This window comes from Pan troglodytes, chromosome 1 (genome assembly GCF_028858775.2).
Source record: "Pan troglodytes isolate AG18354 chromosome 1, NHGRI_mPanTro3-v2.0_pri, whole genome shotgun sequence".
NCBI lineage: Eukaryota > Metazoa > Chordata > Mammalia > Primates > Hominidae > Pan > Pan troglodytes.
In genome coordinates, this window is record NC_072398.2 from 13,202,691 (window position 1) to 13,660,684 (window position 457,994).

The window sequence follows — 457,994 nt, forward strand, 5'->3', positions numbered from 1 at the left end:
TTTAAATTTTCATCTTGATTTTGTTTTTGCCCCATTGATCATTCAGGAGCAGGTTATTTAATTTCCATGTATTTGCATGGTTTTGAAGGTTCCTTTTGGAGTTGATTTCCAGTTTTATTCCACTGTGGTCTGACAGAGTGCTTGATATAATTTCAGTTTTCTTAAATTTATTGAGGCTCTTTGCTGCCTATCATATGATCTATCTTGGAGAAAGTTCCATGTGCTTTTAATAGAATGTGTATTCTGTAGTTGTTGTATGAAATGTTCTATATATATCTGTTGAGTCCATTTGTTCCAAGGTATAGTTTAAATCCATTGTTTCTTTGTTAACTTTCTGTCTTGACCTGTCTGGTGCTGTCAGTGGAGTATTGAATTCCCCCACTATTATTGTCTTGCTGTTTGTCTCATTTCTTAGGTCTATTAGTAATTGTTTTATAAATTTGGGAGCTCCAGTGTTAGGTGCATATATGTTTAGGATTGTGATATTTTCCTATTGGACAAGGCCTTTTATCAGTATATAATGTTCCTGTTTGTCTCTTTTAACTGCTGTTGCTTTAAAGTTTGTTTTGTCTGATATAAGAATAGCTACCTCTGCTCGTTTTTGTTGTCTTATTTGCAAGAACTGCCTTTTTTTTTTTTTTTTTTTTTTGAGACAGAGTCTCTCTCTGTTGCCCAGGTGGAGTGCAGTGGTGCAATCTTGGTTCACTGCAACCTCTGCCTGCCGGGTTCAAGCAATTCTCCTGCCTCAGGCTCCTGAGTAGCTGGGACTACAGGCACGTGCCACCATGCCAAGCTAATTTTTTGTATTTTTAGTAGAGACGGGGTTTCACCATGCTGGCCAGGTTGGTCTTGAACTCCTGACCTCATGATCCGCCCACCTCGGCCTCCCAAAGTGCTGGGTGGCATGAGCCACCAAGCCTGGCTGAAATGCCTTTTTCCACCCCTTTAAGTTTATGTGAGATGTGAGTCCTTACGTATTAGGTGAATCTCCTGAAGGCAGGCAGACGGTTGGTGAGTTCTTGTCCATTCTGTGGTTCTGTATCTTTTAGGTGGAGCACTTAGGCCATTTACATCCACGTAACTATTGAGGTGTGAGGTACCATTGCATTCATCATGCTCTTTGTTGCCTGTGTACTTAGGTTTTTTTGGTTTTGGCTTTTGCTTTTTAACTTGCATGTTTGTTTTATAGGCCCTGTGTGATTTATGCTTTAAAGAGGTTCTGTTTTGATGTGTTTCCAGGATTTGTTACAAGATTTAGAGCTCCTTTCAGCAGTTCTTCTAGTGGTGGCTTGGTGATGGCGAATTCTCTCAGCATTGTTTGTCTAAAAATGACTGTATCTTTCCTTCATATATGATGCTTTGTGTCGCTGGATACGAAATTCTTGGCTGATAATTGTTTTGTTTGAGGCGGCTGAAGAATAGGGCCCCAATCCCTTCTAGCTTGTAGGGTTTCTGCTGAGAAATCTGCTGTTAATCTGATAGGTTTTCTTTTATAGGTTACCTGGTACTACTGTCTCACAGCTCTTAAGATTCTTTCCTTCATCTTAACTTTGGATAACCTGATGACAATGTGCCTAGGCGAAGATCTTTTTGAGATGAATTTCCCAGGTGCTCTTTGTGCTTCTTGTATTTGGATGTCTACGTCTCTAGCAAGGCCAGGGAAGTTTTCCTTGATTATTCCCTGAAATATGTTTTCCAAAATTTTAGATTTCTCTTCTTCCTCAGGAACACTGATTATTCTTAGGTTTAGTCATTTAACATAATCCCCGACTTCTTCGAGGCTTTGCTCTTATTTTCTTTTTCTTTTTTTCTTTATCTTTGTTGGATTGGGTTAATTCAAAGACCTTGTCTTTGAGCTCTGAATTTCTTTCTTCTATTTGCTCAATTCTACTGCTGAGACTTTCCAGAGCATTTTGCGTTCTGTAAGTGTGTCCAATGTTTCCTGAAGTTTTGATTGTTTTTTCTTTTTGCTATCTATTTCCTTGAATATTTCTCCCTTCACTTCTTGTATCGTTTTTTTTGGATTTCCTTGCATTGGACTTTGCCTTTCTCTGGTACCTCCCTCATTAGCTTAGTAACTAAACACCTGAATTCTTTTTCAGGTCAATCACGGATTTCTTCTGGATTTGGATCCATTGCTGGTGAGCTAGTGTGATTTTTGGGGGGTGTTGAAGAGCCTTGTTTTGTCATATTACCAGGGTTGGTTTTCTGGTTCCTTCTCATTTGGGTAGGCTCTGTCAGAGGGAAGGTCTAGGGCTGAAGACTGTTGTTCAGATTCTTTTGTCCCACGGGGTGTTCCCTTGATGTAGTATGCTCCTCCTTTTCCTATGGATGTGGCTTCCTGTGAGCCGAACTGCAGTGATTGTTGCCTCTCTTCTGGGTCTAGCCACCCAGCGAGTCTCCCTGGCTCCAGGCCGGTACGGGGGGTTGTCTACACAGAGTCCTGTGATGTGAACCATCTATGGGTCTCTCAGCCATGGATACCAGCACAGTACTTGGGGTGACTCCCGGGTCCTGCAGGAGCAGTCCGCTTCCTTCACTGGGTCTGTGGATCCTCTCAGGACTCCTGGTTTGTTCTTGCAGTCATTCTGGAGCTAAAATTCATGATGTGAGCCTCCACACACTGCTCTGTCCATCCGAGTCGGAGCTGCAATCTAGTCCTCTGTTCCCAAGCATTTTGGATAAGGGATACTCAACCTGTAAAAAAGTGATTGCTCTTATTTTTGGTCCTAAGTTTAGGGTGATTCATTACACAGCCATGGATAACTGGCATTTGCCAGGACAACTGATATTAAAAGCCCAGAAACCGAACACTTCCTTGGCCCCTACTCTGTTCTCTTATTTGGAAAATGTGAATAGAAAATGCAAGAAAAATCCCTTCCTCTGGGTAGAATGTCACAGCCTCAGCACTTGCAACTCTTGATTCCACAGGGTGGGTCTTCCATATGACCTGTGAGCAACATATGGCCTCTTCTCTCTTCAGAAACAACTTTCATCCATTCACTCAACAGGAAAAACGAGAAGAAGGATGCAAGCTGTGGCTCAGTCTCTACTCAGCCATGGAACACATTTTAGCAAGTGATCAGATTCATAACTGCCTTCTGGCCAGGCGTGGTGGTGTGTGCCTGTAATCCCAGCATTTTGGGAGGCCGAGGTGGGCGTATCACTTGAGGTCTGGAGTTCAAGAGCGGCCTGGCCAACAAGGCGAAACCCCATCTCTACTAAAAATACAAAAATTAGCCAGTGTGGTGGCAGGTGCCTGAAATCCCAGCTATTCGGGAGGCTGAGGCAGGAGAATTGCTTGAACCCTAAAAGCAGAGGTTGCAGTGAGCCAAGATCTTGCCATTGCACTCCAGCCTGAGTGACAAGAGCGAGACTCGGCCGGGCGTGCTGGCTCAGGCCTCTAATCCCAGCACTTTGGGAGGCTGAGGGGGGCAGATCACGAGGTCAAGACATGGAGACTATCCTGGTCAATATGATGAAACCCCATCTCTACTAAAAATACAAAAATTAGCCAGGTATGGTGGCGCATGCCTGTAGTCCCAGCTACTCAGGAGGCTGACGCAGGAGAATTGCTTGAACCCGGCAGGCAGAGGTTGCAGTGAGCCGAGATTGCGCCGCTGCACTCCAGCCTGGGGACAGAGAGAGACTCCATCTCAAAAAAAAAAAAAAAAAAAAAGTGAACTCAGTCCTATTGGGAAGTAGCCTGATTTGAGCAGGAAACACCTTTGTGGCATTGAGATACAAGTGGAATCCTTTAGGAGAGGGAAAAGAACTATTTGTGAAATTTGAGATCAAGTTATACTTGGTGTGTTTAGAGGTCCGATGAGGTTAAGACTTGAATAATTCATAAGCGAGAGTTGGACTGTCAGCCCTATAGCTACACCCAACTGTAGATGAGCTGCTGGGCTCATCATCTCAGATCATTGTGCTCTTTCCTGTAGCACACCAGGCAGAGTGTGTTCCACCCTTGTGCACAAGGAGCATAGGACTTGGAGTGGGAGGAACCTGAGAGCGAGTCTGGGCCTGCCATCTGCTGGGCCAGTCCCTTTACCTCTTTGACTCTCCTTTTGCTTTTTTGTAAAATTAGAATGTTACTATTCATCTCATTTTTATTGTGGAGCTAAATGAGATCAGTGAAAGTGCATTGCATATAGCAAGAACACAGTAAGTGCCTGCTGTTTCTTACTTTTGTATAGTGCTTTAACATTCACAAAATGATCTTACCTTTATTAAGTCTATGGGGATAAATATTGCTGTTACCATTTCATGAATGATTACATGGAGACACAGGGAGGTTAAGCCACTTAAGGTCTCACAGTTGGTAAATTTCAGGTCTAGAATTCAAACTGAGCTTTCTCCAGTTGCCAAAGCCCACTCTGTTTCTGCATGCCATGTCTTCTTTCCTGAAAGTGCATGCATGTCTCATGCATTCATTGGACACCTGCTTTGTGCCAAATGTTGGGCTTAAAGCAGGGTGCAGAGGTTAATGGGGGGATAGGGAATGTTGTGCCTGAGCTGGGTCTTGAAGGGAAAGAGAAGTTTGCCAAGCAGATAGAAGAGTGGGCATTCCTGATAAATGAATAAATAGTGTGTGCAAAGGTCTGGAGATGCTGCCTAAACAATCTCAGATATGGCTGTCAACAATGGGCCACTCTTTAAGGGGGAACATGGGGACGGGAAAGACAGGCTCCTTGAACTCCATTCCTGAGGAATGACCATTAATTTTGGATTATATCCCTGCCTGTGCTGCAGGAAGGGAAGAGGCAGAGGGCTGTCCCATCATTTCCTCCCAGAATGACTGGTACCCAGGCACAGCGCTCATCCTGTGCTCTGTAACCCAGAGAGAACACAGCTCTAACATTCTCAGCAAAGAGCCAGTAGCTTCTCCTGTCTTCCTGCAATTCTGGCCTACCTTTTCTGGTGCCCAGCCCCAGAGGTGTGGCCTAGCTCCTACCTGACAGCTCCAGAAAACACAGTCACGATCATAAAACAGAAGGAACAGACAGGTTCTGAAATGTTCATCAACCTCATTAGCATCAATGAACCCAGAGACTTTTTGAACACTGAAAACAGAGACCCAAAATTTTAAGCCCCAATTATTTTTCTTTTCTATTTTTTTTTTTTTTTTGGAGATGGGGTCTCACTCCATCACCCAGGCTGGAGTGCTCTGGCATGATCTCCACTCACTGTAACCCCCACCTCCCCAGCTCAAGCAATCCTCCCACCTCAGCCTCCCGAGTAGCTGGGACCACAGCTACATGGCACCATGCCCAGCTAATTTTTTTTTTTTTTTTTTTTTTTGAGACCAAGTCTCGCTCTGTCACCCAGGCTGGAGTGCAGTGGCATGATCTCGGCTCACTGCAACCTCCGCCTCCTAGATTCAAGCAATTCTCTGCCTCAGCCTCCAGAGTAGCTGGGATTACAGGCCCCCTGCCGCCACGCCCGGCTAATTTTTCTATTTTTAGTAGAGATGGGGTTTCATCATCTTGGCCAGGCTGGTTTTGAACTCCTGACCTCGTGATCCACCCGCCTCGGCCTCCCAAAGTGCTGGGATTACAGGCGTGAGCCACCGCACCTGGCCAATTTTTGTATTTTTAGTAGAGACGGGGTTTCACCATATTGCCCAGGCTAGTCTCAAATTCCTGAGCTCAAGTGATCCGCCCACCTCGGCCTTCCAAAGTACAGGGATTACAGGCATGAGCTACTGTGTCCAGCCCCAATTCTTTTTTTTTTTTTTTCCTCACTCTCTTGCATAGGCTGGAGTACAGTGGCATGATCTCTGCTCACTGCAACCTCTGCCTCCCAAGTTCAAGCAATTCTCCTGCCTCGGCCTCCCGAATAGCTGGGATTACAGGCGTGCACCACCACGCCTGGCTAATTTTTATATTTTTAGTAGAGACGGGGTTTCACCATGTTGGCCAGGCCGGTTTCGAACTCCTGACCTCAGGTGATCCGCCCATCTCGGCCTCCCAAAGTGCTCGGATTACAGGCATGAGCCACTGCACCCGACCCCTGTTCTTACATGAGCTAAAAAAAAAAATCTATATGCTAGAGAAGCAAGGATTCATGGAAGACAAAATAAAATGCATCAGCTTTTTTAACTCATTGAAAATCTTAGACTATGAAATCATATCACTAGGCCATGTGAGTAAAAGTGTTTATACATCATTAGGTAATCTCCTGAAGTAAAACATCCTCTCTGAGTTTCAAACACATGCACCCATCCCTGACAAGCTGTGGACAGTAATAGGTATTTCCATCTATGATAAATTGTTCCAGTTGTTTGACAAAAGTTATTTCATGAGATTGTTACAGTAAGTAGCTAGTCAGACACAAGCAGGGCAGGAGAGGGCCCCCTGCACACACCAGGAATGTCAGGCGACCATCTAGTGATGGTCAGGCAGTTGTTAACTGTCTAGAATAATAATTGGTTGTAGCAAGTGCCTGGGAAATGTTGTCTCCCAATAGACAGAAAATACCTGAAACTGGTGATGAGCAGCTTCCTGATAAGATCTCAGGAGGTGGGCGAGTAGGCTAAGCACGCACACTAAGAGGCAAACTGGTGGAGTTTAACTGGTATACGACCTTCCTCTAGAAACACTCGACTGGTAAGGAAAGAGCGCCTCAAGTGAGCTTGTGCACAATTTTGGTAAACGCACTGCACTTGAGGCCCCTCCTGAGCGCCGGCAGGCCACCGCGCATGCGGACAGCCCACCCAAGGGAAGAATCAGAGGAGAAGGACCGCAAGCCCCTGGAAGCATGCTGAAGTATTAAACCCCAAGTCAAAGGTTAAACAATGCACTTGGTCTCTCAAGCCGCCCTCTTGGCCCTCTCCCAAGTGTACTTAACTTCCTTTCACTCCTATCCTAAAACTTTTCAAGAAATTTTCACTCCAGCTCTAAACTTGCCTTGGTCTCTCCTTCTGCCTTAGGTCCCTTGGTTGAATTCTGTGTTCTGAAGAGGCAAGAATTGAGGTTGCTGCAGACCTGTATGGATTCGCCACTAGTAACAAGATCTCAGAACATTGGAAAAATCGATGCAAAAAAAAAAAAGGTTAGCGCTGACTGCAACACTCTAAAATAATGACCACTGTTTAGTCGTCAGTGATATTACAGTCTAATCTCATTTATAAATACATTTTTTAAATAAACAATCTCTTGAAGGATAATGTACATTCTGGAAAGTGCACAACTCTTAAGAGTACCTACAGCTCAGGGCATTTTCCCAAAGTCAACGCCACTGTAGAGAGTCACTTTTGAGGGTAAACAAGAATTTGAGGGAGAAAGAGGTTGTTAGCAATAAAGTGACATCCAGCTCATCAGGGGCTTTTCCCACTGTGATTACCAACAAGACCAGTGGTGCCAATGGACACAATTGTAGAGGAGCTTTTGGGGACATAGCATCAGATGCACTTGGTGGCATCCGATAACCACAACTTTGCTGTTCTGAATAAGGCAAATGGGCCAAGGGTCAAAAAGATAGATGGATTATAGTCCTTCGATGTCACCTGTATTAATATAGTGCCAGTCTTAGTATTTGATAGGGTGCTGAGGGAATGGGGAGGAATCTTAATAAGTATTCTAAAATTAGCTCTTAGAAACCTGGAGTTACATTTTGTTGGTTGCTTTGGTCAAGCAAAATAAAGGATAATATATAGCTTTTGTAGGTACCCTCTGGCCCCTCCTCCCAGCCTGTTTCCACCCCTCCTTCCCCACCTCCTCATCCCCCATGAAATAAACATTATAGTAGCACTCAACTGTTAGGACATCTCAAACTTTCCATCCAAATGCTCTTTAGGGCAAAAGAGCTGAATTGCACCCCCTTAGGGAGGGGACAGTGGAGGGGAGGTGTAGGAGGGTACCTGTGGAAGGCATGGGGACATATCAAAAGCTAGATATTCCTGTGACGTGTCGTGGTTTATCTTTTAAAAATCTGCATGAATCTTGCATTAAACTCTGTAGTAATATAAAGTTTCAAATGTCCCATTTTAACTCCTTAACCATGTGTTGTGGTGAGACCTCCAGCTTTGTTCCTTTTACTCAAGATTGCTTTGGCTATCCAGGGTCTTTTGCATTTCCACATGAATTTTAAGATTGTTTACTCCCACTTCTGTGAAGAACATTATGGGTATTTTGATAGGGATTGCATTGAATCTCTAGACCTCTGGGTAATATGGACATTTAAATACTATTAGTACTTCCAATCCATGAATATGGGATAGTTTTCCATGTATTTGTGTTAATTATCTGTTATGGGTTGACTTGTGTTCCCCCAAAAAGATATTTTGAAGCCCTAATCCCAGTACCTCAGAATGTCATATTTGGATTAAGGTGTTTGCAGATGTAGCTGAGTTAAAATGAGGTCATTAGGATGGACCTTAATACAATATGACTGGTGTCCTTATTAAAAAGGAGTGAAAAGCCTGCTGGGATTTCGATAGGGATTGTGTTGCATCTACAGGTCACTCTGGGGAGATTTGCCATCTTAATAACATTGAGGCTTCCAATCCATGAACATGGACTGTTTCTCCATTTATTTAAGAAGGGCTATAATTCCTAAGCAACTATTACACTCAGGCCCTTAGCCTAAATCACGTATGGTGTGCCATTTACCGATGTGGCATCTGAGGCCACAGACGTTAGGAAAACTATGAAGATGACACATGGCTAGCATGCTGGGATTCGAGGCTCCATCTGTGTGATGCTGTTTCCACTTCATCCTGTTGCTTCTTCTCACTGTTAAGGTGGCTGACAGCGCCCCAGCTATCTCTAGTTTAGGGCACTTCACTGGCATAACTGGTTGTCTTAAAAAAGAGAAGAGAGATTGATTGCAAACAAAAGAGAGATTGGATTCTCTATAGTGACCTGGAAATATGTTCAAGATACAGAGGTAAGTGAGTAAGGAAGTCACAGAACTGTGTATATTTTATGGCCTATTTTTGTACAAACAAAGACATATGTGTATTTGCACTTAGGGAAGGCCTGGAAGACGATCCAAGAAATTCTTAACAGTGACTCTCTCCAGGGAGGATAACAGTGATCATGGTCAGATTAATGAGGACTTTGACTTTTCATCTTACATTATTGTCTATAGTCATTAGGATATTTTACTATAAGCAGCTGGACGTGGTGGCTCATGCCTGTAATCCCAGCACTTTGGGAGGTTGAGGTGGGAGGATCATTTGAGCCCAGGAATTTGAGAATAGCCTGGGCAACATAGTGAGACCCTGCCTCTACAAAAAATCTAAAAATTAGCAAGGTGTGGTGGCTTACACCTGTAGTCCTAGCTACTAAGGAAGCTGAGGTAAGAGGATGGTTTAATCAGAGGCTGAGGTGGGAGAATGACTTGAGCCCAGGAGTTTGAGTCTGCAGCAAGCTATGATTGTGCCACTGCACTGGGTGCAAAAAAAAAAATAATTAAAAAATATATATATATATATGACTATAAACATGCATTTCCCCCTTACACAGGAGTATCCAATCTTTTGGCTTCCCTCGGCCACATCGGAAGAAGAATTGTCTTGGGCCACATATAAAATACACTAACGCTAACGATACTGATGTATTGCAAAACAATCTTATAATATTTTAAGAAAGTTTACGAATTTGCATTGGGCCACATTCAAAGTCATCCTGGGTCACATGTGGCCTGCAGGCTATGGGTTGGACAAGCTTGCATTGAAAGAATCGAGTTGGGTGGTAATGGGGTAAGATTTTCCCATATTGCCAATTGTAGAACCTCGAAAATGGGAAGTTGTCTGGTTCCGCTTCACAACCGTAGTGACTGTGGAGTAACATCCTTCTGAGAATGCACCTTGCAGGAATGAGAGCAGAGGAGGAAGTTGCACACAAGCACACGCACATATGCACCTGAGGGAACACACCTGTATCTGTCATTCCCCAGGGCTGAGTGGAGCTGCTGCCCCAAGACTAGGCTGCAAGCTATTCCTCTGGGGTGCGTAGGCCACTTACCCCATCTCCAGAGCCACTCACCATGGCTGCTGCAGGCCTTGCAGCAGTTCCTGTTTGGGGGTGAAGGTAGCCTGTGAAAGTGACAAAGAGGAAGCTGTGGCTGCAACAGTGAGAGCATGGTGTGGGGGGCCCCCTGCCCTTTGCCCTCTAGTAATGGGTTTCTCCTGGGCACCTGTGCAAATGGCTCAGCAGGAAACGGAACGCTCCCTAGTGGAGACCATGGAGTAGGTGAGATCTTCATACTGATTCTCCTTCTCCCTTCTCCTGTTATTGCCCCTTACCCAACAACCTTCCCCGTCCCCTCCACACCCCACCCTTCCCTCCACTGGGGTGCTTGTTTTTGAGTTGGAGTCTCGCTCTGTTACCCAGGCTGGAGTGCAGTGGCATGATCATAGCTTACTGCAGCCTTGAATTCCTGGGCTCAAACAGTCCTCCAACCTCATTCCCTTGAGTCACTGGGACTACAGACACAGGCCACTATGCCTCTGTTTTTTTTTTTCTCTAACTTTTGTAGAGACAGGGTCTCCCTATGTTGCCCACACTGGAGATTGGGGCATTTTCACACTGCATTGAAATGACCACCTCCCAAACTGGCCTGTGAGTGTTTTGAAGGTAGGGACTCTTCTCACTGATCTTTGCTTTTCTGATACCTAGAATCATACTGGGTACAAAGCAGGCACCTCATAAATATTGGTTGGATGAATAGAAGGATGGAGCTAAAGCAATGAAGGCTGACATATTTCCACCCAAAACAAATGTTCCTCCAGTCCAAACTCTCTCCCATTGCCTAGATGTGGCCTCACATCTCAGTCTGCTTTCCAGTGAGTATATTCCTCTGCACACACACAAGCACACCGTGGGAGACACCGGTGTTGTCCTCACTGGTCCTCCTAAACATCCAAATGCATAGCAGCCTGTGAGAACAAGACAAGCCACAGGCCAGGAGAAAATATTTGCAAAACACATGTCTGATGACTGATGTCCAAAATATGCAAAGAACTCTTATACTCAACAATAAGAAAAGAGATGGCCTAATTAGAAAATGAGCAAAAGATCTGAACAGATACTTCACCAAAAAAGATATACAGATGGCAAATAAGCATAGGTAAAGAGGCTTAACATCAAATGTCATATAGAAATTATGAATTAAGTCAACAGTGAGATACAACTGCACACTTATTAGAACAGCTCAAATTCAAAACACTGAGAATGTCAAACATACTGAGAAACCAAGAACCCTGAGAACATGCTGGTGAGGATGGGAGCCACAGAAACTCTCATTCATTGCTGATGGGAATGCAACGTGGTGCAGCCACTTCGGAGCACAGTGTGATCATTTCTTGCAAAGCTAAATACAGTCTTGCCATAAGATCCAGCAATCATGCTCCTTGGTATTTACTCAAATGAGTTAAAAACTTACAACTACACAAAAAACTGCACACAGATGTTTATAGCAGCTTTATTCATAATTACCAAAACCTGGAGACAATCAAGATGTCTTTAAGCAGGCAAATGGATAAACAAACTATGGAACACCCAGACGACGGCATGTTATTGAGGGCTAAGACGAAGTGAGCTATTGAGCTCTGAGAAGACATGGAAGAAACTTACATGCATATTACTAAGTGAAAGAAGCCAATCTGAAAAGGCTACATATTATGTAATTCCACTCTATGACACTGGAAAAGGCAAAACAATAGAGACAGTTAAAAAAAAATCTGTGGTTTTGGGGTAAGGTGGGGTGGGGAAGGGATGACTAGTGGAGCAGAGGGGATTTCTCAGGCAGTGAAACTATCCTGTGTGATACTACAATGATGGCTACATGCCATGATACATTTGTCTAAACCCATAGACTGTGTAACACCAAGGGGGAGCCCTAATGTAAACTTCGGACATTAGTTAGTAATAATGTATCAATATGGGCTCATTGATTTGAAAATATATACCACACAAATGCAAGATAATAATAGAGGCTAAGGAGTGTATGGAGAACTCTCTGTACTTCCTGCTTGATTTTTTCTGTCAGCACAAAATAGTTCAAAAAATAAAGTCTAGGCTGGGTGCAGTGGTTCATGCCTATAATCCTAGCACTTTGGGAGGCCAAGGCGGGCAGATCACCTGAGGTCAGGAGTTCAAGACCAGCCTGGCCAACATGGTGAAACCCCACCTCTACTAAAATACAAAAATTAGCCAGGCATGATGGCAGGTGCCTGTAATCCCAGCTACTTGGAAGGCTGAGGCAGGAGAATCGCTTGAACCCAGGAGACGGCAGTTGCAGTAAGCCGAGATCATGCCACTGCACTCCAGTCTGGGCGGCTGAGCAAGACTCCGTCTCAAAATAAATAGGTTGGGCGCGGTGGCTCACGCTGGTAATCCCAGCACTGTGGGAGGCCGAGGCGGGAAGATCACGAGGTCAGGAGATCCAGACCATCCTGGCTAACACGGTGAAAACCCATCTCTACTAAACATACAAAAAATTACCCGGGCGTGGAGGCGGGCACCTGTAGTCCCAGCTACTCGGGAGGCTGAGGCAGAAGAATGGCGTGAACCTGGGAGGCGGAGCTTGCAATGAGCCGAGATCGCACCATGGCACTCCAGCCTGGGTGACAGAGCAAGACTCTGTCTCAATAAATAAATACATACATACATACTTACACACATACATACATACATACATAAAGTCTGTTAGAGAGAGTGGGCAGCTCCTGCCACCTTATTATTTGGCCTATAAACACATCAGGATATTCACAATAACACGTTGCTGCTGGGATCATTAGCATCAAATATTTGCACATCAAGGGTCTTCTGTGTGCCCTGGGACACCCAGGGGCAAGAGCAGAGAGGTGCAGCAGGTCAGTCTGGTGAGACCTTCATTTCCAACCCACTCTCTTCAGTCTGGTCAGCTCAGGGTCTGCTCCTGGCCCTGTCGTTGCCCCTGACAAGGAGGCTATAGGAACACCATGGACTTTCCAGTCCCATTCTAAAGCACTTGAATCTCTTAGCAAATCAGGTGGCTGTTTACAGCAGCTCCTGCTTCCCCCTGAATACGTCTCCTTCACCTTCTCTGGGGCTTTCCAGCCCTGCTCTTGGTGAGGAAGCTCTGGGAAGAGAGAACCAGTCTGTGCTCTGCTCCACCCAGAGGCCTTGAATTGACTTTTTAAACTATGCACATATAACTTATAACTGTCCTTTTTTTTTTTTTTTTTTTTTTTTTGAGATGGAGTTTCACTCTTGTCACCCAGGCTGGAGTGCAATGGCGCTATCTCAGCTCACTGCAACCTCCACCTCCCACGTTCAAGTGATTCTCCTGCCTCAGCCTCTCAAGTAGCTGGGATTATGGGATTGTGCCACCAAGCCTGGCTAATTTTGTATTTTTTAGTAGAAACGGGGTTTCTCCGTGTTGGTCAGGCTGGTCTCAAACTCCTGACCTCAGCTAATCCACCTGTCTTGGCCTCCCAAAATGCTGGGATTATAGGCGTGAGCCACCGCACTCGGCCAACTGTCCTTAGATGTTTAAAACACAGTGAAATGAAACACAAAATCAAAGGTTTTGTTTTGGGGCTGGAGACAAAAGAGCTGGAATTATTGAAGATGCAGGATGGAGCTGGTCCCCAGGGTCCCCAGACCATGCAGAGGACTGCACCAGCCATATTAGTTCACTCAGGCTGCCATAACAAAGTGCCACCGACTGGGCAGCTGAAACAACAGAAATGTATTCTCCCACAACCCTGAGGCTGGAAGTCTAAAATCAAGGTGTCTGCAGGGTTGGCTCCTCCTGAGGGTATGATGGGGAATCTGTTCCAAGCCTCTCTCCTTGGCGTGTTGCTGACTGTCTTTATCTTCATATGGTATTCTCCCTGTATGCTGTTTGCCTCCAAATTTCCCCCACTTTTAAAATAGGGTACCAGTCATATTGGATTAAGGTCCACCCTTAAGACCTCATTTCAACTTGATTATCTCTACAAAGACCATATCTCCAAAGAAGGTCACATTCTGAGGTCCTGGGGGTTGGGACTTCAATACGGGAATTTGGGGTGGGGAAGCAACATAATTCAACCCCTAACACTCAAGCATCCAACGACTGCAGGAAGAAGCTCTTACAGGGAAGGAAACGCCAAGTCGCCAGTGTCCTGGGAGATGCAAAGAGCACAGAGCCTCTCTGGTTACCTCAAGAAAAGGATTATGGGAGCTCCAGGAAAATTAGGATAGCAGAGCTCAGGGCCACGGGCTCAGAAGGCTCCTGGCTTTCTGCAATGAGCAGGGTTCACTCTGCCTCCTGCCACTCAGCTCTCCTTCCCTCTCCTTCTGCACAGCCCGGCTCCCCACTGGTTTCTGCCCCAAGTCTTACCTCCTTGGATCAGCCATCCTTCCCCCTGGCCCGATGCACAATGGCTGGGGTTGGGAGGGAAGCAGGAGGAGAGTTACAGAACAAAGCGTGGCTGCTCCGGACAAGGGGCCACAGCAGGCAACATGCGGCAGCTGGACAATCGGCCAGTGTGGCCAGCGTCCCCGACAGACGGCAGGGGCAGCTCTGGGGAGGCTGGTAACGGCTATTGTAAATCAGTTGCTTTGAAGTGATTGACTACATTGTACATCAGTGGGAATTGTGGATTTAATTGGCTAACACCTGCCATGCAAAAGCCATCTTAGAAGCAGCCACTTTTCCTTGTAAGTGTGGCTGTGGGTCTCTGAGAAGACACCCCATCCTGCATCAGACCTTCACACTCCTGCCAAGAGCCAGTCTGGGGACCCAGGGGTGGTGGCAGTGTTGGCCACTGTTTCCAGGGCTTCTTTAAAAGGAAAACAGGCTGGGAGTGGTGACACACACTTGTAATCTCAGCACATTGGGAGGCTGAGGCAGGCAGATCGCTTGAGGCCAGGAGTTGAAGACTAGCCTGGGCAACATGGCAAAACCCCATCTCTACCAAGAAAAAAAAATACAAAAATTAGCCAGGCGTAGTGGCGCACACCTGTAGTCCCAGCTATTCAGGGGGATGAGGCAGGAGGATTGCCTGAGCCCAGGAGGTCAAGGCTGCAGTGAGCTATGATTGTGCCACTGCACTCCAGCCTGGGTGACAGAGTGGGACACTGTCTCAAAATAAAAAAAGGGAAAGCAGATGGGCCACAGGTCTAGGTGTATCCACCCAGCTGGGTGGGAGTCCACAGCACTGCTGGCAGGTTCCTGAATCACATCTACATTATCACTGAACAGAGCTAAATAAACGAAATGACACCGAGGGCCTGAAAGAAAACCTGGCTGAGGCCGGGCACAGTGGCTCAAGGCTAGGCATGGTGGCTCAAGGCCGGGCACGGTGGCTCACGCCTGTAATCGCAGCACTTTGGGACGCTGAGGCAGGTGGATCACCTGAGGTCAGGAGTTCGAAACCAGTCTGGACAACATGGAGGAAACCTGTCTCTACTGAAAATACAAAAATTAGCTGGGTGTGGTGGCACGCACTTGTAATCCGCTACTCAGGAGACTGAGGCAGGAGAATCAATTGAACCCAGGAGGCAGAGGTTACAGTGAGCTGTGATCGCACCATTTGCATTCCAGCCTGGGTGACAAAAGCAAAACTGTCAAAAAAAAAAAAAAAAAGCCTGATCGATCTTTGGGATTTAAGAGCCTTGTTCTGGTGACTGGGCACAGAGGGAACAGCGTGGCTCCTGTCTGTTCACGAAGGAGTTTATTTTGCTTGGCAGACATGATGGCCCTGGGTATCAACAGGTGGGTGTGCTCACTTGTAAATGAGACTTCCTGCCCAGGGGTAAGCCAACTTATGTTATTTTAGGATAATTCTATTTAATTAATATAAATATTTAATACCTCACCTCTTCCCAAAATGAATTGGAGATAGCAACCCATATCTTAAAGGAACTTGATGTTCTGTATGATAAGGAGTTCTGTGTTCTGGAATACTTCATCAAAAGACTGAAACATTTTCACATTAGGTTCCTTTGACCCTGGCCTGAAAGGGAAAGTGGTAAATGAAAGGAAACAGGCTTAAGCAAAACAAACTTGGAGAGAGGACTTGGAGAGCCTGAAGAGTTGGGGAGGGAAGGTCTGCCTTGGGCATCTCTCCCCAGTGGACTGTGTGACCCCAGGGGAAGATTAGATCATGGAACTCCCCCTGTACAGACCAGAAGCTGGACATCGAGGTTGAAGACCATTGTTAACAATGTTTTTTACCTGTTTTTTGTGATCATCCTAGCTACGAGCTTAGTGGTTTAGGACTCCAAGTCCTAAGCTCTTCCTGCCATTGCTATGCCCCAGTGATACCACTGCAGAATAATACCTCTGTTTGAAAAAGTAAGAAGTTGTCGGTCATGCGTTTCATTTTTATAGAACTCTTTCACACAAGCAAAGAAGAAACTGATGTCCTCCCCCAGGGCCAATGTATCATCAGCTCACTTGTTAACAAGTCCTTTAAAAATGTAAAAAGACTACCTTCTTAGTGAGTTGGCAGTTTTAGCAAGGGCTTAACTAGTGATTAGACTCCCTTTGCCATACTGTTTTATTCATTTGCTACTCAAAGATTCACCCAGGGCTTATAGAGGACTGATACAACTTTCCAGCTATTAAATTCCCCATAAGTTGTATTGTTAACTTTACAAGAATACAAGAATGCACCCACATGTCCTCACTGTGCAGAGCCAGCAGAATCTGACTCCATAGGGTTTACAGGCGACACTTAGTGGAGAGCCGCATTCCCTCCTTGGCAAACACAGCATCAGTGGGAAGGTTCACAAGGTCAGGGAGGAAGATCAATCATCTCTCGCTGTAAAGTTCTCTATGGACCAGGTGCTGGTGGCTCACACTTGTAATCCCAGCACTTTGGGAGACCAAGGCGGGGGGATCGCTTAAGGCCGGGAATTGAGACAAGCCTGGGCAACATAGATCCCATCTCTACAAAAAAAAAAATTGTTTTTTAATTAGCCAAGTGTGGTGGCACGCGCTTGTAGTCCCAGCTACTTGGGAGGCTAAAGCAGGAGGATCACTGGAGCCCAGGACTTCGAGGCTGCAGTGAGCTATGGGTCCACCACTGCACTCCAGCCTGGTTAACAGAGCAAGACACTGTCTCTAAAAAAAGAAAATTCTTGGCTGGGCACAGTGGCTCATGCCTGTAATCCCAGCACTTTGGGAGGCCGAGGAGGGTGGATCATGAGGTCAGGAGTTCGCGACCAGCCTGACCAACATGGTGAAATCCCGTCTCTACTAAAAATACAAAAATTAGCCAGGCGTGGTGGCGCATGCCTGTAATCCCAGCTACTCGGGAGGCTGAGGCAGGAGAATCGCTTGAACCTGGGAGGCAGAGGTTGCAGTGAGCTGAGGTCGAGCCATTGCACTCCAGCCTGGGCAACAGAGTGAGACTCTGTCTCAAAAAAAAAAAAAAGAAAGAAGAAAGAAAATTCCCTATTGAGCAACTTCTCTGTTCCAGACACTGTGTCAGGTATCATGGAGGACGCAGAGACTGTGCAACTTGGTCCCTGACCACTTTAGGACAAGGAGGAAAGCACGAGGACTTAAATGAAAACACGAGGCAGAGGAGCATGCTAACCATACGGCCCTGCCAACACTGAGAAAAATCCATCACTTCTCCAAGGTTGAATTCCAGTGAGGCAGTTTGTCCAGCAACTGTACATTGCCATCTTTTGTTTGTTTGTTTGAGAAAGAGTCTCACTCTGTCACCAAGGCTGGAGTGCAGTGGTGCGATCATAGCTCACTGCAGCTCTCAACCTCCCAGGCTCAGGTGATCCCTCTCACCTCAGCCTCCCAGGTAGCTGGGACTACAGGCATGCGTCACCATCGCCAGCTAACTTTTTGTATATTTAGTAGAGACAGTGTTTCACCATGTTGCCCAGGCTGGTCTCAAACTCCTGGGCTCAAGCAATCCTCCCACCTCAGCCTCCCTAAGTGCTGGGATTGCAGATGTGAACCACCATGCTTGGCCTACATTGTCATTTATAATGCACATTCCAGCCCTGGCTCTTCACCCCTTCTCTATAAACAGCACACCACAGCCCTGTTGGAAGTTCTCACGGGAAAGCAGCTAGCGGAGTGTGGGGCCTCAATTGTGTGCCCTTTAAAGAACCTCCACTTATTAACCTCAAACATGAAGTTATTATTGAAAAGGAGAAGACAGACTGCCTGCCTTAACCAAGGGTTGTGTTTGCAGGGTTCCTTTCTGGGAGCTGCAATCAATAACCAAGACCTGGTTCTAGAGGGCAGTAGTGACACACCCATTCCAAATTGCAGACAGTCCAAAATTACCAGACCCAGGGCTCAGCCCTTTCAGAAGGACACAGTGGGCAGCATAGAAATAGAAGATGAGTCGAGCCCACTCTGCCGATTGCAGGTCACGAAATTACCAGATGATGCACTGAAACAGGGCATCAAAACCAGGCGAACAGGGGGAGCTTGGAGTAGGAGACTCACTCTTCACCTGGTCATAGAAGGCGGGGAGTCCCTAGCCTGGTCATGGGGTAATGAAAGCTTGTGCAAGGAACACTGTGTGAAATATTATGCAAAACTCTTCCGCCAGACGAAATGCTGCAAAGGACTTCTCTCCAGACGGAAAATGGAACTAAACCTAGTATCGCTTAGGGTGGAAGTCCAATTCACAAAAACTCCCTTGGTGCTCTTCTGGACACTACAAAATTAGCCCCGCCCACAGGTCCACCCTACAACTGGGTCTGAGTCCAGACTCACAGGCAAGTTCAAGCATGTGGGGCCATCTTTGCCCCACTCAGTGCCCTTTCTGTACACTCAGGGCAAACAAGAGGTTTTGTAAGCAGACCTCCTGCAAAGTTTGAAAACCGTTCATCATCAGATCTTAGGCCAGACTTCCAATTTAGGGCACTTTTCCTTCAGCCTCCGTGTGGTTTCTTTTTTTTACAGGCCTCAACTGTGAGAAGATCAGTTCTCACCACCCCTCAGTCCCTCTGCGCTTTGCTCTTGTCCTACCAGCACCCTTCCCCTGCCAAAGATGCCCCTCCCCACTTCCTTACTCTCCCCCAGCCTCTGTGCCGGCCTCAGAACATGAGTACATGTGTGAGTGAGCACATGCATGTGTGCCTGAGTGCACATGCATATGTGTGTGTGTGTGTGTGTGTATGTATGTGTGTGTGAAGCTGCCCCTGAGGTAGAATCTAGTAGATGGGGCAAGAATTCATTTATTCAACTCAATTGATTAGGCACTTACTATGTGGGGAGATACAACAGTAAAAAGACAAAAATCTGGCCGGGTACAGCGGCTCACACCTGTAATCCCAGCACTCTGGGAGGCCAAGGTGGGTGGATCATGAGGTCAGGAGTTTGAGACCAGCCTGGCCAACATGGTGAAACCCCATCTCTACTAAAAATAAAAAATTAGCCGGGCTTGGTGGCGTACTCCTGTAATCCCAGCTACTCAGGAGGCTCAGGCAGGCAGGCAGAATCGCTTGAACCCGGGAGGCGGAGGTTGCAGTGAGTCAAGATCATGCCACTGCACTCCAGCCGGGGTGACAGACAGAGACTGTGTCTCAAAAAAAAAAAAAAAAAAAAAAAAGACAAAAGGTCCTGCCCTCCTAGTGGGTGATGGCCCCTAAGAGCTGTGCGGTGCTAAGCAGGCCAGGGAGACAACTCTAGGATACCAGCAAGGGCCGCCTCCACAAAACCAGAGAGAGGCCAGCTTGTATGCCTCTGGGCGGTGCTGTCGCCCCACTCCCATCCCATCCCAGTGAGGTGCTCTCCTTCCCCTCGGCGCTCCTCTGTGGAAGCATTCTTTCTCCCATAGGTATTTGCGGTCTGTGAGGACCAAAGCCTGTGGCAATCTCAACATCACCTGTAGGAAGTTTTTCTTTTAGGGAGAGGTTGTAGCGGGAGGTTGTGGGGGGACAGAGTACATTTTCCAGGCCGTCACAGGTCCTGAACTTAGGACTGGCCTCTTTCCTTCAGTAGCCACGTTGGCTCTGTGTCCGGGAGAACAGTCATTGTAGATCCACGGAATGGCTGTCGTGTGTCTCTGTTCACTACCGTGGAACGCAGGGGGTCCCAGGAAGGTGAGAAAGCCAGGGCTGGGTGTCGGGCTGAGCATGGGGCAAGGAAGAGAGCTGGAAATTACTGTCGATCAGGTAGGGCAGTGAAGGAGCCTGGCAAAGTTGGTTAAGGTAGGAGGATGCAGGTACGCAAAGGTCACAGAATCACCGGAAAATGATATTCATCGAGTTCACTTGTCACTGTGTTTGCTCATGGGAGGTGGTAGAGAGAGGACACTGAGATGGCTTCCCATTCAAATCCTCCTCCTGTCCATCTCCAGCTGCATGTCTCCTGATGAATTATTTAACCTCTCCGGGCCTCCTTTTGCTCATTTGGAAAATACTTTTAATTGATACTTATTTTAGAAGGAGGTTGTAGAGATAATGAATAGGAAGGGCAGGGCACATTGAACAAGTTTCATAGATAATATGCACCATAATCATGGCACTTAATTCTTATAGCAAGTCTTAAAGGTTTATCTCCTAGGAGGAATTTTAGAGATCTTCCAGTTCAGCGGTTTTCGAACTTTGGCCTGCATCAGAACCTCCTAGATAGCACGTGTGTTAAAACACAGATTTCTGGGATCCACTCCCAGAGGCACTGGTTCAGTAGGTCTGGGTTGGGACCAGAGAATGTGCATTTCTAACTAGTTCCAGGGTGATGCTGAGGTTGCTGGTCTGGGGACCACACTGTGAGAACCACTGTGCTAGCCTAAATTCCTCATTTTGCAGAGGATGGTCCTGAGGTTCAATCCTGTTAGCTCCTTCCCCATGGTCAACAGAATCAGCCTCCCAGATCCAGGTCCAGGCCAAGGTCAGGAGATCCAAGCTGGGAGACAGGAAAACAAAGTACAGCATTCAGGAAATGTGAGGATGCAAAAAGCCAGACTCCAGGCAATGAGCCCCAGGGACGGACCCAGGGTTCCAGCGAGAGGAATGAGCTTAGCAGACAGCAAACCATTGCTGTGCTTCGGAAGAGAACTGGCCTCAGTGAGGTCCTGAGCCACAACAGTCCACGTGTCTGGCCTCAGGGAGCATGTGTGTGTCAGGGATGGGGGGATAAGGATTGTGTGGGTGACACAGGAGGGTGAGAACCGAGTGTAAGTGCATCTGTGTGTGTGAGTGCATCTGTGTGTCAGTGTTTTTGGGTGAGGGTGTGTATTAGTACGTGTGTGAATATGTGAGCTTGTGTGAGTGTGTATGTCAGTCTGCTTGGGTATCATCATGATGCGTCACACACAGGGTGGCTTAAACAACAGGACTTTATTAGTTTACAGTCTGGAGGCTGGAAGGCCAAGATCATGGTATTGAAATGGTAAGGTTGGTAAGTTATATATGTATACTTTATCTCAACTAAAAAGATGAATAATTTTTTTAAAAGATCATGGTGTTGGCAGGGTTGGTTTTTCCTGAGGCCTCTCTCCTGGGCTTGCAGATGGCTGTCTTTTCTGTGTCCTCACAAGGCCTTCTCTTTGTGCGTGTTCATGTCCTGATCTCCTCTTTGCATAAGGACACTAGTTAGACTGGATTAGGACTCACCCTCAAGATCTCATTTTGATATAATTACCTCTTTAAGAATCTATTTCCAAATAAGGTTGCATTCTGAAGGACTAGGGATTAGGGACTCAGCATATAAATTTGGGAAGGGGATGAGATTCAGCCCATAACAGCACATGTATACATGTGCACATGTGCATGTGTGTGTACGTGTGTACGTGTATGTGCATGTGTGTGATGGGCCCGGGAGCATGAAGAAGGTGCTTTACAGAAGGCCTGGTAATGTTGGGGAATACCTTGGTGACATCTTTCCCAGCAAGAGTTCTGGCAGATAAGAAATCTGACTTTCTTCTAGCCTCATCCTGGGTTTGTGAGTTTATGAAGGAGCTGAAGAGCTCCATCACTTCCCAGCTAAACATAGCTCTTCAGATCTCAGGGTTTAAGATGATTTCCTCCTAAGTCAACGCAGCATTTTGCCTCCATTCAAGCAACCCCTTGCTCCAAGCATCGTGATGTGACAGTGCAGCGTTCACCGGCCCACCCCAGCTGATCTGCCCTATGGCACAAGAATAACAATTGGAAAAACTTGGCTTCCCTCCGAGAGCAATGCCAGCTTCGCCCAGGCCAGCCATCTCTGGCATAACTCTGTTCATTTGAGCTTTCCTCATGTGTGATCATCCTTGTATGACCCCGAGGCCAGAATCCCCATTTATTAAAGCTAGGAAAGACATTTTTGAGGCTCTAGTTAGTTTGTTCTTTCATAGTGAAAGAACTGTTTGTGGGCTCAAAGGGGGATGTGGCAATAGGTTATTTCGGGCTTTCGAAAGGCCTGTTTTCCATCTGGAATGGATGTATTACCTAATAGGCCATCCTTTATAGGAACTGAACAAAGACTCGCTGACACAATCTCAACGGTTGGCCGTTCTTGGGACAGCTAGACAATTATTTTGCTTCTGGGTACAACAAGCACAAAAGAAGGGGCCAAGGTACACGCAGACCTTAGTTTGAGTTGGAGAAGGCCTGAGGGATAAACCATCAGGAAAGCTCATGAGTTTTCAGAAGCTTCTGGGGCCATCAGGTTGATACCAGCGTGGATGCACCAGGCTGAGGGCTGATGAACCACAGGGCGGTAAATACAGGGCCCAGCTCAGGGCCTAGGGACAGTTCCCGCCCACTAAATGTTTGTTGATCAAATGACTGATTGGAGAATGAAAAATATTATTTAAAGGAAGGCAAGTGTGTGAGCCAGGCGGGAAAGAGAGGGCTGGACGTGATGGAGAGAGGTTATAACCAGCTTCCTCTAGAAGGCTCATTGCAGCAACCACGTGGCCTTTGAGAAAAGCTTTTCATCAGGAGACGCCTCAGTCTGCCTAAAATTATGTGTTAAGTGTCCATTGTATGCAAAACAGTGGGAGGCAAATAAAAGAAGTCCTTTAGAAATTTTCCATTTCCTGCTTATATTTCATACAGAAAAACATAATTAAAACTATAGACATAAGGAAAAAGACTGGAAGAAAAATGGAAAAATAATAGTAATTGTACCGGGGTCGTGGGATGATGGCTAAATTTATTTTCTCTTCCTGAGTTTCTATAATGCTCTTTCTTGGCTTTAACATCAAAATAGGGATTCAAAGAATCATGATTGTCTGCAGTTGTGATCGCTGCAGTCAACTCAGGACGGGGGTGCCTTTCCTGGAACCCGAAGCTCAATTCAGAGGGTGGGGGGTTTGGTAACAGTGGGGCAAAGACCCCAGCAAGGCAAACCTGAGCCATTCTTGGGACAGGGTTGGTCTTGATGGGGCCACATCTCCACATGGTATCCCCCACTTAATTTGCTCCAATACCCCCAAAACCCGGCTTCATTTTTTCGCTCCCCTTTATCCTTTTTCCCTTGCTCATTCATTCATCAAACAACTATTAAGCTCCTTCCTATGAACAATGAGTCCCATCAAGCCCTGGGAATACGTAGAATGAGAATTAGGTCCTGGGCTCACCACTTGCAGAGGAAGCAGATATTTAAACAAATGGAGCCAGGCACGGTGGCTCATGCCTGTAATCCCAGCACTTTGGGAGGCCGAGGTGGGCGGATCACCTGAGGTCAGGAGTTCGAGACCAGCCTGGCCAACATGGTGAGACCCCCCCCCCCCCGTCTCTACTAAAAATACAAAAAAGATCTGGGTATGGTGGCGGGCATCTATAATCCCAGCTACTCAGGAGGGTGAGGCAGGAGAATTGTTTGAACCCAGGAGGTGGTGGGTGCAGTGAGCTGAGATCACGCCACTGCACTCCAGCCTGGGCAACAGAGTGAGACTCCATCTCAAAAATAAATAAATAATAAAAAAACAAGTGAAGACAGAACAGGAACAATGGAAGAGCCAACAGGCTCTCAGCGCCAGGAATCTGAGCATCAAGGAAGGGAGGCTTCCTGAAGGTAGCTGATACGTTTGATGATAGATGGTAGATGATATGTTTGAAGTGAGTCCCAAAGAAAAGGTAGGAACACAAATAGGAAAAGACTTTCTGCAAAGAAGGAAATCTGTTTGCAAAGGTACAGCTCCAGAAATGCATAGTGGGTCATACACATTGTTTTTAGGAGGAGCTGTAAGGTCATCAGTCTGGAGCCAAGGGTGCAAGATGAGAGGGGAACATAAGTAGGCATAGCCAGGCTTTGAAGGGCCTCGTCTACCCTACAAAGGTGTGTGGACTTATCCTACAGACATTGGGTTGCCTGAGTATTAAAGTAGCATGAAGACATGGTACCATTGGTTTTATAGCCAGAGAATTCTGGTAGCCATAAATAGGGTAGGGAAGTGGGACCGAGGGCCAGAAGAGTGATGATGAAACCAGGTTGGGTGGTGGGGTGGTGAAAGCCTAAGCTACGTACCCAGCAGTGAGTGTCGACATGATACTGCATTGCTGTGACTTGCAGGTCAGTTGGGAGGAGAATGAGGGTGGGGAAGCCAATGGGTCGATCTCTTCCCTCTGCTAGCACCAAGTTCTGGGTGCTCATCCACTCCCTGACCCACAGCTCTTTGCTGTCTAATGTACCCAGCACCTTGTAGCCACACTAACCTTCCCCAGGCAGTGTCATCTCATCCCTGTTCTCCCCAACCACCTTGTAGAGCATAATTGCATAAAGGTTAAATTCCTCCTTCATTTTTAAAATATTTAATTATTTATACATTTTTAAAGCAATCATTTGTTTTAGAGATAGAGGCTCACCCTGTCGCCCAGTCTTGAGAGCAGTGGCACGATCACAGCTCACTGCAGCCTCAACCTCCTGGACTCAAGAGATCCTCCACTTCAGCCTCCCAAATAGCTGGGACCACAGGTGTCCACCACCATGCCCGGCTAATTTTTTAAATTTTTTGTAGAGATAGGGTCTTGCTATGTTGCCCAGGTTGGTCTTGAACTCCCAGACTCACATGATCCTCCAGCCTCAGCCCCTCAAAATGCTGGGATTACAGGGGTGAGCAAACACACCTGGCCAAAATCCTCTTTTAATGGCTACTTTCCAAGTCCCCTATTCAGCCTTCACGCTCAGTATTCCCTAGTGTGAAATACCTCCACCCAAGACACCCTGTTATGTCCTCACAGAACCTGCCATTTCTGCGCTGACACTCTGTCCTCAGTGTCCCCAAGGGCTGCCCTCCTCTACCTGTATGAATGAAATACATCCCCCAAGGCTCACCTCCCCTGTGAAACCTCCCCCACCAGGGTTCCTCATAGAAAGCTCTCCCTCTGCTGATTCCTACGGCATTTTTTCCTGACACTCTACCACTCTTGTTTTGCACTGTTATTTACATGTTTTGAACATGTGTCATGGCTCACAGAATAACGTAAGCTCTTTGTGGGAGAGAAGCCATGAGTATCTCTCAGAAGCCAGTATAAAGCTGCCTATATAGTAGGGGTCAGTAGATATTGATTGACTGTCAATCTGTCCATCGAGAGGCTTATCAACAGTACCTGTCACTCTGCTGTCATCAGTGTGACTGGTGTGCAGTACTGAGAACGGGCCCTGGTCGGAAGCCTCTGCCATTTGTCATAAACTCATGACCTCAGGCCAGTCACTTAACCTCTCTGGATCTTCATTTCCTTATCAGTAAGACGGCAAAGTTAGAGGAATCAATGGTGGTTAATTCCTTTTCACTTTTTTTTGATCCTAGGACCTCCTTTCAAATGTGGACCTGCTTGTGTGCAGTACATGAGAGTAAAGCTGCTAGGAACCCAGCCTTCTCCTCCCCCCTCCTTCTCCTCCTCCTCCTCCTCCTTCCCTTCAATCCACTGTAGACTCAGAAAAAAACCTGAAAACTCCCACACTGGTGTGGTTCCTTCTAAGACTCAACACCTGCATGGTTACAGGATAGCAAAGATGACCAGTCTCATGGCTCTAGGTCTGGGCACTGCTATGTCTACATAGGACTATGGCAGGATCTAGGCTAAGGGCTTGGTCAAACCCATGCTCACTAATTATAGAGAAGTAGTTACTGCAAAATTTCCCGAGGAAACCAAAGCTAGGGTTTGGTTTCCACTTAGATTGAGCAACTTCCTTCCAGGGCACTCAACCTTCTCAGCAAAACATTCTCTTTTAATACAGGCAGTCCAATAATACACAAGGGTTGTGATTGTGCATTTGACATAAACATATAAATGCACCTTCAGGAGGAAGCTGGGCCCCTGGTTATTCACTCTGGTGGTGGTGTTTACGTGAGGCACTGTCCACTTTAAACATCTTAAAAATTTAGAACAGGTTGAGGTCACGACTCATGGCCAGTATGGTGGCAAGGGACAGCTAAGCGTATACTGTGAGATTTGAAGTAAATAGGCGGCTCACACCCGTAATCCAGCACTTTGGGAAGTCCAAGCGGGAGGACTTCTTGAGGCCACGAGTTTGAGAGCAGCCTGGGCAACACAGGGAGATCTTGTCTCTACCAAAAATATTTAAAAACTAGCCAGACATACTGGGGTGCTTCTGTAGTCCCAGCTACTCAAGTAACTGAGGTGGGAGGATGGCTTGAGCCCAGGAGGTTGAAGGTGCAGTGAACTATGATTATGCCACGGCACTCCAGCCTGGGTGACAGAATGAGACCCTGTCCCTAAGAAAAATTAAAAATAAAGGCTGGGCGCGGTGGATCACGCCTGTAATCCCAGCACTTTGGGAGGCCGAGGTGGGTGGATCACAAGGTCAGGAGATTGAGACCATCCTGGCTAACACGGTGAAACCCGTCTCTACTAAAAACACAAAAAATTAGCTGGGTGTGGTGGCGGGTGCCTGCAGGCCCAGCTACTCAGGAGGCTGAGGCAGGAGAATGGCGTGAACCTGGGAGGCAGAGCTTGCAGTGAGCCGAGGTCGCACCACTGCACTCTACCCTGGTCAAAAGAGTGAGACTCCGTCTCAAAATAAAATAAAATAAAATAAAATAAATAAAATAAAATAGAAATTAATAGTATTACCTCAAGTGACAGAGGATGTTTCACATTTCACTCGTAGCTACCTAAAAATAATTTAAAATCACACTAAAGGGATCTAAGACTTTCATTGCCTGAATCCTCCTTTTCAAAATTGTGTCTCCTCTAAAGGATATCTTAGGCTCCTCTCCTTCCTCCAGCCAACGTCAACCTGCGCCCAGCAGGCTGGGCAGGAAGCTCAGTGTCTTCATCCCAGCCAATCTCTGAAGGGAAACTGGAAACGTTTCCGGTTAACTAAGCCAGTTGCTCCAAAAAGGCCCCCCATTCCTGGGTCACTTTCCTCTGACCTGTTCCTAAGTGAAGCTGGCACTGGTTTGGGGTAGATGGGCTGCAATAACTGTTTTCAGATTTCCCAGACCTCGCTCTCTCCTTTTTGTAAACACCTTGACCTAAATTTCCCATCCACTGCTTGCTGGTCAGCACTGCATTTACAATTTCCAACTTCAGCTGTTCCTAAAGGAACAACTGCGGTCCAAGATAGCCCATCGGACCTATCTGCCTTAAACAGTAGGGTTCCTGTTCTCTCCTCTGGGGTGGTTGTCACAGGAACTCATGGCAACCAGATCTTCCCCAACAGAGCAGCTTCTCAGAGTGGTGGGTGGTTATCGGGGCCAGGCAGAGGCTATGCTGTTGTATATAGTGATGCCTCTGGGGGATTCACAACGAAAGAACCATGAGTGGGTGTGTGGGTGTGTGTAGAGACAGAGGGAGATGAGACAGAGAGAGTGCCAAGAGACTTTTGTCACAGTAGCCAGGAATGGGCTATTTTGGGTTATTTTGAGTTGGAATCTCACTCTGTCACCCAGGCTGGAGTGCAGTGGTGCCATCACAGCTTACTGTAGCCTCGAATTCCTGGGCTCAAGCAATCCTCCCACCCCAGCCTCCCAACTGGCTAGGACTACAGGCTCACAGCACAGGCACGGTGGCTGTGCCACGGTGGAGTTCAAGACCAGCCTGAGCAACATAGTGAAAACTCATCTCTACAAAAAATACAAAAATTAGGCGTGGTGGTATGCACCTGTAGTCCCAGCTATTTGGGAAGCTGAGGCAGGAGGATAGCTTGAGCCCAGGAGGTGGAGGTTGCAGTGATCCAAGATGGCACCACTGGACTCCAGCCTAAGTGAGAGAGCCAGACCCTCTCTCAAAAAAAAAAAAAAAAAAAAAAAAAAAAAAAAAAAAATCCCAGCTCTTCCACTTACTGGCTATAAGATCTTGCTGATTTAAGATATTCAGCTTCTTGGAGCCGAAGTTTCCCCATCTGTAAAATGGGGATGACAATAATAATACCTACCCGATAGGGTGGCTTTGATGATTACACAATGTAATACGTATAAACTGCCTGGCACATTGCAAAGCACTGTGTGTGTTAGCCATTGCTTTTATTACGCTACACCTGTCTCCATGGTTTTACCCCTGACTTTAACACAAACATTTTTTAAAAACTTATTTTGAAAGAATTTTAACCTTACAGAAAAGTTGCAAGAATAATACAATGAACTCCATATGCTCTTTGGATTCACTGATTGTTAATATTTTGCCACGTTTGCTTTATCTCCCTCTCTTTTTTCTTTCTCTTACTCTATATATACCATCATTATAGTTATTATTTTTGCTAACCTATTTAAGGGTTAAGTTGTGGGTATTTTGACCCTTTACCTCTAAGAACAAGGAGGTTCACTCATGTAACCACAGTAAAATGATCATATTCATGAAATGTACCACTAATACAATACCATGATTAAATACACAATCCAACTCAAATTTCCCCAACTGACTCCATTATAATGCCTTTTAAAGAATTGTTCTTCCCTGTTCTGGAATCCAACCCAGAATCACATGTTGCTTGCAGTTGCCAGGTCACGTGAGTCTCCTTTAATCTGGAATAGCTCCTCAGCCTTGCTTTGTCCTTCGCGCTGAGCCATTTTTGAAGAATGCAGAGTGTGTAGATGCCCCTCATCTGGGCATGTCTGATTTTGCTCCTTGTGATCCCGTTCAGATTATGCACTTCTACAGAAGGCTACACAAGTCCTGTCTTCCTCAGCGCATCCTGCTGAGAGGCGCATGATGTTCGTTTCCATCTGTGGGGAGATACTTTGACACTATAAACATCCTGTACCTCACACACCTGCACCCAGCAACTTCTAGACAGATCGGTAAGCTGTGCACTCCATGGCACCGGTGCCAGGCACCTGGAGTTTGGCCGCCCGGGCCCTCAGCCCTGAGCCCTCCCGCCCTTCCTGTGCTTCCTCCCATTTTGCTGCACTCCTCCCTGACTTTCAGGGGCACTTTCAGGGGCACTCCTTCTCGTGCCCCTTCCCCACCAATCACAGGGACTCCGTAAATTGACATTTGAATGTCAGATTGAAATTAATAAAAAACGCGTGACCTAAGGTCTGCATATCTTTTCAAGGGTAAGTGCTTCAGCAAAAGTTTTTTGGACAAGGATTTCGTTTATAGTTCACAAGGGTCGGGCCTCAAAGGACATAAATATCCTTTCTATCTGCCTAAGGGCAATTCAGACTGAAAAAAAAAAAAAAACAAAAAAACCCTGAAATGGTGTGGAGGAGGGAGGGAGAAAAGAGAATTAAATATGCATATACCTCGCAAGCCCGCCACCCTCCTCCATATGGTGTCTATGTAGCAGGCAGTAAAAGACCACCTCGTTAGAGAAAGCGATAACGTAGAATGTGGTGGACAGCTACTCAGGCACTTATTCTATATTGACCAAGAACCTATCGTGGGCTGGTACTGCTCCTACTCTAAGAGCTGTGGTGATCTCAGTGAATTAAACAAACTCCTTGTTCACATGGAACATATATTTTAGTGAGTACTAACAGACAATGAACAAATATCATCCCCACCCCCCCCCCACACACACACACACACCCCCATCAGGGAGCAGTAAGTGAAGGGGTATAGGAAGACAAGCAGGCAGGGAATACTTTGCACAGTCAGACGTAATAAACTAGGCTGGGTTCGGTGGCTCATGCCTGGAATCCCAGCAGTTTGGGAGGCTGAAGGGGAGGACTACTTGAGGCCAGGAATTTGAGACCAGCCCTGGGCAACATATCGAGACTCCATCTTTACAAAAAATAAAAAAACTAGCTGGGCATGGTGGTGCACACCTGCAGTCCCAGCTACTTGGTGGAGGCTAATGAGGGAGGGTTGTTGAGCCCAGGAAGTCTAGGCTGCAGTGAGCCATGGTGGCACCACTGCACTCCAGCCTGGGTGACAGAGTGAGACCCTGTCTCAAAAAAAAAAAAAAAAAAGAAGTCATAAACTAGATTTACAAACAGTATATGAATAGACTTTAAAAACATAGTCAATTGACCATTGATTAGCATTTATGATGCAAAGACAGAACAACTTTGTACAGAACTATATTCCTGGGTGGGGATTTCTGGTTGTAGCAGGATATTAAGCAAATAATAGAGAACCTTTTCATGTCACCTCTGGCTGAGCCACCCCACTTTGTTGAATATATTAGAACTACCTTGATTTAAAAAAAAAAAAAATATATATATATATATATACCCATTTCCAACTAACATACTGTTTCCTGAAAATAAAGCTCTACTACACACACACACACACACACACACACACACACACACACACACACAAAAGAAGAAGATGGCTTCTGGGAAAAGATGTTTTCTCCAGCAAGCTAAAAATTGGAATGACCAAAGAAAGCACCTTTCCAGCCTAACAGAGACCATTAGTGAGGCAGGCAAGAATCCAAAGTTGGAATCTACATCCATTGAATCTAAGGTCTCCTGTCTTTCCCAGTGTCCTTCAAATGACTTTCAAAATAAAGTCTTATTTTGGCAAAGGCAAAAAAAATACATAGTCAATTGAAAGAAGGGCATAGAATAAAATTAATGGCATCATATTACTTATGAAACTTAAAAACACATATGCAAAATGCTGCTATACATAGTTCAGGTAAACACATGTCTAAGGACATGTATATAAACAAGTTAGCATGTAAACCTAACGGAAGTGAGAATGGAAGTTTGAAAGGGGAACAGGGGAAAAAATAATGAATAAAACAAAAGAGGAGCTTTGTCTGCATGGATGATAGGGGGCCAGGAATTGAAGTGTAGGATTATTTAAGTGAAAGTAAAAAGAAAGATCCAAGAAACAATGGGGAAGGAAGGAGATTTTGCTGCCAAGAATGAGGAAATGAATCTACTTTTCCTTCCCCCCTGCATTTGGGACTAGGTCTGCCAGTGAGCCTCCAAGTTTCTCCCTCTGCCCCATGAGGCTGTCTCAGGGCAGCACAGCCTGCAAATCTGCCACTGCCAGGGGGCAGCAGGGGCAAGCATGGTGGCAAGAGGCAGTGGGCAGGCATGAGGCAGCCTCTACCAGCCTGTGACCACCTTCACTGGATCACACAGCTCTGGTTCCCAGTTCAGCTCCATTATCTACTGTATATGTGACCTTTGGGCAAGTTGCTTTATTCTCTGAAGCTGTTTCCCCATCTGTGAAATGCGACTAATAATATCATAACAGTAAGCCCTTCGCAGAGTGGTTGTAAGGATTCTGTGGGCCAGCGCATGTAAAGCCTCCATTGCAAGGCTGGAACTAGAGCCCATTCTTGGAAATTCTTAGTTATTAACATTCTTCTCTTTTTTGCTTTCCTGAAATGACTGCCAAACTCAACTTAGTCCCAGCACATCATTCTGCATGTTCAGAACATGCCTAAGCAAACTACAGGCAGGCTACTGGCAACCTCTGCCAAAGGATACCTGTGGCTTTCACTTTTTTTTTTTTCTTTTTTCGAGACGGAGTCTGGCTCTGTCACCCAGGCTGGAATGCAGTGGTGCGATCTCACCTCACTGCAACCTCCGTCTCCCAAGTTCAAGCGATTCTCCTCCCTCAGCCCCCCAAGTAGCTGGGATTACAGGCCCCCACCATCACACTGGCTAATTTTTGAATTTTTAGTAGAGATGGGGTTTCACCATGTTGACCAGGCTGGTCTCGAACTCCTGACCTCAAGTGAGCCGCCCGCCTTGGCCTCCCAAAGTGCTGGGATTACAGGCATGAGCCACCGCGCCTGGCCGGCTTTCACTTTTTAAACACACCACACCTGACTCTTCCTGATCCCCCCAGGATCAGGGGTTACAGAATGCTCTAGTACAAACCTCGCCTGATCATGTTTCCATGCAAGAACAAGAGGAAACCCAACGCTATTCTGTGGATCTCCTCTCTGCAAAGCTATTGAAATGCTGGTGTTTATTTTTCAATGTGCTGTGCTCAGGACAGCTTCTTTTTTCTACACATTTGACATAGAATCACATAAGGAACGGAGTCAAAACCCCAGGGAGAAAGGGTGTGTGCTCACTCGTGTGTGTGTGATTGTGTGTACATGTGTGTGTTGCAGGTGATCTTATTCTAGGTGGTTGCTGAGTTTCCATCTCCAGATTTTCATGGCACCTGTAGCTCAACTCAGCCCAGGCCGAGTAGGTTTGCCAATGTCGGTGCCTGATGTTGGCAGGATGGCTTTGGCAGGAATTTTGAGCACAGTTTTGAAACCTGTACTTATCAGATGGCACCGGATTGCAGTGTGGCAATAATTACAGGACAATTCAGAGTTTTGCCGGGACAAAGGGTGGAGCAACTCTTTGCGGTTGAGATTGCAGAGCAGCCAAAACTGCCCCACCCGCGGTGTGGTGGGGAACGAGGGGAAGACGGGCCCCTGGGAAGAGCGGCGCACGCAGCTGCGAGTATCTACCCTCGAATGCCTACCTCAAAAGCACAAGCAAATAAGGGTAACCCCTGGGACTGTCCCCACGGAGATCTGCATAGGATGCTAAATTGTGAACCCCTTGCAATTAGGGACCATGCCTAATTCATCTTGTTCTCCCAGAAACTGGTAGTAGGGCCTGCCCAGAGTAGCTATTCAATAAGTATTCATAAAATAAAATAAAAGCTTTCACATCTTTTTGCAATGCAGCCAGCTAAAATGAACACCAGATCTTAAGCACTCTTAAATGCCACCTTATTGGTTTCTTGTTTTGTGTGTGTGTGTGTGTGTCTGTGTGTGTGTGTGCGTGTGTTTTTAGACAAGAGTCTCACTCTGCCGCCCAGGCTGGAGTGCAGTGGTGCGATCTCAGCTCACTGCAACCTCCACCTCCCGGGTTCAAGCCATTCTCCTGCCTCTGCCTCCTGAGTAGCTGGGACTATAGGCACCCGCCACCACGCCCGGCTAATTTTTGTATTTTTAGTAGAGACAGGGTTTCACCATGTTGGCCAGGCTGGTCTTGAACTCCTGACCTCAGGCGATCCACCAAGTGCTGGGATTACAGGCATGAGCCACTGCACCAGCCCCTTATTGGCTTCTGATCTCTTTCTTTTTTTTTCTTCCCTTTAGGATTGTAAACTGCAGTTTCCTCCCAGATGCTATTTACACACACGTTTTGCCAGCTTAGTACTGTGTTCCTGTTCGCATCGGTGTAGCACTCACACACCCGCAAAGTGCTTCTAACGATTCATTCTTCATCTCAGTCTTCAAAGCAAGGTCGTTGGGGCATCTCTAGTCTCCACTGCAGGCTGCAGGTGGGAGTTAGAGAGAGTGTGAGAAAGTTCAGTTGTCCAGGGAGAAGAGCGAAGGGACCCATCTCTCTCTTGCCACCTGGGGTTCAGTCTTTCTTCACCCGCTAAGTCAAACTCCCTGAAGCTTAACAAAACAAGAGTGATTTCTTCTGCTCTCTTTCGTATCTGGTCTTCTAGATCATTTTGTTCTTCCAAGTAGCTGCTGACAAGCTGCAATTCATTTTAGGCAGATACAAGTTGCATGAGCCCGAGGTGCTGAGTCTTGCGTCCCTGGCAAACTTTTCAAACTGAATTAGACGTTGACGCCTTTCTTTAGAATGAGCACTTATGTTTGCCACCTGAATCAAACATTATTATGAACATGTATTTACACATAGAATATTAATCTTAAAAATTCCTCCCAATGTTTTATCCAGTTTGGAGCCAAAGAAGTTCATTCTCTGTGTGTGTTTATTTCTCTCTCTTGATAAACTGCATTTATCAGAGGAAGTTTGTCTTTTTAGTCATTGTCTTGCAAAAAATAGTAACCGAGTGACTATTCCTCTTATAAACTAAAAAAAAAAAAAAAAAAAATTCAAACACCTCCCCACCTGCCCCAACAAATAACTGAATGGACCCTCCTCTTGGTCAAGGGGATCCAAGCAAACCTGAAAAACTAGCTCAGGCCATGGTGGGAAGGGAGGGTTGGATGTGCCCCATTTACCCTCCTCCCTTTGGAGTTTAAGCACAGCTGACCAGCATTAACATGCCATTAACGCTCTTAAGACTGATAAAACAGACTCTTTGTAACAATAAGATACCAAATTCCAACCTGACGCTGGTATAACATCACATGACAGATAGCAGGCCTTGAAGGAAATTGGTTTACACCCCCCACAAAAACAAAACAAAACAAAACAAAACAAAAAACAACAACAACTATGTGTGTGTGTGTGTGTGTGTGTGTGTGTGTGTGTGTGTGTGTCTGTATGTTCTTTTTTTAGCAACCTTGGGCAAATTACTTAGCCCATGTCGCCCTGATGACCTCTGTAGAATCGTTGCGAGGATTAAATGACTCCATTTATGTAAAGCTCACAGAATAATGCCAGGGACTATGGTAATCACTCAGAAAAAAAAAAATGCAAGCTGATGGGGCATAGTGGCTCACGCCTGTAATCCCAGCTCTTTGGGAGGCCAAGGCAGGCGGATCACGAGGTCAAGAGATCGAGACCATCCTGGCCAACATGGTGAAATCCCATCTCTAATAAAAATTAAAAAATTAGCTGGGCATGGCGGCGTGCGTGCTCCTGTAGTCCAAGCTACTCGGGAGGCTGAGACAGGAGAATGGCTTGAACCTGGGAGGTGGAGGTTGCAGTGAGCCGAGATTACGCCATTGTGCTCCAGCCTGGGTGACAGAGCAAGACTCCGTCTCAAAAAAAAAAAAAAAAAAAAAAAAAAAAGCAAGCTAATATCACTTGAAAGATGGAGATGATAATGCCTACCTGATAGGAAAGTCGTGAGGAAGATTAACATTTAAACATCCAGCACATACTAGGTCTAAATCAGTAATGCTTCCATCCTTCCACTCTTGTGACTTGGATATACCTGGAACATTGACTTATCAGGAGTATCTACAGAAGTGGATAATGTGGGTGAGGGTTAGAGCAAATGAAAGGTTTTGTCACTCATAGAAGCTATGGTCCCAGGTGTTGTCAGACCCTCATTCTCTCTGGCTTCTCCTGGCAGTTTGCCTCCTGGCCTTGCTGTTCAGTGGAGCAAGCTCGTCTGGGGTGCAGGACTATACTCTCTCTTTGATGAACCTCTCTCTGTAGGGTGGCTTTATCAAGAAGTCCTAGCCTGGACCCCAAGTCCCTAGGATAGTCCAGCTTCATCTGGAAGTACTATCCATCCTCCAGAGCAGAGGTCAGCAAAATTCTCCTTACAGGGCCACATATTAAATATATTTGGCTTTGCAGGCTGTACGGTCTCTGCCGCTGTTACTCATCTCTGGCATTCTAGCTCTAAAGCAGCTGTAGACGATCCCTAAATGAACAGGCATGGCTGTGTTCCAGCAAAAGTGTATGTCGTGGCACTGAAATTTCAATTTCATTTCAGTTTTGTGTGTCATGACATAGTATGCTTCCCTTGATTTTTTTCAAACAATTGAAAACATAACCATTCTCAGCTTAAAGGCCACACTAAAACAGGTGTGGAACTAAATTTGGCCAATGGGCCACAGTTTGCTAACCCCTTCAGATCCTCTCTTTCAGTGTAGAGGATTTCTCTTAAAAATGCATTCATTGTTAATTTTTTATTCTCATTCGATGTCAAATGTAACACTAGCTGTATAGGCTAATCATGTTGTATTCCCAGTGACAACTTCTCCTTGAGTAGACATGATTTTGGCTGTGACATGTGTATGTCTGTGAACTATGGTACTGACTTATGTGATAATGGACTTTAGCAACTTTGAGCTTTTTATTCTCTTTTTAAGGAATCCTTCCTAACTCATTTTATGAAGCCAATATCACTCTGATACCAAAACCAGGAAAGGACATAAGAAAAAAAAGAAAACTACAGACCAATATCACTGATAAATATAGATGCAAAAATCTTCAATGATATACTGGCTAACCAAATCCAACAGCACATCAAAAAGATAAACCACCATGATCTAGTGGGTTTCATCCCATGGATGCAGGAATGGTTTAACATAGGCAAGTCAAAAAATGTGATACACCACATAAACAGAATTGAAAACAAAAACCATATGATTATCTCAATAGATGCATTTGATAAAATTAAGCATCCCTTTATGATAAAAATCCTCATCAAACTAGGCACAGAAGGGACTTACCTCAAAATAATAAAAGCCACATATGACAAACCCACAGCCAACAGCATACTGAATGGGGAAAAGTTGAAAGCATTTCCCTTGAGAACTGGAACAAGATAAGGATGCCCACTTTCACCACTTCTATTCAACGTGGCACTGGAAGCCTTAGCCAGAGCAACCAGGCAAGAGAAGGAAATAAAGGACATCCAAATTGGAAAAGAGGAAGTCAAACTATCACTGTTCACTTATTATATGATCATATATCTAGAGAACCTTAAAGACTCCTCCAAAAGACTCCTAGATTTGATAAACCAATTCAGTAAAGTCTCAGGTTACAAAAATCAATGTACACAAATCAGCAGCACTGCTATACACAACAATCACCAAGCTAAGAATCAAATCAAGAACTTAATTCTGTTTGCAACAGCTGTAAAAAAGAAAAAAAAAACCCTAGAAATATACTTAATCAAGGAGGTGAAAGATCTCTACAAGGAGAACTACACAACACTGCTGAAAGAAATCATAGATGACATGAACAAATGGAAACACATCCCATGCTCATGGATCAGAAGATTCAATGTCATAACAATGACCATATTGCCCAAAGCAATCTATAGATTCGGTGTAATTCCTATCAAAATACCAACATTCTTTCTCATAGAATTAGAAAAAAACAATCCTAAAATTCATATGGAACCAAAAAAGAGCCTGAATACCCAAAGCAACGCTAAGCAAAAAGAACAAATCTGGAGACATAAGATTACTGGACTTTAAATTATACTACAAGGCCATAGTTACAAAAACAGCATAGTACTGGTATAAAAGTCAACACACAGACCATAGAGAACCCAGAAATAAAGCCAAATACTTACAGCCAACTGATCTTTGACAAAGCAAACAACACAAATTGGGGAAAGGACATCCTGTTTAATAAATGGTGCTGGGAAAACTGGATAGCCATCTGTAGAAGAATGAAACTGGATTCCTCTCACCTTATATAAAAATCAACTCAAGATGGATCAAAGACTTAATTCTAAGACCTGAAACCATAAAAATTCTAGAAGATAACCTAGGAAAAATTCTTCTGAGAATTGGCTTAGGCAAAGAATTTATGACTAAGACTCCAAAAGCAAATGCAACAAAAACAAAAATAAATAAATGGCACCTAATTAAACTAAAAAGCTTCTGTACAGCAAAATAAATAATCATCAGAGTAAACAGACAGCCCACAGAATGGAAAACGGAAGAAAATATTTGCAAACTATGCATCCAACAAAAAACTAATATCCAGAATCTACAAGGAACTCAAGCAAATCAGCAAGAAAAAAACAAATAATCCCATCAAAAAGTGGGCAAATTATATGAATAGACATTTCTCAAAAGAAGATATGCAAATGTACAACAAACATATGAAAAAATACTCTGCTAATCATCAGGGAAATGCAAATTAAAACCACAATGACATACCGCCTTACTCCTGCAAGAATGGCTATCATTAAAAAGTCAAAAAACAATAGATGTTGGCATGGATGTGGTGAAAAGGGAACGCTTATACACTGCGGGTAGGAATGTAAATTAGTACTACCTATATGGAAAGCAGTATGGAGATTTCTTTTTTTTTCTTCCTTTTTTCTTTTCTTTTTTTTTTTTTTGAGACAGAGTTTCGCTCTTGTTGCCCAGGCTGGAGTGCAATGGCACGATCTTGGCTCACAACAACCTCCGCCTCCCGGGCTCAAGCGATTCTCCTGCCTCAGCCTCCTGAGTAGCTGGGATTACAGGCGCCCACCACTACACCCATACACCCAGCTAATTTTGTATTTTTAGTAGACACGGGGTTTCTCCATGTTGGTCAGGCTGGTCTTGAACTCCCAACCTGAGGTGATCCTCCCACCTTGGCCTCCAAAAGTGCTGAGATTAAAGGCATGAGCCACCGCGCCCAGCCTGAGATTTCTTAAAGAACTAAAAGTAGATCTACCATTCTATCCAGCAATCCCACTACTGGGTATGTACCTAAAGGAAAATAAGTCATTATATGAAAAAGACACCTGCACACATATGTTTATTGCAGCACAATTCACAATTGCAAATATATGGAACCAACCTAAGTGCCCATTGACCAATGTGTGGATAAAGAAAATATGGTATATATACATCATGGAATACTACTCAGCCATAAAAAGTAATAAAATAATGTCTTTTTCAAGAACTTGGATGTAACTGGAGGCCATTATTCTAAGTGAAGTAACTCAGGAATAGAAAACCAAACACCATATGTTCTCACTTATATGTGAGAGCTAAGCTATGGGTATGCAAAGGCAGACAGAGCGGTATAATGGACTTTGGAGACTCAGAAAGGGGAGGATGGGAGGGAAATGCAAGATTAAAAACTGCATATTGGGTACAATGCACACTACTCGGGAGACAGGTGTACTAAGATCTCAGACTTCACCACTATACAATTCAGCCAGGTAATCCAAAACCACTTGTACCCCAAAACTATTGAAATAAAAATATTTTTAAAAAATAAAATATTAAATGTCCTGAAATATTACTAATGCTGCATCTATAAAAATCATTAACATTTCAATATATAAAATAACCATTTGCTTAATACAAAGCAAGAAACTGACAAAGCCCTTTCACACTCTACGGTTGTTTGTCTCTTGTCTCAATATCTGATTTATCTAACCTGGGCACTGTCAGACAGACTCATGCAGAAAACAGAGTTTTTTTTTTTGGAGACAAGGTCTCACTCTGTCGCCCTGGCTGGAGTACAGTGGCATGATCTCGGCTCACTGCAGCTTCTGCCTCCTGGGTTCAAGTGATTCTTCTGCCTCAGCCTCTCGAGTAGCTGGGATTACAGGCGTGCGCCACCGGGACCGGCTAACTTTTTTTTGTATTTTTAGTAGAGACAGGGTTTCGCCATGTTGGCCAGGCTGGTCTCAAACTCTTGACCTCAGGTGATCCGCCCACCTCAACCTCCCAAACTGCTGCTGGGATTACAGGCATGAGTTACCTCGCCCAGCCCAGAAAACTTTAAAGACACCCTGATCCTTACTTTGAAGTCAAAATCCCACTAGATTATATATAAAATTGTGGGTTGTAGCTCCGTCAATGCAGGGCTTCAAGGCGGCTTGATGGAAAAACCTCCTTTTAGGTGAGTTTTCACCAATGGAGGCTTTCAACTACCAATTTAAAGTCGTCAGGGAGGTGCTAGACGGTCACACTCTTAGCATGTTTGATTGGTGGCCTTCCACCTAGCGTCCCAGCCCCTCTCCCTGTGTGAATGAGGGAGAAATATGCTTTATGCATTTGGTGACTGGCAAATCTGGGGGAGAGGAGTGAGCTGATTTAGGTGACTTAGACCCTTGGTCATGGGGCAGACACGTGGGGATCAATTTCCTCATGTAAGTTATATTCTTCTCAGAAATCATCGCAGCATGTCTTTAATACAATACATTTCTCCAAAACAAATATTTACTGACTGAAGTTGTCTTCATAGCCATGGCAACTCTCGCCAGTGTTTTATACACATACATATATGTGTATATATGTACATATACACACATACAGAGGCATACACATTTATGTGTGTGTGTATATATATATATATGTGCAGGTAGCTGAAAGACTGATGTATGACCTCTAAGCTATACCTGTGGTCTGCTAACCTCAACATTTTGGATCGTCTTTTTTTATCTTTCCAGAAAGAAAAGGGATAGCAAATTGTTTGTTTAGATTCTTGAGTGTAATTGAATAATGTATCTCCCCTCCGATCTGTTCCCAGGCAGAAGTGTTGCAATATCAAAGCCTGAATCCAGTTCCCGGGTTGTCACTCTTCGTGTTTTCACCTGTCCACATTGTTGTATGTCACAGAAGGGAAATAGACCCTTCCAGAAAGACAAGTGGCCTGTGAGCTTTGGTGCCAAGAATGTATTGGAAACCTTAGAAAAGTAATGAGTGCGGTGAGCCATACTCCTGTTCCCCACCTGCCCTGGACCGTTTATGCCATTTGTTGCTACTGTACTTGCTGTCCTGTTTAAATTGCAGCAGAATGATAGTCTTTGACTAGGGCTGGCTGCAGAATTTGATGCGGGGGTCCAGGGCGGTCTCTGTAATTGGGTTGTTAGACATGGGCCTGGAGGGTCCTTTGCTCTGTCTTTTCGGTCGGTTTGGTCTGGACCATGTGATGCCATCTACAAAATCCCAGGGTGTTTTTAGCTGGTAAAATGAAAGAATTTTAGCACTGGACTGGCCGTAGTGGGCATTCCCGGGGCTGTTTTACCCAGTGGCCAGCAGCTTCTGCTTCAATACATACAGCAGGAGCTCACTGCCTTTCTTCCCCACTGGCCAGCGCACAGGGCTGGCCTCCTGGTCAAGCGACCTGTACAGGTGCACAGGACTTGCACCCAGAAGGCTCCCACACTTGGTTTAATGGTCCGCTGTTGCTGTCTTGAAATTCTTAATAATTCTTGAGCAAGGGGGCCCTGCATTTTCATTTTGCACTGCGCCCCATAAATTACGTAGCTTGTGCTGCCAGCACATTTAAAGCTACCTTCACCCATCAACCACACACAGGATGTTTGTACAAACATTCGGTCATTACCTACCTCCAGACCCCACCCTGCCCTCGCTTCCTGCTCTGCTCCAGGTGCTGACTTCCAACCCTGGGCTTTTCCACCTGCTTCCAGCCTCATTTGACTTAACCTGCCTTGACCCTTGAGATTTGAACTCTGAACCTGGCTTCTCTAATTTGACCCTTAAATGTCAAACGCCTCAGTGGTTGCAGGCTCTAGTCTTGGTTTTTCCCACTTGTCACCACTTAGAATGAATTCAAAGCCCAACTCAGCTCTGATCTCCAGACTCTTAACAGAGACGGGCCTCAGCCCCAGGAGATTAGTCAGCTGATTCTATATACAGAGAGTTATTTTGGGCTTTTGTTAAAAGCACACTGAGCCAAACATCTGCTTCCCTATAGTTCCTACACATTACCTGGTAAATGTGGTAGAGTGCTGGTTACTGAGTCAGCAAGTAAACAGACGCAAAAAAATAAACATACTGAAATTAAGCATGTTTGTTATAGATATTAAACCACCTCCCTCTCCAGTTAAAATATCCAAATGATTCTTCCAGTCATCCTTCACACGTCTCTACACAACTAGCTCAGCCTCACACTCCCAGATCAACTACCTCCATCAGATATCCCAACACCCAGGCGCCCTGTCCACGCATTCTCAGTCCACCCCTGACTTCCATTCAGACAGGTCTGCTCATGGCTCTTCATCCCATCCTCTTCTGGGATGACCCCTCCCAGATAGCCACCAGGCCTGTTATGTCATTTCATGGTGACAAGTCTTCCTAAGCATCTTCTGTTGCGGGGTTCTGCTTTCGTGCCTCTCCCGCCGTCAGCATCCCCTGTGCCCCATGCTCTGAATTTTTCTGGGCTCCTGCACAGTGTTGTTTATTCTGACTATTGCTGTGCCTGGGCCATCTCAGTTAAAGTCCCCCCGAGACAGAACTGCAGCCACCTCCAGCACCGCCCTTGTCTCATGGGTTATCTCCTGTGATCTTCCTAGACCTGCTCATACCAATTCTTAGACTCATTGGTAGCACAACCCTTTAAAGGGACACCTTTGAGTGTGTGTGAGTGTGCGTGTGCGTGTATATGTGTGTTCATGTATGTGTGTTTATGTGCATGGGTGAATGTGTGTATGTGAATTTGTGTGTGTGTGCAGATACATGCATGTGTGTGAACGAGGATCATTTCACTCTTACTGAGAGTGTTAATTTCATTATAGGAACTAGCCTTGTACATCAACACATACCTGACATCTGTGCTCTGATGTCACTTTCAGCCCAGTACTATATGAGTTCAGTGACAGCATCTCCAAACTGCCTTGTCTCATATTTGAACCCAAGCCCTTGGCCATTCTTGTTTTCCACAGCAGTGTGCATTAACCTAGTGGTTGCCAAACCCAGCAGCCCAGTAGGCTCAGGTGGGGAGTGTTTTTCAATGTATTTCCTATGGTAGCAACTCAGACCTGCGGAATCTGAGTCTCTGCGAGACGGGCCCTGAAATCCTCATATTTCCAAAGCTCTGCAGACTGAACCTAATTTGGAAAGTCTAAGAGCAAACCACCTCCACCCAGACATAAAGCTAATAAATGCACCTTACATGGGCATCAGGTGCATAACCCTGCATTAGGTAGGTAAGTATTATTATCTCAATTTCATAGTTGAAATAACCGAGGCCCCGGGAGACCATGCGACCTGTCTGAGAGAGAACGCAGCCAGGACTCTGCAAGTCTGCCTCCCTGAGGCCACTCTCCCCACCGTCCATGGGACTGCTCCTGCAGTGTATGAAGTCAGATCTAGGGTCCTCCTTGTGTGCCACATCCTAAACCATAACCCTGGAAGCGGCTTGGGCACAAGGGCACATCCAGACAGCATCTGCTGGAACCTGCCTCTAAAATCCCCCGGCCCCCTTACCCTGTCTACTCTGTTTATTCTGCACAGACCCGTCATGGAACTACTGGGTGGGCATTTGTTCACGTGTCCATCTCCTGCTACTCTTGGGGCTCCCTGAGATGGTTGGGGTGCTGTGGAATGTGTACTGGTCTCCGATGGATGTGGGAGAGATCTGGCTGTGGCTCTTAGTTTGGCCAGTCTATGAGTTTGCTAGAGCTGCCTTCACAGAGAACCACCAACTGGGTGGCTTAAATTACAGAACGTATGTCTCACAGTTCTGGAGGCCAGAAGTACGAGATCAAGATGTGGGCAGGGTGGGCTCCTTCTGAGGGAGTGAGGGATTTGTTCTACGCCCCTCTCCTGGCCTCTGGTGTTTCGCTGGTCATCCTTGGCATTCCTTGATGGCCTGGAGAGCATCACTCTGATTTCTGCCTTCATCTTCACGTGGAATTCTCCCTGTGTACGTGTCTGTATCCAAATTTCCTCTTTTTATAAGGACACCAAACATATTGGAGAGGGGCCACCCTAATGACTACGTTTTAACTTGATTACCTCTGTAAAGACCCTGTCTTTCAATAAGGACACTTTCTGAGGTACTGGGGGACCTCAATATATCTTTTGGGGGATACAATTAAACTCATAAGAGCAAGTATCTTGTTTTATGAATTGGAGCAAGTCACTGAACCTCATAGAATCGGTTTATTCATCCGTGAAATAGGGATTTAAAAATACCCACTGTGCAGGCTTCTTTCTTAATAACTGTTAGAAGATTAGATAAGGCATAAAAATGTTTTTTTAAAGCAAGGTAGAGAACAGTGAGGTTAGTTACTACAATCGAGGTTAAAAGAGGTGGGGCAACTCTCCATCCACTAACACCCACTCCCGCCCTGTGAGTGTGTGTGTGTGTGTGTGTGTGCGTGTGTGTGTGTGTACCATACACTGTGATTGTCTGGATCATCAGAGCCTCAGGCAGATTCTAACAGAAATCACATACCAAACAGACATGATTATTCCCAAATGCTGACTTCAAATTTTCACTCACATGAAGGGTATATCAGCACTCAAATCAAGAATTAGGCACCGTTGTTGCTGTTAAATAGGCCTTATCTTTAGTTCAGCATGTTTCCTAAACTTATCACAGACACATTAAAAGCACAGATCCCCCTCCCCAGGGATTCAGGCTCCTTTGGTCTGGGTAGGGCCTGAGGGATCTGCATTTGAGCAAGCTCCTGGCGTGAGTCTTACTGGACAAGCCTGGAACAGGGCTGCCCTGATCACAGTAGGATGGGATTTCTCGCCCCGCCGCCTCTGCTGCTCATCAGCCAGTTCCAGTCACTGGACCTGGGAGGGGCCTCCATTTCCTCACCTTTAACCCTGTGCCTGATTTTGAGTCTTGAGCTTTCCAGGTCCTTTCGAGCCATAAAATGCCACCTCTTTGCTTGTGGATTTGGAATTCTCTGCATTATAATAAGCTCCTTGAACTACCTCTGACATCTTTTGCCATGTATTTTCCCATCGTCTGGAGGGTTGGGGGCCTCTTTACTCAGTGGGTGTCCAGCCAAGCTGACCTGCCCACTGCGGTTGACAGCATGTGCGGAGAAGAGCAGCAGACCAGGGGAACCAGCTCAGAGCAGAACACCCTCAGTGCAGTCTTTTCTGTCTACAGCAGGGAGGGACGGTCTTGTTCCTGGCCTCCAGGGTAAGTCTGCAGACCAGCTGGGGGCCTGTTTGGCTTAGGCTTACCTTTTAACATGGCCACTCTGTGAATCACTGCTGTGAAACAATGACTGGTCATTTAAATGCCCTTGGCACACTCAGCAGTCTAGGATGAACAAATTGTTTTGTTGATTTAGTTTTGTTAGAGAAAGGAGAGAGAGAAATAGAGAGAGAGAGAGAGACCCTAATACATTGCTGGTGGAAATGTAAAGTGGTGCAGCTAGTAGGGAAAACAGTCTGGCAATTCCTCAAAAGTTAAACATACAGAGGTGTGGCCCAGCATTTCCACTCCTAGTTCTATTACTCAAGAGAAATGAAAGCGCATATCTACACAGAAACTTGTACACTCATGTTTATAGCAGCATTATTCACAATGGCCAAAAGGAAGAAGCAACCATTGACAGAGGAATGGATAAGCAAGTTGTGGTTTATGCACACCATGGAATATCATGTAGCCACAAAAAGGGATGAAGTATTATACATGCTATGACTTGGATGAACCTGGAAAATGTGCTAGGTGAAAGAAGCCCGACACAAAAAGAACACATGTTCCGTGATTCCTTTTATATGAAATATCCAGAACAGGCAAATCTACAGAGGTAGAAAGCAGATTTGTGATTGTCAGGGACTGGGGGAGGGGGAAATGGGAGTGACTGCTTAATGGGTACCAGATGTTATTCTGGGAGATGAAAAGGTTTTGAAACTAGAGAGGTGGTGATTGCACGACATTGCGAGTGCACTAAATACCACTGAATTGTGCACTTTATAATAGTTCACGGTATGTTATGTCAATTGCGCATCAGTAAAAAGAGAGAGAGAAAAGGGTAAGGGAGAGTCTGGTGGAGGGAAGAGAGGAAAAATGAGAAAGAGAACAGAGGCAATATTATTAGGCCTGGCATGTGAATTTTTTTATTTTTAAAGGATAATGTGACCATTGAGTCACTGAAATGGAACAGAGCACTCCTCTGATTACAGTGACCACTGACCTCCTATGAGGGGTGGAAGCTCTGTGGTTTCCTTTTCGCCAGCAGCAGTCTTCGATACCGCGAGTCACAAGATGTGGCACCAGCATTATATCTTTGGGTCGACTGGGGGAGGCCCCTCCGGCAGTCTCTCAATCAAACATCTCCAGCTCAGAGGACTCTGCTCTGAGATTAAACCACACAAGGTTCTTTCAGCCCGGGGTCTGGGTAAGGGGTCTGGGCAACCACTTCGGGGCTCAGTGGGCATGTGGGGTACACAGGGAAACGTGAGCCCATCTGGGGTGCAGATTCACTAGGACACTTGGATGGACTGTTTTCGTTAGCTCTCAAATGTGCAAATCATGCTTTTCCTGGTGCTTGGCAGGGCAAAGGCTTGGATTTTTTTTAAAAAAGACAATCTGATGGAGATTGGAGCTGGACAGCAAAGAAGACACATTAGTTGGCCAGTCTAGAGAATGCATTCGGAAGGGTTTCAGCACAAGTCCTCTGCTGTTGAGGTTTGCAGCCCTTGCATTGGGTGCCTTTCAGATAGTCTGGACAAAGGCGTCTGGTAGAGCTGACTGCCTATAACAAAATCACTTCAGAATGAGTATGGAGTTCTACAAAATTCACTGTCTCAAGTCAGACCTGCATGGACTCTAAATGACTGATCTTGGCTGCTTGCCTAGACATCTACCTCCAGGACCACCCTGTTAGCAGTTTGGTGTCTACTTGTGGGTTCCAGCCACCAATCACAGCATCGTCCTTCACTGATGGCTGCTTCCCACATCTCTGCCTAAATCTATGTCCCACTCCGAGGCACTCAGCACTGATGCTGATCATTCCTAAATGCAGATTCTAGAGTGACAGTCGCGCAGAATCTCAGATAAGTTATTATTAATAGAAAAGAATTCAATGTGACACCTAGCATACATAGGCTTTGCCACAGTCAGAACAACGGTCTTGCAGCACATCCGAGGCTTCCCAACACGCAGATGCTCTCTTGGAGCCCTGAGGAAGCTTCCAGGGCTGTGCAGTTTGCTTGCACCCGGGCAGATCCAGATGGCAGCTGATCACTGCAGGGCTCTGTGATCTGTGCGCCAGCTGGTCCGCTCGCTCTGGCAGTTCGAACGGTGCTCTGTGTTTCAAGATGGACACCCAGGAGGTCACCTTCTTAGCTTTACAGCCACCTGGTGGATCCCTGCTGGAGTGTCCTCCTCAACATTGGGCATGGGGGCAGGTGGTGGTCCCTGAAGGACTCTATCCATAGAGCCCTCTTTAGAAGTCTCCACCACACTGAGCTGTGCCAATGCAAGACTCACAGTCCCCTTAGATTCCTGTTATGATTGCTGTTCTCTTCTTATTTAAATATTTTCACAAAGGACTTTGTTGTTTTCCAGCCTAAGACTTTCAGTAAAGCAGACTATCTTTTAATCTAATAACTCAAATTAAGTGAACATTTTAATTTTCATTTAAAAATTTAAATTTTGTTTAAAATTAAATGAAAACCAAATAATATTTACTTTTAAACAAATCAGTGCAGCAGGGTTATGAGCCTCAAGTCCTGACCTGCTTCCCCCGGTCTCCCCCTCCCGGAAATGGTAGTCCTGCCTGAATACCGTTTGCCCATCCAAGGGAATCTGTGCCAGATTATGTCTCCAGGGCTGGAGTTTATAGCTCTCCATCACATGGTGTGGCAACTCATGCTTCTTAATCAGAGCATCAAATGAATGAGTCAATGTGGTCTTGCTTTTATTTTCACAAACTGTCTCCCGAGTGAGGCCTGCTCTGAGCTTCGGGGCCTTTCCCTGGCTCCACTCCAATAACTTGAGTAATTTCCTGTGCTGAGGGCCCTTGTGCGCTGAGACTTCTTCTCACATGAGCCACTAGCTTAGATCCTGAACCTATTTCCAGAGTGCTCATTACAGGCGCTTTGGAAGGAGGTCCGAGCTTTGGAATAGGAGACTGAAGTTCTGGCTTGAATTTTGGCTTTGCCCCGAGTAGCTGTGTGACACTGCACAGGTTAATTAACTTCTCTGAGTTTCCATTCCTGCATCTGTAAAACAGGAATCACAAACAGGATGCCAACAGAGGGATGAGCTCAGGCCTCAGAGTCGGACAAAGCTGCATTCAGATGCCAGCTCTGCAGATTGCTGGCTTCAGAATCCCACCAGAGCCTCCTGGATGGGAGAGCTGATATCTGCCTTCTGGAGTTCTTGTAGAAAGTAAAAGAGATGATGTATGTACCATGCCTGGCACATGGTTAGGCACTGAGGAAATGTTTTTGAAGACTACAAAATAAGGATAAAACACATGATATGTCTACCTCCGTGGATATTTGAAAGGATCACATTAATATACGTGAAAATACACTGTAAACTATAAAATAGTATAAATGTTATTATTTGGATTCTTTTTCTCTCAGATCATTTTACTCTATTTACTCTCTCCAACTTCTTATTTAGAAAATTTTGGCCAGGCGCGGTGGCTCGTGCCTGTAATCCCAGCACTTTGGGAGGCCGAGGCAGGCAGATCACGAGGTCAAGAGATCGAGACCTTCCTGGCCAACATGGTGAAACCCCGTCTCTACTAAAAATACAAAAATTAGCTGGGCGTGGTGGTGTGTGCCTGTAATCCCAGCTACTCAGGAGGCTGAGGCAGGAGAATCGCCTGAACCCAGGAGGCAGAGGTTGCAGTGAGCCGAGATCATGCCACTGCCCTCCAGCCTGGGCAACAGAGTGAGACTCTGTCTCAAAAAATAAATAAATAAAACATAAAATAAAAATTTCATAGCTGAAAAAAGTTGGACTAGTAAACACCCGAATATCCTTTTCCTAGATTCACCAATTATTAATAGTTGCTTCTTTGCTTGCTGTATCTCTATCTCTATTTAGGTACCTGTCATCTATGTATAATTTGTTTAAGCATTTGAAAGTAAGTTGCAGATATCATGAGTCGACCCTAAGTACTTCAGCATGTGTCTCTTGAGAATAACAGCATTCTCCTATAGAACAAAGTACTATTATTACCATATTAGTAGGCTTGGACTGCTATACCAAAATGCCATAGACTGGGTGACCTCAACAGCACACACTTATTTCTCAAAATTCCAGAGGTTGAAGGTGTAATAAGATCAAGGTGTCAGCTGATTCAGTTCCTGGTGAGGGCCCCCTTCCTGGCTTACAGATTGCAAATGGCTGTTTTTTTTTTTTCTTCTTCTTCTTCTTCTTCTTCTTCTTCTTCTTCTTCTTCTTCTTCTTCTTCTTCTTCTTCTTCTTCTTCCTCTTCTTCCTCTTCTTCTTCCTCTTCTTCTTCTATTATTATACTTTAAGTTCTGGAGTACATGTGCAGAATGTGCGGGTTTGTTACATAGGTATACACATGCCATGGTGGTTTGCTGCACCCATCAACCTGTCATCTACATTAGGTATTTCTCCTGATGCTATCCCTCCACTAGCACCCCCGACAGGCCCCGGTGTGTGATGTTCCCCTCCCTATGTCCATGTGTTCTCATTGTTCAACTCTCACTTATGAGTGAGAACATGTGGTGTTTGGTTTTCTGTTCTTGTGTTAGTTTGCTGAGAATGGATGGTTTCCAGCTTCATCCATGTCCCTGCAAAGGCCATGAACTCATTCTTTTTTATGGCTGCATAGTATTCAATGGTGTATATGTGTCACATTGTCTTTATTTAGTCTATCATCGGTGGGCATTTGGGTTGGTTTCAAGTCTTTGCTATTGTGAACAGTGCTGCAATAAACATATGTGTGCATGTGTCTTTATGTCTTTATAGTAGAACAATTTAAAAATATGGAACGCTTCAGGAATTTGCATGGCATCCTTGCGCAAGGACCGTGCTAATCTTCTCTGTATCCTTCCAATTTTAGTATATGTGCTGCCAAAGCGAGCACATTTTTTGTTTGTTTGTTTGTTTGTTTTTGAGATGGAGTCTTGCTCCGTAACCCAGGCTCAAGTGCCGTGGCACAATTTTGGCTCACTGCAGCTTCCACCTCCTGGGTTCAAGCGATCCTCCTGCCTCAGCCTCCTGAGTAGCTGGGATTACAGATGTGCGCCACCACACCCGGCTAATTTTTGTATATTTAGTACAGATGGCGTTTCACCATGTTAGCTAGGCTGGTCTCAAACTCATGACCTCAAGTGATCCACCTGCCTCAGCCTCCCAAAGTGCTGGGATTACAGGCAAGAGCCACCGCACCCAGTCAGCTGTCTTCTCACTATGTCTTCACGTGGTGGAGACAGAGAGAAAGCTCTGACATCTCTTCCTCTGTTTATGGGGACACTAATCCCATCACAAGAGTCCTGCCCCTTATGAACTCATCTAAATATATTTCCCTCCCAAAGGTCTCATCTCCAAATACCAATACACTACACTACACTCCCACAACATATGCGTTGTGAGAGAACGCAAACATTCAGTTCATAATAATTACCAACAACTTTAACATCAATACAGTAATATTATCTAATACACAGATATTCAAATTTTATACTCAGTATTCAAATTTTAAATATTCAAATTTTAAATTCAATATTCAATTTCATATATTCTATACTCAAATTTTATTTTGATTGCATGTTGAAATGAGAATACATTGATTATGTTGGGTCAAAATACATTATTAAAAATTAGTTTCACCTGTCTTGTCACTTTTTCATGTGGCTTTAAAAATATTAAAATTCCACTTTTGCCTGCATTACATTTCTATTGTTCATCACTGCTCAGAATATTCCCTGTCACATTTTGTTGTTGTTTGTGACATGGACATTTTTTAGTCCAAGCCAATTATCTTGTGGAAGGCTCTACAATATGGCTTTGTCTGTTTCCTTTTGACTAGATTCTGGTTAAATCTTTCTGACAAGGATATAATCAAAGTGATGTTGAGACTTGGCATCAGGGGCTCACTGTGTGAGTTTGCCCCATTGTTGGGAATGCAAAGTTTTACTACTTGGTTAAAGTGGCCTCTGCCACATGTAAAGATTCTTTTTTCCCTCTATCGGGGGGGTCTTTTGAAACCGTATGAGCATCCTGCTCCTACTTACGCAGTGGTTTTAGCATCTGCGTCTAATGATGCTTGTTGCCTGTATCAATCATACATTAGTGATTGCAAAAATCACAGGTGTCTTAACTTTTCATTTTAACTCATTGGCTTGACTGTTTTCTAGTTTTTCATGCTAATACATGATATGAGCAATTTGCTGCTTTTTTGTTTTTTGGAGACAGTTTCCCTCTGTCATCCAGCCTGGAGTGTAGCAGCACCACCTCTGCTTCTCGCCTCCTGGGTTCAAGCAATTCTCCTGCCTCAGCCTCCCGAATAGCTGGGATTACAGGCACGTGCCATCACGCCTGGCTAATTTTTTATTTTTAGTGGAAATGGGGTTTCAACATGTTGGCCAGGCTATTCTCGAACTCCTGACCTCAAGTGATCTGCCTCCCTCAGCCTCCCAAAGTGTTGGGATTACAGGCGTGAGCCACCACACCTGGCCCAATTTGCTACTTTTTAAGTCTTACCAATTTATTTTACTGGCTGCATAGCATTCTGTTGTATAAAATGTAGAATACGATATAGTTGAATCTCTGTTGATGATTATTTACATGTTTTCTAATTTTTTGCCATTAAAAATATTGATTCTATGAACATCCTTGTACACTGTCCACCCAGTCATTTCCTGCCTTGAAATATATCCCTAAAAATGGTATTATTGAGTATGCTCAGTTAAATTTTTGACACATATAGTCAGATTGCCCTCCAGAAATATCACACAGTTCACACTGCCAGTGAATCAGCCAGGATGCTTTCAGCTGCAAAGGAACAACAATCTCAACACAGATTGGCTTCCGTAATAAAGACATTTGTTTTCTCATAGAAGCCAGAACTCCAAATGAAAGATGCTACCATAAACTCCATTTTCTCCTCAATTTCATTTTTTAAGAAAAACACTAGCTGTAACCCATTAAACAGACTTCATGATTCACCAGGGGATCATGACCTACAATTTGAAAAACACTGCTTTGAAATACTCAAGTTGCTCTCTGGAACTGGAGATAGGTGGCTACCCGAACAAATTCTGACTTTTGTTAGGAGTGGAGGAATGGATGTTCATCACCTTATCTATTTATCTACACGGATGGCAGAGAAAACCGTTCCCCAGGCCCTTCTCACCCTGCGCGTAATTTGGCTCCCCAATCTTTGCCAATCTAATAAGTGAATTCACCATCTCTGTTTTTAAAATTTCATCTATATAACAGTGAGATTTCATGGATAAACAATATTGGATATTGCCAGGCTCTGGTAAGAGGCCTGCCTGGATTCATAATCTGGAAACTTCACTTATCACCTGTGTGACTTAGAGCAAGTTACTTAGCCTCTCTGTGCCTCTGTTTTTCATCTCTAGAAGAAGGATAATAATATCTACCTCAGAGATTTGTTATGATCATTAAAAGAGATAACTTGAGCTGGGGTGCAGTGGCTCATGCCTGTAATCCCAGCACTTTGGGAGGCCAAGGTGGGTGGATCACCTGAGTTCAGGAGTTTGAGACTAGCCTGGCCAACATGGTGAAACCCCGTCTCTACTAAAAATACAAAAAATTAGCCGGGCATGGCGGCACACACCTGTAATCTCAGCTACTCGGGAGGCTGAGACAGGAGAATCGCTTGAACCCAGGAGGCGGAGGTTGCAGTGAGCGGAGATCACACCGTTGCACTCCAGCCTGGGTGTCTTGAAAAAAAAAAAAAAGGTGGGGAGGGTATAGTTTTTATAACGTGCTTAGCACCCTTTCTGAAAATGTGTTTTGGAAAAACTTTTTTCTCATTTATAGGTTTCTGTTGCTCTATTAGGATGATGTCTGAATTTGAACCCACCACACGAGGGAAAAGAAGTCGACAGAGACTTGAGCTGTGCCGAAACAACTGTGTCCTGATTTCCCCAGGCCCTACACAGCTCATGGTATACAGAATGCAAGGGAAGAACTGCTTGCAGGCCACAGGGTGGACAAGGCCCTGGAGCTCTGCGAAACCAGGAAGGCACCATGGATGGCTCTGGCTTCCAGAAGCTTAATAGGAAAAAAAAGGCAAACAAACATTAAGACAGAAAATGCATGCAGCATATAGCGCCCACAGCTCCTTTTTCTTGGCGTGCCCCTGGTCCCTGCAGCCACTTGGCCAAGTGCAGTGTCTGTCTTCCTTCAGGTCCTCTATTGGTGTGCACTTCTCGAGCCTAGGGCCACGTCTTTCCATCTTTGGACAAGTGCCAGTGCCTTTTCTGACACATTGTAAGTGCTGAATAGATAGTAAATGGCTGACTGAACAAATGCAATTTACAACTATATAATGGAAGATGTGGAAGTAATCGGGGTGTAGTTTTTTTTTTTTTCTTGGATTATCCGTTTTCTCTCTGGGATCCATGGTGGTTTATATACCAAATCTCAAGGTCAATGTCTCCTTAGTTGGGGAGCCTAAGTAGGAAAAATAGGAAATGGCTAAAGCATTAAGAAAAAGATAAAGAAGTGTTACATGTCCTTATGAAAACACAGACACTGTAGAGAGAAAGTCTGCAGGACCCTAATGAGCTAACTGCAAAGGGGTTATAAATTCTACATGGTGTCTATCTGCAAGCCAGGGCCACCTCAAGGTCTAAGACCCTTGACGTTGCTGTCATATGAATGTGTGAAGATAGGTTTCAATTGAGATTGATTAGAAAAGGTATCTTGCCCCAATTGAAAATTGGACAAATGATAAGAGCAGGTAAATCACAGGAGACACAAATTCCCCCAGAAGCTGTAAAATGCTAGATTGACGCCAATCACCCAGACAGTGTTGTAACTGTCATCATCAGTTTTGTGACAAGTGAACAAGATTATTTGAAATCGTGGTTGGAATTATAATAATAGCTAACATTTATAGTGTTGTCTGTCCCTGTCAACCTCTTTCCCCTGGTGTGACTTTATCCCGCTATAACAACAGAAATTCATAAATGAAAAAAAATTGTTTTCTGAAATGCATTTACTGTTAAGCACCTCGTACTAGTTACCTCTTTTAATATTCATCTGTAAGGTAGATATTATTATTCCCATTTTAGAAATGCTGACCCAGATGCACAGAGAGGTTAAGTAACTTGCTCAAAGACACATAGCTGAGTAATGGTTGCAGAGTATAAATTCAGGACGATCTCTCCCAAGAGACTGCACTGTACAATATTGCTTGCCAATGAATTCTCACAGGCAGAGGAAATAAAAAGGCAGGTAATTTTCTGAAAAGCAAGCCCATTCTATAGTGTTAACTCAAAGTCTGGAGTTGTTCCCCAGATTGGTGATACCAGTTTTAGGGTAGTGGTGATGATGCTGAAATTTCCAGGGACCTTAAAACACACTTGGGAGTTGGGGGAGCCATTTTTTCAACCTCCATTGTAGGAGATAATCAAATCTTAGTCATCTCTTGTGTGTGACTAATACCCATTGCCAGGGCTGTTCCATTCTGCCGCAGAAGCCACTGTAATGACTAAGCCATCAAGATGGATTTTTTCCTGATGACATTTGCTGCACAGGACTAAATTCTATTAAGCCAGCCTTTTCGAGTCTGGATCTGGAGGAGTCATTGTATCACTGTCTTTGAAAATTAGGCTAAAGGGGGTGGTATCTATTAATATACCGAGGCTCTAGTTTCCCTCCTCCTAGGATGCCTGACCTCTCCGGCCCATTCCTGTCTCTTTCTTACTGAACCTGCTGTGCCTGTATTGTGGGAGCCAGCATGACCTCATCGCCCTGAGCATGGGAGTGTTGGGCTGGGCCAGGGCCCTCTCAGTGCCCTCCCAGGCAGAGCCTCCACCCTGGGTTTTACAATTACTCAGGGGCCACAGAAGGTGGATGGTGCTAAATTAACGCAGCAAACCAGAAAAAAAAAAAAAAAGCAAGGACCCACCATTCAATACACCAATGCTTTTATTTTAAAGCAGACACTAACTGAGGCCGTTTCTGACTTTGACATCCTATAATTACGATCCTGAGAAACATTTATTTAGACAACAACACATAAATTAATTGATGACTTCTCTTGTTACTTATACCTCACAAAGGTCAGAGATACAGAGCCAAGAACAATTATCTTGTCACTAACTTAAATTCTTTTGAGTTCTAATTATTGGGGTATTTAGCCTCTTCCCAACTAAAACGCCAACCTTTTCCCCAGCTTCTGAGAATAAAGAAAATCTGATTCACTCCCCTGCTTAAAACCCGTGAGTCCCTTCATCTCCAGGGTGAAAGCCGATCCTTTTCTCATGGAACAGTCCTTCATTATCCATTCCCTGCCTACCTCTTTAACCTTACCTTTTATTATTTTTTTAAATCGACAGATAATATTGGATGTATTTATCATGTACAGCATGATTTTTTTGTTTGTTTGTTTGTTTTGAGACAGAGTCTCGCTCTGTCGCCCAGGCTGGAGTGTAGTGGTGCGATCTCGGCTCACTGCAAGCTCCGCCTCCCGGGTTCACGCCATTCTCCTGCCTCAGCCTCCCGAGTAGCTGGGACTACAGGCGCCCACCACCATGCCCGCTCTTTTTTTGTATTTTTAGTAGAGACGGGGTTTCACCGTGTTAGCCAGGATGGTCTCGATCTCCTGACCTCATGATCTGCCCGCCTCAGCCTCCCAGAGTGCTGGGATTACAAGCCAGCATGATGTTTTGAAATATATCTTTCAACATCACTCACCTCTGTCCCCAGGTAAGTCTCAGCCAAATGGCACCATCCCACCAAGCTCTCTCTGTCTCTTGGTGGTCCCAGGCCATCCGCTTGGCCTTGAAACACCCCCTCCCGACCCTGACCTGTCCACCCTTACCTGGCTGACTCTTCTTGCTTCTGTCCCAGTTAAGACATCATTTCCTCCTGGAAGCTTTCCCCACTTTCTCCAAATGCCCACATATGTGGGTGCCACTCCTGCAAACTCCCACAGAAGAGCTCAGCAGCTGTCATGGTGGATTATAATGCCTCCTGGATTTGTCTGCCTTTCTCATCAACTGTAAATCCTTGAGAGCAAGGGCTGTGTTATCTTCACTGTCATAGCCCTAATACCCAGCCATTTTGTCTGGCACACAGCAGAAGCTTCATAAATATTTGTGGCTGAATGTTATTCATGCCCATATGATTTTTTACATTTTTTGCGATTTGGAATGTAGCTATCCGTTCTCTTTTTAAACTCCCTGCCACTTACTGAAAACAACCAAGTGACTCATAGTTTCTCCCACTCCAAGCTGATGCCTACTCATGCCATCCAGAGGGCAGTCCCCACCCGCCCAGCCCTTCAACACACACTCTGAGCCAAGCCTCCATCATACTGCGCTAGAACTTGAATGCCACATTGAGGGGTTGGATTTTATTCAACAAGAAGGGTGAGTCAGTGGAAGTTTGTTTAGGACCAGGGAGTGTGCAATTACAGCCAATATGAATGTTTCTGTGAGATGCAGAATAGATTGCGAGAGGAAGGGAGTCTGGTTAGGGAACTGTGACCGTGAGCAATGTAAATTAGGCTACTGGGGAAAGTATGGAGAGGAGGGACCGGATTTGAACTGAGAGGCAGGACTTGGCAATTGACTACATGTGGGGGCAAAAGAAAGAGGCTCAATGTTGATTTCAAACTCTTAGGTCTAGAAAACGGGAAGGTAGGTGACACCACTAACAGAAGTAGACATCACTGGATGGATTGTGTGGAGGTGCTTGGTTTTGCTTATTTGGAGAGAAGAGGAATGTATTGATGTGCTAGCAGAGTTTTCAAGTTCTAAAGATCAATTATTCAAATAAAATTAGAGATATCATTTATGAGCAGGCACAGTGGCTCACACCTGTAATCCTAACATTTTGGGAGGCCAAGGCGGGCAGATCACTGAGGTCAGGAGTTCGAGAGCAGCTTAGCCAATATGGTGAAACCCCATCTCTACTAAAAACACAAAAATTAGCCAGGTATGGTGGTACGTGCCTGTAATTCCTGCTACCCAGGAGGCTGAGGCAGGGGAATTGCTGGAACCCAGGAGGTGGAGGCCGCAGTGAGCAGAGATTATGCCACTGCACTCCAGCCTGGGTGACAGACCAAGACTCCATCTCAAAAAAAAAAAAAAGATATCATTTATTAAGTGAATTCTCTGAACCAATCATTTCACAAAATCAACATCTAAATGCTTACTACAACACCAAGAGGTGGATTCTATGATTCTCCCCATTCTATGGATAAGGAAACGGAGGCTGAAGTCACGTGACCACATTCACACAGCTGTTCTGAGTGGCAGAGATGGGATTCAGCCCAGGCTCTGTGACCCAGTGTCTTCAGTATGTGGGACTGAGGCTCGAGAGACAGCTTGGAGCTCCCTGTAGACTTCAGTGTGGTCCGCATTAGGAAGTTAAAGCACTGAGATGGGACGAGGCTGTCAAGGGAGAAAACGTGCAGAGGAAAGTTGAGAACCATGTATAGAAATGGAAGACTAAGAGTGAGCAGGCAAAGGGAAGAAGAGGAGCCCGAGGTAGAAAGTAAGCAGGGGCAGCCCAGAAGAGGAAGTGGGTAAAGCATCCTGGAATAGGATGGAAACAGGTTTTAGGAGAAAGTGATGAGTGTCACCTGCTGTAGAGAGATGTCAAGAAGGGAAAGTCCTTTAAGGCCATGGGTGTGTTTATTATTTATTGTTTGTCGATCGATCCAGCTAATAATCAGTATGTTTGCCTCCTTAATGTTCTAGGGCATCTACAGTGCAGAAAGCAGAGAAATGTCAAGGAACCAATCTGGGTAACATCAGCAGCACTGGTAGAATTATACCTAGAACGAGCACAGAAAGATAGAGGGAAATTTGTGCTGCAGTTTCCATGCTTCAAATATGCCAAGCTGTGATGTGGCAAATATAATCATTAACGCTGCTTGAAACCCACAGGGATCACTCCCACATAGCTAAAGCCTCAGTATTGCTTTCGGCTTGAACTCACAACCTGAAACAGCCTTGAATCTAGTATACTGTGGCCCCTAAGATCATTTGCCAATGGTCCAGATCTTATTTCAAGCTCCTCTTTCAAGCACCAGATGACCTGGAGTATGGCCATTTCCAGAACTAGCTGGAACTATTTTTCATCTAGGACCATTCAAATATGTCTTTAATGCAATTATCAGAATTTACAAACTCGGATCCTTCTCTTCTACTTTGCCAGTTGCTAAGTAATCTTTTGAGGTTCTAAAACTCAGGGACTTTAAGATGATCTCTGCTGACACTGGAAAAGGAGAGGTCTCTTTCCTCGTCCTTGGCTAAATAATAGATGAACTGGCATCTAAGTTGCTAAAACTGAACTCCCATTAGAGACTTAAATGGCCTCAAAGTGTGTGTCCTGGAGAGAAGAGGCAGGACATACTGGTAGTCTTGAGGAATTATAGAAAGTTGAAACTAAAGAATATCAAAAACTGTCTAGCTTAAGCCCTCATTTCACAGATGAGCAAAAAAGAGGCTTAGAAATATTAAGGGCTTTGCTCTAGTCTCAGAGCTGGTTAATACCAGTACTAGGACTAGAACTAAGTCTCTTAACATTTAATCCGGTTCCTTTCCACAATACTATTCAGAAAACAAACATTCATTGATCTGCAGTTGTTCGTCCTCTTGCGTTCCAGCATTGTTGCAGCTAATGCCACTTACCGTCTCCGTGAGCATATATTTGTGCCTCAGGCAAGAGAGAAGGGAGGCTGACAGACAAGTTCTTCAAATTATATTGAATGAAGACCTAAAGAGTTTCCTAAGAGGTAATATGAGCTCTGAGGAAAGACCACTTGGGCTTTGGAATTATTCACTCTTGGTTTTAATCCTGGCTTCATCATTGTCTAATTTGTGACACTGAGCAAGTTATATCTTAAACTCTGTATTAGTTTTCTATTGCTGTTGTATGAAATTACCACAAACCTAGTGGCTTAAAACATCACAGATTTATTCTCTTACAGTTGTGGAAAAGGCCCAAAATGTGTCTTGCAGGCTACAGCAAGGTGTCAGCAGGGCAGGCTCCTTCAGGTGTCTCTAAGGATGAATTGTTTTCCTGCCTTTTCTAGCTTCTGAAGGTCACCTGCATTCCTGGGCTCACGGCCCCTTCCTCGCATCACTCTAACCTCTTGCTTCTGTTGTCACATCTCCCACTACTGACTTTGACCTTCTTGATTCCCTCTTTATTTATTTACTTAAAAAAATTTCTTTTAGAAACAGTCTCACTCTGTTACCCAAGCTGGAGTGCAGTGGTGCAATCATAGCTCACTGCAGCCTGGGCTCAAGTGATCCTCCTGCCTTGGCCTCCCACAGTGCTGGGATTACAGGCATGAGCCACCACACCTGGCCTTGACTCCTTCTTTTTTTTTTTTTTTTTTTTTTTTGAGATGGAGTCTCGCTCTGTCACCCAGGCTGGAGTGCAGTGGCCCAATCTCGGCTCACTGCAACCTCTACTTCCTGGGTTCAAGCGTTTCTCTTGCCTCAGCCTCCCATGTAGCTGGGACTACAGGGATGTGCCACCACACCTGGCTAATTTTTGTATTTTTAGTAGAGATGAGTTTTCGCCATGTTGGTCAGGTTGACCTCGAACTCCTGACGTCAGGCGATCCGCCCGTCTTGGCCTCCCAAAGTGCTAGGATTGCACAGGTGAGCCAACCACACCCGGCCTTGACTCCTTTTATAAGGGATTACATGTGATTACAGTGGACCCACCCAGCTAACCCAGTATAAATAAGCTCCCATCTCAAGATGTTTAACTTAATCACATTGACAAAGTTTTTCTTTGTTGTTGTTGTTGTTTTTTTCCATGTATATTCACAGCTCCTGGTGATTAGGATATGGACATTTTTGGGGGTCATTATTCTATTTTCCACAAACTCTATGAGGCTCAAAGATAAGTCTGGAGCTAACAATTCCCATCTAGGGCTGAGTGCAGTGGCTCACACCTGTAATCCCAATACTTTGGGATGTTGAGGCAAGAGGATCGCTTCAGCTCAGGAGTTCGAGACCAGCCTGGGCAACATAGTGAGACTCTATCTCTGCAAAAACAAATTTTTTAAGTAGCTGGGTGTGACGTGCACACCTGTGGTCCCAGTTACTTGGGAGGCTGAGGCAGGAGGATCACTTGAGCTCCGGAGGTCGAGGCTGCAGTGAGATATGATCGCACCGCTGCCCTCCAGCTTGGATGGCAGAGCAAGACCCTGTCTCGAAAAAGAATTCCCTCCCATCTAATAGTGCTTGGACATCACTTCTTATAAGACTTTCTTGGGACCCCAAAATCAGGTTAGGGTCTCCTCCTATGTGTTCCCATCACCTTCTGGGGTCACCTCTTACTGGAGCCCTTATAAAACCGCATTACAGTTACTTGATTATGATTACATCTTCCACACTAGTCTTTTTAACTCCAGAGAGTAGGTACTGTGCCTTATTTATTTTTGTATCTCCTGCCCCCAACATGGTGTCTGGCACTTGGTAGTTGCTTAATAAATATCTGTTGTCATGAGGACCAAAAAAGACCAAGTAAAATGCCCAATGGGGCCAGGCACGGTTGCTCAAGCCTGTAATCCCAGCACTTTAGGGGGCCGAGGCGGGTGGATCACCTGAGGTCAGGAGTTCAAGACCAGCCTGGCCAACCTGGTGAAACCCCGTTTCTACTAAAAATACAAAAATTAGCCAGGCATGCTGGCAGGTGCCTGTAATCCCAGCTACTCTGGAGGCTGAGGCAGGAGAATCGTTTGAACCCAGGAGGCAGAGGTTGCAGTGAGCTGAGATCGCACTATTGCACTCCAGCCTAGGCGACTAGAGTGAAACTCCATCTCAAAAAAAAAAAAAAAAAATGCCCGATGGTACCTGGCTCAAATAGGTATTCAATAGATGGTGAATGGTGAATCCTTTTGCTAACACCCATTATTGCCAAAAAAAAAAGTAGGAGAATTTCTCTTTTCTTTTTATTTTACTTTAAGTTCCAGGATACATGTGCAGAATGTGCAGGTTTGTTACATAGGTATACATTTACCATGGTGGTTTACTGCACTTATCAACCCATCACCTAGGTTTTAAGCCCCGCATGCATTAGGTATTTGTCATAATGCTCTCCCTTTCCTTACCTCCCCACACCCTGACAGGCCCCAGTGTGTGACGTTCCCCTCCCTGTGTCCCTGTGTTCTTATTGTTCAACTCCCACTTATGAGTGAGAACGTGTGGTGTTTGGTTTTCTGTTCCTGCGTTAGTTTGTTGAGAATGATGGTTTCCAGCTTTATCCATGTCCCTGCAAAGGACATGAACTCATTCTTTTTTATGGCTGCATAGTATTCCATGGTGTATATGTGTCACATTTTCTTTATCCAGTCTATCATTGATAGGCATTTGGGTTGGTTCTAAGTCTTTGCTATCATAAATAGTCCTGCAATAAACATATGTGTGCTTGTATCTTTATAGCAGAATGATTTATAATCCTTTGGGTATATACACAGCAATAGGATTGCTGGGTCAAATGGTATTTCTGGTTCTAGATCCTTAAGGAATCGCCACACTGTCTTCCACAGTGGTTGAACTAATTTACACTCCCCAAAGTAGGAGAATTTCTATGGATGACAAGTGAAATGCCTCCATCCTGACAGGGAAAGTACAAGAAAGCATGTCTTCTAGCTTAGAGACAAAAACCCTTTAAGGCAGTCAGAGCCAATGGCATGGTTTACCTTTTCTGTTTTTATTATAACATTGTTTTGCCCAGAACCTACCACCCATTTGCTGAGGAAAGTGTGCTGGCTGACTTTGACAGGCAAGTGGGACAGGAACAGGTGAAAAGGAAGAAATCCACTATCAGTATTTCATCATAAACTGGGCAGAACAGAGCCTCAACCTGGATCTGCCTTTACCACTTCAAGTGCTGTGAACTCTTGGCTTGTGCCACATTTTTTCTCAATGGGCCACACTTGCTTTCTTTACTGACATTTATGCCTAGTGAAGTGGAGAGACAAGAGGATGGGCAGCAGGCCAAGCAGTTCTGGGTGGCCCTGTGGTGCTGGACTCACAGTAGTCTTGGACTTGCTCTCTGACCATACGCAAGTCACTCCTCTTTCAATTTCTCCGCCTATAAAATGCATGACTCACCTCACAGACACCGAGAAATTCCAAGTGTTCCTGGCTTTAAAGAGAAAGAGTTATTAAAAAAAAAAAAAAAAAGCAACTGTAGATGTACCTATCAGGCTATTACTAGACCAAAGCTAAAACCAAGGCCAAAGCCAGCTTTGATTTCATTTCAAGGCCTGGAGCAAGGAACCTACTCTCAGAACTTTAAAGAAGCATGCTGTTTAAAGTCAGCTTCCCAGCCTGCAATTTAGATTCAGACTCACACACACCCCACAGTGGAGACCTTAGTTCCCCTGCAGGTACACACAGTAGGACTTGAACCAGCAACTTTGCCTTTTTAGCTAAGCAGTAATGGATTGATTGCATTTACAGCCAGAGCCTGATTGGCGTGCCGGCCATATTTGCTGACAAAATTCAGTCACGTGATCTGCAAAAGGATGTTTTAATTATTTGTGAATTTATTTCTATGAGAAGTTTACAAAGGAATAAATATTAAATCAAATGCAGTTATGCATTTAGCAAGTCACTCTATTTAAGAACAAATTGTATACTCAGGCCATCATGAGCTCCTTAAAGACCACTGTGTTTTATTTATTTTTAAATCCCCATCTTTAAAATACCCTTAAAATAGTTGGCGATCAATAAATGTTGACTGACTAATTAGTTATTCCATCAAACACGATTTCTATAGTCTATTGCAGGGATAAATGGGAAATAGAAGATGTAGTCTTTGCCACCAATTGGAGGCGATAGGGCAAACAGATTAAAGAGACATACAGGGAAAGGACATTGCACAGTGAAAGCCAATTTGCATTTATATGGAACTTGCCTGGTTTGGCAATATTGATTGCTCATTCATTTAATCTTTCATTTTTATCATTCAATAAATATTTTGTAAGCACTTTTCGATGAGATAAGAAAGAAGAAGGCCGTGTTAACTCTGAATTGTGCTCAGTTCTTGAGTCTTCTTTGACTAAACAGGCAAGAAATGGGCAATTCCATGGACAGTGCCCAGAACTGCTACTTTAGAGAAGCAAAAAGATACTACAAGGTTTCAAGGGAGAAAATGGATCCAGTCTAGGGGTGACAGGCAGGTCCATCTCAACCACCAAAGAGCACCTGCTTTCAGTGACATCATTTCAAACATGAAGAGTAAAGAAGGGAAGGGCAACGTGGAATTTAGGAAAAAAGAACTCCTTCCAAACTCAGGAACTTTAATAGTCCGTAAGCAGGAATTTTGACAAATGCTTTTGACTCAGAGATTTAGAATTGTGGCTTAATAAAACTAATAAACTAAAAACCAATAAAAATAACACAAATGACCTTCTACTGTGGATAAAGGCAACCCCACTATCATTCATTTCACTATCAGCTCTGTCCAGAGGAATAAAATTCACCTTCAGCCCCCTCTTTACTGTGGATTCCTAAAACTGTGGCCAACCAACTCCCAATTGCCCAATTTCTCCTGTGTCTTCGGTGGGGTTCCCAAGAACAGGAGGATTCTTGAGCAAGTGATTCATCAGGGCAGTGTTCTCAGGAGGAGGGGAGTGAGGAGGCAAGAGAGCACAGGGTGGGGAAAGTCAAGGAAGGATGTGGTCTCATCTGGAGACCAGCTTCAGGCTGATCCCTCCAGGGAGCTTGGGAAACCCAAAGTGCACCACACAGGCAATGCCTCCTTGATGCAGGGGGCTGAGCTTTTGTATGTCTGGGCCAGACTGCCTTTTGGGAGCCTTGACTCCCAGGAGAAGGAGGGGCTGTGAGTTGTCATCAGCCAGCCCTCACAGTAGCTGGGCGTAAAAGGGACCTGAATGGGGCACTCCTAGCACCTACCATGGTGAAATATACGAACTGCTCAATACAAGTGAGCTCAGTGAAGGGAGATGCTAATCCCCAAACCATACATCTTGCCATTATATTGTAACAATAAGTAATTCAAAATCAAAGCTGTTTCTACATCCCCCAAAGCACCTCAGACTCAACATATCCCAAACCAAAGTGTCACCTCACGTCCCCCATGTCACCAAACCGCTTCCCTGGTATTCTCTTTGTCGATGGGATTCCATCATAATGAGGTCACTCAAGCTACTGACCTCTCTCTCTCTCTCTCTTTTTCTCTCTCTGCAATCTGTTCCACATTTAATCAATAACCAAGTCCTACCAGTTTTACCTCTTAAAGGTTCTTAAACGTATTGCCTGACTCTCTCTCTTCATTACCACTGACCTAGGGCAGATCCTGGTCATATCTCACCAGATCTCCCTGCCTCCAAATGCATCCTCCCCAAATCCAACACCTCCCACCCCATTCCTGGCTAAAATGTTCAGTGATCTCTTTCTACAGAAATGTCCAAGCTGCTGACCTTAACTTTCAGCAGCTTCCCTGAACAGGCACCAGCCCATCTCACTGACTTATTTTTCAGCACTTTCTGACTTGCACTTTATTTTCTAACCACACTAAACTGCTGACTGTTGCCTTGCCCACAGAATGCTGCTCTCCATCCAGGCCTGGGCTGATACTGTTCCCTCTTCTGCTAATGCCTTTGTCCTCTTTATCTGGCTCACTCAGATCAGATGGCACCTCTCTAGGAAGCCTGCTGTCCTCCTCCTCCTCTTCCTCAGACTGGGTTCAGTATCCTTCCCCTGTGTGGTGGTTTTTTTTTTTTTTTTTTTTTTTTTTTTTTGAGACAGAGTCTCCGTCTGTCACCCAGGCTGGAGTGCAGTGGTGCAATCTCGGCTCACTGCAAGCTCCACTTCCTGGGTTCACGCCATTCTCCTGCCTCAGCCTCCCGGGTAGCTGGGACTACAGGCGCCCACCACCACGCCCGGCTAATTTTTTGTATTTTTAGTAGAGACAGGGTTTCACCATGTTAGCCAGGATGGTCTCGATCTCCTGACCTCAGCCTCCCAAAGTGCTGGGATTACAGGCGTGAGCCACCGCGCCTGGCCCCCCTGTGTGGTTTTTTTTGTCTTTTTTTTTTTTTTTTTTTTTTTTTTTTTTTGAGATAGAGTCACTTCGTCACCTAGGCTGGAGTACAGTGGTGAGATCTTGGCTCACTGCAACCTCTGCCTCCCGGGTTCAAGCGATTCTCCTGCCTCAGACTCCTGAGTAGCTGGTACTACAGGCATGCACCACCACACCTGGCTAATTTTTGTATTTTTAGTAGAGATGGGGTTTCTACTAAACCCCCGGGCTGTTGGCCAGACTGGTCTCGAACTCATGGACTCAAGTGATCTGCCCACCTTGGCCTCCCAAAGTCTTGGGATTACAGGCATGAGCCAGTGTGCCTGGCGCCCTTTGTCTTTTACATAGCAAGCCACTGCAATTGCTACATAATATTACAATTATGTGCCCCCTTCCCTAGACTGTGAGCTCCCTGAAGTTAGGAAATGCTGTGCCTTATTTGTATTTGTATCCTAGGTGTTTAATATAATAACTGGTACTTCGTAGGTACTTAATAAATGAATGCTGAATTGATGAATATTTATTGAGCCCTCCCACCCCCTTGAGACAGTGTGCCATTTGAAGAAACTAGATTAGTATAAACTCATATATAGTTCCCTAAGGTGGCAGGAGGCACTTCCAACACTAAAAGAACAGTACCAGACAGCATATATTTCATTTCAGAGCTGCAGAAGGTGATATCGTCAACAACTTGGGGATGGGGGATGAGAGAGATCAGAAATGGCCTGGGAAGATTTCAGACCAGGAAGAGAGCAGCCCAGAAGGATGGGTTACAGAGAATTGGTGGCTATCTCACCCTGTTACCATGCTATGGTTTACCCACCACCAAACTGGTGGAAAAGTGAAATAGTTATTGATTCATTTGTCAACCTTAAATAACATGATTTAGAACATATGATTAGGTATAGAGTTTATTGGAGCTCAAAGCCAGGAATAGCCATCCAGGAAACACGGACTTCAAAGAAGTGGAGCCAGTGATCTAAAGTAAAAAAAGTTAAAGTCGGCCAGGTGTGATGGGTCATGCTTGTAATCCTAGCACTTTGGGAGGCTGAGGCGGGCAGATCATGAGGTCAGAAGATCGAGACCATCCTGGCTAACATGCTGAAACCCCGTCTCTACTAAAAATACAAAAAATTAGCTGGGCGTAGTGGTAGGCGCCTGTAGTCCCAGCTACTCAGGAGGCTGAGGCAGGAGAATGGCGTGAACCCGAGAGGTGGAGCTTGCAGTGAGCCGAGATCCCGCCACTGCACTCCAGCCTGGGCGACAGAGCAAGACTCTGTCTCAAAAAAAAAAAAAATTAAAGTCTTGCTTATACAGGCAGAAAACAAAGAAATTTAGTAGGATTAGAACATTTCATCTTAGACAATGAGACAGCTATGAAGTCTTTGTGTCAGAAAGGTAAGAAGGAAGTGAATCTATAATGAAGATCAATAGTGAAGGTGGAAGGGATCTTCCCTGGCACCCTTCAGTCATTTACAACATTTTACAAAACAATGTGGGTAAGAAAGAAGGCTAATCTATAATCAGAGAAACAGAGGTTACAGCTGCCTATTTATGTAACTTGAGTCCCATAATCACACTCCTTCAAGGTTCATAATATTTTTAAGTTCCAACAGCCTTGATTTTGAAATACTTATTTTCACACATTCAACAAATATTTGTTGAGCATGTACAATGAGGCGCAGACCTAGGTGCTGGGGGATATAGCAACAAACTCAGAAGGCCTGATGTCTGCTCTCATTGAGCTTACCAGGTGGTGGGGAGACAAAACACAAAAGTAAGCAAAGAAATATATCATTACACATAGTAATAAGTCCCTGTGAAGGGACTAAACAGGATGGTGGGAGAGAAAATAGCAGGAGGACAGGGAAGGTCTCCCTGAGGATGTGGTTTTAAGCTGAAGTTGGCAAGGACAGGAAAGAGAGGGAGGAGGAGCATCCCAGGACACAGGCCCGAGGGACTGCCCATTCAAGAAACTCAGAGGCCAGTGCAGCCTCAAAAATGTGGGCTGACGGGACACAGTGGCTCACAACGTAATCCCAGCACTCTGGGAGGCTGAGGCAGGAGAACTGCTTGAGGTCAGGAGTTTGAGACCAGACTGGCCAACATAATGAGACCCTGTCTCTACAAAAAGTAAAAAATAAAAATTAGTGGCCAGGCGCGGTGGCTCACACCTGTAATCCCAGCACTTTGGGAGGCCAAGGCAGGCAGACCACCTGAGGTCGGGAGTTCAAGACCAGCCTGACCAACATGGAGAAACCCCATCTCTACTAAAAGTACAAAATTAGCTGGGCGTGGTAGCGCCTGCCTATAATCCCAGCTACTTGGGAGGCTGAGGCAGGAGAGTCACTTGAACCTGGGAGGTGGAGGTTGCAGTGAGCTGAGATCCTGCCATTGCACTCTAGCCTGGGCAACAAGGGCAAAACTCCATCTCAAAAAAAAAAATTAGCTGGGCTACTTGGGAGGCTGAGGCAGGTGGATTGCTTGAGCCCTGGAGTTTGAGGCGACGGTGAGCTGTGATCGCACCCCTGCATTCCAGCCTGGGCAACAAAGCAAGATCTTGTCTCTAAAAGTATAAACATTTTAAAATAAAAAAAATAATAAATTTGAAAAGTAAATAACAATAATAATTTTTTAAAGGTGGGCAAATGACAGCAAAGCCTGACAGTATCTACAGTGGGGCAGGCAAAGGCAGACCAGGTGGACCCAAGTCAGCCAGGATAAGTTTAGATTTTGTTCTAAGTACTACAGCTGGCTGAGCAAGAGCTTTAAGACAGAGATGATGTGGTGTGTTGTATTAATCAGTGCAGTTCTTGCGCTGCTATAAGGAAATACCTGAGACTGGGTAATTTATAAAGAAAAGAGGTTTAATCGGCTCACAGTTCTGCAGGCTGTACAGGAAGCACGGCAGCATCAGCTTCTGGGGAAGCTTCAGGAAACTTACAATCATGGTGGAAGGCAAAGGGGAGTAATGAATCTCACATGGCCGGAGCAGAAGGAGAAGAGAGACAGGGAGGTGCTGGACACTGTTAAACAACCAGATCTCATGAGAACTTAACCCCTACACAGTGCCGAGGGGAGACTGTGCTAAACCATTCATAAGAACTCTGCCTCCACGATCCAGTCACCTCCCATCAGGCCCTACCTCCAACACTGAGGTTACAATTTGACATGAGATTTGGATGGGGACACAGATACAAACCATGTCATGTGATTTACATTCATATTGGAATACTCAGGCTGCTGGGAGGAGACAAGATTGAAAAGGAATTTGGGAAGAAGGGAGAGCCATTGGGGGTGGTTAGGACTAGGATTAAGCTATTTAACTTTTCCCTTTGGAAAGATTATTATTTACCCCATTTTACAGCTGAAGAAACTGAGCTTCAGAGTTGGGATGGAGCCCCAATTTTGTTCTATCCCTGAATTGGTTCTTAAATCCCAGCTGCCTTTTTTTTTTTTTTTTTTTTTTTTTGACAGGGTCTCATTCTGTTGCTCAGGCTGGAGTGCAGAGGTGCAATCACAGCTCACTACAGCCTCAACCTCCTGGGCTCAAGTGATCCTCCCACTTCAGTCTCCCGAGTAGCTGGGACCACAGGTGTGTGTCACAATGTCTGGCTAGTGTGTGTGTGTGTGTGTTTTGGTAGAGACAGGTTTTCATCATGTTGCCAAGGCTGGTTTCAAACTCCTGGCCTCAAGTGATCTGCCCGCCTCAGCCTCCCAAAGTGTTGGGATTACAGGCGTGAGCAACCACGCCCGGCCTCTTCTGTAATTCTTGTGTTCAGTTGCACATAACTTCCAGACTGGCAAAGATGAAAAGGAATGATAATATCCATTTTTGGCAAGGAAGTGGGGGAAAAGGGACTTCTCACCCACTGCAGGTGAGAATGTGAATTCATTCTGTCTTTCCAGGGGAAATCCAATGACTGAAAGAGGCGCATCCTCCTACAGCCACCATGTCCAGTTTTAGGAATCCTAAAAATAAATAAATAAATGAACTACTGAGCCAAGATGTTTGAAAAAGTCTTGTTTGTCAGTATTTGTAAGAGTGAAATAGTGAGAAAATGGGATTACTCAAAGATGCACGGTATGATCCCATTTTGTAAAATGTATAGAAAAAATTCTGAAAGAGTCTATGCCAAAATATTAAGAGGAGTTATTTCCAGATATTGGCATATGTGGAGATTTTGTTGTTGCTGTTTTTTTATTTTTTTATTTATTTTATTTTATTTATTTATTTATTTATTTTTTGAGATAGAGTCTTGCTCTGTTGCCCAGCCTGGAGTGCAGTGGTGCGATCTCGGCTCACTGCAAGCTCCGCCTCCTGGGTTCAAGCACTTCTGCCTCAGCCTCCCAAGTAGCTGGGACTACAGGCGCCCGCCACCACGTCCGGCTAATTTTTTTTGTATTTTTAGTAGAGATGGGGTTTCACCATGTTAGCCAGGATGGTCTCGATCTCCTGACCTTGTGATCCGCCCATCTCAGCCTCCCAAAGTGCTGGGATTACAGGCGTGAGCCACCGCACCCGGCCTGTTGCTGTTTTTTAAAAATCTGTTGTGTCTAATGTTTCTAAATCAAAAGTTAACATTTTTAAATTAATAAATAATAATTGTACATATTCATGGGGTATATAGTGATGTTTTGATATTTATAATATATAATGATCAGATCACAGTATCAGCATATCCATCATCTCAAACACAAAAATGTTAACTTTTTATTGAAGTATAACATACATACATAGAAAATAGCACACATCTTATGTTCACAATCTGATGAATGATTACAAACTGAACACACTCATGAACAACACATTGATCAAGAAATAGAACATGACCAGACTCTTAGAAGCTCTCTTCATAAAATCAGACCGAACCTACTTTGCTATGTCTGGCTTCTTTCACTCCAGATTATGTTTATGTACATTGAGTGCACATGGACACAAAGAAGGGAGCAACAAACACGGGGCCTACTTGAGGGTGGAAGATGGGAGAGGTGTGAAGATAAAAAAAACTACCTATTTAGTACGATGTTTATTACCTGAGCGATGAAATAATCTGTATACCAAACCTCCGTGGCTCACAATTTACCTATATAGCAAATCTGCACCTGAGCCCCTGAACCTAGAATAAAAGTTAAAATATAGGCCGGCATGGTGGCTCACACTGTAGTCCCAGCACTTTGGGAGGCTGAGGTGGGTGGATTACCTGAGGTCAGGAGTTCAAGACCAGCCTGACCAACATGGTGAAACCCTGTCTCCACTAAAAATACAAAAATTAGCTGGGCGTGGTGGTGCTTGCCTGTAGTCCCAGCTACTCTGAAGGCTGAGGCAGGAGAATCGCTTGAACCAGGGAGGCGGAGGTTGCAGTGAGCCAAGATGGTGCCATTGCACTCCAGCTTGGGCAATAAGAGCGAAACTCCGCCTCAAAAAAAAAAAAAAGTTAAAAATATATATGTGTGTGTGTGTGTGTGTGTGTTTGTGTGTGTGGTGTGTATATCTACATGTATATGTATATATAAATATAACTTTTAAAAAACGATTATGTTGGCTGGGCGCAGTGGCTCATGCCTGTAATCCCAGCAGTTTGGGAGGCCGAGGCGGGTGGATCACCTGAGGTCAGGAGTTCGAGACCAGACTGACTGACATGGAGAAACCCTGTCTCTACTAAAAATACAAAATTAGCCTGGCGTGGTGGCACATGCCTGTAATCCCAGCTACTCGGGAGGCTGAGGCAGGAGAATCGCTTGAACCAGGGAGGCAGAGGTTGCATGGAGCTGAGATCACACCATTGCACTCCAGCCTGGGCAACAAGAGCAAAGCTCCGTCTCAAAAAATATATATATATATACGTTTATGTGATTGATTCTTCCATGTAGCTGCATTTAATTGGATTAAGTTAATCAATTGATTAAAATCTTAGAATGGTCACACCTTGTCTTTTATAAATACAACACTGCAGAATCTGTGATAATCATAAGCATTTTGTCACCTGATGAAGCATTTTTCATCTAAACTAGCTCTAGGCATTATTATTATCCTCATTTAATAGAAAAGGGGCCTGGGATTGAAAGGGTAATTTGCCTTGCACAAAGCTAGTAGGTGGCCAAGCCAGGACTGCCTCTTATCTAAATCCATGCCCTTTCTGCCCCACCCCATTGAATTAAGAGCAAAGGTAGTAGTGGCTTAAATGAAAGGAATGTTTCGCTCACCATTAGGCCATTTAGACATTGAGACAAAGTTACCAGGGAAAGTTGTCTAAACTTCTTTCCTGAAAATCATTGCGAAAAATTGGGAAGGCAAATATCCCATAAATATTCATCCAGCTTCAATATTAATTATCTCCAGAGAGAATTTCTTCTGCTAATACTATGATATCAACATTTCTCATTTAATACTATTAATCATAATGCCTTCATGATTACATTGCCTATGTAGTATATGCTTACATATCATGTGGATTTTACATTTGCGTATGCCCACTTTCCTCTCTGGCTTAATGAATATCAATGATTGCAGCCTCTTAGCAATAAAGGAGTGTCACTTCTCATTCACAGATGAGGAAATTGAGGCCCACTATCAAATAGATGGTTACAGCGGAACTGGAGCAAAATTCAGGTCTTCAGCCTCCCAGTCCATGACTCTTTGGAGCGCACATAACTACGTAAAATGAGAAACTTTGTTTCTACTTGGAAACATAAACAATGATAATCCTAATTGTTATTAAAACTGTGAAATTTTTTTTTTCCAAGACAGTAGGGCTGCATGACTTAGTTTTATGTTATAAAATCATGATATTGTACCCTAAGATAATGATCCTTCTTTGAGACATGATTCAGGTGTCTCTGCAGGAACTAATTTCACAATCCAGTATACTTCATAGGAATTTCGGAAGAAATTAGGTAAATTAGCAGAGAAAACATGAACTTATCACCTCAAATATTGACTTAAGCGTTAACACAAGTAACCTTACCTTATAGAGCTGTGGGACTTCAAAAGCAGAAGTGAGGTCACAGAAGAGCTTGGTCTAAACTTGTCCCCTCCTTCCCCATTCCTACTTCTGCTTCTGTGGATATTCCTCTTTTTTTGGTAATTTTAGAGAAAAAAAAAACAAAAAACAAAAAGCAAACACGAAGTAGTTCACATCCAGAGTCTTCCTACCTCCGAATGTAGCATTCACTGCGCTGAGAGCTTTTCCCCAGGAAGTTGGGCTTTGCTCTCACCTGGTCACCTTTCAGGAATCCCAAAAATACAGGGTCTGTTTTCCCTGCAAAAGAACAGTATGTGCAGGTCAAAGGACAACAGATAGGCCTATTTATTTTCCCAGAGACCTTGGCCAGGCCCTAGTGTCTTCTCTTCCCTTGCCCTCAGGTTGTGGGTCAGCCTCCGGTCATGGGTCGGGTCGGGCTTGCACAGCCTTGATCAGGTCCCAGGGCTTCCCTCCCCACCCTCCCTGGTGGGTTTTCTAGGCTTCTTCTTTGAGAGCCTCTGTGAACCTCTGTCCTCCCAGTTACCTTTATAAATAGACAATGGGAAAAAACAAATATTTCAATAAATAATTGAATAAGGTCTCAGAGCTGTTGCCCTTCTAATGACTGTTAGACACTGGAAAATACCTCAAATTTCAGAGCTCTGGGTCATCCCCTGTCCTAGAGCTGGGCCCCCTAGGGTAGCATTGTGGTCTGGGTACACACCTTGAATGCTGAGTAAATACAGAACTTTCTGGGCTTCTGGTGAGAACTCTTAGAACACGCTATATGGCACGAATATTTTCTCTCCTAGAGAAGACGGCCGAGCCCTGGGACTCTTGTCTGCTGACCCAGACTGTAACAGAGCCTGACAACTCACAGAGGTCTTTTTTTGTCCTCAAGCTCAGAGAACTTCAGGGCCAGCTGCCTTCGTGTGGGTGAGAGGGTGGTGCACAGCTTAGGGAAGGCTGAGCGACAGGAGCTGCAGGGAGGGTGTGGCCTCCTTTGTGGGGTCAACAGTGGGCCTAAGTCTGGGCTGGGTAGTTGGTGAGAGTGAAACTGGGTTGATTGGGAGAGGGACTTATGGCAGTGCCCCTGTCTGAAAGAGGAGCAGGGTCTCTCGGAAGACCCATAATCCTGATCCCTCACTGAAACCCAAACGCCTTGAGAAATCCTCTGCATTGCTCATGACTGACATTTAGTATAGTAATAGTTGTCTTAGGCCCTTTGAATGATAAACACCACATTCTGGCTAAGGATGATCTCTAGGAAGAGGCCATGGGAGAAACATATCAATGAAGTCTCATGTCCATAATGTTGTCATTTTAAATACAAGTCTTATTTGGGGATAATTTATAGAAAAATTGCAAATGTAGTCCAAAGAGTTCCCATATACCCCTTCGTCCCATTCCCCCCAGTGTTGACATCTCACATAACCATGGTACAGAAATGAACATAACTCAGAAATTAACACTGGTACAACTAAACGTTAGATTTTATTCAGATTTCACCAGTTTTTTCACAAACGCCCTTTTTCCATTTCAGGATCCAATCCAGGACTCGACATCACACTTAGCACAGCCATATTGTTTTATATGTTTGAAAAGTTTGAAAAAATGATGGCAAACTTTCTGGCAAGAACAGAAACTTCATTATATTGCTTTCTGGCCATTATTGGAGAGAACATAGTGCTTATGAGGGAGGCTCTGGAGATAAGACAAGCAATCCAGCTTCAAATTCTGGCTCAAGCACTCTCTAGCTGTGTGCTTAATCTCTCTGAGCCTAAATTTCCTCAACTCAAAAATAGGGATGATAACAGTATGTACCACTTAGGCTTACTCTGAGATTTACATGGATTAAGTCACACAAGGCAACTAGAATTGTGATCAAGAAATGTTAGCTATTATTATTAATTGCATATGTAATTCACAACACAATTTTTCTAAAAATAGCTCCTTTGAGAGTCTCTGGAGTCCATCTTAATAAGAAATCACAACCTTCATTGTAAATCTGTTCCCCATGACAAAATTTGCTACATTGTATTGTAACTATGTGCTTCTGTATCTGTCTTTAACAGTATTGTAACTATTTGTTTTTGTATTTGTTTTTAACAATATTGTAAGTATTTGTTTCTATATCTGTCTTTAACAATGAACTACACTTTGCACAGCAAGGCACATACAAGAGGAAAGTGTGTTTAGTATGAAGGAAGAAAGAAAACATGGAAAGTGGTTCGGTATCTCCTCCAGATGCTCTAATGGGGGACTCAGGGCCAGAGTGGGGCACAGCATTTGTTCAGATCAAGGGAGCTGCATTTTTCAGGGCAAAGATTTAGCAGGGATGAAAAGATGAAATAACAGTGTAGAGAGAGCTACAAGCACTGAGCAGAGGGGCAGGGGGTAAGTGGGTCTAGATGCAAAGAAAACGCTTTCTGTCCTTAAGAACATGCACAGTACAGGAGCCTGGAAGAACTTTTCATCCCGGGGCTGCACTGAAAAGTCCACTGAACTCAACTGGGACAATGGCTGCAGTCAGCTTTCATCCTTGATGCTGAGTACCGAGCAATCCCTCCCACACTTCACTTATTTATTTATTTATTTATTTATTTATCACTTGATTGAGATAGAGTCTCACTCTGTCGCCCAGGCTGGAGTGCAGTGTCCCGATCTCGGCTCACTGCAACCTCCGCCTCCTGCGTTCAAGTGATTCTCCTGCCTCAGCCTCCCACATAGCTGGGCTTACAGGCATGCACCACCATGCCTGGCTAATTTTTGCATTTTTAGTAGAGACGGGGTTTCATCATGCTGGCTAGGCTGGTCTCGAACTCCTGACCTCAGGTGATCCTCCCGCCTTGGCCTCCCAAAGTGCTGGGATCACAGGCCTGAGCCACCACGTCCAGCCTTTTATTTATTTTTTTGAAACAACGTCTCTGTTGCCCAGGATGGAGTGCAGCGGTGTGCCATCACGGCTCACTGTAGCTTCGACCTCCCCAGGCTCAGGTGATCCTCCCACCTCACCCTCCCAAGTAGCTGGAACTGCAGGCATGGGCTACCACACCAGGCTAATTTTTGTACTTTTTTGTAAAGACAGGGTTTCACCAAGTTGCCCAGGCTGGTGTCAAACTCCTGGGCTCAAGCATTCTGCCTGCCTCGACCTTCCAAAGTGCTGGGATTACAGGTGTGAGCCACTGGAGGGGAACCACCCCATCTTTTTTTTTTTTTTTTTTTTTTTTTTTTTTTTTTTTTGCTGTTTGTTGTTGTTGTTGTTTGTTTGCTTTTCTGTTTTGAGCCAGAGTTTTGCCCTGTCACTCAGGCTGGAGTGCAATGGAGCTGTTTTGGCTCACTGCAACCTCTGCCTCCTAGGATCAAGTGATTCTCCCATCTCAGCCTACCGAGTAACTGGAATTACAGGTGCCCGCCACCATGCCTGGCTAATGGTTGTATTTTTAGTAGAGACAGGGTTTCATGATGTTGGCCAGGCTGGTCTTGAACTCCTGACCTCAGGTGATCCAACCGCCTCGGCTTCCCAAAGTGTTGGGATTACAGGCGTGAACCACCGCACCCAGCCTTTTTTTGTTGTTGTTTTGTGAGATGGAGTCTCGCTCTGTTGCCCAGGCTGAAGTGCAATGGTGCAATCTCAGCTCACTGCAACCTCTGCCTCCCGGATAAAAGCAATTCTCCTGTCTCAGCCTCCCGAGTAGCTGGGATTACAGGCACACACCACCATGCCCAGCTAATTTTTGTATTTTTAATAGAGACGGGGTTTTACCATGTTGGTCAGGCTGGTCTCAAACTCCTGACCTCAGGTGATCCACCTGCCTTGGCCTCCCAAAGTGCTGGGATTACAGGTGTGAGCCACCGCACCTGGTCACAATGTAACCATTTTTAAGTGTACAGTTCAGTGTCATTAAGTATATTCACATTCTTGTGCAAACCTCACCACTATCCATCTCCAGACTTTTTCATCTTCCCAAACGGAAACTTTGTACCCACTAAACAACTCCCCATCCCCTTCTCCCAGCAGCCCCTGGCAACCACCATTCTACTTCCTGTCTCTATTAATTTGACTACTCCAGGTACCTCATATAAGTATAATCATACAATATTCATCCTTTTGGGACAGGCATGTTTTACTTATCATAACACCCTCAGTGTTTATTCATGTTGCAGCATGTCTCAGAATCTCTTCTCTTTTTAAGGTTGGATAATATTCTATGATATGGATACCTCACATTTTGTTATATTAATCCATTGAGGGACACTGGGGTTGCTTCCACCTTTTGACTACTGTGAATAACGCTGCTTTAGACATTACTGTACAAGTATCTATTTGAGATTCTACTTTCGATTCTTTTGAGTACATACCCAGAAGTGGAATTACTGGATCATATGGTAATTCTATGTTTAACTTTCTAAGGAATGGCCTTTTTATAGCAAGAAAGGGTTCTAGGGTGTGGGGGGTGGTGAGGAGGAGGGATGGTAGTTCCGAGAATCGAGATTACTTCAACATTCGTAAGAACCTCAAGGATGGTAGGTTGGAGGGATCTGAAAGTTAGTGTAGCACAGCTGCCTTCTAACACCTACAGACTCACTTCTGTGTGGCTTCCTTCTAGGGCTGAAATGCTCTGAGGTCTCCCTGTGCTGCCTTTACCTCTCGTGGCCACAGAGATAACATGAATCTGTCTGCTTTGTGACAGCCCTCAGGCCTCGGAAGACAGCTTTCTTGTCTCCCTGTCTTTTGTCTTCTAGAGAAAGCTTTGGGCTTTAATTTTTTTTTTTTTTTTTTTTTTTTTTTTGGTAGAGACAAGGTCTTGCTATGTTGCCCAGGCTGGTCTCAAACTCAAGGCCTCAAGTGATTCTCCTGCTCCAGCCTTCCAAAGTGCTGAGATTACTGGCATGAGCCACCATGGCCAGCCTGCTGTTTTTTAACTGTTCCTCCTATGACTCAGTTTTAAGACTCCTTATCCTAGATACTCTCGGAATGAGTTAATTTCTGTACAATACTTATAAGAGTGGTATTCTAAGCGGAATGAAATACCCCTGGCAAAGTCCAAGCAGCATGGCCTAGAGAGAGTTTATCACTTCCTTTATTCTAAAGCAGGGCATCAAATGACTGCTTGGGCAGGGCAGGGAACAGAAAGGTGCAAGTCAGGCCTCTATGAGACAGCTGGGATTGGTAAAACCCAGGGTTAAATGGGAAGCATGTTGGCTTGCAAAGGTATTTACCCGGACAACAACAGCAGCCCCAACCAAAGAGAGGATTTACCCCAAGAAGAAACCATCCCGCCCACTGTTTCCTTTATTTTTTGATAGGTAGGTAAAAGGTGGATGAAGGACTGCAACCATCACAATGTGGCCTCATATGGAGCTTGCTTTCAACTAAAACCCTGAACACCTTTTCCCACAAGTGCTGCAAAATACCTCCCACCTATTCTTTACTCAAACCATTGATGTTTTCGACTCAACGGCAGGGCCTGACATGGCACTGACCTCTACTAAATGCCATATTAGAATGATCTCATCTCTTTAACCCTTCAAGACTTGTCTAGTCTTATTCTGCCATCCTGTGTATTTAGTCCATCTCCCAACTTTATATCTTAGCTTGTCAATGCTGCTTAGCAATGATGAAGGAATTTTAGGAGCTTAATGGACTTTTTCAGTCCTCTCCATAAATTAGTGTGGTATGTACCACCTCAGCTGGACAGTTGCTCTTATGTCTTTCATATTGAGCTGATTTCTGAACTCTCCCAAACAGCCAAGCATAGAATGAAGCCTTGTGAAGGATCACACCTTGAAGTCTGTCTTACACTTCACAACTTCCCATAACTTCTGACATATTTTTAATATGCCATTCTCTCTTCTCTAATAAGAATGGCAGACAACCTGTGAGTAGGCTATAATATTTAATGAGTTACTATGTTTGCCTGTGGATATTTTTAAAGGAATACAGTAGCTCTTTAGGAGACAAATGCTTTTTTCCTCCTTGAATAGAATGCCAAGTAAAATTTGGGTAAATTTATAAATATTTCTTTTTTTTTTTTTTTTTGAGATGGAGTTTCACTCTTGTTGCCCAGGCTTGAGTGCAATGGCACGATCTCCACTCACTGCAACCTCCACCTCCCAGGTTCAAGCAATTCTCCTGCCTCAGCCTCCAGAGTAGCTGGAATTATAGGCATGTGCCACAGCGCCCGGCTAATTTTGTATTTTTAGTAGAGACGGGGGTTTCTCCATGTTGGTCAGGCTGGTCTTGAACTCCCAACCTCAGGTGATCCACCCACCTCGGCCTCCCAAAGTGCTGGGATTACAGGCGTGAGCCACTGCACCTGGCCTATAAATGTTTCTTTAACAAATAAACATGGTGGGGGCAGTCAGACCTATATTATCCACCTTATTTTTCTTTTTGCCTTGATTACCAGTAATCTAGGCCAAATTCAGAGCCCAGATAATTGGCTCATCTCAGGCAATTTGTTATATTCACCCCATTTACAGAGCCCCTAGTGTATTTTTGATCTTAAATTACCCTAGTTTTGGAATCAGTATCAACTTTCTCAAGCCAGTTAGTATCACTCTGCACATCACAAGAATATTTAAGTAAACGGTAGCCACTCAGAAAGGATTTCTGTCTTCCAAATGAATCATTTGCATCCTGCTCATTAACAAGGGCCTCTAAGTTCATAATAAGGCCAAGATATATTTTTTTCCAAAACGTCTTCAAGAGGAAAATATTAATTCAGTACATCAAGTTATGATAGGTGATCTAACAACATTAGTAGAATTAAATGAGGCAGGAAGTGCCATGAGAAATGCAAGTAACACTTAGGTAAAGCCTTCACAGCTCTTCAAAATGCTTCAGGGGCTTTTTAATAATATGTGTTACAGCATGAAACAGAGCTAACCCACATTTCAAAGGAAAGAAGGCCTTTTTCTCCTAAAGGTATATGTTCACAGTGACTTTATTATCCACAGCATTCAGCCAGTTTTCATGTTGGATAGATAAAGAACTTTCTCTCAATACCTTTGACCCTTAACATCTCTGCTGGGTGTGAGTTAAACTCAGCTGATATGAGAACAGTAAATATAGTCAAACCCAAACTCTTTACACTGAGTGCAGCTGGGGGAATTCATCGACATGGCCTAAACAGTGATAAAAAGGGACTGCAATAATGATGTATTGAAGAAATATTTATCAAGAACCTAATACCTACATGGTACATAAGATACTAGAATACATTTATAAATATTTGTTGAGGAACTAATTATAAAGACTATTCCAGGTGCTTTAGGGTTCAGCCACAACCTATTATAAGTAATACCTATTATAAGTGGGTGCTTGTAATAGATATTACCATATTATCTAAGCACTCACTTTAATACTCATTGTTCTGGGCTCCACCTGATGTTATGATATGAATCTTTTTAGCTATACTCTGATCCAGAAGATCACATGATTAGTATCAATTTCTAAGGACAGTAATAAACTTCATAGTTCTGAGCAAATACATACACTACAGAATAGTCATTCAACAAATATTTATTGCCTGCCTACTATGTAGTCTATATATGCATATATGTAACACACATGCAAAGAACAGTCTAGTTAGTAGTTTAGAAGGAAGGAATTGGATGTTAAACAGGCCTGGGTTCAAGCACTGGTGCCACCATTTAAAAGCAGTGAAACATTGAACAAGTCTTAGATTCCTTATCAGTAAAATGGGAATAAAAGTAGCTATCTGGAAGAATTGTTGTGAGGATTACATACAATAACACTGATGAAATACTAGCCCAGGACCTGGCATAATTGCTAATTTAAAAAGAGCAACTTGGCAAAGTGCTAGTTGGGAGGCCAAGGCGGGAGGATTGCTTGAGCCTGGGAGTTCAAGACCAGCCTGGGAGAAATAGCAAGACCCTGCTACTAAAAAATAAAAATAATTAGCTAGGCATGGTGGTGTTTTCCTGTAATCCCAGCTACTCAGGAGGCTGAGGCAGGAGGATCACTTGAGCCCAGGCGTTTGAGGCTGCAGTGAGCTAAGGTCACACAACTGCGCTCTGGCCTGGGCTTCAGAGCAAGACCCTGTCTCAAATGAAAAAAAAAAAAAAATGACATTGTTTATATATATATGTACAAAAGTTTCTAAATAAAAATATTAATTCAGAAATCCATAACAGGCATATTAAAAAGATGACAGTAGTTTTTAATTAAAATATTTTAAAGGTAACAACAGGAGGGGGGAAAAAGGCATATTTTAGCACAAAGGAAGGGCAAAAAAAAAAAAAAGACACTAGGAGTTTGGTGAAAATTTGCCACCAGAAAGCTAGTGGCAGTATCCATGCTTCAAACTCATATTGTGGGCCAGGTGCAGTGATTCATGTCTGTAAACCATGGCTTTGGGAGACTGAGGCAAGAGGATTGCCTGAGGCCAGGAGTTCAAGACCAGCCTGGGCATTAAAAAATTAGCTGGGCATGGTGGCTCATGCCTGTAGTCCCAGCTACTTGGGAGGCTGATGCAGGAGGATCTCTTGAGCCCAGGAGGTCTAGGCTGCAGTCAGCCATGATTGTGCCACTGCATTCCGGCCTGGATGACAGAGCAAAACCTTGTCTCTGAAAAAAGAACTCAGATTTTGGGGTTTAGTTCTATGTCCTCCAATGACTGCAGACTTCTCAAACCAAGAGTAATGATGGTCCTCACAAGGACAAACTTAGGTCCACCCTCTCTGCAGAAGAATCAGGGAATTATGACTCATAGGAGCCACCACAAACTCACTAACTGGAAATCCTTGCTGCAGCTACACTGCAAAAGAATCGGACTTGATTTGCCAAATTCCCCATGTGATACAAGCGTGGCCACCTGCCAAAGAGCCAGAGGGAGAGAGGGCCACTCGCCTTCCTGGTGACACAGAGATTTCCTAGCCCCGTTACCAAACGAAAAAAACAACGCAAGGGCTTCTAAGAAGCCATCCCAATGACCTTTTGGCTTTGAGAAGAGCAGTCCTCATACCAGAGGGTTTGGGGTTTTGGCCTCTTTCAGTGTTTATTCATTCTTACATGGGAAAGTTGTATTCTGAGGTTTCTGTGGTGCATGAAGCTTTTGCCTTCACCATCTGTTCCCGTGTCTTCCTCGGGTGACATCAGAGTACAGCAGTATTTTCCCTTGCCATCTAATGGGGTTTGGGCTGTTTGACTCAACCGTGTGTGTTCCTCAATGCCAGGGGAATAATCCTACCCTAAGTCAGCTGAACAGAAGCCAGGATCTAACTGCAAACAAGAGACCCAGCTTGCTTAACAGCATGGAAGAGACCAGTTTCGTTGCAGCTACCTGGGAAGACGGTTGCTAATTAGCCTGCAACAAAGAGTTCCTTGCTCATCTAAAAGAGGCAATCACTGTTCAGGTAGGTTAAAGTGTTTCTGAGACTTTTCAGTGCCAGCCGAGAGCATGGGCAGCTTAGGAGGGCAGGCTGGGTGCAGACTGAGAGCTTTAAGTACCACCGAGAAAGGTGACTGGTGGATGAATTTCTGGCAGTGCTGTTGCCTCCAGGAGCTGGCCCCTGCAGACTGCTTGCTCAGAGAGTGGCCAGGACTGTAGAGAAACCGCAGGGAAGAGTATTTGAGGAGGGAGAATACAGATACTTTTCTGGAGTGGGGTGAGCCAAAGACATTCATTGGAGAGATTCCAATCTGATTCTCGGGTGCCAGTAAAATTGAGATTATTTGTCTGGGTCATGGCGTAGTTATAAGGACTCAATCAATACATGTGTGCAGATGGACTCATGTGGGATGTTTTTACACAAGGCACATGAAACTGAACATCTCCAACATGGACTTATTCTTTCTCTCCTTCTCACTCCTCACTGCTAGCCCTCCCTAACCCTTCAGCCTCTGTTATATTTCTGATCTATGCTAAGGCTATCTCACATCCTTAGCTTCCACTCACCACCTCTTGTAGGTTCCTATACACTCTTAACACCTTTCTCCATTTCCAATACCCTCAGCTGGGGCCCTCATCATCTTTCTCTTGGGCTACTGCAAGAGTCTCCTCACCATTGTCTCTGCCTCTAGTCCCTTTCACCTCCAATCCTCTCTTCAGGCAACTGCCCACATTTCTTTCTGAAATGCAAGCTTGGGCATATATCCAGCTTAATGGACTCCAGTAGCTGCCCAGTACCTATGGAATAAAGTCCAAAGCTTCTGCATGGCACACAGGAGCTTTCAAGATCGGCTCCCTCTGCCATTGCAGCTTCATCACCTGCAAGAGTCCAGGACTGTCATCACCTGGATTACCTGCTGTTCTCCTAATATGACCTTGGAATTGCCTCCTTACTTCCTATGCTATTCCCTCAGCCTGGAATATCTTTCTCTTGTCCTGCCTGCCAAACTCCTCCTCTTTTTTCAAGACAAAGCCACCTCCTTTGTGAAGCCTTCCCCATCCTCCTTCCTCCAGATCTGGGTTAAGTATTCTGCCTCCTATTTGTGTGTGTGTGTGTGTGTGTGTGTGTGTGTGTGAAAGAAAGAGAGTGTGTGTGTGTATGTGTGAGTGTGTGTGTTTAAATATACATAACATAAAATTTATCATCTTACCCATTTTTAAATGTACAGTTTAGTGGCATTAAGTACATTCACATTCTTGTGTAACCACCACCACTATCCATTTCCAGGACATTTTAAACTTCCCCAGCTGAAATTTTGTACCCATTAAACACTAACTCCTCATTTCCTTCTATCCCCCAGCTTCTGGCAACCACCATTCTATTTTCTGTCTATGCAAATTTGACTATTCTATATACATTATATATATAGGATTTGTCCTTTTGTGAGAGGCTTTTTTCACTTAGCATCATGCCTTCAAGATTCATCCATGTTGTAGCATGTGTCAGAATTTCTTTTCTTTTTAAGGTTGAATAATATTCCATTGCATATATATATATGTACGTATATGTAAATATATATGTGTACGTATATGTAAATATATATATGTATGTATATGTAAATATATCTACACAAACACACAGTGATATATATAATATATCACATTTTCTTTATTCATCTATCAATGGACACTTTCATTGCTTCCCCTTTGGCTTTTATGAATAATGCTGCTATGAACATGGGCGTACCAATATCTCTTTGAGATCCTGCTTTCACTCTTTGATAGGTACCAGAAGTGGAATTGTTGGATGGTATGGTAATTCAAACCCCTATTATTTTTCCTCAAAGCCGATTGTGCATGTTAAATATGCATCTTCAATGTGGTAATGTAGTTATATACAAACTTCCAAGGAGTAATTTTAGGTAATTAAAGCACAGCAAAGACTCTGCAAAGAACATCTGACTCTTCCCTGTGGTAAAAGTATGTTTTCCACACAGAAGAACTTGCAAACCTGTTGAAACGTGACAGTGTGAATAACACTTGCAATCTAAAATTAAACTCTGTCAAAATACTTCTAAGGAGAAAATTCTTTTAAGATAACCAGTTGGTAAGTTTTGTAATTACCACTTTGTTATGACCTGCTTAGGAATTTGGAGTTAGGAACCCCAGTTCCAGCCCTGCCCTGCATATCACGTACAGCAAGTCACTTAATTTCCTAGGCTGGTTCTCCTGCTTCAGCCTCCTGAGTAGCTGGGATTACATGCGCCCTCCACCACGCCCGGCTGATGTTTTTATTTTTTGTAGAGACGGGGTTTCACCATGTTGGTTAGGCTGGTCTTGAACTCCTGACCTCTGGCGATCCACCCACCTCAGCCTCCCAAAGTGCTGGGATTACAGGTGTGAGCCACCGTGCCCGGCCGCTAAATGGAATTCTTTAAAGGAAAAAATGCAGCAATACTTGTTCTTCCCATTTGCGTAAGAAAAATCTTTGAAGATGAAGTAGAATCCTAGGGACATTTAAGGGTGATAAGATAGGTTCTGGTGGGATTTTAAAACATCACAATTGAGGAGACAGTTTTCCACAAATAAGGAATAGGCACAGAGAAGGAAAGCCCTGAACCAAGAATAGAAAAAATATTCTTGGTAAAAACAGACAGTAAGTCCTACATGGTATGTATACATTCCATCTAGGCAGTATCAGTTATAGCATTAGAATAAATACCCTAACCCACTTCCCATGGTTCTTTCTGGTTTGCTGTACTTATTAGGTGTGGCAAAGATGTGTTTAGTCACTGTTATGATGGTGTCAAATGATGACACTTTTACCGAGTAATAAATCAACACAGGATCCTTGACTTAGAATAACTGACCAATCAACTTACTTGTACATCTTACAACCTCCATTCTTACCATGCATGTTTTCAGAATGTCTATGCTATTGATTCTCCACAAGGGAAGGCAGCATAAGGCAAGCCTGCTGAGTTTTTTTCACATATATTGCTAAACTAATATTGAGTGAGATATATAATCTTCCTTCTTCTCTGAAATTGAGGAAGTGGTCAATACAAAAAGAAACATGTTTGAGACAATTATAGAATTCAGATGACCTAACCATTGACTTGTAAATACAAGACATAAAAGGTACAGTGCTATGCATGTAGTTGCCGATAACTCTAAGAAAAAACGAGACACGAGTTCGCTCTTCTGAGAAACTTAGATCCATTCTTAGTCTGGGCATGGTGGCTCACACCTGTAATCCCAGCACTTTGGGAGGCTGAGGTGGGCAGATCACCTGAGGTCAGGAGTTCGAGATCACCCCGGCTAACATGGTGAAACCCCGTCTCTACTAAAAATACAGAAATTAGCTGGTCGTGGTGGCACATGCCCATAATCCCAGCTACTTGGGAGGCTAAGGCAGGAGAATGACTTGAAACCGGGAGGCAGAGGTTGCAGTGAGCCAAAATTGTGCCACTTCACTCCAGCCTGGGCGACAGAGCGAGACTCCGTCTCAAAAAAAAAAAAAGAAAGAAAGAAAGGAAGTTAGATCCATTCTCAGAGCTTTCAGTTTATAGTTCCATATTTCTCTGTTTTAGAATGCTCAGAAACAGCCTGAAAAGCTGAAAGGGAGTTAGTATGTAATAAAAGTGGCATTTCTAATTAGAGGGGAAAAGATGAGTATAATGAATGGTGTTAAAGGAACAGACTATGTATCTGGAGTAAAATATTTTTCCCTGTTCTCTTTCCCTTCAAACAGTCCTCCACACATGTTGTCAGGTGTCTGGTTAGATAGCCAGTTAACACAGGTAGCACCTGGGGTGCCACTCAGCAGTTCTTGAGGTGAATATTGTTAGCAGGCGACCATTCCCGCCATATGCTCCCTGCTTTTGCAAAACCAGTCCCCAGTGGCCAAAGATTTGTCTTACTTTCAGACATCTATTATATGCCTGCCTTCAACTGGTCAGAATTCACCCCCATACCTGCAAATGTATTCTCCCCAGTGACAAATGCTCTAATATTATTTCTGTGTATTAACAGTCAGCCACAAGTGGGTAGGATACTCACCTCATAGTTGTCTTCAATGTGTGAAGAATGGCTGGTAGTGGTGGTTCACACCTGTAATCCCAGTGCTTTGGGAGGCTGAGGTGGGAGGATTGCTTGAGCCCAGGGGTTTGAGGTTACAGTGAGCTATGATTGCACACAGAACTCCAGACAGGGCTATAGAACAAGATCCTGTCTCTTAAAAAATGTGTTACCTATTGGGTACAATGTTCACTATTCAGGTGATGGGTACACTAACAGCCCAGACCTCACCACTACTCAATATATCCATGTAATACAATTGCACTTGCACCCCTAAATCTGTAAAAAAAAAAAAATTAAATACTAATGTGCAAAGAACTGTGTTCATTAGATTGCCTGAGCCCAGCATGGTGGGTGGCAAGCATGGGTTAAAAGCCAGGTTTCCAACAATTAGCAAAGGCACAGCTGCCAGTAAATATGGTGTTGTCTGTATCCCATCAGGAAACCCTTGCTCTCCTATTAGACCTAATTATCAGTCAGCAGCTGAGTTCCAAAAATGGTGCTATGGGTTTGGCAGGAAACAAGTCAGGAGAGGTTATCCTGCTGGGTGAGAAGTCCTGTGATGGTGCTTTACAATACATTTCCTGGTCAGCTATTACTGTGATTTGGTGACCTCAAAATCTTGGCTGGTGCTTTTAGGTCTGGAGGAGGAACTTGGGCAGTAGGAACCACAATGGCGGAAGCAGGGCGGCCGTCATTATTTTTACTTCAGGTTGCTAGTATCTGACTATTAGGGAACATGTGTCCAAGGGGGTGGAATCAGGGAGAGTGGGATAGAAGGGAGAGTTTCTTCTTGAAATCACATAGAATTCAGGAGAAGCTGAGTTCAATGGCAGCTTGCACACTGGTCACAGAGTCCACCCGCAGAGCCAGAGTTGCTCTGCCACAAGCCACTCCCTCATCACTCAGGGTGGGAATGCAACTTGCCAAGACTGCCTCCTGGCCTGGAGTCCCCCTCCAGCTGAAGGCCGAGCTCACCTGCTCCAGGGATGTTGCCTTGGGGCTCTGCTGATTAAGCTACTCTACCTTGCCAACACGTGTGAAGTGACAGGATGATTTTTAAAACTATAAAGATCCAGAAGATTACATTATTAAGTGGGCCCAGACATGTTTAAATGCATTGCATATTTGAGGCCCTTTCCAATTCAAAGGTGCTTTGATACATCTTATCTGAGTCAACTGTCTTCCTCAGTTAGATTTCTAGAATCTAGTAACACCCTGTTGCCCTGTCTTCTTGATATTATATTTCAGTGATTGGTTTTCCAACCTAATGTCTGCATTTGCTCCAATATCAATGTGTGTTTTAGATTTTTTTTTTTTTTTTTTGGTGGCAGATATTCTCAGATACTTCCGAATAGATCATACATTTTATTTTCCATAAGATGACCCACCTGGGCTACATCTACACTGCTAAGCGATACAATTGTCTCGGAACTGTACTCACGGAATAGAAACGTTTAAAAAAGAAAGTTGACCGGCCAGGCACGGTGGCTCACGCTTGTAATCCTAGCACTTTGGGAGGCCAAGGCGGGTGGATCACCTGAGGCTGGGAGTTCGAGACCAGCCTGACCAACATGGAGAAACCCCATGTCTACTAAAAATACAAAATTAGCTGGATGTGGTGGTGCATGCCTGTAATCCCAGCTACTCGGGAGGCAGAGGCAGGAGAATTGCTTGAACCCGGGAGGCGGAGGTTGCAGTGAGGGAGATCGTGTCATTGCACTCCAGCCTGGGCGACAAGAGCAAAACCCCGTCTCCAAAAACAACGACAACAAAGTTGACCATAAGTGAACTGTTTACAAAATGAATTCTGTGTTCCCATGATTCCTATATTTCCTCCTCTGATGTCAGCACAATCTGGGCAGGGAGAAGGATTTTTCTTCCATCAGAGGCTCCAGCAAACACCTGGTAGAGTGAGTGACCCCTCTCTGTCATGGCTGGTGTGTGGTCCTGGCCCCTCTTGATAGCGGGACAGGGCCAGCCATTCTCTTTTCTCTGGTACAACCACTTGGTTATATGGATAGCATGTCAGTGCTGACTTCAACCAGGGATCCCACAGACATTTTAGGGAAAACAAGCCTTTCTGTTTTAAATCTCAGATGCTTTTGTCCAGGACTGGACATAGAAATATCTAGAAAACAGGTAAGGAGCAAATCTGGATGCCAGACCCTCTGCTGTGCTTACAGTCACCTGTTCCATTCTGCAACCCAACTTTTATTATCAGATAAGCTTTTGTACCTGGGAAGGTCTGAATGAGAGCTCTTCAGTCACTCCTCTGAACCAATGCCTGGGGCTGCCCCACCAGGACCCGTATAACTCGTACCATCTAAATTCTAGTCATAAACATAGCTTAGGCTTAAAGTGGACCATGCTACACTAATATTCAGTTCTGATTCCAAATATATGACAGGACTGTGCCTCTCAAATTAGCTTATGTAGTGAGCTGGGCAAATGATTATGTCATTTTTACAAGTTTAGTTTCTCTTTGCAGAAAACAGAACTTTACTAACAAACAGGATGTCACGTCATAGGGCACATAGATGTCAAATATTCCGATCTGCCAGGAACAAAAAATCAGAATTTAAATAAAATCTCCCCAAGTATGATAATAAGCTCTAGCAACTGTCAGCCATGTGGCTACAGATCATAGAGAATTCATTCAACTATTTGTATTCTTCTGTGTCATCAGCTTCCTCGTTTATCCAAAAAATTAATTGAGCAACTACTATCTTGGTTACTTGGGAACACAAAAAGTCAAAATGCAGTTCCCACAACTTAATAAACTCAAAGTGTATTTGAGAAGACAAACCATTTTTTTTTAAAGAAAATAACAATAGAAATACTGTGGGAAGCAGGAGAGGGAGGGAAAACTATATTGGATTGTGTTTTGTTTTTTTGGCCATGTGGGATGTTCTTTCCCTTTTAGCAGATAAAAAAGAAAATGTATTTTCTTTTTTTCTTGAGACAGAGTCCCACTCTGTCACCCAGGATGGAGTGCGGTGACATGATCTCGGCTCACTGCAACCTCTCCCTCCCAGGTTCAAGTGATCCTTTCACCTCAGCCTCCTGAGTAGCTGGGACTATAGGAGCTGCCACCATGCCTGGCTAATTTTTGTATTTTTAGTAGAGATGGGGTTTCACCATGTTGGCCAGGCTGGTCTCAAACTACTGAGTGGTTCTAGTGAACCACCTGCCTCAGCCTCCCAAAGTGCTGGGATTACAAGCACGAGTCACTATGCCCGGCCAAGAAAAAGCATATTTTAATTTAAATCTTAACTCATAAATAAGGAAAGATCATGCCTTTAGTACATTCAATGCAGTTTGTTTGTTTTTGTTTGTTTGTTTGTTTGAAACAGAGTCTTGCTCTGTCACCCAGGCTTGAGTACCATACCTCACTGCAAGCCTCAAACTCCTGGGCTCAAGCCATCCTCCTGCCTCAGGCTTCCAAGTAGCTGGGACCACAGGCGTGTGTCACCATGCCTGGCTAATTTTTTACTTTTGTAGAGATAGGGTCTCGCCATGTTGCCCAGGCTGTAGCACAGTTCTTATGCAGGTGTAGGATGAAGACTAATTTAGACAACCAAGCAGTTGTGTGGGGCAGGACTCCTTCCATCAGCATGATGTAGCTGCCCCCTGGCTTAGGGTAAATTTTTATCCTTTGGTGTCTGGTCCTTATTAAAACAGACTCTCCACCAGCCACTCTGGAGAGTCAGAATATTGTGTTATTATAGTTATGAAATGCTTAATCAGCATCCCTGTAATTGCCACACAATAGCCCCAAGATATTTGTCCCAGGATATTTAACATGTGCTTTGAGGTTTTTCAATAAGTGATTGGACATTTTAAGCAACACGGAACATGCCTTAGTTAAAAATGAAAGGAGGAAATAGGGAATAGTGATCTATGCAGCTACAGTGGGAGCAGAAGGAAAACACAAATCATCTTCCTCCACCCTCCTGCCTGCCTTCCCAGCATCATTCTCAGCCTCCCTGAATTGTGGCATTGACTCTTTCACTTTGGAAAAGATCTTCAAACCACCGTGATCTTTCCCACCAGTCTTTACACCCGCTGTTCCCTCTATTCTAGGAATGGAGGGAACAAAATATACTTTAATGTACATATAAATCACCCGGGGATCGTGTTAAAATGCTAAGCCTGACTCAGTAAGTCTGGGGCATGGCCTGAGATTCTGCATTTCTCTCAAGCTCCCAGGTAATGCTGATGCTGCTGGTTGGAGGAGGAGCCTGGGCTTGGAACACCCTTGCTGTCCGTCCTAGCTCAGCTGTCAGTTGTTTCTGGACACACGGATTTTATGCACACACATCTATGCACATACACGCCCATACAAATAACAACCATATCAACAACACCAACAAAACAACAAACCCTTTCAGGGACCAATCAAATTTCCAACTCTTTATTGTCAACTGATTGGTCCAGAAAGGCTATTTGAGACATCCAAACTGTTATTTCTGTATCATAAAAGGAAGATTATTTAAATTCTCCAAAAGTAGGAAGGGCTTAGTTTCAGAATAAAGGACAGTCCTTTGGATAAAATTAGCTTTATGAAAAAAATGTTTTCTGCATTACTCTTATTTTAAAAAATTTATCCTAGACTGAAGGTACTTAAAATATTAGGAAAAACTGGCCTGCTCAAAGCCTGCTGAGTGTTTAAGTCTCAAGTTTAGAGGCTGCTTTCCAAGAAGCTTTTTATGATCCCAGGATGGGAGTTGGGTGTCCCTCCGCGCTGCTCCAGAGAATCCTACGCACAATGTTGCCATAACCTTCATCTCCCTCGACTATAATTGCTTGTTTACTTGTCTGGAGTCCAAGCAGAACCAGAATGTCTTTCATTCCAAAGCCTTGAACGTTGCAAGTATACAGAAAATACCCAATAACTGAATGAAGGTCTGAAATAACAGATCAATCCTGCAATCTTACTACTGTAGTGGATTCTGTGTGTGGGACTAGGTAGAGTTGGAGACATTTTTTTGAAATGGTGCAAAATTGTGGTGTTTATAGAACGGTAAACTGTAAATATTCAGAATCTTTTTATGTAGTACCATTTTTCAAGGAGGCAGCGAAACACACATATATATTTTTACCTGTTCCTTACCTTGACCCTGAGTCACCCTTTTCAACTGTTGCTTTGAAGTGGTCAAGTGTTATTCTATTCTATGCATCTGCTGAGAACTTATATTATTTGTGTTTTTCTATTTCCTTCTGAATGAGGGACCATGAGTTTTAGCGAGTCCTTGTAATTTTTAATCTGCTTAGATAACCTGGGCTCTTGGCTTTATAAACAGGAATGAATAGGAAACCTGTATTTCAAATGATAATGTTTCTTAATTTCCTTGTACTTCTTAGCCTGTGTATTGTGTAGGACAGATTTAGTTTGCTCTTCCAAAATAAACAGCTAGTGTGGTTTCAGGTGAAAGTTAATCGGAAATTTGTAGACCGCAGGAATATATTGGGAATTAAGATAGACAAATATTGGCTGTCAAAATAAGTAATGCCAAGTAAATCACCTGGCTAAGAATTATGCTCAATAATAGACCCAAATCTCTCTTTTTTCAATGATAGTGGTGGTAATAGTAATAATATGCAATAATAACCACAACTATGTGTGTTTGTGTGTGTGTCTACTAAAACACCTGTGGGCATGTCTGTCAATTACTAATGATTATCTCTAGGGTGAGATCATGGAATACTTCCATTTCCTACGTTGTATATTGTGTATTTGTCTAGTGTTTGAGTTTATTACTATAGCATATGTTTTCTGTTGTAAGCAGAAAAACAGGACAGAATTGTTAAATGGAAAAAAAAACTTGTATGAGAATTAATGACACTGTTGCCCACAAGTACAGTCTTTTCTACTATGAAAGTAGAACACTATGACACGTTCAGCCTGAGGTTTCCACAGGAGAGGGGAAATTTCAGTTGTTTTTAACACTTTTAGTTGGTTGGAAAGGTCATCTCAAGGAAATAGTTTCTGATGTTTATGTCAGGACTCAACACCATACCCCAAAGTTTGGTGCCTTGGCATGCTGAGTACTTTGAACAAACTGCAGGAAACCAAGAGAGCCTCAGAAGCAAGATCTGTTTCACCTTCTCTCGCCCTCCTTTCTCCTGCTTCTCTTTCTCCTTCAAGATAGGCCGTGGAAACTCTAAGGCAAGCCATAGAAAGTAGAACTCCTCCACCACAAAGCAAGTCATAAACCTGGAAATATTATTCTTTTTCTTCCCAACTTTCTTTTTGCTTTTTGAGACAGAGTCTCACTCTATCACCCAGGCTGGAGTGCGATGGTGGGATCTCGGCTTACTGCAACCTCCACCTCCCAGGTTCAAGCGATTCTCCTGCCTAAGCCGCCTGAGTAGCTGGGACTACAGGCATGCACCACCACACCCGGCTAATTTTTTGTATTTTTAGTAGAAATGGGGTTTCACCATGTTGGCCAGGCTGGTCTCGAACTCCTGAACTCAAGTGAACTGCCCACCTCTCAAAGAGCTGGGATTACAGGTATGAGCCACTCTTTCTGCCCAACTTTCTGAATAGAAGCTGGCCATAAAAAAATTCTCTGACCTCCCCTGTTGGATGATTCTAGGTCATAAGACCTTCATTCCAGAGGCATCCTGCCCTGTATCCGGGAAGAAGGAATGCTGCACACAGATGCCGAGAAGAATCGGAACAGACAGGCATTGCTGGATCCCCCCTCGGTCTATTACCACGAGATCAAACTCTTTTGTCCAATCACATTTCTACAGTGCTGTCCATTCTTCACTGAATCTAAGCAGAAAAATGGGCAGTTTTCCCTGGGTCTTCCGGTCTTCATTTCTGAAGTCTTCCATGTTACATAAAACTTTTTTTTTTTTTTTTGAGACAGAATGTCACTCCGTCGCCTGGGCTGGAGTGCAGTGGTGCGATCTTGGCTCACTGCAATCTCTGTCTCCCAGGTTCAAGCAATTCTCCTGCTTCAGCCTCCTGAGTAGCTGAGACTACATGCATGTGCCACTATGCCTGGCTAGTTTTTGTATTTTTAGTAGAGACTGGGTTTCGCCACATTGGCCAGGCTGGTCACGAACTCCTGACTTCCGGTGATCCACCCGCCTCAGCCTCCCAAAATGCTGGGATTACAGGTGTGAACCACTGTGCTTGGCCCCATGTTACGTAAAACTCTGATTAAATAAATTTGTATATTTTTTCCTGTTAATCTGTCTTTGTTTTATTTCAGAGCCAGCCAGGAACGCTGGGAGGGTTGAGGAAACATTTCCTCCCCGACATATAGAAATCTTTTAATGCAAGGACATAAGAGTTTTTGAGTAAAGTATAGATACTGTCACCGGAAAAGGGATCTTGTCCCAGACCCTGAGAGCAGATTCTTGGATCTTGCACAGGAAAGAATTCAGGGCGAGCTGCAGAGTATAGTGAAGTTAAGATAGTTTATTAGAGACTACTCAATTACAGAGTAGGGTGTCCTTAGAAAGCAAAAGGAAGAACTCACTACCTTAAACGTAGTGCTTGCTTGTATAGGTTGTTAAGAATAGTGTACTTTATTACAAAGACTTGTGATCAGCTTGTGACATGCTATTAGTATTGTTATTTTCCTATGTTACTATTGATTTCAGCAAGAATTAATGAGTATATTATATTATCTTTAAAGCAAAACCTAGTCTTAAACTAAGAATGCTTTTTGTTCTTAAAGTACTAGGATGTTTCCATAAATTCTGGGTCTTTAATTAGTTATTAGCATCATTAACTCATTCCCTCAACCATAAATGTCTTGTGACCAACAGTGCCCAACCCCTTGGGAATGTAACACAGCAGGTTTGCTTTTATCCAGCCTTTATTCAAGATGGAGTCGCTCTAGTTAGGACGCCTCTGACAATACTTTTGGGGATTTCAAATGCTACTGGTGATTTAGTAGAGAAAATTACATGAAAGAATCATACTAAAACCAAATCTGATAACTTTTGCAAAATGAAATGGATGTTGGTAACAACTTAATGAAGACATTAATTATGAATTGACCTCTTCAATAAAGTTTCAAGGTGGCTACCAAGACGCACAATTGTAAAAGATGTATATGCATCCTAATAAGGTAAAGCACTTCAAAATTAAAGTGACACTCAAAATTAAATTGATGCAGGTCTTTAGTCAAATGCATAATTTTATTCATCTGTATAATTCTGACCTTCTTGCTATTGCTGAAATCGCAGTCTTGTATTCCTCTACCACTTCACAAATCCATTTCTGTTCCCGTGCATTGCAGTAGGCATTAAGATTGTCCAGCTCCAAAATTATGGTTAACTTACTGTTTGGATATTTATTTGAATTTTCAACAAAATTTTCTTAATTTAACTATCCAAATATTTACTGAGTGCCTACTAAGTGCCAGGCACTGTTCTGGTCCTTGGGATACATCAGAAATAGAACAAAGATTGTGGCCCTTGTGGAGCCCATAGTCTAAACAGGGGTGACAATGAAAATAAACATAAGAAATAGGCAAATTATGTAGTATGTTAGAAGCTGATGGGTGCTATGAAAGAGATGGTGTTTAGAGTTACAGGTTACACTGTGATAAAAGAAACACTTCAGCCAAATTAAATTTAAAGTTTAATTGAGCACAGAACGATTCGTGAATCAGGCAGCCTTCTGAGCCAAGGTAGGCTCAGAGACTCCCGCGCAGCCACACGGTGGGAGATTTATGGACAGAAAAAGGAAAGTGACATACAGAAAACGGAAGTGAGGTACAGAAACCACTGGGTTGGTTGCAGCTCAGCGTTTGCTTTATTAGAACACAGTTCAAACAGTTGGCTACATTTGATTGGCCAAAACTCAGGGATTGACACAGGTGTGGGCTACGGCCTGTTTACACCTTCATTTGTTATAGCTCATGATGTACAGAAAAACCTTTAAGCTGAACTTAAAATATGCAAGGAGGCAGCTTTAGGCTAAACTTAACAACTGTGTCAACTCTCACCAATGCCACCCACCTCCCCACACCCCCCAAGAAGGGACAGAGAACATACATGTTTTTTAATACTATTGTTTTAGGGAACATTTGTGAGCTGAGGTCCATTCATGCGTGGGGTCCAGGGCAGAGGCCCCTCTTGCCTAGTTTAAGGGCAGTATTGAGGGTAGACCTCATTGAGAGGTGAAATTTGAGCAAAGACGTGGAGGAGATAAAGGAGTTAACAACTGCAGCCATGTGGAGAAAACAAATTTCAAGCAGAGGGGCCGGCCAGTCAGTGCAAAGCCCTTAAAGCAGGACTGTATCTGGCATGTTTGGTAAACAGTAAAGAAGCAGGTATGTAGGTAGTGATGGGAGAGTAGAAAGAGACGAAGTTACGAGGAGCCAGATGGTGTAGAGCTCTGTAGGCCAATTGTAAGGACTTTGGCTTTTATCTGAGAGCAGTGGAGAGCCAATGCAGATTTTTGAGCAGAGATGTGACATGATTTGATTTATATATCCATTTAGTCACAAATAATTTTTAAAGGTGTTTTGGAGAATAATTAAATGTGAAATTATGCACATTTACGTTGACTGTGTTGTTTTAGGCTGGGATGTTACAATCTCATTGAAGATTATAATTCTGGAGTCAAATTAGCTGAAGACTTTCCTGCTTAAAAAGTTTTCCAGCATGTGATACATGCGTAAGTAGAGCTTTTTTTTTATTATTATTATTATTTTTGAGACGGAGTCTCGCTCTTTCACCCGGGCCAGGCTGTAGTGGCGCTATCTCAGCTCACTGCAAGCTCCGCCTCCCGGGTTCACGCTATTCTCCTGCCTCAGCCTCTGGATTAGCTGAGACTACAGGCGTCCGCCACCGCGCCCGGCTAATTTTTTGTATTTTTAGTAGAGACGGGGTTTCACCGTGTTAGCCAGGATGGTTTCCATCTCCTGACCTCGTGATCTGCCCGCCTCGGCCTCCCAAAGTGCTGGGATTACAGGCGTGAGCCACTGCGCCCGGCCAAGTAGAGCTTTCTTCTATATACCTATTACTTTACTTTTTTCTTCTTTTTCATGTTCTTCACTACACATTTTGTGTGTGTTCCTAGGAAATCTTTTAAACTAAGTTTTATTTGATATGTATATTTAGTATCGATGTTCTAAGATACTATTGAATAAAATACATACTGCAGTAGCTTAGTTAAAATACTGGAACCGAGGCCAGGCGCGGTGTCTCATGCCTGTAATCCCAGCACTTTGGGAGGTAGAGGTGGGTGGATCACCTGAGGTCAGGAGTTCGAGACCAGCCTGACCAACATGATGAAACTCTGTCTCTACTAAAAATACAAAATTAGCCGGGCATGGTAGCACATTCCTGTAATCCCAGCTACTTGGGAGGCTGAGGCAGGAGAATCACTTGAACCCGGGAGGCGGAGGTTGCAGTGAGCCGAGACTGTGCCACTGCACTCCAGTCAGGGAAAAAGAGTGAAGCTGCATCTTGAAAATAAAATAAAATAAAATAAAATAAAATAAAATAAAATAAAATAAAAAACACTGGTACCGAAAAAAATAATAGTCACAAATGACATTACTTTGTGCCTTTTACAAACAAATAATACTTTGAGGGCCAATTGTATACCATTATCATCTAAAGTCTGTCTCATTTTCTTTGCTTTAATGAAATCATGATAATCTATTATTTTCTACTCAAGGTTAACAGAAACTGGCTTGTTACTTAATATTTCTTTGACTTCTTTTGTCCATTAAAAAAGGGGGGTGTTTTTAAGATTAGTGGGTGAAAGTTGATGTATAAATAAGAGTAGACACAGCTTTAGGTAAAATGACGAAACAGGTTAAGTTTGGCTTCCTCTTTTTGTTTCAGTTCAGGCACATGCACCTAGCACAATACTTAGCGCATTGTAAGTGCTCATTATATACTGCTTAAATGAGTGATAAGTTCCCTGAGACATGTATTTCCTGCACTTGTTAGGGTTCAGTGAGCTGATATCCCGCCACTGCCCTCCAGCCTGGGCGACAGAGCGAGAATCTGTCTCAAAAAAAAATAAAAATAAAAATAAAAGACTACCTGCCAGAGGAAGTGGGCAATCTTCGCCTAAAGATATGAACTGCTAATGGTTAAACATCAGACATCAGAGAAGACATATTTTAAAGCGGGGAATTTTCCCCAAGAGCACCCTCTAAACCACATCAGTGGGCAACTTAACGCACTTTGCTTGTCATTGGGTTAGATGGGAGTTTGAGGAATTGGGAGTAACATTTGGCATATAGGCTTGGGACATAATATCCTGAATTATTTCTATTTCATAATTCCTGTGCAAAAAATTATGGGAGTTGTTGATTCTACAGCAATTCCTGTCAATTTGTAGATGATCTGCTTATTAATAGTTTGTATTGTTTGGGAGAACTTGAAAACTACCGAACGATTACAGTTCAGGCTTTTTCCCAATACCTCTGGCGTTGCTGTCTCAGTGACTAGGAGGTGAGGAGGGTGGCCCTTGAAATGCCAAACTGCCTACCGCAGCAGTCTGCCAGCAACGTGCTGGGCCCAGAGCCGGGGATGCAGCCAAAACATCCTGGATTTTACCTACAGCTCCCACCCTCTGGAGGAACTGGTCTGTTAGGGCATATGACACTGACAGTGCGCACTGTATACAAACCGTGTTTGAACAGGAGTCGGTTGGAAAACACACCACTGCACTGAATTACTTCTGCAGTGGCTTTGCAAAGCTCTTTTTGTTTCTTGAAAGAAGCCGACGGTAACCATTACAATATGGCTTTTTCCAGGTCCCAGAGGAAGGCTAGGGGTGCCTTGTGGGTAACCCTTTCTCCCTCTCCTGACTCCTTCCCGTTATTTCTTCTATCTTCATCCTCTAGACCTACACAATGGGACAGGTTGACAGTCTGTGTTGAATGGAAGAGGCGGACGATGCGCTTGTGTTTGGTGCGTCTCAAACGGTGCTCGCACTCCCCAGGGTCTGACGCAGCCCACTACGCAGAGCCCTGGGAGGAGGTGCGGACCCAGCGTACGACCCCCGACCGCTGAGAAACCCAGACCGGGCCCGGCCGCAGCCCTGCGGGTCGGCCCGCCCCCCTGCCTTCCCTATTGGCTCGGCAGTTCCACGCGTCACGCCTGCGACGCCGGCGCTGCCCTCCCAGAGGAGGCGGGGCTTACACGCGCGAGGCGGAGCCAAGAGCGCACGCGCAGACGAGCGGGTCTGGGTCCGGACGAGGGGAGGGAGGGGGTGGTGTTCTCGGTTTCCTGGGTTACCTGGGCGGGCGGGGGTGGGGAGTACGCGGCGGCGGCGGCAGCGGCGTCGGCTCGGGGTTCTCCGGGAGAGGGGGAGCGCGCGGCGGCCGCAGCTGCCACAAACCAGGTAAAGGCGGCCGCCGGGCGCCGACGCTGCCGGCAGAAGATTCCGGGTCCCGGCCCCTCTGCGTGGCCTGGAGGGGAGGCGGTTTGGGGCTGGTGGCAGTCAGCCTGGGTTGAGGGCCGGGGCCGCCGGGCTGAGGGCGCGAGGGCACTCGGCCTGACGCGCCAGCTCGGGGCGTCCTCTCTGGCTTCTGGGCTCTGGGACTTGTCGCGGCGCCGGGCCGCCTTTGACAGCCGCCGAGCTGCGGGCGGGAGCTCGGCTGGGCCCCTCTGGGCCATTGCAGCGGCCACTGGGCACTAACTTTATTTCGCAGCGCGAGGGGGGCGAGGTCGAGCAGGCTGACGGCGGTGTGTTGCTACCTTTATTTTATTTTTTGATCCTGTGCCGCTGCACTACTCAGCCCAGCTGGGCCCAGGCTGTCAGGTTGACGATGGGAGTTGACGGTTTCCGCGCCACCACCCAGCAGGTCACTCCCCACGCTGTTGCCGTGCGGCGTTCGCCCACCTGTCACCTACACCGTGCGCCTCGGTCCGCTCTTTCCTCCTGTCCGTGACACCCTTTGACTGGGCGAGAGCCTCTCTTTCCAGGGGATCCCCTGAGACATCTGCCGTCTGTCTCCGGTATCACTGGAGCCTGACTGAGATGCCCCTTCGCTTCTGATGGGTTAAATAAGCTGGGAAATTACCCGAGAAGACCCCGGTACCACAGTGTAAAGCCCAACGAAGGGGTTGCTTAATGGTCCAGGGGATACAGAGGCTTTAAGAAACGTTTCCTTAACGCTAATTCTTATCTGGTTAAACAAAACATAACAAAACATCCCCGATCCGCTCAGCAGACCATACACACCCAGCGACGGCACTTGATAGTTAATGGGGTTTGTTTTAAGCAGATAGAAAATTTTAAGGGAGTCGAATCTTGTGTTGAATGCGTTCGTGTTGAATTTGGGCCAGTGTTTCCTTGAAGATCAAATGCAGGTTGCATTTTCCTATTGTTTGTTTAACAGATTGATAGGACAAACTGAATTAGACTTTTCTTCCTGATGATTCTTGGCTCTTCTGCGCTATTATTTTAAAATTCCACGCCTAGATTCCCTATGCTAATAAAGATGTTGACTTTAAGCTTTCAATTTATAGATGTAGTTGATTAATATGGGGTATCTGTTTTAAAGAGCTTTGTTAAGTAGCCAACAACTCTATTTCTGATAGCTGTTTGCTGTCATCCATATTGTTACTACAAAGATTGGAGAATTTGGAGAAGAGAGGGCATAAGGAAAAATGAATTGCTGTAATTTACATGAAAATACTTCACAAACTATATAATTATATATATGTATTTAGTAAATATTTATTGAGCACCTACTGCGTGTCAGATACTTTTCTAAGAAAACATAAATATCTGCTCCTTCATGGAGCTTATATTCTAGTGGGGACCTCAGATAATAAACAAATAAAATATGTGCTGTGTCAGATGGTGTTAAGTACTACAGAGAAAAAGCAGGGAAGAGGGAGGGCAGGGAAGAGGGAGGGCAGGGAACCGGGAGAGGTTTGCAATTTTAACTAGAGGCAGCCGGGGAAAGCTTCCTAGAAAAGGTATCATTTGAGCCAAGACCAGAAGTAAGTGAGGGGTAATCCATGTACCTCTCTGAGGGAAGGATGTGCTAGCAGAGAGGAAGACAGAAGGGCTTGCAGAAGCCCTGTGTGCTGGGCATGTTTGAGGACAGCAGAGAGGCTGATTTGGCTGTGGTGGAAAAAGCAAAGAGGAGTAGAAATAAAGTCAAAGAGGTTAGTGTGGTGGGAGATTAGACTGTATAAGGCCTTGTAGGCCCTTTTAAGGACTTGAGTTTCTACTCTCAGTGGAAAGGGGAGTCCACTCTTTGAGTAAAGAACCTTACCTTTTATTTTTAGTTTTGAGTCAGGATCTCACTTTGTCTCCCAGGCTGGAGTGCAGTGGCACGATCACAACCTACTGCAGCCTCGACTTCCCAGGCTCAGGTGATCCTCTCACCTCAGCCTCTGAAGTAATTGGGACTTCAGGCACACATCACCCACCATGCCTGGCTAATTTTTTGTAAAGATGGGGTTTCGCCATGTTGCCCAGGCTGGTCTCAAACTCCTGGGCTCAAGTGATCCATCCACCTTGGCGTGTCAACATTCTGCGATTGTAGGCGTGAGCCACTGCGCTCGGCCCCAGGCTTGCCTTTTAAAAATGATCATTCTGGGCGCTGGATGGAGAATAGACTTTGTTGTAGGGGAAGGGTTGAGCAGGAGCAGAAGCTGGGATACCAATCCGGAACTGTTGCCCTAATCCAGGCCAGAGATAATGTAGCTTGGACCAGAGTGGAATTGGTGGAGTTGGTGAGAGGTCATTGATTTCAGGATAAATTGAGGGTAGAGATGTAAAAGACACCAAAATTTAGTTCCGAACAAGTAGAAAGATGGGGTACTTGTTTACTGAGATTAGATTTACGAGAGGAGTAGGTTTGGTGGGGAGAAGGGTGGGAGTTGGTTAGAAGACAATAAAATTAGACATTCACGTTTTTAAAGAAAAAAATTATTCAATGATACTTGTTTAAGAATGGTAAGTAAGACTTTATTCAGAACCATCTCAATAGGTATAGAGACCTCTGCAGTGGGGCCCTGCAGTAGGGGAGGGAGACTGGGCTCAACTCCGAATACAGCATGAGAAAATGGGAATTTATAGCCAAGCAGCAGTGTGGGGATCGTGGATGGAAAATTGCTAAAAGGAAACATCAGGGATAAGGGGGATTCTGGCTAAGCCGACCTAACGGGATTCTTGCTGAAGACAGGCCAGGGCGATCAGACATTACCTGGGGAATGGTGGAGGATGAGGAGCCTGATCAGATATTTAGGATGATTAGATATCCAGGATGTTATGCTAAACAAACTTAGCAGGGTTCTTTGCTAATACTGGATTTTACAAGGAAGTGCACAGATGGGCCTCACAGAAAATTCAAAAGCCTGAGTAAGTTTGGCCAAGCAAAGAATTTTTGTCAAAGCTGAGATTATTAGTAGTAAACACAAGTGACTTTGTTTTGAAGACACTTTTTACGTTACCTTGACTATACCAGGGGTTTAAAAATTTCACCCATAAACTGCCAACTTTGATTTCATGATTATTTTCTTCTTAATTCTTTTGGACCAACCTAGTCATTCTTTTCCCAATTGTAGTTTTATTTTTGTTTGATTGCACTCACATAGTGTGTTTGTTAGCTTCAGTTGTAGAGAGAGCCATATAGTCCGGAATTTCAGAGTACCTTTTTGGTCTGTTGCTGTATTTAACTTGAACACCTTCATCTGATTAATCTTTTCCTGAATTATCTTGTTGCCAGCTTAAGTTCAACATTTTTTTTTTTTTTAGACAGAGTCATTCTCTGGTTTCTCTTCAAATTGTATAAATCTTTCACCTTTTACTAAAGATTTCCGTGGAGACAGAGTCTCGCTCTGTCACCCAGGCTGGAGTGTAGAGGCGAAATCTTGGTTCACTGCAACCTCCACCTCCCAGGTTCAGCCAATTCTCCTGCCTCAGCCTCCAGAGTAGCTGGGACTACAGGTGTGTGCCACCACGCCCGGCTAATTTTTTGTGTTTTTAGCAGAGATGGGGTTTCACTGTGTTAGCCTGGATGATCTCAATCTCCTGACCTCGTCATCTGTCCTCCTCGGCCCCCAGCTGTGCCTGGATTACAGGCGTGAGCCACCGTGCTGGGCCAAGTTCAAGATTTTTTTTAAGCCCTAAAATGTTATCAAGTGTGGCTTTACTTGGCCATTTGCAAAATTACAAAGGAAATGACTCATTTTTAATACTTTGTAATGTCAAAAGACAAAATTACAACAAATTTAGCTTAAAGATCTTACTTCACCTTTGCCATTGTAGAATCAGGCAACACCTCATTTTATAAAATAGAACAAGTGTTCTCATGAGCCGAGCAGAAGTGGTTGGTTTTATGGTAGTTTCACTTTATCTTGAAGGGATGTGTGTGTGTGTGTGTGTGTGTGTTTGTTTGTTTGTTTTGAGATGGAGTCTTGCTGTGTTGCCCAGGCCAGAGTGCAATGGGGTGATCTCAGCTTACTGCAAACTCCGACTCCTAGGTTCAAGCGATTCTCCTGCCTCAGCCTCCTGAGTAGCTGGGACTACAGATGCCTGCCACCATGCCCGGCTAATTTTTGTAATTTTAGTAGAGATGGGGTTTCACCGTGTTGCCCAGGCTGGTCTCGAACTCCTGACCTCAAGTGATCTGCCCATCTTGGCCTCCCAAAGTGCTGGGATTACAGGCATGAGCCACCGCACCCGGCCTTGGGGAGATATGTTCTAAGATCCCCAGTGGAAGCCTGAAATGGTGGATAGTACTGAATCTTATATACACTATAGAGCAGGATGAGATTTCATCATGCTACTCAGAACAGGGTGCAATTTGAAATTATGAATTATTTCTGGAATTTTCCATTTAATATTTTCAGACCACAGTTGACCTCAGGTAACTGAAACCTTGGAAAATGAATCTGTAGATAAAGGGATACTACCGTATACACTGAAAAGGGGTGAGGAAAACAGAAACAGAAAAGAAAAAGCAAATTGGTCATTTAAAGTTACTTTTCTTATTAGGGTTAAAGCAGATGGGACTTCCTTATGTCAGTCATATCATATCATATCAACTGGCCTGTTTGGGATTTGACTACTAACTCTGTCTCTCCTGATTGCTTGGAAGGTCAGATAAACAACTTAGTTTTGGCTTGGTGAAGTGGAACTTCAGCATGAGTGACTCCATTTTGATTTGATCTGTTGTCCCTAGTGCAGGAGGAACTCAGTCTAAACCAGTGACCTCCTATAAATTTCATTTAACACTGGTAAGTTAGTAATATGCAGGGATTAGCCTAATTCTTTTGTTTCAGTAAAGATGGCTTGAAATAAATGGGCCATCACATGTTAAATGAAGATCTTTTAAATCAAATTATATAGTATTTGTAGCAATAGAATTTGCCCTGTAAAACTTGGATAAAAAGTCTATCAGTCTCCGAAGCCAGGAGCCATGGCTTGTGCCTATAGTCCCAGTTACTTGGAAGACTGAGGTGGGAGGATCGCTTGAGCCTGGTTCGAGTCCAGCCTGGGCAACACAGCAACACGTCATCTCTAAACAGAACAAACAAACAAAACATATATATGTATATATCAGTCTTCTGGAATTTAAGGTCTACACTTTAAGAACCAGGAAATAAGCTAATTTTTTAAAATGGATTTTCAACCTAAATATATCTTAAAAATGTATAAAAATCTGTCAGATTAATAACTAATTATAAACTGATCTTGGAGTCTTTGAGGACACTGTATTGTCTTTGATATTATTTTATTTTGCTGCTGTGTCTCACCAGTGTTTGGCTTTGTAACTCTTAATCCCCCAACTTTGTTCACAGTAATGAGAAAGGTCCAATACGTTTGGAAATGTTGAAGGCTTTCCAGGTCTAACTGCTGAAAAACAAAAATCTTACCTAATAACATGAAAGATTAATGCTTAAAATTGATTATCTTAATCAAGAAAGGAATCAAATAATTTTCAAAAGGCTAGTCATTGTTCCATTCAAATATGATTCTTTGAAATTAAAACATGGATGAGGACATAAGAGAGCTTTTCACTATTTTAACTGAATGGAAGAAATAAATGAACAATAGGGTAGAGTACTACACATATTAGAAATGTTTATAAAACTACTGCCACTCATCTTTAAAAAGCAATGTTTATATAACAGATTACTACTTAGCAATAACAAGGAATGAACTTTAGATCACACAACAACATGGATAAATCTCAAAATAATTACACAGCACGAAAAAAAGCCAGACCAAAAAGAAAAAAAAAGTACATACTGCATTGTTCCATCTATAAAATTCTAGAAAATGCCTATTAATCTATAATGGAAGAAAGCAGATCAGTGCTGGCCTGGAGATAAGTTACAGAGGGAAGGGGCAGGAAAGAGGGAGAACAGTGGCATACTAGGAAACTTCAGGGGATACTAGATATGTTTACTATCTTGATTTGATGATGGTTTCATGGGTGTACACATATGTTGGAACATATCAAATTATGCACTTTAAAGATGTGGTTTGTTACATGTCAGTTATACCTGTAAAGTTGTGTTTAAAAGTGGCTTGACCATGAAAAGACATGGAGAAATCTTTAGTGCATATCACTAAGTGAAAAAAGGCAAACTGAAAAGTCTGCATACTTTATGATTACAAGTGTATGGCATTCTGGGAAAGGCAAAACTATGGAGACAGTAAAAAGATTAGTGGTGAAGAGAAGGAGGGATGAATACGCAGAGCACAGAAGATTTTTAGGGCAGTGAAACTATTCTGAAGATACTACAGTGGTGGCTACATGTTATTATACATTTGTCGATACCCATAGAATATACCACATCAAGAGTGAATCCTAATGTAAACTGTGGACTTTGGGTGATAATGACCTGTCAGTGTAGGTTCATTGATTATAACAAATGTACCAGTTTAGGGGGGCTGTCCATAGTTGGGGAGGCTGTACATGTGTGAGACAGCAGGGTGTACATGGAAACTCTGTAATTGCCTCTCTGTTTTGTTGTGAACCTAAAACTCTTCTAAAAAATAAAGTCTTTTTTTAAAAAAGAGGATAGAAGATTTCTGCCAGAAACCTGAAGAATTGCATATTTTACATTTAAAAATGGGGGGAGAGGAAGGTAAAGTCCAGAAACTATATATTGAAAATCTTGACACTGACTGATTCCTAGAAAAACTATAGACCAGCTTGCCAAGTGCTTAGTGATTTGTAATTAGAAAAGAAAGCACTGATTACTAAGACCCAGAATTTGTTTAAGAACAAGTCATATTAAGCTAACTTCATGCTTACTTTGCCAAAGATGTAATAGTATTTGTATGATACTCTTTGTATAGTACTACTTTATAACTTACAGAGTACATTCCCATTTATTATTTTATTTAACCCTGACAACATCCCTTTCAATTCGTGTAAGATGAGAAAGACCTCAACAGTAATAATCCCAGGAAGGTGCAAAGGGGACAGATGTGAGAGATTTTAGAAAGGCCTTGTGTAATTATGGATAAAGGAGAGGGAGGAATCAAAGCAGGCTTTAAGGATTCTAGATTGTCTGAGGGTGAATGGTGATGCAGATAATTACTCGTAATTTAAAAAATACAGGGGGAGGAGTGGATTTGGAGATGTGAAATCCATCAGTTTTCTTCAGTTTGGTGGAGTTAGCTGTTTTATTTCCTTTGTTGAAACTGAGTCAGATATAAATACATTTAAAAAAAAAAAAAAGGCCTGGTGCTCAGGAGAGAAGCCTAAACCCAATAAAACAATTTTCATTTGTTCAGTAAATATATTCTTTCAAATACTGTTGGTAATGAAGGGAGGTTAGTGGGTAGAAGCTTGAGGAAGTAGATGTGATCATTGGGAAGGTTTGTCTGTTTTAAGGATGGAGAAGCCAAGGACACTTCAGTGGATTGAGGGAAAGGGACCATTGAAGAGGAAGAAAATTGAAGTCACAAGAGGTAGAAGATAATTGATCAAATGTAACGAGAGGAAATGGAAGAGTCAGGTCCAGGAGGACAAATGAAAGTTACCCTGAAGAAGAGGAATGATGTATCTTCTTGTTTAAAAACGAAAAGGAAATGGGGTAGATATAGATATAAGTTAGTATCCAGGATGACATCTCTTTTTCTCTGTGAAGCAAGATTATCTGCTGAGATTGAGAAGGAAGAACATGGGTTGGAGTATGCTTGAGGGGAAAAGAAAAGTTACTATTGAGGTTGGAAAAGGGACTTAACTAGGGGCGTGTGACCTCTTTGCTGAATCATGATGAATACCCTTCCAGGCTTGAAATCACAAATGTACGGAGGCCAACAGGATGGTTAAGCAGTGTTCTCCAGCAGCCTGCCTGCTCCCACTCCCCTTCCCTGCCCTCCATAACAATGCAGAAAACAAATAGACTGAACTTGGACCACTCCCCTTTCCCACCCCCATAACGATGCAGAAAACAAGTAGACTGAACCTGGATTGAGATTGGAAGGGAAGGTGTGATGGAAAACTTGAGTAGGGGGTAGTGGGAAGTCAAGGAATAGAGAGTGGTAATGAGGCTGCTAATTGAAGGGTTGAGCCATAGGAATCCTGCTTATTAAGGAACAAAGCCAAGCCAAGACAAGGCTGGTAAATGTGGATAATGAAGAGGATGAAGAATCTAAATGAGTCAAGTGCAGGATTAATGGAAATAAAAGAGTACTAGAGATGGAAAAATTGGCACATATGATGTGAGAATTCTCAATTTAAGATTCTGGAGTTAGCAGTTTCAGGTGATGATAAGGGCCAAAGAATGACCAATGATGGGTGGATAGCCAAGATTAATAGTGCTAATTATAACAATATTAATATTAATAAAAACTACTATTCATTGAACACTGTGTAGTAGTCACTATAGTAAATATTTTCCATAGGTTATCATGCTTATGTTTCACATATTAGTATCAACATTTTACAGATGAGGAAACTGGAGCTCAGTGAGATTTAGTAACTTTTCCCAAGACTCACAGCTACGAAGTACCTGAGTCTTTCTGAGTCCTTCTAGCATTGAAGCACTTATGCCTGACTACTAAACCATGCTAGCCTTCTGCAAAGTAGGGGTCATTGAAGAAGAAGAAGGCAAAGAGCGTTAAGTCTTGTGTGTTGGAATCAATTGTTCTTATGGATAATGAAGTCCCCAGAATATATAGCTTCTGTGTGGAAAGGAAGATAGTCATATGACAAAATTCTCAGTAAATGGAGATGGCTGACTCAAAGGTCAGTAGGTGACAACTATAAATATAGCTATAATGTAATCTTAAAAGTGGATAAAATCGAATAACAATGACTCACAAGTCATCTTGGGAAACTAGGAGAATACTGACTTGTCTTCCTGGCCCCCAAAATGATGCATATGAAAATATTAACCATTCGTTTCTTAACCCTCTCTTCTCTCCTGGCTTGTGAAATTATATATATATATGTGTGTGTGTGTGTGTGTGTGTATTTACATATGTTTGTGTATATATACGTGTGTGTGTGTATATATACACCTGTGTGCACACGCGCACACACACACACAGACACCCCCCCCTCTTTTTTGGTTTTCCTCCTACCCCTCTACCCACTCCTCCTCAGTCTCATTGGCTGGATTCTTCTTTGCCAGCTCCTTCATGTTGGTGAGCCTCTGGATTCTCTCCTCCTCCTCACTTCTCTTTCTTTGTGCTTTCCTTTGATGATCTCATCTATTTCTAAGCTTTCATATACCACCTATATGTTAATGACTTCTGAATGTTCATCTAGAGATGAATCTAGAACTTTCTTCAAATCTCAAGATCCTTATATAGGAAGATGTACCCAGAAGAAATAGCCCATGATATTTCAGGGCAATATCATGTGACTAGAGAAAGTCATCTTAGGCTAGTAATCTCCACTCATGCCCATCTAGTTGAGGGCTCAATTCACTTATTTTCAACATCCACAACCATTTCTAAGGTGATAGCTTCTCTGGTTACTTATCACTGGTATGACCAAACATCTTGATTTGCCTAAGATGGCTCTGGTTTATGCCTATTGTTCAAGACCAACCTGGCCAACATGGTGAAACCCCGTCTCTACTAAAAATACAAAAAATTAGCTAGGTGTGGTGACGCACACCTGTAATCCCAGCTACTGAGGAGGCTGAGGCATGAGAATCGCTTGAACCTAGGAGGTGGAGGCTGCAGTGAGCCGAGATCGCACCACTGCATTCCAGCCTGGGCGACAAGAGTGAGATTCCATCTCAAAAAAAAAAAAAAAAAAAAACAGTGTATCCTGTGTAACTTGTAAGAGCTGTTTATATCCATCAGCTCACTCTTATCCTACTTTTCATATTTAAGTGTCTAGACTTCGTTGTACCTTTACTGCATTATGACTTAGAGTTTGTTCAAGATTAAAATCTTTTGCCATTTCCTGAATTTCTGCTTAGTGATGCTTCCAAAGACAGTAATACTGATAATTATTCTTGAAATATTTCTCTATTAGCCTTATTTAAACATTTTGGAGAATGTTTCTAAAGTCATTTGCTCCACATTACTGAAATATATTTATTTTCTCTTCACCTTATTTTTTAAAAAACAGAACCCAGTAAGGCAGTTTTGATAAAACCTGATTATGCACAGTTTAAGGAAACATTCAAGATGTATAATTTTAATCTTAAATTAATCTTGATACTTACTACATTTTCTGAATGTCGTGCTCTCATAAAAGTTCACAACCCAAAGAGGCATTTAGAGATCATCTAGTTTTTGTTTTTTAAATATCTGTAAGAATAATGGGCATCAGAAAGGTTAAGCACCTTGCCTGAGATCCTAAAGAGAACAAGGCAAAACAGAAAACTGAGAATCTCTTGACTTTTAGTCTACTATTCTTTCTGTTATACTACCAACCATTTGAAAATTTTAATGTGTTTTAAGAAAGTGATCTCATAACCAAAAGATGTCTGTGCATCATAGAAACCCATAGCGTTTGGTTTTCAATATGTAATTTGCTTATTTTAACCCTTTAACTTTAACCCTTTTTCTTTATACAAGTCTACATTTAGACCACAGTGATAGAAACTACCGAGTATGATAGAAACTACCCAGTGTGGTAGGGAAAAAAATTATGTGGGTGGAATTTGAAATGCCTGTGCTCAGAAAATATTTATATATATATTCCTTTCTTATTTCTGTTCTGTGCCCTGCTCCCCTAACTATCCATCTTCACACATGGTTATAGAACAATAGATTCAGCCACCAGATCTGAGTTTGAACTTGTGGTTATCTTTCTTGGTGTGAAATGTTTTATAACAGTAAACACATTTTTCTCTAATTGACTGCCTCAATTATTGTTTTTTCTTTCTTTTGAAGGGAAGCTAAATTTTTGTGTTTCTTAAGAATTATGAAATAAGAGGAAACGTGCTATCTATACGTGCAAGGTATATTTAAAGCTTATAAATATCTGTGTTCAGTATGTCTAAAACTTATTTTGCAGAATCTTCTAAAACTTATTTTGCAGAATCTTTAACCTTATGCAAAATATATATGAAAAAGTTTATTATTATAGTACAGCTGCATAAATTATTTTTATTATTTTCATTTCACATTTAGGATAAGGCTCCAAGCTGTGTTTTTAGCATTCCTCAGGAGGTATGGAAAACTATCATGCTTGTAATTGATTTTCAAGAACTTTTAAACTGTATGCTTTGAATTATCTTTAACAGTATGAATAAGCATCCAAAATTTTATTGCTGAAGGTTTTTGGTTTTAATATGAAAAATGTTTGTTAAGGTTTTTAAGGTGTTTCGGTAGTGCCTTAAATGCTAATTGTGGAATAGAGAGTGGCTTTTGTAAATATGTCTATTTCTCAGAGCCTTACCTGGGGGAACATTTCCTAAAGGTATTTGAATATTAAAATGTTTTCTATCAAAGTTAGTATTAAATGAACTGGTGTTTATTTATTGAACTCTTGTATCTGTGGTACTGTGTTAGATGCTCATATTTTTCTGATCAAATAGGATCTGGTTTCCTTTCTTAAGAAAAGTATAATCTAGTTTTAAAAGAAACAATACAGTACAGTGTGGTGAGTGATAAGATAGAGGCATGTGGAAAAGTAATTAATTGGGAATTAATGGGAATTTCCATAGCAACATGATAAAAAATTAGTTGAGAAAGTGTATACCCTTTGAAGGAATTGCAGGGTAGTACAACGTGTTGTGTGTTGGGAGTTTGGAAAAGCTAAATTGTAGCAGGTATTGCATACTTTGATAATAAGCAGTTGGGATCTTCTTCCCTATGAATTGGAGTGACATTTGTCATTCCAAGGGATATGAGTAACATTTTTAGTGGTTGTATATTTAGATTAAACAAAAAATAGACCAGACAGTGTGATCAAGTAGGAGGTTGTTAGTATTGCAAGTAAGAGAGGAGTTGAAGGTCTAAGGATGCTTAGGTGTAAGATTAGAAGGGAAGGACCAGATTCAAGGTGATGATGATAATATCTAATAATTATTGATTTTCCTGCAATCTGCCAGGCACTGTGCTATGCATTTTACATGAGTTATCTTGTTTAATGTTGATATTCGCAACAACTACAGCTACTCTTATGAACTCAGTTGTATAGATGAGAAACTGAGGCTTAGAAAGAGGAAGTCAAGTACCCAAGGTCATAGAGCAGCAGATGCAGAGGTGAACCAGTAAGTGGTCAAGAGGGAGAATTGACTAGGCACTAGATGAAGTGCTATTCTGGTTTCTCACCTCAGTCACTGGGTAGAGGCCATTTACTGAAAGAGGAATGAAGAAGGAAGAGCTGGCTTATTGGAGAGAGAAGTCAATGTCTGCTTTGGAGAATAGAAATTTGTATATAGAATACAAAGGGATTGCATGAGTCTGAATCCTGGCCCTGACACTTAGTAACTCTGTGACTTTGAGCAATGACCTAACCTTACTGTGCTTCAGTCTCCAATATGTGTCAACTAGGGATAATAATGTTACTTAGGAGATTGTTAGGAGGATTAAACTAACTACTCTACTTACCTAGAGTGCTTACAATAGTGCCTGATGTGTAGTAATTAATCACTGTAGGTGTTAGCCAGATTATCATCATCATCATCATGCTATAAAAATCCAAAGGTCCGTTTTGAGGAGGGATGTAGTAGTCAGTGTAAAACATCTAGCACATTCCTTCTAACAGGGGTAGAAAGCCGGGGAGATGATTTACCTGGATGAACCTTCATAGTTCCTTTAAATGACGTCTCTCTCTCTATAGCTACAATATCTCAGAATTTCTACCCTTTTGCGGTGCTCAGGGCCAAACACAGGTTCTTCCTGAGATATCTGGTTGCCGAATTTGTTTGTTTTTAGGAAAAATGAACTACCTGTTGAAAGGCTTAAGTTTGGTGCGTTTTAGTGTGACTTCCTCTAAATAGAAATTTAAATTTTCTATTAAAATTTTGCCTGGCTGCCCTATGCCTGAGTTTCCTTTATTTCCTGGCCAGCTTTGTTCTGCAAGGAGCCAGAGTAACCTCTCCTGCCTAGGTCAGCGCCCCAGGTTTCAAGGCAGCCGGAATGGCATGTTAACCAAGATTTCATGGGCTTGGGGAGAGGGGTAGGGAAATAGGCAATGTTGTTTACTGACACCCTGAAATATGAAAAAATAATATGTACACCTTTCTGGGCCATTGCTGTCTTAGATTTCCATTCTTTCCCCAGAACTACTGCCTTACTGCTGTTACACATGTTTGTTTTTTTAGTTTTCTTTACACAATTCTACATAAATTGGAAATATTTCATTAAACACATTTTTCTACTTTAACTTAGCTTAAATGCATAATACAGAATAAATATAGGAACAGCACAACCATTTATTTCCATATTCACTAGTTAAGGATTATTATATTCCCACATTTTAAATATAGAACATCTAGTTCAGAGCCAATTCTTAACCCTCCGATGCTGAAATTTCTGATGCTCTTTAGAGCTGAAGGTGTTACTTCTTGTTAAAATGTAAATACTTCTTTTCAAGAGGAGCAACATTTTTCTTCCAAGTCATTTACTTTTTGGTATAAATGTACAATGTGGAAACATGGAAAAAGATAACAAAGCTGTAAAACATCTTGAGAAGTCTGGGGGGGGGCAAGAATTTTGTGGTGCTTGGAGGCGTGCTTGGGAGTTGGCACTAAGTACAGCTGTAATTAGTCAGTTTTCTGTCCTGTCCACACAGAAAACTGTCTAATTACAGTTGTAAGTTGTGCCAGACCTAATCGCTAAAATGCTCTGAAAGGTAGAATTCTGAAAGATATAGTTTGGTTGTGAGTAGTCTGTCAAAAAGTGTATGCAATATTAGGAAAAACATTGGAGAGGACTCTGCAGACCTAGCTGTTAAGTCCTCTGACTTTTGGGAAATCTCTTAACTGCTGTCTGCCTTAGTTTATCTGTAAAATTTTGAGGGAGGTGATATGGTCATTAACCCAGAGATCGTTTAACTCTCTGAAAGTTGATTGTAGAATGGATTCTCATTTTAAAATAATTTATTAAATGCGAACTTTCGCAGTTTTCCCTTATTGTCAGTCAACTTGTCACTTACCTCAGTATTAGTTGAAAAAATTTCTTTTGAGTATGGCAGTTACATCTTACATATGACTGTGTTCCATCATTTCTAAGATGGTTGTTGAGAATGTTTAGAATACATAAGATTTGCCCTTACAGACAAAATAAACTACAGTATACTTGAGTGTTGCATTGTGAGACTTCCCCGGGAAAAAGGTCCGGCAAAGTGCTGAGATTACCTCAACACGTGTAACTGGCTTACTCTTTGCCTTACGTGGTGCTATCCTACTTTTGGGGCCCTTTCCCCAGATTGTTGGAGCTACCACAAATGGCTTGGAGGTACAGGAATCTCTTCTCCCTCCCTGACAGGCAGGGGGCTGGGGGAGAATGGGGCAAAACATATTGCTAGCAATTCAAGTTGGAACTCTGAATTCATTTTCCCATTGAGGCATGAGTTGTTACTAAGATTCTGTAGGGTCTGTAGTTAAAAGCCTTAACAGCATTTCCTTCCTGAAGCTGTCCCAATGTTAGTATCTACGGAACTGGAGACCACAATCTTTACTTCCTAAGAATACATGACATCTTGACTTCTAGTCAGATGCTCCTTAATGCACTCTTCAGAGAAGCAAGTTCAGTATTTGTGAAGAAGGGCCTGGGCTCTAAACAACTGCTATCATTTCTTTTAAAGTTAATAGATTCAATGAAAGTTGAACATACCACCAAGTATGGTGAATAGTCAATAAATATGGGATCATGATTTGTCTTATGGAAGATTTCAGTTTGTGAAACCATTTATATTATTGTTAAATTGGTTTTCATGAATTTTCTTATTCAGTTATTTAATTTAGAACTTTAAGTGTCATATCTTTCCCTGATCTGCATTTTAAATTCCAAGAGGAATTTGATCACACAAAGCCCATTAAATATTTTAATTTCCCCTATTTAGTGAGTACCAGATTTTGCTTCAGTATTCTCAAGAGTGTATTTATTATCCACTATAAAATAGATTATAAAGGTTTTTATATTAATGTAAATATATAAAAATAATATTCCTAATGAACTTTGTTTTGTCTTTAGTTAGGAATCATTCTTTTTTTGCCAATAAACATTTTTTATTTTTATTATTTTTAATTTTTCCATCAGTTATTGGGGTACAGGTGGTATTTGGTTACATGAATAAGTTATTTAGTGGTGATTTGTGAGATTTTGGTATACCTATCACCCAAGCAGTGTACACTGTACCATATTTGTAGTCTTTTAATCCCTCGCCCCCCCCCACTCTTCCCCCCAAGTCCTCAAAGTCCATTGTATCATTCTATGCCTTTGCGTCCTCATAGCTTAGCTCCCACATATCAGTGAGAACATATGATGTTTTGTTTTCCATTCCCAAGTTACTTCACTTAGAATAATAGTCTCCAGTCTCATCCAGGTCACTGCAGATGCTGTTAATTCATTCCTTTTTATGGCTGCATTGTATTTCATCATATATATATATACACACACATATACATACATACTTACATACCACAGTTTCTTTACTCACTTGTTGATTGATGGGCATTTGGGTTGGTTCCACAATTTTGCAATTGTGAATTTTGCTACTATAAACGTGTGTAAGTATCTTCCAAATAATGACTTCTTTTTCTCTGAGTAGATACCCAGTAGTAGGATTGCTAGATCCAATGTTAGTTCTACTTTTAGTTCTTTAAGTAATCTCCACATTGTTTTCCATAGAGGCTGTACTAGTTTACATTCCTACCAGCAGTGCAGAAGTGTTCCCTGTTCACCACGTCCATGCCAACATTTACTGTTTTTTGATTTTTTGATTATGGCCATTCTTGCAGGAGTGAGATGGTATCACATTGTGGTTTTGATTTGCATTTCCCTGATCATTAGTGATGTTGAGCATTTTTTCATATGTTTGTTGGCCATTTATATATCTTCTTTTGAGAACTGTCTATTCATGTCCTTAGCCCACTTTTTGATGGGATTGTTTTTTTCCTACTGATTTGTTTGAGTTTGTTGTAGATTCTGGATATTAGTCCTTTGTCAGATGTATAGATTGTGAAGATTTTCTCCCAATTCTGTGGGTTGTTTGTTTACTCTGCTGACTGTTACTTTTGCCATGCAAAAGCTCTTTAGTTTAATTAGGTCCCAGCTATTTATCTTTGTTGTTATTGCATTTACTTTTGGGTTCTCGGTCATGAAATCCTTGCCTAAGCCAATGTCTAGAAAGGTTTTTCCAATGTTATCTTCTAGAATTTTTATAGTTTCAGGTCTTAAGTTTAAGTCCTTAGTACATGTGTAGTTGATTTTTTGTATAAGGTGAGAGATGAGGATCCAGTTTCATTCTCCTACATGCGGCTAGCTGATTATTCCAGCATGGTTTGTTGAAAAGAATGTCCTTTCCCCACTTTATGTTTTTGTTTGCTTTGTCAAAGATCAGTTGGCTGTAGGTATTTGGGTTTATTTCTGGGTTCTCTATTGTGTTCCATTGGTCTATGTGCCTGTTTTTATACCAGTACCACACTATTTTGGTGACTATGGCCTTATAGTATAGTTTGAAATCAGGTAATGTGATGCCTCCAGATTTGTTCTTTTCACTTAGTCTTGCTTTGGCTATGCAGGCTCTTTTTTGGTTCCATATGAATTTTAGATTTTTTTTTTTCTAATTCTGTGAAGAATGATAGTGGTATTTTGATGGGGATTGCATTGAATTTGTAGATTGCTTTTGGCAGTATAGTCATTTTCACAATATTGATTCTACCCATCCATGAGCATGGGATATATTTCCATTTGTTTGTGTCATCTGTGATTTCTTTGAGCAGTGTTTTGTAGTTTTCCTTGTAGAGGTCTTTCAATTCCTTTGTTAGGTGTCTTCCTAAGTTGTTTTTTTTTTTTTTTTTTGGAGCTATTCTAAAAGGGGTTGAGTTCTTTTATTTGATTCTCCACTTGGTCGCTGTTGGTGTATAGAAGAGCTACTGATTCGTGTACATTAATCTTGTATCCAGAAACTTTGTTGAATTCTTTTATCAGTTCCGTGAGCTTTCTAGAGGAGTCCTTAGGGTTTTCAAGGTAAACAATCATATCATCAGCAAACAGTGAAAGTTTGACTTCCTCTTTACTGATTTTGATGCTCTTTATTTCTTTCTCTTGTCCAATTGCTCTAGCTAGGACTTCCAGTACTATGTTAAAGAGGAACGGTGAAAGTGGGCATCCTTGTCTTGTTTTATTCTAGAGGGAATGCTTTCAACTTTTCCCCATTCAGTATTATGTTGGCTGTGGGTTTGTCATAGAGGGCTTTTATTACATTAAGGTATGACCCTTGCATGCCGATTTTGCTGAGAATTTTAATCATAAAGGATGCTGGATTTTGTTGAATGCTTTTTCTGCATCTATTCAGATGATCATGTGATTTTTGTTTTTAATCCTGTTTATGTGGTGTATCACATTTATTGACTTACGTATGTTAAACCATCCCTGCATCCCTGGTATGGGACCCACTTGATCATGGTGGATTATCTTTTTGATATGTTCTTGGATTCGGTTAGCTAGTATTTTGTTAAGGATTTTAGCATCTGTATTCATCAAGGATATCGGTCTGTAGTTTTCTCTTTTTGGTTATGTCCTTTCCTGGTTTTGATATTAGGGTGATGCTGGCTTCATGTAATGAATTAGGTAGGGTTCCCTCTTTCTCTTTCTTGTGGAATAGTGTCAAAAGGATTGGTACCAATTCTTTAAATGTCTGGTAGAATTCTGCCATGAATCTGTCTGGTCCTGGACTTTTTTTTTTTAGTGGTAATTATTAAACTACCATTTCAATCTCGCTGGGTCTGTTCAGGGTATCTAATTCTTCCTGATTTAAGCTAGGAGGGTTGTATTTTTCCAGGAATGTATCCATCTCTTCTAGACTTTCTAGTTTATGTCTGTAAATGTATTCATAGTAGCCTTGAATGATCTTTTGTATTTCAGTGGTGTCAGTTGTAGTATCTCCCATTTCATTTCTTAATGAGGTTATTTGGATTTTCTCTCTTCTTTTCTTGGTTAATCTTGCTAGTGGTATATCAATTTTATTTATCTTTTCAAAGAACCAGCTTTTTGTTTCATTTATCTTTTGTATTTTTTTTGTTTGTTTCAATTTCATTTAGTTCTGCTCTGATCTTGGTTATTTCCTTTCTTCTGCTGGATTTGGGTTTGCTTTGTTCTAGTTTCTCTAGTTCCTTGAGGTGTGACCTTAGATTGTGCTCTTTCAGACTTTTTGATGTAGGCATTTAGGACTGTGAACTTTCCTCTTAGCACCACCCTTGCTCTATCGCAGAGGTTTTGATAGGTTGTGTCATTATTGTCATTCAGTTCGAAGAATTTTTAAATTTCTATCTTGATTTCGTTTTTGACCCAATGCTCATTCAGGAGCAGGTTATTTAATTTCCATGTATTTGCATGGTTTTGAAGCTTCCCTTTGGAGTTGATTTCCAGTTTTATGCCACTGTGGTCTGAGAGAGTGCTTGATATAATTTCAGTTTTCTTAAATTTATTGAGACTCGTTTTGTTGCCTGTCATATGATCTATCTTGGAGAAAGTTCCATGTGCTGTTGAATAGAATGTATATTCTGCAGTTGTTGGATGAAATGTCTGTATATATCTGTCAAGTCCATTTGTTCCAAGGTGTAGTTTAAATTCGTTGTTTCTTTGTTGACCTTCTGTGTTGATGACCTGTCTGGTCATTGGAGTATTGAAGTCCCCCACTATTATTGTGTTGCTATCTCATTTCTTAGGTCTATTAGTAATTGTTTTATAAATTTGGGAGCTCCAGTGTTAGGTGCATATATGTTTAGGATTGTGATATCTTCCTGTTGGACAAGGCCTTTTACCATTATATAATGTCCCTCTTTGTCTCTTTTAACTGCTGTTGCTTTAAAGTTTGTTTTGTCTTATATAAGAATACCCTGCTGGCTTTTGGTGTCCATTTGCATGAAATGCCTTTTCCCACCCCTTTACCGTATGTGAGTGCTTATGTGTTAGGTGAGTATCCTGAAGGCAATAGATAGTTGATTGGTGAATTCTTATCCATTCTGTGGTTCTGTATCTTTTAAGTGGAGCATTTAGGCCATTTACATTCAATTTTAGCATTGAAATGTGCGGTATGGTTCCATTCATCATGCTCCTTGTTGCCTCTGTACTTTGTTGTTGTTGTTTTGTTTTTGCTTTTTAACTTGCATTTTTGTTTTATAGGCCCTGTGTGATTTATGCTTTGAAGAGGTTCTGTTTTGATGTGTTTCCAGGATTTGTTTCAAGACTTGGAGCTCCTTTTAGCAGTTCTTCTAGTGGTGGCTTGGTGATGGCGAATTCTCTCAGCATTTGTTTGTCTGAAAAAGACTGTATCTTTCCTTCATATATGATGCTTAATTTTGCTGGATACAAAATTCTTGGCTGATAATTGTTTTGTTTGAGGAGTCTGAAGTTAGGGCCCCAATCCCTTCTAGCTTATAGGGTTTCTGCTGAGAAATCTGCTGTTAATCTGATAGGTTTTCTTTTATAGGCTACCTGGTACTACTGTTTCACAGCTCTTAAAATTCTTTCCTTCATCTTAACTTTGGATAACCTGATGACAATGTGCCTATGCAAAGATCTTTTTGAGATGAATTTCCCAGGTGACCTTTATGCTTCTGTATTTGGATGTCTACGTCTCTAGCAAGGCCAGGGAAGTTTTCCTCAATTATTCCCCCAGATATGTTTTCCAAGCTTTTAGAATTCTCTTCTTCCTCAGGAACACTGATTATTCTTAGGTGTGGTCATTTAACATAATCCTAGACTTCTTGGAGGCTTTGTTCATATTTTTGTATTCTTTTTTCTTTGTCTTTGTTGGATTGGGTTAATTTGAAGACCTTGTCTTCGAGCTCTGAATTTCTTTCTTCTACTTGTTTAGTTCTATTGCTGAGACTTTCCAGAGCATTTTGCATTTCTAAAAGTGTGTCCAAAGTTTCCTGAATTTTTTATTGTTTTTTTTTCTTTATGCTATCTATTTCTTTGAATATTTCTCCCTTCACTTCTTGTATCATTTTTTGGATTTCCTTGCACTGGGCTTCACCTTTCTCTGGTCCCTCCCTGATTAGCTTAATATCTAACCTCCTGAATTCTTTGTCAGGTAAATCAGGGATTTCTTCTTGGTTTGGATCTATTGCTGGTGAACTAGAGAAATTTTGGGAGGGTGTTGAAGAGCCTTGTTTTGTCATATTACCAGGGTTGGTTTTCTGGTTCCTTCTCATTTGGGTAGGCTCTGTCAGAGGGAAGGTCTAGGGCTGAAGACTGTTGTTCAGATTCTTTTGTCCCACGGGGTGTTCCCTTGATGTAGTATGCTCCTCCTTTTCCTATGGATGTGGCTTCCTGTGAGCCGAACTGCAGTGATTGTTGTCTCTCTTCTGGGTCTAGCCACCCAGCGAGTCTCCCTGGCTCCAGGCCGGTACGGGGGGTTGTCTACACAGAGTCCTGTGATGTGAACCATCTATGGGTCTCTCAGCCATGGATACCAGCGCCTGTTCTGGTGCAGGTGGTGGAGGGTGCAGTGGACTCCGTGAGGGTCCTTAGCTTTGGTGGTTTAATGCTCTATTTTTGTACTGGTTGGCCATGTTTTAATGCTCTATTTTTGTGCTGGTTGGCCTCCTGCCAGGAGGTGGCGCTTTCCAGAAAGCATCAGCTGTAGTAGTACACAGAAAGATATGCAGTGGGCAGGGCCCTAGAACTCCCAAGATTAAATGCCCTTTGTCTTTTGCTACCAGGGTGGATAGGGAAGGACCATCAGGTGGGGGTGGGGCTAGGTGTGTATGAGCTCAGCTGCTCCTTGGTTGGGTCGTGCTGGGGCTGCTGTGGGGAATTGGGGGTGAGATTCCCAGTTTACTGGAGTTGTGTACTTAGGAGGATTATGGCTGCCTCTGCTGAGTCATGAAAGTTGTCAGGGAAGTGGGGGAAAGCCAGCAGTCAGAGCCCTCACCCAGCTCCCACGCAAACAGAGGGGCCACTCTCACTCCCACCGTGTCCCCCCTAACAGCCGGGAGTCTGTTTCCAGGCTGAGGGCTAGATGGGCTTGAAAACTTCCCCGAGGCTATCCACCTCTCAGCTAGGAAAGAAAAGGGCTTTAGTTCTTCCCTCCACCTGTGAAGTCTGCGAGCTGGATTTGCACCCTCCCCGGAGTTCTGGCCAGCAGGCTTCTCACCGCGTTCAAATTGTTAGAAAGTTAGGCTAGAGAATTCCTTTCCCTGTGGGGTTTTACCCCCTGCTCCTCTAGCCACCCTCCCAATGGATCCTTGTGGTGCCAGGCAGGAATGGGCTACTTAAGGACCCAGGGAGCTCCCACGGCCTTTCTGCGGCATTCTCTACCACAGTAATTCACTAGGCTTGGCTCTCTAACTTGATTCAGCTCCAGGTAAGGTCAGAAACTTCTCCAGCAAACAGACCTTCAGCTTCTCCAGTGGGGGTGTGTGTTCAGGAGAGGAGGGTCTCCCTTTCCCACTTGCACAGTTGGGGCACTCACAGTATTTGGGGATCTCCTGGGGCCTGCAGGAGCAATCCGCTTCCTTCAGAGGGTCTGTGGGTCCTCTCGGGATTGCTGGTTTATTCTTGCAGTGGATCTGGAGCTAAAATTCACAATGCGAGCCCCCGCATGCTGCTCTGTCCAGAGCTGCAATCTAGTCCTGCCTCCCTTCGCCATGATCCCAGGAGCTCCTCTCTTTAGTTAGGAATCATTCTGATGGTTATTGCTTAACACATCTAGTATTGACTAAAAAGTTACACAGTAAAGCTTAGATTAACAGATATTTTCTTGCTTAAATATTGTACAGTTCAACTGATATGTTTTAACTGGCTTATTCTTTAAAAAGAATTATATTAATCTGAACAAGTGCAGTTTCCCCCTCCCCCTCTTTGGTCCCCTTCCCCCCACCAGTGTCCTGCATTTCAGACATATAGTTCTGTGTTGTAGTCTAAAAAGTTTGTAGAGAGAGGTTTAAAAATCTTGTTTCCAGGTGTATGTATTACAATCCAGTGGACTTGAGTAAAGGCTCTGGATACCATTTAGAGGTAGTATTTAGTGTTAGGGAAACGCCTTTGCCTGTTGTCTAATTTCTAATTGACCTGACAGAAGAAGAAAGGCTATGTATCTTCTAAACTTGCTTATTTCAGTTTTAGTTAATTACCCCCCAAAACATATGTAACTCCAAGACAACTGGGATAGTAGAGTCCAGTGACTAATCATTTCTGTGACCTTGGACCTGTAGGCCTCAGTTTTTCTCAACTGTAGAATGTGGGGTTAGAGAATATGATATCTAAAATTTCTGCCATTATGACAACATAAGATTCTAAGTTATTCATGTTTATTCCTTTATTCATGTCATTTATGAAATGATATAAATGGTGTTATCTTTTTTTCTCATAAAGATTTTTTATTTTTACTGATGTGTTGTAAAGACTATATGAGATCTTTGAGAAAGTTGCTAATCAATCTATCAATATATATTAAACTCTGGAGAGTTGGGATTTAGAATAGCTAAATCCATATAAACCTTTATTTTCAAGAAGGCTGCTTCAAATCATGGCAGATTTTGATTTAACAGAATTTATTGGGCACTTATTATTCTGTACATTATTTTGCCTAATTCTTAAAATAACCCTGATTTATCACAGTCTCCTCTTTGGCATATAACATTTTTGAAAAAAAGTCTTTCCAATGGCAACTTCTCTAATACTATTGAATTAAGAAAATTAGGCAAGCACATAGTGTTACTTTAAAAGGGAATTTTCCAGGATTTTTTGGCATTTGGTGAAAGACTAACAAGTCTTTTGGGTGTTACTGTTTGATGAGGAAAAAGTATGCTTTCTAATCAACCTATAAGAATAAATATCATTATTATAACCTTTTTTGTTGTTTTTTCCTTTTACTTCTTTTTTTTCTTGTGGAAGCCACAAGACAGGAAAAAGCAGAAAATACAGGGACTTCCTATTTTTTTTTTCAGTGCTTCCTTGGAAACAGCGTTATGAAACAGAACATCATTTTCCTCACACTGATCTGAGGAAAGCTTGCAGTGATCTTTTTCTTCCTTCAGATGGCACTGTCTGTCATAAGGTGTGCAGCTAGTACTGAGCATTTACATAGAGCTATAAAATTTGTCAACAATGTTTACTGAGGTTATATAATTTCTTAGGCTCCACATAGCAACTCTGTGGGGTAGTTTATGGAAGAGGCAGCCAAACTTCACACAGCTCTGTGTGACTAGCTAGTAATTGCTAGATTCCTGATCTGTGGCTTCTGGGTCCTATTTCACTACTGTCATGATGCCTACTGTATGTATATCCCACTATTCAGAACAGATTCATAAATAGTGAAAATAGAATGAGCTGGAGCATATTAATAAATATCTATTAAAATATTTACTTAAGAAATAAATATTGGAATTAATGAATTTATGAAAAAGGGAACTGTAGCACAATGGACCCCTTTCCCTTCTTATCACTGTGGCCACTGGCTATTTGATATTTATTGAAAAGGAAACTCAGCCACCTAGGGACCGTTTCTTGCCCTGTTGTTGAGCTTGAGATTTTATTTTCAGTGGTACATGTAATGTCCTTGGTAGCATTGTCTAGAACACAGACATGACAAGGCATCTAAAAATGCCATTATATGAGGAGCTGCCCTAAAAGTGAAGAATATATGTGGTCATGACTTGCTGTGAGGGGCGGGTGTAGTAGTTCTCTATGTCAAGAAGATAAATGCGTGAAAATCCACAAGACTGAGGGTGATAGCTTAATTCTGTAATCTTTTAGGTGGATAATAAGTTGTGGAAATTAATCACAGAACCGCAACAGAGCTAAGATATCAAAGTTAACTATCCAGATGTCTGCAGGAAGTCTCATTCAATGAAAGCAGAGCCACTGTTGACTGACTTTAGTGACCATTTCATTTCCAGAAGGTAAAGGAAATAATCCAGGGAGCCAGTACTCTTGAGTCTATCTTTGACCTAACTTGACTACGAGGGGCTTAATTAGACAAGTTAACCTAATGAAAATCCTGAGAGAGAGACCACGCCATTCATTCAACAAATGAGTAGAATCGAATGCCTGCTGTTAGCTGTGTTCTGTTCTAGATGCTAGAGATTTAGCAGTGAATACAACAGACAAAATCTCTGTCATTATAGGGCTTTCATTTTAAGAACTTATAATGATCTGTTGTCCAAAAATACTAGCTTCATGGTTACTTAACTGCAAGGACCTTAACTTTCACTTCACTTTAGACATCTGCTTGCAGGGCCACACTGTGGATGTTGTCATCTGGGACCGCTTGTTTCAGAAATCTAAAAATTCTAACATCTTCATTCCCACATTGTGTACTCTTCAGTCTGGTAGAGATCCACACTTCCTTGATTGCCTGGATTTTCTGCTTGTCTATCAACATTTATTTTCCTGGCCTCTTTCTTTTTCCTACCCAGTCTGTGTCTCATTTTGGGCCATAAGGACTGTTCTTCCACCCATACCCTTGGGTCCCCTTCACTTATGCTTCTGCTGCCTCCACCCACCAAAACTCCCATTTCCAGATCAGTGATAACAGTCTGCATTGTCTACTATTAGACCCAAGCAGCTGAATCCTGCTGGTGAATCTGAAATAGCTGAAAAAATCCATACCACCAGAAATTCATGGTTTTCCACCTCTGCTAAGCTAGTAGCCAACCAGTAAATTCTTTTGTCTGTCATCACTACTTTCCCCCATTTGAATGTTCTTCCAATAATTATTCTAAATTACTTAGCCTTTAGCCCCCAATCTCTAGACTCTCTTCTTTAAGCAGACAACTTTGCCTATTACTTGAATGAAAAAATTGAGCCAGTCATTCTTGAGCTCCCTCAGTTTCTGGCCTTCCACCTGTTTTCTATATCTGCAACTCTCCTTACCTCCTTTCCCTCAGCCTCAGAGGATGATGTGTCCCCTCCTGCTTCCCCTCCCCAGCCTAACCTCTTCACCTATGCCCTTGATCCAATCCACACTTATTTTCTCCATGAATTTTGTCCTTCATTCATTCGTTCTCTTGCCCCTGTCTTCAGTATCTTCCCTTGTGCTGGCTGCAGTGGTATGCTGGTAAAGTGGCTCTCCTGGAGAAAGAAACAAAAAAGACCCTAATGTGTAGCATTTGCCCATTTCCATGATGTAAATACTCTCACCATGATGATTTTAAGCTACCGACATGGTGCCAGTGATGCTGGGAAGAAGTACACACAATCAGAGCTGATAGGAGATGGCTGGCCACGCCGCACCACCTCTTATTTCTTATAGCCTAAAAATACGGTTCTTCCAATTCTTTTAAAAAAACAAATACTTGAAAAAAAAATATTCCTTGACCTATGCCTCCTTCTCCAGCTCCTCTCTATTTTCTGTTTTTCTTTTCTAATCCTGCCTTCTCAGGAGAGTCTATACTTGCTATTTCCTTATTCGGTCTGGTATTGGAAACCATGAGATGGAGTTAAGGATAGTTGTTGAGAAGGTATACATTTTGAGCATTGCTGAAATTGGAATGAAAGGCATGGTGGATTTAGTCTCAGTAGTCACTGTAAAGAAGTTAGTCACTGGCCTAATAGACAGAGGACTCAGCTCACCTGGTGTGAAGTGGTTTTGCCCTGACAGCAGACTCTGCACACGTGCCTCAGTTCTTCTTGTGTGTTCTTCGCAGGTGACAGTACCATTTATCCAGTTAACCAAGCCAGTATTCAGAGAGTTGTCCTGATCCCTCCCTTACCACTCACTTCTCCATCCAATTAATCACCAAAATTGTGCTCATTTTAACTCTTGGATATTTAATAAAATTATATTCTTCTACTGTTGCTTTAGAAAAAAATATCCTTACCATTTGCTTGGAGTATTACGCCAGTCTCCAAATTGGTTTTCATGCAGCTAGAGTTTTCTCCATAAAATGTGTTTTCCACATTGCCACTAGAATGACCTATGTGTTCAAGATTGACCATGCCACTCACATGTTCAGAATAATTCATGGCCTTCCTGTCACCTGTAGCAGTGAGTCTCAGCCCTGACTGTTCTTTAGAATCACCTATGAAGCTTGTTAAAAATACCGATGTTTAGGTCTTGCTGTGGGTTTTGCAGGTTAGGTTCTCTGATCATGGGGCCTAGACAAACTCTATAGGTGATTCTGATAAGACTCACTAGCCAATAGATTAAAGCCCAAGGTTCTTAGCATAGTGTACAAAAGCCTTTCACCATCTGGTCTTTGCCAGCCACTCCCTCCATCCTCACTTTTCCTGTTTCTCATTTTGTAGTTGTGATACCGAACTTAACTGTAATTTCCTCAGTGACTTAACTTGAGCTGCTGTTTCCATCTCTAATGCTTTTCTTCCCTTCTTTTCTCCCTTTACCTGTACAACTTCAATTTATTCTTCATGAAGCTTCCCTGGCCACTCAAATTGGGTTAAGTGCCCCTTAGCAGTACATAGTGCCCTATATATTGATTTGCCTTTGCCACCGTAATGTAATCTTCTTGAGGGCAGAGACTGGAATTACTTTATGTTCTTAGTGTCTGATACAAAGTGGTTGTTTTGTAAATGATAGCTGGCAGACTAATAAGCAGGAAGAGGAATATGGAACAAAGCCGGAATATAGAGAATTGGAGTACAGAGTTCCTAAAATTCGAAGAAAAGGTAGGTAAGATGCCAGAGATAGTCTCTTGAAGGGAAAGTGGTTATAAGGTGATAATAGGCAGTATCTCTACTGAACAATTGGAAATAATATGTGAAGGAAAGGGAGAGGGAAAGTGGCCACATGAACTGATGATTTATTTTATTTATTTTTTATTTTATTTTATTTTATTTCATTTTATTTTATTTTTTGAGACAGAGTCTCGCTCTGTCGCCCAGGCTGGTGTGCAGTGGCGCGATCTCAGTTCACTGCAACCTTCTCTCCCAGGTTCAAGCGATTCTCCTGCCTTAGCCTCCCGAGTTACTGGGACTATAGGCGGTGCCACCGCACACGGCTAATTTTTGTATTTTTAGTAGAGATGGCGGGGGGGGGGGGGGGGCGGTTCTCCGTGTTGGCCAGGCTGGTCTCGAACTCCCAATCTCAGGTGATCCACCCACCTTGGCCTCCCAAAGTGCTGAGATTACATGCATGAGCCACCATGCCCAGCATGAACTGATTTTTAAATAATGTGCACAAGAAAGAAAGAAGGATATGAAACCAAATGGTCGGGTGCAGTGGATCACGCCTGTAACCCCTGCACTTTGGAAGGGTGGAGGTGGGCGGATTACCTGAGGTCAGGAGTTTGAGATCAGCCTGGCCAACTTGAAGCTGGGAGGTGGAGGTTGCAGTGAGCTGAGATCATGCCACTGCACTCCATCCTGGGCGACAGAGCGAGATTCTGTCTCAAAAAAAAAAATTGTATATATATATATATATGCACACATACACACACCTGCACATATAAAACCTATAGAATAGGAACACAGTCCTGGTAGAATAATGAGCTAAGATTTTGAAAAAGTTGGGCTGACCTTTTACATTTTATATGTAGAGAACAAAAATGAGGCCAGGTGCAGTGGCTCACGCCTGTAATCCCAACACTTTGGGAAGTCAAGGCGGGAGGTTCACTTGAGCCCAGGAGTTCGAGACCAGCCTGGACAACATGGTGAGACCCTGTCTCTACAAAAAGAAAGAAAGGGCGCGGGGGTGGGGGATAGGGCAGTAGGGGGAGAGAGAGAGAATGAGCATGACAAATAAATAATAGATTCTTACCAACAAATGGACCCAATAATCAGATACAGAGAACAAATGAAATTTCTTAGCTTTCTTCTCTTCTCTGACATGGAGAATGATCTACACACAGACTAAGAAGGGTACAAGTGAGAAAAATAAGAGGAGAAAATTGAAGCCCAAGACTGGGGAGGAGATTGTGTCAGAACTCTGGATGCTCTAAAATGAATTCACATCTCACGGTCAGATTCTGAGAACATTTGTTAATGTCATTGCTCAACTAATAATCTTTGAGTAATTATAGTGAAATGTGAAAACTTGTAGAAGCCTGTGGAGGAATAATGTTCTAAAATTTAAAAAAATGTAGCTTCCATAGATTTTTGTAAACTTGATGTTACTTCCACAAAAGACTCTAGAGATCATTTTTAAAGATTTTCAAATATTATACTTAAAGAAAAGATGAGCAATAAAGGCTATGTGGGCTTTCTAAGAATTCATTCCAGATAACCCAGTTTCTACCTATAGATTCTACATTTACAGATTAGGAGAATGCTGCAGCTGTAATATATCTAGATTCCCATGGAGTATTTGACAGTCTACCATTCTATACTTGGGAACATGAAGGAGAGTTGGATTATAGTATGGGTATAGTTATTGAACAATGGAACTCAATCTTGATTTAGTTACTCATTGGCAGCCTGGCAGGAAGTCTCTTATGGGCTGCTGTTTTTTGACCCTGTTACACTCATCAGTTTAACACCAACTTCCCACTTCTCACTCTCAGCTGGCAGTCTTGCTGTTTATTGCACCAAGAAAATAGAAGCACCTGAAAAAAATTCTTGGTCCTCCTATTGCCAAATATACTAATCTTCCTACATCTATACTCGTATTCTCTGACATTCTTCTTATTCAATTAGATGAACTGCCACTGTTTCTTCCACTTGTATGTTGGTCTTCTTCGTTTTGCCTACTCATTGTTCCTAGAATTATCTCTTCTCATTCTAGTTTTTCATCTATTTTCCTTCTCTGTTAGAGAAACATACTATGTTTCAGCTTAGAAACAAGCTATAATATTAATCAGGTTTTTTTTTAACCTCACTTATCTCATGTCCCCCTCAAGCCATCACCCGTTCCCTTGCATGCTTTGTGGCAGAACTTCTCAAAAGAGCTGTCTAAATTGCTTGCCTTCATTTCCTCACCAGTCTTTTCCACCCCACCAAGACCATTCTTTGAAAAGATTGTCAGTAACTTCCATGTTGCTAAATCCAGCAGTCAATTCCCAGTCTTCATCTTACTTAACTTCTCAGAATTCTCTTTTTTTTTTTTTTTTGAAACAGGGTCTCACTCTTACCCAGGCTGGTATGCGGTGGCTCAATCTCAGCTCACTGCAACCTCCCCCTTTCAGGTTCAAGCAGTTCTCATACCTCATCCTCCCAAGTAGCTAGGATTACAGGTGTGCACCACCATGCCGGCTAACTTTTGTATTTTTAGTAGAGATGGGATTTCGCCATGTTGCCCAGGCTGGTCTTGAACTCCTGGCCTCAAGTGATTAGCCTACCTCACCCTCCCAAAGTGCTCTGATTACAGGCTTGAGCCACTGCACCCGCCAGCTTTCTCTCAGAATTTTTGATAGCATTGGTTACTCTTTTCTGTTTCAAGCTTTCTTCACCTGGTTTCTGGGAGATACCACTCACCTGATTTTTCTCCTGCCTCACTTGCTGTTCCTTCTCAGTCTCCTGTGTTGGATACTTACCCTCTCCATTGACTCAGCCATGCTAAGCCCAGGGCTCAGTCGTAAAACCTCTTCTCTGCTCCCTTACACTCATTCTCTAGGTCCCCACTGTTCATTATAGTAGCCCCTAGCCACATGTGGCTTTTGTCTGCTATATTGTGTGGCAGAAATTATAGAACAGGCTCATCGTCTCAGAAAGCTCCGGTGAACAGCACTGCTCTGGGTTATTTCATCTGTCTAGTCCCATGGCTTTAAAAATTTATTGATGATATCCTGATGATTCCCAAATTGATTCACTAGTTCCAGCTTCCCTGCCTGTTTTGATCTTCAGCTGCCTACTTGATTACTTAATTTCTAAGAAACCTATCACACCTAACATAGCTAAAACTGAACGTTATTTTCCCTTACAACTGTTCTTATGTCAGTCTTACCTATCAGTAAACAGTACTATTCTTCACACAGGCTAAAAAACCTTATAGTCTTTTTTGGGTGGGCATTGGGAGGGACTTGCATTCTTGGGGAGAAATGGTTTCAGGGGAACACTTCTATTTCCTCTTTCCATGCTTACTTTAGTTCCTGAGAAGGAAGAATGGGTTGACTTTTCTCACTTTTTCTTTGCAATTATTTTTTACCTCTTTTCCTCTTGCACTCAATATCCAGTGCATCCAGCATACATTTATCTCAGTGGCTTGGAACACACATTTCCCAGATACCCACGTGGTCCATTTACTTATTCCATTCAAGTTTTTGCTCAAATATTACTGCTTCAGACCTTCCTTGTCCATCCTATCTGAAACAGCATTCCTATCACTCTATACCCTTACTTTGTTTTACTTTTTCATCGAATTAACATGACCTGACATTATAGTGTATGTTTGCTTTTCATCTGTCTCTACCTCACTATAATACATGATGGTAAGGATTTTGATTCTGCTCTAAACTCAGTGCATAAATTAGTAGCTCACATACAGTAAATGTTCAATAACATTTGTTGAATTAAATGGCATATTGATGAAACTTCTGATGACATAAAATGAGATGTAGCTAATACATTAAATCAGTGTTTGTGTATGTATGTTTTGTTTTTGCTTGTTCATATTTTACATTTTACCAGTCACTATATGAGAAAAAGTGAAACATTATTTTTCTGAGAAGGTCATTTATATGATTATAGGCATTTGTTACTATGTTTTTCATTTACGGTAAATGCTAAGGATATAAAAATTCTACGAATATCGTTGGGGCAAGTTTTCTTTGTTATGACATTATAACAATTGTATTAGAAATTGAAATTATAGTAATAAAGTTAGATTTAAAATTGGGCATTATAGCTATAAAAGGTAAAAAGTAATAAGACAGGGTCCCTGGCCTTAAGTAACTTATGACCTAGAGGGTGAAACAGTCATAGATAAGTAACTACAGGGTGTGTCTATGTAGTTTGGAAACAGGGGCAAATATATAATGGGCTAAGGGCATCATTATTAAAAATGTATCTATACTTCCAGACGTTCTGGACACCTAGAATGATACAGGATGATAAAAATTAGAATACAGGTGTGTATAAAGAGTGCTGGCAGACTCAAGGAGGACACATGTGACTGTGCTGGTGGTTAGAATTATGATCTTGGATAAAATGAAACTGCATAGATATTCAAGTGAGGCTTTGTAAACTACAGAGATAAAGAAGCCATGCCAGTTTAAGAGCATTAGAGAAATCCCTCAGCTTGGCCTAGAAAATGTCCCTTGATAAGAGAAACAGACAGATCTAGCTGACCAGCTGCCAGCTTTCACTTCTTACGGCCACGCTGAGTTAGCTGGAATCATCTTAGCATTGCAAGATAGATGGCTCTACCTTGTGGTAGTGCAAGCTGGAGGGTGGTAGTAGTCAGAGCAACTAATATAATACCATCTTTAGGCTCACAGTTTGATCCATAATTTCCCTTCCATAATTTTATTTTATTTTTTCCCCTTCCATAATTTTAAAGTTAAAAATATCTGCATGGGCTGAGCACGGTGGCTCACATTTGTAATCCTAGCACTTTTGGGAGGCCGAGGCGAGTGGATCACCTGAAGTCAGGAGTTTGAGACCAGCCTGGCCAATGTGGCGAAACCCCCCCCCCCCAATTAAAAATACAAAAATTAGCTGGGCATAATGGTGGGCGCCTGTAATCCCAGCTACTCGGGAGACTGAGGCAGGAAAATCGCTTGAACCCAGGCGGCAGAGGTTGTTGCAGTGACCCGAGGTCGCGCCACTGCACTCAAGCCTGGTCGAAAGAGTGAAACTCCTCTCAAAAAAAAAAAAAAAATTTGCATGATATTGATTAGCTCAGGAGGCAGCAGGAACAGGTATGGAAGGTGTGTTAGGACTCTATTCCAGGGCTGTTCCACTTGGTTGAGCCGTTGATATACTGCTTTCTGGTGCTCTGCCAGAGGAATGAGGGGGTGAGACTGAAATATACCCTGTGCTTTGATAGCTGTGTGCCCTGCTGTGTGGAGCTGCACCCATCAGGAAGGGATGTTTTTTCCTAATTCACACAAAGCCCTGCATTGTCTAACACAGCTGTTTTCTGCCTGGTTTATCTTCAAGTGCCTAGAATAATGTGTGGTACAAGAACTGGTTGGCAAGCTGAAAGAAACTTAAGACAGTTTTCCAGATTTGAGCATTTTGAAGTAATTAAAGATCACTCCTGGGCCAGGTACAGCGGCTCACGCCTGTAATCCCAGTACTTTGGGAGGCCGAGGTGGGCAGATCACTTGAGCTCAGGAGTCCAAGACTAGCCTGGGCAACACAGCGAGACCCCATCTCATTTTTTTTTAAATAAAAATAATTTAAAAAATCAATCTGATTTTAAAACTTGTAATTCAAAATATCTTCATGTTTGCCGCATAACTATGATAAGGAAACATTCTTCATGCTTCTTCCTGGTAAGCACTGTAGAGAAGGGGAGAGCAGGTAACTAAAGAGAAATATCCTGTTGCTATCCCAGAAATAGAAATGTATCCTTTAGTCTTCTAGAAATAACCTTCATTATATTCTACTCAAAAGATTAATTCATTTAAAAACTTCAATAAAGATATGAAATTTGATGATGATTAATAAATTAATGTTTGGCTTTGGTATTGTCTAAGTTCTTATGTATCCTCAAATACCTTTCATCCTAACAGGAAAGTAATGGCTGTACCTAGGAACTCTGAGTTGAAAACCTTTTTGTCTTGATAGTATTTAGATATTCCACTGCCTCCTAGATTCTAGTGTTAAGAAGACTGGTCTAATTCTCCTTTGCAGTTAACTTGTGATTTACCTGGAGGTTTTAAGTTAAGAACTGGAAGAGGAAAAGTAGAGAGCTATTATTGAGTTGCTTTTTCAGATCACTATGTTCCAAGATTCCCTCTCAAGAGGAATTCTTGAAGTAGGCATTTTTTTAGTGTGCTCCTAAGATCTAAAAATTTCATTGGTGGTTTCATACATCATGTATGAAGACTGGCCACTGATTATGTCACAACTTTGTTAAAATTATTTGTGGTTTGCTATTGTGATTAATATGTTTGTCTTTTTTTTGTAGGTGAAGCTTTGTTCTAAGAATATTTGTTTCATCTAGTTTATGAGTCCAAATGATATAGACTCTAAATGTCACAGCAGTGGTGAAAGACTGGTAAGTATATAATGTAATAAATATTAACCATCAACATGATTTTGAAGGCTTGAAACTACATAATTATGTGACATTCATTAAACCCCAAAGTTAAAACAGCTAAACTTTTCTTAGTAGAGATGGATGTATAGTTTGTGGTTTGTTCATACAATGGTATATTGCATGATGGTTTAATGGAATGAACATAACATTAAGAGGAAAAAGCAAAGTTACAAAAGGATATATACAGTACACTATTTATATCTGGTTGTTGGCTATAACCTCATGTTATATATTCTTTGTTTCTGGGTACTTTAAATATTAGAAAAAATTTAAAGAAAATACCGTGCAATCATCTCTTCAGTTGACATTAAAAATGACTGAAAGTCATTCAATTAAATTCAATATTTCTGTTAGGAAGAGGTGAATACTTCCTAATGTACAAAGCAAAAGTGTCCCCATCACCACAACTGATGTTGTTCTGTTAGTGCAAACTGATACAATTAGATAGAATAATAGAAATTGTATGAATATTGGATAGGATAATTCAGAATTTTTGTTATTTGTAGATTATAGAGTATTATATCTGGGAAATTCAAAACAAAATAATAAAGCTCAGAAGTTTAGATATATGATTATTATATCAAAAGAAATCCACTTCCTATGTGCCTACTATATACCAGTTTTAAATCCTAGAATATATTATGGAAAACAAAATCCCATTCATAATAATGGCAAAAATATAAAGCGCCTTGGAGTAAACCTAACAAGAAATATGTAAAACCTACCTTATGAAATAACGGCAATTTCTACTTCAAGGAAGTAATAAGATAAAGGGGCAAGTAGTATAAGGGTGTTAATTGTAGCTTTGTTTATGATAATAAAAAGCTAGAAACAATCTATTCAAAAATAAGAGATTGGCTACATAGTAAACTATAATATAATGCTATATATGTAATATTTACATGTAGCAGTATGCCATACAGCTATTAAAGAGTGAGAGCTCATGTGAAATGTTTTTCAATATATCTAAATGAAATAAAAGCAAGTAATCATGTATATACACTAACCTATTCATATAAACATGTATATATTTTAGGTACATTTTTAAATCAGGAAAAAACATACATTTCTGTTGAGATTATAATGCCTTTTACTGATATGGCATTAACTTTTATATCTAAAAATTTATATTGATTTCCATTATCTTAATTTCTAGAAGATAGACTTAATTATTCCCATAATTTTTCAGTTTTTCACATTTTTAATGTTTTTAAAGTTGCAGTGTATCTTGCAATGGATAGTGTCTTATAAGCACTTGTGAAGTAGTTGACTGGCCTGCACGTGAGTGCACTTGATCATAGACTTTCACATTGTCAGTGCTTCAGCAGACTTCTGTGCATTGCTGGTACTATACCTGTTGAGTTTTTAAATGTTTTCCTGGTTGTTTTCTGAAACTTTCTGCTGATACCATCTGGTAAGATCAAGAAAGCACCAGCATATAAATTTATAGAATGACGTTAGTAGCTTTGAAGGAAAATCCCAGAAACAATACTGCAGTACTCTTAAGTGCTGTGGCATGAATGGTCTTGACGGCCCAGAAGGTGATATTGTAGGGAAATTTTATGTGATAAGAAGCATTGTGTCATAGTTTAATTCTTTTTTAGTGGTGTACTAAGTAATTATGTATCCTAAAATTATGAACAGATTCAATGAAATATATTAAAGTTGGATAAATATGAACTGAATATAAATTAGGTTATTGGATTTATTTAATAATTTTACTTTCTGAAAGCATATAAAGAACCAATATTAATATATAATAGAGGTTATTGCCACATTTTAGAATGAGCGATGTACTTCATATTTTTCTCCTTTCTAATTTCAAAAATATTAAAAGTATTGATGTTTGTTATACTAAAAGAGAGTTACTGTAATACCTAGAATTCTGATGGGAATCAAAGAATTAAACTGTGAGGTCCCAGAATGAACAGGAACTAAGGTAGTATTAGGAATTTCTCTGGTATTTCCCTTTCATGTTTATCTACTTCTCTTTGTATCCCGTTGGTTCATTTTTACTTGGTTGGCTTCTTCTGACCCTCAGCTACCTCATAATGACTACCACAGCCCCATCTCTGTGTGACCTTTCAGCACATCAACTATATCCCTTTAGTTTAAATTCCCAAGAGAGAGAAAGAAAACCTGATTAGTCCAGTTCCTCTTTGCAACCCACACTATACGAGTCACATCTTATGATGAGCATGGATTGTAGCTGAACTGGGGCCCAGAGCCTGACTGTGCCTCTTGGCAAGAGGCATAGTCATATGTGCACTGCCCTCTCAGCAGGGACTGTGGGGAGGGCTTCCCCCTGAAGCGGGTGAAGGGAGGTGAGGCAATACATGTCTTATTTAACTTAACATCTCTACGTTAAACATCTTTTAAAGGTTACTGGATACCTCAAAATTACTTTTAGCCCAGAGATGAAACTATTTTGAAACTCCTTGGGGATTTCGTTGTTCACGGTTTTTCCCTTCTGGAAATTTGTACATTTTCCTCTGTATTTATGTTCCCCCATTCTGTTTGCTGTACCTTATTTCCCTTAATCTTAAAATGTCACATTACCCTTTATTTGATTTAAATATGTCATAAGAAGTGAAGTGGCGTAACTTTAGCTGTTAGAATTTTTCAGTTTTTATTCACCTGATTGGAAATCCTTTTTATTAACTGAACTTTGGTGTTTGGGGAGGATGGGTCAGTGATTGTGGGCTCTATCAAGTGAAAAATGGGTTATATTTTTAAAATACCAATTTATTATAAAATATATAAAGCAAGAACATTTTATAAGTAATGGGTTTATTTTTATTGTATTTAAGAAAGAAAGTCTTCTCTCTTAAAAAGAGAAAATGTCTTCCATCCAGGTGCTGTTACTTACCTATTCTCAGCTATGCTCAGGTATTTCAAGCCTGGGACTCATTTCTGCCATGGAAGGAATTATTTAAGAAGCACCTGACTAGGTCAGAACTACGCCTGAAAATATTATAGGGTTAAGTACCAATTTCCTGTAATTTTAAGCCAATCTTCAGTTAGAAACAAACAACAAAAACACATAGTTTTAAAAGTAAATTTGTATTTGTTTTCCTAATCTTTTTTTTTGTAATACTTATTTTATAGCTCGGTCATGAGCACCGACAGTAACTCACTGGCACGTGAATTTCTGACCGATGTCAACCGGCTTTGCAATGCAGTGGTCCAGAGGGTGGAGGCCAGGGAGGAAGAAGAGGAGGAGACGCACATGGCAACCCTTGGACAGTACCTTGTCCATGGTCGAGGATTTCTATTACTTACCAAGCTAAATTCTATAATTGATCAGGTAACATTTTTATATCAAATACTTACTTTCATCAATATACAATAGTTAACTATAGCTACATGGTTTTGGATTACATAGTTTCTGAAGCCTCCTTGAGATAAAGTCCAGTCTTTCACATTATTCCACTAAAAAAAAAGTGGACCTATTTATAACCATATTGTTTACTTGAATACTTTCAAAACGTCTGAAATATCTTAGAATTATGAATTGCCTAAGAACTAAATGGTTTCATATATACTATGCTTTTTATCATATCAGTGAGATAACTATGGTTCTTAGTAGAAATATAAGACATAATCTTATATCCCTGTATCTTATGTCAGAAACATGATGAATTTTCATTTTCAATAAATATCAAGTATGTTTTTGAAAAATTTTTGGAGGCTGCTAATTCTGGAGTGAAAGCAGAGACCTTTTATGTGAACTAATAATTACTGAGTCCTTTAGCTTGTGTACATCTAATTTATCAAACGTTTTTGGCTTAAAGTATGGTATGACCATATGGTTTTGCTGTTTTCTTATTATAAAATTAACAGAGTTTTAAAACTAGTTGAGACTAGATGTTTTCATCTAACCTTCTTTTACAGATGAGAAAACAGATCCAGAAACATTAAGTACTCACATAAATTAATTTTAAGGCCAAATGTGATTTATATCTTTATTTCATTTTAGTAGAAAATGAATAATTATTTTATGATTGTAAAACTCTACAATCTGCTTTCAGGGAACTAATTAATATAGTTAGTTGAAAAAATAATGAAGTGTTTGTAACACCGATATGATGGATTTTTTTTAACGCTTTGAATGTTACCAGCTTTAGATGTAAAATTGGCCATCATTAAATAAAATTTCTTTGCTATGAAAGCATTTTGCTAATAAATACATATATTGAGGAAATATGGAGACTAAAACGTACTTCTGTTTTCACTGTGAGCTAAGGAACATAGCAAATACAAATTAGGAAGCGTTTACTTGTCATGGAATTTTCAGGACATTTGTAGGTTTATGGTTTTTTTTGAGACACAGAGTCTCACTCTGTCGCCCAGGCTGGAGTGCAGTGGTGCGATCTCGGCTCACTGCAACCTCCACCTCCGGGTTCAAGTGATTCTCGTGTCTCAGCCACCTAAGTAGCCGGGACTACAAGTGTGCATCACCACACCCAGCGAATTTTTGTATTTTCAGTAGAGATGGAGTTTCACCGTGTTGACCAGCTGGTCTTAAACTCCTCACCTCAAGCAGGCTACCCCCGTTGGCCTCCCAAAGTGCTGGGATTACAGGTGTGAGCCACTGCACCCAGCCAAGTTTATGTATTTTTATTCTTTTTCATGAATGTGATTTGTTAAATGAGTGATTAAATATAATTTTTATATATTTGTATGACTTTTCTGTAAATAAAATTTAAAATCAGAAAAAATCATGTTAGACCATGTATAGTGATTTATTTTGAAATTTTGATTATTTAATATGTACACCATGCTCTGTTCTTCTTCCCCACAATAAAAAAAATTCAATGCTTTGTCTTCTTTAAAATATACCATATAAATAGCCTCAGTAATAGTAAATATCGAGGAATGACTCTAATAAAATATGTACGGTACTTCTGCATGGAATTCTATAAAACATTATTGAGAGAAACTAAAGAAGACCCAAATAATTGGAGCATTATATAATGTTCATGTATTGAAAGAATCAATATTATAAACATACATGTTTTCTCCAAATCTACAGATCCCAATTTAATCCCAATCAAAATCTTAATAACAGCATTATTATATCTCAATAACATTATTGAGATAGAATATCTTAAAATTCACCCATTTTATGTGTACAATTCAGTGGCTTTTAGTGTAGTCACAGGTAAGTGCATCTGTCACCACAGTTAATTTTGGAATATTTTCATCACCTCCAAAAGAAACTCCATACCCTTTAGCTATCGTTCCCCTATCCCTTCCATTCCCCTACCCCTAAGCAAACACTAGTCTACTTTCTATCTCTCCAGATTTTATGCTTTCTCTTTTATGTCATGAAACGTCTTTTAATGTATTACTAAATGACTGAAATAATTCATGTCATAACAGCAGCAATAATTTTTCTTTTGGGAATATTTTGCTAGTCTGTAGTGTTAGCCATTCTAAAAGAATATGAAGTAGTATCTTATTGTAGTTTTAGTTTACATTCCTCTAACAACTAATGATGTTGAGCATTTTTTCATTTGCTTATTGGCCATTTGTATATCTTCTTTTATGAACATCTGTTTTGAAGTTTTGTACCATTTTTAAGGTCAGGTTATTTATTTATCATCAGTTGTAGCAGTTCTTTATGTATTCTGGATCCAAGTCTGTTGGATTCCAAATACGGTATTTTCTTTGTATATATGGTAAATAGAATACTTTCTCTTTTAAGTCATAATATATATTTTAAGATATTAAATGACTAAAATTATTTAGGTCATAAGTTAAATATTTTTTTCCTGTGGTGGTATTTTTTAATCCCTTCTTTCCACCTAGTCACTTTTTGGAATATCTGTAGCAATAATAGTAGGAACAGTAGATGTGCCTTTGGAGTGAAAATAAATAGCCATTTAAAACATAGGCCTTTATCAACATTTAGTTCTTTCAATTAGGAAATGGAGAATGAATGTTTGAGTTTTTAAGGGGAATTAATTGAATGAGATTTTATCATTTAAGATGAAATCATAACACTAGACACACAGTTGTATGTTTTAGGAGGAAATTTAGTTGTTCTATCTGTGCTTCTCATGAATAGGAGCACTTCTTGAGTACACTGGGGTGATTTAAGCCCTTTCCCACCAACTGTAGTCCGTTTGCTTTATTAATATTTATTTATTTATTTTTGAGACAGAGTCTCACTTTTTCACCCAGGCTGGAGTGCAGTGGCACAGTCATGGCTCACTGTAACCTCAGCCTCCAGGGTTCTAGAGGTTGTCATGTCTCAGCCACCTGAGTAGCTGGGATTACAGACATGCGCCACCACACCCGGGCTAATTTTTAAAAATATTTTTAGTAGAAACAGGGTTTTGCCATGTTGGCCAGGCTGGTCTCAAACTTCTGGCCCCAAGTGATCTGCCCGCCATGGCCTCCCAAAGTGCTAGGATTACAGGTGTGAGCCACTGCGCCCAGCTTATTAATAGACATTTAATATAAAGAAGTAAATAAACTTTTTATTGAGGTATAATTTATATACAGTAAGTGCACAGATAATGTGTATGCCGTTAGATGAATAGTGACAAATACACCTCACATCAGTAGTCCCAATCCTTTGGGAGGCTGAGGTAGGTGGATTACTTGAGGCCTGGAGTTCGAGACCAGCCTGGGCAACATGGCAAAACCCCATCTCTACAAAAAAATACAAAAATTAGCCAGGTGTGGTGGTGTGTGCCTATAGTCCCAGCTACTCAGGAGGCTGAGGTGAGAGGATTGCTTGAGCCTGGGGGGATCAAGGCTGCAGTGAGCCATGGTCGTGCCACTGCACTCTGACCTGGGTGACAGAGTGAAACCCTGTCTTAAAAAACAAAACAAAATCCAAATATTTACACCTGTGTCATCACCACCCAGCTCATTGTTTAGGATATTTCCGCCACCTTAGAAAGTTTTGTCATGCCTTTTTTTCAGTCAGTCCCTCCCATTCACTCACTGCAAGACCACCACTGTTGTGACTTTTAGCATCTAAAGGTAGCTTTGGAATCATGTAGTATGTACTCTCATGTCTCTGAAATTCATCCATGTTGTTGCATAATTCAGTAGTTCACTACTTTTTAATTTCTGATTAGTATTTCATTGTAAGGGTGTACTGTAATTTGTTTAACCGTTCACCTGCTGTTTAATCTTTTGAGCTGTATGCATTTGGCTATTATGAATAAAGCTGCTTTGAACATTCCTATAAAAGTCCTTGGATATGTTTTCATTTCTCCTGGGTAAATATGTAGGCGTACAATTTGTGGGCAAAGGGTAATGTTTGTTTAATTTTGTAAGAAACTGCCCAACTGTTTTGCAAAGTAGTTGTACTATGTTTCATTCTTACCAGCAGTGTATGAGAATTCCAGTTCTATATCCTCTCTAATATTTGATATTGCCAGTCTTTGTAGTGTTAGTCATTCTAAGTGAATATGAAGTAGTATCTCATTGTAGGTTTAATTTGCATTTTTCTGGCAATTAATGATGATGAGCACTTTTTCTATATTTATGGGTCTTTCTAGACTGCATTGTGTTCCAATGATCTTTCATGTAGTCTTTTATCAGTACCCTGTCTAGATTACTGTGGCTTTTATAAAAATAAGTTTGGAAATTAGATGTTGTAAGTTGTCTAATTTTGTTCTTGTTTTTAAAGAAAGTTTGGCCATTCTAGATCCTTCATATTTTCATAAAATTTTAGAATCAACTTGTTATTTCTACAAAATGCACACTAGGATTTCAGTTAAGATGGCATTGAATCTATAAATCAGTTTACACAGAATTGACACTTAACAATGTTGAGTTTTCCAATGCATGAACATGATATCAAACTCTATTTATGTCTTCTTTACTTTGTTTCTCTGCACTATTGAGTGGTTTTCATTGTAGAGGTCCTGCCTGTTGTTTGGTTAAATTTATTCTAAATATTTTATTCCTTTTTGATGCTATTATAAATGGTATTTAAATTTTTTTATTTTCCTGTTGTTTGTTGCTCATAGAAATACAATTGCTTTTCGTATGTTGATCTTGTGTCCTGTGCCTTTGCTAAATTCATTCATTAGATCTTGAAACTTTTCTGTAGATTCCCTAGGATTTTGTATGTAAATAATGATGTCATCTGTGAATGACAATTTTACTTTTTTCCCAATTTGTATGCCTTTTATTTTGCTTTCTTGACTTTTGCACTGGCTTCTAGTACAAAGGCAGATGGAAGTAGTGAAAGTGGACATCCTGGTTTAGTGTCTGACCTAAGGAGAAGCGTGAGGTATTTCACCACTAAATGTGATAGGAACTCTCAGTTTTTCTTAGACACCTTTTATCAGAATGAGGGAATTTTCTTCCATTCCCAATTTGTTGAGAGTTTTTGTACTGAATGGATGTTGAATTTTGTCAAATGCCTTTTCTGCATCTGTTGAAACTATCATATGATTTTTCTTTTTTATTCTGTAATGTAGGTAAGTTATCTTGATAGTTTTTGTTGTTGTTGTTGTTTTCTTGTTTTTGAGACAGAGTCTTAACTCTGTCGCCCAGGCTGGAGTGCAGTGGCGCAACCTTGGCTCACTGCAACCTCTGCCATCCAGGTTTAAGTGATTCTCCTGCCTCAGCCTCCCAAGTAGCTGGGATTATAGGCGCCTGCCACTGCACCTGGCTAATTTTTGTAGTTTTAGTAGAGACGGGGTTTCACCATCTTGGCCAGGCTGGTCTTGAACTCCTGACCTCGTGATCCACCTGCCTCAGCCACCCAAAGTGCTGGGATTACAGGCGTGAGCCACTGTGCCCGGCGGTAGTTTTTAAATGTTTGCATTCCTGGAATAAACTCCATTTTGTTCATAATTTATTATACACAGAAATTTTAATCTACTTATTCTTAGGGGAAAATACTCTTTAAATATCAAAAACATTCTTTTTAATGGTTAAAGATGACAAAGTTGAATATTTCTACCATACCACCATGCCCAGCCTATCTTTGCTTTTAATCTTGACACCCGTATCAACTAGATGAGTGACTTCAGTTAGTCACTTAATTGCTCCAGAGCACAGTATCCTCATCAGTAACATAAGGACATTCAGCTGGATGACTTAAGGGATCCTTCCAGTATAAAAATTGTCTCTGTGTAATATTTGAAAATAATGGCTTCTGGTTTCTTCTATGCCCTATTGCCAACATATATATCAAAATTGGACTAGTATACATGAACATGTGTTATAAATACTACTTTTTAAAATTTCAGTGATACATAATTTCCATACCTATTGCACTCTGTGGATGTTTTATAAAGTTGTTACTTATGTTGCTGAGTAAAATGTGAAGTTTTACCAAAGGGAGTTGTACATTTATGAACAAAATATAATTCAAACATTATAATAGGTTTTTAAAAATCTTTGGCTATTTTCTATGTAGGAGAGTACTTTATTCTTCCTACATTTTTGTAGTATTATCACTTTAATGTATAGTACTGCTGAAATGGGCTACCTGTAGTGATATATAAAATAAATAGAACAATATCACACCTTTAGAAGTGTGGCTACAGTTTATTCACTGCTTTACTCAGCAGACCATTAAGTACCTACTATGGCCCAGCACCTCTGCTAGATGCGGAGATGAAAGGACAGCGACTGTCTTTACCAGGAGCTCTTCGCTTTTGAAGAGATAGATAAATAAATGATGACAAAGCAGTGTAAAAAGTATTTGGTGAATGTAGTGGAGAGGGGTCATCAGGAACTGCTTCTTAGATATTGACATCCCTAAGTAGGAATTGGCAATGTAAAGAGGCAGGAAACACCAGACCAGAGGAATTGCACATAAAAAACACGGGGGCTAGAGAAAACACAGCACATTCAATGAACTACAAGTAGTTTAGTGAAGTTACAGCAAAGGCTGAACTTTGCTTTGCTTTTGGTAAAACGGGGATTGGCTAATGGGGAGACCTGAAGGGCAGAGGCCATGACATGGCAAGCCTTGTATACCGTGTTAAGAAGTCTTAATTTTATTCTGAAAACATTGGGGAAATTTTAAAGCAAGGGAATAGGCAATGAGAATTATTCTTCAGATTTGACAAGTGAGTTAATGGTAAAATTGGCAAGAGTTGTTTCAATAGGAGAATAATGCAAACTTTTAAATATAGTAAAGGTAATAATAAATGAGCATTAATTTACTATATCTAGTTCTGCAGTTTCTGTTCACACACAAACCTAGTTCTATCTATGCATGATTGGTCTGACAGGAATGAGAGGATGTAGGGGATGTTGGCATTCCTACTTCTTGGAGTAGTGAGAGTGTGATCACAGTGGAAATCTTAACCACTCGACAGTGGTGCTATCCATGGAGAGTAGATAATTCATTGAATTATTCCCCTTTTAATTAATCCCCCAATTATCCACCCAGACTGATTGAAGCAATGAATATATCAGTTGATTGTGGTGTAACAGACCATGTTCCAAAACTTAGTGGCATACAACAATGATTTCTTTGCTCATGATTCTGTTGAGTTGGCAGTTCTGGCATGGCTCAGCTGGAATAGCCACTTTGGCTCCTTGAGGTATCAGCTGGTCTTACATCTGAGTTTGCAGTCAGTTAGCAGATTAACTGAGGGCTATTGGGTGGGGCTGTTGGCCAGCCTCAGTTCTCATCCACATGGCTTCTCATCTTTCAGTAGGCTAGACTCAGCTTCTTTACATGATAGTGGAAACATTCCAAGAGGGTGCAGAAGCTGCAAGAAGTCACATAACAACATGTTGATCACATTCTATTGGTCAAAGCTAGTCACAAGTTGAGCTCAGATTTAAGGGATGGGGAAATAGACTCTATCACTTGATAGGAGGAGCTGCAATTAATTTGTGGCTGTGTTTAAGCTACCATGGTCTCTTCTCTGACCAAAATTGTTATTATTCCTCCTACACTCACTCCCCTCTATGCCTCTTGAAGTATATTATTCCATCATGACCTCAGGGTTGAATTGATGATCTCATGGTATGCATCAGTTCTGGATACACATGAGGCTTTCACATATAGTAATTTTGTTGCAGCTCTTCTTGATTGAGAAACTTGTGAATTAGACAGGTTATCTGCTCCGCATATGCCCTTATATACAATAATGAGATAGGAGTAAGTTAATTGTAGTAAGAAGAGGGACAGGAGAGGAACATAGCCATCTCTTGGCCATAGCAGTCCTGAAATCCAGTCAGCACATGTTGTCATGGCCCCTGTTCTAGGGTCTGGGAATATAATTATCTTTTGTGGGAGTGGTTCCCTAATCCATGTTTCTCCAGGACTCTTGGTTCCACCCTATGAGGTGTCTTCTCTTTTCTATAACAATTAGCCCATAATATACAGCTTTCTCACCCTGCTTCCTGCCTGTTGAAGAGTGGGCGCCCAGAGGCCTTTTTTCATTTTGAGCTGTCTCTATCCTATCCCTTTTCGGCCAAGCTGTTAGTATTTTTTAATAACCAACTTTCTTTAAAATGTTGTGAGTTTCCTGTGAATCTTAGTGGGGTTCACTCTATGCCTCAAAAGCCACGTCTATAATAGCCTTTGAGACAGCCCTCTCTACTTTGTGCAGAACAATCCCCTGAAGATTCCTAGTAGTACTTTTGTCTAGGTGATAGGGTCTACTAGGCACCACCTAAGTCTTTCTGGAGTCTTAACAAAGAGTATTATGGCCATTTAATAACCACTCTTTTCCTGCAGGGGAGGTGGGGCAGAATGGGAGCTGGCTGAGCAAACTATGGCCTACAGGCCAATCCTGTTGCCATTGACTTGTTTTTGTACAATGTACAAGCTAAGAATAGTTTTTGCATTTTTAAAGGGTTGTTAAACAGAAGAATATGCAACAGACCATATATGACTCACCAAGTCTAAAATATTTACTATCTGGTTCTTTATATAAAAAGGTTGCAATTCCTGGTCTAATTCAAGAAAAACTGTTAGCATAATGTTTATCACTGGGAAAAACAGTACATATAACTATCCTGACTCATCAAAAACATTTGATAAAAGGTCTAAAAACAAATTAAGCTTCGAATAGAGGATTTCTTTCATATACGAAGATTAGAAGAACCAATTTTTTTTTTCTTTTTCGAGGCAGGGTCTCAGAAAAAAAGACTCTGTCATGCAGGCTGGAGGGCATTGGCACAATCTCAGCCCTCTGCAACCTCTGCCTCCCAGGCTCAAGCCATCCTCCCACCTCAGCCTCCCAAATAGCTGTGATTACAGGCATGTATCACTATGCCCAGCTAATTTTTGTATTTTTTGTACAGATGGGGTTTCACCGTGTTGCCCAGACTGTTTTCAAGCTCCTGAGCTCAAGCAACCACCCTCCTTGGCCTCCCAAAGTGCTGGGATTGTAGGCGTGAGCCACCATGCTCAGATGCCAATAATATTTTTAATAAGAAGTTCTACGTGGGACCAATACAAGCATAATTCTTTATTACTATTTCCATTTGATATTATGTTTTAAATACATGTAGTGGTAAAGTGGAATATGAAAGCTAAATGTGGGAAAGATGGAGAAATAAAAATACTATTTTTTAAAGTAATGTGAACAGAAAAATCCAAGAACTCATCCAGAAAACTTTTCAACAAAGTTGTAGAGTATAAGGCAAAGATGTTTGTTTTTAGCTGCAGCTATACAGCTAGAAAAGAAAAGGAAAGAGAAAGATCCTATTTGTAGTACTAATGTAGAAACTTTCATATATGTGTATATACACTTATATTAGAAATAATTATAAAATTCTGATAGAAGAAATAAAGGACTTAAATAGTCCATACACATATATTCCTGCTTATGAGTGGAAAATCAAATTTAATTAGCATGTCAAGATACAGATTTAATATAATATCAGAAATACCTATTAGGCTGGATGTGGTGGTTCACCCCTGTAATCCTAGCATTTTGGGAGGCCAAGGCAGACAGATTGCTTGAGCCCAGGAGTTCAAGACCAGCCTAGGCAACATGGCAAAACCCCATCTCTACAAAAAAATACAAAAATCAACCAGGCATGGTGGCACGTGCCTGTAGTCCCAGCTACTTGGGAGGCTGGGGCAGGAGGATCACCTGAGCCTGGGCAGTGGAGGTTGCAGTGAGCCATGATTGTGCCACTGAAGTCCAGCTTGGGTAACAGAGTGAAACCCTGTCTCAAAAAAAAAAAAAAAAGAAAGAAAAGAAAGAAAAGAAAATAAATACCTATTAGCTTTCCATCACATTCTGGATAGAGTCCAAGTTCCTTATCATGTCATCCAGAAGTCCTTGAACCCTAGCCCATCTGCCTGTGCAGCTTCCTAGACATCAGTCCGGTTTGTGATCTCAGCCCTTTCCCCTTTGACTCACTTGCCCATTTACTCCCATCCCACCACTTCTACTTCTGAATGGCTAGGTTAGGCAATTAGTTTAAAACCCAGTCTAAACAATAGTTATGAAAAGGGCCAGTGCCTGGCACCTTGTTGGTACTTGAAATATGTTTCTTGAATGGAAAAATACCTCAATGAAAGTTACTTTACTGTTTGTTGTTTCTATGGGGAATTTTATAAAGGTGTAACACAGTTATTTTCCCTGTAGAAAAGAAGACATAAAGATGTAAGTATTGGCTGGGCGTGGTGGCTCACGCCTGTAATCCCAGCACTTTGGGAGGCTGAGGCTGGCGGATCATGAGGTCAGGAGATCGAGACCATCCTGGCTAACACGGTGATACCCCATCTCTACTAAAATTACGAAAAGATTTGCTGGGCGTGGTGGCAGGTGCCTGTAATCCCAGCTACTCGGGAGGCTGAGGCAGGAGAATGGTGTGAACCTGGGAGGCGGAGCTTGCAGTGAGCCAAGATCGCGCCACTGCACTCCAGCTGGGTGGCAGAGCGAGACTCCATCTCAAAAAAAAAGAAGTATTAAATAAGAGTGGTATGTTATTGGCTGATTTCTCTTGATTGGGTGGTCTAGAAATAGCAGGGAATGGACCTGTTCATGGCATATATTGTCTAATATGGCACATTGGGAACTTCCCACTTGGATGTCATGAGGGAACACCTCATTCCCCTGGATTCTGTGACTATTGTGTGTACAAAGGACCTTGGGAGATAAAACTTGGGAGACAAGATCTTGGTTTGAAATAGAGGGCTGCAAGTTCTAATTTGCCAGGGTGCCCACAAATTAAGAGTAAAGGATTTTATCACTTCTAAAAGGACAGAATTACAAATGTGGTTTCTTTGGGACCAGAGAGGATAGATCTGGGAATAAATGATACCCAGATATTAATAAAAAAGAAATACACCCAGAGGATTGAAGAGAACTTCCCCAATGATGAATTGTGTTTGAAATTGTGGTAATGAAATGTGAAGCAAAGACTCGTTTCCCCCAGTGCTATATTGGGCATCAGGGTGGTGCGGGATGCCCTCTTCAGGACTACAATTCCAGCAGAGGGGCCAAAACCCAAACATTTGCACTTGCCTCATTCTCATTCTTTCAAGGCCCATGGTTTGCAAGAACTAACTCACTTGGTGAAATGGGGGCAACAGGAATGTTCTTCCTTTCTCTTGAGGGGGAGAACAGCAATCTTAGGTTCGTGTGGGAGGAGAAGCTCCACAGAAGAGGTGTTGCTGGGTCTGAGCCTTGAAGGTAGTTGAGAAGCCCTCATCTGAGTGGGAAGGACCTTGTGTCATGCAGAGCTCTGCCAGGAGTCAGGAATGCCTATTTACGCAGCAGTGGTGATTTGCCAGTATGTGGAGCAAGGGCTGAATTATCAGTACAGCGTGTCCGTAGCACTTTCTCAGACCCTTGAGGTTTCTGCAAGCTCCATTAGAATGCTGTTAGTTCACCTGCCAAAGATAAAGACTCAGATTAGGAGGACTCTACCGGAAAGATATGCCAAAAATTGGTTTATCTTTTTTTTTTTTTTTGAAAGACCATGTATATTTTTATTGGCATCTTTAAAAATGCAGAGGTATACTGAGTATGAGCTATACATGGAAATGTTATCTGTACATCTTTAGTTTTATTATTTGGAAGTAAAGCACATGGAAATGGAGCCCTTTTATATGTTTTATTTTGCATCTAAAATTTAAAGTCATTCATGCAGTGAATGGTTATTGAATACCCAACTCCATGTTAGGTGTTGGGTGGCAGAAAAGGGGGTGATTGCTGAGGACTAGGGCCTGAGCCCTGGAGTCCATGCCCTGAGAGAAGACTGACAAGTATGTTTGGGAAAGTTTCCCATCATATTTAGAGATAAACCTGAACTCCTTTATATGGTCCACAAGGGCCCATTAGATCTGACACTGCCTACCTGTCCAACCTACACCCTCCAGCCTTGTCTCCTAGCCCTCTCCCTCTTGGTATGTATGTTTCAGCCACTCTCCTTCTTTCTTTTTCAAAAAAAGTTGTAATATATAATTCCTAAGTTAAAATAATCATGAAAATAATCATGAAATGATTAAAGTTAATTATAATCATGAAGTGACAAAAATATGAAATGACAAATTTCTGGAAAAATGTACATCGCAAAATTGACGTGTGTATAAATTTCAAAAAATCATCACAGAAAATATTGTAAAACTTACGTATTTTCTCCTTCAAGAGCTTAAGGGACAATTCTATTGCCAGTGGATTCCTTCAAACTCTTAATGAATAGATCATTTTTGTGGTAACATATTTTTTTTTTACTTTTATTTTAGGTTCAGGGGTGCATTTGCAGGTTTGTTATATAGGTAGATTGCATGTCATGGGGTTTGGTGTACAGACTATTTCATCACCCAGGTAGTAAGCATGGTACCCAATCGATAGTTTTTTGATCCTCACCCTTCTCCCACCCTCCATCCTGAAAGAGGCCCCAGTGGCTGTTCCCTTCTTTGTGTCCATGTGTACCCAAGGTTTAGCTCCCACTTATAAAGTGAGAACATGCAGTATTTGGTTTTCTGTTTCTGTGTTAGTTCACCTAGGATAATGACCTCAGCCTCCATCCATATTGCTACAAAGGACATGATCTCATTCTTTTTTGTGGCTGCACAGTATTTCATGATGTATATGTGCCACATTTTCTTTATCCAGTCTACCATTGATGGGTATTTAGGTTGATTTGTTATCGTGAATAGTGCTGTGGTGAACATAAGCACACGTTTGTCTTTATGGTAGAATGATTTATATTCCTTTGGGTATATACCCAATAATGGGATTGCTGGGTTGAATGGTAGTTCTGTTTTAAGTTCTTTGGGAAATTGCCAAATTGCTTTCCACAATAGCTGAACTAAATTATGTTCCCACCAGCGTTGTATAAGTGTTCTCTTTTCTCCACAACCTCACCAGCATGTTTTTTTTTCTTTTTTTCATTTTTAATAGCCATCCTGACTGGTGTGAGATGGTATCTCATTGTGGTTTTGATTTGCATTTCTCTAATTGGTAGTGATGTTGAGCATTTTTTCATATGCTTGTTGGCGCATGTATGTCTTCTTTTGAAAAGTGTCTGTTCGTGTCCTTTGGCCGCTTTTTAATAGGGTCATTTGTCTTTTACTTATAAAGTTGTTGAAGTTCATTATAGATTCTGTATATTAGACCTTTGTCAGATACATGGTTTGCAAATATTTTCTCCCACTCTGTAGGCTGTTTACTCTGTTGATAGTTTCCTTTGCTGTGCAGAAGCTCTTTAATTAAGTCCCATTTGTCAATTTTTGTTTTCATTGTGATTGCTTTTGGCATCCTTTGTCATGAAACCTTTGCCAGGGCCTATGTCCAGGATGGTATTTCTTAGGTTATATTCCAGATGGTTATAGGTGTGCAGCTTTATTTCTGGGCTTTCTATTCTGTTCCATTGGTCTCTGTGTCTGTTTTTTTTTTTTTTTTTTTTTGCCAGTACCATGCTGCTTTAGTTACTATAGCCTCGTAGAGTAGTTTGAAGTCAAGTAATGTGATGCCTCTAGCTTTGTTCTTTTTGTATAGGATTGCTTTGGCTATTCAGAGTCTTTTCTTATTCCATATGAATTTTAGAATAGCTTTTTCTAATTCTTTGAAGAATGTCATTGGTAGTTTGGAATAGCATTGAATCTGTAAATTGCTTTGGGCAGTATGGCTTTTTTTTTTTTTTTTTTTTTTGACGGAGTCTCTCTCTGTCACCCAGGCTGGAGTGCAGTGGTGTGATCTCGGCTCACTGCAACCTCCGCCTCTCAGGTTCAAGTGATTCTCCTGCCTCAGCTCCCGAGTAGCTGGGACTACAGGCACATGGCATCATGCCTGGCTAATTTTTTGTATTTTTAGTAGAGTTGGAGTTTCACTGTGTTTGCCAGGATGGTCTCAATCGCCTGACGTTGTGATCTACCTGCTTCAGCCTCCTAAAGTGTTGGGATTACAGGCGTGAGCCACCGCGCCCGGCCCCATTTTAACAATATTGTTTCTTTCTATTCATGAATGTGGAATGTTTCTCCATTTGTTTGTGTCATCTCTGATTTCTTTCAGCAATGTTTTATAATTCTCATTGTAGAAATCTTTCACCTTCCTGGTTAGCTGTATTCCTAGGTATTTTATTCTTTCTATGACTGTTGTGAATGAGATTGTGTTCTTGGTTTGCCCCTCAGCTTGGGTGTTGTCGATGTATAGAAATGCCACTGATTTCTGTACATTGATTTTGTAGCCTAAGACTTTGCTGAAGTTATTTATCAGATCTAGGAGCTTTTGAGCTGTCTTGCTTTCTATGAAAAAGCCAAACCCATTCCCAACACTTCATGTACTTGCTAGGAGCCCTTTTCCTCCAAATCTTTTCATGGATTCCTTCCTCTCATCAATTAAGTATCTGCTCAAATAGCCCATCCTAAATAGCCTGTCTAAAATGTTACCCTTTTTGTCACTCTGTAATCTCTTTCCTAGATAATTTCCTTCATAGCACAGCATTATATCTGAAATTTTCTTATTTTTACCCATTATTTTCTGTCTCCTGTGCTAGGAAGTAGGCTTCATGAGGATATGGATATTGTGTTCACTACAGCATTTGAAGTACCTGACACAGTGCCTGGCCTGTTTAGTAGGGGGATCAAGAAATATTTGTTTAACGGATAAAAGAGGAAAATGGGCATTCAGACAGTAACACTTCAGCAGGGTGTTTGCTGGAATGGAAGCAAATCAGGAACATGAAAGCTAAGTTTACTAAGGGAAGTAGGTAGGGTGTTAGAGAAGTCTCCCCACAGAGGAACTAAAAACCTAGAGAATGAGTTGTAGTTTGGCAGATGGGAGGATGGGGATGGAGAATTGCAGAAACAGTGTATGTGAGGAAGACCTATTGGGAGCACAGAGACCAGTAGTTTTCAGGGGAAACCTTTACCAGCTAGATGTATTGGGAGGGCTCATGTGTGGCGGAGGGAGCTGACACTGGACAGCTCAACAGGAATCATTGCCATGAAGGGTTTTCTATGCCTAAAAAGGGGTTTAGATTTTACTAAACCCCTTTTTTGAAGAATTCTGAGCCTTTTCACAACCAGGACACCAGAAGGAGTAGTCTGAATGTCCTGTCTTTACTTTCTCACTTCCTTTGATTCTTCAGCCTATTGTAATTGGAGTTGTACCCAAATCACTCCATTAAAGCCGTTAGTTAAGGGGCATTCCAGTTACTAAATGCTTTTCGGCCATCATGTCACACAGTGAAAGGGCAACAGCTTTGGCCCTGCTGACTCCTTTCTTTCCTGAACTGGTCTCTTCCTTGGTTTCTCTGGTTGTACTTCTCTTTCTTGGGGCTGTTTTTCAGTAGAAGCCTTTTCAGCCTTTTCTTTAGCATTGCCCATCTTTAAGTCTTTAAAGTCCAGAGTTTCATTCTTGGTGGTCTTCTATTGTCATTCCATATTCTCACCCTGGGAAAATTCACACATGTTCTTGCCTTCCACCCCAGTTACTCCTAAATCTTGTTATTTACTTCATATTTTTTTAAGTTCCAGATCTATATATTTACTGTCTACTAAAAAGCTGTCTTCATTAGGATAGCCCATAGACATCTCAGACTCCATATGTCTGAAAAGTGAATCCATCATCTTTATCCCAACCTAATACCACTTGTAAATTTCCTGTCTTGGTGAATACATTATCAGCTACCTAGATGCTGAAACCAGTAACCTGTGGGTCCTTTTAGATCTTTTCTTTTCTCCCTTATGTGCCATAGATAATCAACTGCAAGTTATTTTAGTTCTACCTTACAGTTTCTCAAATATGTCTCCTTTTCCCTTCTGTTGTTGGAGTACTTCAGAAAGTCATCATCTCTCTCATCTGGATTGTTGTTTCCCTGCCTCTAACACTGCTTCCCCTTCCAACTAATTCTGTTCAGCAAATCTGATTGTGTCATCATGCGACCCCCTCTCCCACTGATTGGTGTAAGGCGAGAACTCAAACTTGATTTGTCGTTAAATCCTTTACTACCCATGTCCCAGGTGTCCCAGGTCTAGCTCTCTAGCTCCCATTCTCCTTCCATACTTCTGATAATGACTGCTCCTTTTACTGAACTCCTAAACTGAATGCTTCTACCACCCCTGGATACTTACTCATACTACATGCCTTCTGCTGTTCTTTAACTGTTTATGTGTATGTATTTTATGGACCAAATGAGGGGACCTTCTCCAGGGCTTGGACCATATCCTCCAGAAAGGGTAAGACAGTATTTTTGTGGACATAGTGTGCAGTCAATAAATATTTATTGGATTACATTCACTAATAAGTCTTTCTCTCCTTATATATTATTTATTAATAATGTCAATTTCTCTTTTAAAATCGTCTCTGAGTTTTTCATTTAACTGCATGAAGGCTTCACATTTTTCTAGTAACTTTGTAGCATTGCTTTGTTAATTAGTAGGGCTTAACTTTTCATTTTCACCTAGCAAATCTGTTTCTTCATAGGTGAGGAATTCTTGCAGTGTGCATGGTGGTAATAACAGCTATTTTTGGAAATATCAGCAAGAGTGTGCTAAATACTGTCAAATACTCCTAGATTCTTCTATCATTAGAAAGGCTTATAAACTTAAAAGTATCACAGCTTTAACTGGATTGAAGATAGGTTAATTTGATTCTTAGCTTTTCAAATGCAGACTTTCAAGAAAAAGGATTTTTTGGTTCAGTTTAAGACAAGACATTAGGAAATGATGTGTCTTATCGCCTTAGAACATGAAGGATTCTTTTGTTACTGACATAGGCATTGACATGTAGAGAAGAACTCCTGACTCTTCTTCTGTCTCTCCTTCCACTGGTATGGAAGATACCTGTGCAAGAAGAAAAGGCAACAGGTATGCTTTTTCCCTTTATCATATCACTTGTGTTATCAGAATTTCATAGAAAAGTTACTTCTGCCTGAATGTTTGATTCTGATTCAGATTCAGAACACTATATGTTATTGTGATTTATTCATACTAAATATGAAAAATTATTTAGGCAAACACATTTTTCCTTCAATAATACAAAAACCATGGTGCTTCTTGGGGAAGTACTTGAACGTACTGATGATTAGAAAACGTATGAAGAAGCAGAAACACTTATCAGAAGGAGTGAGTCTAGGTGTGCAGCATAACATCAGAAAAATGGATAGTGAAAAGTTGGAAGTGAAAAGTCTGAATAAAGAAATTAAAGTTTCTTTGCTTATTTTAAAGACTGCTTTCTATTACCAGTATTCTATAAGTGACTTTTGCAGTATTTGTTTTAGCTTAGTTTTTCTAGTGTTGCCTTTAAAGTATAATTTTTTTTTTTTTTTTTTAGGCAGAGTCTCACTCTGTCGCCCAGGTTGGAGGGCAGTGGAGTGATCTTGGCTCACTGCAACCTCAGCCTCCCAAGTTCAAGCAATTCTTGTGCCTCAGCCTCCTGAGTAGATGGGATTACAGTCGTGCACCACCATGCCAGACTAATTTTTGCATTTTAGTACATACAGATGGGATTTCACCATGTTGGCCAGGCTGGTCTCAAACTCCTGACCTCAAGTAATCTGCCCACCACAGCCTCCCAAAGTTCTGGGATTACAGGCAGGAGCCACCGTGCCCAGCCTAAAGGATACATTTAATGTAATATTTTGTTTCAAGCTTGGGTAGAATTATTCTATGTAAGGTCAATAGATATTTTTAATTTATGATTCTGAAGAAATCATATGTCTATGAAGTACATGAAACTTTAAATGTTTCATTGGAGAGATTAATAGTTTTCCTCTTGACCCTTTCTTGTGACATGTTTGTGAGATGTTTGAAGATCTCTCAGATTAAAAAAAAAAATTATTGTATTTTAATTCCTGTATTTTTAGTGAATTTCATGGAGCTTTTTTTAAGGAGGTATCTAAGGTTTTGTAATACTGTTTTTCTGCTTATTTATTGATTCACTAACTCTCTGCTTTTATTTTTTTCTGAGTTTGCAGAATTCACAAATTGTTAATCACTTAAGAAATCTGATTAATGCTCTTTGGGGGAAGTTGTCTTCATTGTCTGCATCTTTTGCTTGGGTGGAATTTGTCAGACTCCTTTTAATTTCTCCTCTTCCCATCTGGTTTGCTTTCCCTGTCTTAGTAAAGCACAGATTTTTTATTTACAGATTTTAATTTATTCACTCTAAATTACAGCTACTTTTTTATATAGCTCTTACTACATACTGCAAAGAGAAAGACTGATCTAATTATCTTTTTAGTTAAAGGGAGAATTCATTCATTTCCCCTAAGAAGTATTTACTGAGTGTTGACCATATGCCAGGCCCTATCTAGGCACTGGGGATGAAATAATAGTGTCCATACCTGGTGCCTAGTTCAGTGCTGAAACATTTGAGAAATAATTTGAATAAAGAATTCTTTAAACCTCAGTTTTGGAGAACATTTGGCATATAGTGTATGATTTTGAAATAATTTTAGAAAAATCTTAAAGTAGTTAAATTATATCAGGTCTATGAATACTATTTTTGAGAATATAATACATCCTTATATCTTAATTAGTGGTACTATGGGAAGAGATTTGTAAATGGTATGAACAACAGCACTGAATACCAGATAATCTACAGCATCTCTTATGTTGAAGTTAGAATATAATATATAGTTTTAAATCAGATTTACTTTCTTAACTCTGTTCTCTTTTGTTCGTTGTTGTTGTTTTGAGACAGAGTCTCACTCTGTCAACTGGGCTGGAGTGCAGTGGCACGATCTCATCTCACTGCAACCTCTGCCTCCCAGGTTCAAGAGATTCTCCTGCCTCAGGCTCCCAAGTAGCTGGGATTACAGGCGTGCACCACCACATCTGACTAATTTTTGTATTTTTACTAGAGACAGGGTTTCACCGTGTTGGCCAGGCTGGTCTCAAACTCTTGACCTCAAGTGATCCCACCCGCCTCAGTCTCCCAAAGTGCTGGGATTACAGGCATAAGCCACCTCACCCAGCCTCTCTTTTGTTGTTTTAAAAATCAGTTTGTATCCTTTGAAGTAATGTCAGCTGGTGTTTAGAGTAAGTATAGGTGTGCCTCTGTTTTGTTGTTTTAAAAATCAATTTGTATCCTTTGAACTAATGTCAGCTAGTGTTTAGAGTAAGGATAAGTGTGAGAGGAGGTAACCCAGAGATATGACATAAATGAAGGAAATCAGCCCTGCAGCAAAATACATTGAGGATAAACTCCTTTAGTGGGTTTAAGATAAATAAGAGGGCTGTCACCTTAAAATTGAGTTTTAAAACATATTGAGGTATTCTAAGTCTTCTTTTTTCATTCCATTAGATTTTAACCTACCGCTCTCAGCAGATATAATCCTGACCAAAGAAAAGAACTCAAGTTCACAAAGATCCACTCAGGAAAAATTACAGTTAGAAGGAAGTGCCCTGTCTAGTCAGGTTTCTGCAAAAGTAAATGTTTTTCGAAAAAGCAGACGACAGCGTAAAATTACCCATCGCTATTCTGTAAGAGATGCAAGAAAGACACAGCTCTCCACCTCAGATTCAGAAGCCAATTCAGATGAAAAAGGCATAGCAATGAATAAGCATAGAAGGCCCCATCTGCTGCAGCATTTTGTAACATCGTTTCCTAAACAAGACCACCCTAAAGCTAAACTTGACCGCTTAGCAACCAAAGAAGAACAGACTCCTCCAGATGCTATGGCTTTGGAAAATTCCAGAGAGATTATTCCAAGACAGGGGTCAAACACTGACACTTTAAGTGAGCCAGCTGCCTTGTCTGTTATCAGTAACATGAACAATTCTCCGTTTGACTTATGTCATGTTTTGTTATCTTTATTAGAAAAAGTTTGTAAGTTTGACGTTACCTTGAATCATAATTCTCCTTTAGCAGCCAGTGTAGTGCCCACACTAACTGAATTCCTAGCAGGCTTTGGGGACTGCTGCAGTCTGAGCGACAACTTGGAGAGTCGAGTAGTTTCTGCAGGTTGGACCGAAGAACCGGTGGCTTTGATTCAAAGGATGCTCTTTCGAACAGTGTTGCATCTTCTGTCAGTAGACGTTAGTACTGCAGAGATGATGCCAGAAAATCTTAGGAAAAATTTAACTGAATTGCTTAGAGCAGCTTTAAAAATTAGAATATGCCTAGAAAAGCAGCCTGACCCTTTTGCACCAAGACAAAAGAAAACACTGCAGGAGGTTCAGGAAGATTTTGTGTTTTCAAAGTATCGTCATAGAGCCCTTCTTTTACCTGAGCTTTTGGAAGGAGTTCTTCAGATTCTGATCTGTTGTCTTCAAAGTGCAGCTTCAAATCCGTTCTACTTCAGTCAAGCCATGGATTTGGTTCAAGAATTCATTCAGCATCATGGATTTAATTTATTTGAAACAGCAGTTCTTCAAATGGAATGGCTGGTTTTAAGAGATGGAGTTCCTCCCGAGGCCTCAGAGCATTTGAAAGCCCTAATAAATAGTGTGATGAAAATAATGAGCACTGTCAAAAAAGTGAAATCAGAGCAACTTCATCATTCGATGTGTACAAGAAAAAGGCACAGACGATGTGAATATTCTCATTTTATGCATCATCACCGAGATCTCTCAGGTCTTCTGGTTTCGGCTTTTAAAAACCAGGTTTCCAAAAACCCATTTGAAGAGACTGCAGATGGAGATGTTTATTATCCTGAGCGGTGCTGTTGCATTGCAGTGTGTGCCCATCAGTGCTTGCGCTTACTACAGCAGGCTTCCTTGAGCAGCACTTGTGTCCAGATCCTATTGGGTGTTCATAACATTGGAATATGCTGTTGTATGGATCCCAAATCTGTAATCACTCCTTTGCTCCATGCTTTTAAATTGCCAGCACTGAAAAATTTTCAGCAGCATATATTGAATATCCTTAACAAACTTATTTTGGATCAGTTAGGAGGAGCAGAGATATCACCAAAAATTAAAAAAGCAGCTTGTAATATTTGTACTGTTGACTCTGACCAACTAGCCCAATTAGAAGAGACACTGCAGGGAAACTTATGTGATGCTGAACTCTCCTCAAGTTTATCCAGTCCTTCTTACAGATTTCAAGGGATCCTGCCCAGCAGTGGATCTGAAGATTTGTTGTGGAAATGGGATGCTTTAAAGGCTTATCAGAACTTTGTTTTTGAAGAAGACAGATTACATAGTATACAGATTGCAAATCACATTTGCAATTTAATCCAGAAAGGCAATATAGTTGTTCAGTGGAAACTATATAATTACATATTTAATCCTGTGCTCCAAAGAGGAGTTGAATTAGCACATCATTGTCAACACCTAAGCGTTACTTCAGCTCAAAGTCATGTATGTAGCCATCATAACCAGTGCTTGCCTCAGGACGTGCTTCAGATTTATGTAAAAACTCTGCCTATCCTGCTTAAATCCAGGTTTGTATGTGTGTGGGTGGCGGCGGGGGCGGGGGTTGTTGAGCATGTCTAGATCTTTTTCATTGGATGCTTTCAAGTGAGGGATAAAGTGTATGCATTTAAACTTCTAACACTGATATCTCCAGGGCTTTGGCAGCAGTGTGATCGTATTTACTCTTTATTCTTTCCTAGGATTTAATTTCAATTTGTCAACAAAAAATGTTCTCCTTCCATGTCAGATTTGTTTTAACCATTTGTTTATGTATGTATGCATTTTTTACTGAGCTGTTTATAGAGAAGAGGATAGAGCCATTGATTTTAATTTCTCAACAAAAAAGTTTTAGATATACAACTGAGAAAAACGTAGATGAAACACAGATATCCAAGAGCAGGGCAAGTTTAATTACTTTATATTTCCTTGATAGAATATTATTGGCCATTGAAAATGTTTACAAAGATCATATTGGAATATGAGAAAATGATTATAATATCTTATGGGTAAAATATAAACAATTGAAATAGTGTTCACTTAATTACAACTATGTAAAATATGTATTACATGTAAAATAATACATAAAATGATTATTGAGGCAGAGACACTAATGGGATTATTAATTTTAAAATATTATATTTACAACCTCTGCAATATATGTAGAAAAATTAGAAAATATAGATAAACAAAAATAAGAATATTAAAATTACTTTTAATCCTATCAGTGAGTTTTCCAGACTTTGTGATTGCCAAATCTGGTGCATTTAAAAATAATTTTATAAACGAATGGGTAGACTGGTCTTTCAAATTAATGCATATACCATTTTAGAAACTTATACAAAAGTAACCTATCATTAATATCTTCATGTGTGGCATTTTTTGGTCAATCTTAGCACAACTACTTTAAAACTATTATTGATGTTAAATCAATGCCTTACAGTCATTTAAAAATTTTTCTGACATTTTGGCATTGTTTAACTAGAACTGACTGATTTGAAAGTTTTGTAACTCTTTGGCGTATTTGTGGACAACCTGAATCTTTGTGATGAAAAGGCTGAGAATCACCTAGCTGGCTTATATTAAAGTTATTACTAGGATTCCAATGATCTAGACACAAGTCTCACCTGAGACAGAGCTGAAAAATTTTTATAATATTTGTACCATTGACTGTTCAACTAGCCCAATTAGAAGGGAAATTCATGTGATGCTGAGCCTTCTGAAGATTTTCAGCTCTAATGTGATTCTTTCCCTTCATAAGGTATAGATTTAAAGTAAACAAAAATTCCCAAGTGAACCATCAGGCGAACAAACTAATGAACAAACACATGCTTGCCTGCCCTCAGGGTGTCCACCTCAGGTGTGGTGGTGGCTGTGGTGTTCAGAATTTATATAGAATTTGCCATTTGGAGAAAAATATTCTTCCCTGAATTGCTTCATTTAATGTGGGACAGGTAATCTTTTCTTTTTAGATACTGCTGGAGCCATATATACAAATGTTTGAAGAAGGATATCAGAGTAATTAGAAAGTAACTTGAGGTCCTAATTATATCTAACTAAGAACTTTAGCCCGATAATTGATGAATAAAATTAGGTAGTGGTTAGTATATCCCACATGCAATAGCGATATAGTAAATATTATATGTACCTATTTATAAATGATGTTTCTTTATTTAAACCTTTTTACATGCTTTTTTTCTTTCACAGGGTAATAAGAGATTTGTTTTTGAGTTGTAATGGAGTAAGTCAAATAATCGAATTAAATTACTTAAATGGTATTCGAAGTCATTCTCTAAAAGCATTTGAAACTCTGATAGTCAGCCTAGGGGAGCAACAGAAAGATGCCTCAGTTCCAGGTATTGATGGGATAGACATTGAACAGAAGGAGTTGTCCTCTGTACATGTGGGTACTTCTTTTCATCATCAGCAAGCTTATTCAGATTCTCCTCAGAGTCTCAGCAAATTTTATGCTGGCCTCAAAGAAGCTTATCCAAAGAGACGGAAGACTGTTAACCAAGATGTTCATATCAACACAATAAACCTATTCCTCTGTGTGGCTTTTTTATGTGTAAGTAAAGAAGCAGAGTCTGACAGGGAGTCGGCCAATGACTCAGAAGATACTTCTGGCTATGACAGCACAGCCAGCGAGCCTTTAAGTCATATGCTGCCATGTATATCTCTCGAGAGCCTTGTCTTGCCTTCTCCTGAACATATGCACCAAGCAGCAGACATTTGGTCTATGTGTCGTTGGATCTACATGTTGAGTTCAGTCTTCCAGAAACAGTTTTATAGGCTTGGTGGTTTCCGAGTATGCCATAAGTTAATATTTATGATAATACAGAAACTGTTCAGAAGTCACAAAGAGGAGCAAGGAAAAAAGGAGGGAGATACAAATGTAAATGAAAACCAGGATTTAAACAGAATTTCTCAACCTAAGAGAACTATGAAGGAAGATTTATTATCTTTGGCTATAAAAAGTGACCCCATACCATCAGAACTAGGTAGTCTAAAAAAGAGTGCTGACAGTTTAGGTAAATTAGAGTTACAGCATATTTCTTCCATAAATGTGGAAGAAGTTTCAGCTACTGAAGCCGCTCCCGAGGAAGCAAAGCTATTTACAAGTCAAGAAAGTGAGACCTCACTTCAAAGTATACGACTTTTGGAAGCCCTTCTGGCCATTTGTCTTCATGGTGCCAGAACTAGTCAACAGAAGATGGAATTGGAGTTACCTAATCAGGTAATACCTTGTCCTTAGTCCAGCTGTTATGTAATATATATACATCTATACACACACACACATATATATATAAAAAACGTAATATGTATTACATAATATATGTAATATATATATTATTGTGTTATATATAACATAATATAATATATTACTTTTATATATGTGTGTATATATTACGTTTTATGTATATATACATATACACATTTTATAAGTGTCAGATGAATAATAATGGATATTGTGTTTCAAAGTTGAAAGATCTAAATTTTTGTGTGATACTGTTGGCTGCCCTGCCCAGATCTCCTTTACCAAACTGATCACCCATTCACCATCTGCGCATCAGCACCCATCTTCCAGGAATCACCCTGGACTGATGGAAGATGCCTGGGAAGGATGCTCATAGCTAATGCTGATAGATGTGGCTCTAAGAAGTGGGGACAATCATTGTGGGGCGCTTCAGGCTCCAGAGCTTCCCAGGAAATGAGGCTGGGACGAGACTTCTCCTAAAACCACATCTTTGTCCAGATTCTTCTCCTAACCTCTTCTGCTTTACCTCACATTCTTACAAGTTTTCTCCTGAGATCATTTCTCAACTAAAAAGGAATCTAGGGACCTGGAATATGGCAGACCTCTTCTGTCCTCACTAACTTACACCTAACTGTTCAGTCAGCCAACAGGCTCTTCCTACTTCAGTTCCAGCCTCCATGTTGCCTTATCTCTAAAAAATCCTGATGCTTCCACTCTGAATTTCCACAATTGAAATTCACAAGCTTTAACACAGCACACAAAACTCTTCAGTCTTGCTTTGACTTCTTCGCTTAGCTTCATTTCTTGCCATTCTTTACCATGCTGCAATGAAAACCAAATAAGATGAACTAAGTATTTTATCAATAAAAATGTTATTAATTTTAACAGGATGTTTGTATAGAGCTAGATATTTATATAGTCATTTTGCTTTCATATCAACTGCAAATAAATGGATTAGCTTTATACTTAGGTGAATATTATTTATTTTTTCATCATTTAGTTTTTTAAAATGGTTATTAATATTCTTAGTCTCTTTTATTTTACCTTAGAACTTGTCTGTGGAAAGTATATTATTTGAAATGAGGGACCATCTTTCCCAGTCAAAGGTGATTGAAACACAACTAGCAAAGCCTTTATTTGATGCCCTGCTTCGAGTTGCCCTCGGGAATTATTCAGCAGATTTTGAACATAATGATGCTGTGACTGAGAAGGTATGAATAACACATATAGTTGTGTTCTTTGGGTATGACCAGCAGAGGCGGAAGTGTGGGATGACACTAGGACGCTGATGAATGTCATTAGAGCATATGGACTAGGACTTGGTCAGATGAGTTCAGTGGATCTTATCTCCTCGTGATGGATATGTGATGGGATGGACAGTATTTTGTCATTGCCCCGTCTTATACATAACAGGAGAGTGATATGATAAGCTTTTCCTTATCTAATCTGGAAATTTACTGAGAATTACTTCCAGTTAAGACAGAAATATATTACTTGATTTGGTATATTTTACATATACCTGATAGTGTATTAAATGCTAATTCAGGGATGGTGATGATTTACCTATCCTATCTGGTTCTTTGGTGGTATAGCTAATATTTCCAGAACTCTCTACTCACATTAATTTTAAATCATTCAACATAAAAATGACTAGTGCCTACATAGAAAACAGCAGTCACAGTGTTTTAGTTGTTTAACATTTTTTCCTAAAACAACTATTGTAATTTTCTTCCCTAAAATTATGTGGTACATAATTGGCTTGTTTCCCTCTCATTTTATGTTTATTTTACCTTTAGTTGCCATCTGTCCTTTATTTTTTATATAACTTCTCCTTTTAGCTCCTTGATCTAGCCATATATATAATGTTTTATAAGGTTTTGAAATAACATTTTATGTTACTATTTGCCATAACTTAAAAACATGCTGAAATAGCTATGAATACATTCATCATATTACTGAATTAATTGATTAACTGTAAAATGTTAAAATACCTACTTTATTCTACCTTTTATTTTTGTTACAATGATGAAGTATTCTGAGCTTCTTTAAGTGAAAATGTTTTCTAAAATGAAGGTATTAGTGGAATTTTTATAAGAAAAGGAAAATTTCTTTCTTACACAGGAAGTTAGTACTGGAACTCTTGACTTCTGAGATGCTTGTTATGTAGACAGTTGCATTCTGAGATCTTTTAATTAATCCCTTTGAAAAAAATGTCTTGTCTGCTCTAGTTACCTAACTTATGAGGCATTTATAAAAATCCTTATGAAAAAATCTTTTTTATTAACAAATGTGCACAAATAATATATATTAGTATTAAACTGTATGAAGTAAAATTGTACCACATTGTGGTTTTTTGTCGTTTCCAATTGTATAACTAGAATGAAATTTCTTACATAGATTTACTTATTAAACTGAAATGACCTATAACTTACTTTGTTAGAAACCTCCTTTTTGAGGTATTAAGTTGTCTGAAAGGATCTGGGAAATTTTGCTGAGTGAATTTCATAATTTATAATGATTCATATTGTTTACTAAGTTTTTTTCTTCAAGAAAATATTGAAACTGTCCTTAACATGACTTTTGAGTAATAAGTATTCTATTATTAAAAACAAGCAAATGTTACAACCTTTGAATTACACTGATTTATAGAGTCATCAGTCTGCAGAAGAATTGTCATCCCAGCCTGGTGATTTTTCAGAAGAAGCTGAGGATTCTCAGTGTTGTAGTTTTAAACTTTTAGTTGAAGAAGAAGGTTACGAAGCAGATAGTGAAAGCAATCCTGAAGATGGCGAAACCCAGGATGATGGTAAAATATCATTGAAGTGCTTGTAATTAGATCTGCAAGCCAGATCATTAAATAGCAAAATGGTTCATAATAATACCACTTTAGAATTTTGTATTGCCTTACAGTTTAACAAGTGTGTTGCATAATCTTTTTATTGATCTTCCCAACAGTCTGGCATTCATATATGCAACAATGTGATATAGTTTGTTATCACAAACATCATCTGAGTGGTTAAGAACATGGAGTGAAGGACAGAGTCCCCAATTTCATGTATATTCCAGTGTGAAAGACAATAAATACCAGAAATAGATAATAAAATAGAAATCGATAAACTGGGTGATGTCGTAATAGTAACTGGGTGGTGAGGGAAGTCCTTTCTGAAGAGACAATGTTTACATTGAGGACTAAATGAAAACAAGCTAGGCAGACAAACACTGGCAGGAAGAGCATTCAGGCAGTTTGTTATAAAGAATACATAATACAGGAATGCAGACACCTGTCTGTGACAGCCAAGCATAGATTTCTTCTTAGTTTACCACAGCTCAATTTGTCTTTAGGATGGAACTATATTGCCTATGATCCTTTCCTCCCTTGTCTTTGGACTTAAAATGAGTAGAATGGAAAAGATGGGTTGATTAGAGCCAAGAGACTTCTGGCAAGACTCCATCTTTTTATATGCTGACCTTGTGAGTGTCCCAGTACTGCTAGTCTTTTTTTTTTTTTTTTTTGAGATGGAGTCTTGCTCTGTCGCCCAGGCTAGAGTGCAGTGGCGTGATCTCAACTCACTGCAACCTCCATCTCCCAGGTTCAAGCCATTCTTCTGCCTCCGCCTCCCAAGTAGCTAGGATTTCAGGAGCCCACCACCATGCCCAGCTAATTGTTATATTTTTAGTAGAGATGGGGTTTCACCATGTTGCCCAGGCTAGTCTCGAACTCCTGACTTCGTGATCCACCCGCCTCGGCCTCCCAAAGTGCTGGAATCAGAGGCGTGAGCCACCGCACCCAACCACTGCTAGTCTTCACTGAGTTCTCAGTAGGATATCTTCCTCACAGTCAGTTTTCTCGCTCTCATCTAGTGAATGGGAATAATCACTGATATCTTACTTAAAGGGCTTGATGGACCCATGACTGGTGCTTTTTGAAAAAATATTGGTTTATTAATTTTTTTTATAGTACAGCTTACCATAGTACAGATTTGACTTTATAATTTTGGATTTCCTCCTTTTTTATGTTTGCTAAGTAGATCTCAACTTAAAGAATTCTGGTCTAGGTAGAAATTTATAGATTTCTTAACTGTATCAACATTTTATTAAGAGCACAGCAGTCTTAAAAGACCATATAAGTCAAATTTTCCAAAATGCAATATTCAATAAGACAGAATCTGTTTCTCACTTATGAAGAAGGCAAAATTGATAATTCTTCCAACCACTAGTCAAGCCTACTATTTTCACAAAGATTTGGGTAGGCAAATTGAACTGCTCTGTGATTTAGGTATTTGGGGGGGGGGGGTCAGAAAGTTTGAATAGGTTTTTTTTTTTAAAGTTGTGTCCATGGGATGTGTTAAATCTCTATCATATGTCTGTAAAAATTCTTATTTGTAAAATTTGTAGTTCTATTGAAGATGAAAATTGCTTTTAAGCCAACTCATTAATCTTCGAAATTTCCATATCATTCTCAAAAGTTGTGTTATAGGAAAAGATTGGAATAGGTTTTGTAAGCATCCTTTGAATAGTACTTTTGCCACTAGATCTTCTAAATGATTAATGAAGTTTGAAATATTTAGTGTTTAGGGAATACAAATAATCTTTCGTTTTTCTCTTTTCAGGGGTAGACTTAAAGTCTGAAACAGAAGGTTTCAGTGCATCAAGCCGTCCAAATGACTTACTCGAAAACCTCACTCAAGGGGAAATAATATATCCTGAGATATGTATGCTGGAATTAAATTTGCTTTCTGCTAGTAAAGCCAAACTTGATGTGCTTGCCCATGTATTTGAGAGTTTTTTGAAAATTATTAGGCAGAAAGAAAAGAATGTTTTTCTGCTCATGCAACAGGTAAAAAATTCATTTAGTTAAATGTGATCAATATTTATCAGACTCATCACCCAATAACATCTCCTTATGTATAACCCAACTTTTCTGAAAATTATTTGAGATGATTACTTATCTTTTCTGGTACCTCAGGTGAATACCTACAAGTGGTATTCCAAAATCTTCTAATTCCATAGTTTTCTAAAGTAGCATAGAAAATTAATGTCCTTTGCTAGCCAGTAGTAAATCCTCATCTATTTCTGAGACTGGGTAGTATTTTTTAAAATGCATTTGATTTTAATACATGCTCGCTGTTTTGAAAAATCAATCAGTATAAAAAGAAAATGAAAATTAGTATAATCCTACACATAGTAGTCTTTTTAGTCATTTTTAAATACATATATACATATATAGTAGATACCCTATTATAGAATTTATTATGACATTGCAGTTGTTTCATGCTTCTGTGAGGTAAGTAATTTAATTTTTTATTTTTTTTTTAATCTTCAGGGAACTGTGAAAAATCTTTTAGGAGGGTTCTTGAGTATTTTAACACAGGCTGATTCTGATTTTCAAGGTAAGTTGAAACTGTTTTAAACAATAGCTCTGAAATTATTTTATGTGAAAAGTTGATAATAATGGCTTCTGGCCAGGTGTGGTGGCTCATGCCTGTGATCTTAGCACTTTGGGAGGCTGAGGTGGCAGGCGGATCACTTGAGCCTGGGAGTTCAAGACCAGCCTGGGCAATATAGAGAGACCTGTCTCTATAAAAATTAGCCAAGTGTGGTGGCGCATGCATGTGGTCCTAGCTACTTGGGAGGCTGAGGTGGGAGGATCGCTTAGGCCCAGGAGGCCAAGGCTGCAGTGAGCCATGATCGTGCCACTGCACTCCAGTCTGGGTGACAGAGCAAGACCCTGTCTCAAAAAAAAAAAAAAAAAAAAAAAAGGCTTCCATTGGCATAGTGCTCTGTGATTTCAAAAAAGTGTCTTTACATGCATTATCTCATTTGTTCCTCAGATCCACACAATGAAACAGCCAGAGTGCAAGTATGTTTATAGAGAGGAAAATCTAGATTCCAAGGGGTTGAGTTGTTCAGGGTCTTATACAAAAAAGTGGCATAGTGGGGACTGTAACCCAGTCTAATGCCATGTTGTTGCCATATCTGGTATTGATTACTCTGTACTTGGTACTTCTCAGACCTTTGAGAAATTCATAATGAATGTATAATATGATTGCTAATCACAAGAAATCTAAATTTTAGTTGGAGAATTAAGGCTAGCCTACATGAGACTTTAATTTTGGTTTGTATGATGTTTTCTCATGATTAAATTCAGGTTATACGTTTTTGGCAGGAATACTCAGAAGTGATATTGGGTCCTTCTGAGTGCATCATATCAAAAGGACTTATGATATCTGGATCTTACTACTGGTGATGTTAACTTTGATCATGTGGTTAAGGAGGTGTTTGCCAAGTTTCTCTATTGTAAAGTTACTGTTTTCCCTTTATAATTAATAAGTATCTTGTGGGGAGATAACTTGAGACTATGTAAATGTACTTTTTCTCATTCTTTCATCCACTAATTTTAGTATTATGAAAAAAATATGAAAGTATGATGATTCTTGACTGGAACAGTTAATTCTGTGGTATCTGCCAAATAGTGATTTTCTGTTTCCATCATTCCTTCATTTATTAACTGAGATTGTACTGTAAGGAAAAGCTTTCTCTTCTCATTCATTTACTTATTTAGTATATGGGTGTATTTTTATTATTATGCTAGGCACTTAGTGAACCCTCGTGATCTGAATATGTGTTTTTAACTCTGAGAAATTATGTTCCATTATTTAATGACAGCTTTATTGGGATATAATTCCCATACCATAACATTCACCTATTTAAAGTGTATAGTTCAGTGTTTTGTAGTAGGCAGTTTATTTACAGAGCTGTGCAACCATCACCACAATTAATTTTAGAACATTTTCATCACCCCCAAAAGAAACCCTGTACCCTTTAGCATTTATTGCCTATTGCACCTTAACCCTCCCCTGCACGGATTCTTCTGCCCCTAGCAATCACTCATCTACTTCCTTTTCTGGATATTTTTCATATAAATGGAATATGTGGTCTTTTGTGACTGGTTTCTTTCACATAGCATGATGCTTTCAACCTTCATTCATGTTGTAGCATGTTTCAGCACTTTAGTTCTCTTTCTAATCATTTTTTAAATTTTTTACTTTGCATAGATTCCTTTTTTCAGTGTTTTTTTTTTGTGTGTGTTTTTTTTTTAAGACAGGGTTTTGCCCTTGTCGCCAAGGCTGGAGTGCAGTGGTGTGATCTCAGCTCACTGCAACCTCCACCTCCCAGGTTAAGCAATTCTCCTTCAGTTTTTATTAATAGACTTTATTTTTTAGAACAGCTTTAGATTTACAGAGAAATTGAACAGATATTATAGAGAGTTCCCCCATTACACCCCTCCCTGCCAGTTTCCCCTATTATTAACATCTAATTTTTTATGATATATGTATTATAATTAATGAACTTATATTGATACATTATTATTAACTAAAGTCCATAATGTCCTTTTTCTGTTCAAGGATTTTATCCAGGATAATACTACATAATAGTTAGTTGTCATGTCTTCTTAGGTACCTCTTGACTGTAACAGTTTCTCAGACTTTCCTTGTTTTTGTTGGCCTTGTCAGTTTTGAGGGGTACTGGTCAGAATGTCCCTGTATCAGAATTTGTTTGACATTTTTCTCATTGTGCTATCTTGTGATTTTGATTTGTATTTCCCTAATGATTAGTGATGTTGAACCTCTTTTCATGTACTTATTGGCCATTCGTATATCTTGTTTGAAGAAATATCTATTCAAGCCCTCTGCTTATGTTTGAATTGGGTTGTTTCTTTTTTTGTTGTTGAGGTTTAAGAGTTCTCTATATATTCTGGATATTGATTTCTTATCAGATATGTGATATGTTAATATTTTCTCCCATTCTGTAGGTTGTGTTTTTACTTGTTGATAGTATCCTTTGATGCACAAAAGTTTTTCATTTTGAAGTCCAATTTATCTATTTTTTTATTTAGTTGGCTGTACCTTTGGTGTCATATCTAAGAAATCATTGACAAATCCAATATTATGGAATGTTCCCCGTAAGTTTTATTCTTAGGGATATATAGTTTTACATTTAGATCCTGAATTCATTTTGAGTTAAATTTTGTATATGGTGTTAGGTAAGGACCCAACTTTATTATTATGATTATTTTGCATGTGAATATCCAATTTTCTCAGCATCATTTGTTGAAGAGACTGTCCCTCCCCCATTGAATGGTTTTAGCACCTTTGTCAAAAGTCATGATTACGCTAGGGGTATGGACTTTTGAGAGGAAGATAATAGAAACAAAGTGCCATTGTCATTAAATCATATCAAGGGTACATATTGTCAACATGATTTATAATTGTTGATGTTGACCTTGATCACTTGCATTAAGTAGTGTCTGTCAGGTCTCTCCACTGTAAAGTTACTTTTCCCCTTCCCTGATTCTTTTCTTTTTTGGCTGAAATAACATTCCATTGTGTGGATATACTGCATTTGATTTATCCATTCATCAGCTGATGGACATTTGGGTTGTTCTCCTTTTTTGCTACTATGTATAATGCTGCTGTGAACACTCATGTACAATTTTTTGTGTGAACATATGTTTTCATTTCTCGAGTCATTTATTTTGTGTCATATGGTAACTCTGTGTTTAATCATTTGAGAAATTGACAGACTGTTGTCAAAAATGGCTATACCATTTTATATTCTTACCATCAGTGTATAAGGGTTCTAATTTCTTCACATTCTTGCCAACACTTGTTATTGTATGCCTTTTTAATTATATCTATCCTAGTGGATATGAAGTGGTATCTCATTGTGGTTTTGATTTGTATTCCCCTGAAAGCTAATGTATTAAGTATACCTTTGTGTGTGCCTTAGTCCCATTTGTGCTGATATAACGGAATACCACAGACTGAGTGATTTATAATGAACAGAAATTTATTTTCTCACAGTTCTGGAGACTGAAAGTCCAAGATCAAAGTGCCAGCATCTGGCAAGGGTCTTCTTGCTGCATCCTCACATGGCAAAATGCAGAAAGGAAGAGAGGCAAAAGGGGGCTGAACTCCCCCTTTCATAAGGGCATGAATCACACCCATGAGGGCAGACTCCTCATGACCCAGTCACCTCCCAAAGATCCCATCTCTTAACACTACCACAATGGCAACCAAATTTCAACTTGAGTTTTGGAGGGGACAGATATTTACACCATAGCAGTGTGCTTTTTAGCTATTTGCGTATTTTCTTTGGATTTCTTCAGAGAAATGCCTATCCAAATCCTTCAACCATTTTTATACTGGTGATTCATGTTTTGATTATTGAATAGTAAGAGGTTTTTTATGTATTCTAGATGCAAGTTCCTCATCAGATATGTGGTTTGCAAATATTTTCTCCCATTCTTTATGCTGTCTCTTAACTTTCTTGATGGTTTACTTTGAAGCATGTTTTAAAAGATTTTTATGAAGTCCTATTTGTCTATTCTATCTTTCATTGCTTTGCTTTTAGTGTCATATCTTAGATCTAATACAGGATTTTAAAGATTTATTATTTTAAAAAATAAGTTTCTCCTCTCCATATTCCCTCCTCTTTTTTTGTATTCTAATTGTAATCTTGAGCCTTCCCAATTGATCTTGCAAAGATAAGATTATCTTTCCTGTCATATTTACTACATCACTGTTTTTGTGCTACATTTTGAGACATTTTTTCAATCCCAACCTTTTATTTAATTTTTTTATTTTGGTAATTTTAATATTTAAGAGCTCTTTTTTGATTGTTTTCTGGTTATTTCTTTTTCATATAAGGATATAATATCTCCTTGTATATATTTGATTATAGTAATAAACATCTTAAAGTTTCTTCTGTCCCCAAATTATCTCTTTTTCCTCTGGGGTCAGTTTTGTCTGTTTTTTTGTTTTTTAAATATTGTTTTTACTGCTTTAGGTTGCTAATTCCCTAATATTTTTATGAACCTTTTTAGACCATTTATATTTAATAAAACTGTTGGAGATTTCCTCTAATATTGTGAAAGTGAATTTGTTTTCTATTTTGGCCTCTTTCCTGAGTGGGTAGTATGTTGAAGAGCTCTGTGTGAATGTGCCATTGGATGATTAGGGGCTTCCCAAACACCCTAATGAAGAGACCTTTGCTTTGGGGGACCATTAGGGATACTATTACCCTACATGGCAGTTTGCATACCTTAGAAAAATGCATCTTTCACATATAGGGCTTGGCTGGCGTATAGTGTCTTTGCACTGAGAAAAAAGGCATCCCTTTCTTGATCCAGGCATCACAGCCCAAAACCAGGATGCATGGCTTGGCATACAGCATTCAGACTTTATTTTAGTCTCTACTTTTCCCTTTGGTTAGGCAGTTTGTTCAGTCTGCAGACTGTATAGTTACACTCAGTAGCCATGATGCTAAAAGCCTGTATACACCTGACCATTTCGTTTCTTTAGAGAAGAGTTATCAGGTTTGGGACCTAAAAGTGAATACTGAACTATCTGTGCTCTGTACTGAGAAACAGGAGAGAGGTGGATATTCACAGACAGACCTTTCATTAATCCCTGTATTGTCAGCCGCACTGTCACTTTCTCTCCAGACCTTAGATGGACAGCTCGGCTTCTTACTGCTCTGAACCTCTTTGTAATTCAAAGGAATTCTAGGTTGCAGCTTTCTCTTTTATCCATCTACTTTTCCATCTTCAAGAAATATTTTTAAATCTCTTACTAGATGTGCCCCAATGCCCACTGCCCCCACATATTTTTGCTGTTACGGGTTTCTTCCTTCTTATAATTCTGTACTTTAATGCTATGAGTTTTCAGTAGTACACAGAAGCAAGTGTATATATCCATTCCCCCATTTTTAACTGGAACCTCTCAGTTTTGAACTGGAAAAAAAAAGTAAGCACACACACTGATCATATTATTTTCCTACTTAAAAACCTTTAATGGATTCATGTTATGTACAGGATAAAGTCCATGCTATTTTATAGTCTCATTGCAAGTAGTCTCTCCAGATGTATGTACTATTTTGCTACTGTGTCATCTCATTGCTTCTACAAAATATGTTGCTTAAATATGGCTTCTATTCTCTAAACTCCAGGTCTTCCAAAACTACCAATCTTTTAAAACTTATCTCAGGTTTTAAATCAAGATTATTTCTTTCAGGTCAAAGTGGAGATAATATTTATTTTCTAGGGTTTTTTGTTTTTGGTGAGGATCAGCTGAAATAAAGCATGTAAAAATACTTTGAACACTATAATTTGCTTTACAAATATTAGTTATTATTTTGCTCTAAAGAATTCTATGAATTTGTGTATCACCATTTATGTTTTATGCTAAACCTATGATGGAATAAAGAAAATGTTCAAACTAAATAGTTTGTGGTATTTAAGTATTTAAATCATCTTTAATATTTCCACTACTTGTCATCTAATTTCGTACTTAAAAAGTGATAGATATAATTTAAACATTTTCAAGATAAGATAGCAGACTATTTTATGATATAGAAGCATTAGCTTAACAAATATTATATTGATTTATGCTTCTTTAAAGAATGCCCTTAGTTTACTTGTAGCTAATTAATCTTCAAGAAAAGTGAGCTCATGCTGGCCAGACATGGTAGCTCACACCTGTAATCCCTGAACTTTGGGAGGCCGAGGCAGGTGGATCACCTGAGGTCAGGAGTTCGAGACCAGCCTGGCCAACATGGTGAAACCCCGTCTCTACTAAAAATACAAAAATTACCTGGGCATGGTGACATGTGCCTGTAGTCCCAGCTCCTCGGGAGGCTGAGGCAGGAGAATTGCTTGAACCTGGGAGGTGGAGGTTGCAGTGAGCCGAGATCATGCCATTGCACTCCAGCCTGGGTGACAGAGCGAGCCTCTGTCTAAAATAATAATAATAATAAAAATAATAAAAAGAAAAGTGTTTTTTGTTGTTTTTGTTGGTTGGTTGGTTGGTTGATTTACATTTAGTTATATTGCTATTTCTTCAGCAAATTTTGTGATTCCTATACTAGATTTTTTATAATCCATTCAAAAAGTGACAATAGTATTTTACCTCTTTTGGTGAAATTGCTCATTTGTTCCTCTAATTGTGTACTAGCTTTAATTTTTTCCCTCTTTCTTTAATTTAGCATGCCAGAGAGTATTGGTGGATCTTTTGGTATCTTTGATGAGTTCAAGAACATGTTCAGAAGAGCTAACCCTTCTTTTGAGAATATTTCTGGAGAAATCTCCTTGTACAGTAAATATGCTATAATTTTTACATTTTTCACTGATAAATTCTTTCACTTACAATTTTTAATAGAATGTATTTTTAATTATTTGGAAATGTTACTAAGCTCTTTCTTTTGATGTGACAGTTGGTATAGGCAATTTCATGTTATTATGTGTGAAATACTCAATTATTTGCATATATTTTAACCATTTCACTTCAATTTGGATTAACCAGACATATCGCTGAGATTATATTTTCTTTACCCACCCCATCCCCAGTTTTTGTGCTTCAGAAAAGCTGAATAATTTTAATTACTAAAGAGAACTTAATTATGAATAGTTATAACCATCTAAGGGATTATCCTTTTCGAAAGGTTATTATCCACTATACTCTTCAATTATTGTCTATGCTTCCCCTTTCCATTGGTGTGGCTTAGTGTCTTTTAAACTATTATCTGCTAGGAAACCCATTTTTATAATGAAACCTTGACTAGAAGCATAAGCAAATAAGACAGAAAACTTTGGAGCTACTTTGTAGTGGGATTGGATGTTCCAGAGAACATCTAAGGCAGGGCGCCATGGCTCACACCTGTAATCCCAGCACTTTGTGAGGCCTAGGTGGGCAGATCACCTGAGGTCAGGTGTTCGAGACCAGCCTGACCAATATGATGAAACCCCGTCTCTACTAAAAATACAAATATTAGCTGGGTGTGGTGGCATGCACCTGTAATCCCAGCTACTCAAGAGGCTGAGGCAGGAGAATTGCTTGAACCCAGGAGGCAAAGGTTGCAGTGAGCTGAGATCATGCCATTGCACTCCAGCCTGGGCAACAAGAGCTAAACTGCATCTCAAAAAAAAAAAAAAAATCTAAACATGAAACAAATTAACCACCAAAGATTACATATTTTAAGAATGAAGGCTGGGCATGGTGACTCACGCCTGTAATCCCAGCACTTTGGGAGGCTGAGGTGGGTGGATCACCTGAGGTCAGGAGTGCAAGACTAGCCTGGCCAACATGATGAAACCTCGTCTCTACTAAAAATACAAAAATTAGCTGGGGGTGGTGGTGGGTGCCTGTAATGCCAGCTACTCCGGAGGCTGAGGCGGGAGAATCACCTGAACCTGGGAGGCAGAGGTTGCAGTGAGCCGAGATCGTGCCACTGCACTCCAGCCTGGGCAACAGAGTGAGACTCTGTCTTAAAAAAAAAAGAATGAAATCTGTTTCATATTTTATCTCAGCTATGAGAAAACGAAAATTTTAAAGATGTGGGAGATAGGAAGGTATTCAAATAGGAATGCTGATATGTGTGGGTATGTTTGTATTTTCATTTATAACCTAAATTTCAAGATTATTATGTACTTTATTACGTGATTAGAAAGTTTCATTTGTTTTTCTTTTTCTCTAGAAAATTCTTCTTCTGGGTATTCTGAAAATTATTGAAAGTGATACTACTATGAGCCCTTCACAGTATCTAACCTTCCCTTTACTGCATGCTCCAAATTTAAGCAACGGTGTTTCATCACAAAAGTATCCTGGGATTTTAAACAGTAAGGCCATGGGTTTATTGAGAAGAGCACGAGTTTCACGGAGCAAGAAAGAGGCTGATAGAGAGAGTTTTCCCCATCGGCTGCTTTCATCTTGGCACATAGCCCCAGTCCACCTGCCGTTGCTGGGGCAAAACTGCTGGCCACACCTATCAGAAGGTTTCAGTGTTTCCCTGTGGTTTAATGTGGAGTGTATCCATGAAGCTGAGAGTACTACAGAAAAAGGAAAGAAGATAAAGAAAAGAAACAAATCATTAATTTTACCAGATAGCAGTTTTGATGGTACAGGTATGATGACAGGATTATCTGATTTGTACACAAAGATTGTTTTCAGACTATAATTTTCCTTGAGCCGTAAAAATGTGGTAGTGTTCTTAACACTCTTAACATGTTCTTCACCTTAAATGCCTTACTTAGTGGTGGTAGGTCCTGACTTATCAAAGCATGAGTTGTCATATAGCCTTGAATCTCCATTACGGAAACTTTAGTTTTTTGTAGGGGTGAAGGGGACACCACATACACAACTTTTTCTGGGGTCATCAGCCCCTAAATTTCCTTATGCGACTTCTCTCCTGGTCCCATTACTGGATTAGGGTGGTTCCTGATGTTATAAAAGGATAAAACCTTACAGCTGCCTTTCTTTCTGTTGTTTCCCAGCCCCTATTAGACAGTCCCCATTTCATTTTCTTTCTCTCTCTTTTTTTTTTTTTTGAGACAGTTTCACTCTTGTTGCCCAGGCTAGAGTGCAATGGTGCGATCTCGGCTCACTGCAACCTTCGCCTCCCGGGTTCAAGCGATTCTCCTGCCTCAGCCTCCCGAGTAGCTGGGATTCAGGCGCCAGCAATCACACCTGGCTAATTTTATATTTTTAGTAGCGATGGTGTTTCACTATGTTGGCCAGGCTGGTCTCGAACTCCTGACCTCAGGTGATCTGCCCACCTCAGCTTCCCAAAGTGCTAGGACTGCAGGTGTGAGCCACCACACCCGGCTAATTTTGTATTTTTAGTAGAGACAGCGGTTTCTCCCTGTTGGTCAGGCTGGTCGCAAACTTCTTTCTCTCTTTTATTTCAAGTTCTCCTACTCATGCCATGTCTTACCTCAGTGGCCCTCCCCTAGTTCCTGTCACAGAATGTTTAAATGCAGCAGCCATTCTCCAACATTAGAATAAATTTCATTCCAGTTCCTTCTTTAACTGAAGAATTGCTATTATACTGCACCTTGTTTCTCATATGACTAGGGCAGAAAAAAACTGTTCATTGAAAAGCAGTTTATGGTGATGGAAAGTGAAGTAGGTAGGATAATTCTTAGGGCCTGCGGAATGAATGAAATGACTGGATGAGACAGATGTTTAGGGTTTTATACGTACATGGAGATGCAGGCCTCAGTAGCTCTTCATTCCACAAATCTTTCTCATCCAGTGGAACCTCTGTTTTAGGACACTATGCCTTACTAGAATTTTCTGTTGTGGATTGAATTTTGCCACCTAAGAACTGATAGCTCTACATGTGATAATATTTATTATGCTATCTAATGTGCATTGAGTGCTTTCTGTGTATGTGTCACTTTGCTCAGCTGTTTCTATATACATTTTTAATCTTAACAAGTTAGTAAGTGCTCATACTATCTGTATTTTTAGAGGAAGTTAAGTAGCATGACCAAGTTATGTAGCTGGTAAGTGATGGAAAGGAATTGAAACCCACCTGTTTTTAATTCCAGAGCCTTAACATTGCTACTATACTATAAGCTATGCAGATTGCTTTCTCATGTTTTAATGGAGGCAATCTCAATGTAAACAGTCTCTTATAAAATGAATAAATATACATAGTGACCTGAGAAAAGTAAATATTGGGAAGTTTTTTCTTAATTTTTATTTTAAGGATATATTAGAAAACATATTTTAGAAAGATGATTTTGTATAAACACTTAAAAATAGTAGACATATATAAAAATTTTTGAAGAGAGATAAAGAATATTTTGCTGCGATATCATACCTTTTACCTCTAAACTAACTGGTGCCTTTGGGCAAATTAACCTCTCAGCGCCTCAATTTTGTCACCCTATATATATTTACCTTATAAGATGGTTGTGAGCATTAAGTTAAATATTTGTAATATTACTACTCTATAATTCCTAGGTGCACACTGGTTTTGTCCTACTCTTTTATTTGTAGAAGTTCATATTTGGTATGGAACATTTTTAAAATTTCACATCAGATGTGAGTTCTCTGTGTATCATATATCTTGGTCAGTAGCCTCAAAATAATCAGTGACCTTAACTCTTCTTTTTTAAAACTATTGTCATCGCTACAGGGAGTATTTTTTTAACATCGGTCATGGTTTTACCTGTTGAAAAATAGCAACTAATATGTATGCAGTCTAATAAGCAGTAGTGTTCTTTAAAAGTCTGAGCCTTTGGACATGTATTTTGGATTTTGATATATCATAACATAGCTTTACATAAAGTCACATGTATTATAATGACAAGTAGATCATCATACATCTTCAGGTAGTGCTGGATTTTCAAAGATGAGGAAGAGGAGTCAAGATGAATAACCAGATAGCCCAAACCTGTAAGCATTTACCCTAGCTTGCCTTAAAGAAACATTAGAGTCTCAGAATCACTTAGCAATTATATTCAAAAACTACTCACCAGGGAATATAAATTATGAGTATATTCAAACACTAGAGTTTTTCCTTAAAATTTGTAATATGAATTTTTTTTTTAAATCATGCCATATTGTGATAATTCTAGAATGATTTTTGGTAGTGTGAGGCATGGACAATGATGTGTGCTCCCTGGACCAGGGTCAGTGAAGTCATAGTTGATAAAAGAAGCTTGGTACACATTGTAATAGGTTGTCACATAGCGGTCTGGTTACGCCCACAATTGTCCTCAGTTATTATACATTTTTTAACATCCAATAATTTTTAAAGTACTGAATTACCATTTTTCATCCCTCGTGCTTTTTTGGAGTTAACATCTATACTCTGAAAATATGGTTGTTTAGAACAGGTCAGGCTCAGACATTCTGGGTAGATAACCTACTACAAATGAACAAATTTGCTTTGTATTCTTCTAAATTCACTTTTCTACTCAATTGTTATGAACCATTTTACTGATCATTCTAACATCTTTTTCTTATAGAGAGCGACAGACCAGAAGGCGCAGAGTACATAAATCCTGGTGAAAGACTCATAGAAGAAGGATGTATTCATATAATTTCACTGGGATCCAAAGCGTTGATGATCCAAGTGTGGGCTGATCCCCACAATGCCACTCTTATCTTTCGGTATTGATTATCCTCAGCCTCCCATGAATAGATAATGTATTTAAATAATTTGTGTAAGAGACATTAATGTGAAATCTACTAATAAAAGTTCATTATAGCAAAACCAAAAGTCTCATTTAAAAATATATACATTCTAACAGCTATTAATACCACTTTTATAATAGTGTATTATTCTATCCAAAAATCCATAAAGTCTAAAATATATTAATTCTCGGCTGGGTGTGGTGGCTCATGCCTGTAATCCCAGCACTTTGGGAGGCCAAGGCAGGCAGATCACCTGAGGTCAGGAGTTTGAGACCAGCCTGGCCAACATAGTGAAACCCAATCTCTACAAAAAATAAAAATAAAAACAAAAAAACGGAAAAATTAGCCAGGCATGATGGTGCATGCCTGCAGTCCCAGCTACTTGGGAGGCTGAAGCAGAAGTATCACTTGAATCTAGGAGGCAGAGGTTGTAGTGATCCCAGATCGTGCCACTGCACTCCAGTCTGGGTGACAGAGTGAGACTCTGTCTCAAAAAATAAATAAATAAATAAAAAATAAATGAGTAAATAAAATACATTAATTCTCTGTTTGATTTTAGATCAAATACTGAAGTCTTATGCTATGGAAATATTCTATCAGATTGTAATGGTCTTAAGATGTTATTAACAGACATAAGTTTTCCATGTGCATTATATATTTAATAGCGATTACCTAATAAGCTTGGGTTCTCCTTGTTATCTTGTCCTTTTATACTATCTCCTTTATTAAGTAGTATAGATACAGGTCTTTTATTTGTATTGAGTATGAATAGTATGATACTATTTGTCTAAAACTCAAATCTAAACAAACCAGTATGTTATTTAGGAATATATACTTTGTAAACATTACAAACATTACTAGGTGCCTTATGTACATTACCTCCTCATTCTTTCAGTAATCCCACAAAGTAGATTAGACCTCCAATACTTAGACATTTATATTAATTTTTCTATGAACCAAATAATACATTGTAATTTCTAAATGGGCAATGACTATATAAATAGTAATAATATATATTTTTTTACAAACTGAATTCTGAACATTATTGCCTAAATTATGACTACCAGCCAATGAGCCTAATCTATTTTAGTTCATGAATTGAGGTAATGATAGAATAACTAAGTAACTTATGGTATAAAACGAAGACCTACTGACTTTTCAAGCACTTTAAAAAAAATAGAACTGATTTTTAATCTTACTTATTTAGAATTATAGTTACTATATATATGTTAAACATTGAGGTCAGAATTTTCATGTTTTCAGCCTATGCCTTTTCTCTTTTTCTGTAGTGTGTGCATGGATTCAAATGATGACATGAAAGCTGTTTTACTAGCACAGGTTGAATCACAGGAGAATATTTTCCTCCCAAGCAAATGGCAACATTTAGTACTCACCTACTTACAGCAGCCCCAAGGGAAAAGGAGGATTCATGGGAAAATCTCCATATGGGTCTCTGGACAGAGGTAGGAAGCATTTTGAGAAAATGCATCTCAATCTCAGTTACAATGTTATGTTCCATTAGTCAATTATAGCTTCTGAAACAGAATACAGAAAATTCTAGGTTTTTACTATAATAAAATTTACTATACTTTATTTTTTGTCGTTTCTTTTTTTATTATTATTATACTTTAAGTTCTAGGGTACATGTGCACAACGTGCAGGTTTGTTACATATGTATACATGTGCCATGTTGGTGTGCTGCACCCATTAACTCGTCATTTACATTAGGTATATCTCCTATGCTATCCCTCCCCCCTCCCCCCACCCCATGACAGGCCCCAGTGTGTGATGTTCCCCTTCCTGTGTCCAAGTGTTCTCATTGTTCAGTTCCCACCTATGAGTGAGAATATGCGGTGTTTGGTTTTTTGTCCTTGCGATCGTTTGCTGAGAGTGATGATTTCCAGCTTCATCTGTGTCCCTACAAAGGACATGAACTCATCCTTTTTTATGGCTGCATAGTATTCCATGGTGTATATGTGCCACATTTTCTTAATCCAGTCTATCACTGATGGACATTTGGGTTGGTTCCAAGTCTTTGCTATTGTGAATAGTGCCGCAATAAACATACATGTGCATGTGTCTTTATAGCAGCATGATTCATAATCCTTTGGGTATATACCCAGTAATGGGATGGCTGGGTCAAATGGTATTTCTAGTTCCAGATCCTTGAAGAATCACCACACTGTCTTCCACAATGGTTGAACTAGTTTACAGACCCACCAACAATGTAAAAGTGTTCCTATTTCTCCACATCCTCTCCAGCACCTTGTTTCCTGACTTTTTAATGATCGCCATTCTAACTGGTGTGAGATGGTATCTCATTGTGGTTTTGATTTGCATTTCTCTGAAAAATTTACTATACTTTAACTTACAAATCTGTCAGAGTTGGACTTTTTTTTCCTATTGGTCATTTTCATGCAAAATAAGCTTCCTGTAGAAGTGACTGTTGAAAATTAATATTTGGGTTTGGGGAGCATGCAGATACCTAGAAATTTAGACATTTATGTATAACTATATATCAAAGAACAGAATCTATAATTTCATCCTGCAAGCCCATATATTATAAAACTGAAGCCATGATAATTATTTAAATTAAGTGGCTAATAAGGCTAATACCTAAATTAAATTAGGCTTTCAAAAGAAATTAGAATGACTAGCCTATGTATAAGGTGATAGATTCAGATAGAGTGCTAGAAATATACCAAGTGATAGATTCAGGGAGAGTACTGTATGATTTTTACCACATAGGAGAATTGTGAGCCAAGTTAATAAGAAACATCTTGTGGAATATCTTAATGTAAAATTTTAGCCTGTAGGAACTATAAGGTATCTTCGATTTGTAAGCATTGGGAAGTATTGTATTGAATGAAGTAGCATGAAAGAAGATAGAGAATTCGAAACTGTAATGTAGCATGGTAGAGGATTAAGCTGGTTGGATGAGTTTAAGTTGAATAATGAGAAATAAAAATGAATGGACATGGTGAGACTACTTAACAGGCTTTGAATGCCAAGCTGAGAAGTCTAGATTTAATCAAAGGGAACATAATATACTGCATACTTATTATGTTGCAGACCTTTTGCTAGGTGCTTTATATACATCATCTAATTCTCTCAAAAATCCCTCAAAGTAGATTAGACCATGGAAATAACATATACCCTTAACACAGATTAACCTATTTTTATTCATTCATTTGTTCATTCATCACATTTATTGAGGAATTACAGTGTTTTGAGCACTTGATATATTAATTAGGCCTAGGGGACAATGGTAAACAAGATAGACACATTCCCTGCCTTCCTGGAGTTCACAGTCTGATGAGGAATCAGACAACAAGCAAACACAATTAAATGAATATTTACAAATGATGACAAATACTGTGAGGCCCATGCTTTAAAACCCTGAGGCAGAAAATATCGAGTTTGACACTTACGATGGGTGGATCAGGGAAGGCCTAAGAACAGGGTATTAAAGCTGAGACCTGAAGGAGGAGATGGAATTTGCCCTGTGCAGGTGGGAGGAGGACAGTTTGAGGTGGAGGACAGGGCATCACTGCAGGAGGCTGCAGCAATTGATTGCTTACAGCTGTCCAGCCTCAATAATAGAGGGAGACAGGGAGCAGGAGCTTGTGGATTGCTTTACAGTCCATGGTGTCTGCCACAAGCAAGAACATGCTTTGGAAGTAAAATTAAGAGTTCAGTTTTGTTGTATTCATTTTAAAAAATGTAAAAATATGTAATTGAAGCCTAATTTCCATGTTCCATGTTCCAAATAAAATACTGTCTGTGACGTTCTCGATCTTCATACCTGCCATGGCAGCTGTAGCCAATCAGCAAATTTGTTTCCGGAACCTATAGTTAAATCAGATGGAGCTGGGGCTGGAGTTGTAAGTAGAGAGCCCCTTTCTCCTAGGCACTCTCCACTCAATTTCTTGAGCTCTCAATATGTGCCAGGCACTGTATTAGGCACTTTATACAGATTACCTGGTTTAATCCTCCCAACAATACTATAAAGTAGGTATATTATTATCCCAATTTTACATATGAGGCAACTGAGACCTAGAGTGACTTGCCCAAACTCATGCCACAAGTAAGGGGTAGAACTGAAAGTTTAACCTAAACTCTGACCCTAGGGAGGGCCCATGCTTTAAAACCCTATGCTTTACTGCCACTGCAGCCTTTTTCTGAATTATGTCAGCTGACAGGTAGAGGAACCATAAACTAACTATTAGACATGTTCAGAATGAGAGATTCGATTTTTATTGTGGACAGTCTGAAATTAGTAAGCATGGTCACTTGATTCACATATCACTCTGTTTTTTTACCCACCAACTTACAGCTACATTCCTTTGAGAGAATTGTTTGCCATTTGGCACAAGTTAATTTCATTGGTTAACAGAGCAAGTGACCAAGGACAAATATTTTATTCTGTTGACTTAAACTTGGTTCTCTAGTATCTTCGTCACCTTATAAGCTATAGAATAATTTCTAGGCCAGGCATGGTGCTTCATGCCTGTAATCCCAGCACTTTGATAGGCCGAGGCAGAAGGATTGCTTGAGCCCGGGAATTCAAGACCAACCTGGGCAACATGGAAAAACCCTGTCTCTACTAAAAATAAAAAAATTAGCTGGGCATGGTGACGCGTAGCTGTAGTCCCAGCTATTCGGGACGCTGAGGCAGGAGGATCACCTGAGCCCAGTAAGTCAAGGCTACAGTGAGCCATGATTGCACCCCTGCACTTCAGCCTGGGTGACAGAGCAAGACCCTGTCTCAATTAAAAAAAAAAAAAAAAAAGAATTTCTAAAAGAATACATTTGAAGAGGCCTTTTAAAATAAGGTAACAGTACTGAAAATGAGTTAATACTTTCTATTAGTTGTTATTAACAGCTTACAAATATGGCAGAAATATATGGCACATAGTAGATACTTAATATTTGTTTAATTCATTTTGCATTCATCCTGCAATAGGTTTTCTTTCACCCTTAAAAACACTATTTTATTTTTATTTCATTGTTATATTTTTATTTTACTTTAGTTCTGGGATACATGTGCAGAACGTGCAGGTTTGTTACATAGGTATACATGTGCCATGGTGGTTAGGTTTTAAGCCCCACGTGCGTTAGGTATTTGCCCTGATACTCTTCCTCCCCTTGCCCCGACAGGCCCCGGTGTGTGATGTTCCCCTCCCTGTGTCCGTATGTTCTCATTGAAAAACTATTTTTTAAAATAAAAAATTTAAAACTATTTTAAGTCATAATGCCACTAGATGGCAATAGAGTTTCAGTCACAGCCATTTATTTGGTCAAGGAGAAGTATGTCATTGAATGTATCCCACATCTTTCCTTTATTAAAAAAACCATTAAAATAGTTAAGTTTATATGTTATATGTGAAACAGAGAGCCTTAGGCAAAACTTTTAAAATAAATATACACAAAGTTGAATTTCTCATTAAGAGCTACCCATGTTAGCTTATCCTGTCTTCATCTTACAAATTTTATTTAGACTTTGCCTTCATAGATTACTCTCATTATCTTAAAATGGAGTTTAAAACATTCCTAAATTAGGGGTAGAGCTCTGTGGTTTCACTAGTTGATGAAGTCCTCCCTGCTTTGTGTGTCTTTCTGTGAGAAAGCCTTATTTTGCCTTTTCCAGTACTGTCTTTTGTAAGCATTCCTTCACCGTTATCCATGAAGCAAAAGAGACTAATCAAAAGCTGCATAATCACTTAGCATTAAGAAAACAGAAAATGCAGAAAGCATTGGCATTTCAATGGCTAGACAGAAATTTTGAAGAAGTTATGTTTTTACTGATTAGTTTTCAAAGACCTCATACATGACATAACATTTTTGGAATGTCATGGATTCCAGTTTTTGGAATTGTTTGTCAAGATGGGAGACTTCTTGGCAAAATTAAGGGGAGGTGGTTGGTTTGTATCTGTAAACCAGGAAGGTGCGTATACAGAAGTCAAATGGCAAAGAAAACTTGCAGCAAATGTCTAGTCACATTTCCCATGGCCTGCCGTGGGATCATCAGGTATCTCTCTTTGGCTCCCCTCTTTCTGCAGCACCTTTGACCAAAGGACAAACAATTAGCCCTCCTCTCTTGCCCCAGTGCCAGCTGATAATGACCCAAGAAAATTGTTCAAGAATTCCCCATTGTAGGCCGGGCACGGTGGCTCACACCTGTAATCCCAGCACTTTGGGAGGCCAAGGCAGGTGGATCACGAGGTCAGGAGATCGAGACCATCCTGGCTAACACAGTGAAACCCCGTCTTTACTAAAAAAAAATACAAAAAATTAACCAGGCCTGGTGGCGGGCACCTGTAATCCCAGCTACTCGGGAGGCTGAGGCAGGAGAATGGTGTGAACCCAGGAGGCGGAGCTTGCAGTGAGCTGAGATCGTGCCAACCTGGGCAACAGAGCGAGACTCCGTCTCCAAAAAAAAAAAAAAAAAAAAAGAATTCCCCATTGTTAAATATTCATACTTTAAAAATACTTAGTACTAGTACTTCCTAAAGTCATTGCTTTAACTTTGTTTTTAATGTAGGAAGCCTGATGTTACTTTGGATTTTATGCTTCCAAGAAAAACAAGTTTGTCATCTGATAGCAATAAAACATTTTGCATGATTGGCCATTGTTTATCATCCCAAGAAGAGTTTTTGCAGTTGGCTGGAAAATGGGACCTGGGAAATTTGCTTCTCTTCAACGGTGAGTGAGCTATGATTGCATCACTGCACTTCAGCCTGGGCGACAGAGTGAGATTTTTTCCTTTGAAACATTTCCAGTTTTTTTTCTCAGTTAACAAATATTAAACTAAGTAAATTAACCTGGCTAAAATATCCATCTGTGTTCCTTGTGTTTAATAAGTACTGTATTTCCAAGATTCTAAGATATACTTTTAAAATATTTTACCATTTTTGTAATCTAGTTGTGTCTTACAATTGATATATACATTTAATATAAAAATGTATTTCTTCCATCCTCAAAAAAGAGAAGCTCATATTAAATTAGCGTTTTTTTATACTGGATAATGTAGCATCATGACTAGTAAACTTATCTTGGTTGTCTCCTTTATAATTTTATTATATCTTATACAAATATCAAATTTTAGGGAAAATATATGATTTTTTAAAAATATGTCCTTAAACCTCACACATAATAGCATTCAGACAGTGTTTATTGACTAAATAGGAAGGAATAAAGATATTGATTCAAATTTTAGTTAGAAATGGAGTTTACCAAGATATAGCTTCCATTATTTAAAAAATACAACAAAGTGAAATAAAACAGAAAACCTGTTTTCTGGCTAAGGAGCACATGGAAATGTTATGATTTAATTAAAAGCTTCACAATTAACTTTATATATATTAATTCATCTTCCATCATAGTTGACATAGGTTATTTTCTCATTACACCAATTTGAAAATTGAGGCTTTATCAATTTTATAAAATATAGTGAACAACTGAAAGAATCTGGCTACAAAAAATAATTCTTGGTTTCTTGCTTTTTATGAAAAATTCTGGTTAGGGTGTTTTAAATAACTAACTTTATTTTTCTGCTATTCAGGAGCTAAGGTTGGTTCACAAGAGGCCTTTTATCTGTATGCTTGTGGACCCAACCATACATCTGTAATGCCATGTAAGTATGGCAAGCCAGTGAATGACTACTCCAAATATATTAATAAAGAAATTTTGCGATGTGAACAAATCAGAGAACTTTTTATGACCAAGAAAGATGTGGATATTGGTCTCTTAATTGTAAGTTTTAATTTTATAAATTTTAATTTTATAGTAAATGTATTTAGGTATATTTATTGTAATGTATAGTTATGAATTAAATTTCTAATGATTTTAATGTGGTTCCTTATCATTTTCTTTTCTTAGAATTATGTTTTTTCTGAAAAAAATTGAAACACTTTGATCTCCTTTCAAAATTTGTTTCAGGCTTTATATTTATATCTCCTTTTCCTTGAAATTATATTTCTATAAAAAGTTTATCAGTTTAGTTTATTTTATACCTACTAATTATTCAGGAAAAATGTTTATGATACAGTGAAAATAACACTTGTTAGTTTGACATACTCCTAAAAAATGTTGCTTATTATATTTTCTTTCCATACTTATAAATAAATAATATCCATTTATAATGTTAGTTTTAGTTACATATATTCAGGTCTTAGAAAACCTACTCTTTTTTATTTATTTATTTATTTTTTTAAGAGACAGGATTTCACTCTGTCACCCAGGCTTGGGTGCAGTGGTGTGATCATGGCTCACCACAGCCTTGAACTCCTGGGCTCAAATGATCCTCCCACCTCAGCCTCCCAAGTGGCCAGGTCTGTGGTCATGCATCACCACACCGGGCTAATTTTAAATTTTTGTAGAGATGGAATCTTGCTTTGTTGCCCAGACTAGTCTCAAACTCCTGGCCTCAAGCGATCTTCCCATCTCAGCCTCCCAAATGGTGAGATTACAGGCATGAGCCACCATGCCTGGCCTAAAAAACTTATTATTTAATATCAGTAAAATTAGGAATTTTGCTTTCAAAGTATTGCTAATTCTGCTTATATGGGACTCTATTGATTTTTATATATTATTCCAATATTTTGTTCTACCAGTATATAATTTAGGAGCTAGTGGTGAGGATTTTTCGTTATAGCAACTAGAAAACTGAGCCTTCATAGTCTTAGAAAATCTACTAAAATCTAGTAGATCTGGCCATGAAACTGGGTTCCTCTTTCTCTTGCTTCTTATGAGAAGTACAGATATTTCTTACTTGAAGGAGACTACTGTTTTGGAATGTATTTTGTTGTTGTTGTTGTTGTTGTTGTTGAGTTGCGGGGAGAGTAGATTTGGTTGTCAATAATTATTGGGTAGTAAGGGCCAGTGATGCTAGATGTTCTACAGTACATGAACACTATTATACAACAAAGAATGATCCTATCCTAAATGTCCCACCATTAAGAAAACATCCTTTAGGGAAATGGTTCCTCAAACCTGAGTGTGCACCAGAATCATCCAGAGGGCTTGTTAAAATATAGATTGCTGGGCCAGAGCTTCTGATTCAGTAGGTCTGAAGTGTGACCCTGGAATTTACATTTTTAAGAAGTTCCTAGGTGATGCTGATGCTGGTTGAGGATCACACTTTGAGAACCTCTGCCTTAGGGAGACTAAGGAGCTCACACAGATGTTTGTTCAAGTAATAACTAACTCAATAGTTTTTGGTTAATCCATTTGTTTTCATAGAAAAATTTCCCTAATCCTTTCATTTTTCCTGAACGGTATATAGGTCATATAAGTTACAAAACTCAACATAAATTACCATGAATGAAAATTCTGAGGGTTTTATGTGAAAACTATTTTTAGAGAGCAAATTGTTTAAGCCCGATTTAGTAATTTGGGAGTTATAAGCTTGTGAAACAATGGTTAGGGAGAAGTGGTACCCTCGGCCAGGCACGGTGGCTCATGCCTGTAATCCCAGCACTTTGGGAGGCCAAGGCGAGTGGGTCACCTGAGGTCAGGAGTTTGAGACCAGCCTGGCCAACATGGTGAAACCCTGTCTCTACTAAAAATACAAAAACTAGCCGGGCATGGTGGCAGATGCCTGTGATCCCAGCTACTCAGGAGGCTGAGGCAGGAGAATCGCTTGAACCTAGGAGGCGGAGATTGCAGAGAGCCGAGAATGCACCATTGCACTCCAGCCTGGGCAACAAGAGTCAAATTCTGTCTCAAAAAAAAAAGAAAAAAGACAAGAAATGGTACCCTCATGTCAGGGTGCAGCGTCAGATTTCTGATTGAAACTACTGCAGGTTTGAAACTTTGCTTTTCCAGCATAATCATACACAACAGACAGTATAATTGGTTTAGCTGGTGCACAGATATGCTGGGTGGTATGTCTGATTGCTGTGGGTCATAAATAAAGCACAGGCCAGGCACGGTGACTCATGCTTGTAATCCCAGCACTTTGGGAGGCTGAGGCGGGCAGATCACGAGGTCAGAAGTTCAAGACCAGCCAGTTCGAGACCAGCCTAGCCAACATGGTGAAACCCTGTCTCTACTAAAAATATAAAATTAGCTGGGCGTGGTGGCATGCACCTGTAATCCCAGCTACTCAGGAGGCCGAAGCAGGAGAATTGCTTGAACCCAGGAGGCAGAGGTTGCAGTGAGCTGAGATAGCGCCACTGTACTCCAGCCTGGGCAACAGAGGAAGACTCCATCTCGGAAATAAATAAGTAAATAAATAATAAGAATAATCAAAGCACAAGGGCCCCATCCAGTTCTGAGAGAAGACACTGAATCTATATGATTTCCCTAAGCCTGGGTTTGGCATCTACTACCATTAAAACCACCTTAAAGTACATTATGGGCCAGACACCAAGATTCATGCCTATAATCCCAGCACTCTGGGAGGCACAGGCAGGAGGATCACTTTAGGTCAAGGGTTTGAGACTAGCCTGGGCAACATAACAAGACCATGTCTCTACAAAAAAAAAAAAATATATATATATATGTATATATATTTAACTGGGTTAACTGGGTGTGGTGGCAGGTGCCTGTAGTCCTAGCTGCTTGGGAGGCTGAGGTGGGAGGATCCCTTGAGCCTAGGAGTTCAAGGCTACAGTGAGCTATGGTCATGCCACTGCACTCCAGCCTGGGTGCCAGAGCAAGACGCTGTCTCTAAGAAAAACATACATTCTGTATTTAAAATTAACTTTAATTTTTAAAATAGTTTAGAGAATCTTGACAGGGAGCCACACACTGATGGAAACTATCCTTTGCCTGGGAGAAATATTTGAAGTTCTATTTTATTTTAGTTAGGTGTGCTGACTGTTGACAATCTGGAATTTTATTCCAGTAGAAAGATCTAGTTTAGAGTTGCTTTTAAATGAAGAGTCAGCCAATGAGCAAATGCAAAGCAAAAATTTCAAATAAATTGACCTGACCCAGAGTTCCCAATATTTTTAAGTGCTTAGAATCGTGCCTGGTATGTAATAAGTGTGGTTTAAGACTTAGTTGATATTAGTAGTAATAGTATAACTTAATATATATTCTAAACCGAACAAAGCTGGAATCCTTCTCAACCTTGATGTGATCTATACAATTGATCACTGCTAAATAAATCACTGACCATTTGCTTTGTGGGAAACAGCCTTGCTTCTAATGTTTATCTGTTTAGTGTAGTAGCTGTTGTTTTTAAAACAAAGAAAAGAATCAGTTGAGTGTGTTTTCACTTTGAAATACTTACTTGCTAGTTCATAGCTTGCATTTTAAACTTGTTGTCATTACTGAATGAAAATATTTGTATTTCAGGAAAGTCTTTCAGTTGTTTATACAACTTACTGTCCTGCTCAGTATACCATCTATGAGCCAGTGATTAGACTTAAAGGTCAAATGAAAACCCAACTCTCTCAAAGACCCTTCAGCTCAAAAGAAGTTCAGAGCATCTTATTAGAAACTCATCATCTAAAGAATCTCCAACCTACTGAATATAAAACTATTCAAGGCATTCTGCACGAAATTGGTGGAACTGGCATATTTGTTTTTCTCTTTGCCAGGGTAAGAATCACTGCTTATAGTTTTGTCTAAAGAGAAATGACTTACTTATTATTGGTAAATTAAAGGATTTCTTTTGGACCACACGAAAAAGCTACACTCGACTATATTAAACTTTTAAGATAAAAAAATTACATATTAAATATGTTATTAAGCTTTCTGCCATAGATGATTAAGGTTTCTTCTAATTTATGAATATTTTAGAAGTTTTCTATTAACCAAAAATGTAATTAGTACAATTAAATGTTAAATGTACAAGATTTTAAATTGAGAGGAGGATATTTTAAAAAATAAAATTTATGAAGTTTTTATTCCTTAAATGTTTCCAATGCATAGGAAAAAACTAAGGGTCAACAAATACTTTTTTTAAAAAAAAAAACAAAAACTTTAATTTGTTTGGGTTTGGAGTTTTTTCAAAAAAGAGACATATAAAGTTTGACTCAGGCCATAAGTACCATTTTAGAATGAATCATTTAATTATCTGTCCTGATGCAAAGTAGACAGTCAGTAATTATAGACTATTTCAGGGATTGCTGAAACCTATGTTAGGGAGCACAAACAGTCTCACTTTGGTAAAAATCATTTCTACTTCCTCTGGATCCACATCCCTGTTTAATTAAAGCAGCTTTGATCTTCCTTCATCCTCGGAATGCCATCTTCGTTTTATCCCTAAGTATAACTTTTGCAACATTATCAAGTTTTCATAGTCTCCCTATCTAACTTTCTTTAATGGAAGCATCGTTGATTAATTTTGCAATAAGAAGCATATCAGCATTTGTTGTTAGGGTTCTTACAAATATTTTGTTAGCATTTGATCCACCATACTCTGTAATCTGTCTTTTCTTCTCCACCTCTTCGCTTTTCATAGTTTTTTTAATCTAGTGTCTAGTTAAATAGATTATCTCCTAGTGTTTTAAAATTAAAAGCCCTTTAACTCCTCACCAATATTTTGTGATCTTTTGTACCATCGTATAGTTTCAAAATGTATATCCTTGTTTTCTTCTCTTTCATCAAGGTATTGAATATAATTTTGTTATTGTTACATAGAGATTGGCTCTTAGATAAAATGTTTACATTTTTATCTTTATATGTTTAGTATCTTGCCAATAAGACTTTTAAAGTATGTTTTTAAGTCTAAAACTTATAAACCTTGTTCAGTATCCTTCCTCCTCCCCTACAAAAATAAAATTCAGTGTCCTTAAAATCCTTACATGCATAACCTGCCTTGTGAACCTGGTCTCTACAATCCAGCCAAAGAGGCAACCTGCAGCTTCCTAGATGTACTGTGAACTTCCAGTTTAGGCCTTTACCCTTCCCCTGGCTGTGCCCTGCCCCAGCCACCCCTTTATTCCTGCTTTCCAGGATTTGGCTCTCTTCCTAGGCCATCTTCTCTCTGTGTAGCCTTCCCTTAAACCAAGCAGAGAGGGATCAGAATGGTCTCCGTGCTCTCCGGAATACCTATTGTCTCATTCTTCTTTGGCCTTTAGCATGATAATAAGTGTGTGTTTCTTATGTATATAGTAGTTGTCAGAAAGTGTTGGTTGAAGTAAATTGACGTACAAGGCACGACATGTGGTTTTTATAGATCTTATCTCTTTGACAGGACAGTAGACCCCATTGGGAACAAGTATCACGTATTTTACTTCTTTTTATCTCCCTTATCATATAATGCAGAGCCTGTCTATTGACTAATTTATCAAAAACTTATGACACTTCAGATCACTAGTTATAAAATGCTACTGGCCACTAAGGTTGTGTGCCATTGTATACTATAGTATATATAACAGACTATAGAACATGGAATTTATGCCTTACTCTCAGTTTTGTTTATTCACAAGCCTTAAATAGGTAGAGTATGAGCATTAAAAAAATACTTTGTAGAAACTAATGGATTGATGTTACAGAATGGAAGATTATACATGTTAAATTTTTACTCTCAGCAAATTGGGAGAAAACTACATCCACCCATTTTTTTTTTTAGGTTGTTGAACTCAGTAGCTGTGAAGAAACTCAAGCATTAGCACTGCGAGTTATACTCTCATTAATTAAATACAACCAACAAAGAGTACATGAATTAGAAAATTGTAATGGACTTTCTATGATTCATCAGGTGTTGATCAAACAAAAATGCATTGTTGGGTTTTACATTTTGAAGGTATGTCTTCATAAAATTTATTCTTATAGTTTCATATGCAGTGATACTCATCTCGTCATCAAAGTCTTCCAATAATAGTTTTGTGTTTCAGTTATTCCTGAAGAAAATGGAGGAAACTTATTAGTGTATAGTTAATCAAACTAAGATACTCTTCTAGTTCTTTTCATCATTTAAATAATTACATTTTTCTTTTCTTTAAAGCATTTTTTAAAAGTAAGAAAAAAATAAACTCATTGAATTTTAGACCTGGGTGGGCCATAGATATCTCCCATGCTGTCCCTTCATTCTGTAGATTGATGAGATCTTTGCTTTAGCTCCCACCCTTATGGCAGAGAACCCAGTTCTCTAGGCACCTAGAGGCATACCATTCCATTAGGCACTGCTGCTACAGAGTTAGTTTTTCAAGTCACAGATATTCGTGCTCATTTTTTTTATGATCCCGCTATCATCATATATTTAAATACATTTCTAGATAAAAGCATTTGGTAACATTGTGGAAATATTTCTCTCTGAGACTTCTGGTACTAAGGCAAAAGACGATTGCTCTACCCTTGCCTCCACCCCTACTTCTTTAAACTGCAAGATCCATACATTTGTGGCATGAATCCTTACTACTTTTTTGAAAACGTTTTAAAGCCTAATAGCAGATTAATTCAATTTAAAACATAAAAATTGAATGCTGTTTGTTTTCACCCCTTGTTTGAACCTGAGTACTCACTTGAAAATATTTGTAAGTTTGGGATTTTCTACTTATCTGAATTGTTTTACAAAACAAGTTAAAGATACTTTGTGAAGTGTTAAATTATTTACTAGCTTTCCTTTGAATTTAATGATTGCTAAAATTGAAAGCTTAATGTTTCTGTTGAACTTCTTGATTAACCAATTACTAATGCATCTTATATTAATGCTAATTTTCTGTAGACCCTTCTTGAAGGATGCTGTGGTGAAGATATTATTTGTATGAATGAGAATGGAGAGTTTAAGTTGGATGTAGACTCTAATGCTATAATCCAAGATGTTAAGCTGTTAGAGGAACTATTGCTTGACTGGAAGATATGGAATAAAGCAGAGGCATGTAATATGTACTTTTTTTCCATTTTTTATTGTGGTAAAATGCATATAACACAAAATTTACCATCTTAAGCATTTTTAAGTTTCGGTTCAGTGGCATTAAGTGCATTTACAGTGTTGTCCAACCATCACCACCATCCATCTCTGTAAATCTTTTTTGTTTTGTAAAACCAAAACTTTGTACCCTTTAAACAAATGTTCTCCCTCTTTCTCTAGCCCCTGGAAACCACCATTCTACTTTTGACTAATCTAAGGATCTCATATAAGTAGGATCGTATAGTATTTGTCTTTTTGTGATTAGCTTATTTCACTTAGCTTAATGTCTTCAAGGCTCATCTGTGTTGTAGCATATGTCCAAATTTCCTTTTTAAGAATGAATAATATTCCATTCTATATATTTATCACATTTTGCTTATCCATTCATCAGTTTAGAGACACTTGGATTGTTTCCACATTTTAGCTACCGTGAATAGAAGCATATACTCGTTTTTTTGTTTGTTTGCTTTTGTTTTTGTCTTTTTTTGAAACGGAGTTTTACTCTTTCGCCCAGGCTGGAGTGCAGTGGCGTGATCTTGGCTCACTGCAACCTCCACCCCCAGGCTCAGATGATACTCCTACCTCAGCCTCCCAAGTAGCTGGGACCACAGATGTGTGCCACCATGCCTGGCTAAGTTTTTGTATTTTGGGTGTAGACAGGGTTTCACACATGTTGCTCAGGCTGGTCTTGAACTCCTGAGCTCAAGTGATCTGCCTGCCTCGGCTTCCCAAGATGCTGGGATTATAGGCATGAGCCACCACCCCCAGCCAGCATATTCTTTTAAATATTTATCTAATCATTCTTCTGAAATAAATAAATAATTTATTACTTCAGTGTAATGTTAATTATAAATGGAAATCTGGCACTTATTTCCCATGCAAAGTTTTGAACAGCCATGGGGAATGCTGAGCTGGAGAGTCAAAATCAAACTTGGGCTGGCTAAGAATACTGCAGTCAGGCAGGAGCATATGGGCTTATTTGGATCAGCTGAAGGCTTGCATTTACCATAAACTCTGAAAGGGGAGACTGCTAAGAGTCAGGGGAGTCAGGTCCAGGAGAGGGAAATGGATACACTTCTAAACTAGGGGAGCCATGCTGGCCAGGAGTTAAGAGATAGGACCATGGTATATAGGGCAAGGCTTCATCATAATTACAAATTAAGCAACATAGATTGATCTTAGATGTGGGCACTACATCTCAGCACCTGGAATGGCTGGGCTTGTCTTCACAAGGACCCAGTCAGGGAATGAGTATAGGGTTGTTTCCTTTCTGCCCTAGTTTTAAGCAATCTTAATAGTATAGGCTCATACAGCCTTCTTAGTTCTAGTGTAGACTGTTTGCTCTAAGTGTGGCAGGGTTCTAGTAGGTATTGATGATTTTTGCAAAAAAAAAACTAGATTGTCTAGAACTAATTAGAATATAACAAGATTATCAACAAATATTATTTATAGAGCAATTCAGAATATATATACCTTTAGAATTTTTTGAAAAATGGTTATTCCCAACTTGCCAACAGTCCCTAAAAATTTACACATTACCAATAATGAGTTATGAGGTTGAAAAAAGACTCCTTTTGTTTTTTGAAACAGGATCACACTCTGTCACCCAGGCTAAAATGCAGTGGCACCATCTTGGCTCCCTGCAACCTCTGCCTCTCAGGTTCAAGTGGTCCTCCTACCTCAGCCTCCCAAGTAGCTAGGACTACATGTGTGCACCACCATGCCTGGCTAATTTTTAATTTTTTTTTTTGTAGAGATGAAGTCTCACTATATTGCCCAGGCTGGTCTCAAACTCCTGGGCTCAAGCAGTCCTCCCGCCTTGGCCTCCCAAAGTGCTGGGATACAGGCGTGAGCCCCCCATGCCTGGCCAGAAAAAAAAAAAAAAAAACTAAAACACTTTTTCTAATCTATTAGTAATAAAAATAAGTTTAGTTCAAATATGCTAGAGGAAAGAGAATTTTCTATTCTTCCTATAGAAAATTATATTACAAAATTGTTGTTACATGAAGAGGCAATTCAAGAGTATGCAGCCACAAAACAGAGAAAAGTATTTTGAAAGGCATGTCCAACAGCCAACTAACTATTGCCATGTTTCTGGATTTTGTGGTATTCATGGTACTTTTCAGTTTTTTAAACTTTGTAATTGGTTATGATGCCTTTTCTCACTCTGAACAAATATATACTTTCAGCTCTAAAAAAAAGATAAGATAGATTAAAATATGTGTAATATTGCAGGGAGAAAGCAAATAATTACAGGGATAGCATATGTAAACAAATTGGATCAAAAGCAGTATAAATGTATAATAAAGAATATGCTCAGTTGCAGGTTGGAAAACCTAACTTGGACAAAGTTGGACAAAGTTTATTTAGTACTTCAAAAGAGCAGGCAAATTTGGGGTTGTTTGATTTTAAAAGAAACATTTTTAAATTGAATTTGAAAGTGATAAGACACATATTACTTCTATGGATTTGAAATAAGGTTTTCTTACGTAATTAATTATATTTGAACTAAGTCTGGTTTTTCTTTTTTTGTTGGTATTTGTTTGTTTACATTGGCACTATTTTATCTTGGTACTACTTTTCAGATTTGAATCATGTTTTCATACTTTGGCTGCCTTGTCTGCCGGTTTTTGTGTGGCTTTTTCTTTTAGAATATCTTGGCTCTATCTTATAAAGAGAGAGACCCTGGGTAGAAGAGTATGATGAAGTCTATCAATATCTTGGTTCATTATTGCCAGATAATGGCAGGAGAAATAGGCTCTGCAACCCAAGCCAGTTAATTTTGCTTTTTGTTAAAAGCTTTATTGAAAGGTCAATTAGGATAATAAGATGAAGGGAAGGTTATCTTTCAATATTAGTTATCAGTGTAAGATCTCTTTTTTTCTCTAGTATTATGGACAAGTTAAGATTGATTCAATATGGGAGAAGCATTTTAAGGCACTGTCCAGGGATGCTAACTACTCTTTGAAGTGCATAGTTTGTAATCATGCAGATAATTCTATTATTTGAACTTGAAAGTAAATTAATCTAAAATTGCAGAATTTTCACATTATCCATGACTCTTCAATTTAGTATGATTTGCTCTAAAATTTTTTGGTTAAATGCTGCATATGCAGATTGGTATTAAAATGTGTACATTTTTAACAACACTCTTTGAACATAAATTATTTAAAAACAATAATGTTGGTAATGTGTATGCTTCTCTAATTTGAATAATCCCTCTTGATAATTCATCTTTTGAAAATACATTTAATGCCACAGAAAGGGTAATGTAGGAAAGCACCTAATACAATATTGTATTCAACATAGCTATTTAGAAATAGCCTATTGGCAGCAAAAAATAATAGGGAATAAATTTTAACATTGGCTTTTTGCAGACATGTAATCTTTGATACTGAATATATACACAATGTTAAATTGTTGCGCGTTGTGTGTCTTCCAAAAAGCATGCTGCATATTTTTCAGTAAGTATGTGCTTATTGGTGTGTGTTTATCTCCTCAGCAAGGTGTTTGGGAAACTTTGCTAGCAGCTCTAGAAGTCCTCATCAGAGCAGATCACCACCAGCAGATGTTTAATATTAAGCAGCTATTGAAAGCTCAAGTGGTTCATCACTTTCTACTGACTTGTCAGGTTTTGCAGGTACTTTTCATGTAACTTTACTTTTGGAAATATATTCCACAGTTGTTTAATAATACTATGAACATCAAATTTTTGTGGCACTTTCAATGGGACTTTTTTCTTTTTTTTTTTTTTCCATCTTCTCTCCAGATTCTCTTCTTTCAAAAAATAGTACAGGAGTTTTTCAACTGCTGCATCTTACAGCTTGATCATCACGCTGTCATAATTCCTAACTCAATTACAAAAGTACAATTACTAAATTTCTTAGATGTTTCTTTATGTTGGGATAGAATAATAGTTTTGTACTACCTTGAACAGCAAGAATAGTTAATGAATTTTAACTTGTTCCATATTCCTTAAATAAATATTTACAAATATGTATTGCTTTAATAAATGTAAACTTGCTAACGGTCTATTTTATATGCTAGAATTAGCATTTTAAACTGTATCCAAAATTTTTATTAAAAAGTGACACTAATTTTATCAGTTACATTGTAATGTCTATGCTGTGGCCCTTTTAGTTAATTTTTTTCTCTGCTTTATTGATATCATCTAATACCAACCAAACAGATAAAAGGCATCGATAAATATCTGCTTGGTTGGTATATTAGACAATTTTCCAAGTTTTTTTTAATGTCTAAGGCATCGATTAGAACTTTGTCAAGTTAGATAAGTACAGATACTCCATGAGATCAGTAATATTTTATATTTTGAGCGCCTTTGCTTCGGTGGCACTAAGGGCTTTTCATTATAGTTGGGCTAAAATTCAAAATCTGTGACAACATCTGTAAGAAGTGTTAATATGAGAAGGCTTATATGATCTGGCTACCATTCTAGCTTCATCTTATGGTACTCAGCCTCCCTGGATTTCTTTCCCTTCCTTAAACAAGTAAGACTTTTTTCTGTCTCAGAGTACATGGTATTCTTTTTGCTTTAACAATTATTGATCCCATTCTTTTCATCTGGCCAACTCCTACTTATCCTCCACATGGCAACTTAAGACTTACTTCCTGAGAGATACCTTCCCTGCCCTTTCCATATAAATTAGTCTTTTTCCCTTTATACACTATGTACATACAGTTTGTTAGTTATTTATGGAATTATGGTTTATTTCCCTCTGTAAGCCTCCTGAAAGCAAGGATATGGTTTTTGTTTTGTTTTGTTTTAAATCACACTGTAATGTCAGTAATTGACACACCTGGGCATCTGATAAATATTTGTTAAATGAATGAATTCCAAAAACACAAAAACATTTTATTGCCTTTCTTGGCCCCTGTGGTAAATTAGACTATTGTTGTAGGGAATAGAATATGTCGATTGATCCTTCAGGCCCCTTGCTTACTGAGTGTTTTATGCATCATTTATACATCAGTTTTCCTCAAAATTTTTTCCTTCGTATATCCATTTTGAAATGTATTGGCCAATTTTCATTAAGTTCATATGACAATGTGATATTCTTATTCAGTCTTTGCATGTCAGAAAAGTGGCACTTATAAACTTTGAGATTTCCATATATTTTTTCACTTTTGTATTATTTACAAAAATGCTAGAAAAAATCTAGGTACAAATTTTTTTCCTTACATGTATAGTTCTTTACCCTTGTTTGTTCAAAGAGCCCACTTATCAAATTAACAGCTATTTATTAAACATAGCTTTATGTCAGGTATTGTGGGACGTTTATAAAGAAATGAACTTAGTCTTTGCCTTTAAGTTACCTCAGAGTGTTTGTGCACTTTAGGAAGATTAATAAATTGGTAGTATATTGGATGTAAGGCAGTTTCATTCATTTGTGAGTACAGCATAAAAACCTGAACCCTGGTGATTAAAATGGGAGTGTTTAGTAGGGAGCAAATATGGGAGAGATTATAAGGATAGAATTCATAGGACTTGATTCTGTTTAAATGGAGCTTCAGGAGGAGTCAAATATAACATAAAATTTCAAGCCGGGAGACCAGAAAAACAATAATTTCATCAGAAAAAAAAAGAAGCAACCTTGTAAGTTTTGTAGTTTTTGTATCTACATTTGAAATTACAGCAGGACATTCAGCAACAGTGAACTGGTAATAGTGAAGCCATCAGGATAGAGAAGCACTCCAAGACAGAGAAATGTAGTGAGAGAATCAGAGGACTGAGGTTTACACCTCAGGAGATACCCATTTTCAGGATGTGAAACAAGAAAAAGGGGCTATTGAAAGAGATGCAGAAAGAGTAATTGAAAAGCTAAGAGGAGACTCAGTAAAGTGAAAGCCAGAGGTCGGCAGAGGGGGAAGAACATGTAGAGAAGAAGATGATACCTTGAACCAAGTGATATAGAAAGTTCAGAGAAAATGTAGGCAGATAAAGGGCCATTGACTCAGAAATTCTTAATGACTTACAAGATTTCAATAGCATGGATAAGGCAAGAGCCAGATTTCAGGGACTTTGGACAGCATGTGTGGCAGATCATTGCAGGCAGTGAGAATAAATGATTATTAAAAAGTCCAGCAGCAAAAGCAACGACAGAAACAGAATGTTCATATAAGGTAAAGTTAAGGGATTAAAAAAATAGTAAAATAGAATACCAGTGACTATTGATAAAGAGTCAGTGGAGAGGGCAAGATAGAAGTAACCTGGGCTGGACTTGGGAATGAATCACTGATGCTGCAACCAAGAAAGTTAAGAAGATACATGGAGTATGGTTTAGAAGAAATGCAGATGGTTGTAGCAGAAATAGTTCTGAATTGGAAGTCGGGAGATCTATGTTCCTGTCTTAGTCTTTGCCACTCAACAGCTATGAGAACTTGGCAAAGGAGTTTTGTGTTTTCTTCTGTAGACTCAGTGTTCTCTTCTTAAATCTGAGGTAGTCAAACTAAATTGTTTCAAAATTAACATCTATATTTTAAGTACTCCAATTCAGTAATACCCAAGAGTAAATGAAGAGTGGATGTAGAGATATATATTTGGACATAGGAAGAGGGAAGATGAGGAATTTTACCTCCTATACCCTTAATCTGGAGGCCAGCTGCTACCCACTGGGGAGATGGAATTGGAGGATATCAGCAATTTATTTATATACAGCTTTATTTTTAGTAATTAGTTGGCATTTTGCCAAGCCTCATTATTCCAGACAGTAAATGGTGCAGTAGAAAGAGTTCAGAGGCCTGAGTTTGAGTTATAATTGTACTACCTACATATTTTATGTGTGGTTTACACTAGTCAAATAACCTCTTTGTGCCTCATATTCTAGAAATGAGGGCTAAAACCTCTCATAGAGCTGTTGTGAAAAAAAGCTTCGTAAACTGGAGCATATTGTATTAGTATAACGAGTTTTGTCTATCAAAAGTTTTCTGTCCTAATCCTATATGAATATTACTAATATTAGTAGTAGTAAAAGAAGAAGAAAAGATAGTAGCAGTAGTAATAGTAGTGATTGTAGTTTATCACTAACATTTATATGGGGCTTACCTATATGCAAGGCAGTATTCTAAGAGTTTATGTTATTTAGTCCTTATAACAACCCTATAAAGTAGCACTAGTATTACTCACATAGACAAAGAAAGTGAAGCATGAAGATGTTAAATAACATACCTAAGATCACGTGGCTAGTGAGTGGAGAAACCAGAATGCAAACCTAGGAAGTCTGGCTTTTGAGACCACGCTTGTGAGAGTTATATAAGTTTGCCTCAGTTAATTAAGATACGTGGGCTAGAATTAAGTTGCCATCTGTGTTAATGAATTTTTAATAACAAGATTGCTTGAATTAGGAAATAACTCAATTTAATGAGTTGTTACGGTAATGGTAAGTATGATCAGACTAGAGTAGTAAACCAACAGAATTCTATCTTAAAAAGAATATTTTGCCTAAATGAAAAATCTTAGTTGACAATTCTTTAAATCTAAAGAGAGTTTTTTTTTGTTTTTTCAGGAATACAAAGAGGGGCAACTCACACCCATGCCCCGAGAGGTTTGTAGATCATTTGTGAAAATTATAGCAGAAGTCCTTGGATCTCCTCCAGATTTGGAATTATTGACAATTATCTTCAATTTCCTTTTAGCAGTTCACCCTCCTACTAATACTTACGTTTGTCACAATCCCACGAACTTCTACTTTTCTTTGCACATAGGTAGGTATAATCATTTTTGTTAGATCATGGCTATTTCCACTTTTGTTTTATTCTTCCGACTTGATTCACATTTGTTTGACATTTGAATGGCCTCTGTGCTGCTCTAATTACATATTGGGGTTGGGATAGGGCAGAGATTTATAGAATGAACTAGACATGGCCTCTGCCCTCAAGGAGTCTAAATGCCAAGTGGAGAAAGGAGACATAGACTCAAATAACTACAGTAAAAAAAAAATGTGTATTTGGTAAGTATCAAAGAGACACAAAAGAAGAACTAATGAGATTTCAGGGGACAGAAGGTTTCATCCGACCACTGTGGAGAGAATATTTAATAGGTTACATGACATCTGATGTAGACATTGAAGATTTTGAGTAGAATTTGATAGGTAGATTGGAGAGTGAGTGTTCCAGGTAAAGACAATGACTTTAAAGGGAGGCTAAAAGGAAATAGAAAATAAGGACTAATGAGTTTTACCTATATATAGGGGATCTGTAAAGGAATAGTGAGAAATAATGCCATAAATACAGTTTAAGACCACCATTTACTTATTTTTACTCTAAAGTCATATCAAATGGGTCCTTGAATGTAAGGCCAGAGAATTTGAACGTGTATTCTAGTTATAGGTCATTGAAAGGGTTTTATTTGTTTGTTTTGAGCAAAGGCTATAAGTAAATTATTGCAGTAGGATTCAGGAATAAGGAACTAGGGGCAGTAAGGCCAATTATAGTAGTCCATGAGAGACAGGATAACAGAATCTGGGCATAGTAACAGTGGAACTGGAAAGGAGGGATAAATTGAGAAGTGGGAAGTTTAGGATGGAATGACTCTGGAGGTGTTAAGGAAAAAGGATAATGGCTTTGGTTGTATAATATATGTTGTATTTGAGGTGCCCTGCAGTTATTTATAATATAATTTTCTAGTAGGCAATTGGGAATGAGGGTTACAGAATGAAGAAGGAAGGGTAGGTTATAAGGAGCTGTCCACATAGAAGTGAGGTGAAGCTCTGAGAACAGATGAGACCACTGAAGAAAAGTAGAGCAAGAGAAGGAAAGAGAAAGCTAAGGAAAGAACTGCTGGTAGTATTACTAGTTGGAAGGTAGGACAAGAATGAAGAATCAGTAAAAGAGAAAGATGGAATAATCAGTTTTTTTAAGAACCAGGGAAATGTAATGTGGTAAGAAAGAAAGCAAGAATGTACCTACAAGAAAGCTGAGTCATAAATTTACATTGGAAAACTGGTTGTACAATAGCCATTTTAAGAGATGTAGTAAATGGGGCCAAGCATGGTGGCTCACGCCTGTAATCCCAGCACTTTGGGAAGCCGGGGCAGGCAGATCACCTGAGGTCAGGAGTTCAAGACCTGCCTGACCAACATGGCAAAACCCCATCTCTACTAAAAAAAAAAAAAAAAAATTAGCCTGGCATGGTGGCACATGCCTGTAATCCCAGCTACTTGGGAGGCTGAGGCAGGAGAATGGCTTGAACCCGGGAAGCGGAGGTTACAGTTAGGTGAGAATGTGCCATTGCACTCCAGCCTGGGCGACAAGAGCAAACCTCCATCTCAAAAAAAAAAAAGAAAAGAAAAGAAAAAAAAAGAAATGTAGTAAATGAATAAAATGAGCAGCAGTAAATGTCCAAATGAAATTAGATAGCATGACTTTGTGGTAGGCTTAGCACATGTCATGGAAAAAGGACTGTGGATAAAGATTCTGAGAGTAGGTTAGTTACAAAGATGGGTAAAATATGGTCCCCTCTCTTAAGACGTTTACAGCCTAGTTGAGGGAAAGAGGATAAAGAAACGATTATATCATGCCACGTGGAAAGCACAGTGATAAGGCAGTCAACATTTTTGTTTTCTGGTAGCATAGAGCATATGAAGACTGAGGGGGATTTCCCAGAGGAAGTGATGCCTGCCCTGAATCTTAAAGGATGAGTAAGAATCAAAGAGAAAAGGGCCTTCCAGGTAAAGGAAACAGCTTGACAGGGAACTAGGAGAAAGTGGTGTTGCTGAAATGTAATTTATGAAACAAGGCTTGGGAGGAGCCTAGGGACAAATAGTGGTAATTCTTGTGGACAAGAAGCTTGGGTTTTATCCAAGGTGGTAAGGAGGCATAGAAAGCCACTGGAAGGTTTTAAGCAGGAGTTGACATTCGAGAGAGAGCGAATTCTGGTAGCTGTGAGGATTTGAGAGTAACGAGATGCTCATCAAGGATACCACTTAGAAATCTGTGATAGTAATCCAGTTGAGAGATGATAAAGCCTGCATTATAGCACTATGGTAGGGAAGAGAAGAGGTCAAGAAACAAAAAATGAAGTCATGCTAGGCATGGTGGTTCATGCCTGTAATCCCAGCACTTTGAGAGGCCAAGGTGGGTGGATCACTTGAGGCCAGGAGTTCAACTCCAGCCTGGTCAACATAGCGAAACCTCGTCTTTCCTTAAAAAAAAAACAGAAAAAAAAAGTTAGCTGGGCGTGGTGGCACATGCCTGTAATCCCAGCTACTCGGGAGGCTGAGGCATGAGAATTGCTTGAACCAGGGAGGCGGAGGTTGCAGTGAGCAAAGATCACACCACCATACTCCAGCCTGGGCGACAGAGCAAGACTGTCTCAAAAAAAGGGAAAAAGTCAGTAGAACCTGGTGACTGATTTGCCATGGATAAAGGAAAGGTAGTGGTCAAGGGTAGCTCCAGGTTACCACATGGGAACTTCCCAAAGAACAAAACAGAAGGAGTAAATTTAGGGCAAAAAGATGATTCGGATTTAGATTTGTTGCATTTGTGATTCGTTTAAGAAACCAAGCAGTTGAATTTATAAGTATGAAGCTCAGAAATGATTAGTTTTTACAAATATTAGACACTGAAGGGGATATATAAAAATAAAAGACACAGTCCTTTCCTCAAGGAATGAACAGATGAACAATCTCCCTTGAGAGATGATAATAACATATAAAAGTGAATAGTTAAATGTTAAACCATAGAAATAACTATAAGTACAGTTGGAATTAAGAAAATAGAAGTTAATGTGGCCAGAGACAATAAACAACAGCAAAATCTATACTAAAAAATTGTGAAGAGTAAGTATTCACATATCGTGTGCCTTAAAGTATGCTATTATTTTTCTCTTTAAACATCTTTTTGTCAAAATTTGAATTTAATGATCTGCTTTTGAAGTTATATTTTTGTTTTATCCTTTTTAAAAATTTTGCTGTTTCAAAAAAAATTTGGATTCTAGATGGCAAGATCTTTCAGGAGAAAGTACGGTCAATCATGTACCTGAGGCATTCCAGCAGTGGGGGAAGGTCCCTTATGAGCCCTGGATTTATGGTAATAAGCCCATCTGGTTTTACTGCTTCACCATATGAAGGTAAAAATAGCAATAATGGAAGTATGACCTTCTCATTTTAGTTCTGAATATTCTTATATAATTAAATTGTACATATTTTAGAAGTATATGTAGTACAACCTCATTCAGTCTAACAAGAAACACCCAGCACAGGTCCTCAAGAGAATTGAGAAAATGGATGAGGCTCATGCTATCTTGTTCTGGCATTCTCTGACTTCTCTTATCATAGTCATTTGTCTTTCATCAAGCTTCTGATTTATTTTACCATTTTCTTCAGAAGCTTTTTAAAAACTTTTATTCTCTTCTGTCTACCTAAAACCATCATTCTAGACAACTTCACTTGCCAGATAAATGGCCACCCAATACTCCAGCTTCACATTTTTTGACTCAGGGTACCTTTTCTCTACTTTGTCTTACTGCTCTGCATGCATCTGTCTTGGACTTTATCATCATCAAGAATGCTTTCAAGCACCTGTGAAACTACAATATCCCACTTTGTTCTATCCATATGATCTGTTTTTCAATCACATGCATCACTCTGAAACATTTTCAAATACTGTACAATCATGGCTCCATTTCTTTTCCACATCTTTTGAACAGAATCTTTTTTTTTTATAATTACACTTTAAGTTTTAGGATACATGTGCACAATATGCAGGTTTGTTACATATGTATACATATGCCATGTTGATGTGCTGCACCCATTAACTCGTCATTTAGCATTAGGTATATCTCCTAATGCTATCCCTCCCCCCTCCCCACTCCCCCCACCCCACAACAGGCCCCGGTGTGTGATGTTCCCCTTCCTGTGTCCACGTGTTCTCATTTGAACAGAATCTTTCTGTATCATTAGCCCTCCAGCCAACCAGAGAAACAGAATCCTTTGGGGGAGTTCTGACATGCTGAAAAAAGGCAAAGGGGATGCATTCATCCTCTCTAATTTACAGCCTCCCATCTTTCTGTTTTTTGGTTTTTTTTTTAATCACACTCCAAAGTTCCCCTTGTCTCGCTTTCCCTATTCAGCCTAGGTCACATTAGCCAATAACTTCAGCAGTTACTCAGTTGGAAAGTATCTCAGTTTCCTTGTCCCCTTGGCCTATTGGTATTCTTGAACTGAAAAATGCTAACCTGGCCTCAGTCTAACCATTGTCATACTGCTGAAAGTTGTAGCAGAGCTTTAAAGGCTGCCCTGTAATTTTTAGGTATGTTCAGAATCAATACCCTCTTCTATTTCCATAGTAAGTATATTCAAGTCTTTAAGCCTACAGTACTTTTCTATCTTCCTAATTTACTCTTAACAGAGTCTCATCGCTACTTTATAGAAGAAAAGAATAGGTGCAGGTTTTCTAGTTGCAAACTGACCATAGTTTCTAGTTGCAAATCTTTTCCTTTCCTGACTACTGTCCTTTTCCATACTGGGACATTGCTCTTATTGTCAGTCCAACCTAGTCTTGTCTTTAGCTTCAATCCTAATTATTAAATAGTGCAGGTGAGATAGTAATAGAGATAGATAGAACTAGATATATAGGTATTAGTCTCTAGTTTTGTTTTCCTCCCAAAGTGTTTCAGTTATTCTCTAGCACTTTTTATGCCCTTTTATAATAATATTTTAAGGCTATGTTTTTATTAGTTTTTCTTTTCTTTTAAAAAAAAATTTTTTTTTTAAATAAATGAGATAGGGTTTTGCCTTTTTGCCCAGGCTGGTCTTGAACTCTTGGGCTCAAGTGAGCCACCCACCTCTGCCTCCCAAAGTGCTGGGATTACAGGCTCAAGCCACTGCACCTGGCCTTTTTGAATTAGTTGTATTTGGAATTTTACAGGACATATTTGTTTTTTAAATCATCTGTCACGTTGAAACATTTTCAAATACAATCATACCCCCATTTTTTCCAGATCTTTTGAAGAGAATCTTTTGGCAACTTTAGCCCTCTAGCCCAAATCCAGAAATAACTAGAAAAAAATTCTGAGCTATGGAGCTATTTTATTGCCACAAAGTCTGTGCTCTAAAGCAGTTCATTTAATGCCTGTTTACTCTGTGTTCGTGGTCTCAAATTTTAACCTGCAAAAGAATCACTTGGAGAGCTGTTGACACTGATTCCTGGGCCCCTCTCTCATACATTCTGTATCAGTAGATCTAGGGTGGAGCCTGAGAATGTGAATTCCCAACAATCCCACAGGTGGTATTGATGCCCATGCTGCCAGTCCACAGACCACACCTTGAATGGCATGCACTTGTATCCCATGCACTACAATGAGAATAATTTTTCTGGTGTCTTCCTGCATAGAATATTAGAAGTAGTAAATTAGAGAGCTGTGACAAGAAAAGAAACTATTCTCACTAATAGCAGCAAGAAGTGACTGCAAAAATGTAGGAGAAAGAGAACTGTCCAGGGCTGTTTAGGCTAGTAACAACAAATACTACCACTTTTTGAGCACCTATTATATGTTGAGCTCTATGCTAGGTGCATCACAAATATAATCTCAATTTTTAAAGCCACCCTGCGAAGTAGATATTCTGAACCCTCATTTTACATTCGTAGAAACTGTAGTACAATTAAGTGATTTACCTTGGACCACCTCACTATCATTTGAATCCAATTATATCTAGTTGCAAAGCCCACACTCTTTCCACTACATCCTGGTAACTGCTAGCCTGAGGTAAATTGAGTTTCACTTAATTCACTTAAATTCAGCACAGTAGAACCATTAATCCTAATGACTTTGAATCATTCAGTCAATACTGTATTTTGTTAAGAAGACAGGAAAAGACATATGTTTTGGGAAGATATTAATAAAAAGTGGTTAAAATAAAAATAGTTTTGGCATTTAAGAATTTTAAGCATTAAGCCAGGTGTGGGGTGCATGCCTATAGTCCCAGCTGCTTGGAGTCTGAGGTGGGAGGCTGTCTTGAGTCCAGGAGTTAGAGGCTGCAGTAAGCTGTGATTGTGCCACTGCACTTCAGTCAGGGTAAGAGAGCAAGACCCTGTCTCTTAAGAAAAAGTAGAGGAATTTTAAGCATTAGTTACTTGTAAAATTAACCTATATGGATTTTAACAGTGCTAGATAAATGGGGTTTTGCTGTGGTTGCGATTTTTAATGCAAAAGAGAGGTGGTTCCACTTAATAGATTTTTAAGTAGTATTTGTGTATCTACTCTTACCAGGAGAGAATTCCTCTAATATTATTCCACAACAGATGGCCGCCCATATGCTGCGTTCTAGAAGCCTACCAGCATTCCCTACTTCTTCACTACTAATGCAATCACAAAAACTGACTGGAAGTTTGGGTTGTAGTATCGACAGGTTACAAAATATTGCAGATACTTATGTTGCCACCCAATCAAAGAAACAAAATTCTTTGGGGAGTTCCGACACACTGAAAAAAGGCAAAGAGGATGCATTCATCAGTAGCTGTGAGTCTGCAAAAACTGTTTGTGAAATGGAAGCTGTCCTCTCAGCCCAGGTCTCTGTCAGTGATGTCCCAAAGGGAGTGCTGGGATTTCCAGTGGTCAAAGCAGATCATAAAGAGTTGGGAGCAGAACCCAGGTCAGAAGATGACAGTCCTGGGGATGAGTCCTGCCCATGCCGACCTGATTACCTAAAGGGATTGGCCTCCTTCCAGCGAAGCCACAGCACTATTGCAAGCCTTGGGCTAGCTTTTCCTTCACAGAACGGATCTGCAGCTGTTGGCCGTTGGCCAAGTCTTGTTGATAGAAACACTGATGATTGGGAAAACTTTGCCTATTCTCTTGGTTATGAGCCAAATTACAACCGAACTGCAAGTGCTCACAGGTACTTATGTGTTTTTGTACACTCCTCCCACCTTTATTTTACTATTCTTTAAAGACTCTCTACCCCTCTGGAAACGTCTTCATTATGCCACTTCTTATAATACAACAAACAGAAAAGTTTATTTCTTTATATACATGATAATAACAGACAGAAAGATATATTTTTCCTTATTTTAAGACTAGATAATATTGAATTCCATATTTAACCAAAATCTAAACCATAAGTAGCACTTAAAAAATATATATTGTGGTTTAATTCCTTATAGTTATTAAGGAAAAATTCTTCAGGACAGAGAAACGATAGGATTTATCTAGAGCTTTGACTCATGAGAATGATTCTGTCCACTTGGTGCTCATGTGAATATGGGAGTGATTTCTAGACTGGGCCTGTCCTGGGTAACATCTTACTTGATCAGAGACAAGTGACGGCTCCAGAAGGGAAGAGGAACAGGTGTCATAGGGTGGCTGCTCCATTCCACTCAGGTAATTATAATGCAGGTCTTAGTGCTGAACATTGGCAGTTCTTCTCTGGATGAAGTCAGAAGAAAGCTAAAATGGCCTCAGAAAGCAATACCAGTGTTTCCCAGGACAGGCTATCACCAGACTGCACAGAGTCCTCCATGTTATGACAGACATTGCCTAGGCGTTGTATTTCTTCAGCCATTTTCCTTCTGCTACCCCAGTTTGTTCTCTCTCCAGAAACTTAAGTTTCCTCTGTCACCTGGACACAGATAACCTTGCTTTGGTGATGAGATATACCCCTTATATTTTCCTCTACTTCTGCTATCGCAGACCCATAACTTTATATGGAGCTCAAATGCAGCAGTGCTAGAGAGCATTCCCTTTATGAAAAAAATCTCCTTTCACCAGGAGCTTCCAGAAGTTTCACCTGGGCTAAACCCAGCAGCATTTGTTAGGATATTTAGATGGAGGTTTTATTTTCACACTTGGTTCTTGAGAGGATATTCTGTAATGCTAGATTCTTCCCCTGTACCAATATTTGCCTCTCTTCTCTGTGAGTGAACTGGGTTTTTCTGACATGCCTAGACTCCTAATAAAGCTGTTTATTCCTTGGTGGAAAAAAAAAAAAAAAACATTTCCAATAGCATCTCAAGTAGCAATGTCCAGTGAAACTTTCTGCAATGATGGACATGTTTTATTCATGCTGTCTAATACAGTCAGCACTAGCCACATATGCCTACTGACCACTTGAAATGTGGCTGATGCAACTGAGGAACTGAATTTTTAGTTTAAATAAATAGCATAAGTGACAGTGACTACTGTATTAGACATCAGAGATGTACAATTGAATAGTGTTAGTAGACTGTATGCCCAAAAAAATCAATGATAAAACGTGATGGTAAATTTGTTAATCACAGTTAAATTAGGAAACATTTCTTAAGCATTATGAACATTTGTTTCACCTGTTAAAAAATGCTACTACTTGTCACAGTTCCTAAGGTAATCATCATGCACTTTTCTTGTCATGTTAGTAAGACTTTTTTGGTCTCTGTTTTAGTGTAACTGAAGACTGTTTGGTACCTATATGCTGTGGATTATATGAACTCCTAAGTGGGGTTCTTCTTATCCTGCCTGATGTTTTGCTTGAAGATGTGATGGACAAGCTTATTCAAGCAGATACACTTTTGGTCCTCATTAACCACCCATCACCAGCTATACAACAAGGTGTTATTAAAGTAAGGGCAAATACTAGATATGTTATTTTAATTCAGAAAAATAAATATATATGTAATTTAAAATTTTGAGTATATACATTAAAGTAGACCTAAATCTCTCTTTTATATTTTAGAATAATGAACTAATATAGTTTGTTACTTAATACTCATATATTTTTAAAATTTTTTTATTTTGATAGCTTTAGGGATACAGGGGTTTTTGGTTACATGGTCATATTTTTGCATCATCCAGTTTTAAGTCCCCCTCCATATGTTGGTTCGTATCAATATGTCTTTTAAATCTACCAATAAATCCCCATATCTGAACACTTAGTAAATCTCTTATGTAAAAATTACAAGGAATACGTGGTTCATTGGAAATCTCTTCTTCAGTGTACTATCAAATTTTACACATTTACTTCAGCTCTCAGCTTAGATGACACCTTTTCAAAAAGACCTTCCCTGATGATCTTATCAAAATAACTTCCCTCTAATCTTACTTATTATTTATTCTATCATAGCATCCTATTTATGTCTTGTAATTATCTTATTAATGTGTACTTGTTTTTTAAATTTCTCACAAATATAAGCTCCATGAGAGTGGGCATCTTGTGTAATAGGTACTAAGTATATTATTGAATGAGTAAATGCTTGATATGAATAGTTTCCATTAGAAAACAACCCAATATTAAAATAATCTTGTAAAGATTCTCGTTTTTCTTTAGTTTGCTTGGATGTAGGTATTGTTTAATCACTTGCAATACAACCTAGTATTGAGCTCCCATTTCATGTGTAAGTCCCTGAGCTAGTTGCAATATAGTATATAAAGGGAAATAATATAAGCCCCTACATTCAAGAATTTCACAGTCTAGAAGGGAGAGTCTCATACTTAACTAAGTAAAACGTAAGAAATTCTGTGATGAGTACTGCAGTGGCAGTATTAATAGAGAATTGAGCATAGGGGAAACGGAAGGATTTATGGAAAAAGTATACTTTGTGTTATGCTGTAAACTTAGAAAGCTTTTTTAGTAGGGGAATAAATAGATGTGTGTCTGGGGGAAAGGAGTCTATCACTACTGTGAGAGAGTCATTGAAGGGGAGAAAGAGGTGGAAGGATTAATTTGGTATTACACGTGTTGCATTTAAGATGCTAGAGAAAGGTGGAAATTCAGGCCTGTGCTCAGGATAAATAATCTGTCAAGAAGCCTAGAAGTAGAGGTCTAGGATAGATATAGATATAGATATAGATATAGATATAGATATAGATTTGCAGAGAGAGCATAGTCAACGGATTTTTTCCCTCTCAGCATTAGGTACAAATATTCTACTTATACTCAACTAAGGCTGCCAGTCTACCAGGTGTCCATGCTCAGCTAAAAATGCCAGTTTCCCCATGAGAGAAACATTAAGATCTCCAAGATAGAGTCATCATTAGCATTCCACAGTAGCCAAAGACAAATTCATTTCTGCTTTGCTGTGGTGGTGGCATTTTTTTAAGCTTTCTGTGTTCTTCTGTATATATGAACTTAATTTACAAATACAGTTGTGTTACACTGATTTGTATATATTATATTTAATTTTAATGCATTATCTAAATTGACTTAAATTTTTTGTTTAGCTATTAGATGCATATTTTGCTAGAGCATCTAAGGAACAAAAAGATAAATTTCTGAAGAATCGTGGATTTTCCTTGCTAGCCAACCAGTTGTATCTTCATCGAGGAACTCAAGAATTGTTAGAATGCTTCATCGAAATGTTCTTTGGTCGACATATTGGCCTTGATGAAGAGTAAGTGTGTTCTTCCCTCCACTATAATTGGGAATCTTTTGTCTTTTTTCTTTTCTTTTCTTTTCTTTTGAGACGGAGTCTCGCCCTGTTGCCCAGGCTGGAGTGCAATGGTGCAATCTCGGCTCACTGCAACTTCCGCCTCCCAGGTTCAAGTGATTCTCCTGCCTCAACCTCCTGAGTAGCTGGGATTACAGGCACGCACCACCATGGCCGGCTAATTTTTTGTATCTTTAGTAGAGATGGGGGTTTCACCATGTTGGCCAGGCTGGTCTCAAACTCCTGACCTCGTGATCTGCCTGCCTTGGCCTCCCAAAGTGCAGGGATTACAGGCGTGAGCCACTATGCCTGGTTTTTTTTTTTTTTTTTTGAGACAATGTCTCACTCTGTCACCCAGGCTGGAGTGCAGAGAGACACAGTCATGCCTCAGCTCATTGCAGCCTTGAACTCCTAGATTCAAGGGATCCTCCTACCTCAGCCTCTTGAGTAGCTAGGATTACAGGCACGCACCACCACACGGCTAATTTTTTTTACTTTTAGTGGAGATGGGTCTTGTGGTGTTTCCCAGGCTGGTCTCAAACTCCTGACCTCAAGCCATCCTCCTGCCTTGGCCTCCCAAAGTGTTGGGATTATAGGTGTGGGCCACCACACCCGGCAAGATCTTTTGTCTTAAATGTAAAATTTAGTGAACTCACTCTTAACAAAATCTTTTGGTCACCTTTAGAAAAAATCTGCTAAAAGAAATTTTCCAGGTAAATCAATGTATTATTTGCCATATGATGTTCTTTCTAATATAACTTCATCCTTTATAGTTCATTCACTAGTTAGAAACTAGAAACAAATAAAAGCTGCATCAGATGAAAGTGATAGCTAAGATTTGGCAGATAGTATTAACATGAGAAGATTAACTGAAAAGACAGGTGAGGCTGGGCGTGGTGGCTTAAGCCTGTAATCCCAACACTTTGGGAGGCAGAGGCAGGTGGATCACCTGAGGTCAGGAGTTCAAGCCTGACCAACATGATGAAACTGTCTGTACTAAAAATACAAAATTAGCTGGGCGTGGTGGCACATTCATGTAATCCCATCTGCTTGGGAGGCTGAGGCAGGAGAATCGCTTGAACCCAGAAGTCAGAGGTTACAGTGAGCCAGGATTGCACAATTGCACTTCAGCCTGGGCAACAAGAGTGAAACTCCGTCTCAAAAAAAAAAAGAAAAGAAAAGAAAAAAAGAAAGATAGCTCATGTATTCTCAGTGACAGATTACATAAAGGATCCATATAGGAACGCCTTACTCTCCTCAGAGCCTTCAGGTCATCTGGGAGAGGAGTAAATCCCTCACCTAGAATTCCTGGATACACTGATTGCTGAGTTTTGACCCTGGTAGAATGCTGATGGATTAGCAAATAAGTGTAAAAATAAAAGAATATTTTTCTCCCAAACCAAAAGTTTGGCAGAAATTAAACTGTAATTTCTGTTTATGATAGAATAGAGAGAAATGTGTGTCTCCTTATTGTGATAGACAAATTCAGACCTTAAAGAGTTTACTAAATTGTTATGGTAGTTTCAATGCTACTTTTCATTTACATACAACTTTTGGCTTTCACGAAACAATTCTGCATTACCTTATTTGATTCTCACAATAGCCTTGAGAAGAAAAGAGGACATATATCACCACATATTTTTGACAGATAAGGAGAATGAGGCACAAAATACTTAGCTAATTTCATTCCATCCCAGAGGCAAGTTGTATTGGGATAAGAACTCGAGAATCATTCCCTTTTGCTAGACCTCTTTTTACTAGCTCACTGTCTCTCAAATACTATGTAAAATAATAATAATAATTTACTTGTGCACTTGAAGCCCCCAAACATAGTTTCTTTGGACATAAAGGGCTCATGGATGAATTAAAATAAATCAGTTAAAACCAAGAAATTGTATGCATATTTCACTTGAATGTTTGTGTATTTATCTTGGGATGGACTTCTAGCAACAGCTTTTACCCTATTATTGGAGGGACTCTGTCATTTTAAAAACAGGTTAAGAATCCTTACTCCCCAACTTGTTTTTATGACTTCAAAATCAAGTTAGCAAAATGACCCGTAGTTGCTATCATATTTTCTTATTTTGTGATTGTTTCTAATGTGCTCTTAACTGTATTATTTATTATAGATTTGATCTGGAAGATGTGAGAAACATGGGATTGTTTCAGAAGTGGTCTGTCATTCCTATTCTGGGACTAATAGAGACCTCTCTATATGACAACATACTCTTGCATAATGCTCTTTTACTTCTTCTCCAAATTTTAAATTCTTGTTCTAAGGTAGCAGATATGTTGCTGGATAATGGTCTGCTCTATGTGTTATGTAATACAGTAGCAGCCCTGAATGGATTAGAAAAGAAGTAAGTTTAAAATTATTATTTAAAATTACATCTGATAAATACTTTAGAACAGGAAAACTTTAGTATTAGTTTACTTTAATACATGAGTTTACCTATGTAAGAAGCCTTTCTGTGTACCTCTGAACCTAAAATAAAAGTAAAAAAAAAATAATAACAGAAAGAAAGAAAAAAAAAGCAAGAAATTGTATTTACTGAATGTCCCTGTATGCTACTTTATTAACTGGCCCAAGTTAGTTTCTAACCCTTGCTTGATTTGGAAAACCCAGATGGAGAGAAGCATTGTAGGCCTAATATCGTACATTGAGGTAGATTATCAAGATTAAGATTGAAGACCAGAAGTAACTAATTCATATTTATTGGGTATTTATAAATAATATAAATGCAAATCTATTACCTCTTTTAGTCCTAAAAATAACCCTAATTTATACAAGTGAGATTCAGAGAGGTTAATTAATTTAGTCAAATTCACCTTCTCTGAAAAGTCTTCGCAGAATGTTCCTGTTCATACCCACACAATCTTCATCCTTAGTGTGGACTAGAAACTGCCTATGTGTTCTTATAGTATCTTGTATTAATCTCTAGTGTTACACTTACAACCATTTACTATTTATAGTAATCTGTTTACTTGTCCAGTTCTCTGTAAAACTATGTATTTCTGACAGGTGTCAAAGTGTATCTTATTTCTATTTCTAGCATACACACTACATATTACTTGCCATAGAATAAACATGAATAAATATTGAATGACTGCATGAATGAGTGCAAGCTGGTCGAACAGGAATTTAAACCATTTAAATCAGTTAGCTGTGTCTTAAATTATTTGTTCTTTTTCTTACAAGTGTTCTGTTTTCTTCTTTTGTTGTTATCTTTAGCATTCCCGTGAGTGAATATAAATTGCTTGCTTGTGATATACAGCAACTTTTCATAGCAGTTACAATTCATGCTTGCAGTTCCTCAGGCTCACAATATTTTAGGGTTATTGAAGACCTTATTGTGATGCTTGGATATCTTCAAAATAGCAAAAACAAGAGGACACAAAGTAAGATTTAATTTTTATGAATTTGGGGAGGGAGTTGTATAATAGACAAACCTGTTATTTGAGCACAATCTCTTTCTTCTTAGAAACTCTTTTACTAAAAGTTTAACATTAATTTTGTAATAATATCTATCAGTTTTTAAAAAGAAGCCTAAAAAGGCTTGAAAAAGTGGCAAAAATAGAAAAAGTGATTCCCCCGTGTAGTTAGTAGTTGGCAATACATAAGTGAAAGATGTCACTGATTTTTCTTACCAAGTAGAATTTAAAAGTGTATGTTGCATAGTAATACCCTTTAGTTTTCTTTAATGGTAATTATTAAAGTGAATATGAAACAAAAAATATGATAATTGCCGGTTAAACTTTTGCCTTATATAGAAAAAAAGCCTGTTCTTTGAAACAATTTTTAAAATGAAATAAATTTATGAGCTAATATTTTTCCATTGAAGGTTTTTTAGTGACTATTTGTAAATTTGCTTTAAAATTGCTTTTAACAAGAATTTAAAAATGTCTACTACCGTCACCCCCATGCTGATCAAAATTTAAAAATTTATATCAAAACATTATTGTCATGATACATAAAATCAGTTCAATTAAAAAATTAGTAACCACATAGCTTGAAAACATTCTAGTATCTTCTGTTTTTAGATATGGCAGTTGCACTACAGCTTAGAGTTCTCCAGGCTGCTATGGAATTTATAAGGACCACCGCAAATCATGACTCTGAAAACCTCACAGATTCACTCCAGTCACCTTCTGCTCCCCATCATGCAATAGTTCAAAAGCGGAAAAGCATTGCTGGCGAGTATTGAAATCATATTTTAATAACCATAAATTGAGGCTAGCTTGACTTTCCTATGTTCTTATGCCATTCACGCTTTTAAAATATTTCTTGTTTTACATAAAATTTAAGAAAGATTTTTTCCTGGAGGAAACTATTCTGCTCCTTACTTTTAGTGCTTTTCTCATTCAGTTATTTCTTGAGCACCTGCCTACCATGTGCTGAGCATTGTGCTAAATATTGGAGATACAATGATGGAAAAAACAGACACAGATTCTGCCCCTGCAGAGATTGTAAAATAGTAGGGAAATGTAGAGGGTAGGAATAGAGATTATAACAGGGCAATCTACATCAGGAGTTAGGGAAGTCTCTGAGAAAGGTGTCCAGCAATCATGTTGTGGCATGCAGGAAGCTGAGCATTAATGCTAGAACTGATAAAGAATCTGTTTCTACTCAGGACAAAAGAGATGTGCAACTGGGAGGGCAGCTCAAGAAGAGACAGTGCATTCAGATATTAAATAAGGAAGAATGTCATCAAATAATAAACATTAATATTGTTAGTCTTCCTTATTTTTTCTACGAAATCTGCTATGATCTTTACCCAGAAAGATAACATGAACACCACATACACAGGATATACATACACACATATGTATACATAGTGGATAAATATGCATGTACACATGCACACACACACACCATCTCCAGAGTATTTGGTAAATTGTTTGAAATTTAATCACTCTTACTGTCTTAAATTCACTTAAGTTCAAATCTTTCTTTCACCTGTGTTAAGCTACTTCTGTGTTCAATGCTATGCAAAAATTTTTAACCATGTGAAAAACTCACTTGTAAAGAAAAGCTGCCAAGTACCCATTGTTTTGCAGTAGTATATTTAAATTATGCTAGATCAAACTTATATAAATAAAACTTCTAAAACATCTATGTAACTAAACTTACTGCCCTCTACATTCTTCCTTATTTAATATCTGAATGCACTGTCTCTTCTTGAGCTGCCCTCCCAGTTGTACATCTCTTTTGTCCTGAGTAGAAACAGATTCTTTATCAGTTCTAGCATTAATGCTCAGCTTCCTGCATGCCAAAACATGATTGCTGGACACCTTTCCTTTGCAGGACTCCTTATATAGTCAGTGACTGCTTAGATGGAATTTGCCGTCTATTGATATCAGAAAGTATACCTTTACTACCCCTGCTGTTTCTTTTGTATTGATACTTCTCATTCTCACATCTGTTCCTCCTCTGCTTCCATCTCTAGAACTCTGGTTTTAGTTAATTATCACCTTGTGCCTGGGCTAACACAATAGTCCTCTTGCTATTTCCCATTTGGTCAATGATTTCTCTAGCAGTCTTTAATCTCTCTTTTTAGATACTAGCATTTTGTCACCTTGAGCCTTAGAGCCCTACGTAACTTCCAGTTTATTATTTTTTTTAGTTTGAGTCATTTTAAAACAGATAATGAACTTTTAGTCTTTTCACTAGATGGCTGTCCTTTTTTCTGACTTCTGTAGCTTCTTATTATACTTGGACTTGTCTTTTTCACTCTAAGTAAATGTGATTGCTGCGCGCTATAGGAGACTTACAGAATCCTACAAGTTTTTAGGTTAATAAAAGACCTTAAAAGTCATCCAGTCCAGCTTCCTCATTTTAAGACCCACTGCATCCTAGAACTAGGGACTGCTGGCACATGCACCCCTATACTCACCCCTTTGTGTCCTGCACCACATCTACTCATCCCAGGTCTATCATATCTCTTAGGACCCATCTCTCTCTCTGAAGTCTCTCTCAAGAATCCTTCCTGTTTTAAGTACTACCCTTATTGAAATTCTATCTTTGTGAATCTAGTTTGCAAAATACCACTTTATATGTGTTCGGTTGTTGCTTTGTAATTGTTTCTAAGTTGTTTTTTTACACATATACTTGGGGAAGATTGTGCTTTTTATTTCTTCACTATTACTTAAAAGTATCTTCAAAAGTATATTGGCTTTGTATGCTACAGGTACAAAAACTGCAGAATACTGAAGCTCTTCTGTTTCTGAGCAGTGTGGTTACAAAAACTAATTCAAGTCCATTTGTCCATGATACTAAAGTGACATAGAGGGATTTCTATTTCTGTCATGTCTGTCAATTAGGTAATGAATTGTTCCTTCAAAGACTCAAGCCGTTCTCTTTACTGATAAATGTTTAGGTGTGGTAGGGGGGATTCCTAAATAGATTCATTTAGCATTTGTTGAAAACTACTGAGATGAGTGACACCTCCAGCCCCACTGCCACTACCCTCCACCTTCAGCAGGAGTTGGGACTGCCAGCAGCTGCAGCTTCCATTATGGCCACACACCAGACTCTGATAATAGACAAATTTACTCAAGCCCTGAACCCCAGGATATCCATGACTTGGAACCAAAGTTTCTTCAGCAGTACTGTCTAGACCTTAAGTTCTTGCATTGCTAGAGGAGTTAGATACCATTTTATTGTCAGATTAATCTTACAACCTCACTCAGGTTTACCATTCTTCTGCTCAGCAGTTCCGAGTTGCCTGCTGCCCAGTGAACAAAGCTCTGATTCCTTAACCTCTATATCTGTTTTTGGTCTGGATATCTATATCTGTACATATCTTTATATGTAATTTTACCTAAATGGTATCATGCTCTACCTACTGTTTATAAATTGATTTCTATTTCTGGTCATTATAGATATTTTTCCATATTAAGAAACATAAATATTCTTTTATTTTTAATGATTACAAAATAATCTATTATTTTGATGTGGATAATCTTCTGTAACTTTTATAGATAAAGGTTTTTTTGCTTGGTTTTTGCTCTTATAAATAAGGTAGCAATATATACTTTTAAATGTATTTTTTTACTTGTCTGCTTATTAATATGAAAAACTTTACACATCACCCTTAATGCATGAAGGTAGAAGTAGTCAGCATTAGGATATTATTTAGAATGCTAGACATATATTTAAATTGCCATGCACTCGCACATACACACAGTTATATTAGTAATTCACATACAAATGAACTTTATATTTCAGCCAATAATAATACTAACCATTAAAAGTATTTTATTATTTGTGAGAATGAGACAGGCGTTACGTTTTATATTATTTTATTTTATCAACAAAACAACTCTTTCTTTATCTGTTTACTCAGCCATCAAACATCAAATATTTCTTGAGTACCAACCATGTACCAGTTGCTATTTTATCAGTCTTCATGGAACTTATACTGGGGAAAATGATCAATAAGCATATAAACAAATATATTTAATATAATGTTAGATAGTGATAAATATCTACCGGTGAAGTAAGCTCTGTTTTCTTTCTAATCCACACCTTATGCATGAGAAAACTGAAGTTTAGAAAGAAATGTGCTTAAGGCCACACTAGCTCTGCGTGGCTTCATAGCAGGAGTGCTGAAATACCCTCCCACGTTTTCTAGTATTAATACCTAGTACTAAAGAAGACTTACTTAACATTTCCTTATTCAGTGTATTATCTGAATTACAATCATCATACCGCTGATTTACATTCAATACATTCATACCGCTGAATTACAATCATCAGCTGCACGTACAGCATGAAAGCTGTCAGATGTAGACATTAGGAAGAATCTGTGTAAACTAAGTATATTGTTTGACAGTAAAACTCTTGAATATATACAGGATATGAATTTTTGTATTTTCTTCTTTTTTTGCCTCAAAAGTGACTATCAAAATATATTAACTGATTAAGAATACTAATTACCCAAAATACTGAGCAATCTAAAATAGCATTAAAATATTTAAATATCTTACAGGATAAGTCTTTAAAACCTGTTATAATTTAGTCATATGTAAGTAATTTTTATAGAGGTTATTTATAGAAATTGATATATGTTTTCATAATTTAAAACAAAGGTTCAATTCCAATGAAGGGTTCCATTATTCCTCATCTACCAAGACATCATTTTGGTTCCTATGGTCAACTTCCGATGCCCTTCTCCTTCAGTCCATTAAATCAAGACTCATCCCCCCAGTTTTCTCCTGGATGCACTACCTGTGTTGTACCTCCTGGAGCAGGTGCAGTAATAGTGCAGGAATGCCACTCCTCTCTGTTCAGTCTGAGGAAACCTTTCTCAGGAAATGCTTTTGTAGCATTGAATTCCAAATGATGCATATGTTTTAAATCATTTTAATAACAAATCACCGGAATTATATTCACCTTTCTGATCTCTTCACTTTCATTGACTGATTTCTACTTTGTCACTATACACAGTTTTTAAAACTACTTTATGAAATTCAACAACAGTAATTACCCAGAAATAGTAGTATTCTTACTAAAAAATTATGTGCATTAAAACTTGATTTTGGAATACAAAGAAGTGAAACAGTATTTGAAACTATTTTATCAAAATGTTCTGAACTAGTTGAGCCCATTTAATACTTTTTAACTCGAACTTTGCCAAATGACATCTGTTTTACTAAGCTGTGTCACTAGCTTCAACATTGTTATTTAGGACTTTGAAACCAAAAGTACTGTTGCACTTCTTCAAAGAGGGAGAAGCATCATTTTCTCTTAATCACTCTTTCCTTTCTATAAATTGACTTTGTAGTAAATAAGGTTGTTTTCATGGTCTGGTAATCAAAAAATTTCAGCAAAAATAGTTTCCTTGATCCTTATTAACACTGGGATTTGATGTTTTAATTTATATACTTTTAAAGGTCCTCGAAAATTTCCCCTTGCTCAAACTGAATCGCTTCTGATGAAAATGCGTTCAGTGGCAAATGATGAGCTTCATGTGATGATGCAACGGAGAATGAGCCAGGAGAACCCTAGCCAAGCAACTGAAACGGAACTTGCACAGAGACTACAGAGGCTCACTGTTTTAGCAGTCAACAGGATTATTTATCAAGGTAAGACTATAGGATTAGTTTGCTTTTCCTCAGATTTTAAAATGAAAGAGAAGTAATCTAAGAGGAAACTGGTTAGTTTTCAGATGTTTAAGCAGCATTATTTTTCAGTTCTTAACATCCGTATTATTAAGAGTTTCTTATTTGGAACTGATAAGTCTTGAATAAAAGTCCACTTTGAATGTGTTCAATGCTAGCCCAGACTGACCAGTTTAAAACCATATGGCACTTCCAGTATGATCTTTTGAGATCGTTGTAGATTCACATGCAGTTAAGAAATAATACAGAGAGAGACCCTGTGTACCCTTTACCCAGTTTCCCCCATGAATCTTGCAGAACTGTAGTATAATATCACCACCAGGTGAGTAACATCGATACAGTCAGCAGCATTTCCAGCACCACAAGGATCTCTCATATTGCCCTTTTCTTAGCCACACCCACTTTCCTCTCACCCCCAGCCACTCAGCCCTGTAACTGCTAATCTGTCCTCCATTTGTATATTTTTGTTTCATCAAGAATGTTATATAAATGGAAGCGTACAGTACGTAGCCTTTTGGAATTAGTTTTTTCACTCAGTGTAATACTCTGGAGAGTCATTCTGGTTGTTGCATATATCAATAGTTCCTTTTCTTCTTGCTGAGTGATATTTGTGGTATGGATGTATGAATCTGGGTTGTTTCCAGTTTTTGGCTATTACAAATAAAGCTTCTGTAAGCATTTATGTGCAGGTTTTGTAAGAATATAGGTCTTTATTTTTCTGGGGTAAGTGCCCAGGAGTGCAGTTACTAGGTCATACGGTAATTACATGTGTAGTTTTTTAAGAAACTGCCAAACTTTTCCAGAGTGGCTGTAGTTTTACATTCCCATCAACAGTGTATGAGTGGTCCAAGTTTTTTTACATCCTTACCTAGTGTTTGTTGTTGTCACTATTTTTTATTTTAGCCATTCTGACAGATGTGTAGTGATATCTCATTGTGGTTTTAATTTGCATTTCCATATTGGCTAATGAATATATATGTACATACTTAAAATGTAATACTTAGAGCACCCACTAAAAAAAGCTATTCAAAGAAATACACTCCAAAACACTATAAATCATGTTCTCATCACACACACAAAAAAGTGGTAACTATGTGAGGTGATAGATATGTTAACTAGCTTGATTATGGTGATTACTTGACAATGTATTCATATATCAAAACACCTTAATTATATACAATTTCTATTTGTCAATTATATTCCAATAAAGCTGAAGATTGTTTTTTAAAAAACACTATAGATAAGTCAAAATGGAATTCTAAAAAAATGTTCAGGTAACCCCAGGAAGACAGGAAAAAGAAAACAGTAATTGTTAATCACTAGAAAAACATGATAAACTCAAGTTATTATTATTTTTTTTAGCTTTTTTTACTTTTCTTTCTCTCTTTTTTTTTTTTCTTTTTTTTTGAGATGGGTTCTCACTCTGTCACCAAGGCTAATGGTATGATCTCAGCTCACTGCAACCTTTACCTCCTGGGCTCAAGCAATCCTCCCATCTCAGCCTCCTGAGTAGCTGTGACTACAGGTGTGCACCCCATGCCCGGCTAATTTTTGTATTTTTTTGTAGAGATGGGGTTCCACCATGTTGCCCAGGCTGATCTCAAACTTCTTGACTCAGGTGATCTGTGTGCTTTCACCTCCCACAGTGCTGGGATTACAGGCATGAGCCATCGTCCCCAGCATTTTTTTTTTCAACTTTTCTAATATACATTCTGTGCAACAGACTCCCAGACTAAACTCTGAAATTGAACCATGATTATCACATATACAGCATGTAAATGTATAGCACGTGCAGAGAAACAGCTCTGTAGATCCACTCATGTAAATATGACATGATCTTTATGTTTGATTTGTATAATAATCTCATGGTTTTAATCATTTTGCAGTTTAACTTACCTTCATTAGTCAATTAAATATTTAATTTGGAATTGTATGACATGCATTTTCAAATTTCTGTTATTTTACGTAAATTCACTTTCTACTACATTGTATCTATTACATCTAATATACCTGATACACATTTAAATTGTGATAACTGAATTAGTAATTAAATACAATATTTTTTACCAGTATTATTACTATTTATAATGGCAAGATAGCAGTGATATGACTAATTTTGTATTCTTTTTTTCAATTCAAAGAATTTAATTCAGACATTATTGACATTTTGAGAACTCCAGAAAATGTAACTCAAAGCAAGACCTCAGTTTTCCAGACTGAAATTTCTGAGGAAAATATTCATCATGAACCGTCTTCTGTTTTCAATCCGTTTCAGAAAGAAATTTTTACATATCTGGTAGAAGGATTCAAAGTATCTATTGTAAGTAAATTAATTACATGGGAAATGTTCATTCACACAAAGGAAATAGAGGTTTTATGTTGACTGTATTATACGTTTTCAAAATCATATTTCTTTGTGCTCTTTCAGAGAGCTTTTTAAAACTCGGACAACTTGAATTTTTAATTATAGAATAATGTATATTGCTAATTCACCCTTTCCAAAATGACTCAACTCATGCAGCATTGCTTTTTAAGCCTGTAACCCTAGAAGACATTTTCTAGTGTTGTTTAGTAAGATCAGCATCAGAAAAGAGTAGATCATCATCATTGATGACTACTATGGGAGTTTACATGAACTGTTTGTTTTTAAAGGAATGTATTTATGGCTACTTACTCTCATTTTTCTAATTATTATGAATTTTAGATCTTGGCCTAAGTTTAACACCTTTAAAATTATGTAGAGAATACTGATAAGTGTCAGGGTTCATTTATCATCATCTCACTTGGGTTTCTGTGGGTCACTTACAGTTGACACAACGGAACAAATCGGTCAGTTTACTCCATAGATAGCAAAAGCCAATCTAATTCTAGCAGAACTCGTAAATCATGACATGTCAATCTCTAAATCTAAACTAGATTTTGGTGTTTTAGCTCTGAACAGCAAAACCAAGTACAGATTCACTTAGAACTCAGTCACTCAAACAGGGCCCTTAGGACTATATGTAATTAAAGAGGAGCTGTTTTTAAAACTCAGAATGAATTCTGAATGTACAGCTTCCAGTTTTAAACCAGATACAGGTGATTTGATCAGCATTTGGCTAGGCTTAGTGGGACCATAGTTAAAACAATTGGTTAATTGTTAGGGAATACTCTATGGTAAACCCATAGAGTAGTTTCCCCTTATCTTCAGAGGATACATTCCAGGACCCCTGGTGAATGCCTGAAACCACAGATGGTACTGAAACCTGTATATACTATTTTTTTTCACATACATACATACCTATGATAAAGTCTAATTTATGAATTAAGCATAGTGAGAGATTAACAATAATAGTAAAACAAGAGTTATAACAATATACTTTAATAAAAGTTACGTAAATGTAGTCTCTCCCTTTTTACAATGAGTAAATACCTTATCATACGGTACTTAACTATTTTCAGACCATGGTTGACTGTGGAAAGCAAAACCACAGGTAAGGGGGTACTGCTATATGCAGTGCTTAATTTGTGACTATTATACTCAATAATGTAGCACAATTCAAGTCTTTATTATGAATCCTTTCTCTTTTTTATTGCAAAATCAGTGTAGGCTTATTTATCGTTGTTCTTTGATACTTTTTTTTAATTTATAATTTTTGAGCCTTTGGTAATTTTTTCATGGCTTAGGACTTTAGCTTCGTTGTCCATCTCTTCTTTTAAACTGTGGTAAGATATATATATAACATAAAATTTACCATTTTAACCATTTTTAAGGATACATTCAGTGGCACTAAGTATATTCACATTGTTGTGCAACCATTGCCACCTTCCATCTCTAGGAACTTTTTTTTTTTTTCTGAGATGGAGTCTCAGTCTGTCTCCCCAGCTGGAGTGCAGTGGCCCAGTCTCAACTCACTGCAGCCTCCACCTCCCAGGTTCAAGCGATTCTCCTACCTCACCTTCCCAAGTAGCTGGGATTACAGGCACCCGCCACCACACCCAGCCAATTTTCGTATTTTTAGTAGAGACAGGGTTTCACCATGTTGTCCAGGTTGGTCTTGAACTCCTGACCTCAGGTGATCCACCTGCCTCGGCCTCCCAAAGTGCTGGAATTACATGTGTGAGCCACCACACCCGGCTGGAACTTTTTAATTATCCCAAATGAAACTCCGTGCCCAATAAATAATAACTTTTACCACCCCTTCCCCCATTACCCAGTAATCACTATTCTACTTTCTGTCTCTGTGAGTTTGACTGTTCTAGATATCTCATACAAATAGAAGCATACAATATTTGTCCTTTTATATATGGCTTATTTTATTTAGCATAATGTCCTCAAGGGTCATCCATGTTGTAGCATGTGTCAGAATTTCCTTCCTCTTTAAGGATGAATAATATTCCATTGTATGTATATACCACATTTTGTTTATCTGTTCATCCACTGATGGACGTTCAGACTGTTTCCACCTTTTGGCTACTTTGAGTGATGCTGCTATGAATGTTGTATGCCCATCTCTTTTAAACTCCTATGTGTATGGATATGTATATCTCTTTCTAATTTTGACTATTAAAACCAATCTGGAATAAAACGTGTTCCATAATCTTCTTTAGGGCTGTGTTGAGGCTAGCATGGTATTGCTTAAGCAGTCTGATCCTAATTCATTCCTATCTTGATTGATTTTAGGGTTCAAGTAAAGCCAGTGGTTCCAAGCAGCAATGGACTAAAATTCTGTGGTCTTGTAAGGAGACCTTCCGAATGCAGCTTGGGAGACTACTAGTGCATATTTTGTCGCCAGCCCACACTGCACAAGAGAGAAAGCAAATTTTTGAAATAGTTCATGAACCAAATCATCAGGAAATACTACGAGACTGTCTCAGCCCATCCCTACAAGTAAGTATCTCAGCTTTGATAAGAGAAGTAAAATGTTTGGTGAAATATAAAGTCTGAATAAAACAAGAACTGAAATTAAACTGAATGTTCATGCCTAATTTATAAATATAATTTTCTTACCAAGCAAATTTAACCTAAGGTCTTTCCTCAAGTGCTTTCACACAGGCTCAATTTAATCTCTGTGTTTATTTCCCAATCTTTTTTCTAGTGCCTAAATTAAGAAGTTCTGTTTCAGAGTTTCTGTCAGATACTTTGTAATGTGTTAACACATCTTGAAGTGTTTTATTTAAGGATTGTTTGGAGGCTTTTTAAAAAAGCATTATATTACCTGTGAAACATCTATATTGAATAGCTCAAACAACAGTATATATAACATATCTCAAAAATATATGTGGTCAGTTAAAATAGATAAAGATTATTAATCATTTGGAATAATCAAACCCAAAATACCTAAAAGAATTTCAGAGTGTATAAAGTTTATCACTTCAAGAGTGGTAGTTGGAAAGTTTAAAAGGTACATTAAACCATATTGGAGGGCTGTTTAACAGTTTCTTAAAAAATTAAACATATATTTAACTTGTGACCATGTTACTCCATTTTTAGATATTTACCTGAAAAAGAAATTAAAACATATGTTCATAAAAAGGCTTGTTTAAGAATATCTATGGCAGCCTTTTTTCATAATGGCCAAAAACTACAAATATTCAAATGCTTATCAACAGAAGAATGTACAAACACATTGTGATTTCTTTATACCCGTAGACAGAAATCTGTATAGACTATTCTACAGCACTGTATAGACTATTATACAGCTCTAAAAGGGAACAGACTACTGGTACATCTACCATTATGGATGAATCTCAGAAACATTGAGTGGGGAAAGGGACAGCCAAACACAAAGGAGTACAATCTGTGATTCTATTCATCTGAAGGAACAAGCAAAACCAAGATATGACGATAGAATTCAGGACAGTAGTTGTCTCTGTGGAAGGGGGATGGTGAGAAAGGGAATTGACTGGAAAGAGGTTTAAGGGAACTTTTTGGGGTGATAAAAATAAGGTCTTATTTTGAGTAGTGGTTAAATGGATGTATGCAATTGTCAAAACTCATAGAAACACTTAATATATGTATGCTTTATTATATGTAAGTTATACCTCAATAGAGATGAGAGAGGATATATTAAAAAGGATAGGTATCCCCTTTAATACATGGAAAACTCATATCAGATTAGGAGTCAAAACTATCTGGAAGGAATACTTTTAGGTGCTTTTTCCAGTATTAAGACACTTTCGAGTACACTGAGGGCACTGTCTTCCTTTTCCCAAGACAGAAGCATATTTAGCCTGTATTTTCCTTCTGTGGAGAATTTGAAATGGTGTTTCTTTCTTTCCTTTATACTCAGCAAAGTTGCTATCCATCAAAATTCAACTGCGGTGTTAACAGTCCACTTTTTCTCATACCATCTTCCCTTTCCCACTACTTCATGTCTGTCAGTGGTATCATTATTGAATTTCAGCTTGAAAATTTTAACTGTGGTTGTCGTTGACTTTTTCTTCTCTCTCTCAATCCATTTTGTCACCAAGGCCAGTTGTTTATTCACCCACGAAGACTGAGGATATTATCTTTAACCTAATAGTTTTAGCAGCCACTGATGATAATTGCCAAGATCCACTTTTTCATTAAAGAGTTACAAGATAGTGATTTCTCTAAGTCTCTCATTCCGTCAGCATCTATAAGCTCTGATGACTTTCCTATAGGGAAGAACTTTCCCTTGTCAACTATTTGACTACGTTTTTTTTTTTTTTCTATTTTTTTTCACTGTTCAAGGTTTATTGTGGGTTTTAGTTAGTATGACACTTGGATAGTTGGTTGCATTGTTTATATGTAGATCTCTTTACATAATATGGTAATGTACACTACTGATATATATAGTTCACAAAATAAGATCCTTTGGAACAATTATGCACCATACATGCAATGTTGGATTTATATACTGGATCCAGGATGTGACTGATTGGGAAAAAATGTTGGACTAGACATGTTCAATGAAGGAGCCAGGAAGTTATTTATATAACACACGGTAAACATCCATCTGGCTCAAGGGCCAACTGCAGCATGTGCAGCATTGGCAGTGGTGCCTTAGAGGTGGCAGAACTATTTCACACAAACCAGTTTAGGACTACACAAGATTAGTACCATCCAGCCTACAGAATGGTTCTACAAGATATAGCTACCTACAGGATATAGTACCTACAGAATATACTGTAGGATTTTACAAACCATTCCTATTTCTAACCTTAGGAATTGATGTTTTTCCCAATCCATCTTAACATCACTGCTTTAATCACAGATCAGATAAAAAGGACAATATGCACAACCTCCAACTAAAATCCTATTGTAGCCTAGACAGTGAAATGGTATGACATCAGAAGACTTTAAAATTGCAGCTCTTTTTGTATCCCCCAAAGTGGATCTGCACTGTTCTTCAAATGGGCCCCTTCCTCAGGAGTCAGAGTCACCTTCAAATGGTCTGAGATTCCATTCTCTCCCAAGATGCAAGGAACGCTAAGGAAGACATCATCCTTTATTCCACCAATCATGGTGGAAATTGGGTGCACCTGCCTAAGATTCTTCATTATACTTTCTGCCAAATCTGCCACAGAGAGTCCAGTGGCCCAGGATGTGTAGCCTTTGAGTTTGATCACCTCGTAAGCACTCTCAACCACCTGCTTGTGAACCTCTTTCCACTGTTCCTTATCTATATCAGTCCCTAAATCTGGGTGCAGAGTCTTGAGGGAGACACCAGTAACATTCGCTTTACTCCATACAGGCACACTAGAATCTCCATGTTCCCCAAGGACTCACCCATGACAGCTTAATGTGTGAACTCCCAGCCTTTCCCCCATTGGGTAACGGAATTGGGCTGAGTCCAGATTGCAACCACTTCCAATAACATGGTTTTTGGGAAAGCCGTTATCTTCCAAGCCACTATAGGTCAAAGATATCCACTGGATTTGAAACAATAAGCAACTTGCAGTTCGGGCTGTATTTTATAACATTAGGAATGATGAATTTAAAGATGTTCACATTACACAGGACCAAATTAAGATGGCTTTCTCCCTCTTGCGATGTGCCTCAGCCGTGATAGTGACCAGCTTGGAGTTTACAGTTACAGTATAGTCTTTGCCAGAGACAATCTTTGGTGTTCTAAGGAAAAGGCTGCCATGTTGGAGATCCATCATCTCGCCCTTCAATTTGTCTTCCATGACATCAACAAGAGCAAGTTCACCTGCCAAGTCCTTCATTAAGATACCGATGGCACAGGCCATGCCAAGAGCACCAACCCCAACAACTGTAATCTTATTCTGGAGGATCTGTTCTTCCTTTAGAAGACTGTGAATAAGCTGATCCTTGAGCATATACTTGAGAGTATATTGGACTTGGAAACAAAAAGAATCGGAAATGCACGTCCGGCGGGTGTTGGGGCACGCGGCAATGAGATCCAGACTTGTCGGCAGTGGCTCCGGCACCTTCGCTACCTTTAAATACAGTCAGTCAAGAAAAAGCAGGATAAATGCTGTTTCCTTCCCTGTTTATTAATTTTTGGAATGATGAATTCATGCCCCTAGTGGCCTCTAATTCTTGTATTTGTTTTTATTTTTGGAGTGTCATTAGGAGCTCAGGTATTTTAAAATAAATGTTATGTGTTTTAGTCTATTGCAGTCATTATTCAGTTTGATATTAAAATTAACACCTCTGTAGATTCAAGTTGTTGTGTCGACATGGCTTTTTCATTTTAACAAGTTAATATGATTAAACTTCCTTGTTTTCTGGCACAGAAGAATGTCCCAGGCCCACCTTATGCAATTCCTTCCCCAAACCTAGAACCCAACTTCCCTCCCAAGAAGACCTTATATCCTTTTAAGGAGATGATAGTATTTAGAGACTACAAATCTAAGGACTAGGTATGTTTATTTCTACTGGGTTGTCATTTCTTCTCAGCCTTTTTTAGTGGACAAAGCTAGGAAATACGTATTTTTTTAGAAAGACAAGTCATGAGTTTATACTTTCACTTTTTCTTGGATTCTTTTATTTGTATTTCTTTCTAATGTTGATATCTTGGTTCCTAACATTAACATAATCACTTATTTGCTTTGTCTTTCTACATATATAACATTTTCAAAATAAGATGATCAACATGATCACTAATAACAATCCTGCTGAGTGCAGTTGAAGATGTCTTTGTGGTTCTTTTTTTCTTAGCATACTATTATGGTTATACAGTGAAAATACTGTATTATAAAAGCACTTAAAATAGTTTTCTTTATTTGGTCCGGCTGCCAACTTCAACCAATTAGATAGGTAGGTAGGCTTTTTTTTTTTTCCAGTTTGTTTTATAGTTTTTTGGGATTCCTTTGGGTTTTTGTTTGTTTGCTTAATTTTGTTTTTAATCATGTGAAATGTCTACATGGTTCTAAAAGCAACGTTGTGAAACAGCACATTCAGAGAGGCTCTAGCTTTTATCCCTTTCCCCTCCTCTTATTCTTTCCCTCTCTGTGTAGGTAACTGACTTTTTTTTTCTGTTGAAGATACAAGGAAATCTATGTATACATGTATTTACACATGTAAATATTCTGTCCCCTACTTCATAACACAAAGAAAGATAGCAAAGTATACACACTCTTCTGCACCTTACTTTCTTCACTTAGTATATCCTAGAGATCATTATTACATAGTAGTATAGAGTGATCTTCTTTATGCCTTTTCACAGCTGCATACATTTAATTTGTATTTCATTTGGAATGTGCCTGGGTTTTTTAAGCCCCAGACTTCTTTGCCATCACAACTTGATTCTGATTAACTCTCCAGCCTGCTGACCCTCTTCTTTTCAAGATAATCATATCTTTGTGTCTTGCAACCTCTTCACATCCTGTTTATTTTTACAGTCATGCTGTTTTATTCATATTGTCCACCAGCACAGAACACCTCTCTCTCCTTTGTCTATCTATATCCCCATTCTATCCATTCATTTGGCCATGACCCAGATCACTCTATACCTTCTTTAAAACCTTTCTCCCTTTCTGTAGTCCACTCAGAACTCTTCCTTCTTAGAACCTTCTTTGAAAAGAAATATCTTACATATTTTAGCACTTTATTATTTTCTAAGGATTCATGTTTAACAGATTAAATTCCTTAAATCAGTTTTTTAAGGGCTGAAAATAAGATTTTTTTGTTATCTATTCCCAGTGACACCTTTTATAGTCCCTGAAATGATAATCAGTAAGTGATCAGAGGGTATTAAAATGAGGTATTAGAAACAACTTAAGCGTTTAAGAAAATCATGTGTTTCTTTTGATATTCACAATGAATAAAAACATTTCTGATAGTTTTTCAAGATAATTTTTGAATGTCATTGAATACTAAACTGAAATATTTTTAAAGTTATATCAAGATCATTACCTTTAAGACACACTTAGGAAAGTCTTTTAGTCATGTACCGTTTTTATTTATTTGCCAACTCTTTAGGCCTTTTACTCACAGAGCTTCTGTTCATTTTTCTCTTTTGGTCAGGTAGCAGCTGTCTCTGACTAATTTAAAATGTTGCATTAAAATGAGCTGTACTATTTTCACCATTGCATATGTTCATCTTTTGCTTTTGGGAAATGACACGATGTGATTCAGCATGTTAATTTAAATATCACCCAAAATGTAATCATTTCCAGATCCATTTGCTGACATTTAATACTATTCACAGTTTAAAATGTCATAAAACTAAATACAGTGATATTTGTGTCAGTGCTGATTTTTAAAGTAAAATATATATGTTTAACTTGTTGGCAAAATTATTGTCTAAATAATACATACTGTACACAGTAGAATCAGGTGTAATATCTACAGCATGTAAGGACCACTTAAAAAATCATGAATGAACGTTTGGTTTAGGTTTGTGCTGCAAAGGACAATTGTCATTATCTTAAGTAACACTGTAAATTTTGGTTTTAGGGCCTGTTAATAAAAGATTGGCTAAAACAACTCTTCCATGGATATATACATAGAATTGTCTGCGTGGGGTTTGAGAGTTTTTCACCTTTTGTTCTAGGGAGTAGTGAACGCTTACAAACTAACGATAGGTTTTAGTTCTAGAAATTTCACCAAAGGAAGAAGAGTAAATAAGTTTTAAGGTCTAAAGGAAGCTTTCCCTTCTAGTTCAGTTTTTCTGTGAGAAAAACTAAAAATTATCTTCCTTTATCCCAGTTTCTTTCCTGTATTCCTTTAGCAAGTCCTTTCCAAAATTCTTTCCCCAAAAGCTAGCTGGCTAGTTTGCTTGCTTTTTAAAATATATTTTATGTGAAAAAATTTCAAACATACAGAGACTAGAAAGAATAGCGTAATAAATACCATGGAACCATCACCTAGATTTAACAGTTGTTACTATTTTTATTATGTTGACATCATTTCTTCTTTTTCTGAACTATTTTAACATATATATAGAAATTATGATATTTTACCTCTAAATTCTTTTTTTAAAATATTTTCCTATGTAACATAACAACATTATTATATCTAACAAAATTAGCATTAATCCTCTGTCATCAAATACTCAGTGCATAATCAGATTTCTGTACTTATCCTCAGAATGTCTTTTGTAGGTGCTTTATTTAAATCAGATGCAACCAAATAAATCTAGCAATATAATTTAATTACTACTAAGTAATTTAAATGTAAGAATTAAAATTCTAAATGACTAAAAAATTATTACTTTTTTTAAAGCATGGAGCCAAGTTAGTTTTGTATTTGTCAGAGTTGATACATAATCACCAAGATGAATTGACTGAAGAAGAGCTAGACACAGCAGAACTGCTTATGAATGCTTTGAAGTTATGTGGTCACAAGTGCATCCCTCCCAGTGCATCAACAAAAGCAGACCTTATTAAAATGATCAAAGAGGTGAGTCAATGAAACCATAGTACTTTCTTAGGAGATTCCATCATAGATAAAGAATGATTGACACTACTTTTTTAAGAACAGGGTATCATTGATGATGAACTTGAAATGATTATTTTATTTTATTTTTCCTATATGCTATATTGCTTTTTTCTATGTGAGAAAAAATAGGCTTATTTTAAGGAGCATTTTGTTCTCTGTGGTCATCAGTATCCATTATCAGTAGCTTTCAGTGAAGGAAAGATTTTTAAAGTGACAAGCAAGCTGAAGCATACCTTGAGTTAGAGGTTCTTTAATGAAAAAGCAGAGTAAGGAGGCAAGCAACTATGTAAACTCATCAGGTTTAGCAACCCTGGTTAACCATTCTACTCTAACTTATGTGACCTAAATTATATAGACACAGAATTATAACATTATAACATTGTTTAGATGGTTCATTTATTTTAATATTCTGGTCTCCTAGGGACAATTGTTTTTCCTTTGTTAACTGGGTTTTAAAATTAGTTTGTTGGGCTCTGTGACAATGTTAGGTGAGAAATAATAAATTTTATATAGTATATTATTATCTAAATCTTTTAGGAACAAAAGAAATATGAAACTGAAGAAGGAGCGAATAAAGCTGCTTGGCAGAAAACAGTTAACAATAATCAACAAAGGTAAGATTTTATATGTTCCAAAGGCATGTATTTTAGGAATCCATTAGATTTCACATATACTTTTAGTTTTAAAGTATCATGTTCTGATAAATACGTTCCATGTATGCTTAACTATGGACAATCTTATTATTTGTTTAGTCTCTTTCAGCGTCTGGATTCAAAATCAAAGGATATATCTAAAATAGCTGCAGATATCACCCAGGCAGTGTCTCTCTCCCAAGGAAATGAGAGAAAAAAGGTGATCCAGCATATTAGAGGAATGTATAAAGTAGATTTGAGTGCCAGCAGACATTGGCAGGAACTTATTCAGCAACTGACACATGATAGGTAAGCTGCCGGAGGTCAGTTAAAATTGTCTTCCATGAAGATGTAAGATATTGATGTTAAACTGAATTTGTATTCCAGAATTCAGACTCATCAAATCATTTTATTAAACAATTTTTTGTTTAATCATTTGTGATTTTTTTCATCTTAAAGAATAATCATATGAGTTTTTTTTAATTCTTGAGGAAGAAAAGTAATGAGAGGGGGCAGTAGCTCATCTAGATAGTAAAATTAGCTTAATTTTAAAATATGGTCTCTGTAAAAGAATAGAGAAATCACTGAAACAGGATGGTTGAGAAAAATATATTTTTCTAACTAATTTAAAATATGTATTACAAATAACAAAAAGAGAGAAATCAAGGTATTATTCTCTAAATTTAGTTAAGATAACTTATTCATGTGACTTTGGTGTACCAAAATACACTAAACATTAGACACTAAAGTAAATTCCATATGGATAAAAGAATTACTCAAAAAGTTTATAAAGTAGAAGATAATAGGATATTTGTCAACTCTTTGAAGGATAGATGACTTTCTACGCTCAATGCAATAGAAGAAACTGCAAATAAATCAATGGATTTTAACCTTAATTTTTTCCAGTGTATTTAACAACCATAACAAGAACAAAAAAGCCTGGAAATATATTTTCAGCAAATAAATAGTTATTTTTATTGTTTGAAAAACTTACACAGATTCTAAAGTAAAATATTATGATCCCAGAAGTTTGAATGAGCAAAAGGCATGAACACATTCCTCACATAAGACAAATGAATTACCAAACACATGGGAAAATATTCAATATTGCTAGAGGCTAATTTGGTTTTCTAGAACCTCTAGATACCACATTTTACTTTTTATGTTAACAAAAATTTTGGCTGCTAATATTCACAGCAGGATATTAGCTGTCCTTACTCAGAACTTTGGTGGCATTGTACATTTTGACAATATGTATTAATCATCCTAAAAACATTTTACTTCTAGCTTCAGTTATCCTATTTTAGTGATTCTATCCTAAGGAAAATATTCGAAATATGGAAGGCAGGCCAGGCACAGTGGCTCACACCTGTAGTCTAGTACTTTGGGAGGCTGAGGCGGGAGGATCACTTGAGCCCAGGAGTTCAAGGCTACAGTGAGCTATGAACATGCCACTGCACTCTGGCCTGGGCAACAGAATGAGACCCTGTCAAAAAAGAAAAAGAAAGTAAACATAAAAGTTTTCATCTCTGCATTATTTATGCTAGTGAATGAATTAGAAACAAGTTATAAACCATAATATGGTTAAATACATTACAATGCATCTACCTCTTTATTGGGCAGCCATTCAAAATGATGAGATAAAGATAATACTGTTTCAATAAAATAAGGCAAGTTATAGAAAAATGATCATAATGATCATAACTACAAATTAAAAACAGACGCACGGTTTAAAAAAAAAAAAGACAACAACCGCTACCAGTATTTTGCTATGTTTAGGGTATGAATAAGGGTATTTTTTTCTCTTATTTATTTCTAAAAATGTATTTAATATGTTTTTCCTGTCTTATTTCATCTAAGATAAAATTTATTTTAAAATCTTTTTTAAAAATGTGATTCATACCACAGAAAGAAATTGATTTTATTTGTTTCATTAGAGAGTAGGCAAAATGAGGCCAGGTGAGGGGGCTCACGCCTGTAATCCCAACACTTTGGGAGGCCCAGGTGGGTGGATCACTTGAGGCTAGGAGTTTGAGACAAGCCTGGCCGACATGATGAAACCCCATCTCTACTAAAAAAAATACAAAAATTAGCCGGGTGTGGTGGGAGCGTGTAATCCTAGCTACTTGGGAGGCTGAGGCAGGAGAATCGCTTGAGCCCAGGAGGCAGAAATTACAGTGAGCCAAGATCACGCCACTGCACTCCAGCCTGGGCGACACAGCCAGACTCTGTCTCAAAAAAAAAAAAAAAAAAAAAAAGGCAAAATGGGAAATGTAAAAAATTAATTTGGAAAAAAAATTTACCTAACCATATTAAATCCAGCATATTGTATTATGTTGCTAAAGTGTTCATAGTAGTCATTACATATCTTTTAAAAAATTTAATAGTTGAAAGAAACTGGAAGCAGAGCTTGCCTTCAGGCGAGGAACTGGGAGACTGGGATTCCGGAGCAAAAAGACACTTAGATTTTGTTACTTCTACTTGTATATGCATTCCCTGATCAAATATATAAACATTTGGAGTTTTTAAATTAACAGATCAGTTGTGACTTACTTATTCAATCTCTATAATGATTTTTTTTATAGCTACAAGTCCTGGATGGTCACTTAAAACACCCTTTAATCTTTTTACTTGCAGAGCAGTATGGTATGACCCCATCTACTATCCAACCTCATGGCAGTTGGATCCAACAGAAGGGCCAAATCGAGAGAGGAGACGTTTACAGAGATGTTATTTAACTATTCCAAATAAGTATCTCCTTAGGGATAGACAGAAATCAGAAGGTAATAGTGGCTTCTTGACTCAACATATAAATATAGCAGAGAACTATGGTCATTAGATAAAGATAATATTTACTTTTCTCCTCAACAGATGTTGTCAAACCACCACTCTCTTACCTGTTTGAAGACAAAACTCATTCTTCTTTCTCTTCTACTGTCAAAGACAAAGCTGCAAGTGAATCTATAAGGTAACTTTGAATCAACAGACCTTCACTCTTTCGTGAATATACAACAGCTTATTGTAGTGTTTATGTAATATTTATTTTATATAATGCCATCATTTTCAGAAAAATCCTAAACAGGAAAGGCTCAAGGGAGGACAAGGTTATATGGCCAAAATCCAAAAGGAAATGACATTTCTGACAGCAAGAGTTCATGGGATTTCAGTCATCATGTTCTGGCCCTTGTTAGTTTACATACACACACACACACACACACACACACACACATAAAAATGTATATATATACACATATTTTGTAATTGACTGTTTAACATCTCTATCTATTAATATAGATAGAGCTGCTGGTGGTATCATCAAGCGGCAATATAATGTAGTGATTAAAGGTTTAGATTCCAGTTCCTGCTCTTACTAGCTCTTTAATCTTAGGCAAGTTACCTAACCTCTCTGTCTCAGTTACCTCATCTATTAAATGAAGAAATAATAATAGGTATCATAGCGTTGTTGAGTATTAAGTATGTTATTATATATTAACTATTGATAGTATTATCATTGCAGTTATTGTGGTTGTTATTATACCCATTTCATAGATGAAAAACTGAGACACAAAGAAGATAATTGGCTAAGAACACAAAGGAACTTTCTGATTCCAAATCCTCTGTTTTTCCTAGAATACTAGGCTTTTTTAAAAATGTATTTGATAAATTACCTTCATAATAATGTAAATAATACAATAATAGTACATAACAAATAAATAATACAAAATAATAATACAAAAATAAAGAGCACACACAAAAAATGTATCTGAAGTATCAGAGGCATGAAACAATGTTTGCTTATTTACTAGAAAATATAAAATATTGATATCTCTTTTAAATAACTTAATTTCTATATTCTGTCTACAGGTTATAGGGATTATTAGCCTTTTCTAGGTGTTTCAGTCATTTCTCTTCTAATAGAATGCTAAAAAGGAGCTAATATTTTCATGTGGGTTTTGACAAGATACCTCATGCTATTGGAACTCTATCTAGTCTGCTTTGCAGAAATCTTTTACTAGGTAAAATAAAGCATATCCTCTCTGAAATTGGTCAGAACATTTAGTCATAGTAATTTTAAATATGTTTTGACAGAGTGAATCGAAGATGCATCAGTGTTGCACCATCTAGAGAGACAGCTGGTGAATTGTTACTAGGTAAGTCAAATTTTGAAGAATTTTGCACATATTCACCCTGCCTTATTTGATTCTTAGATTATTTAAAGTGTTTTTTGACAGCATGCCATTAAATTGGATAAACTTTCTGTAGTATCATATAGGCTAATTTGCCTTAACATTATATGTAATTGCATATGAGTCATGAATGTGAAGAAATGATATCTTGTGTTCTGAAAAGCACATGAATAGCATTTTAGTTTTTATAAAATTGTTTCTTCATGAATATGCAAATTTATATTTAACCATTTCTTTTATTATATGCCAATTTAGATTTCTTAAAGTGAAAAATTGTTGATATCTTACCTACTATTTTATCAGATATAACTGTCCATAAGAAATATGTCTACTTTAAGATTGTCCATAATTTATATTCTCTATTGTGCTTCTGAGAGAAAGGAGAAGATTGTTAGTCCATGGATACCTATATAGTTATATTTGTTTGGAAATTTTATTCTCAAAATATGAAGGAAAACAATTATACCACTTGATCTCTATTCCCTTAAAGAACCAATCTGTATGCTGTAGGCTAGGTTCTCAAAGTGTGAGAACCCTGAATTAGTAGCATCAGCATCTCATGGGAGCTTCTTAGAATTGCACATTCTCACGCCTCAGTCCAGACTTGATGAATCTGAAATTCTGAGGGTGGGGCCCAGCAGTCTATGTTCTGATGAGCCCTCCAGTGATTTGATGTACCTTCAAATTCGAGAATGAATGTTGTAAGCTATAGCCTCCAAGGTCCAAGATATGGAGCTTCAAGCCTGCTGGGACTGAGCCCCACCGTCACAAGGATGGAGATAGTACCCTTCTCTGAGCTAGCCATGCCACTACTTCACTACTTCACTACTTCACTACTCGAGGGTGATGAGCATGCAGGGGGCGGAACCTCAGAGAAGTTCCCAACATTTTAAAACATGATGTAGGGACATGGGTTAGCAACAGCCAGCCTATGAAACGGGAAAAAGTTGGGGGCTATGTTTAGGGCCTACTCTACCCTATTGAGTGTCTCAGTCTGCAAAATAATTAAGGATTTCCCTTTTGCTAGATAATTTGGTTTACCACTTGACTTCAATTAGTGTGGAACAAAATAAAGCAAATCGATATGCTAGTAATGTAAGAATAATGGTAATAATAAATAGCCAACATTTATTTAGCACTGAGCACATATGCATTTTGCATATATTCTAATTTAATTCCCATAGTAGCTCTGTGAAATAGAGCTCCCTGCAACCTTTTTTTTTAAATAAAGAAATTAAGACACAAAGAGGTAAAGCAACTTGCCCAAGACTTCATGGATACTATTCAAAAATATTTATTGAGTGCCAGGAACTGTGTCGAGGTAGTGAGATTCAAATTCAGACCAAAGGACTCTAGAGACCATGCATTAAACCATGAATGGTAGTGTGCACATACATTTTAAAACCCTTATATCCAATTACTTTCTGCAGGTAAATGTGGAATGTATTTTGTGGAAGATAATGCTTCTGATACAGTTGAAAGTTCGGTGAGTAGAGGCTTAAGTCTGTATCTACATACATCTAGACAGATTCCAAAAATGTATCAATTCAGTATAACTAGAGAGAAGGAAGAACTATTAGAGTTCATTCTTTGTCACTCTATGTATAGATTGGTCTGAGTTCCAAACATTTTTTTAAATATAATTTTAAAAAGAAGACTGTACCATCTCCTCTGGCTTATGGCCCAAGTATCATAGCAGTTAATATAAGTCATATTCTAAATGCTCCTATTATATCAATTTATGTTCATTCCTTCTTATTACTGTCCTCCGTTGCAACAAATATCTACTCCTTGCCACTCCCAGTTCACTATCAAGTACCTTTGCCTTCAGAAAGAAAGGAAAAATATTAAATAATTGAATAACTTAAGTAATTCTGATATTCACATAGCTTAATAATGATAATTGTTATTATTCCAGACAGACTGATATTAATCAGAAAATAGACATTTTTTGTATAATAAAGCTTTTTATTTGAATTATCTTTTATGCCATTAAAATATTTTTTGAAATTCCTGTAATAGGAGAAATAAGCTTTTTGTTTCAGAAAAGTTCTAAAGCTGGGAATTCCTAAGGATATACTAAATGAGATGATGTGTGGTTTAATTATTAATATATATTTTATTTTAAATAAATTAGGCTGGGTGCAGTGGCTCACGCCTGTAATCCCAGCACTTTGGGAAGCTGAGATGAGTGGATCACCTGAGGTCAGGAGTTCGAGACCAGCCTGGCCAACATGGTGAAACCCTATCTCTACTAAAAATACAAAAAAATTAGCCAGTTGTGGTGGTGGCGCCTATAATCCCAGCTACTCGGGAGGCTGAGGCAGGAGAATCGCTTGAACCCAGGAGGCGGAGGTTACAGTGAGCCGAGATCACACCACTGCACTCCAGCCTGGGCAACAGAGCGAGACTCTGTCTCAAAAAAAAAAGAAAGAAAGAAAGAAAGAAAGAAAGTAGTGAGTGAAAACATGAAGTTTGATTATAAAATAAATAATGTAAAAAAAAAAGTCATGAAAGTATTTAAAGTAGTCAGAAATATGAACAGCATTCTTTTCTCATTTATATAGCAATTACCACAGGGTGTGTCCCAGATAGTAAAATATAGTTATGTTATTTTTCAAGATGGATCCTTTTATCAGCCAAGGAATTTAATAGTTGATGTATGAGACAACTTTTTTGTATGTCCAAAAGACGACAGTTTTTCCCCTTAAAAATTCTACTCAATTTGTGTTTAACTCCATTTGACATGAGGTGACAGAAGAGTCCGAGTCCACCTGTCAAATATGTTGGTTTATTTTCAGTGCTTGAGGATACATTCACAAATACTCGGTCTGGGAAGACACCATTTAATTTTAAGTCAACTTGCATGCTATAAATGTGTTTTATATTTAAATAAAGAGGAAAATTTTTTTAAAAAATATAAAAATGACCTTGCTTCTTAATAGATTGAAAGATCCTTCTTTCCTATGTACTTTTGTAATGTTGGTTCTTCTTATATAACATTTGGTATCTTGCGTTGTGTGTGCAAATGTGTGTACAAATATTTCATGCCCCCTTTTTGACCCATACAGATTTATTTCATGCAGAGCACTTAGCAGAGTACCTTGCGCATAGATGTTAATTAATATATGCTGAATGAATGTTGAAACTAAACAAAGGAAGAATTCAGTTTTAAGTATGAAAATACTACATTTTCATTAAGACATTTTATTTTATTCATAGTGTATTCCCTGCCTCTACTTATAAAAATTATTTTGGACCAAGAACAATAGTAAAACACACATAGAGTAGGATAATTTGAATCTAAAAAAAAAAAATTAAGGTTTTGGAAAGATAAAGAGCCTGGGATAAAATAGTTCTTGGCAATTGAGTCCTAAATTTGCTCTGAGCTTCCTGTTAGTCAACACAGAAGAGTAAGTAAATGCAATTTTTTAAAAAGGAAAAAAACTGATTAAAAAAAAAAGAAAACTAGGATGCAGGTTGATTTGAGGAGATAAATTCTAGCTAGTTTTAAACTTTAGTAGAAACTTTTCATTATTTCTCTATTAAAAGCATTAAGTAGCATAATTTATGTATTCAGTTACAATTTACAAAAGATTAAGATGCATTTTTTTTTAAGTTTTTCTTGATTTTGTACTTTGGGAGGGACCTAGTGATGGTAGGATGTGTAGGGCCTGTGGTCCCTACCTCTTCATTTCAGAATGTGGGGATTTGTCTGAGTACACTAGGATTAATACTCTCAAGCAGATTCAACCTTCCAGTGATTCTTTTCTCATCTTCTTTTCTTCTGTTGGCCACCTAGCAGGGGAATGTATCTATTTGGTATGTGTTGATCTGTCAGCTTACATTTAGTGAGTGGGGCTTTATTTGCAGGAATGCCCCATTAGTTCCAGGAATGCTCCTCCAGAGACTCTGCTTTCCCTTTGCTGGATGACTCGGAAGCATGAGAACTGTTTCACAGCTTGGGCGTTTCCAGGCCATCCAGACATGGATTTAACCTAAATCTATATGATGGCAGGCCCACAGTTATGAATTCTCAGAGAGAGGCTTTTTTTCTATGCTCTAGGCTCCAGGCCAAAAGAGACAAGCTTGCGTCCTGGTTAATCCTCTTTATTTTTATTTTGTTATTTTTTATTTTTTTAAGTCAGAGTCTCACTCTGTCACCGAGGCTGGAGTGCAGTGGCGTGATCTCGGCTGACCAAAACCTCTGCCTCCTGGGTTCAGGTGATTCTCCTGCCTCAGCCTCCCGAATAGCTGGAACTACAGGTGCCTGCCACCACTCCCGACTAATTTTTGTATTTTTAGTAGAGATGGGGTTTCACCATGTTGGCCAAGCTGGTCTTGAACTCCTGACCTCAAGTGATCTGCCTGCCTCCGCCTCCCAAAGTGCTGGGATTACAGGCATGAGCCACCGCACCCGGCCTATTCCCCTTTATTGATGGGCACATTTGTTTGTCTAATCTTTCATTAGGAACAAATCCCTTCCTAGGTTTTAGCTTTCTGAAGCAATCTCAATTCCACACCCTGATTCTAGGGGCCCAGGGCCTCATCTTCTGTCCTCAAGTTGCTGTGAACCTACGTCAATTTGTTTCTGAAACTGGGGTATGTGCATACATGCATGCATATGCAGACACATACAACAGAGCAACCAGAGTATCACTCCCTGCTTAGTGCTGATTTTCCAGTTCCTCTACATTTTTGACTTCTGGGGATGTCATTTCCCTTGTTTTCTTGCAAGCTCAGCTATGTATTTAAAAGTATATTTGCTTAGTAAAAGAAGCCAACCTTAAAAGGCTATATACTGTATAATTCAAACTATATGACATTTTGGAAAAGGCAAAACTATAGAGACAGTAAACAAATTAGTGGTTGCCAGAGGTTGGGGAGAGGAAAGGAGGGATGAGTAGGTGGAGTACCGAGGGTTTTTGGGGCAATAAAACTATTTTGCATGATATTGTGTTGGTGGATACATGTCATTATACATTTGTCAAAACCCATGGAATGTACAACACAAAGAATGAATATAAACTCTGGACTTTAGGTAAGAAAAATTGTAGCAATATTGGTTCATCAATTGTAATTAGTGTCCCACACCAAATGCAAGATTTAATAATAGAGAAACTGTGAGTGCAGGGCCAAGGGAGGGGAGGATACATGAGAATTCTGTATTATCTGCTCAATTTTCTGTAAACCTAAAACTAGTCTAAAAAATAAAGCCTATTTTTTTTATTTCTAAATTTTATCATTCATTTTGAGGTGTTTTGCATTGGGAGAGTTTTCAGGTAATCTTATCTGCCATCTGCCACAAAAATATTTTCTGTTTTATTCTGATGCTTTTTAAAATCTAAAATTAAAGTAATTATTTATATTTCTGGTAAAACAAATATTTTTGCCTATTTCTTTGTCTTAGAGCCTTCAGGGAGAGTTGGAACCAGCATCATTTTCCTGGACATATGAAGAAATTAAAGAAGTTCACAAGCGTTGGTGGCAATTGAGAGATAATGCTGTAGAAATCTTTCTAACAAATGGCAGAACACTCCTGTTGGCATTTGATAACACCAAGGTAAATTCACCCTTATTAATTGATATATATTGTTTAAGTGCTCATGGGCCAATGTAACTATACTCATATTGATTACATGAAGGTTTACTGAAATCGAATAAAATTGCCATGTTTCTTAGTTCTGATTAAAGTGAAGCCTTTGTTATATGAGGATTGTCTTTGACCTCCACAATGAGGTAAATTCTGATTCCCCAAAATGACTGAAAGGAGTAATTTAAACTTGCTCAGTGCTGTAGCAGGGTCCATCTTTGACAAACTCTCTTGACCTCTAATCCCTTCAGCCACCATTCTCTGCTCTCCTTTATGGAAAAACTGTTGGGGAAAGTTGCATATGCTCGCTGCCTCCAGTTTTCTTTTGAAATGCTTCAGACAGACTTCTCACCACTCTCGTCAGGGTCATCGGTAACCTCTATGTTGCTAAACCCGTAATGTCATAATCTTTCTTTGTCCCCATTTTACTTGACCTATTGGCAGCGTTTGACCCAGCTGATTTTTCTCTCCTTAAATAAAACCTTCCTCCCTGGGTTTCTGGGTTACCATTTTCTCTTAGTTCTTATACCTTACCAGCCATTGCTTCTCAGTCTTGGTTGCAGACGCCTCCTTGGTGTGTTGCAGGGCTCCTTCCTCAGACCTCTTCTCTTCTCATCCAGTCTTATGACTTTAAAATACCATCTGTATTCTAACAACTTACACATTTATGTCACTACCCAAACCTCTCCCCTGAATGCCACACTCACATATTGTAACTCCCAACTGGTGTCTCCATTTAGAAGTCACTAATTGGCATCTCAAACGTAACCTGTACAAAACTGAACTTCTAATCTTCCCCCCAAAATTTCCTTCCAGTTTTCTCTATCTCAGTAAATGACAACTCCATCTTTCCAATGCCCAGGCCAAAACTCTTGAGATTATCCAAGACTCTTGTTCTTCTCTCATACCCTGCATACACTCTATTAATAGATTCTGTTGGCTCTGTCCTCAGAATACATCGAGAGTCTGACTGCTTCCACTGCTACCATCCTGGTTTAAGCCACTATCATTTCTTGCCAGAATCATTTACAGTAGCCTCCTAACTGGCCTTCCTGCATCCATACTGTTTCTGAAATCAAATAAAAATTGCCATATTTCTTAGTCCTAATTAAAGGAAAGCCTTGGTTATATGATGATTATTTTTGACCTCCAAAATTGTGTTAAATTCTGATTCCCCAAAATGACTGAAATGAAGTAGTTTAAACTTGCTCAGGGCCTGGCACAGTGGCTCATGCCTATAATCCCAGCATTTTGGGAGGCCGAGGCAGGCAGATCATGAGGTCAGGAGTTCAAGACAAGCCTGGCCAACATGGTGAAACCCCGTCTCTACTAAAAATACAAAAATTAGCGGGGCATGGTGGCACATGCCTGTAGTCCCAGCTACTTGGGAGGCTGAGGCAGGAGAATCATTGAACCTGGGAGGCAGAGGTTGCAGTGAGCCAAGATCACGCCATTACACTCCAGCCTGGGCAACAGAGTGAGACTCCATCTAAAACAAAACAAAACAAAACAAAAAACTTGCTCAGTGCTGTAGTGACTTTCAGCTACAATGACTTTGACAAACCCTTTCTTGACCTCCAGTCCCTTCACTACCATTTCTCTGCTCTCCTCTATAGAAAGCCCCTTAGCCCCCCTTCAGATTGTTCTCAACACAGCAGCTAAAGTATGTTGGATCATATCTTTTCTCTGCTCAGAATCCTTCAATCACTTTCATGTCACATTCAGTTAAAGGCAGCGTCCTTCCAATAACCTGATAAAGCCCTGGATAATCTCGTACCTTGTTACCTCTCTGACGTCATTGTCCGCCGTTCTCTCCCTCGCTCTGTCTACTCCATCCATGCCTTGAATGTCAGGCACACCAGTGCCTCGGGGACTTTGCATTCATTGTTGCCTGGAATGTTTTTCTCCTTAGAAATCCAAATGATTTGCTTTGTCACTTTTTCAAGTTTCCTGATCAAATATCTTCTTATCAGAGAGGCCCTCCCTGACTCTATAAAATAGCCACCCCTCCCTCTCCACCAAGCATCCCTTACCTCCTTTACTTTGGTCTGTTTTTCTCTATAGGATGTATTAGCATCCAGCATTTTCTGCCTCTCCCCAGTAGAATGCCAAGCCTTTACTTTGTTAAGTTCCAGTTCTTCAGAATTTTGAACACTACTGGTATGTAGGTATTCAGTTCATATTTGTTGAATAAATGAATGCCTCCTTTTCCTGCCAGGGCTTGGCTTATAGTCTGTCATAAATCCCCTTCCGTGGACCTTAGCGCTAACAATTGGCAAACTTCAGATTTAGGCTACAGGTTTAGGATGTTCTATTCTCTGTGGTTTTGCCTATTCCATAACTACCAGTACATTTCCTCATTAAGTTCACTCTCTCATTATCCATATCTGTGGCTCTTCTTCCTATGTCTGAAGCATATACCTGCTTAGAATGGGTATTTCATATCTGTTTTTAGCAAAGCTCATCTTGTCTGTTTTTTTCATTTATTAGCAATCATTATTTAATTGCTTTAAAAGAACCAGTACATCTTTTCTGTGACAAAACTATTGTGAATCTCTAAAAAAGAGTTCATATATGTTTTCAATCAGTAGTGAAAATCAAATATCCTATTTACATACGATGCTTTATTTAATTCTTATGAGAGAAATATTATCACTCCCATATTATAGACATGGTAACTGTAGCACAGAAGGTTAGCAGGAAAATATACCAGATCTGTCCAATTCAGAAGACCGTGCTGTTTCTACTACACCATATTGCATTTATTTAGAAGAAAACTCTTCTTTTTTTCCTTATTTTTTTTTCTTTTAGTATCTGTGTCTTAAGTGGCTTTTCTATACAAACTTTTTCTTAGAAGGTTTTTATTAACATATTTCTGCAGCAGTAAAGCATAGTGGTAATACTATGTCTCAAAAAAAAAAAAAAAAGGCTATTCTAGGTATATGTTCAGAGATATAGCAGCCAGCCTCTGGAGGACGACCTGGACTTGAGTCTCAGTTCTCTACCCATTAATGTTACTGAGAAAAAAACCTGTTTTTGGAGGACATGAGATTTGTAACATGTCTATAATGTCATGGGTTCTTTGGAGAAAAGTGCCAATAAGACTAAAAATAATATCTGGGTTTTTTTTTTCTCCTTCCCTTTTAGGTTCGTGATGATGTATACCACAATATACTCACAAATAACCTCCCTAATCTTCTGGAATATGGTAACATCACCGCTCTGACAAATTTATGGTATACTGGGCAAATTACTAATTTTGAATATTTGACTCACTTAAACAAACATGCTGGCCGATCCTTCAATGATCTCATGCAGTATCCTGTGTTCCCATTTATACTTGCTGACTACGTTAGTGAGACACTTGACCTCAGTGATCCGTTGATATACAGGTAAGTTAAAAGAATCATCCCTTTAGGGTTCATCCATCCATATGTTGTATTTCTTTATTAAAGTTTTCATTATGAAAAATTTCAAATATGCACAAAATAGAAGAATTATATAAGAACCCACATACCTATCACCCCGGTTCAACAGTTGTGAATTATGAAGATTTTTGCCAAACTTACATTATCTTTTTCTTCTTATTTAAGGCAAATTGCAGACATCTTGTTATGTCACTTCTTTGTTCTACAGTATGCATCTCTTTAAAAAATAGAACATCTCAACCACAGTGCTATTATCACATGTAAGAAAATTGACAATAATTCCATGATATCATCTAATATCTAGTCCATTTCCAAATGTCCCCTGCTTCTCTCAAAGATAGCTTTTTATAGTTGGTTGTCCAACTATAAAGGTCCATTGTCATGTTTGGTTGCTGTATCTCTGAACATATACCTAGAATAGCCTTTTTTTTTTTTTTTTTTTTTTTGAGACAGAGTCTCACTCTGTCACCAGGCTGGAGCGCAGTGGCGCAATGTCAGCTCACTGCAACCTCTGCCTCCCGGGTTCAAGCGATTCTCCTGCCTCAGCCTCCGAGTAGCTGGGACTGCCGGCACGTGCCACCATGCCCAACTAATTTTTGTATTTTTAGTAGAGACGGGGTTTCACCATGTTGGCCAGGATGGTCTCGATCTCTTGACCTTATGATCCACCCACCTTGGCCTCCCAAAGTGCTGAGATGACAGGCATGAGCCACTACACCCAGCCAGCCATTATTTTTTATGTGTATTTTTTCTCTTTATTTTCTCCTGACATTGACTTGTTGGAAAAACCAGGTCACTTTTTCTTTTGGAGGCTTCACATTCTGTATTTTCTGATTGCTTCCCATGACGTCGTTTGGTTTGTTCCCATAACCCCTGTATTTCCTAGAGACTGGAAAAGTCTTGCTTAGGTTCAGGTTCAACTCTTTTTTTGGCAAGAATCCTTTATAGGTGGTGATGTGAGCTGTATATATATTTTCCTTTTCTTTTTTTTATCATTCTGCATGGTTGAGAGGAGTGAGCTTTATATTGTATCATATCAGGAGGCCTATGATATTCCACTGTAATGGTGCTCAGTTTGATCTGTGGGCTCAGGCTCCCATTGAATTTGTACCTAATGGTTTCATCCATTGATGATTATTGCTTGAATCAATTATTTCACTAGAGGTTGCAAAATGTTGATTTCCCATTCTCTCATTTCTTCTAAATTTATTAGAAGAAAATAGACAAGGTGAGCCTAGGATGTTTTGTTGTGTCAGAAAGCGAGGAAACTAATATGATCTTGTCAAAAGGACTCAGAAGTTGGCCAGGCGTGGTGGCTCACTCCTGTAATCTCAGCACTTTGGGAAGCCAAGGTGGGCTGATGGCTTGAGGCCTGAAGTTCAAGACCAGCCTGGCCAACATGGTGAAACCCTAACTCTATTAAAAATACAAAATTTGCTGGCCGTGGTGGCACATGTCTGTAATTCCAGCTACTTGGGAGGCTGAGGCAGGAGAATTGCTTGAACCTGGGATGGGGAGGTTGCCATCAGCCGAGATTGCACCACTGCACCCCAGCCTGGATAACAAGAGTGAAACTCCGTCTCTAAAAATAGAAAAGGACTCAGAAGCCAACTTGAAGTGCCTCTCACTGCCAAAGATAGGATAGTCTGAGAATAAAAAGAATAATGACTGCAATTAGTTGAAACACATGGAAATAAAAAGAAACATAAGGTCATAGTGATACTTTTTAAAAGGCCAAGGAAACACAGTGAAACAAAATTCATTGGTCCCATTAGAGGTAATAGGGCACCAATTCCTTACTTTGAAATTTGGCAATTAAAGGAACAGAATTCAGCATTTATTCTGCCTTTCCTGAATGAACTGTATTTTAGAGTAACCAAATAGTCCTAGTTGATGAGGGAATGTTTTGTTTAATATGAAAAAATATTCTGATGTTTAGTTTAAAGAAAAATGGACTCCAAATATTTCACTTAGTATACTAGAGTATTTCAGCTGTAAGTGCCAAAGAGTGGGCCTAATTCAGACAGTTCTCAAGAAATCAGATTTAAACTGGGCGCAGTGGCTCAAGTCTGTAATCCCAGCACTTTGGGAGGCCAAGGCAGGCAGATCACCTGACGTCAGGAGTTCGAGACCAACTACTCAGGAAGCTGAGGCATGAAAATCACTTGAACTTGGGAGGCGGAGGTTGCAGTGAGCTGAGATCATGTTTGGGTGACAGAGTGAAACTCTGTCTGAAAAAAAAAAAGTGAATATGCTTGCACAGATAAACACAAAAACATCTGGGTGTGTATAGACCAACATGTGTGGCCTGGGGTAATAGTATTGTGGCTGATTTTTAGTTTATTGTTTGCTCAACTGTAATTTTGTATTTTTCAGCTACAACTATTAACATAGCTTGTGTCCAAAAAAAAAAAATACCCCTATATACTATCTATAAAAAATTGCAGGCCAGGCGTGGTGGCTCACGCCTGTAATCCCAGCACTTTGGGAGGCCGAGGTGGGTGGATCACCTGAGGTCAGGAGTTTGAGACCAGCGTGGCCAACATGGAGAAACCCCATCTCTAATAAAAATACAAAAATTAGCCAGGCGTGGTGGTGCATGCCTGTAGTCCCAGCTACTTGGGAGGCTGAGGCAAGAGAATGGCTTGAACCTGGGAGGCAGAAGTTGCAGTGAGCTGAGATCACGCCACTTCACTCCAGCGTGAAAAAAAAAAAATGTAGGCAGCCATCTTAAGTGATTTTGCTCTATTTTTAGATGTTAATTTGTATCTATTCTATAAATTGTTTTTGCTTTTTAACAAGGTTTTTATGATTAGAAAATCTCAAAGACAAAATTAGTGCATTTAATACAACTAATTTCAACATTCCTAGAAAATAGTAATTTATATTAAAAAAAAAAAGATGTATCAACATGTGGTTAAGCAGACCTGGTTTGACTCACTGAAATGTAGGCAAATCTTGCTGTTGGTCTAGTTATGGTGCTGCAGGTTGAAATCCAGGTGGTCCCATGCCTGTGCCAGACCAGATGGTTCCTCAGCCAAAAGAGCCTGCCCTTCATCATCAGAGCTTTTTCTTTTGCTCCTTCAAGTGCCACACAGGGACACCACATGATTCTGTAGCTTGTAAAAGTGAGGATTCATTCCTGGAGGGATGAGAATTCATTCTCCTGCTTCAAGGAATGGTGTCATGTGGTGTTGACAGAATGTGACCACCAGCACTGACAGATTTGTACGCATGCATACATACTCTACACTGTGTGCAATGGTATCACTCCCCATCTACTAACTAGGTAGCAAAATATTTATTTCAGTTCTCAGTCTCCAAATCTCAGCTTGGTCATTTTAAGCACGTGTTGTTTCTTCAGTTTTAACTAACTAGGCTAATAATTACACAGCATCTTCCTCTGTTCCTAAGTTCTGTCGAAACTGCCCTTCATTCTACACCGCCTAACTGGATGTAGAGTCTGGAAAATGGGACACTAACTTTCAGGGCTTGGTCTAGGAATCTGCTCCCACGAGCAACATCAGTTATGATTCTAGAGGAAGCTGCAGAAGTAAGGGAAAGAAGGATAGTAGTAGCCCTTCTTATTTAGGCTACTTGTAAGTCAGGAATTCCTAATACTGGCCTGGCTCTGTGGGGAAAATTCTACCTTAATTTCTGAAATCATAATTTTGAATGGTGACTGTTAGTTGCAAAACAATATGTTTAAGCAGAGAAATAAGGGTGGAGCATTTTGTTGACCACTTACCTACTTACAAGATGCAGACATCTAGGGAGCTTAATCTTGACAGTATCAAAATATTTAATTTTTAAAATTGTCCTTTTCTTGCAGAAATCTCTCTAAGCCTATAGCTGTTCAGTATAAAGAAAAAGAAGATCGTTATGTGGACACATACAAGGTAGCTTTTGTTTTTACTCGTACTTTATTAAATGAAAAATTGTGTTTTGTTTTACAGACTTGTGTTTTACCTAATTTTAAATTTATACTATGGATTTTTTACCTTCTTGTACTAGGATTGACAGACAACTAGAAATCATTATGTGAAATGAAATATCATCTTCTATCCTGATTTTCTGAGAACACTTTGCCTAGAAAAAGAATACACTTATTTTGGCATAAATTGAAAGCCAGTAACTCATTGTTTAATCCAGTATTTAGTAGTCACATTCCTTATAAAAATCACAAAGATTTCCAGAGACCTGCTATTCGTATCCCCTAGTGTTATTTATGTAATAGTATTAATATATTTATAATGTACCCATAACCATTAGTCATATTCAGGAAATTATGCATTGGTTTATTAAACAAAAATTTATCAGATTTTAACATTTTAAAAATAAAATGAATTACCTTTTTCTGTGAAATTAATATTAATGAAATTCTATTGGAAATTCAAAAATCACAATAGCTACGCATTACATTCTTCACGAGTATCAAGACAGGAGCAACTGAAACACTTTTCTCATATTCATCACATTATTTTATGCCACAGTTCCTGAAACATTCCTGTAAGCATCTTATGACTGTCACTACTTGATTCTTCAGCAGTTGAAAATGCGTCATTGCTGTGGAAATCAAGAAGTAACTCTTGAAAATTCACTATACCTGACTTTGTTATCAGAACCAGACAGAAGCTATGGGAGACAAGAATAGTGACAGATATTAAATGTTTGGTTGAACTTCCTACTTTATGATGGGAAGATAGGAGTAGTGAAAAATCACCATATTCTTTTTTTTATCTCTGATAACTGCACTGTAAAACAGACTTAAAATGTTATATTATTACCAATAATGTGACATAGTTTTTACATTTCTATTGCATTTCTACTTCTAGAGAAGCAGTTCTCTAGACAGCATAGCATTACATCTTGAAACTCTTTTGAAATGAAGACATCTCTAGTGACAGAAGCACCTCTCATTTGTTGGGTGCTTGATCAGCTTAGACATTATGAGCCATTAGTTAGGAGGTGGAGTGCTCAAAGTTAGGTCGGTTTTCTATGAGGGAATGAAAGAGTGAAGGTGGAGATGAGAAATGCTTCTGAGTGTTTGGGTCTTAGTGAGGCACCAAGGAGAAGACTCCCAGACACTCAAGGAGGCTGAAGTCTCCGGGGTAAGAGTGGGAGGGCCAGCCATGGAGAATGGCCTCAAAGGGGTAGTAGAGAAGGAGAGAAAAAAAAACATCCAGCGCTTTTCTAGCGTTGCCTGGAGCCCACAATCATGAATTCTCTGGATTCACCGTTTCTTTCAGTACTTGGAGGAAGAGTACCGCAAAGGAGCCAGAGAAGATGACCCCATGCCTCCCGTGCAGCCCTATCACTATGGCTCCCACTATTCCAACAGCGGCACTGTGCTTCACTTCCTGGTCAGGATGCCTCCTTTCACTAAAATGTTTTTAGCCTATCAAGGTAAGAATTTAATAACTGCCTAAAAAGTCATATTGGGTCATCAGAAACAACAACAACAACAACAACAACAACAACTTAGGACTGACTTTTTAAGAACTAGTAAGACTAATCAAACTATAGGGAAAAGAATTCTATTTATTCCTTGCCCAAAATGCTCCTCAAAAAAGCTGTAGTAAGCCAAATCATCTTGCTAATGTCTCAAATTTTAGCTTCAAATTAAATGTCTAAGTTTATAAAAATGCAATTCACTTTTTAAAAATTAAGATATAATTCACAAACCATAAAATTTACCCTTTTAAAGTTTATGCAGTTTACTTTTTAAAGACATTCTACCTAATACTTATTTCAAATCCAGTAAGTTACCTTTGGAGCCTATGTACATTATTGCAGTTTATTATAAAGGCAAGTACATTATTGAGGTTTATTATAACTAGTTAATAAAAGACGCACACCGGCAACTTCACTGTGGTAGCTTTCTAGTTAATAATCTTCTACATCAGCATTTTAAGTGACAGACTGGAGGCCTGAACATGACTTAGATAGGAGTGCATTTGTATTTTTATGGAGACTGGGACATACTCACCTGTAGTTTCTAATGAGAACGGTGATATTAGTTCTATAGCTGTTTCTCATGGAATCCAGAATACTTTGAGGAATCATTATCCATTCTTTTACTCAACCATTCTTGAACTACTTCATGCTTTTTACTCATGTACAACCTATTGGAGAATGAATTTGTATTCACTCTTATTGGTCTATAAAAGGGGCTTTCCTATGTTTGTCTCTCTGTAAGTAAACAGAACAAATGTTCTATATGACAGCTGTTCAAATATTTGAAAATTGTTGGCCTGTTCCCTTTCTCTCTCTCTCTTGTTTTTCCCCTGGCTAATTATCCTTGGTTAATTTGACAGCAGATTGAGGGCCTCCTGGATGCATGGTCCTGTCCCAGCTGCTGCAAGGAATACCAAAAAATAAATAGGACAGTTTTGTACTAAATAAAGAGTTTTTAAAACCAATGTTTAAGCCATCCTTGTTTGCTGTGGTTTCCAAGCCTGTCACTATTCTGAAGATCTTTCTGGACATGTTCTGATTTGTGAATGCTCTTGATGAAAAGAAAAAGGCAGTCAAAATAAAAAAGAATATTTCAGATGTGGTTTGGGCCCCTACAGTGTTTAACAGAACTATTACCTCCCTCCATCCAAGACTACATTTCATTTAATGTAGCCCAAGAATCCATTAATATAAAACTACCAATCAACTAAAATTTATCAGTATTTTTATTCATGTTACTATTATGAATGTATTCATATATTATGTTTTCTTCATTATGTATTTATGAATATATTTTGTTTAAAACCTAGGACTACCTCAGTCTCCATTCACTTTCATCTCATTAGTTTCAAGTGATATCTGTTGGCTTTTGAATTTATTTCTTGGCTTTGGTTTAATGCAGGGATTCTCCACCTTGGCACTGTAGTCATTTCGAGCTGCATAATTCGTTTGTCATGGGAGCTGCCCTGTGCATTGTAGGACGTTTAGCTGTATCCCTGTTCTCTCCCTACTAGTGCCAGTAGTACCACCACCACCCACACCCCATCCCCCCAGTTGTGAGAATCAAAAATGTTGCTAGACATTGCCAAATAACCCCTGGAGGGCAAAAGTGCTACTGGTTGAGAACCACAGGTTTAATATATGCATATTCTAGATAATGGGAATTTGTAGTAGTACTGTTTAATAAAATGTAGGAAAATACAGAGAATCTTAAAATCTGAACAGAACCTACCCAATGTGCTACTCTTGTTCCATATTTCCTTAGTCTTAGCTCCAGATACTTTGACCTCACCATAGCCTTACAAAATTACCTTATTTTTTCTTTTAGTTTTTTGTTTGTTTTTGAGAATTACCTTAATTTTTCTGAATTCCATTTTGATTGATAACTTTTTCTACTAAGTTAGTAGGTATTTCTTTAAGTGGCCCTCCTTACTTTCTGAGAAAAAGTAAATGTTTCTAAACCTTATTTCTTCCCAGATTTTTTTTAGTGGCCAGCCAATGCCAATTGACTCAACAGAATAGATGAGAAAGTAATACAAGTGACAGAAGATGTTGCTCAGCAGAGCAACTAAGGCTGGGAGAAGAAACCTGGTGCTGCGATGTGTTTGTGGCAGTCTCCAAATGAAAAGATGTGTTCAAATTTCAGCAAGTTCAGAGGAGTTTTAGATGATGCAATATGGTTCCTAAGAAACATGTAAACTGCTACTGTTTTCAGGGGCTAGCTTTTGGATATCATTTAATATTCTAGGCCTTTCCCTATGGCTAGAAAGTCTGATCATTGTTGGCAGAAAAGAGAGTCCAAACTTAATTCTTTATTATTAATAGTTTACCCTTGAAAAAAAAATGAATGAAAGAGTGACTATGCTTATTTTTATTTTCATTCACAGGAAATTTTACTCAATTCTTTAGCTCAGAGTTAGAACACCAAAAAACAATGCACTGTAACCTACACACCCCCCCGAAAAAAAAAAAAAAAGAAAGAAAAGAAAGGAGAAAAAGTAGTCTTAACAATTCAGAGTGAAGGAATCATGCTTCCTGATGGGGAAAAAACTATTTGCCTACTTGAACTTAAATTTTCCTTCTTCATTATTCATTCATTCAATAAATAAACCATTATTGAATACCCATTATGTGCAAGGTGTGGGTGATATCCCAGGGCCCTGTTTTTGTGGAACTTTCATTCTACTTTGAAAGATAGATGAAAATTAAACAAATAGATGATACAAACTAATCTAATAATATGTATTACAAAAGCATAATACAGATGAAAAATGTAATATGATCTCAAGTTTATAGAAATATTTATTTTCAAGAACATGAATAACTTCTTTTAAACTATGGGCAAACAAAATGAGCATTATTTTAATCTTTTTGAAGTGGCAAAATAAATTAATTATGATAGGCCTCAAATAGAATTAGGTCTTTGTGTCTTAATCGTATTATTTGTATTTTTTTATAGATCAAAGTTTTGACATTCCAGACAGAACTTTTCATTCTACAAATACAACTTGGCGACTCTCATCTTTTGAATCTATGACTGACGTGAAAGAACTTATCCCAGAGTTTTTCTATCTTCCAGAGTTCCTAGTTAACCGTGAAGGTATAGCAATAAATTATTTCTAATTTATATTTCTGAGGGCTTGTGGTTATTTTGTAATTTTCCAAAAATCAAAATAGCTTTTTTAAGTCCTAAAAATTTTTGAGTCCCCAAATAAGAGAAAATGTTTTTTATTAAGTATATAATTCTATTTTCAAATAAGCTTGAGGATTTTAAGTATTTTATAGGACTAAATATGTTTGGAAAACTGTAACTTTTAACTATTAAAATTATTTGTAAATATGTATTTTAATTTTATTATAGAAATTGCTTTATTCTTTTTTCTGAATACAAAAGTTATAATGTGCTAATTAATTTAAAAATAAGAGGTATAACTTTATTGAAAGCAAAATGTAAATTAACTGAAATCTCAATTATTTTATGAGGAATGACCAAAATAAAAATAAAATACTCTGCCCAGAATTATCTAATAACCAAAAGGAATACTGGAGTATAAAATCAAATTTTCTGTGATGCCAACTAACAGCCTTGGCTGCCAACCTTAGCTATTCTTAAATAGAAGAGCAGCTAACCCTTTAAGGGGTATCTTTGGGTCATTTTCTTATATTACTTAATTCTATAATTTTATGTGATCCTTAAGAGCATATGAAACAGCTTTAAGAAGTTGGTGTTGGGCAAATTACGTTGGAATTTTGTTGTATAGTATCTGTGTCTCTGAGGTTGTTTGATTGATTATTGAATCATCAGTAGATTCATGCCACCCTGGAGCTTATTTCATAGTGTTGCTCAAGTGAGAAATGCCTTAGTCAAACATCAGCACCTGCAATTTGGGGCACCTGCCTTGAAGCTTTTCATTTAGGACTCCTGTTTAAATCTACTCCTTGTTTTCTCTGTCCATGGTCTCCTATATGTATGTTCTAGCTATCTGTGGCTGTATAACAAATAATCTCAACACTTAGTGGCTTGAAACAATAATAAATTTATTATCAATCACAGATAATAAAATTATTTTTTATTGGTCAGAAATAAAAAATTGGTCAGAAGTTCAGAAACAGCTCAGCTAGATGGTTTTAGCTCAGGGTGTCTCATTCTGTTGCCTTCAGGTTTTCTGGAGCTGGAACAGGCAGGGGATGAAGCCTTAGGCAGCTGGAGCACATCACCCTCTCTTCATGCAATGTCAGTGTTTTTCCATGTGGTCTCTCTGTGTGGGCTAGTTTTGGGCTTCCCCACAGCACGGCAGCCCTGGATGTCCTACTTGGCAACTCAGGGTTCCAAAGACAAGTGTTCTAAGAGGGAGACGAACAGAGGCTGCATGGCCTTTTGCAGCCTGTTCTTAGCAGCCACGCAGCATCACTTCCACTGTATTCTTCCTATTCATTGAGGCAGTCACAGGTGTCTTCCCAGATTCAAAAGAAAGGAAGATAGACTTTGCCTTGTGATAGAGAGTAGCAAGATTCTGGAAGGGCGTGCAAGACAGGAAATGCTGTTATAGCCATTTTTGGAAAATACAATTTTTTACAGCGTATATCATATCATTTCCTATCAGTGTTCCCCTGGGACTCTCGTATGTCAGTTGTCTGCTTTGGGTCAGGAGTCAGGTGTTCCCTCAGAACACCTGAAAGTTGGGAAAGATTGAGTTTGTACAAATGCCCTTACGCACCCCATCCCCAGCCCATTCCCAGATGCCTCATTCACTGTTAAATAAAAAAGTTCCTGCTGCTGCCGCTCCTGAAGCCACACACATGGAGTTCTGCAGGTGCTCAGCCAGTCCATGCTAAGTCAACCATGCAGCTGCTCTGTACGATGACTGCTGAGCTTTCTGAGAGGCTCACATCCCCATCCCATGTGAATTTATATAAACCCTTGATTTATATTCTATATCATATCATTTCAAAATACTTCCCAAGTATTTTGGTGAAGATCCTTCTAACTGTTTTTACAAGATCAAAAAGTAGACAGACAGCAACTTAATTTTACATGGAACTTAATCAGCTTTTAAAAGGTCATTTTTAATTTTTGTTATGGTGTTCAGCAAACTAGAAAATGTAGCACAAAAAGCCATTTCTGTTTAAAGGTAACATTTCCTTTAGGATAATTTTTTAAAATAAACACTTCTGAGATTTTTGTTTATACTGATGAGACAATTAGATATTAGCTCATTTACATCACAGAAGAACCCTCTTATTTCCTGTGTTGGGATAATTTTGTTATCTACAGGAATGCTTAGTAGAAAGGAAGTCAGAACAGACCCATAGATTTATAAAATTAATAGACTATGGCAATTCATTCTAACAATATGTATACTTTATATTAGTTGAGTTTTTAAACTATAGAATACTAATATTTACTAAATATAACTTAAATTTATTAAAATGTTAATACCAATAGTTTAGAAATGCTTCTACAAAGCCTTAGTTTGATTCTAATCAGGTTTACAATTGAATAGATATTTAAGTACTTAATGCCCTTGAAGATGTGAATAGTGAGAATATTGGAATTAGTAGGCAATGGTTTTCTCCTTTTCTTCAATATGTTATAAAGTGGTAGAAGGATAAAGTTGAAAGATCTCAAATTTAATTATGATAGCATTAGCTCATATAGCCCTATTAGTAGGTACATAAGTAGATGAGCAGTGGTGTTTCTTATTCAAAATGTAAATCCTGCTTGCTATTCCCTTTTTTGGTTGTAGCACACAAACAGCTATTTTTGTGAACTCTTAAGACCTGCTCTGTGGCTGAATGAAACTTGCTGTGGGGGAGTTAAATATTAATATTAATCTTCTCTTTTAGGTTTTGATTTTGGTGTGCGTCAGAATGGTGAACGGGTTAATCACGTCAACCTTCCCCCTTGGGCACGTAATGATCCTCGTCTTTTTATCCTCATCCATCGGCAGGCTCTAGAGTCTGACTACGTGTCGCAGAACATCTGTCAGTGGATTGACTTGGTGTTTGGGTATAAGCAAAAGGGGAAGGCTTCTGTTCAAGCGATCAATGTTTTTCATCCTGCTGTAAGTGACTCTTTTAAAACAATCTGTATTTATATAAGATAGAACCTGAATATTTTAAGGTTAGTTGTTCGGCCATTCCTTTAAAACACCCAAGTTATCAAAGAGAATTGGTAGTAGCATTAAACTGTCACCTAAGATTTTTCAGGTTTTATATTTCCTCTCTTTAAAAACAAGATACTATCTTTTTCAGAGGTGCCCCAAAACAATCCCCAGGTTTGATGATTCACTAGGTGGACTTGAGGATTCAGCATATAGTCATCCTTCCAGCTCAGGTTTATTACAGTAAATGATACAAAGTAGAATCAGCATGGGGCAAAGTCTGGGAGAAAGCAGGCACAAACATCCAAGAATCTACCCCTGGTAAAGCACAAAAAGCGTACTCAGCCTCCTCCAGCAACGAGTCATAGTGACACATGTGAAATGTTGTCTGCCAGGGAATCTCATTAGAGACTCAAGTGTGCAAGACTTTCATTGAGATTGGCAACATAGGCACCCTCTGCCTCGCACATACTGAAATTCCAGCCTCGCAGAAGGAAAGCAGGTGTTCGGTATAAACTGCGTTGTTTGTACAGTTTAGGCACAGTAAGCCACTCTTATCAGTTAGGGAATGGTAGGACCTCTCCTGAAATCCAGGTTCCCAGACAACAGCCAAGAGCCAACTTTGCAAGCAGGCCTTTCCAGAGAGAGCAGTCAATCTTACTATGTTAACTCTTTTCCGCACACTATCCTACATACATGTTCTACTTTAAAATGGCACCATGTTTTCTTATTACAGAAAAAGTACTTGTACTTTGTTAGAAAAATGTATAAAATACAGACTAGCAACAGGGAGAAATTTTAAAGTCCACTTTAATATCACCATCCAGAAATAAATAGTGAAAGCACCTTTAGACTTCTATCTATACATATGTATCATTCCATTTATATAATAATAATAATAATGCTATTTGGTAACCTTATCTTCTCCCTAAATAAGATAATCTTAAATTTATTCAAGTCATTGGGTATCATTCTACATTATTTTTCATGGCTACTTACTATAGGTAGAGCATTCTTAATCCAAAAATCCAAAATTCAAAATGCTTCAAAATCAGAAACTTTTTGAGTGCCAACATGGTAATCAAAAGAAATGCTCATTGGACCATATCAGATTTCAGATTTTTGGATTAAGAATACTGAACTGCTGAATAAATAATGCTAATATTCCAAAATCCCCCCCAAAAAAACCCTGAAATCCAAAACAATTCTGGTTCCAAATGTTTGTATAAGGGATACTCAACCTGTATTCTTAAGTATAGCTATAGAATAATTTATTTAGCAGTCTTCTATTGTTGGATATTTAGTTAGGATTTGTTTGCTATTAAAATTAATATTTCTATGGTTATTTTTATGTACATCTTTACTTCCTTAAGATAAATTCCTAGAAGTAGAATTGTTACATTTTTACTTTTTATGTATTTATTTATTTTTGAGATGGAGCCTTGCTCTGTCACCCAGGCTGGAGTGCAGTGGCGTGATCTCAGCTCACGGCAACCTCCACCTCCCAGGTTCAAGCAATTCTCCTGCCTCAGCCTCCCAAGGAGTTGGGATTACAGGCGCCCACCACCGCACCTGGCTAATTTTTGTATTTTTACTGAGACAGGGTTTCACCATCTTGGCCAGACTGGTCTCAAACTCCTGACCTCGTGATCCACCACCTCAGCCTCCCAAAGTGCTGGGATTACAGGCGTGAGCCACCATGACTGGCCTACATTTTCAAGTATACTTTTTGATGTTGTTGGCTAGACTAACTTTAGAAAAAAAAAATCTTACCTCTTCAGGAAACATTTATTTTGCTAGGTGCTGGGGATGCAAAAGTAAATAAGACTCAAATAGGGTGAAGGGGGTTAGGAGGAAAGCCAACTTTCCTCTCCAAGGTAGATGGGCCTGCCTGGATGTAGTAGTAGAGTCCAAATGAGGCCGCTGAAAGGAAATCCCTCAAGGAGTGGGAGGTGAAAAAGCAGATTCTGAAAAGAAAGATACTTCCTTTTAAAAGGAAATATCTGAAGGACCTCTCCACTAACTGTAATTTTCTGTGTCGACTGTAGCAAATCTACAAGCGTTTATAACAAATACAGGTAAAATGCACACACAGAACCTACAGTAGACCACTCCATATCTGAGCTTATTTAGGCCAGTAGTCCATTCCCCAAAAGTAGCTTTAAAATAAAAAGCTCATTAGTTTATTTTGTTCCATAATTATTTTGAGTACGTCTGAAGTCATATAAAATTAAATTTCTTAAGAGATTTATAATCTAGAAAAGAGAATAAGATAGGCTTCCTAATTATTCTAATAGAAGATAAATGCTATGGAAAAGTTCATTCTAAAAAAGGAGAATAATATAGTTTCATTGGTGAATAACAACTTTACATATAATATTAATATGTAAGGGAGAAAAAATGCCTTCTTTTCCTCAGGTTCACTGGCTGGAGCCTCTGCAAAATAACAAAAACAAAGAAAAACAAAAACCCAGATTAACAAGAGAAAAGCATATAAATTTATTTAATGCAAGTTTTATGTGGCACGGGAGGCTTCACGTGGAAATAAGACCCCAAGTAGTTAAACCTGAATGTTTTTATGTCTGGTTTGATGAGGAATGGAATGTCATGAAGAAAAATGATAGGACAAAGGAGTAGGAGCTAAGTGTAATTAACCAGGGGAATAGCAGGACCTGTTTGTTCAGATTCCTCTGTGTCCCTTTGTCTTCTGAAATGAGGGTGCTTCTTTACTACAGGTATAGGGAGGGTAACTCCTAAGTGAAAATCTTATGACCTGCTTCAGGGGAAGGCCAAAAAGTCCTTCCTGCACATGCTGTTCCTCAGATTCCTTCAGTATGCCAGGGTACGATATTTTGGGGTTGTGTGTCCTAAACTCCATCAAGTATAAAATAAATGCAAGGCTTCGGGTCTGATTTTTGAGCTTCATTTGATTCCAAAATGCAACTTTAAAAGCAATTAGGAGGCCAGGCATGGTGGCTCATGCCTGTAATCCCAGCACTTTGGGAGGCCGAGGCGTGTGGATCATTTGAGGTCAGGAGTTCAAGACCAGCCTGGCCAACATGGCAAAACCCTGTCTCTACTAAAAATACAAAAATTAGCTGGGTGGTAGTGGCTCGTGCTTGTAATCCCAGCTACTCGGGAGACTGAGGGAGGAGAATTGCTTGAACCTGGGAGGTGGAGGTTGCAGTGAGCCAAGATCATGCCACTGCACTCCAGCCTGGGTGACACAGTGAGACCCTGCATAAAAAAATAAAAATAAAAAGAGCAATTAGGAATCTTAACATTAACTTCATTATACCGTTTTTGTTTGTAATCCTGAACCATCTTTTCAGTTATTCTTATATAAAATTTACATTAAAAGTATCACTGGGCCAGGCACAGTGGCTAATGCCTATAACCCAAATGCTCTGGGAGACTGAGGCAGGATGATCGCTTGAGGCCAGGAGTTTGAGACCAGCCTGAGCAACATGGTGAGAACCTGTCTCTACAAAAAATTTAAAAATTAGCTGGGCATGCTGGCACACTCCTGTAATCTTAGCTACTCAAAAGGCTGAGGCAGGAGGATCACTTGAACCCAGGAGTTCAAGTCTGCAGTGAGCCATGATCGTGCCACTGCATTCCAGCCTGGGTGACAGAGCAAGACCCTGTCTCAATTTTTTTTTTTTAAAAAAAGTATCTGAAGACTGAAATATACATGGTAATTCTCATCTGACTGGAATTTTTTTTCACTAATTCTTTGGGACTTTAGTAACTTTTAGAAGGATAAAGTTTATGCCATCGTTAAGAATTTAATAAAACTTATTTAATGAGGCAAAACAAAGTATGGCGATTAAGTGCAGAGACTCTGAATTAAGGATTGAGTTCAGATCCTCACTCTGTGACTCTGCCACTTGTTGTGTGACCTTAGGGCAAATATCTTGACCTCTCTGTACCAAAAATGTACAAACTTGTCAAATGTGAATAATAAAACCAACCTCATAAATGAGGAAGGAAATTCATGTAGGATAATGTCTGCTAACACAATTAAGCACAAATAAATGTTAACTTTTTAAAAAGGCATGTAGAGATGCCTGTTGCCCTTAATGACCATTCACTAATACATGGGGTTCACTTAGAAATGAATACCACAGAATGTTGAAAAGCACTATTTTAAAATAAATTTTAAAACAGTTCTAGCTACAGGAGTGTATCAATCCTTATTTGATTTTTTGAGTATATTAAGTAGCCATTGCAAATGGCCTTGCTTAGATAAGTGTTTATAAAAAGTATTCACAACAAGAGCAAAAATTGACAAGTGGGATCTAACTTAAGAGCTTCTGCACAGGAAAAAATAAAACTATCAATAGAGTAAACAGACAACCTACAGAAGGGGAGAAAATATTTGCAAACTGTTCATCTGACAAAGGTGTAATATCCAGCATCTATAAGGAACTTAAACAAATGTATAAGAAAAAAACAACCTCATTAAAAAGTGGGCAAAGGACATAAACAGACACATTTCAAAAGAAGACATACGTGTGACCAACAAACATATGAAAAAAAGCTCAATATCACTGATCAATAGAAAAATGCAAATCAAAACCACAGTGAGATGCCGTCTCCCACCAGTCAGAATGGTTATTACTAAAAAGTCAAAAATAACAGATGCTGGCGAGGTTGTGGAGAAAAGGGAACACTTGTACACTGTTGGAGGGAATGTAAATTAGTTCAACCACTGTGGAAAGCAGTGTGGTGATTCCTCAGAGAGCTAGAAACAGAACTACTATTCTACCCAGCAATCCCTTTACTAGGTATATACCCAAAAGAATGTAAATCATTCTACCGTAAAGACACATGTACATGAATGTTCATTGCAGCACTAGTCACAATAGCAAAGACATGGAATCAACCTAAATGGCCATCAATGACAGATTGGATAAAGAAAATGTGGTATATATACACCATGGAATACTTTGCAGCCATAAAAAAGAACAAGATCATGTCCTTTGTTGGAACATGTATGGAGCTGGAGGCCATTACCCTTAGCAAACTAATGCAGGAACAGAAAACCAAATACCACATGTTCTCACTTGTAAGTGGAAGCTAAATGAGAACTCATGGACACAAGGAGGGGAACAACAGACACTGGTGCCTATTTTAGGGTGAGGGATAGGAGGAGGGAGAGGATCAGAAAAAATAACTACTGGGTACTAGGCTTAGTACCTGGGTGATGAAATCATCTGTACAACAAACCCCTGTGACTCAAGTTTACCCAAATAACAAACCTGCACATGTACTGCTGAACCTAAAGGTTTTTTTAAAAAAAGGATTTGATCGCTGGTGCTGGGAGTTGTGGTGAGGAGAATGGAGTTGAAGATGACTTAACTTCTGAAATATCTTTGGAATTTTATTTTGGCATTTATAGAAATGTTATGTCTAGATATGTAATGAAAGCCACTATGACTGATTAAATATACTAAAAGCTAAGCCATCCAAGTGGATATGTACAAAATATGGCTGATCTGTACTCAATTACTGACCGCCAGCTTTAGAAATAAAGAAGTAAATGTGCATTGCTCTCCGTCTGACTCTATGGGATAATGACACTAAGAAAAAATATGCTTCTTAGTGCAGTAATTTTATTAGTACAATAATACCCTTCACATTTAAGAGCTTTGAATTTTCATTGCTGTTCTTTTGGTTTTATCCACAATATTGATTAGAACCTAAATAATGCTCTCTTTATCTACCAGCATTGTATTTTAACTTCATTTTTGCCTTTTCCTATATATTGCTTTGGATAAGCAACTTTTTCAATAATTTAGTATCAGGTCATATATGATATTCTCAGATCTTAAATTAAAAGCTAATTTTATAAACATAACTAATTATAACCATCAGTCAAGATACGTTGTTTTTGTTCACCTATTCAGAAACATTGATACTTCTGATCTCAGTGAGACCATGAGTGATTGTTAACCTGAACAAAAGCATTTTTTCCATAACCTAGAATATAAAACAAAATGTTGTTTTTCCCTTTGGTATTATTGTCAAGTCTTTCTTTTTACTACATATGTCTTGTTCCTTTACTCTTTCACTCTGCAGACATATTTTGGAATGGATGTCTCTGCAGTTGAAGATCCAGTTCAGAGACGAGCGCTAGAAACCATGATAAAAACCTACGGGCAGACTCCCCGTCAGCTGTTCCACATGGCCCATGTGAGCAGACCTGGAGCCAAGCTCAGTATTGAAGGAGAGCTTCCAGCTGCTGTGGGGTTGCTAGTGCAGTTTGCTTTCAGGGAGACCCGAGAACAGGTCAAAGAAATCACCTATCCGGTATGTCATTTGGATTTCAATCGAATGCAGCAAAACCTGATTAGACTCTTGTGATGCCAGGCACTCTCCCAGGTGCCAGGGACACAGTAATGAATAGCATGGTCCTGGCCTAAAGCTGTGTGCCAGTCAGTGCAAGACAGGTGCAGCAGCGAAAGCAGAATCCTGTGCGAGGTAAATGCTGTGTTAGCGATATGAGAGAGTGCTTTGGGGAGCTCAGAGGAAAAAAGAATTCATCGTTTCAGACGGTAACCTCCCTCAGGGAGCAGAGAGAATTGTTATTCCCAGGGAAAGCCTCGCAGGGCAGTGACATAATAGGATTTTTCAAGCAAGAAGAGAAGGACTAGAGAATAGTTTGAGCATTGGTGTGCCAGTGTACACATGCATACCATGGTCTCGGTTATCATCTACAATCAAAAGGATTGACCAGTGATGCAGATGTTTTGGTTTATACCTAAGGGGAACTTTACATATTTCTTTGGCCTCCCCAGGTTGTAATGATAAGAAGTATTGCCTCCAAAAATAGGAAGTAGGTATAATTTTTACTTCAAAATAGAAAAATCAAGCAAGCCTTAAAGCTAAAGTGGATTTTAATCTTCAACTCAATTCTTCGTTATAAAAACAGCATAAGATAGTAGAATGTGAATTGTAAGCACTATAAGGGTTTGCAGAAGGAAATCACAGAAAATGAAAAGGTAAGGGAAAGACATTGTAAAGGACCTTAAAGATGAAATAACTCAGTGTATCTCAAAGTGCAGTAATCTGTGACCTATTTTAAGAGGAAAAGGTTTTTACACACCTACACCTTGTTTTGACTATTATTCCTTGTAATATTACTTTATGTAAGACAGAACACTGGATATAAATTATTTGTGCTCATAGCTCACATATGTCAAATGTTCATGTTAAATACAAACAAAACTTATTCCACCAGTGAAATTCAATTTTAAAGCATTAGTATGGTAGACAGTGTTGTTTTGCTAAAACTAAATTATAAGTGTTGAGTTTCATAATAGAAAACTATATTTTTTGTTTTCTGTTTTTGAAGCTTCACAAATCACGTTAGTCACTGTAATTACCAGGGTCACTATTTTTAACTACAGTCTGTCACTTGATTGATTGATTGATTGATTGATTGATTGAGATGAGTCTCGCTCTGTCGCCCAGACTGGAGTGCAGTGGCACAATCTCGGCTCACTGCAACCTCCGCCTCCCGGGTTCAAACAGTTCTCCTGCCTCAGCCTCCCGAGTAGCTGGGATTACAGGCGCCTGCCACCACACCCAGCTAATTTTTGTATTTTTAATAGAGACGGGGTTTCACCATATTGGCCAGGCTGGTCTCGAACTCCTGGCCTCATGATCTGCCCGCCTTGGCCTCCCAAAGTGCTGGGATTACAGATGTGAGCCACCACACCCAGCCCAATCTGTCGCTTTAACATGTCAACATAATTTTACAATACATCCCTGAAAATTAATAAATGCCATTTAATTTACTACTATACTTACTGCTCGTTAGCTGTTAAAGTTGTATCTGAGCAGTATGTCTGCTTGCAGTGGGAACGTGGTACCAGCCTGCTTCATTCCCACCTCAGAACCTTTGTGATGACTTTTTGCTCCACCTGGAATAACCACTCCCCAGATATATCCCCAGTTTGCTCCCTCATCTCATTCAAGTCTCTGCTCAGACATCTCTTCCTCAGAGTCTTCCCTGACCCCCATTTAAATGCTTTCCATAAGCTCTGATTATATCTAAGTCTAATTATGTCTAAAACAGCTGTTCCGTCATCCTCAGATCCCTTCCCCTTCTTTGTTTTGGTGTATAGCACTTCTGTCACCTGACATATTGTATATGTATTTGTTTATTTATTTGTCTATACTCCCATCCCAAATAGAATGTAACTCCATAAACACAAGGACTTTGTCTGTCTTGTTCATTACTGTGTCCCCAGTTCCTAGGAAGGTCCTGGGCATATAATAGACACTCAGTATTTTTTAAATTAATGTCTTCTCTGATGCAAATTCTCTAAGGTTTGGTTTGCTGCATTTCTGTGTGATGTGTAATGACATTTATGCCACTGCTTTTCTTTATTTGAACCATGGTGAAACTTTCGACACCATACTGCTTCTTGACTCCGTGGGCCTTCACTTGACATCTACACAAAATGCAAACACAAGCCTTGAAACCAAGCAACAGTACTCATTTATAAGGGGGTCATCTGGATGACCCAGATATGCTTGTGTGAACTTCAGTTCACTATTGAAGTTCAAAACAATCAGAGCTGTATAAAAAGCATTTCAATAAAGCACTCCTCTTTAAATATTCTATGAGAAGTGGCTGTTCATATCCTTTGCCCACTTTTTCATGAGGTCGTTTGTTTTTTTCTTGTAAATTTGTACCAGTTCCTTGTAGATTCTGGATATTAGACCTTTGTCAGATGGGTAGATTGCAAAAATTTTCTCCCATTCTGTAGGTTGCTTGTTCACTCTGATGGTAGTCTCTTTTGATGTGCAGAAGCTCTTTAATTAGATCCCAGTTGTCAATTTTGGCTCTTGTTGCAATTGCTTTTGGCCTTTTCGTCATGAAATCTTTGCCCATGCCTATGTCCTGAATGGTATTGCCTAGATTTTCTTCTAAGGTTTTTATGGTTTTGGGTTTTACATTTGTCTTTAATTCATCTTGAGTTAATTTTTGTATAAGGTGTAAGGAAGGGGTCCAGTTTCAGTTTTCTGCATATGGCTAGCCAGTTTTCCCAGCACCACTTATTAAATAGGGAATCCTTTCCCCATTGCTTGTTCTGATCAGGTTTGTTGAAGATCAGATGGTTGTAGATGTGTGGTGTTATTTCTTAAGTCTCTGTTCTATTCCATTAGTCTATATGTCTGTGTTGGTACCAGTATCATACTGTTTTGGTTACTGTTGAAAAAAAGCTCAAGATCACTGATCATTAGAGAAATGCAAATCAAAACCACAAGGAGATACCATCTCACACCAATTAGAATGGCGATTATTAAAAAGTCAAGGAACAATGGATGCTGGTGAGGCTGTGGAGAAATAGGAACGCTTTTACACCGTTAGTGGGAATGTAAATCAGTTCAACCCTAGTGGAAGACAGTGTGACAATTCCTCAAGGATCTAGAACCAGAAGTACCATTTGACTTAGCAATCCCATTACTGGGTATATACTCAAAGGAATATAAATCATTCTACTCTAAAGACACATGCACACGTATGTTTATTGCAGCACTATTTACTATAGCAAAGACATGGAACCAACACAAATGCCCATCAATGATAGACTAGATAAAGAAAATATGTACTATGAAATACTATGCAGCCATAAAAAATAATGAGATCATGTCATTTGCAGGGACATGGATGAAGCTGGAAGCCCTCATCCTCAGCAAACTAACACAAGAACAGAAAACCAGACACCGCTTGTTCTCACTCATAAGTGGGAGTAGAACAATGAGAACACATGGACACAGGGAGGGGAAAAACACACCCTGGGGCCATACGGTGGAGTTGGTGGGGATTGGAGAGAGAGCATCAGGACAAAACCTAGATGATGGGTTGATAGGTGCAGCAAACCACCATGGCACACGTATACCTATGTAACAGACCTGCACGTTCTGCACATGTATCCCAGAACTTAGAGTAAAAAAAAAGAAATAAGGAGAATAATGATCATAAATATACTATGATATAAAACAGTTGCCATTGTATCTTTCTGTGTCATTGAAAAACTAGAAGTTTAAACTCTGCAACTCATATAAAAGGAAGTTCCTTTTATATGAATTCCTGGCAAGGAATTGTGAATGATAAATTATAACTAAAATTTAGCACACACATTTTTCTCAACTTTATTTGTTGATTTTTTTTGTTTTTGTTTTTGTTTTTTTTTGAGACAGAGTCTTGCTTTGTTGCCCAGACTGAAGTGCAGTGGCGTGATCTCGGCTCACTGCAAGCTCCGCCTCCCAGGTTCATGCCATTCTCCTGCCTCAGCATCCCGAGCAGCTGGGACTGCAGGCACCCGCCACCACGCCCAGTTAAATTTTTTTGTATTTTTAGTAGAGACAGGGTTTCACCATGTTAACCAGGATGGTCTTGATCTCCTGACTTCATGATCCGCCCGCCTCGGCCTCCCAAAGCGCTGGGATTACAGGCTTGAGCCACCGCGCCCGTCCTTTCTCAACTTTAATATTGATAGATTTGGATTCCACAGGGGAGCCACAAAAAAACACTGTTAGACAAAATTTTAGAAGCTTGTTTTCAAAATGCCTGACCCTAACGTCTCTGTTCCCACATGAGCATTCCTGAAGCTCTTAAGCTTTTCCAGAGATACTCATTTTTTAGACCACTATGATATCATTTAACATGTCCCCTAAATAGTCTGACAGAATTATTAGAGCTCCTAAAGTGGCACGATTTTTTTTAAAAGATAGTATATAGGTCAGTGATGCCTTTTTTTTCATGTATTTGGAAAATGACATAAGCAAGTTTCACTAAAAATCAGGTTTTTTACAGAAATGACTGAAAATTGCTTAATATATTATTTTTATTTTATGTAGCATTTCCTCTGAAGAGTTGAAAGTAAAATAATGGGTTAAACTCTTAAATGTATAAAAGGAGGGAATCCATTAAAAAAGAAGAGTTCAGTGGAGGATAAAACAGTCATAAGGATAACAGAAAGAATAGAACTATTTGGGGAAACTCTTTAAAAGGGCATCATGTCTTTTCTTCTTGATTTTGAAACTTTTTAATAATTGTTTTTGCTTGAAGTGGAGGAAACCTTTTCATTACTGTTCGTGGGCAGCCAAATGGGTATCTCTCTAGAGTCTTTACTCACCTTTCTTCCCCCAAATCCTATTGTTCTTCAAGCTCTACCTTTTATTTTTCACTGACAATTCTTTCTCATCTCTTTTCTTCTCTAGTACTGGCTAGAGATTCTCTAATCCTCGCAATATGTTCCATAGATAAACACTTTCCCTTTCACTCATCACGTATCTATTTGAGATGAGAACCTGCTATGTTCCAGGCACATAGATGAATCAGAGGTGTTCCCTCTCTTCAAGGAGCTCATAGCTGAGTGAGGTTTCCTGTGCTACATGTGGTCTTGATTTCTATTGCCATATGTACATATGGCTTGTCATACTACCAAATTACAGTCCTCCAGTAAGTATCAACTTTAGTTTAGGTATTTCAACTAGAAATAAGAAATATACTAAATTTTTTTTCTCTGCTCAAATTTCAAGGAATTTTGAATTATTAACCACATATTTTCATGCAAATTAGGCCAGAACCACAGAGTAAAACTCAAATAAGGGACAAATATTTCTATACGCTAAGCATGGGGAAGTAAAAAAAAATGCATTAAATAATTATTGCCCTTACAGAGCTTATAATCCATATTACTTTCTCTTACTTTGTTTAGAGCTTAAATTAGAAGTAATTCTACACTTACCACCTTTTAAAAAGCCATACTTTTTATTTTTCTTCATTTTAGAGTCCTTTGTCATGGATAAAAGGCTTGAAATGGGGGGAATACGTGGGTTCCCCCAGTGCTCCAGTACCTGTGATCTGCTTCAGCCAGCCCCACGGAGAAAGATTTGGCTCTCTCCAGGCTCTGCCCACCAGAGCAATCTGTGGTTTGTCACGGAATTTCTGTCTTCTGATGACATATAGCAAGGAACAAGGTAAAATAAAATGTAACGAAGATCATTCTGGATATATCTTTCATGAGATTTGAGTATTTCTAGCTCATCTGTGCTGCTACTTTGAGTCCTTGGTGGAAAAACTTAGCTCAAATTTGTGGTTATTTAGTGCAAAGTAGGAATGAAAACATGCTACATGAAAAAACAGAGAGTTAAATGCAGTGCCATTTGAAATGAGAGGAGTAACTTGAAGGGGACAAGAATAGATGGTTATGTTCACAGAATGAAGATGTTATCGATTTGACAGAAATGTACACTTTGAGGCTGTTGAGCCCCAGAATAGACAGACGTATTTGACCAACAAATCTACCATCTCAGAAGATATAGTCATGGGTTTAAGCAACAAACACAACAAGGATGTCGAGATAGCCTTGAAAATAGGTTTTAAAAACACGTATTCCTGAAAACCAATCCTTTTCTGACTCCCCACATACTGACTCACTAAAAGCAACATGTGGGAAAGTGCTGTGCAGTAGAGGCCTCTTCATGTTTCTAAATGTCAACTAGACACTGGAAAACTAGGGACATTTTGCATTTGAGCAGTCCCTCAGCCATTCCAAATTAGCCATTTCACTAGAAACAAAAGAACTCTTCCTACTTACTGTGGACATGGGGCACCAAAATGAATGACCTAGGGCACTCATCTGTTTCTATCAGGTTAAATGCAGACTTGCCTAAAAGCCTAAAAGGCATCTAGTGTGTGGACTAGATGCCTGTTAGCAGCCAGCACTGCTGGCAATTACCATTACCTTCTGTGCACTGTGCTCTTTGGGAGCCATATATAGCCTTCCACCCAACCTGCAATACAAAGGTGCCAGCACCCAGAGAAAACATCAGTCACTTAAAGAAATTAGGTATGCCAGCTGGGCCATAGTTCTTTTAGGCTCACTCTTATTTCTGTCATGAAATGAATGATTGTTTTATAGTTGTTAGAAATAACAGAGGATGCATACCGTTTTATCTATGTTTAGTGAGTTAATAGGATAGGGTAGAACTGTTTAATCATAATTATTGTGATATCAATGGTTCGTTCTTACTAGTATGTTACAATTAGTTATGAGGCAATTTACAAGTAATTTACTAATAATACCAAAGTACCAACATGTGTGAATTATTTACCTTTAAAAAATTAGAGTACAGTAGGCTGGGTGCGGTGGCTCAAGCCTGTAATCCCAGCACTTTGGGAAGCTGAGGCGGGCAGATCACGAAGTCAGGAGATCGAGACCATCCTGGTTAACACGGTGAAACCCCGTCTCTACTAAAAATACAAAAAAAATTAGCCAGGCATGGTGGCGGGCTCCTGTAGTCCCGGCTACGCGGGAGGCTGAGGCAGGAGAATGGCGTGAACCCATGAGGCGGAGCTTGCAGTGAGCCAATATCGCACCATTGCACTCCAGCCTGGGCGACAGAGCGAGACTCCGTCTCCAAAAAAAAAAAAATTAGAGTACTGTAAAGTTTCTCTCTGTTGAGCAAAAGAGAAAGAGCAGGTATTATCACTTTGCATTATGGGACTTAAACATGTCAAACATATTCTAAGCCTATCTTATTTGTGCCACTACAGTCATGAACCCTTAGTGTGCCCTTAATAGCTATGTTCGTTCAAATTACACTTAATTTCTTCGCACAATGTATTTGGAATTTGTCAGAACCTGGGTATGTCCAGAGCAGTAGTTTAATAGAACAGTTTCCTCCGTGGCCTCCACAGGCAGTTCCTGAGTTTTGCATCCTTGCTCTGCTGCTTACTAGCTATGTGGCCTTGGGGAAGTTAACTTCGTGCTTTGCAAATCCTGGCTTTTGATCTATAAAGTAGGAATAACAAAATAATTTACCTCACAGGTTAATTTTCTGTAAGGATTCAATACAATAATGTATGGGGATGATTAGCACAGTGCCTGGTTCATTCTGAGTGCTTAATAAATGCTTATTGGCCTGTAAATACCCTAGGGTCTGGGAGAGGTCAGTGTTTACTACATACACTCAACACTAGACCCAGCAAGGAACAGTCCACATAGACATTCTAGAGAGGCATTGACTGAACAATGCTGTAGCTTACAGATGAAAGTTAGGTCACTTGTTAACACAAGAGACACACTGCATCAGAATCTCTGGGGCTTGAGTCCAAGCTTATACATGCTGAAAATCAATTTTAGATTCAATTTTAGTAGATCCTATTTAAGATATACTGTCCTAATAGTTAAAGGAGAAGTTTCTTTTTCTGAAAGAAAAAAAAAAAAAGATGATGCCTCTTGTGGTACTGGAATGAGAAACCTTGGTTTAGGGAGCACTTGCTGCACGCCAGGCATCATGGTAGATTTTGAGAGGACTCAAGACTCATGGTATGTGGTTCCTTTCCCTAGCAGCTTATATTTAGAGGAGTTTCTATTTAGTGAGTATATTCCAATTCTTTTGTTAATTTTACTCAGCAAAACAAAAAGCTGTGAATTGCCTATTTTCAATATGCTGTTGATTCATTCAAGAAATAGTTATTTGTTATACTCATCTACTTCCAGGTATTCTGCTAGGTACTGGAATAAATAAAGCACATTGTCTCTCCTTTAGGAACTTAAAACATTGCAAGTTTCAAGGGCAGTACCATTTACAGCATCTATGCTGCATTTAGCTATATTCAGCATACCAACAAAGCATAGATAATTAATAGTACTGGGAAATGATGTCAAAATTTCCAAATTTTTATGCCAAGAGAACATCATACTATGTTGTAAAAAAGAGAGCGGGCTGCGCTCAGTGGCTCAAGCCTGTAATCCCAGCACTTTGGGAGGCCGAGGCAGGCAGATCACTTGAGGTCAGGAGTTCGAGACCAGCCTGGCCAACATGATGAAACCCCGTCTCTACTAAAAATACAAAAAAAAAAATCAGCCGGGCATGGTGGCGAGCGCCTTAGTCCCAGCTGCTGGGGAGGCTGAGGCACGAGAATCACCTGAACCCAGGAAGCGGAGGTTGCAGTGAGCCGAGATTGCGCCACTGCACTTCAGCCCGGGTGACAGAGCGAGACTCTGTCTCAAAAAAAAAAAAAAAAAAAAGAGAAGAGAAGAACAGAGCCTCCTTGAATTGAACGAAGGTCTACCATACACAGTCCTGCAGTTGACAGGATTAAATGATCCCTTCTCAGGCTAGGTGTTGCTTCCACTCTAGCAGTGTTATCTTCCTGCTACTAAAAGTTGTCTATCCTGGGTATCTAGAAAGTTAAATAGTATCTAGTTCATATTTATTTTTAAAAGAAAAGGTGTCTCAGAACATGAATAGAGTAAGCTTCACTATTACTGTCTTTTATAATAATTTCTTAACAGAAATTTTAGTTCTGAGTCAAACAAATCCCAGTCAAAACAACACAAGTGAAAAAGTATAATCCCACCCTGAGAACCCTGTTAGCATTAAAGGAATAAAACTAAAAAATTGTTCCATTTTAGAGATTTAAAGATGGTTTTGCACCAAATGATATGTTCTGCTATGTAAACTTCACCCCTTAATCTGCCAGTTTTGGGCTGTCATGTAACAATCGAGCAGTGACAATCTGATACTTTTCTTTCTCCTTCTCCTTGAGGTGTGAGAAGCATGAACAGTACGGACATTCAGTGGTCAGCCATCCTGAGCTGGGGATATGCTGATAATATTTTAAGGTTGAAGAGTAAACAAAGTGAGCCTCCAGTAAACTTCATTCAAAGTTCACAACAGTACCAGGTAAACATTTTATTTTATTTTATTTTATTTTATTTATTTATTTTGAGACGGAGTCTTGCTCTGCCGCCCAAGCTGGAGCGCAGTGACACATCTTGGCTCACTGCAAGCTCCGCCTCCCAGGCTCACGCCATTCTCCTGCCTCAGCCTCCCGAGTAGCTGGGACTACAGGCACCTGCCACCACGCCCAGCTGACTTTCTGTATTCTTTTAGTAGAGACGGGATTTCGCCGTGTTAGCCAGGATGGTCTTGATCTCCTGACCTTGTGATCTGCCCACCTTGGCCTCCCAAAGTGCTGGGATTACAGGTGTGAGCCACCACACCTGGCCAACTTTTTTTTTAATTTTAGAGTGTCGCTCTGTTGCCCAGGCTGGAGTGCAAAAGCACACTCTCAGCTAACTGCAACCTCCACCTCCTAGACTCAAGTGGTCCTTCTCCCTTAGCTTCCCAAGTAGCTGGGACTACAGGTGCGTGCCACCATGCCTGGATAATTTTTATATTATCTGTGGAGATAGGGTTTCTCCATGTTGCCCAGGCTGGCCTCAAACTCCTGGACTCAAATGATTCACCCGCCTTGGCCTCCCAAAGTGCTGGGATTACAGTGAGCCACTGTGTCTGGCCCATGTAAACGTTTTTGTGGAATCTTTATAATGGTTAATGCATAAAAATGAGTCAGACTGGCCGGGCACAGTGGCTCATGCCTGTAATCCCAGCACTTTGGGAGGCCGAGGCGGGCAGATCACAAGGTCAGGAGATCGAGACCATCCTGGCTAACACAGTGAAACCCCGTCTCTACTAAAAATACAAAAAAAAATTAGCTGGGCGTGGTGGCGGGCGCCTGTAGTCCCAGCTACTCGGGAGGCTGAGGCAGGAGAATGGCGTGAACCCGGGAGGCGGAGCTTGCAGTGAGCCGAGATTGCGCCACTGCACTCCAGCCTGGGCAACAGAACGAGACTCCGTCTCAAGGAAAAAAAAAAAAAGAAACTTGTAAACTGTAAAATACCATGTAAATACACAGTATGCTGCTGCTACCGTTCCAGACTGTAAATCGTATGGACAGCCTTCTTTTTTGACTCTCTTTCCGTGGGAAGTTCTCTTACCATCCTCTGATTTCCATTACCTGCATAACACCTGCTGCCTTATCATGTGTCCTAAAATGTATCCCATTCCCTGAGCTCTTTAGAAATGGAGGAAGCTACTTAGGGGAATGTTTAGCAGTGAAAGCAAGGGAGCAGTGCCTTGTTTGCATAACCCTCAATATCCCTGACCAAAATATTGCCACCATTTGTTATATAGCTTACCAGGAAACTGACAGAAGTAAGAATAAAGAGACAGTGAAAAACAACTTTACTAGGAACTTTAATAAGATTTTTTTTTAGTTTTGAAACATCAGGCTGCATTAATCAGAGCCTTTGTATGCAGATAGAAATATATATATCCAAACACAAACAAGTTATAACCATAAATCATGGCAAAGCTGGTAGTATAACTAAATTGGAAATGAGTCTACAAAATAAATGAAAACACAAAAACATATTATAGAATCAGTATGTCCCTTACTGCACCCTTTTTGGGATTATTATAAATTGGGAAAAACAGACAAATATGTACAGTGGGAGTTAGATACACAATACATTCTACCTGTCAAAATACACTGACACAAATTTATGAGCAGATTTAACTCATTGCTGTCATCAGTAATCTGTATTTACAAACATCTTGACTTTCCAATGAAAAGTGAAGAAAAACAAATGAAATCATTATCAGTATTAATTGAATGTTTTCAACGCAATGTTAAAGATATAAGCTTTCAATCAAATTCTTTACACCTTTAATTACTAGGCATTCCTTCTATTTAAGAGTTGGGTACTGTTACATTAGATTGATGTGGTGTGAAGAGAGGACAAAGATGAGCAAATAACTTTAAAGATGCTTTCCGATTCACTAATATATTTTCACCAGTACAAAGACAAGCATTTAGTCAAATTGTTTTTGCCAAGTAAATTGACTTGTTAGTTTAGCAGATCCAAAGCTTGAATAAAGTTGTTTAAAATTCTTATTTTTATTTTTTTCTAGCTTTATTGGGATAAAATTGACAAATAAAATTGTATATATTTAAGGTATACAATGTGATGTTTTAATACATGTATATATACATTGTGAAATGATTACTACAGTCAGGCTAATTAACACATTCGTCACCTCACATAGTTAGCATTTTTTATGTGTGTGATGAGAATATTTAAGATCTACTATCTTAGCAAATTTCAAGAATACAGCACGGGATTATTAACAGTAGTCACCATCCTCTACATTAGATCTCCAGAACGTAATCATCCTGCACAACTGAAACCTGTACCCTTTGACCACCATCTCTCCATTCCACACACATTACCAGCACTCTCAGCCCCTGGCTACTGCTACTCTACTCTGTGTAGTTCAGCTTTTTTTGGATTCCACATAGGAGCAGGATCATACGGTATTTGTCTTTCTGTGCCTGGCAGAGTTTACTTAATACAATGTCCCCCAGGGTCATTTGTATTATCACAAATAACAGGATTTCCATCTTTTTAAAGGCTGAATAATATTTCATGTATATAAAAGAATTTAAACATTGCAAAATTATTTGTATCATAATAGATGAAAATAAAGATGAAAGAACACTATCACAAGTCCTGTTAGCAAAACAAGATGTGATGACATTGTGTGATACTTTGAGTCAAATGACTAAACTGGATGAGAATACTATATTGCATTTTCATCTAGAGATACATTTCTAAAGATATATTTTTGTTCACCCATTAATTCTTTGATTTGAGAAAATTCAGCTAGGATATTATTATTGTTGTTGTTATTATTATTATTATTATTATTATTATTATTATTATTATTTGAGACGGGGTCTCACTCTGTTGCCAGGCTGGAGTGCAGTGGTGCGATCTCGGCTCACTGCAACCTCCCCCTCCTGGGTTCAAGCGATTCTTCTGCCTCACCCTCCCTAGTACCTGGGACGACAGGTGCGTGCCACCACACCCACCTAATTTTTTGTATGTTTAGTAGAGACGGGGTTTCACCATGTTAGCCAGGATGGTCTCGATCTCCTGACCTCATGATCCGCCCGCCTCGGCCTCCCAAAGTGCTGGGTTACAGGCATGAGCCACCGTGCCCAGCCAGGATTTTGTTATATAAAGACTCACGCTCTGAGATTTCACTTATATGATCAATTTCATCATCATCAGTAGAGTCTAGAGTCCTGACGGCTGTGTGCCTTCATGTTGTGATTAGTCTCATAATTGTGAAACATCTTCCTCTGTCAGCTTTCTTGGTAGAAAATGAAAAATTCTGAATTCTCCACCGTGTTCAATGAAAGCCAAAAGTAGACTACGGAAGTGGTGTCTCCAGCCTTCTTTTATACTTTCTTGAAAGATGACACTATACTTTGGACAATGCAATAAGAAAACCAAAAGATGACAATTTAGTTCACATATTAGATTATCCTCTTGGGAGATTCCATCATTCTCCCATTTCCTTGCTTGTTTGTTTGTTTTTTGCATATTTAGGAAAATTGATGAGTAGTGATGAAATAATTTTTAGAATGATGAAATCGCTAAATGTTTCAGGATATAGAAAAACAAGTTAGTTATTAAGATCTTATAATGTAACTTAGGTTGATTCACTGGATCCATATGGTAATTCCAAGATAGAATGAGTTTTATTCTGTGTATTTTTTAAAAGTGCATTTTCTCTTTGTTCTTTGGAAGACCTCCAAGAAAGAATAAAATTTATGAAGTATCAATCCTTACAAATAGAACTACTCAAGAAAGAAACTGAAAACATAAAATTGGATCCAATGGATCCTTATGGTATAACGGGAGTTAAGAAGAATAAAGATCAGAGAAAGTCATTTTCTAAGGTAGCAGAGACGTGAACACACTTGTAGTGCAAGGGAGGAAGCCAGCAAGAGACAGCTTGAAACTGTAAGAAAAAGAAAACAAGGTTTCTGAGGAAGCCTGAGGATGAGGCAAGGCTGACCTTGAAAGCAGACATTTCTTTCTCTGAATCAGAAGACAGGGAAACATGTTGAGGTGCAGAGGAGAGGCGAGGAAGAGGTGTGCAGCTGGGGGTCTCCATCTGCTTAGTGAAGTGAGTGTGGGGGAGGTGGGACAGGAGAGCAGTTGGGGACAGTTGCTGCGGACATGGTGCTCGGGGTGGGGGTCAGCTAGCATGGAAAAGGGGACCTGTCAGGCCACATAGAAAATTGACTCAAACCTGAATGGTGCCTCCATGGTTAGGACTGAGGGATTTTGTACCAAAGGCATAATCCCATCTTTTACATTCACATTTATCTTCTTTCTTCCCCTGCTTAACAATCTTTAGAACTATTAGAAGCAATACCTCTGTTTACATGTACCTGTTTCCCCACCAAAGACATAAAACGAGGAAAATAAAAGCAAAAAGCAAATAAATATGTGAAGTACACATACATTCACACTCAACCTTGGATTTAATCAATCCTGAATCATTTTGTTAAATTTATCTAAATATATATACATATATACACATATATCCACACACAGGCACGTATAGACATAGACTATGCATTCTAATATATTTTAATTTGGAAACAACATTTAGACATTTGGCTCAAAGTTATGGAATATTACTATATCTGACACATTTCTGTTTCAAGACATGTTTACCTAACATTTTTGAGAGTTTAAAAAAAATAGTTGTCAGAAAAGTAGAAGTATTTTTCATTCTTTTATTTTATTATTATTATACTTTAAGTTTCATTCTTTTAAAACATGATAATCTTTGATTGGTCCTTTTTCAAAGGTGACTAGTTGTGCTTGGGTGCCTGACAGTTGCCAGCTGTTTACTGGAAGCAAATGCGGTGTCATCACAGCCTACGCAAACAGACTTACAAGCAGCACGGTAGGTTCTGGCTTCTGTGTGGGTAGTATGGGACTTTGTCAGTGAGGGGAAGAAAGCCTTTATGAAGTATAATTCACTTTGCATAAGATTAACTTAAAATGTTTATACCTTAATCTTCTCCCTACATTAGGTCTTAAAATTCTTTAGGGTTTATTAGAATCATGAAAAATCTTGAAAACAATTGTAGTAGTCCCATTTTTTTTCAGAGACAGTATTTTGAGTTAGATCTGTTTTGTATTTAGGCTTTTAAATGACATTTTGGTGCTTACCTGTATTTGCGATATCAACCTGAATGCTTAGGAGTATACCGTAAGAGTCTATCAGTTTGAAAGCTTAGAAACCCTAATGTCCAACATTCCGATACCCTCTGGGTAAACTAAATGACAGCAAAATCTAAGTAGTCTGTCTGGATTTGTACCACTTACTGGAAGAAATTTTATTATTTTTCAGCCATCCACTGAACTCCCAGGATTTTGGAGTTGAATCATAAAACGGGAAAAAATAAGACAGATTATGCAATGCTTCTTTTAATTTACTGTTTTTGGGGGGTTGTTTTGTTTTGTTTTTGTTTTTTGAGACAGAACCTCCCTCTGTTGCCTAAGCTGGAATGCAATGGCACAATCTCAGCTCACTGCAACCTCCACCTCCCGGGCTCAATCAATTCTCGTGCCTCAGCCTCTCGAGTAGCTGGGACCACAGGCATGTGCCACCACGCCCGGCCAAGTTTTGTAGTTTTAGTAGAGATGGGGTTTTGCCATGTTGGCCAGGCTGGTCTCGAACTCCTGGCTTCAAGTGATCCTCCCACCTCGACCTCCCAAAGTGCTGGGATTATAGGTGTGAGCCATCACGCCCGGCCTGTTTTTGTTTCTTGAATCAACTGCCTGTGGTGCAGTTGAGGATATGTGTCAAGTTTAGGCTGATAACTCAGTAATCATCATTCTGATCCAGAATTTTCACTGTGCATTTTTTTCCATTATAATTTTCTTTATAGTATTAAATCTGTTTTACTGAGTGAAACCTGTATTTCTAGCATAGGATGACTCCCAGGTTCTTCGTTTTCTTTTTTTGTTTGTTTTTGTTTTGTTTTGTTTTAAGACAGAGTCTCACTCTGTCGCCCAGGCCAGAGTGCAATGGTGTGATCTTGGCTCAATGCAATCTCTGCCTCCCGGGTTCAAGCAATTCTTCTGCCTCAGCCTCCTGAGTAGTTGGGATTACAGGCGCACACCACAACACCCGGCTAATTTTTGTATTTTTAGTAGAGACAGGGTTTCGCCATGTTGGTCAGACTGGTCTCGAGCTCCTGACCTCAGGTGATCCACCCGCCTCGGCCTCCAAAGTGCTGGGATTACAAGTGTGAGCCACTGTGCCCGGCCAGGTTCTTACTTTTTTTTCCAAGCTTATTCCCTTTTGAACTCTTGTTAAGTTTCTTTGCATGGTCACTGAGGTATAAATGTGACCATATTTTGTTTCTGTCTCTTAGTCTAAGGAGCCATTAAAATGGTGTAAACAGGAGTTATATGATCCAATCAGCATTTTAGGGAGACCACTGTAGAGCCTGCAAGGAGAAACACTTCCAAGGGCATGAGACTGGGAGCCAGGACACCAGTGAGAAGGCCACCGCAGTGATCCAGGCAGGAAGCAAAGAAGGGCAGGTTAAGGAGCCAGAACAGTGGAGTGTATGCTCTGAGAAAGGCCCACACCCAGGATAGAGGACCACAGAAGAAGGACATCCAGACATCAGGGAGCCTGATAAGTTACACTTGAGCTGGATCCTAAAGGATCAATCTACTATAAGTGAAGGAAAGAGGAAAGAACATTTCAGGCAGAGGAAATAGTTTACACAAGAGCCTGGAATCAAAGGCATGGGGATTTTGGGGGTGGCAAATACTTTTCTGTGTAGTTTAGAGTGTAACGTGTTGGGGAAGAATGACAAAAGCAGGGCAGGAAAAGATTGAGGCCAGTGATGAGGTTCTTATATGCCATGATAAAAAGAATGCTAAAGAATATAAGCAGGGTGTGGTGGCTCATGCCTGTGGCCCCAGCACTTTGGGAGGCCAAGACAAGAAGATCGCTTGAGCCCGGAAATTTGAGACCAGCCTGGGCAACATAGCAAGACCTTGTTTCTACCAAAAAAAAAACAAAAATAAAAAAATTGGTCAGGCATGGTGGTGCATGCCTGTGGTCCCAGCTACAAGGGAGACTGAAGTGGGAGTATCACTTGAGCCCAGAAGGTCGAGATCACAGCAGTAAGCCGTGATCACACCACTGCACTCCAGCCTGGGTGGCAGAGTGAGACCTGACTGAAATTGTTTTTTAAAAAGGTTATAAGCAGAGAATATAAGTGTCATAACTTTTTGAATGTCTCCTTTTTATCACCTTTTGATTCCCAAAGGCTTAAAATGAATGTTAATTTTATAACATCTGTAATATTCACACTGCCATTGCCTTTAATCTTCTGAGCTCCCCTTTCTGACTTCCCCTACAAATCGATTCTAAACCCTGCTGCTAGGGCAGTTGTCAGCTTGTGCACTTGGGTCATTTTGCACCATGACATGGACACCTTTTTTAAAACCTGGCTTTATCTTTTGCTTTTTATTTCCTTTTGCTTTTGCCAACACTTTGAACAGCCTTGTTCTTAGTTTTCCCTACTTCTCCATTTTTAATTGTGCACTAACACAGTGTGCAGTACAGGTTTAAAAAAAAAAAGGTTAAGCTGTCACTATAGGAGTATTTGTGCACAGGATAGCTTTGAGGAAGCAGATCAAGAGCATAGCTATTACAATTTAAATACTGCAAGACATACACTTCTTTTAGTTTTGAGGTCATGACACACTTGTGAAGGCTTATGTTGCTTAGCTGTCCTCAGTTATATATTTGCCTTAAAGCAGATTTTTCAGCTAATTTTTATAGGATTTTTTTTCCACCTAAGTATTAGGTAATCAAATCATGAGATTAATAGTTACTATTTAACAGTGCCAAAAAATCTAACTTAGTAGTGTAGTTTTATCAGTTTGTTTTGTTGGGAGATTACTTGGGTATTTGTAGACATTGTTGTTGCTTTTTCCCAGGGATCGTGTTGCTATTCTGGCATCTCTAAGGTTGTGGTTCTGACCCTGAGCTTGTGAGGTTAGCAGGAGACACCTCATGTTCACTGGTTTCTGTTCTTCAGCTTTCCTGACCCACTGAATGCATGGTTTTAAAAGTGCTCATGTTCTCCTTTGGATTGTCTTTAACACAGACAAAAGATGGGCCCCCCAACCAGTGCCACATAGGATGTGGCCAAATCCTTGTTTGAAAATACTTTCAAGAGGATCTTATGAAATACCTTCCTTAGCTAGTAAGCATATCTAACTTTGAGCACCGTAAGTTTCTGTTGAAGCACCCAAGATAAAAGTCTTCTAAAATGCATTCTAGGTAATGATGAATAAGTCGACTCTTTACATGGGATTGTAACCTATAAGCCATTTAAATGTTAGAGGAGAATATCTTCTAAATGTGATAACTGATTTTAAAGTAGTTGCTGTCGGGTTATTCTGTCACTAAGTAAGTAACGTGTCCACATCATCTTCGTATAAGTGAACACCTATATATCTGTTCTCTAACTTGAGAGTGGCAGAAGAATATGTATGCAGCTTATACAAGGTAGTATTACTTCGTTCAAGAACAATATTTAAAAGAAGGGGCCAGCACAAGAGACCTGCTCGACCCACTGGAAGTTATTTTCTGACCCATCAGTGAATTGTCTAGTAATATTAGCCTTTGCAGTCATTTCAAAGTGCAGAGTTTATTAAAAAATTATCAAATACTACTATTAGGAGCCCTATGTTGTGTTTACCCATAACTGTTACTCATTTCACAGAGTAAAAGGTGGAGAATAGGTCAATAAATCTGTACTCTATGTTTCTTCTGACATATTTTTTACAATAATGAATGGGATTGACTGTGATCAGTAGGAGAATGACCTAAAACTTTAGGAAAATATTGGCCCAAGGAGACCAAACTTGTAACTTATCAAGTAGAACGCTAACCTCATTTTAGTTTTGATGTTGAAGTAACTCACTAATCTGTACTCAGTGAATTGGAGATAGTTGTTCTGTTTAAAATTGGGACACTGAAGAAAAACAAAGCATGTGTGGAAAAAAATAAAATAGAACTTCTAGAAATGACATAATAAAAATAATAGTTAATATTTACTGACCGCTTACTTTGTATTAGGCATTGTTCTAAGCTCTTTACAATTTCTGATGTATTGGTTTTTGACTCAAGTATCTTTATTTTTCTCTATATTCTTTCATCCGACTACATTTCTATGGTTTTAACTGTTGGCCCTAAGCATAAAACAGATGTGAGGATGATCTTATTCTAAGAGCTGTGCATTGTGTTCCAGCCCCAGGTTGTCTGATACCTTCCTTTCTTAACTCCCACCTGGCTCATGGCCTCTCCTGCATCAGTAGTGCCTGCTGTGGGCTTCCTGAGGCTGCACAGCATGCTTCTCATTGCTTGTCCGCCACGTGCTTCTCTGGGGCTTCCTCTCCATGTCCGCCAGCAGCCTGTTAAGCTAAGGCACCTTCCCTTTCCTTGTTGCTCTTCTCTTTCTCCACTTTCTTCTTGGGCATACAGGGTCTTGCCCTTTTGCCCATGCTGGAGTACAGTGGCACAATCACGGCTTACTGCAGCCTCAACCTCCCAGACTCAAGTGGTCCTCCCACCTCAGCCCCATCCCCGACCCCCTACCAGTAGCTGGGGCTACAGGCACACACCACAATGCCCTACTACTTTTTAAATTTTTTTCTAGAGACGGGCTCCCACTATGTTGCCCAGGCTATTCTTGAGCTCCTGGGCTCAACAATCCTCCTGCCTCAGCCTCCCAAAGTGCTGGGATTACAGACGTGAGCCACACATTAAATCTTCGTAATAACCCTTTGATGTAGGTTTTGTCATTATCTCCATTTTTACATGAGACTACTGAAACACACAGTTAATCCTTCTTGTAACTTGCCCAACATGTCACAGCCGATTCATTGGAACAGCTAGTTAAGCAGCAGATTACAGAATTAATGAACTGAAAAAAATTACACAGAATATAAAATAGAAAGATAAAGAAAAAAATGAGGAAAGAAGGGATATGAGGGCTAGAATGAGAGCATCCAAATGTGATGAGTAGTTACAGGATGAGAGAAGGAAGAAAGGCCCAGTGTGAAGAGATGATGACTGAGATTTTCCTACAATTAAAACCCAAATTTTGGATTAAAGAATCACAGCAATTCTCGGCAGGATAAATAGAAATGAGTCAAACCTGTCTCCTCCAGATGTCCCCCTGACCATTGCCCCAGCTCATTCCTTTGCATCCTGCCTGGGTCCCTATGTTGACCTTCTCACTGGTGTCCTGGCCGCCAGTCTCATGTCCCTGGAAGTTGAGTCTCCTTGTAGGCTCTATGATGGCCTTCCTAAAATGCCGACTGCATCACATTAGTCCTGCCCCAGACACTTCAGTGACCCTTTATTGCTTGGGGGATAAAATGTAGGTTGCTAGGCATCACACACCAGGCTCCGTGCTCTGACCCCTCTCTGCCTCACTGCCCCCTCTACCTCACCACCACATTTCTTCCTGCTCCCTACCTACCCTGCTCCCAGTAACATTGGCAGTGCCACTTTCTTTCATATCTTCTTTCCCTCACACATGCTGTCTTCTTAGCCCAGAGTGCCCTTTGACAGCCATTTTTCTTTGAGTAAATTCTGCCAGTTCTTCAAAACTTCAGTTCATATGCCATCTTCCAGGGAATCCTCCTTTCACTCCCTGTCCCCAGTCTGAGGAAGCGACTTATCTGTGGGTCCCCGGAGTTCTTTGTGAAAATCATCTTTGGTAGCCCTCATTCCTTACTGCCATGGAGCTCCCAGAGGGGAACTCTGTATCCCCAGCTCCTGGTTCAGTGACAGGCACACAGTAGGGGACACTCAACAATGTTTGTTGGATGAATAAATGTATGGGTTGCCCTCCACATTACCTGTCTCTCTCTGTAATATGAAAATCACTTGTAGGCCAGGCGCGGTGGCTCACGCCTGTAATCCCAGCACTTTGGGAGGCTGAGGCAGGCGGATCACCTGAGGTCAGGAGTTCGAGACCAGCCTGGCCAACATGGGGAAACCTCTTCTCTACTAAAAATACAAAAATTAGCTGGGCGTGGTGGCAGGTGCCTGTAATTCCAGCTACTTGGGAAGCTGAGGCAGGAGAATCACTTGAACCCGGGAGGTGGAGGTTGCAGTGGGCCAAGGTTGCGCCATTGCACTCCAGCCTGGGCAACAAGCGCAAGACTTCATCTCAAAAAAAAAAAAAAAAAAAGAAAAGAAAATCACTTGTGTGTCCTTATTAAAAATATCCATGGGCCAGTCACAGTGGTTCATGCCTATAATCCCAGCACTTTGGGAGGCCTTCCCAGGTGGGAGGACCACTTGAAGCCAAGAGTTTGAGACCAGCTTGGGCAGCGTAGCAAGACCCTATCTCCACAAAAAAAAAAAATTTAAAAAGTAGTTGGGCATGGTAGTGCATACCTATAGTCCTATTATTCAGGTGGCTGAGATGGGAGGATCACTTAAGCCCAGGAGTTTGAGGCTACAGTGAGCTATAATCACACCACTACACTGCAGCCTGGGTGACAGAGTGAGACCCTGTCTCAAAAAACAAAAACAAATAAACAAAACTATGATCATGGCCGATGGCCAACAAGAGATTTACTGTTTCTTTAAAAAGTTGTTCAGAATAATCCTCCCCTGAAACGATGAAGAGTGGATAAAATATATATACAAAAATATATCTTTATAAAATATATCCATGTTTTAATATAACTTATAAGTATATATTTTAATATAATGTAAACATATGATGAAATATATTTTTATTCAGTCTTAGTTGTGTGTGTGCGTATACATATATATTTAGAGAGAGAGAGAGAGAGAGAGCCTTAAAAGCATTGAAGATCTGACAAGCTAGTAAGAAACTACCAAGCCAGAGAGGTAAATAAGCAGGAAGGAGCTTTAGCCCTGAGGACACTATCAATCCTGAAACACTGACACTGTCCTTGGACAGCCTCTGTGGAAGAAATGGAAAACGGCACCCAGGAACTAAGCAAGCTGGGGAGTGCCAAGAGAGCCCGCCTCCAAAAGGCTGGTCCCTTTCATTCTGCTCTCTCAGAATGAAAATGAGTTGCATGGGAGAAGCCTTGCATGGAGTATATCCTGGGCTGGAATTCCCTGGTTTGTCTAGGATCCTCAAAGACTTCACTTTGCGTTAAGGTGGCCCCAGGCTGGTGTGGTGGTGGGTGTCATCTGGCAGAAACAAGGAAGTTACTTGCCTTCTGTTCCACAAATAGAGGAATTCCTACAAGTAAATGTTATAATGTAGTGACAAATACACAAAACCAGGCACAAAAAAATACAGCTAAGAAAATAAATTTATGAAAAAGTTAAAAGTTATAGTAAAATAAATATCATTTAAAGCAACCTTGATTGCCACTTGAAACTTAGGAAATTTTCAAAGATTTAGAGTGGGGCCAAATCACAAACTCAATGGTGCGGAACCCAAGCAGAAAAGGAAGGGGCTCAGGTCCTTTAGAGCAGGGAATTCCTTGGTCCTACATACCTCAAAGCATGATCTGAAATGGGTTATGGGTATATCCCAGTGGCTCTGCAGACTCCTGGCTGTGGAGAGTGTCACAATCTGAGAGCCAGAATGGCTCTAAAGGGAGGGCCCAGGGATCCAGGCTTACGACTCTTGCTCTTGTTAAAAGCTGATCTGGTCGCTGTGATTGTTTTCAGGTGAAGGTCACACGCCCTAGCTAAACAGGCAGTTGCTGCACAGCTCAAGCCAGTTGTTCCAAGGAATAATGTGAGCCTGGTATTGCCTGGTCTTTTGATTAAGTGTAAAATATGTATTTTTATGTCTATAAAAATATGTAACTGGACTACATAGCAGCTAAGATAGATAGCTATACCTAATATATCAACACAGATATATTTCAAAAACAATGGTGTTTTTGAGAAAAGGCAAGATGCAGAAGATACCTAAAAAATAATGCCATATATTCAGAATTCATAAACATGAAATACAATATAATACTTATATGTATTATACAGTATGTTGTTTATGGCTATAGTAACATAATAGAAGTATAAAAACTTACATAGGAATATAAATACAAAATTTAGGCTAGTAGTAACTTCTGACAAGACAGAAGAAATAGGATGTAGAACAGTACACAAATTATATGTACAATGTGTAATGCTTTATTTAAAAAATAAATTGATAATATAAAATGTTAAGATTCTGGGTAGTCAGTATATAGCTCTTTATTATACTTATTCTTTCTACTTTTCTATATTTTTGAAGGGGAAATATTGAAATGCTTTATGATAATACTTAACCTAACAAAGCAAGAGTCAAACCCTGTGTGGACATCTGGTATCCGTGAGCCGGTGTGGCCCTCAGAGCACCAGTTTGCAAGCTTTGATTTAGAAAGTCAAGCCATAACTGCTGAGTATCGGTAGCATTAGGGCCCATTACCATTGGTAACATCACCAATTTGTATGACACCTTCTGAAAGTACACTGTCAAGAACTATAAAATTATTAATATTCACAAACCCACTAGGAAAATTTTGGAAATTTTAGCAGAGACAGGGTTTCACCATGTTGGCCAGGCTGGTCTTGACCTCCTGACCTCATGATCTGCCTGCCTCGGCCTCCCAAAGTGCTGGGATTACAGGCATGAGCCACCACACCCAGAATTTTTTTTTTACAGAAGCATTTCTTCTTAAAAAACTTTAATTATTTATTTCCCAAAGGTCTGCCCTCTAATCTACTAAAAACCTTTTATACATGAATAATTTATGGTATTATCTATAATTTGAAAAAAATAGAAACAATTTTAAGTGTCTATCAATGAAGGATAGTTGTAAATTATGGGGTACTAACTGTATAGAATATTATAACATCATTAAAAATTATTTTGAAGACAATGTCAAAATTAGAAAATGCTTATAGGAGAATATGTAAAATATAAAATAGGAAATTTTTATGTGGCAATATTACAACTATAAAAATACATGTATATTTGAACAAAGATTGGACAAGAATAGACAAAAATGAAAACCAGATAACTTGAAATTATGAGGAATTAAAAATTTTTTAATTTCTTTCTTTGTTTTACTCTGAATAGGATTGAAGAATGATATGTTTGAGAAGACCATTTGAGTCACTTCGGTTGTTTTATTTTTGAGATACTATACTAGAGTACTTTTTGTTGTGGTTTTTATCTCATGCTTAATTTTAAAATTTCAGCCATCAGAAATAGAAATGGAGACTCAAATACATCTCTATGGTCACACAGAAGAGATAACCAGCTTATTTGTTTGCAAACCATACAGTATACTGATAAGTGTGAGCAGAGACGGAACCTGCATCATATGGGATTTAAACAGGTACAGAAGGTCTCCAAATCAAACATAGCGTTTTTAATATATCCATTTTTACTATATGAAATAGATAAACCAAAATAATGTCTTTACGTTATAATCATTTTAACCATGAAACACATGCTTAAAGGTAGTAAGATTGCCTATTATATTTTATTGAAGTCATACAGTCAGATAGGAAAACATGTATGCCTTATGTACAATAGGTACATAGACTGAGAAGAAGAATCACAAAATAAGAGAATGTAATTATATTTAATGATCATATACAAATTCATGTCTTTTTTCTTTCAGGTTATGCTATGTACAAAGTCTGGCGGGACACAAAAGCCCTGTCACAGCTGTCTCTGCCAGTGAAACCTCAGGTGATATTGCTACTGTGTGTGATTCAGGTGAGCTTGCTCCAACCCAAAGCACAGGGCTGGCTGGTACTCTAACAGCGCATTCGGCCAGTGGTTACCTCCTAGGTCGAGCCATTCTCTCAGGTCCCTGCCAGATCTAAATACTTTGGTAACAGCATGTATATGTATAGAAATACAATATGGTCCAAGACTGAGTGCATCAATTTAGGCCTCAGCTTATGCAGAAGTTAGTATTGTCATAATTTAACTATTTTTCTGATACATGTAAAATTGCATTTGAGTACATGTTAAGCTAAGCAAATTATTGTTACATAGTTTTTTCAGTTTTCTTGGTTTTGACTTTTCTCCCCTTTTTTGCTTCTGCTTTATAACTATTGGCTTTGTTACCTTCCTCCTGTGAAAGAACAAAATTTTAACAAATTGAGTTGGAAAATTGAATTAGCTTTTATTAATGATTCGTGAATCAGGCAGCATTCCATCTATGAAACAGAAAGGTACCCCAGTGAGTTGAGCAGAGGAGATAGGCTTCATAGGCAGAAAAAGCTGAAGAAAGCAGAAACAAGGAACAAAACTCAGATAGATCATTCCACATTTACTTTCCTTAGAGGATTAAAGCAGAAGGAACTTCCTTATCATACCAGCTCAACTTGAGTGATCCCCTATCATTGATTGCTGTGAATCTCCTGTTTTTTGGAAAACTAGCCCATTTCCAAGTTCAGTTTGATTATGCGTCACCTCGCACAAGTGACTACTCCATTCTTGTTTGATCTGGTATGTTAGGGCCTAGTGCAGGAGCTCAGTCCAAAACATTGGCCTCCCGTAAATTTTATTTAACACTCCTGACTAAATGAAAAGCCTCAGCAGATGACCAGCTTTAATATATGTCTTCCAGGTTCAGACAGAGAGCAATAGTATAGAATAGTAAATGGAAGTATAATTTGCCTTAAAAATTACATGACAAAAATATATCACCTAATCAAGAGTGTTTTGTTGTTGTTGTTGTTTCATATATACGTGTTAAGAAACCAATGCATCCAGCAGAAAAGAACAGTTGGAAAATTCATGAATTTTCTGTTTGCATTTCTATTTTTAAGGGTCTTAAGATGCAAAGGATCCTCTGAAAAACTGTTTGCTTCTTTCTGTCCATTCAGTGTTGGACATACCCATAGTGGGTAGTCCTCTATCCTTTGCTTGCATTTTTTACATTGTTTCTTTTTTTCTAACACAAAATGTATGGTGTTTTTCCAGAGACTAACCAGTTCTCTGACACCAACTGGGTGTCCCACCGTGCAGTTCAATTGTGACACTAGGAGTTTGCAAATTTGGAGGCTGCCATGAGCCCCACCCTCAGGTTCAATAATTTGCTAGAATGACTCACAGAACTCAGTAAAACACTATTTATACTTAACAACTATCATTTATTATAAAGGATAGAAATGAACAGCAGCTGAAGAGGTGCACAGGACCAGGTCTGGAAGTGTCCTGAGTGCTGGAGTGTCTGTCCTCCTGGAGTCAGGGTTGTGGAGTTAGGGTGCACCATGTTCTGGCACACAGTTGTTAGAAACAAGTGCTTGGTGCCGTAAAGAAAAACTAGCACTTAGAAGATTTCTGAGGAAGGCACATTTACTTCTGCAGAAAGGTGCTGCCTGCATCCGACCAACTGATCATAAGAGCACACCGAAAAAAGGAGATAAAGATTTTTATCCCTAACACAGCTCCTGTTGCTGTGTCCTCTCGCCATTGGCTGGAGTCAGACTGCACAATCTAAACTAACTCAATTGGCTAAGACTTAAAGTTTTCTAACTATGGTAAACATGCAGTTTGCAAGAGGAGGGGAGGAAGAGACTGTTGCTAAGGCAGGAAGGGTAGTTTATAGAACAAGTCTGGGCATGTCTGGGCATATAGAGGTTTGCTAGTTACAAAATAAGCAAGGGTGGGGGCTGTTTACAGAGCAAGAAAGACCAAGGGAGCTTGGAACTTATTATTTCTGACACTTTTCCCCTTTTGATTTTATACTTCTTCCTCTTCAGAGTTCTTAAATTTTTCTAACATCTCTTGGCTTTGTAGTTCCTTTTGGTTGTTTAAGAGTAGGAACTTATTTGAGTAGGGCGGGGGAGAATCGAGAGAGGTTTTGGTAAGAGCTTTTTCTATAAGCCTTTGCCTTAATCCACGAATACAAGGTATGATGCAGCAACTTACAAGAATGAGTACACTGATAACAATTGCAAGGGGGGTAAAGATTGATGTTATGAGTCCTTTCTTTTTCTAAACCATTTTTCTATGAATTTTCAGCTAATTTATTTGCTAGGGTGGTAAGGCCCTGTAGGGCTTTTGTGATTGTTCTACTGGGGGCTGTGTTGTTAGGGATAAAAGTACAACATTGGACTCCAATCATGACACAGACCCCGCCCTTTTTGGCCAATATTATGTTAAGGACTATTCTATTTTCCTAAGCCATCTGACTGGTAGGACCTAATTGTTCAGCTGTTCCTTTAATGGCATCCCTAGTATAGTTAGCAAACTGCTGTTGATTATAATAAAGGTAATTTATCCAGTCTACATTTTTGCTTGCAGTTACCCATGAGAACAATATAGATTCAAATCCTGCAGCTATTTGATTCCTGGCTTTAAATTCATTTAGCACCTCTTGTGGAACTTTGATAGCATTTATATATATGTGATGATCAAAAGACCCGAGGGGGACACTTTTTTTTTTTACGATTGTTCTTTCTATTTGGTTGATGAAATGCCAGGGTGAAAGGGATGGCTAATTGGATTAGAGCGCAAATGCCACTCCACTTGCTTGGCAGAGTACTTAATAGTGGTCCACTACAATACTACCATACATCCGCTTGGGGATGAACAAGGGCAGACAGGCTGGTTAACTCTTGAAAAGGCTTAGATTCACTGCATCCTGTTAGGCTTCCAAGGAATGCCAAATATTCCCCCTGTCGTGAGAGACACAAGGTAAAATTGACATTGTTACTTGGAGGCCAAATAGCTCTGGAGGGCTGACCCACAGAGCCTGTAACTTCTGGGAATAGTAACGAGAGACTGGCATGCCTTATTGCCCCGGGCTGTGGGGTCTTGGAAGAGAGCTGCTATGCAGTTCATATTCTATGGGTCAGAGGACCATCCAAGTGGAAAGGGGACGGTTTGGGTCTCTGCTCTGCCTGTTGCAAAAGCGCAACAATCGCTTTTATTTAAGGTGTGAGCGGAATATTTAATCCATTTCAGCCAGGCATTTATATCTTGGTACCCAGTTTTTATGGCTAAAGTTTGTTTTAAATCCTTGACTTTTATTATAACTACTTTGGTTTTGTCATTGGGCATGAAATGGTAGATGGTTTGATTGGATGGGCTTGGGGAAGGGGTAACAACAGAGGATAGCGGGGAAGAAACAAAGCGCATTTCAAAGAAGCCTGTAGAGTCCTTTCTAACGGCATTTTCTCCTAGACCATAGAAGCGCCTAAGGTGGGGTTAGAGTTGCTAGAGGTAGGGATAGTAATAGAGATGAGTAGTGGGTTGCACTGGTGGGTGTGACAGTTGTGGGGGGTGGTGACTCCTTTGGTGAAATGGAGGTAAGGCTTTAGGGTGGTGCAATCATCTGAGGATGTCTAACCTTGATTTTTGGTGGTCTAAACAACATATGCCCTTTGAGAACATAAATTGGGGAGAGAGTGCTGATCTCCCCACCATAGGCGGGATAAGGGGGCGGTAGTGGCTTCCCTGGAGGGGCAGGGGTATTTTTCTGATGCTATTTCTCTTTGGCGTTGAAGGTTCCTGCAGGGTATAACAAAACAAGCATTAAAAGTAATATTTTGGGGTGAGCTTGACTTAGTTACATTAATAATAAAATGGAGGGGGTGGTTAAGGGAAAGAGAAGAGAAAAAAAAAGAGACAGACTGATTAGACTTTTCTTTTTAACATTGCTTTGGTGGGAGTTGGCCCTGGGACAGTGGTCCATGGCTTTGAAGAGGGCAGTGCTTTCTGTACTCGGGTATAATGGGTCTACCCTTTTTCAGCAGTTTGGATTACTGTTTCAGTTGTTAAGAGCACCAGGTAAGTTCCTTCCCAGATGGGCTCGAGCTTTCCCTCTTTCCAACTTCTGATAAGGACGTGATCTCTGGGTTGGTGTCGGTGAACTGGGAGTTTGAGGGGTGGAGTTTGTGCTAGGAGGCTTTGAGTCTTGAGGGAGTGAGTAAAGGGTGGAAGACAGACTAAATACATAGTTTCTAAGAAACTGATCCTTTGTCTCAAATGTTGGGAGGTCAGTAGTGGAATTTAAATAAGGCAACCTATAAAGCATTTTATAAGGGGATAAGCCGATATCTTTCTAGTGAGCAGTTCAGACTCTTAATAGGGTAATGGGAAGACACTTAGTCCATGGTAATCGAGTTTCTAGAATTAATTTTTTTAATTAAGTTTAGAAAAGTTTCTTTAGTTATAAAAGTAATCAAATCCCTTTTCACAATGGAAAGTTCTACATGATCTTAAGAACTAAAATATCATGATTTGAAAAGCAATATGGAAAGTTATTTGCAGTACAAACTCTATCACATTCACTTAAAAAGCAGCCAAAGTTGCTTTTTTCTAGGTATACAGGCAACATTCCACACCATTCAATACTACCTCCCTTTTGTGAAACACTTTCTTCTGGTGGCTTTCAGAATACTAGTCTCCTGATTTTTCTTCTAGGTCACTGGTGGGTCCTTCTCAGTCTTTTGCTGGTTCCTCTTCTTTTTGTCTACTTCTTAACAATGGCATACCTTAGGTCTCTTGTCTTTTGCTACCTTCTCTTCTCTAGCTGTACTAGGTGATCTTATCCAAAGTCATGGTTATTCCCTAATGACTCCTAAATTTATTTTTCCAGTTCCAAATTATACCCTGAAATCCAGACTTGGATATCTAATTGCCTACACAGCATTTTCAACTTAACACAGCCAAAACAAAACTTGATTCTACATTCCTCCAAACTTGTTCCTTCTCCAGTATGCCTCCTCTCTGAATTTCAGATTCACCCAGTTGACAGGTCAAAAACCTGAGTCATCCTTTACTCTTCTCCTTCTTTCTCCTTATTATATCCAAGCTATTAGCAGACATTATCTTCTCTACTTACAAAATAGAGTCTGAATCTAACTTCTAACTTTTCCTACCCTAACATCTATCACACTAGTCCAAAACTGTTACCTAGAACACTAAAATAATCTAACTGGTCTTTGCTTTCCTCTTTAATCTTTTTCAGTCTAACTTTCACACTGTAGCTCTATATTTCCTAAAGGTACATCGAATTATGTCATCCTCTTCTTAATCTAATTGTTTCCCATTTACATATCTACGCCAGGCTATAAGGACCTGGCTTTCTTCCTTATGTCACTTCTTACTATTCTCTCTTAATCACTATGCTGTAACCTCACTGACCTCTTTGTTATTCCTTAAACATGCCAAGTAAGTTACATTTTAGGGCCTTTTCGCTTGCTTTTACCTTTGTCCAGAATGCTTTTTCCCTAAATATTTATATGGCTCATATGCTTACCTCACTGGGGCCTCTGCATATGTTATCTCTTCAAACAGGCTTCCCCAAGCCATCTTATCTAAAGTATTAACCCTCCCCACATTCTGTCCCAGTGGGATTCATCCTGGGATGTAAAGATGATTCAACATATACAAATCAGTAAATGTGATATATCATGTTAACAGAATGAAGGACAAAAGCCATATGATAATCTCAAAAGATACAGAAAAAAGCATTTGACAAAATTCAATGCATTCTATCCCTATTCCCTGCCTTTTATTTATAGCAGTTGATATATTTGCTTATATTGTTATTGTTTGTCTTCTCCATTGGAATGTAAACTCCATAAAAACAGGTACTTTGGGCTGGGTGCAGTGGCTCACACCTGTAATCCCAATGCTTTGGGAGGCTGAGGCAGGTGGATCACTTAAGGTCAAGAGTTTGAGACCAGCTTGGCCAACATGACAAAACCTTGTCTCTACTAAAAGTACAAAAATTAGCTGGGCGTGGTGGCAGGTGCCTGTAATCCTTGTGAAAATAAATAGTTTAAATACTAGCTCCATTTCTTTTCCCAAATAGAGCTCAGGTTTACTGTCTTTTCATTATCTTTCCAATATTTTAACATGAGACTTAGAGGGTTATCAGAGGGAATCATACTATCTGCTTTGCTCTTTGTAGTTTTTGCTTTACTAGGGTTATTTCCCATCCTGGAAGTTTTAGATGTGTCCCTGAGTTTCCTGAGTGTATGGGGTTCAACCTCTCTTACTAGAGATTTCTTGCACCCTTTCCCTGGAGACTTAACCCCCCTCCCCACTGGAGGTTTCTTGCACTCCTTTACTTTACTGCACACTCGCTTTGCACTTAATTGTGCATCTCATTCACATACTTTCAACCTCCAGGATGTCCCGACCACCAAAGAAGTACTTCACTGCCCCTGCGGCTTTTCTTACCTTGGTCTGTGCACAGAATTACTTGGTCACCATGGCATCTGTAGGCCTTTTCCTTCCATGTTGCTGAGAATCTCGGTATATTCATCATGCTGGTGGGTCTCAATCCCTCATTCTTGAGGCTGCTGCAGTGAGACACGTCTCCTCACAAGAGATGATTGGAGACCCTTCTCCGGAGGAGAATGGGATCCCAGATGTGCCCCCATTTTGTTAGAAACAAGTGCTCAGTGCCTCAAAGAAAAACCAGCACTTAGACAGAACATTTCTCAGCAAGGCACATTTACTTCTGCAGAAGGGTGCTGCCTGCATCCGTCTGATTGCAAGAGCATACCAAACAAAGGAGAGAAGAGTTTTTATCCCTAACGCAGCTCCTGTTACTGTGTCCTCTCCCCATTGGCTTGAGTTGGACTGAACAATCTAACCCAATTATTGGCTAAGACTTAAACTTTTCTAAATATGGTAAATATGCCGTTTGCAAGAGGAGGGGAGGAAGAGACTGTTGCTAAGGTGGGAAAGGTAGTTTACAGAGCAAGTCTGGGCATGTCTGGGCATACAGAGGTTTGCTAATTACAAATTAAGCAAGGGGTGGGGCCTGTGTACAGAGCAAGAAAGACCAAGGGAGCTTTGAAGAGAAACTTATTATTTCTGACATAGTTGTGTTCACCAACCCAGAAGTGCTCCTACCCTTGTCATTTAGGGACTTTATGAAGGTTTTGTTACATAGGTCAATCTCCATCCCCACTCTGCTCCCAGTGTCACTGGTAGAGGGTGTTGACTGCAAGTTGTCCAGGTTCTTGGTGTTTTGAACAAAGAATTGGACAAAATGCCCAGCAAAGCAAAGAAAGAATGAAGCAACAAAGGAACAAAAGCAGGAATTTATTGAAAATGAAAGTACACTCGGCAGTGTGGAAGTGGACCCAAGCAGCGGCTCAAGGGCCTGGATATAGAATCTTCTTGGGTACAAATACCCTCCGGAGGTTTCCCATTGGCCACTTTATGCTCACCTCATGTGAATGAAGTGGTATCCCACAATCAGTCTGATGGGTTGCCTGAAACCACCAATCAGAAGCTTAAATGGAGTTACAAAGGTCACACTCCTGTGGAAACATCTGATTGCTTTTTGCAACCAATCGTAGGCTAAGGTGAAGTTACAAAGTTGCAAATGAAGACTCCACCCACAATCAGTTTGATTGGTTGCAGACAGCCAATTTCCCATCTGCCAGCAGAAAACGTGGGAGTTTTGCAAAGGGAGTAGCCTCTGGTCCCTTTGTTCTTTAGGCCTGGAAAGTTAGGGTTTTCCTTTCAATTTAGTTATAGGAAGTGAGTGTGAAACGGTCTTAGGTTCCCTGCCTCCAGACCCTATTCTCCTGCCTCACCAGGAGGTGGGCATGAGAGTTGGGGTGTATCTGGAAGTTTCAGTCCTCAATCATGTGGTTGATTTTTCTGGTGACCAGCCTCTAGACTGAAGCTATGTAGTCCTCCCCACTGAGAGTCATCTCATTAGCATACAGAAGACAGTAAATTCCAAGGGCTTTAGGGACTCTGTCCCAGGAACCAGGGACAAAGACCAAATACTTATTTTTCATTATACCACAGATACCTGTTAGGGTTTTGTTATTGTTGTTTCTACAAAACATTCATTTATTCTTGTGTTCAAGAGAAGTAATATCTTCAGTCATGATTAGATTTCAGATATGAAAGAATTTTTGCTAGTCTTAGCCCCCAGTTGTAAAATAATGTCATGAAAACATTATTTCCTAATGATTATAACAAAGGGAAAAGATCTTAAAGAGTTGACTTTGGTAGTACAAGTTTGTGCAAATGATTGATGATTTTTTATTTCCTTGATTTGTGCATTAGCAGCTTTTAGTGTGTCATATCAAGAGGAATACTGGGGAAATAATATAATGATTATTTATATGGAGTTCTCTACTTTCTTGTTTTGGCAGTGTTTGAAAGTTAGGACTGATCCTGAGGGAGTTGAATTTTATAAAGTTAATTACTTTCCTGCTGCCAGTAGTGATTTATATCTGTGATATTATATCAGCTAGTCATATGGGAATGAGAAACAAAATTACTTTTTCTGCAATTACCAACTCACTAGTAGGGTATTCAGGTGTCCCTGGGTAGCACACAATATAATAGAGTAATGGGTAAAACTTTTTTCCAATTTGAACAAAAAGGCCTTGTCAACTTTTTTTAAGGTCTCTTGATACATATATAAAAGAAATCATAAAGAGCACTTGGTATATAGAGAACATAATTTTTTAAATTACTTTTTTAAAGAGAGGTCAAATTTATCTCTAGCAAGCCAGACTAGAGTTCATCCTCCTATTTTCTTGTAGGCCAAGAAGGAAAGAAAGTTATCAGATTTAACCTATCAAAAATTTTGACTATTTATTGGATATCATCCAAGTAATCTTAAAATTTAAAAATATATATATATGTCTATGTATGTATATACGTACAGACAATCCTTTGTATCTGTGGGTTTCACATCCATGGATTCAACCAACCTCAGATTTGAAAATATCTGGGGAGGAAAATGGATGGTTGCATCTGTACTTAGTATGTACAGACTTTTTTCTTATTATTATCCAAACAATACAGTATAACAACTATTTATATAGCATTTATATTGTATTTGGTATTATAAATAATCTAGAGGTGATTTAAAGAATACAGGAGGAGGCCGGGCACGGTGGCTATGCCTGTAATCCTTGCACTTTGGGAGGCCGAGGTGGGTAGATCACGAGATCAGGAGATCAAAACCATCCTGGCTAACACAGTGAAACCCCGTCTCTACTAAAAATTCAAAAATTTAGCCAGACATGGTGGTACTCGCCTGTAGTCCGAGCTACCCAGGAGGCTGAGGCAGGAGAATCGCTTGAAGGAGGCAGAGGTTGCAGTGAGCTGAGATTGTACCACTGCACTCCAGTCTGGGCAACAGAGCGAGACTCCATCTCAAAAGAAAAAAAAAAAAGAATACAGGAGGATGTACAGAGGTTATATGCAAATACTACACCATTTTATATCAAGGACTTGAGCATCCATGGATTTTGATATCCTTAGGGGTCCTGGAACCAATCCCTCTCAGATGCCTAGGGACAACTGTATTATGTGCCTGTGCTGTATGTGTAACATCTTCTCAAAAGTTACATTGTCAAGCTCATTCCTCCTGATCATAATTTCTCAGTTCTTATGATGGGATATGGTTTTTATAGTGATAAGATGTGAAATGTATTAAACTGTGAAAATGTAATCAGTGATTTCTGGCGGGGGGGTGGGGGTGTTTACCATTCTATCACTGGATCAAAATATATGCCTTTGAACTAAGGTGAGACATCCATAGCCTGGTCCTCTGTTGCCAATGGCAAGATAGAGTTAGTAAAATATTCTAAGATTCACAGTGGGGTGGTTCTTTAATTTATTTTGATTTTCATGACTGTGTATACGAAGGATAGAGATGCTTTTCAGGAATGCCTAGGTTTCTCACTTTTAGTTGATGTGTTAAATTATACATTCAAGCAATCTGGTATTGGGTAACAGTGTCAAATTTTGATACTTACAGAAGTAGGCAGATGAGTAGTTATTTGGTTTTGTGGTAGCCCAAGTTACTGAGTGAGCTGCTAGGATAATTCTTTGGCTACTAAGTTCCATGCCATACTTGAGAGTCCAGGCCCCACATTTAGACTTTTTGTTTTGAAGGATTAAGCCATGCAGTAGTGGTAGCTATGGGTTACAGCGAGAAACCCCTACCTCAATATCTTTTATGGCTATGTTTCCAGTGACTTCAATGAGCGTTCTAGCCTTACTAGTACTTACCTAATTATTTTATCTTTTAAAAAAATATTTTAGCCAACATTTAATTCAAAAGAAAGGTTGAAATGTAGCCTACTCATGGAAAATATTGTCTATAATTCTATTTCTTTAGCATACTGAGTCTCCTGCATCTTGATGCTATATTTAGATATATCATAATCAATGTTCTACAATGGGAAAACTTAGTAGAACATTGGGCGTGTGTGTGTGTGTGTGTGCATGTGTGTCTCAATGTATATTTAAATAAAATTTGCCATTCCAGCCATTTTTTAAGTATTCAGTTCAGTGGCATTAATTATATTAACAGTGTTGTGCAGCCATCACCACTATTTCCCCATTCCTCCTCCCTCAGCTTCCAGCCCCTGGTAACCTCTATTTTACTTTCTATCTCTCTGAATTTGCCCATTGTAGATATTTTATGTAAGTGGAATCATACAGTACCTGTCTGTTTGTGTCTGGCTTATTTCACTTAGCATGATGTTTTCAGGGTTCATCCATGTTTTCACATGCTTCATTCCTTTTTACGGCTAAAGAAAATTGTGTGTGTGTGTGTGTGTGTGTGTGTGTGTACATACTGCATTTTGTTTATGCATCTGTTGATAGACATTTAGGTTGTTTCCTCTTCCTGGCTATTGTGAATAATGCTGCAACACACTGGGCATTTTGATCTGTGGTATTTGGTGGTCTTTGGCATATTTTTAAATAAAGAAGCATTGTTTATATGTTTCTTTGCTATAAAATATGAAATATTTTCATTGTCTTAATAAAAGACAGAAGCAAAGCCTCTACTTATATGTTAATGAAAAGATAAAATTAAATGTAGTGAGACTATGTCATCAAACTTTATTGTGCCTCCTAACCGCTTTATCAGTATGAGAATATTTCCCCAGAGAAGGCTGGACATATCATCATCAGCCCCCAAACCATCCTGTTTATAAAGCATGGCAGGCAATTATGCTTCCCCCAACCCCAGAAAACTAAAAGAAAAACTTTTGGTTACTCTGTAATCTTTGAAAAGAAAAAATTAATAAGGTATTGCTTTATAAGATTTAATCTTAGATGTTCTGAAGAATACTTTTTCTTCTTTTTTTAAGTTAAGTTTTAACTCAGGTAATTTTTACTACACCTTTTTTTTTCTTCAAAAGTCACATAAGTCACTTTTTTTTTTTTTTTTTTTGAGATAGAGTCTCTGTCGCCCAGGCTGGAGTGCAGTGGCACTATCTCGGCTCACTGCAACCTCCACCTCCTGGGTTCAAGTGATTCTTCTGCCTCAGCCTCCCTAGTAGCTGGAACTACAGGCGCCCACCACCACCCCTGGCTAATTTTTTTGTATTTTTAGTAGAGATGGGGTTTCACCATGTTGACTAGGCTGGTCTCGAACTCCTGACTTCAGGTGATCCACCCGCCTCGGCCTCCAAAAGTGCTGGGATTACAGGCATGAGGCACCACGCCTGGCCAAGTCACTTCTTATAGATGGTTTCACAGAATATTTCCTTCACTTTTTGGAGACTGTTTAGCTTTCCAAGTATTTTCAATCATAACTCATATTTGGTGGTTCATATGCTGAAATATTACAATTACACAAAGATGATTATTTTACCTTGTTACTGTACACATAGATTGCTGCTGCTGCTTTTTATTTTTTCGCTGGTTATTGTCTCTTGATTAATACATAAAGATCTATGCAACTTGGCCTGGTGCAGTGGCTCACGCCTGTAATCCCAGCACTTTGGGAGGCCGAGGTGGGCTGATCACTTGAGGTCAGGAGTTCAAGACTAGCCTAGCCAACATGGCAAAAACCCATTTCTACTAAAAATATAAAAATTAGCCGGATGTGGTGGCATGCACCTGTTGTCCCAGCAACTTAGAAGGCTGAGGCAGAAGAATCTCTTGAACTCAGAAGGCAGTTACAGTGAGCCAGGATCACACCACTGCACTCCAGCCTGGGCGACAGAGTTAGACTCTGTCTCAAAAGAAAACGAAAAAGAAAAATCTGTGCAACTTGTGTAGTAATTTCATTTATACAGTCTTCAGTCATGGGTTGTCTACAAACTTCATCAATAAACAAATGAGCTTGCCCTTCAGGGTTGCCCTTCTGGGGCCAAATGTGGGCTCTGAGACAGCCACATTCTGGTAACCTGCAGGATGATTTGGGTGTTTTAGCTGGCGGAGGCAGTGACCTCAGACTCTGGACGGTGAACGGGGATCTCGTTGGACATGTCCACTGCAGGGAGATCATCTGTTCCGTGGCTTTCTCCAACCAGCCTGAGGGAATATCTATCAATGTAATCGCTGGGGGATTAGAAAATGGAATTGTAAGGTAAGAGAAATTTGGATTCTCTTTTTTTGATTTCATTCATAAGGACACAGGAGTTTCAGAAATTAATTTTTAATATCTAGGCATATTAATATTCAGTATTTAGAGATTTAAACTCACCTTGGGATGTCGGTTCTTTAGTTATTCCTGTTTTATTTCTAAATAATAAAGATAGCTTTAGTACAGTTTTGAAGTTTTATGTTAACTATAAAAGATTAACAGTATGGAAGTATACAAAGTTAAAAATTCTCTTATTCCCACATCTACCCCCTGCAAACTCCCTAGAGGGAACTACTGTTAATTGTTTGTTACATTTCCTTCCAAATGATTTTTAACAAATAAACAAATATAGAGGGCTTTTTAGGGAGAGTAATTTTAGTTTGCATAATTAGATGATTTTTTTCCCCTCTAGGTTATGGAGCACATGGGACTTAAAGCCTGTGAGAGAAATTACATTTCCCAAATCAAATAAGCCCATCATCAGGTAAGATCTTCTCCCCCTCTTATGCTTCAGAATACAATTTGTGATTGTATTTTTCGTAGAGAGGTATTTAAGCACACAGACTTAAAGAAATGTGCAATTGTAGTCATCATGAAAAGCCAACCACTTAACACACAGCGGGTTGTCCGTGACCCAGCAGCAAGAGAGACCACACTCCTTGTCTTCATGGAGCTTAAAATCCGAGTCAGTGACTCAGAGTCTAGTGGAAAGACATGCTTGTAGTGTGTCTCTGGAATCATAGAGACTGTATTTTTTCCTTTCATATTTGACAAGACCATAATGGTGATTGATAGCTGCAGGGGTGCTTGATAAAACAGATAAATAATCAGTTACTCTTTGCTTAGTTAACAAATTTGACTTTAAATAATTAGAAATAAAGTGATTCAAATTTTACTTTATTAAATTAAATGTATTTTCAGTGTACTAAATTTAAAGTTTAAGGAACCTAAATTAATTACTAATGTTACATTTTTTTCCTTTTCTCTTTTAGGGAAATAATATATAGCCATAAAATACTTATTTATCTTTATAAGGAGAAAATATAGTACTGTTATATTTTTTAAAGTTTTGTACACCCAAATATTTGTTGTTTATGTAATAAAGCATAAACAAGGAGGCAAAAGAAGATATGCAAAGAAAAATAGAATGTACTGAGTTTTGTGATCCTGATTTTATTCTATATCACTGTATTTGTGAGCATCTCAACTTGTCAGCAGAGTGACTATGTTAGAATTACAGTCAAAACCAATGAGTTGTAGGCAGTCATTTAGTTTATGTCTCTCTGCGCCACTGAAGATAACTTCTTTACACTAACCTCAGTATGATGACCAATATGCTAATACACTTTTAAGAAATATAATGTACAAATGGGAATTTTTTTTTTTTACAGCCTTACATTTTCTTGTGATGGCCACCATTTGTACACAGCAAACAGTGATGGGACCGTGATTGCCTGGTGTCGGAAGGACCAGCAGCGCTTGAAACAGCCAATGTTCTATTCCTTCCTTAGCAGCTATGCAGCCGGGTGAATGCGAATGAACTTCACGTTCTCCAAAGCACTTTAACTCCAAACTAGATTTGTTGACTTCACCAGTTTTAGGAGGTTGAACCTAAAGAAATGGATGACTGGACAAACCATCCAAATAATGATAAAGTCTATTCATCTGCACAAAATTCTGGAGAGTCACATGATCCTAAGAGGAAAGTTCTGTTCTATTTTACTGATAATCTGGAAGATTGTGTCAATATGCACTAGCCAACAAGTTTTAAGCCTCGCATGGTACATTAAAATGATATTCTTAAAATTTTTTCCCACCAAGGTATTCCAAAGAAAATATTAAGGTCTCCCCTTTTTCTATGATTCCAAAAGGATCAGTAGAATTTAAATTGGTTGGTTAATTGTTTATATAAAACACACTAAAATTATATTTTAAAAGTTTTCTGCCATGAAATACTCCTCCCACCACACACACATGCTCCAAAAGAGGAAAGAAAAAAAGATAATTTTTAGGACTTGATAATTGCTTTCTTTGAGAAGCAAATTATTCAGTAGGTGCCTCTGTACCAAATATTTTATGGAATATCTAAATACTAAAATAAACTATGAATGAATCTCAAAATTAGGCAGTTTTTGCCAGTTGCCTTCTTAGCTCAAAGGAGAACCAGAATTTTTTTGACAGCCACAAACAAGAATACAGGTATCTTGGATTTCAGACACATTCTGTTTCTTCATAAAAATTTTACTTAAAATCTGTAACGCTAGATATTGACTATCCTTAGTTGAGTCACTGAGGTTTAAACACAATGGTAAGTCTTAAAGTCTGCTATTTACAGAGCATTGAATCTGTACCAATTTGCAATAGAAAGCCTTCAGTATGCAAGAAGTTTGCATGGGTATTAAGAACACAGCCTAAATAAGGCATTTGATCTAATCTGCAGGAAGAATTTTCTTCCCCAAAACAGAATTATAAAAGCTTACTTTAAACAGGAAGCAGAATAATTCTTTTAGGAAACCATTTCATTCTGTTTCTACTAACCTATACCATCTGAGAATTCTAGGAAGAATAATAAAATCTCGTGTATTCCACAGCAAACTTACATACCATAAAGACAGAATTCCTAAACATCTTGGAGCCGTCTGTCTCTCCCATATGATGGCTGTCTGTATATTTTTACTTGGGGTGCTGCTTTATTGGCTTTGAAAACACTGTCAGATAAGCTCAGTAATATGTTACCATGGGATAAAAATATGTATCCCTGCCTAAGAATAACTTGTGCATTTGTTATGGAAATTTAATTCATATGGTGTTTACAGTACTACTTTTGTAACTTCCAGACTTTCTAAAACATTCTGCTTAAAAACCATATAAAATATAATTCCAAAGTCTCTGCTGTCAAGATAGATTCGAGAGAAAGCAAGTGGCCATGTATGCTTTAACCTTAAACTGCATACACATGTAGTGATACCTAGGCTGCATTTAGATCACCGTGTGCTCAGGCCAGGTGTGAATCCTGAGGTCCATGGAGGTGCAGAGATGAGATTACTCCTATTCACGTTGAAGTGATTTGCTTTGTTAACAAAAAGTTGCAGCTATTGTCTAGCTTTCATTTTTTTACTGAGAACTTTAAATTAGTCCCCTATTAGAATAGGGTTGCTACTCATCTTTTTTTAAAAACCGAATTTCATCATTTATCTAAAGAGAAAATATGCAGAATAACTGGTCTTGTTAAGAGTGCAATATTATATTTTTATGTAAAAATAAAAATTAATTTGGGGGGATTATTTATTCAGCATGAAACCTAATATGTATATGTTTGAAATACTTCATAATGTGCATGTTGTAGCAAACATTTCTGTAAATTATCACAAGCTCTGTTACCTTTATATACACTGCCTCTTCAATTTGGAAATAAATTTCATAAAAATAGATGTAAACACCTCTTCTTTAAGCTATTTAAATATTATGAGCAGATCTCAAATCGATGGCTTTCTGTGTAACCCACATAGGTTCTGTCTTTAGCTCCACTGTGCATTTATATCACTAGAAAAAGATAACTTACTTTCTTTTTTTTTTTTTTTTTTTTTTGAGATGGAGTTTAGCTCTGTCGCCCAGGCTGGAGTGCAGTGGCACGATCTCAGCTCACTGCAACCTCCGCCTCCCAGGTTCAAGCGATTCTCCAGCCTCAGCCTTCCAAGTAGCTGGGACTACAGGAGTGTGCCACGACGCCCGGCTAATTTTTTTTTTTTTTTTTTTTTTTGTATTTTTAGTAGAGACGGGGCTTCACCGTGTTAGCCAGGATGGTCTCAATCTCCTGACCTCGTGATCCACCTGCCTTGGCCTCCCAAAGTGCTGGGATTACAGGTGTGAGCCACCGCGCCTGGCCTTTCATTTCTTATTGTGGTTTTTGTACTAAAATTTTATGTTTCAACCTTTACTACCCTTAGATGGTGTGGACACTAGTCCCAAGATCAAACCGCTCATTTTAAAGAAAAAACCATCTGCCCACCCCCGAGCCCACAGCAGATCTATATGGAGCCCTTGCCAGGTGCCAGGCACTGTACCAAGTGCTGAGGATATCGTGCTGCACAAAGCACGGTGGTCCCCTGCACTCCTGGAGGTTACAGGCTGGTGGAGAAACCACCATAAATAACACACAATAGGTACAGTTACAAACCATGGTAAGTGTTAGGTAAAATATAGGGTACTCTGAAAGAATGTAAGAGGAAGGACTTTATTTAGATTGAGGTGATCTAGAAAGCCTCTTGAAAAATTGAAATTTTTGGTGAGGCGCGGTGGCTCATGCTTGTAATCCCAGCACTTTGGGAGGGCGAGGTAGGCGGATCACTTGAGATCAGGAGTTAGAGACCAGCCTGGCCTACATGATGAAACCCCGTCTCTACTAAAAATACAAAAATTAGCAAGGCATGGTGGTAGGCGCCTGTAGTCCCAGCTACTTGGGAGGCTGAGGCAGGATAATTGCTTGAACCTGGGAGGCAGAGGTTGCAGTGACTGAGATTTTGACACTGCACTCCAGCCTGGGCAACAGAGCGAGACTCCGTCTCAAAAAAGAAAAATTGAAATTTCTGTTGAAACCTAATGAATGATCAGAAATCTGGTGAAGATGGGGGCAGATGTGTTCCAGATAATACATGTTCAATAACTGGGGCAGGAACATCAGCAAAGGCCCAGGGAAGGAAAGAACATCCTGTCCCTGTCTCAGCTTCTTGGTGGGTGACGGTGGGAGTGAAAACAGTGGGTGACATCAACAACAGCAGTCCAAGGGCCCGAGGGCTGCCCTTCTTTCTGCTTTGCATCTGTGGTGTTTTAAGATTCTCAAGACTACAGCATTCCTGTTCCTAGGTGTCTGTCCCAAAGAGAACTGAGCAGTAGCCGTTTGTCGGTGTGAGCCTGCCAACCCAGATGTCCCCTCTTTACCTGAAAGTCTCAGTTGGACTCACCCTTTCCACAGTGTTCACTGAACACCAGTTCTGTGCAAGCCCGAGGCTAGAGGCTGGGTGGGGAAGGGAGGGGAGGGGGATTCTTTCCAGCTCGAAAGAGCTCATGCAGCGGGCGCAGTGGCTCATGCCTGTAGTCCCAGCACTTTGGGAGGCTGAGGTGGGTGGATCATGAGCTCAGGGGCTCCAGGCTAGCCTGGCCAACATTGTGAAACCCCATCTCTACTAAAAAATACAAAAATTAGGCAGGCGTGGTGGCACGGGCCTGTAATCCCAGCTACTGGGGAGGCTGAGGCATGAGAATCGCTTGAACCCAGGAGGCGGAGGTTGCAGTGAGCACTGCACTCCAGCCTGGGCGACAGAGCAAGACTCAGTCTCAAAAAAAAAAAAAATTAAAAAAAGAGCTCATGCCTGGTGACCTGCTTCTCACTATTTTGGATGACGTGTTTATGTTCTGAGGGGAAAAGCAAAAAAAAAAGCTACAAGGCCAATTTTTTTTTTCTTTTTTTTTTTTTGAGATAGAGTTTTACTTTTGTTTTCCAGGCTGGAGTGCAAGGGTGCAATCTCGGCTCACTGCAACCTCCGCCTCCCAGGTTCAAGTGAGTCTCTTGCCTCAGCCTCCCCAGTAGCTGGGAATACGGGCGCCTGCCGCCACGCCCAGCTAATGTTGTATTTTTAGTAGAGACGAGGTTTCACCATGTGGGCCAGGCTGGTCTCAAACTCCTGACCTCAGGTGATCCACCTGCCTCGGCCTCCCAAAGTGCTGGGATTACAGGCGTCGGCCACTGCACCTGGCAAGGCCAACGTATATAAAAATGAGTAGAGAGGAAACAAACTCAACGAGTGAACATTTTTTATCAGTAATTGCAGAACAATGGGAGTTCTTGGATTATGCATGTTGCAGGCCCTCTTTGCTGATTATCCTTCAGGTGTCCCCAGTTTGTCCCAAACTGTCTCACATCTTGGACAGCTATATTATTTTTTCATTGTACTCCTTCTCAGGATAACACTCCATGTACTATGAAGCCAAAGCACTTTAAAACCTAATGAGCTTAAAACCTTGAAGCAGAAAGACCAACTGAAAAGCATTAGCAGTTGGAGGGTAGATGGGAAGGAAACAAAACAACTGCCACTGGAGAGAACAATTCACCACTGAGGTCAAAGGTAGCAAAAGAGCTTGTAGGTTGAGCACAAACTGGTATTGTGGAGTATTGCAAAAGCTTCATGTTGCATGCAGGATTTCCCCCAGTCGTTTTCAACTGCACAATTAAGGCAGCTACATTTGCCGATACCAAACATATACACGTATATGCACATTGAGTTGAGAAAGAGGTGCCACCTATATCATGTGTCATGTGACAACAGAAAACTATATCTTGCCACTTTGGGGACACTGGGTTGCAACTCAGCTGTTTGAGAGACATTAAATAATACAGTGTGTCCTTTGAGGCCAAAATGACTAGAAGATCATTTGAGACTAGGCTACAATATTCCTGCTCAAGAGCTGAGTTCGTTTCTTCCTTCATGAAGGAAGTTAATGAGAGATGAGTTTGAAAAAGATTGTCTCGTGGCAAAGTTTGGCTCATTGCCAAAGTAAATTAAACTGGTCTTACCAAAACTTCTGAAGACTGATGATAATGAACTGGTGTTTCATTCTCAGATTTTAATTTTGTTAAAATAGCTGTAAAAGTCCTTGGAATCCAGTTCCAAGGGTAAATAAAAAAGACTGTCTTTTCTGAGACTTTTAGTAAAAATTAAGCTATAATTTTCATAGTGGTTGATATAATCTAAATACAAATGAGTAATTAGGTAACTTCATTATGTAGTTTCTATACACAATTTTCTGCACAGTAGTAGTTTATTACAACCAAGTAAAAGCTACTTACCTGTGCTCCTACGTGGATATGAATTAGACATTCTATTTTATTTTCTACAATGGTCTGGAGAACAGGGTTAGGAGGTAAAATGTCTCACAGCCTGAGGTGGAGACTAGAAGAACAGCTGTTTTCCACCACCCTTTCCACCATGTGCATTTTTAGACCCAAGCATTGTTTGTTCTCTGTTCCCTGCTGCAGGCATTTCAAAGCCAGCTTCAGCCCCGCCTCACGGATACATGTGCTCAATGGTGCTGCTCACTGCTTTATGTTTAACTGGTAGTCTCTGCCACTGTGTTCTCCTGAACTTTAAATTTCCTCAGTTATTACAACCAATTATTCGGTATATACTTTGTGTTGGACAATCTTTCTCTTGTGAACATCTACGAGTTTCGAAAACAAAAATCATCAGAGCTGAATCTGAGAAATAGAACTGTTTTCGTCAAAAACAAGTTACAATTACGAGGTACTGAAAAAAAAAATGTGTGATTCTGCAAGTAATTCCAAAAGAGGAATTTTTTAAAGATTTTGAGCAATGCATAGTATCACTGGAGTAGGGTAGATTAGGTACTTGGGAGAAACGAAGGAAGAAAGCAAGCAAGCGTCACAGGACAGATGGACAGGTACCATGTCTTACTGTTTCTTTTCTTGATTTTTTGTTTGTTTGTTTGTTTGTTTGAGACAGAGTCTTGCTCTGTTGCCCAGCCTGGAGTGCAGTGGCGTGATCTTGGCTCACTGCAACCTCCACCTCCCGGGTTCAAGAGATTCTCCTGCCTCAGCCTCCCAAGTAGCTGGGATTACAGGTGCGTGCCACCATGCCTGGATAATTTTTGTATTTTTAGTAGAGATAGGGTTTCACCATATGGGTCAGGCTGGTCTCGAACTTCTGACCTCAGGTGATCTGCCCGCCTTGGCCTCCCAAAGTGCTGGGATAGAGGCATGAGCCACCACGCCCGGCCTTCTTGATCACTTTTTAAAAAACTTCCCAACCCCAAATAAACTACCAAGTCCTGCTTGCTTTTCTTTGTGTTTGGATAACATCTTTCACAAAAATGAAGCCCACACTAGATTATCTTCACTTACACACTTTCCTTGGAGTGAACTTATTTGACTCCCCTAAAGGGTCTCTTAACTCTTTTCTTGTCCTCCGTTTTAGTAGATTACAGTTCTTCCTTATTTATCTCGGGATAGTTCTTATACAAATATTAAAACAAGCATAAAAGTTGACAAGAGTTGTGTACACATGTCCTGTCAGAAACGACAAAAGCTCCTTTTAGATCCACTGAAAAAGGCTTATTTAGAGCCCTATTTAAGACCAACAGTTTCATTATCATTCAGGGACAAATTGTGCCAGAAGCAACCTGTCTCTCTTTCAATCTGGTAATCCTTATATTTTCTCTATGCAGTAAATCACTCCATATTACACAATATTTTGCAGTTTTTATTATCCTGTTATCAATTGATGCTTGGGAACTTTTTATCGAGGAATAACATTCAAAAGCTAACGCTGTTCTTTTAGTAATTTCCTTCCTAAGTGAGGCCACTCATACACCAAACTGCCTTTGCCAAATCTTTAAAAAAATTTAAATTTAAGCAAATCAATGAGTACATGGTTTTTCTTGATGTCCCATTAAACATAGAGCATGGTTGCTCATTCTTTTAACATTTTTGGGCTTCTACAACATACCAGATACAAAGATTTATGACAGAGAATCTGCTCTCAAAAGAACTCGATGAGAAAGGAAATGTAAAAAGAGAACTGTGACACAACCAAGTAACTTTTATAATAGAAGCATCTACATATCAAGGTGACTCAAATGGGAAGTGGGGAGCAGTCAGATTAGGTTTCCCAAAGATATTAAAGAGATAGGAAAATCTTGGCCAGGCATGGTGGCTCATGCCTGTAATCCCAGCACTTTGGGAGGCCGAGGCAGGTGGATCACCTGAGGTCGGGAGTTCGACACCAGCCTGACCAATGTGGAGAAACCCCATCTCTACTAAAAATACAAAATTTAGCTGGGCGTGGTGGCACATGCCTGTAATCCCAGCTACTCGGGAGGCTGAGGCAGGAGAATCGCTTGAACCCGGGAAGCAGACATTGTGGTGAGCCAAGATCACACCATTGCACTCCAGCCTGGGCAACAAGAGTGAAACTCTGTCTCAAAAAAAAAAGAAAAACATATATATATATATATAAATCTTGAAGACAAAAATTTACCAGATTTGGGCCAAGGTAGAAGGAAACCAAGACTCAAAGGTATAAGAAGACAGGGAGTGGAAGTGCTCAGTGTGTCAGAGACAGAGGTGGAAGAGGGGATGGGGGGAAATGAGGGTTAAACTATAATGGGAACTTCTGCCTCTGTCCACTTGGGGAAAACTGAGATCAGACTTACCCCGCTATCAAAAACAACTGGGAAACGAGATGATCTATGAGGCAATGATTTTCAGTGTGGAAAGCAGACAGCACAAGATATGATGCCTGAAAGAAGGGAAATGAACTGAGTAAATCTTATTGTTGTCTTGGTTTTCTGTACCTAAAAGGTAGCTACAGTGCAGAAGGAGATCCAAAGAAGAGTACAGAAATCACGCTGAGATGAGGAAATGGAGACCAGAGTTTGGGGGAGGCTGAGAAACCGGAATTTGTGGCACAGAGTACCATACAGTAGGTTGCTGCCCAGCAATGAAGAGATCCAGACTGAAAACAGAAATCATCACAGCTGAATCTGAAAACTAGAACTATTTTAGTCAAAAACAAGTTATAGTTACGAGGTACTGAAAAAAAAATCGTGATTCTGCAAGTAATTCCAAAAGAGGAATTTTTTAAATGTTTTGAGCAACGTACAGTGTCATTGGAATAGAGTAGATTAGGTACATACTTGGAAGAAACGAAGGAAGAAAGGAAGCAAGCATCACAGGCCGGATGGACAGATACTATGTCTCATTGTTTCTTTTCTTAATAGTTTTTAGGAAAACTTTCCAAACCCAAATAAACCACCAAGTCCTGGTTGCTTTTCTTTGTCTTTGGATAATGTCTTTCACAAAAACGAAGCCCACCCTTGATTATCTTCACTTACAGGGTAATGCCTGTGGGTCCAATGGAGGCTCTGGCTGAATACTAAGCTGTATGTGCATAACACAAAGCTCCATGGGTCTGAGCAAAGAATGTACAGGCAGCTGTAAGCTGAACAATTCTCGGAGCTCACAGGGGATTCGGATACATCTGAGTTCCAACCCACCAAAGGGGAAGAGTTCACTGAACACACAGGCATTCAACTGCGACCCCAGAAGAGTCACACCCTAGTAGGAAGGCTAAACTAGTCCTAGAATAAACTAATCCTATAATAATGGCTACAAGCCTTTAAGACAACCATCAAAAGGATCGAACATCTGTAAATAACTACCTTCCAAAACAAAGTCCCTATTCTTTAAAAGAACACAGCATCTACTAGAAATACAAAAATTAGCTGGGTGTGGTGGTGCACTTATGGCACAATATCAAATGGTCTATCATATCTGTGATTGGAGTCCCAGAAGGAGAAGAGCAAGACAATGGGTGAAAAATTTTTAATTTGATATATTTTGATAAAAATTATAAACCTACAGATCCAAGAAATCCAATGAACACCAAGCAGCATAAACACAAAGAAAACCACATCAAGGCACATCATAATCACACTGTTGAAAACCAGTGATAGAAAACTTGACAATCAGCCATAGAAAAAGAGACGCATTACATACCCAGGAACAGGATAAAGATCTGCAGATTTCTTTTTTTTTTTTTTCTTTTCCTTTTTTTTTTTTTTTTTTTTTTTTTGAGACAGAGTCTCACTCTTGTTGCCCAGGCTGGAGTGCAGTGGCGTGATCTCAGCTCACTGCAACCTCTGCCTCTTGGGTTCAAGTGATTCTCCTGCCTCAGCCTCCCGAGTAGCTGGGATTACAGGCGCCCACAAACACGCTCAGCTAATTTTTTGTATTTTTTAGTAAAGATGTGGTTTCACCATGTTGGCCAGGCTGGTCTCGAACTCCTGACCTCAGGTGATCCACCCACCCCGGCCTCCCAAAGTGCTGGGATTACCGGCGTGAGCCACTGTGCCTAGCCTGGAGATTTCTTCAGAGACAGTATGCAAGCACAGTGAATGATATCTTTAAACTTCTTCAAGATGTCAATCTAAAAAAAATCCTCCAAAAACAAAGGCAAAATACTTATATTCAGAAAAACAAAAACAGACAATCACCAGCCAATCTGTATTACCAAAAGAAGGTTAAAAAATGTTCTACAGGCAGAAGGAAATGATATCAGATAGAAATCTGGATCTTCACAAATAAATGAAGAGCATCAGAAATGATAAAAGATTTTTCAAAATCATTTCTAAATGTTTCAAAAGAAAATTGACAGCTTAAAGTAAAATAATGTTCTGTGGGGTTTATTACCTATGTAAAAGGGAGATATAACAAAAATAATACAAAGGATGGAAGAGGGGGAATGGAAGCACACACTATAAAGAATCTAATAGTGAAGAAGAAGTGGTATGATGTTATTTGAAGGTAGTCGACGGTAAATTAAAGATGCATTTTATAAACCCTAGAACAAAGAAAGAGGAGGAAAATGAAGGTCAATACTTGAGATAAAATGGAATACTAAAGTATACTCAGGCAGGAAAAAAGGAATGAAGAATAGGACAAACAGAAAACAAATAGCAAGTTGGTAGTTTTAAACCCAACCACATGATAATTACATAAGAAGTAAATGAACTAAACATTCCAATTAAAAGTAGAGATGGGGTTTCACCATGTTGACCAGGATAGTCTCGATCTCTTGACCTCATGATCCTCCCGCCTCGACCTCCCAAGGTTTTCCTTCTTTATCCCTAGTCATATTCTTTGTTCTGAAGTCTTCTTTGTTTTTATCTATATAACCACTGCGGATTTTTTACTATTAGTTGTCAAGCTGACAGATCGTCAAGCTGAATTTTAAAAGCAGATCCAGCTCTGTGCTGCCTACGAAGATGGAGAATCCCACTTTTAAGAATAAAGATACAGGCCGGGCGCGGTGACTCACGACTGTAATCCCAGCACTTTGGGAGGCCGAGGTGGGAGGATCACCTGAGGTCAGGAGTCTGAGACCAGCCTGGACAACAAGTTGAAATCCGGTCTCTACTAAAAAGGCAAAAATTAGCTGGGTGTGGTGGTGGACGCCTGTAATCCCAGCTGCTCAGGAGGCTGAGGCAGGAGAATCACTTGAACCTGGGAGGCGGAGGTTGCAGTAAGCTGAGATGGCACCATTGCACTCCAGCCTGGGCGACAAGAGCGAGAGTCTGTCTCAAAAAAAAAAAAAAAAAAAGATACAGATAGATTTAAAAATTAAAAGGATATAAACACATATCATGCAAACACTAATAGTAAGAAATCTGCAGTGGTTATATAGATATAAACAAAGAAGACTTCAGAACGAAGGATATGACTAGGAATAAAGAAGAAAAACCTTGGGAGGCCGAGGAGGGCAGCTCATGAGGTCAAGAGATCGAGACTATCCTGGCCAACACGGTGAAACCCCATCTCTACCAAAAATACAAAAATTAGCTGGGCATGGTGGCGTACGCCTGTAGTCCCAGCTACTCTGGAGACTGAGGCAGGAGAATCGCTTGAACCCAGGAGGAGGAGATTGTAGTGAGCCGAGATCGCGCCACTGCACTCTAGCCTGGGCGACAGAGCGAGACTCCCTCCCACTCCGGAAAAAAATAAATAAATAAGAAGAAAGAAAACTGATACCCAGGGTCCTGGTGCCAGACTTTACACTACTGCAGCTATCCTGGGTGATGTCCAGAGATGAACGGAATCAGAATTACCTGGAGGGTTTGGGGAATCACAGGTTGCTGGGCCCCACCCCCAGAGTTTCTGATTCCTTAGGTCTGGGTGGGGCCTGGGAGTCTGCATCTCTAAAAGATTCCCAGGTGACACGCTGATTCTACTGGTCTTGGGATCCACTCTGGAACCACTGGTTGACTGGCCTCTTCCTCCTGTTTAAAACTGACATAATCCTATCTTGAATGATAGTGTAACAATTCGAAAGATAAAATAAGGAAATCATGCGCTTGAAAGTGTAGACACTGATTTCCCTTGTGATTGATTAATTGAGATTGGGATTTGGGATCAAAGGAAACCTAGGATTCTGCCTTAGCCAACCAGTCGGGGGCGGGAGGTGGGCAGGAAATGCAGGAGAAATAAGATTTTGGGGTGAAAACAATGAGCTCGGGTTTGGATTTGCTTGAATTTTCAATGCAGTACTCATATATCTTTCTCACTTTTAAAAGTCTGTGAGGTGGACATGGACTGGCTTAGTCGTTTTGCCAAGGTTTAATTTTGTGCCTTAAATGGGCACTTGAGAGCTTTGTAAAAATCGATGTGTTTGCTGGCCCCGTGTTTACGGGCCTTTGTGATCTCCGCGTTCGCATCCAATCTGGCCCTTGGGCTCCGAGAAGGTACACGTGTGTGTAGGGCAAGGTCCAACCAGTGGGGCCAGGGATCTGAGCAACAAGCGCGCCCTGTGTCCTTTGTGGCAGGGACCGCTTGTGGACGGCGGATGAGGATGAGGCGCCCCGATCTTCCCGAAATATTTCCTAATCGTTCATCATGATGTTATGTTGTTGTTTTCACAAAGGGAATTAATATTGGCCTCCTTTTCTACAAATCTTGCCAACACTACGTGAAATGTTTTCGTTGCTTCTCTATTCCCAAGGTTTCGTATTATTTTACCAAGTCGGAAAATGGACGGCGCTTAAACTGTTTTTTCCCTGAAAGGAAGAGGGCTGTAATCACTAAAGTGTTTTAAAATCTCCAGCGCAAAAGCCTGCGGTGCCACAGGGACGAGGCCTGGAGAGCAGTCGCTCCTAGAACCGGGGCGCGAAGGGCACCCCCGCCTCCAGCACGCGCCCTCCGCCCTCCCGGCCTCGCTCCCCCCGGAGTGGGGGCCTCGCCGGCCCCTGGGCCCCGTCACTCAGCAACGTCGGGTCAGCCTTCGCCGGGTTAGTGGCGACGCGGCCGCGCGAATTCGCACAGGTATTCCGCGTTTCTCCGCCGTTCCCCGCCTTGGCCGGAGGCTTCCGAGGCGTCCCTTGGTGCAGGGTGGGAAGCGGCCCGCGCCCCAACGGCCCAGGCGCTGGAGCTCACCCCGAGCGAGGGCGGTACCTGAGGCTTCGGGGAGCCCGCGCTGACCGCGGCCCCGTCCCCAGACCCCTCCAGCAACCCCGGCCCCGCCCCAGACCCCTCCAGTGATTTCCCCCCCCCGGCCCCGCCCCGCAGATCCCTCCACTAATTTTCCCCCCCGGCCCCGCCCCGCAGATCCCCCCAGTGATCTCCCCCCGGCCGCGCCCCCCAGACCCCTCCAGTGATTCCCCCACGGCTCGGTCCCCCAGGCCCCCCCAGTGATTTACCCCCCGGCCCCGCCCCACAGACCCCTCCAGTGGTCCCCCGGCCACGCGGGCTCCTGGGGGGCGGGGCGGGGGCGCGGCCCTTTGCTGGGACAGGGGGCGTGGGCCCGAGTAGCGGGCGGGGGGCGCGGGCCGGGGCTGGGGCGGGGGCGGGGGCGGGGAGCGCGGGAGCCCCGGTGACGCAGCAGTGACGTCGGTGGCAGCGGGCGGGATTTCCCGGGCGAGACCCCGCGGCGGAGTGGGCGCGGCCAGCGTGGAACGGGGGCGAGGGTCGCAGAGTCGCCGGCTCCCCCTTCCCCAGTCTGGGCCCCCACGGCACAGGGGGCCGAGCAGAAGCCCCCAGCGTCCAGGGCCGGGGGAGGGTCCGCCTGCGCCCCCAGGCCCGCGTGGTCGGGCCCTGCAGGGCGGGAGGCGCGGCGCGGGGCGGGGCCGGTGACGGGACGCGGAGACCCCGCGGGCGGCGGGAGGGGCACGAGGCGCGCGTTTGCACCCGAGCCCGGCCCGCGCCCCGATGCGGAGCGATGCCGCTCGGCCTGGCCGCCCCCCGCGAGCACCGCGCTGCAGACGAAGCCCGCGCGTGATCCCGCTCCGGGTAAGTGGGCGCCCGGCCGGAGCCCCGGGTGTCCGCGGGGAGAGCCCAGCCCGGTGCAGCCAGACGCGGAAGAGAAACTCGGGGTGAAAGTCTCCGGACCTAGGGAGACGGCTCTGGCGCCGGTGTGGTCCTCACGCCGCCAGCTGCTGCTGCACGCGACACAAAGCCCTGTGGTTCCTTCGGCCTCCTCTCCCGGGACCTCCCGCCGGGCCCCGGGGAAGCCCGCGCGCGGGTGTGGACAGCCCCCTCGGAGCGCGTCCAGGGGCTTCCGGGGCTGGGGGCGCCCGGTCCCTCCGGCATGAGGCAGGTGGGGGCTCGGGGGTCCCCTCTTCCATTTGTAGGTCACAGAGCGTTTGCCGTTCTCCCAGCGGGGACGTCCCCCGTGGAAAAGGACCTCAGTGGCAGGAGATGGCGTGGCTGGTTGGGCGTTTTCTTTGGGGAAATGTTTCTGGCGAGTGCCTGAGGAAGCCCTCCTGGCTCCCCAGCAGCCCGGACGCCGCCTCGGGAGCACTCGGGGTGACGCTGGAGCCACCGCAGCTGAGGGTGGTTTTCCTCACCTCCTTGATGGCGTCTGTCCCCGAGGCTGGTGCTGAACTGAAATGTGCTTCGTTCGCCGCGCGCGCCCGGCAGCAACCGGGGAGCTTTGTTTGGCTTGATTTTTTAAATTGCCTTGGAAATAACGCGAAACGGCGGGAGGGTGAAGTGGGGAGGAGGACAGAGCGTGGTGGGGAAAGACTCCTTAATTTAAGATTTGCTTCATTTCGAGTATTTGGGGCTAAGGTGTTAGGAAACCCGAAAATGTTAAAGTTTGATCAAGTAATAAAGTGGATGATGGACGCCGGGCCTCCCACCGTCTCCCCGGCCCCGCGGCTGCCGCGTCTCTCCTCTACCCGTCGCCTCCCAGGACTGTCAAATGCTGGCACCGGGCCCGTGCCTCTCAGCCCGAGCAAAAGGCCGCCTAGGCTGCGCCCGTGTGCTCCATTAAAACGTGCCAGTCCTGTCGTCTGCTCATGAGTGAGGTGTGCCGCTTCCCACAGTGGACAGGAAATTTGCAGCGGCGAATGCCTCACAGTAGCCATGGGGGGCCTGGGCTCTGCGGCCGGCTTCTCGATTCCTCCCGCAACTCCTTTTCCTGATTTTTGTATGAGGCGGGGGAGGGGAACCAGCCGCCATCTGATCTGGCCCTGTTCCCTGCAAGAGGCGACTGGGGGGACAACTAAGTTGGTAAATGGAAAGCCTTTTCCAGCCCGGAGAAACAGACAGAGTACCTATAAACTGGATTGTTTTTGAAATGTAGGGTTTGCTCAGTGACCGGTCATGATAAGAGATGGCTGTGGCACTTAATAAATAGTAGGTGTAAATGCAAATGCAAGGTTTACAGTGATGCCTTGCCTGTTAATGAGCAGCCTCACCATGGGGTTAGTTAGGCTGAAATGACTATTTAGGACAATGGACTTCCTGTTGGCCCCCACCTCCATGCACAACTCCAGTGCTCATAGGCCTTAAAATTCGCCCAAGGAAGCCAGTGGAGGATGTAGGGCTGGCTCAGAAACAGCACAGCTAAGGGGTCATTCCCAGCAGTCCTATGATTGGCATTTCTCATGCAAACTGATGGTGGAGAAACCAGAAAAAAAAAAAAAAAAAAAAAAAGCTTTTCCTAGATTCACTTTACAGTTTTTAAAGCAAAAGTGACAGCCCCTGAAGTCCCCCAATATTCAGTGCATTCTTTGAAATGGTAGAACATCAGGTGGGAACATCGCCTGTAATCCCAGCACTTTCAGAGGCCGAGGCAGGCAGATCACTTGAGGTCAGGAGTCCGATACCGGCCTGGCCAACATGATGAAACCCCATATCTACTAAAAATGCAAAAAATTAGGCGGGTGTGGTGGTGCACGCCTGTAATCCCAGCTACTTGGGAGGCTGAGGCACGAGAATCACTTGAACCTGGGAGGCAGAGGTTGCAGTGAGCTGAGATGGTGCCACTGCACTCTGGCCTCAAAATAAATAAACAACATGAGGTGGGAACATGGACCCTGACCCCTGGGGAAGCAAGAGCCACAGCTGTCTCAGGAGGGCAGGAACACTGTAAAATGTGTACAATGCTCCTTCCCCCCAGACCTACACGCCCAAACCCACGCCTACCACAAAACTACTGCTTATGCAGAAAGCAAAGACTAAGGTCTGTACCCAACAATTTCTTCTTTTATTTATAGCTGCATCTCACTATTTCACTATCACATTTTTCCTAGTTTGTCTCAGTTTCTGCTTGGAGAGGGGAGAATGCCTAATAATGTATGTCAGAAGATTGCCCCTTTCTTCATGGAATTTTGAAGTAGTAACTTTAAAATATTACCTGATTTTTGTTCTTGAAACACCTTTTAAGGATATACTGCTATCTAATCTTGCTGGTTTTCCTTTTTTAAAATTTGGTATTTTTATTCATTCTAGATATACTTAGGCATAGAGACTTGTATTATTCAGGTAGAGAGATTGTTTCTTTTTTAAAACCAGAAACCAAAATTTAACTCCTTTAATAGAGGTATAAGTACTACATAAATAGCCTATCAACAGTGGATAGCAAGGATATTTTAATTGAAAGTCAGAAAAGCTAAATGGTATCAGGAAAGAAAAGGAGATTGCAGGGTAATACTACCGAAAGACTGAAAGAAGCTGGTTAAAAACCTCTAAAGAATAAGCCAAAGACTGTTAATAAATGATCAAAAGTAAACACAAATGAAATTTTCATTTTAGGAAATGTTAAGAAATAGGGGCTAGAAAAGCTGCTGAAAGAAAAAAATTTCTGCAGAGAAAACAATGGGTGCTTAAAAAGAGATCAGTTCAGTGAGCTTGCTGGAGCGCTCCAAATTCCTCTAATTGCCAAGGAGTTGTTGTTAGACTGAATGGTGGCTGGTGGGCAATCAGGTTCCCTGCTGGAAACTGGTAGACAGAGTGACAGGTGCCATGCAGATAAGGGAAAGCCGGCTGTGTGCAAGACGCCGTGCTCATTGGGGAAGGAGCCCTGGGTGCCCAGGAGTGAGGAAGTATAGGGAGCTATGGAGGAACTGTTCGTCTCCATGGCCGTGAGGTTTGTGGGTCACCAAAGGCCCAGTCTCCGAGGATCGGATAGGGCTAGGAGCCCAGGTTAGTGGGCAACAAGGGGAAAGAAGGGCAATGCTTGGGCTAGACGTGTCACGTGGATGATCTCCTTTGATACTCACAGGATACTTGCCAAGTTTCTAATTTGCAAAAAACAGCAGTGACTGCCTGTGTCCTCTCTGTCCAGGAGTGTTCTGGCAGCAGGTTTGGTGGGTGGTGGGAACCTTTTTTAACTGATGTAGGAAAAGTATACACAAATGTCAAGTGAAAGTGACAGAGACGTGTGGAAGAGAAAAAAGTGGAGAACTGTAGAGAGACCCACACTCAGGCACTGCACATGAGCTCCTTTCCCAGGAGGATTTGTTTCTCTTGCTTCTTAGATTTCTAAAACCATTTCTCTCTGAGTTGCTGGGTTGGCTTTCTGTGGTGTGACACATGTGCTCTGAGGCCATGGAAGGCCCTAGAGATAGAAGAAGCACTCTAAGTATCCCTCTGGGCCAGAGAGATTGTTTCTTCCCCAACACCCCCTGTGCATGAGGTGGGACAACAGCCACGATGGATCATATGAGCTGGCATTAACTGTGCCTTTATGCCTTTCTCATCAGTGCCTGGACCTCCTCCTGGTGCCCCTGCCTAATGTACAGCTGTAAGGCCTTGTCTTCTGTCCCCTCCATATGGGCTCCAACAAAGAAAGAGAGGCAGGGCGATAAAATAGGAAGAAGGAAAACATTTTTAACTCTTTTAAACATTCTTTTTTTTTTTTTTTTTTTTTTTTTGAGACTGAGTTTCCCTCTTGTCTCCCAGGCTGGAGAGCAATGGCACGATCTTGGCTCACTGCAACCTCCGCCTCCTGGGCTCAAGCAATTCTCCTGCCTTGGCCTCCCAAGTAGCTGGGATTACAGGCATGTGCCACCGCGCCCAGCTAATTTTGTATTTTTAGTAGAGACGGGGTTTCTCCACGTTGGTCAGGCTGGTCTCGAACTCCTGACCTCAGGTGATCCACCCGACTCGGCCTCCCAGAGTGCTGGGATTACAGGTGTGAGCCACCATGCCCAGCCTGAACATTCTTATTCAAGCACCTCTACAACTACAGCAGAAAAAGTGTTTACATGTTCCTCCAAATTCCAGCACCCAAACTCAACCTTGTTTCTTCTGGTGTCCCACCACACAGAGAGGTAAAATTGAGAGATTTCTAGCAAAGCAGTACCCATGTATGAAGGCCCAAAGAGGAGAAATGAGCTTAGATGGCGGGAAGAAAACAGCAAGAGGCTGTTGAGATTGGGGTGGGAGGCAGGGCAGGGCAGGGAGGCTGCTGAGGGCTGAGAGCCGGTTCTTCTCCACAATGGCCCAGCAGGACTCTGTGGCTCAGGTCCAGACACTGATGAACAGGAAGAGCAGATGGGATGGTCATGCCCCATGCTGGGACTCTGTCTTCCCAGAGGGTCAGGCTCTTGGAGGCCAGAGGCCAGAGGTCAGGCAGCAGTACAGGCAGCCTGGCTTTGCAGGCTGAGCCAAGTCATCAACACACCTTGGAAAGGGCTACGTGTTACCCTTCAACACCCACACGTCCACATGGGCCCTGGGGTCTCTGGCGGCCCGGGGCCCATGTGGACGGAGTGTCTGCTGCTGCATCTCCCCTTCCTCATCAGTGGTCTCTGTCTTCCCATGGCTCCTTGTCTATATAGGAAGGTCCAGCTACACCCAACAACTGGCATCCTCCTCCTGGATGTCTCTCCAGCCCGATCTGAGGAGCCATCTGCCCTGCCCTGCGGCTCTGGGGTACCCGCCCTGCACAGACCCTGGATGGAAATTTCCAGCAGGGCCTTTCCGCTGCCCCTAGCCTGTGGCCGACTAAACAAGCATGAGTCAGTCCTCATTCGGTTTTAGTTTTCCTTCAGCAATCTTGGGAAAATTCTGTTTTCTCTGTGCCCCAGTTAACTTTGCGTATCACTCAGAAGCTGCTCTAGTCTGAAGGTGCTTGTTTATCCCCCCGGCAGCTGTGGGGCCGCATGGCAGGGTACTAGGGGACTGCAGCCTGGTTAAGGAGACCTGATGACTTCAGTCTACACCGTGCATGTGTTTGACGGTGTGTGCAGGGAAGAAGGTGTTACCAGGATGAGAGACAGCGTCAGGCTTGCTCATGCCCAAGGGCAGTGGTGGGCCTGGAGTGTGGGTGTGGAGGTGGCCGAGGAGGGTCGCTCGGTGGGTGTGAGTAGAAAATTCCAAAATGTTGATCTCAAGGGAAATAAAGGGGAACTGGCAGTGTTGCTGTCCACTGAATTCTCTCTGGAACAGGGTGAGGTGTAGGTCCAGGGCAAGGCCTTCGTGGGTCTCACATGCTCCCTCCCGCTGTGGCTGAATTTTATCTGATGGAGACAGAGTCACTGGCCTCTTTTGCTGATCTGGACCTCTGGGTGCCCGCGTTCCCGCCACCCACCCCTGTCTCTGGAAGGCTGTACCCATCAACCTTTCAGTAGGAGTTTGGCGTTTCACTGCCATTCCCCTCCACTTGGTTGACCTTGTAGAATTGTGCCTTTTGGGGACTCTCTCGGGCAGATCTTTCTGTGTGTGCTCCGTGAACACTGCAGCAAGTGTGCCCGCAGCCCAGGCTCTGCCGTGTCCCCGCCTTTTTGGGTTTGCTGTGCTCACTGATGGATGGGTCAGCATCCTCTGAACAAGTTTCTCGTTAGACCCTCTCCTTGTGCTAGGGTTTGTTGCAGTCAATAGTGTCTGAAAGAAGCCAATTGCTGGCCTGGACCCAGGCACGTTTTTATTCATCAGAAATTTTCTTTGTCATGGATTTGCCATTCTAGGGCTCTGCTGATCTCACTGTGATCTTCCTGGTGTTTTTAGTTTTACTGTCCATTACTGCTCCCCGCCACATTCCTTTTCATTACTGGGTGCTATGGAAGGACTTTTCCAATACAGATATATTGCTGGATGCGATCGATGTGTTCATCGAAGACTGCATGTGAACCTTGCATGTGTGATAAGCACCTGCAATAAATATATGCATCAGATAGTTTAGGCACTGGTGACAGGGAAACAAATAAGATATGGTCACGCACTCCAGAGGAGTCAGAACCTAGAGGGGGTGCATGTGTGAAAACAGCCCACCTACCCTGGGTTAGTGCACAGACAGGGAGAGTGTTAGTTCTTTCTGATAGCAGTGCAGAAAGCGTGTGACAACAGAGGGTGTCTTGAGCTGGCCCTGGTGAGCTGAGGCAGGTTTTTCAAGCCAGACAAATGAGAAAGGGCTTTCCAGGCAGGGCGGCCAGCAGGGGCCCAGGGTCATGAAAGAGGAGTGGAGAGAGCAGAAAGGTTGCTCAGAGCCAGGGTGTGAAGGTGAGACTGACCATGAAGAATGGGGAATCCAGGGCCATTGTCAGGCAGAAGCTGGAAGCAGCAGGCCCTGCCTTGGCCCTCTGGCTGTGACTGCCATGTGGGGAAGGTCGGAGGCGTGGGGCAGGAGAGGGAGGACAGGGAGACTGGATAACGCCCAAGGGTGCCCCGGCCCCAGCGTCAGTCAGGGCGGCCGTCTGATTGGAAACAGAGGGCCAGGGAGAGGCTGGTGTCTGGGATCCCAGGGTTTCCAGACTGAGCATGGATGGACGACGGGTAATGTGACCTGGTTTTGTGAATGAAGCTGGGCAAGTAGAGAGAGGGTGTATGACTTGCCAAGTCAGGAGGTGACATCCAGGGGGCATGTACGTGCAGAGCTGAGCAGAGGTCTGGCTGGACCCAGGTGAAGCCACAGGGGCGAGATTGCCTGGGGTGATCCAAGGTGTGATGACAAAGCAGGGAGGCCCGTGCCTCAAAGAACACACAGCAAGTTTAGGACAAAACAAATATCCTTCTGTAAGAGGCACACCCTTTCTTACACAGACTTTCATGCATAGGATTCCCTTAAAAGAGACCCCTCCCCAACCCTGCCCTCTCCCTGGCCCCCTGCCCCTCCTGCCCGCCTCTGCAAAACCACAGCCAACCCGCCACCACCTTGCCTTCCTGGATGACTCATTCTTTCTGCGTTGAAGCAGTTGCATTCTGCCTTTTGTTTATGATTTCTTTGTCCCTCTGATGCTTACGGATTGGCTCGGACGCTGTTAGCACCCGTCTCTTGCTGCAGGCCCACGTCGGGGAATCACAGTGTATCATCCTTCCGTGCGTGGGTCTCTATTCGAGAGGGAGTTTCTGTTCTATGTTTTGCTCAGTTGCCCCCGGTCACTCTTTTCCCACCCCCAAGCACCAGTGGCCTCGAGGCGGAGGGCTGGCCTTGGCCCTGCTTCACAGTAACCGTGGCAGCTTACCCGCGACACCTGCACGGGAGCGGGGACAAGGCTCACCCCGCCCCTGCCGGGCCTCGCTCGGGTTCTTCCACCCTGCGTTCTCCTCGGACCGCTGTGGTTAGCTGTGAAATGCCCCTGCGGTCTGGTTTTCTCTCCTTTTCCGCACAGTTCTTAGTGTGTTTTGTTGCTTTTCCGCACTGTACTTTCGAAGCTCTAGGGCTACGAAAACGCAGGCAGTTGCGGGGGAAGCGAAAAATCCCCGCCCTCATAGAAGTTCTGTTACGGTGGAGGAATCAGACCAATGATAAGAAGTCAGAAAATCAAAAGTAGTTTAAACAAGTACATGAATAAATAAGCATTTAAGATCTAGTAAGTGCATGAGAGAAAAATAAAACAAGGCTGGGAGGTAGGGAATTCCGGGGAAGGGGGTGGCTCACATTTTAAATAGGCTGCTTGTGGGAGGACCTGCTGTGTTGATCCGAGGTTAAGGTGACCTCCCAAATGAGCTCATCTGATGCACGTGGAGCCAACAGGTGAAAGTGTTGATGGAGTCACAGATTATTTATTTATTTATATTTTTAGGTGGAGTCTTGCTCTGTCACCCAAGTTGGAGTGCAGTGGCACGATCTCGGCTCACTGCAACCTGCGCCTCCCAGGTTCAAGCCATTCTCCTGCCTCAGCCTCCCTAGCGGCTGGGATTACAGGCGCCCGCCACCACGCCAGCTAATTTTTTGTATTTTTAGTAGAGATAGGGTTTCACCTTGTTGGCCGGGCTGGTCTAGAACTCCTGACCTCAGGTGATCCGCCTGCCTCGGCCTCCCAAGTGCTGGGATTACGGGCGTGAGCCACTGTGCCCCGCCGATTATTTATTTAGTTTTAGAGGCAGGGTCTCGCTCTGCTGCCCAGGCTGGAGTGCAGTGATGTGATGTATTTCATTGCAATCTTGAGCTCCCCAGTTCAAGCGAGCCTTCCACTTCAGTCTCCTAAGTAGCTGGGGCTACAGTTGCCCACCACCATGCCCAGCTAAATTCTTTTAAAACTTTTTGTAGAGATGGGTTCTCACTATGTTGCCCAGGCTGGTCTGGAACTCCTGGCCTCAAGTGATCCTCCCACTTCGGCCTCCCGAAGTGCATAATTACAGGCATCAGCCACTGCACTTGGCCTACAGATTAATTTATGCCCAAGTGCCTTCCTGACAGAATAAGGTGGCTTTCCCCTCCTCTCACCCCTAGCATATAAGAAAGCTACATTAACCAAAAGGAGTATTTGGTAGTGTAACTCAAGGTAGAGGAAGAGACAGAGATTCTTTTTGCAAAATGACACGCAAGAAGCAGCCCCTTCTCACTCCAAAGTGGGCCTCTTCACAGCCTGGCTGTTTTGTGGGTGCTCCACCCATCCAGGGACTGGGGCTGCTGGGCCCAGTGACCTCTGACCTGCCAGGCGCCAAGCAGCAACAAAAGGGAGGGAGAGCTCTGGCCCACCGGGCAATTTGACTCTTCCTGGAGCCCTGCAGGGGGTGGTGGCCCCGACAGGCTGGATCAGAGACCCTCAGGTCCGAAGGTCTGGTGGGCTAAATGAAGTAGAGAGGCCGCCCTCAACTCCACCCTGCTGGGATTCAGGCGGGCTCAAGGACGCAGCTTGGCAAGGACTGTCTTATGTATTCGCCTTGATGTGTGGTCTGGCAGGTTCACTGTAGTCTGTTGAATGATGTGTGTATACTTCCTTCTGCTTTACACACCTGTTTTGAGAACCATTTACTTGTAGCACAGTCTGTGTATAAAGCCTAAGGTAGATGCAGCAGTGGTCCTCAAACCTGGCTGCATACATTTTGGGCAGTTTTAAAAATATCCCTTCTTGGGCCTCGTCCCCTGGACATTCTGACATAGTGGGTCTGGGCTAGGGTCCAGGAATTAGTCTTTGAGTTTTGCAGCCACCAGATTTGAGATGCATTGAACCAAATGATTTCTGTGGGTCCTTATTCCTGATATCTGATTCCCCCCAACCTGCCTAAGCATCCCCAGGCTCTTGTGTCCTATGCCAGCCTCTCCCGCTCCTCGTGGGGCTGTGAGGGTTTGACCACCGTAAGCATGATGTGCCTGCAACACCAGATCTCCTCCCCAGGCTGAATGCATGGATCTGTCCTCTTCTGCCTGGGGTGAGAGACAGCCTTCTCTGTGGGGAAACCAGCTACCACCCTGAAGAGCTGCCTCTGTCAGAGCACAAGACCCCCACCTAGAGACCCCCTCACTGCTCCCCTCCCACAGCAGCAACGGCAGCTCTGAGGTTCTGGACACCCCAAAGGACACAGACCTACCTTCACCCATGAGCCGTCCAGGAGACATTTGACAGCTGCTGTGTGCCATATCCTAGGGGTAGGAATGCAAAATAAGTCAGAGGCCATCCCTGCTCCTGAGGCATTTACAATCCAGTGAGGGAGACAGACGATTATAACACAACACAGGGCGGGGCACGGTGGCTCACGCCTGATATCCCAGCACTTTGGGAGACCAAGGTGGGCAGATCACCTGAGATTGGGAGTTCAAGACCAGCCTGGCCAACATGGGTGAAACCCCGTCTCTACTGAAAATACAAAAATTAGCTGGTTGTGAGGCAGGAGAATCGCTTGAACCCAGGAGGCAGATGTTGCAGTGAGCTAAGATAGTGCCACTGCACTCCAGCCTGGGCGACAGAGTAAGACGCTGTCTCAAAAAAAAAAGCATACAACACGGAATTAAGAAAAGCTCCCACCTCAACACAGAAGGACACCAAGCCCGGCCCAGAAGGACAGGGAAGGCATCTGGAAGGAGGTCTCATGATTTGGCCAGATGGAACTATTGGGGCACAGCCAGTGCAAGGCGAAAGCCTTCCAGGCTGGGGGCTCTGTTTCAGCAAGGGAGAATGATTATGGCTCACATTAATTAAGTGCTTCCTGCAGCCCAGGCTCTTAGTGGCTTATGTTGTATGAACTACTTATTCCTGATGACTACTGTGGTAGGTAGAATCATGGTCCCCAAAGATGGCCACTCTCTAATCCTTGGAACTTGTGAATCTGTGAATCTTACACAGCAAAAAAGATTTTGCAGATGTGATTAACGGAAAGATCCTGAGATGGGGAGGTGATCCTGGAATACCTGGCAGGCCCAGTGTCGTCACAAAGGTTCTCATAAGAGGAAGATAGGAGCATCTGAGAGAGAAGGTGGGGGATGCTGCTGGGCTGGCTTTAAAAATGCAGGAGGGCCCGTTACTGGGTATATACCCAAAGGATTATAAATAATTCTACTATAAAGACACATGCACATGTATGTTTATTGCAGCACTATTTACAATAGCAAAGACTTGGAACCAACCCAAATGCCCATCAATGATAGACTGGATAAAGAAAATGTGGCACATATACACCATGGATTACTATGCAGCCATAAAAAAGAATGAGTTCATGTCTTTGCAGGGACATGGATGAAGCTGGAAACCATCATTCTCAGCAAACTAACACAGGAACAGAAAACCAAACATCGCATGTTCTCACTCATAAATGGGAGTTGAACAATGAGAACACATGGACACAGGGAGGGGAACATCACACACCGAGCCCTGTTGGGGGGTGAGGGGCAAGGGCAGGGAGAGCATTAGGACAAATACCTAATGCAGGCAAGGCTTAAAACCTAGATGACGGGTTGATAGGTGCAGCAAACCACCATGGCACATGTATACCTATGTAACACACCTGCACGTTCTGCACATGTATCCCAGAACTTAAAGTAAAATGTTAAAAAAAAAAAAAAATGCAGGAGGAGCCACAAGCTAAGGATTGCAGATGGCTGTAGACACTGGAAAAGGCAGAAATACGAACTCTCCCCAGAGCTTCCACCCACAGCCCTCCTGGCACCTTGATTTTAGTCCATCGAGACCCATTTCAGACTTTTGAACTCCAGAACTGTAAAATAATAAAACTGCATTGTTTTAAGCCATAAATATATGGTAATGTGTTGTAGCCACAATAGAAACCAATACAACCATTCCTCTATTTTGAAGGGAAGAAAGCAGGAGGTGAAGAGAATTGCCCAAATTTCCGGAGCTAGAAAGGAGCAGATTCAGGCTCCAGGGCCTGCACCTGCCCACTCACTTCTCTTCTGTTCCTCCTGCCCGGAAGGGATTTAAAAACAGCAGTCCAGCAGCTGGGGCTTATCGGAGACCAGGAGCATTGGAAGATGAAGCTGGCCAGATGCGCAGGCAGGAGCCAGGGTCCGGGAAGCTCTTCTTGGTCAAGTAGAGGGAAGTGGCTTTGCAGGCCATTGGCCTGGGCTCCTTTTCGGTGGTCTCCTCAAGTCTGTGCTGGACTGGGAGTGCCACAAGAGCAGAGGTCAGCTCCTTGGGCCCAGTGCACCCACATGTGGCTTCAGCCACAGAGTGAGCTGTGTGCCCATACAGACTGTGCCGCCTCTCTGCATTATCAGATGGTTTAAAAGTGCCACCCTGGCCAGGTAGTGAAGGGCAGACATCTGGTTAAGTGCCCGCAGCATCCTTATGCATCGAAAATTCTCCTATGTTCAAACATCTGTTTCCACCTCCTCATTGTTTTCCTCATTCTAATTTTTTTTTTTTTTTTTTTTTTTTTTTTTTTTGAGACAAGGTCTTGCTCTGTCTCCCAGGCTGGAGTGCAGTTGGCGCAATCTCGGCTCACTGCAACCTCCACTTCCCAGGTTCAAGCGATTCTCATGCTTTAGCCTCCCCTAGTAGCTGGTATTGCAGGCACGTGCCACCGCGCCCAGCTAATTTTTGTATTTTTCATAGAGAAGGGGTTTCGCCATGTTGCCCAGGCTGGTCTTGAACTCCTGGCCTCAAGTGATCCCCCCACCTTGGCCTCCGAAAGTGCTGGGATTACAGGTGTGAGCCACCGCGCCCAGCCTCATTCTAATTCTTTAATATAAAGCATCCCCCATCTTCAGCGTTTGACTGAAATAGGTGGTCAGAGGAATTTTTAGGTGGTGTTTTAAGCACTGTTTTTTTAAATAAAGAACACGTAAGCATAACCTGAAACTACTCCCGATATGTCTGCTCAATTTATATTCCAAGTATTTTGCAGGCTGTGCTTGGATTTTCAAAGGAGCAGTCACTAGCATTTGATTAGCATTTTTCAGTTTGCTAAAAGCATTCATGTACCCTGTCCACTTGATCTTTACAGAAATGCCAGGAGGCAGGGATTTTTTTTTTTTTTTTGAGACGGAGTCTGGCTCTGTCGCCCAGGCTGGAGTGCAGTGGGGAGGCAGGGATCTTTATCCCCATTCTTGAAGGAGGAGACTGTGGTTCAAAGGAGAATCACCATCAGGACAAGGTGCCTAGAGGGGCAAGGACGGCACCCAGGGCTTCCACTCGAACTCCACACTGTTCCTAGGGTATCCTCTTGCCCTAGGGGTAAGAGGTAGCAGCTGGGGTAGCAGGGAAAGACCTAGAATGCACTTACAAGGAAATAGGGTCCCAGAATCCAGTTCCGATGTGTCCCTCCCAGGTACAGAAGTACAACGCTGGGGCATCCGCATGCCATCGCCTGTCAGTATCGGGGATCCCACCCTGCTTTGGGGGTTCATCGGATCTCTGGTCTTAACATGAGATTGTTGTATGGAGGAATGTGATTGAGGCTCACCAACATCTCAGGGCACAGGCAATTGCCCTGCTGGAGGACCCATGGAGATACGCAGGTCTCTGATGGGAGGTCTCAGCGTGGGCGCCGTGCCCCTGCGTGGCCATGGCTTGCTGCAGGCACTGCTCCCCATGTGGCAAAGATGAGGGAATGCAGGCCTGCTGCTCAGTGCCAGCTGCTCTCCTCTGCACAGGGCTCCCCTAGACCTTGCCCCAGGCCTCACCGCAGGACCTGGTGCCTTTGGGGTTCCCCTTTTCTGAGACCCTCAAAGAGCCTTCCTCAAATAAATCAAAGGCTTTAGCGTCTAAAACTTGTTCCTGAGGAAGGCTTTCTGAACCCGCTTTGGAAGTAAAAAGCAAAATTCCTCTTTGCGCTTCTATGTAATCGTCCTCATTCTCCTTGAGGCAGTGCGGATAACTCTGGCTGGTCAGAGGAGGGGCAGGTATGAGGAAGCACGGTGAAAACAGCCCAGCCCTGTCTCTCAGGATATTCTCCCTCTACAGAGAGAGAGCCAGTTCCTCCCTACACTAGTCTGGGCTTACCTGTCTAGCAAGAGGAGGGTTCCTGGCCATTACCTGGGTGTCCCCTGGCAGTGCAGCAATACCAGGTTCTCAAACACTAACTGGTTGGTTAAGGAGGTTAAGTTACCTTCTGTCTTCTGCCCTTCAGCTTCCTCAAGGTGGAAGCTGGGGCTTCAGAGCCACTGCAAGGGGTCTCTGAATACAGGTGCACAACCCAGGAAACCTGTGTAGAGCAATTGCGACTGCCATGTGTTTGTATCCTGCTGATTAATTTGCAAGTATGCATAGATGCCTTTGGGATTAATAAAGATGAATTTAAGTATGTTACTGAATTAATCACAGCTTTGTCGTGTTGTATCTTCTGTGGCGACAGATACTGAAAATACCGCCATGTATTAGTCGGTTTTGTGTTGCTATAAAGAAATACTTGAGGCTCAGTGATTGACAAAGAAAAGAGGTTTATTTAGCCGACAGTTCTGCAAGTTGTACAAGCATGGCACCAGCATCTGCTTCTGGGGAGGCCTCAGGAAGGTTTTACTCATGGCAGAAGGTGAAGGGGGAGCAGTCATGTCACATGGCGAGAGGGAGCAAGAGAGATGGGAAGAGGCGCTGGGCTGATTTTAAACAGCCAGCTCTCCTGTGAACGAATAAAGGGAAAACTCATTTGTTACTATGGGAGGGCACCAAGCCATTCATGGGGGCTCCACCCCCGTGACTCAAACGCCTCCCACCAGGCCCCACCTCCATACATCAGGAATCACATGTTTCCCCAACGAGACAGAGTTTTGCTCTTGTTGCCCAGGCTGGAGTCCAGTGGTGTGATCTTGGCTCACTGCAACCTCCACTTCCTGGGCTTAAGCGATTCTCCTGCCTCAGCCTCCCAAGTAGCTGGGATTACAGGCGCATACCACCACACCTGAATAATTTTGTATTTTTAGTAGAGACAGGGTTTCTCCATGTTGGTCAGGCTGGTCTCGAACTCCTGACCTCAGGTGATCCACCCGCCTCAGCCTCCCAAAGGAATCACATTTTAATATGAGATTTGGATATCCAAATATCCAAACCATATGGGGCTGTAAGAGACTGCATTTGTCTGATTGACTTTAGAAGGGACCTAATTTATAAATGTTTGAACTTTGCGCTTTAAAACCATTGCAACCATGGTTTGCAAAATCCTTCCATTTCTGGTGCTCCATGGTTCATTAACAATGCCATGTTCTGGTACATTTTCTAAATTTATTCACTGTCTATACTCGGCTTTGTATTGCCTTCCTCTATCAGCTGCTGACTTCAGCAAAGGAAGTATTTCTTTTGTTTGTTTTGTTTTTTGTTTTTTGAGACAGAGTTTTGCTCTTGTCACCCAGGCTGGAGTGCAATGGCACCATCTTGGCTCACTGCAACCTCCGCCTCCTGGGATCAAGCTATTCTTCTGCCTCAGCCTCCCGAGTAGGAGGCATGCACCACCACGCCTGGCTAATTTTGTATTTTTTAGTAGAAACAGGGTTTCTCCATGTTGGTCAGGCTGATCTCAAACTCCCAACCTCAGGTGATCCACCCGCCTCAGCCTCCCAAAGTGCTGGGATTACAGGCGTAAGCCACTGCGTCCAGCCAGCAAAGGAAGGCAGCCTTACTGTGGGGTCCTAATTAGGAACAAGGAGCCAGGCTGGTGGGAGCAAGGGAAAGCAGAAAGAAAATACAGATAAGCTATAAATCTGCGTTTCTTCATAGTCTAGGACACATAGCCCATCTGCGCAAATGACTCACAATCTTCCTGCACCCAGATATCACCAGACCCTCGGTTGATAGAAAAATGCAAGTTAGTTCACAGCCACCTTGACATTATCAATACTGCACTTAGCCCTCTCCAGCACGCAGAACAAGCTCCATCCTATAAAATCCCCAGCAAGCCTTTGTCTCCTCCAGTCAGCTCCTCTCTTGCTAACTGGCCTATTGCTTTCTTGCAACATATTTCCATGCTTTTGCTAATAAATCTGCATTTCTTTACCTATGACTGTCTTGGTAAATTCTTTTTACTGCCCGTGCCACTGGCCCCAGACAGTAACCACTCGTGACACAAGGGCATTGACTGGGAAGCTTTACAGAGAGTGAGTCTTCCTGGTGCAGGGGTGGAGGGTAATTTTGAGACTAGCTGATCCCTCACCCTCCCTGGAGGAGTGGGGACTAGTTAGTGACCAGTGGAACTAACTGTGCCATCCTGTAGGACCCCAATCTCAGCTCTCTCTGATTTCGAATCCTCCCATCTCCCACCATGAACCTTTCCTAGGACCAGAGCTTTATTTTTCTGCTTCTCACATTTGGATTCTCGTCTTTTTATCCTTCCCTATTTGCTTATAAAGACTGTCCATGAGCTGGGCCATGTGTACATTTTTCTTGCTTTTTATGGCCTTATCCTGTTTGGACTTCTCCCATCCAGGTGCTTCTTCACCCACCACCAGGTGACTTCTTTTTTTTTTTTTTTTTTGAGACGGAGTCTCGCTCTGTCGCCCAGGCTGGAGTGCAGTGGCGCGATCTCGGCTCACTGCAGGCTCCGCCCCCCGGGGTTTACGCCATTCTCCTGCCTCAGCCTCCCGAATAGCTGGGACTACAGGTGCCCGCCACGTCGCCCGGCTAATTTTTTGTATTTTTAGTAGAGACGGGGTTTCACCGTGTTAGCCAAGATGGTCTCGATCTCCTGACCTCGTGATCCGCCCGCCTCGGCCTCCCAAAGTGCTGGGATTACAGGCGTGAGCCACCGCGCCCGGCCCAGGTGACTTCTGGTTGAGAGGAGAAATAGGCTGAGCACAGTGGCTTATGCCTATAATCCCAGCACTTTGGGAGGCTGAGGTGGGAGGATTGCAAGAGGCCAAGGGTTTGAGGCCAGCCTGGGCAACAAAGTGAACTTCTGTCTCTACAAAAAATTTTAAAAATTAGCTGGGCACAGTGGCATGCACCTGTAGTCCCAGCAGCTTGAGAGGCTGAGGCAAGAGGATCACTTGAGCCCAGGAGTTCAAGGCTGCAGTGAGCTATGATTGCACCACTGCACTCCAGCGTGGGCAACGGAATGAGACCCTGTCTCAAAAATAAAATTTTTTTTAATTTTAAAATAAAGTGGAAAGAGAAATAACCAGAGCCAACCTCCCTGGCAGACTGTCTTGCTCGGAGGCTTCCCAGCACTGTCCCGCCATATGGTACATGAGAAGTTCTGTCATTTCAGGTGAAGGGGTGCTGGCACAGAGGGCAGATCTTGTCATCTGTGGCTTTTTTGGCTGCTGGGAAGAAGTGGAACTTATCCCTGCTTGTCTCCATCCCCAGCCTGCCATTCATTCCACCAGCTCTGCTGCTCAGGGACAAGTCTCCATGAACAACCATATCGCAGGGACCAGCAGCAGGCTGTCACTCATTAAAACAACAACAACTGCGTCAGACTCTACATCGTTTTTCCTGGAAAGTATCCAGATTATTTCCAGGCTTTTTAAATGAGTCCTATTTTGTTTTTCACTGCTGCCAATATACTCTCTTCCATGCATGGCGTACTTGAGCAACAGACATCAGCCTGTCTGCAAGGTCTGAATAACCACCGTAGAGAGATCCTTTGAATGTATGGAACAGATGATCAGCAGTGTCCGTGGGTGACAGCCTTCAAGATTAGTTCTTCCTTCCTCTTTTAAAAGCAATTTTCTTTGAATAGTCTTTCGGTTTCATCCATGCTTCTAATCTAGAATGAAAACTACGTGACTACGTTTTTTCTTTTTCTTTTTGCTTTTGTTTTTTCAGAATCGAGCCATTAAGTTGTTACTTAATCTCAACAAAGGCCGATGACAATGTCTAATATTCTAGGAATGTGCCAAGTCGTCATCTTGGTTTTGTTCCCAGCTGAGGCATTTTACTTAATTCTAATCGTTTGGGGGCAGGAAGACAACAGACAGTTACAAAAGGGAAGACTAAAAGAGAAAAAACCTTGTTCAAAGTCATACAAATAATTTTTAAAAATAGAAATAGGATTAAAAGCAAGTCTCCTGGCTCCTCATCCACTCCTCCTGTCTGAAAAATACTTTTTCCAGTTGGTTAAACCACATCTCCAGAACCACTTCTCTGTTTGTACTTGTAAGGCAGAATTTTCTAATTCATTTCTGGGAGCTCATTTTGCAGCCTAGGTATTCAGTCTTTGCACACAGATGACAAACATGTTGGCCAGGTGCAGTGGCTCATGCCTGTAATCCCAGCACTTTGGGAGGCCAGGGTGGGAAGATCGCTTGAGCCCAGGAGTTGGAGACCAGCCTAAGCAATCTAGTGAGACCCTGTCTCTACAAAAAATAAAATAACTAGCTGGGCATGGTGGTGTGTGCCTGTAATCCCAGCTCCTCGGGAAGGAGGCAGGAGGATGACTTGAGCCCAGGAGGAGTTTAAGGCTGCAGGGAGCCATGATGGTGCCGCTGCACCCCAGCCTGGTTGACAGAGCAAGAACCTGTCTCTTAAAAAAAGAAAGAAAGAAAAACATGTCAACTAAGCCTTGCCCTGCATGAGGGGCTGTTCAGCTGGGAAGCAGCAAGCCTCCGCACACAGCCCTCTGCGGGTGACCTCCCAGGCCCTCCCAGGCTTCACTTAAACTCTGCTGTTTGAGGCGTGCACAGAAGGAAGTATTCTTGCTATCTTTTGGTTAACTGAGAACTCATCCACGTATTGCCACTCATAGGAATTAGAAAAAACTGGCCAGGCGCGGTGGCTCATGCCTGTAATCCCGGCACTTTGGGAGGCCAAGGCAGGTGGATCACCTGAGGTCAGGTGTTCAAGACCAGCCTGGCCAACATGGTGAAACCCCGTCTCTACTAAAAATACAAAAATTGGCTGGGCATGGTGGCATACACCTGTAATCCCAGCTACTTGGGAGGCCGAGGCAGGAGAATCGCTTGAACCCAGGAGGAGGTTGCACTGAGCCAAGATAGCACCACTGCACTCTAGCCTGAGCAACAGAGCAAGACTCCATCTGAAAAAAAAAAAAAGAAAGAAAGAAAGAAAAGAAAACAGTAAGCTACGCTGGGCATGCAAACAGTGTTAATGCAGAAGCCACTTTAGGGTCCAGGCACCGAGCCTCCGCTCAGAGCATCAATGCCCACCAGCCCTCAGTGCTGCATGCTCCAGGACGGTGCTTCCCAGAGGTTCTCAGCTGATAGAGCAGCGTGTAACCAGTGTGGAAAGATCAACCTAGGCACATTACAATTTTAGAGAGTTTATCCGAGCAGAGGGTGATTCATTAATTGGACAGCACCAAACTGCAAGAGGTTCAGGGCTCCACTGAGGGGGCGTGAGGGGTAAACATTTATAAGGTGTTCTTGGAAGCAAGACAAAGAAAAAATAATTGATCAGTTAAAGTGGAGAGTCTCAGCTGGGCACAGTGGCTCACACCTGTAATCCCAGCACTTTGGGAGGCCGAGGAGGGCGGATCACCTGAGGTCAGGAGCTGGAGACCAGCCTGGCCAACCTGGTGAAACCCCATCTCCATTAAAAATACAAAAATTAGCTGGGTATGGCGGTGCGTGCCTGTAATTCCAGCTACTTAGGAGGCTGAGGCAGGAGAATCGCTTGAACCTGGGAGGCAGAGCTTGCAGTGAGCCGAGATCGTGCCACGGCACTCCAGCCGGGGTGACAGAGCAAGACTCTGTCTCAAAAAAAAAAAAAGGAGAGTCTCTCATTAGAAATTAGCTGGTGATTGGTTAGGCTCATGTTTCATTTTACTGTTGACATTGAGTTGGGTTTAGTTTGCTTAGGTCAGAATCCTAGGCAAAACAGCCATCTCAGCCTCTGGCCACCCAATTAATTATTTTCTAACACCAGCTACAGTAGTATTTCAGAGTTCCTCTTCCAGAGCCCGTGTCCCTCGAGTCTACAGGCCATGCGTCTAGGTCATTCTGAGCTGCGTCCACACTCCCACGGTGACTTTCTGGTCATTCCTGGGGCAGCTTGAGCCATCAGACAGGACTTGCGTATGACAGGCGACCCTGCTCCAGAGGCCTTGAATTGCTGTCTCAGGCAGTGCTGGCTGGCACTTTGCAAACTGTGTGCTTTCATCAGAATTCCCGGGACAAACAAAACACCCGGCTGTTGCTGCTCAGCCTTGATGACGGCATCTGATAAGTGGTGACAGCGTGGCATCATCAGGCTGTTGGTCTTGATTATTCAAGTAGTTGAGTCACAGGCTGCTGTTTTCAGCAGCAAACATTCAAGTACTTACGGCATTTGAAGATGTGTATCTGGCAGCTTTAAGGTGCTGACAATGTGGGGACCTTTCTGAAATAGTCCCACAAGAGAATTCTTGAATGTCTTGAAGAAAGATGACCAGCCTCTTTTGTGAGTGTGTGTTTAGTGTATGTGAAGTTATGGGGAATGAAGGTTACTCATTCTATTTTAACAGACAGGGAGGTGTAAAAGTGAAGATGTGTGGCATCTCTACTCACCAACTCTAATCCTATTGTAGTATCTACCCTGGAAAAATTATCGTGCAAGAGACATGCTCATAACATCATTGTACAAAAGAAAATATTGGAAATAATTCATTGTCCACCAACATGAGAAAGGATAAGTAGAGGGGAACAATGTGATGAAGACAATAAAAACCCAGAAGTGTCATAGAAATGAAGGGGAGTGCTCAGGTCCAGGGGCCAAGGTGGCTGCCCGGCTCAAGAAAGCTTTGAGCCAGGCACGGTGGCTCATGCCTGTAATCCCAGCACTTTGGGAGGCTGAGGTGGGCAGATTATCTGAGGTCAGGAGTTCGAGACCAGCCTAGCCAACATGGTAAAACCCCGTCTTTACTAAAAATACAAAACTTAGCTGGGCATGGTGGCATGCTAGTCCCAGCTACTCGGGAGGCTGAAGCAGAAGAATAGCTTGAACCCAGGAGGTGGAGCTTGCAGTGAGCCGAGATCGTGCCACTGCACTTCAGCCTGGGCAACAGAGCAAGACTCAATCTTAAAAAAAAAAAAGAAAGAAAGAAAAAAGAAAGAAAGAAAAATTTGAGAGGCTGGTAGCCTCACAATGAACCCTTGAAGGAGGGCAGAGATGGCTTTTCACAAGAAGTGTTGGGTGCTGAGTCAAGGAGGGGTGAAGTAGATAAAATAGTGGAAGCAAAAGCATGTGAGTGGAAGAGGCCTAGGTCCCCGAGAGTAAAGGCAACTGCATTGAAATTCTTTAATTTTTCATACCATATGGGAGAAGTTGGGACCAATTTTTTTGCTTCTTGTAATTGCACTTGACATTTCAGAAGAGTTATCCCAACTTGGTATGGTGACTCACACCTGTAATCCCAGCACTTTGGGAGGCCAAGGTGGGAGGATGGCTTGAAGCCAGTTATTTAAGACCAGCCTGGGCAACAAAGCAAGCCCCTGTCTTAATTTTTTTTTTTTTTAATTGGCGGGGCATGGTGGCACGCGCCTAGGGTCTCAGCTACCCAGGAGGCTGAAGTGGGAGGATCTCTTGAGCCCAAGAGTTTGAGGCTGTAATGAGCTGTGATTGCACCATCGCACTCCAAACTAGGCAACAGAGTGAGACCCCATCTCTAAAAACAAACAAACAAAAAAGCAAAAAAAAAAAAAAAAAAAAAAAAATTCAAGCAAATGTTTGACTTTATCGCTTCCAAGGAGAACAAGTGCCAGTTTTGTCAGAGAGGAAATGCATGTCCATCTCCTGGGTCCTGCTCAGAACCAAAGGAAGCTGAAGACTCTACAAATGCAAAAGTGAAGGGAATGGCAAACCCTGAGAGAAGCCATACAGAGAAAGGAGGCTGGGCTTCCTGCAGGGAAGCTGTCTTTAAAAAGGGCCACCGCCTAGCACCTGCGGATCAAAGTGAATAGGGCTGATGCGAGTCTCAATCCACATATTCAGATATGCGGGGAAAAGTGACTTTTCTAAATGTTTTAAAACTCAAATCAAAGCATGCATTCTGCCTGTTTGGCCTGCTTGGGGTTGCCTCAGTGTTTCCCCAGAACTTACACAGGACCAGGTATCTGTCCACTGGGTGACCCACAGAACACCATCATCTGGGTGGGGACCCTTTAGGCTGGTTGCTGTTGGTGGTCTTGGGTCCTGCCTGGGGACACAAAACTCTCCACAAGACTGCCCATGACCTCCTCCGCTTCAGGGCACCCAATGGCCATTTTGTTCTAGGGTCTTGTAACCCCCCGTCTCCTAACAAGGCTTTGTGGCCCCCAACCACCCCAGCTTGCAGAGAGGGTCACTCTCCGGTCCTGCAGGCAACGCTCTTCTTCCTCCTGCTTCTGGCCAAGACATTTTCCTCCGATACTCTGAATTCTTTCTCACCTCTGGGGTTTACGCTTTTGGAAACAAAAGCCAGAAAGACTCTTGGGCCATGTCTGGTTTTGTTGTTGTTGTTGTTGTTGTTGAGACAGAGTTTCGCTCTTGTTGCCCAGGCTGGAGTGCGATGGCACAATCTCAGCTCACTGCAACCTCCACCTCCCGGGTTCAAGCCATTCTCCTGCCTCAGCCTCCTGAGTAGCTGGGATTACAGGTGTGTGCCACCACGCCCAGCTAATTTTGTATTTGTAGTAGAGACGGGGTTTCTTCATGTTCGTTGGGCTGGTATCGAACTCCTGACCTCAGGTGATCCTCCCACCTCGGCCTCCCAAAGTGCTGAGATTACAGGCATGAGCCACCACGCCCGGCCCCATGTCTGTATTTTAACCCATCACACCCATCCCTTCCTTGAATGGGGAAGTATTGGTTGATATCACAAAATACTATCCAGTCTCATGGTTGAAACTAAGGATCCTGGTTTTCCTTTCAAAGAGTTCAGTATACTCCAGTCTTCCTCTCTGATGAAGTTAACATACCCAGAAGCCTTCCAGTTTCCAACAGTGTCCTGGGGAGAGGCCATTGTAAATGGTCTGCAGCACAAGTCTGAAGCACAGATTCACTGCCGCAGCTGGTTCCTGCGTGCATCCGTGGTGATCAGAGCTGCCACTTCCTCACAGCCCCCTGTGCCGTACCAGACAGTTTTCCAAACCCTTCACTCACATGATCTCATTTCATCTAAAACTATGTCGGCCGGGTGCGGTGGCTCATGCCTGTAATCCCAGCACTTTGGGAGGCCGAGGCGGGCAGATTACAAGGTCAGGGGTTTGAGACCAGCCTGGCCAATATGGTGAAACCCCGTCTCTACTAAAAATACAAAAATTAGCTGGGCATGGTGGCGGACACCTGTAGTCCCAGCTACTGGGGAGGCTGAGGCAGGAGAATTGCTTGAACCCGGGAGGCGGAGGTTGTCATGAGCTGAGATTGGGCCACTGCACTCCAGCCTGGGAGACAGAGCGAGACTCTGTCTCAAAAAAACAAAAACAAACAAACAAACAAAAAACTATGTCATGGGGTAAGTGCATTTTACCTATTCCACAGGTGTGAAAACCCCAGGCTAGGAGAGATAAGGCAGCTTTCAGAAAGTCATGCTGCCAAGTGACAGAGCCTCCCTCAGGTCTGTGAGTAGCGATGGTGCATTTCTCTTCCTCTTGTTTGTCATGAGAAAGTCTCCCAGTCCCAAAGACAGTCTCTAATTTGGGTTCTAAGTTCTTTTTTTTTTTTTTTTTTTTGAGATAGAGTCTCACTCTGTCACCCAGGCTGGAGTGCAGTGATGCAATCTCAGTTCACTGCAAACTCCACCTCCTGGGTTCAAGCCATTCTCCTGCCTCAGCCTCCCAAGTAGCTGGGATTATGGGCATGTGCCACCACGCCCAGCTAATTTTTGTATTTTTAGTAGAGACAGGGTTTCACCATGTTGGCCAGGCTGGTCCCTAACTCCTGACTTCAGGTGATCCGACTGCCTTGGCCTCCCAAAGTGCTGGGATCACAAGCATCAGCCACCGTGCCCGGCCTGGTGTTCTTTATGAAGCTGCTGTCTTGGCAGCAATGGTCACGGAAAAGGTCCTATCAGAGAGTGACGAGTTTGCTCAGTAGACGGTGGGGCTGGACATTAGTGCAGCTGAGGTCTGACCACATCAGCAGGACCAGAATTAGGTGAGAATTTAAAGAGGCACTCGGCCGTGTCGCATCGCACTTGCAAGGCCCTGAGAGAGATCACCTCTTTAAATTCTGTGTTCTAGGTCCCTCACTAGCCTCCCTCTAGTCCAGGCCCTCCCTATGAGCTTTGAAAAGCTTGGGAAAGTCAAGAGAATGAGCAGACAAGTCACAGATAGGGAGAAGACATTTGCAAGACATCTGATAAATGCTGTTACTCAGAATACAAAAGAACTCTTAAAACTCAATAGAAAACAAAACAAAATCCTATTAAAGATGAGCAAAAGTTTTGAAAAGGCATCTCACCAAAGATACAAAGATGGCATTTCAAGAGAAGCTCAACATCATATGTCATTAGGGAAATGCAAATGAAAAGGAGGAGAAACCACTACACACCATTTAGAATGGCCAAAATCCACAACCCTGAGAATACACAAAGCGGGCCAGGATCTGCAGAAGCAGACACTCTTGTTCATTGCTGTTGGGAATGCAAAATGCAACAGCCACTTTGGAAGACAGTTTGGCAGTTCCTTACAAAACGACACCTCCTCTTCCCATATGCTATAGCAATTGCACTCCTTGGAATTTTCCTGGGTTGAAAACTTATGTTCACACGAAAACCTGCACACAGATGTTTATAGCAGCTTTATTCATAATTGCCCAAACTCGGAAGCAACCAAGATGTTCTTCAGTAGGTGAATGGATAAATAAGCTGTGAAACATCCAGAAAATGGAATAGTCTTCAGTACTAAAAAAGAAATGAGCTATCAAGTCATGACACAACATAGAGGAGACTTACATACGTATTGCTGAGTGAAAGAAATCAGTCTGAAAAGGCTACATACTATGATTCCCACTATATGACATCCTGGGAAAGGCAGAATTATGGAATCAGTATAAAGATCAGTGGTTGCTGTGGTGGAGGCACCTCCTGCTCTGAATTTGGCGTTGGGGAGGGTTGAATAGGTGGAGCAGGAAACTCCTCTGTGTGACACCATAATAGTGAGCACCTGTCATTAGACATCTGTCAAAGCCCATAGCATGTGCAGTGCCAAGAGTGAGCCCTATTGTAAACTGTGGACTTTAGGTGATATTGATGTGTCAGTGTTGGGTCATTGATGGTCACAAATGGACCACTCTGGTGCAGGATGTTCATGGGGAGACTGCGCCTATTTGGGGACAGGAGTTATGTGGGAACTCTGTACTTTGTGCTCACCTTTGCTATGAACCTAAAACTGCTCTAAAAAATAAAGTTCATTTTTTTTAAATGCCGGGAAGTTTGCAGAAGAAGGCTAGGAAAATGGGGAAGAAAAGTACTGTCCCAGGGCAAGAGGAGAAAGCAAGGGAAAGGGATATCATTCTTGTGGCTTTGTGTGGGTCACAGGGTCGGCCTGCAAAAGACATCAATCTTCGTTCCCTCCCCCAGAGCCCCAGAGCCCCTTTGCCAGGCTGGGGCCCTGACCTGCTTCTTGTAAACCCTTCCTCATCAGCTTGGCAGCTGCCCGCATCCACCAGCACCTCAGTGTGGGTCCTCAGCAGGCTCTGGTTCCTCCTTGAACCTACGTTTGAGGTCAGCGGTTCCCCACGTTCCAGAAAGTCAGCTGTGTGCTGCAGACATTCCCACAAGCTGCAATTTACCAGCAACCATCTTCTCCCAGTGTTCAGGAGCCTGTTTGCAAATAGCACTACTGGCCAAGCAAATAACCAGTTAGCTGAGGAGCTGGGAGAGGAAATGGTAGTGGAGCCAAAGGCAACAAGGAAACCTTCTTTAATCTGTCTTAGCGCTAAAAAAATCTCATAGGAAGCAAATGAAATGAGAAGCAAAATTGCACACAATGTAAAGCAAAACCTTGATACTCTGGAAAAAAGACATCCTGTTTTTTAACAAAGTTAATTCTTCAGGAATGTAAAAATGAATGGTTTGCCCGAGGAATGGTTATAGAAAATTCATTCTTCTTGAATAATGCTAGGAGCTGGAATATGACAGCTTTTGTCTTTTCTTCAGTTAAAAAATGAAATGGAAAACTCAAAATTATCATTTTCCTCTAACTGTCACTTTCTACTTTGTAAAAATAGCCTTTCTATTGAAACAATATCATGTCAAAATGGAATTGGCAGCCGGGCACGGGGGCTCACACTTGCAATCTCAACACTTTGGGAGGTTGAGGCGGGTGGGTCACTTGAGGTCAGGAGTTTGAGACCAGCCTGGGCACCATGGTGAAACCCCCATCTCTACTAAAAAAAAAAAAAAATACAAAAATTAGCCGGGCGTGGTGGTGCATGGCTGTAATCCCAGCTACTCGGGAGGCTGAGGCAGGAGAATTGCTTGCACCCAGGAGGCAGAGGTTGCAGTGAGCCAAGATCACGCCACTGCACTCCAGCCTGGGTGATACAGCGAGACTCCGTCTCAAAAAAAAAAAAAAAGGAATTGGCCACACAGACTGAAGTACTAGATGATCTTTGAAGGGACTGCTAGAGCCACGCTCTTCAGGCATGTGCTTTTCACCTGTACTCTGGCCAGGCAAAGGCTCGGAGGACCCTCCGTCTTCGGCTCACAGCATTTAAACATTGTGGAGTTTTTGTGTTATTGTGATTTTTAGATGTCCATTTTGTCTCTTTAGTAGAGAATCAGATAGATAATAGAAATAATCATTCTTCCCTCAGCTTTTTGCAAGCTGGGAATACAGAGATGTGCATGAAAGAGAAGGTCTTTCTCCTACCCCAGCTGCTGGTTGCTGGGGAGACAGCATGATGAGGGGGGCTGCTATGGCGGAGGCACCCCCCGCTCTGAATTTAAAAGGTGAAAGTGGTCAGGAAAGATCCTCTGGAGGTCAGGAAAGATTCCCTGGAGGTCAGGACAGCTGATGCAAGGTATGGGAGTGGAATAGGTGCTCACCAGACAAGAAAGGAAGAGCGTTCTCAGCAGAGGGAGTGGCATATGGAGAGCCCAGGATGGAGCAAGCCCGCTACAGCCCATCTCTCCTGCAGACTGCAGCAAAAACGCTGGAAAAATATAAAAAGCAACTCCCTGAGGACTCACGAATCACACAAGAGCATGTGGATTGGGGAGGACAGGCAGAAGCCATGAAGTCACCTGTGTGAATGGGAGTGTCCTTTACATTTGTTTTCTCCTTATGCTTGTGGCTTTGACCTGAGTGGGCCCAAGAGCAGGGCTGCAGCGGTGGCCGTGCAGGTAGCAAATGTTCTGATGGAAACCCCACATGGCTGGCCAGAGGAACTGGGGAAAGGGAACCCTGTGATCCTTTTTTTTCTTTTTCTCCTTTCTCTCACAGCTTTGCCCCAAGAATGGGCCCCAGTTCAGAATTGCACAGTGTGGCTGCATGCAGGCTAAATCTCCAAGATAAACCCTGTCTTTCTGGTCAGGGAAACAGGAAAAGGTGCCCTTTTGAACTGGAGGGTGTGGCAGAAACCCTGGAGAGGAGAGAGTGTGAGAAGTGGATCATCTCATTCTTTTTTTTTTTTTCTTGAAACAGAGGCTCGCTCTGTTGCCCAGGGTGGAGTGCAGTGGCGCGATCTCAGCTCACTGCAACCTCTGCTTCCCGGGTTCAAGCGATTCTCCTGCCTCAGCCTCCTGAGTAGCTGGGATTACAAGCATGCACCATCACGCCTGGCTATTTTTTTTTTTTTTTTTTTTTTTGAGATGGAGTCTCACTCTGTCACCAGGCTAGAGTGCAATGGTGCAATCTTGGCTCACTGCAACCTCCACCTCCCAGCAGGTTCAAGCGATTCTTCTGCCTCAGCCTCCTGAGTAGCTGGGGTGCACCACCACACCTGACTAATTTTTGTATTTTTAGTAGAGGCGGGGTTTCACCATGTTGGCCAGGCTGGTCTCGAACTCCTGACCTCAGGTGATCGAACTGCTGACCTCAGGTGATCCACCCGCCTCGGCCTCCCAAAGTGCTGGGTGAGCCACCTGACCTCAGGTGAGCCACCGTGCCTGGCCGAATTTTTGTATTTTTAGTAGAGATGGGGTTTCACCATGTTGGCCCAGCTGGTCTCAAACTCCTGGCCTCAAGTGATCTGCCCAACTCAGACTCCCAAAATGCTGGGATTACAGGCGTGAGCTACCGCGCCCAGCCTCATCTAACTCTTTTTATGAGCCACAAAAGTTCCAGCCTCACCCCTTAGCTACACATGCTTAGGACAGAACCAAAGTAACATAGCAAAAGCTTTGAGAACAGAATTAGGATTCATACCACTACTCACGTCTCTCGGAGTTGCAAAGACTAAAAATTAAGCTGAGATCAGAATCTAACCTCACCTAATCTAACAACACACTTCTAAATAGCCCATGGTTCAAAAAGGAAATCAAAAGAGAAATTAGAAAATATTTTGAATTGATATAAAATATGTGGGACTCAGTGATTAAAGGGAAATTCATACCATTAAATGCTGATTTTATTTCGTTTCATTTTTATAGAATATAGCTTTATTTATAGAATCTTACAAATCATTTACAGTCCACATAAGTTAATTTTATTTTCTAATTTCTTTTCATAAGAGCTGAGTTATTTTTTAAAACAATGTGCCGGAGGCCAGGTGTGGTGGCTCATGCCTGTAATCCCAGCACTCTGGGAGGCCAAGGTGGGAGGATGGCTTGAACCTTGGAGTTCAAGACCAGCCTGAGCAACATGGCAAAACCCCATCTCTACTAAAAATACAAAAATTAGCCAGACGTGGTGGTGCACTCCTGTAGTCCCAGCTATTCAGGAGGCTGAGGCAGGAGGCTCACTTAAGCCCAGGAGGTCAAAGCTGCAGTGAGCCGTGATCATGCCACTGCACTCCAGCCTGGGTGACTGAGCAAGACACTGTCTCCAAAAAAAAAAAAAAAGGGTAAAATACTGCAGTGGAATTGCAGAACTGTAAAGGGAAATATGAACAATAAAATCCTCTCACACAAATATCGGACAACTTTTTTTTGCCAGGTGCAGTGGCTCACACCTGTAATCCCAGTATGCTGGGAGACTGAGGCGGGCAGATCACTTGAGGTCAGGAGTTTGAGACCAGCCTGGCCAAAATGGTGAAACCCCATCTCTACTAGAAATACAAAAATAATTAGCCAGGCATGGTGGCGCACACCTGTAGTCCCAGCTACTGAGGAGGCTGAGGTGGGAGGATCGCTTAAACCCAGGAGGCAGAGGCTGCAGTGAGCCAAGATTGAGCCACTGCACTCCAGCCTGGGTGACAGAGCAAGACTCTGTCTCAAAAAAAAAAAAAGAAAAGAAAAGAAAAGAAAAGAAAACGAAAAAGAAAAAAGAAAAATACAAAAAATTAGACTTTTTTTTTTTTTTTTTTTTTTTTTTTTAGCTAATCTCCAGCATATTACCATCTTGTCAGAAGAGGGCTAAGACCAGATCTTAGGCAACCCAAACAGAGCCTCCTTTTTTTTAAACCCAAGGTGACGGACCAATGAGGAATAGCCCCCAAAATTGACATTAGACACAAAATACCTGTAGGAGCAAGGACAGGGGCAGCCTGCCTGCCAGTGACTAGGTGAGAAGGAGCAGACACCTGGTGCTGGCTTACTGTTCCTGCATGTGACATGTACTTTCCTGGGTAACATTAATAGGGGCTGGTCCATCCAGAAAGAGGTTGAAGCTACTAATGCCAGGGGTGAAAAGTCTAGAACAACTGGCAACTCCTTAGACTTCTACATGTACAAATGCTTAAAACAGCACATTCGGCCGGGCGCGGTGGCTCACGCCTGTAATCCCAGCACTTTGGGAGGCCGAGTCAGGTGGATCACGAGGTCAGGAGATCTAGACCATCCTGGCTAACACGGTGAAACCCCGTCTCTACTAAAAATATAAAAACTTAGCTGGGCGTGGTGGTGGGCGCCTGTAGTCCCAGCTACATGGGAGGCTGAGGCAGGAGAATGGCACGAACCCGGGAGGCGGAGCTTGCAGTGAGCCGAGATCACGCCACTGCACTCCAGTCTGGGCAATAGAGCGAGACTCCGTCTCAAAAAAAAAAAAACTGCACATTCAACACCCAGAAGTCCAACTCACCAGGCAAAGCTGTTGCCAACGGCAACTTACAATCAGGAGATAATATGACTGTCTCCAGCCCCACTAAGTTCCGACTAGGACTGACCTCTGCACCCAAAGAGTTTTGTGTTGTTTTGTTTTGTTTTTTGAAATAGAGTTTCATTCTTGTCGCCCAGGCTGGAGTGCAATGGCGTGATCTCGGCTCACCGCAACCTCCACCTCCCCGGTTCAAGCAATTCTTCTGCCTCAGCCACCCACGTAGCTGGGATTACAGACGTGCACCACCATACCCGCCTAAATTTTTATATTTTTAATAGAGACAGGGTTTCTCCATGTTGGTCAGGCTGGTCTCGAACTCCCGACCTCAGGTGATCCACCCACTTCAGCCTCCCAAAGTGCTGGGATTACAGGCGTGAGCCACCACGCCCAACCTCCAACGAAAGTTTTAAAAGGATTTCCCTTTGAGGTAGCTGTCTATGAAAGGAAATTTCTTAATATAGCTGTGCACAAAAGAGAAAGCACCCTATTATTTCATATTTTATTTTTCAATTTGTTAAAGGTTATATTTTTGAGCTCCTCTCCTAAACAAGAAACCTGCTAGCTCTAACTTAGTACTTTCTTCTCCAAAACAAAGGCTATTATTTTTAAGGTATAAGAAGATCTATAGGGAATGCCAAAATTATACATTTAATACATCAATATGAGTTAGGGAAAGCAAAATCTTCCAGAGTCATAAACTTTGAGTGTTATTTTCTGGTAGCTCCTGAAAGCAGTTTTAGAAAAATAAAACAGAAAAGATGAAGAACTGTTTTTATAACAATAATAAAGATAATATAAAAAGTTAGATTTCAACATTCAAGGAATTGGTTTTTGGTTAACCTGGACCATAATCCTATCAGGAGTCAGTCCTGATATTTCATCTAGAATCTCAATCACTGAAGTTTTCCTCCCTCTTCAGCCTATTCTCAAATCTGTTGAAGTCAACAGACAAGATAAGGAGAGAAACTTGTAATATCACCAGCAGTTTCCTTGCTCATGCTCTTTTCAAGAATATCCCTGGTTTGAGGGATGTCTCCCAGGAAGGGAAAACAAAATTGATGCTTTTTAATTTTTTTTCCCTGAGTCAGTCTTGCTCTGTCACCCAGGCCGGAGTGCAGTGGCGCAATCTTGGCTCACTGCAGCCTCCACCTCCCAGGATCAAGTGATCCTCCCACCTCAGGCCTGCAAGTAGCTGGGACTACAGGCCCACACCACCACACCCAGCTAATTAATTTTTGTGTGTATATATATATATATAATTTTTTTTTTTTTTTTTTAGAGACAGCATTTGCAATGTTGCCGAGGGTGGTCTTGAACTCCTCAGCCCAAGTGATCCTCCCACCTCAGCCTCCCAAAGTGCTGGGATTACAGGCGTGAACTCACCACACCCAGCTGATGCTGCCTTTAATGACTAAGAGTGGACAGTTTTCTGTCTAAGAAGATTAAAAACTCACTGGCGGTGTGCAGTGGCTCACGCCTATAATCCCAACACTTTGGGAAGCCAAGGTGGGAGGATCACTTGGACTCAGGAGTTCGAGACCAGCCCGGCCAACATGGTGAAACCCCGTCTCTACTAAAAATACAAAAATTAGCCAGGTGGGGTGGCACATGCCTGTAATCCCAGCTACTCAGGAGGCTGAGGCAGGAGAATTGCTTGAACCCAGGAGACAGAGGTTGCAGTGAGCCGAGATCACGCCACTGCACTCCAGCCTCAGTGACAGAGTGAGACTCTGTCTCAAAAAAAAAACAAAAAGATTAAAAATTTAGGCAATGGCAATGAAGCAGTACTCTTGTGAATCATGCACACGAATCAGTTTGTGAACACAGCCCCTGGGCTGCAACTGCAGGCACCACTGAGAAAGGCTTCTGGAGAGTCTGGCTTCCCAAATTGGCTAAAGAATCTCACGTTATCCATGTGATAGTAATAAATCGATTCACACAGTGAGCCCTGCAGATTAGCTTTCCTTGAAGCCTGAGTTCTGAGGCAAGGGATCCAGCGTGCCTGAGGCTGGCCCACGGTTTTACAGACAAGTATATCCGTCCATTTTCTGGGCAGAATCAGAGCAATTCATATTCATATTCAGTTCAACGAAGGATTCCACTTTTTTTGTGTGTGTGAGGGAGGAAGCGGTAACCTAGACAGGTGATTGAAAGCCCATCTGTAGCATAATCATTGGGTTGCCATTCTGCAAACATCTGCAGTGCCCCAAACTAAGTTTGTGACCTTACATTTCAGAGACCCCTGTTATTCATGCTTTTATTTATGGAAGTAGCAAATCCTAAATTTTGCTTGCACTGATTCCATTTCTGATTACCCTTGTTTAAGCAGAGCATAAACTGCATTCCAATTCTACCAGTCAGCTTGCCACTGTGCAGATATCTCCACTAGGGGAGGATAGTTTGTGCAGTCTGCCTTCTAACAGAGACGTCTGAAATATGCTCAGAATGTGCTTTTAGGGAGGCAGCTCCCAAGTCTTGTCTTGTCTTGTCTTGTCTTTTTTTTTTTTTTTTTTAAGATAGAGGCAGAGTCTCACTCTGTCGCCCAGGGTGGAGTGCGGTGGCACAATCTCAGCTCACTGCAACCTCCGCCTCACAGATTCAAGCAATTCTCATGCCTCAGCCTCCCAAATAGCTGGAACTACAGGTGCACACCAACACACCTGGCTAGTTTTTGTATTTTTAGTAGAGATGGGGTTTCACTATGTTGGTCAGGCTGGTCTTGAACTCCTGGCCTCAGGTGATCCACCCACCTCAGCCTCCCAAAGTGCTGGGATTACAGGCGTGAGCCACCGCATCCAGCCTGCAAGTCTCTTAGAAGATAGGAGTGGGGAAGGGAAGTGGGAATCACAGCAAAACATTGTTTCCTTGTAGACTCTCTGACCTTCCATTCTGTCAGTGTTGACCTGAAAGAGGAGGTCCAGGAAGCTACATTACCTCCACATTAGCTCACCTGGACAGCCAGGAAATACCAGGTGCTGCCCCCAAATCAATACCCAGCATTCTGCTAGGAGCAGATGAGCAAAATGACAAGACACAGAGCATCCGTCCCACTTTTTCTCCCACTCCGGATGATCCCTGCCTCCCCTCTCACCCTGTCATCTGTTCTCACTTAGAATTCTCTCTGAGAGAAGTAATAGGCAACTAAGCAGACTTTGAAAAAATAGGAGGGATTCCTGCATCTTCTCTGTAAGAAGAGGTGAACCTGTTTCAAAACTGGCCAGCTGGAGGTCCAGGATGCCCAGCCAATGTCATGGGCCCCAAACTATGGATTCACCTCTTGATATTTCTAACCAAGTTAAAACCACTGGCTGTATTTTTGCATTGTCAGGTAAAGGATTCAAAATCCTTCGGCACTGGGCAGGGCACAGTGGCTCACGCCTGTAATGGCAGCACTTTGGGAGGCTGAGACAGATGGATCACCTGAGGTCAGGAGTTCGAGACCAGCCTGGCCAGCATGGCGAAAACCCGTCTCTACTAAAAAAAAAAAAAAAAAAAAAAAATTAGCCAGGTGTGTTTGTGGGTGCCTGTAATCCCAGCTACTGGGGAGGCTGAGGCAGGAGAATCGCTTGAACCTGGAAGGTGGAGGTTTCAGTGAGCTGACATCGTGCCACTGCACTCCGGCCTGGGTGACAGAGCAAATCTCCATCTCAAAGCACGCGCGCACACACACACACACACACACACACACATCTTTCAGCACTGGTTCCAAGGGAAAGAAGCGAGGGTAATCAGAGTAAAAGGCTTGTCTTGCAAGCTGCATTCAGGTTCCAGAGTCACAGAGAGAAAAGGAGGTGAGGAGAGGGTGAGAGGTACTACCCGGAGACTGGTTACTAGGGACGTTTCTTCCTAGGACAGAGCATTGTAAATACCGCTGACATCTGAAGGCAGGAATACAATCTGTGTAAGTTTTTAATGGAACAACCTCTTCCACGGTGCTTTGTGGATGGCGAGTCCTCAGGCCAGGGATCGGGCAGCCCAGGGCCTGACTTCCCATCCCACAGGCTCCTGGCAGGGCCCTACCCAATCTGCGTCTGTCCTGAATATATCACGAGGACCAGCATGACGGTGAATCTGGCCAACAGACCCAGGTTCTGAATGACAAAGGGGATGGAGATGCTGCGCTTCCTCCCATCCTCTTGGCAGACCTCATTCGTCTCAGGGAACATATCAACCACAGCAATATTCAAGAACATTCCTCCAACCAGCACAAAAATCCAGTTGGCAGAGAAGTGGCTGCTGGCCAGGATGCCAAAGGCCAGACCCACATAGCAGCAGGCGGAAGGGGGTTGAAGAAGACAGTGCTGAATGGTCCTCCTAGCGCTAAGCAGGATGACAAAGTCATGTGGGAACTCCTCATGGGAGACGGCCACCAGGTGCCGAGGCCTTGGACCACACACGGTGAAAGAGGCGCCAATGGCCAGGCTGCTGAGGACATTGTGGAGGCTGCTGCTTAGGGTGATCACCCAGGCCAGAGTGCCGATAAAGTAGTGGACACCTTTCAGCTCCAGCAGGCACTCTGGGGAGCCTGCAGAACCAGCACAGAGAGTGAGCCCACCACGACCTTCCCATCCATCATGGACCGCTTGCCATCCAGTTCACTGTGGCAGTGCTGAGGGCTCATGTGGTCCAGGTCCCCATTCTGCAGCTTCTCCATCACCCCCCTCCTCCTGGTGCTTCTTGGAAGGAAGCCTCTCAGAGGCATAACGGCTATGTCTACGTGATGTTCATTTTCCTGTTTGAGAAACATCTTCAAGATCTCTGAAAAATAAAAATAAAAGCCCCCAGACACCACTGCAGACTTGGACACATAATCATCTTCCAGAGGGTTGAAATCAAAAGCCCCAGGAATGAGCTAGGAGAGCACATTGGACTAGAGGATTCCAATCGCCAGAGCTGTGACGTGGAGCAGCAGCCTCCTTCTGTAAAAGACCTTCTTGAAGGCACCACGATGGTGCCCATGAGGGAGCAGAGGGAGATGACAGTCACATAGAGGAGATCGTATCCCCACACTTCAGTTGCACTAGATGGTCATCCCAGCATTGAACAGCATGACAGCGAATCCTTTTTCTTGCCTTTTCCAGCTTCTAGAGGCTGCACACTCCCCTTCGCTTGTGGCCGCCTTCCACCTTCAAAGCCAGCAGTGTAGCATCCTCAGATCTCTCTCTGACTCTGACACTGACTCTTCTGCTCGCCCTTTCACTTACAAGGTCCCTTGTGATAATCCATGGTAATTGGTTCCACCAGGATAATCCATGATAATGGTCACACAGAGGAGACTATATCCCCACACTTCAATTGTGCTCAGCCTCCCCTCTTCGCTCTATGCATTCTCTCGTTCTCCTGGTCCACAGAGGTGCAGGCCAGGAATCTAGCTCCTGGAGAATGGCAGCAGAACTCCTGGAGCTCACTCCTTCCAATCCATGACTGCCACTGAAATTGTGGGCAGCAAAGCAGTCTCCAGAACTAAAGCACGTCGAGAGGTTCCTCTGTCCCTGCATGGGCTCAGTGACCTTATCCCACCTCACTCCCAATTCCAGGTAGTTGAGCAGGGTGAGGCTGCTCCCAGCCCACTGCCACATCCAGATTCAGCTGCTGAGTTTATCCCACAGGAAAGAGGTAGCACTGATAGCGTGCACGCCTGTGGGTGACGCATGATCCTCAGGAGCAGTTCACCATACGCTGAGCAGGGCCAGTAGGAGGCAGCTGTGGAAGGCCAGGTACAGCAGCTTCATGGTCACCAAATAAGCCTGGCACTCAAGCAGACAGCAGCCAGCCCCATGCAGCCTCAGCTGCAGGGCCCCAGGGTGCTGGCTACGGCAGGAGCAGCTCAGTCCATACGTCTGCACAGGCACCCATCTGCCTGAACCCTGATCCCTGTGTCAGGCAAAAATGTTTATTTTAGAAAAAAAGGAAGGTCTCTCTAATCACTGACCTCAGCTTTTGCTTTAATAAACTAAAGAGAGAGAGAGAGAAATTCAAAAGAAGCAGAGAAAGGAAATAATATAGAATAATAAAGCAGAAATCAGTAAAATTGAGGACAGAAAAAAGAGTCAATGAAACCAAAAGCTGCTTTTGTGAATAGAGTCATAAAAATAAATCTCTAGCCAGACCATCCAAGAAAAAAAAATACAAATGACCAATATCAGAAATGAAAGACGGAACATCACTACAGACCTACATACATAAAAAGGATATTACAAAGAATGTTATGGCCATAAATTCAACAGCTGAAATGAAATGGATAAATTCTATGGAAAACACAAACAACCAAAGATCACACAGAAGAAATGGAGAATCTAGGCCAGGCGCAGTGGCTCACGCCTGTAATTCCAACACTTTGGAAGGCTGAGGCAGGCAGATTACTTGAGCTCAGGATTTTGACACCAGCCTGGGTAATATGATGAAGCCCGTCTCTACAATAAATACAAAAATTAGCCAGTCGTGGTGACTCACACCTGTGGTCCCAGCTACTCAGGAGGCTGAGGTGGGAGGATCACTTGAACCCAGGAGGTGAAGATTGCCAGCCTTATACGTCAGGACTGCTTGAAAGGTTCACACACCCTCTTCCTCTGCTGCATGAGAACCCAACCTTGGCAACCACCTAGCTCTGTTACCCTGTATTGCTGCCGTAGCAAGTTACCACATGCTTAGTGACTTAACACCAGTTTATTATATTACAGTTCTAGAGGTCAGAAGTCCAAAATGAATCTCAGTAGGCTAAAACCAAGCTGTTGGCAGAGCTGTGTTTCTTCAGGAAACACCAGGAGAAAATCCTTCTTGCCTTTTCCAGCTTCTAGAGGCTGGAAACTTCCCTTCACTTGTGGCCCCCTTCCACCTTCAAAGCCAGCAGTGTAGCATCTTCATCTCTCTCTCTGACTGACACCGACTCTCCTGCCTCCCTCTTTCACTTACAAGGCCCCTTGTGATTGCATAGGGTCCACTAGGATAATCCATGATAACCTGCCTGTCTTAAGGTCAGCTAGTTAGCAACCTTAGTTAATTGCATCTGCAACCTAAAACCCCCATTATCATGTGCACAGGTTCTGGGGAGTAGGACACAGATAACTTTGGGAAGCCATTATTCTGCCTGCCTCACCCTGTAAACCAGTTAAGATGCTATATGTCAACTACATTGCCAGGCAACATTGCTTATGGTAAAAATGGCCCCTGACTGGTGAATTACATATGGACTGGGAGTAGCTAGGAATGGAATTTAAATATCTGATGTAGACGCCATGCTTTGAACTTCTCAGCATTTTGGTGACTGCTATGGTCTGAATGTTTGTGACCCCCCCCCCGCCCCTCCAAAAAAAATTCTGTGTTGAAATCTAATCCCCAGTGCAGTAGTACCGGGGCTTTAGGAGGTGATTAGATCATGGGGGCAGAGCCCTCATGAATTGGACTTGTGCCCTTATAAAAGAAGCCTGAGGAGCTTGTTTGCCCCTTCCCTCATGTGAGGACACAGTGAGAGGTGAACAGTCTGCCGCCCAGAAAAGGGCCCTTGTCACAACCTGACCATGCTGGCACCCTGAGCCTGAATTTCTAAGCTCAGGGAACTGTGAGAATAAATTTTTGTAGTTTAAAAGCTACCCAGGACGGGCATGATGGCTCATGCCTGTGATCCCAGTACTTTGGGAGGCCAAGGCGGGTGGATCACTTGAGCCCAGGGGTTCAAGACCAGCCTGGGTAACATAGCGAAACCCCATCTTTACTAAAAATACAAAACTTAGCCAGGCGTAGTGGCGTGCACCTGTAGTTCCAGATACTTGGGAGGCTGGGGCAGGAGGATCACTTGAGCCTGGGAGGTCAAGGCTGCAATGAGTCATGATTGTACCACTGCACTCCAGCCTGGGTGACAGTGAGACCCCGTCTCCAAAAAACCTACCCAATTTATGGTATTTTGTTATAGCAGCCCAGGTGAACCAAGACAGTGACGCTTGTGAAAGTCACGTCCCCGAGATACTGCCCTGTGGTGCGCATCTTCCCACGCAGACCCTGCACCTCCCTGTGAAGGCCCCGTCTGCTTGCACCATGACCATCACATGGGGCTAAGATAACTCCTGGATGTTACATACTCTGCTGTGAGAAATTCTCCAGGACTCCTCACGCAAGGCAGCCTGGCATTGTTCTGCTGGCAGGCCAGGGCCTCTGTCCCCATCCTTCTGAATAGATCGGAGCACGTTCTGTCATCGTCTTGTGAGTCTGAATGTCTAGTCAATCTTCGATGTTGTCCTGGGCTAAAGAGGGGCTGTCTTCCATCTGATAACCAATGAGGAGCCAACCCTTATATTTGTAAATACTTCATCTTCTTTTTCTTTCTCCCTCTTTTTTTTTTTTTTTTTTTTTTTTTTTTGAGACAAAGTCTCACTCTGTCGCCCAGGCTGGAGTGCAGTGGCACAATCTCAGCTCATTGTAACCTCAACCTCCCGGGCTCAAGCAATTCTCATGCCTCAGCCTCCTGAGTATCTGGGACTACAAGCATGCGCCACCATACCTGGCCAATTTTATTTATTTTTTGTAGAGATGAGGTCGTACTATGTTGCCTAGGCTGCTCTTGAACTCCTGGACCCAAGTGATCCTCCCGCCTCGACCTCCCAAAGACTGGGATTACAGGCAAGAGCCACCACACCTGGCCAATACTTCATTTTTTCATCACCTCTTCATATATACTGGCAATGCTCAGGCAACCCTGTTAACAGTCGAAACTAAGACCCAGAATGGTTGGTAATTTGCCCAAATTTGCCCAGAAAGTTAGTGGGCTCTTTCCCCCTTCTCAAATATGCTAAAAAACAACCCACCTGCTTGGCAACATTGTCTAATGCGAAGTTGGGATTAGTGCCCAGTTCTTCAAAAGATCTTTATGGACCCTAAGTCACAGATATATATCCAACCAATGATCAAATCTACTCACTGACTTCCTGCTGGTGCTGGGCACTACATATTCAAGAATCTCTGTCCAGGGAGGACGCAATGGCCCACACGTATAATCCCAGCACATTGGTAGGCAAAGTGGGAGGGCTGCTTGAGCCCAGGAGTTCCAGACCATCCAGGGCAACAGGGAAAGACCCTGTCCTACAAAAAGTAAAAAATAATAAAAATTAGTCCAGCATGGTGGCACACACCTGTAGTCTCAGCTACTCAGGTGGCTGAGGTGGGAGGATCACTTAAGCCCAGGAAGTTGAGGCTACAGTGAGCCATGACGGTACCACTTCACTCCAGCCTGGGTGACGGAGTGAAACCCTGTTTCAAAAAAAAAAAAAAAAAAAGAGAGCAAGAGAGAGAGAATCTCTGCCCTGTGGGTAACTACATTTTATGTCTCTTGCAGTGCTTCTTTTTATTTTTTATTTTTTCTTTGAGATGAAGTCTTGCTCTGCCGCCCAGGCTGGAGTGCAGTGGCACTATTTCAGCTCACTGCAAACTCCGCCTCCTGGGTTGAAGTGATTCTCCTGCCTCAGCCTCCTGCGTAGCTGGGACTACAGGCATGGGCCACCACGCCTGGCAAATTTTTGTATTTTTTTCAGTAGAGATGGGGTTTCACCATGTTAGCCAGGCTGGTCTTGAAATCCTGACCTCAGGTGATCCGCCCTCCTCAGCCTCCCAAAGTGTTGGGATTACAGGAGTGAGCCACCACGCCCAGCCTCTTGCAGTGCTTTTTTTTATCTTGACAGAGACACATGGCCAGGGTGAGAGAAAGAGGAAATCAGCAGTTTGGTAGGAATTTGAAACAGGAGCCTTTTTCTAGCACCTTGAATAGGCAACAGTAGGAAAGTCAGAAATTAATCAAAAATGATAAAGACATTCGAGAAAGACACAGGAACCAGCTTGAAGGGGCTCCCACTGGCCAAATCCAGGACAATTTATACATCAAAATAAATACTGATAGTAATGAATTGTAGCCTACTGAATAAAACAGAAAACCCTGAGTGCCTCCTAATAGCAGCCAATAATTGAATATATTGAAAGTTTGATAAGGAACAAGTTTAGACAGTTTCAAGGTATCTTTCCACAAATTCTTATTCATTACAAAAATAAAAAGTAACTACAGTGAAGAAACTTGGCAGACACCACCTTAATCACGTGATGACAACGAACATCATTAATGGGACAGGGTGACATCTTGGGCTACTGGATAGGATGCAATGAGAAGAATGCAGTTTGTCTTCTGTGATGTTCCTGGCAAAGGATAACACCTGCATCTTATGAGGAGACAGAAAGGAAGCCCGAATTGAGGGGTGTTCTACAAAATAACGGCCGCCATCTTGGAAAGTGCTGTGGGTCGTCAAAGTCAAGGAAGGGCTGAGGGGGCTAAAGAGGCATGAGAACTCCATGTGGCGTGTGATTCTCAGCTGAATTCTACTACCGTGCAGGGCATTACTGGTGCATTTGATGAAATCTGAATAGCGTTAGAGGATTAGATGATGGTAACGTATCAATAATAGTTTCCTGTCTTTGATGGCTCTATCATGTCTTTCTGTGTAGGAAATAAGAAATATTCAGGGCTGACAGGCAGTTAGGTTGACATCTCCCATTCAAGTGGTTCAAGAAACTTTTTTTTTCTTTTTTTTTTTTGAGACAGGGTCTCGCTCTGTCATTCAGGCTGGTGTGCAATGACGTGATCTCAGCTCACTGTAGCCTCCGCCTCCTGGGTTCAAGCAATTCTCATGCCTCAGCCTCCCGAGTAGCTGGGACTACAAGTGTGTGCCACCACACCCGGCTAATTTTTTTTGTAGAGTTGGGGTTTCACCATGTTGTCCAGGCTAGTCTCGAACTCCTGAGCTCAAGTGATCTGCCTGCCTTGGCCTCTCAAAGTGCTAGGATTACAGGTGTGAGCCACTGCGCCCGGCCAGGAAAGTTTTCTTTATGCTATACTTGCAACCTTTCTGAAAACTTGAATTGTTACAAAATTCAAAATATTTAATGTTAAGACTTTTTTTTAAAGTAAATCATGCCAACAAGCATATGAAAAGATGCTCCCCATCATTAGTCATTAGGCAAATGCGAATCACAACCAAGTGAGGGTACCACTTCACACCCACGAGGATGGCTATAACCCAAAAAGTGGAAAATAACATATGTTGGCAAGGATGTGAAGAAATTGGAGCTATTGCTGATGAGAATGTAAAATGGTTCAAAATAGGTACTCAAATACATGTTCGTGGCAGCATTATTCACAATAGCCAAAAGATGGAAACAGCCCAAATGTCTATCAGCAGATGGGCCGATAAACTAAATGTGGTGCACCTGCATCATGGAATACTCTTCAGCCATAAAAGGGAATGAAATACTGATACATGCTACAACATGCATGAATCCTGAAAACATTACGCTAAGTGAAAAAAGCTGGCCAGGCACGGTGGCTCATGCCTACAATCCCAGCACTTTGGGAGGCCAAGGTAAGAAGATCGCTTGGAGCCAGGTGTTTGAGACAAGCCTAGACAGCAATGTGAGACCCCTGTCTCTATTTAACAACAACAACAACAAAATTGAGGAGCCAGACACAGTGGCTCATACCTGTAATCCCAGCACTTTAGGAGGTCAAGGCGGGTGGATCACCTCAGCTCAGGAGTTTGAGATCAGCCTGGCCAACATGGCAAAACCCCGTCTCTACTAAAAACACAAAAATTAGCTGGGTGTGGTGGCGGGCACCTGTAATCCCAGCTACTCAGGAGGCTGAGGCAGGAGAATTACTTGAACCCGGGAGGCGGAGGTTGCAGTGAGCCGAGATTGCACCACTGCACTTCAGCCTGGGTGACAGAGTGAGACTCCGTCTCAAAAATAAATAAATAAAAATAAAAAACTAAGTAAAAAAGAAAACAAAGGAAGAATCCAGTCACAAAAGACTGCATATTTTGTGATTTTATTTATGTGAAATGTCCAGAGTGGGTAAATCTGTAGAGACAGAAAGCAGACTGTTGGTTGCTAGGATCTGGGAGGAGCGGGAAGGGAAGAGAACTGCTTGATGGAATGAGGTTTTCTTCTGAAGGTGTGGACGTGCTTTGGAACTAGTGTTGGTGGTTGCACAACACTGTGGATGTACTAAACGTCACTGAGTTGCTCATTTTAAAATGATTAATTTTATTGTAAGTGAATTGAACCTCAATACTTTTTTAATTCAAGCATTTCAATGTGAATTTGGTATTTTTTTAAAAAGGAAATGGTAAGCGATAAAACATAGCTGGCAGCAGCTGGCAGCAGCCTTTAGAAACAGCATTTCCTGGCCAGGTGCGGTGGCTCACACCTGTAATCCCAGCACTTTGGGAGGCCGAGGTGGGTGGATCATGAGGTCAGGAGTTCGAGACCATCCTGGCCAACAAGGTCAAACCGTGTCTTTACTAAAAATACAAAAATTAGCTGGGCATGGTGGCGTGCGCCTGTAGTCCCAGCAACTCAGGAGGCTCAGGAAGGAGAGTGGCTTGAGCCTGGGAGGCAGAGGTTGCAGTGAGCCAAGGTCATGCCACCGCACTCCAGCCTGGGTGACAGAGCGAGATTCCATCTCAAAAAAAAAAAAAAAAAAATAGAAAGAGCATTTCCTGTAGCTGGTCCCAGAGGATGGAGTCACCTCATCTTTCTTGGACAGCCTCAAAGTCCCACATCAGAATGGACTAAAGTGAGGGGAGGGGTCTGGGCCCTGTGCTGGGCAGGAGACACCCTCCCGGAGAGAGGCAGGGAGGCTGGCCTCATGACTTCTGCTCTTGTGGCTTTGCTCTGAAGTAGGAGGCTGCACCCTAACCCTAGCAAGAATACTGAAAAGCCGTGCCGATGGGATGGCATGAAAGAGAGTCAGGCTGGACGGCGTGGATGGATGAACTGCTGTGAACTCATTCTCCCTGATCAAAGCGCGTGACCCACTAAATTCACACTGGTGGTTTTCTACTACAGAGTCTGTGAAGTACAATGCATTTGCTTCAGATAATTCACAGAACCACTTGTCTGCATGGTTTCCGCTGTAGGCGGCTGCCTCCCGAGAGTAGGCCCCACGGTGCACCCAGTGGCGATGGCCAGCAACCTCATTGAACAACACACTGTCCATCCGTGCTGTGTAATCTGATGTTGGTGGTGACACCATAGCTCATCTGTCACTTCTCCATTTAGCACCATTTCAATATTTGGTCTGGAAAGAATAATTAGTTTTATTGGCACTAAGTAATCTTTTACCTCCACAAATCTGAAAAGTACAGATTGAAGAACATAGAAAGAAACCTTCAGGGCTGGGCGCGGTGGTTCATGCCTGTCATCCCAGCACTGTGGGAGGCCGAGGCGGGGGGATCATTTGAGGTCAGGAGTTCAAGACCAGCCTGGCCAACATAGTGAAACCCCATTTCTACTAAAAATAAAAATAAAAAAAAATTAGCTGGGTGTGGTGGTGCGCACCTGTAATCCCAGCTACTCATGAGGCTGAGGCAGGAGAATTGCTTCAACCCAGAAGGCGGAGGTTGCAGTGAGCTGAGATCACACGACTGCACTCCAGCCTGGGTGAGACTCTGTCTCAAAAAAAAAAAAAAAAAGAAGGAAAGAAAGGAAGGAGGGAGGGAGGGAAGGAAGGAAGGAAGCTAGCTACTGGAGAAGTGAGCATGCGGCTTCCTTCCTCTGCTCGCCCCCCCATGCTGCTTTGGGCCAAAGGCTCTGCACGCAGCCCAGCCTTCTGACCCATGCTCCCCCTGGCCCATGAGCCTCCCACAGCCAGGACTTCCCCTGCCCCTACAAGTCATGAGTTGCTCAGCTCCGTCTTCAGCCCAAACTCCCTGTGAATTCCATCTCTATCAGTCCTCCTGTCTGCTGGCCATGTGCTTCTCAGTTTCCCAAAGGCCTCCTAAGTTCAGCCTGGCCCTATGTGAACTCTGCACCCCATTCCACTTGCTATTTTCCTAAGCATGCCGAACAGCACAGCACCATCTCCCTGGTGGTCAGCCCAGATATGCCTTCCTTTCCCACCTCCCCAGCATCCAGATCCTAACCACATCCCCTGGCTCTTCCACCCTCACCACCTGGCTCTCCACCCCGTCTCCCTACCAGAGCCAGTATCTAGACTCCCATGGTTTCCTCATTGGTCTGCTTGATTTTTCTTTTTTTTTTAAGACGGAGTCTTGCTCTGTCGCCCAGGCTGAAGTTCAGTGGCACGATCTCAGCTCACTGCAACCTCTGCCTCCCGGGTTCAAGCGATTCTCCTTCCTCAGCCTCCCGAGTAGCTGGGGTTACAGGTGCATGCCACCATGCCTGGCTAATTTTTTGTATTTTTTAATAGAGATGGGGTTTTACTACGTTCAGGCCAGGCTGGTCTCGAACTCCTGACTTCATGATCCGCCCCCCTCGGTCTGCTTGTTTATCTTGTTCACCTCTGATCCATTCTCCACACTAGGTTGAAGTGACCTTTCTAGAATGTAACAGCAAAGCATGGTGGTACGCCTATAATCCCAGCTACTTGGGAGGCTGAGGCCAGAGGATCACTTAAGCCCAAGAGTGCAAGACCAGCCTGGGCAACACAGTGAGACCCCCCCCAAACTCTCAATCAAAAAAATAAAATGTAACAGCAATCTTTTTACTTCTCTGTTAAATAACCCTTCATTTGATGACACCTGCCTACATGATACCAGTCCCACACTCTTAGTGTGGCACTCAAGGCCCTTCCTGGCCTGCTCCCTGACCTCCTGGGCTTCAGGAATAAGGGGCCACCCAGGGTTTCCTGAAAGTGCCAGGCTGGTTCTCAGTTGCTCCGTCTTTACCCATGCTGCAACACCACACTTGCATGGGACTTCTGCCTGGAACTCCCCCTCTCTGATCACAGTGCCTAGTGGGTCCCATTCATCTTCCTAGGCTCAAATTGAGTATAAAGCCCTTCCTAACCTTCTCCTTACCTTAATCGATCATCTCCTTCTTGGCCCCTCTACCCTTTACTGACCTCTGTGGTAGCACCTTGATTTGATTGTTGAGTTTGCTGCTGTTAGTTTTGTCTCCACATAAATAGAAGGCAGGAATCACGGGCCAGGCACGGTGGCTCACACCTGTAATCTCAGCACTTTGGGAGGCCAAGGTGGGTGGACCACCTGAGGTCCAGAGTTCGAGACCAGCCTAGCCATCTCGACTAAAAATACAAATATTAGCTGGGCATGGTGGCGCATGCCTGTAATCCTAGCTACTTGGGAGGCTAAGGCAAGAGAATCGCTTGAACCTGGGAGGCGGAGGTTGTAGTGAGCCGGGATTGTGCCGCTGCACTCCAGCCTGGGCAACACAGTGAGACTCCATTTAAAAAAAAAAAAAAGACAGGAATCATATTCCACCTCCACCCACTTCCTCATTTCTTCAGTGAGATGCCTGACATAGTTTGTGTTTAATGAATGAATGAATGATATGGGGTTCTCACCTTATTTTTGCTGCTTATTAGCTATTTAATGGCTTTGGACAAATGACTTAGCTGGCCGGATCTCAATTTTCTCATTTTACAAATGAAAAAAATTGAGGTGAGTATAGGTTATAAATTCTGCTTCTCAGTTCATGCTCCCATCACCCTGAGATACATTCCTCTCCCACAGCCACAAAACGCCAGACAATTCTCAGAGAGGTGTTTCTTGTAGGTATTACAAAGAACAACAACAACAAAATCTGATTCTTTGTAGCAGTGAGCACAGACTTGTGGCCACATTTCTGGGTTCCTGACTATACTGAGTTCAGAGTTTACCCCCAGAATTCATATATACCCAGAACTTCAGAATCTGACTTTATTTGGAAAGTGGGTCTTTGCAAATATGATTAAGTTGAGGTCATACTGGATTAAAGTGGGACCTAAGACCAATGGCTGGTATCTTCATAAGGAGCGAAGATGACATGGTGAGACACAGAGAAGTGGGTTATGTGAAGATGGGGGCAGAGATTGCAGTGATGTCTACAAATCAAGGATTGAATGTCGAGTGTTATCAGAGGTCACCAGATGATAGGAAAAGATGAGGAAGAAGGATTTTCCCCTAGAGCCTTCAGAGGGAGCGTGACCCTGCCGACACCTTGATTTTGGACTTCCAGCCTCCGGAGCTGTGAGAGAATAAATTTTTGTTGCTTAGAACCACACGGTTTGTAGTAATTTGTTCCCGGAGCTCTAGGAAGCTGAGACGTGGCCCAGCCACGCCATCGCTCAACTACCTTTTCGTCCCCCATGTGGTGATCTGCCCACTTCAGTAGAGCTGCGATAGACTCGAATGACAATGAATTCATTCTAGACTGTAAGGTTTATAGACTGTACAAACACGCCAGACACAGGTTTGTGTTCCTCCATACGTGCCGGTCAACACCGTGGTCCAGTTTGAGTAACTTGAATAACCCAGCAGTCAGAAAGAATTAACATCGCAGTCAGTGAGGGCTGATGTAAAAGCCTCAGGCCACGAGTAGACTTCTAACATCTTCTCCTGTTGATTAAGAGTTTTGATTTCTACCTGCAAGGCCGAAGCAATGGTCCGGGAGTGTCTGGGTGGCCAGTTAGGTGAGGGAGTGGATAGCGTGAAGGGTCCCACGGAAGGTGGATCTAGTTTCTCTTTCTGTTGTTTATTCTGCACTAATTTGTCAAATACATTACAACCCATGCCCTGCCCAAAGCTTCGAATCCCTGGACTTGTTTAGCATCTGTGTGATTAGGTGTTATTAGATCAGCTGGATGCTATCAGGCACTCAAGATGTAAGTTGAGTAATTGAGACCCATACTGTAAAATGTATCAAGCTTGCCTATCACAGTACTTAATTTGCAAAGTGGTTGAAGTCGGAGTGGGGAAGAGTCATCACCTTGCGAGGGGGACGGTGTTCCTACTGCAAACGTAGAGCCCTGGGTGTCTGGGTGGGAGGGCACCTCATTCCCTGCACTCCCTTCAGGGGTCAGGACATTCAGCTCCAGCCTAGGATGACTGAGAAACAGCAGAATTGGTCATGTGGTGCTAAAATGCCACCTTACACATCCATGTGTACAGATAGAAAGGCTGCGCCCTTTGCTGCCACAGCAATTATGACGTCCAGGTGAATTAGGACTTCCCCTGCCTTTTATTATTATTATTATTATTATTGCGATAGAGTCTTGCTCTGTTGTCCAGGCTGGAGTGCAAGTGGCACAATCTCTGCTCACTGCAACCTCCACCTCCCAGACTCATGCGATTCTCCTGCCTTAGCCTCCCGAGTAGCTGGGACTTCAGGCACCTGCCAACACACCTGGCTAATTTTTGTATTTTTAGTAAAGACAGGGTTTCACTATGTTGGCCAGGCTGATCTGGAACTCCTGACTTCAATTGATTTGCCCACCTCCCAAAGTGCTGGGATTACGGGTGTGAGCAACCGCACCTGGCCCTCCCCTCCCTTTTAGATCCCTGTGTGGAAGCAAACGTGACCTCTATTCTTGAGGGAATGCCAAGATGTCAACTCAGTTAGTGAAATTCTTGTGACAATTCAAAGCCAATTTTTCTTACAGCTGAAAGGGGGGAATCTTAATGCTCACAATGAACGCTAGGAGAACCCAGCCTGAATGTTGGTGCAAAAGCAGTGCTATCTGGTGAGCCTAGCATCTAACAGAATTTTAGGGTAAAATGTTAGACCCTAGAAATAAACACAGTTTCACTAGGTGGAATCCTTGTTAGACCTGAGTGCCTCATTGTATTGAGTTTCCCAAATACAAGCTCTTAAATGAGTACTTTTGTCTCAGGTTTAAAAGCATTTTCAAGGCAGCCATCCAGTATACTAACCTCTGTTGAAATACTGTATCGGTTAGTGAGATGCAAAGCTGCTGTGACAAAGAGACACAGAAACACGGTGACTTAAAGAGTGTGGAAATGTATTTCACTTTCTCATATGAGCCCAGAAGTAAGAAGCCAGGCTAACGGGGCCGCTCAGCTCCAGGGGGAATTTGGGGACATGGGCTCTTTCCGTTTTGTTTCTCTCTCGTCCCCCAGGACTGTGCTTGTCAGATTCTCTTGAGCATCAGAACCACCTGGAGGCCTTGTTAAGCCCTTTCCCACGCCCAGAGCTGCTTTTTTGTTGTTGTTACTGAGATCGGGTCTCGCTCTGTGGACCAGGCTGGAGTGCAATGGCGCGATCTCAGCTCACTGCAACCTCCGCCTCCTGGGTTCAAGTGATTCTCCTGCCTCAGCCTCTTCAGTAGCTGGAATTATAGGCACCTGCCACCATGCCTGGCTAATTTTTGTATTTTTAGTAGAGACAGGGTTTCACTATGTTGGCCAGGCTGGTCTCAAACTTCTGACCTCAGGTGACCCACCCGCCTCGGCCTCCCAAAGTGCTGGGATTACAGGCGTGAGCCACCGTGCCTGGCCCCAGAGCTTCTATTTGGTAGGTCTGAGTGGGCCCAAGCATTTGCATTTCTGACACGTTCCCAGGGGACATTGATGCCTCCGGTCCAGGGACCACACCTGGAGGCACCACTCAGGCCACTGTCCTCGCCTGCCCTTGTTGAACTTAAGCTGTGGACACATCCACGTGTGATGGGAAAGAGCTCAGAGGTCCCCAAATGATATCTGAAAGCCCAGGCCTGGAAGCGGCACCCATCATTTCCACTCATTCATCGTCGGCATCTCCATTGGCAAGACGTGAGTCATAAAGCCACATGTAGCTGCAAGCGACCCTGGGGAATATCTATCCAGGGGCCACCTGCCCTGTCACCATGACATTCCTGTGAGAGGAAGGGGAGCATGGATTCTGTGGACAGCCAGCCCACATACACCCATGACAATATGATCATTGCTTATTTATACATCTCTCCCTCAGCACCTGAGCTCTTTGAGGGCGGGCAAGTCTCATTCCATCTTACGGCTTCAGAATCTATCATAGAAAGCAATGTAGATGCTAAAGTCCAGGTCAAGTTCTTTGGTTATACACTGAGAGCCGGGCGCCTCCCTCATAAGAATATTCATCAATCAGCATGGTGATTCCAGCAGTCCATGGCGCCCCTCACCAGACAGTAAGCTCTGTGAGAGCAGAGACCTCACACCTGTGCCTCAAAGCCGAGCACCACTAGGGGGCTCCTCTTTTAGATGATTTAATTAATTCTAGTAGCCACGTCTTTCATCCATTGCTTGGAATGTATTTCAGATGTCAGCCCACCAGCCTATCCCGTACCCTAACAAGGGGTTTTAGACACCTTCCCTGTATCATCACTATTTCTCAAAGTAAGGAAGTTGTTGGAGCCATCAGTACATCTGCATGACTCTGGGTCATTACCCTTCACAACCCAGAGTTAATTTAGCTCCATTTAAGAACTGAAACAGCATGGGGAATTAAAGTCTCTGTTGAAGCCTCAGTTTATTCTTTCATGCATACCAGAGTCACGTTCATAGGGACTGGCTACGGCGTGCCCACCCTATCTTGGCAATGGGGGCACAGAAGCTAAAAATAACAAGGCCTCTGCCCTTGAGGGGCTCCCAGTTAGCTCATGGCCAGCCAGTGGGCCTTCCCACTACCTCACAATGAAACACAGCAATTTGTTCAAAGATGAATATATTTTCTTCTTTTGAGAGGGAAGAAAAGCTTTTGAAAACATCATGGTAAAATTTAGTGCTATTAAAAAGCAGCTTTCAGCCAGGAGTGGTGGCTCATGCCTGTAATCCCAGTGCTTTGGGATGCCAAGGTGGGAGGATCCTTTGAGCCAGGAGTTCAAAACCAGCCTGGGCAATACAGTGAGATCCTGTCTGTACAAAAAGTTTAAAAATTAGCTACTCCAGATGCTGAGGTTGGAGGATCACTTGAGCCCAGGAGATTAAGGCTGCAGTGAGCTATGATTGCACCACTGCACTCCAGCCTGGCTGACACAGCAAGACCCTCTCTCTTACACACACACACACATACACACACACACACACACAAAAGCCAGGCGCCATGGCTCATGCCTGTAATCCCAACACTTTGGGAGGCCAAGGTGGGCAGATCACTTGAGGTCAGGGGTTCAAGACCAGCCTGGCCAATATGTTGAAACTCCATATCCACTAAAAATATAAAAATTAGCTGGGCATGGTGGCACATGCCTGTAATCCCAGCTACTCGAATGACTGAGGCAGGACAATTTCTTGAACCCAGGAGGTGGAGGTTGTGGTGTGCCAAGATCGTGCCACTGTACTCCAGCCTGGGCGACAGAGTGAGACTCTGCCTGTCTAAAAAAAAAAAAAAAAAAAGCTTTCTTCCGCAACCAGATAAAGGAATCCAGTCAAGAGCTAAATTCCCATCAGCTCCAACAATCTGTGTTATTTTGAGAAATAGCAATGATACAGGGAAGGTGTCTAAAATCACTTCCTGGGGTAGGCTGGTGGGTTGACATCTGAAATACATTTCAAGCGTTGGATGGAAGATGCTATGCAAATGCCAGGAGGACAAGGAGAAATTGATAGTGTCTTTTCTGATGTGTGGCCTCTCAAAGAGCTTCTAGAGTTAGTAAGTTATCTAAAAGAGGAATCTAAAAAGCTGATGGGGCTGTGAATAACATTAAGGGTCAGGAGAACAGCAACTCTGCTGTCCACATCTGTTATGACTGACCCACGTGTCTTCAGCCAGGCTCTTCATCTTGGACCCTGCATAAGGCAGGACTGGGCCCTGCTGGTCTAGCTCAGAACTTTTCAAACTCTAACGTAAACCTGAATCACCTGGGTTAAAACGCAGATTCGGCTGGGTGCAATGCCTCACACATGTAACCCCAGCACTTTGGGAGGCCAAGGTGGGCGGATCACTTGAGGTCAGAGTTTGTTATCAGCCTGGCCAACATGGTGAAACCCCGTCTCTACTAAAAATGCAAAAATTAGCCAGGTGTGTTGGCTCGCGCCTGTAATCCCAGCTACTCGGGAGGCTGAGACAGGAGACTCACTTGAACCTGGGAGGCGGCGGTTGCAGTGAACCAAGATCGCGTCACTGCACTCCAGCCTAGGCAACAAAGCGAGACTGTCTCAAAAAAAAAAAAAAAAAAAAAAACCGAAAAACAAACAACAACAACAAAAAAACCCGCAGATTTGACTTCGTAGGTTTGGGTAGGACCTGAGATTCTGCATTGCTAACGAGCTCCAGGGGATACTGAAGCTGATGTCTCCCACCAGGCTGTGAGTAGCAGCATGCAGCCTCCCCGAGGTCCCAGCCAGTCCTGTTGAGTGAGAGCTTGAGATACGGGTTTCATGACATACACACCAAAGTGTGGGACGCTCCAGCTAGATGCAGACTTGAGCAGTGTGTCTCAAACGCGGCTGCACATTAAAAGCACCTGGGAAGGCCGGGTGTGGTGGCTCACGCCTGTAATCCCAGCACTTTGGGAGGCCAAGGCAGGCGGATCACTTGAGGTCAGGGGTTCAAGACCAGCCTGACCAACATGGTGAAACCCCATCTCTACTAAAAATACAAAAATTAAGCTAGGCATGGTGGCATGCACCTGTAATCCCAGGTACTTGGGAGGCTGAGGCAGGAGAGTCACTTGAACCTGGGAGTCGAAGGTTGCAGTGAGCCGAGATCACACCACTGCACTCCAGCCTGGGCAACAGAGTGAGCCTGTCTCAAAAAAAAAAAAAAAATCACCTGGGAAGCTTCAACCTCCACTGATGCCTCAGTCCTCCCCCAGAGATTGTGGCTTAAAGGGCCTGGGGTTTGACTTGGGCATCAAGATCTTTATTTTTTTAATTTTATATTTTTGGGGTTTTTTGAGAAAGGGTCTCTGTTGCCCAGGCTGGAGTGCAGTAGCATGATTACAGCTCACTGCAGCCTCAAAATTCCAGGCTCAGGCGATCCTCCTGCCTCAGCCTCCTGAATAGCTGGGATCACAGGCGTGTGCCACCACACCCAGATAATTTTTAAATTTTTTGTAGAGATGGGGTCTTACTGTGCTGCCCAGGCTGGTCTTGAACTCCTGGGCTCAAACAATCCTCCGCTGCAGATTCCCAAAGCACTGGGATTACAGACATGAGTCACTGCACCCAGCTGGAATCGGGATCCTTAAAAGTCCCCCTAGTGGTTCAGATGTACAGCAAAGTCTGAGAAGCTCTGGTTGCCTATAGAGCAGTGGTTTTATCATAATCTCCAAGAGAGCTAAGACAGAACTCTAAGGTCATGGAGGTGGGTAGAGCAGGGCCTTAGTCTCCGTACATTCCCAGAGGATTCTGATCCCAACCAAATTTGGGGAACCGATGGTAGAGAACAGCTTCCCCACAGTGGGCTGGGGAGTGTAGTGTGCAACCTACAGGTACAGCCTTGATCCAGCACCTCAGCCCTCTGGGTGGGGTCTTGGGTAGCCAGAGTCAGGGAAGCCAGTTGCCTCAGTGGTTCTGTTTTCCCCAGAATGTGGTGGAAAAGTAGAAGAAGCACTGTTATATTAAAATACAAAACCAACTCCGGGTGCAGTGGTTCACGCCTGTAATCCCAGCACTTTGGGAGGTGAGTGGATCACCTGAGGTCAGGAGTTCAAGATTAGCCTGGCCAACATGGTGAAACCCTGTCTCTACAAAAATAGAAAAAAAAATTAGCCAGGTGTGGTGGTGGGCACCTGTAATCCCACCTACTTGGGAGGCTGAGGCAGGAGAATCACTTGAATCTGGGAGGTAGAGTTTGCAGTGAGCTGAGATCGCACCATTGCACTCCAGCCTGGGCTACAGAGTGAGACTCCATCTGAAAAAAATACACACACACACACACACACACACACACACACACACACACACAGAGCAAACAAATTAAAACAAAAAAAACCTAAAACATAAAGCATTCCTGGATCTCTGTCAGAGCTCTTTACAAGATCATGAGTCCCATTCATAAGAGCTCCATCCTCATGACTTAACCACCTCTCAGAGGTCCCACCTCCTAACAGCATCACCTTGGGGCTTTGGATTTCAATATAGGAATTTGGGGGGGTAGGGGGGACATAAACATTCTGACCATAGCACAGGCTGAGAAAAATGCACCAAGCACAACTTCAAACCATCTCCCCTGAAGTTGAGGCCAAAATGAATTTGGATTCCATTTTAGCCAGGGGAGCAAACAGGTCTGTCAGCTTATTCTTGTCGTGCTTTTAGCTTTGCTCCAAGTTCATTAGGATGCCTCGGAGATGGATGCCGTAGGGCAGAGCATTCGGAAAACCCTTGGGGAATGAACTCATTACCCCAGAGTCAGCCATCCTGGAGAGACTGTCCTGGAGAAGTCACAGTTACGGAGGATGGCTGCAAAGGGGAGGCGAACAGGGCTATGAGTCTTGAATGGGCTGTAAGAAACCTTTCAAAGGCCAGGCACAGTGGCTCATGGCTGTAATCCCAGCACTTTGGGAGGCCGTAGGTGGGAGGATCCCTTGAGCCTAGGAGTTCAAGACCAGCCTGGGCAACATAGTGAAACTCCGTCTCTACAAAATAAAAAAAAAAAAAGTAAAAATTAGCCAGGCATGGTAGTGGACGCCTGTAGTCCCAGCTACACAGGAGGCTCAGGTGGCAGGCTCGTTTGAGCCCAGTTCAAGGCTACAGTGAGCCGTGATTTTTCCACTGCACTCCAGCCTGGGCAACGAAGCGAGACCCTATCTCAAAAAATAAATATTAAAAAAAAAGAGCTTTCGAGTCGTCTGATCTCTTCTATGCTAAATGTCCTTTGGTTGAAATCAAATTTCTAATGCATGTAAGTATATTATACATCAATAGGCTAACCATAGTTATCTCTGGGAAAAGGCATTATCACTGGTCTTTATTTTCTTTGTTGTAATTTTCTTTATCTGCACATTTTTTAATAATAGGTGGTTTTTTGTTTTGTTTTGTTTTTTGCTCTTGTTGCCCAGGCATGATCTTGGCTCACCGCAACCTCTGCCTCTCGGGTTCAAATGATTCTCCCACCTCAGCTTCCCAACTAGCTAGGATTACAGGCATGTGCCACCACGCCTGGCTAATTTTGTATTTTTTGTAGAGACAGGGTTTCTCCATATTTGTCAGGCTGGTCTTGAACTTCCCACCTCAGTTGATCTGCCCACCTCGGCCTCCCAAAATGCTGGGATTACAGGCATAAGCCCCTGCGCCCGGCCAGGGGTGTGTGTGTGTGTGTGTGTGTGTGTGTGTGTGTGTGTGTTTTGTTTGTTTGTTTTTGTTTTGTTTTTGTTTTTGAGACAGAGTCTCGCTCTGTCACCCAGGCTGGAGTGCAGTGGAGCGATCTCGGCTCACCGCAAGCTCCGCCACCCGGGTTCACACTATTCTCCTGCCTCAGCCTCCCAAGTAGCTGGGACTACAGGCGCCCACCATCACGCCTGGCTAATTTTTTGTATTTTTAGTGGAGACGGGGTTTCACCCAGTTAGCCAAGATGGTCTCGATCTCCTGACCTCATGATCCGCCCGCCTCGGCCTCCCAAAGTGCTGGGATTACAGGCATGAGCCACCGCGCCCGGCCCCAAGTGTACATTTTTATAAGAAGAAAACACGTGACCTGTTTCCATTTGGCATAGGTTTGGCTGGAGCTGGGGCTCCTTGTGTTGGGGGGCAGAGCGACTGGGCATGAAGGTTTGCAGGGTCCAGGGGAGCAGTCTGGTGAGGCCCGGGGTGGCCTGTGGCCCTGAAGTTGTTTCCAGTCTGCTCTGGGTCAGATCTGAGGGTTCTCTGTCTGCCTCGAGCTCCCCATCTCCCCAAGGTCTGATATGGAGTCCCCAGGCTTTTGGGGAAGGCTGCTGAGCTTGAGGAGAGGGGAACCATGGGACAGGGTGGATGGGGACTCTGGGAGCAATGCCAGGGAGTCCCCACACCTCTAGACATGTCTCTGGTTGTGCTTTCAGGTGACCTCAAAGCAGAAGCTCTGAATTCACCTCTCATCTGACGACTGACAGCTGCTGCCACCGCCAGCCTCTGTCCTTTGCCCAGGCCTGTCACACGGCTGCCTCTCAGCAGGTAAGGAGAGTGACTTACCCTGTGTAGGGGCAGGAGGACAGCAGGTGTCTTCGCCAGGGGCATGTGTGTGGGCCGGGGTGAGACTCAGTTCTCAGGATCCTTGATGGTGGCCAGGTCCTCACAGCATCATTTTCTTCTAGCAATCATCACTGTCCTGTCCCCTTCTCCCACCCTCCACGGCAGACACGGGGCCCTTAGAAACCTTTTGCCACCTCCTGTCATCCCCTATGTGAATGGATGTGCACCTGTTGGGGGAGCAGGGGAGGAGAACTGAGCCATCCCCGAGGGCTGCTGGGCCTTGGCTGGGGAACTGTGCTGTGTGCTTCCCTGTGGGAAAAGAGATGCTATTGCAGTGAGCTTCCTTGTTCAGCAAGGATGAAAGGAGGTCCACCACTCACTTCCTCCCCACGCTCAGTTTAAGCTGCTGGGTCCCTTCAGGCTCAGGGATAGCTGTGAGAGGTGACAGCGTGCTGGCAACCCTCACAGCCCTTGCTCGCTCTCGGCGCCTCCTCTGCCTGGGCTCCCACTTTGGCAGCACTTGAGGAGCCCTTCAGCCCTCTGCTGCACTGTGGGAGCCCCCTTCCTGGGCTGGCCAAGGCCGGAGCTGGCTCCCTCAGCTTGCAGGGAGGTGTGGAGGGAGAGGCATGGGCGGGAACTGGGGCTGCGCACTGTGCTTGCGGACCAGTGTGAGTTCTGGGTGGGCGTGGGTTTAGGCCCCGCACCGGGAGCGGCCGGCCCACAAGCCCCGGGCAGTGAGGGGCTTAGCACCTGGGCCAGCAGCTGCTGTGCTCAACTTCTCACCAGGCCTTAGCTGCCTCCCTGCGGGGCAGGGCTCGGGACCTGCAGCCCACCATGCCTGAGCCTCCCCACCACCATGGGCTCCTGCACGGCCTGAGCCTCCCGGACAATCACCGCCCCCTGCTCCACGGCGCCCAGTCCCATGGACCACCCAAGGGCTGAGGAGTGTGGGCGCATGGCACGGGACTGGCAGGCAGCTCCACCTGCGGCCCCAGATGGGATCCACTAGGTGAAGCCAGCTGGGCTCCTGAGTCTGGTGGGGACTTGGAGAAACTTTATGTCTAGCTAAGGGATTGTAAATACACCAATCGGCACTCTGTATCTAGCTCAAGGTTTGTAAGCACACCAGTCAGCACCCTGTGTCTAGCTCAGGGTTTGCAGGGTTTGTGAATGCATCAATCGACACTCTGTATCTAGCTACGCTGGTGGGGACTTGGAGAACCTTTGTGTGGACACTCTGTATCTAGCTAATCTAGTGGGGACGTGGAGAACTTTTGTGTCTAGCTCAGGGATTGTAAACGCACCAATCAGCACCCTGTCAAAACGGACCAATCAGCTCTCTGTAAAACAGACCAATCAGCTCTCTGTAAAATGGACCATTCAGCAGGAGGTAGGTGGGGCCAGATTAGAGAATAAAAGCAGGCTGCCCGCACCAGCTGGGGTAATCTGCTTGGGTCCCCATCCACGGTGTGGAGGCTTTGTTCTTTTGCTCTTTGCAGCAAATTCTGCTGCTGCTTACTCTGGGCCCCCACTGCCTTTATGAGCTGTAACACTCACCGCGAAGGTCTGCGGCTTCACTCCTGAAGCCAGCGAGACCACAAACCCACCGGGAGGAAGGAACAACTCCAGACGCGCCACCTTAAGAGCTGTAACACTCACCGTGAAGCTCTGCAGCTTCACTCCTGAGCCAGCGAGACCATGAACCCACCAGAAGTAAGAAACTCCGAACATATCCGAACATCAGCAGTAGCAAACTCCGGACACGCCGCCTTTAAGAATTGAGAACTGTAACACTCACGGCGCGGGTCCGCAGCTTCATTCTTGAAGTTGGTGAGACCAAGAACCCACCAATTCCGGACACAGCTGTCTTTTGGGCATTGTCCGGAAGGCCGGCTGTAGTCTGCCTCCAGATACTTACCAACTGCTCATGGACAGAAGTCGTAGTTGGGGAGGATGGCTGCAAAGGCACAATGACATTTGGCTTCCAGAAATTCGAAGTACTGTGCCCTGAGTCAGGTCAGGTCAGAAGCACTGGGGATGGAACCGCCTTGCATTGGTCTCCCAGCCCCAACTTTGTATTTACTGAGTTGTGTGCTGCAAGATGCAGCCCATCCGAATTTTACAGAGCATGGTCGGATGCAGGCACTCATGCCTGAAATTCCAGCACTTTGGGAGGTCATGACGGGTGGATGACCTGAGGTCAGGAGTTCAAGATCAGCCTGGCCAACATGGTGAAACCCCATCTCTACTAAAAATACAAAAATTAGCCGGGCGTAGTGGTATGCACCTGTAATCCCAACTACTCAGGAGGCTGAGGCAGGAGAATCGCTTGAACCTGGGAGGTGGATGTTGCAGTGAGCAGAGATTGCACCACTGCACTCCCAGCCTGGGTAAAAGAGCAAGACTCCATCTCAAAAAAAAAAAAAAAAAAAGTGTTACAGAGCAAACCGGGGTCTGCTTGCCCAGCGTGGTAAGACCAGATATCCACACCGAGGTTTTGCAGTGGAAGAAAGGAGGGTGTTTAATTGCTGGACACCAAGCAAGGAGGACCCGGCGGCTCATGCTCAAATCCTGACCAGTAGCTTGCAGGTAAGGGTTTTTAAAGTCGGGGGTACATTTCAGGAAAGAAGTTACAGGTAAGATTGTAAAATCGACACATGGTGGTTGCACAGTGGTTTTGACCGAAAAGGGCGGCTATCTTCAAGCCAGGGCTTACAGGTCGTGGATGGATTTAAAGATCTTCTGATTTGCAATCACTTAAGGAAAAGAAGCTTTGTTTAAAATGTTGGGGTCAGCAAAAAAATGTTAGCTCTGGCTTGTGGGCAGGACTCCCTCCAGGACCCTCAGGAAGAAATTTATTTATTTATTTAGAGATAAGAGTCTCATTCTGTCACCCAGGCTGGAGTGCAGTGGTGTGATCTTGGCTCACTGCAACCTGTGCCTCACAGGCTCAAGCAATTCTCCTGCCTCAGCTTCCTGAGTAGCTGGGATTACAGGCACGTGCCACCATGCCTGGCTAATTTTTTTTGTATTTTTAGTAAAGATGGGGTTTCACCATGTTGGCCAGGCTGGCCTCGAACTCCTGATCTCAAGTGATCCACCTGCCTCGGCCTCCCAAAGTGCTGGGATTACAAGTGTGAGTCACTGTACCCGGCCCAGGAAGAAACTTAGAACCAAAAGCGGCGGTCAGAGTTGAGTCCTCAGTTCCCCCTCATCTGAGGTCTTTGTGCCAGCTGATTCATTCCGTAGGGGGCCGGGTTTCTGAAAAACAACTCAGAGACATATGTTAAGATGTTATCTTTAGTTTCTATAGGGAAACCAAACATCTCGTAATTCTAGCTTCCTTGGCTATTGTTTTAAGCTACTATTACCTTCTTGCTTATCAAGTCACTTATTTACTTCTCAGGGCTAACTTGTTGCTAGCTTGGAATTTCCCTTGAAGGAACTCAAGATTTTCCTTTATTTCCCTGCTGAGGGTCTCACAGACCCCTACAACGGGTTCTCTGCTGCATCTCAAGAAACCCCCGGTGCGACCTATGTGCATAAGCACATTCCTGTATACCTGGGAAGAAAGAGCTGTGTGAGCACGTGGCCCCAGGTGCCACCCCTAAGCAAATGGTCCCTTTTCCCCCTTGCCTCATCTTCTGGAAAGCCGAGAGCCCAGTCAGTGTTGCCGGTAGCCAGTGTGCGTGTGGAGATTTGTTGCAGCTCCTCTCTGTCCCTACTTCCGTTTTTCTTCTTGGGTCCAGGTGGGATGTGCAGATGCATGAATGTCTGTGCAGGGAGACATACCTGAGTCCCCATGGAAGTACATACAGCATCCAGACAGTCTCAGAAAGGCAGGGGCGTTATTCAGGTGGAGCCTAAAGGGTACCTGGCCAGGTAGGGGAAGCAGGACCTCCAAAACCTTCTTATAGGGCTCTATCTTCAAAGCATGTGGTTGTCTTGAGCGCCATTGGCAAAAACCATTACCTTTTCCCCCACCAGGGATTTCCTGCGTTTTTTGCCCACCTCAGGGAAGGGGCTCCCTCCTGACATCTCACTCCCAGGTTAAGCAAGGTTAGGATCACCCAGGGGATGAGTCTGTTCCAGGAGAGCAGGACAGACCAAGTGTGGGGGATGAAATCCTAAGCGCCACTAGACCAAGGTGGGTAATGAGCCGGGAGCAGTGGCAGAGCAGTGCTTCCTTCCACTCCTGCTGAGGAGCTCTGGGAAATTATGTTATCTAACCTCCTTGAATATATTTCCTTATCTGAAAAATAAGAGGATTGGAACCGGACCTCCATGTTCCCCTGCAATACCAACAGTCAGTGATTCAGAGCCTTGCTACTCAAAGTGTGGTCCGTGGACCAGCAGCCTCACGAAGCTCGTTAGAAGCGCAGGATCTCAGCCCCTACCCCAGAGCCACTCGATCAAAATCTGCATTTTAAAATCCTCAGGTGATTCATATGCACGTTAAAATTCAAAAAGGACTAGTTGAGACAGCCCCTAAGGTACATGAGACACCCTATGTGTCCCATGCAAGGTAATTTGGTGGACACTAAGGAATCACGAAGTAGAAGCGGCTCACAGCCAGCAGTGGTGCTCTGCCTTTGGTACGGGCCAGAATCAGCCTGGGAGATTGTAAAATACGGACGTCCAGGTGTGCAGGGCCACAGTGCTGGGAGAAGCCAGAGCGGCCCCTTGGAGAGAGAAAACACAAACACGCACACATGAAATCGCTTAAGGATCACTCCAGGCAACAAGAGTGACTGTCCTGGACACAATCAGGGTGAGCCGAGGGCAGCAGAGCAGAGACCGTGGAGCAGGCCTGTTTACCCAGTGCTCCCGAAAGATGGCTTTTCATCCTTACATTAGAATCTCTTCCTTTAGTTACTGAGGGGCCTCTCATGGGAATCTGTGGTTACCTCTCCACCTTCTTTTTTTTTTCAGACAGTCTCACTCTGTCACCCAGGCTGGAGTGCAGTGGCGCAATCTTGGCTCACTGCAACCTCTGCCTTCCAGGTTCAAGCAATTCTCCTGTCTCAGCCTCCCAAGTAGCTGGGACTACAGGCACCCACCACCATGCCTGGCTAATTTTTGTATTTTTAGTAAAGAGGGGATTTCACCATATTGGTCAGGCTGGTCTCAAACTCCTAACCTCAGGTGATCCACCCACCTCGGCCTCCCAAAGTGCTGGAATTACAGGCATGAGCCACCACACCCAGCCTCTCCACCTCCTTAAGCAAGAATGCAGAAGATTGCAGGGAGGGAAGACTGTTGATGTTGTTGCTTGTTTTAAGATGGTCAGGTGCAAATTGCATAAATATATTTGCATATTCTGAGGAGGAAAAGCGCCAGAGACGTGGACATTACAGGATGGAGGGGTGAGTGTAGGGCAGATCCCTTGGGGAGGGGAGCGGTCTACTGACCTGTGAAGTGTTAGCCTTGGCTGAGAAGATGCCTTCAGCTGCAAGTGACAGATGACCCAACAAATATGGCCTGAACCATGAGGAGTACATTATCTCATTTCAAGGATCGGAATAGACTTCCAAGGACCCACCCAGCTCAAGGATCCAGGTCATTTTCTCCACTAGCCTAGTGACCGTGTCCTTGGTTGATTCCCCAGTGGTTTTATGGCTCTGGCAGCCGCAAACACAACTCAAGGTGGCCAAAGACAGTTTTCTCCCCTTGTTCCTCCGTCGGGGAGGAAAACCCTCCCTATGAGTCCCTGCAGATTTCCCCTGGTGTCCCAACGTGACAAGGTCACGTTGTCAGGTTCACAACTATACCAAATGCCCTGCTTGGGGTCAGGTTCCAGCCCATGCTGAGGTTCGAGGGGGAGTGGGTGGATGGGCAGGTAGCCAAAGGAACACTCCTGGGGCCATAAGCAGGTGAAATGTAGTTTTACTCAGCAGGTCTCTCATCAGCAGCTGACTCACACCAGCTCTCTCACACTGTCCACCTTGACTCGGCTGTCTGCTCTGGCTTTGTGGCTCCTCTCAGCAGCCAGCTCCCACACATAGCTGCATGGCCGACTCTCCCCTGCCTTCAGGGTCAGCAGCTTAACTCTTTCTCTCTCTGGGCACGAGCTGAACCATGCTGTGCCCTGGCTCCCCCTGTCTGCCTGCAAAATGGACAGCTTTGGCTCTTTCTCTGGGCGCCAGCGTGCCTGTACAGTGTCAGCAGGGCAATAATAGCTTTTACAAACAATAGTGGCTTAGAGCCAAATGATGAGCCTTCCGATGTTATGGCTATATGGCTGTGATGACAAGTGGAGTTATACGCCTGCGCTCTAAACTTGCTGAGTCACTCTGGATGTTTACCTCAGCCTATCCTTGACCAAAGCACAGCCATGTTCCTGACACACGTGCTCTGGCCTTACAGCAAGGGAGGCAAGAAAGTGAGTATGCCATTGTCAGCCCCTGGGGAGGAAGGAGGGCCCTGCCGGCAGGGCAGCAAGTCGGGAGCAGCTGTGGGTGGCGTCCTACAGGCTCTGCTGTGGAGGAAGAGCTGCTGCCCTGAGTGGAGGCAAGGATCGATGTGGGTGTGGAGTGGAGTAGGTGGGGTGGGGAACATTAAGGAAAGTTCTCTCCTAATGGCCATTCTGTGTAGACAGAGGGGCTGAGGTCCTCTGCTGAGGAGGAAAGGTCAGAGGTGATGAGGAAGTGATGGAGACTGGAAGAAGAGGATGAAGGGAGGGGGAGATGATTTGGGGCAAGGAGTCCTATTGCCAGGTAGCTCTGAGGGCCTCGCAGAGGCTGGATTGTGGATGTCTGATGGGCAGAGTTTAGTGGGGGGGGTCTCTCCAGCAGCGCTGAGCAGCCCCTCAGTGAGTGTGGAGAGGGGAGGAGTTGGGTCCATACCGAAGCAGGTTGTAGGGACAGAGGAAAGGGCCAGAGAAGCAGACGGCTCTTGGGAGACAGTGGTGGTAGTTGGGTCATGCTGTTGAGGCTAAGTATGGAGCCAGGGGAGGAGGAAGCAGCAGAGAAGGGGCTGAGGGAGAGGCTGGGGTCCGAGAGCACAGCCCCCGCTGGGGGCCAGGTCCAGGGGCCTCGGCTGTGGGTGGCAGACATGGGCTGGAGGGTGGACACACATGGAGGGCCTGAAAGGGAGGCCATGGAGGGATGGAACCCCCAGAGGGTCACCCACCCGCTTATTTTATCTCCTGGACACAAGGAAAGCACAGTGCGCTGGTGGGACCTTCCCACAGGAAGCCTCCAGCCAGAACTCTCCTCTGTGGAAAGGGTAGGGTGTGTGGAAAACGAGCCCTTGTTGAACAGCAGAAGAATGAGGAAGGGCTGAGGGATCAGGGCCGTCTAAACAGCGCCTGGGAGGGAGAGAGGCGGGCGCAGCTGCAGGGGCCTGACGGGACTGAGAGTCGGCTCTGCTGCTTCCCCCGGTAACGTTAGCTGTTCCCTCCCCGCCACATGACCCACCTGTGCACATGTGCACACATCCTCAAGGACTCATACGCACACTCACACTTATACCCACACACTCACACACTCACACTCCAGACACACACACCCCCCACACACACACTCCATACACTTACACATTCACCCCACATGCTCAGACATGTCTGTATTCACACACACCCTTACCCTCACACACACCCCCACCCCACACACTCCCACACTCACCCCCACCCTAAACCGTGACCCACACCCACACACACCCTCACACACAGACACCCAACACTCTCACGCACATCCCCAGTCACACACACCCAACACCCTCCCACATTCACACCCACACCACACCCTGACACACACCCGCACACCCACGCTCACACATCCACCCCACACACTCACACACCCCACCCCACACCCTCCCACACTCACACCCCACCCTACACCCTCCCACACTCACACTCCCACCCCACACCCTCCCACACACACCCCCACACCCTCCCACACTCATGCTCACCCCCACCCCACACCCTCCCACTCACACTCACCCCCACACCCTCCCACACTCACACTCACCCCCACACCCTCCCACACTCATGCTCACCCCCACACCCTCCCACACTCATGCTCACCCCCACCCCACACCCTCCCACACTCACCCCCACACCCTCCCACACTCATGCTCACCCCCACCCCACACCCTCCCACACTCACACTCACCCCCACCCCACACCCTCCCACACTCTCACCCCACACCCTCTCACGCTCACCCCACCCCACACTCTCCCACACTCACACCCCCACCCCACACCCTCCCACACTCATGCTCACCCCCACCCCACACCCTGACACACACCCACACACACCCACACTCTCACACATCCACCCCACATTCACACACCCCACCCCATGCCCTCCCACACTCACGCTCACCGCCACCCCATACCCTCCCACACTCACAACCCCAACCCACACCCTGACACACACCCACAACACACCCACCTCACATTCACACACCCCCACCCCCTCATCCACACTTTCTCACACACACCCCCACCCTATACCCTCACACACGCTCACCCACCCTCATACACACACTCACCCCCACCCCTCACACATGCTCACACACACACTCTCTCACACACACACCCACCCCGACCCTCATACATGCTCACACACAGCCCTAACCCTCACACACACTCACCCCAACCCACACGCTCACATACACTGTCATCACACACACCCCACACCCACACTCACCCACAGCCTCACACATACTTTCTGTCACACACACCCCCACACTCTCACACGCTCACCCCCACCCCACACTTTCACACACTCCTGCTCACCACAGACTCCCTCACACACAGTGCAGAGCCCTCCCCTCCTCCCTTTGCCCTGCTCCATGTCCTCTTGGCTTCACCCCTGCTGATCCCAAACTCTACCTCCTCCTCCCCTGAACCTCCCCCAACTCCTAAATGCCCAAGTCAAAGATAAGGGGCGAGAGGGATGGAGTCTAGAATGGGGAGAGCAGGATCAAGATTTGAAGGCAGTCACTGTAGGGTCTGTAGTAGGCTGTTTTGTGTGGCTGTAAAGGAATACTTGACACTAGGTAATTTCTAAAGGAAAGAGGTTGAATTGGCTTATGGTCCTGCAGGTGGTACAGGAAGCATGGCAGCCAGCATCTGTTCCTGGTGAGGCCTCAGGAAGCTTCCACTCATGCAGAAGGTGAAGGGGGAGCCATACTATCACATAGCAAGAGTTGGGAGCAAGAGAGACAGCAGGAAGGCGACACACACTTTTAAACAACCAGGTCTTGTATGAACTCAGAGTGACTTTCACTCATCACCAAAGGGTGGCGCTGAGCCCTTCCTGAGGGATCTGGCCCCATGACCCAGTACCTCCCACCAGGACCCACCTCCCACATTGGGAATCACATTTCATCATGAGATTTGGAGGGAACAAACATCCAAATCACATCAGGGTCCTTTTTTCATTGCATCATCTGGGAAGGGTTGGGAACTAGACTGTGTCTCCTCCCTCATTTTGTGTAGACACACAGCAACGCAGACACACATCAGCACACACACACACAGACTGGCACAAGGCCTTCACGAGCAGGCACGTGGGCACACACAGACACACCCAAGGACACACCAACACGTGCAGGAACGCGTGCACAGTTCTGCAGAGTGGGGGGTGAAGGGGATGTTCCTTGGATTTCAAAGCTCCCAACTTGTCGTGATTCTCCTTCCCTTGTTGTTGAGTTAAAGTTCCAAACTAAGATAAGGACACACATCTATTAAACTCTGATTTGGGTGGCTGATCTGTCTTCTAACAAGAATATTTTACTTTTCAAAAATTGCCTTTGGACAAATGTAGTTGCCATTATGCCTTTCTGGGCCAGAGAATTAGTTCATATGTGATAAAACCCACAGAGGGAGTGGGTCCCATACACTAACCTACTGGCCAAATAGAAAATTTCTTAAAAATTCTAAATGTTTTGTATGAAGCAAGTATAACATTGATATTTAAACCAGGTGAAGGTAGCATTAAATGACTTAATTTATTAAGAATAGTACTGAATTCCAAAATTACTTAAGAATCTTGATGCAAAAATTATCAAAATGTTACCTTATAGAATTTGGTAATATATCACAAAAGTAAATATGCATTTACCTTTGACCCAGTAATTCCAGAAATGTACCTTGAAGACACACCCCCACAATAATATGAGAATATGTAAATGCCCGTAAATATATGGATTGAAAAATATACAGTATATCCACACAGTGGAGTATTGTAGTATGTAGTTCTAAGAAAGAATGAGTATGATCTTTTTTGCATATCAATGAACTAATATGTGGTGCTTTCTAAAATGTATTGTTAAATATAAAAACAAAGTTCAAAAGCACACACACGTTATCTTTTTGTGTAAGAAAGAAGGAGAAATAAGAAAACATATATGTAACTGCTTACTTTCTAAGAAAATAAACACAGGACCAGCCTGGGAAACATAGGCCCGCCCAGTCTCTACAAAAAAAATTTTTTTAATTAGCCAGGCATGGCGGCACACACCTGTAGTCTCAGCTACTCAGGAGGCTGAGGCAGGAGGATCGCTTGAGCCCAGGAGTTTGAGGCTGCAGTGAGCTGTGATTGCGCCACTGCATTACAGCTTGGATGACAGAGACCCTATCTCAAAAAGAAGGAAGGAAGAAGGGAAGGGGAAGGAAAGGAAAGGAAAGGAAAAGGAAAAAGAAGCATAGGAAAGAATAGTCTGGAGTCCAACGTGATGGGAAGGAAGGAAGACCGGAGGGAGGGAGGAAGGGAAGGAGGGAGGGAAGGAAGGAAGGAGAAAAAAGAAGCATAGGAAAGAATAGACTGGAGTCCAGTGTGATTGGTTGCCCATAGGAGGTAGGTGGGAGGGGAGAAAAGGATTGGAATGGGCAGTGAAAGTGACACTTGTGTGAATATCAATTTGCATCATTTTAACTTTGAAAGTATGGTTGCTGCTTTACATACTCAATTAAATTAATACAATAAAGTCCAACAGTTGTGAGGTGGGAAAAAAACCTAAAACTGAAATAAAATATAAACAGAAGCAGACGAATAAAAGATGGTGGCCAGGGCCTCCTCCCACCTCATCTGTACCTTTGGGAGCCAGTGTCACTTGTGTTTCTGCTCTCAGTGACCTGTCCCCAGCTCTCAGGCTTTAGTTTTAGGCTTCCTTTGAAGCAGATTCTCATTAGACGGGGCAATTGTGATGTGTGTAGCACATGCTTTCTGTGAAACAGGTAGCACTACACTGGTCTTAGTCACGGGGCATCAATGTGTGTAGGGTTAGGGAGAATTTCTTCTGCCTCCCTCTAGAAAATAAATCTATGCTTGGGATAGGGAAGAAAGAGAGAGAGAGAGTGTGTGTTTGTGTGTGTGTTTATTGTTGAAAACAAACTCTCAACACAAAGTCTGTAAGCTTTTTGGAAGGACAACAAATTAAAATTAATAAAGCAATTTTATTCATTAGAAATGTGTGTTATGAGCCATAGATTGTTAGGAGAGGCCATTTGAGACACTCAGCTAGGCTTCAAAGCTTTGAGTTTGAGTTCTGGATCCACAAATGTTGGCTGTAGGATCTTTGGCTATTGGTTTAATTTCTCTGATTTTTGCACTTTCTTCCTTTGCAAAATAGAAATTAATATTGTCCCACCAACTGTATGGGCTGCTAGAGCAATGAATGAGCAAATGTGTGTGAAGGTGAATGATGACTCACAAAGCACTATACGAATGTCCAAGCATTACTTATGGTCGTGGTGGTGATGGTGGTGGCAGTGGGGGGGGTGATGGAGAAGTCATTCTGGAACCTTCTGTTCTCTTCTCACTGTCCCCAGGACTGAGAAAGTTTTTCCAAACAAAAGCATCATGTCTTGCTCCTCTTATTCGAATGAGGCATTCCTTTCTCTTATCCCAGGAGGGTTTTCTACCAAATGCTGTCCATGCTCCCAGATGCTCCCTGGCTTGGACAGAGAAGCTGTAGGTGGTGGGAGGTGGGGTTCCCCTATCCTTGGAAGAGCAGCTCTTCTAACCCTTTTACTTTGGTTACTTCTAGGGGCAGTAGAATGAAAGAGGGCATGTCTAATAACAGCACCACTAGCATCTCCCAAGCCAGGAAAGCTGTGGAGCAGCTAAAGATGGAAGCCTGTATGGACAGGGTCAAGGTAAGCATGCATGCGTCAGCCCCACCCTCCGCCCGAAGCTCAGCTCAAAACATTCCTCCTGCTTCCAAAGCAGACTTGTGAGAGAGAGTTAACACGTCACCCAGCAGAGCATGCAGCCAACCTTGGCAGCTGTAACATTTACAAATGAGTGTTTGCTTCACAGTTCTAAGTGTGCCCAAGGATTCAAAGGATGCAAAATACACAGTGTGCATGAATTCCGTAAGGAGTCTCCAAAAATAGACTCATAATTCATCTCGGCTCTATTTAGCTCCGTTGTCATGCCAATAAGCAAGAAAGAGAGTTTAGCAATGAGATCAATCACTTTTCTGCTGTGATACAGTGCCTTTGAGGTTCAACAACATCGGATATTTTGACAGGATTATTGTTGAGGGTGGAGCTCTGAACCATGCCTGGGTGTGTCACATATTCCTTTGGGGAAAATGAAGAAAGGTTCCAGACACCTCCCGTTGTATTCATTTCACTGATGAGTGCAGGTCTCTCCACGCTGGGAGGACTGCAGCAAGATGAAGCCACCTCTTCTCCAGATGCCACTCAGAGGTGAGCAGGAGGCCAGGCAAAGCATGTGGCTCTGAACGAGTCCGTGAGCATGGCGCTCGTTGACTGTAATAGAGTTGAAAGGAACCCCAACTCTGGTGTCAGGAACCTGATGCCAGGAAGCTCCATGTGTCTGTGGTCTTGGGGAACACAAATCAGAGGTCTCACCTGGGCATCTGGGATTCAAAAAACACAGAATCCATGGCAACGGGCGACTCCTGAAGCCTTCTATGGACAGAGCCTCCCTGACCCCTCCCCTCATGCTAGTGTATGGCTGGATAGCACCAATACTCGCCTCTGTGTGGACAGTTATTCTTTTCCCCTGGAGCTCTGGGGGTACAACCTCTCCAAGGAGGCAGAAAATATGCACGGAAAGTTACGTGAGGGTATATGAAGCAAGGAAGGAATCCGGCGTGATGTAAGTCAGTATCACCGGACCCGTGTTACTAGAGCATCTACATCTCATACATACCGATACCAACTGCAAGTTACATGTCAGTCCTTGGTCTCTAGACTAGAGGAGGGAGCAAGTTTAGAACCCAGAAAACAATTCTAAGACACAGCGGGTCCCAATAGCATAGAAAGGGGTTTCAAATGAAAGCTGCAGGCATCCCGTGCTCCAGAAGTGCAGACAGGAAAAAGGATGAGGACTGCAGTGAAAGGCATTGCTGAGCACCTAATCTACACTTGAAGGGTCCTGGGAGAGAAATGTGAAGGCGACGGTCTCCTCCGTATGGCTCAGGGAAGCCTTCTCGGAGTTGTGAGCTATGGCTGGCTCTGAGCTGATAATGGAGGAGGAAAGGCCGGTGTGAGCTAATCACAGCTCGTGTGGAGCAGCTGGGCAGCAGGAGGAGCTGCAGGTTGTGCTGGGAAGAGAGCTATGGGAGGAGAGCGCCATGCACACAGGTGCGGAAGCCACAGCCATGAGGTGACAGGTGTGTGAGGTGAACCAACCTGTAAGCAATAGACGGAGTTGTCAGAGGTGAGGAGGTAGTTGAAGCTCTGAGTAATCAAGAGAGGCAAGGAGGGGCGGAAATCGGGTACAGTGTGGAGCAGACAGCAAAGATGCGATCGGGGAGGCAAACACACCAAGAAAATCAACAGAACATGGAGAGTAAACGTGGGAGGCACTAGGGAGAGAGACGTTAGAATCCAACTGTCAAGCCCCATGGCCAGAGACCTGAAAAGACAGTGGGCCCCAGTTTGGGCTATAAGGCAGTTCTCCTTTGCCCAGGCATTCTCTTCTGGCAAGGAAGATAAATTCTGCAATAGCATCTTCACCTGCCACAGACACCGCCCCAGGAGCCCCTGTGAGGACCGGGTGTCTTCAAGAATGAAGGCGTCTTCAAGAGTCACTTAGGCACACACACTGTCACTAAAAGAAAGAGGAAAGTCAAAGACAAATGAGTTACTGTAGGAGTTCATTCTCACATTGCTGTAAAGAAATCCCTGGGACTGGGTCATTTATAAAGAGATTTAATTGGCCTGTGGTTCCACAGGTGGTCCAGCAAGCATGATGCCGGTATCTGCTTGGCTTCTCAGGGCGGAGGGTGTGGAGGCCTCAGGAAATTGAAAATCATGGCAGAAGGTGAAGGGTAAGCAGGCACATCTTACATAGCAGGAGAAAGAGAGAGAAGGGGGAGGCGATACACACCTTTTTTTTTTTTCTTTTTTGAGACGGAGTCTCGCTCTGTCGCCCAGGTGTGATCTCGGCTCACTGCAAGCTCCGCCTCCCGGGTTCACGCCATTCTTCTGCCTCAGCCTCCCGAGTAGCTGGGACTACAGGCGCCCGCCACCGCGCCCGGCTAATTTTTTGTATTTTTAGTAGAGACAGGGTTTCACCGTGTTGGCGAGGATGGTCTCAATCTCTTGACCTCGTGATCCGCCCGCCTCGGCCTCCCTAGGTGCTACACACTTTTAAACAACCAGATCTCTTGAGAACTCACTCACTATTACAACAACAGTACCAAGGGAGATGGTTTTAAACCCTTCATGAGAAACCACCCCCGTGTCCAATCACTTCCCACCAGGCCCCACCTTCAACACTGGGGATTACAATTTGACGTGAGATTTGGGCAGAGACACAGATCCAAACCATATCAGTTACTCAGGTGATACTCAATCAAAGGGATAGGCAGGCCAGATGTGGTGGCTGACACCTGTAATCCCAGCACTTTGGAAGGCCGAGGCAGGTGAATCACCTGAGGTCAGGAGTTCGAGACTAGCCTAGCCAACATGGTGAAAACCCATCTCTACTAAAAAATACAAAAATTAGCTGGGTCTGGTGACGTGTGCCTGTAATCCCAGCTACTTGGGAGGCTAAGGCAGAAGAATCACTTAAACCCAGGAGGTGGAGTTTGCAGTGAGCCAAGATTGTGCCACTGCACTTCAGCCTGGGCAACAGAGCAAGACCCCATCTCAGGAAAAAAAAAAAACGGGATAGGCCGCCATGTTGCTGTGCTGGCCGTAATGGAAACGTGAATGCAAGATTCCTCGGGGGCCTGCCAGAGGCTAATTCAGATCCTGTGGTAATTCCAGGGAGTAGGCCAGTGACAGCTGTGTCAGATTTGGTTCAGAAACAGAGTTGGTGGAAACAGAATGTTGTCATTGAAGAGACAATGCCTGAGGAGAGAGCTGAACCTAGGAACCACATCTGTGCCAAAGATGCGTGAGCACACGTGGGTGGTTTTTGTTTTTGTTTTTTTCTTGCTTGGACAACCTTGAACATTAATTTTTTTAGTTGTGGTAAAATATATATAACATACAATTTATCATTTTAACCATTTTTAAATGTACAATTCAATTCATCAGTATTAGGTACATTCACAATATTGTGCAACCATCACCAGCATCCACCTCCAGAACTTTCTCATCTTCCCACACAGAAACTCTGTACCCATTCAGTGCCAACTCCCCATTCGCCCTGCCCATCCCTGGTGACCACCGTTCTACCTTTTTCCTCTGTGAATCTGTCTACGCTAGGTATCTCATATAAGTGGGATCATACAGTATTTATCTTTTTGTTCCTGTCTTATTTCACTTAACTTATCATCCTCAAGATCCATCTATGTTGTAGCCTGTATCAGAACATCATTCCTTTTCAGGGCTGAGTTGTATTCCATTGCATGGATAGACCACATTTTGTTATCCATTCATCCATTGATGGACACTTGGGTTATCTCCACCTTTGGACTATTGTAAATAATGCTGTTAGGAACATGGGTGTGCAGGTATCTGTTGGAGTCTTTACTTTGGTTCCTTTGGGTACCCACAAGTGGAATTGCTGGATCATATGGTAACTCTATGTTCAACCTTTTTACCTTTTTTTTTTTTTTTTTTTTTTTTGAGAGATGGAGTCTCACTCTGTTGCCCGGGCTGGAGTGCAGTGGCATGATCTCAGCTCACTGCAACCTCTGCCTCCTGAGTTCAAGTGGTTTTCCTGCCTCAGCTTCCCAAGTAGCTGGGATTACAGGCATGAGCCACTACATCCAGCTAATTTTTGTTTTTAGTAGAGACAGGGTTTTACTATATGTTGGCCAGGCTGGTCTCGAACTCCTGACCTCAGGTAATCTGCCTGTCTCGGCCTCCCTAAGTGCTGGGATTACAGGCCTGAGCCACCGTGCCCGGCCTTATGTTCAGCCTTTGGAGGAACTGTCACGCTGCTTACACAGGGGCTTCATCACGTCACGTCATCACCAGCAGTGCACAGGAATTCCCGTTTCTCCACATCCTGACCAGCACTTGTTTTCTGGGTTTTTTTTAATTAATGTATTTACTTTGACAAGTAAAAATTAAAGTCACTCACTATCACGACGACAGTACCGAGGGGGATGGTGTATATTTATGGTGTACAACATGAAGTTTTGACATAGGCATACATTGTGGAATGGCTAAGTCAAGCCATTTAATGTATGTATTCTCTCACATACTTAGTTTTTTGTGGTGAGAACACTTAAAACCTATTCTCTTAGCAATTTTCAAGTATACAATACATTGTTATTAATTGTAGTCACCATGATGTGCAATAAACCTCTCGAATTTATTTCTTCTAACTGAATTTTTTTTTTTTTTTTGAGATGGAGTCTTGCTCTGTCACCCAGGCTGGAGTGCAACGGCATGATCTCGGCTCACTGCAACCCCTGCCTCGCGGGTTCAAGCAATTCTCCTGCCTCAGCCTCCCGAGTAGCTGAGATTACAAGTGTGCACCACCACGTCCAGCTAATTTTTGTATTATTAGTAGAGACGGGGTTCGCCATGTTGGCCAGGCTGGTCTCAAACTCCTGGTCTCAGGTGATCCGCCTGCCTTGGCCTCCCAAAGTGCTGGGATTACAGGCCTAAGCCACCGCAGCCAGCCCTGAAACTTTGTGTCCTTTGACCAACATCTCTCTAATCTCACCACTCCACAGCCTCAGGTAGCCACCATTTTACTCTCTATTTCTATAAGTTTGACTTTTTTACACTCCACATATAAGTGGGATCATGCAGTATTTGTCCAGTGCATGGCTTATTTCATTTAATATAATATCCTTCAGGGTTACCCATGTTTTCTCAAGTAATAAGATTTCCTTCTTTTTTAGGGCTCAGTAGTATTCTATTGTGTAAATATACCACATTTGCTTTATCCATTCATTCGCTGATAGACACTTAGGTTGATTCCATAACTTGGCCAAGTTTGGCTAATTTTGGCTAATTTTGACTAATGCTGCAATGAACACAGAAACACAGACCTTTCTTTGACATACTGATTTCATCTCCTCGGGTTATATACCTAGTAGTGGGATTGCTGGATCATATGGTAGTTCTATTTTTAATTTTTGAAAAACATCCACACCGTTTTCCAAAATGGCTGTACTAATTTAATTCCCACCAATGGCATACCACGGTTCCCTTTTCTCCAAACTCAGCAACACTTGTCATCTTGTGTATTTTTGATAATTGCCATCCTAACAGGTTTGATGTAATATCTTGCTGTAGCTTTCATTTGTATTTCCCTGATGATCTAGTGATGTCTGTTTTTTTAATAATAGTCACCCTAATGAGTATGAAGCTCACACATGGTTTTCAGCCCTAGGCATCCCTGGTTTCAGGGCACAGTGTGGCTTTGCAGAAAAATCTATGTGATGCAAGACTTGACAGAAAAAAAAAGAAAAGGTGCATCTTGGTATCAGCCAGACTATACGAATGTGGAAAGAAAGGGGAGCTGTCAATGACACTCCCAATGACCTCGTCAAGGACGTTGAGGAGGGAAGAGAGAGGAAGTCACCAGGGAAAGGCAATGGCCTTTCTGGGATGGGTACGAGGTTACTGCCAGAGAGGAGGAAGGAAAGAGGGAGGCTGGATAGGAAATGACAGAGGGCAGCCCTGGGGAAGGAGGAGAGGAGCAGTTTTTAGAATCCACTGAACTCGCACACACCATGTCAGAAACACCAGGGCCAGATGACAACACTGAGATGGGCCGGGCGCGGTGGCTCAAACCTGTAATCCCAGCACTTTGGGAGGCTGGGCGGGTGGATCACGAGTTCAGGAGTTTGAGACCAGCCTGACCAACATAGTGAAACCCCATCTGTACTAAAAATACAAAACTTAGCCAGGCGTGGTGGCACATGCCTGTAGCCCCAGCTACTTGGGAGGCTGAGGCAGGAGAATCACTCGAACCCAGGAGGCGGAGGTTGCAGTGAGCTGAGATTGCACCATTGCACTCCAGCCTGGGTGACAGAGCAAGACTCCACCTAAAAAGAAAAAAAAAAGAAAACACTGAGATGGATTTTCCAAGGAAGAGGAAAAGGCCAGGCCCATACTGACTGCATGGTGAGAATGCCTAGCAGGTGAATGTGCACACGACGGTAGGGCAGGCTGCATGGGAACCAGCTGGAGGGTCCATGGGAGGAATCATGGCAACTCCCAGGCTCACAGAGCTGGCTTCCAGGTGAGAGCACAGCAGATGGGAACCCAAAGAGGACATCCCAGGCGAGGGCAGGTACCAGCAGGAAACCAAAAGGGAGCCCCCGGGATGGCATGGTATGTAGCCAACCATAGGGCCCACCACCGGGCTCTGTAGCTTATTGTGCTCAGGAGAGTGTCTAAGGAGGAAGGAAGGAAAAGAAGGCATTTGCCGCCCAGGAAAATAAGGGGACATCTGTCACTGGGAAGAGAAAGGAAAATATAACTGCATTAAGCAGTTCTGGGGTTGCAGAAGTAAGAAAGGGTAATAGTGCCAATTCAGAGAGCTTTGCACGATTCGTGGAGGAAAAACGTAGCTGAAATATTCATTATTATCTTGAAGTTCTGCTTGTCCCCATTTGCACAAAAGCAGAAGTGCAAATATAGACGTCAGTAGGGGATATAGATTGAGGCATTACACCACAAAGCCCACAGCAAGATCTTAAACCCACACACAGTGTGCTTCAGAGACCTCCTTCCTACCTCCATTCATTTAATGTTTATCGAGAATCCCCTGCTACTTGGCCCTTCTCCCAAATTACCACCCCCACTCCATGTGACTCTTCATCTTGCCTAGAAGCACATCAAAGCATTTCCCAACAAAGATGTGCGTTCTTTGCAAACTCTTATCAGCAGCTAAAAACAAGTAATGTCCTCCAGGTTGTCGCAGGCATGAGGAGGATTCACCATAGAACCTGTATAGCCTCACAAAAAGCACAAAGCTTGGAAAATAATACCCAGCTTTCTAAAAAAGAAATAAAGAGCACATGAAAGATGAATTTTGGAAACTATATGGGTTCTAAGGGAAAGAATACCATCATAGCCTTATTCTTTTTCTCACCCATCAGAAGTTCAAACAATCTAAAACTCTATTAGAAAAGTACATATATGGTTGGGCGCGGTGGCTCACGCCTGTAATCCCAGCACTTTAGGAGGCAGAGGCAGGCAGATCTCGAGGTCAGGAGATCGAGACCAGCCTGGCCAACATGGTGAAACCCCTCTCTACTAAAACACACACAAAAAATTAGCCCGGCATGGTGGCACACACCTGTAGTCCCAGCTACTTGGGAGGCTGAGGCAGGGGAATCGCTTGAATCCGGGACGCGGAGTTTTCAGTGAGCCCAGATCACGCCACTGCACTCCAGCCTGGCAACAGAGTGAGACTCCGTCTCAAAAAAAAAAAAAAGTACATATATGACATTGATCATTAAATAGAGAAAATCCGACAAGCGGTTATGGCAGGTCTGAGCTGAGCAGAGTGTAAGAGGCCTCACTGGAGAAAACAGTGTCTGAAGCCAGCCTGCGCAGCCACAATGCAGAGTTCAGCCACTGAGAAGGCGTTCTTCCAAGGGTGAAGTGCAGCGCTCCCAGACAGAGCCAGGACACAGGCTCTCAGGCGGGTTCCACGCTGCCTTCCACATGCCATCCCTCAGGGTGCCCTGATTCTCCTGCCCCACAGGAAAGGGAAATTGCTGACATTGGGTCAATCCTATGTCTGTGACTCATGAGGCTCTGGGGTGGACAGACACCCTTGAGCAAGCCCAACTCTCAGCCAGGGACTAGAAGCAACTGATGGAATGGCCAAGGAAAACTGGCCAAGGAACATTCTGCCCAGTCTCATTTGTCCTGGGAGATAATTTCAACATCCGTGGGGTGGGTGTGCTCACAATTCCTACAAGGGCTGCCCTTAGGCTGAGATTAATTTTGTGAGCACAGGCTTTATTTGCTGAGTGTTGACAGATCAATATATTGTTGGGCCTGCGTTCTATAGACTACTGAAAACATGAGTGCAGGAAGAGAGGAATTTCAGGTGATCGATGCACTAAAAGTTGAAGCCCAAGAGACGCAGGAGAACTGGCTACACATGGCCCTTGACTTACAATGGGGCTACCTCTCAATAAACCTATTATAAATTGAAAGTTCAACTTACGACATTTTCAACTTACGATGGGTTTATGCGGATGTGACCCCATGGGAAGTGGAGGAGCATACTGAATGCGTATTGCTTTCTGCCACTGTAAATTCGAAAAAATCATTCAGCCAGACCATCGTACGTCAGGGACCCTCTGTATTTAGAGTGCGATAGTGCAGAAAGATACTGACATCAAAGAAAAGAGGTTGTGGCGAGGCGCAGTGGCTCGTGCCTGTAACTCCACCGCTTTGGGAGTCCGAGGTGGGTGGACCATTCAAGGTCAGGAGTTCGAGACTAGCCTGGCCAACGTGGTGAAATCCCATCTCTACTAAAAATACAAAAATTAGCTGGGTGTGGTGGTGTGTGCCTGTAATCCCAGCTACTCGGGAGGCTGAGGCAGGAGAATCACTTGAACCCAGGAGGTGGAGGTTGCAGTGAGCTGAGATTGCGCCACTGCATTCCAACCTGGGCAACAGCGGGAGACTCCATCTCAAAAAAGAAAAGAAAGAAAGGATTGTGTCGTGACAGATACTGGCAGTTATTAACAATCTTCCTTCATAAAAACTAAGAAAAATGTGGAGAAAACAGAAAAAGAGAAAGAGCTACTTTTTAAAAGGGTATAATTTGGTGCTTAAAAGAAAGGAGAACAAATAAAAAAATAGGAAATGCAAGGACACAAAAGTTGAATTTAAAGTCTTTGAGATATTTCTCGTATATACTCTCTTTATTCCGTTGATAATTTATTTAAAACCATAAATAAATGAGAGTGGCTCAAACACATACCTAAGCATGGAGCTTACTTAAAGCACTTCCAACAAAGAAGCAGAACATCTGGTGGGTTGAAGTGAGAATGTGAAAAAGTCATATCCTTTTCAGGGGCCTTTAATGCTTGTTTAGAAAATACTACTACTTCTCTGTTCATTAAAATGGTACTTGCTTTTTTGTTGTTGTTGCTGTTTTTTGAGATGGAGTCTCTCTCTGTTGCCCAGGCCGGAGTGCAGTGGCGTGACCTCGGCTCACTGCAATCTCTGCCTCCTGGGTTCAAGCGATTCTCCTGCCTCAGCCTCCCGAGTAGCTGGAATTACAAGCCTGTGCCACCATGCCTGGACAATTTTTGTATTTCTAGTAGAGACGGGGTTTCACCATGTTGTCCAGGCTAGGCTTGAACTCCTGACCTCAAGTTATCCTCCCATCTTGGCCTCTCAAAGTGCTGAGATTAGGTACTTGTTTATTTTTAAAATTTTTGAAAAATGCTGACAAGTATAAAGAGGATAATTGGAATGATCTATAACCACTACCTTTTGATGTTTTTCCATCTATATTTGTTTTACATTTATTATAAAACTGGGGCCATAATGTACACTTATTGCTTTTTTATAACCTGATATGTCACTGAACAGTATATTGTGATCGTATAACAAGGCCAGGAAATATTCTCCTAAAATGTCATTTTTAATATCTATTTTCCCCCGATGTACAATAATTTATTTAACCAGTCTCCTATCCTTAGACATTTCAGTTATTTCCAATTGTGAGTCTTTTTTTATTTTTCCTTTTTTTTGAGATGGAGTCTCACTCTGTCACCCAGGCTGGAGTGCAGTGGCACGATCTCGGCTCACTGCAACCTCTACCTCTCGGGTTCAAGTGATTCTCCTGCCTCGGCCTCCTGAGTAGGTGGGACTACAGGCGCCCGCCACCACGCCCGGCTAATTTTTTGTATTTTTAGTAGAGACGGGGTTTCACTGTGTTACCCAGGATGGTCTCGATCTCCTGACTTTGTGATCCGCCCGCCTCGGCCTCCCAAAGTGTTGGGATTACAGGTGTGAGCCACCGCACCCGGCCGTGAGTCCTATTTTTTTTGTTATCGTACTTTAAGTTTCTAGGGTACACGTACACAACATGCAGGTTTGTTACATATGTATACATGTGCCATATTTGGTGTGCTGCACCCATTAACTTGTCATTTGCATTAGGCATTTCTCCTAATGCTATCCCTCCCCCCTCCCCCCACCCCTTGACAGGCCCCAGTGTGTGATGTTCCCCATCCTGTGCCCAAGCGTTATTGTTCAGTTCCCACCTATGAGTGAGAACATGCAGTGTTTGGTTTTCTGTCCTTGCGATAGTTTGCTCAGAATGATGGTTTCCAGCTTCATCCATGTCCCTACAAAGGACATGAACTCATCCTTTTTTATGGCTGCATAGTATTCCATGGTGTATATGTGCCACATTTTCTTAATCCAGTCTATCGTTGATGGACATTTGGGTTGGTTCCAAGTCTTTGCTATTGTGAATAGTGCCACAATAAACATACGTGTGCATGTGTTGTGAGTCCTACTTTTAAGGAAGCACTGCAGCAAGCATACTGGTAGATAAAATTTTCATGTCTGATTATTTCTTTAAGATAAATTCCTAAGGACTGAAAATCTCTTGGCCGAAAGAGAAATATATACTGTCAGGCACTACATAAAAACTGTTTTAGTCAGCGACAGACTGCATATATGACAGTGGTCCCATAAGATGCTAGTACTGTATATTTTTTGACCCGGCATGGTGGCTCACGCCTGTAATCCCAGCACTTTGGGAGACCGAGGTGGGTAGATCACTTGAGGTCAGGAGTTCAAGACCAGCCTGGGAAACATGGCGAAACCCTGTCTCTGCTAAACGTACAAAAATTAGCTGGGCATGGTGGCGCACCTGTAGTCCCAGCTTCTCAGGGGGCTGAGGCATGAGAATTGCTTGAACCCAGGAGGCAGAGGTTGCAGTGAGCTGAGAACATACCACTGCACTCCAGCCTGGGCGACAGAGCTAGACTCTGTCTCAAAAAAAAAAGAAAAAAAAATGAGCACAGTGGCTCATGCCTGTAATCCCAGCACTTTGCGAGGCCAAGGTGGGTGGATCACCTGAGGTCAGGAGTTTGAGACCAGCCTGGCCAAGATGGTGAAACCCCATCTCTACTAAGAATATGAAAATTAGCCAGGCGCGGTAGCGAGCGCCTGTAATTCCAGCTACTTGGGAGGCTGAGGCAAGAGAATCACTTGAACCCGGGAGGCAGAGGTTACAGTGAGCCGAGATGGTGCCACTGCACTCCAGCCTGGGCAACAGAGCGAGACTCCATCTCAAAAAAAAGATATCTAGTACTGTATTTTTACCTTACCTTTTCTATGTTTAGCTGTTTAGATACACAGATACTTACCATTGTGTGACAGTTGCCTACAGTATTCGGTACAGTCACATTTCTGTAATCCTAGCACTTTGGGAGGCCAAGGCAGGAGGATCACTTGAGCTCAGGAGTTTGAAACCAGGCTGGGCAACATAGTGAGACCCTGTCTCTGCTAAAAATTCAAAAAAGTAAGCTGGATGTGGTGTACACCTGTAGTCCCAGCTACTTGGGAGGCTGAGGCAGGAGGATTGCTTGAGCCCAGGAGTTGAGGCTGCAGTGAGCCCTGATCCTGCCACTGCACTCCAGCCTGGATGAGAGAGTGAGACCCTGTCTCAAAATAATTAATTAGTTAATTAATTAACATTTAAAAAGTTTGTAGCCTAGGAGCAATAGGCTATACCCTGTAATCTATAGGCTGTACCCTATTGTGTAATAGGCATTTCCCTTGTTAGATATCCCCGTCATTAAGCGACACATGACTGTATACACAAGAAAGTGTTTGAGTCAATATCAAATTTCCCTATAGAAAGGGATACCAATTTATATTTTTATCAGTAATGTGTGTGTTTTCCCACATTCTCCCCCCAAACACCATTCATTATGCCATGCAAATTTAACAGATGATAATAATAGCAGCCAACATTTACTGATTGCTTAATACGCGTTGTTCTGAACAAGTCACATTAAATTCATTCAATTCTCACAGCAGTCCAATGAAGTGGGTACTCCGTTATATGAAGGAGGAAACTGAGGTCTATGAAGATTCATTAACTTGACTAAAATTCAGCAGCTGAAAAGTGATGAGAGCCCAGGGATAGGAAACCAGGGAGTGTGTCTCCAGAGCCTTCGCTCTCAACCTTTATGTCATACCATCTCTTGATTGCTGACGCCTCGTTATTTTAACATATATTTCATTGACTGTTACTGGGGTTAAACTAATTTTGTATGTTAGATTCTTCTTTTGCTAATTGGCTATTCCTACCCTTTACCCAATTTTCTATTGTAGTACTGTAGAATATTTTAAGGCCAGCACAGTGACTCACACCTGTAATTCCAGCACTTTGGGAGGCCAAGGCAGGAGGTTTGCCTGAGCACAGGAGCTTGAAACCAGCCTAGGCAACATGGCAAAACCCTATCTCTTTAAAAAAAAAAAAAAGTATGTGTGTATATATATATATATATATATATATATGTGTGTGTGTGTGTGTGTATATGTATGTATATATGTGTGTGTGTATATATATGTATATACACACACACATATATACATACATATACACACACACACACATATATATATATAATTAGCTGGGTATGGTAGCATGTACCTAGCTAGAGGCTGATGTGGGAGGATCACCTAAACCTGGGAGGTCGAGGTTGCAGAGAGCCGAGATTGCGGCGCTGCACTCGAGCCTGGGTGACAGAGTGAGACCCTGTCTTTTAAAAATTTATTTAGACTGGGTGCGGTGCTCATGCCTGTAATCCCAGCACTTTGGGAGGCTGAGGGGGGGAGTGGATCACCTGAGGTCAGGAGTTCGAGACCAGCCTGACCAACATAGTGAAACCCTGTCTCTACTAAAGATACAAAAATTAGCTGGGCATGATGGCGGGCACCTGTAATCCCAGCTACTCGGGAGGCTGAGGCAGGAGAATCGCTTGAACCCAGGAGGTGGAGGTTGCAGTGAGCCAAGATCATGCCGTTGCACTCTAGCCTGAGTGACGGAGTGAAACTCCGTCTCAAAAACAAAAAAAAAAAAAAAAAAAAGAAGAGATGAAACTAACGAGTTGGAAAGGGAGGTGGAAAAGCTAAGGAAAGAATTGGAGGGAGGTGGGAGCACCGCTGGAAAGGGTGCAGAGTGGCACACATGCTGTGGAAAGCCGCAGTGATGACCTGGAGACAGGCTTCAGGAAAGTGCACAGGAAACAAAAGAAACAGATGAGTGTCAGACCGAAGCAATTAGAAGCTGATAGAAATCCAGACTGACAAGAGCATTCTCACATTTGTATGCGAATATTCCTGGCAGAGAGAATAAATGGAATAGAAAATACTCTTAAGGATATAACATAAAACAGCTTCATTAAATAAAGGAAGACCTGAATCTGCAGGTCCGAACTGCTTGCCGTATTCCAGAAAAGAGTGTGAGAGAAATGATCGACACAGACACAAATACTGCTGAGGGTCTTAATCTCAAAAGGAAAGAGTGATCTCTCCATCAACAAATAAGTCAATAGCAAAAAGCAAAACAAAAGCAATACTAATAATAAAGAGCCCATTAAGAATATAGGCAGAAGAGGCCAGGCACGGTGGCTCACACCTGTTATCCCAGCACTTTGGGAGGCCGAGGCAGACGGATCACCTGAGGTCAGGAGTTCGAGACCAGCCTGGCCAACGTGGTAAAACCCTGTCTACTGAAAATACAAAAATGAGCTGGGCGTAGTGGTGGGCGCCTGTAATCCCAGCTACTCGGGAGGCTGAGGTGGGAGAATCGCTTGAACCTGGGAGGTCTTCAAACACTGCTTCAGTAAACAAGGAAAGAGGTCATGAGGAATCTAGTGAGCCAAGATCGTGCCATTGCACTCCAGCCTGGGCAACAAGAGCAAAACTCCATCTTAAAAAAAAAAAAAAAGAATATAGGCAGAAGAAGCAGTCAGTTAGGACAAACACCCCTGACTTTGATTACATTTTTTTTTTTTTTTTTTTTGAGACAGGGTCTCCCTCTGTCACCCAGGCTGGAGTGCAGTGTCGTGATCTTGGCTCACTGCAGCTTCCGCCTGCCCGGCTCGAGCTATCCTCCCACTTTAGCCTCCCAAGTAGCTAAGACTAGGTTTTGCCATGTTGCCCAGGCGGTCTCTAACTCCTGAACTCAAACAATCCACTCGCCTTGGCCTCCCAGAGTGCTAGGATTACAGGCGTGAGCCCCCACACCCAGCCTTGGTACATTCTTAATATGTGTTAGGTGCTTGAATTTTCACACCATCCCTGAGATGTTGGTGCTATCAGTACCCCATTTCACAGACAAGAAAACAGGCCCAGGCCAGGTGCAGTGGCTCACACCTGTTGTCCCAGCACTTTGGGAAGCCAAGGCGGGAGGATCAGAAGAGGTCAGAAGTTTAAGACCAGCCTGGCCAGCATGGTGAAACTCCATCTCTACTAAAAATACAAAAATTAGCCAGGCTTGGTGGTGAGCACCTGTAGTCCCAGCTACTTGGGTGGCTGAGGCAGGAGAATTGCTTGAACCTAGGAGGAGAAGGTTTCAGTGAGCCGGGATCACGCCACTGCACTCCAGCCTGGACAACAGAGCAAGACTCCATCTCAAAAAAGAGAAAAGAAAAGAAGAAAAGAGAAGAAAAAAAGAAGAAAAAAGGAAAGAAAAAGAAAAGAAAAGAGGTCCAGAGTTGTCATTTGATGAAGGAAGGATACAAACCCAGAACCTTGGGTACTATCATTACACTACAGTGCCTCACCCACAAAGGAGGAAAATATCAGTCTGGACAACACTTCCCCACAGTTCTGAAGATGTCAGCCCAAGGAGAAACAGCATCTACAATGAAATCTCTACCCAACCAAGTGGCCATTTATGTCCATGGCAACATAGATATATTCTCAATTATGCAGAAGTTTAAATGTAATGCAAATACGTGCTGCTTTTCTTTAGCAAACTTATTTTATTTTATTCCATTGAATTTCACTAAAGGAGATACAGATGTGCATAATTATGTTAATTTACACATGATAATATACATTAAGACCATAAGAAAGCTGAGAAAATGCCTGCTCAGTCAAAAGGTCTTCCCAAGCAGGGGCTGAGGGTCTTGCACATGGCTGGATCCACACACAATCTGAGTCATAGGAGGCATTGAAGGCACTGAAGGATGGGCTTGATGTACTTGGAACAGCTCAGTCACCTGTTTTGATGCAGGGCCTGTTGCAGGTGTGATGACTAGAGCGTGGATCATGAGTGCTAAAGGAATTTGCCAAGGCAGTCATAGGTTTAAAAAAAAAAAAGCAGATTTATTAGAAGGAAAGTATGTTGCAAGGAAGCAACGGGCAACACAGCAGAAAGGGACTGTCTTCAAAAAGGCAGGGGCTGGAAGGAAGCTTTATAGGGTCATGCTGGAGGGGGTTCGTGCAGTTACAGTCCTGCTGCTGGGGCTACGTGCAGAGTGAGGGAACAGGATGTTGTGCAAGGGCCTGTTTGTGGTTAGCCGTCTCTCAGAACAATTGTTCTCCCCAACCTGGGACCCCTTCCTCATTGTTGCTTACTTATCAGGATTCCACAGGGCCCAAATCAATATTATAGAAATGGGATCAGGTGAGACAATCCATGTATCACCTATGAATAGACTCAAAAGAATTGGAAGTAGGGTCTTGAAGAGAGATCTGTACATCCATATTAATAGCAGTTTATTCACAATAGCCAAGGCATAGAAGCTACCTAAATGTCTATCAACAGATAAATGGATAAACAAAATGTAGTGTATACTTAAAACAGAATATTATTCAGCCTTAAACAGGAAGGAAACTCAGACATGTGGGACAACATGAATGAACCTTGAGGACACTATGCTAAGAGAAATAAGCCAGGCACAAAAAGACAAAATATTGTATTCCACCTATATGAGGTACCTAGAGGAGTCAAATTCATAGAAACAGACAGGAGAATGGTGTTCTCCAGGGCCTGGGGGAAGGAGAGAATGGAGGGTTGTTTAATGGAAACAGAGTTTCAGTTTTGCAAGTTCTGGAGACAGATGGTACTGATAGTTGCACAAGAATGTGAAAATACTTAATACTACTGAACTATATACTTAAAAATAGTTAAGACGATGCATTTGATGTCATGTATGTTTTATAGAAATACACAGATATGTGTATATATGTACACATATATTTGTATAAACATATAGTCCTATAATTAAACATTTTTTTATGCTGGGTGCAGTGGCTCAAGTCTGTAATCCCGGCACTTTGGGAGGCCAAGGTGGGAGAATTGCTTGAGCTCAGGAGTTTGAGACCAGTCTGGGAAACATAGCGAGACCACATCTCTAATAAATTTTTTTTTTTTAATTAGCTGGACATGGTGGTATGTGCCTACTTAGGAGGCTGAGGTGGGAGGATCACTTGAGCCCAGAAGACAGAGGCTGCTTTGAGTTATGATCTCACCACTGCACTCCAGCCAGGGCAACAGAGCAAGACTTTATTTCAATAATAATAACAATACTTTAAAAAAACTGCTTTCAAGACGAAGTTATCTCCAAATCCAGCTTCCATCGCTATAGAGCATTCAGAACCAACAAGTCTTCGTGCTGTTGGACCTGCTGTGCTAGAGGGCTTCATGTCCATCAGATGAATATTAGCATTCCCTCTGAGTCTGTATGAGACTGGGCTTGATGCATCCTTCATAGCACTTGCCAAGGCACCACTCACACCCAGATCTTCAGCACTGGTAGCATCCCCGTTCTCATTAGATAGCACCGCCATTTTCCTCAGTCTCTCCTATCTTTTAGAGCAGCGGTCTCCACCCTTTTTGGCACTAGGAACTGGTTTCATGGGAGACAGTTTTTCCACAGGTGGTGGGGGACGGTTTGGGGATGATTCAAGCGTTACATTTATTATGCACTTTATTGCTATTATTATTACATACTCACCATAATGTAGAATCAGTGGAAGCCCTAAGTTTGTTTTCCTGCAACTAGACAGGACAGGTGTTGGGAGACAGTGACAGATCATCAGACATTAGGTTCTCATAAGGAGCATGCAAGCTAGATTCCTTGCATGCGCAGTTGACAATAGGGTTCACGCTCCTATGGGAATCTAAGGCCTCTGCTGATCTGACAGGAGACGGAGCTCAGGCGGTAATGCTCACTCGCTCGCCGCTCACCTCCTGCTGTGCAGCCCTCTTCCTAACAGGCCATGGACTAGTACTGGTCCCTGGCAGGGGGTTGGGGACCCCTGTTTAGAGCACTGTTGAAAGACAGAACACTCACAATTTCACTCACCATGGAGACATCAGTGTGAGTCACCACTCTCCAAAGGTGATCTGCCTCCAAAGTCTATCACTGGGATCCAAATGCTCTCTGCCAAGTTATAGTTTCTGGGTCAATATTCAGTCCTAGAATTCTGCTCAATTCTTTATCAGTGTGATAGAGTCAGATTCTCAATTCTCACTCTTAATAGCCTTCAGATTGGGGTATCAGACAACTTTCTTACTCCATTGACTGAAGATACCAAATGGTAAAAGGGACCTCTGTCCCTCTGTGTCAGCTCATGGAATGCACAAACAGCAGCAGCTGCCCCAAAAAGAACACTAGGTCACCTGTGAGGCTGATGATGAACTCCATAGGAATGACTGGGCAGTCTACTGCCTCGTATTTCGAAAGTTCCACCCTGAGAAGCTGTCAAACCTAAGCAAACCTAAGTAGGCACATACCACCATGTCCAGCTAATTAAAAAAAAAATTAATAGAGACGGGGGTCTCACTATGTTTGCCAGACTGGTCTCAACTCCTGAGCTCAAGCAATTCTCTCACCTTGGGAGCCTGACGAAGAGCTTGCACCAGCCCATTGTGGTTGTTCTTTATTCCCAGGACCTTTGGGGTTCTTCTAGTCACTGCCATATTGTGTTTTTTGTTGTTGTTGCTTGTTTGTTTGTTTTTTGAAACAGAGTCTCACTCTGTCACAAGCCCAGGCTAGAGTGCAGTGGCACGATCTCGGCTCACTGCAGCCCCCTCCTCCTGGGTTCAAGTGATTCTCCTGCATCAGCCTCCTGAGTAGTTGGGATTACAGGCGCCCATCATCACCATGCCTGGCTAATTTTTGTATTTTTAGTAGAGATGGGGTTTCACCATGTTGGCCAGGCTGGTTTCAAACTCCTGACCTCAGGTGATCCGCCCACCTCGGCCTCCCAAATTGCTGGGATTACAGGCATGCCACTGCGCCGGACCAACTGCCACCCTCTTTCTTTAGCCTCTGACTTGCTCAGAGACGACCTTCCTGTTCAGGATTCTTGCCAGCACCATGGCCCGAGTGGTCTCCTGCCTCCTCTGGACTCTGCACATACATGTGTGTTACATGGGATCCAGCCAGCTGACTGAATCGAAATAACTTCCACACGGGGATGGCATGGTAGGAAAGAAGTTGCAGGGTTATTCAATCAATGTAAACTTAGAATTAAGAATAACTGGCTGGGCGCTGTGGCTCACGCCTGTAATCCCAGCATTTTGGGAGGCCAAGGTGGGCAGATCACAGGTCAAGAGATCAAGACCATCCTGGCCAACATGGTGAAACCCCATCTCTACTAAAAATACCAAAATAAGCCGGGCATGGAGGCACACGCCTGTGGTCCCAGCTACTCGGGGGGCTGAGGCAGGAGAATCGCTTGAACCCGGGAGGCAGAGGTTGCAGTGAGCTGAGACTGTGCCACTGCACTCCAGCCTGGGCGACAGAGCTAGACTCTGTCTAAAAAAAATAATAATAACTATGATGACCACTCTTAAAAAAATGTAATTTTTATCATTCTTCTCAGAAATCTATATGATGTAAAAATAAATATTTGTCAGTAGTAGACTATGACAATCCTAGAAAATACTTACATTAAAATAGGGGAGGGAGAAGAGAGGAGAGTATAAATATGGCAACCTGTCAGTCCAAGAGTCTTTATTACAAATAACAGAAGCTTACCCTGGCTGAGTAAATATAAAAGGAATTTAGTTAGTTGGTTAGTTTCAACTTTAATTTTAGTTTCAAGGGGTACATGTGCAAGTTTATTATGTGGGTAAATTGGATGTCAGTAGGGTTTGGTGTACCAGTGATTTCATCCCCCAGGTAGTCAGCATAGTACCCAATAGGTAGTTTTTCAGCCCTTACCTTCCTCCCCCCATCACCCCTCAAGTAGTGTGTCTCTAGTTCCTGGTGTCTCCTGTTCCCATCTTTGTGACCATGTGTACTCAATATTTAGCTCCCAGTTATAAATGAGAACGTGTGGCATTTGGTTTTCTGTTCCTGCATTAATTCAATTAGGATAATGGCCGCCAGCTGTATTCATACTGCTGCAAAGGACACAATTTCATTCATTTTTATAGCTGCATCGTATTTCATGGTGTATATATACTACATTTTCTTATCCAGTCCACTGTTGATAAGCATCTAGGTTGATTATAAACGGAATTTATTAAAGGGATTTTGAATAGCTTATAAAATTGCTGGAAAGTCTAGAGAAGTGGGCTTAAGATTCATCTTCTGGGAACAGCACTCAAAACCACACTGCAGAACAGTCTGAGGAAGGAACTGCTGCAATCACCACCCAGCACTACATGCTACAGTTTATACCACTATCACTCTGAGCCAGGAACTCAACCTTCTAGTCAGGGCCACTGCCACCAGAACAAAAGCTCCTAATGTCTTTTCCCTCAGATCATTCACCAAAGTCTGGCACATGTGTGTCAGATAGACAGAAACAAAGTCACATGTGCCAAGTTGCAAGATTCTGGGAAGGTGAGTATTTAACATTTTCAGATCTATTAAGAGAAATAATTGTTTCCCCACACAAGGACTCATAAAGTAGATCATTCCTCCAACCAGAGAAGGGGTTCAGTTGCTGGGGGAAAACATGCATGATAATTGTCCAGTATAGCCAATTTCCTTATATTTCATAGATGTGAATCAATCAATATAACTTCATTTCTGAAATTGATTAACATTATAAACATATTAAGGCTATAAAGATAAAACGCTTTTTTTTTTTTTTTTTTTTTGAGACAGTTTCACTCTGTTGTCCAGGCTGGAATGCCGTGGGGCGATCTCTGCTCACTGCAACCTCTGCCTCTGGATTCAAGCAATCCCAAGTAGCTGGGACTACAGGTGCGCACCGCTATGCCCGGCTAATTTTTGTAATTTTAGTAGAGATGGGGTTTCACTATGTTGGCCAGGCTGGTCTCAAACTCCTGACCTTAAGTGACCCGCCCACCTCAGCCTCCCGAAGTGCTGGGATTACAGGCATGAGCCATCACGCCTGGCCTATACTTCTTAATTACTGGAGTACAAGAAATAAAGACCATGGAACATCAACAGAAAACAAAAGAGAATGTAAAAGTTTCAAAAGACAAAATAAGACAGCAGAAACAATACCAAATACATCTATCTTAATAATAAGTGTTAAGTGGGAAAACTAATTTAGATTATCAGATTTAGCCTTTAAAAAGAATATATTTTGCATTAGACATAGACCTAAAATAAAGTGACTCAGGTTGAATGTAAAAAGATGGGCAAAAATATATCAGATATATTCAATATGCACAAGATCTATATGAGGAAAACTACAAAACTCTGAGGAAAAAATCAAACATCTAAATAAATGGAGAGATAGTCCATGTTCATGGATAAGAAGACTCAATATAGTTAAAATAGCAGTTTTTCCCAGCTTGATCTGTAGATTCAATGTGATCCCAATCGGAATCCCAGCAAATTTTCTTCTTCTTTTTTTTTTTTTTTTTTTTTTCTTGAGACAGAGCCTTGCTCTGTTGCCCAAGCTGGAGTGCAGTGGTGCCATCTTGGCTCTCTGCAACCTCTACCTCCCAGGTTCAAGCAACTCTCCTGCCTCAGCCTCCTGAGTAGTTGGGATTACAGGCCCACCCTGCCCAGCAGCTAATTTTTGTATTTTTAGTAGAGATGGGGTTTCGCCATATTGGCCAGGCTGGTCTTGAACTCCTGACCTCAAGTGATCCACCTGCCTCGACCTCGGAAAGTGCTGGGATTACAGGCATGAGCTGCTGTGCCCCACCCCAAAATCCCAGCAAATTTTATCTTGTGGATATTGACAAAATGATTTTACAGTTTATATGGAAAGCCAAAAGACCCAGAATAGCCAATAAAATACTGAAGTAGAAGAACAAAGTTGGAGAACCGACACTACCTGACTGAAAGACTTACTATAAAACTACAGTAATTAAGACAATGTGGTATTGGTGAAAGAGTAGACGTGTAGGTCAGTGGAACAGAATAGAGAGCCCCAAAATAGACCCATGTAAATATAGCCAGCTGATTGTTGACAAAGGTGCAAAGCCAATACCATGAAGCAAAGATAGTCTTTTCAACAAATACTGTAAGAACAACTGAACATCCACATGCAGAAAATGAATCTAGACACAGACCTTTTACATTTTATAAAAATTAACTCAAAATAAATTATAGACATAAATATAAGAGAACACTACAGAACTTCTAGAAGATGACATAGGAAATCTAAGTGACCTTGGGTTTGGCAAAGAGTTTTTAGATACAACAGCAAAAGCACAATCCATCAAAGAAAAAAGTAGACAAGCTAGATTACAGTAAAATTTAAGACTTCAGTGAAAAGCACTGTTAAGGGAATGAACACAAGCCACACGCTGGGAGAAAATATTTGTCAAACACATGCCTGATAAAAGACTTGTACCCAAAATATATAAAGGGCCAAGTGTGGTGGCTCTCGCCTGTAATCCCAGCACGTTGGGAGGCTGAGACAGGCAGATCACCTGAGGTCAGGAGTTTGAAACCAGCCTGGCCAATATGGTGAAACCCCATCTCTACTAAAAATACAAAAATTAGCCAGGCATGGTGGCAGGTGCCTGCAATCCCAGCCACTCAGGAAGCTGAGGTGGGAGATCACTTGAACCCCGGAGGTGGAAGTTGCACCACCGCAGTCCAGCCGGGTGGCAGAGCAAGACTCGTCTAGAAAAAAAAAATGTATATATATAGAGAGAGAGAGCGCAAGTGCGTGCAAGAGAGCAAGAGAGAGAGAACCCTTAAAACACAACAATGAGAAAACAACCAGCCACATTAAAAAATGGGCAAAATGGCCGGGCGCGGTGGCTCACACCTGTAATCCCAGCACTTTGGGAGGCCGAGGTGGGCGGATCACGAGGTCAGGAGATCGAGACCATGCTGGCTAACACGGTGAAACCCCGTCTCTACTAAAAATACAAAAAATTAGCCGGGCGTGGTGGCAGGCGCCTGTAGTCCCAGCTACTCGGGAGGCTGAGGCAGGAGAATGTCGTGAACCCGTGAGGTGGAGCTTGCAGTGAGCCGAGATGGCGCCACTGCACTGCAGCCTGGCGACAGAGTGAGACTCCGTCTCAAAAGAAAAAAGAAAAGGGCAAAATTTCTGATCAGACACATCACAAAAGATGACATACAAATGGAAAATAAGCATATGAAAACATGTTCAACATCGTATGTCACTAGAGAATTACAAATTAAAACAATAAGATACCACTACACACCTATTAGAATGGCTAAAATCCAAAAATCTGGCCATATTGAGGAAAGGTTATTAGGATGAGCAGTTCTAGAATTGGGATCAGATAAAAGGGGAAAATGCTTCAGATTAAGTGAAAGAGTAGAACATGAGTAGTAGAAGAAGAAAATGAAAGTTGCACTTAGAAAGGGATCTCTTCTATTCATGGGGATGATCTGGTCAGGGCCATTGTGGGCATCCAATGCCCTAATAATTTCTGAGAAACTTCCTCGTGTCTGTTTCTCAAATATCTTCTCTGTCCTACTAGAAAGTAGCCAAATGAATAATGGATTAATAACCCCATGTGCTTATGTTTCAGTTGGCTTGTGCTGTTGTAACAGAATACCACAGACTGGGTAATTTATGATGCACAGAAATTTATTAACTCATAGTTCTGGGGGCTGGGAAAGGGCTACCTCTGGTGAGGGGCTACTTGCAGTGTCACCCCACAGCAGATGGCGGAAGGGCAAGGAGAGAGGCAGAGAGAGAAAAAAGGGGCCAAACCCATCCTTTTATAAGGAGCCCATTCCCATGATAACAGCATTAATCCATTCATGAGAACAGAGCCCTCATCACCTAATAACTTCTCATTAGGCCTCACCTCCTAACATGCTCGCATTGTTTCCAGAACATGCTTTTGGGAGACAGCACTTTCAAACCACGGCAATATATGATGGCATCCATTTAGCCACAAACCAGCAGGTGTTGCCGTTCTCGTTTACAGGAGTCAAAGCTGAGTGCCTGGAGTGTCCATCTTATCCAGCATGGCAAACTTGCAAAGTGATGGAATTATGGATTTCTTTTTGGAAATTTGGGAAATATCAAAACTGAGAGATAGTCAGTCAGATGGGACAAACACTGACCTGTTGAACGGGCTTGGTTAAGTCAAGGTCCAGGGTGGATCTAGGTCAATCATATTCTAAACCAGTGAGGGCTTTGATATTCCTGTGCTGAAGGCCATGTCAGAACAACTCTTACTTAAGTTAATTTGGTGATATTACAACTCTCTTTCAAGCATCTTAGATTTAGCTCCCAGTGTGCAATCAACTTTTGATGTGGAAAAAAAGCCTATGCTGAAAGTAGTTAACAGTGGCTAGTCTGCTGCTATGGACATTTGACTTAAGGGTTCAGAGACGGACTCTGTTGAATTATTCTTTTATTCACACATATCACCCACCCTCCTCTCTCTGGTTTCCACCTTCAGGTATAACCTAACCCACTCTAAGCTTGATGTTGCCTTTGGCCTAGGACCCACCCACCGGGCGGAAGCCTCTCCCCACACAGGCCATCCGCCAACAAGTAAGAATTGCCCACACTGACCAGGAATAGTACAAAGTAGTTACTGGGATCCTCTGAAAGCCATAATATGAAAGTATCTAGAGACTGCCCTTAGGAACTGGTGTGTGGGTCTCAAATACTTCCCAATGTTAGGAGAAAAAAAAAAAGCACAAGAGTTCACCCTGCAGTGCTTTCTGAGAATTTAAAGGTGAGGTATATACCTGTAATGTCCCCAGGATCCCACTGAGGATAAGCAGTATATGATATCTTCTAGTGGAGTGTGCACCAAATTTCACCGTGTAAAAATATACCATTATAGACCTTGTAAAATATACCGGTACACCATGCTGGCTGCAACCTGGCTGTACCATTAACTGTAATCCTGCTTTGTTTTCTTGGAGTAGGAGAAACAGGCAAAGCCAACCAAGATGCTTTTGATTCCCAGTAGTACTGTTAAATAGACCAGCGTTGCTTAGAAATAGGTGTGGGTCTGTCTACTTCAGATGCAAAGGATAAATGCAGCGGGTGTCACAGCCACAATAATAATTATGTCATCTGTCTTGTCATGGAATGTGACTATAGTAATTGTGGCATTTTCTCCCATCATTGAAGCTTGTAATTATAGTGCAACTAACAGGATTACGTGCTAACTTGGGCTGCTTTAATCACCTCTTTTACTCTGAAATGTGATGGTAAAATTCCACAGTTGTTCCCAAGCTACCAGTTCTTTTCAACATCTGTTGTCTTGTAACTCTAACAGTTCAATACTAAGACGGGGAGGCACAGAGATGCTCCAGGCATTTCATCACAGTGAACTTGAGGGAAAGCCGAATTCAGGCTTGATGAGAAAGGATACACAGTAAAGGAATTTGCAATTTTCTACCAGAATAAGATTTTCTCTTTGAAAGCAAATTGTCTACTTTATGTTCCAAAGATGGCAGATGTTTAATGGGATCTGGCGTTGTCTGCAACCCCTATTTGGTACGTGTTGAAGGAAACCTCCAACCATAAACATCAATCTAGGGCTGATTAAGAAAACTCTCCCTCTCAGCAGAAGGAGCAGGCTTAGGTTAATTAATACCTGGATACTGAGCTATTTGTTGGGACGCCACCTTTCATGTGTCAGGCTCATTAAGATGGTCATTACCTATATTTATCTTTTCAGATCACATTAACAATAAACTTCAGGGGTTACCCAAGATACTTTGGTTATAAAGGTTATATAGGACTCTGGACGCTATGTGAAAAGACGGGGTGATGAAGGTGGAAAACTCCCGTGACTATTTTGCTGTAAGATGACTTATGCTGTATTAGACGCAGCTGTGCGTAAGTGGGCCATTCTTCACAGTGTTACGCTTCAGTAATTCTGAGTGCACCTAGGAAATTAATGTTGCATGGAACCAACCCAGATCCACACATTCAGGCTTAAACTGAGCACTTCTTGATCGGCAGTAATACTGGCTTCATTGTATGTGCATTCCTGTTGTATGGGTGCACAGACAGGACTCAGCAAGCCAGAGGAGTGGTTATAACTCAGCAAACGCAACTGTGATCTTAAAGCAACAAAAGGAGGCAATCTAAGAACAACTCGTTTTCTTGCAAGAAAAATTGTGGCATCAAGTACAGTATCACCTTTGGGAGGTGAGAGAAAAATTCCTAGATGAGACCTGCTTAGACCTGGCAAGGCCAGACCATTAATAGCATAATTGTTAGGGTGTTGCAGACACTGGGCTATAAGGGAAGAAGTTACTCTGCTATGGAGTGGAACATGGGCCCAACCTGACCTCTCCTCGACTGAGCTGTCCCCCAAAGCCCCAACATTTTTTGAGCCCACTCCTTTAATGCTTGGTCATGATGTACAGGATGTACTGGTTGATAGTGCAGCTTCCCCAGTGAGGCGCCCCCTTGAGGTTGCTCCTAGAGAATTAAAAGAGTGGCCCATGATGGATGTTGATAACCACCGGGACAGGTAAACTGATCAATGGGAAGAAAGCTATCGTGACAGTTTAGCCAGCCAACTTCTGACCAGCTGGATTGTATGTGTAGACAGAAGGGGATTGGCGGGTCACAGCCTAGAGGAAGGGGTGTCTTGGAGACCACAGTGGCTGTGTCCATCCTGTACTTCTCAGGGCCGGGGGGAAAGGGGGTGAGTCCCAGCTGAGGACCCCTCCTGTCTCTAGGTTAAACGAAATGAACTAAGACACTCTAGGTGGGAAACTCTCCTTCTTCTGGTCCTGTGAGCTCCCAGGTAGTTGAACCACAAGGATCTCTCCTCATGTGCACTGGATGGGCAGGTGAGAATGTTCCAGGCCACTTGAGAATTATGGGTCTCATTGTCAATTAACAAAGCAGCTGCTGTAGTATAGCGGCTGAGTATAGATTCTGTATACAGTGTAGATTATAGATTCTGTATCGAGTGTAGATTCTGTGTAGTATAAAAGGGGTCCCCAACCCCCGGCCATGGACCAGTACCAGTCTGTGGCCTATTAGGAACCGGGCCGCACAACAGGAAGTGAGCAGCGGGTGAGCAAGCAAAGCTTCATCTGTATTTACAGGTGCTCCCCATTGGTTGCATTACCGCTTGAGCTCTGCCTCCTGTAAGATCAGCAGCGGCATTAGATTCTTACAGGAGCACAAACCCAATTGTGAACTGCGCATGTGAGGGATCTAGGTTGCAAGCTCCTTATGAGAATCCTGTGTCTGATTATCTGTCACTGTCTCCCATCACCTCCAAATGGGACCATCTAGTTGCAGAAAAACAAGCTCAGGCCTCCCATTGATTCTGCATTATGGTGAATTGTATATAATTATTTCATTATGTATTACAATGTAATAATAACAGAAATAAAGTGTACGATAAATCTAATGCACTTGAATCATCCTGAAACCATCCCCCCACCCCCAGTTCATGGAAAAACTGTCTTCCACGAAACCACTCCCTCGTGCCGAAAACGTTGGGGACGGCTGTAGTACAGTACAGCTTAGCTTCAAATTCTGGCTGTCTCTTTTTTTTTTTTTTTTTTTTTTTTTGAGACAGAGTCTCACTCTGTCGCCAGGCTGGAGTGCAGTGGCGCGATCTCGGCTCACTGCAACCTCTGACTCCCTGGTTCAAGCAATTCTCCTGCCTCAGCCTCCCGAGTAGCTGGGATTACAGGCATGGGCCACCACGCCCAGCTAAATTTTGTATTTTTAGTAGAGATGGGGTTTCACCATGTTGGCCAGGATGATCTTGAGCTCCTGATTTTGTGATCTGCCTGCCTCGGCCTCCCAAAGTGCTGGGATTACAGTCGTGAGCCACCATGCCCGGCCCTGGTTTTCTCTCTTAATAGATGGGTGACCTTCTTAACCTTTGTGCCTCAGTTTCCTCATCTGTAAAGTGGCTTTAAGAATAGTACTTATCATGTATACTTGAAAATTGCTTGCCAGACTCAGAGGCTCATGCCTGTAATCCCAGCACATTGAGAGGCCGAGGTGGACAGATCACCTGAGGTCAGGAGTTTGAGACCAGCCTGGCCAATGTGGAGAAACCCCATCTCTACCAAAAATTAGAAAATTAGCCAGGCATGGTGGCAGGAGCCTGTAATCCCAGCTACTAGAAGGCTGAGGTAGGAAAACTGTTTGAAACCAGGAGGCAGAGGTTACAGTGAGCTGAGATCACCCTACTGCACTCCAGTCTGGATGGCAGAGTGAGACTCCATCTCAAAAGAAAAAAGAAAATTGCTAAAAGAGTAAATTTTATGTTTTTAACCACAAAAAAAACTATGTGAGGTAATGGATGTGTCAGTTAGCTTGATTTAGCCATTCTATAATGTATACACGTATCAAAACATCATGTTGTACACCATAAATATATTCCATTTTTATTTGTCAATTATAAATAAGGAATTCTACATTTTTTTTTTTTTTTTTTTTTTTTTTTTAGAGACAGGGTTTTGCTCTGCCACTCAGGCTGGTGTGCAGTGGTGTGATCACAGCTCACTGCAGCCTTGAACTCCCAGACTCAAGCGATGTCCCTGCCTCAGCCTCCCAAGTAGCTGGGACTGCAGGTGTGCACCATCATGCCTGGCTAATTTTTTCATTTTGTGGTAGAGTCTTGTTATGTTGCCCAGGCTAGAGTCTTACGTATCAGAAGAATTAAATGACATAGTACATCTGATGCATGTAGCATAGTGCTGGCACCTGAGAAGCACTCAGTAAATGTAAATGTTAGCTTCTATTTGTATTATGGTTTTATCCAGCTGCCTCCTGAGCTTGTTTAATATGGGTCAGCCACAAGAGATGATCTATTCTGAGTGTGCCAGGAAATTGTGTTTCTGGGCCCAGAAGTCCAGTGATTACCCTCTGAAGAAAGGGGGCAGATTCACCAAGGTGTCCGCTACTGTCTGGGACTGGACAGGTTGTCAGATGCCCCGTCTCCTGGCCTCTCATCATGGATCCACCGTGGCATGCAAGTGTTCTTTTGTGACATTTCAGCACACATGGATTATTATAGTGACTTCATCATGTTTGAGATCACAGTGAGATCTTCTAGAGGGCAAAACTGTTGCCTTATTCTTTCTCTTGCATCCTCTGAATTAGCTAAAGGGTAGATAGTGAATACTTCCTTTCTGAATGACATAACAAGGATTATAGAGAATTCAGATGAAACTGGAGCATGTCCAAAAAAAATGAAGTAGATGGGAAAAGTGAAAACTAGAAAACTGGAGAGGGCATGATAGTCAGACGAGACATTCTTTTTTTTTTTTTTTTTTTGAGATGGAGTTTCACTCTTGTTGCCCAGACTGGAGTGCAGTGGCACAGTCTCAGCTCATTGCAACTTCCAACTCCCGGGTTCAAGCGATTCTCCTGCCTCAGCCTCCTGAGTAGCTGGGATTACAGGCACCCACCACCACGCCTGGCTAATTTTTTGTATTTTTTGTAGAGACGGGGTTTCACCATGCTGGCCAGGCTGGTCTTGAACTCCTGACCTCAGGCGATCCACCTGCCTTGGCCTCCCAAAGTGCTGGGATTACAGGTGTGAGCCACTGCATCCAGCTGAGCCATTCTTAAACGGAACTCCCAGAAGAGCTCACTGGAGTCAGGGGCCTAGACTCAGCAAACCCAAGAGGACAGTGGCTCCTAGAGGAGGAATGTGGTTGTTCCAACACTGCAGCCCTTGTGTGTGCTGCCCAGGCAGCAGTGAAGACCACTGCCCAGGGGTTGCCAGAGGTGCCAATGGATGAATTTAGTGGCTGTCCTAACATGGTGGCCATGAGGGAGACCCCAGACCTCAGCAGCTTCTGCATCTCTGGACATGGTGAGAGGCCAGGAGTGGAAACTAAGGAGGTCATCACTCCAGCAGTTGGGGACGGCACTCGGCTTTCCTTAGAAGGTGGCAGCAAGGGAGGGCCCAATCTCCCAAGCCCAACGGCTTTGAGTTGCAGCACTCACCATGTGATTCCATTCTCTTGTGTGTCCGTCGCAGCCCTGTGGGCCTCAGAGTCCATTTCCTTAAGCCTGTGCTCTAGCTCCTTGTGATGGCTTCACAGGCCCCCCACAGGCTCAGTTTTCCCCTGAGCCTCACCCATCTGGGAAATTCCTATATGGGAGTCCTGTAACCCACTGCAAACTTCAAACACTCCTATTCAACTCAACAAACACGTTTTTAGGATCTTAAATACTGACCATGCTATTAAAGGTAGAATCATAGACATCTCAGAGTAAATTGGGACCTTAGAGCTCTCCAACACTCCTGAATTTTACAAATGAGGGAAGTGAAGCTCAGAAAGGTTGAGCTACTTACCCAAGGTCACACAGCTAGCTTACGGGCAGGGGTAGAACTAGAAGCCTGATGTTCACCGGAACTCATTTCTCCATGCCACATTCTTAACAAATGTAGGCTTTGTCAGGATTTAGACTAACTCATCTGCTAAACTTCAAGTTGATTTATTTGAGTGATGTGTTTAGTTGATTCATTGTATATCTCTGCTGGAATTATTTCTAGCCATCGCTAAAGCGGTTAGGTCTGAAAATCAGAAGAATCTCTGTAAAATGCTGAAAGATGAGCCAATTTTTAAAACCCAGAGGGGAATGTGTATGGCCTGTGTAGCTGGAGGCTTCTAAACATTTTTTTTCTTCATCTGTGGAACATTTTTATCATTCTGGGGAAGATTTAGACATTGAATGTACTAAAAGGATTTCATTTGACTGCTATGTATTTACCCCTGCCTGTAATCCGCTAATAAATACTCGCAGGCAGAACAGCCTAATTGGCAGGATGAGTTAATGCACAGGCCATTTATCTGCCAAGCGCATGACAGAGACCATGAACAAAATAAGCTGGTAACTGCCTCTCCCTCTTAGCAAATGCTTGTCCGCACCCCACCCTCTCCCAACCTGCTCTTCCTCTGGCCTTGAGCTTGGGGACAGTTTGATGCACAACTGCCATGCGCCAGCAGGCTTCAGATAAGCCTGGAAAGAAATGGAATGGAAAGAACTTTCTGGTCAGGAGCACCTCTCTCCGCAGGGAAGTGGCCACCCCAAGTTAAAACATGTGTGCTGGCCGGGCACGGTGGCTCATGCCTGTAATCCCAGCACTTTGGGAGGCTGAGGTGGGCGGGTCACTTAAGGTCAGGAGTTTGAGACCAGCCTGGCCAACACAGTGAAACCCCATCTCTACTAAAAATACAAAAATTAGCTGGGCATGGTGGGTGCCTGTAATCTCAGCTACTTGGGAGACTGAAGCAGGAGCATCACTTGAACCCAGGAGATGGAGGTTGCAGTGAGCGGAGATCACGCCACCACACTCTAGCCTGGGCAACAGAGCGAGACTGCCTCAAAAAAAGAAATAAAAATGAAAAATGAATAAAAATAAAACGTGTGCTTATAAAATATAGCTAAATACAAGTTCTGTTGAGGAGGATGAAGTGTCTCTCTGTGTTGGTCACAAGAGTGGATTGCAATAAAACAACTAATAATGATAATAAATATGATCACACTGGCTTGGCCAGGGGCTGCCTTCTGCTTTATTCTTCCAGAAACGGTTTAGCAAAGTCATTGTGAGACTACTGTCCTGGAACCTCCACTCCTCACCTACTCGAGAATATATCAAGGCTGTCTGGGCCTCCTGCCAGCCCTCAGTCCTGTCTCCATGCTGATCTGCCATGCGAGGGCAGCCTACCCTTCTTGGAGGCCCGCTTCGAACCAGTCTCCTAGATCTGCACAAACCCTCCCTCCAGCCTGGACATGACCATGTCGTAGGCCGTGCACACAATACAGCCTACCCTAGGGCTTGTCCCCGCTGTACGTGGACACCTCTTCCCTGGACTCACTCTGCAAAGGGGCCTCTAACTGAGCGCCTGTGCTCTGTGCCCTCACAGGTCTCCCAGGCAGCTGCGGACCTCCTGGCCTACTGTGAAGCTCACGTGCGGGAAGACCCTCTCATCATTCCAGTGCCTGCATCAGAAAACCCCTTTCGCGAGAAGAAGTTCTTTTGTACCATTCTCTAACTCCGTGTGTGATGAAAATGCCTCCTTTTCTGACCTTCAAAGTCCCCTGTAGAGACCATGCATGCTCTAAGCCTTAGGGAGTGAGACCAACACCCATCCCTGCCCAGCCAACGGTGGCCGGGGCTTGTCTTATGTTTCCATCTGTTTTCTTCGTGGCATTCAATTTCATTTTTTTCCTTTTCATTTTCACGTTATTTTCATTATTGGCAAAGAAAATCAAAATTTTTATAGCCAAATAACAAATGTGCCATGTAAAAGTAAGTCTGGACTTAAGAGTTTAAAATTTTTAAACATCAATTTCCAAGTTTATATCATATTAATACATTTCAGTGGATAATTTATTTAAAAAAAAACTATGCCTAAATATCCCTTATTTGCAATATTCAGTATCAAATTAGAGCATTTTGACCAACTGAAACATATAATGTTTTCATCTCCTTTCCTGGAGAAAGCAGCTGCAGAGGTTCTGTATTTCCTGCATTTCCATCATCCTAATAAAAAGACAACAACCCACAGGATTGGAATGGTTTTCTTTTTTGTTGTTGTTGTTGTTGTTGTTTTGAGACGGAGTCTCGCTCTGTCACCCAGGCTGGAGTGCAATGGCGTGACCTCAGCTCACTGCGACCTCCACCTCCTGGGTTCAAGCGATTCTCCTGCCTCAGCCTCCTGAGTAGCTGGGATCATAGGCACACGCCACCGCACCCAGCTAATTTTTTGTATTTTTAGTAAAGACGGGGTTTCACCGTGTTGGTCAGGCTGGTCTCAAACTCCTGACCTCGTGATCCACCCGCCTCGGCCTCCCAAAGCGCTGGGATTACAGGCGTGAGCCACCGCGCCCGGCCGTGGAATGGTTTTCTTAGCATATCCTCCTGGGGCCGTGGTGGATGTCCCTTGTTTCAGTGGTCCTACAAAGGTAGATGGTGGGCGGACACCGAAGTCAACTTGACTGTAAAAGTACCCCATACCGTTGATGCGCTGTGGCAGACCTGTGGGTGCGGTCTCCCCTCTCCAAATGCCACCTCTTCCTGCTCCCTCCTCTTTTGGCTCCTACTCAGTAGTTCCATTGTGGGCTGCAGTAATATAAGGACCTGTTCTGGACACAGCACTGGGCCCGCTGGGGTTTTAGTAGGGCAGCCCCTTCCCTGCAGGAGTGAGGCATGGTGACAGCAGTCCCCTATGTGCCCCCAAGTCATCTGAGCATTGGTGTACGTTAAGGTACTTAATCTTCCAACAATAAATACCATAAGTGCATGTCTGTTTTATTTTATTTATTTATCTTTTTGAGACAGAGTCTTGCTCTGTCGCCCAGGCTGGAATGCAATGGCACAATCTCAGCTCACTGCAACCTCCACTCACAGGTTCAAGTGATCCTCATGTCTCAGCCTCCCTAGTAGCTGGGATAACAAGCACACGCCAACACGCCTGGCTCATTTTTGTATTTTTAGTAGAGACGGGGTTTCACCATGTCGGCCAGGCTGGTCTCCAACTCCTGGCCTCAAGTGATCTGCCCACCTTGGCCTCCCAAAGTGCTGGGATTGCAGGTGTGAGCCAGTGCACCCGGCCGTATGTCTGTTTTAGAGTGAGGGGAAACTGAGGCACAAAGCGTTTATGTAGTTTGCCCAAGGTTACACATGGTAAGCAGAAAAACTGGGATTTGAGGGCAGGCAGCCCGGCCCCAGAGTTCCCTTAGCCCCCTGAACTGTGCTACCTTCCAAGTCTACCTGTTTGCAGGTAGGGAGACCCACAAACTATCTTAACTGCACACCGTGAAGCAAACACCTTTGTTGCACCAACCCATGGTCCACACCTTTGTTGCAGCAACCCGTGGCAGACTTCACTTCCCACATTCTCCAGGAGGAAGCCGTATTCTGGTAGTTTAAGGAAGGTGATTCATGGATGCCCCAAGGAAAGGCTAGACATCGATGAATTAGCTCTTGGATTGTCTAAGATCAACCTGAAGGCCCTACCTAAACCAAACTCTTATGATCCCGATGAAAGAGGAGAATACACAGTGGGAGCAGAGCTCTTTGTGTAAGTTTGTTCTATTCTGTTTATTTGGAAACTGCCTCTCTCCCTAGTTCTGACAGAGACTTGCTGTGTGATAGAGAACAGGCCATTTGTGCCTGAAATGTTCTAACCTGCAAATTGGGTTTAATGGTAATTATCCTGGCTTTCTGTCTGGGAGGAAACAGAGATGCTACATAGATGAAAGCTCTGATTATCATTTAAAACAAATAAATGTACTAAATGCCATGGTATAATATAGGGAAGAATGGATGACTTCAAAGAGACCATGGTTCCGTTGGAGGCATAAAATTGCCTGCAAAGAGGCAAATATAATTTCCAGACCAATTAATGACTTGCTGCCCTCATAAATGGATTTAGGACATTTTTGTTCCTTGCTTCTTTTGTTAAAACTCATTCTTAGTTTCATTATCAGCTCACTAATAATACCAGTGTTGTTAAGATGCTCAAACTAGAGCAGAATTGTATGCTGGATGTGACGCTAGGACCTCAGATCCTTTGATAGTGCAGTTATGACCAGGATCTCTTTATTCTGTGGTTCACGTCAACATCATTAACCCGATGAAGCGAAGCACAAGTCATAAAGGCACATCAGAGAAGCCGAGAAAGTGGGGCCGTACAGAGAGCATCAAAATCAGGTCAGAAAAATGCTGCTTTCCTCTTCCACCAAACCTTCTCCCTGTTGTTTTTACATGCCCCATCCCTCCAGATTCAGCCTCCCTTTTGTTCTCTCTCCTTTTCCTTTTCCTCCTCTCTTCCTTACCTTCCCCTGTGAGATGCTTTTCTGTCCTTTTACTGCACCTCTTCCAGACCTATGGCATTTGGGGACGGGTCACCCTTCTAGAGTGATCCTGAATCCAGCTGCCTCTTCTTTTTTTGTTTTTGTTTTTGTTTTTGAGACAGAGTCTCTTTCTGTCTTCCAGGCTGGAGTGCAGTAGCACAATCTTGGCTCACTGCAACCTCCGCCTCCCGGGTTCAAGCAATTCTTGTGCCTCAGCCTCACGAGGAGCTGGGATTGCAGGCGCCTGCCACCACACCTGGCTAATTTTTGTATTTTTAGTAGTAGAGACGGAGTTTCACCATGTTGGCCATGCTGGTCTTGAAGCCCAGACCTCAAGTGATCCGCCCGCCTTGGCCTCCCAAAGTGCTGGGATTACAGGCGTGAGCCACCACACCCGGCCTAGTTCCCTCTTCTTAGATGGAGATTTCTGCACATGAGCTGTGAGATCCACAGACATGTCACTGAGCTCCCCCACTCTGTCAGTGGAAGATGAATAGAATAAAGCCTGCTTGCATTGTTGAGTGCAGCTGTGGGGACAGTTGTCATTTTTGTGTTTTCAGCTTAACTGTCCAGCATCTCCCCTCCCTTCCTACAGCAGGGACATCATGCCTTAGATATAAACTTAGTGGTGTGCAGTACCCACCGTGGAAGCTGAAGAAGGGAGGTATTCCCTGTCTCTCAGGCACACTCTGCTTCCAGCCCCATACCAGTCGGGAAGTGGTCATTGACCTGGGGTGGACTACCTGGACCCTTGCTTGGGGCTATGAGCCTGGAGAAAGTGACACAAATGAAGGGATGCCGAGACTCATTTCAAGGAAGCCACCGTGGTCCGGGGTTGGTAGTCATACAGCAAGGCAGGTGGGTAGGGCTGGCAGGCTGCAGGGATGGTGTGTCCACTGGTAGCAATGTCCAGGGATGGCAGGGTCCTGGGAATGTCATTTCTGCTCCACTCCTTGGACTCGCTGAGCTGTCTCCGCCTCCACCTATCTTCCTACAGACCTCCCTTCTAGTTTTCTGTCAATTCTTTGAGCCAGCAAACTCCATCCAGTACATTCTTTCTTCTTTCATGAAATAGCTTGAGTTGGATGTAAATATATATGACCTAACAATTCCACCCCTAGGTGTATACCCTACAGAAATGTGTACATGTGTTCATTCAGAGACACGCTCTAAATCTTCACAAAAACACTCTCCATAATAACCCTGAACAGGAAAGCACCCCAATGCCCATGTTGGCTGGATAAGCACATTAGGGTATATTCACACGACGGAATCCCAGACTGCAATGGGAATGAGCTGCAACTCCACCCCCAACTTGGAGTGTATTCACCAACCCTAGTGTTGAACGAGATAAGGCAAAAACGCACCATAGGATTCCATTTATATAAAGTTTAAAACCCAGCAAAATTCATCCATGCGGTTGCAAGTAGAGATCAGTCCTAAGAAGACAGTAACCAGAAGGGGGCATGAGGTGGTGCTTCTGGGGTGTTCTGTTTCTTGATCTGGTTGCCGGTTACCTGGGTGCTTTCCGTTTGTGAACATTCTTGGAGCTGTACACTTTTGATTTGGGCACTTTTCTGTGTGTATGTTATACTTCAATAAAAAGTTGGGCTTTGTGACTAGCAATCAAGAATCCTACTTTTTTTGGCACTTTGCTCAAATTTTTACTCCTCTTTAGATATCATTAACATTACATTAATGATAACTAACATCGCTAGTGGGGCATTTTAAGAGCATGCTTGACATGATTTTAAAATACAAACTACGATCCTCAGCTATCTGGATGGAGAATAGGCCATCAGCACCACACAGGTAGGGACCTGTGAACAAGATGCGCAAATGCTGTGGAAATTGTGTCTTTTGGGAAGACAGTGAGGAATCCCACTGCGAGTTCCCACTTGATGGCAGAGATGTTGTCCTCTCAGGCTCTCCTGCCTTCTGACCATCAGGAATGGATGGAGGAGATGGCCTGCTGCAAAACCCTATCATCAGACACCACCGCTGGGGAGGGAGCCGCAGCACAGGCCCCAGGGGGCTCTTCTATGACATCTCTGAATGCAAGCTCAGATGCCCAGGTCGCCCAGCCCATAGGTATTAATACACTGGGGCCAGAATACTGATGGCCACGCCTTGCTCCTTCCACTCTGCTCACATCTCTGGGGGCTCTGGCCCTGCTTCTGAACCTCGGATTGTTTCTGAGCATCTCCCAGGGCGTCTCCCTTGTTCTCAGCTACCAAGCAGCCTCTGCCCTCTCCCTGTGGCAGCTCTGACATGTTGAGTTCCAGGGCAATCACAGAGCAGCTTCACGCTGGGACCCCACGACCATGAGTCAAAAGGGCTTGCCTCTGATCCTGAGCTCCAGCCCCCCATGGAACTCAACTACAAATCTGTGAATTGTCAGCAGCCCCCCTGCTGCTGGGAGCCAAGGGAGGGAGGAAACCAAAGGGCAGAAGGAAGTTTGTTCTGGTGACTCTTCAGATTTGAGATGACAATAATAAGAGTAATAACAAGCAACATTGATCTGATGTCAGAGGCATGTGAACCAAAAACTCCATCTTGAATAGGGGCTGGGTAAAATGAGGCTGAAACCTACTGGGCTGCATTCCCAGGCGGTTAAGGCATTCTAAGTCACAGGATGAGATAGGAGGTCGGCACAAAATACAGGTTGTAAAGACCTTGCTGATAAAACAGTTTGCAGTAAAGAAGCTGGCTAAATCCTAGCAAAGCCAAGACAGCCACAAGAGTGACCTCTCTGGTTGTCCTCAGTGCTACACTGCCGTCAGCACCGTGACAGTTTACAAATGCCATGGCAACATCAGGAAGTTACCCTATATGGTCTAAAAAGGGGAAGCATGAATAATCCACCCCTTGTTTAGCATATACTCAAGAAATAACCATAAAAATGGGCAACCAGCAGCCCTCGGGGCTGCTCTGTCTATGGAGTAGCTATTCTCTTATTCCTTTACTTTCTTAATAAAGCAAGTTTATTTCACTTTGCACTGCGGACTGGCCCTGAATTCTCTCTTGCATGAGATCCAAGAACCCTCTCTTGGGGTCTGGATTGGGACCCCTGTTCTTAACACTGAGAAGAACATGGATGATAGCAATCCATTAGACAGAATTATTCACACTTACATCTCCTCAGCTCTTCAGGAGGTAAGACGCCAGATCATGGGCGGGTTTTTTTTGTTTTTGTTTTTGTTTTTTTCTTGAGATGGGATCTCGCTCTGTTGTGCAGGCCAGAGTGCAGTGACGCCATCACAGCTCACTGCAGCCTCGAGCTCCTGGGCTCGAGCGATCCTCCAGCCTCAGCCTCCTGAGTAGCTGGGACTACAGGTGCACGCCACCATGCCAGGCTAACTTTTTTTTATTTTTTTGTAGAGACAGGGTCTCACTATATTGCCTGGGTTAGTTTCGAACTCCTGGGCTCAAGCAATCCTCCCACCTCTGCCTCCCAAGCACTGGGATTACAGGTGGGAGCCACCGTGCACTGCCATGGGCTGTTTCCATGAAAGATCAGAGGATGCCCTCTACTCCCCAGCTTCCAGCCACATCTCCTGGGTGGCACACCGCTCCACCGTCCCCAGGATGTAGGCCCAGAGCAGCAGAGGTGGAGGATGAGCTGGGCGTCTGCCCAGTTTTAATGCTTTTGTTGATGTGTGGACAAAACAGGGACACACTAGTACCATCCTGCATTCCATCTGGTTTCTAGGAAAACCCTCACAACTTGCTTCAGTTTCAGCTATACATAATTTACTAACTTGTAAATGTTCAAACCCACATACAATCATTAACCGCATGCTGGTATTGTAGCCACTTACTTCAAAGATTCCCTAGTGACCCAGGGTGGCCTCCAAGGCCCTGCCTGCCCTGACTCCTACTTAACTCTCCAGCGTCACTTTCACACCTCACTCCCCCTGAAAACCCTGTACTCCATCCATGCTGGTCATGATTCAAACGCACCTACTAGCCATGCTCCCTGCTGCCAAAAGGCCTTTGCACCTGCAGCTTCCTCTGCCTGGCACACTCTTCCCTCTTCTCTTTGCCAGATGGACTTATTTGGTAGATCTTGACTCAAGCATCACTGAAGACTCAAGCCTTCTCTGACCTCTCTGACGAGGTCAAATCTATCTCTAGGTTCTTATTCACTGCGAGGCTCTCCTTTGAGGCCCTTGTCATGGTTGCAGTTGTACATTTGTGTAAGTGATGACTCAAGGAAGATCTGTCTCCCCCACGATGCCATAAACTCTCTGAGGGCCGGGGTTCTAGGTGTGAAAGGAAAAGAAATCTCCCCGAAATCACTAAGCCAGAGGGAAGGGTCAAGGTGGGAACTGCCTTGGGCAAACCTGCCTCCCACTCTATTCCTAAGTAAGATAGCTACATACCCACCCCACCCTCCACCACCACCACCCCCGCAAGCCCCGCACTCCCTCACAATTTGCCCATGAGGAAATTCCTTGCAGACAAAGGACAGGCAGAAGTCAAAGTCATCCCTCTGCTCATGTGAGACAAATGCACAGCTGATTTGCTTGCTCTGCCCTATTGTTTCACTAAGCCAGACTAAGGCATAAGTGACTATTCCTGTAAATCAGCAGTCCCAAACCTTTTTGGCACCAGGGGCTGGTTTTGTGGAAGACATTTTTTCCACGGATGTGGGGTGGGTGGGATGGTTTCAGATGAAACTGTTCCACCTTGGATCATCAGGCATTAGTTAGATTCTCATAAGGAGCAATCTAGATCTCTCCCATGCACCGTTCACAATAGGGTTCACCCTCCTATGAGAATCTCATGCCACCACAGGTCTAGCAGGAGGTGGAGCTCAGGCGGTAATGCTCACTGGCTGCTCACCTCCTGCTTCCTAATAGGCCACAGACCCATACTGGTCCGCGGCCTAGGGGTAAGGGACCACTGCTGTAAACTGTTTATTCAGTGAAAGGCTAATCAGAAACTCAAAAGCATGCAACAGTTTGTCTCTTATCTACCTAGGACCTGGAAGGCCCCTCCCCACTTTGAGTTGTCTTGCCTTTCTGGACTGAACCAATGTACATCTGACATATATTGATTGAGGTCTCATGTGTCCCTAAAATATATCAAATCAAGCTGTGCCCCGACCACCTTGGGCATATGTTGTCAGGAGCTCCTGAGGCGGTGTCATGGGTGTGTTCTTAACCCTAGCACAAAAAACTTTCTAAACTGATTGACACCTATCTTGGATACCCTTTGGTTTATATGGTTTTACTCATTCCCAGTACCTAACATATCATCTGGCACATGATGGCAATCAGAAGGTATTATCTGAATAAATGCATGCAAGTTACTACTAGTCCTTTCTTGACATTAAGTGCTTCTCCTTAGGGGTGTGAATGAACCCTTAGAAGACTGAAATAGTAACCAAGGAAAGGGGGCGGGGGAACCAATATTTGTTGAGTGCAAACATGTGCCAGGTCTTGAGCAAAAGAGTTAACTTTTTTTTTTTTTTTTTGAGACAGAGTCTTGCTCTGTCACCCAGGCTGGAGTGCAGTGGCACAACCTCGGCTCATTGCAACCTCCACCCCCCGGGTTCAAGCGATTCTCCTGCCTCAGCCTCCCAAGTAGCTGGGATTACAGGCACGCACCACCATGTCCAGCTAATTTTTGTATTTTTAGTAGAGATGGGGTTTCGCCATGTTGGCCAGGCCGGTCTCGAACTCCTAACCTCAGGTGATCTGCCTGTCTCGGCCTCCCAAAGTGCTAGGATTACAGACGTGAGCCACTGTGCCCAGCCAGGAGTTAACTTTTTAAATCCTTACAAATTGCATTGTGATATTCTTTATCCTCATTTGGTAGATGTAGGTTCCTCATATAAATATGAGGAAGCTGAGTTTAGGCTGGGTGCAATGTCTCACATCTGTAATCTCAGCGCTTTAGGAGGCCGAGGTTGGCAGATTGCTGGAGCTCAGAAGTTCAAGACCAGCCTGGTCAACACAGCAAGACCCCATCTCTACAAGAAATTTAAAAATTAGCCAGGCATGGTAATGCGTGTCTGTAGTTACAGCTACTCAAGAGGCTGAGGCAGGAGGATCACATGGGATCAGGAGGTCAAGGCTGCAGTGAGCTGAGATCGTGCCACTGCACTCCAGCCTGGGCAGCAGGAGAGATGCTGTCTCAAAGAGAGAGAAACAGAGACAAGAAAAGAAACTAAATTCAAAATAAGTAAGTTGCCAGATGTTAGATAACTACTAAGTGACTGAATTTGAATTTGAATCAGTCCACCTGACACCACCACCACCCCGCCTGTTGTCAGACTGAGGCATTTAAGAACCAAAAGGCTCGGCCAGACACAGTGGCTCACGCCTGTAATCCCAACACTTTGGGAGGCAGAGGCAGGCGGATCACCTGAGGTCGGGAATTCAAGATAAGCCTGGCCAGTATGGAGAAACCCTGTCTCTACTAAAAATACAAAATTACCTGGGTGTGGTAGCACATGCCTGTAATCCCAGCTACTCAGGAGGCTGAGGCACAAGAATCGCTTGAACCTGGAAGGTGGAGGCTGCGGTGAGCCGAGATCGCGCCATTGCACTCCAGCCTGGGCAACAAGAGTGAAACTCCAGAAAGTCTCAAAAAAAAAAAAAAAAAGAACCAAAAGGCTCTCATCTCCTCCATACCTCATTTAAAGAAAAAATGCAGGGCCAGTCCCAGTGGCTCACACCTGTAATCCCAGCACTTTGGGAGGCCAAGGCAGGCAGATCACTTGAGGTCAGGAGTTCGAGACCAGCCTGGCCAATATGGTGAAACCCCATCTCTAAGAAAAATACAAAAATTAGCCAGCATGGTGGCACGTGCTTGTAATCCCAGCTACTTGGGAGGCTGAGGCAGGAGAATGGCTTGAACCCGGAAGGCGGAGGTTGCAGTGAGCTGAGATTGTGCTCACTGCACAATCTCTTTACTCTCTCCGATGGAAACTACGGCTCAACGTTCTTTACAGCCACAGGCTTTCACGGACTTCACGCTATCATTGGATCAACATTTCTCACTATCTGCCTCCTCCGCCAATTAAAATTCCACTTTACATCCAGCCACCACTTTGGCTTTGAAGCTGCCGTCTGATTTGACACTTCGTAGATGTAGTATGACTATTCTTACACGTCTCTGTCTACTGATGAGGATCCTACTCTTTTAGTATAAACAATACCATTGATTTCCAATCAATTAGTTTCAATAATATCCAAAAGAGAGTAATCAACCTGACACTAGCCCTAGTAACCAACACCTAACTGGCCCTATTACTAATAACAATCGCATTGCTCCCACAGCGTAATACTTATATAGAAAAATCCAGCCCCTGTGAATGCAGATTTGACCCAATAGCCTCCGCCTGCCTCCTCTTTTCCATAAAATTCTTCCTAGTAGCCATCACATTCCTCCTTTTCGACTCAGAGATCACTCTACTACTACCCCTGCCATGAGCCCTTCAAACAACCAACCTGACACTAATAATCAGCACAGCCCTTATACAATTACCACTTTAATCCTAGGCTTGACATGAATGAGCCCAAAAAGGATTAGACCGGGATGAATTGGTAAATAGTTTAAGCCAAAATAAATGATTTTTACTCATTAGGTTATGATAGACCATGTTTACCAAATGCCCTTATTAGCACACACCATATCACTGCTAGGGATATTAGCCTATCGATCCCACCTAGTATCATCCCTGTTATGCCTAGAAGGCATAATACTATCAATAGTTATCATAAATACTCTTACAGCTTTAAGCATACATTTCACTCTAGCACCCATAATCCCCATCATCCTCCTAGTATTTGCTCCCTGCGAAGCCGCAGTGGGCTTTGCCTTACTAGTTTCAGTCTCCAACACATATGGCCTGGATTACGTACAAAATCTAAATTTACTTCAATGCTAAAAATTATTATTCCAACAATTATACTGTTACCAATGACATGATTCTCTAAAAATTCTATAGTCTGAATCAACATGATTATTCACAGCCTACTCATCAGCCTCGCCAGCCTACTATTTTTTAACCAATTCAGCGATAACCCATCCAACCTCTCATTAATTTTCTCTTCTGACCCGCTGACATCACCGCTTCTAATCTTAATAGCCTGTCTACTGCCTCTTACAGTTTTTGCTAGAAGCCAATATCACCTGTCCAATGAATCACCCCCATGAAAACAGCTCTATATTTCTATATTGATTTCCCTACTGACTTTTTTAATCAGAGCATTCACAGCCACAGAACTAATTATATTTTATATCCCCTTTGAAGCCACACTAGTTCCTACCCTAATTATCATCACCCACTGAGGCAACCAACCAGAACGCCTCAATGCAAGCTCATACTTCTATTTTACACACTAGTAGGATCCCTTCCTCTACTTGTAACACTCGTTTATACTCAAAATACCTCAGGTTCACTAAACATGCTAGTAATAATACTTACTACCCAAGAGCCATTAGCCTCCTGATCCAACAATCCTACATGACTAGCATGTATCATAGCTTTTATAGTAAAAATACCTCTATACAGATTTCACCTATGACTCCACAAAGCCCACGTAGAAGCCCCTATTGTGGCTCGATAGTACCTGGAGCAGGACTCCTAAAGCTAGGTGGCTACAGTATAATACAACTTACTCTTCTCCTCAATCCCCTAACAGAACATATAGCATACCCTTTCCTCATACTGTCCCTATGAGGGAGAGTTATGACAAGCTCTATTTGTCTATGACAAACTGATCTAAAATCATGTATTGCCTACTCCTCTGTAAGCCACATAGCACTTGTTATCATGGTTATCCTCATTCAGACCCCTTGAAGCTTAACAGGTGCAGTCACCCTTATAATTGCTCATGGACTCACTTCAGCCTTACTATTCTGCCTAGCAAATTCAAACTACGAGCAGGCCCATAGGTGAACCCTATTACTTACCGAACGCCTTCAAACACTGCTTCTGCTAATAGCCTCTTGATGACTTCTGGCAAATCTTACTAACCTTGCCTTACCCCACACCATTAATCTAGTAGAACTCTTTGTGACTATGGCCTCATTCTTCTGATCTAATATCACTATTATGCTTATAGGACTTAATATACTAATTACAGCCCTTTACTCCCTAAATATGCTAATCACAACACAACGAGGGACACTTGCATATTATATTAACAGTACTAAACCTTCCTTTACACGAGAGAACACATTAATACTTATACATCTTGCGTCTATCTTCCTATTATCTTTAAACCCTAAACTTATTATGGGGTTTGCATGCTGTAGCTATAGTTTAACCAAAACATTAGATTGCAGATCTAATCATAGAAGCCTGCAACTTCTTACCTACTGAGAAAGTATGCAAGAACTGCTAACTTGTGCCCCCATGCCTAACAACATGGCTTTCTCAACTTTTAAAGGATTAGAGTCATCCGTTGGTCTTAGGAGCCAAAAACATTGGTGCAACTCCAAATAAAGCAACAAACATGTATTCTTCCACTGCTATAACATCCCTAATCCCCTTAATCTTACCGATTACCATTACCTTAGCCAACCCCCGCAAAAAAGTTTCACACCCAAATTACGTAAAAACATCTATCGCATGTGCCTTCGTTATTAGCCTCATTCCTACAACAATGTTGATATGCACAGACCAAGAAGTCATGATCTCAAACTGACACTGAATGACAATCCAAACTCTCAAACTCTCACTAAGCTTCAAGCTAGACCAATTCTCCACAATATTTATCCCAGTAACACTCACTGTTCATTACCTGATCTATTATAGAATTCTCAATATGATATATAAACTCAGACCCTAACATTAATCAATTGTTCAAATACTTACTTATTTTCCTCATCACAATATTAATTCTGGTTACCGCCAACAACCTCTTTCAGCTCTTTATTGGATGAGAAGGCGTAGGAATCATGTCTTTCTTACTAATCGGCTGATGGTACGGCCGAGCAGATGCTAATACAGCAGCCAAGCAGTTCTGTACAACCGCATCGGCAATATTGGCTTTATTTCAGCTATAGCATGATTCCTCCTGTCCTCCAACACATGAGAATTTCAGCAAACATTTATTCTAGACCCTACCCCCAACTCCCTTCCATTAATTAGCCTTCTCTTAGCAGCAGCAGGAAAGTCAGCTCAATTCAGCCTCCATCCCTGACTCCCATCTGCCATAGAAGGCCCAGCCCCAGTCTCAGCCCTACTCCACTCCAGCACTATAGTTGTAGCAGGAGTATTCCTGCTCATCTGCTTCTACCCTTTAATAGAAAATAACCTATCAATCCAAACCTTTACATTATGTCTGGGGGCTATTACTACCTTATTCACAGCCACCTGTGCTGTAACACAAAATGGTATCAAAAATATCATAGCATTCTCCACCTCAAGCCAGTTAGGCCTTATAATAGTCATAATTGGCATTAATCAGCTGCATCTAGCATTCCTTCACATCTGCACCCATGCCTTTTTCAAACCTATATTATTTATATGTTCAGGGTCCCTCATCCATAACCTCAGTGAAGAACAAGGCATCTGAAAAACAGGAGGGCTATTCACGACTCTACCCCTCACTTCCTCCTCCCGTTTTATCAGCAGCCTCACACTTACAGGTATGCCTTCCTCACAGGCTTTTACTCCAAAGACCTCATTATTGAACCTGCAAACACATCATACACCAATGCCTGAGCCCTTTCTATTACGCTTATTGCCACCTCCTTGACAGCTGTCTACAGTACCCATATTATTTTCTTCGCTCTAATAGGGCAACCTTGCTTCATGACTCTGGTTATTATTAACGAAAATAAGCCCTTCCTAATTAAACACCTAACAATCAGCAGCATCTTCGCCGGATTCCTCCTCACCAACAGTATTATTCCTGCGTCATCCCCCCAAACAACCATACCACTCCACCTGAAGCTCAGAGGCCTAGGTGTGACCACCTTAGGCTTCTTACTAGCAATGGAGTTTAATCTCATAACTAATAACCTTAAACTAAAATACCCACTACAGACATTCAACTTCTCCAAAATACTAGGATTTTATTCAGTCACAATTCACCATACAACCCCCAACTCAAACCTATCCACAAGCCAAAATCTGGCTTCACTACTACTAGACCTAATTTGACTAGAAAAGTCTATACCAAAGACCATTTCACAAACCCAAATTTCAGCCTCCATTACTGTATCTACTCAAAAAGGCCTAATTAAACTCTGCTTTCTCTCTTTTTTTATCCCATCCCTTTTAACCCTACTCCTAATTATCTAATCTATTACCCCGAGTAATTTCAATCGCAACATAAATACTAACAAATAACGATCAACCAGCAACTACCACTATTCAACACCCATAACTATACAAGGCAGCCACACCCACAGGATCCTCATGCAACAACCCCTCCCCCTCCCCCTCAAAAATCATCCAACTCTCTATGCTGTTAAAATCAATCATGATCCCCACCCCATCATGCTCAACTATTCACCAAACCGACAGCAACCCCTTTAATACTCATAATAGTAAAGCCCCTCAGATGTCAATATTTGACCCTCATGTTTCAGGATATTCCTCAGCAGCCATTGCCATGGTATAGCCAAAAACAACCATCATGCTACCCAAGTAAACCAAAAAGACTGTCAACCCCACAAAAGCCACACCAAAAATCAACACAATACCACAACCTACAGCACCACTAATAATTAGCCCTAGGCCCCCATAAATAGGAGAAGGTTTCAAAGAGAAACCTACAAACCCTATAACCAAAAGGACACTTAATAAAGATATAAAATATGCCATTGTTCCCACATGGACTATAACTATGACTAATGACATGAAAAATCATTGTTGAACTTCAACTAGAAGAACGCTAATGGTCAATATCCGCAAAACACACTCGCTAATAAAAATTATTAATTACTCACGAATTACTCATAGTGTGCACTCCAGCCTGGGCAACAGAGTGAGACTCTGTCTCAAGAAAAGAAAAAAAAAAAAAAAAAGCAGCTACTAATTAACCATGAAAGCACATTTTTTTTTTTTTTTTTTTTTTTTTTTGAGATAGAGTCTTGCTCTATCTCCCAGGCTGGAGTGTGCACACTATTGACTTCATAGTATTGTTATACTTTCTTGCCATTTAAAAATCAACAAGCACCTGCATTCTATAAATGCACCTTCACACAGTGTAGCTGTGTACTGGTTTCATTGTGGTAATTAAGGCCGGGGAGGGCCACTGCTCCTAAGAAGTGAAAGAACAGCTTGAAGAGGAAAGAAACATTGTCCCATGAAACACGAAGGTAACATGGTCCGTTTAGTTCACACATAAGGCCTGTTATTAGGAGTAGGGAGTATCTGAAGTGTTTCCGTGAGAAAAGAGACCTATTATTACCATGGCCAGGTGTGCGCACAAGTATTCATTCTCTGGCTGTTCTTTCCAAATCATTTGGTAAAATTCTCATTATTTAGTACATTGTATTTCATCTTTTCTTTTTCAGTTAAATTAGACTTCATTCAATTTGATTTTACATATAAACCAATCCCTGGGGCAAAATAAAGGAATTCATTGGTTTGGACAAATCCAGTGCTATGCAGCTGATGCCACTCTTCTTTATTTATTTCTTTTTGCTTTGTTTTGTGTTTTTGAGATGGGGTCTCGCTGTGTCACCCAGGCTGCAATGCAGTGGCACGATCGTGGCTCACTGCAGCCTGTACCTCCTGGTCTCAGGCGATCCTCCCACCTCAGTTTCCCGAATAGCTGGGACTACAGGCACACGCCACCATGCCTAAGTTTTCTATTTTTTGTAGAGACGAGGTCTCGCGATGTTGCCCAGGCTGGTCTCAAACTCCTAGGCTCAAGCGATCCTCCCACCTTGGCCTCCCAAAGTGCTAAGATTACAGACATGAACCACTGTGCCTGGCCTTTGATGCTGCTTTTCTAATACCTTTCTCCTGATCAAATAATTAGTTGTTTCATCTTAGCCCTTACTGGTATGTAACATTTGGAAGTGCAGATCCACATTGGCAGAGCTTCCTTTAGTTAAAAACTACGGCCGGGCGCAGTGGCTCACACCTGTAATCCCAGCACTTTGGGAGGCCGAGGCGGGCAGATCACCTGAGGTCTGGAGTTCGAGACCAGCCTGGACAACATGGTGAAACCCTGTCTCTCCTAAGAATACAAAAATTAGCTGTGCATGGTGGTGCACGTCTGTAGTCCCAGCTACTTGGGAGGCTGGGGTAGGAGAATCACTTGAACCTTGGAGGCGGAGGTTGCAGTAAGCCAAGATCGTGCCACTGCACTCCAGCCTAAAATACAGAGTGAGACTCTGTCTCAAAAAAACAAAACAAAAAAATTACATAGGAAGAAGAAAATCCAAGAGGAAAGAAGACACCTTGCTTGATAGATAAATAAAAATTGAGCCAGGAGGTATTTAGGAGGCCAAAAACCAAAAATCAGAATGGCAAAGAGCCTGGACTTTGGAATCAGAGATGCTCGGGTTGAAATCCTGGCTCTGACATCTACTGGCTTTGCCACTGTCCAAAGCTCTCATTTCTTCATCTAGTAAAATGAGGATAATAACACCTATTTCACAGGCAGCTCTTGATGATTCATGAAATCACATAAGTATTTAACACATGCCTGGGACATAACACAGTAAATAGGCATTAACTGTATTTACCCTATCCATAATTATTGTGGTAATGAGTCCACACAAAGACTCAGAATTTCAGATAAGACTTGGTCATTTACTGAAGATGCATGGAGGGAAGGAGAGACAGTAACACTTACCAGCTAGTAACTGGGTGCCCATCGCACTCCAGTTTCATAACACATCAACATCACAGTCTGTTTATACAGGAGTACAAGCTAAGACCCCCTCACTCCAGGAACTGAATTATGAAGAAAATAACTCATGATATGCCGGAAAGATAGCACTTTCCCATAATCAGCACCAGAAGGGGAGGTCTAGTCTGTAATGAAAGCTCTCAAACTTCAAAGTTGCTATTTCAAGAGGTGATGATAAAAGCCTTTCGAAGGACGGGGCACAATGACGCACACCTGTAATCCCAGCACTTTGGGAGGTTGAGGCAGGAGGAGGTCAGGAGTTCAAGACCAGCCTGGCCAACATGGCGAAACCCCATCTCTACTAAAAATACAAAAATTAGCTGGACCTGGTGGTGCACACCTGTAATCCCAGCTACTCGGGAGGCTGAGGCAGGAGAATCTCTTGAACCAGGAGGCAGAGGTTGCAGTGAGCCAAGAATGTGCTACTGCACTCCAGCCTGGGCAAAAGTCATTTTGGAGGTCGAAGTACTTATTTGGTAAAACATTCAGGGTCTAGGAAGGGGCCACAGTATTAACCCAATATTAACCATTAAATATCTCTCTGGTGGCTGGGACTTGACTTTGTTTCTAACCACAATTGACCCTTGAACAATGCAGGGATTAGGAGCACCAACCCCTTTCCCTCCTCCTAGCAGTCAAAAATTCACTTATAACTTTTTTTTTTTCTTTTCAAGATGGAGTCTTGCTCTGTCACCCAGGCTGGAGTGCAGTGGCTCGATCTCGGCTCACTGCAACCTCCGCCTCCTGGGTTCAAGCAATTCTCCTGTCTCAGCATCCCGAGTAGCTGGGATTACAGGCACACGCCACCACGCCCAGCTAATTTTTGTATTTTTAGTAGAGACAGAGTTTTGCCATGTTGGTCAGGCTGGTCTCAAACTCCTGACCTCAGATGATCCACCCGCCTCAGCCTCCCAGTCCTGGGATTACAGGTGTGAGCCACCGCGCCCAGCCACACACAACTTTTGACTCTCCAAAAACTTAACTACTGATAGCCTAGTGTTGACCAGAAGTCTCACCAAGAATATAAACAGTCAATTAATACATTTTTTATGTCATGTGTATCATATACTGTATTCTTACAATAAAATAAGCCAGAGAAAATAAATTTTATTAAGAAAACTGTAAGAAAGAGAGCCAGGCATGGTGGCTTATGCCTGTAATCCTAGGACTTTGGGAGGCTGAGATGGGAGGATAGCTTGAGCTCAGGAGTTGGAGGCTGCAGTGAGCTAGGTTGTGCCACTGCACTCCAGTCTGGGTGACAGAGGAAAGGACGGAAGAAGGAAAGAAAAGAAAGAGAAAGAAAGAAAGAGAGAGAGAGAGAGGGAGGGAGGGAGGGAGGAAGGAAGGAAAGAAAGAGAGAAAGGAAAGGAAGGGAAGGGAAAGGAAAGGGAAAGGAAGGGAAGGAAGGAAGATCATAAAGAAGATAAAGTATATTTACTATTCATTAAGTGAAAGTGGATCATCATAAAAGTCTTCATCCTCATCTTCATCTTCACACTGAGTAGGCTGAGGAGGAAGAGGAAGAGGAGGAGTTGGCTTTGCTGTCTCCGGGGCGGCAGAGGTGGAAGAAAATCCACATATAAGTGGACCCACGCAGTTTAAGCCCGTGTTGTTCAAGCCTCAACTATACTAACAAGTAGTGCTGTCTTTTTGTGGTGAGCTGATTTCTCTGTTATATTCCAGTTTTCACCTCTGCCAATTTTGAATGAGTAAGCAGTGGACCAAGATACCAAAGGCTGGGCCCCTCCTCTACAAGGCCAGGTCATGCAGGGACCTAGAAGGGAAAGAGGGGGAGAGCCGGCTGCTGTCACTCTGATGGAGCTGGTGAAGGATGTCCAGCTGCTGTCCCAGGCTAACGCTGGGGAGAAATCACTCTAGACAGCCATCACGGGGCCAGCCAGAGATAGTCAAAAGGGCATGGTCTTAGCCAGTATACACTGCTATAAAAAACAAATGCCATAGACGGAGTAGATTTTTTTTTTTTTTTTTTGTGATAGATTCTCACTCTGTCGCCCAGGATGGAGTGCAGTGGCATGGTCTTGGCTCACTGCAACTTCTGCCTCCCAGGTTCAAGCGATTCTCCTGCCTCAGCCTCCCGAGTAGATGGAATTACAGGTGCAAGCCACCATGCCCAGCCAATTTTTGTATTTTTAGTAGAGACGGAGTTTCACCACATTGGTCAAGTTGGTCTCGGACTCCTGACCTTGTGATCCTCCTGCCTTGGCCTTCCAAAGTGCTGTGATTACAGGCATGAACCACCGCACCCGGCCAACTGAGTAGCTTATACACAGCAGAAATGTATTTCTCCCAGTTCTGGAAGCTGGAAGTCTGAGATGAGGGCACCAGCACAGCTTCTCGTGAGGCCTCTCCTGGGCTGCAGATGGCCCTCTTCTCACTGTGTTCTCATGTGACCCAGAGCAGAGGGGAGCATTGCCTCAGGACTCTTACAAGGGCACTAATCCTGCCTTCCTGACCTCATCTAATCCTAATCACTCCCAAAGGCCCCAATGAATTTTAGGGGGTGGGGTTTCAAGAGATGAGTTTCAGGGAGACACAAACATTCAGTCTATAACAATGGCTGCAGGAGCTTGGCAGTGTCCAGGCACAAATTATTCATTTAGTTATTGTTTTGGGCTGAATTGTACCTCCTTTCCAAATTCGTATGTTGAAATCCTAAACCCTAATACCTCATAATATAACCATATAGTAGTTCCCCCTTGTCTGCAGTTTCACATTCTATAGTTTCCATTACCCATGGTCTACTGCAGTCCAAAAATATTAAATGGAAAGTTCCAGAAATAATTCATACATTTTAAATTGCATTCCATTCTGAGTAGCATGATTAAATCTCATGCCATCCCACTCGGTCCCACCCAGGATATGAATCATCCCTTAATCCATATAGCCACCCTGTAGATACCCCATGCTGTTAGTCATTTAGGAGCCGTCTTGGTTATCACTGTTGTGATATTACGGTGCTTGTGTCCAGATAATTCTTATTTTACTTCATAAGGGCCCCAAAGCACAAGAGTAGTGATGCTGGCATATTGTTAAAATTGTTCTATTTTATTATTAGCTACTGTCGTTAATCTCTTACTTATCATAGGTACATATGTATAGAAAAAAACATGGTATATATATATATGGTTTGGTACTATCAATGGTTTCACTCATCCACTGGGGGTCTTGGAATGTATCCCCACAGATAAAGAGAGGCTACTGTATTTGAAAATAGGGCCTTTAAAGGGATAATAAAGCAAAAATGAGGTCATTAGGGTGGACTTTAATCCAATATGACTGGTATCCTCATAAGAAGAGGAGATGAGGACACAGACACACACAGAGGGAAGACCATTTGAGGACATGAAGAAAAGACAGCTGTCTGCAAGCCAAGGAGAGAGAGGCCTCAAAAGCAACCAACCCTGTGGTCACCTTGATCTCAGACTTCCAGCCTCCAGAACTGTAAGGAAATCCATTTCTGTTGTTTAAACCATCCAGTCTATAGTACTTTGTTATGGCAGCCCTAGCAAACTAACACAATGATCAAATCCTTATATAGAGCTTACCAGGGGCCAATCCGTCTTCTATGTACTTTGCAAATATCACTTTATATATGCTCGTGACAAACCTGTGAGCACTAGGATTAAACCCATTTTTAAAGATGGCAAAGTGAGGCATGAGAGATTAAGTGACTTGCCAAAGTCACATAAGTCATAGCAGGTGAAGCTGGAACCAGGCTGTCCAGTGCCAGAGCACAGGCTCTTAACCACTTTGCTATGCTCTCCCCTTGGAGGAGGTGGGAAAATAGTGGATACTCAAGGTTCACATGAAAACAGTGAGCAGCTGGGGAGGACAACAGAGGAGTTTGAGGGCACCTTGGTGGGTGATGCTGGAGAATGCTGGCAGGTTGGCAGTCATCCTGGGATCAGGAGACATGGAGATGGGAGAGCATGAAAACACACATTCACGTAGCTGGGACAAAGCCACTGGGAAGGCTCACAGGGCCAGGCCCCAGCCCCATGATGGACCTGCTGGCTAGAGCAAAATCTGGGTTCCTATATTGAGTCTGGAGAACTAGCACTTTCCAGAAAAGAATTTGCAGTAGAGACTGTTTTATTAATAGTGGTTTTAGTACATTTTCTGTTGCTTATAACAGAATATCTGGAACTAGGTTACTTATAAGAAATTACATTTATTCCTTACTGTTCCGGAAGCTGGGAAGTCCAAGGTTGAGGGGCCGCATCTGGTGAGGGCCTTCTTGCTGGTGGGGACTCTCTCCAGAGTCCTGAGACAGCTCAGGGCATCATATGGCGAGTGTCTGAGTGTGCTAGCTCAGGTCTCTCTTCTCTTCTTATAAAGCCACCAGTCCCACTCTCATAACCCATTAATCCATTAATTTATTAATGATTAATTAATTTATTAATGGATTAATATATTCTCAAGGGTAGAGCCCTCATGACCCAATCACCTTGAAAAGGCCCCGTCTCTCAATAATCCCACACTGGGGATCAAGTTTCAACATGAGTTCTTAAGGAGACAAATATGCAAATCATAGCAGAGATCATAGCAGAAGCCTAATTCTGCAAACCAGAACACACAATGGGCAGGAGAGCTCAGGCCTGGGAGGTCCAGGGCAGGAGCCTTATGAGCAGGAGAGGTGGTGGGCTGTGGTCAGAAGGACACTGCAGATGCTTAGCCCGGGTGACGGCCACTGCCTCCCACCTAGATTGAACTCGTCAGCAGTGGTGGAGACAAACCTTTCCAGTGGCGCCAAGGTTGCTTGAGCACAAGTTGGATTAGTAATAACGTTACTGACCACATGAGACTCCGGAAGCCCAACTCTGGCATGCTGAAGGATCAGGAGCGGGGAAGAGTGGGAGAAGCTCTTCTTATAAAGTCGCCAGTCCGGCCAGGCGCGGTGGCTCATGCCTGTAATCCCAGCACTTTGGGAGGCTGAGGTGGGCAGATTACCTGAGGTCAGGAGTTTGAGACCAGCTTGGCCAACATGGCGAAACCCCATCTAAAATACAAAAATACAAAAATTAGCCGGGTGTTGTGGCGTGTGCCTGTAATCCCAGCTACTTGGGAGGCTGAGGCAGGAGAATCGGTTGAACCCAGGAGGCGGAGGTTGCAGTGAGCCAAGATCACAGCACTGCACTCCAGCCTGGGCAACAGAGTGAGACTCTGTCTCAAAAAAAAAAAAAAAAAAGCCACCAGTCCACTCTCATGATGGTAGTCCTGCATCCTCTGGGGATGTCCCTCTGCCTGAGAAAGAAGGGGGACCTATGTATATTAATTTTCCTGAAACTTGTTGCTGAGACCAGACGCAATTCCAGTGATAGAAAAAGGCCTGGAAAAGGTTTACTACTGCAAGGGAAAGAATTCCCAGAGGCAAACAAGGTACTTGTTGACCTCAGAGCATCTTGAAGGAGAAGGAGTCTCAGTGGCCATAGAGTCTGCCTTCTCAATCCAGGAAAGGAGTTTCCAGTTCCTTTGAAAACCATTGTCTTCTTAAATGTTGACATGTGGTATTTTGTAAACATCATCAAAGCAGGCTATTACTTGTTTCCGAAGAGGGCAATCCTTTGAAGAGATGAACTTCTAAGCATCTTGGATGAAGAATTCTCATATAAACTCATCCTGGTTGCAGAACCTGTGATGGTTTTGTGATCAATTGTGCATTAATAACATTTTCACTTCCTGTCATTTAAATGCTGATAAAGTTAGATTAAGATATACATATTCTGACCAGGTGCAGTGGCTCATACCTGTAACTCCAGCACTTTGGGAAGCCAAGATGGGAGGATCACTTAAGCCCAAGAGTTCAAGAACAGCCTGGGCAACAAAAGGAGACACCATCTTCACACACAAAAAGTTTTTTTAAAAGCCACAGGCCCGGCGCGCTAGCTCACAACTATAACCCCAGCAGTTTGGGAAGCGGAGGTGGGTAGATCACTTGAGGTCAGGAGTTCAAGACCAGCCTGGCCAACATGGTGAAACTCCATCTCTACTAAAAACACAAAAATCAGCCAGGCATGGTGGCACCCACCTGTAATCCCAGCTAGTTGGGAGGCTGAGGCAAGAGACTCACTTGAACCCAGGAGGTGAAAGTTGCAGTGAGCTGAGATTGTGCCACTGCACTCCAGCCCCAGCAACTGAGTTAGACTCCATCTCAGAAAAGGAAAAAATAACCGGGCATGATGGCATGTGCTTATAGTCCCAGCTACTTGGGAGGCTGAGGTGGGAGGATCACCTGAGCCCAGGAGTCTGAGGCTGCAATGAGCCATGATTGGGCCACTACACTCCAGCCTGGGCACGAGAGCAAGACCCTGTCTCAAAAAACTAAAAATTAAAAAAAAACACATATTCCAATAATCATGAATCTACTTTATTAGTAAATAAAGACCCCCAAACCTATTGAGAGTAAATGAACTCATTTAAGAGAATACTGGGCTTAAGCTTTGCCATTATATTTAAATACACATAAGTGATTAATTCAAAGACCTTGTCTCAAAAAACTAAAAATTCAAAAAAAACACATATTCCAATAATCGTGAATCTATTTTTTCAGTAAATAAAGGCCCCCAAACCTATTGAGAGTAAATGAACTCATTTAAGAGACTACTGAGCTTAAGCTTTGCCATTATATTTAAATACACATAAGTGATTAATTCAAAGACCTTGTCTCAAAAAACTAAAAATTCAAAAAAAACACATATTCCAATAATCGTGAATCTATTTTTTCAGTAAATAAAGGCCCCCAAACCTATTGAGAGTAAATGAACTCATTTAAGAGACTACTGAGCTTAAGCTTTGCCATTATATTTAAATACACATAAGTGATTAATTCAAAGACCTTGTCTCAAAAAACTAAAAATTAAAAAAAAAACATATTCCAATAATCGTGAATCTATTTTTTCAGTAAATAAAGGCCCCCAAACCTATTGAGAGTAAATGAACTCATTTAAGAGAATATTGAGCTTAAGCTTTGCCATTATATTTAAATACACATAAGTGATTAATTCATTCATGATCAGATTGAGTCAGATATTTATAATATATATTATATTTTTAGCACTCAGATGACAGCACTATATTACCAAGAGTTTATTTGCTCACCAAAGTATTAACTTGCATATAATTCATGTGAATTTGGGACACATGTTTTACTTCAACACAGCTATTTAGGTTTTTTAGAGCATGTTTGTTTACTGAACCACCAAATGCTGTAATAAACTATCCTTACAGTCTTTGCCTTAATTGGGAGAAAAAAATAATAGAAATCTCAAAGAAGAAATTCTTTCTAACACCCAGCCAAATGAAATATATATAACATAAGTAATCAGCGCTAGATTTAGAAGAATTCTAATTTTATAACATATGTGTCACCAGTGTGTGCCTTATAAACAACATAGGACCATACATTTCCTATCAGTTATGAGCTGGCTGTTTGAAGACTAAATAATCTAGCTAAGTAATTTTTTTTTAAGTTTATTACTGGTTCATGCCTGTAATCCCAGTACTTTGGGATTACAGATCCCTGAGGTCAGGAGTTTGAGACCAGCCTGGCCAACATGGTGAAACCCCATCTCTACTAAAAATACAAAAATTAGCTGGGCGTCGTGGCAGGTGCCTGTAATCCCAGCTACTTGGGAGGCTGAGGCAGGAGAATCACTTGAACCTGGGAGGCGGAGGTTGCAGTGAGCTGAGATTGTGCCACTGCACTCCAGCCTGGGCAACAGAGCAACACTACCTATCAAAAAATAAAAAATAAGTTTATTGCCAAGGCATGTGCTAGATCTGGCTGGTCCCGTGTTTGAAGCTGTGTCAGAATGGGGCACATGAAACAAAAAGGCACCGGACCTTGTAAAATGAGGGAAATACTAAGAGCAGCTCACAAGCACGAAGTATTTACCATGCACGATGAAACTGTCACAAAATTCTCCACAAGGTAGGTACTATTATTGCTCCCATTTTATAGATGAGGAAACTGAGCTTGATGTTCTGGTAAATAGTAATGCCCAGGTTGGGGAAAGGGGCAGGCACTGATTTGCAGCATTTGCCAATTTCCATGGTGTGAATACTTCCAATCAAAGCCAATTTCAAGCTACCAATGTAACATCAACAGGCTTGCAACATTCCTGATGTTGGTTTGATTCCCTAGCCAAACAAGTCACTTGCTCAAGTTCCTAGTCACACAATTAGTAAATACTGCCAATCAAAGTCAATTTCAAGCTAATCAGTAAATACTCCCAACCAAAGCCACTTTCAAGCTACCATGGTAACATTTGCAGGCTTGCAACATTCCTGATGTTGACTTGATTCGCTAGCCAATCAACTCACTTGCTCAAGTTCCCAGTCACACAATCCGTAAATGGAGGAAACTGTGATTTGAACCCAGAAAGCCTGATTCAGAGCCTGTGTTCTCAACCACTGTCATCCGCTTTTAGGAAGAATAATCCACGAGGGGAAAAAGAACAGAAAGGAGACCCCAGAGCTCCCAGGGCTGCACCTGAGCAAGAGTAACTGGGTCAGGGCTAGATTAGAGTCAGACTGCTTTAACTGAAGGCTTCAGTAAGAAAAGGAAAGGAAAAGACAAATCATTTAATATCATGAACTCTAAGCAAAAGAAAAATTGACAAATTTGACAGCTCTTCGGTTTGAGGAGATGCTATATCTTTTGTTTCTGGTTTTTTGTTTGCTTGTTTGTTTGTTTTTTGAGATGGAGTCTCACTGTGTCGCCCAGGCTGGAGTGCAGTGGTGCCATCTTGGCTCACTGCAACCTCCACCTCCTGAGTTCAAGCGATTCTCCTGCCTCAGCCTCTCGAGTAGCTGGGATTACAGGCACGCACCACCATCCCCAGCTAATTTTTGTATTTTTAGTGGAGATGGGGTTTCACCATGTTGGCCAGACTGGTCTTGAACTCCTTACCAAAAGTGATCCACCTGCCTTGGCCTCCCAAAGTGCTGGGATTATAGGCATGAGCCACCGCACCTGGCCTGTTTCTGATTTTCTAATAAAAATGTCTGCTCCGGAGAGATCCTTAGGTGGTGGGGCAGATAATTAAGCTATCTTTACTTGGTGGAATTGACACAAATTCCTTTAACCTCTCAGAAATGGAGCACAATCAGGAACAGCAGCACTCCACAAACACAGGCCAGGGCAGGAGAGGTCAGTGTTCTGAAACTTTCTTCTTGGCTAATCCTCATTCCTCTTCATTGCTATCAGCAGGATTTTTTGTTTTGGTTTGGTGTTTTTTTTGTTTTGTTTTGAGACAGGGTCTCGCTCTGTTGCCCAGGCTGGAGTGCAGTGACATGATCTCGGCTCACTGCAGCCTCCAGCTCTGGGGTTCAAGCAATTCTCCTGCCTCAGCTTCCTGAGTACCTGGGATTACAGGCATGCACCACCACACCCAGCTAATTTTTGTATTTTCAGTAGAGATGGGGTTTTGCCACGTTGGCCAGGCTGGTCTTGAACTTCTGACCTCAAGTGATCCGCCTGCCTCGGCCTCCCAAAATGCTGGGATTACGGGCATGAGCCACCATGCCCGGCCCCTGTCAGCAGTTTTATGGAATACTTTGGGAAGCATAAAAAGCATTGTTTCCCCAAATCAACTTATGAAGTTCAGGCATTTACCACATTTTTATTTATTGTCTACTATGAGGGCACCTTGGCACTCACCAGCAAGGACTGGCATAATTCCTTTATGTGAGTTTCGGGGTGAAGACTGGCAAGCCTATGGGGGAGTGTGGTCAGGGCTGTCCTGGGAGTGGGTGCAGGGGACCCAAGGGCATGTATAGGAGATCAGCATCCACACTGCAAGGAGTTAGGAGGTGAGGTTTTCTAAACTGAGACCCAGAAGTGGATTCAGGTTTCATGAGGCCTCATGAAATCCAACCCTAAGAAAATGAATACCACATTACAAAATTGGGTGTCAGGGTTTGGCACAGACCCTGAAGCTTAAGCTTCATTAGCTTCATTGTAAATGCTCCATTTCTGCTAAGACCTGAAAAATAAGTAGGAATTAGCCAGGCCAAAGAGCTGTAGGAGCAGAGAGCAGGCAAAGGACTTGATACATCCAAGAACAAGAGAGTGCTATTTCCTGCCTCCAACGTGAGAGTTCGAGCTGGCAGAAGTGGAGTGGAGGTCTGACCAGATCAAAGGCAACCCTCAGAGCAAGGCGAGCTGGGCCAAGACAGGAGCCCAAAGAGGCTCTGCAAGGATGCAAAAGGAAGATCCAGAGGACTTTAAAACAGAGAATTGGAGAAAACAGGAGGTAGAAGCTAATCTTCAACCCAGGGAACTGTTGAACCAAGACCCCTTTTATAAGGATTCTAGGGACCAGTGAGAGCAGAGTGAGCCATCAAGATTACTATTGTAGGCTGGGCATGGTGGCTCACGCTTGTAATCCCAGCACTTTGGGAGGCCGAGGTGGGCGGATCACCTGAGGTCAGGAGTTTGAGACCAGCCTGGCCAACATGGTGAAACCCCATCTCTACTAAAAATATAAAAATTAACTGGGCATGGTGGCCGGCACTTGAAGTCCCAGCTACTCGGGATGCTGAGACAGGAGAATCGCTTGAACCCAGGAGGCAGAGGTTGTAGTGAGCCGAGATCGCGCCAATGCACTCCAGCCTGGGCGACAGGAGAGAGACTCTGTCTCAAAAAAAAAAAAAAAAAAAAAATTGCTATTGTAATCAGCACAATGTATTATAATACTGAGATTCTCTCTTTTTGACCATGATCTACAAAAAGAAAAACATTTTATTCCACAGCTGAGGACCTACATAAAAAAGTTTCAGAGAGCATCATTACCTCTACTATGTGCAAGGTGCCCTGAAGTTTTCTATACTGTTCTATTTCCCTTGTTGAATGCCGGGCATGGTGCACCAAATTGCTTTCACATGCACCGAAAAATCCTGACCTGCAGTTTGGAAACCACTTTTGCATAATGTATGATTATGATGTCTGGCTGCCTTTGAATTCTCCAGAATCTTATTTACACCTAAAGCACTAGTGGCCAATGTAGATTTTGCTGGAGACTTTACAGGGGTGATGGAAGAGGGTTTTATGTCACCCACAGTTTTATAAGTTCCCTTGGACATGTCTGCCCCCACCAACTGAGGGTGCTCCTCCACCCCACCCCACTGCAGGGCCAGATCCCTTCTGCCCTCCCTCCCCGCCTCCCAGGAACAGATGCATTCCCTTTAGTAATTCACACAGGGCAGCACAGTTGGTTTCTTTCAGCACAATGCACCAATTACTTAACAAGTCATGGAGCCCTAGCTTCAGAAAGGGAATATCAAAGCACTCATCCAACAAAACTGCCTCTTGCAACCTGCTAAAAATTATGATTTCTTCCATATCATTAAATATATCTATTTCCCCTACTGGACTGTGAACAACTTGAGAATAGGGACTTGAGGTACTCAATAGATGTTGAACCAATATATATGAACGAGTTAATCAATGAGGTGGGTGCTATCCCCATTTTACAATGAGGAAACAATGGCTCACAGAGATGTGATTAGAACTGCTCAACTGGTGAGCTGAGAACCAGCCTTCAAACGCAAGCCCATGCAGGCAGGACTTCTTTAAACCAGACACACAAACAGGTTCTTTCTTTTGTGTGTCCCTGAAGAATCCCCAGAAATGGACCAATGTTGGGGAAAGAGCAGTATGGATCTTACCAATTCTGAGGGGCGTGTTATAGTTTATGTGTTTGCTATTTTAGACTAAGCCAAAGCAGAAAGGTCTTCAGGAAGGATTAACCAAAAGCCTTCAATTCTATTTCCATTTGATGGGTAAGGGCATTGGGGATTTCTCATCTGTAAGATAACTTAAATTTAATGAGTGGACTTGATTACTACAGCAACAAGTGTGTTGATTCTTTTCCAAGTGAGGTTGCTATAGTTTATATCTGAATGAGAATGGCATGATGGTAAGAGATTAAGTGTATCTTGGCATTTACAGCCAACTTACACAAACATATAAAGACCTACATCAAATATACTGCAAGTTTATAAAACCAAAAGCTCGTAATAGTGCAAAAATGTGTTTGGAACTGTTGAGTTAGGCCATCATACAGAATCTGCTTTTCATTTTTCATGATGCTCAGTGGTTTAGCAGACTAATGAGTTAGATATATAGGCTGAAATTACACAGAGAAAATGTTCAATTCTAGAATACATCACACAGCAACATGCAGCTGTATTAAAGTACATTTGTGGCCAGGTATGACGGTTCACACCCATAATCCCAGCACTTTGGGAGGCCAAAGGGGACAGATCACTTGAGGTCAGGATTTCGAGACCAGCCTGGCTAACATGGTGAAACCCCTGTCTCCACTAAAAATACAAAAATTAGCCCCAGGCCTGGTGGCCCACATCTGTAATTCAGTTACCCAGGAGGCTGAGGCAGGAGAAGCACTTGAACCCAGGAAGCAGAGGTTGCAGTGAGCTGAAATCACACCACCGCACTCCAGCCTGGGCAACAGGGTGAGACTGTCTCAAAAAGCAAAACAGCCGGGCGCGGTGGCTCACGCCTGTAATCCCAGCACTTTGGGAGGCCGAGGCGGGCGGATCACGAGGTCAGAAGATCGAGACCATCCTGGCTAACACGGTGAAACCCCGTCTCTACTAAATATACAAAAAATTAGCCGGGCGTGGTAGCGGGCGCCTATAGTCCCAGCTACTCGGGAGGCTGAGGCAGGAGAATGGTGTGAACCCGGGAGGCGGAGCTTGCAGTGAGCTGAGATGGCGCCACTGCACTCCCGCCTGGGCAACAGAGCGAGACTCCGCCTCAGAAAAAAAAAAAAAAAAAGCAAAACAAAAAATAAATAAATGTAGTACATTGAGATGAACCATTCAGAAGAGTTACTTATGTGACATGGCCATTCTGTCTTCTGTCTTCTCTCAAAGTAGTTTCATATTCTATTAACCTCATCTCAGATGATTACCACGACAGAAAAGAGCCTAAAGTTAAGAGCTGGATAAAACATTGAAGTAACTATTTAACGGTTCTGAAGTCCTTCAAAGCCGCAGAATTGTTCCTGTGACACTTTATTCCCCACTCTAGTTCACACTGCAAAAACTCACCATGATGAAAGATAGTATGTGAACCCAGCAATCCTGCTTCTAGGTATAACTGGAAAGAAACCTTCATTTGCACATGGCGGTGGACATACAAATAAGTATGCAGGCCGGGCGCGGTGGCTCACGCCTGTAATCCCAGCACTTTGGGAGGCCGAGGCGGGCAGATCGCCCGAAGTCAGGAGTTCGAGATCAGCCTGGCCAACATGGTGAAACCCTGTCTCTACTAAAAATACAAAAAAATTAGCTGGGCATGGTGGTGCACAGCTGTAGTCCCAGCTACTCGGGAGGCTGAGGCAGGAGAATTGCTTGAACCAGGGAGGTGGGGTTGCAGTGAGCCGAGATCATGCCACTGCACTCCAGCCTGGGTAACAGTGCTCAAAAAAACAAAGCAAAACAAAAAAAACTCACCATGATGAAAGATATTATATGAACCCAGCAATCCTGTTTCTAGGTATAACTGGAAAGAAACTTTCGTGTACACATGGCAGTGGACATGAGAATAAGTAAACAGGACTGTTACAGTGAGCAATGGAAATACCTCAAAGAGGCAACAAGCCCAGGTTTAGGACACAGATTCTGATGTGACAGGTGTGTGACCTGTCTAGGTCACTTACTAGCTTACTAGCCTTGTGACCTTGAGTGGGTAACTTAGCTTTTCTGTGTCTCAGTTTCCTCATCTGTAAAATAAGGAAGGCAAAACTACTACCTGTTATAAAGATACATGAATAAGAATTTGTAAAGCACTTAAATTGAGCCTAGAGGATAAAAAATATTATATACATGTTCATCAGTAGAAAAATGCAAAAATCGACTGTGGCCCATTCATCCAATGGTGCAATCTCACATTAGACGGTAGTTAAAAGGAACCCATTAGGTCTACATATACCAAATAGGACAAGTATCAAAAATATAATGTTGAGCAAGAAGACCAAGTATGTAGAACAATATATAAAAAGTATGCTATTCAGGTGAATTTAAAAAAACAATACTCTCTCTATATATATTTTTTTCTTTTTTTTTGAGACAGAGTCTCACTCTGTTGCCCAGGCTGGAGTGCAGTGGCATGATCTTGGCTCACTGCAACCTCCACCTCCCAGGTTAAGTGATTCTTCTGCCTCAGCCTACCAAGTAGCTGGGACTACAAGCTCCCACCACCATGCCCCGCCAATTTTTGTATTTTTAGTAGAGACAGGGTTTCGCCGTGTTGGCCAGGCCAGTCTTGAAGTCCTGACCTCAAGTGATCCACCTGCCTTGGCGTCCCAGAGTGCTGGGATTACAGGTGCAAACCACCATGCAAACCACCATGCCCAGCCAACACTACATATTTTTTGCATAGGTGTAGGTACATGTATACATATATGTATGTATATGTTTTTACTTTTTATAATTTCAACTTTTTAGATTCAGGGGTACATATGCAGGTCTGTTACATGGGTAGAGTGCATGATGCTGAGAATAAGTATTGGCTCGACGGCCAGAATATTATGCTTTGCTGTTTAGATATTGGAACAATAGCTAGGATAACAATAGAGAAGACTAGGGCTAGTACCCCTCCTAGTTTATTGGGAATAGAGCATAGAATTGCATAGGCAAATAAAAAGTCTCATTCTGGTTTAATGTCAGGTGGTGTGTTGAGGGGGTTTGCCACATTGTCATTATCTGGGTCTCCTAGTAGGTCAGGTGAAATAGAACTAATATAAGTAGTAATAGTAGAAGGAGAATTAGACCCAAAATGTCTTTGATTGTGTAGTAGGGATGGAATGGAATTTTGCCAGAATCTGATGAAACTCCTGACAGGTTGTTGGATCCTGTCTCTGGAAGAAATAGAGGGTAGATGGCTACTAGGTCCATGATAATGAAAGGTAAGATGAAGTGGAAGGTGAAGAATGGTGTGAGGTGGCTTTGTCAACTGAAAAGCCTCCTAAGTTTATTGCACCAGGCTGGTGCCAATGTATGGAACAGCTGACAATAGATTTGTAATTACTGTTGCCCCTCAAAAAGATACTTGTCCTCATGGTAGGACACAACCTATAAATGTTGTTGCTATTACTGTAAATAGTAACATAATACCGATGTTTCTGGTTTCTAGGAAAGTGTAGGACCAGTAATATAAGCCTTGTCCTACACGTAGAAAGCAGCAGATGAAAAATCGATATTTTTCGATGCCCCTTTGGCATGTAAATTTCGGCTAATTCAGCCATAATGCAAATCTCAGCAGATCTGTGTGGCAGAGAAGGATGCAGGTGTTGTGTGTGATGTACAGTGTATAGTTAGAAAGAGTCCCATGATGATTGTAGGCGTAGACACTTAAAACTGAGCTGAAATTTCATCATGCAGAAATATTTGATGGTGCCAGCAGGTCAATGATATGGTTTGGCTCTATGTCCCCATCCAAATCTCACCTTGTAGCTCCCATAATTCCCGCGTGGTGTGGGAGGGGCCCAGTGGGAGATGATTGAATCATGGGGGCAGGTCTTTCCCATGCCGTTTTCATGATAGTGAATGGGTCCAGATACCTCCTGCTGGAGGTGCACCACACCTATAATCCCAGTGCTTTGAGAGGCCGAAGTGGGAGGATTGTTTGAGGCCAGGAGTTCCAGACCAGCCTGGGCAACATAGGAAACCTCATCTCTAAAACAAACAAACAAAAACACTAGCCTGGCATGGTGGCGTGCCCGTAGTCTTAGCTAATCAGGAGGCTGAATGGGGAGGATCACTTAAATCCAGAAGTTCAAGTGTGCAGTGAGCTCTAATCATACCACTGAACTCCATGCTCCAACCTGGGCAGCACAGTGAGACTCTGTCTCAAAAAAAAAAATCAGTGCTGAGAGTTGGTCCTGAGTTTTCATGTGGTTTGTGACACAGCAGTAGCTAATAACTGTCTTTATGTTCTTCATTCCTCCTGCTCACAGAGGAAAGGGGAGACTAACACTGTCTCGAGATGGAGTCTTGCTCTGTCACCCAGGCTAGAGTGCAATGGCGCGATCTCGGTTCACTGCAACCTCCGCCTCCCAGGTTCAAGCGATTCTCCTGCCTCAGCCTCCCGAGTAGCTGGGATTACAGGCGCATGCCACCATGCCTGGCTAATTTTTTTGTATTTTTAGTAGAGATGGGGTTTCACCATGTTGGCCAGGTTGGTCTCAAACTCCTGACTCGTGATCTGTCTGCCTCGGCCTCCCAAATTGCTGGGATTACAGGCATGAGCCACCGTGCCAGGCTGAGACTAACATTTTCTAAGGACTGACTAATGCTGAGTACTTTCACATATGGTGTTAGATTTAATTTTTTTTTTCATCCTATGGGGTGGTCATTATTTTTCACATTCTGCAGACAAGGAAGCTAAGGCTCAGGGAAATTAGATAGCTTATCTAAAGTCAAAATTTTAGTAAGTGACACAGTTAGGATTCCAAAGCAAGTCTTCTGGCTTTTTGCAAAACCCCATTTTCACTGCTGAATACCTTATAAAGATCAGACAAATTCTCTGGGGTATCCAATTGCCATCTCCACTGAAGATAATTATAGTTTTTGTTTCCAAACACTAATTCATCAGGGGAAAGAGACATTCACCTCGTTGTGTATAAACCAGGAGGAAAAACTGTTTATTAGTGTGTGTGAGTAGAATCTAGCCCTGTCATCACAGAGGAAATGCCCCATAATACTTACATCAATATGAATGATGAACCCTATGCATAATCAGCTATTTGGAATTGCCCTTTTATCTTTTAAGATTAAAATATCCTGTCCTCCAACTCAGAATGGCTCTAAGCTTTTCTTGCTGAATTAATGTAGCATCATTTTGAAAACATAATGCCATCCTCTCTGCTAGCATTTGAAATTAATTTCTTATACAACAGGCTCTGGGCCGGGCGCAGTGGCTCACGCCTGTAATCCCAGCACTTTGGGAGGCCGAGGCGGGCGGATCACGAGGTCAGGAGATCGAGACCATCCTGGCTAACACGGTGAAACCCTGTCTCTACTAAAAATACAAAAAATTAGCCGGGCGTGGTGGCGAGCGCCTGTAGTCCCAGCTACTTGGGAGGCTGAGGCAGGAGAATGGCGTGAACCCAGGAGGCGGAGCTTGCAGTGAGCCGAGATCGCGCCACTGCACTCCAGCCTGGGCAACGGAGAGAGACTCCGTCTCCAAAAAAAAAAAAAAAAAAAAAACAGGCTCTGCAATTTGGCACAAGACTTCTCTGCACACACTCTAAAACTACTCTGCAAAGTTTAAAAGCTTTGCAGAACTTTTAATGGTGTATCTTGGGCCGATATAAAAACAATGTGGATTGTTAAAGACAAACATGTGAGAGAAACTTGTTTTTCTTTTTCTTTGATCTCCTAAAAGCAAGATCACATCTCAACATACAGAATGAACAAGGGGAACAAGGTTTAAAAATCAGAGGAGAGGAGGGTACGAACAAATCTCTTTCTGTGTGCATAAACTCAAATCACGCTATTAAGTTGTGAAAAGAAATATTAAGGACCAATCCTTTTAGAAAGCTTTCAGATGAGCCAAAGTGGGAAAAGTCTAGAATCTGTCCTTGAAAGGGATTTAGTATATACTCAAAGTAGGACTGGGGTGATTGAAGACAATTAAGCACTAATGAGAAAGAGACCAAATTTTACTTAGGATTTTTAAAATTTGCTCATTAGAACAATATTTATTTATTTATTTATTTATTTTTCATTGAGACGGAGTCTCCCACTGTTGCCTGGGCTAGAGTGTAATGGCACGATCTCGGCTCACTGCAACCTCTGCCTCCCTGATTCAAGTGATTCTCCTGCCTCAGCCTCCTGAGTAGCTGGGATTACAGGCGCCCACCACCATGCCCAGCTAATTTTTTGTATTTTTAGTACAGACAGGGATTCACTATGTTGGCCAGGCTGGTCTCGAACTCCTGACCTCGTGATCCACTTTCCTCGGCCTCCCAAGGTGCTGGGATTATGGCCACATATTTCATTTTTTAAGAGTGTCTCTTTTAAACGTGATTCACTTTATGGAATCCTACTGCCCATTAGAGCATGGAAAGCTCCTTTTGTCCATGTCACAGGGCGAATTACTTCATCGTGTTGAATATACTGAGTGTCCCAAGAGGTTTTTCTTCCCAGTAACATGGCTGCTTTCTTCCTTGATTACTGTCTGGATTATTTCTAAGCCTTTGAATTGACCTCTTTGCTTTCAATACACCTCACCTTGATTCATTTTACACACAGTCACTGGTCATTCTTGGTTTCACTGTCACCAAGTCTCCTGTTAGGTATGCAAGAGCTCTGTGTGACAGCCTTTACTGTAATCAGCCTGTGGGGCACAATGCAAACAAATCGGCATTTCCCTACCTACCCACTGAAACTGAGCCACATGGAGGGGCTGTGTGGCTGCCAGTCAGATGCATTAAGGCACTAGGGGCAGGAGTTTCAAATGTGAGCTGCGTATGGGAAGGCCCAAGAACAGTCTCTGAATGCAGAACAAGTTGATGGAGACTGCTGGAGAGGAAGGGATAGCAGTGATTACTTATTTAGCCATGAGGTCTCCTGAGCGACACTGGGAGGCTGGCTCATTGTTAATTTTTTTGTTTTACTATAATTATTTATAATTTTAGTAAATTGTAAGTAATTTACTAAAGTAAATAATTATAAAAATGCAAATCTGGGTTTTGAACTCAAATTTGTCTGCTGGACCTACAGAGAGTAATTTGAGTCTGTTTTTCCTCTTACAGAGATTTCTGATTTTTAAATGTTATGACATTAGATACTGCCACGATTGCCTGAATAATGTGTGCTCTTTCACTTTGCCATTTTGAACTTCTAAAATTTTAGACCTTTGGACACCTAAAGAAGTCTTTAGGTTTCTTTTTAAAAAGAAGTTAGGTGGTAATGCCTGCAAACCTGCCAGTTATTCTTTCCAGGGGGAAACCTACTTGTGTTTGTTCTTTGTGTACCTTCCCCCACTAGAATGGAAGCTCCGTGAAGACAAGAACCAAGCTTGTTTTGTTCTCATTTGTAACCTTGATGGTTCTAGGCATGCATAGACACAGAGTAAATGTTTGTTGAAAGAATGAATGAATGAATGATATCCAACTTGGGCAAATTTTTGCAATAGGTAAACTTCATTTCCATGGTGATATCATACCCCATTTTTTTCCCTTCCAGTGGTCTTAATCATTTCCAGCACCCACCTCCCGCCAGCTCTCCTCCCCATACTCCTCTCTTTATATTTCTCAAACTTACTACAAACTTTAGCCATTGAAATATGCAAGAACCAAGAAGTCAACCAGCTAATGAACAAATTAGTCTGTGATACTGGCAGAAAGCCAGGACTTCCCTTAATAATAAGGGCATTTTAGGAAGTCTTATAGAGACAATGAATGCTTCTCATTTGTGATCTCATTAGTGACTCTAGTTTTGACAATGGCTGGCCAAAGGATACTTTTCAGCTACAATAATCTACTGTAATGTACCAAGTCACCTATATGGAGTAGACGTCTTCCAGGACTGAGGCCACATTCCATGATATTTGATATGATTGATATTGTGGATTGCTTTTAGAGTTTGCTTTACGCTAACGAGGATAGAAAGAGGAAATAAAGAAAGCAACCGAGTTCATTAAACGAAAAAGGCAGAGGACTCTCAGGAGAAGGAATCTGAATTCTAGCACTTATCCAAACATGCAAAGAACCCCCTCTGGTCCCCAAATTCCCTTGTAAGAAAACTGCTCTCTGTGTCAAGCAGTGCCTAGAATATTGGATCTGAGATGTAAAGTTGAAGAATTACTGAATTAAGGTATGACCAAGGCTTTTTTGGTTTTGTTGTTTTAAAGCAATACTTAAAATTAATATTTTTCCTTAATCATTTGGGATATATTTTCCAAAGGTTGAGGTTGCATATGCCACATTTTAATCTGGATGTCTTCATATTCATGTTTAGGGAAAAGAATGAAAATAACATGTATAAATTTTACCAATATGTTTTCTCATTTAATATTCAAAACAATCCACTGAAGTATATCCTGTGAGTCTCATTTCACAGATTAGGAATCTGAGACCTAGAGGTAAAGTGCTTGCCATGCTCAAGGCCACACAGCTAATAAATGCAAATCTGAGTTTTGAACTCAAATTTGTTTGCTGGATCTGCAGATAATATTTTGATTCTGTTTTTTCTCTGACAAAGATTTCTGAATTTTAAATTTTATGACATTAGATTCTGCCAAGATTCCCTGAATAAGGTGTGCTCATTCACTTTACCATTCCGAACTCCTAAAACTTCTTATCTTTAGACATCTCTAGTCCTATCTTTGATAACAAGAAATTTGCTGTTATGTGTCATAGGTTTTTGGTTTGTTTGTTTTGTTTCTTTTTTGGAGACAGAGTCCCACTCTGTTGCCCAGCAGGCTGGAGTGTAGTGATGTGATCTCGATTCACTGCAACCTCTGCCTCCTGAGGTTCAAGTGATTCTCCTGCCTCAGCCTCCTGAGTAGCTGGGATTACAGGTGCACGCCACCACGCCAGGCTAATTTTTGTTATTTTTTTTAGAGATGGCATTTCACCATGTTGGCCAGGCTGGTCTCGAACTCCTGACCTCAAGTGATTCGCCCGCCTCAGCCTCCTGAAGTGCTGGGATTACAGGCGTGAGCCATGGCGCCTGGCCTATAGTTTTTTAAAATGTTTATAATCTTCAATAGCAAGGTCCCCCAAAGTCTATTGAAGCTAGACTTGACTGAAAATTTATATACACAAATAAGAAATGTGTGCATATAGCAATGCATGTGCTAAAACTGAAGGGATAGGCCAGACACAGTGGCTCACACCTGTAATCCGAGCACTTTGGGAGGCCGAGGTGGGCAGATCATTTGAGGTCAGGAGTTCAAGACCAGCCTGGCTAACATGGTGAAACCCCATCTCTACTAAAAAAAAATACAAAAATTAGCCAGGCGTGGTGGCAGGCGCCTGTAATCCCACTCGGGAGGCTGAGGCAGGAGAATCTCTTGAACCTAGGAGGCGGAGGTTGCAGTGAGCTGAGATTGTGCCATTGCACTCCAGGCTGGGCAACAGAGCGATACTCTGTGTCAAAAAAAAAGAAGTGATAAAACTAATGGAAATTATTCTGTATTAGGAAGAAGGTGGAAGTTCATCGTTTTAAAGATAAAATGGCTCAGTGTGAAAATGCAACATATTTTATAATTATCCAAAAATTATTTTTTCTTTGAGAACCAAGAGATATTCTTTTTCACAAAAACGTGTATGAATTTTCCCAAAGAAAAATCTAAGTTGAAATCTCCTATTTTGAGTTTAAGCCTGTGGAGCTAACCTTTACCAATCTTATTTGCCATCCAAAATCTCTAATTAAATTTTTCTCAAAAACAAAACCAAACCAAAAGAGGCAAAAAGAGGCAAGCTCTTTACTGCCACCTACCGTCAGAAAAAAATAGCCCACTAAGTATAAGGATAAATGACTTGCATGGAAAACTTGAGGCGTGGACAGGGAGACCATATGGTCTGGTTTGCAGATAGTTCCTGTTGTCTTGACATTTATCCATTTTAGCATTTGTCCTGCCCCCTTTTTCTCTCAAAACCTTGATTTAGATTACAAATTATATGGTTGTTACTGGCTGTTTCCATACATCACTTAAAATACTCAAGTCAGGCTTATCTCTCCCAACTAAATGCACACACATACTTCTTCAATCGGAGCCCTCTTCCCAGCTCCCATTCTTTCTCATTCTGATCTTCATGACCAAACTTCTCAAAATAGTAATGCACACACCATTTCCACTTCATTACTTCTCATTCACTCCTCAACTCACAGTACTCTCCCTTCTGCTCTACCTATTCCTCGAAACTGCTAGTTACCTGGCCACTCTCAAATCAGCAGACACATTTCTGCCTTGATCTTGCTTCATATGTTGTCAACAGGCATGAGCCACCACGCCCGGCTAATTTTTGTTTTTGTTTTTTTTACAGACAGTGTTTCACCATGTTGGTCAGGTTGTACGCTGTCGTCTGCACTCCCTCTGCCATCTTACATCTTGTCTTGGGTGACACATCCTCCTGTTTTCCTCCTATAGTTTGGGTTCTTGTCAATGTCCTTTATAATTTTAACTTCCTCTGCTCACACCTAAATGTTGGTGTCTCCCTTCATCATCGCTATACAGACTATGCCTGGGTAATCTCACCTTGTGAGTTCTACTGCAATCAACTTGCTAAAGATTCCCAAATTCATTGATTCACTCATTCATTCACTGTTTGTTCAATAAATATTTATGGAGCACCTACAAAATGCCAGTGACTTCTCCAGGTTCTGGGATATATCAGGGAACAAAACGGGAGGGAAAGTTTCTGCCCTGTGTAGACAGTAAGACAATAAACCGCAAACAAAATAAATAAGTAAATTGAACAGTATGTTTAAGAGTGATAAGTGACACATGGCAGGTCGCAGTGGCTCACGCCTGTAATCCCAGCACTTTGGGAGGCCAAGGTAGGCGGATCACAAGGTCAGGAGTTTGAGACCAGCCTGACCAACATGGTGAAACCCCACCTCTACTAAAAATACAAAAATTAGCTGGGCATGGTAGTATGCACCTGTAATCCCAACTACTCAGGAGGGTGAGGCAGGAGAATCGCTTGAACCCGGGAAGTGGAGGTTGCAGTGAGCCGAAATCACACCACCGCACTCCAGCCTGGGCAACAGAGTGAGACTGTCTCAAAACAAAACAAAACAAAAAAAGAGTGATAAGTGATACAGAATAGAGTAATAGAGATTGGGGATGGTGGAGCAGGGTTTTTTAATAGAAGGGACAGGGAAGGCCTCATGGAAAAGGCAACATTTTAGTTGACTTGAAGAAGAAGAAGTAATAAGCTATGAAAATATCTGGAAGAAGAGCAGAAGAAACAAAGTGCAAAGATCCCGAGGAAAGAATGTACCTGTCCTATTCTCGGGATGGAAAGGAGGCCAGGATGGTTCTGGAGCAAACTGAATGAGAAGGAGGGGAATAGAGGATGAGGTTAGAGGGGTTCAGGCCTGCAGATGACAACGGCCTGCAGGTGACAACGGCCTACAGATGACAACGGCCTGCAGGCCACTGTAAGGACTCTGGTTTCCCTGTGAGAGAACTGGAGAGCCATTTGCAGGGTTTTAGGTAGAGAAATGACATCATCTTTCATGTCATTTAACAGAATCGCTGTCTTAGGTCAGGTTCCCATGGAAACATACTCTGAAACACGGGTTGTATACAGGTTTACTGGGGACTGCTCTTGGGAATGCCGGTAAGGGAGTGAGGAAAGCAGAATTGGGCGGAGGGAGAAGTTGGACTGTGACGCAGTTGCAAGAGAGGCCACGGGATGGCTCTTCAGAGTTACCCACATCTTTACACCGTTCCTTGAGTAGTCATTGGATGCAGGTTGTCTCTCAGGAGGGAGCTGTACCCTTGGGTGAGGCAGCCACCTTCAGCCAAGGGCAGTTCCCAGAGAGAGAGATTCAACTGAGACTCCTTTGCAGTCAACATTTTCCATCCTGAATTGGGGAGATGCACCACGGCATCTTAGAGTCGGCCTCTGCACCCTCAGATAGATCAACTCCATATAGAAGCACCCAGGATCCCTCTTCCATCTTCTGGTTGGCTCTTGCTACTGCAGCTTTTCTCAAGACTTGAATGATACTCATCATCTCCTCCGCTACTCCACACGGTAGATTTTTCCCCACCCCCAGTCAGTCTATTCACCACACAGCAATGTGAGTGTTCCTGCTAACACATAAGTCAGATCATGTCACTCCTTTGCTTAAAACCCACCATGTAGGCTGGGTGCGGTGGCTCATACTTGTAATCCCAGAACTTTGGGAGCTGGGCCGGCGGATCACTTGAGGTCAGGAGTTCAAGACCAGCCTGGCCAACATGGTAGAACCCCATTTCTATTAAAAATACAAAATGGCTGGCCATGGTGGTGCACGCCTGTAATCCTAGCTACTCTGGAGGCTGAGACAGGAGAATTGCTTGAACCCAGGAGGCAGAGGTTGCAGTGAGCTGAGATCGCGCCACTGCACTCCAGCCCAGGTGACAGAGCAAGACTCTGTCTCAAAAAAAAAAAAAACAGAAAAACAAAAAAACAAAAAAAACAAAACCCCACCATGTAACTACTCCCCTTTCATTTCAGAGTAAAAGCCCAAATCCTTGTCATGATTTATATCATATTCTTGCTAGGGACTACATCATCCCCGATTATTCTCCTCACCACTCACTCTGTTCCTGTTACACCAGCCTCCCTCCTTGAGCACATTTTTGAAGGACAGTTTGGCAGTGTCTATTTTCCTACTCTTCTTGGAGAAGCCCGAGTCAAGATGCTTTCAGACTGAAATGTTAATGATTCTGTCTGCTAGTGTAAAGGTTGTCTTCTGCAAAGATTATCTGGTCGTCATATCACAGGCATTTAATTTAAAAGAATTCAACCATTGGCTTAAAAAAGAAAGAGAAGCAATCATTTAAATAGCACGCATTACTAGGGCAGCGTGTACCCACCCGAGGCAGAGTGCCAGGAGTCCTGAAAAGAATATCTGAATGATTTTAAGGTTTCCCAACTATTCACCAAAAAAAAAAAAAAAAAAAAAAATGAAATTTGTTGATTAAGTGACCAGGCAAGATGGTTTCCTTGAGGAAGAAAGTGAACAACTAAAGCCTGACGAGAAACTTTAATGATAAAGAATTAGAGGGCCAGGCACAGTGGCTTATGCCTGTAATCCCAGCACTTTGGGAGGCTGAGGTAGAAGGACCGCTTGAGGTCAGGAGTTCGAGACCAGCCTGGGCAGCATAGTGAGAGCTCATCCCTACCAAATAAGTAAATAAGAATTAGAGGAATAAAAAAATACTTTTACAGAATTACATATACAAAAACATACATACTATATATTTTAAACTATTTAAGAGATGTTCAAGGGCAATTTTTATTTCACTGGCTGATCGAATTGGGCCCTGTACTAGAGAAAAGAGAACCAGCAAGAAGTGACCCTCATATGGAAGGGATGAGAAGGCGCTTGGAAGTGTCATTAAAGGGCTGGGGTAAGGCTTAAGGTAAGAGATAGCCAGTAGGGACCTCTATTGGGGGACCATAGGAGCAAGTTTATCTCATATCAAGTTAAAAGTTTTCTGTCTGTATCTTCTCAGGCTAAATTCTTTTATTTATTTATTTTTTTGAGACGGAGTTTCACTCTTGTTGCCCAGGCTGGAGTGCAATGGTGCCATCTCGGCTCACTGCAACCTCCGCCTCCTGGGTTCAAGCAATTCTCCTGCCTCAGCCTCCCGAGTAGCTGGGATTACAGGCATGTGCCACCACTCCCGGCTAATTTTAGATTTTTAGGAGAGATGGGTTTTCTCCCTGTTGGTCGGGCTGTTCTGGAACCCAGACCTCAGGGGATCCGCCCGCCTCAGCCTCCCAAAGCACTAGGATTACAGGGGTAAGCCACCGCGCCCGGCCAATCCTTTTAAAAGTCTGTTAAACATGCCAGCCATGTCTTAGCTGTGACTGGGGGATAAACGGAGGCACTATGTCTGTGTTTCAGGTCAAAGCAGAAGGATCTGGGGCTGTGGCCTAGAGAAGTGGTTATGAGTTGAGGTGGTTGATAGACAACACTAGAGCAGTCTGGAACAAGAGGTGGCAACGAGATTGATGATGACCTCGTGGAAAAGAGAACACGCCTTGGTACTTAGAAATATTGAGAGAGGGGACTAGAATTTCTGGAGTTATACAGGTTAAGGGGACAGATTGCATACATGGGGATTGAAAAGGAGGGTGATTCCTCCCTTTCCATCACTGGAAAAGTAAAGAAATTTGGAAAAATTCAGAATATATATACAAGAAGAAATATCTGGGCTATAGTGGCTAAGTCTGGAAAGAAAGATTGGGGTGGGCTGAAGGATTCTAACATTATATATTTTGTTTACACTTGTATTACATTACTTGTGTTTGTTATGATAACCATGCATTAGTTTTTTATTAAACATAAGGTTTAGGGGAAAGTCGAATAACTATACAAATTATTATAAAATTCATTAGAAATAGGCCGGGCTCACGCCAGTAATCCCAGCACTTTGGGATGCCAACACGGGTGGATCACCTGAGGTCAGGAGTTCAAGACCAGCCTGGCCAACATGGCAAAACCCTGTCTCTACAAAAATACAAAAATTAGCCTGCTGTGGTGGTGCGCTCCTGTAGTCCCAGCTACTCGAAAAGCTGAGCCAAGACAATTGCCTGAAACTGGGAGGCAGAGGTTGCAGTGAGCCCAGACCTGGATGACAGAGCGAAATTCTGTCTCAAAAAAAATATATATATATCTATATATGTGAGAAATAAAGAGTATTGAGAGGGAGAATTGCCCTCTGGATTACAAAATATTATACAACTAGGATCATTAGAGTATTACGGTACTGATGAAAGGACAGATGAATGCAAAACTGTGGCTTGGAAACAAATACTATTATGTTAAAATTTTTTAATAAATTGAGGTGATGTCATAAAGTAATAGGGAAATAATGGGCCAGGACAATAGTTAGTTATATGAAAAAAATTAATTAATTTTGAGATCCTTGCATTACACCATATTCCTAAATAAATTCCAAATGGATTAAAACATTAAATAAAACAAACAAGAATATTGACCAGATCTCATGATCAGAATCATCCTAAAATACGGAAAAAATAAATATTGATCATTTGAATTTATAAAAATTTAAAGTGTTTTGTGTCCTAAAAGTTATAAAATTAGAAGGCAAGAAAACTGAGGAATAAAGGGCTTATACAAATGGATAAAAGGAAGATACATGACTAATTCACAAAAGAAATAGAAACAGCTAACGAACATAAGAATATTCAATCTCATTGATGAAAAGTTTTGTCCTTTGAATTAATAAAGAACTTTTTTAAAATATGAGGGTGAGATAAGAGAAACATATTGAAGGCAGACATACACATTGAAACAATAGCAGTATGAATAAAGCGGCTTAAAAATAATATCAGAAAAGGAAATTATCTGAAATGTGGAAAAAGTTTTGTGTACAGAAGTGCCAGTATTACTTATTATAGTGGAATAATGGAAACAACCTGTATGTCCAATAATACAGGACCAGATGAGAAATTATAGTGTGGACAAATGATTAAGTTATATTTTCTGAGACTACTAATTAAATATGGGAAGGCTTATAGGTTAGGTGAAAATAGTTGGATATAAATTCTAACTTACAGTATGAATGGCAAATTTTTTTAATGAAAAAACTTTAAAAAATGTATGAATTGTATGTAGTATGATTTCTTATATTCTTCTGTTTTCCAAGTTCCTTTTCATAATCATGTATTACGTTGGTAATCAGAAAAAAAAATTCTTCTTTAGAGCCTTCACAATAAAGTCCAAAATCCTTAGCAAAGTTTATGATTACAACCTGGCCTCTGCCTTCTGTTCACCTTCTCATCATTGCCGTGTTCCTAACTTGCACTAAGGTCATACCAATTGCTTACATTTCCCTAATTGCCGTGTCATCACTAGCTCAGGTTTATTTATTTTATTTTTTATTTTTTTGCCTACAGTGCTCTTGAATGTCCTTCCTACTTTCTGGCCCTGTTAACTGGCCACTTTGACTTCAAGCCCTGGCCCTGTATTTTCAAGATAGCCTCCTCTGGGGACCCTTGAGTAGAGTTAAAAATAGTTGGCCCTCCATATCCCTGGGTACTGCATCTATGAATTCAACCAACCTCAAATTCAGGAAAAAAGCAAACTTGAATTTGTTGCATGCCATTGAATCCACGTGAATAAAGTGATGCGTAGACATCATATTAGGTGTTATAAGTAATTTAGAGACGATTTCGCGTATATGAGAGGATGTGTGTACGTTATATGCAAATATTATACCATTTTATATAAGGGACTTGAGCATCCATGAATTTTGGTATCCATAGAAGGTCCAGAACCAACCCCCCATGAGTAGAGACAGCTCTACCCCCTGCTTTGTGCTGCTCTAACATCCTGTGCATTCCTTTCTCAGAGCACTTATCACATTGAATTGCCATCATGGTTACCAACCACCCTAGTTTGTCTCTCCCTAATTCTAATTCTAATTCTGTTAACTTGTTCCTACTTACCCTATGAGCCCCTTGACTGCACAGACTGTTTATATCACTACTGAGTTTTTTTATTCTTTCCATTATACATACTGTCACTTTTACCTTTTTTTTTTTTTTTTTAGAAACAAGGTCCCACTCTGTCACCCAGACTGAGTCCTGTGGTGTGATCATAGCTCACTCTAACCTTGAACTCTGGGGCTTAAGTGATCATCCTGCCTCAGCCTCCTGAGTAGCTGGAACTATAGGCGTATACCACCATGCCCAGCTAATTGTTAATTTTTTGTAGAGACGAGGTCTTGCTATGTTGCCCAGGCTGGTCTTGAACTCCTGGACTCAAGTGATCCTCCCACCTCAGCCTCCTAAAGTGCTGGGATTACAGGAATTACTGTCTTGCAATCTTAACTCACTTTAGTCATGAGATTATTAGGGGACAGTAGAAAACAGGTAAGTGGAAAGGTCACTGGTCCTATGAACAAGTACTATAGACATCTCCCACTCTGATGTGATTTGAAGGTGTTACAAAGTTATTCAAAACTATTTTTGTTACAAGCCTGTCAGAGAGCCAGTGAAAAACTTCCCCTCTAGGTTGTTAAGTGAAACAACACCTTGATTATTTAATATATTCGGATGACTTATGTTTATTCTTCCCTTTAGTGCTCATTGTAACTTTGAACAGTTGTTTAAATACTGCTAGTTGATACTGCAATCTGTCTCATTTCAATCCCACACTCACACTTCCCCTACATGGCCCTAATTGTTATATTTTCCAGAGCAGGAATAACCTTCTAACATGCTGGTTGAGTATATTTCTTTATTATGTCTATAGTCTGCGCCCTACTCCCCATCAACACAGGATAGGGATCTTTATTTTGTTCACTGGTGTATCTAAAGTACCTACAAAAGTGCTGGCACATAATAGACACTCAATAAGTATTTGTCGAATGACTAGCTCTGCTGAAATGAGGGATTAGTCCTCTTTTTAGGATAACTCATTCTAATTCACAAAATGAAAATTTTACAATATCAACAGAGGCCATTTACTACCTTTCCTGAGGATAAAAATAGTATACTTTTTCTGGCAACCAATTATTACTTTCTTGCCTTTTCTTTTTTGTTGTTGTTGTTTGTTTGTTTGTTTTTGAGACAGAGTCTCGTTCTGTCACCCAGGCTGGAGTGCAATGGCGCGATCTCGGCTCACTGCAACCTCCGCCTCCTGGGTTCAAGCGATCCTCCTGCCTCAGCCTCCTGAGTAGCTGGGACTGCAGGTGCCCACCACTACGCCCGACTAATTTTTGTATTTTTAGTAGAGACAGGGTTTCACCATGTTACCCAGGCTAGTCTCGAACTCCTGCCCTCAAGTGATCCGCCCACCTCGGCTTCCCAAAGTGCTGGGATTACACGCGTGAGCCACCGCGAGCCAAAGTACTTTTTTCCCTTAAGCCTGTTTGAGTTGGGTCTTCTGTCATCCAAGACTTTTTTTCAATAATACAGTCACCTTCTGTTTCCACACTTGTGGAAACTTAAAAAAAAAAAAAAAAAAAAAAAAAACCGCGGCCGAGCGCGGTGGCTCACGCCTGTAATCCAAGCATTTTGGGAGGCCGAGGCGGGCGGATCACCTGAGGTCAGGAGCTGGAGACCAGCCTGGCCAACATGGCGAAACCTCGTCTCTACAAAAAAAATACAAAAATTAGCTGGGCGCAGTGGCGGGCGCCTGTAATCCCAGCCACTCAGGAGGCTGAGGCAGGAGAATCGCTTGAACCCAGGAGGCGGAGGTTGCAGCGAGCCGAGATCGCGCCATTGCACTACAGCTTGGGTGACAGAGTGAGACTCCGTCTCAAAAACAAAAGCAGAAACAAAAACCGCCCCCATAGCCCAGCCGCTCGTTCTCATCCTTCTCTCCCATCCTCACCCCAGTGCCTTCACCGCCCCGTCCCCGCTTTCCGGCTGCCTCGGCGCGGGCCTGGTGGGCCAGGAGGGCTCCCACCCGGGGCAAAGCCGCAAGACGCGGGGCCGGCGTTCTGCCTGGAAGGCGCGCTGCGGCCACCCTTCCCCAGGTCCCCGGAGCCCACGTTCTCCCAGCTCGCCCGGCTCCCGTTTCGCTCCCAGCTCCAGTATGAACCCGGAGCACGTGCAGTTCTACCCTGATTGGCTCGTCATCATCGTGCTCCACAGCCTAGTCCCCAGCTCGCTGTCTGTCACCCTGCGTTCCCAGAGCACAGAACCGGGCAAAGAGCCGGGAACCCACGGCACCAGAGCTAATCCCTGATGAGTCACCGCTCCAGGCGCGGACACTCGGGCTTCCTCGCCCCACTCTACGGGCCAAGGAGATGTCAGCAGGATCCCACCTCCCACAGCAGTCGAGCAAGAGAGCACGCGGAACAAAGGAGCTCTGCGTGATTTCACACAAGAGCCACTCGGATTTCCTTCAAATCTGAGGCAAAGCGCATTTCCCTTCGCGGCTCCGGGCAGCCTCCGAGCACCGGGTC

At 42.0% G+C, this 457,994-nt stretch overlaps 2 protein-coding genes, 1 non-coding gene and 3 pseudogenes across 7 annotated transcripts; 4 read left to right on the plus strand and 2 right to left on the minus strand.

The window, feature by feature from the left end:
- Window positions 1-49,275: 49,275 nt before the first annotated feature.
- LOC112206974 (U6 spliceosomal RNA) lies at window positions 49,276-49,382 on the minus strand. Its single transcript, XR_002941452.1, has one exon. It is a non-coding gene; the product is annotated as a U6 spliceosomal RNA (small nuclear RNA).
- Window positions 49,383-80,250: 30,868 nt separating this feature from the next.
- Window positions 80,251-301,082, plus strand: LYST (lysosomal trafficking regulator). Of its 3 annotated transcripts, XM_063809692.1 has the most exons (55): window positions 80,293-80,877; window positions 94,492-94,587; window positions 130,427-130,516; window positions 133,667-133,865; window positions 150,695-150,785; window positions 153,226-155,308; window positions 156,984-158,013; window positions 159,084-159,245; window positions 160,684-160,840; window positions 162,645-162,871; window positions 163,358-163,424; window positions 170,080-170,189; window positions 171,568-171,994; window positions 174,851-174,995; window positions 176,309-176,482; window positions 181,564-181,724; window positions 182,584-182,774; window positions 186,327-186,572; window positions 188,551-188,724; window positions 189,646-189,795; window positions 193,334-193,471; window positions 197,355-197,553; window positions 200,786-200,917; window positions 204,059-204,686; window positions 206,205-206,382; window positions 207,980-208,149; window positions 210,315-210,545; window positions 211,418-211,584; window positions 212,227-212,379; window positions 216,277-216,438; window positions 217,081-217,272; window positions 219,450-219,628; window positions 221,972-222,178; window positions 228,950-229,126; window positions 229,703-229,779; window positions 229,918-230,106; window positions 232,435-232,580; window positions 232,669-232,765; window positions 233,887-233,948; window positions 235,415-235,470; window positions 239,395-239,547; window positions 242,725-242,969; window positions 246,838-246,904; window positions 248,255-248,411; window positions 251,422-251,562; window positions 254,310-254,527; window positions 260,651-260,881; window positions 266,383-266,572; window positions 270,153-270,289; window positions 275,123-275,221; window positions 284,555-284,694; window positions 284,983-285,080; window positions 297,498-297,654; window positions 298,064-298,135; window positions 299,043-301,082. In XM_063809692.1, exons 4-55 carry the CDS (start codon window positions 133,674-133,676, stop codon window positions 299,179-299,181), a joined length of 11,571 nt encoding a protein of 3,856 aa, XP_063665762.1. In that variant the 5' UTR covers window positions 80,293-80,877; window positions 94,492-94,587; window positions 130,427-130,516; window positions 133,667-133,673; the 3' UTR covers window positions 299,182-301,082. The 3 variants fall into 3 exon arrangements, with proteins under 3 accessions (XP_009439980.4, XP_063665762.1, XP_514288.5); XM_009441705.5 differs by lacking the exons at window positions 94,492-94,587; window positions 216,277-216,438 and having other exon boundaries at window positions 80,251-80,877; XM_514288.8 differs by lacking the exons at window positions 80,293-80,877; window positions 94,492-94,587; window positions 216,277-216,438 and adding an exon at window positions 97,083-97,278.
- Window positions 100,675-100,724, plus strand: LOC112206956 (U5 spliceosomal RNA; annotated as a pseudogene).
- LOC129136288 (L-lactate dehydrogenase A chain-like) lies at window positions 224,526-225,962 on the minus strand (annotated as a pseudogene).
- A 10,272-nt stretch (window positions 301,083-311,354) lies between the features above and the next one.
- GNG4 (G protein subunit gamma 4) lies at window positions 311,355-411,925 on the plus strand. Of its 3 annotated transcripts, none has more exons than XM_054660529.2 (4): window positions 311,355-311,539; window positions 366,835-366,946; window positions 378,965-379,073; window positions 410,546-411,925. In XM_054660529.2, the coding sequence occupies exons 3-4, from the start codon at window positions 378,975-378,977 to the stop codon at window positions 410,672-410,674; spliced, it is 228 nt and encodes a 75-aa protein (XP_054516504.1). In that variant the 5' UTR covers window positions 311,355-311,539; window positions 366,835-366,946; window positions 378,965-378,974; the 3' UTR covers window positions 410,675-411,925. The 3 variants fall into 3 exon arrangements, with proteins under 3 accessions (XP_054516504.1, XP_009439978.1, XP_009439979.1); XM_009441703.5 differs by lacking the exon at window positions 311,355-311,539 and adding an exon at window positions 312,137-312,502; XM_009441704.4 differs by lacking the exons at window positions 311,355-311,539; window positions 366,835-366,946 and adding an exon at window positions 373,249-373,346.
- An 11,031-nt stretch (window positions 411,926-422,956) lies between these two features.
- Window positions 422,957-424,752, plus strand: LOC112206729 (NADH-ubiquinone oxidoreductase chain 5-like; annotated as a pseudogene).
- Window positions 424,753-457,994: the final 33,242 nt, after the last annotated feature.

Bases quoted from the DNA above. Each gene is read 5' to 3' on its own strand.
- GNG4 (XM_054660529.2), top strand. From the start codon at position 378,975: ATGAAAGAGGGCATGTCTAATAACAGCACCACTAGCATCTCCCAAGCC. The intron at 379,074-410,545 runs GTAAGCATGCAT...GTGCCCTCACAG, and splicing joins CCTGTATGGACAGGGTCAAG to GTCTCCCAGGCAGCTGCGGA.
- LYST (XM_063809692.1), top strand. From the start codon at position 133,674: ATGAGCACCGACAGTAACTCACTGGCACGTGAATTTCTGACCGATGTC. The intron at 200,918-204,058 runs GTAAAAATAGCA...TACTCTTACCAG, and splicing joins TACTGCTTCACCATATGAAG to GAGAGAATTCCTCTAATATT. The intron at 266,573-270,152 runs GTAAAATAAAAT...CTTCTCCTTGAG, and splicing joins GACATATAGCAAGGAACAAG to GTGTGAGAAGCATGAACAGT.